A 433,014-nucleotide genomic window follows, 5' to 3' on the forward strand; every position below is an offset into this window, starting at 1 on the left:
GAATTAAGTAATTTAATAGATATATATTTACCAGATATTGTAATAGGAGTTGAATCATGGCTGAGAAATGATATAATGGATGCAGAAATTTTCTCACGGCACTGGAGTGTGTATCGTAGAGATAGGATAGGAAAGGTGGGAGGGGGAGTTTTCATTCTGGTGAAAGAAGAATTTGTAAGCTACGAAAAAGTTAAAGATGAGACACATGAAATTCTAGGTGTAAGGCTCATTTCTAAAGATAATAGGCAACTTGATATATTTGGAGTGTACAGATCGGGAAAGGGTAGCACTGATGCGGATTCGGAATTATTTGATAGGATAGTCAGCTATGTGGGAAACGACATGGAAAGAAATGTGATTGTAGCGGGAGATCTGAATTTGCCAGATGTCAATTGGGAAGGAAATGCGAACAACAGGAAGCATGACAAACAAATGGCAAGTAAGTTAATATGGGAAGGACAGCTGATTCAGAAAGTGATGGAACCAACCAGAGGGAAAAATATCCTGGATGTCGTGCTGATAAAACCAGATGAGCTCTATAGGGAAACTGAAGTAATAGATGGTATTAGTGATCATGAAGCTGTTTTTGTGGTAGTTAAAAATAAATGCGATAGAAAGGAAGGTCTTAAAAGTGGGACTGTTAGGCAGTACCATATGGCTGATAAAGCAGGTATATGGCAGTTTCTAAAAAGTAACTATGATCGGTGGAAAACGGTAAATAAAAATGTAAACAGACTCTGGGATGCGTTTAATGAAATTGTTGAGGAATGCGAAAACAGGTTTGTACCTTTAAGGGTGGTAAGGAATGGTAAAGACCCACCTTATTATAATAGAGAAATAAAGAGACTAAGAAGGAGGTGCAGACTGGAAAGAAATAGAGTTAGAAATGGCTGTGGAAGTAAGGAGAAATTGAAGGAACTTACTAGAAAATTGAATCTAGCAAAGAAGGCAGCTAAGGATAACATGATGGCAAGCATAATTGGCAGTCATACAAATTTTAGTGAAAAATGGAAGGGTATGTATAGGTATTTTAAGGCAGAAACAGGTTCCAAGAAGGACATTCCAGGAATAATTAATGAACAAGGGGAGTGTGTATGTGAGGATCTTCAAAAGGCAGAAGTATTCAGTCAGCAGTATGTAAAGATTGTTGGTTAAAAGGATAATGTCGAGATAGAGGAAGAGACTAAGGCCAAAGAAGTAATAAAATTTACATATGATAACAATGACATTTACAATAAGATACAAAAGTTGAAAACTAGAAAAGCGGCTGGAATTGATCAGATTTCTGGGGATATACTAAAGACAATGGGTTGGAATATAGTACCATATCTGAAGTACTTATTTGATTATTGTTTGGTCGAAGGAACTATACCAGATGAATGGAGAGTTGCTATAGTAGCCCCTGTGTATAAAGGAAAGGGTGATAGACATAAAGCTGAAAATTACAGGCCAGTAAGTTTGACATGCATTGTATGTAAGCTTTGGGAAGGCATTCTTTCTAATTATATTAGACATGTTTGTGAAATTAATAACTGGTTCGATAGAAGGCAATTCGGTTTTAGGAAAGGTTATTCCACTGAAGCTCAACTTGTAGGATTCCAGCAAGATATAGCAGATATCTTGGATTCTGGAGGTCAAATGGACTGTATCGTGATTGACATGTCTAAAGCATTTGATAGGGTGGATCATGGGAGACTACTGGCAAAAATGAGTGCAATTGGACTAGACAAAAGAGTGACTGAATGGATTGCTATATTTCTAGAAAATAGATCTCAGAGAGTTAGAGTAGGTGAAGCTTTGTCTGACCCTGTAATAGTTGAGAGGGGAGTTCCTGAGGGCAGTGTTATCGGACCTTTATGTTTTCTTATATATATAAATGATATGAGTAAAGGAGTGGAATCGGAGGTAAGGCTTTTTGCGGATGATGTTATTCTCTATAGAGTGATAAATAAGTTACAAAATTGTGAGCAACTGCAACGTGACCTCGAAAATGTTGTGAGATGGACAGCAGGCAATGGTATGTTGATAAACGGGGCTAAAAGTCAGGTTGTGAGTTTCACAAATAGGAAAAGTCCTCTCAGTTTTAATTACTGCATTGATGGGGTGAAAGTTCCTTTTGGGGATCATTGTAAGTATCTAGGTGTTAATATAAGGAAAGATCTTCACTGGGGTAATCACATAAATGGGATTGTAAATAAAGGGTACTGATCTCTGCACATGGTTATGAGGGTGTTTAGGAGTTGTAGTAAGGATGTAAAGGAGAGTGCATATAAGTCTCTGGTAAGACCCCAACTAGAGTATGGTTCCAGTGTATGGGACCCTCACCAGGATTACCTGATTCAAGAACTGTAAAAAATCCAAAGAAAAGCAGCTCGATTTGTTCTGGGTGACTTCCGACAAAAGAGTAGCGTTACAAAAATGTTGCAATGTTTGGGTTGGGAAGAATTGAGAGAAAGAAGAAGAGCTGCTCGACTAAGTGGTATATAAATACAAAGTATGTTACAAGTGTTTATTTATATATCCACCTATTCAATACAAAGAGATCTTTTTAGAAATTAAATATTATTTTAAAATGTTAAGGGACATGTTTCGCCCATATTAAGGGCATCATCAGCCTCAAATTCAAACCTGTATGGTGAAAAATCAGGATCCTGATTGCTCTTACAAGCCATAAAAAGAGGATATCATTATAGGTGTCAGTCTAAACATACAAAATATTAGAATGTCCTCGGCTAAAATTGCAGTATCAAGCTGCATGTCATAAGTTCACATGAATATACTTTCCGGAGCGTTGAAAAACTTGTTGGGGTAGGACAGTAAACAGCTCAGTCTTTATAATGAAACAGAAATGTGCCTCCTTGAAGATGATAAGAAAAAGCAAAGCTGATACACTGTTACAGATGTCAATATCGTATGTTGTGATAAGACAACAGATCTCTTAAATGGCTGTTCAGCTGCCTATAGTCTATTTAACTGGCTGAAGGAGTGAAAGTCGAATGTGTTATGATAAGATAACAGTCTTCCTTACATAATTGTGGGAGCAAGGAAAAAGCATTCGGTTGTCTATCGATGTATTTATCTTATTTGAAGGACGAAAGTCGAAGGTTTATCGACGTTGATAGAACTCTTTGGTGTGAAGTCTGTAACAAGAGGAGAGTGAATGCTTAGGAAGGTATTTTTGAAGAGAATGTGTGTTTAAAGAAAGGTAAAACATGGAAAATGTATAAAAACACTTACCCTTTCGTCTGTGAAGATGTAAATCAGTTATGGAAAGGTTAGTTGAAGAAAAATAACGTTATGTGTAGGTTCATTTATTTCTTTGACTGTTAATGCAGTTGCTATGGTAGCGTTGAATGACTGACATTTGTACTTCTGGTATTGTATCGATGTGAGATTGGCGGAGGAGGGTGTGGTTGAGGGGAGGGGGTAGGCGGAGCGTTAAATTTATGTGTTGTTGGTTGCGAGAGATTTACATGGTCGGACAGGGAGGGAGTCGTGTTGGGTTGCGGGAGAATTGTGGGGGCGGGCATGAAGGGAGTCAAGTTAGTTAAAGTAGTGGAGGTTCTAGAAGATGTTAACTTAAGATTTTTAAGAATGTAGTTATGTTTTGAATTTAGAGTTTGCAATAATTTGGGTAAACTTTCGTATAATGGATTCTTGACTTCAATTAAATCATTGAGGTTTAGATTTTTGTTGTAGTGTTGGTCCAAAAATATATAGATGGTTTCAAGTTCATTCATCAACTTTCCTTTGTCTACTCTTTTAATAATTGTGAGGTCTCTTTCTATTGTTGTGAAGTGATGTCCTGTTTCTTTCATATGGGAGCTCATAGCTGAAAATTTATTGTGCTTAATGGCATTATAGTGTTCTCCAGTTTTGCAACATAAAGCCATGCACTCTTTTCTGCAGGTTTTAGTCTGCAGGTTTAACCCATTAATAGAACATATTTTATGAATAGCGGCATAGAGCCAAGACTGAACTACTAGTCACAATTTTTCTCTCTTAACCTGTGTGTCTGCAAACAGAAGATTCTTTTATACTTGAACAACGATGAGATGTTTCAAATGGATTTCATGTCACAATTTTGTTGTAAATTTGATTTGCTGTGGACATGTTTATAACACCTTTGTTGTTATGCTAATTTTACTACTTAACTTTCTTTCTTTGCTAGGCTGAGTATGTCCCCAAGAGGGACGAAACATGTACCTATAACTTGGCGTTAAGAATAAAATCTTTTGTGAGTAAATTAAAGGTGGAACTTTTAATATGCATGTCTTTAAACTGAAAATTAATGGGTTGACTTTCCAGCTGGAGAAATGACACTTTGCTCAGCACCGCATAGAATATGTTGGCTATGTTTTGACAATGGAGAGTTTAGAAAGACAACTCGGGAAGAAACAGGCTATTGAAGAAGCAAAGCATCCTCGAACCAAGCAACAAGTATGCCAATTCCTTGGCTTGTGTGGTTGGTACAGTTCCTTACTTTGAGGAGAAGGTAGCTCCACTCACAGACGTACTGATAATGACATAATGACATAATGACTGACCATGGTGTGGGTGATAGGAAAATTCAGAGAGTACTTAGAGGGATACTATCCTCATTTTTCCGTATTGAAAGTCAGTTAAAGTAGAACAATAAAACTTTGATTTCCACCTATTCAATACTTTAAAAGCAATTATAAAATTAGGATCTCATCCTTATTTTATTGCTAAATCATTAAAAACATAGGACATGTTTCGTTCAATTATTGAACATCTTCAGCTATACACATTTTTAACAAGGTTAAAATCGGTAACATTATTCTAATAATTTGCAACTTATTGTTTAACTGCTAACAGACTTAATCATAATAACTATTAAAATTCTTTTGAATATAAAACATTATCTATTACGTCGTCTTATTAAAATAATATCACTATTTGTAGTGTTCGAAAGTTTAAAAACTTTGTTCTAAATTTGAAATACAATGTCACAAGTTAGTCAGATATAAATACATTTATAATCTGTTGAAGTTGTTGAATATCCTAAAATTATTTGTTGGATACACATTAAAATCTTTTTGCTACCATTGGCGTGAACTTTACCACACTTTGTACCTTATGAATGTAAAATCTTAGTGCACTCTCAAAACAGTTGAGTTTGGGTATGACTAACATTCTTTTCATCCTGTAAATTAACCAATTGAAGCACACTGTTGATTATTATTTATAAATTTGTTGTACTTTAAATCTTTAACGTCCAATTGTTCAAATTTACGACTTGCTTGTAGACTTTAGCAGTGTGGAGCAATTCTTCAAAACTTTAGCATGAACTCTGTCAAATGGTGACAGTTTAGTTATGATGATATGCAAGTGGTAACTTACTCGAAATTTACGGAAGTAAGTTTGTTGACATCTCTGTAACATTACAAGTAATAAATCTCATTGTAGACAGTATTGGACATCAGATATGAACATTAAAACAAGTATAATAGTTAACACCACCTTTCCAATACTTATCTTTCCTTATATTTAGGAAATAAACATTACAACAGGCGTTGTAAGATGGGACATGTTTCGCTTAACAGTCGTAAGCATCATCAGCCGAAAATAAATCTTAGCCTAAAGTTAGGTCAGGGCCCTGAACCTAGTGTCCTTAACATATGTGGCACCCTAAGAATCAACATTTATATTTAGAAAATGAAAATAGGCTTAAAACTGTCCGACTCGTTGGCTGAATGGTCAGCGTCCTGGCCTTCGGTTCAGAGGGTCCCGGGTTCGATTCCCGGCCGGGTCGGGGATTTTAATCGCTTCTGATTAATTCTTCTGGCTCGGGGACTGGGTGTATATGTCCGTCCCAACACTCTCCTCATCATCTTCAGACAACATACTACACTACCGACCACCACAGAAACACGCAATAGTGCTTACATCCCTCCATAGAGGGTTGGCGTCAGGAAGGGCATCCGGCCGTAAAACAGGGCCAAATCCACATGTGCGACACAGTTCGCACCCGCGACCCCACAGGTGTGGGAAAAGCGGCAGGAAAAGAAGAAAGAAGAAGAAGAAAATAGGCTTAAAACTAGTGTGAAAAAACATAGAATGTTACAACATGGCTAAGAGAAAAAACACAATCGAGTTGAGACAGAGGATAAGAACAGAAAGTACAATACAGAGCTGGTAGTGAAATAATTAAAATCATTAGGATATCATTGTTACCAGTCAGTCAATCAGAATGTTCAAACATAAAAACAAGAGTGAAAATATATAAGAGTGTTCATCATGGCTGAGTTAGAAAAAACACGTAATCGTGTTGCCAGAGGTTAAAAACATAAGGTACAACACAGAGCTGGCAGTGTAATAATCAAACTCATGGCTGCCAGTCAGTTAATAAGAATGTTCATATATAACAAAACATGATGGTTATATTCTTTTAAGTGAAGAAATAATTAAATCCCACTCTTGTATAGATACGTGAGAACGGGCGAGAGAAATCATATGTTGTAGCAGACATGGAGTAGTAACATTTCAAACAGGATTGATCACGCCTGAAGCCGCTTCATTTTTGCTGGGAGTTCAAGACCAAAACGGAAAAAAATAAGATGCCAAGTGTGTGAACTGAAATCTGAAAATGGAAAAAGGAAAAAGATGTACTGGGGCCTTGAAAATAGGGTGTTCAAAATGGGAGACTAAGATCGCTTACCTCTTATGTTGGATGAGCGTTGAGCGGAGACATTAGCCGTTCAAGGGGGTCTGTTAAATTTATGCCCGTTGCTGCGTGTGTTGTATCTGTGTGCTTGCCTAGGCAAAGAGTAAGTTGGGACGGGAGGGGTAGGCGCAACAATGAGAGTGCTGGAAGCTGGCGGCGGAGTTGTATTATGGGGAGGGGGTAAGGTGGAATCTGTTATGACGACTGGAGGGGTATTTAAAGGTTTATAATTGAAGATTTTTGTGAAATTGTTATGATTTATATTAAGATTAATGAGTAAATTGGGGACTTGTTCAATTAATGGGCTGTTGTTCTCAGGTACATCATTCAAATTATTATTATTATTATTATTATTATTAAAATGTTGATCCAAGAAAATGTATGTATTTTCCAGTTCAGTCATTAAGCTGCTTTTATTTACATATTTTATAATGTGGAGGTCCTGATCAATTGTAGAATAATTGTGGCCGGAATCCCTCATGTGGTTGCTCATGGCAGAGTACTTTTTATGCTTTAAGGCATTATAATGTTCCAAGTATCTAGTTCTAAAACTGCGGCCAGTTTGTCCGATATAAGAAAATTCACACTGGGGGCATTTGAGTCTGTAAATACCAGAGTTTGAAAATTTGTCTTGAGAAGTATTTACGAAGTTGGAATTAAAGAATATATTCCGATTAGTGTTGCGAGTTCGGTAGGCAATTCTGATGTTATGCTTCTTAAATGGGTTAGTAATGCTTAATGCTGTGTATGGCGGGGTTAGTGAAGGTGAAGGTGGCAGTGTTTATTCTTTTGGGCTTATCTGGAATTAAATTTGTAGTATTTTTGATTTTATTTTACCAATAATCTTATCGATCAGGTTAGTTTTATAGCCGTTAAGTTTTGCAAGTTCTTTTATATATTCAAACTCTTTTTTTCGGTTAGAAGGGGATAGTGGAATATTTAATGCTCAATGAACTAAACTGTAGAAATTTGCTTGTTTATGAGATTGAGGGTGTAACGACTCATTCTTTATTGTCAAAGGAGCAGCGGAAGGCTTTGTGTAAATTTGGAAAATAAAATTATCACTGGCTCTGGTCAAGATTAAGTCCAGGAAGTTTAAAGACCTGTTGACTTCATCTTCCTTAGAGAACCTGATATTGTGGTCAAGGTCATTAAGGGTCTTTAAAATGTTATCACTATTATTGCAATGTGTGTCAATGATGGCAAATGTTTTGGTCTTGAACTCCCAGCAAATATGAAGCGGCTTCAGGCGTGATCAATCCTGTTTGAAGTGTTACTACTCCATGTCTGCTACAACAAATGATTTCTCTCGCCCGTTCTCACGTATCTATACAAGAGTGGGATTTAATTATTTCTTCACTTAAAAGAATATAACCATCATGTTTTGTTATATATGAACATTCTTATTAACTGACTGGCAGCCATGAGTTTGATTATTACACTGCCAGCTCTGTGTTGTACCTTATGTTTTTAAACTCTGGCAACACGATTACGTGTTTTTTCTAACTCAGCCATGATGAACACTCTTATATATTTTCACTCTTGTTTTTATGTTTGAACATTCTGATTGACTGACTGGTAACAATGATATCCTAATGATTTTAATTATTTCACTACCAGCTCTGTATTGTACTTTCTGTTCTTATCCTCTGTCTCAACTCGATTGTGTTTTTTCTCTTAGCCATGTTGTAACATTCTATGTTTTTTTCACACTAGTTTTAAGCCTATTTTCATTTTCTAAATATAAATGTTGATTCTTAGGGTGTCATATATGATAAGAACACTAGGTTCAGGGCCCTGACCTAACTTTAGGCTAAGATTTATTTTCGGCTGATGATGCTTACGACTGTTAAGCGAAACATGTCCCATCTTACAACGTCTGTTGTAATGTTTATTTCCTAAATATAAGGAAAGATAAGTATTGGAAAGGTGGTGTTAACTATTATTCTTGTTGTAATGTTCATCTCTGTAACAGGAAAATAATTTTGTTAAAATATGTTAGATGGTATTAAAAGTTGAAGAAGCTAATGTTGAAGGATCAGCACTTACCCTTTTTACTTCTGCCTGTATTTACATTTGTGCACTCAACTGTTTGACGACTACTTGTGCTCCTCGTGTTGTATGTGTGTCTCCGTATCTGCGGGGCATTGGGAGGGGAGGCAAACGAGGGCGGCGCTCTAGCAAATGACGTGGTTCTTGGAGGGGAATGTTCAGAATTTGTGTGGAGGGTTGTTTGTATATTCGTATATTGGCTATTGTTGTTATTCAGGATAAAATTGTTTGTCAATTTTGTACTATTGAGTTTGCATGTTTGTATTAACTTTGGAATTTGTTCTATTAATGGGTTTTTGATTTCTATTTCGTCGTTCAGGTTTTTATCTTTATTGAAGTATTTGTCTAGGTAAATATGTATGTTTTCTAGCTCATTCATTAATTTCCCTTTATCGACCCTTCTGATTATTTTTAAATCCCTTTCTATTGTGGTAAAATGGTGTCCTTTTTCTTGCATATGATTACTCATTGCGGAGAATTTGTTATGTTTAGCTGTGTTTACATGTTCCAAATATCTAGTTATAAAACTTCTGCCAGTTTGGCCAACATAAGAAAAACCACAATCTGAGCAAATTAGCTAATAGATTCCTGAACTTTGGTATTTGTTGTTGCGTGAATTTACACTATTGTGGTTGAAAAATATATTTCTATTTGTATTTTGTGTTCTAAATGCAATATTAATTTGCCGTTTTTTGATCGGATTCGTGATTTGGTATACTGCTGGGTTGGTGAAAGTAAATGTTTTTCAGTTTTGATGGGAATAAGGTTAGTGGCTAATTTCGATTTCACTCTATTAATGATTTTGTTGACGACATCTATTTTATTACCGTTGACTGAAGCTAAGTCTTTTATAAATTGAATTTCTTTCTTTAAACTATTATCAGAAAGTGGCATTTTTAAGGCTCTATATATCAGACTAAAAAAAGCGGCTTGTTTCTGTGATTATGGGTGTAGGGAATCTTTTTTAATAGCTATTAGGACGTAAGATGGCTTTCTATAAATCTGAAAGTTAAATTAATTTTCTGTTCGTGTTACTGTAATATCTAAAAAGTTTAACAAATGATTATTTTCTTCCTCCTTAGTGAATTTTACTCTTTGGTCTAGATTATTTAAAAAGTTTAATATATTATCACTGTCAATAAGTTTGCTATCTATTATAACAAAGGTATCATCTACGTATCTCAACCATAAACATATTCCTTTTATGTTTGATTTTATTTTGCTGTGCTCTAGATGATCCATGTAAATATTTGCTAAAATTCCTGATGTGGGGTCACCCATCCCCAAACACATTTGTTTGTAAATTTTATCATTGAATGTGAAATAATTGTTGTTTAAAACAAAATTTAATAGATTTATAAACTCTTCTATTTCGTACGTACTTAACTTGCCCTGTTTAGTTAGATTAGATTCACTGATCTCTATACCTGGATGGCTGGTAACTTGGGTAGCAGTAAGCCGAATAGAAGATGACTGGCGTCGTAAGATGGCAGCGAGCGCATGGTGCAATAGACCACGAGGAGCGCGCTTGCTTTGTTTATGCTTAGTTCAGTGACGCCAGGCCTCTTGATTGTAGTTTCACGAGTGTTCTGTGCTGTGTTATTGCAAAGTAAATAGTAGTGTATTTTACGAATTTAGGTTCGTTGCCCTGTAGTATGCTTGTGAATTACAAGATTAAATTTAAATATGTATGTGTTTATCTGAAATGTGAATGAAGAAACATTCTACGGGGTATTAACATACCGCAGTATTCAGCTTATGGATGTACAAACAGAACCGATCAGCAGAAGGAGAAATCATTTCATCGGGGAGTTTTAATAATAATGTTATTTGCTTTACGTCCCACTAACTACTTTTTTAAGGTCTTCGGAGACGCCGAGGTGCCGGAATTTAGTCCCGCGGGAGTTCTTTTTACGTGCCAGTAAATCTACCGACACGGGGCTGTCGTATTTGAGCACCTTCAAATACCACCGGACTGAGCCAGGATCGAACCTGCCAAGTTGGGGTTAGAAGGCCAGCGCCTTAACCGTCTGAGCCACTCAGCCCGGCTCGGGGAGTTTTATACTGTACATAAGAATCTTTCTAGGGTAGTGTTTTGAGTTTTAGGTTTATTGTATCTTATTTCGCATATTCCGGGAGTAAAATGGCAATTAATTTTTGTAGGTTTCCTTTCTCGAGACCCGAACATCTAAGATCATCGATTAGGAGTATCAGGCGGGAGAATTGGGAGCCTTCTAAAACAGCTGTTCTCTGCTCGGATCACTTAGAGGAAGACTGTTTTGATAGAAATTGACAAACTGTACACCTTAGAAGTGATGTACAGCCAACTGTTTTCAATTTTGCTGAACATTAACTGCAAGTAAAGATTTACTTATATTTTTTAAAATTTCTCATAATTAAACTGACGGTTTCGATGAAATAATTGACGTGACCTTATAACAATATTAGAAAATGAAGTCTGGAGGAATTCTAGACCTTATTTACATCAGGAATAATTATGGGTTTCAGACACTGGAGTGGTGGGAGAAGGGAAAGTGTGGTGGGTGTTTGGGGCTATTCCATTACACTATTCGTGGTATTTGGGACTCTTTTAACTGGTGTTACATATTTCTGATGATGACTATCAATATCGCTTTGCTAGCTGAATTTAATTAAAGAGGTCTGTAATAGTACATTAAGCTGGAGGTAATGTGATATATTGACTAGTTTTGAATATTTGCTGGTTTTATAAATGTGTACATTTGCTTCAATGATATTTTAATTTGATAATATGCGCGTTATTTCTTGGAAACAGGAAACAGAAATTCATTATCAAGCCCCGATTACGATATGTCGAATCTAGGCCTGTATAGTGAGCTACGTTTATAGGTACATCATTTTAAGAATGCATAATTTCGTGGCATACATGTATACAATTTACAGCAATGTTTCCAGAAACTGGTTTTCACTCGTATTGTGTTACCGATCGCTAATTGCATGTATTCAGCACCTAAGTTAATATTTGCCGGCCGTTATTTATACACTCATTTTTATTGTTATTCGGAGATTTACTGACCTCGGAATGACGTGTCAGTGATCCCAATGTCCTTATTCTTTGAGCGAACATGTCTCTATATTTTTAATTATTCCAATGCGCCATTAATTGCGACTTAAAATTGACTATATTATCATTGCTTCCCCGTAAGGAGAGCTCGAGGTTGGGTACGCCAACATGGCGACCGCGCGTTCAACTTGGCGTACTTTCTCCTGCAGCGGAGACCTGCCATCAGCGATCCATGTATAGAGATCAGTGATTAGATTTGATGATTTCAACGGTTTCTTTAATAGGTATGCTTGGATACATATTGGTTATATCATAGGAACATATCCTGTGATGCGGGTGTAAGCTAAAACTATTTAATTTTTCGCAAAATTCAATTGAATTGTTTATCATTGAATCGCTGTTAAATTTGTAATGTTTCTTAAAAAATTGGTGTAAAAAAATTGAGATTTTATAAGTAGGACTCCCTCTACTATTGATTATATATCTAACAGGCATATTTGCTTTGTGGATTTTAGGTAAAGCTTTAGCTGTTGGTTATTTGGGATTCATATTAATCATTTTTGATACTCTTGTTCGTGTATTAAAAAAGTAGAATTATTAAGTACGTTCTTTAGCTTCTTCTGTATTTTATTTATAGGGTCTTTGTTAGTTATTACATAATTATTTTCCGAAAAAAACTCTTCTGTTTTGCTAATGTAATCGTGTCACCATTTGGCAGAATTCATGCTAAAGTTTTAAAGAATTGCTCCACATTGCTAAAGTCTACAAGCAAGTCATAAATTTGAACAATTGGACGTTAAAGATTTAAAGTACAAAAAATTTATAAATAATAATCAACAGTGTGCTTCAATTGGTTAATTTACAGGATGAAAAGAATGTTAGTCACACCCAAACTCAACTGTTTTGAGAGTGCACTAAGATTTTATATTCATAAGGTACAAAGTGTGGTAAAGTTCACGCCAATGGTAGCAAAAAGATTTTAATGTGTATCCAACAAATAATTTTAGGATAATCAACAACTTCAACAGATTATAAATGTATTTATATCTGACTAACTTGTGACATTGTATTTCAAATTTAGAACAAAGTTTTTAAACTTTCGAACACTACAAATAGTGATATTATTTTAATAAGACGACGTAATAGATAATGTTTTATATTCAAAAGAATTTTAATAGTTATTATGATTAAGTCTGTTAGCAGTTAAACAATAAGTTGCAAATTATTAGAATAATGTTACCGATTTTAACCTTGTTAAAAATGTGTATAGCTGAAGATGTTCAATAATTGAACGAAACATGTCCTATGTTTTTAATAATTTAGCAATAAAAAAGGATGAGATCCTAATTTTATAATTGCTTTTCAAGTATTGAATAGGTGGAAATCAAAGTTTTATTGTTCTACTTTTACTTAGAGGGAAGAAAGTCAATTATACACTGAATATGCAGCACTGAAGCGGTTAAACTCTGCTTCCAGCTCCAAGTCTAAACTGATGCAATGGGCCTTGTTGATTGCAGAATTTGATTTTGATGTATGTCATGTTCCTGGATGAAAAATTGTAAATTCCATGGAGGGAATTAGATATTTTTCACCAATAGAACATGTCCAAATGTCAAAAACATATCAGATGTAGGGCTTTTCAGGCATTTGCTCTATTAACCAGCGTTTTGTCTTACGTCTGACACTAGACTCATCAGAGTGGGATGTGTCAGACCCTACCCACTGACGCTGGGGTGTATGCAGGTGAACTTATCAGAAACCCTTATAAGAGGCACAGTCTGATAACTGCATACGGGAGATAAATCTCCACAATGGAATTATTGCCCGCCTAGCAATTCCGAATGAAAAATTCTAAATTCGCATGGAGGGAATTAGATATTTTTCACCAATAGAGCATGTCCAAATGTCAAAAACATATCAGATGTAAGGCTTTTCAGGCTGGTGGCTTCAAGTAACCTATGCAGTGGCCTCCACGGTAAGCACTAGCCTTGCGTCTTGGGAGGTGTGCTAAGTCCCAACTGACGAGCCCAACTTAGCACACGAGGGCGAAACGCAGGCAACCAAGAATGAGTTAGCTGGAAAATTTATAATGTCCAATAACGGACCATTATATTGGTATTTTAGGGTTAGGCAAACAGTCATTGATTATACCTCTATTACAAGAGTTCAAAAATGTATTAATAATTCTATTACCATATATAATTTTAAGAAATATGTCTACTTGTACATGATGTTGTAGAATTTGGCAACAACCTAGGTTCTAGACTTAATAGTCCAGCAATCAGGTACAGTACTAAAAGAAGGGAGGTACTTGGAAAGTATTCTGAAGTTGATGATATTTTGGTATGTTGTTAGTGGGTACCCTGTGTAGTAGAATCTGAGTTTTTGACCTCGAGGACCCTGTGCTAATTGAAGGGGAGCCGAAAAACCTCAAAATGTTTGGAGTTTTTTCATGTTTCCACTTATAACTTCTACACCATGCGCTTTAAGTGTAAGACACCTATGGTAGGCCACTTTGGTTTAAATATTTCCGTCTTAGAGTAAATGCTCAATTATCTCCACTGTGTTTATCGTAATATACGCTCAACCACCTCAGCCAAGCAAGCCAACACTCTTCTTCTGATTTCGTGGCCTGTTCATATGCCACTGTATGGCGATTCCCCTTATATCCATAGTGTTAGTAAAAAATATATTATTATTATTATTATTATTATTATTATTATTATTATTATTATTATTATTATTATTATTATTATTATTTACTAACGTGAGGCAGCTGCTGAGCAGACCTTCCACCCCCACTCCCCAAACCACGTTAAGTCGGATGAGAGTGTAGAATTTAAATTTTTTTGGAATGGGATGAGGGGGTGTGAGTATGGTATCTTGAGGGGAAAGGGTGTTGCGTATGTGAGACGTGCAGGCTCCTTGATGTTTTTGTGTAAAGGGTACTTAACACAATTTACATAGAAATGTTGAAAAATGAAATTTATAAGGTGAAAACTTGCATTTTTCTGCTATTTTTGATAATTTGAGAAATTTGTTGAATATTTGAACCACAGTATCCCTAACTATTGGGTCAAAAGATAATTTTGATCAGCGAAATGTGAAGGGAATTTAATGCTTTTCAATTTTGTAAATAGGTGTTTTCTGCTGAAAATGTTTGGTTTAGAAGTTATAAGCAAGAACATGAAAAAAGTCCGAAAATTCTGAGGTTTTTTGGCTCCCATTAAGTTAGCACAGGTTTCTTGAGGTCAAAAACTCAGATTCTGCTACACAGAGCATCTAATAACAACATATCAAAATATCATTAACTTCAGAATACTTTCCAGGTAGAAAGGACCTGATAAAGATAGTGAATTACAACTTACTTTTTGTTTTCGATGTACTTGCGTAGCTGCTCCGTAGTCCTCTTTTATTCCTTTTGGTGAACTGCAATATTTTTTTAGTCCATGTTAAACCCATCACAATAAAAAACACTACACAGCCTCAACCACACTGATTAAAAATCCACTAATCATAGTACCATGGTATAATAACACACGACAAAAAATATGGTTCTAAGACATTTCGAACCACCGGACATTTTGTACCACTAGACGGGCTGATTACCTGCGAAGTGGCAATTAATGACTTTAAAATATTTAGGAGAGGATATTCCGTACCACATGAAAGAGAAAGGGATTTTGCGAAGTAAAAACTATTTCCTAATGAATGCATTCATTTGTATATCCATTGTCCACTACTGGCGCAGAAGCCTCCGCAAGGTATGACCACTGCTGACGTTAACCTTCCGTCGGACGCAATTGACCTGATTGGTATTACATACTACCCACTTCATTCATTTGTTAACTTGACTTGATTGGCGCGCGTGTTAATTCTAATCTCGTATTCGTCATTTGCTGGGAACCTAGCTACTTCCACCTTCCAGTAGTTTCCTGTTTCCGTGTGACCTTCAAGCACATATCGGCCAGTTCATCAGAATCTTCTATTTTACTTGATAGTGAAATAATGCAATAGTTTATAAATATTCGCAATAATAGTAAAATTATCCATCTTTGTGCTCATCAGGCACATTGCGCCCGAACACAATGTATATTTGCATTGTGTGGTTTTGTTTCAGGCTTTATAAGTAGAAGTCCGATATAGCGAGTACGATATATAACGAGAACTCCGTTATAGCGACGACTTTTCTGTCCCTTCAAAATTCCTATATTAAACTGTGTATCGTCCTTCGGTTACAGCGAGCACCCTGTCACTGTTGTATCAGTTATTACGAGCGATTAAGCGCGCGCGATTTTTTCCGTTACCGATATTTATGCACCCCAGCGATGATACTGCATGCGATCGATTACCTTCGGCATCGTTTCCTCGCTATGTGCACCAGCGATTTCTCTCGTCGACATTCGAAGGCGATGTCGGAGTCGATTAGTAATATCCGTCGACAGCTGTTCCGTAAAGAAAATTCGAAATGAAAGAACGTATTTTCGTAATAAATCCGTAAATAACATGTCCGATAACGGTTATTAACTCGTTAAAAATTAAGGCTGACTAAATGACCGCTTAATTTTGAGGCGACATACGCAAATTAAGTAAGAATGGGATACACGTCGAGATATGGCAGAGTGCTTAATTGATTTCAGAGGTTAGTTTATATTTTGTCGCGCCTGGTTAAATTACGGAAAGGCTATTATGAACATTTATAGCGAGAAAGGTATAATTTCTCTACTGGCGCTTGAAGTATGTTTTCATCATACGTATGGTACGGTTAAGTTAGGATACGTAACGCTGTTTGAATAAGAAAACTGAAACGTTTGCAACAGAATGCGATCGATCATCTACGGTACGGTATAGTTTTCTCACTTTGAGCATTTGCGAGCTCTCTCGTTGACATTCAGAGACGATGTTGGAGTTGATTAGTAATATCCAACGACTGCTGTTCTCTAAAGAAAATTCGAAATGAAAGAGGATAACACGTTTTCGTAATAAAAGCGCAAATAACGTGGCCGATAGCAGTTGTTAACTCGTTAAAATTAAAGACTGAAGTAAACGATATCTTGATTTTAATGATATATGCGGAAATTAAGTAAGAATGTGATACACCTCAAGATATGGCAGAGTACATCATTGATTTCAGAGGATATTTAATATCTTCTCGCGTCTAGTTACGGCTGTTTACATGCGTTTCAATTATGCTTTCATGATAGGCTTCATATACGGGTAGGTTAAGTGACGCTGTTTGAAGAAGAAAGCTGAGGTGTTTGCCACAGAAATCTCTGGAGTGATGCCGTATTTTTCCGAATCCAAAACTTTTTTTTTCTCAGAATCTCATGCGAAAACTCAAGGGTTGTTGCATTCGCGGCCTAACATGGATCCCACTGGCAACTACCGCGGTAACCACGCTGCTTCTTTTCACACGTGCACAGAACTCGTTGACAATAAACAACCGCCTCGTTACCACACATCGCTAGCCGCGACAACCGTTGTACAGTGCCCGTGTGCTTCTCAAATCTGCAGAATGGTATCAAGACATGCTACCCTTCGAATTCTTAGAAAAGCCATGGCTACTCAGTGGCAGAGTCATAATGCGTCTATTGTACTTTACGCTTAATAAAATCAAATACAGTAGAGACAATACACGACACTGAGCGAGATATCGAGGGACAGCTATTGGAACTCACTCTAGCGGATAGACCTGAACAGTACTGATTCTCTCATAAGAGCACGTGTATTTTTGTGTGAAGTTTTTGGTGTTATTTATGCGTTTTCAGTGAGTTGACATAATTAAATAGTAGCGTGTGTCATTGCTTGATATCTCCTCTCAACATGAGGGGAAAGGTATGAGCTGTGTTTGGCTGCAGTAATTACGAAGTAGAGAAAAATGCGCGGTCGTTCTTCAGGTTCCCTCGTGACAAGAACATGTAATATTGTGTTTGCATATATATTCTTCCAGTGACAGAGATTTTTATAGTACTTCATAATCTTCTGACCTGCTCGACCCAAATTTTTTTTTTGCTAGCTGCTTTACGTCGCACCGACACAGATAGGTCTTTTGGCGACGATGGGACAAGGAAAGGCTAGGAGTGGGAAGGAAGCGGCCGTGGCCTTAATTAAGGTACAGCCCCAGCATTTGCCTGGTGTGAAAATCGGAAACCACGGTAAACCATTTTCAGGACTGCCGACAGTGGGGTTCGAACCTACTATCTCCCGAATACTGGATACCGGCCGCACTTAAGCGACTGCAGCTATCGAGCTCGGTCGACCCAAATTTTAACTGGCATAAAATGTAATACGCATATTTTATTGTATAGTGCAGCAGTTAACCTTCAATTCCGATGTGTTGTTGTAGGTGTGATCTGTGGGTTTTTAAATGTCACAGAAGTGATTTGGATAAGGTGTACAAGAAAGAAGGGACGTTACGCTTATATAAGAATTATAAGATCTGTTCAGATCATTTCCAGGCCAGCGACTTCAAAAATCCTCGACTATACAGCCAAGGGTATATTACATTTTTACTCTAATTGTACGTAAATATTCCTCAAAGCATCACTATCGACAACATTTTCATACTTTTCTTTCTTTAATCACTCTTTTCAGATTAAAGAAGGAATTTTATAGATTTTCTTTCTGTTAGTAGGCTTCATGTTAAGAGGAAAATTGTCCAGCTTTTAAATGTTAATTCATTGCATCATGTGTGCAAGGAATGTGCCGATATTTTTATTGACAAGTGTCTTAATGTGATCATACAATGTTTTTTAAAAGAAAAAAAGACAAATCCAACCATAAAAGTTCAGGCAGGAATGCTAAAGCTAAAAAAGTAATGCATAAATGAAAGATCAAGCCATTTCACAGCAGCCCATTTCATATCTTGTTTATGTGTCTAATTTCAGTCTTTGAATAACTACTTAACCTTTTAAATAATTATTCATTCATTTATCCAGAATTGCTTTAGCAACTTCGAAGTTAATATCTCAATACCACTTTCTTTCTAGACGTAATTTATTTATCCATTTCCGTATATACATTTCCATTGATATTTGAATTTAGCGCGATTTGTTCAGGTCAAGTCACTAGGAGCGCCACCGTCGAATTGTCTCCCATTTAACAAGGCTAAATCCGTAAGTGTCGGGTATTGTCTCTACTGTATTTGGTAAAATTAAGGTTTATAGACAGCAGGAATATTTTCGTGATGGATAGTCGTATTGTAAAGATACGTGGAAAAGGTATTGCCGGCAAATTTTCAACGGGTTCTAGTCGATATTATGATGCTAATTTTAAGTTAATGTTTATTAAACACTCGAAAATGTAGAATAATTGTGCAGCCGCAAGAAAATACGACATAGGCCTAACTAAAGCCAATATTTGGCGTTAGCGAGAAGACAAAGAGCTAAAACAATGTATACTATAAAAAAAAAAAAAAACAATCCATTCAGTGGTCCGCAACAAGGACGCTTTTAAAGAAGTCGAAGATGAAATTGTGAGGTATGTGCACGAAAAACGCAAGGGCGGAATGCCCATAACGTGGCGCAATAAACTCGTTCGTTGACTTTCAACGTTCGCGATTAGGCCTATACATCGCTAGCCGCTGAATTTGGCCGAACCCGACAAGCGAAACGTGCGTGTAGCGGTAGCCGGTTATATCTGACGCTGCGTAAAAGTAACAGTTTTATAGACAGCAAGAATAATTTCCTGATGGATCGTTGTATTATAGAGGCGCATGGAATAGATATTGCCGGAAAATTTTCAACGAGTTCTCTTCGGTATTATGATGCCAATGTTAAGTTAATGGTCCTTAAACCCGCGGAAATAAAGAATAATTGTGCAGCCGCAAAAAAGAAATACGGCATGACGAAAGTCAATGTTCGGCGTCTAAAAATAGTCGAAAATGCGTTAGGCCTATTGTACAACAAGGCATTCATATGATTTTACAAACTTCGTTTTGAGCCTGATTTAAATTTTTAGAAGGAAAAAGTGGGGTTCATCTTGGAGTCTGAGAAATACGGTATTATATTTTTTTCAGATGAAATTAAACATACACTTTCACGTATTATCGGATTACGAAAAATAACAAACAAGTAAGCCGTAGTGTGGATATCATCTGCGGAAACAAATTTTGAACAAACTGATTGCCGTTTCATACCGATTTCAAAGTGCATGAAAGGTTTTCCGACTTTTATACAAAAATCGGATATAACGACAATCCGCTATACCGAGTAAATTTTTCGCGGTTATGATTTCTCGCTATAACGGACTTCTACTGTACTTATAAAAATAGACTTTCTTATGATATCTATGTAAACATAAGTGGTAATATAGTTTAAAGGGCAATTATTAAAATAATATATAAGTTTTCTTCAAAAATATACATTTTTTTGTTTCCGATTTCTAGAGTGTGCCTGTCAGGCAAGGAAATGAAATCCCAATTTGGTATCAAGTGGTGTGATTACGTAATATTTTGGAGATTACGGGAAAACCGTTCGCAGGTAGATAACGACCTAGGTGGTACGAAATGTCCTCAAAAATCAATGGTACGGAATGTCCGGACACCAAAAATAAATAACATGCTATTGAAAGGTCATACCACAATCAGCGAGTAACAATAGTGTCAGCGTGTCCCCTGCCACTTGTTATGAAGCAAGGGTGAGGAAGCGACTGACAGCAGCTGAAGATCTCACCACACCCCAGCATGGGTAAGAGCTCATCTGTCATCATCCCTCTTCAAGGACAAGACTTTGCGTCGCTGCGGCATCTGACGGAAACTGGCTGAACTTCTAGCACTAGAATTCGGCCGACACTCGTAAGTCAATAAGCAGAGCTTTATTAAAATCACAATTAAATATATAAAGAATCCCTAATTTTAAAATATGCTGAAACAGCCAATTAAAGAAAAATATAAACTTTCTTACCTTATAGATTGTTTCTAATTTGAACACCATCTTGACTTAAAAGTAGTTTAGGAAAACTGCAATTCAGAGCTCAATTTTATATGGAGTTTCGTTATTTTTAACTACTATTTTTAAAACTATACTTGCATTTCTTTTTGAAATGCTTTTACACTAATCAAAAGTGTTTCACAGACTACAGTACGCTATAAAAACAAAATAATTTTACCTTGTTCCATTTTCTTATAAAAACCCTTACAAACTCTTACGAGGTGGTAGTGTTTCACGTTGGTACTAAAAACGTAAGGCAAGCAGGTATAAGTACCAACATAGCTGGGGATGTGTGGGATCTGTTAAATGCAGCACGGATGAAGTTTAAGGAAGCAGAGATTGTTATCAGTGGAATACTGTGTAGGAGGGATACTGACTGAAAGGTGATTGGGGATTTAAATGAGACTATGGAGTGGATATGTGGGAAACTGGGAGTGAAATTTCTAGATCCTAATGGGTGGGTAGGAGACAGGGATCTGCGCTCAGATGGCCTTCACTTAAACCGCAGTGGTACGTATAAGTTAGGAAACTTGTTTAGAAGGGTTATAGGCAGGTACATTCAGGGAAATGGGGTGGCCTAGGGAGTGGTGTTAAGCAAACACGGGAACTGGAAATCAAGTAGGGATGACATAAAAATGTTAGTGCTCAACTGTAGAAACATTGTAAACAAAGGAATCGAATTAAATTAATAGATATATACTTACCAGATATTGTAACAGGAGTTGAATCATGGCTGAGAAATGATATAAAAGATGCAGAAATATTCTCACGGAACTGTAGTGTGTATCGTAGAGATAGGATAGGAATGGTAGGAGGGGGAGTATTCATTCTGTTGAAAGAAGAATTTGTAAGCTACGAAAAAGTTAAGGATGAAAAACATGAAATTCTGGGTGCAAGGCTCATCTCTAAAGATAATAGGCAACTTGAGGTCTTTGGAGTGTACAGACCGGGAGGGGGTAGTGCTGACGCTGATGCAGAATTATTTGATAAGATAATCAGCTATGTTGGAAATGATATGGAAAGGAATGTGATAGTAGCAGGTGATCTCAATTTACCAGATGTGAATTGGGAAGGTAATGCGAACAATAGGAAGCATGAACAACAAATGGCAAATAAGTTAATATGGGAGGGGCAGCTGATTCAGAAAGTGATGGAACCAACTAGACGGAAGAATGTTTTGGATGTGGTTCTGATGAAACCAGATGAGCTCTATAGAGAAACCGAAGTAATAGATGGTATTAGTGATCACAAAGCCATTTTTTTCATAGTTAAAAATAAATGTGATAGAATGGAAGGTATTAAAATTAGGACTATTAGGCGGTACCATATGGCTGATAAAACACGCATGAGGGAGTTTTTAAAAAGTAACTATGATCGCTGGAAAATGGTAAATAAAAAGGTAAATGGACTCTGGGATGGGTTTAACTCTTTCGCTGCACTATTTTTTAACAGAACAAATATGGAGAAAAGTAATTTTTTTCATATTTTCCAAATGAATTGAGACTATTTATTTTAAAGGATAGTGACATTCAACACCATAGCACCATTTTTAACTCAATTTCCGCAAACTAGCAGTGACATTTGACCTTGGAACACACATTGCTGTGATACATCTCCGACCATGGAACGGGACACATTGCAGGCTGTCGTGGGCAATTCTTACAAAAAAAATATAGTTTGTTTTTCTTGCACAGTCCATTTCATTTCTTTGAACATTTTGCTGGTAATATAGACCAAACAACACAATTAGGTTTGTGACTCTTGTCCTGCTGGTCCCCAAGAAACTGTCTCTCGGTCAGGCGCGCTTGAGATATGTAATCAGAAGATCTTCCTCGTTTCGCCGGTGGACTGTGCTGATACTCTTGTAAAAGTCCCATTATGACAGAATTTCTGAAGTCAGGAGCAATAATTGCCCTTTTTTGAAGCTAATTGTTCATTATTCTTCCATTAATTAGTGCAGTTTCTATGTCATTACTAATATCCCACTAGTCCGATACAGAATGAAGATCTTCCTCGTTGGCCCTTTCTTCTGAACAATCACTATGCACATCATCACTTGTTTCATTATCCAAATTTACTGGACAGTCATCATCATCATCATCATCATCATCATCATCATCGGTTTGCCCTTCCAGCGAGCCGGTTAGGGTGTTTGAAAATGAGCATCTTCCAAAGTTGCCTATTCAAAAATGTTTCGTTGTCCAAGACAGATTCCCAATTCCATCCTCTTCTCTCCATGTCTTCCCTCAGTTGGTCCTTCTTCTTCTTCTTCTTCTTCTTCTTCTTCTTCTTCTTCTTCTTCTTCTTCTTCTTCTTCTTCCTCCTCCACCGGTTATCCCTTTTCCAAATAAGCACATGGTAACTTTGTGCTATTCATTCGTTTAACATGCCCAAACCATTCAAGTCTAGATGACCTAAGTCTTTCCTTACTGAAGAGCCTGAATCAGAAATGGCCACTAAAAGTTTGAAGATTTCTTCACTGTCGTTAGTAATGTTGTTCCGTGCACACATAGCTGCTCGGTGAAGCCTGCTATTGGCCAGACAGCTGACAGGAATGTTGGCGTGCGGGCGGATAAAAGATAACTAATGAACATAGGTCCAGTATTGGCGACAACGTTTTCAAACCATGCTTACTACATAGTCAATACATGACTATAGATGTATTATCAAATGCGCATTTATTAAAGAATAATGCGGAGACTATAGCAGGAAAGTACCAAGTTGACAAAAGTCGATTACCGCAGCGAAAGAGTTAAAGCAATTGTTGAGGAATTTGAAAATAGTTTTGTACCTTTAAAGGTGGTAAGGAATGGTAAAGATCCACTATATTATAACAGAGAAGTAAAGAGACTAAGAAGGAAGTGCAGGTTGGAACAAAATAGAAATGGTTATGGAAGTAAGGAGAAACTGAAGGAACTTACTAAGAAATTGAATATAGCAAAGAAGTCAGATAAGGATAACATGATGGCAAGCATAATTGGTGGTCATACAAATTTTTGTGTAAAATGGAAGGGTATGTATAGGTACTTCAAGGCAGAAACAGGTTCAAAGAAGGACATTCCAGGAATCGTTAATGAACAAGGGGAGTGTGTATGCGATGATCTTCAAAAGTCAGAAGTATTCAGTCAGCAGTATGTAAAGATTGTTGGTTACAAGTATAATGTCCAGATAGGGGAAATGAGTAATACTAAAGAAGTATTAAAATTTACCTATGATGACAATGACATTTACAATAAGATACAAAAGTTGAAAACTAGAAAAGCAGCTGGAATTGATAAGATTTCTGGGGATATACTAAAGGCAATGGGTTGGGATATAGTTCCATATCTAAAATACTTCTTTGGTTATTGTTTGGTTGAAGGAGCTATACCAAATGAATGGAGAGTTGCTATAGTAGCCACTGTGTATAAAGGAAAGGGTGATAGACAAAGCTGAAAATTACAAGCCAGTCAGTTTGACATGCATTGCATGTAAGCTTTGGGAAAGCATTCTTTCTGATTATATTAGACATGTTTGTAAAATTAATAACTGGTTTGAGAGAAGGCAGTTTGGGTTTAGGAAAGGTTATTCCACTGAAGCTCAGCTTGTACGATTTCAGCAAGATATAGCAGATATCCTGGATTCAGGAGGCCAAATGGACTGTATTGCGATTGACCTTTCTAAGATATTTGATAAGGTAGATCATGGAAGACTACTGGCAGAAATGAGTGCTATTGGACAAGAAAAAAAGAGCGACTGAATAGGTGGCTATATTTCTAGAAAATAGAACTCTGAGAATTAGAGTAGGCGAAGCTTTATCTGACCCTGTAATAATTAAGAGGGGAATTCCTCAAGGCAGTATTATTGGACCTTTACATTTTCTGATATATATCAATGATATGTGTAAAGAAGTGGAATCAGAGATAAGGCTGTTTGCAGATGATTTTATTCTGTACAGAGTAATAAATAAGTTACAAGATTGTAAGCGGCTGCAGGGTGACCTCGATAGTGTTGTGAGATGGACGGTGGGCAATGGTATGATGATAAACGGGGTTAAAAGTCTGGTTGTGAGTTTCACAAATAGGAAAAGTCCTCTCAGTTTTAATTACTGTGTTAATAGGGTGAAAGTTCCTTTTGGGGATCATTGTAAGTACTTAGGTGTTAAAATAAGAAAAGACCTTCATTGGGGTAATCACATAAATATGATTGTTAATAAAGGGTACAGATCTCTGCACATGTTTATGAGGGTATTTAGGGGTTGTAGTAAGGATGTAAAGGAGAGGGCATATAAGTCTCTGGTAAGACCCCAATTAGAGTATGGTTCCAGTGTATGGGACCCTCACCAGGATTGTTTGATTCAAGAACTGGAAAAAAATCCAAAGAAAAGCAGCTCGATTTGCTCTGGGTGATTTCCAACAAAAGAGTAGCGTTACAAAAATGTCGCAAAGTTTGGGTTAGAAAGACTTGGGAGAAAGGAGACTAGCTGCTCGATTAAGTGGTATGTTCAGAGCTGTCAGTAGAGAGATGGCGTGGGAGGGCATCGGTAGACGAATACGTTTGAGTGGTGTCTTTAAAAGTAGGAAATATCACAATATGAAGATAAAGTTGGAATTCAAGAGAACAAACTGGGGTAAATATTCATTTATAGGAAGGGGAGTTAGGGATTGGAATAACTTACGAAGGGAAATGTTCAATAATTTTCCAATTTCTTTGCGATCATTTAAGAAAAGGCTAGGAATACAACAGATAGGGAATCTGCCATGCGGGCGATTGCTCTAAATGCAGATCAGTAGCGATTGATTGAACTACTGAGCTGGTGGCCGGCCGTTCCAGCTCCGGCCGCCTCTTAATTTCTTTGCTCAGTATATGTTCAAAACTTTTTTGATGCTGTGCCCCAAAAGTGAAGTTCTTTGTTATGCTATACTTTAACCTCCCCTACTCTTGAGTAATGTCCAAGTAAGTTTTTGACAGAGGCATTCTAGGTCACATGTAGCTGCTGAAGGTGTGTGTGAACAGCTTTTGTTCCTTTGATGACTCCATTCCTTGTCTTCCCAATAACCAGATATATCAAAAATGTTAAATCCAGGAGAAGTGGTGAATTTATTTTTCTTGAGAGTAAATTACCTGCATACTTGGTGAATCCTGGTTGGATTGAAGCAGCATCTAAGGGTGAAAAGTTTTAAGGTCTTTGTTGAATGAAAGGGAAGTAATTATTGGTATGTTAAGTAATATACAATGAGTGCTGCAAATTATTTAAACATTTATTGCCATATTTTTACATTTGAACTGCCTAGTGGACAGAAATTTGCAATTCACGTCACTGAAAGCCAGTAAGACTGTCCATGTCACTCTAGAACTAACAAAAGCTGCTTGGAATTTTAACAAGCACAGTCATGATTTACTAAAATAGAGGAGTACAGTCCTCTTGTCCACACATAGAAAAAGGTTTCAGTGAAGTCAGTGCTTACAAATTACATTCTTGTAAACCATTGTCACATAGAAAACATTCACAATAACATTAATTCGTAACTTATTGCTGGTAACATACTTAGCTTACAAATAAGTGGCCTTTTTAACCACATGTCTAGAAGTTTCTGTTTTAATATTCTTGCATCGTAATTTTATGATCTGTTTGAAAAAGTCAAGTACTAAATAAGCAAGCAAATGGTAAACAAAAAAATACAGTGATCTAAGGCATATTTTTATTTTCATTATAAATAAATATCAAAAAAGGAATATTATTGTAAGTTTTTTTAGTGCTCAATAATTAATCTTCCACACTTAAATGTAATTTTACACATTCTCAGATTCCATTGACATTACCAGCTTGTATCAATTTCAATTGAAAATATTTTGATATTGAATTAACAACAAAAATGTGATCATATTTTTATTGTAATGTGCAACAATTTGAGTTAACTTTTATATGGGCAGTATAAGATTTTCTTTTTCTGGATTATTCTGATCCCATACTTCTTGCCAGGGGCCTGAATACAGAAAATTACTAGAGGTAGCCAAGAGGATCATTTTGCTGCCCATTTCCTGGTAGTGCCAACATGACTTCCAGCTATTAAGTTATAACAACAGTTCAGTTGACTCCGCACTGTAGTCGCGAGCAGTGTTAAGTGGCCATAGCTACATTCAAGGGGAAATATGCCCTTGCAGTTACCGTACATTCAACTAATTTCATGGTAAGAAGTAAGTTAAAAGTTTTTCAGTCTGACACACACACACACACACACACACACACACACACACACACACACACATAAATATTGCACTGTAACATACCTGTAAAAATATATTTTTATTCCTTGTTTGGTAGTGATTTTTACAGGTATAATATAGTTTAATAATGAAGGGAGTGAAGAATGAATCTAACGAGGACTTCAATGCATTAATCTTCACAAACGATGTAGTGATTTGGGGAGGAACAGGAGTAGTTCAACAGAAATCGAACACTTTGAATCAGCATTTTAAGCAGTTTGGCCTAAAAATCAGCAACACAAAAACAGTAGTGATGCCAGTCAGCGGGCAAGCCCTACAGGTTAACATTCAATTGGATGGTGAGAAACTGGAAAATGTTAACCATTTTCAATATCTTGGTACTATTGTAACTAGTGACACAAAGTCCTGTGCTGAAATTGCTAACAGAGTCCAAAAAGGAGCACAATTTTATCAAGTTAGGTCTCTTCAATGGGATAACCAAATACCTGCAAGTATAAAGAGAACCCTTTATCAAGTATATTTCATGCCAATTACTACCAGTGGCGGTTCGTGCTTGAAGGGCTATTGGGTGCCGCTCCGCCGCCTTTTCAAGAAACATTTAACGTTATTTCACTCTAACTGATTACATAAAGAGAGTCTAACTTACTGTATGTGGTGTGCTATTCAGTTACACAATGTTATCATTCTTGTTTCGGCTGTGCACATTTTGCTTTTCTACTTTCAAAAAATGGCAAAGGCTTTCAGACCATGGCTGCTGTCCAGCAAGCAGGATGTTTTCTCTACAATCTTGTGGCACTCGGGCTGTGGCAGGAGAGCACTCATTAGGTCCCTAGGCTTTGCAAGTGTGCGGGGTGTAGGAGGAGCCTGGAAGGATAATACGGGCTTGTCAGGGGAAGGAAGAGTGTGGGCGGTTTAAGCGCTGAACGGCGGAGCCCTCAGCAACATCGCCAACCACTTTACAACATACCTATGTAAGCTCCCCCAGCACCATGTCTTGCATGATTTGTTGTCAGAGATTAATTCCAAAACATTTTAAAAACAATGAATTCCATTATACTGACTATTTAAACAATTCAGTTCTATAAAGAAGCTAAAATAAAGATTCAGAATGTAACCATAATATGACTGTACTATTAGTAGAGTGGTCAAGTGGTTAAATACGGTTTTGTGCTTTGAAATTTGAGCTAAGACAAATTTGGGAGTGCACTGTTTATTTGTTTTCATGAATGTCATTATGACCACATGTGATCGCGATCAGTGAAACAGTGCAGTGCTATAGTAGTCTGGATTGTGTGTGCATAAATGCCATCGAACTGCAGTTCATTCATTCGTATATAATGTTGTAGTGCAAGTAGATTTCTATTCAGCCAGTGTCATTGGATTATTATTATTATTATTATTATTATTATTATTATTATTATTATTATTATTATTAATCTATAAGTATCATGGTGCTGGTCAGTGAAAACTGGACTGTTGTGTGTGTGTGTGTGTGGGGGGGGGGTGAGGGGAAATGGCGGTGCAGCCCTGCCATAGTAAAATGTCACAAACTGCCACCGATTACTACATGTGCCCTTGAAACATGCTGTTTCTACAATCAACAGCAGATATAGTAGCAGACTTCAAGCTGCAAAAGCAAAAATGTAAGAACATCAAGACTCAAATGGTTTGACCATGTAAAAAGAATGGATCAAATGAGAGCAGCAAGAAAATGGCTAAAAAAGGAACTGGAAGGCAAAAGACTTGGAGGCAGACCAAGGAAATGGTGGATCAATCAAGTAAAGCAGGACATGGAATGGCATTAAGTTGAGGAGGAAGAAATGGAGAGCACTCTTGTACCACACCCGGGCAACTGTTAAAGGGTGATGTTATAGTGTAATATCTATACTGAACTTGTGTGTTCACCATAATGTGACTGTACTATCTGTAGAGTCGTCAAATGTTAAAAACGTTTTCGTGCTTTGAAATTTGAGCAAGGAAAGAGAAATTTGGGGGTGCACTGTTTGTTTTCAGGAATGTCGTTCTCACCATGTGTGATTGTGATCAGTGAAACAGTGCTGTGCAGACTGAAAAGCTTGCAAGTTACATTTAAATGAGTCTATACTGGAAAATATGGCTTCCTTCTAAACACACTAGTCAGTTGGTGAACCAAACCAACCTGCAGAATGATGATCAATTAGGAAGTAGGAAACAATTAGGATTAGAGTGCAAACTGATATTAAGCTACATGAAGCTGTAAGTAAAGCTGCAGTCCGGGTCTGAACTATCACCTACTGTAACTAAAATTGAATTGAATAATAATGCTTAGGATTCACAATTTGCATCCCTTAATAGATTTTTCCTTTTAATAATATAGTTTGAATTATAAATCTGCAATTCAGAGAACTAGAGAACTTTTTGTGGTAGAATTTACTTTGCTCTAAATTTTCCCGATCAACATGTTTGACTGTATGTCGTGAATTTTGTAACTAAGAAATGTTAGTAAATTATGCATTACTAAACCTCTGTAAATTATCAAGTAAAATATTGCTAACGTCTAGTCTGGTGGCTAGGTTCGGAGAGTAAAACTGACCACCAAATTAAACAGTGTCCAAAGACTTGCGTGTCTAGGAATAACAGGGGCACTGGATACTACACCATTATGTGCAATGGAGGCCATCCTAGGTCTTCCCCCCTTACATTTATATGTTAAGGAAATAGCAGAAATGAGTGCTTACCACCTCTGGTCACTCGGAAGGTGATCCTTCAAGAATCCGAATAGAGGTCGTGCTTCTATTCTTACAAGGCTTCACCAGACCTGCCCTACGACAATGATGATCGGGGACCTGATGAAACCTAGTTTTAATCTGAATTATAAGTTCACAGTGGTGATATCCAAAAGGGAGGAGTGGGCCGCGGATGCTGGGGCCTGTCTTAGGTCTGGGGGCTGTACATGGTACACAGATGGCTCGCGGACGGAGACGGGCACAGGCGCTGGGGTCTGGGGGCCTAAGACAAGGCTCTCCCTTCCCATGGGTAAATATGCTACCGTCTTCCAGGCCGAAGTATATGCAATACTGGCCTGTGCTGTATATATATGGAACATGCCTCGACATAGAAGATGCATCACCATTTGCAGTGATAGCCAGGGAGCGTTAAAAGCACTATGTGCAGTTAGAACATCAAAAATGGTATGGGAGTGCCAAAGGATGTTAGATCAACTGTGTGAACTTAGCTCAGTTATCCTATTAGGGGTCCCTGGACTCACAGGAATCCGTGGAAATGAAGAAGCTGACAAACTGGCGAAACAAGGCTCAAAAGGTCCTTTCATAGGACCAGAGCCCTTCCTAGGAGTGTCACTCCGAAGTGTGAAATTGGTAATATCCAAGTGGACGAACCAGTCTCGCGTAGATATTTGGAAGAGGTTAACCATAGCAAGGCAGGCACGTGAACTTATCAAAGGGCTTAGCCAAAGTTATAAAAAGGTCCTGATAAATTTGAATGAGACCAGAACGCGAATGGTAGTTGGACTGTTGACAGGCCACAATACCTTACAGAGACACCTACACATCATTAATATCAGTCAGGATCCGATGTGTAAAAGATGCGGTAGGGAGGAAGAGACCTCTGCACATGTGTTGTGTCAGTGCGAGGCTCTTGCAAGCGCTAGACATCGATATCTTGGCTCACATTTTGTCAGCCTGGAAGACATCACGAATGCCAACATCCGGACACTGGTATCCTTTATAGGAGCACTAGGGGTGGACTAGGCAAACCTGTTTAAGGGACACAAAGGGTCTTCACATACCTACGTGTGGAGTCCTGCGAAGGCAGGGCTCACCCACTCCTTATCTATCTACGTATTGCTAATGTCTTGAAACTACTCCAGGAAAAATAACACTGATCAGAATAAGTAGGAAATTTATCAAATACATGGGGGTGGGGGGAGGGGATATTTTTTAAATTAGTTACAATCTGAGGTGTGTTATGACTAGAATAACTAGACCAAAATTAATAAACTAAGTTTTTTGATATTACTTGAACCTAGGTACAAGTTATCCTATTCTTGAAGTACATTTAAATAGCTGACAAAACTGCACTCACATTATTATGAACACAGTCTATAATACATAAATGCAAAATATCCAGTGATGTGCACTGACAGGAATAGTACAAAGAAAAAGTAACTGGTCTGAATTACAGTTGCCCAAAGAATACTTTTCTCAATTTAAATTTCTCAGTAAATAATAAAATTACAATTAAAATTACTTCACAGACTGCCAATCTTAACAAAATCCCAGACTTTTTCTCACATATGCCTGCAAATTTTCAAGGAAAAGATATTACTTCATTTTGTGAGGAATTTATGTTTAGTATAGAATCATCAAGAAGTTACCACTAAGCAGAACTAAACATGATACTTTAGAAATTCCAAACTGATTCTTTCCCATAAGTTTTATTTTAGTTGATGACTTTCTGCATTTGAAATAATAATTCGTTTTTAAAATCTCATCACTAAAGCCTTTATCTCTTGAGGGAAAGTACATTCTTGCATTGTTGAAAAGGCATTACAGGGGCACTTGAAAGAATATCTGTAATTTTAAGAATATCACCAGCTGTGATGGATAATGTAAGGCAAGTTTGATGTCTTTGGAAATACGGAATTATCAAGCTCTGGTGAAATATGCTGTAGTAGAACTGAAAGTACCAGGTGAGTTGGCCATGTGGTTAGGAGCGCGTGGCTGTGAGCTTCCATCCGGGAGATAGTGGGTTTGAATCTCACTGTCGGCAGCCCTGAAGATGGTTTTTCGTGGTTTCCCATTTTCACACCAGGCAAATGCTGGGGCTGTACCTTAATTAAGGCCATGGCTGCTTCCTTCCAACTCCTAGGCCTTTCCTATCCCATCATCGCCATAAGACCTATCTGTGTCCATGCGACGTAAAACAACTAGCAAAAAAAAAAAAAAAAGTATTTTCTTCATTATCACTTAATTTCTTCTTGTTTCTACTCCCATGTTATCTATATCGATAACCAGAATGTAACAATTGCAGTTTTATTTAAAGAAATACATTTTGATTAAAATTTATATTTTGTAAAAATTACTGAAAGAATATTTGTTTCAAGTTATTTGATTACTTCTTAATTACTTCTCAACTCTGGAAATATCATGTTGGTCCAAAATTTTTGGTTTAATATTTTTCAATTGAAAAAGAGAAATTAACAACTGAATAACTGAGATGGTCTCTATAAGTTACTCGACGGAACAAAAATACGGAATAAGAAGGTCAGGATAATTATAGAAGTACCCTTCCATTGCCAAAAATATCTCGGAAAGAACACCAGTAGCATAGACACGCAAGGAAGCACAGCCCACTTTGGCAGCAATAGCATTTAACTTTGAGATAAACAAGGAAAGACCCAGAGGAAAGCCGAAACATAGATGAATGGACAAAATCAACATGAATATGAAAGCAAAAACTACTAACCCCGACTGATGTTCATAGGAGAAAAAATTGGTGACAGCATTCTGGAAGAAGAAATCTGTGTTAGGATGCAGATATGAAAGGGAAACAAATAAGAGTGAATGAATAATACAGCCATATGCAACCTTGTAAGGTAGATCCTTCAATGAGGGTTGACGGCTCCTGCTGTATGTGGGAAATTGTTATTGTATATGTTCCGTGCAGTCAGTGGAGAGAGAGAGAGCGTGGAATGACATTAGTAGACAAAAACGTTTGAGTGGCATCTTTAAAAGTAGGTACCCAGGTCCGGTCTGACAGACCTACATATGCTTTTGGATAACATGAAAAGCCTTATCTCTGATTCTAATTCTTTACTCCTGTCATTTATATGTATAAGGTCCTGTGAGTTCCTTCTTCCCTGTTTGAAGTCGATACTCATTTTCTTCAAGAGTTTCTATACTAAGAATTTTCAAGGCAAAATTTAGAAAATCTAGAAAATTTAATTTAAATTTAATTCTTCTCAACACTGACCAAATAGTTATAAAGCATAGGAGAGGCACCAGCTTCCTGTGCTCAAGGTTGTAGGACTGACTTTGGGTACAGTGTTCATCATCATGATCATCATCATCATCATCATCATCATCATCATCATCATCATCGGCAGTGGTCAAAGATATTCCTCTTTCCTCCAGTCATGATAGAGTAGATGGCAGTTCTTCAGAATATTTTTTGATGAATACTAATTGAATGGATGAAATCCATTACAGTATAAGTAGCATTTTGGTCATTCAGAGAAAAAGGCATTTAAACATCTTCAACACTCATATAAAGCATGCAATTTGTAGTTATACCACCCATCACTAGAGTGCAGAATATTACTGGTATCACTTGTATCTCTTTGTTGGTGAAAGGATACATCCTCCCGGAGTTGCATCCTGCACTTACTCATTTTTTTTAAAATGTCACTTATACCGTTATGGTCTTCATCCATTCAATTGACTGTAATTTAGCTGCACTGCATGCCTGGATAGCTGTTGGAATGCTTTTGGCTTTCTGTTCATCTAAGGCTCCTAACGCCTGCAGGAAAATATAATTTGGTTTCATAAGTGCGAATTACTATTCCAACATTTCAATTATTCATTCATTCATTCATTTCTATAGTTTTACCTCTCCCTTATAGATACATTTACATGACCCATGCAGCTCAGTGCTAAAAATATAAATCTTTACATTCTTATCATCTAAATGATCACAGTAGTAGAGAGTTGTGTTTATCCATGACCCCCATTTAGTTAGTATTGTTTCCAGAGGCAAAGAAACACCTGGCAGCAGATCCTAAAAGTTTGATCCTAGATGATGCCTTTCTGAAGACCTTCTTTACATAACTGCATTTACTTCCGGGAATTGATATCGTACTACTTCTGCTATCCTAAGAATTCCATGTGCCAGACATGTAATATGTTTTTACTTAGTTGTTTAGACTTGTCACCATCAGTTAACACACTTTTCTGATGAGTCACTTGTTATTTGGAAACTCTTTCCACAAGGCATCTGAATATTGCATCATGGTTTCAAATAAAAAAATATGATTTAAACATTCCTTAAATTAATGCAGTACATTGTGGCATCATACACAACCATTAACACGGCTCAAGGTATATAGGGTCATCTTCCCCATCCTTCACTTGAGTAATTATTGTCTGGCGCATCCACTTCAAAATTAGTTTCAATTTGCAAAGAGTAGAACACAATAATAGACAGGTAATAAACAACTTCCTGAGACTGTTGTGATGCCAGAAGAAAAATAGAATAAACTCAGAATTCGTCAGTAGACCATTATTTTCCTATTTCTATAATGCCTTTACTAAATCCAGAAATTTGTTTTCAGTTCCTGAATATAATTGCTTAAGCTCGTATGGCTGGCATTCAATTCTATGTATTAGTTTTCTGGGCTTGTAGATCATGGTCCAAAAGGAATGTCAGCAGTGGTATTGCTGACCTTCAGAGATATCAGAGAGAGAGAATCGGTCGAGTTGGCCTTGCGGTTAGGAGCGCGCAACTGTGAGCTTGCATCTGGGAGATAGTGGGTTCGAGCCCCACTGTTGGCAGTCCTTAAGATGGTTTTCCATGGTTTCTCATTGTCACACTAGGCAAATGCTGGGGCTGCACCTAATTAAGGCCACGGCCGATTTCTTCCCACTCCTAGTCCTTTCCCATCCCATCGTCGCCGTAAGACCTGTGTTGGTGCGACGTAAAGCAATTGTAAAAAAAACAAAAGAAAGAAAGAGACCAGACCCTTGAGAATGCTAAATGCAGTCTTCAGTGAAATTTCAGGAGACCACTTCCTGAACTTTTGCATCTTGAAAGTATCATATTTTATTCTCCCCTCTCCCCTTTATAACCATGTAGTTTACCCCATCTAGTCCCTTCTGTAAGTATCTTCACCATCACCTTTCAAGTCATCAAAACCAATATAATGGCTAGATATAACACATATTCTTATACCAAGAAATTGACTGCCGAACTACAAAATAGACTGTCGAGCATACACAATAAAGTGACTTAAAGGTATATAAGAAAGATTTACTTTTCAAGTAATGCAAAAATGGATCGAGTAGGTTTACATATCGCAATAACCCTGCACATTCCCGCAGTGGCACAAAACCATACTCTTCAGTGTTGTGCAGTCAGTTATTCAATACTTTTATTGAATGTACAATTTCAAAAACGACATTAAAAATTAACTTATAGAATGTCATTTCACACAGCTTCATTGAAGCAAACAAGTATAAGATGTGGATAAGAAATATTTCTGTTTATGCCTTCATAGAAAGACTAAAAGATTTGCCTGTGACCAGCACAAGGCATTACATATTTTCATGACTTAAGCAAAAATGTCTGATAAACATTTTTTTAAACAAATTTAATGTAATTCCTGCATCAACAAGCAACTTATTTCTCTCTTGTGCCAAATGAAAGAATTTCTTCATTTGCATAAACAACAGCATTTTTCATCAGGCCTCAGTTTCAACTATTTTAAAAATGTTAACAGTTTTATCTTCAGTTTATAATGATTGTTAGGCCAAATGTTTTAAAATATAATGAAAATTAAATAAGTGCTACCTTTTCTACTTAGTATGTCAGATGTTGAAGCATTCAAAGTAGTCTTCGTATGGAATGTATTCTAAACTGACAACAGCTTAATTAAATTATCAGTTAGTTATGCCAGAACTTTGTTAAAATTGCAAGAATATGTAGGCTAAACAATTCAATGGATTGTCTATAAAGATACAAAACAATATACTGTATTCTGTGCACAAGTTTCTCTGTATTTTTTTTTTTTTTCCTTCAAAAAATATTCCAACCTATTTTAAATATGGATGAAGTATTTCCCATTTTGTCTTTCAATACTGCAGAATTTTAAGGATTTGTTATCATAAATTGTTTTACATTTTGAAATCAAGGGAATTATTGTAGTTTGTTGTAGCTTGTTTATAGATTTGACTCTTAAAGTAGAATATTGAAGTATAAGGGTATACATAAATTTAAAACATAAAAACTCAATTCAAAAAAGCTCTGTATTACTGTAATTTTGAATTCAAATACTTGGCTATGTACCCTCTAATTAACAACTCTTAAAAAAGGAGTACCCAAGGTTTCCAGTTTTTTAAACTGAATGAAAACTGATCCCCACTTTTTTTTTGGAAAGAATTTTCTATTCAAAAATAAATAAATAAATTAAAAAGTTGGATGGTTCTAAGTGTGAATGAATGATTCATAGTAAGTCATGTGGAAACGTTTATTTTCTTATACTGGTCAATATGTACAAGATCTGCAAATTTGAAACTTGTCAGGTGTAATATCTTTGTTAATATGGGAGTAAAAGTTAAAAGTATAAGCATGAAAATTTAATGAGGAACATGGATTATAATTTATAACTTTAGGAAATTTTCTTAGAAAGGAAGAAATGCAAGAGCAGAAATTTAGATTCAAGGCAGCTAGCATAGCTAATTGCCAATTACTGAAGTTCATAATCTATTTTCAAGTTTGCTTTTATGGAAAGATTTGAGGAATAAGACAGTGCACCGCAAAATACAGGTAATTGTTGTTACGCTTATGCATCAAGAATAATATTGTTAATGGAGTAGTCTATTCCAGCTAGGCAAGGATTTGAAGTATAGGCAAGTATCGGCATTTGTTTTGTCAAAAATACTGGATTTTTGAGAATTCTTCATCAGCTAGGACCACTTTTGGATGAAGTAAAATGTAACTTTCTGCTAATGATTGGCCTTTCTTTTGAAGTTTAATAATTTAGCAAAAGTATTTAAATCCTCCAGTTTGCTAGCCTATGGTTGCACTCAGGAAGAGCACTTATATTTCACCTATAAACAGTAGATCTTTCTGTAACTATGTAGCACTTAAACTGGATTGGCTTTTGTAAAAGTGAATGAATGCTTGTTTACTGTTCAGTTCATCTCATGAGAAACAAGCACGTCTCTTCTTATGTAGGATAAATCTAGGTAGACAGTCGAATTGCTTTGAAAAAGCTGAACTGGCTGTAGGTGGAACAAAACTCTCCTTGAAGATGTGGCCAAGGTTCAACAGCCAGGAAGACAATTTTCCATTATATTTTATCCATGTATGGCTATACCAGCACAGGAAGAAAATGCTTATGAACCATAATCTGATGAGTACAACTGGAAAAGGGGCTCCCTTTAAAAGTTTAACTAACAGGAGGAAGCCATATCTATGAAGTCATCAATATCATTCAAACTTGGAGTTTTTTGCCCATGTCAAAACTCTTGATGCATACCCATATATTTTCAAACTTCCTAAATGATTGGCAACCCTGTAACCATGCTTTATACTAGAAAGAGCAAGTGGGAGCAAGTGATAAATATCTGTAAGAATATTTCAATTGTTAATTTCAAATTTGTGTATCAGTAAAACCACTCAGTATTTCTGAAGATGCAGAGCGACAGAATTTGAAGCAACTGGTGTGCAGACAGTTTTGATCGAGACTGTACAAGGATGACATTACACTTCTTTAAAATTCAAAGACTTTCAGATATTTAGTGGTTTTGTGAAGGCAGGAACAACAGGCTACAATTTATAATTTTTGATAATGGATAGATTTACATGTATTAATTAGAATCAATAGAAAACAGCTCAAATTTTCTATGGGGTCACAAAGGCCAACCAACTTCAACAAGCAGAGTTTTTACATCCTCAACAGTAATCTAGGACCAAGACTGAACAAGAAAACTCGATTTTAGGTACCGTATTTGCTGTAGATATTTCTTGAACATGCTATAAGTCAGATCTGCTGTCTATGTATTGCTGTCGTAGCCCCTTACATGTTTTGACAAGTATGGTGATAATTTCAAATACTTCATCGAAATAATAGTTCTATTATTCCATAGATACTTGTCAAACATAACATTTTGAAAGCTAAACAATGTCAGAAGTGATGTATTTTCACAGAAGCAGTATCTTTGATGCACTTTTCTTCACTTATCAATAAATTTCCATTTTCCTGATTGATATTCTTTACTTTCCTTAGAAATGTAATCTCTCAAAATATATATTGTATATGTCATTTTCCTGCAAAATCTGCTATCACCAGTTGGTAGATGAATTTAAGTATCAGCAATGTAATAATTTGTAGACAAAGGCAGAGTGTTAAGAAAGATCATTCCTTCCTAGTAATTTTAACTTTACCGTCTGACAAACTGGACTTCTGATCTTTTATAACTATTCACTATGGATTCTAAGGCATCAGTACATGTAAATAATTAGTACATATAAATACACACTATCTTTGGTAGTTCAATTACGATGCAAGAATAAAATTACCAAACATCTAAAATTAGTCTACTATGTTTAGTTCAACTTATTTTCATAGGATTATTTTGCTTAAAATGTTATACATCATTAAATAGTCTGACATTTTCATAATAATTCTCATAAAAGTCATATACAAGCACCATCGATATGCACAAATTAAGGCACTATAGTACACAAATTAATTGAGCAATCGATAAACAACAAAAAACATTAATACAAAAAATCAAGGAATATTCTTTTAAAATTTCACAGCCTTTGCATTCAAGAAACGTTCTGTCTTGAACGATAGTATATTTCTGGCTAGTCTTTAATGCTTTGCATTGTACCTTGGCAATATATACAGTAGAAAGCATCCTACACACTATGTTTTATGGAAGGTCATTTTGAAGAAAAGGATTGCAATGTTGTTATTCTAATATTTGTACTAATGATATGTCTCATTGCCAAGTAGTACAATATTGCTAGTACCATTGAAAAATTTCTTTATGACCAATATAAATATACAAATTTTTTATGTCACAGTTTTTTCCTTACAATAATTCTTGACTAGCTTGAGGTACATCAGTATTGTTCGTCCATGACGAACATTCTCCAACAGAGTTTAGAATACTGATTGATAGCATTTTGAAAGTTTGGCCATAAAGTAATTTGAAGAAGATATTGAATTTGCAGTATCATCTTTCTATTTCACATGTAACCAGATTACAATTTTTAAAAGCATGATTTTTGCATTGGTCCCACAAATTGCATACTGTAGGTATTTTCCAAGTAACACCAGTATAAATTCTCATTAGCTATCCATAGCCTGTGCAGTTTTTCTGAAATATTTATATTAAAAATAAACTATTGCAGTTACACTATCAATTGTTTTCAATATTGTATATGTTCTGTTAGAGAAGTTTTGCTTATTCATATGAACTGGCTGCGTAAGATTTAATTATTTTCTTTTACATAACAAATTTACTTTTCCTTCTCGAAATCAAAAATAATTTGAGTATTGTTCCAAGCACAATATTTACTTAATTTCAATTTTTCAACAGATATTTTAAATTTAAAGGTCATTTCTTTTCCAACAAGCATACTGAGCAAAATTATCACACTTAGAACACAGTGCCATATTTGAATATAAATGGACATTTGCTCTGTTAAGACACTAATAGTTTATTTGGTTCCCCAGATCCTAATAATGAGTAAAATGGTTTGAAACATTCAATAAAAACTTTGTTAACAACCTCATCAATAAAATAATTACACATTACTATTAGCATGCACAAATATGAAAATAGAAAAAAAATATAGCAAACATGTATAGATATAAATCAATGTAAATAATATCTAATGGATATAAAGGTCAACATTTTTTATGTAATCCAGAGATCAATTGCATGCCTGTTCCCAAAATTAGAAATTTCATTAAATGTCCAAGTATTCCTTCTATATTTGTTGTATTTTCGTTTTGCACAAGTAAAGAGTGGAATTATTAAAACTACCAATTTCAAGTATTTAAGTTCAGTAAAATTGAGATGGACAATTGAAAAACAACTCACCATGATGGTAAGTTATATGCATTTGGGGTTACTTGGAATTTGAAATCAATACACCGTTTATATCCTGAAGGAAATTTGAACACTGCCTTATTTATGAATTATTTAACAGGAGATAATCCAGACATTAAACATTCTGATAAGAATTTCCTTCTAATTTAAATAAGGATTATCAGAATTAATTGTCAGGATTACTCCTATGTTCCACTGAATAACAAAATCTCAATGGAACAAACCTTTTGTAATAATTTTTGAATACATTTATATTAACCATATCTTTCTTTTCCTAATTTTAAATATTGCAACAGCAGTAATGTTACCCGTACTCTAAATGAAGGTAATATCCGTCTGCACTGGCCTCCTTTCAAAACTGAAGGCGTCTTTTTCGCAAGTCTGAAATAGAGAAAATGTCTGTTTTAGAAGAGCATATGTGCAATATCAAAAACGTGATCATTTCAAGTCTGCGAGGGTTATTTTACAATTCAGAGTTTTTACTAAACCTACTGTGGAATGAAACCAGAATTTTCAAATAATTGTCAGTCACAAGCACAAAGGAAGAATTTATTCCTCGCACGTTGCTTTACGTCTCGCTGACACAGATGGGTCTTATGGCAGTGATGGGGTAGGAAAGGGCCAGCAGTTGGAAGGAAGCAGCATTGGCCTTAAGGTACAGCCCCAGAATTTACCTGGTGTGAAAATGGGCTGCAAATTTTAATGAAAATCACGATAGAATTGATTTGGCAATATTATGCTATCAAAGTAGATAAGTTTCATGTTCCGTATTGATGATAGACAACTGTGGTATGGGGTTAGGTCCACCTAATCAATACCAATTTGTTTACTAAATGTACTATACCAATTTGATTTTTTGGTTAACTTATAAGGCTGATGACCCCAACTCAGGTCAAAACTAACTAACTAACCCCCCCCCCCCCCCGATCTCTCTCTCTCTCTCTCTCTCTCTCTCTCTCTCTCTCTCTCTCTCTCTCTCTCTCTCTCTCTCGTGTGTGTGTGTTTGTTGAGACTGTTCAGACTAGTTGTCCTCTAGTGTTTTCTTTCTTTCTATTTCTCCCTCTATTCACTCTGACCGTTCTATGCGTTTTTCCCGTTACATTTTCCTTTTGATCTGCTCATGCTGGGCATTTCGTCCCATGGGCGCATGCTACTGTAAGCGAGCGGGCGATGAGCATATACTGTTTGGCTGCAGTGACGCTGTTACATCACAAGCCGTGAAGGTTGCATGAATTTCTGCCAGTCGCTCTCTATCACTGCGGCGATACCCCGAGTTTAAAATGGAGGCAGAAAATAATGAAAGAAAGAAAGAGAGCTGAAATCAAAGTCATTTTCAATTTATGTTTTAAGAAGTGTTATTTATGTTCATTGTAGTTTACGTATTTTGACTGGATACAAGCTCAAATATTTTCGTACTACAGGTAATGAAATGCAGTTTTCATCATTATATTTAAAGAGGTGCTTTAGAAACATATCTACTATAATATGGAGTTAACATGGATAAGCTGTGGTTTATGATTGCTTGGGTATAAATTATCTGACAAACTTAAAAATCCAATAATACTTACCGGGAATAACATCAGTGAGGATATTTATTTTAAGGCATACTGTGTATTTGGTAGATGCACTTACATTGTCCTCATACTTTAATCTTGGATAGTAAATATCCATGTCTTCACTCATGATTAAACTCCCTTGCCATTCAGTTGCCTGATAAGTTTTAAATACTATTTTCAGAAATTCAGTTAACGGGGGAAGTCACATAAATAAATCAATCAATACTGATCTGCATTTAGGGCAGACGCCCAGGTGGCAGATTCCCTATCTGTTGTTTTCTTAGCCTTTTCCTAAACGATTTCAAAAAAATTGGAAATTTATTGAACGTCGCCCTTGGTAAGTTATTCCAATCCCTAACTCCCCTTCCTATAAATGAATATTTGCCCCAGTTTGTCCTCTTGAATTCCAACTTTATCTTCATATTGTGATCTTTCCTACTTTAATAAACGCCACTCAAACTTATTCGTCTACTAATGTCATTCCACACCATCTCTCCGCTGACAGCTCGGAACACACCACTTACTACATGTAACCAATCTCATTAGACCCGTATTGAACTATGCTATGATATACTAACAATTTGTCGGTTGTTTTGATCCACCTTTTCAATACAAATTACAGTTTGTGTTGCTAAGTTGTAATGTTACAACACTAATTTACCGGGACATGTTTCGCTTTTATTCACAAGCATCATCAGCCTATACAATTGCCTCAAGGTTTGTCATATTTGGATTGTTGTTACAAATTTCATTACATTGAATGTAAATCTAATTTCAGTGATAACAATATTTAAAACATAAGAATAATATACACATTAAAAATTATGACAATATGATTTGCAATGTTAAAATGGAGTAAATCTTAATTCTAAAACACATTGACGTCCAAAACACAGTTTTTACAATTTGAAAATTTGGCAAAAAATTGTTTGCAATGTTAAAATAAAATTGATTCAACTATAATTTGGCATTAAAATTTGAGTCATAAATATAAATATTGGATGTTAATGTATAGGATCCATAGTTTCTGAAGTGTGTTGGTTTCTAGAATACAGTAACATTTCAGTATTGAGAATTTTAGTTAAGAATTGTTCTCTCTAAATAATGTTATTAAAAAAGATTGTAATTTTGCATCATGCGTGATTAGAGTCATGATGATAATCTAGAATTGAAGTCTTGGGTTCGTTGGAAAATGGCTTCTAGATTTGATGAGGCTTGCTGCTGCAGTTTGGCAATTTGATCAGAGGAAGTATTGATATATTTAATTCTTGTTTGTAGCGACCAGACTCTCCATTGGAAGTTGATTGTTTTGATGTAAGTTATGGTTAAAAGGGGCTTTAATCCAAATTTTGAGTATCTGATTATGTTTCTTTCAATTTATAGAATGGAAGAAGCATCTGGAACAAATGAAGATGAACTTAAGTAATATTGTGTGTGTGTTGTGCTTGTAATGCGAGTGTTTATGTTGCATTATTACTTACCCCTTTGTCTGCTGCTACAGAATCTTGTGGACCTTATTGCGTTACTGTGACTTGTCTGTTGTGGTTCTACTCCTTGTGTTGTACGTATGAAAGAGCTGTTGTGAAGGATGGTTAGGGGGTTGAGGGGAAGAGATGTTGGGCAGGGCGTTTGCTATTGACGTGCTATGTGGTAGGGAATTTTTATCTGTTGTCGATGTGGGGGTAGAGGACGATCCTGCAGGCGGGGCGTTAAGCTTTGGTGTGTTATGTGGAGGGGGACTTTTTTGCATTGCCGAAATGGTTTCAGTTGTGAGTGTATTTAGATGGAATATTTTAAAGAATTTGCTTTTATGTAATTTGAGATTTCGTAATAATGTTGGCAACTGCTCTATTAACAGACTTTATTTCTACCACGTCATTCAAGTTCTTTCCTTTATTAAAATATTGATCCAAATAAATATATATGTTTTCGAACTCTGTCATTAGCTTCCCCTTTTCGATTCTTTTTATTATTGTAAGGTCTTTGTCTATTGAGGTGTAATGATGGCCGGTTTCTTTCATATGATTACTCATTGCGGAGTATTTATTGTGTTTTAAGGCGTTAAAGTGTTCCATGTATATGGTTAGGAAACTGCATCCAGTTTGGCCAACATATGAAGATTTACACCAGTGGCGTATTCTGGAATCTCCATTGAGGCATGCAACTAGTAACCATGCAGTTAACACAATGTATTAAGTAAATTTCAATTCTACTCACCCTAATTACATGTAGGTGAACTCGAGCCAAACAGTTTTACTGTAAGTTTCTGGATTGAACGTGCGTACACAATTCTTGTTTTCTCTTTTTAAATTTACGAGGGTCCGCCTCTGTGGTGTAGTAGTTAATGTAATTAGCTGCCACCCCCGGAGGCCCGGGTTCGCTTCCCGGCTCTGCCACGAAATTTGAAAAGTGGTACGAGGGCTGGAACGGGGTCCACTCAGCCTCGGGAGGTCAAGTGAGTAGAGATGGGTTCGATTCCCACCTCAGCCATCCTCGAAGTGGTTTTCCGTGGTTTCCCACTTCTCCTCCAGGCAAATGCCGGGATGGTACCTAACTTCAGGCCACGACCGCTTCCTTCCCTCTTCCTTGTCTATCCCTTCCTATCTTCCCATCCCCCGCAAGGCCCCTGTTCAGCATAGCAGGTGAGGCAGCCTGGGCGAGGTACTGATCATCCTCCCCAGTTGTATCCCCCGACCCAGAGTCTGAAGCTCCAGGACACTGCCCTTGAGGCGGTAGAGGAAGGATCCCTCGCTGAGTCCGAGGGAAAAGCCAACCCTGGAGGGTAAGCAGATTAATAATAATAATAATAATAATAATAATAATAATAATAATAATAATAATAATAATAATAATAATAATAATAAGAAGAAGAAGAAGAAGAAGAAGAAGAAATTTACGAGGGAACGTAGAGGTCTCGCGGCTTTAACTATTTGCATCTTTTCATTAAACGAACGGCCAGTAAATGGCTTTTCAAACTGATTTACAATTAAATCCGTTTTAGACTCATCCATCGTTAATACCACATTGCGCAAAATATAATAAAACTCCGAAAACGACGAATAGCACAGAGGAACAGCACACACAGAATGAACTCACTAATCAGCAAACCACACAATGAATTAACTCACTAGTTAAGCCACAACTCAAGCACTGGAGATAAGTCACCCCAGCGGCATTGGTCAGTTTCTTCACGTTGGGTTCTCGCTAGGGGGTAATCTGTGTGTCCCGTTCGCTGTAAACATGTCGACTTTCTCCAAGTTGCTAACAGATGGCAGAGGGTAGCACGGGTATGGGGTGACAAATTCTGACCAAGTTTCAATTGCAGCGACATCGTTCGGAGGGTTTCAGAACTACGTCTGCCACTGAATGCAATTTTAAGATTGAATGCCATACGTCGTTAACTCCTACATTTGCTGTCTCTTTCTTCCGAGAGTGGAGTAGACGGCGAGACTACACCAGCACCACACGTAGTCAAGCAACGGAACTAATACAGTTGCGGACCTTTTGAACTTCTGAGAGATGAAATCATTAATATTTGACCTGAAACAACCTAAAATCGTAAATCAGACAGTTTTTTGTGTTATCATAACGCATGCAATGAATGCCTTGCATTCAAGGAGAATACGCCCCTGATTTACACTGTGCGCATGTTAGTCTGTATATTCTGGAGCCTTGAAATTTGTTATTGTAGGCATTTACTGTCTTATGGTTAAAAAATAAGTTTTTGTTAGTGTTATATGTTTTAAAGGCTATTTGCATATCCTGTTTTCTGAGTGGGTTTGCTATTTGGTGAATCTTTGAACTGGTGTAAGTGAAGGTTGCGTATTTGGATTTTTTAGTCTTTTCCGGTGCGAGGTTTGTGGCTATTTTGAGCTTTACTGTGTTGATGATTCGATTTACTCTGTCTGCTTTATATCCATTGGCTAGTGCTAGTTCTTTTATAAAATTGATTTCTTTTGTAAAATTCGCGGGTGATAAGGGTATTTTGTAGGTTCTGTAGACCATACTGAAAAAGGTTGCTTGTTTGTGGGATTTGGGGTGGAGTGAGTCATTTCTTATTGTTATTGGCATGTGTGTTGGTTTTCTGTATATCTGATAATCAAATTTGGATTTTAAGCGTGTTACAGTAACATCTAGATAATTCAATGAGTTGTTATTTTTGACTTCTTTGGTAAATTTTACGTATCTATCGAATCAATTGAATTTTTAAACAACGAATTTTTAAACGACATCGATAGATACATAAAATTTACCAAAGAAGACAAAAATAACTCTTTAAATTATCTAGATGTTACTGTAACACGCTTAAAATCCAAATTTGATTATCAGATATACAGAAAACCAACACACATGCCAATAACAATAAGAAATGACTCACTCCACCCCAAATCCCACAAACAAGCAACCTTTTTCAGTATGGTCTACAGAACCTACAAAATACCCTTATCACCCGCAAATTTTACAAAAGAAATCAATTTTATAAAAGAAGTAGCACTAGCCAATGGATATAAAGCAGACAGAGTAAATCGAATCATCAACACAGTAAAGCTCAAAATAGCCACAAACCTCGCACCGGAAAAGACTAAAAAATCCAAATATGCAACCTTCACTTACACCAGTTCAAAGATTCACCAAATAGCAAACCCACTCAAAAAACGGGATATGCAAATAGCCTTTAAAACATATAACACTAACAAAAACTTATTTTTTAACCATAAGACAGTAAATGCCTACAATAACAAATTTCAAGGCTCCGGAATATACAGACTAACATGCGCACAGTGTAAATTATCATATGTTGGCCAAACTGGACGCAGTTTCCTAACCAGATACATGGAACACTAACGGCTTAAAACACAATAAATACTCCATAATGAGTAATCATATGAAAGAAACCGGCCATCATTACACCTCAATAGACAAAGACCTTACAATAATAAAAAGAATCGAAAAGGGGAAGCTAATGACAGAGTTCGAAAACATATATATTTATTTGGATCAATACTTTAATAAAGGAAAGAACTTGAATGACGCGGTAGAAATAAGAAGTCCGTTAATAGAGCAGTTGCCAACATTATTACGAAATCTCAAATTACATAAAAGCAAATTCTTTAAAATATTCCATCTAAATACACTCACAACTGAAACCATTTCGGCAATGCAAAAAAGTCCCCCTCCACATAACACACCAAAGCTTAACGCCCCGCCTGCAGGATCGTCCTCTACCCCCACATCGACAAAACAGATAAAAATTCCCTACCACATAGCACGTCAATAGCAAATGCCCTGCCCAACATCTCTTCCCCTCAACCCCCTAACCATCCTTCACAACAGCTCTTTCATACGTACAACACAAGGAGTAGAACAACAACAGACAATATTCACAGTAACGCAATAAGGTCCACAAGATTCTGTAGCAGCAGACAAAGGGGTAAGTGATAATGCAACATCAACACTCACATTACAAGGACAACACACACACAATATTACGTAAGTTCATTTTCATTTGTTCCAGATGCTTCTTCCATTCTATAAATCGAAAGAAACAATCAGATACTCAAAATTTGGATTAAAGCCCCTTTTAACCATAACTTACATCAAAACAATCAACTTCCAACGGAGAGTCTGGTCGCTACAAACAAGAATTAAATATATCAATACTTCCTCTGATCAAATTGCCAAACTGCAGCAGCAAGCCTCATCAAATCTAGAAGCCATTTTCCAACGAACCCAAGACTTCAATTCTAGATTATCATCATGACTCTAATCACGCATGATGCAAAATTACAATCTTTTTTAATAACATTATTTAGAGAGCACAATTCTTAACTAAAATTCTCAATACTGAAATGTTACTGTATTCTAGAAACCAACACACTTCAGAAACTATGGATCCTATACATTAACATCCAATATTTATATTTATGACTCAAATTTTAATGCCAAATTATAGTTGAATCAATTTTATTTTAACATTGCAAACAATTTTTTGCCAAATTTTCAAATTGTAAAAACTGTGTTTTGGACGTCAATGTGTTTTAGAATTAAGATTTACTCCATTTTAACACTGCAAATCATATTGTCATAATTTTTAATGTGTATATTATTCTTATGTTTTAAATATTGTTATCACTGAAATTAGATTTACATTCAATGTAATGAAATTTGTAACAACAATCCAAATATGACAAACCTTGAGGCAATTGTATACGCTGATGATGCTTGTGAATAAAAGCGAAACATGTCCCGGTAAATTAGTGTTGTAACATTACAACTTAGCAACACAAACTGTAATTTGTATTGAAAAGGTGGATCAAAACAACCAACAAATTGTTAGTATAACATACCACTTAGTCGAGCAGCTCTTCTTCTTTCTCTCAATTCTTCCCAACCCAAACTTTTCAACATTTTTGTAACTTTACTCTTGTCGGAAATCACCCAGAACAAATCGAGCTGCTTTTCTTTGGATTTTTTCCAATTCTTGAATCAGGTAATCCTGGTGAGGGTCCCTTACACTGGAACCATACTCTAGTTGGGGTCTTACCAGAGACTTATATGCCCTCTCCTTTACATCCTTACTACAACCCCTATACACCCTCATAACCATGTGCAGAGATCTGTACCCTTTATTTACAATACCATTTCTGTGATTACCACAATGAAAGTCTTTCCTTATATTAACATCTAGATACTTACAATGATCCCCAACAAGAACATTCACCCCATCAATGCAGTAATTAAAACTGAGAGGACTCTTTGTATTTGTGTAACTCACAACCTGACTTAACCCCGTTTATCAACATACCATTGCCTGCTGTCCATCTCACAACATTATCGAGGTCATGTTGTAGTTGCTCAGAATCTTGTAAATTATTTATTACTCTATAGAGAATAACATCATCCGCAAAAAGCCTTACCTCCGATTCCACTCCTTTACTCATATCATTTATATATATAAGAAAACATAAAGGTCCAATAATACTGCCTTGAGGAATTCCCCTCTTAATTATTACAGGGTCAGATAAAGCTTCACCTACTCTAATTCTCTGAGATCTATTTTCTAGAAATATAGCAACCCATTCAGTTACTCTTTTGTCTAGTCCAATTGCACTCATTTTTGCCAGTAGTCTCCCATGATCCACCCTTTCAAATGCTTTAGACAGGTCAATCGCGATACAGTCCATTTGACCTCCAGAATCCAAGATATCTGCTATATCTTGCTGAAATCCTAGAAGTTGAGCTTCAGTGGAATAACCTTTCCTAAAACCGAACTGCCTTCTATCGAACCAATTTTTAATTTCACAAACATGTCTAATATAATCAGAAAGAATGCCTTCCCAAAGCTTACATACAACGCATGTCAAACTTACTGGCCTGTAAAACTCAACATTGTGCAAAATCTATCAGTGAACTTGTTCAATTATGTCCATATATTAAGTTTTGCTGAATGAATAACAGAAATTTTACTTTTCTAACTGGAAATACTGTCATTCCCATTCAATGAATTTTAAATCATAGTTTGAACACTTAAACCTTGGATGTTTATACATTGTAACAAATACTATAACATGTCCATTTTCTTCAAATGTATAAATATAATGTATACTATTCAATAGTATTAAATAGGTGGAAACTTCAGCTTTTGTTTTACATTAGGTATATTGCTCTTCAATACGGAATAATGTGAAATTTATTACCTATGTATAAATATAAGAAAGTCCAACTCATTGGCCGAATGATCAGCGTACTGGCCTTCAGTTCAGAGGGTCCCGGGTTAAATTCCTGGCCAGTTCGAGGATTTTAACCTTCATTGGTTAATTCCAATGGCCCGGGAACTGGGTGTTTGTGCTGTCCCTAATGTCCCTGCAACTCGCACACCACACACAACACTATCCTCCACCACAGTACACGCCGTTACCTACACATGGCAGATGCCGCCCACCCTGATCGGAGGGTCTGCCTTACAAGGGCTGCACTCGGCTAGAAATAGCCACATGAAATTATTAATATAAGAAAATAAAACAGACTTTATATCGAGTGGAGTATAAATCAAACTGGAATATCTTTAAAAGGTCAGTTTTCTTGAGATAACAGAGTCTTAAAAAATTACTATCTCAACGTGCGCCCAGCTGAGCACCTCTGTCCTACAAGACAGACTTGCTCTTCCTTCATTAATACCAGTTCTTTACATCCATTTATTCTCAGCCCCAATAAGCACAGCTTCATCAAGGGAGTGCACTTACAGCACTCGTTTAGGGGCATCTTGACAGACTTTCAGTCTTTATGTGGGAACGTAAGATAGGAAGTCAAACAACAAAAGGGAAGACAGAAGAATATGAAGATGAATACAGGTGGTAAAAGATTACATTTTTTTGCTGGTGGCTTTACGTTGCACTGACACAGATAGGTCTTATGGCGACGATTGGATAGGAAAGGCCTAGGAGTTTGAAGGAAGCATCTGTGGCCTTAAGGTACAGCCCCAGCATTTGTCTGGTGTGAAAATGGGAAACCACAGAATACCATCTTCAGGGCTGCCAACAGTGGGATTTGAACCCACTATCTCCCGGACGCAAGCTCACAGCTGCGCACCCCCAACTGCACGACCAACTTGCCCGGTAAAAGATTACAAACACAGGACAAATATACAGGGTTGTCTGAAACAATGTGAACTGGTTATACAAGCATTACAGGATTGGCCATACGGATTGATAATATGAAAGAAAAAAAATCCGATATCTCACGCTGTTGTCATTTTATCAGCTGCCGAAGTTGACCAAACAGCCTTCACTGTCAAATTTAAATGGGCTTTGCGAGGCCATGTTGCTAAATCCGCAGGTGGCCTAAGATTAGCTTGAGAGCACCAATCTAAGAAGGGATCTGAACAGGAACCTCCGAGCTGACACTATTGCGCCATGCCAAGTGCACTTCCGTGACTCCGGCTGAAAATCATGGTGCTTTCATTTGTTCAATGCAGATTTCTCAGTATTGGTAGGCGTTAGGCGGTCGGTCATTCACAGAAATGACCATTAAGCACCCATGTGGCATGCATACAGTGGACCGACTCATTACAATGCAAGCCTTTTTTGTACTGTTTTGTTCCTTTCCATCCTTTCCACTGGGTAACAAAATATGATATTCATTTATTCATCCTGTTAGACCCCTGTGAGCTAAACTCATTATGGGGCAATACAAAAATAAATATAAGTTGCACTGGCACTTTAATAATAAGAAATTTTTGTATTAGATTATTATTGTAAATTTTCCAGTATGTTCATATGATTAACAAGATTAGAGATTTTGAATTTATTTAAAAATGGTTGGCAGACTTATATTATCTAAGTTCAGCTCAAAGGCTGTTAAAGTTCTTTAACAGGAATTTTTTCAAACTAGACGTACTTTAAGTAACAGTGGTGGTAGGCGATTGGTGTAGACGATTTCTGTATTTAGTGTTTGTTATATTGGTGAATATTATTGTTATAAAGAAGGTACAAATTATGGATTGGTTTATAAGTAACATTTTAAAAAATCCCGAAAGCCTGCAGACTATGAGGTGCCATGTGGTCAGCATGATGAATTTCCTTTGCCATTATTCTTGGCTTTCTAGACTCACCATCAGATAGCTCCTCAATTGTAAACACTTAGACTGAGTGGACCTTGAAGCAGTCCTCAGATCCTGGTAAAAATCCCTGACCTGGCCAGGCATTTAACCCAGAGCCTTTAGATAAGAGGCACATATTACCACTACGCTGCAGGGTCGGCATTACAAGCAACATTTTACATACACATGCACACGCATGCATGCTTGTATTTTAGTTAACACATCATTAGGCATAATATTTGAGTGCTTGTATAGAACAGAATTTGCTGTATATGAATTTAATGAACAGAATACATAGGCTATGGCCCTACTTTGATGAATTTGAAGTAGTTTGATATAGATCTTTTCCTGTGCCGAGATGAAAATATTGTAGCCTACATAAGATTAAAAAGATTTAGTAAGTTTATCTGGAGTGGTATATATTAATGCCTGGATTTATTCCAAGCTTTTGAATTTAGTATTAAGTCAATTCATTACCTGTAATAGCTGCCAACATCTTATGGCGAGCTCCTACAGCTGAAACACCCATCTCACGCAGGTCAGTTTCAGTGAGAGATTCAAAGACTTGCAAATCCACTTCGTGATCACGAAATAGTCCTGCGAAAAGATACAGTTTACATTAAAAATAATATTAAAAATGGTATTTAGCAAGATGAAAATGGTACCCCTCATTGGAGATAACTGACCATTGAACAATGGAAAAGGTACTCTGAAAATCTATATGCAGATGAGATTACCAGCAATAACTACATCCCTAATAGGTCTGACTCAGAACCATAGACTACATTACTGAGGAGAGAAGCTGAAGAAGTAAAGAGACACCTGAAAAATCATCAAATATCAGGAAGTGATGGCATCTCATGGAAAATAATTAAGAAAATGGGAGAAGAGGGAATACTTTTCTTGATCTGGGACAGTTGTGTATGGCTCGCTTCCATATGCATATCACCCCACAAGAAGGGATAAACAAAGAATTATGGGAATTACCAAATCATCTCACTTATATCACATGCAAGTATTGCATAAACAAATGTCTGAAGCCTTTCATTAAATATCAGCTCCCATCGGAACAGGCTGGCTGCCAAGGGAACAGATTCTAAATATTCGTCAGATTGAGTAGGCACAAAAATTAAACATTCCCTTATTTCTGTGCTTTGCTGATTATCGGTAGGCCTTTGATTGCATTTTGTGGATAAAATTGTGGTTTCTAGAGGAAATGGGAATTCCATCTCATGGCTTCCACAGTAACAATTTCGTCAAAATAATAGTGGACATGAATTATGAACTTTCCAAGTTAAAGGTGTAAGACAAGGATACATCTTATCTCAGCTGTTTAACATCCACAATGAATATATGGTGAGGTATGCCCTAGACCAGTGATATTCAAAGTGTGGTACGCATACCACTAGGGGTAGAGAATATTTAAGATGAATTTAAATATTATAAACAAGTGATCCGCCTATTCAATATAATTTATAATTTATTATATTTGTACATGTTTCGTCCCCTAAGGGGCATCTGCTATAATAAATTAATATTAATATATCAGAATACCAAAATAGACATCAATAAAATTGGCACTAGGGGTATGCGGGGTCGTCTCAAGGGGTACACAAATTTATTGTATCTTTTAACGATTTTCGGTGAGCCGATCAGAAGAGTTGAGCCTGCACATTTTCAATAAAATCTTGTTCGAATTTAGTGTTTTTGTCTTACCATTACGAAGAGTCCCCTTTCTGAACTTTTCATTCTAAAATGTTTGCGTTTATACCTGCCATTGACTAGGTAAATAAAATTGCTTACTTATGCTGCATTGCTGTTTTGCATTTTTTGTTTCAAAATCCTTTGCTTGAATTTTTCTTCAGTAGCAGTGTATATAGTACAAAGTAATTGTTACATTATTAATAATACTCCTATCGGTGCCAGGTAATGAAAACCATGAAAACCTCATAAATCCACTCACGAGCAAACCACATTTCTCCATCTGCCTTGTAAAGAATTTCTGCGTTGCCTGAAAAGGGAACAAAAGACTAATGGTCAAATAATTGGGCTGTCATTAAGCACTGAGAAGGGCAGGAACAGTTCTTCGGCCATTGATCATGCTCAGTTTTGGGCTTCTTCTGTAAAGTTTATTGTACCGGTCTTCAAAATTCGACATGAGCATTTCACCACAAAAGAGGAAAATAATGGCCTTTAAGGGGAAGAACCATATCCCCAGTAAAATCTGTTTAGATAATAAAATTTTGGAAAGAGTCAATGAATTCAATTATCTGGGATACAATTTATGTTACCAAGGGGAAATTGATATCTCTGCAAAAATAACCAAATTGTCCAAAAACACACTCTCTTACGTCTTTATAACACTTTAGCTGGACCAACCCTTTGTTACGGCAGTGAAGCATGGACAATAAGAACTCAAGACATTTCCAGAATTACAGCACATGAAATGACGTTCATGCACAGAACAGCAGGCTATACAAAATGGGATCGTATAAGAAATGAAGATGTATTTAAGGGACTGAATGTGAAACTAGTAATCAATTACATCTATAATTAGCAAGAAAACTGGAAACGTCATGTTCAAAGGATGGAATCTGGAAGAGTACCAAAGGAGATTCTACGCTATCAACCAAGAGGACAGATCTATAGGATGTCCAATGAAGCGATGGAAAGAAAATGCAAGACCGTAACCGGCCACACGGCCCAATACTTGGAAGGATGATGATGATGATGACGACATAACCTCTCCTATCCACCTCACCTTCCCAGGATGAACAAACCTGTTCCCGCAGACGAGGCTCTGTCGACCGAGTCACAGCGGTATAACCATTACATCAATTACGGAGGAAATGCTGTAATTTCAGCTAGTCCATTAGCTGAGCGGTGGCAGGCCCACCAATGGTACTTTCAGTTGGTCCATTAGCCGAGAGGTGGCAGCCCCACCAATCATCTTGCTTCCTTCAGGCTAGCAACCAGTCAGAAGGACATTTGATTGCTTTCAAGTCTTGCAAAAAGAAAAATGCAAGACCGTAACGGGACGCATGGCCCAATACTTGGAAGGAAGATGATGATTATTGTACTGGAGATACATCATCTCCATCCATTTGAACTGCGCGCCTTCTAGAAGGCCATCTGTGTTATGAATCTGAAACTGTATCTGAAGAAGTTTGGACCTTCAATCCGTAGATGTCTACTATTGGCCTATGTGCCCCATCTGGTGAGAGGACTGGCAATTTTCAAGGCAAATTTCTTTTCTAGATGTTTGTAAACCTGAAGTGTTTGTAGATTGTTTTCCTTATGTGTGAAATTTAGCAGCACTGACTCTGTGGTGTAGGGGTTGCATGCCTACCTCTTACCCGGAGGCCCCGGGTTCAATTCCCGGGCAGGTCAGGGATTTTTACCTAGACCTGAGGGCTGGTTTGAGGTCCACTCAGCTTACGTGATTACAATTGAGGAGCTATCTGACAGTGAGATGATGGCCCCGGTCAGGATTTATCGTGCTGACCACACGACACCTTGTAATCTGCTGGCCTTCGGGGCTTTGGGCCTAGCAGCAGTCGCTATGTAGGCCAAGATCCTTCAGGGCTGTTGCACCATGGGGTTTGATTTTTTTAAGTTTACCGGTACTTCTACAGCTTCCTTCTTCCTTAAGTTCTTAACCAATCAAATTTTTATGTATATTTTTCTAGCCAGTTAAAATTGGGGTTGTGTACAGGCATTCTGCCTAGGTCAAGAGAGTTTGGGAACCTTCCTCCTGAGTTGCTATATAAGATGTGCACCTTAGGGCAGTTTTGTCATCTTCATCACTCCGGCCTAAGTGTGTGCATCAGCGTAGTAGGGGGCAGGGTCAGCCTTGCCCATCGTTGGAAGGCCCAGCAGCTCAAGGTAATGGCAGACATCTTTTAAATATGTAATAGCTCCAGACAGGTAACTTGAGGGGAAGGTTTAAAATTTCTTTCTTAATGTAAAATTCTCAAGTTTAGTATCACCATTTAAATGTAAATTTTCAGGTATGTCTAAGGACTCTATTCAAATCCCTGCTGAGAAATATGTAACTTGTAGGGAATAAAGAGTGTTGAAATGAAATGGTGTATGACTTTTAGTGCTGGGAGTGTCCGAGGACATGTTTGGCTCGCCAGGTGCAGGTCTTTCGATTTGACTCCCGGAACAATGAAATTTTTATCTTTAATTGACTCCCGTAGGCGACCTGCATGTCGTGATGATGATGATGATGATGATGATGAAATGATGAAGACAACACATACACCCAGCCCCCGTGCCAGCAAACTTCACCAATGATGGTTAAAATTCCTGACCCTGCCGGGAATCAAACCCAGGACCCCTGTGACCAAACACCAGCACCCTAACCATTTAGCCATGGAGCCGGACATAAAGAGTGTTCACCCTCTATTAATTCCCATTCAACTTGGTATAGGGCTGATTTTCTAAAAACTAAATTCTTCAAAACCATTTTGGAACTTAATATTTCACATCAAATCACCCCTCTGTAGTACAGGATTAGCCTCTGTAACTTCAGGCCATGAGCCCATGTGGAATTTTAAGTGTATTTTAAAAGGTGTGTGTTTCGCCTCCTAGCAGTTTGTTTACGGCCAATCTCAAATCTTTTCTTGTATACACTAAGGCCATTTAGAAGTAACTGACCAGTGTGTAATAGACGGTCAAGCTGAAATGACAGTTAACACTGTTTTGCAGTTTATCTAATGTAAAATTTAACAGAAAACTTGTACCTCTGAGAGGCTGGACTCTAGTAAAATTTTTTGGAATAGTAAGTGAGTGGAGAAAAGGTGCTCTTTGAAGTAGTGTATCTTTAGAGCTACAAAGCTCATTTCTTGTAGCTTATTGTGTTAATTTTCTCTATTGTACCTGATTTTTGGACTTGTGGTCCACTCTGGTTATCCAAGCTGATGAGTTCTAACTTATTTGTTGTTGTTGATTCAGATCCAATATCAAAGTTTGAAGTGGGGGGGGGGGAAGGAAAGAAATGAAATTTCAGAATTTAGTGTTTTAAATTGTGCTTTGATCTTTTCTCTGTCTACCCATGCACCCTGGCACCTTCTTACACTTCTGTAGACCACGATATTCCCATAACAATAATTATTGGGGAACATGATAGTGTAGCGGCTTAGCTACTTGCCTGTCATCCCGGTTACCATGATTTGATTCCTGGTGTTGCTGGGGTGGTACTTTCAGTTGAAAATCCTGTGGTGTCAAGAAGGGCATCTCTGGTCACAACTTTTACATGCCTCAGTGCATGCAGAGACCCTAAGAAAGCGGGATAAGCTGTGGAAGATTATAATCCCTAACCATTCGTCTGCAGGATGACACGTGGAGAGATGAATGCACTCCTCCCACCCTTCTGATATTATTTTTGCTTTTCCTTTCCTAGTATGTGTCCTAACCTTAGAAAACCTAATTTCATTTAGTGTTACGGAGCTGCCATTGTCTGAGGAACAAATGATTAGTAGTAACATGACAGTATGGATTGTAGTAGATAACCCCAACACTGCCTTCAATGTAATTCTTTCTGCATAACATGTTCCTTGACAATGGTTACATAATATACTGCCACAATATTCTAAGGAAAGAAGGAAAATCAGTCTCGCGAAAGACCTATGCACAGCAGCTGAGTGATCCGATTACACCTCACATTCGGTACTGGCTTGCACAGCCAGCTTTGTTGCGGCCGTTGAGAACAATGTGTAGTAAATTACTCAAAGTAAATGAAGAAATACTCCAACCTGAACAAGAGCAGCCCCCCCAAAAAGGAAATCAGTCTTTTATCCTTCAAAGTTGCAGGTTCGCTCCTTTAGCACTGCTTGCACTCAGTCAGTATGTGGTGATCACCGATCTAATACCTGAATAGAGTGTTTAAGTGATATGTAGGTAGTTACTAGAAAATACAGTTCTAAAAGTGAATCATCATTCTCAATTGTTAATAATACACGCTCAAAGTAAGATACAAATGCACTTTTGATAAAGTTAACCATAATAGGTATTTGATTTGATTCTCTACCAACTTCTCTAAAGCTATTACAAACTATTTAAAACAGTATGTGTTTGGTCCACCTTGTCAATACACTTTTTTTTTTTTTTCAATTATAAAATGTAGCAGTGTATATAGTTGATAGTTTTAAGTACTTAGGTGTTAGTATTAGAAAAGTTTTAAACTGGTCATAGCAAGTGGAAAATGTAGTTAAGAAATCCTGGAGATGGTTACATTTTATTAAGCAGAATCTCAAAAAAGCTAATTCTGGTGCCAAAAGTAAAGCATATAAATGTTTAGCAAGACTGATTCTCAAATATGGATCAGAGTGTTGGTATCCGGACAGGGTAGGTTTAATAAATTCCCTAGAAAAATTTCAAAGAAGAGCAAAATGGGAATAGGAGGAATACCACCAATTAGGAAAAACTTGAATCTAGAAGAACTAGAGCTCGCCTGTGCGGTTTTTAAGAGCTACATAGGAAGGGCTGTCTGGATTAGCATTACGAATAGGTTGCTACCTCCCTTGTACTTGTCTAGAAATGATCACAAACATAAAATTAGGGCCAGAAACCAGCATGCAGATGTGGACAAGTTTTCCTGCATAAACAGGGACATAGGGGATTGGAATAAATTACCTGCAGCAGTCTTCGATAGATTCCCTTCTGGTATCAAAACATTTAAGTGTTAGTGTAAAGTTATAAATGACAGATACCAAATTTTTTATTTTCTGCTGGATTTAGAATGTTAAACTAGTTTTATTTCTTGTAATATTTTCTTTCCATGGAATTTCTTGTTCTCTTCTTGCAGTTTTAGTTCTTGTTGGGTGATTATGTTTTAACTTTATTATCAGACTACTCTGAGTGATATTTGCCCCTGGGATATTTCCCAATTGTAATATATTTATTATTATTATTATTATTATTATTATTATTATTATTATTATTATCATCATCGTTATTAATCATCTCTGGTAGGTATAATTTCATTATACTCTTATTTCAGGTGTACGAAGGTAAAACTATTTGATTTTGGGGGTACGCCAACCAAAAAATTTGAATACCACTGGCCTGGACAACTGGGAAGGATGATTCTCGATTGGTGGGAAGAGAATCGATAACCTACATTTTGCGGACAACACCACACTTTTAGCCAGCAGCGTACAGGAACTTGCCAAAATAATGGATATTGCATGTTTTGAGTCTCATTATGATAGCTGTATTGGAGTACAGAATGTAAAAGTTGTAAACAAATTTATTAAAAAACCACCGTTTCAATACTTTATAATCTTTAAGTTTAAGATACAAATATTACATATACTGTGTGTTAAAATGGGACACGTTTCGCTTAGGCTTTGTAAGCATCTTCAGCCATACTTAATCTAAAGCTAAGTCAGGGCCCTGAACTGGGTTCCTCATTAAAGTATAATACATGCTTTAATACAAGATAAAACAGTCGTAAAAATTTAGTCTGTGGAGAAAGCGATGCTTAAATGCAACTAAAATTCAATAATGAACTTGTAGTATTATATGTACATGGAATGAATACTAGTGTGTCTAAAAAAGTAGAAGTTGGTTATTTGTAAAACGAGACAGTCATAATGATCTGACATACATTTGGATTGTACAAATTATTTGATATTAATGAAACATGGATTAATTAAAATATCGAAAAATAAATCTTCTAACGTTGTTAAGAATCAGGTACATAGAATTACAGTAGAGTTGTTAACTCCAAGTGGTTGCGTGATAAGGTCAAAAGGCGCTTGCAGCATCAGTATTGAAGTGTTTTCTCTCCTTCTAGAATAAAAATCTTTGTAATAGATTGTAGTCGTCAGCTGTTTGGTGTAGATTCAACAAATAGGGTGTTCAATAAAGCCTTAGATGTGGATCATCTCAAACAACCAACTAGGCTAGTCACCTCTCTGTCAACACTAGGGTTTTCAACATGCGCCACATTGCGAATTCTCCCACATCTAAGGCTTTATTGAACACCCTATTTGTTGAATCTACGCTAGACAGCTCACGACTACAATCTATTACAAAGATTATTCTAGAAGGAGGCAGAACACTTCTATACTGATGCTTCAAGCGCCTTTTGACCTTATCACACAACCACTTGGAGTTAACAACTCTACTGTAATTCTACGTACCTGATTCTCAACAACCTTTGAAGATTTATTTTTCAATATTTTAATTAATCCACGCTTCATTAATATCAAATAATTTGTACAGTCCAAATGTATGTCAGATCATTATGACTATGTCTCATTCTACAAATAACCAACTTGTACTTTTTTAGACACACTAGTATTCATTCCATGTACATATAATACCATGACAAGTTCATTATTGAATTTTAGTTTCATTTAAGCATCGCTTTCTCCATAGACTAGATTTTTATGACTGTTTTATCTTGTATTAAAGCATGTATTATACTTTAATGAGGAACCCAGTTCAGGGCCCTGACTTAGCTTTAGATTAAGTATGGCTGAAGATGCTTACAAAGCCTAAGTGAAAGATGTCCCATTTTAACATGTATGTAATATTTCGTCGTTGCCAGGACAAAACCTCCTATGTGAAATATTTTAGCTTTTGGCCAGTAAGGTTCTGTCATCTAAGGTGCAATATTGTGTGCATATTGTCAAGGCATTCTCGCTCTTCATAATGTATGTGCTGCGAGTCAGTATAGCTCCAAAAATATTATCACAGGAGGTTTTTGTCCTGGCAATGACGATTTGTATCTTAAACCTAAAGATTGTAAAGTATTGGAATGGTGGTTTTCTAATAAATTTGTTTGAAACTTTTACATAATGGATATTGTCTAACATAAAAGTTGCAGTCTTTATATGGAGATTAATTCGACAAGATAAAATTAATGATCAGCAACGAAGGTGCAGCAATTCAGCTACCACAGCACCTAGGCAACTTTCAAATAGTTTGTCGGTTTACTTACCTGGGTTCAATAATATAAGATACAGGTAACTGTAAAAAGGAAATCAAGCATCACATCTTGCTGGGATGTATAGCTATGGCAAAATTAAAGAAGCTCTGCAAGATAGAACAATTAAAATGAATATGAAGTCAAGACGTAGTCCACTTTGTCTTCCTGATCTTCATGTATGGATGAGAGTCTTGGACTATACAAGCTAAAGGTAGAAACCAAATCAATCAATTTGAAATGTGGTGGTGGGGGAGGATGTTGCGAATACCATGGACACCTAGACAAACAAATTATTCTGTCATCCAGGAAGTTTGAGTTCAAGAGTGTCTATGCCAAGTTGTGCACGAAAGAACTCTGCAATTCTTTGGCCACATTATGGGGAGAAAGGATGACATCTTTTAAAAACTACTGGTAATTGCCCAAGGAAAAGTTTATGGCAAATGGTGATGAGGACAAGTCACAAAAATATGGGTTGATTATATCAAAGAGATAACCAACTTGCCATGGACAACTACTATCCACAAGATGCAAGATCACACAGAATGGCACCAACTTACAGGAAAAGCAAAGTTCTTGGGCCATGATACTGAGTCATGAGCAACGACTAGAGAGATTCAGCAATTTAATTTCATTCAGAACTTTTACAACTAGCATATCAAGAGACTATAAAGATAAGAATTTTTTTTACATTGTTTCGATCAGGGCCACCCAAATTATGGCCCAGGAGCCATGTCCGGACTATCTAGTTTTTTATGTAGCCCACCATAACTTAAGTTACTTTACATTAATAATATTATGTATTGGCTTTATGCCCCACTTACTACTTTTACTGTTTTTGGAATTCAGCCCGGAAGCAGACTTATCTGAACACCTTAAAATACCACCGGGCTGAGCCAGAATCGAACCTGCCAAGTTGGGCTCAGAAGGCCCGTGCCTCTCAGCCTGGCTTCTAGTGGTTCTGATAAACAATTTAAATTTCCACTGAAATAAGTTAACTGCACTGTACACATTATATGTTATCCTTGCCTTGTGATACTAAATTCAAATCATTCAAATGTTTTGTCATGTCACCTAAAAATACTAGTGAGGTGAACAGTTTAGGTCTGCTAACAGTTCACAGTGGCTTCCTCCTCTAGAAATTTGCAGATTTCCTCTTGCAGAGCAAAACAATCTAGCCGATGTCTGACCAAAATTTGGCCACCCTACTTCTGTATGGCAAATTGTATCACCATACATCAGCAACTTATTAAGTTCAAAACAAGAGTTCCACACTTCTCAGTAAGAGAAATTTTGCATATGCCATTACTCTCTAGCACCAAACTTTGCAAAACTTTTTGTAACACATTCATTTAAAATATCAGCTATAACGTCTTTTACAATTTCAATATTTCATCGAGAGGGGGGTAGCAGCCTTTCGGTAGTTGCAAGGGCGGCAGTCTAGACGATTGACTGATACGGCCTTGTAATAATACTCAACATGGCTTAGCTGTGTTGATACTGCTACACGGCTGAAAGCAACGGGAAACTACAGCCGTAACTACCTCCCAAGTACATGCAGCTCTCTCTGTATGAATGACGTATTGATGATTGCTTCCTCCCAGGTAAAATTCCAGAGGTAAACTAGTCTCCCATTCGGATTTCCGGGTGGGATACCGACATTCTGCGAGTCGGAGCGTGGTATGTTAGAAGTTTGAATTGTTGTGGTAGGTTAGAGAATCTGGAAAGAGAGATGGATAGATTAAAGTTAGATGTAGTTGTTATAAGTGAAGTACGTTGGCAGGAAGAACAGGATTTTTGGTCAGGCGACTACCGAATTATCAACACAAAATCAAAAACCAAACCAAACCAAACCCCATGGCACTACAGCCCTTGAAGGACCTTGGCCTACCAAGCGACCGCTGCTCAGCCCGAAGGCCTGCAGATTACGAGGTATCATGTCGTCAGCACGACTAATCCTCTTGGCCGTTATTCTTGGCTTTCTAGACCGGGGCCGCTATCTCACCGTCAGATAGCTCCTCATTCTAATCACGTAGGCTGAGTGGACCTCGAACCAGCCCTCAGGTCCAGGTAAAAATCCCTGACATGGCGAGGAATCAAACCCGGGTCCTCCGGGTAAGAGGCAGGCATGTTACCCCTACACCCCTACACCGGTTTCAACACAATATCAAACAGGGGAAATGCAGGAGTTGGTTTAATAATGAATAAGAAAATAGGGCAGCGGGTAAGCTACTACGAACAGCATAGTGAAAGAATTATTGTCGTCAAGATAGACACCAAACCAATGCCCACCACAGTAGTGCAGGTCTATATGTCTACTAGTTCAGCAGATGAGGAAATTGAAAGAATATATGAAGAGATAGATTTAATAAAATATGTAAAGGGTGACGAGAATCTAATTGTGATGGGAGACTGGAATGCAGTGGTAGGCCAAGGAAGAGAAAGTAATACAGTAGGAGAATTTGGATTGGGACAAACAAACGAAAGAGGAAGTCAGCTGGTTGAATTCTGCACTAATCATAATTTAGTCCTTGCCAATACTTGGTTCAAACACCACAAATGATGGCTGTGTATGTGGACGAGACCTGGAGAAACTGGAAGGTATCAAATAGACTTCAATATGATTAGGCAGAGATTCAGAAACCAGGTGTTGGATTGCAGAACTTTCCCAGGAACAGACATGGACTCTGACCACAACTTGTTGGTCATGAAATGCCATCTGAAGTTGAAGAAATTGAAGAAAGGAAAGAATGCAAAAAAAAAAAAAAAAAAGGGATCTAGACAAGTTGAAAGAAAAGAGTGTGAGGGGTTGTTTGAGGAACATGTTGCACAAGGGCTAAATGAAAAGGCTGAAGGAAACAATAGAGGAAGAGTGGATAGTCATGAAAAATGAAGTCAGTAGGGCTGCTGAAAAAATGTCAGGAAGGTCAACTAAGAAGATCAACTAAGAATCAGTGGATAACTCGGAAGATACTAGACTTGATTGATGAACGATGAAAATACAAGAATGCTAGAAATGAAGAGGGCAGAAAAGAATACAGGCGATTAAAGAATGGAGTGGACAGTAAATGCAAGGTAGCTAAGGAAGAATGGCTGAAGGAGAAGTGCAAAGATGTCTAAGGTTGCATTGTCCTGGGAAATGTAGATGCTCCATACAGGAAAATCAAGGAAACCTTTTGAGAAAGGAAATCTAGGTGTATGAATATTAAGAGCTCAGATGCAAAGCCACTTCTAGAAAAAGAAGACAAAGCAGAAAGATGGCAGGAGCATATCCAACAGTTGTATCAAGGTAAAGATGTAGATAATTTGGTTCTGGAACATGAAGAGGCTGTTGATGCTGATGAAACGGGACACCCAGGAACAAGGCACCTGGAATTGATGACATTCCCTCTGAATTACTGACTGCCTTGGGAGAAACCAGCATGGCAAGGTTATTCCATTTAGTGTGTAAGATGTACGAGACAGGAGAAGTCCCATCTGATTTTCAGCAGAATGTTGTTATACCTATTCCCAAAAAAGCCGGTGCTGACAGGTGTGAAAATTACCGCACCATTAGTTTAGTATCTCGTGCCTGCAAAGTTTTAACATGTATCATTTACGGAAGAATGGAAAAACAAGTTGAAGCTGAGTTGGGAGAAGTCAATTTGGCTTCAGAAGAAATGTAGGAACACGTGAAGCAATCCTGACTTTACGTCTGATCTTAGAGGATCGAATCAAGAAGGACAAGCCCACATACATGGCATTCGTAGATCTAGAAGAGGCATTTGATAATGTTGATTGGACCAAGCTATTTAAGATTCTGAAGATGATAGGGATCAGATACCAAGAACGAAGAATTATCTACAATCTGTATAAAAATCAGTCTGCAGTGATAAGAATCGAGGGCTTTGAAAAAGAAGCAGCAATCCAGAAAGAAGTTAGGCAAGGTTGCAGTTTGTCCCCCCCTCCTTTTCAATGTTTACATAGAACAGGCAGTAAAGGAAATCAAAGAGGAATTTGGAAAGTGAATCACAGTCCAAGGAGAGGAAATCAAAACCTTGAGATTTGCTGATGATATTTTATCTGAGACTGCAGAAGATCGAGAAGTTGCTGAATGGTATGGACGAAGTCTTGGGTAAGGAGTACAAGAAGAAAATAAATAAGTCCAAAACAAAAGTAATGGAGTGCAGTCGAACTAAGGCAGGTGATGTAGAAAATATTAGATTAGGATTTGAAGTCTTAAAGGAAGTAGATGAATATTGTTACTTGGGTAGTAAAATAACTAACGATGGCAGAAGTAAGGAGGACATAAAATGCAGACTAGCACAAGCAAGGAAGAGCTTTCTTAAGAAAAGAAATTTGCTCACTTCAAACATTGATATCGCAATTAGAAAGATGTTTTTGAAGACTTGTGGAGCATAGCATTGTGTGGAAGTGAAACATGGACGATAACTAGCTCAGAAAGAAAGAGAATAGAAGCTTTTGAAATGTGGTGTTACAGAAGAATGCTGAAGGTGAGATGGATAGATCAAATCATGAATGAAGAGATACTGAATCGAATTTGTGAGGGGAGATCGATTTTGCTAAATTTGACAAGAAGAAGAGATAGAATGATAGCACACATCTTAAGACACCCAGGACTTGTTCCATTGGTTTTTGAAGGAAGTGTAGATGGTAAGAACGGTAGGGGTAGACCAAGGTATGAATATGACAAGCAGATTAGAACAGATGTAGGATGCAATAGTTACGTAGAAATGAAAAGGTTAGCACAGGATAGGGTGGCATGGAGAGCTGCATCAAACCAGTCTATGGACTGATGACTCAAACAACAACAAATAATTTTGTTAAATTGTACATGTGGCCCACAATAAATCACTCAATTACTGGCCTTGCTTTTGTTCATTATCCTCAGCTGTAGTCTTACAAGAGAGTGATAAGCTTGTTGGGTGACAACTGAGTCTGAAATTATTGTTCCTATTTATTTTAACTACATCTCATATCATTCCTGTCCAACTGTCACTGGTTGACTATCAGTGACAAGTTTGCAAGACCATGCATTACATTTTCCCCACTTCCCCTTTCTTTGCTTGGTATTCTCATCATCTTAGTTCTCTGGAGTTTTTTCCTCCTCCTTGCTTGTTCATGATAATTTCCTATGCTATCTTGAAATCCTGTCAAAATCAGAAAAAATATTTCCACAGTATGTTCACTTTATCAGAGTTTTATTTATCAGAAATTGTCTGAAGAATTCATATCTTAGATTTTCTTGAAAAGTTGAAGTAAAAATTGAGTCAACATCATGCCCATCACATTTTCTGCTGCTACTGCCTGAAGGTTTTCCTCCTCTCTCAATCAGTCACCGCTCAGGTGGCAATTTCCCTCAACAGTTTCTGACCTACCAAAATTACTTTAGTCTTGGAAAGTCTTGTTATAATTAACATATTAATGATAATACTATATTTGCTGTAATAGTGTGCTATTTCCCACATACATTACGTTCTTTCTGTTCCTTGCAAGGCCCCCCCCCCCCAGATCTCAGGGAAAGGCAAAAATCTAATGTAGTCAGGTGTTTTTCTTTCAAGAAAATGATTTAAAAGTCGGTATTACGTAGAAGCGGTAGTCCCCCCCCCACCACCACCAACAGGCAGGGGATACCGTGGGTGTTATTCTACCTCCATTCATCTTCCAAAATTTTAAAAATACTATATACCCCCAGGTCTAGGCCCCCCCCCCCCCCTCTACAAACTGTCATATGGGCGCCCATGGTTCCTTGTGCTCTCTGTATATATTTTTCCAATTTGTGGAATCATTACATGTTGCCCATAGGGTTACAACCCTTTTGCAGAAAACAATGCTTGTTACAAAGACTACTATTGGCTGGAAATCTGATATGAGAGTTGGTACATGGAATATACGAACTAGCCTATGTATAAATCTGGATCTTTTAGAACGTTGTCAGCAGTTAGAAAAATACAAAATTGTAGTTGCAGCAATACAGGAAACAAGATTACTGGTAACAGATATACACGATATGGAAAAGTACACTTTTCTCAATAGTGGTAAAGAAAACAGATCACATGAGTTTCGGGCTGCCTTTTGTGTGTTGAATAACTTCCTCTCTTTAGTCATCTCCTTTGAACCTGTCAACAAAAGACTGTGCTATTTAAGATTAAGATCCAAATGGTTTAATTAGTTCTTAAACTGTCATGCACCAACAAATGAAAAAGATGGTATTAAGGATACCTTTTATAAAGATTTATCAGAATTATGGAACAGAGTACCACACCATGATGTTAAGAGAATATTGGGTGACTTCAATGCAAAAATAGGAAAAGAGAATTTCTTCTAACCCACTATCGGTGCAGAAAGCCTGCATAATTAAAGTAATGAAAATGCAGTGCAGCTGATAAATTTTGCTGCATCAGCTAACATGATCATCAATAGTACTATTTTTCCTCACAAACAGATACATAAAGAAACTTGGTATTGAAAAATTTAAAAATAACAGAGGAAAGGGTAAAACATAATATTGAAATTCAAAATAGATTTGAACTGTTAGGCCCCCATTAGCCGTGGGCGACTAGTGGCGCAACTAGTTGCTCCGGCGAGTCACGGACAATTGGATCAAATGGAGCCTATTAGCCGCGGGCGACTAGTGGTGCAACTGAGCAACTAGTTGCCGGCCGTCATCCGAGCCGGCAACTGCTCTGGTGACTTAGTTGCTCAACTGCATGATGGGGCATTGCAGTAAATGTAGCGTATTAGCCGTGGGTGACTAGTGGCGCAACTAGTCATCCGATGTACCTCCCTGCGCATACGGAAACATCACTCAAGTTCGTGTTCTCACACCAGCTTGACGTAATGCGGACGATGGAACGCAATTGAATCAGCGATCCATCTGACCATTAACTTTCTTCATTACCTTGTTTGGTCTCGTGCTGTGGTAGAGTGAATATTTTACTTATTGTGATAGTTTATTTATTGAACATGGAGCAAATGAAGGAGATGGCAAAATTATTTGAAAGTCAAATAAATACTGAAGACCATTTTTGAGGTAGAATGAAAACCGATCACTTGGAATTCCAGAACTGAAGCTTACACTGACAAAATACGAATAGAAACACTGAATTCTTGGAACAGCATTTTAAAGAACATTATTCCAGAATTCGAAAAAAAAACCGTAAGCGAGAAGAATACTAGAAGAATGCTAGTGGCTTTACGTCGCACCGACACAGATAGGTCTTATAGCGATGATGGGATAAGAAAGGGCCAGGAGTTGGAAGGGGGCGCCCGTGGCCTTAATTAAGGTACAGCCCAAGAATTTGCCTGGTATGAAAATGGTAAACCACGGAAAACCCTCTTCAGGGCTGCCGACAGTGGGATTCGAACCCACTATCTCCCGGATGCAGCTCACAGCTGCGCGCTCCTAACCGCACGGCCAACTCGTCCAGTATGTGAGTATTATAAAATGTTTACTACTCTTATATGGAAATATGTAATATCCATAAAAATTCTATAATTGTTTACATTTACAAGTACCATTGATCCATTATATGGCTATATTCGTGAATTGCAGCTCAGCTGGGAAACACTTGTTTAGTCTTGTGTCGTTTCCCGTTATTTCTTCTTTTATGCGGCCAAGCAATTCGTAAATTGACCACTGTGACATGAGCAGGTAATTAAAAAATTTACTGTCATCCTCACTTAGATTATCAAACAATGTATAATATAAGCCTCTAGTCATCTGAGAAACAAATATAGGAAGTTTTCACACTTTCCTAACCCTTCGGTTTTTCCTTTTTAATAGAAGAGCAAGAAGAAGAAGTTCTTCATAGGACGCCATTCTCTCAACTGACTATTCCCCGGTATGAACCGAGCAATTGTTCACAAGTTGCGCCACTGATCGCCCGGTACTTAAATCCCACGGCTAATAGCGGCCTTAGATAATAGTACACTTGCAGAGATTAATGGGGAGGTAGAGGTAAATTGCAATACAGCATGAAATAATATTAAACAATGTATTCTATCAGCAGCAGAGGGTAAAAAGAGAAACTAAAAAGAAATGGTTTGATACAACATGTCAGGAAGCAGTGAATGATTTAATGGTTTTACATAGAGAATGGTTGCAGTCTAATAGGGATCCTGTTATAGAGCAGGCCTACAAAGAGAAACAGAAAAATTGCAGTAAATTGATTAAGAAAAAAGAAACAATATCATAGGCAACAAGTTGAAGCAATACAAGATGATCATCAAAACAATAACATCCGTAAAATGTATGGTACAATTAATACTATAAAGAAAGGCTTCAAACCAAGAACCAAGTTCATGAAGGATCATAAGGGGAACTTGAAACTGAACAGAATAACCTGCTCTTTCATTGCAAGGAATATTTTGACAATTTACTGAACTGCCCTGATCCAGAATCACCAATTATGAAACCAAAGTGTCCTAAGTATGATTCGATTCCAGAGCCTACTTGTGAGGAGAGTAAACATCTAAAAAATGATAAAACTTTGGGTAATAACATCCCAGCTGAACTGATCAAATCTGGAGAATATATATTGCAACTTATTCTAAGGATTTGGTAGACAGAAGTTATGCCTGCAGGGTGGAAATAATCTCTCATAGTGCCACTACATATAAAAGGCGAGAAAGAAAATATTCAGAACTACCGTGGGATATCTCTTGTTAATACATCTTATAAAGTTTTACCTTTTATTATACTAAATCACCTGAAACCATATGCAGAGAACATCATTGGTGATTACCAAAATGGATTTCGCAGCAATAGATCCACGACTGATAACATATTTGCAATCAAAATAAGTGAGAAAGTGTGAGAATATAATCAAATTATTCACTATTTGTTCATCGATTTTCTGAAAGCATATGACTCAATTCATAGAGACAGTCTGTGGAATGTCATGATATAATTTGGCTTCCCTTTTTAAACTCATTAACCTGTGTAGACTGTATGGATGATAATACAAGTAGAATTCTCCTGAATGGGAAAAGATCTGACCCTTTCCAAAACAGAACTGGTTTAAGACAAGGTAATTCTTATCCCATTTTCAATATTGCTCTTGAAAAGGTTATTAGAACACTGAAATTAGTTCCGGCAGGAATAAATCTTGGATAGTATCATAAAGTGCTTGTGTACGCAGACGATATTGTACTCCTAGGGAGAAATGAGATTGAAATACGGAAAATGTTCATTGAACTTTGAGACAGTGTTAAAATTAGGCCTCTCAGTACATGATGATAAAGGGGAATATTGACGTGAATGAGAACCAGTCACCTCTGATTATTGGTAAACATACTTTTGAACAAGTTGAGCTTTTCAAGTTCGTAGGAGTTACGATTAACAGAATCAAAGAGAAGTGGAAATCAAAGTTAGAATACAGAATGCTAACAAGGTACTCTACAGTTTCCATAGGGTTCAAAACTTTTTAATGAGAAATACGAATCTGAAAAAATACAATTCTGCCATCAGATCAGTTCAAACTTATGGTTCAGAATCATGGAGTTTAACAAAAAAGATCATCAGTTGCAGGTTTTTGAAAATAATGTTTACAGGAAAAATTTTGGAGCGTACTTTGACTATATCTCAAACCTGGAATAAGAAATCAAATAAAGAAATACACTCGCTATCACAGAAAGTACCAATAATCAACATCAATTCCAGAAGACTTCAATGGGCTGCTCATCATCTAAGGATGGAAAATGATAGTTCTTCTTTAAAGATTCATAAGACCATCCTAACAGTAAAAAGACCAGTGGGAAGATCACATAGCTCCTGGAAAAACAAAACCGTCAAGCCAAGTAGACGTCTGAATGTAAACAACTGGCAAGAACTCTCCCAAAACAGAGTTCAGTAGAGGCAATTTGTGAGATCGGCACGGGATGTTCATGTCGCATAGAAGCCTGCTGAGTAAGTGAGCGAGCATTACATGTTTTACTATTAATTAATTAATTAATTTATTTGTATGGTGATTATAACTACAGATTTATAAGTCCAGGTCCAAGTGTTTCAGCCACTCTACAGCACTTTCTGAAAGATTAAACAGGTGGCTGGGGCTTCCGGAGTAGGCATGAAGAGGGCAGCGCAGGATGACATGGTCCATGGTCTGCTCTTCATCATTGCATTCACACATTGGAGAATCCATCCATGACCATTGCTCATGTCCACAGGATTGTACCTATTGATTGCCCTGCACGTATCCCCCGGGTGGTGCTAAGTGAGCAACAGCGACCTAAGGTGATTGAATTGAACAAAATAATGTTTTACTATGAAGACTACCTACTGTATCTATCATTGACAGGTTGATTTTTATACAGTTGCAGCATTACTGTGATCTAGCAGAGATGAGTGGCAGCAGTGGAGATGAAGGATATTTCATATGAGAAGTAAATCAGTCAGAGTTATTGATGGAATGCATGCATAAACACAAACTTATCTTCTCCTGGAGAATCATTCGAGTTGCTAAGAAAATGCATATGCTTTTTAGTTTGTTTGTAGAACCTGAATATTAAGGACACATCCTGAGCTTTATTTTGTTAAAAGACTAAACTTTTGCTAATGGCAAATAATGCTGATAGCAGATAAATCAAGAGTTCAACTAAGTACCTAGATATTCATGACCACCATTTTGAAAAGGTTAAATATTGATAAATCAGAATAGGCTTGTATTTTGACTGAACATCTGATATATCAAAACCAAATTTCAGCTCAACTGGTCTTTTAGTTAAGGTGTGATTGAGCAAGAAACAGACTCCATATATAAACAGGTGCAAATACACATATGATATTATTTACTTACCTACGTATCTTTCAAGACCAAGTGAAGTAAGCAAGTCTACTATGTCTGTTGGTCTTTGACAGGTACTCGACTGAGGAGATGTAGTTGATGTAGGAGCCAAATAACTGCCTGAATTGATAGGGGAGCTGCTCAACTGATTTCTCTTACTGCTGGAGGGAGATGAATATTCATAGCTAATCCGAGCTGGTGAACTTCGCCATAAATTTAATTCTTGAGTATCCTGCAAGGAATTTTTAACATACTCTTACTTCAGTGTGATTTTTGCAAAACCATTCCACTAATTGCTATGCTGATAATTTTCAGTCTATTGTTGAGAGAATTTTAGAGGCTGAAACTTCTAACATATTTAGACTACTATTACTTCAACTACTACTACCGACCAGCAATAACGTCTGCATTGAAAATACTCCATTTGCTGCATACACTACACCGGTATATGTCAGTGTGTTTACAGTAAGGGAGAATTTACAATATGATCAACAGAGCTGACATTACTAGGATGATGTTGGGGGTATTTGCTCCTGTTAATCAAAAGCATTTTGCTTGGCAATGTACTAAAGTGATCATATTGCTCATCGTTGTTGCCATAGCACATTTCCTATGATAATGGCTAGTAAGGCAATCTGTCAATGTGAATTATAATACTTTGTGCACATTTCACAAGTGAGATTAGTGTTCTACTAAACTGTTTGTGCAATATGCATATTCTGGTGAGAAAGAAGTTATTTTCATTTACAGTTTACATAAGTGCATTATTGTTGTTCAAAATGTCTTGTTAACAGAACAAGAAGAAAAGCCACATACTCAGTGGAGGTATTGCTCTTCAAGGCCAAGCTCATGAATTGGTGTCCACTGTTACAAGTTACTTGAAAAGGAAGAGGTGATGTTTGGCAGAATAGGCAGCTAACATACTCAAGAACATTGTCTTAAGCATTTGTGAAAAGTATATGAATGACTTTTTTTTAGCAATATTAATTACATCAGGAAAAGTAGAGGACTTGTAAGAAGTGAGCAACAAATGTTTATACATTTCAGAAAGAACCATTTTGTCATGATGTATATGGCTATTACAAAGTGAGGGAATATCCAGCAATAAAGAAGCTCATGGTTCCTGTTAAGACTGTGGAACTCTTCTGTGGTTCCTCTTTATTGCTGAGACATACTGAAAAATTTGTTTTGATTCAAAAGACCAAACCAAAGAGAAACTTCCTGATGCTCCCAGATGCAGTTTTTAAGAGACGTCAGACACACTGATCTTGACAAAGTTAGCTGACTAAAATAAACATTCATCAATGTAGGAGAAATATCTGAGTTCTGAGGCACTGACACAAAAGTAAATTAGGAAAAGGAGGGAGGTTTATTTGTGTGCCATAACAGCAGTTATTAAAGGTTTGATCCAAAATGCGTATTGTTTTTGAAATTTGCTCATTCAGGACAAATATTTCAGATTCCCTATGGGAATCAACATCTATATCATCTGATGGCCAAGCAGGCATCAATGTTTCGTGATGAGACAAAGTCTCTTAGTGCATTGGCACTGCCGGTGGCTCCAGTTAGCCTACGCAGTGGCCTCCACGGTATGCACTAGCCAGCGTATTGGTAGGTGTGCTAGGTACCAACTGATGAGCCCACCCTAGCACACGAGGGCGAAACGCTGGCAACCAGGAATGAGCTAGCTGGAAAATTTATAATGTCCAATAACGGACCATTTATATTGGTATTACAAACAGGCAACTATCGTGAAGCAATGCTCCACATTCATTTCTGGGAGTGGTTTGATGATTCACTAATTCCTAATTTAAAGGAGGCTTCCCTCATAATTATGGACAATGTCCCATGTAACATCTCATTATGCACGATAAACCTCTGACAATGGCTTCATGAAGATTTGGAATGGTTGACTGGCTTCAAAATCGTGATGTTTAGGTCCCATCACATTACAGGATGACAACTAAAATTGTGATAAGCAGAAATTCTGGAACTCTAATATTCACAAACCCCCTTTCTCTGTTTATGTAATTGATTAAATTACATTTGCCTACCTACAGATTTACACCCAATAGAGTTGATATGGGCACGTGTGAAAATATTATGTTGGCAGTCATAACAAGGTGTACATTTACTGAAGTTCAGGGTCTGATTACTGAAGGGATAAGGAAAAATTGGTAGAGAAATCTGGCAAAAAGTAGTGTCACACTCTAGTTTTAAAAGATGACTGATGGAAAGTAGGACTTTTACAAAAAGCCATTTATGAGTATGATTGTATTTTACTCCATAGTGACAGCTCAAGTTCTTCTGAATCTTGTGATATGGAGACTGAAGTTGCTGTGATACATAAGATAGTGAGTGTTGAGCCACTGAACACTGGCTCAGAGTGAGAAAGCACAGTAACAGCAAAACTCAGCCGATTTGTGTGAACAGAAATGTCAAGCACAAGGAAATTTCTCCCTCACTGCGTAATAAACAATGTACGGCGGATGATCTCTTAACTGGCCTGCTTGGGACAGACTAGGTCCTATAAGGAAATGACCAGTTATGATGATGATAATAATAATAATAATAATAATAATAATAATAATAATAATAATAATAATAATAATAATAATAATAATAATAGGGACCCTCTTCGGAGGCAGCCCTACCCAGGGAGTGGCGCCCCTGCCTATGTGAGTCCCAGAGCACATTGACCCGGTGTGTAACATCTGGTATGGGTCCCAGCTCAGGGTTACGAGTGAGGACCTCAACGGCATCTACGGCGGAGAAGGTGGACTTCGGTACGGCGGAGATGGCGGAAGGGGCATACCCGTAGCGTCTGTACTCCAGAGGAGTGGCTACGAAAGGCGTCTGTCTCCATGTTAGGGGTGGCCTAATTTTGAACCTGGCAGTAGGTATAAAATGCCTTTGGGTGTGGCGAGCCCATCGTAACAATAGCCTACATGGACAAAGCAGATATGGTGCCTCGGAAAAGGTTAGGGCGTCCCCTGCTAAAAGCGACGCGCAGCTCTTCAGGTGCTGGGGGAACTGTGAAAAATGGGCAACCAGCACCAAACTACATCAAAATTGCAACAGTTAATGTACTGACACTGACGGGAAAGACAGAAGAACTGATTGACTTCATGATAGAAAAAGATATAGCCATACTTGGACTGTGCGAGACCAAGAAGAGGGGTACAGGGGAGATCCCTCTGAGAGAAGGATACAGGCTGTATTACAGCGGAGGATCTGAAGCAAAAAATGGAGTGGCCATCATACTTAGAAGAGAAATCCAAGAATATCTGGAATATACAAAGTATGTCAGCGATAGGATGATGATGATGAGACTCCAGTTTGAAAATGGCGTGAAAGATCTATTTCAGTTGTATGCACCACAAACTGGTTGCATAGATGAACATCTAGAGGACTTCTTAGAGGAAGTGGAGAGACAGATAGAAGATAAGGAAGTACTATTGATGGGAGATCTAAATGCACAAGTTGGAATGGAAAGACAAGGAAAGGAAGATGTTGTAGGGCCCTTTGGATATGGAAATGTAAATCCAGAAGGCGAGTTGTTGGTGGATTTTTGCATGAGGAATCAAATGATTGTTGGAAACACCTGGTTTAGGAAGAAGAACAGTCAGAAAATTACAAGGTATGGCTGGGGAGACAGATGAACAAAGACCATGATTGATTATATAATCATAGAGAAAGAACACCGGAAGAACCTTGTAGATATAACAGCCATGCCTGAAGAAGCCTTTGGTGGAGATCATAGAGTTGTGATAGGAAAATTGAAAGTTGGAAAGATTGAAAAACCCCAATTAAGAAGAGAAAAGAAAGTATGGAAGTTGAAGGAGAAAAGCATACAAGAAGAATTTCAAAGGGAAATAATACCCTTGGTACCCAGGACAGAGGTGGGGAATGTTGAAGAGGAATGGAAAATATTTAAGGAAGCACTGGTTGGATGTGCAGAAAAGGTGTGTGGTAGAACATCAGGAAATGTGAAAGACAAAGAAACACACTGGTGGAATGATAGGGTAAAGATTAAAGTGAAGGAAAAGAAAATGGCATGGAAAGCATGGAAAATATCTAAGACTGAAGAAAGTAGAAGAAAATATGTGGAGGCAAAGAATTTGGCCAAGAAAGTAGCGGAGGAAGAAAAGAGGAAAAGCTGGGCCTTATTCACACAGAAATTGAGATGATACGCAGGGCAGCAAGAAATTACTGTATGGTATCTTAAGAAACAAAAAGAGAAATGAAGTAAACACCAGATTTGTGAAGGATGAAGGTGGCATAATTTTAACAAAGTCAGAAGAAATAAGAAATAGATGGAGAGAGTATTTTCAGAAGCTGCTGAACATAAGAACGGATGACAGTCATTCAATGGACGACCAAGAAAGGCAATTAGTTGATGAAGAAATGGATAAAGATATTACAATGAATGAAATTGAAATGGCAGTAAGAAAGATGAAGAATGGAAAAACTGCTGGAATAGATGAAATTTCAGTGGAGATGATAAAGGCAGCTGGAGCTGTAGGCCTGCAGTGGACAAATCAGGTTCTCAGGAATGTCTGGGAGAATAAGGAGGTCCCTGAGGATTGGCAAAAAGGAATAATCATCCCAATTTTCAAGAAAGGTGATAAGAAAGTTTTGAAGAACTACAGGGGAATTACTCTAATATCCCATGTTGCTAAGATAATGGAAAGGATACTGGAAAGTAGAATAAGGTTGAGGGTTGAGAAGCAGATACAGGAAAATCAGTTTGGTTTCAGAAGTGGAAGGTCAACAATAGAGCCCATTTTCATTATGAGACAACTAATGGAAAAGCATTGGGAGTACGGGAATGATATGGTGAGGACATTCATTGATATTGAAAAGGCATATGACAGTGTCCCTAGGACGAAAGTTTGGGACAGTCTGGTGCAAAAAGGAATTGGACAGGGATTAATAAAAATGATCATGGCATTGTATAAGGAATGTTGTAGTTGCGTGCAAACACAAGTTGGCAGGACAAGTTGGTTCAAAATAACTAGTGGGCTGAGACAGGGAAGTGTTCTATCACCAATCCTGTTTACAATAGTAATGGATGACATCATGAGAACAGCAAAAGCAGCATATGGAGGAAGAGAAATGAACATGTTATTTGCGGATGATATTGTGATTTGGGGAGAAGATGAAAGGAAGGTTCAAGAACAATTGAATGTGGTGAATGGGAAGACTGAAGAATGTGGATTGAAAATAAGTGTAGGAAAGATTAAAACTCTTGTTATGACTAGAGGGGAGAAAGAAGGGAAAGGTCGGATTAGACTTGCAGACAAGCCCCTGGAAGTAGTGGAAACGTTTAAATACCTGGGGAGTGAATTAATGGAGAATGCTCGACTGGATGCTGAGATTAGTAAAAGGATTCAAGCTGGAAGTTGTTTCTATCATAGTGTAAGAAATATGTTATGGGACAAAGATATGCCAATGGAAGCAAAGGATACTATGTACAAGATGTATTACTTACCCATAACATCTTACGGAGCAGAAACTTGGACAATGACAAAGAAGGATGAGAGTCGAATACGGGCAGCCGAAATGAAATTCTTGAGGAGTATGATACAGAAGAGTAGACGAGACAAAATAAGGAATGAGAAAATCCGGGAAGAAATTGGAGTGGAAAAAATGAATGATAGAATAGAGAAGAGCCGACTAAGATGGTTTGGGCACATAAAGCGAATGTGCGATGAAAGAATGCCAAAAAAGGTGATGGAAATGCAAATCCAAGGAAGGAGAGGCCGTGGACGACCACAATTGAGATGGAAGGACACCATCCAACGCAGCATTATAGAAAGAAACCTGGACTGGGACACAGTGTTGGAGGAGGAGTGGTGGAAAGACCGAAGAAAGTGGAGAGGAACCATATTTGCCCCTACCCAGCTACAGCTGGATAAAGGGAAATGATGATGAATAATAATAATAATAATAATAATACTAATCATAATAATCATAATAATCATAATATGGCCTCAGCTACCATGTGCATACATTTCAATCTGATGCCATCTGGCTGTCTGCTCGTCAATTTTGACATTCCGTTTTGCTCTAGGCCCACCAGATGGCAGACCGAGTAAACTGAAACTCTTAGGTGTCTATGGCTCACATTTAATGAATTTTGTTGGGTAAACACCAAATGTGTCAGAGATCTTTTACATGCCAACATCGTACGACATGGAGTGCCGCATGGACTTTTTTCCGCCCTTCAAAAATCCGACTACCTCTGCCGTGTTTGAACCTGCAATCTTAGGATCTGGAAGCAGATACTTTACCACTGGTCCAAAGAGGCAGTTAAACTGGCAGCATTAAAATGAAGAGTCTGTCAATGAATTTATAGTACAGTAAAGCCTTGGAATGCGTTGTGTGTTAGGTACATGCTTGCAATTAAAAGCACTCATATCAAAGCAAATTTTCCCATAAGAAATAATTGAACTTCAGATTAATTCAAGAAACTAAAAAATATGTATAGATATGAAGTGATTAATAGACTCCTTGGCTGAATGGTCAGTATTGAGGCTTTCGGTTCAGAGGGTCCCGGGTTCGATTTCCGGCCAGGTTGGGGATTTTAATTCTCATTAATTCTTCTGGCTTGGGACTGATTATTTGTGCTTGTCCCAACACTCTCCTCTTCATATTCAGACAACACTCCACACTACCCATCACCACAGAAACACGCAATAGTGAGTACATTCCTCCATAAAGGTTTGGCATCGGAAAGGGCATCCGGCTGTAAAACAAGGCCAAATCCATACACGCAAAATAGTTCACACCTATGACCCCACAGTGTGAAGAAGATAACGTGATTAATACAAAATATAAAGTAAAAAGGCATATAGCAAAACAAACTAACCTGCACTTCAGTATTTATAATAATGATAATGTTATTGGCTTTACATCCCACTGACTTTCTGTTATGGTTTTTGAAGATGCCAAAGTGCCAGACTTTAGTCCCACAGTGCCAGAATTTAGTCCCACAGGAGTTCATTACATGCCAGTAAATCTACAGAAACGAGGCCTACTTATTCGAGCACCTTCAAATACCACAAGACTGAGCCAGGAACAAACCTGCATAGTTGGGGGTCTTTCTTACATTTTATAATCTCATTTGAAGTGGGAGACTTATGAGATTTTCTCCATAACCTCCCCTAGTGTTCCTCGCAATGTACATCCATCAGTTCATCAGTGGTCAGCATATTCTTCCACCAGCTCTTGAATGCTGCCTTGCTCTCCTACAGTACCATGATCTTCCCCAGAACACCAGTTAATGGCAACCTGTGGCTCTTGTTTATCAGCATGCCCATCAAAACAGTGTCCAAGAATGCCATCAGACTGCAGTTGTCTCCAAGCAGAAGAGAACGTTCCTTTGAGAAGCTTTTTCTATGATCTTCAAGTAGTTCACTACATGGAAATTATCTTTCCAAAGCTCTCAGAGAGTAAGGTTTGTTTCTTCAGTCACTTCAAAGCATTGCTGAAAGAGTTCTTTGGTGTAAATATTCTTAAAGTTTGAAAAGACCTGCTGCTCACCAGGCTGGAATAAGACAGTGATGTTGGGAGAAACTTATTTGTATGAACCCAAATTCCTCTAAATTATTTTCAAGGCCTGGAGAATCAGCAGGAGTCTTATCCATAATCAGCAAGGTTGAATGGAAGATTCTGTTCTAAAATGTATTTCTTCACTGCAGGACTGAAGACCTCATTGATCTACTCAATGAACAACGTACGAGCGACCCAATCCTTCTCTTTGGACCTCCACATAGCTATTAACTCACTCATGTGCATCTAGATTTTCTTGAAGGCTCATAGAATTTCAGAAAGTTACACGAGCAAGGGTTTGACTTAAATTCCCCACATGCATTAGCACACAACACTAGAGGGAGATCATCTTTCATGGGCTTGTGGCCTTTCATTGCATTTTCTGTGCCTCACAATGCTACGGATGCCGCTTCTTTTAAAGTCATCAAACCATTCCCTGCTTGTCTTGAAGTCTTGTTTTCTGTTGACATACAGGGTAGCTAACTTATGAGGTCAGCAGACAAGATCTTTACCTTTTCTCAGATTTTCTCAGTTATAGTATAGTATTAGCTGCTAGTTGCTCCTCATTTATTCATGTGAGAAACAACTTTTCTACATCTTATAGAAAATGTGACTTGTTTTGATACCCTTTGTGCATCTATCAAAGAATCAGTCACCATTGATCTGCATTTAAGGCAGTCACCTAGGTGGCAGATTCCCTACCCGTTGTTTTCCTAGCCTTTTCTTGAATGATTTCAAAGAAATTGGAATTTTATTGAACATCTCCTTTTGTAAGTTATTCCAATCCCCAACTCCCCTTTCTATAAAATGACCCTTTAGTTTTCTTTCTTTTTTGATATTGTGCAACGAGTTGTTGGACTTTTTACACGTCTTCATGGTCTTCTTGGACTTTGAGAAGGCATTTGATGAAGTTCCTAATGAATAGATTTGGCATGCACTCCAATCACATGAGTTCCCAAGGTGTACATCTGTTGGATGCAACTCCTGTATTGCAAATGTAGCAGCACGGTGCAATATCCAGCAAGGATCTCTCCTCTTTTCTTCCATTCAGGTCAGCATTGCCCTTGCTCTTCATACTGTGTATGGATATGATAATAGTCAATATCCAAAATCCCCACATCTGAGTGGACACTCCTACATGCTGCTGATGTCCTGTTAACCACAGAAGAATGTCACACGTCTTGAACAAGTGCAGAAGTGGGGCACCAAGTTAGCAAAAAATGAACTACAGCTAAACATCATGAAAACCAAATACGTGAAGTATAGATTACAGACAGCTGGAACCAAACCACGTGGTAAGCAGGATCTCAAGAAAAATGAGCAGTATAGATACCTTGGCTTGCTGCCAACAAGTGGCAACTGATATGTAAACTGGTGGGCTCTGTGATAAAGCAGGATAGGCATGAAGGTGATTATTTGGTGTATAATTCGTGTAACACCTCTATGTTCAGATGGTGACAAGCACTACAAATCACAAAGACTTGTATATTTTGCTGGGTACTCTGATGTGACTGTATTAAAAACAGTAATGTCCAAGCAATTAGAGTTGAGCTTATAACCAAAAATAACACAGGAGGCTCGTTTGTGTTCATGTCATGCATAGTGATAAGCAATCCGTTGCCAACACCGCCCTGCGACTCAACCCAGATGGACATCGGCACCGAGGGTGAGCTAAGAAGCAGTGGATTGATGGAAGACTTGCAACACACCAGTGTCTCTCCGATGACCTTGATCAACAGACGTGGCAGCTGGTATGCAAAATGACTGATCCTGCAGCAAAGTGGGCCAAGAAGTAGAAATTTATTTAGATTGTATAAAATCCTATATCGGCCAAACAAATACCTTGTTCATAGTTAGACTTTCTTCCTAATATCCTCTGTCATGATCTCCTCCTCCTCTTTACAGCCTTCCTTCTCAACTTATTTTCTTCAGAGTGCCCCTTGCTGCAGTTACATTACTAAATAACAGTCACTACTAGCCACAAAAAAAATAATGCTTTATGCACGCACATGGTTACTAAGTTTTAGTATACAGCAGAGTACATACACTGACTGAGCAAATGTCATGGGATAGCCGAGCACTGATGCGCAGGTGTGTTGTCTGCGCACCACATGCCCCCTGTGCCAGCGGCAGTTGTATAGGAGACCTTGTGAGCAGTGGCTGTGCATGTGACAGGTGTAACGTGGAACGTCATCGTGAGGTGACACCGTTCGAACAGGGTATGGTGGTTGGTGCCCGACGGATGGGAAGTGCGATTTCGGAAGTGGTACGGGAATTCGGCTTCACACGATCAGCTGTGTCCAGGGTGTATCCTGAATGGTTGAACGCCGGTGTCACCGTCCACAACAGACGAACGACCGGCCGGCCGTCCAGCCACCCTCGATGACCGTGAGCGGCGACATCTGAAACTGATTGTCAATAGTGACAGACGGGCAACCGTGCAACAAATCATGGCTCAGTTCAACACAGGCTGTGCTAGACACGTTTTCCTGTGGACAATCCGTAGGAACATAGGTTCTATGGGGTATGGGAGCCGGCGCCGCACACGGGTGCCACTGTTAACCCAACGTCATCGGGCACAATGACGCGCATTTGTCGCTGGTCACCAGGGATGGAAACCGGAACAATGGCGTAATGTGATATGGTCGGACCAATCACGATTTCAACTGCACCATGCCGATGGGAGGCACCGTGTATGGTGCAGACCACATGAAGCGATGGATCCCGCCTGCCTCGAAGGTGTGGTCCAGGGCACTGGTGTCTCTGTTATGGTCTGGGGTGCATTTTACTGGTATGGAATGGGCCCCCTAGTTGTTCTGGAAGAGACTTTGAATGGTACGCGGTATTTTGAGCTGCTCGGAGACCACCTCCACGCATTTTTGACCTTCCAGCGCCTAGACGGTTCTGCGGTGTTTCAAGATGATAATGCACCGCTACATCACTCCGACATCGCCCGGGAATGGTTCCAGGAACATGCAGCGGAGGTCCAACGACTGCCATGGCCACCCAGAAGCCCCGATATGAACCCTATCGAGCATATCTGGGATGTCGTGGAACGCAGGCTCCATGCCATGGATCCTGCACCTACGAACAGACCAGCATTGGCGGCCGCTCTGCAAACGATTTGGTGTCGGCTGCGTCCAGAGGACTACCAGGGACTTGTCGACTTGCTTCCACGGCGTTCGCAGGGCCAGGAGGAGGCCCCACACGCTATTAGGTGACTATCCCATGACATTTGCTAAGTCAGTGTATATGCTTATATGGATGTTGACTATACAATACAGTATAACAAATATGATGTCTCCAATCACATGCAGAAAAAAAATTGAGCGTTTCATAAATTGTGTAAAACCTATTAATAAAATATAAATTTGACTGCAGTAGATATTTAAATGCAATCTATATCACAATAGACTTACTGAAAGATTACATCAAGATTAAGGTTAAATATTTTTCAGCTGTTTGAAATACAATGTAAATATATGTTTCTATCTCTTGTTTTTACATTAAAAAAAACTCTACTGTATTCACATTTGATTTTAAAGAAAATGGACTATGCAGCATACTTTCTGGGATGCAAAGGCATTGATTATTTCAGGGTCATCCATGGAGGATACATTTGATGCTGAGGAGGCTCAGTTCACAGAGGGTGTTTGGTCATAAAATTTCGTAAGTAGTTCTTTATAAGTTTCAGTTTGAAAAATGATTGTTATGCAGAAAAATGGCAACAGGTATCAAATTTGACATTTTGCTACCAATTTTCACCATTTCTTTAATTACAACTTGGCACACACACACACACACACACACACACACACACACACACACACACACACACACACACACACACACACACACACAGAGAGAGAGAGAGAGAGAGAGAGAGAGAGAGAGAGAGAGAGAGAGAGAGAGAGTGTGTGTGTGTGTGTGTGCCGCTCATTTTGTGATAGACAGCTGTCTTTGATACAACAAAATACCAATTTGCAGTCAGATGCTACAATCTGAAAATTACTCTACATACACACTATAAAAACAAACCATTTTGGCTCATTCTACAAAGACATCACTCACCTTTCCCATGCAGTGGCATTCAGATAATGTTATTTATCATTTTATTTACTTTTTTCTTGGGAAGTCTGCAGCCCCTTAAGCCCTGGACCCACTTGCATTCCAGGCCTTGCAGGGCCTAACGTTGTGCCACTGACTGAGGCAACCTAACTGACCTCCAGCAAGGGATAAGATTACCCACAGCCCCACAGAGGTAGAAGGGAAGGGGAAATGATTGACTTGGCCATGGTTACTTTGCACTCAGTAGACAAATCCATACTACTATTAGTGCAAAACCTTGCTCATTTATCAAGTTAGAATTCATTAAAAATTTTGTTAGTCTTGCAAAACACTCGCTGACCAAGTTGCCCGCAATACAAGCTTTTACTGCAGGTACTGTAATACACTATACTATAAATTAACCTATTAATCATACTTTGAACAATATTTCTAAACATATTAAGCTTATTAAACAAATTTTATTACAGTGCTCTACAGTATTACATATTAAAGTATTAAAGTGATCCAATGTGGTCTCAAAAGAAGGAGAAGAAGAATGCAATCTTTCTCTTCATTGTCTATTACATGTCCAAAACATCCAGTCCATGGTCCAACAACTGTATTTTTCACTTAACAGCATATCACTTATTCACAAAAGTAAACTTTTAAAAAAGAGAAAATATTCTATCATTAAACTATTAAAAACTAGAATAAGTTACCAATAAAATGAACTTAGCGCATGAACATTTATTTTAGTAAACTTATGTTTCTTTGATTTCTGTTGTCCAATGATCTTTTTGGATGTCAAATCATGCCATTTCTTCATGAACAATGCCTATACCAGACTTTTCTCTTTGCTGTTAGACATATTTCATGCTCTCAACCATGGAAAACCAAAAGCTATATTCACCAGAGTTTCTGATTAATCTTAGGGCATTCACTGTTTTTCTTGCTACTAAGCCCCCATTTCATAAAACAAAATAGTTAATATTTTAAGTAATGATGGGAATATTTCAAAAAGTTCCAAGAGGGGAAAGATTAAGAATAGAAACATACTATATATCATGACTCAAGATCTAATGTCCACAAATATTTAGTTCTTTCACAGACAAAATGTTGTAAGAAACATGGAATATACCTGAAACATATTGTCCTTCACCTCGGGAACAGGACTCGATTGGCTGAATCCATAACCAGACCACGCCGTCGTCGGAACTCTAATCTCTGAGGGATTGGGCTGCTTCTGCATTGCTGTGAACATAATGCAAATTTATTGAAATAATTGATAATCTTTGAAAATGGAGTTTCATATTGAATGCTATAATGAAGTTTATAACTAAAAATGGAAGAAAAGATAACATGACAATTTAGTATGACTTATAAACCTGTGGAATGGTAGCAGGACAAAGAGTAGAAAGCACTAATTCCGTGCCCCTCTTTATTCCAATGCTAATCAGATTTAACAAGATTATGCACACAATTTTTACATGGTGCAAGCAGCAATATAAATAACTGGAATTAAAGTTTTAGAAGCAAGTTTTACAAATTCCTCTGAAAGATATTCTAAGTAAAATATACCCTTGACTTTAGAGTTTTTGAAAACTTGTTATAAGAAACAGATAGGACATTAACAAGGAACAGCATACTCCATTTAGTGGATATCGTGGTATTATTACATTTTTTTTGTTGTGGCACTACACTGCACAGTGACCCTTGGATTCCTGAGTAAGCTTCTGCTGTATCTATTGCACTCCACTATTGTCTTCCACTTACAACAACCCATCTTTTATAGTTACCTGGTTTTGGGTCACCTTCTTCCTTGTTGCTCTTCAGGGTTTCCAAATACTTTCTGTGCATTTTTGAGTACCAGAGAAACGTTTTTTTACAAGTTTCTTTACGTCGCACTGACATGGATAGGTCTTATGGTGACAATAGGACAGGAAAGGGCTAGAAGTGGGAAGGAAGTGATCTTTATCTTGATTGATGTACAACGCCAGCATTTGCCTCTTGTGAAAATGAGAAAACAGTCTTCAAAGCTGTCAACAGTGGGGCTCGAACCTACTATCTCCAAATGCAAGCTCACAGCTGTGCGCCCCTAACCCAAGAAACTATTTGGAAACCCTAAGGTTTCTCAACCATGCAAGGAGACCACGTCCTGGATCTCTTCTCCTGAAGTAGTTCTCTTTCATTATTAGTAGAAGGATGCATGCTTCAAAAATACTACAACTGGATGCAGATGGATAAAAGAAATTAGGGAGGATTTGAAATAAATTGGCCTTACACCTGATGACACTATGGATAAGAAAAAAGTAAACAATGCTAAAAAATATGACTTTCCACTTTACACTCACAAATAAGAAAATCACAACTAGAATATTCTCTACACAAGAAAGGGCAAGAATATCAACATGTATGAAGTACTGGGAGGACCGCAAAGCTCGGACAGTTCCTACTAAGAAATCGACAAACCAAGGGGTTGATTGAAGTGATCCCATGTGGTCTCAAAAGAAGAAAAAGAAGGATGCAATATTTCTCTTTGTTGTCTATTACATGTCCAAAACATTCCAATTTCTGCATAATATGAAAGACTGAAGTCTGAGACAGCATGGGGGGAGTTGAATAAGGTTCATTGCATCTCTATTGATTAATCAGAGGACTGACATGATAGCCATCAACCAAAAGGACAGGAACATTTTAGATTCCACGTTTCGCTTTGAAAGAAACTCTAAGTCCTGGATGTGGATCTAGAAAAACAAGCAATTTGTGTACAATTCTTGCCTTACCCATCAGCAAAGTACAAAATACGTATGAATCGATGTATTGTCTGAGGTCTGACATTCAAAGCCAGAGGCACCCTCCCTAATCAGACAACCTTACTACAACATTTGAAAGTTCTATTCTGTGAAACAGAAACAAATGGTAATACAGATTATAAAGGACTCTCTACAGATCATTCATTTTCATCCATACCTGAGAACATGATTAACACTCCTCCCCAAAAAGAGAAGACAATAACATCATTAACAATTATAAGTTTTCACTTTTTGATGTTTGTAAATTCTATTGAAATTGTAATCTGGTTGTGTTGTGGATCGAAATGGTCACCCTCATTGGAGGACAGATGATTTTTTTGTTTGTTTGTAGATTAGTTGCAAGAAAATGTCAGCAGTAGTTCAAAATTTGTCTTTGGACTGAATCTATGCAGCCAGACATTTCTGCTTACTTTATGAAAGGAACCCATATAAAGTTTATTATCAATATCATTTCCTCATTCTGAATTAGATATTCTGGCTAGCTTTTGCTACGAATTATGAACGCAGACAGATGTCCGACTCCTTTGCTTATCTATTTATATAATAGAATACGTCCTGACCGATTCGTCATCGCCGAGCCAAAACTATTGGACATAAAGAAACAAAATTTTGGGGTACATTTATATTACACTGTAGGTGCTCACTAAGAAATAATTCTTGGATATTCTGTCACTAAGGGGTTGTTAAGCAAATGGGGGTGGGGGGCTGAATTGTTTGAGTATATCTATATCTAAAAAACTCAACCGTTATCACCTAAATAACGACATGGGGTCGCATTCAATAATTATATAACTTCAGTGCATTACCAACCATCGCAAAATTTGTTCTCCTAAGATAACTGGCTGTTATTGACAACCCATTGAATCAATTTACATGAAAACAGCTTGAGATTGGATAAAATGAACCAGTTAAGAGAAAAATCTCCATCCTACCTGGGTTAAATTATTAAGATAGATTTCTGGGGACAGAATCATTAGTACGAAGTTATGCCCCACTGAATGAATACTGAATTTTCACAACCGCATTGTAATCTAAATAAACTTTCAACCTATTAGGTCGTGTTATGAGCACGGATCACACAGGTGTCCGGTTGGCCATTTTTGTTCTGTACTTAACACCTCTTGAACATGTACTAAATGTACCACGTAACATGACCTAATAGGTTGAAAGTAGATTTCAATTATGCCCCACTTGTTCACCTATGTTAGGTTAAGGAAATTTTAATGAGAAACCTGCATATTAAGAAAATATCAGGGCAGAAATTGGAAAAAATTATGAAAAAGCTGAACTGTTACAAATGAATGCAAATGTCGTGAACAATGTCAGGTATATGCAAAATGCAGACAGACAGCAATCTGAACAGCTCCTATAATGCAGGTTGTTATGTATTAAGAAATAGAAGTACAATAGAACCTCATTAATCCAGTCTCCATCAGTCCAGACAGCCATACAACAACATCAAAAATACATAAATGCAATTACAGTATAAAGCTGAGTTCAGGAGGAGGAGATCGTTGAAAATGTGATTGCTGCAGAAAGCTCTGAAATGGATGAGTATGACAGAGATAGCAGGTGATATTAACTCGAAGCTAAAACTTAGTGAAATTAAAGACCATCTAAACATTGTCATTAAATACGTGAAGATAACTATGAAAACATATCTGCATATTACGAATATTTCAGGTATCTGCACAAGTTAATTATTAAAGAAATTAATGTCAAAAGAAGACAACAAAAGATTAGCAGTTTCCTCAAACCAGTAAGCATGTCAAGTGTGGTCATTGAAGGTGTGACTTGGTTGCCATGTTCTAGCTCTGTACTGTAAGTTATTCTGTATTTTGTTGGGCCTAATACAGTATTATACCTTCTATACTAAATAACCTTTGTATTTGTTGAATTTAAAATATTCTACTGTACACATTCCTTTTACTAGATGAACTGTTTAAACGTGTACCTGCGCTCATTTCATGAGTTACAGTAGAAGTCCGCTATAGCGAGTAGGGCATATAGCGAGAATTGTGTTGTAACAACAGATTTTTTTATGTCCCTTGATAATTCCTATATTAAACTGTGCATTATCCTTTGGTTTCAGTGAAAACCCTATCACTGTTGCATCCGTTATTACGAGCAATTAAGCGTGCGTTATTTCCATTATCGATATTTATGGACTCCAGCAATTACAATGAATGCAAACGATCATCTTCGGTGTAGTTTTCGCACTATGTACACTAGCAAGCTCTTTTGCTGACATTTGAAATCGAAGGGAATCTCAGAGTCGATTAGTAATACTGTCCCTGACTGTTCAGTAAACACAATTAAAAAATGAAAGAGAACATGTTCCCGTAATAAATGCATAAATGACCTGGCCGACAGTAGTTAGAAATAAAGGCTGAAGTAAACAATCAATTAATTTAATATTGTGTACTGAAATTAAGTAAGAATGTGATATCTCAAAATACGGCGGGCTTGGCTGAGTGGCTCAGACGGTTGAGGCGCTGGCCTTCTGACCTCAACCTGGCAGGTTCGATCCTGGCTTGGTCCGGTGATACTTGAAGGGGCTCAAAAATGTCAGCCTCGTATCTGTAAATTTACAGGCACATAAAAGAACTCCTGTGGGAATAAATTCTGGCACATCAATGTCTCTGAAAACCGCAAAATCAGTTATTGGGTCGTAAAGTCGATAACATTATTTTTTAAAATATGGCGCAGGAAGGATGACCAATTTCAGAGGTTAGTTTATTCAGTAAAACCTCATTTTGATGTTCAGCAGAGGACAAGGAAAGAGAATGAGTTGAACAAGAAAACATACTATTTAATACATGAATCAGAACTATCCAACAGAGAAAAGCTTTATTTTCTTCTGACGCGAGTATATTTCACGTTGTGTATGTACGAGTCCAGTGAAAGAGATGGGCTGTCTCGTTTCTAAAGATGAGTATTAAGAGGCATAAAAAAGATAAGAGAACAAATTCAAAAAGCGTTTTCATGGGGACATATTGAATATCAACAGTGTATAAGGTGTGTAAAACACCAGACAAACAATTGCACTGGGATCCATGAGAGTATGAGTGCATTATTTGCAGATCACACACTTTCTAAAATAAAAGTCAGCTGAAGTCTTATATTTTGGACCATTAGGTTCTTAAACATTGTTTTCTGGTCATACTCTTTAACCATGAATTATTTGGAGGTTAAACTTCGCCGTGTGCGAGAGGATTACTTGGAGAGTCATCTCGAATGCGACAACACTTCGATCGATTTTAGTCGAAACTCGAAGGTACGAGCATCAACGTAAGCGCCACTGTTGAAAGATGTGGATGCTTGTCCTCTTCCTGGATTTTAATTTTGTCTTCATTAGTAAGCAAATATCACAACATTTTCAGTATCTGTAACTAGGCTACACAATAATACCGCCACGCTAGTTAACACGATTGTATTTCTCATCCGTACGTAGGCTCTCACGTGTCAAATATTCGCTACCTTTCAGTCTATGACTCAACACTGTATAAATTTCTAAACTTCTGAGAGGAATGCAAAATACAAGCACAAACAGGCTTTCTAGGTTATTCAGCAATATCAATGAAAATCTGAGATCAAAACTGAACTTTCCTGAGGCTAACAGTTTCCTTCCCGAAGGTGGAATTTACCCTGTAAAGTTCAGGAATTCAAGGCCATTTCTCATTTTTGCGCAATTTTCTCAGAGCAGCCTCCTGTGGCGAGTGATCTAATCTGTGTTGGAAATCTCTTCCTTACACAAGGGATGACGAAAATTTTCAGGGCCAAGAAAAAATGTGATCGTACTACACTGTAATCATAAAAATCTGCGACACGATAAGCAAGGTATTTTTATATAGATTTGATACGCCATGAATCGGGACTTCAAATTTACGGCGTACTAAGCAAGAAATTGTTATAATGAAGAAATCCCTAATGAAGCTTCACTGTATTTTCTCACGTCTGGTTTAATTTAGGAAAGGCTATTTCCTTGTAAATTTATAGCGAGAAGGTTATCACTACTGGCTCATGAAACATATTTTTATGATGCATATAGATTTAATTAAGTTAAATGATGCTGTGAATAAGAAATGAAACTTTTTCCACAGAAGCCACTGGAGTTATACTACTTCAGTTTTTTAGAATTAAATTGAACATAGGCATTCATGTTGTCTCGGAATTAGAAAAATAACTGACAAGTAAGCCATAGTGAAGTCTGCGAAAACGCAAGTTTTGAAAAAACTGATTGCTGTTTCATACCGATTTTAATGCAAGTGGGGGTCCGCCCGACTTTTTCAAAAATTGGATATAATGACAATCTGTTATAAGCAAGCAAATTTTTCACTGTTGTAAATTCTCACTATAACCAACTTCTACTGTATTTTGTTTAATCCGGACTTATAATAATTTGGAGAACCTAGAGTCCCAATTGGACTGTGTTATGCATCACTTGACCAAGCGCCAATTCTCAATTTTCCAGATATCTACACCACCTGGTAGCCGAGGCTTCAAACTACATGAAAAAAAATATTCGTACACTCGAACATCGTTTATATCGAAAATAAATCGATTAGGACCATGCGCCAATCTAAATATCGCCTGAAGATATTTCTGCATCAACTGACCAAAGGCACTCTCATGCAGTTAAATTTTGCATTACCTGACTAAACGACATTTGGCGGTCGCTTGGTCATGTTATGCGTATTGCTCTTTCTCGCCTTTTTATTCCTGTGACAACAGTGAAGTTTCTCCGTGATTGTCTACCGTCTTCATATCAACAAAATTATTTAGTGAGTGCCTATTAACACTATTCACTTCTGTTTTGGCATGGATCACTTTAGGTCTTCCTCAAGAGCTCAACGAATCGTCGAGTTAGCAAGGAAGGAAATCTACTTGCAAACATTATTGCAGGTTAGTTGTTCAACCTGTATCACAGTACCACTAGCATACATGACAAATGCATTTTACTTATGGATTGTTTTTCAAATAGTTTCACCATTCTATATTCTCTTCTCATTACGCAGGAATGATGAGTTGGATTTAAATCCACAGACACCAGCTATTGCGACACCCATTCACGAATCCACAAAAGATGTAATTTTTTCCAGCAGTCTAACAGAGCTGAGTCCAATAAAATGCTGTCATGCTACCCAAAGTACTGTTCTGAGGTGTAATACAGCCACGCCTAGCAATCTTCAGAATGATTATTCAGATTTAGAACTGAGTTGCTCTAGTGATTCAAACTTTGTTGAGGGCAGAATGGATGCAACAACATTGTTGAACGTAAGTACGATTTAGTTAATGGAAAAGAAACACCATCATATCCTATAGCATTGCCAGACATATACTGTAGATCAGAGTCGGGGAAGGTTTTTCTAGGAAGAAATACATTCTTACTCCACAATATAATATTTCTGTTTTACAGGAAAATTCACAGTCTGACGATCAGCAGCAGTCCGTTCCTGTATTACTGGACGAACATCACTTCTCTCATTCCCACACGGACGTTTGTTCCGATGATAGCAATGCTACTAATGAACATGTTGTTTTAGGCTCCAGCATCTCTAATTATGCAGCTAGCCAGACCCATTGTTCAACTCCTCAGCCGATGAATGAAGCATCTCAATTATTGGAAGCTCAAAACAATGATTCTCTGGGAGAAGGGAGACCAAGAAAAGGTCGGAAAAGAAAATATCCGTTTCAGAATCGAAGAATTAGGAAGATGAAATGTGTTCAAAATGAAACCTATATCACACAGCTGGGAAATCTTAAAGAACCCAACGGATTTAGAGAATACATTTGTTCATGTAAATGTCTGAACAAGATAGGAATTGATGCATTGAAAGAAGAGTTTAAAACTTCTATTGTACTACATCACACGATGCACAAACAGCTCTTATTTGTGCCACGGTAACAACAAAAGATGTCAAACGGAAGAGAGTGAAGGACTCCAACAAAAGAATAGCCACAAGAACTTACACCATCCGCGGTGTCAAAGTATGCAAAAGTTTCTTCTTGCAAACATTTAGGATCTCCAGTGGAAAGGTTCATCTGGCAATTAAGAAGATACAGTCACCAAGGGGCATTGTGGATCGCCGTGGATTGGCTGGTGGAAGGAATAAACTCCCTGAAAATAAACTGAAAGAAGTCATAGACCACATAAAGAAGTTTCCATGTTACAAATCTCACTATAGGATAAGCAAGACACAAGCAGAATTTCATGCCCCTGAAATAACAGTCAATGTAATGTATGATATGTACAAGGACGAGGTTTCAAATCCTGTATCAAAAGCAAGAAGATATTCCTCACACAGTTCAACATCAAAAGGAAACCACTGAAAAAGGACACATGTAATGTTTGTGACACATCGGAAGTTCAGATCTAAAACACAGCTGGATGCGAAGCCGAGAATTTAAAAACAAAAATAGAAACTCATCTTGAACAAGCCAAAATTGCGCAGGATATGAGATCATCGGACATGTCGAAGGCAAAACAAGATGGCACCTTGGAAGTTCTTTGCTTTAACGTAGAGAAAACCTTGCCATTGCCTAGAATTCCTACAAATACAGTCTGTGGAGGACAGAACCGAAACATAAAAATGGTTTTGATGTTAAAAGCTATCTTAGAACAGCATCCCACAGTGAAAAAAATCACTCAACGTTTGCTTGTTCCAGGACACAGCTTTCTCCCCAATGACAGTGATTTCGGGGACATAGAGTGTGCACTGAAACATCAGCAAAGATTGTATACAGCAGAGGACTACATTAATGTGATGAAATTGTGTAGGAAGAGGAACCCCTTAGTTGTTCACAGAATGAAGTCTGAGGATTTTAAAAGTACAGATTTACTTGAGAAATAAATCGTGAATCGGAAGACAAATAATTTGAGAGAGAAGATAAACTGGCTGAAATTAAAAGAGATAGAGCTACATAAAGACAAACTATTTAGCATCTTCTTCAAGCAGGAATATAAAGGACAGCCAGTTGAAATAAACATTCAGAAGAAGAAAGCTGTTGGTCGTCCTTCACAAAATGGCGTGACCCACTATTTTAGCAATGTTTTAACACCTCTGTGGCCGAATAGAAAACCCATTTCAGAAGTGAAGCTCAGTGACATACGCTCTTTGATGTCACTTATTCCAAAAGTTGCCACTGATTTTTATCGTAAACTCTGCAGTCATCCGGGTATTGAAGACGATATTGATGGATTCGATCGCCAGCAACTTTATTTCGTTGTTGAAGATGAAATTTAGATGAAGCTGATGATACTTCCCATTCCTGTATCAGATTGAACATTCTGAAGTTTATTTCAATTTCTGTTATTAGTGATATCAAGTAGATAGGCCGGCATAAGTGAAACCCATCTGTAAAATATCAGTATGTAATTGTATGGATAATATGTTTCTTTGTATGTATGGTAATGGTACTGTAGAATAATAAACAGAAATTTTGTTCAACATTACTCAAAACAGTTTATACGTCTGTTTACCTAGATTATTACCCTTTCGTAGGAACAATCCCCAATGTAAAATATAAGTAAAAGCATAACATTAATATGCATCACATGACCAACCGACAAAATTGTCACTTGGTCAGTTGATGCAAAATAGAAAGAATGAATTACTTCAGAAAGTTAAAATTGACTAAGCGACATTTTATGGATAATCAGACACTTAATGACTTGCTACGCAGTTGGTAATTAGTCTGTAAATAGAACTGACCTTAGTCCTTCTTATGGTGAAAGAAATCTGCCAATTCATTGAAAACTCGAATTTATATGCTAACAAATGCGTTCACGTCAATATCTCGAAATGACAATTTGGCGCTTGGTCAAGTCATGCATAACACCGTCCAATTAGTCCAGATTAATGAGGTTCTACTGTACTGAGAATATACTAATACTGATAAAAATAATTAACTCTTCCACTTACAGGTACTGTTGAAATGTCCAACCGACACATTAGTTACAGTCTGAAACGAAACTAATATAAAGAGCACATGTAGGCTTTAAATGCCATATCTACTTGAATTAGAAGTCCCTTCTAGAACATTCTGTGTCAGTGGATCTTGTTTGGTTAACCTTATCATCAACGACAGACAAAGACATATGGATTGCTTGTAAAATTTATTACTTAGAATGTGAGTAAAGAAAAATCTCTTACTGAAACATTGTTAGAGACCTTGAGATATTTACTTACCCCTGTAAGCCTGTAATATTTTTTGTTCACGATCTTCTTGGGAGAAGGCACGCTGTGCTGCAATTTCCAATGTTTTCTTCTCGCAGCCTGGTGCTCGACGATCAGGGAAGTCTGGAAATCCAAGATCTGTAATGGAAAATAAAATAGTAATAATTCATTACTTTAAGTGGAAGAGTTAAAATACCCTTCAGTGATGTATTTTGCCATTACTTTTCTTTTGGGAATGTAGACATACTTGCCACTTATGATATTTTGGTTTGTTTTTATTTATCACTAAAAATAATGTCTTGCACGATAATCTTTAAATTAATTTCCACACTTTCATTCCATCAACAATCATCATCATGCATTTACTGGCTAATAAACATCAAGAAAAATACAATATAACCAAGTAGCACTTCCCCTTTCCTCTCCAATGAACTGGGTTATTGTCCACTGCCCTCCCTTCACCCCCTATATAGCAAACTATGCTTGGAACAAGGGAACTGGCCTCAGTTCAAACAAAGTTGCTGGAGGTAATGGACCGTTAGCAGCTTCCATTCATGGCCAGTGGATGATATAATTCCCATTTTGTCAGCGATTGTGCTATTGAGCAACTGTTCCCACATTTGATTTGCGCTGTTACCTGGTGTGGACTCGGAGAAAATCAAGAAAAAATTCTTCTCTGTACATTTTGAGTTTCTACATTGCTGGGCTTGTTTACTTACCTATGTGTAGGTCTACTGTATTGGAAGCGAGGAGTCCATGTTTTTGGGATGCAAAGTGAATTTTTGCTCCAGAAAAATCTACCGTATATAAGCAATTCGAAATTATTTAAGTTATTATAAATAATTTTGTAGTGCTTCTGTTATAGACAGAGCACATTATAAGATGCACTATGTGTAAATAAATATGGTTTATGAAGTGGTAAAACACAGGAATTCACGTTCTTAACTTTAACCATAATTATTAATCTCCGGAATTTCTTATTATGTTACAGTCGTATTACTAGCGGTGTTCTCAATATTAGACAAGCTAGAACATATAATTTGAGTTACACACATATAGGCCATCTTACAGTTTGTTTATGAACTTTGTTTTCTCTTGTAGCCTGTATCGGTGGAACATCCTTCAATCAAAGAAATATTGGAGGTTTTGTACACCCCTTATTCTACCTGAAATTATGGTTTGAGCTGTATTCAGAGTAAATTAGTTTTATTCTATGCAGTATACAATGAATTCATACATTCACATTCTATGTCCTGATTTGTGTGCAAGTGTTTAGTTATTGGGAAGTATAATTCCCAAGCTTGTTTTGCTTAGACATTAGACAACTAAATATTTGTCTGGAAGGTATGAGTGATTTTACAGCCTTTACGTTCATTACAGCTTTCATTCAGCTGGATGTACAAATTTAGCACTTTTTCTTAACTGCAATATTCTCAAAAATGTTAATAACCACCCAGTGTGGCACAAATTCTTTATTCAGTTAACCTCAAATATCAGGTTACTTGGAATTTCTCACTCTTTCTTGTAACATTGGCCTACTCGCTCATACTTTCTTTGCTTAAACACATATGAACTACTCATATACTGCAATCCTATTTTCCTCCCACTTACTTAAAATGTCACTTTTATTCTCTTTTTCCTGCAGTTTAATTCTTCAGGGGGATTTCTCACTAACAGTCCTTTCACACTACATTTTTTCTATTCTTGCTCGTCCCTCCTACTCATGCTTACTGAACAATTGAAATGATATAGTATTTCTGACTCAATCAGCACATGAATGTGTCTTCCTTGTAAAGTTTAACTGAATTACCTGACCTCGACTGAATCAGCGACAGTCTGAAGTACGAGTAGAATGATGCAAGACATGGTGGCAAATCCCTTGGTAACTTGTGAGTAAGCAGTCACTGGTAGCATTCCCAAGCTACTCAATTTCTCAGAATGTGCACTAATTAGAACACAAGATGACCATAATGAAAGGTTTGGAAAGAACCCTGTACAGAACCATTAACTTCACAGCTACTTCAGCATTTTTATGCATGTTTCATATCATTTCCTTGGACTCAAAATAGTACAAATATTCAAAAGGGATTCCCTTATGTCTGCGGAATTATATTAAGGGAAAGAATGGTGGCCTTGACAGTGCCCTGGATGTGTAAAGTGTCTGCTTAAGACAAGTGGACGAGACTAATGGAGATGTCCGCTGTCCAGAATTCAAAGTGTCCGCTTAAATAAGGCTTATTTAACACGTGTCTTATGTAAAATAAAATCTGTTTCAAGACTTCTATTAAATGGCGACCAGCATGCCACAGTAATTTGCGCATATGCCCCCACATTAGACTGATGACATCAAAGAAACATTCTATTCAGATCTGGACGACATCCTATCAAACATCAATCGCCTAGACAAAAATCATATTCCTTGGCAATTTTAATGCCAGAGTGAGAAAGGACCACAAAGTATGGAATGGTGTCATTGGCAAGGAGGGAGTTGGCAGTGAAAACTCAAGTGGTATTAGGCTCTTCTCAAAATTTGCTGAACATGGATTGATAATCACCATCTTTCGCCAAAGGGATCGCTTCAAAACAACATGGCAGCATCCTAGATTGAAACACTGGCACCTCATTGACTATGTAATAGTCTGCAAGCAAGATCTATGCGATGTTCTCATCACCAAAGCAATAACAAGAGCTGATGCTTTTGTCACTGTCCAACCAGAGGAGGAAACAACAGAAGAGCTGCAGACATACTTTGGACACCGAGAAGTTTGGCAATACAGAAATTACTTCAAAATACAGAGAGCTCCTTCATCAGACTTTGCCGAAGGAATATCAACCCGATGTAATGCAATACTGGGAGAGTCTGAAGACCATTATTCAAGATGCTTGCAAAGAAAAAGTAGGATATAAGACCAGAAAACATCAGGACTGGTTTGATAAAAATGATGAAGGAATTGAAGCATTGATCTCAGAGAAGAGAAAAGCCTTGCAAGCATGGCGAAGGGACATGAACTCCCACTCTCAGACACAAGCCGTAAGTATTGCCAAAGCAAATGTCCAAAGAAAAACCTGTGAGCTCAAGAATGCATGGTGGACAGCAAAGGCAAAAGAGTTGCAATATCCAGCAGATAAAGATCCACGACAGTTCTTCCAAACGGCAAAAGCAGTTTATGGTCCCACCACCTTTGGGAAGAATCCCCTTTGATCCAGCGATAGTACTCTTTTAAAAGATCAATACTCCATCACGAATAGGTGGAAAGAGCATTTTGAAGACCTCTTGCACCAGGAATTTATTATTGATGAACAGGTGTATGATATATTAAAACAAGCTCCCATCAATGAAGAACTTTGCTCCCCGCCAACACTACATGAATTGATGAACTGATTGTGATGGTTCAGTCAGCTTCTGCTTTGAACGCTAGCATTCTGCCACATCCTGGGGGCCATCTGGTGGTGAATGAACATACCATTTCCAGTTCTATTATAACATTCAAAATTCAAAGTGTCATTGTTTAAGAAGCCTTTCTCGTGGACAGTAGAGATTTCTTCTGAGGACGCAGAGCACAGTTCTCTGCAAAATGTTAAGAATTTCACCTTATTTTCTTGACACGGAGTAAGCACAAAAGCCTATACACTATCATGTCTAACACTAGATGAAGTTAAGCATACTGTCAATCAAGCAAAGCGTCACAAAGCCTCTGGTCCTGATGGTATACCAGTGGAAGTTCTGAAAGAAGGGTGGAACTCCTAAGACACATACATGAACTGACTGTCAAAATTTGGAGCACTGAAGAAATGCCTCCTGATTTCAGAGACAGTCTGGTAGTTCCCATATTCAAGAAAGGATATCGAACAAACTGCTATAACTATTGGGGAATATCCTTACTGTTGTGCCTGGGAGAGCTTATTGCTCGAAACTTGGCAAATTGTATTGTACCCTTGGTGGAGAAAATAGTTCCAGAGAATCAGTGTGGCTTCAGGCCTTCTGTAGGAACCATAGATATGATATTCACAGCTCGTCAACTTCAGGAAAAATGTAGAGAAAAAAATAGACATCTTTATATTGCCTTTATTAATCTTACTAAGGTATTTGACTCTGAACAGAGAAGCTTTGTGGAAAATTTTAGCTCTATATGGTTTTCCACAGAAATTTATTTCCATCTTGAAATTGCTCTACACTGATATGATGGCAGCTGTCATTGGCAACAGCTCTATTGGAGTGTGTTGGAATGTTGTGTTTTCTCATAAAAATAAAAATAAGATGCAATGTATATATATCTTGTAGTAGTTTTAAGAAAACCAACATTAAGGTTATGTGTTGGCAACTCTGATAAATTGTGTCAAGTAGTTTATCTTGGTTTGCTATGTTCTTTGAATGTTTGAAGTGCTTGGTGTGTGTGAATGTCAGTTGTAATCAACAGCTCGTAATAAAAGGATGTGCGTGAGGAAGCTGGTGTTTCTGTGGTATAATTTACTTACCTAAACCGGTGTAATAAGCAGAAATTGAAGATATTTTCAATAGAGAGCCATTCCATATCAATACTGGTTTTAGGCAAGACTGTGTGATAGCCCCCACTTTATTTTCCTTGTATGTTGCCATTGTCATGGAACTTGTCAGATGATCTCCCTCCAGGAATACATATAACTTACAGGATGGATGGTAACTTTTTAATTTGAGCCATTTAAAGGCAGGAACTCTGACATTCTCTGCAGCATTAGTTGAGTTACAGTATGCTGATGATAATGCTGTCATAGCTCAGACACTAGAAAAGCTTGTGATAATCCCGATTGCTTTTCCTGACGTGTACAACAAGATCAGAAACTGAATACCAGCAAAGCACAGATCCTATACTAACCAGCCCCTAGGGAAGGTCAAAGAGATATCAATATCACAATTGATGGAGTGAACCTTCAAGTTTTAAACACCTTCCTATACCTTGGCAGCACCTCTGATCAAGTGCAAATATAGATTCAGAAATCCAACACAGAATTAACTGTGCAGGAGCATTCTTTGCTAAGTTAAGATAGTTTTTGACAATCGTGATGTGAATATCACAACGAAGATTCTTGTGTAAAATTCTGTTGTAGTTCCAACCTTACTCTACGGATCTGAATCCTGGACATGCTACAGTCGACACCTTAAGAAGCTGGAACAATATCAAGCGTTGCTTGAGGAGAATAATGCAAATAACTTTGCAAGACAGGCGCACAAATATCAGCGTTCTTAAAGAGGCACACACCACCAGTATAGAATTGATGGTTTTAAGGTGCCAGCTGCGATGGACAGGGCACGTACTTCACATGCCCAATAATCACATTCCCAAACAAGTGTTTTACTCTGAGCTATCAGTAGGTAAATGCTGTGTAGGCGGTCAGAGGAAGCAATTTAAAGATGTAATGAAGGCTAACGTGAAGAGATGTAACGATGTTGATAACTGGGAGAACTTAGCCATTGACCGTTCATCCTGGAGATCACTAGTACATCATGGCACACTATCTTTCGAAGAAAACCGCTGATGTACAGCGATTGACAAGAGGCAACGTAGGAAAGAAACAAGTGCCGAGGAGAAATAGAAACAACATGACTGCTCCACGTGGGACTACCTCTCATCACTGTGGCAAATTGCGTAACTCCCGGATTGGACTGTATAGTCACCTCCGAACGCATAGATGAAGAGGCATCCTGTCTGGAAGACAAACCTACTCAATTACAAGTGATTGCCATCATCATCATCATCATCATCATCATTTGTAAAATTACGAAAAAATAGTTTCTCATTCCTTGACCTCCCATTGTATGTTCAGTCTTCAGCCCGGGTTGGATCCTCAACAGCTCTGCCATCAGCTGTCATAGATGGCCTAGGCATCACTGAAGAGGCGTACTAGGGAAATGAGGAGTGAGGTAGTTTCCCGTTGCTTTCCTCACCAAGCCAGAAGTTGCTATTACATATCAGTCTGCCAAGCCCACTGAAATGCATGCACCAACCGACCCTATGAGCAACATTTTCACACCATTCATAGCAGGGACTGGCTGCACAAGGAATGGCATTACTAGCAGCGCTCATACCTCAGTCACTTTCATATTGTCTAAGCCAAGGATAAGACAGTGACTGATCAATGAAAGTAACAAAATTGCTCTAGCCCATACCAGAAGACATAGTGCACTGTAAACACTAGGTCCTGCCAGCAAAGGCATGACCTCCCATTACCACAAAAAAAGCATGGTTTCAAAAAATGTGTTTCTTAAATAATTTGGCTAGGAAAGGGTTAAGATAAGCATACAAAACTTTCTCAAATTTACAAAGATAACTGTGTCTTGCTTGCTCACAATGTCACAAATTCACAATCACTGACAAGTTTATGCAATGTAAACAATATTAGATGATTTAATAGAATCTGAAGATGTTACTGTAGAACAAAATATGTCATCCTTTGTTTGTTAGTGTCTCCCTCCAGGTATGCTATACTGTTGTGTGTGTTATAATTAGTATTTCAACAGATTAAAAACTTTAAAGTTGCCTTACCACTGTACCCAGCATACAAGCAAGTATTATTAACGTTCTGTCATTGAGAAAGTACATCATTATAGACTTATGCCTTTCAGTGTTCAGTCTGCAAGCCTCGGTGAATTTAAAAAATGCCTCTACTCTCCTCCATTTGCAACTATACTGTTGATACAAAAAATTTGATAAATCAAAATTACATTTGAAGTGCAATATATTGACATATTCTTTTAAACACACTTTATTATAACCTTCAGCAACTATAAAACATTTGAAGAACAAAAATCAAGTAAAAAATTGAATAAACTGAAGACTTGCACATTGATTAATGGGCACTGTATTTCATCTTACAAATGGCCCTCTTACAAGCCATTAGGGACTTAACCTTGGCATCTAAAAATCTGAAAACTGTGGAATCAGCAGAAGTACATGGTTAAATGTAATAGAGAATAGTTATAATAGATGAATAGTCTAATTTTTAGCTTCCTTGAAATTCCACATTTCAGTTATACTTGGTCATCACCGAACTTACAACCTCCTCCAACTGATAGAATATGAAGAAACAGTAAATATACTATTAAAATCTTAAGGAGGTTGATGTCTTTGCACAAGTTTTCTTTAAAGTACATACTATGAATGTTAATGTACTTACGCAGACTTTTTTCCACTACTGGAGTTCCAGTCTGCACAGGAGAGCCATGTAGAGATTCAACTGGGCTTGTAGAGAGTGAGCTAACTGTACTACTCACTGCAGAATAATCTGAAAGTTATAGCAAAATATTTATTTTTTCTGATATAATAACAGTAACAATTATTTACTTTCACCTTGCATAAAAAGATGTCGCATATTATTTTACTAGTTGTTTTATATCATGCCATTACAGATAGGTCTTATGGCGATGATGGGATAGGAAAGGGATAGGAGTGGGAACGAGGCAGCCACGGTCTAAATGTACAGTCCCAGCATTTGCTGTGTGCGAGAATGGGAAACCACAGAAAACCATCTTCAGGGCTGCCGACAGTGGGGTTCGAAACCATTATCTTCCAAATATAAGCTCACAGCTGTGTACCCCTCAAAATGTATGTTCCTTTTCATATATTTAAAGGTATGCGATAATGATTTTGTGAAAATGAAGGTCACACGTGTGCGTCGAGAGAAGACGATGTGTGCAGATCAGCAGCATGCGCCGGTGAATTGTTGAGACCTACTATAAGGAAGCTCCTTAGAAGAAGCTGGAAGCTGATTAACAATCTAGCAGATTACAAGTAACAAGTAACTAATCTCATTTTGTTCCGTATTGAAGATACAATAAGTAAACTCAAGATTAAAATTATCGTGTCCACCTTTTCAATACAAATATATATATATATCCTACTTACACGCTTCAACCTTAAAACATAACCATGCTTCTTTCTAAAGGAATATTCAAACTGTTTCAGAACCTAACATGAACGACTTTAACCAAGGTTCCGGTATTGTTAAAATTTCTTACGACTCAGGCAACCATATCTGCTGATGAAACCCCAACTCACGCAGTGATAAATTCTAGTCAATACATTTTGAGAAACCCCTATTCACGCTTGACCAATCCAATCCACAATTGGAATTCTAGTCATTATAAAATAAGTTAATTCAAATTTCATTTTTCATAATATGAATAGAATTCAGAATAAGGTCAACGAGATTTGGATAAGAAATGTAATTAAAGCAATATACAAATGAAAGCCCTCTTAAATTTACAATTATATAAATTTCATTTATTTTTGGCCCAAATGTTGTCTTTGTTTGAATGGATTTCATTTCCAACTACGTGTGGACTATAAATTGAATATTAACGATTTTATCCAAGTTTCTGGTGTTGTAAGAATTCTTATGACTCAGGCGACTATAACAGCTGAAGAAACCCCAACTAATGCAGTGATAAATTCTAGTCAATACTATTGAGAAGCCCCAATTTAAGTTGTGATCAATCCAATCTTCAATTGGAGGTCTGGTCATTGTAAAAAATGTAATTCATTGTTCATACATTCTGGCAAAGTTAATGCACTTATTGTACATACTGTACATATTGTAAAATGTGTAAATAGCATAAGACAATTGTATTTAGTATTAAGTTAGTTTACTATAAGTTCCAATGTTTATATTTTTAATTCTTGATCTTAGGATTAATATAGGCTGAAGATGCCCATAACTAGGGCGAAACATGTCCCTAACTGGTGTGTTTCATTCATGTAGAATTTAACCACTAAAAATATATATTTGTATTGAAAAGGTGGACACAGTTTTAATCTTGAAAGAGTTTACTTTATCTAGCAGATGCCAAGAATTATCTGGGAGACAAAACCATGAGAATCTTCTGTGGTCCTACATGAATAATGCAGTTGGCAAACATTTGTCAAGGTTAAGCGAGTCTAATGAGTGAATGCAAGCAACTACGAGACTATCACAAGTCAGACAGCTATATGGAGTTCAACAGGACTTACGAGTCGTGACGTGAACCATTCTGGACTGACACTGCACTTTGGAGGCTGTATTGGAAAGCAGGAGTTCAATATGCCATGTGGCTGCTAGTTTGATTATGATCATTGAGTAGAAACCGTGTTTAGTGGAAAACTCTACTGCAATTTAACTTTCAAACAACTGCAAATTGTAATTCAGTAAATTTAGTGATAGTAAAATGAGCATCTCCTAGTAGCAATTTTTAGTTTTAAGATCCCTGATAATCTGCCACTGTATATTTTGTAATTCACACCTTCTCAGACAGGTTTTGTTGTTAAAGTGCATATTTTATTCTTAAATGTTGCACTTGTCCCCTTTCAGTCATCAGAAATTACTGGTAATTTATAAAATATAATATCTCCAATCAATTAAGTATAAAAGAAACTAGCATGTGTCTAATGGGGGAATACTTATGTCTGTTGCGAAATAATATTACGCAGTTAAAATTAGGAGCTAAACTATAACATTGCTATGAAGTGTTGTACAGTCAAAGTTTATATTTTTGCAAGTGATTTCATTCATTTGTATTCAATTAATATATTTGCTGAAAACTTTTAAAAAGTTTGTGCAACATTATATACTGTAAATTTGAAGGTGTAATCCTAGGGGAGCAAAATAGTTTGGTGCATGTTAAACTACAACTGCCAGCTTACACAATCCATAACATATGTAGTTATTTCTGTGCAGAGTATGGAAATTGTTATAGAAACACACACAGAAAAGGAGGATGTAAAATGCTAGAGGAAAGGTAGGATTATTCATTTTAAGGAACTATTTAAATTACAGTGCAGAATTCACATGCCAGTGTGTTTTTTGCAGGCTGCAAATCAGGATACGGTGGAATAGCTAATAACAGCTGCTTTTTCAGGACATATGACAAGAATCCTGAAAAGTGGGCTTAGACTACCCATTCCACAGAACTTCCAGATTAAATCGAAGTTTGTGATACTTCAGTGAAGAGCTGATTATGAAAACAGATTATTTTATTTTACAGTGGAAGCTGGAAAGATGGAAATAGTCCAGGTGTGTTGGAAACTGAATTGGTAGCAGTTTCTCATAATGCCTAACTCGACATAATATTTGTAGGTTCTGACGAAGTTTCACCAATAACCAATGGTAAGACAAAAATTTCCAACAGCAAAAAAGGCTGAAGGTAAAATCAAGACAAAAGATTTAGTAAAATGTAAAAGGTGAAGAAAATTACAGTATGTACATGCTGAACCCTGTTCTTTTCACAAAGAGAATTCAACTGATTTAGATACCATGAAACAACATTCTTTTAAAAAATTGAACTAATTTCCAGTTGAGATTTTTTAAACCGATTAATCTTTATCATATCTTTAATTTTATTAGTGCTTCTTATGGGATTTTCAATATTAGACTTTTCATTGTAGGATAAGACTTTGTGGCTGGCATAACATAGCATTGTACTTCACCGTATCCGTTTCCTTCAATAAGAAGGGTTCTGCATGCCAAGCAAAATATAGGCACTTCTTATTGGCTTTTGCATAACTTTGAATTCATCAATTGATACTTTTTGAATAACACATTCAATACAGTTAAAGAAGTGGAATGTTATACTCAATGAACTGCACTCTTTTTTCACAATGTGATAAGATTTTAATATTTTTCTTCAAGAGAGAACATAGGATAGGTTTTAGACAGTAACATGGAAGAGAATTATTGTAGATTTTAATGTGCGTTTCTTTTATATTAGATATTTTATAAGGTCTTATTATGATGATGATGATGCTGCTTGTTGTTTAAATGACCAAACATCTAGGTCATCGGCACCCAATAGTACGAAATGAGATAAAATATAATGAGAATTTAAAAGTCCAAAGTTATATACTGACCAGAATTCAAAATGTGATGAAGAATGAATGGATGAATATGAATGTAAGACAATCGGTGGATCCGACCTGCAAAGCCCCACATTCCCAGAAACTAGCATAAAAAAATAGTATTAGTGACCAAAGGAGTGCTTCTAAAGCACAATCCTGAATCGATGATGCTTGTTTATTTATTTATTTATTTATTATGGCTTCTTTCATGTGGCGAAGTTAGGGCACACGACCCTCTCTGACACTTAACCATAATACAACAAATAATATTAAGGTTGCCTATTACTAATTATACTACTTATACTATTTCCTAAATTAAGCTTAAGTTACACACCCACACAATATGCAGCTTATTAGCTCGTTACTTCAGTCCTCTTTTCTATCTCACACAGACACTTGCACACACACTTACAATGAACACACTTGTCAACTACCCTTACGTTTACATTATATAAAACTAACAGAAACAATTTTTAATTTTACAATTACCAATCACACGCACACAATACACACTTCAATCGGTAACTCTCAACAGGAAGTCTCGGCAAGATATTTTAAATTTGGGGAAAGAGTCAATGCCCCTGACACCTACTGGCAGGGAATTCCAAAGCCTGGAACCGGTTACAATAAAAGATTTATTATACACAGAAGTGTGGTGGTGTTGTCTAAAGGGGTCCAAAATCCTGGTCATCAGCCCCTCAATGGTACTTATTGCTAGTGAAGTAGAACCATGGTATTTGTCATGTTGCAGTACTAATCAAAAGTAGCATAGACTTGCAGTATTCCACACATTGTGGTACTACTCCTAGGCAATGTAATACATATAACGCAGACCTATGGTGTTGCTCACATTGCGGCGCCACTTACAGGCAATGCAAACCTTATGACGTTCCTCACGTAAGTGTACTAATCACAGAGACTCTTACTATCCCATGGTGTTCCCCACATGGCTGGTACTAATCATAGGCAACGCAGACCTGCGGTGTCACTCATAGTGGTACTAATCACAGGCAACACCCAGACCCATGGTGTTTCTCACATAATGGTACTAATTACAGGTAACATAAGCCCGTGGTGTTCCACATGTAGTGGTACTAATCACCTGTACTATAAAACCCATCCTGATTCACATTCTCTTGCTACTAATCACAAACCAATTTTATACTTAACATAGTGGTATTACTCTTAAGTAAAGGCGACCCATGGTGTTTCCCAAGCGATGGTACTAATTACAAGTAGTCTCATGGTTCTAATTCAATCATCCCTTGGTCGCCCCTTTTAGTTGCCTCTTATGACAGATAGGGGATACCATGGGTGCATTCTTCGTCTGCATCCCCCACCCACAGAGGGTAGGGTGTTTGGTCCGCAAGAGCTATTTTATATCGCTCAAGTCTGCCGGCAAGTACCTCCCTATCTGCCACCTGGGACGTGCCACGTGGGAGTATCACCTCTCCCCCTGCTACGCCAGCATAGTACGTTCATGGGATAAGGTCTTATGTATTGTAATTTTAAGCATCTTCTTGGAGATTTTGACCGTCTTTTTTGTTTTTTGTTTTTGTAAATTATCTCTGAAGAAGATAAATAATTTTCTCTACAGATGTACAATGACTGAATGAATTAATTTAGTTATCACCTTATACTAACTGTGTAAATCAATTGTATTGACTGGTAGACCCTTATAAGCCCTTTTTTACTGGTTGTTAAACATTAGTAAATATGGATGTAACAGGAACCAAAAATGGTCAAGTTCATTAATACTAATTAATCCCAAGATTACTATTCTGGAAAAGAAACTTAATTTGACTCACTGCCAATGCACAAGTAATAAGTCTAAGTAAAAAGGAAAAATGGTTATAGAAGCTATGATTAAAGGTTAAAGTTTCCCATTGGAAGTGATCAAGTGATTATTTCATTTTTGACAGGTTGCTACTCAAAATAAAATCTTCTGAAGGAGTCAGACAATATTTGAAGCATGACTGGTTAGCTTTTCCCTCTGAAAGTCATTTGAGGAACATTTCTGAAGAGCTTAAAATGTTCATATGGGTTAGAATCCACATGCATTAACCATTAGGCAGTACCATATGGCTGATAAAACAGGCATGAGGGAGTTTTAAAAAAGTAAGTATGATCGCTGGAAAATGGTAAATAAAAATGTAAACAGACTCTGGGATGGATTTAAAGCAATTGTTGAGGAATATGAAAATAGGTTTGTACATTTAAAGGTGGTAAGGAATGGTAAAGATCCACTATATTATAACAGTGAAGTAAAGAGACTAAGGAGGCGCAGGTTGGAACGAAATAGAGTTAGAAATGGTTATGGAAGTAAGGAGAAATTGAAGGAACTTAGTAGGAAATTGAATCTAGTAAAGAAGTCAGCTAAGGATAACATGATGGCGAGCATAATTGCTGGTCATACAGATTTTAGTGAAAAAAATGGAAGGGTATGTATAGGTACTTTAAGGCAGAAACAGGTTCAAAGAAGGACATTCCAGGAATCATTAATGAACAAGGGAGTGTGTATGCGACGATCTTCAAAAGGCAGAAGTATTCAGTCAGCAGTATGTAAAGATTGTTGGTTACAAGGATAATGTAGAGATATGGGATGTGAGTAATATTAAAGAAGTATTAAAATTTACCTATGATAACAATGACATTTACAGTAAGATACAAAAGTTGATAACTAGAAAAGCAGCTGGAATTGATAAGATTTCTGGGGATATACTAAAGACAATCGGTTGGGATATAGTACCATATCTGAAATACTTATTTGATTGTTTACATCAATATCAGGAGCTATACCATACGAATGGAGAGTTGCTATAGTAGCCCCTGTGTATAAAGGAGAGGGTGATAGACATAAAGCTGAAAATTACAGGCCAGTCAGTTTGACATGCATTGTATGTAAGCTTTGGGAAAGCATTCTTTTGATTATATAAGACATGTATGCAAAATTAATAACTGGTTTTACAAAAGGCAGTTTGGGTTTAGGAAAGGTTATTCGACTGAAGCTCAGCTTGTAGGATTTCAGCAAGATAGCAGATATCCTGGATTCAGGAAGCCAAATGGACTGTATTGCGATTGACCTATCTACGGCATTTGATAGGGTAGATCATGGGAGACTACTGGCAAAAATGAGTGCTGTTGGATTAGAAAAACGAGTGACTGAATGGGTGGCTATATTTCTAGAAAACAGAACTCAGAGAATTAGAGTAGGAGAAGCTGTATCTGACACTGTAATAATTAAGAGGGGAATTCCTCAAGGCAGTATTATTGGACCTTTATATTTTCTTATACATATCAATGATGTGTGTAAAGAAGTGGAATCGGAGATAAGGCTTTTAGCAGATGATGTTATTTTGTACAGAGTAATAAGTTACAAGATTGTGAGGAGCTGCAGGGTGACCTCGATAGTGTTGCGAGATGGACGGTGGGCAATGGTATGATGATAAACGGGGTTAAAAGCCAGGTTGTGAGTTTCACAAATAGAGAAAGTCCTCTCAGTTTTAATTACTGTGTTGATGGGGTGAAAGTTACTTTTGGGGATCATTGTAAGTACCTAGGTGTTAATATAAGAAAAGAACTTCATTGGGGTAATCACAAATATGATTGTCAATAAAGGGTACAGATCTCTGCACATGGTTATGAGGGTATTTAGAGGTGGTTGTAAGGATGTAAAGGAGAGGGCATATAAATCTCTGGTAAGACCCGAACTAGAGTATGGTTCCAGTGTATGGGACCCTCACCAGGATTACTTGATTCAAGAACTGGAAAAAATCCAAAGAAAAGCAGCTCGATTTGTTCTGAGTGATTTCCGACAAAAGATTAGCATTACAAAAATGTTGCAAAGTTTGGGCTGGGAAGACTTAGGAGAAAGGAGACGAGCTGCTCGATTAAGTGGTATGTTCCGAGCTGTCAGTGGAGAGATGGCGTGGGAGGACATCAGTAGATGAATAAGTTTGAGTGGTGTCTTTAAAAGTAGGAAAGATCACAATATTAAGATAAAGTTGGAATTCAAGAGGACAAACTGGGGCAAATATTCATTTATAGGAAATGGAGTTAGCGATTGGAATAACTTACCAAGGGGAATGTTCAATAATTTTCCAATTATTTTCCAATTTCTTTGCGAGCATGTAAGAAATGGCTAGGAAACTGCCCTAAATGTAGATCAGTAGTGATTGAAGTTGAAGTTCTTTCAAAGTATTACAGATATTTATGAGATTAAAAAATATGCCATTATGTTTTTTGATGAAGTTTTTTGACCTAAGTGCTCCAACTCTACCCTTTTAAGCAAATAATTCAGCAAACCGTGAAGGTCCTTAGGAATAAGCTAAGAACATACAGTACAGTTGAAACCGTTTATTGCGACATTGCTTTTAAAGATGTATTGGACATAACGGTGAAATCTAATGGCCCCATCTGAATCCTATATAAACACAGTACAGTGAAACCTCGGAATGCGAGCAACTTTGTCTACGAGTGTTTTGCAAGACGAGTAAACATTTTAAATAAATTGTAACTTAATAAGTGAGTGAGGATCCGCAATATGAGCGTCACGTGTGCCTACGATTTCCCCTCCCCCGTTCGCTTGTTGAATAGATGAACAAGATCTTTGGTTCTGTATTGAAGAAATACATTTCAGAAAATAATCTGCCGCTCAAAGTCTTGCTGGTTATGGACAATGCTCCTGCTCATCCTCCAGGCCTTCAGGATGACACTGGAGGAATTCAAGTTTGTTAAGGTTAAGTTCCTTCCTTCCAATACTACTCCACTACTCCAGCCTATGGATCAGCAAGTCATTTCAAACTTCAAGAAGCTATACAGCAAAGCACTATTTCAGCGATGCTTCGAAGTGACCGAAGGAACAAACCTTACCCTCCGAGAGTTTGGAAGAAATAATTTCCCCATTGTGAATTGCCTGAAGATCATTAATAAAGCCTGGGATGGAGTCATGAAGAGAACTCACTTCCACTTGGGGAAAGTGGTGGCCTGACTGTGTTCTTGGACGTGACTGAGAGTATTGTTGGCGACAATAAGCCTCCAGTTGTCGATGAAATTGTGTCCTTATGGAAGACTATGGGGCTGGAGGTGAATGACGTGCACATTCAAGAGCTTGTGGAAGAACATAGCCAAGAACTGACCACCAACAAACAAATGGACCTGCATCGCGAAAAATAGGAGGAGGTTATGGAGATCTTGTCTGGAGAAGAGGAGGAGGAAAAGTCAATGGAATCTCTCTTTTTAACTGAGATTCGGGAGAAGTGCAAAATGTGGGAAACAGTGCAAAATTTTGTAGAAAAACACCATCCGAATAAGGCTGTAGCAGTGCGAGCAATGAATCAGTTCAATGACAATGCAATGTCACATTTTTGTGAAATCTTCAAAAGAGACGAAAGCAACAGTCATTGGACAGGTTCCTAGTTAAAGTTGCACGAAAAGGAAACTATTCCAGTGAGCCAGCACATAGCAGTGATACCGTTATTGAAATTCGTGCTACAGAGTAACTCTTCTCATATCATCTCTAGTCTCCCTCACACCAACAATGATTCTATTGTAAGGAAAAGTGCACTTTAATTTGTTTTACGTTATATTTTGTTTTAGAAATGGTATGCAAATATTTTTGAGTTGTGGACGAATCATCCGTGTTTCAATTGTTTCTTATGAGAAAACTTGCTTTGATATACGAGCGCTTTGGATTACAAGCATGTAGCTGGAACGAATTATGCTCGCAATCCAAGGTTCCACTGTATTTAAAAAATAATTTAGTACGACATTACATATTAAGACATCATAAAAAAGTATGTATTCTGATCACATTTTCAGAGAAATGTATTGACTATAACGTCCAATGTTTATTTTTGTATACTTTAAATCAGTCTGTCCATTAAATAGTCAAGAAACATCGCTGTGAAGGTGATGCAAAAGAAAATGTTTAATATTGAAGGAAAGTCACACAACATAGTGTTTAAAAATTAGGGAAACAAATGTCAGCATCGCGAACGTATTGTATCACACTGAATGATTTCTACAATCTGTACGGCCAAAGAGAATATGCAGCCTCTTTTTGAAGAAAATTATTTAAAATGAAACGTGTCAGAATATCTGAGCACAAAGATATTGAAGAGTATTTACTTAGATAGTTTAAGCAGCAGAGGACAAATAATAAATCAATCACTATTTATCTGCAGCATGCTGGTATTATTCACTTCATATCTTGGGTATATTTAGAAGGAATTTTTCTGTTATTTGGTTTGTTGTGGTAGCACTGCAGTCAGCTGGTGCTTCATCTTGTGGATTACAAAATTCAGCCTCTTTAGCATGAAGTACACCAGTGTCGAAAAGTTAAGCATAATCACTAAACGAGGTCATACCGCCCGATAGGAATGTCAGATGGATTGCTGAACGAATGGAAGCTGACACACCGTATGTCACAACTTGTCCAAGAAAACAGTGTCGGAAATGTTCCGATAGCTTTGACAACAATCAACAAAACTTGGCTATGTCTTCCACAACAAAATATGCTGTTAATAGGGTGTATGGTTACCCCTAACAGCCACACATGCTTCGCAGCGATGTGGCATGCTCTCTATCACATGGTCCAAGAGCACTTATGGCAGTCTATCCCATTCCTCTGAAAGGGTATTACGCAGGTCTTTGAGGGTCCTTGGTGGAGTCTGACAGGATGCAATTTGCCTCCCCAGTGCATCCCAGGCATGTTCTGTAGGCTTCAGATCCACAGACCCCGCTGGCCAGTCCAGGTAATGAATGCCTTCCCCAGCCAGAAATTCATCCACCAGAGCAGTGTGGTGCGGTCGCGCATTATCGTCCATTAAGAGGAAGTCTGGACCAACTGCACCTCAAGAGAGTCGAACATGTGGTCTCAGTACCTCATCCCTGTATCACCGAGCATTAACAGTGTTCCTCGGACCACCCATGAAGATTTGCAGGCCCGTATGGCCATTCAACATTATGTTGCCCCACACCATGACGCCACCACCACCACCACCACACTAGTCTCATTCCACGATGTTCCTGTGGTTGTATCAGCTACCCGGTTCTCTCCAGATTAATATGCAATGGGAATTGTTCTGCAAACTGAAGCGGGATTTATCTAAAGAGCACATGCCTCCATTCATTCATAGTCCAATTTCGATGTTGACGGCTCCATAGTCTGTGCTGGAGTGAGCGGGACACGCACCGCTGGACGTCTGGCAAACAGCCCTGCTGTTCTGAGCCTCCGGTACACAGTTTGCTGGGAAATGGCAACCCCTGAGACTGCTGCAAGCTCCGCCGACAGTTGTCTTGCAGGTGCATTCCGATTTCATCGGGCAGTTAAGGCCAGATATTGGCCCTGCTGTGGGGTGATAATCCTTGGTCGACCTGGTACTGGCCTATAACTAACATCTCCTGTGTCTCGAAATCTTCTCAAAAGCCTGGAAATGACACTTTGTGGCACATTCAAGGATGCGGCGACTTCGGTCTGTGTCTGGCCTGCTTTCAGGCGGCTAAGTATTCTACCCTGAAAAACAGGGTCCAAATGGCATTGTGTCATGCTGTCACGTTCACCATAAGGTTGCACTCTGCACACTATAACAGGGCAAACGCGACTGAGGGAATGTGGGGCGGAGGCACTGGCTGTGTTTACCTTGTGGTTAAGCCACTTGTCAAAGCAGGGAACACTCCTTTCCTATACAGAGCGAACACATAAGGTTGGTAGGTGCATATGTCGTGCGATTTGCGGTCTATTTCCTGTTGCCCTGCTTACTCTTTACTTATGCTTAACTTTTGGATACTAGTGCATTTTATTTTAAATATGAAAAGAATTACTGTGTTTTTGGAAGTTAGTTGCTTCTGCTATTTACAAAATTATTTTCTTCTGTGTTTTATATACAGACATTGTATTTTCAGATTTTAGTGTGAAGTTGTGTCATGAATCAAAAGTGAGGTTATGGGTAAGGCAAGAGATTTATCTCTTTGGAAAATAGCAGGGGCAATTTCTCCGAGCAAGCGCAATATTTTTCTAAAGCAGGCGAGTTAAAAAAATTACAATATGTACCGTATCTGTAATAGATCTGCATTATACAAATCGCATGTTGGCGAGTCCAGTGAGGCTTGCTCGTGTTTTAGGAGCTTCAGCGGAGCTGTCGACACAGCGAGAAATGTATGCACGCGCAGGTTTCTTCTCTCCAAGGCCGATTGCAAGCTGTCACGTTTGTAATGTGTAGTTGGAAGCTCTGGTCTTGAGAGCTACAGATCTAGTGTGTTGTGTCAGTGAGTAGTGTACTGCAAGTTCCTGATAATCTATTCTGAATGATTTGACGTGCTGCAATGGGTTCCGAACCGTGCATTATTGACAGCTTGTTATCAAATCCATTTTCTCGGAGGACTATCCAAGAGAAAACAGACATTATTAAGAATGGCAGGCCCTGTCCGGCGCTGTCAGATTTAAAGACACAGCAAAGGGAGAAAGATAGAGAATATGTACGTTCGTTCTCTGTATTTCAAAATATGCACTGGTTGACAGGGTCCAAGAAACTAAATAGACTGTTTTGCTGGCCGTGTTGACTATTTTCTGCTGATACTGGTGTATGGTGTAAAAGTGGCTTTGACAATTTGAACACCTTGACACTGTCCATTACAAGACATGAGAAATCTGCAAACCATATTAAGTGTTTCTTGCAGTTAAATAGCTTTGGGCATACAACGATCGACCACCAGCTGGATGAACAGAAACGCATCAGCAGCCAACTTCATAATGAAAAGGTAACGAAAAATCGTGACATACTTAAACGACTGATCGATGCAGTGTGTTTTTTAGCAGAACAGGAACTACCATTTCGTGGACATGATGAGTCTACAACTTCCATAAACAGAGGGAATTACATCGAACTTCTACAATTTACAAGTGGCAGCTCATCTGAAAGACTCCACCATTTTTAGAGGGACGTCGTCTGCAATCCAAAATATTTTAATAGCAGAAATAAGTTCAGTAATTTTGAGAATAATAAAGGAGGAGCTTAAACGAGCAACTTTTGTGGCAATGTTGGACGAAACGTCCGATATTAGTAAGTCACAACTCTCTACTTTACTCCGTTTTGTAGATGAAAGTGGTGAAATTCAAGAGAGGTTTCTTGGTTTTGCTGACGTTAGTAAAGATCGCACTGCTGGAGCCTTCTTAAATCATGTTCGTGCTATTTTAAAAGAGTTCAGTTGTGAGGAAAAGATTGTAGCTCAAACATATGACTGTGCTGCTGTCTTAGCCGCTCATGTGAATGGGCTTAATAAACTACTTCAAGACCAGTATCCATATGCGACATTTGTGCATTGTTATAGCCACCTATTGAATTTAACACTACAGCAGTCTGCTTCAAAAATCAAAGAATGTACAATTTTCTTCCAAACAATGTCAGGACTTGCTGCTTTTTGTTTCAAAGTCTACAAAGAGAACAGCTGCTCTTCGAGAGTTTGTTCAGAAGAAGTTGCCAAGAGTAGCACCAAAGAGATGGAATTTTGCTTCACGTCTTATTATTACTGTGAAGGAATATTATGATACGCTGGTGAAATTCTTTCAACATGTCCAAGATACTTCAGACGACTGGGATGAAGACACTACATTGAAAGCACAAGGATTTTTGTTCTTCTTACTTAAGTTCAATACTAGATTTCTGCTGGCAGTGTTCTCCAAGATTTTTTTCATTCTCCGATGCAGTGTTCAATATTTTACAAACAAAAAGTCTGGATATTCAGTACTGTGGCAAGAAGGTTGAGGAACTCTTTAAATATCCAGTCTATGAGAGATGAAGATTTTGATAGTTTGTATGGACATGCTGATACTGAAATTGATGTTTATGGAGGACAGCCGTGCCCTAAAAATTGAAGAATTAGTGATGAGCCAGAAACATCAAAATACAAACGTCTATTCAATGACATTATTGACAATGTACTTGTCCAAATAGGAGAGCGTATTAAATGCATAAAAAAAATCTGTTCTTCTCGCTGTTGGATTGTGATTTGTTCGGGAAGCACAGAAATAGGTTTCCAGACAGTGATGTTACTGCCCTAGAAAAGACCTATGGTTCATTTTTCGACATTGTTCGCTTAAAAACCGAATTATGTGTGATGTATTCATCTTCTGATTTTAAAGAGAAAAGTGTTTCAGGCTTAATGCAGTTTATGCATACTAATAAATTGTACATGGGTATGCCAGAAATTTTCAAGCTCATCAAACTTGTAGCAACAATTCCTGCCACTACATCCTCTGCAGAACATCCTTTTTCAACACTGAGACGCATTAATACATATTGCAGATCGACTCAAGGTCGGGAGAGACTCATCATTAGCTATGTTGTCGATTGAAAAAGGATTGCTTGCAAAAATTAGATTACAGTCCTCTTTCTATGATGAAGTTATTGATGGTTTTGTAAAGAGAAGCCGCAGAGTAGCGTTTGTTTTCAAGTACGATGATCTAATAAATAGTTGCAATTTTTCTGTGTACATAGTTTGACGTTTACTTGTTTAAATTATATAATCACTGGCTTGTCATGATTTGTTAGTAATTATAAAATGTGTCTGATTGTTATTCTTTTGGCCATTCTTGAAGGTGTGACGTAACCAGTTTGAATGCATGTTCATGTAACCAATGATTAAAATGTTCATGTGATTTAGCGATTATTGGGTTTATAAATTTTATTCATTCAGAACTATGTACAGAAAGACATTAATAAATAAATAAATAAATAAATGTCCCACCCTACCAACTTTCACGAATGGAAGAGCAAGCCTGACTTTCATGACCAGCATTCGCCCCTGGAAAATAGCAGTTCCACTTGTTCTTTTACAAGGAAAGACTTACTCACAGAGGGCCATAGCAAAAAACTGAGTACATCCCAAAAATCTGTTAGCAGAATAAAAAAAGTGTGGTAAAGAACAAGAATACCAACGGAATCGTAATGGGAAATGTGGACATAAACAAAAACTTAGTGACAGAGGGAAGGATTCTGAACTTGTCAGCCTCCTAAAAAAAAAAACCAAGATCATTCTTTCAATGGCTGTGAAGTGCCTTAAGTGGGCTAGAGGCCTCAAACACTGGACCCCATTAGATTGGTAAAAGGTAAATCCTTTTATTTACTTATTTCTACAATAAATAAACATGAAAAGTTCATTTAGAAGGATTAATTACTTGAGGAGGCCCACTAGAGCAAAATGTCATTGAGAATTTTTGGAAGTTCATTTTATTGTTGTGTATGGAACTGTTTCCCCCTCTCTCTGAGTGTCAGTTATAAGCTGAGTGTTATAAAGGGGTCTGTTTTCCTTCCAGGTGATCTTTACAGATGAATCCATCTTCTCTATTTGCGATGAATACTCTCAATACCTCAGGAGGATACTGAACAAGGAATTCAACATTGTGTTCAACAAAGTGTTAAACACCCAGCCAGTGTGATGATTTGGGGAATGATGTCAGTGTGGGGCCCTGGATATACTTATATTGTAGAGGGAACTATGACAGTATCAGTACCTAAGGGTACTGAAAGAAGAACTGCCACAGGCGAATTGCTTGTTTCCAAATGGGGAATTTGTCATGATGCAGGATAGAGCTTCCTGTCACACGGCGAAGTCTGTGTTGAATTATTTGGCTGAGGAGGAGGTCAGTGTTCTTCCCTGGCTAGGGAACTTACCAGATCTTAACCCTATTTAAAATCTCTGGGTTATAATTAAGATGAAGCCGAAGAAGAGTAACATCACTACGAAGCAAGCCTTAATGGAACGACTAACCGAGATATGGCATCGTGACCCAGAAATAAGAACAATGTAAATTTGGTAAATAGTATGCCTCGAAGACTCCAGTCTGTTATCAAGTACTGATCATTGTGTAGGATTAATTAATTATGTAATTTTATGTAAATAAGGACTAGTGAGTAGCAAAATTAACATTGAGTCTAATAATGTGGCCACCATCTGTAAATCTGTTAAGTGTGCAGCCTAAAACATCCAGATTTTTAATAACAAAACAGAAAATCCAGTTTGAACGTCTATTGGCTATAACGGCCATTGATTGGTGTCCCTTCAGAGCCCTTATAACCAATTTTGAATGTCTTTTCATTAAATCCAGCAGATAACAAAAGTAAAACATGGGCAATTTTGGGATTTTGTGCATGTTTTGAAGTGCATAAGAAATTACTTCTATGATAAGATTGAACATCAATGTGGAGGTGAAAATGTCAATTTCAGATGCTCGAGCTTCTACCCACACTAGACACTTCAGGTCCAGGATTATACGGGAAGCTGTGGAAATATTTAGAAATCCTAACATCTTGGAACATGACATGATCTGATGATAGAGTGTGCTCAGCTATTGCTGATTTGTCTGGCTGGTCGAGACAAATATTACGTTCATGTTCCTTGATTCGCGTACCAATGGACTGGCATGTTTGGCCAATGTATACCTTACTGCAAGTAAAGGTAATTTCGTATACCCCAGGACGTAAAAGTGGGGACAATTTGTCCTTGGTTTTACCCAGACTGCGAGCAATTTTAGTGGCGGTGCCAAACACGGTTTTTATATTGTGTTTGTGGAGGACCTTGGAAATTCAATCTGTGGTGTTGTGAATGCAAGGTAAGCAGGCAGTTCCCTTCACTTCCTTCTGTGAGCTTCGCTTGGTCGTTTCTCTGGGATGCAGGGCTCTATGAATCTGCAAATCGCTGTAACCATTACCCTTGAATGTGACTTTGAGCATGTCCATCTCCATCTGGATATTTGATGGCTCACAGATTCGTCTCGCCCTCTAGGCTGACCGTTACGTTATGAGGCGGACGTTTAGGTATGAAGTATGTCTGCTTTCCTGGGGTATATATCCTTGCTCCAGAGCAAGCTTCTAATACTTTGATGATATATATGTGCCGGCCTTTCCTGTTCGTACATCATCTTGTTCTTTCTACTGTCTTCGTTATACTTACTATGCATTTGAAATTTCAGTTTCTTCAGCACTGGTTCCCCCAAGCAGTAAATTGAACTGTTGGTCAATCCATCATCCTTGTTGTCACCAGAAACTCTTATTTGCATTGAGCTTCATCCCATACTGCTCCATTGCTTCTCCCCATGCATTTGGTTGCTCCTGTACTACTTCCTGTTTACTTCACCATCATCACTAATCTTTGAAAACTAATTCATAATATTTGGCAAGAAATTCAGAGGGTAACACAGAAGTGTAATTTTAGGGCAAGGATATGGAAGTATTCAAATGAAAGACTAAATTTAATTAATATCCGTAAATATTTAACTTCATTCAATTTTTCTTTTTTTCTTTCCATGTTCATATCTCTTACATCTAGTGTTTGTTGTGTGACTAATTATACATGAACAAAACTTGGGGCACACAGCATAAAAAGCTAGAAACAGGTGATCAAGAGTAGTGCATTGACATGGAAGGGACACGCATCCGATACTTACTATTGCCCTCAGCTGCGCTAGGCCACGTCGAGTTCAGTGAAGAAAGGCTGCCGTATCCACTACTACCATTAACTGAAGGTGCCATTGGTGGTAGTAGATGATGTAACAGCTTCTGTTGCTGTTGGTGGTGTGCTTGAGAGTTGAGTAATGGCATGAAGCCATACTGAAGCCAGGGTCCACCATTTAAAGTAGGAGTTAACAAGGGTGGAGATGGGGTTGGCGGTTGTCTTGAGGGAGGTGGAATGAGCAGTGTTGGAAACGGAGGATGACTGACTCCAGCTTGGCAACCTACAAAGAGACATTCTGCTTACATAGTTGCTCTATGAAGAAACATTTTAAGCCAATAAACTTCACACACACACACACACACACACACACACACACACACACACACACACACACACACACACACACACACACACACACACACACACACACACACACACACACACACACACACACACACACACACACACACACACACACACACATATATTGAGTTGTGACAAAAATACCATAACATTTACAAATCATGTAAGAATAGCCAAGTTATGGTTAAAGAAATGATGACAGCTCTATATTGAACAATTTTATGAACTTAAGAGATTTACATAAATCATTCTGTTGGTTTAATTGTTGCTGGTGTAATTCACTAATTGTTTTGCTCAGGGCTGAGCATTGTGACCTCATACATGTGCCAATTTGTTCTGGACTTAACCTGCTACTTCCATCAGTGGGGGAGATTTGGGAGGGGGTGCATTGGGGAGGCAGTCACTTCACTTTGTGGGGTGAGGGGGTGGGGAACTATTTTTGTTCCATTTTAGCAGACTAATACCAGGAATTTTACGTAGGTCGAGTTATAAGTCATGGCAATTAATTTCTCGCGAATAGGGGACAACATGGAAAATCTAAGATATGCATTTGGAAACGTACGGTATGTACTTGCGTATGATGCTACTAGATGGTGTATGTAAACAGCAGTGTGGGTCTAAGCATGCCCCCAAGTTCAGTGTGTGAGTGAGAGCATCACAAAATGGAAGTCAACAATGGTGGGGATGGGAGGTTCTTCCACACCCGCCTTATTTGCCTGACTTACAAGTGATGAAAATCATTTTTCGTCCGTATTGAAAGTTTCATAAACTGTATATAGGATAATATCTTTTTTATTTCCACCTATTCAATACATTACAAGAAGTTGACATTTATTTTAAAACGTTATTCAGATGAGACATGTTTCGCCTCTCACTTTGAGGCATCTTGAGGCATTTTGATAATGACTGAAGATGCCTCAAAGTGAGAGGCGAAACATGTCTCATCTGAATAATGTTTTAAAATAAATGTCAACTTCTTGTAATGTATTGAATAGGTGGAAATAAACAAAAGATATTATCCTATATACAGTTTATTTGCCTGATCCGAGCCCATGTGACTATGATCTAATCCCCAAAGTCAAGAAGCCATTATGTGGACAATGGTTTGCTAACAAAGAGGACATCGTAACAGCATTTCGGAGAGAGATGGCACACGTTAACTATACAAATGCAGCGAATGGTATTCAGCGCCTGCCCCACCACTGGCAACGCACAGTGGAAGCCTTGTGTGATTATTTCGAAGGTCTGTAACCAGTGGAGATTGTCTTTTGTACGTAGTCTTGTGTATTTGCTGTCTATACCATAATAAAACAATGTTTACCAATGGCCTGTGTTTTGTCACTTTCCTACGATCATTTCGTGAAGTCAGAATTTGTCTTCAGGCACTATGCATAAGTACATGCCCTATATTTCCAAATGCATATCTTAGTTTGCAAGAAAAAAAATAGTTGCCATGACTTATGACTTGACCCTCGTAAAAAATATACAAACCCTGTTTTATCACCCAATTATTTCCTTTAATTCATTCAATAATTATTTAAAAATTACCTAGCGGAAGCATGCATAAAATGCCGCAGCAAACAAAATCGTACAGCACTACAGCAAGTAGTGAAGACTCTTGCAGCAGGGTGTGAAGGATTGCAGGGGTATATTTTTGCCGCTTACATTTGTCAGTCTGGCAGTTTCACCCAGTTAATGTGTATTCAAATACAAAATGACTATTGTATAATCACATTGTCCTTCCTCTTTAATTTTAATACATGTGGAATTTTTCCTTTAGTAAAAATTTTATTGTATAGTATTGAATCAAAATCTTAAAAAGCTTAATACCACAGTTAAGTTTGTAAACTGTCAACCTTTTCTTGTTTGTTGAAAATTGCTCAGAGAGCATAAAAAACTTACCATTTTGTAGATTGCTTTTTTTCCTTTCTATTTTGCTGTCTAACCTCCACTCCTATATCCCTCAGACCCCTGCTACATTTTGTTTATAAATTTTTGTGCCCCCCACCCACTTCTAGTTCCCAATTGCCACTACCAACTTCCATTGTTCTATATTTTCTGCCTCAAATACAGACTTCCTTAAAGGCATCTGGGTAACCACCTCCATCTGATCAACTCATCTGCTTGGTGCTCTTCCTCTTGGCCTTTTACCGTCAACTATTCCCTGTACTGAAGCCTTCATTATTTGTCCTGTCATCTTGCGATGTGGCCGAAAAAACTGAAATATCTTCTTGTGGCATAGTAAGGAAAGAGGTTTTCTCATGCCTAGCTCATTTCTGATTGACACTAATTCTTCTCTGTGTCCATGATATTCTTAGTATTCTTCCCCAGCACCATATTTCAGAGGAGTCAATACCGGTATGCTTATGTTCTCTAGCTTTGACAGTCCACACGAAGTGAATTTTCATGTTTCTAGATATTCCTCTGTCAAGCTTCAACTTCTCCATTGCACAACATCCAAGAGCTATTCTGTAATTTCCTGTTCATAGCCACCCCTTATCACTCAGAACTGTAATTGATAAAATAAATAATAGAATGAAAATTTGATAAGACATTATGTAAAAAGAGGAACACTTGTTAACTTCAGAACGTATTCCAGAAGTTTATAATTTAATATTGTATACAGAAAATAGAATTCAGGTTTTCAGAGATTAGAGTAAATTCTTTTTTAGAGAATAAAGATGGTTATTTAGAAGTTACTGAATTCTTGGGAAAGGAGCACTAGATGAAAATAAATAAGTCCAAAACAAAAGTAATAGAATGTGGTCTAACAAATTCAGATGTTGCAGGAAATATTAGATTAGGAAGTGAAGTCTTGAAGTAAGTAGATAAACATTGTTACTTGGGTAGGAAAATAACAATGGCAGAAGCAAGGGCAGGAAATGCTGACTAGCGCAAGCAAAGAAGGTCTCTCTTAAGAAATGTGCTCACTTTGAACATAGATTTATAGAAATTAGATGTTTAAGACTTTCTTCTGCAGCGTGGCATTGTATGGAAGTTAAACATGGATGATAACTAGCTCAGAAAGAGAAAATCTTCTGAAGTGTGTTACAGAAGAATGCTGAAGGTGAAATGGATAGATCATATCACGAATGAAGAGATACTGAATCAAACTGGTGAGGAGATCGAGATCGATTTGGCTAAATTTGGCGAGAAGAGATAGAATGATAGGGTACATTTTAAGACACCCTGGACTTCAGTTGGTTGAGCGAAGTTTAGGTGGTTAGAATGGTAGAGGTAGACTATCAGACCAAGGTATGAATAAGACAAGAACTGAGTAGCTCTAGGATGCAGTTAGATGGAAATGAAAAGATTAGCACAGGATAGGGCGGCATGGATAGCTGCATCAAACTAGTCTATGGACTGATGACTCAAACTCACAAATTGTGCAGTTACATACTGTCCTGATAAAGACTTATTTGTTTGAAATTTTTGACATGCCAGCAAACACAAATACGAAGAAAAAAGACTACACACGTAAGATACAGCAGATTAAATTGTTCTTGTGTGACGAACGTTGATGATCATGTTGGGCAATCATCTGCAACCAAAGAAGTTTGTGGTTTCCTTTCTTCCCAACTAAGACAAGATGCACTGGACTGTACCTCATTACATAGGCAGGGTACTGGGGCTTCTAAACTTCAAAACTTTATGCTTTTCCCAACATCTGGAACATTACTTCATTCTGAATTTTCTTGGTCCAGCTGACCCAGAGCATTGATATATTAGATAATTACCAAAACATAATACACACATTTGGTAATATGAAAAAGACAGACGTAAGAGCCCTTTACAAGGTGATTCTGCAGACTGATGAGGGCTCTGGTGGAGGTGGACGAAGTTCTAAAGCTGGATGGAGAGGCATAATAGGGTGCCCAAGATGAAGTTACTGGTATATTTACCTAGGTGAAGGCCTGCCCTAGAATTTAAGGAGTGTGCCAGTATGAAATCAACGCTGAAGAAGGGCAGAGGGAAGCAGTTTATTTACATTATTGAACTGTTGAAGAAGTGTTGCAGGAACAGCATAATTGCAAGGGAATGAGGGTGCAGTCATTTTTACATGTACTTGCATGGTAGTTTTTAGGTGAAGACAAGAATATAATAGTCAATTCTGTATGAAATGAATAATTTTTGTGCAAAAGTAGTCAGATTCTGTTAAAGCATTTTGTTCTTCATCTGATGAGTAGGCTTACAGGTTTAGCTTTTGCACTGCTCGCAATGAAGAGAACCATGGGCAGGCATTTAATACAACTTTTAAGGACATGGTTGAATGTACTTTTTTTTTTCATGAAATTCCTAGAATGAATCAATGTTGAACATATTTAATCTCTAATTTGGACTGAGACCTAGGGCCATGGTGACCCCAATGTGCAGTGGACAACCGCTGCAGTCAGCCTCCTGAGAATTTATGGGCAAACCATGAACCTTGGCTGACCAAAATGCAGTAGACTGAGTGGGTTGGTTTTATGATATGGGCTGTGTGGCTCTAAGTCTGTATTTGGGAAATGCTGGGTCCAAATTCTATCATTGGAGACAGGCAGTGTTTCATATTGGGCCAGGGTCTGAGGCCTGTGCTGTACTGAATTTCTCGTGGCCTGATATCTATAGTTATAACTAGCTGATGAACCCGTGCTTCGCTACGGAATTCTACATTGTATACAGAATTCTAGGTTAGGTGGTGTACATGTTGTGAGCAAGGTTGTATTAAATCGTATAGCTCTTAACGTTACCCTAGAAACGCGACGGGGAACTCGCCAAACATCTTTTCTCATATGAAGACTGAGTTTGGAAATTTTCACTGTAATGGTAGACCTGCTTGCATACCATCAGTCACAATCTGGTTGGGGAGCTTTATTATAATGGTAGACAATCACTCTCCACCTGCCTTTTTACATTCTGAAAAAGACTGTCTTAGTGGTTTTCCCAACTGAAATAAACATAGGTCATTACAATGACGTCAGTAGGAATGGCGCGATTTAAAGCAATACTTTCATATGTAATACTCGATTAAATGAAAAACTACACATTTTCTCACTTTTAACGAACAGGACTAAGTTGTCGATCTAACAGTGCAAAGTTCCAGAGCTGGAATGACCAAGCCGCAGACTGCCGTGAGCCATGAACTCTCTTCGTCCCTTTTCGGTGGGGAGGGGTCGAATAGTGGAGACTCTCAGGGGCAAAAACTATGCCCTTTTACTACTCTGTTTCGTAGGAGTACCCGATGAGTCGGAAAGTATCAATTCACTATACTGGCGGCGGAAAAATCTATCTGACTTCGAGGAAAATTTTCCTTCAAGCCAGAGGAGAAACCCCCTCTTCGCTGCTAATTTGTAATTAAATGAATGTAGAATTTAATAAAAATGAAGAGGAAGAAACTTTTAAGAAACGGCCCTTTTCAGGATTGAATTTTGAGTTATTTTGTTATTCTAGGCCAGGGCTACTACAACTCTACTAAATGTGCCTCTGCCTTAAGTATGCCCACTGCTCATTCAAAACAGCGCGTCAGAGTAGGGATCAGATAGCTGGAATACTATGATGAACCAGTGTGTTACGTACCAGCTGTATCAGAAAATGTACGAACCAGAGGAATGGCATGCTAAAGAAGAAAGTTTTCTAACTCCCGGCTTTTTCCCGCCAATATTCAGGCAGGCTATTGTACTCTGTACGCAGCAGTAATCCCATCTATCGGAGTTGAGAGGCAGTATGAGAGACAAAGGATATCAACAAACAATGTTATTGTTGATCAATGTTATGCGCTTTTGATATTGTAGGCCTTCACATTTAGTTTCCTTCCGACTCTGAAATACCACTCTTATCATAATCGGTATGTTAAAACTGAATAAAACATAAATTGCCAGAAAAAGTTATCTATAAATTTTGTTATGTAGTACTTTTCGAGAGGACCAATAACAATATTTAAAAATTACATTTTAGGCCCCTTCCTTTAAACTACAATTTTATCCAGGGTGAATAAAATTCTTTATAGATTAGACTGTAGTTTCTTATTCTCCGACTCTGTACACCGATTTTCATTAAATTCTGTTAATCCATTTTCCCGTGGCTTGGCGTTGATATGGACTTGGCAACAAAAATACAAATTCATGAATATCTGTGTTATCGTAGCCGGTACGGTAAAAATGTATGAGACATAAATGGTCGGAAATTGAATTCTATATAAATTTTGTTATGTAGTATTCATCGACAAATGAAAAACTGCACACTTTCTCACTTTCAACGAACAGTTCTACGGTGCCAATCTAACAGTCCAAAGTTCCAGAGCTGGAACAACCAGGTCGCAGAACACTCCTCCGTCATTATTCCATTAAATATGCACACTACTCATTCCAATCAGTGCCTCAGAGTAGGGATTGAATAGCTCGAATGCTATGATGCTAGGATGCTATTTTTTTTTTGCTATTTGCTTTACGTCGCACCAACACATATGCCTTATGGGAACGATGGGTTAGGAAAGGCCTAGGAAGTGGAAGGAAGCGGCCGTGGCCTTAATTAGGGTACAGCCCCGGCATTTGCCTGGTGTGAAAATGGGAAACCACGGAAAACCATTTTCAGGGCTGCTGACAGTGGGGCTCGAACCCACTATCTCCTGATTACTGGATACTGGTGAATGCTATGATGAACCAGTGTGCTATGTACCTGCAGTATCAGAAAATGTATGAACCAAAGGAATGGCATGCTAAAGAAGAAAGTTTCCCAACTCCCCGGCTATTTCCTGCCAATATTCAGTCAGGCTGTTATACTCGCTACGCAGTAGTAATCCCATCTATCGGAGTTGAGCGGCACCATAAGAAACGAAGAACATCACAACAAACAATGGTCAATGTAAAGTAATTGTTGATCAGTGTTTAGCGCTTTGGATATTGTAGGCCTTCTGAAATACCACTCTTATCATAGTCGGTACAGTAAAACTGAATGAAACATAAATGATCGGGAATTGTATTGTCCGTAACTTTTGTAATGTAGTACTTTTCGATAACACCAACAACATAGGTACCGGTATTTAAAATTAAATTTTAGGAGCCTTACCCTGAACTACCATTTCATCTCGGGGAAAATAAAATTATTTACAGCCTAGACTGTAGTTTCTTATCCCAAACTCTATATAGCGGTTTTCATTAAATTCTGTTAACCCATTTTCTCGTGGCTCGTCGTTGATATGGACTTAGCAACAAAAATACAAATTCATTAATATCTGTGTTATCAGAGCCAGTACGGTAAAAATGTATGAGACATAAATGACTGGAAATAGAATTCTATATAACTTTAGTTATGTAGTATTTATCAATAGGACCGCTAATAATATAAATATTGGATAATTAAATTTAAGGCCTTCCCCTAAACTACCATTTCACTCAGCGTGAATAAAATAATTTATAGCCTAGATTGTAGCGGCTCATCCCCCGACTTTACATACCGATTTTCATTAAATTCTCTTCAGCCGTTTTCTCGTGATGCGTGTACATACAAACAGACAGACAGAAATTACGGAAAAGTAAAAAGTACATTTTCTTGTTACCGATACAGAAATACCATTCTTTTCAAATTCTGAGCAATGTACAGACAAAACTCTTATTTTATATATCTATATATATATATAAAATAGCTTGTCCTGACTGACTGACTGATTCATCATCGCCGAGCCAAAACTACTGGACATAATGAAATGAAACTTTGGGGATACATTCATATTAAGATGTAGGTGCTCGCTAAGAGAGGATTTTTGGATATTCCGTTGCTAAGGGGGTGAAAAGGGGGGGTGAAGTTTTAAAATGAGTGCACCTATATCTCAAAACTTTAAAAGTTTACAAATGTAAAAATTGGTATTTAGAATCTTCTTTGAAAATAAGGAAACACGTATTTTTTTGTTTTCAGAAAATCCCAATAGGAGGGGTGAAAAAGGGTGAAAATGGGGGAAAATGTGTTGAATGCCTTTAATCAGGATACCGGTACTTATATCTCAGAAACTGAAGATATTACAGACCTGAAAATTGGTACTTTTGATCTCTTTTAAAAATAAAGAAACACGTATTTTTTTGTTTTTGGAAAATCTAATTAATGGGAGGGTGAAAAGGGGGTGAATTTTTAAAATTAGTGAATCTATATCTCCAAACTTTTAAAGTTTGCAGATGTAAAAATTGGTATTTAGAATCTTCATTAAAAATAAAGAAACACGTATTTTTTTGTTTTCGGAAAATCGCAATAGGAGGTGTGAAAAGGGGTGAAAAAGGGGTTGAATGCCTTTAATGAGGCTACTTATATCTCAGAAACTGAAGATATTATAGACCTGAAAATTGGTGTTCGGGATCTCCTTTAAAAATAAAGAAACACGTATTTTTTGTTTCTGGAAAACCCAATTAAGGGGGGTAAAAATGGGGTAATATTTTAAAATTAGTGTATCTATATCTCAAAACTTTTAAAGGTTATAGGTGTAAAAATAGGTATTTAGAATCTCCATTAAAGATAAAGAAACACGTATATTTTCTTTTCGGAAAATCCTAATAGGAAGGGTGGAAAAGGTTGAAAAAGGGGTCGAATGCATTTCATGAGTCTACTTATATTTCAGAACCTGAAGATATTACAGACCTGAAAATTGGTGTATGGGATCTCCTTTAAAAATAAATAAACACGTATTTTTTGTTTGTGGGAAATACAATTAATGGGGGGGGGGTGAAAAGGGGGTGATTTTTTAAAATGAGTGTATCTATATCTCAAAACTTTTTAAGTTTATAGATGTAAAAATTGGTATTTAGAATCTCCTTTAAAAATAAAGAAACACGTATTCTTTTGTTTTCGGAAAATCCCAATAGGAAGGGTGTAAAAGGGTGAATAATGGGTTGAATGCCTTTCATGAGGATACTTATATTTCAGAACCTGAAGATATTACAGACCTGAAAATTGGTATTTTGGATCTACTTTAAAAGTAAAGAAACAGGTATTTTTTCGTTTTTGGAAAATCCAAATATTGGGGGGTGAAAACGGGGGTGAATTTTTTAAAATGAGTGTGTCTACATCTTAAAACTTTAAAATTTAAGATGTAAAAATTGGTGGTTAGAATCTCCTCTAAAAATAAAGGAACACGTATTTTTTTGTTTCCAGTAAGTCCTAATAGGAGGGGTGTAAAAGGGTGAAAAATGGGTTGAATGCCTTTAATGAGGATACATATATCTCAGAAACGAAAGATATTACAGAACTGAAAATTTGTATATGGGATCTCCTTTAAAAATAAAGAAACACGTATTTTTTAGTTTTTGGAAATTCCAATTAATGGCGGTTAAACAGGAGTGACAAATTGGGGTGAATTTTTTGAAAGACTATATCTACAGAATATCTTGGAATCGTAAAATGTTACAGACGTAAAAAGTGGGTGCTTGGAATCTCCTGTAAATGTAAAGAAACATAGGTGATTTGTTTTTGGAAACTCCACTTAAGGGGAACTCAAAAGGGGTGAAAATTTGAAATGAGAATTTTTACAGTATATATAAAAAACTTTACATGTTACAGAAGTGAAAAATGGTATTTTTTTCTCTCTATTAAACATAAAGAAACGTGTATGTTTAGTTTTCGGAAATATCACCTGGGTGGAAGGGGGGGGGTAAAAGTGACTGAAAATGGTGTTGAATTCTTTTAATTAGGCTACTGATATATCAAAAATGAAGATTTTACAGACGTGAAACTTGATATTTTCAATCTGCTTTAAAAGTAAAAATACACGTATTCTCTAAAAATCCAATGAAGCGTGGGGGGGGGGGGGGGGTGAAAGAATTGAAAAATTAATTGGCTTAATTGTATGAGAATACATACATCTAATAAAAACTAAAGTTATTACAGATGTGAAAATTCGTATTTGGATCTCCTTTAAAAACAAAGTAAAACGCGTTTTGGGCGGGAAACGATCTTGGAGGGCGGGAGTGTAAAGGAGTTGAATTCCTTTCATGAGGACACATAAATCAAAAACTGAAGAAGTTAGAGTCGTGATAATTGGTATTTAGAAGATCCTTTACTATTAAAGAAACAAGTATTTTTTTTCGGGAAAGTTCACTTGGGGGGGGGGGGAGTAGTGTGAAATGAAGTGAAAAAAGTAAATTACTTTTATGGGGATACTTATATCTCAAAACTGAAGGTAATAGACGTGAACATTGGTGTTTGGAATCTCCCTTAAACATAAAGAAACAAGACTTCTTTTAATTTTTATTTGGGGGGGGGGGGGGGTGGCGGTAAATAAACTTAACGGCGGTGGGGTGTAGAAGGAGGTGAGACCAATTGATTTTACTGTTATTAATGTACTTATAAGGCTCCTCCGTTGCTCAGGCGGCACCGCTCCGGCCTCTCAAAGCTGGGTTCCGTGGTTCAAATCCCGGTCACTCCATGTGACATTCGTGCTGGACAAAACGGAGGCGGGATAGGTTTTTCTCCGGATACTCCGGTTTTCCCTGTCATCAGCCATTCCAGGAACACACAATAATAATAATAATAATAATAATAATAATAATAATAACAATGTTCCGGACCGTCGTCAAATGTGCGGACCGCGCTGGCAACGGCTCCTGGACGGGTAATCACTAAGAATGCAGTCCGGCCGCGGGTTCACTGTCGCCAAATCACCCAATATGACACCACGCCGGATCTCCTGAAGGAATTTATACATATTAAAATGATTATAGGAAAAGATGGCAAAGATTTACGGACCCAACTGACCGGGAGGAATACCTGAGACTAGACCGGGAAGTACGAAATCGATTGCTGGAAAGGAAGATTGAAAAATGGGAGGAAACGTGCCGTAATCTAATAGAAAACGAGTCAGATCGGGAATTTTGGTGGATTCTCGCAGAAAACGAGTCAGATCGCGAATTTCGGCGGATTATATATCTAAAACAATAAGCATTCAATTATAAATTTCAGTATAATACCGTAGCGAAGCACGGGTATCTTGCTAGTATATATATATAGATTGACCACTTCTTCATGCTACTATTGTGGCATAGTGGTAACTATTTTGATTGGTATTCATGAGGACTAGGAAGGAAGTTACCATGACCTTAAGTACAGCCTTAGTATTTACTTGGTGTGAAAATGGGAAACTATGGAAAATAGCCTTTAGGTTTGCTGACAGTATGATTCAAACCCACTCTCTCCTAAATGCAAACTCTCAGCTACACAAATCAAGCAGCACAGCCAGCTCACTTGCATTAGACAGGACTAATATTCCCAGAGATATTTTGAAGGTAGTTGTGGTACTGAAGGTACTGAAATATGCCAGCCTCATGTTGGTACAGTAGATTTACCTGCTTCCACTTTCAAGCTAATTGCATTGTAGGTGTATAGCAACATTATTATTAACATTGTTGGGCATTATTGGATTACACAGTAATTAGTTGAATGTCTCTGGGTAAGGTCAGGTAAGGTCACATACGCTTTTAGTATTTTATCGTGTTATTGTAATCATTTCCCGTTTCCAGCTTCCTGGGTCAGGTTGTGAATCAAGGACCTCCATTGCTGCCTGTCTCTCCACCACTCTTCTCCTCTAAGTACATCTTCTGGTTTTCCTCCCCTCTTTTCTATGCACTCGCACACTGAATCTGTCCATCTCTTTCGGGGTCTTCTTCATGGTCTCCCTCCCGTCAACTTCTCTGAAACTTTTTTTGGCACTCTCTTCTCCCACTCTCATCGTGTGCCCATACCACTTCAGCTTTTTTATTTCTATCCTGTCTTGATGTTTCAAGTTTCCTGTCCTTTTCCTTACCTCTTCATTTCTAATTCTATTCTTTCTGGTCTTGCTCTCGATACCTCTTAGGAATTTCATCTCCACTGCCTGTAATCTACTCTCCTCTCATGTTTGGTTAGTCCATGATCCAGCTGCGCATGTTAGTATGGGTTCATAGTAGGTTGAATATAATACTTTCGTATATTTCTTTGGACATCTTGGTTCCACAAAATACCCCCTTACACTCTAGTAGAAGTTGTTTGCTTGTTGTATTCTTTTCCCAATTTCCTCAGTTATCTTTCCATCTTCTGTGACCACACTTCCCAAGTATTTGAAAGTTTTAACCACTTCCAGAAGTTTGCCATTCAGTTTCATCTTTCCTCTTCCTTCCTTCCTTCCTTTCCCTTGTCATCACTATTGTTTTACTTTTCTCTGTGCTTACTTCCATCCCAAATTTTTCTATCTCTTGATTCCATACATCTACTTATTTTTGCACTTCGATTTCATCCTCACCGCATACCACTATATCATCTGCAAACATGGCTTTTGTTGCCTGTCTTCCCAATCTGTGTTTAATGGTCTTATGAATTGCATGCATGACTATCATGAATTGTATGGGGATAATACACTTCCCTGTTCGAGACCAGTTTCAAGTTTAAACTATTTTGTTTTTCCTATACTAGTCTTCACACTACTTAACACCATATTTGTACACAGCATTTATCATTTGCACTTCCACTCTGTTAACTTGTTTTTTTCTTAATGTGCCCCAACTGTCTGGGCACACTGTCAAGCTTTCTCAATATTAATAAATGTCATCACTATATCTTTTCCAAACTCCCATCTTTTCTCCATCATACGTCTTAATGTAAAGATCAGGTCAAATGTTGATCTGTCTTTCCTGAAACCATACCGTTCTTCCATTTCTCCTTTTAGCTTCCTCCTCAGTCTTCCTTCCAATACTCTCTCAAATATCTTAGTTACAAGGACAATAAGGGTGATTCCTCTATAGTTATTACATTCCTTTCTTTCACCTTTTTAAAATATCAGGTGAAACTGTGACTTGCCCCTTTTAGAGAATAATTGAACGAGAAATGCAACTATGCAAGCTAAGGGCACCAGTCTTTAAGTTGATGACTTAAAAACAAAAATTTATAATAAAGCTTGGACGGACTCTCATCACAGGGATGGGGTGATAGTGTACTAATCATTAAGCAGGAGAATATGAATCAAAAGGCTAATTAAGGCAGACTGATTAAAGTGAACTAGGAAAATACTATTTATTATATTGAATATACAGTAAATGACTATGGTTTGACGAGAACTGAATTTAAAATAGGAAATGAATTTAACAAAAATTTGAATGACTCTACTTCGCGAAAACTTGCAATATTTTTAACTCGCTTGCTCACCATGTAGTCTTGTTCTGCTTGTCCTGAGAACACCTCCGTCCTTGTAGCTGGAAAACTGCCGGTCGTCTTTGAGGTCTTTCCATCTGCCGCCAAGTACCATTCCTGCCTTGCCAAGTGCATCGATCACTAATTGGAAGATGGCTTCGACACTAACACTCCCTATTATGCTCTATCCCATATATTGGAGATGAGCCCTAAATCATAGTATCATAGTTAGAAAAACCTCCTTGTGTTGTGTGGAGAGGATACTCAATTAACAATCCTTCCAACTTTACTGAAAATGTGCACCGAAGTTTCATTTCTATCTAGTTTAATGCTACCTATTGTCTTAGACTGGTACCAACCGGTCTAGTAGTCAAGCTGTACATACTTCCTGATGAGAGTGGCTATACACCCATCATTCAGAAATCCCTAAGTACCACATCGTGGTGACGAAGTAATGAATGTAGAAGTGAAACTATCACACTAGTCCACTATGGTACATCAACCATAAAACAAGTTATCAGACCTAAAGTGAAATACAAGATAGAAGAATGATGCCAAGAGCTCCAACACACCCTTAAGTAAGCTTTACTGGCCCTAATTAATGGTCAAAACATGTGGTCCAATCAGGTGACACGTCTCTCCCTACTCCAGATATTAAAGTTGATGGGTCCCAACGATGATATCAACTGTTCTTCTATTAGCCCTTTCATTCAGTATCCATGGCAACATGATGCTCCTTTGAAAATATAGGCAGTAACCAGTTTGAATTACTCAGCTCCGAACACAGTAGCTGCGGTTACATCACCTGGACACGTGCCAGCTTTTCCAAGAATTGAGTTCTAAACTTGTTGATTCTTCTTCCTCGATGATGTGGCAAGATAGAGGAAAATCTACTGCAAGTTAAATTTAAACGAATGTCGCAAGAATCTAAATTAATATTAGGATATTCAGCCCTCATTTACAAGTCGTAGTTACAAAGTAATGAAATGATAGTGAGCAAATGATCAAACATGAATTATAATAAAATTACATACGAAGATAAATATCATGACGTAAAAATATATCATACTTGAATTAATTAAACATAATAAAATTACCACAATTACACTGACGTCTGAAACGTTACAAAACTACAAATTGATAATGAATGCCACTTGGCAGAAAGATAAATTGTGACATTAGCTGACCATTCCTCTATGATACAAAGGGAAATGTCTTCACAACAAGGTGTTCGTAGAGCTACAGTAATATAAAGTTTTGAAACAATACTGAGATAAAGAGTCCTCGTTCGTAACTGAAGGAAGGAATGAAAGAAAGAAACTGATCGAAAATGCAAGACTACACCAGAAGAAGACTTTTCGCATTAAGATAAGTAAAAAACTTCAGGTTCTCAGCTGTTGACCTAAACCAAGATTTAAGTCAGAGTGGATGTAACAACAGTTTGTCACACACTGTTGGAGGGAGGAAGAAAAGCATGCAGACCAGCAAAGTAGCAGCTTCTGACTGACATTATGCGCAAAACATGATTGATATGAGCTGAATTACATCAAGATTGGACTGTGGAAGATAGGCAGAAAGGTGTATTTTCAGATGAAAGCCATTCAGAAATTTTTGTGATCAGTGTATCAATAAGCTCTTATACCATGCCACACATCTAAAAAAGTCAACAAATACTTTGAAGACAAAAGCATTGAAATGCTCCCTTGGCCTGGCAACCCACCTGACAAACCCATCGGAAATTTATGGGCCAATTGTAGGAAGAGAACGGTAAAACAGGATAGATCAAAGAAAGTGAGCATGAAATGTACATTTATCAAGGAGTGGTTTCATAATGAAGAGATCAAAAATATTGGTGGAATCCGTGCCAATATGTACATTATTTAATAATTTTATTCACTTGACATCTCTGCAAATAACCTTACTCCTTGTGGGTGGGGTTAACTTCTAATAGGTAACCAGAGGAACCTGACCCCTACAGAGCACGTCCCCAGGTGGCAGATAGGGGGCCCCTACAGTATGTAGGGCTGGTTGAAATAACCAATACAACCCGCGGACCAACAGGTAGCCCAATTCCTGGGGTTTTTAAAATACTGGGACACCCTCTCTCCAGGGGTCATAAATATGGAGGGCCCTTGCCCTGGGTTAAGGGTGAAGATCTCAACGGCATCTACGGCGGAGAAGATGGACTTCGGTACGGTGGAGATGATGGAAGAGACAACCCATCCTTCTGGGGTGTACAGATGGAACCTACTGCCTTGTAGGACGAGGAAGGCATCCTCAAAGGCTAAGAGAGTAAACCCTGAAAGAAAATCCTCTTATGCATTAGGCCTAGCAAGTCAGCAGGAGAGTATTGAGTACAGTTGCTTTCAATAAGAAAAAGAGCCTCGGAAAGAATATTATAGACCGGACTGACACGTCCTCTCAGACAATTGTAAAGTATGATGACCGTAAGGCTGATGATATACAATGTTCTGAAAGGAAACCCCAAATAAAAAAGAGACCCAAATACTGAATTGGAACTATGAACATTCTATCATTAACTGGAAAGTTAGAAGAACTCCTAGATATGACGGATAGAAGAAAAATATCAATATTGGGATTAAGTGAGACCAAATGGAAAGGAATTGGAAGTAAGACACTTCGTGGAGGTTATAAATTATACTGGAGTGGACAGGAGAAGGTAGCGAAAAATGGTGTTGGATTCTTAATTAATGAAAGGACTGATGCTACAGCTGAAGTTATCTGCAAAAGTGATAGAATCATTAAAATGTTCATGAAACTGGAGAACACTAAGTACACCATCATACAAGTGTATGCCCCACAGACAGGCTGCAGTGAGGAAGACAAAGAGAAATTTCGGCAAGACCTGGAAGATACAGTTAATGAGGAAAATGTTATTGTTATTATTGGAGATCTAAATGCGCAAGTTGGGGTAGACAGACTTGGGTACGAGAACATCATTGGTCCACATGGATTTGGATAACGGAACCCAGAAGGAGAACAAGTATTAGATCTGTGCAGAAGAAATGATCTTTTAATAAAAAAAAGAGAGAGAGAGAGACAGTCACAGAATAACAAGGTACAGTTGGGATGGCCAGTAAAGAACATTGATTGACAACGTAATCACAAATAAAAATGGTGGCAGGTACATCACAGATGTAAAGGTCATCCCTAGTGAAAGCATGGACAGTGACCACAGATTGTTTGTAGTAGACTTCAAACATAAGGCACAAGAAACGCAGAAACTTATTACGAAAAAACCAAGGGTTAGAACTTGGAAGTTGCAAGAAGTCCAAATAAAGGAAGAATACAAACTAAGGATTCAACAGAGTTTGCCGAAGTGTGAAGTAACCAGCATTAATGAAGAATGGAAGACCTTCAAAGACACCTTTGTGGGAGAAGCCAAAAACCTATGTGGAGTTACAAGTTCTATCAAAAGAAAAAAAAGGCGACACCATGGTGGAATGATAGAGTGAAAACAGCGGTGAAAGAAAGAAACCAAATAAAGAAGGCACTGGACAAGGAAAAACAAAAACAGGGACAAGAACGAAAAGAACAAGAAATACAAAGACTTCAAGGAGTATACAGGAACAAGAAACTTGCTGTAAAGAACATTGTAAGGGAAGAAAAAGAGAAGAAATGGAATGAGTTTGCAGACAAACTGGAAGAGGACAGTAGAGGAAATATGAAATTGCTATACAGAGTAGTGAAAAACAAGCGAAGGGATCAAGAGACCATAAAAGCAATAGAACGTGATGATGGAACTCTGGCAGAAGAGGGAGAAATTAAACAAGAACTCAAGATCTATTTCGAAAAGCTACTGAATGGAGATACAGAAAACATAACGTATAGAGGAGAGCCAAGTCGAGGAACCACAACTGAACCACCAATTACATGGCTTGAGGTTGAAAATGCGCTCAAGAGCATGAAGAAAGGAAAGGCAGTGGGCATAGATGAACTAAGTGCAGATATGCTGAAAGCAGCAGGAATTCCAGGAATCCAATGGCTCTACAGACTGTTCAACAAGATATGGGAGGAAAATACTATTCCTGAGGACTGGAAGATGGGCATCATTGTACCTCTGTTCAAGAAAGGAAGCCGACGAAAATGTACTAATTACCGTGGTATCACACTACTGTCTCGTGTCCTGAAAATATTGGAAAAAATAGAGACCAGAATCAGAGATATTGTTGAACCAATTTTGGAAGAAGAGCAGTATGGTTTCAGACCAGGAAGGTCAACTACAGACCTTATATTTGCAATTAGGATGCTAATGGAAAAATACTGGGAGAAGAACAAGCCTTTATTTCTAATATGTTTGGACATTGAGAAAGCATACGATAGTGTACCAAGGGAAAGAATTTGGTAATGCATGAAAGAACTTCAAGTGCGAGACAGCCTCATAGACAAAGTGAAAATTTTGTATAGTGGGAACAGAAGCTGTGTTCAAGTAGGATGTGGTTTGTCGGACTGGTTTGAAACAAAGAGGAGTGCAGCAGGGCAGCTCATTGTCACCACTTCTATTTATTATTGTAATGGATGTAGTAATGAAATCAATTAAAAGGAAAGAACATGGAGATATCAAAGCCTTCACATTTGCCGATGATGTTGCAATCTGGAGTGACTCAAAAGAGGAATTGGGAGAGAGAATACAAAGCTGGAATGAGGTGTTTAAGAAATATGGTTTAAACATCAGCAAGACCAAGACAGTGGTGATTAAAGTGTATGGGGAAGGAGCAGAACCAATAGTCATGTTAAATGAAGCTCAACTGGACAGCGTGCTTGTTTTCAAATACTTGGGTAGCGTTATATCAAATGACAACCTAGCAAAACATGAGGTGAACTATCGAATCAATAAGGCAACAATTTTACCACCAGGTAAGACACCTGCTGTGGGATGAGCAAATACCCATGAAAACAAAAATGACATTGGACAAGTCCTATTATACACCAATTCTTACGTACAGTCTCGAAACCACAACACTGACCAGTAGAGATAATTCCAAACTTCAGGCAGCTGAAATGAAATTCCTATGCACTATGATCCAGAAAACCAGAAAAGGCAAGATTAGGAATGAGAAAATTAGAGAAGTAGGAATAGACGATTCTTTCCTCAATAAGATTCAGATATCAAGACTGAAGTGGTTTGGTCACATGAAGAGGATGCCAATAAACAGAACTGCAAGGAAGGAATTTGACAGAAAGGTAGAAGGAAGACGACCCGTGGGAAGGCGAGGAAGGAAATGGATAGATTTAGTTAAGAGCGATGTACTGCTGAGAGGTCATGATTGGGACAAGTTGGTGGAGGAAGAATGGTACAAGGACAGGATGAGATGGAGGAGGCTCATATACCACACCCGGGAAACTGGAGATGGTTTAGGATGATGATGATGATGATGATTCACTTTACATCCCATTTTCTACTTTTTACTGTTTTCAGAAACACTGAGGAGTTTGAATTTTGGAGAATGAGCTGACTTTTAAACTGAGCAAACCAAAACACTGGATTTCCTGCCCAAAAGAGTGATAGTTTAATGGAAATGTGTTTTATGGCCAGTTGCTCTTTGGACAGCATGAGATTATGGGTACTAACTCTTGAAATACAATGGTAGTGAAGACTGAATGATCTAACTAAATATGTGAAAGAAATAAGTTTCTTATACTCTCTATTCTACTTGGGATTCAAACCACGTTGGGGATACCAAACATAGCCTCAATCACATAAGAAATAAAATAAGTAGCTAGTCCTTATAACACATGATTTTTAGTAATGTTATTGGCTTTACAGCCCAGTAACTATTTTCAGTTTTCCGAGATGCCAAGGTGCCGGAATTTAGTCCAGCAGGAGTACAAGTAAATCTACCAGCACGAGGCTGATGTACTTTAGCACCTTCATATACCACCGGACTGAGCTAGAATTGAACCTGCCAGATTGGGGTCAAAAGGCCAGCGCCGTAACAGTCTGAGCCACTCAGCCCGGCAACGGACACCAAAAATAGAATATAAAGACACTGAAGAGCATAGCTCTGGAAAAGTGATCTTTGTGAGGTATTGCTAGACAGCACTAATGAATTCTTGAGGCATGCACCTCAATGCTTATAAAACACGTTCTGTAAAGAGAAAAATGAATATATGTCCAATGTCCATATATTTCATTTTTAAAATTGATTTAAAATCAATATGAAATACAAATTATTCTGAGAAGCTTAGTTTCTAGATTACCTCCGCTCTTCTCAAAGCATATGACTTAATTATGTTCCTTATTGTAAATGCAGAATTGCGAACAAAGATAGGAATTCTCAAGAAGACTGATGGCTTTGAAGTTATGCCCCTTAAAATATCTCTTACTATCTCATATGTTGATAAGATAACATGCTTGTTCACTTGTTTAAGTTGTGAGCCGCACCCCCTCCCTTACCGACAACCTACCTCACCATTAAACACACATCAGAAGATTCGAGGCGTGGACCGTGACTAGGAAAGGCCAAACACAGCCCTGAATTGGAAACGGTCCTCATTTCAAAAAAAGGAGAACAGGAATGAGACTAAAGCTACTAGCAATAAAATCCCAACTAAATTTAAATGAGGGTTTATTGATATAATCAAATCAAAAAGAAACAAGAAATGAAGCCAGCAATTAGAAGTCATAACACTAACGCATGAGCACAGCTTTTTCAAACACAAAGCTTAAATTACTCATAAGACGGGCTGACCGTCTCAATTGCAATCTCGCTATATAATGTGGTAATGTGAATACAATCTACGCGGATCAACTCTGTCATTCTTTCCGCAAGATTAATAGAATTCATTATATATGCGTCTATTTAACTTCCACATCGTCACAACAATTACCACACAGATCATAGCTCTCACGTGGCATGGAGAAGAAAAAGGGGTCCAGAGAAGGCAAAAATAAGATGCGAGAGATCACAACATAGCGCAGAGAGACTCAAAGAGAACCACAGGCATGCGCATAGCCTGAATAAGAAAAGAACATCGTGGCCTCGTGGGCAAGCAAAAGGCCGCGATAGAAACCAAGGCAAAACAAATATCACCGTGCTGGCAACAAACATGAGGCTCAGAAAAAAAGATTAAAATATAAAATGAGCTGACCAATACGTCATCCTTTCTCTCCTTTCACTCACCAGCACACACCCAAACATTCAGACATTGCTGGTATCGGCAAACAATCTGAGCAGTTGCTCCAGTTAATAAGTTGAACACAATCTCATATAGTATGACTCTCATGGTCACACACAAAAGGTCTCACGTGTCAGATAGCGTGCATGGCACAGGCAATTAGCAGTAGGATAATAGAGACCCAGTGGTCACACATAAACCCATCTGCTCGCGCACTCCGTATGACACAAATGGATCTCTGCATCGACTCGCAGGGAACACATTCATTGATGGCGAAAAACTTCACAATGTACTGCACGTATATAAAGTCAGAGACCCAACTAACATCATAACTCAATCACAATAAAGACAACTAGCACACAGCTTATTCATGCAGCAGAGCAGAAGGATGCATATCAATCAGTTATGGACGATAGTGAAGAATCTCATAACAGCACCGCAGAAATAATATTAATACAAGGATTACCATACCTGTAATATCAATAATCAAAGTAACAAAAAGGATGGTAGCACGGGTCAAGTTTAAATCTATTGAAAACCCATTTATGGCATAAAAACGCCACTCCAATCTGCGTGGGGTCCATGCTTATATTCCACACACCTAACAATCCAAAGAAACGCTCCAAAAGGAAAACTACTCTCTCGCCGAAAGAATGATCTTCCGTGCTCATGACCGAGGGAGCTGCCCCCTGGTACAATCATGGAAACACTTAAATCAATTGAGGTGAGGCCGATACAAGCTCTTTGCAATATGGGAAACATCATTTTTATGAACATGCCATATTAGCATGGCTCAGTTGCAAAATTTGCAATGTTCTAGTTCTTATATAACATTATGTTGTTGAATTGTAAAATGTTTGTCCTCTACAATAGGACATATTTTTGAACCCTTTTTAATGCCATTTTTTTTTAGTTTTGTCTCCGGAAGAGTAACTAGTTTTCTTGCATCACCTTCCATACAGCAGTCAAAAATCTAATTAATCTGTAACCGAGGTTCTTCAGTCTGTGAAACTAATTCAGGATAAAATATTAAAATATTAAGTCTAAACTGAAGAAAAATGGCTTCCACTACCAAAAAGTATCTAATTTACATAGAAAATGTTAGATAACACTACTTACCATTTGTCAATCCACTGAACACAGGAGGTGAATTAGGTATATTGTAGCTTTCTGGAACTGCAGCAGTCACTTGAGGTTCACTCAGTCCCAGAAGTAATCTCCTGGCTTCGTAAATGTTGCCTATAATGAACATCACAAACAATTTTTGAAGCAATACAAATAAAATATGTAGCTCTTGGTATGTCTTTGATATTTTTTAAAAACTCAGTGTCTCAATAAAAACATGCAGATAATATGGTGCAAGTTCCCCGCTGGTACACTTTTCTCAGAAACAATTGAACCTAAAGAAATAATGTTTGTTGTGGTTATCCCAACAGTTTGTAACTATATGGGAGGTGAATTACCATATATTTTTATAATTCAAATTAATTCTGTTAAATATTAAATGCAAGAACATGCAATACCATGCCCCCCACCCCACCCCCTACTGTACAAATAAACAAAAGAATATTGTTGTAACCAAGGTTGAGATTTACAAAACACAACTTCATTATTCGCTTCAAATGCAAAATACACTATTTACACAAATAAAACTGAAATTTAACTTGAAGCAAAATGAATTAGGAATCTTGAGAAAGAGTCTATCTTTTGTACACTATATACAAGTTTGCAGTATTTACATCCACTACTATCTCGAAAGATAGTCCTTGTGATATGAAAGTCGATAGTCGAAAACTATCAGAAGTACTGACATAAATGTTTTGGAAAGTCCTTCCTTGCTGAGTTCATAAAAGCAAGTTCAATGTTGGAAGAATTCTTACTTGGCGAAACCAAGGGAGCTTGCATTAATTAGGGAAATATAACGGTATGTAATAGTACGACTGGATATGGGCAGCGGAATGGGAAAGAGGAGCGGTGACCAGAGGTGAGACCTCGTACTGCCAGAAATTCAGTCCACCTGGCCGAAGCACATTTTCAAGAGGAGTAGCCTCCGTGCTCGACGTAGGGTGTATTCTGGAGCTGGACACCGGGGCAAGTGGGCATCAGGACAGGCTGGGAGTTCCTCTTTATAGTACACACACGACGGTCCAGGCACGCGCACTGAGGGCTGCGCGTCGAGGCTAGAAGAATGACACCTGGCGCGCGTGTAGCTGGCTGGCGGAGCGAGAAGGGAGCGCCGGACATACAACAAATATCATATGCTCCTAGTCTTACCATCAATATTGATATCTTCACCGACCTGTGTTTCTTCCTGTGCGTTCCTTTCAATATTGATTCAACTTAACTCCTATACAATTATACAGTGCAATATATCTTTCCAACTTGCAGCATTTACAATTTACATGTAAGTAATATACAGAGCTACAGTGAGTTTCTCTTGTCGGTTGGCCGGCAGGTGCACCCAGCCTATCTTCCTCCCGTTGACTCGTCACTTCCTGTTACACAGCGCACCAACAGCACGGGAATGCCCGCACTTCGCAGTTCAGGTCTGTGTTTAGAACGTGTATTAAGTGTGATCTGTCGCTCCAACAGTTCCCGAGTTGTGAAGTGTTACTTTGGGGTATTATCCTCATAATGCCTTTCCATGTATACATGATAGAGGAAAGAGTATTTCTGTACAATAATTATGTGAAAACAGCCTTGCAAGGAAGTCGTTAGGTGATTTGTAACAATTTCCAGGTGTATACTGTCCACATAGAGAGACTGTGCAGAAACTTAAATTGAGAGGGACCGATTCTTTACTAGATAAGAAGTGAAGTGTTAAAGAAATATTTATTTAATGAGGAAAAAGTAATTCAAGTTGTAGAAAAATTACAATATACACCTACAAAATCCCTAAGACAACTTTGACAAGAAGAGCTCAGCATGGCGGACTACGAAAATGTTAAAATTGAAACCATCTGGAGAGAAATAGCCTCAGTTATGGAAGACTAACTTTTGTGTGTGAATCAGAATTCCCTAAGATGATGCCAGAAATGTGTGGATGCAGGAGAACATTTCCAACATCTCCTGTCATAAGGTAAGAGCATATTTTCTTAATTCTGATATTCTTAATTTTAATTGTTATCTCATGTCATGCTCGGGTAAAGTGAGCGAAGTGCTGCGGAGCGGGAGTGATGACTCAACAGGAGGCAGATAAGCTGAGCACCCCTGCTGGCCAACCGATGATAGAAACTTACTGTACCAGTAGATGAATTATATAGATAATACCACTCACTTGCATTTCGTTCCACACCTTTGATGATGACCGACAGTGACTTCTGCTTTGGTTTGTGACGAATGCTTATTGACACATCCATTGTCTGCATGATTTGCTCCATCTTCTCCAAGTCAAACTTTGTATCCTCTGACAGTTCAAAGAGGATCACCAGTGGCAATGAACCCTAAATAATAACATTGACAGTGCAGCTGTAAGTGTTAAAGCATAATTCATTATACAGTACCAATTATTTCAACACATTCACTAAGAAGTTAACATTAACCAGCAAGTAAGAAATGAGTTGTTGACAGACATTCAGACACTGAAACAAATAATCCTGTTTAATTAACATTTTTATTATTTATAGGCTGTCTAAAGGGTCACTGAAATACCAGGTTTTTGCTCTATAAAGTGGTACTTAAATGTGCTGTATATGAACATGAACATGCTGAAATCTTAAGCATATTCATTTGGCAGGACATATCACAAATAATTATAAAATTAGACAGAATATATTACATTATTAACAACTTAAAAGTCAAATTGTAAATATCACAATTGGAACTGCTTCCATAAAGTTACTGAAATTGCCTTTGTATGACAATATGCCAGATAGTCTGCATGGGAGCACCGCAACTGCACTCTGATGAGGGAACTTTTCCTCACTTGTGTGGAGAAAATCACGTCTACCACAGTTTGTCCTAATCCTCTTTAAGGTTGATCAAGTTTTCCAGGGCAGATGGAAACCACTTGATTTTATTGTGTTTCTCTTGGCAATGTCTTGTACCTTTTGCAACAATTCTTTCTTCCAGGTTTGCAGGAGGTTGAAATTATTACTCACCCGATGTGAGACTGTCCTGCTGGGTGGGTTCTGCGAACATAACCTTCTGGCTTCAGCAGCAATGATGTTCTGGTGTATTGGTATGTGGTCATTGGCATTTAACTTCTTATACACCCCAACTAAGGCATGTTTACATTTGAGTTCTGCTAGCGTAATGTGACTCAGTGCCGAGAGCCACTGAGTTTCTAAATTCCTTCATTTAAAATAAAATAATTTATTCAAGTTCTTTTCCACTCATTTGTTCAGAGAGAATGATTACCTAGTTGTACTTCCTCTTAAAACAAAAATCACCAGCAGGTAGGCATTTATTTGACTATGCTAGCCACAATTCTCATTGCCTGATTCAATTGAGTATCAACAAGTTTCATATAGCTGCTGTTCAGCCACACTGGAGAGCAATTCTCAGCTGCTGAGAAGAGCAGACTGAGGGTGGTTATGTTAGAGCATAAGCCAAGGAGCCCATGTAGAGCCACACAGTTTCTGAAGAATGTTATTTCTAGATTTCAGTATTTCTGCAATTTTCTTCAGGTGTTTCTTGAAAGACAGAGTTCTGCCTAAAATGATCACCAAATATAGGTGGGTTCATTGTTGTGGTTCAAACCATTGTTACCCAAGTACACTTCTGATTCATACGTGTAGCTAGCTTATTGCATAGGTGGAAACATGCCACTGTAGTTTTATTTGGGTTTGGCTTCAGCCTCTAATTATGGAAATACCCATCAAGAGTGCCTAGGTCATTAGTTAACGTCTGTTCTGTATTTTACATCTGTGTTGAGTAGCAATTGCCCAGTCATACCAAAACTTTCTTGAGATGTGCAGGCATATCAGATATAGAGCCTTGAGGTGAACCACTATCACATTTTTTCTGGCAACTGATGGAATTTCCCAAAATGATGTGAAATGTTCAGTTCATTAACATGTTATCCATGAGTCTAACAATTCTTGTGTAGGGTATGATACGGAGCAGTTTGTAGATGATTCCATGCTCCCAGATAGTGTCGTATGCAGAAGTTAGATTAATGAATGCAATTGATGTCTTAAGACGCTTTCTGGAAGCCAGCTTGTGTGTGTGTGTGTGTGTGTGTGTGTGTGTGTGTGGTCAGTGATAGTACTTTATCTGTACAACTGCGATTTGGTCTAAATCTGGCTTATTCCAGGGGCATGTGCTCATGGATTTTAGAACTTGTTCTATTGTACAGAGTCTTTCCAGTGACTTATACATTGTACTCATTACTGCATTAGATCTGTAACTTTGAGGTCTATAACTTGATTTGCCTGATTTCAATATGGCAAGAACTTTTGTTCTTAAGCACAAATAATGAGGAATGCCTATCCAAATGTGTTAAACTGATCTCACTAAAATAAAGTACAAGTCACTACTATCCAATTTAACAAACAGAGTTGCATAAAAATGGATTTTGAAACTGTTAATAAAAACCCAAACCCATGGTGCAACAGCCCCAAAGGGCTATGGCCTACCAAGTGACTACTGCTCAGCCCAAAGGCCTGCACATGAGGTATCTTGTGGTCAGCATGACTGATCCTCTCTGCCATTGTTCTTGGCTTTGTAGACTGGCCACACTATCTCACTGTCAGATAGCTCCTCAAGTGTAATCACATGGACTGAGTGGACTTCGAACCAGCCCTCAGATCCAGGTAAAAATCACTGACCTGGCCGGGAATCAAACCCAGGTCCTCCAGGTAAGAGGCATGCATGCCACCCCTTCACTGCAGGGCCGGCATAATTGATGATGATAATGATAATAATAATAATAATGATAATAATAATTCACATTTGAAGATAAAACACAAGTCCACCCAGATTCAACCCCACCCACGAAAGAGGTAATCAGACAGATTATGCAATCTTTGAAGAACAATGAAGTGCCAGGTGAAGATTCAATTATAGCTGAATTGTGAAGGTTTGCTAGTGACAATGCAGTGGAGAAATTAATGGACCATATACATGAAATCTGGAATACCATACTGAAAGACTTCCCAAGTGACTGGACATCTGCCCTAATCCACCCACTTCATAAGAAAGGCGGCAAGTCTGGTGTTAATAACTATCACGCCATCTCCCTCCTATTCATAACCTACAAAATTCTCTTGAAAGCTCTTAAAATCAGGGCAGAAGAACAGCGAGATCCAGAGCTGGGTGATTACCAAGGAGGTTTCAAGAGAAGACTCGTGTGTGGAGCAGATTATGAATCTGAAATCTGTCCTTTCATATCTTAAACTAAGGAGCAAGCCTTTCATAGTAATGTTCATCGACTTTAAGAAGGCCTATGATTGAATTGACAGAACTGTAACACATTGGAGACTGCTACCCTCCAGAAATCACAGGATTTTTAATGGTTTTTGAAATTTTTTCAATGCTAGGGTAAGCCATGAATATAATAACTTTTGGAATATTTAGAAATATCATACTTTCTTGTACATAAAAATGAGTTTTAACTTTCATAATTGTGCAGAAATTTTTAAATATAAATTTATGAAGGTAATATGTTTTACAAACTAAAAAAGCATCTGATGCAGCTATGGATGCCAGTTCAGTTAATATTTCTAAATCTGTAATATTGTGGACACATTCTGAAATACACTAATACAGATTCTAACCTAATTGGTCAATTGGCATTGGTATCTTTGTTTACAACCAATAATTTGCTTTCCCACTGTTCGTTGTTTGATGACAGGGTTTCATCAAGTTGCTGCAGGTTGTCATCTGTACACGGGAAGCAACTACATTTTTAGGAAGCTGTATAAAACAATATTACAGAACCACTTCAGGAACTGGTATAAAACTATGTTACACTTCACACCAATTTGAAATTAGTTCATTATCTATTTACTTGCCTGAAGCGCCAGAATTATCATGTTTACTTAGTGTGTAATTGTTATCCTCATTTTCAGACCTCGTGCCTTCCATAAGAACATCCATTATGGATTCATTGTCGAAATTTCATACACTTGAATTAGATATGCTAAATATTCACAAGAATTACACAAACAAGCCTGCCTCTCGAACACGCACTCTTCCTGTCCGCATGTACCGTACGTACTTCACAGCCCATTTCACGGCTGAGAATCAATGATGACGCAGCCCCAGGTTATGTAGGAATGTGGCTGTTTTATCAATGCCTTGAAAGAAGAGCTCCCTGACTTATGTTCATAACTAGTACATTTTATGCTTATAGAAGCATTCAGCAGTATCGTAGTGAAGTCACCGCTCACTGAAATGACAGCTATTTTTTAGCTACAGTGAAAACTTGTCTGCAGATTCTCAGAGCTCCGCCAGCAGTAATGAAATAGCGTGCCCACAGTTTCTATGAGCGGTGCCTCCAATGTGTTAATTCAGCTCTTAAAGGAATTTGGCTTAGACGGTAAAACAAAGTGATCATCTAACAGACTCTCACCAACACCATCTCAAAAGTGAAGTTCAGAGGAGAGACTTCAGATGCTTTTGAAATACGGACAGGAGTTAGGCAGGGAGATGGTCTCTCACCTCTGTTGTTCAACTGTGTTCTTGAGAAAGTGATCTGTGAATGGTGCCGAGAAATGAGTTATGAAGGAGTCTAAAGTGAAGTCAGACTAGGCCACAAGAACGAGAACGTTTCAATCGACTGTCTAGCATTTGCAGACGGTCTTGCAGTTTTCGCTGATTTCTTGGATGTGGCTATGAAGCAGATCAACCGGCTTCAAACACAAGCTGCAAAGATAGCCTCCAGATCTAATGAGAAAACTAAATTCATTACAAACATCAAACTGGTGCCAAGTGATCTAGAAGGGACTCGCGGAAAAGTCAAGCGGGTTGAAAAATGCAAGTATCTTGGTGAATGGATAGAACCTAACATTTCTGAAAAAGAAGTCATTGCATCAAGCATGAATAAAATTGAAATGGCTCACCATCTGACTAAAAATGTCTATAACAAAAGATCTATATCTCTGAATGCAAAAATAAAACACTATCGCACTGTCATCCAGCCAGAGGCTCTATATGCAGCGGAATGTCTCGCCATGAACAAAAAAGGCATGATGGAGAAAGTGGAGGCTAAGGAAAGGAAGATTTTGAGAAAAATCTTAGGTCCAGTTAGAGACAATGGTGAGTTTATGAGACGTCACAACCAGGAGTTGTACTCACATGTGGAGAAAGTAACCAACGTGATGTGGAAAAGGAGGATTATTTTTCATGGATACATGACCCGAATGAAGCCAACACTTAACCAACCGCATTTTCACTTTCCTCCAAGAGAAAAAGGCAAAGGGCTCATGGTTCAGTGAGGTACAGAAAGATCCATTCATTCATTCATTCATTCTTCTTCCATAGACTGTACAATTACATATTTTTAAATATGCCAACAGTATAGGAGTTGCCGAGTGATTTCCTAATACTAATAATAATATATGCACAATAATGAACATTTTGAAAAAGAAGAAAAAGAAAAAACAGAATCACGAAATACCTTAATGCTAGGAGTACAAGGAGATTGGGTTCTCATTTGAAGATATCCAGGAGCATGACCCACTCAAGGAAAAACTACAAGAACAGTGTTTCCAACCAAAGCCAAAAACTGGAAAGGCATGGACGAAAGAGCAGAAGGAGCAACACTGTCTTCGAACAACAGTAATCCCGAGTGAGCAGAATGTGCAAATATGAATGAGCCAGCCTAGAAGAGAGAGAGAGAGCGAGCGAGAGAGAGAGAAAAGAGAGGTGTGTGTGTGTGTGTGTGTGTGTGTGTGTGTGTGTGTGTGTGTAGAATTTCTTGAATGCTGAACAGATTCTGTGAATATTATGCAAATCCAGTAATGCTATATAACATTCTGTAAACTATCGTAATTTTATAATATTGTCATTTTAAGTGGGGATGGAGGCACTTTTGTGAATGTGGGGCTATGCCCTTTCTCCATTCACCATCCCTGAATTGTATCTTCAATTTGTGGAAAAATATAACATCAATATATCAATATAGAAATAATCATCAATGATCTGCATTTAGGGCAGTTACTCAGGTGGCAGATTCCCTATCAACTGTTTACTTCACCTAGCTTTTTCTTAAATATTTTCAACAAAACTTTGAAATTTATTGAACATTTATTGAAAAGTTTCTGGAGATGCTGAGGTGGCTTAATTTTGTCCTGTACAGTTGTTTTACGTGCCAGTAAATCTACCGCCGTAAGGCTTTGTGCCTGACCACACTGAAATAACGCTTCTACTGTCTGAGGTAATCAGCTCGACACACAGCTAGAGGTGATAGAGATGTTGATTCTCATGGTATTACACAGCTAGAGGCCGTCAAGCTGGGTTCTCAGTCAAGTGCCCATCTCTACGGTACTTTCAAATTTTATATCTATTATTATTATTATTATTATTATTATTATTATAATGTCTTTTGTATCGTTCATGTCTTGCTCTTTCTCTTCTATTGTTATCCCTTAACACGTCCTTTTAATGTGATGCATTACGAATTTTAACATTTATTTACCGTTATTTTTTCATTTTCTCACCTTCTCTATCAGGTTGGTGTACTACATGGCGTCTTAAACCTCATCCCTCCAAGTGTTCCACCATTTCGTTCACACTTCGTAAATCCCCCGTTCTACAACAATATCACCTACTGAACCAACCGATTGCTCTTGTTGACAATCAAAAAGACTTAGGAGTGCATTTTGACAGTAAATTGTTGTTTGTCTCGCACATAAACAGGGTTACCTCACGTGCTATGTCACTCCTTGGTTTACTGTACAGGTTTTCTGACATCACAGATGTGAATGCCCTCCGAGCATTCTACGTTTCCTGTATCTTACCTATTGTTGAATACGCCTCTCCAGTCTGGTCCATTTCTGCTTCTTCAAACCTCTGCCACCTTGACCGTGTACAATCTTTTTTCTGTGCTATCGTCAGAGCCAGGGTCCCTGCATGTCGCAATCTAAGCACTATCCAAGTGCTTGGGAAACTGAACCTCAAGACTCTTTCTGCTCGGAGGAAAGTAGCCGACCTAAAGCTGCTATACAAAGCAGTTAATGGTCTGTTTAGGTCTCCAGATTTAGCTTCCTTATTTCCCCTCCACGTCCCATCCCGTAATACCAGAATGAAGACCCTATTCCATACTCCTTACTCCCGGCTTTCTCTCACCCAAAGGTCCCTTTCGGTACGTATTCCAGCAATGTTTAATACATTATCTATCAACAACAACCTAGATCTCTTCGTAACGTTTCCTTCCTTCTGTCATGATATTTATCATATAACTTAATTTTCCTTCTTGTTCTTTCCCGTTCTGCTCCTGTATTTACTGTAAATGTATTTTTCTTTGTTAATAACGTTGTTTATGTAAATATGTATTATATATGATTGTACAGTTTTTATTGTGTATATTCGTGTCCTTTGTAAGTATTTATATATCTTTCATTTTAGATTCATATCTGTTGTACATAGCTCAGATCGTTGTAATTCGGCGTTATGCTGTTGCTGATCCTGAATAAATAAATAAATAAATAAACTTCTCCAGATCCTGTCTGCAGCAGATTACTAGAAAGTAAGTGTTTGATTTGCCTTCAGATATCCTATATTTGTCATGTCATTGTGAAGAAATACTTTTATCTGCATAAAAAAATCATTTAAGAATATCTTATGTTAAAAATTTCAGATCACTGCATGCCATAGATTTGGCTGGGCATCGCACATACACACAGACAAACACTTCAGGATATTATGGATTGAATGTCGCTCCTCGAATCGGGGACCGAAAATGACTTCCTACGCCATGGACTTAAAATGGCTCTTTGACATGTGTTCTCTACCTATCTTAGCTGCCTCTGTGGATCAGTGGTAGAGTGTCGGCCTCCGGATCCCGAGATAGCAGGTTCAAACCCGGCAGAGGTAGTCAGATTTTTGAAGGGTGGAAAAAAGTCCATTCAACACTCCATGTCATACAATGTCGGCATGTAAAAGATCTCTGGTGACACATTTGGTGTTTACCCGACAAAATTCATTAAATCTCAGCCATAGACGCCCAAGAGAGTTTCGGTTTACTCGGTCTGCCATCTAGTGGGCCTAGAGTAAAACTGAACGTCGAAATTGATGAGCAGACAGCCAGATAGCGTCAAATTGAAATGTCTGCACACGGTAGCTGAGGCCATACCATTATTATTATTATTATTATTATTATTATTATTATTATTATTATTATTATTATTATTATTATTATTATTCTACCTATCTTGTGCACGTTGCCTAGCGACAGTGAATCTATGCATTTAATCCTGCTGACAGCACACTGGATTGTCCTATCTCAACACAAATTTCCCGACAGTTTTTCGCTCATAACTCACCAACGAAAGTGAAAATTAAAAATCTGGCTTTGTGGTGCATTCGGACCCCCTTCCATCTACCTATGTTCAAAATGTCAGATCTCTGCATGCTATAGATTTTGCTGGGCATCGCACACATGCAAAAGAGACACAGACAAACACTTCCTTTTATTATTGTAGATTTGTAGTAATCTAAAAAAATTATATCTCAGGGTTTGGGATACTTTTTCAATATCTTTAATGAACACGAATTTCAGTTGTGGTCATATAAATGTCTACTTGGTACTTCAGGGAGGTAAAAACTACCCTATACAAGGAAATTATGCACATACAATACAGAAAACTGTTTCAGCAAGACATCTGAGAAAGTGTATTAAAAAGAAAAAAAAGAACGTAATTAGATAGTAGACATGTACACGCTCCAAGATACCATGATGACCTCTCTCAATCTGACAAGGCAATACAATATCCTTTGTCAATTTGCTTTTGATTTCTGTTTGTAGAACTCTGGTTCTGTGCTGACTTTACAACCATCCAACACCCTGTCATTTTATTTCAAACCATATCCTTAACTAAATTGTGTGAACTCTTAGATTTCAGATAGAGAATTTTTTGTATTACGTTTGGAGGGCCTAGAACTGCTCGTAACACCTCAGTCTTCTTTCTGAGTAGTAAAATGGAACACCAACAGCTTTTGTTAAAGTTTAAAAATTAAAATGTTATTTCATTTAAAAACTACCTCAGTATCCTCACCAATGATCCTAATGGCTTCATTTTCATCACTATTTGTAGCTATCAAATTGTCCACGATATTTGTGTTTTAAAGGAGTCTTCTATACCTTTCAACAAGAAATCTTGTAAAAATCCTGTTCATTCCATTCATTCCTTCACGTAAGTAACGCCATACATTTCTTGTAATATTCTCTTGGTCTTGTGTGTTTTTATATTGCTGAATTATTTGGGAATTTCATTGCTCAAATCTGTATCTTGTAATGGGTGGAGGTATGGATTTTCTATACACAATGGCAATAAAATGTTTTATTCATAGTTCTTACAATAGGGAATAATAATTTTCATCTATAACAATGTGGTAAGTCCCTTTAAAACTTCACAGAAATTGATCTTTTATACATGTATTTCAGCGTACCATTTGCCACCAAGGTAGACACCTCATTTGCAAATAAAGAGATTTTGATTTTTGATTTGATGTTGATATTAATATGGTGAGTAACATGGTGGTCAATAAACAACATATTTGATATGGGAAACTGGAATTGGCAATTTCATGCATATTTTCAAATTATTGTAGATCTGACAGTGAACATGTACTTGTCAACTAATTTTCTTCAGCAATCTTTAAGGTTCTCAAAACGAAGACTTCTGCATGTTTGAAGATTTGAACATCTTATATCACCTGTATCAATTTTCTCATTTCTTCCTTCCATAAACTTAGCTCCAGCAGCAGCTTTGAAATACAGTGAACTTTTGGTTGTTCATGCATGGGTTACCTGGTTTGCAGGATTTTTGTCCAACCTAAAGAATTTTTTTTAAATTACAGCAGTCATTCTTTTGTTGCTTTCGAACTAGACTTTCTGTAAGTCAAGTTTTTTAACTCAGTTTTTATGACTGCAATAAATCCTGTGCTGCATGACTATCGTACTCATTGTTACTAGTCTAGAGTCTTTACGGAAAGAAACATTTCAGTTGTTAATGAGTCTTCACGTGAAATTTCATGGTTAAAAGCCTGTATTGATAGTACTAAATATATGAGAGAAATTTCATCTTTTTAGTACTTCAAAATAGTGAAACATATTTCATCCCTTCTTTTGAGATATCTTCAGCCACTTAATGGATGAATATCAGTCCAAACGCAAAAGACATACAGGTTAAAATCACATAACACAGTTCAATCTTCAGTCCAGTCACAAATATTTTGTAATGTTGGTAAGAGTATTTTCCATTAAAATCTTCAGAAGGCAATGTTGATAGTCCTTGTGGGCCAATGTTAATACAATTTTACAATTTACAATAGTTAACAAAAGTGTGTCCTAAAATAATTATAATGTTAAACAAGAGAATTTTTGTTAATGAGTCTGTATGATCTTCAGTTTAATTTCATCATGGCAGAAAAAAATTTGTTAAAAAGCAGTTCAACAATGAAACAAAAATCAGAAGTTCTAGGAAAATAAAAATTTAAGAAGAGTCACCTACTACATTTGTGGTAGATAATGATGTGTGCCTCCAGAGAGGCCTGGTGCAGGTCTTTTGATTTGACACCCGTAGGCAACCTGCGTGTTATGAGGATGAAATGATGATGACTACATATACACCCAGTCCCCATATCAGGGGAATGAACCAATTACAGTTGAAATTGCCCGACCATGTTGGAATCAAACCCAGGACCCCTGACACTAAAGGCCAGCACGCTAACCATTTAGCAATAGAGCCAGACATTGATGGTAGATTATAAGATGTGAGCATAAACAGTCCACAATTTTAAGAAAAGAAAAGAAAAGAAAAAAGAAAAGCTGGAGGATTCTGTGGAGAACAGAGATAGTGGTAGGCATTAAGAGCATAAAAGTTTTGAAGAAGAATATATATTGTGGCAGGTTATCAGGGTCCTTTAAACTAAAATTACTACAGAGCAAGCTAGTGTGTTTTAATCTGCACTATATTTATTGAGCTTCTATTTACAGTTTACATTTGAGTTTCATACTCTACAGTTTTCCACTTGACATACACGCACTCATCAAATTACTGTTCTTCACATGGCTTCTCACAGTGCAGTATCCTTCCAGAACAGTTTATACGGAATCTGCTGCCTGGTGACTGCTCTAAATGTACATCAGTAGTGAACGAGTGATTCACAACTGGCAAGTCTAACTACACACACCTGTCTGAAGAACTCTGTCCCAATGAAATGACTAGTTGTAGACTCACAATGGTCTTGTAATTGTGACTGACGTGCTCAAGACAGAGTCACTCCAGACCGACTGTCATGCGCCAGTAGGGATCTTTATATAGGCCTGCAGAAGATTCTTGTACATAATTCTAGGTGCCTGATCAAGTTTTAATCAGCTTCCAGTTTATTCTAGAAGATTCTTTATCATCAGGTCCAATGTTTTCCCCAGTATTATTGTTTTGTACATTGCTGGCTCTCTTTGCATTGTGGCTGCTGCAATGCAATTACAATGTCTCGCTGGTATTATTGCTGGCCAACTGCCTTCGTTGTCACAATACGAAGAGTTAGAAGTTCCACTTCTACAGTGGTTTAGCCAAAATGAGGGGCAAAAGAAGTTACCATCATTGATACAATGTAAACAGAGAAAATCAGGTTATTCCATGAATTTTCATTGAACTGGATTTCAATGAGACTAGGCCCTTAACTTTTGCTATGATGTGTTATACAGCCGAAGTAAACAAGAGAAGGTTACCCACAAATTCTGCATATTCAGCATTTATGTTACAGTTTAATCTCTCTCTTCTGCAGACAGCATCAGTTCCATGGAAAATGTCCATTATGAGAGGTGTCTGTTGAAACAAGGTTGTAAAAATTAATCCAGTGTTTCGACGGCAAAGAACATCCACCTTAAATATAACCATATATCTTTATTTTGATTATTCTAAATCATTTCTAACTAAATATTTACCCGTTAGATATTAGAAGTTATTTTACACCCTTATAACCATTACAGCTTCAGGAAATATTCATTCAGCTGTGTGTATAAATTTAGCACAGTTTTTCTTTACTGCAATATTCTCAGAAAGGGAATACATTCTATTACAAGACATTCTATTATATCGTTCCATTGTTGTATCCCCGTATTCGTGATCCAGCGCGAGAAATTCATTTGCTCAACAATCTCAGCTTTCAGATTATGTGCGATTTACGCGGTTTTTCGTGTAACATTGACCCACTCGCTCACAGTTTCTTTGCTATACCGCAATGTTTACTTCTGCAAAAAAATGACTCCCACTTTCTTTTCACTCCGATTCCTATTTCCCTCCCAATCACTTAACATTTAATTTTAATTCTCCAAATTGTGTTTGACTTTTCCCGACAGTTGAATTTTTCAGGGCGTACGGTATTTCTGCTCAACAGTGGCGTTCAAGTCTCTTCCTTTTCAAGTTTAACTGAACTACCTGACCTGAAACTTATCAGTGACAATCTCGGTTATGAACAGAATAATAGTAGATTTGGTAAACCAGGAAAGCGTCAAACTATTAATGTACGCTGATGATATGGTCTTAACATCAACGTCAGAGAAGGAACTCCACGAATCATTGGTATCTTATGAGTAAACAGTCACTGATAGCATTCCTGAGCAACTAGAATTATCAGAATGTACACTAATTAGAACATAAGACTACTATAATGAAAAGTTTGGAAAGACTCAAAATAGTACAAAGAAATTAAAATGATTTCACATATGTCTGCAAAATGATTTTAAAAGAAAGAATGACAAAGTTGGGTGTCACAATTGTCCCAACTGTCCACTTAAGACAAGTGGACTAATGTTGATGTCCGCTCTCCAGAATTTGAAGTGTCCGCTTAAAAGGGGTTACTTAACATGTGTCTAATGTAAAAGAAAATCAGTTCCGTGGAAAGTTGTCCGTATAGGGAGGTGTCTGCTGAATATGTGTCCATTAGTGCAGGTTTGAGTGTACTATAAAAAGTATTACTCATTCATCATTCATCATTGCGACAGCAGACATAGTAGATTTGGTAAACCAGGAAAGCATCAAACTATTAATGTACGCTGATGATATGGTCTTAACATCAACGTCAGAGAAGGAACTCCAGGAATCATTCAACCAAATAGTAGGCTGGATAAAGAAAAATGAGCTCAAACTGAATGTAGAAAAAACAGTGTCCATGACGTTTAGAAGAGGGGGACCTCATGGAATCTTCTATTATGAAGACCAAGAACTTAAGTCCGTAAAGCATTTTAAATACTTGGGTGTAATTTTTCAAACCCAAGGTAATGTTTTCACCCTCCATCTCAGACCGTCTAAATGCATCTATGAAAGCAATATCTGACATCAAGCACCTGAGAAACTTGTCTTTAGAACAGCCATAAAACTCTTTCATCTAAAAATCAGCCCTATAGCAACATATGGCTTGGAAAACATTTGGGAACATTTGAGTATGAAACAGTTAGATAAAATCGAGAAGTTGAAGGCAATCTACTTGAAACGGGCTCTGTGCCTCTCCAAATATTCTCCTTCCCGGCTCGTGTATGAGCTATCCAGAGAGGGATTTTATGTGGAAGAGCTAAGGTTACAGTTGTTACTTCCAGCAACAACACCCTATTTACATCTGCTTCGAGACCTACGATCGAAGAAGGCCGACATCTGGGAAGATTTCTACTCTACCGATGCCATGCTAAATCGCGAGTGGGTCCAAGGTGGATATGAACTGCGACACCTGCTGACAAGGTTCTCCGTTCATGGGTTCCATTATAAACTGTGTAATATAAAGCGTTATCATGAACCAGGTTTGAACTGTGTATGTTTAAGATGTGGAGCACACTGTACTAGGTACCATGTTTTAAATTGTAAACAGCGATCAGAATCACTGGTGAAATTTTGCAACGAAGACTAATGTTTTATACAGTAATTCTTTGCACATTGTGCGCGTTAAATAAATTATTAAAAAGTATTACTTTGGGTTGAAATTACAGCAGAACCTCTTAACCAGAGCAGGGTGAAGGGGTGAAGGTAGCTTTTGGTTAAAAATTTGCAATAATTAAAAATGCCATTTGTATACGTTAAAAAATGTTTGTTGACCTTTTATATGAAGATAACTGAAGACAATATGTATACAATGTTAATAAAGTATTTTAATAAACCCAAACTATTGTACATATTTAGAAAAAAATAGCCGATAATCTGTAGCGCATATACTTTAACTATAGCTCATTCCATGTTAAGAAAACGGTATTGCTCTTATGACAACAAGGTTGCCACAGTGAATGGCTCTGCTGTACAGTATCACGGGAAAACCGTGGCATACATATATTTATTGGCAAAACTCTGTACTTAATTTCAAGATAAAAGGAGGAAGAAACTAAGCTGAATTTTTTTTTTAAATCTAGGGTACAGGGGTTGTAGGGTGGGGGTACGGCTTATTTAGGTTTTTACAGCAACATGGATAAACCCCTGCGCATACAAAACCTTAGTATTGAAGTTCAAGGCAAACTGGGAGGAAACAGACAACAGATAAATTTTATAGGCTCGGAGAGGGGGTGCAGTTAATTCCATTTAATAAGTTTGCCCAGGCAATGACGGGTACTACTGTGCCAACCATATTGCCCTATGAAAAGAATGGTAACAAATGCGCTTGTGGAAAAAGTGGTAAAAATTTGGCAAAAATAAAATGCGCTTAAGAAACAAAAGCTAAATCACAAAACCAAGCACAGATAAACATCATAGTCAATTTCTGCAGTACAAATCGTGCCGTGATGTATCGCTGCACACCACAGCATCAAAATCTTCAATAACAACTGCTGTACAGTACGATAATTTTAGAAAAAAAAAAACACACACACACACACACACACACACACAGGACTTCTCTACAACAGTGATAAGCTGCCGGCAATTCGCAGAGTAACGAATGATGCATTATATGTACCAGAGCAACTCTAAAGAAAAATTAAGGAAGGCAACAAAGCTATGGCTGTTCCCACCATTGTGCTTCCTCCCTGCGAATGTATTTGTGAAATATAGAATGTTTAGTTATTTTAATAACTCACGAGCAAAAGCATGCCTCATCCATTTTCTTTCTTTCATAATACAATATGAAGTACATTATAATATTCCTTAATCACGAGGAATAATGAGTGTCTAAGAGGGAGTGTGTTTAGTTCTTGTAGGTCTGTAAGAGCAATACTATTTTCTTAACATGGAATGAGCTATAGGTATGAAGTATGTGCTAATTCTTTTGAAAAGTCTGTTTTCTTTTGGCGGTTTTTATTTTCCCATTGTTTTCTAGCCGCTATGTCACGCCACGATTTCATTAGCAGAATATCAGAAGGCTTTGATTCGTCACAACACAAATCAAGTTGACAGTAGAAGAAGGCAGTCAAGGTCAGAGTCCATACATTCCGTTACTCATCCACTTTGTCATAATAAAGTATATTTCTTTAATTCGTTTTCACAGAAAATATCTTATCCCCTGGTCATTTCAGTTAAACTGTGTCAGTTAAGTGTTTCAGATAACAGAGGTTCTACTGTAGTATTAAAACGTCTTTGCCAAAATAACAGATAGCATACACCCAAACTTTTCCAGAAAAATAATTACAAGTAAAAATACTGTTGAAGTTGAAAAAGAACAAAATAGACCCAAGGGTGCTCACATGAGAAAAATAAGGAGACTGGCACAAGCAGGAGAAATAGCAGGTTTGGCTAAGGGTCCCATGGCTGTCACGCCATGCTCTCAAAACGAGTCCTTAGAGCAAGGGTGACTAAATCTGCGTTGAACCCCTAGCCTTATTTTTTATATATTTTTCTAACCAGCCATCATGGCTACACTAGTCAAGCATGGCACAGATAGCAAGAAGTGTAAGAGTTCCGAGTGGACATATCCGGTCAATTTACTTCTCAAAACTGAACGGTATCTTTTTTTTTTCTTTTTAATTCTGAAAGGAAATGATCTTGCCTTGCAGATAAGGTGACCATGGAGGTCCAGGATAACAGTTCAACAGTATTTTACAAGCTATTATGAAACTGATTATTTAGCATATGCACAGAATATTTTTGAATACCTCTGATAATATCATAGCACTATTAATCAGTTTTTCCCAGATGTTATAATTCAGCCTCTGTCCACTTGAATGAATTCCTATGAGCACTGAAGAGAATTGCCTTTGCTGGCAGGACCTAGTGTTCACAACCTTCTGGTATCGGCTAGAGCAATTTTGTTACTTTCATTGATCTGTCTTTGTCTTATCCTTGGCTTTGACAATATGAAAGTGACTGAGGTATGAGTGATGCTAGTAATGTCAATTCCTTATGCAGCCAGTCCCTGCTATGAATGGTGTGAAAATGTTGCTCATAGGGTCGGTTGATGCATTTCAGTGGGCTTGGCAGACTGATATGTAAGCAACTACCTCACTCCTCATTTTCCTAGTATGCCTCTTCAGTGATGACTAGGCCATCTATGACAGGTGATGGTACAGCTGTTGAGAATCCCACCAGCGGGAGTGCTGACGGACTGAACACACATACATACATACTGAATAGAAGACCATGTACCTCTCATTTGAGTGAGGAATATATGGATGAAGAGCCTGCTTCTTATCACACACTTCTTGTGCCTGTTGAACATTATTTTCAAAGCAAATTGTTGAGTTAAAAATAACTTTCTTTGCTGGCCTACTAAGCATTACAATATCTGCATGTCTGGTACTTCTATTTCTAAATTGTAGTAAGGAAGCAATTACAAAGTAACATTTGTGAAAAATGAATAAATATTTTTGGGCTAGTAATGCTTAACTGCAGAAAATTGGTAGGTAAAATGGGTCCACCTATTCAATTTTTATCGTATGATAACTAGAGACCTTAACTGATAACTACAATTTTATGTTTCACTACTTAAATACCACAATTAGAGTACAACTAAAAGTACTTGTTTAAATGCACTAGTTCTCCTCATATATCATTTGCAATATTATGATAATACCTTTCAATTCTGCATATTTACCATGGCAGACAAAATAGTGTTGCAGTTATGTCGCTTCGAAATATATTTTCCAAGAATATGCATATGCATGGCATAAACTCCTTATATTCATAACAGAAAAAAACATTTCTATTTTGATGTGTAACCTCCTCTTCTTAGAGGATGAAGGCTGACAGTACCATAGTAATGTAGTTCATAGTAGTACACTATTTGTTAATGTTGTACCTGTTTATTCATCTGATCCAAGCAGCAAAGACAGCTATGCTCATCAGAGCATGATGATTACAGGGATGTAATCACGAATATTGCTATGGATGCGCTTGCCTTAGAGGGTTAGTGACCAAGAATTTGTATGAGGTCATGTAGTTTTCTTTAAATCTACAGTGGTTCTAAACTTTGAAATTGTCAGAGATACCATGTTATGTTTAGGGGACTGCAAAGCAATATACTTACAAGTAACTGCTGTCTGGCTAAATACACGTTATGTATTGAACCAGTAATCGTAATATTGCCCTTGTGGAGTGAAGGAATATTTGGATCACTGTCGTCTGCTACCATGATTTGCGTTGATGTGTTTCTCATAATTGCCTTCAAGTTTCGACAGTTGTGCCCTAGAATTATGGAGCGATGTTGGGGAGACACCTCCAAACTCATTTGGATTCGTACTTGACTCTGGAATAGAAGGTTTTAGACTTGAGTTAAAATTTTCAGAGATTCAAAATATATTCAGTATTAGCAATGTTTGTATACAAACAATACACACAGGTAGAGTGTTCATGGAATGTTAATATATGGGTTTACAAAATATAAAAATTCAAACTAAGGTCCATTTCAGACATACATAAGCATCTCAAAAAATTAAGAACATTAGGACAATGCATAAGCAAGAAATTATAAAAAGTTCTAGAAGCAAGATGGCATGGTCCTCATCAAAAGTTAGATTCCATTTATTCTGAAAACAATCCTATGGCCAGTTTAATCTTCAGTACTCAGACCTTTATGTAATGTATTCAAAGCTCATAATGTTGCCCCTCCATTTTTTCCACTCTGAAACCTAAAGCCTCCTTTTCCTCTTGTGTTGCAAAATTTCATTTATTTTGTGGGCCAAAAAATTGCACAAGTGAAATTCCACCCTGAACAAAAGTGTATGTTAATAAGATTAGAAGTCTCCACTGAACTGAGAGTGAGCTAGGATTGTTCTGCTTGTAAGAGCAACCGAATAGTACACAACCAAAGATGAATATGGTGTCCGAGTGTTGCTCGGGCTCCCTGATTTGCTGCTATACACAGTGCCTGAGCAATGCTCAGGATTGGTTTTCTTAACTAATAATTCTCATAATCTAATAATGCTGGAAATATGAGGCGTGAACAAAAAGTTTCAGTTTGAGGGCATTGCTGCAGGAGATATGCAATGTAGCACAACTCCGATGTGGGTATAAAAGCACGGACATGTAGGCATAGGGATTAGTGTGGCAGCTGTGTTGTGTCAAGGTGCATGCATTAAATGTGGCCATGTGAACTATTTCGATGTTATCACCAAACGCGTCCAAACAGGACCAATGCTGTTATTCTGTTCTTGGCTGCCGAACGACAAAGACCGGTGGACATCCATCAGAGAATGAAGACTGTATGGGGCAGTATGTCTGTCAAAAACTACCGGTGCACTAAGTTCCGTGCGGGTCGCGTTTCGACACAAGACGCCAGTTGATCTGGAAGGCCAGCCTCATCCATTCTTAAACTTTTTAATCGCCCCTTATACATCTGTCTCATTTGTAGTAGACATGAATGACAGTGTTTCAGTTCCTTATACTGTTAGATTGGACCACCATTCCTGCCGAATAGAATACGAACATTTTGTAGAGTAGCGAACACGTGTTCCATGCACTCCCCCACCCTCGTCACACACACTCTTTTCTACAATAGAGTCACTGTGTCTTTATTCTCTGAGTGATAGTGCAACAGAAACCCCTTTAAAATGGAATTCATGATCCAAACTGGATGACAGGGATTATGATTATGCTCTCTACTTCTCCCTAATTCTCTATAATGCAAGTAAAGATACATAACCAATTATGATAATATTCCTCTATGTTTACTCAAATGTTTTGAACTTTTCACACAATGCCAAAATTTTCTTTATTGTACTGTAGAAAAAGGCTTAACTTCAGCAATCACATTTTTCTTTGTAATAATGTAAGTTTTAGATGTGAATATGAAAAAAAAAAAAAAAATCATGCATGATTTGAAATCAATGGAAAAAATAAGCTCAAAAAAGTGAAATATATTGTCTCCTCCCCTCCTTTCATATTTTAGTGCCTAAAATAAAAACCAAATAAGTTCAGTGCTGAGATATAATTCTAGTTTAGGATGCAGAAAGAATAATTAATTTAGCTCAAAAAGTGTTGAAGTGTTAAAGCCTCAAAATATAGCTAAAATGCTCAGTATACAGCAGTTAACATATTACAAATTTGGGGTATCCATAAAATTCCTCTAGGGTTTTGAAGATAAATATTTTAATGAAATAAAAAATTGAAGGATAATGTGTTACACGTGGTTTGAAAGGTCAAGTTTTTTAAAAAATTTAAAAATACAATTTAGTGCATGCCCCATTTTTGACATGGCATACATCCAAGATCGACCTCATGCCACGTCCTGGCTAGCATGTCTGGGGTGATGGTTGCCACAGAAGGGTTAACCATAGCTAGCTAGCAAGCAGCATTAGTCAACTCAAATTAGATCATAACAATAGCATCCATGCATCAACATTTTTATGCACGCCGTGAGTGCTGGGGAATGTAACCTTTAAGTGACCGAGCAGTGGCCTGTCCCTATCAGAGCAGTGCAATGGCGGTGCCACAACAGAAGGCTCACTGTGTTATATAGTTCATGGAAAATGGACCAGTTGTAACTGTACAGAGGAACATTTGATTAAAGTATTGTGGAGATGCACCTACGGACAAAAATATTTGTTTTGAAACAAAATTCACCAGGTAGGCTGCGTGCCCAAAGTCATTGTGGAAAGAATCTGCACTTCATGTCTATGAAACACTAAAGAATGATTGTCACGATTCAGTCTTCAGCTGGAGATACAGAAATAAGGTGATGCACATAAGGTTTTGTCTAACTGCATACAAGCCATGCTGGCCAGAACATGGCAAAAGGTCTTACCATTTGGATGTATGCCATACCACAAATAGGGCACATATTGAACAGCACTAAATTCAGACTCCTTGGCTGAATGGTCAGCGTTGAGGTCTTTGGTTCAGAGGGTCCCGGGTTCAATTCCTGGCTGGGTCAGGGATTTTAATCGCGTCTGATCAATTCTTCTGGCTCGGGCACTGCATGTTTGTGTTTGTCCGAATACTACTTCATATTCAGACAACACACTACGCTACGAACCACCACATAAACACGCAATAGTGATTACATCCCTTCATATAGGGTTGGCGTCAGGATGGGCATCCAGCCATAAAACAGGGCCAAATCCACTAGTGCGACAAAGTTTGCACGCACGATCCCACTGATGTGGGAAATGTGGTAGAAGATTGAACTGCACTAAATGGTAAAGAAAACTTTACAATATTACCTTTCCAACTTTTTTTTTTTTTTTTTCCATGGAATTGCTTGTTGTACTCTGTTTGTTGATGTTGTTGTATAATTATGTTAACTTTATTATTACACTACTGTAAGTGACCATTGCCACCGGGGTATTTCCCATTTGCGATGTATTTGATAATAATAATAATAATAATAATAATAATAATAATAATAATAATAATAATAATAATAATAATAATAATAATAACGTATAACACATTATCCCTTGTATAAAACATTATCCTTCAATTTTGATTTCATTAAAGTATTTATCTTCAAAATCCCAGAGTTCTTTTATGGATACTCTGTACAGGCCTATCAGTGTTCAATGTGTTGAGACATGCGAGTGAACAATAACTTAACTCTGGGGGAACCTGTCCTTAATGACCAACAGAGGAGAGCTATCTAGATGAGGCAGTTCTTGTATATATTTCTGAAGGAACAAGACATGGTTTCTGAATGAGTTTGCAAGCATAGAGCTTACATCTATATCTCAGAGTACTGAAGATCAAATGACAATGCCAATTTGCACTTTTACTGAATGAAATTTAATCACAATAATACCAACTCAAAGAAACAGATAAGGAAGGTCTTAATGCATTTGTTTTTGCTGATGTTGCCATTTAGGGAGGAACAGAGAGATGTTCAGAAGAGTATCTTTGGAACACTAAGTTTAAAGAATGTAAGTTAACTGTGAGCAAGGACAAAACAGTGGTAATGAAAGTTAACAGGATGAACACCTTGTAACCTCACCCTCGAGGGATAGAAAATTGAATATGTGAATACCTTTAAATGTCTGGGGAGTACAATATCAAACAACGGAAGTGCCAAGAATGAAGTGTTTAACAAAGTGCCAAAAGGATCCGACTTCTTCCATCAAGTACGGAACATAGTATGGGACAAGGGAGTTCTTCAGAGGGCTAAACAGACCCTGTTTAAGACTCATCTCCTGCCCATAATGACGTATAGTCTGGAGAGTTACGTCGTGCATAAAAGAGAACCAAGTCAACTGCAAGCTGTTGAAATGAAGTTTCTTAGATCAGCTGTACAGAAAACAAGGACAGAGTTAGGAATGATCAGATACGAAGAGACCTGCAGGTCAACCTGACCATGAAAGAAAGGTTGAGTGTTGCAAGGCAGAAGTTGCTAGGACACGTTAAGCGGATGCAGGTGACTAACACCAAGGAACTATTTTAAAAAGATCGTTCCAGAACGAAGATTAATTGGACACTAGAAAATGGAGTTAGATCAGATAAGACCTAGAGAAGCGAGGAGGAGCATGGGATGCCGTAGAGAGAACAGAAGCATACCAGGACCATAATAAATGGAGGCATATCGTTCTTAAACATCCTACCTGGCTCGCTGGAAGGAATTCTTGATGATGATGATGATGATGATTACCATGAACCTGATCTTATGGAAATGTATATAAAAGTACAAGTTCCATAACAAAATCAACTTTATACTAAATTTAAGTTGGAAATGCTAGAACAGATGGTTTTCATTATGAAATTGAATCGGACAGGTATTCTAAGTCGTTTGATGTCTAGTTGGTTATTCTTGTAATTAACACATCTTCTGCATGTAATATATGTAGTAAATACAGCCTATTAAGTTTAAAAGCCCATTTTAAGTTAATTGCTTACCGCCAGGACATCACACATATGGCTGATCAACAGCATTGTGGCTTCCTTGACTTTTGTAACATCTTTCTCACTACCCTTTATCACCACCTGGGTGCCATGGAGTTTTGCTTGTGTTCGGAACTTCACCTGTACATTATACCTCTCCTGAATCTCCTGCAGGTAGAGGGAATTAGAATCGGGAGGTTGTTGCATTGAGCCCACTATTGGGAGGTCGAAGCTGAATACTAGTGGAGTTAGAGCCTGAAAATGAGAAAAAAATTATATGGGGAACAATTGTGTCATTTATCACAAAGACGTATGTTGTTACAAATGAAAGGAAAGATTTAAACCAAGACATAGGTTACAATGAATGGACCAAATTAAGAACAGGCAAAAGGAGTGTGCTAGGCTGGAACATTGAGATGAATAAGGAGTAGAGAAAAGAGAGACATGCAGAGAAACATTTCTTCGTCTTATTGTGTCTAGATAAGGGAAACAAAAATCCTTCAATTCATTTAACACTAATTCTATGAGGATACTATTTCTACGTATAGGCTTGAGAAGCTGCAAACTATTAGCTCTAGAGATTTCTTATCTTTGTTGCACATCGCAACCCAAATTACCATCTTAAAAAAAAAAAAAAAGGAAAGAATGAAACTCCACTATGATTGTCAATGGTAAATAGTTACATTGATGTTTTAAAACAGCTGTACTTATGTAATTAACTCCTAGTACCTTTACCAGCCATTGTGATTAATTTCTTCTAAGATCATGCTGAATAACAGTGTATGCTGCCACCACAATAGTCTGCAAAGACATCCACCTCTGTCAAAACTGTCCAGAAAACCATCAATTTTGTTCAATAAAGTTTGTGGCTTGCAGTAAGTTTCCACAAGCAATGCACGCAGCACATGCATTGCATCGCATCTTTTCTAACCCAATGACAAGCTGCATGTTACAAATAGCAACTTTGTTTCCACTCGCTTACATGTTACCCATTGCTGCATGTAATAGAATTTGGCCTGAAGGGTTTTAGGGCAACTTTGGTGGTACTAACATCTCTGCTCAGGAAAACCTTGTTATTGGTACCCACACGAATGGTGGAATTTATATTTAGACTGATCAAACCACCACTTATTTTTTGAAATTTATATATTTGGCTTGTCCCTTTCAGTGTTATTCCTTTGGGATTCAGACCATTATCTTCAGATATCTTAACTACCTTCATGTGTCTTTCGGTTTCAGAGTTCTTGATTGCATACCAAAAAACAAACACATTACAGTTGTCACTTGTTTAAAAGCAGACACCCCAAACGCTGCATATTTACCCAAGGCTCTTCCATAAATTCTCCTCATTAAGATTTTGCTAGTATGAGATACAAGGCTGATTGTGCAGTAGCGTCTGCACTTTCTTGGATACTGTACTGGAATAATTAAGTTGTTCTTAAATTCAGCAATTACTTGGCCTGTATCATATGTTGCATAATACATCCACGGTATCGCCTACCTTTCGTAAGAGGTGATTACTGACCCGACAATATTAGGTTTACGAGGCCTGGAGTGTCTCATTTTCACACCCTTCTTTTATTGATGCCTTCATTTTTGGAAAGATTGGATCCCTCCCTTTTTCTTCTCTGATTAGTTTTATTAGAGGATGGTTGCCAGTTTTACTTCCTCTTAAAACAATAGTCACCACCACCTGTTTGTTCCATTTCCATTATTTATAATTGAGCACAATATTACTTTTGTTCTTCCAGGATACCAGCCTGTGTTAACATATTAAAAAATAAACTATTCTTTGATAGCCCTTGTCAAGATGAAGTGACAAACTGGTGGGCACCTGTAACTTTATTGTTGCGAGAAGTGGTTATGATGAGGGATGGCAAGCAGCTAATCCCCACAATGTGTGAGAAATTAGTCATACAGACCTCTTTCTGACTCAAACTACTACCCCAAACATAAATGGGCAATGAGTGAGCCAATAGGTTGTGCTGGTTAGGTCTGTACCAGAGCAAAGTGGAGTATCTGTTACCAGCTTAACGAGCTAACGGATAAAGCAAAACTGACTCAAATCTCCTCCAGAATCTGAGAAGAAACAGAATTATCCACTTGAGAAAAAAGCATTCCTTCTACACATCCTATCAATTATGGATGGGAATGAGAGATTTAAAGTGTCACAATATCAGGACTGATTTCAAAACAACAAAGAAAATATTCCAGCAGTTGTGGTCAGCTAAGGTCCCTCTCCAGCACAGATGAGTACCTTGTTAAGTTTGTATCATGACCACCAAATGCAGTATAAAATTTAGGCTGAAAAAGCATCATTGTCCTCTCATACAACTAGAAAACTTTGCAGGGTGGAGTATATTCTCTTATCAGTCATCAAATGAAATTAAAGAAAACCACAGCTTTGGTTACCAATCTTCAGCATTATGCTTGTATCTACCAAGAAGCTGTGGAGACAATGAAACATGACAACTAATCCAACAGGAAAAAGAGAGGATCTACTGATAAGCAGAGATTCGTAACCATTGCTTGCTACCAGATGACAGAAAAATGACCATACTGAGTCTCGCTATGAGAGTTGTGGAAACATCAATCAGAGAGGTAAATTAGATGCTGGTGCCACCACCTAGTCCTCTCATTACTATAAAAGTTCTAGTACCTACCAGTCCATGTCATTTTGTCTTGACAAGGGCTACCAGAGCATTGTTATAGACATATTTAAAGTGACAGCACAGCCTAATGACCTGGAAACACATCAAAGCTTGTCAATTGACACTGGCCGTGAAAGCATGCACTAGTATAATACTGACCAGTACCTACTCGCATATCTCTTTCACAGCTACGGTAGCGGTGGTTGGGAATTAGAAGTGTGTGTGTGGGGGGGGGGGGGGGGGGAGTGGGTGCAAAGGAAAAAAAAAATTAAAAAAATAAAAAAAATGTACAGGCAACAAAAAGTTCTCCGGGTTTATGAGGTATAGTGAGGGGGACAAGCAAAGCATGATCATACAATTAATCATCATTTAGTATTTAACCTACACACTAAGAAACTATCATAACCTGCACTAAAGAGACACTGCTAGACTAATGAATTTGCTCAGCAAGTTGGTGAATTTTACCTCAGTGTCCATGACCTTGGAAGAATAATGTACCCCTGCTACCCTTCCTTACAGCACATGCATAATCTTCACAACTTGCTGTGGTGCTATACAGATCGGTTAGCTGCGACAAATGACATTTCGTGCGTATTTCCACTAATAAGTTTGTTAATTATTCAAGAAGTCCACCTCTGTGGTGTAGTGGTTAGTGTGGTTAGCTGCCACCCCCTGTTGCCCGGGTTAGATTCCCGGCTCTGCCACAAAATTCAAAAAGTAGTACAAGCACTGGAATAGGGTTCACTCACCCATCCTCGAAGTGGTTTTCCACTTCTCCTCCAAGCAAACGCCGGGATGGTACCTACCTTAAGACCACGGCCGCTTCCTTCCCTTTTCCTTATCTATCCCTTCCCATCTTCCCATCCCTCTGCAAGGCCCCTGTTCAGCATAGCAGGTGAGGCCGAGTGGGAGAGGTACTGGTCCTCCTTCCCAGCTGTACCCTGACCCAAAGTCTCACGCTGCAGGACAATGCCATTGGGGCAGTAGAGCTGGAATCCCTCGCTGAGTCCGAGGGGAAAACCAACCCTGCAGGGTAAACGGCTTAACAAAGAAAGAATAATTAAAGAAAATAAAGGAAAGAATTAGCCTTTGGGAGTGGCAACCCCATTGTAATAATAGCCTACATATGGTATGGTACTAGGAAACCAAAGTACGAGGGCAAGAGAGCAAGAGGAAGACCTAGAACAAGGTGGATTGAAGTGGCATAAGAAGACTAAATTTATACTGGGACAAAGTCACGGAAGAGGAATGGTGAAAGGAAAAAGGAAGATGGAGAGGTGCCAAAAATACCTCGACCCGACAGGAGCTGCATAAGGGAAATGATAATAGGAAAGAATTACCTGATAAGACAACATGACTTGTCCAATTTGCATTAAAAAAAAAATAAAAAATCCTAGTTTCAGCCAGCTAAAATGGTATAAAAATGTAATGTTTTCTCCACAAAGTGTGTGGGGGGGGGGGGGGGACTGCCACTACTGGATAGCTATAGGGTAGTTTTTGAAAATGCAAACATATTCTACAATATTCTAGTCAACAGGCTTTGGAAGCATCTTTCTGAAAACTTGAAATGGAATTGTAACTATACATGTAAGCAAAAACTTTGATATCATCAAGAAAGGTAAACATGTAATTACAACATACAAAAGTGATCTGTATTTTTAACCAGTACATACCCTTATGCTCTCCCTTGCCTTCTCCAAGCCTGGCAATGAACCAGATATAGATACCTGGTTACTCTTCTCTGTAACGCTATTGCGGTTAGAGTCAGGGAAGTGGATGTGTGAGCCTGTGTCTTCCATTACTTTTCTTATCGAGACCCCTCCTTTGCCAATAATGTGGGAGTGATGAACATAACTCACGTCCATCTTCAGTGTCACACGGTTGCTCTGCAACAATTGTCACCAAAGATAAATTAAGAATTTTACACATTTGTTTCTTATTCACTTAAGATACAGCACTACAACAGAACATAAACAGATTCTTATCCTTAATTTCTGTACCTTTATACCTTTTGAGGTCCTAAGATTAAAAATCATGGCAACTTTGTTCAAAATTTTCATAAATTAATTTCCTTTCCAATTGATTACATTTATTCACATTGTAATGTATAATGAAGAAACTGATATTCAAAAGAGCAGATCTTTAGGTTCACCCCTGCAAGATTGGGACATTCGAGTTTCACGCCTTTACCATCTTGTCCGCGCCACAGTCATAATGTAATGAAGGTCTTCTTTTGGATTTATACACATCTCCACATAAGTGATTGGTCCAGATCTGATTTCATTTGGAGCAAATGTCTCAAAGGTTGAACAAAACAAAATACCTTCTCATAATTTACAACACTTCAGAACACACTGGCTGGATAAAGAATCTCCTTTCATGAATTTACCTGTCATTCAGGTTGAAGTTAATAGCCACTGTACAAAGCAGGTGTGTCCAGAGAAGTCCAACCTAGCTTTTTCTTAAATATTTTCAACGGACTTGGATATTTATCTAACATTTCCTTTCATAATTTATTCGTACTATAAATTAATATTTGACCAATCTGTTCTCTTGAATTCCAACTTCATCTTCATTTTATGATCTACTGTACAGTACACTACACTACAATAACTTAGACTACGTTCAGATGTATCCTAATTACAATACCGGTACCAAATGTCGCTACTAAGCACAAACAGAAATGAAATTTGCACGAACTACTGTACTCAAAGATTACGGTACCAAAAAAGCTAAATGCTTAGATAGATTATTATTCGTACTACGCTCTAATAGATACACACAAATATAGCAGGGATGATATGGCGCTATCTAAATATACTGTATCTACACTACAATTTTCAGCTGAAGTGTGGTTATATGAACTTTTACCGCTGGTGGATTAGTATTATTTTCCTTACTAAGCGGGATGGAGAATAAAAGTGTCCTTAAATGCTGAGAATAAGAGGTTGTCTACAATAATTTCTGTCAAAACCACGTCGGGGGCTTTAAGTGCAATATTATTGTGATATAGGAATTTGATTATTAACTTTTACTCGATGAATAAACGAAGGTGGAAAGTACAAAGTATACAGGGAACTAAGACTACAAATTGTCGGAATAATGGATCAGCTGATTTTGTATTTATTTACACAACTACCATGTGCATGTAGCAACAATCGTCAACAATCCAGAAAACTTAAGTACCGTAATTATCAAGTGAAATTACCATGTATTCTCTTTAACTTCTCTTTAAATCAATTATTATAGGCGTATAGTGTTATTTAATGTAATACATTATTACCTTCGTGGTAGTTTGAACGGATATCTATACGAAATATCAGAAAAGTTGCGGCGGAAACCCACATTCTTTCAAAAATAACTACTGTACTTCTATTGATGATAGAAACTCTGCACTATGTTGGTCTAAGTTTGGAATAATCCTCTGCAATACAAATACTGTGTTGTATGTTGTAGAGTTATCAATATCAATCACTCTTCATCTACTGACTAAGAAATGGTTACAGGCCCCTCACAAGCCATGCCCCCGTCTGGTTGGTCGTTATTGCCGCCACTGCAGATAGCTACGCGACACAAACTGCACAGCCACTTGCTCAGTAGAGAGTCATTAAATAGTTATTCATACCTAATCTTAAAAAATAAAGTACAGTATGTTGGCCTCTTACTACTAGTTCCTTCTTTCCAACCTGCACCCTTACATCTTTGGCTGGTGAGTGTTACAGAAACATGAAAGTTTTCAAATCAAAATACACAGTTAAAAAAATTAGGGTAATATGTTTTTTAACGTCTGGTATGTGAACGTTAATTTGGTAGATGGGGTTCCAATGGTTGTGCAGCATACCTTGAGGCCGTTGCTAATCAGGGTACCTTACGTCAAATCAAAGTTATACTCCATCTGTAGGCGTAGCCATGCATTAAACTGTCAGGTGACCCCTCAAAACAAAGTGAATAGCGGTGCGTCCGTGTGTCGTGAGGTACACAGACTACTGCGGTCATTTGAGCATGTACATCAACCAGCACATCCGATGAGACATCTTAACGAGGTTCAAGTTGCAAGGGCCATCCCTTTGATCCAGGAAGGATGGACTTTTCGTCGTGTTGCTGTGGATCTCATTGCCTCTCCGTCAGTTATTTAACGCTTGTGGAATCACTACAATGAGATAGGCCAGTTCACAAGGAGGGTTGGGACAAAGTCGTGGATGCATGACAGCCCCACAGGATGACCCATATTTGACCATCTCTGCGTTTCGGCTTTGTTCAGCAACTGCCAGAGAACTGCAACAAGACCACAGCTGGGTCACTGGAGTCATGGTGTCTGACCAAATATCAAGGAACAGATTAAGAGAAGCGTCCTTATGACTCAGACATCCTGTTCGAGTGCTCAGTTTAATGCAGCAACATCGCGCAGCTCACCTTCTGTTTGCCCGTACCCACGTCAACTGGCAACTTCGCTAATGAAGACCTGTGGTGTTCACAGATGAGTCCAGATTTCCCCTGACACAGAGTGATGGACGTCAACGTGTATGGAGACCCCGTGGTGAGCAGTACATGCCAAATGTTGTCCAGGAAGGTGACAGATTCGGACAAGGTTCTGTGATGTGGGGTGGCATCAGTATTGATGGCCGTACGGTTGTCGTCTGTGGTAATCTTACCGCTGCGGGGTACATCGAGCAGATAGTGCTACAGCATGCGTTGGTTGCTGCATACGGTGTTGGCTCTGAATTCGTACTCATTCACGACAATGCCAGGGCTCATGTACTGTGGATTACCAGAGCTATCTTGTGAGAACTGGACATTCAAGGGACGGAATGGCCAGCAGTGAGTCCCGACCTTAATCCCATCGAGCATGTGTGGGAAAGGCATGACAGAATTGTTTGTGGGCATCCTGTTCCACCACACACTCTCTAAGACCTTGAGCGGGCTCTCATTGAAGAATGGGATCTGATACCGCAATGTAACCTTGGTCGACTTACACGGAGCATGCCACGTAGGTGCCAAGCTGTGATAAATACTTATGAAGGACATACACCATACTGAACCTCTCCAATTGTGATAAAAATTCACCCTGGAGGACTTGTCACTGTTTTTGCCTCTGTTTCGACATTTCCATTTGTGTTCTGGAAATGAACGCAAATCCATCGATGTTCTTTTGTATACTTCAACGGTAAAGAATAAAGGTTTAGTTGGTAATATACCTGGGTGTGTGGTATTGTTTTGTGGAGCATGGCATACGTTCAAAAACATGTTCCCCTAATTTTTTTGAACTGTGTGGTTTCGAGCTGTCAGTGGAGAGTTGGCATCGAATGACATAAGTAGGAGAATAAGCTTGAGAGGAGCTTTTAAAAGTAGGGAAGATCATAACAAAGATAAAGTTGGAATTCAAGAGGACAAATTGGGGCAAATATTCATTTATAGGACAAGGAGCAAGGGATTGGAATAAATTATGAAGGGAAATGTTCGATAAATTTTCAAGTTCTCAAAGAACGTTTAAGAAAAAGCTGGGTAAACAACAGACAGGGAATCTGACACCTGGGGGACAACCCTAAATGCAGGTCAGTGATGATAACTGATTTATTGATATCCCATTATCTGCCGAATGCAAGCTCACAGCTGTGCGACCTTACACGCAAGGGGAACTCGGTTGGTGATTAATTCTTCTAGCTTTAGGACTGGTTGTTTGTGTTTGACTTACCACAGAATGAATCACCACAGAAACACACTATAGTAAATAGATCCTTCTACATAGAGTTTGCATCAGGAAAGGCATCCGGTCATAAAAATGGACTAAATATATATAAAATGCCGACCTCAAGTAGTAGGCAAAATAACAGGAAGAAGAATAATACGGTACTTAAAAGTTAAGTCTTATAAAATATTAAATATGAGGAACCAGGCATTCATTTTTCCCTTTTTTATTTAGTGACTATACCTTCTCTTTAAACAATCGCAAACGAACCAGTTACCTTGGGACTAGGACAATGTTTTACCTTGCAAGTCGCTCAGTTTGGAAATAATGAAGGCATTGACAAATGAGAGGGAAGGGAAGGGAAGGGAAGGGAAGGAAGATGTATGTTTCCCTACACCATGGATTCTGAAGAGAACAAGAAATGAACAAGAGAGATCGGATAGGAAAGAAGGAAGTGAGGAGACTTGGGTAAGTAGAGGAATGCCGGGCTGATCCCAGACCCCTAGTCACTATCTTTCGCTGGGCTGGGTAGCTCTGGTGGTAGAGCGCTGTCCTTCTGATCTCAGGTTGGCAGGTTCGATCCCCGGCTCACTCAGGTGGTATTTGAGAGTGATCAAAATACGCCAGCCTCGTGTCTGCAGATTTACTGGCACGTAAAAGAACTCCTGCAGGACAAAATTCCAGCACCTCGGCGTCTCCGGAAATCTTCAAAAGTAGCAAGTGAAATTTAAAAACATTCACCATCCTTCGAGCCCAAGTTGCGAGTCTCTGAAGTCATCCCTTTAACTCACGTCCCACAATATGCGGAGGATACTGTGGATATATATCCAAGATTCTTACACAAATAGAGAATTCATTAGACGTATTTCATCAAGATAACGCACGCCTGGTATAGCCTCCGTGACTCAGGTGGCAGCCTCTCATCGCTGGGTTCCGTGATTCAAATCTCAGTCACTCCATGTGTGATTTGTGCTGGACAAAGTGGAGGCGGGACAGGTACTCTAGTAGTCCTCCCACCCCCACTCATCTATTATTCCAACAATATTCTCCAGTATCATTTCATTTCATCTGTCAGCCATTTATCGTTGCCCCAGAGGAGTGCGACAGTCTTCGGCAGTCGGCACAGTTCCCATTCTCGCCGCTAGATGGAGGCTTCATTCAATATATTCCCGACCTGGTCGAATGACGTAACAGGCTGTGGATTTTCAAGGCATGCCTGGTGGCCATGATGCTTAAGGCGTCAAATCCATACCGTCTGACACCATGGTTAGCTGGTTTGAGTCCCTTTGGAGAAAAGGTGGTGGTATAGGCTACAGTTTATAATCACTAAGATTGCGTGCCAAAAGCCTGGGTTTTATAGCAAGCCTCTCCGGAGTGTTCATATGGGTATCCGTCCGTCAGACGACCCCTTGGGTGTTATTCGACAAAAGTGGGCTATGTGCAGACATCTGGTTTCTCCCTCTTCATCTCACAACCAGATGGGCAGGCCTCTCATGGGCGTCAACTATACAAAGACCTTCACCAGGCCTCTCCAAAGGCCAGACGACAACAGATGAGGTAAGGAAATCCCATATTGCGGGGGAGAGAGGAATGGTGGAATACATCCGCGGTATCCCTTGCCTGTCGTCCTCCTCAATCCTCGACAGGACATAGCGGCGTTCATGTTTTTACTGTCCCGAGTTTCTGGCGGTCTGTCGCTATAAACGTTGCCTAGTGAAGAAATTTCCCCCACCAGAGGCTGCAGCTCGTCCACCCATCTGATTGGATGTATTGCTTAATTCTTAACAAATGGATGTATTTCTGGCGACCTCTTTGCCATTAATCACCACAAGCTTTTCCAGAGTGCCTGTTCTGGCTGAGTGTCTGAAGTGCTGGGGTGGGGTGGGGGTAAGCCTGGCCGATCCGCTCGAGAAGCCTGTCGTAAGCGGTGACTAAAAGGGGTGTTAACCAGGGGCTCTCATCTTGAGAGCGCATGGGTAGCCGACCACGATGCCCCCTAGCTGAGGATAGCATAGTTTCTACTTAATTGTTCATCTTTCCTATCAGACTTCTCTTGATCAACTCTTTGTTCACTTTCGACCTGCACATTGTTAGGTTCGAGAGGTCTACGGAGTATCATTTTCACACCCTTCGAAGCCCTTTTCTTTTACCGATATCCTCATTTTTTGAAAGACCGGAACACCTTCGTAAGCGGTGATTCCTCTCTGAAATGGGCGTATGGCTTTTAGTGCCGGGAGTGTCCTATGACATGTTCGGCTCGCCAGGTGCAGGGCTTTTGATTCGACCCCCGAAGGCGACCTGCGCGTCGTGATGAAGATGAAATGAAGCCGACATATACACCCAGTCCCCGTGACAGCGAAATGGTTAAAATTCCCGACCCTGCCGGGAATCGAACCCGGGACCCCTGTGAGCAAAGGCCAGCACGCTAACCCTTTTGCTGTGGAGCCGGGCCCTCTGATTAGTGTTAAGAGAGGATAATTGCCCTGTTGTACTCCTCTTAAAACAATCACCACCACCATGATCAACATAAGGAAGTTCGTACATGCGCACTTGAAATGTTTAAATCACGTAATATTTGATCTGAGAATTATGCTACGACAGTAAACTGAGGATATTAGACCTGATGACAGTGATTTGGGGTGAGAGTGAACATGCAGTACAAATGGTTAATAAGAGAAGACTGAACCATAAAAGCAAGTAAAGACAAGAGTAGAACAATGGTGGTGACAAGGAAACAAAGGGGTGGAACAGGCATAACGAAGTTTCACAATGAACCTCTGGAAGTAATTGACACCTTCAAGTACTTGGGATGTGAAGCGTCACAATATATAACACAAGGGCTCACTAACAGGTTGCCAATTGCAGGAGGATTTTACCAGATCATAAGGGATATAGTATTATAGGAAAATGTTCAATACGATGCAAATAGGTGTTATACGAGACCTATTCTGCCCCTTTCTGACGTACAGACCAGAAACAAGGATTGCAATATCCGGAGAGGAAAGCAGGATCCAGAGAGTGGAAATAAGTTCCACTGAAGCACGCTCGGTAATGCTAAGAAAGATCGTGTGAGGAACACAGAAATACGGGAAAGACTGAGGATACAGAAGTTACAAAACAGAAATGGGACCAGTAGACTGATGTGGTTTGGCCACGTTGGCAAGATGGAAATAACGAGAATCCCTAGAGCGATGATTGGATAGAAGGTGGCCGAAGTAGAGAAAGCACTGGAGAACAGAGGTGTGAACTGACCCAGAGTGTTCAGAAAAGAATTGTGGAAGAACAAGCAGGGGTCTATTATCCCACCTACCTGCCAGAGAGTGTGAGACAGAGGATTCGGAAGAAGAGCAAAGAAGTTAGGATGCACATAATGCCAGTACTGATAATTATAGGTTTAACAATCTTTTACATGATCGAAGAAACGAGGTATCTAATTTTACGACATTAATACAGTGGAACATTAATTCCAATTACATAGGCTATATGGTTTGTGTTTTGAGACCACTGCCACCACAGAAGAAGACGATATTTAGCCCCAGCAAAAAGGTTTTGTTTTGTTTTTGCTATTGGTTTAACGTCGCACTAACACAAAGGTTTTCGGCGATGGAAGGATGCGATAGGGCTATGATTGGGAAGGTAGCGGCCGTGGCGTTAAGGTACAGCCCAACATTTGCCTGGTGTGAAAATGAGAAACAGAGGAAAACCGTCTTCAGGGCTGCCGACGTGACGGTGGGATTCGAACCCACCATCTCCCGAATACAAATTCACAACTAAGCGACCCTAATCGCATGGCCACCTCTATCGGTAAAAAAGAGAAGAAAAAACAACAGTTCAGCAAATTTGGATCTCTTGTGTTACTCGAGACATATGCAGTAGCGGCGATTGGGAATTACAAGTGGAGGGAGGTGGGGAGGGGTGCACAAAAATGTATAGACAACAAAAAGTACCCGGGTCTGAGGGATATAGCGCGCGGGGGTTAGACATCTAAACTGAAACAATTAGGTATAACATGGCAAGTTTTTTTATGCTTTCTGAGCGAATTTCGATAGAGACGTCAAGGTTGACAGTCTACCAATTTAAGTGCGGTAATAATAGTACTATACAATACAGCTCTCACCAAAGGAACAATAATTACGCATGTATTACAATTAAATGGTAGTACGGCGTGATAATACAATTAAAGTCATTTCGTATTTTACTACACAATAACAAAGTAGACACTAGAAACTAGATAGAACTGAACAGATACATTGGCTGAGTAAAAAAATGGAATGGCGTATGGCTTTTAGTGCCGGGAGTGTCTTAGGACATGTTCGGCTCGCCAGGGGCAGGTCTTTTGATTTGACACCCGTAGGCGACCTGCGCGTCGTGATTGCCCGAGTGAGGCTGCCAGACTAACGAATGCGCGCGGCATTGGCGAAATTATACCCTTGCTATCCTTAGTCGCATAACTACTACGACTACTAAAACGTTTTCATTTCTCCCCTGAAGGGGGAGGTGGCTTCTTAGACGGTAACTCCCCGTCTCTCAAGCCAGATTTGTTACGGTGAAGGAGATGCTCGCAGAAAGTGAGGGTTGGCGACCGTGGCCTATATTAGGAACACTCTCGGCATTCGCTTTAGTATTAAAGAAGTATTAAAATTTACCTATGATAACAATGACATTTACAGTAAGATACAAAAGTTGAAAACTAGAAAAGCAGCTGAAATTGATAAGAGTTCTGGGGATATACTAAAGGCAGTGGGTTGGGATATAGTATCATATCTGAAATACTTATTTGATTGATTGGTTGAAGGGGCTATACCAAATGAAAGGAGAGTTGCTATAGTAGCCCCTGTGTATAAAGGAAAGGGTGATAGGCATAAAGCTGAAAATTACAGGCCAGTCAATTTGACATGCATTGTATGTAAGCTTTGGGAAGGCATTCTTTCTGATTATATTAGACATGTTTGCGAAATTAGTAACTGGTTTGATAGAAGGCAGTTTGGGTTTAGGAAAGGTTATTCGACTGAAGCTCAGCTTGTAGGATTTCAGCAAGATATAGCAGATATCCTAGATTCAGGAGGCCAAATGGACAGTATTGCGATTAACCTATCTAAGGCATTTGATAGGGCAGATCATGGAAGACTACTGGCAAAAATGAGTGCAATTGGACTTGACAAAAGAGTGACTAAATGGGTGGCTATATTTCTAGAAAACGAACTCAAAGAATTAGAGTAGGCGAAGCTTTATCTGACCCTGTAATAATTAAGAGGGGAATTCCTCAAGGCAGTATTATTGGACCTTTATATTTTCATATATATGTATCAACTAGCAAGATACCCGTGCTTCGCTACGGGATTATACTGAAATTTATAATCGAATGCTTATTGTTTTAGATATATAATCCGCCAAAATTCGCGATCTGACTCGTTTTCTAATAGATTACGGCAAGTTTCGTCCCATTTTTCTATCTTTCTTTCCAGCAATCGATTTCGTACTTCCCGGGCTAGGTCCTGGTATTCCACCCGGTCAGTTGGGTCCCTAAATCTGTGCCATCTTTTCCTATAAGCAGTTTTAATATGGATCAAATCCTTCAGGAGACCCAGCGTGGTGTCGTCTTGGGTGCCTTAGCGGTACTAAACTCGCGGCCGGATTGCATTCTTAGTCATTACCTGTACAGGCGTTGCCTACGAGATAAGTAAAGGCCTCTGCATGCGCGGTCTTTTCAAGTACTAAATTGGCAGAGTAGCAGTAGTTCAAATAGAGCCGCCAGATGTCAGGCTAGCCCTCCATTCCTCACCACGGTTCGAATTGGCATTTTCGAGAATAACTTACACATAGAAGCACATTATAAAGAAAACACATTGCGTTTTGACTAGAAAAGTGATACGACGTTTAGTAACGAAAAATAAATGTATCACACAGTAATTCAAGAAGAGCTCATACGAGTCAGATCGTACAGTTGCGACTGGAAAGTAGGGCCATACTAGCAAGGTGACCTGAGAGGTGTCTGTTTTTTTTCTTCATGTCTGTATCTACCTTTCTATTCTCACCTTCTTAAATTTAATTCTTCTTACTGTCTAGCCTACCTCAGTGCCTCGGGTAGTTAACCCTGTGGGTGGGGCGGTAGAATATCGGCCATGGTAGCCCCTGCCTGTAATAAGAGGCGACTAAAAGTGGCCCCAGGGGCTCTAAACTTGAGAGCGTGGGTTGGCGACCACGAGGATTTTAGCTGAGTCCTGGCATTGCTTCCACTCACTTATGCCACCTCGTCACTTTCGTCCACCGGTATCCTACGCGTATTCGACCTCCCTTGATCAACTCTTGTTCTTTTTGTCCTCGACTGTATTAGAGTATTCGAGACCTAGGGCGTCTTTCATTTTCACGACCTTCGTGGCCCTTGTCTTTCTTAGACCGACACCTTTATTTTTCGAAGTGACGGATCCGTTCCATTTTTCACTCTGATTAGTGTTATATAGAGGATGGTTGCCCAGTTGTACTTCCTCTTAAAACAATCACCACCACCATCACCACTCTCTTCGCTCCACTTGTACGTCGTTTGAAACATTTGTATTTGCCTGCGAGAATGCATTTCCATAGCTTCTTTTCTTGGGCAGCTTACGCGTTTTATTATGAAATACGATGATACCCTGAAAGAAGTGTTGGAATTGAATTTGGAAGAAAGCGTGTGGTTTTAGCAGAAACGCTAAAGCACGTGCTTTCAAAATGGCCACTACATACTATACTTTTCGAGGAAGGTTGCCACATGCTATTTTTCTCGTCACACCGACGTGATATAATTTTGACCCATTTTTCTCGTCATTCTGTATTTGCTGGGAACTTGTGGAAAGAAATTCCGCTACCTTTGTGAAATTTACTTTTGCAGAATGGTTCATAGCAAAAAACAATTGTTGAGGACGCGCAATAGACATCCTGTGAATAGAATGTTCACAATAAATATTCTTTTCTTTCTTCTTTTTCTACCGCTTTTTCCCACAGTTGTGGGGACGCGGGTGCCAATTGTATCGCACATGCGGATCCGACCTTGTTTTACGGCCGGATTCCGTTCTTATCGCCAACCTTGTATGGAGGTATGTGATTACTATTACGTGTTTCTGTGATGGTTTTGAGTGTAGTATGTTGTATGAAGAGGAAAGTGTTGGGACAAACATAAACACCCAGACGCCGAACCAGAAGAATTTAACATGAAATGCGCGATTAAAATCCCCGACTCACACGGGAATCGAACTCGGGACCCTCTGAACCGAATGCCTCAACTCTGACAATTCAGCCAAGGAATCGGACGTTTACAATAAATACTCCCTCGGCGGTAAGTACAGAACCTCGTATATATTTATAACTATTACTTTATCTTAAACTTACATTTATATAGAAAGTATATACTCCCTACAAGCTGAATACACAAATCAACACCTTACATAATTATTTTTAAGGTCTACCTGATCTAAAAACTCACTAACTTAACATTTTGCTGCACAATTTCTATATACGTCAGTGTTAAACAGTGGAGGACTAACACGAAGTCTAGCGGCGACTCTGGAACTAGAATGTATTTCACGCTGTGTAAGCTGCCATGCGGAGGCCTTTTACTGATCACGTAGGCAACGGTACAGGGCCCGTTTCCAGCGCGGTCCGCACATTTGACAACGGTCCAGAATATTATTATTATTATTATTATTATTATTATTATTATTATTATTATTATTATTATTATTATTATTATATGTCTGGACCCCACAGCAAGATGCAAGACCACTACTTGGCGGTAAATTACATCTGCTGCCATTGTCATTGTTGACAATGTGACCCGCACCATTGTCGCGCGTAGGCAAGTGTGCGGGATTTCTGGCGATACCAATGATTTGTTAGATTTTGTATGTTAGGTGTTACATTTAAGTTAAAGTGGCAGTTAGTTACAGCCAAAGGGACCTCTGGTCCTACTTGTAATTAACTTTAAATAAATATATTTCTATTTCCTATTGGGATTTACAGAAAACAAAAAATACGTGTTCCTTTATTTTTAAAGGAGATTCTAAATACCAATTTTTACATCTGTAAACTTTAAAAGTTTTGAGATATACACTCATTTTAAAATTTCAGCCCCCTTTTCACCCCCTTAACGAAGGAATATCCAAAAATCCTCTCTTAGCGAGCACCTACATCTTAATATGAATATATCGCCAAAATTTCATTTCTTTATGTCCAGTAGTTTTGGCTCGGCGATGATGAATCAGTCAGTCAGTCAGTCAGGACAGGTTATTTTATATATATAGATGACTAGCAAGATACCCGTGCTTCGCTACGGTATTATACTGAAATTTATAATTGAATGCTCATTGTTTTAGATATATAATCCGCCGAAATTCGCGATCTGACTCGTTTTCTAATAGATTACGGCAAGTTTCTTCCCATTTTTCAATCTTTCTTTCCAGCAATCGATTTCATACTTCCCGGGCTAGGTCCAGATATTCTACCCGGTCATTTGGGTCCCTGAATCTTTGCCGTATTTTCCTATAAGCATTTTAATATGGATCAAATCCTTCAGGAGATCCGGCGTGGTGTCGTCTTGGGTGCCTTGGCGGTACTGAACCCGCGGCCGGACTACATTCTTAGTCATTACCCGTCCAGGACCGGTTTCCAGCGTGGTCCGCACATTTGACAACGGTCCAGAATATTATTATTATTATTATTATTATTATTATTATTATTATTATTATTATTATTATTATTATTATTATTATAGACTAGCTGATGTACCCGTGCTTCGCTACGGGATTCTCAGAAAGACTGACTTGGTGGTTTTCCTAACTGAATTCAACATAGGTCATTACAAAAACGTCAGTAGGAACGTAGCGATTGAAAGGAATGTTATCATATAAAATACTCGATCAAATGAAAAAAAAAATACCGCACACTTTCTCACTTTCAACGAACAGTACTACGGTGCCGACCTAAGAGTCCAAAGTTACAGAGCTGGAATAACCAGGTCGCAGACTGCCGTGAACATTCCTTTGTCATTATTCCGTTAAATATGCACACGACTCATTCCAATCAGTGGCTCAGAGTAGGGATTGTATAGCTCGAATACTATGATGAACCACTGTGTTACGTACCAGATATATCAGAAAATGTATGAACCAGAGGAATGGCAAGCTAAAGAAGAAAGTTATCTTACACCCCAGCTACTTCCCACCAATATACAGGCAGGCTGTTACAGTTGGTACGACCAGGCGAGTTGGCCGTGTGGTTACGGGCGCGCAGCTGTGAGCTTGCATCCGGGAGATAGTGGATTCGAACCCCACTGCCGGCAACCCTGAAGACGGTATTCGGGAGATAGTGGCTTCGAGCCCCACTGTCGGCAGCCCTGACGATGGTTTTCCGTGGTTTCCCATTTTCACACCGGGCAAATGCCGGGACTGTAACTTAATTAAAGCCACGGCCGCTTCCTTCCACTTCCTAGACCTTTCCTATCCCATCGTCGCCTTAAGACATATGTGTCGGTGCGACGTTAAGCAAAAAAAGAAAGAGATGGTATTCCGTGGTTTCCCATTTTCACACCAGTCGCACCAGGCTGTACCTTAAAGCCAAGGCCGCTTCCTTCACACCACTATTCTTTTCCTATCCCATCGTCGCCATAAGAACTACCTGTGTCGGTGCGACGTCAAGCAAATTTAAAAAAAAAACCTCGGTACGCTGCAGTAATCCTATCTATCGGGGATGAGAGGAAACAGAAGACAAAAAGCACATCACAACAAACAATGGTCAATGTAATGTTATTGTTGATAAAGTTTATGAGCTTTCTATATTGCAGGCTTTCACATTAGTTTTCTTTCGACTCTGTGATATTAGGGTGTCTTACAAAATTATTTATATCGTAGAGTGTAGTTCCTTATTCTCAGACTTTACATACCGATTTTTCACTAAATTCTGTTTACCCATTTTCTCGTGACTCGGCGCTGATTTGGACTTAGTAACAAAAATCCAAATTCATGAATATCTCCGATTATATGCGGTACGGTAACAATGTATAAGACATAAGTGATCGGAAATTTAATAACTTCTTACGTAACTACTACTAACTTACGACATAACTAAAGTTATGTTAGTTATGTAGTATCGATACGACCACTAATAACATAAATAACTTATTTGAGAATTACATTTCAGGCCTTCCCCTAAACTACCATTTCACTCAGCGTGATTAAAATAATTTATAGCCTAAATTGTAGCGGTTCATCACCCGACTTTACATTCCGATTTTCATTAAATTCTCTTCAGCCGCTTTCTCGTGATGCGTATACATACATACATACATACATACAGACAGACATTACGGAAAAGTAAAAAATGCATTTTCTTGTTACTGTGGACATGACCGATACAGAAATACCATTCATTTCAAATTCTGAGCAATGTATAGACAAAACTCATTTTATATATATAGATGTTCTGGACCCCACAGCAAGATGCAAGACCGCTACTTCGCGGTAAATCACATCCGCTGCCAGTGTCATTGTTACAATGGGACCAGCACCAATGTCGCGCGTAGGCAAGTGTGCGGGATTTATGGCGATACCAATGACATACTTCCGTGGATTATTGACCGTATTATAGAGGTGAACAATTTGACGGTCCATCTCATTCCTATCGCTTATTTCAAATGTGTTTAAATTTTTATTTATATGCCAGGAGAATCTACTGTAATCTAAGAACGTTCTCCGAAGGAAAAGATGGCTGTTGAAAACGAACCCAGGAAATATTAAAAATGATCGGCTTATGATCAGAATAAGTACATCGAAAATACATAGCCTGTTTCCAGTCATTCGACAGGGTCAGGAATGGAATGAATAAAGCCCCATCTAGCGGCGACAATAGGATTTGTGCCGGCTACCGAAGCACTCGTCTGGGATGATCGATGAATGACAAATGAAATGAAATATTGGACAGTGTTGCTGGAATGAATGATGACAGGGAAAACCGGAGTATCCGGAGAAAAACCTGTCCCGCCTCTGTTTTGTTCAGCACGAATATCACATGGAGTGACCGGGATTTGAACCACGGAACCCAGCTGTGAGAGGCCGGCGCGCTGCCGCCTGAGCAACGGAGGCTCCTTATAAGTACATTATGGAGAGTAAAATCAATTGGTCTCACCTCCTTTTACACCCCACCGCCGTTAAGTTTATTTACACCCCCCCCCCACCAAAAAAATTAAAAGAAGGCGTGTTTCTTTATGTTTAAAGGAGAATCCAAACACCAATGTTCATGTCTTACCTTCAGTTTTGAGATAAAAGTATCCATATAAAAAATAATTCACTTTTTTCACTTCCTTTCACAATTCTCTCCCCCCCACCCTTCCGTAAGTTAATTTTCCGGCAAAAAATACTCGTTTCTTTAATAGTAAAGGATCTTCTAAATAGCAGTTATCACGACACTAACTTCTTCAGTTTTTGATTTATGTGTCCTCATGAAAGGAATTCAACTCCTCTTTACTCCCGCCCCCCAAGATTGTTTCCCCCAAAAAACGCGATTTTCTTTGTTTTTTGAAGGAGATTCAAATACCAAATTTCACGTCCGTAACAACTTTAGTTTTTATTAGATGTATGTATTCTCATACAATTAAGTCAATTTTTAAATTTTTCAACCCTCCCTCCCCCCCTTCATTAGATTTTCCGAGAATACATGTTTCTTTACTTTTAGAGCAGATTCCAAAAGTCAAATTTTACGTCTGTAATATCTTCATTTTTGAGATATCAGTAGCCTAATTAAAAGAAGTCAACGCCATTTTCAGTCACTTTAACCCCCCCCCCCCTCCTTCCACCCAAGTGGTATTTCCGAAAACTAAAAATACACGTTTCTTTATTTTTAAGAGATAAAAAATACTATTTCACTTCTGTAACATGTTAAGTTTTTTGATATATACTGTAGAAATTCTCATTTTAAAATTTCGCCCCTTTTTAGATCCCCTTAAGTGGAGTTTCCAAAAACAAATCACCAATCTTTCTTTACATTTATAGGAGATTCCAAATACCCACTTTTTACGTCTGTAACATTTTACGTTTCTCAGATATTCTGTAGATATAGCCTTTCAAAAAATTCACCCCAATTTGTCACTCTTGTTTAACCGCCATTAATTGGATTTTCCAAAAACAAAAAGATATGCGTTTCTTTATTTTTAAAGGAGATCCCATATACACATTTTCAGTTCTGTAATATCTTCAGTTTCTGAGATATATTTATCCTCATGAAAGGCATTCAACCCATTATTCACCCTTTTACACCTCTCCTATTGGGATTTACAGAAAATAAAAAATACGTGTTCCTGTACTTTAAAGGAGATTCTAAATACCAACGTTTTACATCTGTAACTTTTAAAGTTTTAAGATGTAGACACACTCATTTTTTAAATTAACCCCCTTTTTACCCCCCCCCATTATTTGGATTTTCCAAAAACGAAAAAATACCTGTTTCTTTATTTTTAAAGTAGATCCCAAATACCAATTTTCAGGTCTGTAATATCTTCAGGTTCTGAAATATAAGTAGCCTCATTAAAGGCATTCAACCGCTTTTTCACCCTTTTCCACCCCTCCCATTGGGATTTTCCGAAAACAAAAAAATACGCGTTTCCTTATTTTTAAAGACGATTCTAAATACCAATCTTTACATTTGTAAACTTTAAAAGTTTTGAGATATAGATACACTCATTTTAAAATTTCACCCCCCTTTTCACCCCCTTAGCGACGGAATATCACAAAATCCTCTCTTAGCGAGCACCTACATCTTAATATGAATATATCCCCAAAATTTCATTTCTTTATGTCCAGTAGTTTTGGCTCGGCGATGATGAGTCAGTCAGTCAGTCAGTCAGTCAGGATATGTGTAAAGAAGTGGAATCAGAGATAAGGCTGTTTGCAGATGTTATTCTGTACAGAGTAATAAATAAGTTACAAGATTGTGAGCGGCTGCAGGGGGATCTCGATAGTGTTGTGAGATGGACGGTGGGCAATGGTATGATGATAAATGGGGTTAAAAGTCAGGTTGTGAGTTTCACAAATAGGAAAAGTCCTCTCAGTTTTAATTACTGCGTTGATGGGGTGAAAGTTCCTTTTGGGGATCATTGTAAGTACCTAGGTGTTAATATAAGAAAAGATCTTCATTGGGGTAATCACATAAAGATGATTGTAAATAAAGGGTACAGATCTCTGCACATGGTTATGAGGGTATTTAGGGGTTGTAGTAAGGATGTAAAGGAGAGGGCATAGAAGTCTGTGGTAAGACCCCAACTAGAGTATGGTTCCAGTGTATGGGAGCCTCACCAGGATTACTTGATTCAAGAACTGGAAAAATCCAAAGAAAAGCAGCTCGATTTGTTCTGGGCGATTTCCGACAAAAGAGTAGCGTTACAAAAATGTTGCAAAGTTTGGGCTGGAAAGATGTGGGAGAAAGGAGACGAGCTGCTCGACTAAGTGGGATGTTCCGAGCTGTCACTGGAGAGATGGCGTGGAAGGACATCAGTAGACGAATAAGTTTAGGTGGTCTTTAAAAGTAGGAAAGATCACAATATTAAGATAAAGTTGGAATTCAAGAGGACAAACTGGGGCAAATATTCATTTATAGGAAGGGGAGTTAGGGATTGGAATAACTTACCAAGGGAAATGTTCAATAATTTTCCAATTTCTTTGTGATCATTTAAGAAAAGGCTAGGAAAACAACAGATAGGGGATCTGCTACCTGGGCGACTGCCCTAAATGCAGATTAGTAGTGATTGATTGATTAGTGCAGGAGAAGGGAAATCTACGGAAAACCATTCTCAGGACAGCCGCGAGGTCCAGCCCTGTCCCGTCTCCCGAATGCAGAGGCGTAGAGCCGTGGCCACCCCTCCTCTGCTCGGTTGGCCGGTCGGAGTGCAGAGCTGTTGGACCATGGACTAACCGTGGTCACTTAATGGGCCGAGACCCACTCTGCATCTACCGACGTCGTCACAGTACATGCTACACATTGCTCCACGGGTATCCACAACTTTCTGTGGCGACGTACAGTTCGGTTAGTCGCGACGAACAACATTTTGTTGCATTTCCGTTAAATACTTTCCCTAATAATTAAAGAAATTAAAGGAAATAATTAACTGAAAAGCCAACAGGGATGTACAAATGGCTTTTTTTAATTTTTAAAAATCATTCCTATTAGTATGCGGCTAAAACGGAATAAAAATGTATTTTCTCCACAAGTGGAGCCACTGAATAGAAATACGGCGTGATTATACGATTAGAAATCATTTACCGTAGTATTTGACTACACACTAACAAAGTAATAGACTACCCAGTAGAATATACAGACACAGTGAGATTGCCAGACTGACGAATGCACGCGGCAAACAGGTGAATCATACCTCAGTATCTATGACCTTTGGAAAAAATATATCCCTGTTACCCTTCCTCACAGAAAATGCTACACGCTGTTGCGCGCGTCTCCACTACTTGCCGTGACGCTATACAAACCGGTTAGCCGCGACGAATGACAATTCTTTTAAATATTTGTCTTAATAATTAAAGGAATTTAAGGAAAGAATTGGGTGATAAGGCAAGAGGGTTTGTAAAAATTGCTATTTTTTGTCAATGAAAATCCACAGCCTGTTTCCAGTCATTTGACCGGGTCAGGAATGGAATGGAATGAATGAATGAATGAAGCCCCATCTAGCGGCGAGGATAGGAATCGTGCCGGCTGCCGAAGCCTGTCGCACTCTGGGGCAATGATTAATGAATGACAGATAAAGTGAATTGATATTGGGTAGTGTTGCTGGAATGAAATATGACAGAAAAACCGAAGTACCCGGAGAAAAAGCTGCCCCGCCTTCGCTTTGTCCAGCACAAGTCTCAAATCAAACCGGGATTTGAACCGCGGAACCCAGCGGTGAGAGGCCGGCGCGTGCTACCTGAGCCAGCTCTGCCTCTGCTTTTTTTTAAAGTCAGTGATCCCTATAATTCCTAGTTTCAGGCGACTAAAATGGAATAAAATGTAAGGTCCCCGCCCCTCACCCTCCTCCACCTTATCGACCTCGGACGCGCCGGTACGATCTAGGCCTATACTGTAACATACTCTGAAAAACTGTGAGAAGTCCTCGCTGTATTCTGAACCCATACATGTTTGTATTATTGGGTCTGAAATAATAATAATAATAATAATAATAATAATAATAATAATAATAATATAGAAAGTATAATTATGAACACGAAACTTAATATGATGGAATGTTCCCTTATTCGTTATGTACCAATTAAAAAAATCCAGCAAGTGTAGAGATGTTATACTGAAGAGACTTACCCATGTGTCGAGTACAGCCATTATTTTCTTCTTCGCCTGGCCTACGTCGTTATATCGTCCTATGATATGTACATGGGGATCTGTAAAAAGCACAATTATAAATTAGAGTAGAGTAGTTAACGTAATTTTATATAACTAAGTTCAGAAATAGGTCTACTTTTACAAATTGTAACAGTTATATTACAACTCACAAACAGAAGCACTTCCCATAGCATTCCTGGAAGAAAAGTATCCTACATCTTTATGTGTAACAAAAAAACAAAACAAAAAAAAAACAGTATTCTTTGTTACTGGAATATAAGTTACTCTAATCTGGCGAAGAAAAAAATCTACTAGTAAGTACATATTTGTGAATGTGCATGTGTGCCACTCTTCATCGTACCCAGTCGATATGATGTTGGCATTTCCGTATTTTGACTTTTCACACGTGGTTTACATCGCAATCCAAAACCTACTGGAATAGTGCAAAAATTAGGGAGGAAAATATGAAAGGTACCGATTATGGAAATAATTTCTGAAGGAGTATAATAATAATAATAATAATAATAATAATAATTTCCGTTACGTCCCATTGACTACTACGTTTTTTCAGAGACGCTGAGGTGCCGGAATTTAGTCCCGCAGTTCTTTTACGTGCCAGAACATATATCGACAAGAGGCTGACATTTTATCACCTTCAAATACCACGAGACTGAGTCAGGATCGAACCTGCCAAGTTGGGTTAAAAGGCCAGCAAGTAATCCGTCTGAGCCACTCAGCCCGGCGGAAGGCGTATCAATGAAGTTCAATATTTGTAATAGAAATTCCATTCGTTCGGCTCCTTGCCTGAATGCTCAGCGCAGCGGCGTTCTATTCAGAGGGAGCTGGGCTCGATGCTAGGCCAGGTAGGTTAATTGCTGTAGCTCGGGTGCTGCGTAATATGTTCGTCTTATTACAAGTCATTTATATATACAAATCATCGCACTACAAACCACCACAGAAACACGCAATAGTGAATAGATCCCTCCAGATAAGGTTGGTGCCAGGAAAGGCATCCAGCCGTAAAACTGGGCTAAATTCGAACCCAGGTAATTGGAAAAAGGGTATAATTATTTCTTGTACAGATGATCACTAGGCATTTAAAAGAAACTACGTCAATTCATAAATTATAGTGAATGCAATTTAAGCGTGCAATTTTTTTTAAAGAGTACAACGTGTAAATTTTTAGTTATAAGAAGTTGAGTTGCGCCAATTTAAGGAAACTAAAGGCGCACCGCCCCTCTTAAACACCATATGCTTTTAATATTTATTTTCTGCCAAATTCATTTAAACTCATAGAAAAATATATTTTTATATTCCACTAACAACTTTTGACGGTTTTCTGAGACATACAGGATCCGAGCTTTTGTCCCGCAGGAGGTTTTACATGCCAGTAAATCTACCGACAAAAGACTGAGTTACTTGAGCAGCTTCAAATGCTACTGGACTGAGCCAGGAGCGAACGTACCAAGTCAGGATCAGAAGGCCAGCGCCTCAACCGTCTGAGCCACTCAGCCCGGCAAACTCGTAGGGAAAATAGTAATTTTACAAATACACATGCTCATTTTTAGCTGCTTCGAAATTTCCGGAACAAAACACTCAAAAGTATTTAGCACGATTATTCTACACATTTCAGATCGAAACCACATGTACAACAGAACATAAATTGGAGATGTTAACAACTACGAACGTGTGGATGTCCTTGGGAACTCACCGTGATGTAAGGAGAAACACTGCATGGTATCCAATAAGCCGAACCCACTCTGTTCACGGTCTTCAGTAACTTCAAACTGCAGATTGCCGACAACAGCTAAGCCATTTTCCATCTTTATTTTATAAATTGTATTTTATTCTTTATTTTACAACTTTCTCCCCGGTACAGATTCAGTTTCAAGAGCACGGCTGACAGTGACTGGTATGTCGAATTCTTGAAGTGAAATTTAACACTATTATCTAGAGCACTTTCTCAAATTAAGATAACGCACTTAATAGTACTCTCTATCCACCCGTCACATTCAAAGTGACCGTTGGCAAGATGATAGATGAGATAAATCTGGTAAAATATTGTTGCTTCAAGTATTCTTGGTTATCTTCCTTCAGATCTGCTCCAGGAAAGTGGGCATCATTCTTGTGGAGCCACACTCATTGTCCTCTTTAGCGCTAGGAATGGAAAGGTACAGCCCCAGTATTTGAAGTGAATGAGAAGACCATCTTTAGTGCTGCCAACAGCGGAATTCGAACCCCCCCCCCCCCCAATCTCCCGACTGCAAGCTCACAGCTATGTGAATCAAACCGCGTAGCGAACTCACTCTGCAATCTTATTTACAGTAAGCAAGTATGCTACTGAACCGATCGCTTAAAATATCAGGTTAGAATTTAACGTTACGATGTCCAAGGAAATTCAGTAATTTCCAGTTCCTCGGTAGAAAGAGTACTGGAGAATACATGGGATCCGAGCAAGTTGGCTACACGGCAGGGATCGTATTGCTATAAGCTTGTATTCGGGAGACAAAGGTTCGAATCCCATCATCGGCACAACGGGGCTTTCAAGTTGGGAGCGTGGCTTCGTGATCACGGGGCCTCTATCCAAGTTTGGCAATTCTTCAACTTTACACCAGTCTCCTCGCTTTCATCTTATGAGACCTCCCTTGATTAACCTTTGTTTTCGTCGGTATTGATCCCGAAGGTGCCTTACCCTTCGTAGCCTCTTTCTTTATCACCTTCAAATACCACGAGACTGAGTCAGGATCGAACCTGCCAAGTTGGGGTTAAAAGGCCAGCACCTAATCCGTCTGAGCCACTCAGCCCGGCGGAAATCAGAAAAGAATCAAAGAATCAGACCTCTTCGTTATTTTTTCTGATTAGTCTTAAGAGACAAAGCCTCCGTGGCTCAGGCGGCAGCACACTAGCGTCTCACTGTTGGGTTCCGTGGTTCAAATCCCGGTCACTCCATGTGGGGTTTATGCTGTACAAAGCGGAGGAGGGACAGGTTTTTTCTGGGTACTCCAGTTTTCCCTGTCATCTTTCATTCCAGCAATGCACACCAATAATTCATTTATACTATCATTAATCATTACCCCCAGAGGAATGCGGTAGGCTTCGTCAGCCGGCACAATTCCTATCCCCGCCGCTAGATGGGAGCTTCATTCATTTCATTCCTGAATGATTGGAAATAGCTGAGGATGTTGAGACTATGGTTGACCAGCTGCGCTTTCTTTTAAAACAAGCACCAGCACCATCACCATCATCCCTAATAATATCCCCTTGTTGGTGAGGCATAGAGTTGATTGTGTCTTCTGGAATAGGCTAGAACAAATTTGTTACTTTCATTGATCTGACCGACTCATCCTCGGCTTTGACAGTATGAAAGTAACCGAGGTACGAGCTGTGCTGGTAATGCCATTCTTTATGCAGCCAGTCCCTGTTATGAATTGTTTCCAAATGTCACCCATAGGATTGGCTGGTGTGCGCATTTTAGTGGACTCTGCAGAATGATGCGCAATACAAACTTCTGGCTCAGCGAGGAAAGCAACTGAAAACTAACCGACTTCTCCTTTCCCTCAGTGATGCCTAGGCCATCTATTACAGCTGATGGCACAGCTGCTGAGGATACAATCAACCTCCAGGTCGAGCACCTACTCAACATACGTCCATACCCCTAATAAATAACATTTTTTATAAAATCATTTTGCTAGTAGACCGCTTGGAACCTGAGACATTTCTTCCACGAACTACGTCTTACGTTGGCTGATCGCCTGCCTCTGTTCCTCTGATAACTCTCCGAGGTTGACATCGAATTTGCAAAAACAAAACATCCGCAGAAGCTATCTGCCACCGGAAAAATTCCACCCTAGTTTTGCAATTTTGCTTTTCGTCACATCGACACAGATAGGCCTTATGACGACGATGGAATAGGAAAGACCTAGGAGTGGGAAGGTACAGCCCCATAATTTGCCTGGTACGAAAATGGGAAACCACGGAAAACCGTCTTCAGGGCTGTCAACAGTGGAGTTCGAACCCATCAGCTCCCGGATGCAAGCTCACAGCTGTGCGCCCATAACCGCACGGCCAACTCGCCTGGTCCCATCGTATCTCTTGCAGCCAACGGGTTGTGTGTTTTAATTTGAAGATGTAATCAAAAACCTTCTTTGCCTGTCGTCTGTCATTCTGTGAAGGTGACCATAACATTGAAGTCTTCGTCTTTTAATTCTATTTTCTCTACATTACGTTAGAGGTCTTCATTTTTCTCTTCGTCCAAATATGTATCCTTTTGGGGTCCCTAATAATAACACATCATTATGGACCGTTATGCCTTTCAGCGTTCAGTCTGCAAGCCTCTGAATTCATTAAACGTAGCCACAATCCTCTATTTGCAACTATTGCTTAGGCCTTTAGTTATGAATAAGACGTCCTGAGTCCACCCAGCATTTGCTCCCGTAAAGCAAAGTTGGTCTGAAAAACCGATGTAAGATAGTTTCGTCCGGGAGCTGACTCCCTTCTCACAGAACACAACTGATCTCAACAGCGAGCGCACTGCATTAGCTTTACTACACCTTGATTCATTCTCACTATATTAACATCCCGGGGGAACACACAACCTAAATACTTAAAATTATCTACCTCTTCCAGCTTTGTATCACCAATCTGACATTCAGGTCTGTTGAATTTCTTACCTACCGACCTCAATTTAGTCTTCGAGAGGCTAATTTTCAAACCATACCCATTGTGCCTATTTTCAAGTTCCAAGATATTAGACTGCAGGCTTTCGGCACAATCTGCCATTAAGACCAAGTCGGTCATCATAGGCCAGGCTGCTTGCTCCATTTCCACCTAAGTGAATCCCTACCTGCCACTTTATACCTTTCAGCAGATGATCCATGTGAACTACGAACTGCAAAGGTGAAAGATTACAGTCTTGTATAACCCTTGTAAGTACCCTGTGTAATGGTTCAAATCCCGTTACAAGCATTCATCTGTATTATTATTATTATTATTATTATTATTATTATTATTATTATTATTATTGTGAATATTATTGTTTGATTCAATTTCATAATCTGATTTCGGTATGTATTAATTATAGCTTGCTTCATTGTAGTTAATTTATTGTATATGTGTGTGTGTGTGTGTGTGTGTGTGTGTGTGTGTGTGTGTGTGTGTGTGTGTTAGCATTAAAACGATGTAGAGTGAGAGTTGCTGCCTAATATCAGACATGGATATGTTTTGTGAAACCTACATATGGTGTAATACTGTTAGGCTACAGTAACTGTCGAGTCGTCGCTCTGTCATTGTATGCATTTAGCGATGAGATATTTAGCCTGAGGCTACTTCAACACAATATGTAACATTTGTAGCTGGGTGGGAGTGACATAGCAATTTTGAGAGATAACGTGGATATGACAAGTTATGTCTATGTAAAGGGGCTGTATCCTATAGCGGCAGTCAGTTGGATAGTTCAGTTGGTTGGAAGGAGTTGAATGGAGAGACTTGCTATAAAGTCAATTGGAAGGAGACTGATGGCGAACAGTGATACGGATACGCAATCGTCAATGACCAAATGGATTATATGTTCGGAGTGTGTTTCTTGTATCTGTTCGGTCGAGTTCTTGTGTCAGTTCGGCGACAGCCGAATATTGCATCGTCGTAATGCAGACTAACAGTTATCAGTGAATTACTTGTAAAGTTGATTGTGAAGTGTGAATTGAAACTAAAAGGATACATCACCGAACTAGGTTTGAGATTCCTACAGCTTATACCAACTCAAAGGAATACGTCGTAATAGCACTCGAAGTGTTGAAGGTACTGTTACGTGAACCAGTGAGGGATAAATTTCTTGTACATTTTTTAAATGTCCGGTCAAGAGGATTTCGAATTTTATGACTAGAGTTTCCTTCAGATATGCCACAGTTTTACATTATCATTGATATTATCGCAGCAGATCTCACACCCGTAAAATTCAATATTTAAAGAATATATTTTGTTTAGTATCATATGCAATTAATGGTTTCATTTCAATAGTATATCAGATAACCTGAAATTTTAATGGGGAAACCGGACGCCAATCTCTTTTCCCCAGAACCTATATGTTATGCTGTCACAATAAGCTTATTACCTCACACCCTAGAGATATTCAAGACTCATTCTATTATCGTTACATTGATTTCTAGCTGGCGCCCATTAACAATTGTATGTGTAAGTAATCGGGTAAATACTAAATGTGATTACATATTCCGACGATTGAGTATTTTACTTCATGAATATGTTAATATTGTTTCATTTTAATTCAGTTTTGTATTTTAAAATCAGTGATAACCACACCCGAACCAAGAACTCTTTCTACCATCAATATTCAATGACGCCCGATTGTCAACATAAATGCCTTCGATTGATTTTAATAATGTACCCCAGTATGGCGAACAACTTTTCCCCTCGGTACCTTGTCATACGCTTTCTCTAGATCTACGAAACAAACGCAACTGTCTATTCCTTTCGTTGCATTTTTCAATTACCTGGCGCACACTGAATATCTGACCCAGACAGCCCCTCTGTGGTCTGAAACCACACTGGATTTCATCCAACTTCCTCTTAACCACTGATCGCACCCTCTCTTCCAAGCTGCCAGTGAATACTTTGCCTGGTATACCAATCAACGAGATACCTCGATAGTTATTTCAATCCTTCCTGCTCCCTTGCTTCTAGCTAGGTGCAATTACTGCTTTTGTCCAATCTGAAGGTACCTTACCAACACTCCATGCTAATCTTACTACTCTATGAAGCCATTTCATCCCTGCCTTCCCACTATACTTCACCAATTCAGGTCTAATTTCATCTATTCCTGCTGCTTTATGGTAATGGAGTTTAACTACCATCCTTTCCACTTCCTCAAGCATAATTTTACAGACATTTTCTTCCTCCCCATGAGCTTAATCGTTCACGACACCACCAGGAAGATTTTCTTTTATGTTGAGAAGATTTTCAAAATATTCCCTGCACCTGTCCAGTGATTCCATGAGATCTATGAGTTCACATGCATTACCCAAAACAATGCTCGTTTCCTTTTTCCCTCCCTTCCTAAGATTATTACTATCCAGAAAGGTTTCCCTGCTGCTCGACCTAGCCTTTTCAGGTTAATACCAAAATCTTCTCACGACTTCTTTTTGGATTCAAAAACTATTTGTTTCGCTCTGTTTCTTCCGTCTACGTACTTTTCCATGTCCGCATCGGTCCTTGTTTGCAGCAATTTCTGATAAGCCTTTTTACGTTTACGGGCTGCTCTCACTTCATTCCATAAAGATGTTCACTTTCCCCATCTTTACACACAGTTTTTCCTAGGCATCCCCCTTGCTGTTTCTAATACAACATCCCTGTATGCCACTCATTGTCTTTCTATATCCTAAACCTGCTTACTCTCTACTGTTCGAAACTTGTCACAAATCATATCCATGTACTTAGTCTAATTTCCTCGTCCTGGAGATTTTCTACCCTTATTCGTTTGCAGACAGATTTCACTTTCTCTACCCTAGGCCTAGAGATACTTAGTTCACTGCAGATGAGACAGTGGTCTGTATCATAGAAAAATCACCGAAAAAACTTAACATTCCTGACTTTCTGAATTCAAAGTCCGTTAAGATATAGTCTATTAAGGATCTCGTACCTCTAGCCTCCCATGTGTAGCGGTGAATAGTCGTATGCTTGAAGAATGCATTCGTAACTCCTAAACCCATACTAGCAAAGAAGTCCAGCAAACTCTTCCCATTCCTATCAGCTTCCATATCTTCTCCACATTTACCAATCACCCTTTCGTATCCTTTAGTTCTATTTCCAATTCTAACATTGATATCGCCTATTAGCACTGCCCTATCCTTGCTGTTGACCATGACTACGATACCATTTAATGCTTCATAAAACTTGTCAACTTCATCCTCATCTGCACCCTCACATGGTAAATACACTGAGCCAATTCTCGTCCTAATTCCACCAACTGCGAAGTCTACCCACATCATTCGCTTATTTACGTGCCTAACTAAAACTATGTTGCGTGCAATAGTATTTCTGATACACAGTCCTACCACATTCTCTGCCCTTCCCTTTTTAACACCCGTCAAGTACACTTTATAATCTCCTATCTCTTCCTCATTATCTCCCCTTACTCGAATATCACTTACTCCTAATACATCCAGATTCATCCTCTTTGCTGACTCAGCCAGTTCTACCTTCTTTCTCCCATAAGCCCCATTAATATTGATAGCTCCCCATCGAATTCCATTTCGTTCGCCAAGTTGTTTTCAAGGAGTCCCTCGCATGTCAAATGGGGGTGGGACTCCATTACTCCCATAGGTCCGAGGCTTGCTTAAAGTGTTCTGAACCGGGCGAGTTGGCCGTGCGCGTAGAGGCGCGCGGCTGTGAGCTTGCATCCGGGAGATAGTAGGTTCGAATTCCACTATCGGCAGGCCTGAAGATGGTTTTCCGTGGTTTCGCATTTTCACACCAGGCAAATGCTGGGGCTGTACCTTAATTCTAACGGGTGTTAGAAAGGGCAGAGTCTGGGGTAGGGCTCTTTATCAGGAATACCATTGCACGTAACAGTTTCTGTTAGGCACGTAAATGAGCGAATGATGTGGATAGATTTGTCAGTGGGAGGAATTAGGACAAGAATTGTGTCCGTGTATTCACCATGTGAGGGTGCAGATGAGGATGAAGTTGACAAGTTTTATGAAGCATTGAGTGACATCGTGTTCAGGGTCAACAGCAAGGATAGAATAGTGCTAATGGGCGATTTCAATGCGAGTGTTGGGAATAGAACTGAAAGATACGAAAGGGTGATTGGTAAATGTGGGGAAGATATGGAAGCTAATGGGAATGGGAAGCGTTTGCTGGACTTCTGTGCTAGTATGGGTGTAGCTGTTACGAATACATTCTTCAAGCATAAGGCTATTCACCGCTACACATGGAAGGCTAGGGGTACCAGATCCATAATAGACTATATCTTAACCGACTTTGAATTCAGGAAATCTGTTAGGAATGTACGAGTTTTTCGCGGATTTTTCGATGATACAGACCACTATCTGATCTGTAGTGAACTAAGTATCTCTAGGCCTAGGGTAGAGAAAGTGAAATCTGTCTGCAAACGAATAAGGGTAGAAAATCTCCAGGACGAGGAAATTAGAAGTACATGGATATGATTAGTGAGAAGTTTCGAACAGTAGACAGTAAGCAGGTTCAGGATATAGAAAGTGAATGGGTGGCATACAGGGATGCTGTAGTAGAAACAGCAAGGGAATGCCTAGGAACAACTGTGTGTAAAGATGGGAAAAGGCGAACATCTTGGTGGAATGATGAAGTGAGAGCAGCCTGTAAACGTAAAAAGAAGGCTTATCAGAAATGGCTCCAAACAAGGGCCGAGGCAGACAGGGATTTGTACGTAGATGAAAGAAACAGAGCGAAACAAATAGTTCTCGAATCCAAAAAGAAGTCATGGGAAGATTTTGGTAATAACCTGGAAAGGCAGGGAAACCTTTCTGGACAGTAATAAAGAATCTTAGGAAGGGAGGGAAAAAGGAAATGAACAGTGTTTTGAGTAATTCAGGTGAACTCATAATAAATCCCAGGGAATCACTGGAGAGGTGGAGGGAATATTTTGAACATCTTCTCAATGTAAAAGGAAATCATCATGGTAGTGTTGCAAACAGCCAAGCTCATGGGGAGGAGGAAAATGATGTTGGTGAAATTATGCTTGAGGAAGTGGAAAGGATAGTAAATAAACTCCATTGTCATAAGGCAGCAGGAATAGATGAAATTAGACCTGAAATGGTCAAGTGTAGTGGGAAGGCTGGGACGAAATGGCTTCATAGAGTAGTAAAATTAGCGTGGGGTGTTGGTAAGGTACCTTCAGATTGGGCAAAAGAAGTAATTGCACCTATCTATAAGCAAGGGAAGAGGAAGGATTGCACCAACTATCGAGATCTCATTGATTAGTATACCAGGCAAAGTATTCACTGGCATCTTGGAAGGGAGGGTGCGATCAGTCGTTGAGAGGAAGTTGGATGAAAACCAGTGTGGTTTCAAACCACAGAGAGGCTGTCAGGATCAGATTTTCAGTATGCGCCAGGTAAATGAAAAATGCTACGAGAGGAATAAGCAGTTGTGTTTATGTTTCGTAGATCTAGAGAAAGCATATGACAGGGTACCGAGGGAAAAGATGTTCGCCATACTGGGGGACTATGGAATTAAAGGTAGATTATTAAAATCAAAGGCATTTATGTTGACAATTGGGCTTCAGTGAGAATTGATGGTAGAATGAGTTCTTGGTTCAGTGTACTTACAGGAGTTAGACAAGGCTGTAATCTTTCACCTTTGCTGTTCGTAGTTTACATGGATCATCTGCTGAAAGGTATAAAATGGCAGGGAGAGATTCAGTTAGGTAGAAATGTAGTAAGCAGTTTGGCCTATGCTGACGACTTGGTCTTAATGGCAGACTGTGCCGAAAGCCTGCAGTCTAATATCTTGGAACTTGAAAAGAGGTGCAATGAGTATGGTATGAAAATTAGCCTCTCGAAGACTAAATTAATGTCAATAGGTAAGAAATTCAACAGAATTGAATGTCAGATTGGTGATACAAAGCTAGAACAGGTCGATAATTTCAAGTATTTAGGTTGTGTGTTCTCCCAGGATGGTAATATAGTAAGTGAGATTGAACCAAGGTGTAGTAAAGCTAATGCAGTGAAGTCGCTGTTGCGATCAGCAGTATTCTGTAAGAAGCAAGTCAGCTCCCAGACGAAACTATCTTTACATCGGTCTGTTTTCAGACCAACTTTGCTTTACGGGAGCGAAAGCTGGGTGTACTCAGGATATCTTATTCATAAGTTAGAAGTAACATACATGAAAGTAGCAAGAATGATTGTTGGTACAAACAGGTGGGAACAATAGCAGGAGTGTACTCGGAATGAGGAGATAAAGACGAATTTGGGAATGAACTCTATGGATGAAGCTGTACGCATAAACCGGCTTCGGTCGTGGGGTCATGTGAGGCGAATGGAGGAGGATAGGTTACCTAGGGGAATAATGGACTTTGTTATGGAGGGTAAGAGAAATAGAGGGAGACCAAGACGACGATGGTTAGACTCGGTTTCTAACGATTTAAAGATAAGAGGTATAGAACTAAATGAGGCCACAACACTAGTTGCAAATCGAGGATTGTGGCGACGTTTAGTAAATTCTCAGAGGCTTGCAGACTGAACGCTGAAAGGCATAACAGTCTATAATAATAACGTATGTATGTAATGTTGTGGAAATACGATTATCACGATAGACGATCACAGAAAAGGCCATTTGTTACTAAAAAATCGGCAAGCCAGAATAAAATTTTTCTGAGTATGAAAACAAGGATTGTACGTTCTATAACAAATTATTTGGTCAGATGAGACCAAAATATCTCTATACGGTTCGGATGGAACAGTTATGTATGGATTAAAGTACATACAGCCAATAAACCTGCAAATACGCTACCCACCGTAAAACATGCAGGTGGATCAATTATGTTTGGGGGGTGCATATCGCCTTGTGGAGTGGAAAATATCAAATCAAATCTCAAATCTCTTTACTTGCAAATGAGGTGTCTACCTCGGTGGCAAATGGTACACTAAAATACATTATTGTCAAGCACTAAATTTTAAATTAACAAGAGAACATTTTTCTCGAATACAATAATATACAATTTACGCTAACAATTTTTTCTATTAAACGAACAGATCCTTAATAAATTTATATTGTTTACAAAATTCTACTTTTAATATCTCCTATACTTACAAACATAGTCAACTCATATACAGTATGTGGAATTACTTCAAATAATACTATGCAACTAGTATAAGATTAAAATTTACATTGCATTTATTTACTTTCTTTTTACCCATTTTGGAAATCATCAATGGCATCACGGACAGACGGAGTTATTTAAACATTTTAAAGAACAATGTCAAAGAGAGTGCAGTAAAAATGGGGTTAGGGTCTCGCTACATCTTTCAGCAAGACAATGACCCCAAACACACAGCTGATATTTGCAAACAGTGGCTGATATGGAACGTACCAACGCAACTGAACTCCTGCCTACTTCCCTGAATGAAACCCCATAGAACATTTGAGGGTCGATCTAAAAAGGGTTCATGCAAAGAAATCTCAATGACTTGAGCGGTTAAGAAGTATAGTCAACGAAGAATGGGGTAAAATCGACCCAAAAGACGTGAAAAACTGATTCACTCCTTGCAGCGAAGGTGAAAAAGAAGTCCTCAAGGGCAGAGGATACTTATCGGGGTATTAAATGCAAGGTAACACGTGTTTCTGAGTGAATTTTTCATTTTCTTCTGTAAGTGTACAAACAAGATTGTTGCAAGAGTAAACGCCTGGTTTTGGTACATTGCTTGTATTTGTGTTAAACTATAAGATCACAGATCTGTTTTTTTTTAAATATCATTTACACTGTTTATCAGTGTATCTATTAGGATATGGGCAATAAAATACAACACAATGATCGCATACCAATGTTTTACCGTTATTTCGTTGCAGTAAGTTGGTGTGCAAACAAGATTGTTAGGCACTGTATGTCGTTTGTCCAACCCTTGTCCCATATCTGTACGGGGTCGAGTATGATGCGAGATGAATCTGTCGTGACGGGTTTTTATGACCGGATGCCCTTCCTAACGTCAACCTCTCAGAGGAGTTAGCGAGTTGAAATGAATGACGTGATCTAATATGATAATAGGGAGAGGGTGAAACCCAGTGCCGGCACCTAGCCTACTCCTGTTTAACATTACCAAGGGGTCTGCTCAAGTCTTAATGTCCTATCCGACGGACGAATCACCATCAACAGCCTCATATGCCCTCACTCCATATGAGCACTGCGGAGAGGTTTGAAGTTTAATCCAGGCTTTTGGCACTCAATTTAGTGATTAGAAATTGTATAATTCCCCCCCCCCCCACACACACACACGTACCATACCAGCCAACATTCTGATCGTGATATATATATTTTTTGTCCAACGGCACTCGAACCGGCGAACCAGGGTGTCAGACCATTTAGACTTAAACGCCTTAACGATCATGGCCACCAGGCAATGATAACTTCAAAAGCGTTACAGTACCAGGATTAAAACCAGAGAAATAGCGGATCCTGATGTATCAAACATGACGTATACTCAATTTAGAACTTCGTAGCAGCAGTCTAGTGTAGGTCCTAAAACAGTTCTAAATTTTTGGGGAGAGAGAGAGAACTCCACGTCAAAGACAGTCCTCACTGAAGTTTCTAAACACATTCCAATTGGTCCACTTTTTATGTGCAGCTTTCCCGAACTCTCAAACAGATGGTTCCCTCAATTCTTCTACGGTAGTTTACATACATGATCTGAAAAAAGAGAAAAACGTACTAGAAAAAAATGGATTAGCGTCATACACTTTCTGAACTTTTAAAGATCGATGTTTTGGTTCCTATCTTACGATCAAGAGCTGTTTATCGTTATTGTTAGCCTAAGTATTATTCTTACTAGAATACCTGACGGTAGAATATCCATAGTATAAGCTGCCTGTCTTATCCACCTCGCTAGGAGGGTGATTAAGGGAAACGGGGTGGGCTAGGGAGCGGTGGTGAGAGTATCGGGACCTGGAAGTAAAGTACGGACGACATAAAAATGTTAAAATGCAGGAGTATTGTAAAGAAAGTACTGGAATTTATTAATTTAATAGATATACACTGAGTGGCCAGATGTCACGGGAAGGGGTGTCCCGTTAGAAAGTGTGCCGTGTATGACCCCTGAGCTTTGCGGCTAGCTGCGGCTAGCTGAGCAGTCTTTTCACAGACACCAGTGTCGTGAGTTAATCGACTTTGAACGTGGGATGATCATCGGTGCAATGGTCACAGCATTGTGGTGATTACACGCGAATTCGGGTTTTCGAGGTCAACAATGTCGAGGGTGGGTCTTCAAAATCGCGGAGAGAATGTTATCACCCGCGTAAAACGCCGCACGGGAAGTCCACAGGTGTTTAAGGAACTGACATCACGTCACCTCCGCAGAACCATACTGGGCGCTGGACGGGCTACTGTGAGATCACCACCTAGTTGAATGTTGGGCGTCAGGAACCAATTTCTACCAGGACTGTAAGGAGGTTAACTGCACTGCATAGACTTCACCAGCTAACGACTATCTCATGTTCATTTGGCGACACCTCGACACAGAGCTCAACGACATGCATGGGCCCGCGAACATCGGCAATGGACCATGGGGCAGTGGTGGCGTGTGGTATGGCCCCAGTTCCAGTTGTATCGAGTTGATGGGAGCGTGAGAGTGGCGTATGCCACATGAAGCCATGAATCCTGCGTGTTAACAAGGTTGTATCCAGGTGGGAGGTGGCTCAGTTTCGGTCTGGGCGGCATTTTCATGGTCGCAATTAGGCCCCATTATTCGGCTGCAGGGAGTGCTGACTGGTGCACGTTATGTGGACATTCTTTCAGACCATATGCATCCTTTTCTGGTCCTGGAGTACCCTGATGGAGATACCAGGTTTCAACAGGACAATGCACCATGTCACCACTCTCTGGTGGCACGCAGTGGTTGGAGGAGCACTTCAGTGAAGTTACGACCATGGATAAGCCCTCCAGTTTCCCATATCTTAATCCAATATAGCATTTATGGGATGCTGTCGATGCTGGTGCACGCTCTATAACCCCCGCACCAACTACACAAGACCAATAATTGTGGGTAGCAGTGCAAGATGCGTAGGTGCAGATCCCTCCGGAACGATTCCAACACCTAGTAGAGTCGATGCCTCGCTGTATTACTGCCATTTCCAGGGCTCGCAGAGAAGCAACTCGTTAACGTCACATTCAGTGTCTTCCCATGATTTTTGGCAGGTCAGTGTTGTATATTTATAATTTAATAGATATAGGCTCTACATTTACCCGATCTCGTAACAGGAGTTAAATAGTGGATGAGGAATGATATGGATGCGGAAATAGTCTCAATAATAATAATAATAATAATAATAATAATAATAATAATAATAATAATCGTATCACTTACAAAAATCTAAGCGCCTCACCCTACGTGGCAACATTTGTTGACTTTCAGAAGGCTTACGATTCAGTACATAGAGAGTCACTCTTCCAGGCACTCGCTGAACGGACTAGATAAGAAAACCTTGAATCTAGTGAAAGCAAGTCTTACCAACACTACTGCCAGAATCAAATTCAGAGGGGAACTGTCCCAGAGATTTGAGATCGAAACAGGTGTTAGACAAGGGGATGGCCTATCTCCAATCCTCTTTAATTGCCTACTTGAAAAAGTCATTCGTGAGTGGACGAAAATGCTACAGGATGACTCTGGATTGAGAATTGGCTACAAGAAAGACAAGTTAACAGTCAACTGTTTAGCCTTCGCAGACGACCTTACACTCCTGGCATCCAGTGTGGAGGAAGCTATCCATCAACTATCCTCTCTCGACCACATAGCAGCTAAAGTACGGCTGAAGATCGCCATCAACAAAACACAGTTTATCACCAACATCAAAGATGCACACAAATCAATCCCACTGGAGGACAAAACAGTACAAAGGACTAACTCCTTCAAATACCTAGGAGAATGGATAACCCCAACATGAATGAAGATCAGGCCATGAACAGCAGATGCATCAAATTGGAAAATGCCTACCACCTATGTAAGAGTATGTACAAATCCAAATCCCTCTCCCTTAACCTCAAAATCAGGCATTACACTACTGTAGTGAGACCGTCAGTACTATACGCCTCAGAATGCCTAAACATGGTAAGAAAAGGGCAACTTAGAAAACTGGAGCTGAAGGAAAGGAAGATCCTGAGAAAAATCATGGGCCCCATTAAAGAAGAAGGCAAGTACAGAATCAGGCACAACGAACTGTACCAACAATTGGAGAGCGTTACAACATCTATGAGGAAGAGGAGATTGAACTTCCATGGTCATGTCATGAGAATGGACAATCAGAGGCTCACCTCCAGAATCTTCCACACCATCTCTAGATGGAAAGCGACCAATGCCAAGTGGGCAAGACTCGTCAGAAAAGACCTTCAAGAATTGGACATTGCTCCCAGTGAAATTTATGACAGGAATAGGTACAGAACGTTGATCAGAACATCAAACTCTCTCCAGTCACTAACAGAAAAAACAGTACGTCCGGGAGGAGGTGTGAAATGGACTCAGGAGCGAAAAGACATTCACAGTGCAAGAATGAAGGAGTACTGGTCAAAGAAGAAAGCTGCTAGAGATAAGAACCACGTGGCCCATAGCAGGCCCAAACGGAACTAAAAGAAAATAATAATCGTATGGCCTCAGCTACCGTGTGCAGTCATTTCAATTTGACGCCATCTGGCTGCCTGTTCGTCAATTTCGACGTTCCGTTTTACTCTAGGCCCCCACTAGGTGGCAGACCGAGTAAACCGAAACTCTTGGGCGTCTATGGCTGAGATTTAATGAATTTTGTTGGGTAAACACCAAATGTGTCACCAGAGATCTTTTACATGCCAACATCGTACGACATGGAGTGTCGATGGACTTTTTTTTCGCCCTTCAAAAATCCGACTACCTCTGCCGGGTTTGAACCCGCTATCTTGGGATCCGGAGGCCGACACTCTACCGCTGATCCACAGAGGCAGCTATTGTCTCACTGAACTAGTGTTTATCATCGAGACAGGATAGGAACGGAAGGAGGGCGAGTATTCATACTGGTGAAAGAAGAATTTGTGAGAAACGAAATAGTTAACGATTAGATACACGAAATTTTAGGTGTAAGGCTCATCTCTAAAGGTAATATGCAACTTTATGTTTTGGGGTGTACGGACCTGGAAAGGGCAGGCGCTGAAATTACTTGACAAGATAATCAGGTGTGTCGGACACGACACAGAAAGGAATGTGATTGTACGGGTGATCTGAATTTATCAAATGTCTGTTTGGAAGGTAATACGAGTAACAGGAAGCATGACCAACAAATGGTAAATAAGTTAATCTGGGAAGAACAGCTGAATCAGGAAGTGATGGAACCGATTAGAGGAATGAATATTATGGACGTGGTGCTGGACAACCTAAATGAGCTCTATGGAGAAACTGAAGTGATGGATAAAATAACTGCTCACGAAGCCGTTTTCGTCGTAGTTAAAAATAAATGCGACAGAAAGGAAGGTTGCTAAAGTAGGACTACTAGACAATGTACACCGTATGGTAAATAAGAGAGTTGGGAGTTTAAAAATGTCATTATGATCGGTGGAAAATGGTAAATACAAATGTGAAGTGTATGGCATGGTTGTAAGGCATTTGTTGAGGAATATGAAAACAGGTGTGTACCTTTAAAGGTGATAAGAATGGTAAAATCACGCTATATTATAACAGAAGTAGAGAGTCTAAGGAGGAAATGAGAAGGTTGGAAAGAAAGAGTTAGGAATGGTGGTGGAAGTAAGGAGAAAAGTGAAGGGACATTCTAAGAAAATTTAATCTAGCGAAGAATTCATCTAAGGAAAACATGATGGTAAGCATAAGTGGCACTCATAAGAATTTTAGTGAAAAATGGAAGGATATATATATACTCGCTTTTGCTCGTTGGGGGCTGCGCCCCCAAACCCCCCATTCCCCTACATTACAAGTGGTCACATGAAAAATGTCAGTGACGAACCGGTACTTCGTTACAAAAAACGGATTGCGCCACCAGACGGCCCATATATTCGCTTACATGTTTGGTCCTCTAATATTTTCTCGTACCGTACATTCACGATTTAGATATAGAAAAGATAGCGTTAAACGTTTCGACGTGGTGAAAATTACGTACGATTCTCACAAGATAAGATATTATTTTCCTAATGTAACGGGGAGCTATAGCCTTGAAAGTTGGTAGGTTTATCGTGGTTGAAACGCTCTATATTTCCGTTATTTGATGTTTTGTCGTATCTGCATCGTTTTCACCGTAGATTGGTTTAGAACCTTGGATTAGGAGTACAGTTTTTCCGTTTTACTTTGAACTTTTTGGAATTTTTCTTTGCGTTACAGCCCAATAACTATCAGATTGCCGAATTTCAAGTTCCTACCTCATCTGAAAGCTTCTAACCCGATATTTGAGTCCGATATTTTATTTCGGTGTGGGTGCTAAATATGAAAATTTGAAGTTTTTGGAATTTTTCCTTGTGTTACAGCCAAATAGCTATCAGATTGCCGAATTTCAAGTACCAAGCTCATCTGGAAGCTTCTAACCCGAAATTTGAGTCCGATAATTTGATTCGGAGGGTGGGAGTTAAATATGATAAAAGTGCGATTTTAGAATTTTTCGTGGGGTATTAGCCTAAAAGCTATCAGAGTGCCGAATCTCAAGTTCCTAGCCCATTGGGTGAGGGGGGCTAAATGTGGGAATTTTTCCTGGGGTTACAGCTATCAGATTGTCGAATTTCAAGTTCGTACCTCATCTGGAAGCTTTTAACCCGAAATTTGGGTCGCCATTTTGCTTTTTGGCACTAAATATGAAAAATTGAACTTTTTGGAATTTTTCCTTGCGTTTCAGCCTAATAGCTATCAGATTGCCGAATTTCAAGTTCCTAGCTCATTTGGAAGGGCCCAACCCGAAATTTGAGTCCGATACCTTGATTCGGTGTGAAGGGGTCTAAATATTAAAAAAAAATCGACTTTTGGAATTTTTCATGGATTTACAGCCTAATAGGTATCATATTATCGAATTTCAAGTTCCTAGCTCACCTGCAAGGGTCTAACCCGAAATTTTAGTCCGATAATTTTATTGGATGGAGGGGGGGCTAAATATGAAAAGTTTCAGCTTTCTGGATTTTTTCCTAAGATTGCAGCCTAATAGCTATCAGACTGCCGAATTTCAAGTTCCTAGCTCATTTGGAAGGGCCCAACCCGAAATTTGAGTCCGATAACTTGATTCGGTGTGAAGGGGACTAAATATTTAAAAACTTCGACTTTTGGAAATTTTCATGGGTTTACAGCCTAATAGCTATCATATTGTCGAATTTCAGGTTCCTAGCTCACCTGCACGGGTATAACGCGAAATTTTAGAACGATAATTTTATTGGGTGAGGGGGGGCTAAATATGAAAAGTTTCAGCATTCTGGATTTTTTCCTAGGATTGCAGCCTAATATATATCAGATTACCGAATTTCAAGTTCCTAGCTCATCTGGAGACTTCTAAGACGAAAATTCAGTGCGCCACTGTGAATGGGGGGCTAAATAAGAAAAATTTGAGCGCTTTGGAATTTGTCCTGGGGTTACAGCCTAATAGCTATAATATTGCCAAATTTTAACTTCGTAGCTTATATGGAATGTTCTAACCCGAAATTAAAGTCCGATATTTTGATTGGATCGTGGGGGGCAAATATGAAAAATTAGAAGGTTTTGGAATTTCTCCATGGCATACACCCCAATATCAATCAGACTGCCGAATTTTAACTTTCTAATTCATATGGAAGGGTGTAACACGAAATTTGTGGCCGATATTTTGATTGGGAGTTTGGGGGGGCTAAATATGAAAAATTTGAACATTTGGAATTTTTCCTTCGGTTGTAGCTCCATAGCTATCAGATTACTGAACTTCACGTTCCCAGTTCATCTGGAAGGGTCTAACACGAAATTTGAGTCCGATAATTTGATTGGGCGAAAGGGGGGCAAAAAATTAAAAAATTCAACTTTTTGGAATTTTTCCGTGGGTTGCAGCCTAATATCCATCAGACTGCCGAATTTCAAGTTCCTAGGTGACTTGGAAGTGGGCAAACATTAATGTCAGTCAGTCACTGAGTCAGTCAATTAGCCTTGTGGCTTTATATATATAAGATAGAGCCAGGCAATGTGCACGCTAAATAGTGCAGGCTTTCGTTTGGAAATTTATTGCGAGCAAACGGTGCGTCGTATCGAGGTACGGATTGCGGCGTTACACGACCCTTTTAGTGGTCTACATTAGTGTCTTAGGCGCTTTCTCCCATCCCGCATATTTATGCCATAGAAAGAGGTGAACGTTTCGATCCATGTCAAATTTCGCCCACTTTTCACAAATTGAAAAATAATTTTGCCAACTTGGCAGACAGCTACAGTCTTGAAACTTTGCAGGCAGATTGACGATGAAACGACCTATAATTTTGGTTATTTGAGGTTTTGCCGTATCTCAACGGGTTTCGCCATAAATTGCTTAAGAATCATAAATTAGGCCGAAATTTCAATAGTGTTTCCACATGTACCCTCCGTTTTCCCATACTTGCAAGGCAGCTAGAATAACGAAAGTCGGTCTACACATGGCCAATGACGTTGCCGAGGAGCGTCCTGAATTTCGTTCATCTATCCATCTTATGAGTGTGTGAATCAGTAACATCATTTATGGAAATTTAACAAAAATGACCAAAACCTGGAAAATGAAGCTCAATCTAAGGTAGAAGGAGTCGAGATACGACAAAAAGTCATAGGACCAAAGTTGTAGATCTCTTCATTTTATGGGACGAAAGTGCAGTCCGCTTATTGATAACAATTACCGTTTAGCCACAAGAGAGCTCGAAACGAAAGCCTGCACCGTCATTTAATTTGGCTTAATATTTCGAATTTTTTAGTGGATGAAATATTAAATATTTTAACTTTTTGCAATTTCTACGTCGGTTACAGGCTAGGAACTACAACTTTGCCAAATATTATTTTTCTAGGGCACTGCATCACGGTATCCGCCATTTTGTTTGGGGGGAGGGGGGCAAAAATTTAAAATTTAAATTTTTTGGAATTTTTCCGTAGGTTACACGCTAATAGCTATCACCTTGCCAAATTTCAAGTTTCTAGCTCATGTCGAAGTGGGTAAACATTTATGTCAGTGAGTGAGCCTTGCGGCTTTATATATATAAGATAGGTACATTAAGACAGGAACAGGTTCCAGGAAGGACATTCCAGGAATCATTAAGGACAAGGTGCGGTTAGGAGCGCGCAGCTGTGAGCTCGCATCCGGGAGATAGTGGGCACTGTCGGCAGCCCTGAAGATGGTTTTCCGTGGTTTCTCATTTTCACACCAGGCAAATGCTGGGGCTGTACCTCTATTAAGGCCACAGCCGCTTCCTTCTCATTCCTAGGCCTTTCCTGTCCCATCGTCACCATAAGACCTATCTGTGTCGGTGTGACGTAAAGCAACTAGCAAGAAAAAAAAGACAAGGGAAGTGTATGCGATGATTTGCAGAGAAAGATGTATTCGTCAACAGTATGTAAAGATTGTTGGTTACAAAAATAACGTCCAGATAGAGAAGGTGACCAGTACTAAGTTTTAACATTTACCTACGATAAGAGACATTTACTGTAGGATACATAAGTTGAAAACTAGAAAAGCAGCTGGAATTGATAAGATTTCTGGAGATACACTGAAGGTAATAGGTCGAGTTATAGTACCATATCTGAAGTACTTATTTGATTCGTTTGCATGAAAGAGCTATACCAAATGAGTGGAGAGTTCCTATAGCAGCCCCTGTGTACAAAGGAAATGGCGATAGGCGTAGCACAGTTAATTACAGGCAAGTCAGCTTTACATGTGTTGCTTGTAAGCTTTCTAAAAGCATTATTTCTGATTATATTAGACATGTTTGCGAAATTACCAACTGGTTTGATAGAAGGCAGTTCGAGTTTATGATAAGTTATTCCACTAAAGCTCAGTTTATAGGGTTACAGAAACACATACCAGACATTTTAGGTTCAGGTGGTCAAATTGATTGCGCCGCTATTGATCTAAGGCTTTTGACAGGGTAGATCATGGGAGTCTACTGATGAAATGAGGGGTAATTAGATTATACAGAAGTTTAATGAATGGTGGCTATATTTCTAGAAGATATAAGTCTGAGAATTAGAGTAGGTGATCCTGTGATCATTAAGAGGGGAATTCCTAAAGGCAGTATTAGTGGACTTCAATGTTTTCTTATGGTATAGAACTGGCCATTCGCGGATTACATACTGTATAAAGTAATAAGTCACAGGAATGTGGGCGACTACAAGAAGACCTGGCCAATGTTGTGAGATGGACAGCAGTGTTTTTATGATAAACTTCAGTACGGCTAACAGCTTTCCAACCAGATCATCAAAGAAGGTCAAATACCATCAGATTGGCGACGGAACATTACGGTATCGTACCAATCTTCAGGAAGAAGGGAAGTCCTGCCGATTGTTCTAATTATCGCCCGATCAGACTTCTGAGCAACGCGATGAAGGTCTTCGAGCGTATTCTCGATAAAAGGATTCGAGAGATAGCTGGACTTGCAACGAACCAAGCTGGATTCGTGAAAATTTGTGGCACAACAGATGCAATCCACGCTGCACGGCTGTTAGTTGAGTAACAACGTGAAAAGAGCAACCTGCTTCATCTCGCTTTCCTTTGATCGGGTGCCACATGACCTAATCTGGTTAGCGCTACGAGAACACAGCATTCCAGAGCACCCTGTTAAGTGGGTACAGTTAAGTAGAACAATGGAGTTATTTTTAAGCTGTCGCAGGAGCGTCCGAGGATTTCCGGATCACTGTAGGAGTCCATCAACGTTCTGCTGTATCACCACAGCTGTTCATTCTTGTGATGGGCACCGTTACATCAGACCTCCACAAGCCAATATCATGGATACTTCTCTATGCTGATGTCATGTTGGCTGCTGAAAGAAAGCTTTATTTCCAGCGCCAAACAAGAGTGGAACAGCCAACTAGCGCAATCCACGTTGACGGTGATCTACCACGAGTAGAGAAATTTAAATATCTTGGCTCCACAATCTGACGATCGCTGACTTACGAGGTCAGTACAAAGATACACGCAGCCTGGCTGAAGTGGCGAATGACAACGGGCGTCACCTGCGACCGTCGGATGAAGGACCATCTAAAATGGAAGATCTACCGGATTTATCCGTCCTGTCAATCTCTACGGCACCGAGTGTTGGCCTGCTACGAAGGAGGTAGAACGTCGACTAAGCGTCATGGAGACGAAGATGCTTATGTGGACAGCTGGCATCACTAGACTGGATCATATTTCAAACGATGATATTAGGAGACGTTTTGGTGTTGCACCGATCCACAAGAAAATGCAGGAAAACTGTCTGTGATGGTTTGAGCATGTGTTGCGTGCAGAACACAATACATTGGCAAAGTCAGCGTATACATTGGAAGTCGCTGGAAAGAGGCCCAAGGGACGACCAAGACCGCGATGGACCGATACGGTGCACAACGACCTGAAAACTAAGACTACATCCAGACATGGTCCGAGATCGAATTAAATGGAGACAACGAATCCACGCAGCGGACCCTGCCACCAGGTGGGACAAACGCTGAAGAAAAAGAGGTGAAAAGTAAGGCCGACAGTTTAACCAAGAGGAAAAGTACTCTTGTTTCAATCAGTGCGTTGATGGGGCGATCACCAAGTACCTAGATGTTAATACAATAGTATATCTTCATTGGGGTGTCCGGCTCCATGGATAAATGGTTAGAATGCTGGCCTTTGGTCACAGGCGCCCCGGGTTCGATTCCCTGGCACGGGGTCTGGGTGTATGTGTCGTCTTCATCATTTCATCCTCATCACGACGCGCAGGTCGCCTACGGGACTCAAATAAAAAAACCTGTACTTGGCGAGCCGAACATGTCTTCGGACACTCCCGGCACTAAAAGCCATACGCCATTTCATTTCATTGGGGTAATCACATACACGGGACTGTAAATGAAGGCTACAGACATCTTCATATGGTTATGATTGTACGTAGGGTAGGTAAAGGAGAACGCATATACGTCTCTAGCAAGACTTCAATTATTATTATTATTATTATTATTATTATTATTATTATTATTATTATTATTATTATTATTATTATTATTATTATTTTGGACCCTCACCAGGGACAAAATACAGGGACAAGCAACTATTTGTTCTGGGCGATTTTCAAAAAAATAGCAATGTTATGAAAATGTTGCTGTCAGTGAAGAGATTGCGTGGAATGACATTGGTAGACGAATAAGTTTGAATGGTGTTTTTAAAAGTAGTAAAGCTCACAATATGAAGATAAAGTTAGTATTCAAGAGGACAAATAGGGGCAAATATTGGTTTATATGAAGGGGAATTAGGGATTGGAATAACTTATCAAGGGAGATGTTCGATTAATTTCCAACTTCTTCTAAATGATTAAAGAAAAGTCTAAGCAACTGAGAGGGACTGCCGTAAGAGAAGATTAAGGCCGGGCTGAGTGGCTCAGACGTTTGAGGCGCTGGCCTTCTGACCCCAACTTGGCAGGTTCGATCCTGGCTCAGTTCTGTAGTATTGAAGGTGCTCAAATACGTCAGCCTCGTGTCGGTAGATTTATTGGCACGTAAAAGAACTCCTGAAGGACTAAATTCCGGCACCTCGACGTCTCCGAAAACCGTAAAAGAGTAGTTAGTGGGACGTAAAAGCAAATAGCATTATTATTAGAGCAGATCACAAGTGACCGAGTGATGATTGATATTGGTATTGCTTTCAGTAATTTGTTACCAGGCTTCTCTGTCACCTTTTCTATCAGATCTCTTTATCGACACTTTCTCTTCCGACCCCGACGGTATTATGTTTGCGAGGCCTAGGAGTGTGATTTTTACGCCTTTCATAGCCACTCTTTTCCTTCTCAGATTCCTTCATTCTGTTCTTTTTCACTTCTAATTGTAATAAAGGGATGGTTATTTAACTTGACTTCTTAAAAAAATTAAAAAGGTTAATAATAATTACTTTTGGAGAAAAAGGACTACTACAGCACGGATTAAGGAAATGAAGGAGGATATGGAAAGGTTAAGCATCTTGGAAGACCAGCTGTTAGAAAGGAATATGTTTAGGAACACACTCTAGAATTTGGAAGGTGTTCAAGCTGCAGGAAGAACTTAGAAGACCGGAAGAGCCTGGACAGATGAACAACGGAAGCAGGCCAGTGAACACATGAAGGAGTATTGGGCACAGAAAACTCCGCACGAAGAGAAAGAAATGAAGTTGTAGCGTGATCCTTGGTGGTCCATTCGCTTGTAAAAAAAAATATAATAGAACATGAAATGAATTATGGTGAATGAAATAGGTTAAGAAGGTGAAAGGAATCCGCTGTGGACTATGGTAGGAACTGTCCTGGCAATTGCCTGGAAGTGAAAATGGGGAAACCTCAGAAAACCTTTCTCAAGATCGCCGACGCGACGATGGAGTTTGAACTCTTTCTTCATCCGCATAGAGAGCTTTCATCTATAACCGCAGGGTATTATTCATTCATTCATATATATCGTTTTTGCCATTATGGACAGGGTTTGAACTAATTATCTCGTGATGACAATTTTCACTTCTTTCCCTTCTTTCTCCTCTTCTCTTTGCAAAATCTCATTTGGTTGTGCTCCAGTTTCCTTTGTTCTGTCCACAATGTTCCTGTCTTCTCATTTACTATAAATTTTGTATTCCTAATATTGTTTCTGAATTCTTTTCTGGCTCCTATCATTTCCCTACCTGCCTTAAATCTTCCTCTATTTCATGATACCAATTTGTTTTCTTGCTTGAAGTGTTTACTACATCAAAGATTCTTTGCAAGTCTGTTGTTGTCCATTCTCTGTATGTGCCCATAGAAAGTTAGTCTGAGCTTCCTGATCATGTCTGAGTCTCTAAGTGTGCTGGTACAGCTCTTCGGTAGGTCGTTTCATCCATATGCCATCTCTTTGTATTGGTCCAAATAGTTTTCTGAGAATTGTGAGTTCTATTTTTTCTGTCTCTATGATGATAATTATTATTATTATTATTATTATTATTATTATTATTATTATTATTATTATTATTATTATTATTATTGTACCGGGAGGTACACCTCAACCCCATGCATTTAAATGAAGCGCCTTCAAGAACGCTATCTATCACATAAAAATTGAAACTAGTGCAAGAAGTTGGGACCTTGATTAACAAATGTCACTACTAAAGTGTGTTATTTTAAGGTTTCCTAAACTGACTGGATTTCTTTTGTTTTTTGGGGTGTATTAAAGTTTGCAACAAATATTTCAAGAAGTGTGGACTTTTCTCCATAGATGTCTATTTAAGAACTGATGTCAGGCACTCTGGTCCCAAGTGGAACAATTAGAAATTTAAAGAAATTTTGTGTTTATATGTTTTCTGAACTGAATTGACTTTTCTTATATTTGACACCTCAACGTTTGCAATACTTCTTACTCATTCCGCCAGCTTTGGAATCTGGCCAATAAGAAATTTTGTGTATTTATTCTTCAGCCAATCATGGGCTTCTTGTAACTTTTCGACTGTCCAGTAAAAATGACAGGGTGTGTCTGGTTTCAGTCCAGAGCCTTCTCGAACCTTCCTCTCAGGTATGAAAGCTGACGCCTTTTCGAGCTAACTTGTCTTACTGATCGTCGTATTATTGAGTGTGTGTGCTAAGAGAAGAGGCGAGGGCCCCATTCTTTGGCAGGCAGAACATCAGCTAAGGTAATGGCCACCATTTTTCTATCCCTGTAGTTATCTCCGCAAGCTGATTCGAGGGGAAGGTTCCAATCTTAAACTATATAACAGTCCACTTCCTAAAATGTAAACTTCTCTTTCTTCTCATGTAAAAGTTCAAGTAATTCAAAGGTACTTGAACTGAAAACCGGGGATAGAGAGTGCGTTACCCTCTCGAGCTCCCCTTCAATTAATCTTGAGGTGACTACGATTTTGTAACGCTTGTACATTGTAACTTATCCATCTAGTCACCTCAGTAGTTTAGGATTAGCCTCTGCATCGTCGGTCCACAAGCCCAAGTAGGGTTTTAATCTTTTATTTCAAGGAGCGCAAGTGTCCGCCTCCATACATTTTGAATGTTGGGCCCTGTTTCCACAAAGGCCCGGTAGAATGGGTACTCCATACTGTGCCCTACATTACCCTGGTGACTCAAGCAAATGCTGAGAACCAACCAGGTGTATTATAGTGGATAACTTACTCACCAAACGATGAGTAACCTTGGCACATAGCTTACCTGAAACGTAAATCCTCTTTCTGCAGCACAGCATAACTCAGTCGGAAAAAGGGGAACGTGGGCAAAAATGAGTCAGCGAACCATAAAAAATGAAGATGAATTGTGCGATCAGGTTATAAACTAACCCAAGCTAAAATAATAAAATGTGAGTTGCAAATTTCGTATAACAAATATTTATTACAAAATTAGAGTAAGATGACTAAGGTATAAATGAATAACAAATTAAATTTATACAAGGAATTCTTCCATTTATAATGACAAATTTTGGATCTTCTTTCGTCGCCTGCGAAAATGACGTGAAAAGCTCGCATCCCCAAACTTAGATGCATCGGCAATCAGGTTACCATCCTAGGCGTTTGGCTCAGACAAAGGCTAACCTCCAACAAAATGAAACCAATAATGAATCAAGAGATAGCTAACTCGCTTATATAAATAATATAAAAAATCATCCCTACTGATATTATGCTACAGGACTTTGAGTAACCACACACGTACTTCCAACTAAACATGCAACACAAATGCGTAATGTAAAAGATTCGAACTCACGACTTCGCAGAACACGTTGCAACCACTCTAATCATTATACATTTGAAACACTATTATAATGCACAGACAGATAATGGATCTCAAAATACATGCACGAAAGGTACACGCAGCCGTGTATACATTTTACTTTTAAAAAGCCTGCGAGAGTCAGGTCAAAGATCCCTTCATTAGACAGGGACTTTATTGTACAAGGCAGACATGTAGAGTTTCCCTAAGCGAGTGACGTCAGTAACCTTCCCCTTTTTGCGACCCTATGAGCCTGCCCGACTCGAGTGCCATGCTGAATCGCGATGATTTACGAGCGGCTGAGAAGTAGTAAACTAACAGGCGAACTACCAGTCATTTCAACATCAGCTCCATTCAAGATCACCAATTACCAGGCCCTCTTATTAATATAACTCACGTGTAAGTACAGCACGTATTCTTATTCATACAGTGCAAAACACAGCACTCTAAATTTATTCATAATTCAACCTCACCGCGAGCATTTATTCCATTACATTGTCGTGCATTTTCCTGCACATATAACTATCATTTCACTTCATATGCCTGCATTCATTGCGCAACTTAAGGCTATTATCTATCATTTCTGGGCTTTTCAAACACACGTTTCTCGTTTCTTAGTTATTTATGCGTGTATTCATGGCGAATTCGAATTCGTGCGAGACCCCAGATGAATTAAGGAAATATAGAAGATCTAGTATTACGACTATCAACAAATCACTTATATTTAAATATGCCTCATGCATTCTAGCTAGGCCCTAAGACTTTTGGTCTGCCTATAAGAAAAACTTTAGACTGTGCAAGTCTCCTGTTTGATGAAATTACAACTACCCTTTTATCAGTGACTGAAGACATACAAGTTATGACACAAATGAAAGCAAATTATGAAATATAATGTGCAAATTAAACTATCTTAACCGAGTGCGTCTTGAGCATAAATCTATGTGCAAGTGCCCGAGGACAAATTTACTATTTACATGTTAACCTAAAAACGTTAATTTACATCTTTAAATAGTTGACGCTATCCTATCTCTGCTCCATGCTGAGAAATTAGACTTTGCCTGACCTGCATCTGCGATCACACCTGAGCAGTTCTCCTCGCGGACATGCGATTTAGTAAGCCATGCTAATGTTGTGGATGGAAGGCAGCAGTTCGGGGTTCGTGACTGGTGACACGAGCATCTGCGTGGTTCAGCTCGATGCTCGTACTGGTGAGTTAATCGCCGCCGCCTCGTTGTTTACGTTGCCTCGACTGGATGTGATGTAGGCTGTCAGCGGGTCCTTGTTCACTGCCTCGCTGCGGTGAAGGATGTCCCGTACGAAGTTATAAGGTTGCCTTAAGTAGGCTGTAAGGGTTTGGGAGCGCAGTCTCCTTGATAGAATTGGTAAAGCATACACATATAGGCCCTTTCTTGTAAAGTAAACTGGGTGCCTTTGGAAAGCCGGATCGTGTAATATTCTGGATAAAAAGTGCTCGTTTGATTATTAATATCCTGTAAAAGAAAGTTGAAGATCTTTCGCCTTGAATGTGTTAGAAATGAGCCTCAGTGCCCTTGTTAAATTGTCAATTTAAAGAGCGACAAGCTCAGGTCCCTTATGTTTTTGATTTACCTACTTTGTACCTGGTCTAACTAACTAGTTCTGTAACTGGAATCCTGTTTTCGCAAAGCTAATTGTTACATTTTTTATTCTGAAAAGAAATCAAAAGAAATATAATCTTTATTTTTCAAAATTTTAAATGAGTCTTCCGACTGTCAAAGATAGACCCATTCAAGCCCGCACCTTCTTTCACCTCTGCGTTCCACAGAACACATCGGATCAATTATTATTATTATTATTATTATTATTATTATTATTATTATTATTATTATTATTATTCACCGTAGATTAAAAGGCAGCCTATATGAATATATATATTGGAGGTAAACTGTAATTCAAGAAGATTGCGTCGTTCTGAATGGCAGTAAGCATTTATCCAGTACACTTTCCTTGGTCGCGCTAAACGTTTCACTTAAGGAGGAAATACACAAATTCATGAAGACACCGCTGGGTACCTCCGTGTTTAAAACAGGCAAGACAATTTTGCTCCTCTCGACTGCATTTTGTTCTCAGGGAAATTTTCAGTTGAGTTTTCTTTTCTTCATTTAACCATTATAAATGTTACATACTGGTCTCGAACGACAAAAACAACCAAAACAAGCAATGTTTGTTGCCGAGAAGAGAGAGTTCAAGTTCACGTCAGTGAGTCCTCTTCACGGTCTTTCGAAACAGCAACGCGTTCTTTTTCTTGCGACTGTCGAAGGGAGAATTATGCGTGGTAAATTAGGTTTCTTTCATGGAAAATAAGTTTTAATGTTGAGCTCGAAACTACATTATACGGGCTCGACACTACCTGAAATCAGCAAAGAAAACTGAGGAGGAATGCAATACGATGTGCGGATTGTGGTGCAACACGAGCCAAGCAGCCAGATGTATTCAAGTCTAGGAGTAGAAATGTTTGAAGAAAGGTACATCAATGGAAAGAGGAATTAATGATGCACTTCTAGGCATTCAATATATTTAAAACTTTGTACCATAGAACTTGATATCCTCAAGGTCATTGGAAAGCTCTCCGACGAAGCAGAGCTGGAGGTGTTCGAAATAGGGACTCGGAAGCAAGAGGGCAAGTACGAAAGCGTAATCAGTGGAAAATCTGTATTTCTCTCCAGGGTATAAGGTAGACTGCATTGATATTATGTGCTTAAGGATGAACACCAGTATTGACTCAAAACGAATACAAATTTTAAATCTATACAAATATGTAATTGTGTGCGTTTTCGTCTTTTTATATGAAAAACGCTTATTAATTTTATTGCATAACAGAGTCCAATCATTGGTAATATGTATTTACCGTTTAACTCTTTTCTTTTGTACAGTCGCTCAAACAACAATGAGCGCATGATATTGTAATTTTCTCGCAGGTACTCTTTTATAGATATGTTTGTTGTAGGTATCGACAGATTTGACGTGAATTATATTTGGATGATTATAGAGCAAGTGGCTGCGCGGTTTCAGTCACGCAGCTTGCTTTCGGGAGGTAATTGGTTCGAATACCACTGAAGATTGTTTTCCGCGGTTTCCGCACTCAAGGCAACTGCTGGGCTGTACCTTAACGACACGGTCGGTTCCTTCCCACTCCTAGTCCTTTCCTATCCCATAGTCGCCATTAAACCTATCTGTGCCCGTGCGATATAATAATAATAATAATAATTGTACCGGGCGGTACACCTCCACTCCGCTAATTTAAAATGTGCGCCTGTTGAAACTCCTCTGCTGGAGGAAGTCTGAACTTTATTGACGGTATTAATTTTCTATCTTCTCAGAAGATGTCACTACCTGTAAATTTTGGAGTTTTAGAACTGTGTCATTTTTTATGTGTTTTTGTTTCGCTTGAAGTAAGAAGTGTGAACTTTCTCTTCTAGAGGACACTACTGAAGATCTACAATAGTGCAACCTAGTGCGGAGTCAAAGAACTATTTTTTTGGAGAAAATTTAATTTCAAGAGTTTGTTCTTTGTTAAATTTCTTTCTGTCATTGTTTAAGTTGGCAATATTTTCCCCTTTCTTCCCCTTGTTATGAATGTATCCAATCCCGAAATTCTTCTATTAATTTCTGACCAATCTGGTGTATCTTCCCCCAACTTGTATCGGTTGCGGGGTCCTAGCCAATAAAATAATTGTGGGCGGGTGTTTTCTTTCCCCTAACGCCTAGAACCTTCCACGAGAGGATATAAACTGCTGATTTTTGGGTCTCCGGGCCACTTCTGTTCCATCTTTCAGTGTGTTAAGTACATAGCAGGGGGCGGGAAGCGCCTCTTTCTTCGGCAGCGGTCAACAACAAGGTAATGGCCGATTAATAACTTCTTTCTTTGCTAGCTCAGCAGTTTAACTTTCGGGGCGGGTTCTAAGCGTTCAACCATGTAACCTTTTCCTAAAATGTAAACAAACTGGTATCTATTCTATTTTCACATGACATATCGGGATAGAGAGTGCTTAACCCTCTCGAGCTCCCACTCACATCGTCTTGAGGTGAACTTATTTTTCTCAACCAATTCTTCCGTAATGTAATGTAAATTGCTATTAAGTCACCTCTGCAGTATGGGATTAGCCCTTGTATTAACGGCCTAGTGCCAAGTAGGTCTTAAGCAAAGTGTATTAGGAGTGCAAGTTCGCCTCCTCTCAAATTGTATTTTAGAAGTCATGTATTAACCTTCTTGTCATTTAACAGACCTCAGTAGGTTGGGTATTTTACCCCTGGGTATATGTCCTTTGAGGACAGCTTAAAGGTGGAGTTCGGAGTGGCCTATGATAGGCTTGTATTTTAGGGGGAAGTTGCCCTTTCTTGAAAATTGTGTTTCTGCCTCAAGGAGGCTTTTGGGTGTAATTGGAAGCAAATGTTTCTGGCATGTTTGGGGGTTTTCGGCCCCTTTGTTGTATGGTGTTCATTGTAAGGCTGGGCTCATTGCTCAAGAATTATGTTTCTGACTTTTGAAGCCCCAAATGGGGTACCTATGTAAATGTATTTTTCAATCGTGTTTCGGCTACTAAGTACCTGTTCTATTTGTTGTTACCTAATTTTGAAAAGAAAATATAACCTTGTTAAATTTTAAAATTAATTTCACTTTAGTAGCTTGAGACCTATTCACCACCCAGCACCTTCTTTCATGCATAACTACCACAAAACACGGTAACAATAATAATAATAATAATAATAATAATAATAATAATAATAATAATAATAATAATAATAATACTATTTTTAAGGTTTTCGGAGATGCCGGAATTTTGTCCCGTAGGATTCTTTTACGTGCCAGTAAATCTACGGACCAGAGCACTTTCAAAATAATACCACCTGACTGAGCCAGGATCGAACCTGCCAAATTGGGCTCAGAAGGCCAGCGTAAAGTAAATTGTAAAATAAAAATAAAATATTTAATGCGAGGAACGAACTTGCACTCACTTTTTATATAGCGAAGAGCTGACACCGCTAACTTTCTGATTTCATTACAATATCAATATTGTATTGACTTCTTATAATTCGGTCTTCAGGTAGGGGAGCGGTAGGCATAGTAGTAGTAGTAGTAGTAGTAGTAGTAGTAGTAGTAGTAGTAGTAGTAGTACGGGAGCAGATGAAAAAAGTTGTAACGAAATTCGATTGAAGTTTGAAGCCTTCGTACGATAGGCAGTTACCGATAGGTGGCAGCGCGTGTTTATCTGAGTACCTACAATTTTCTCCAGCACAGTCGAAGACGCGTTCTCAGATTTAGATGCAATAAACATTAGTTTGCTAAATAAACTTGTTTTCTCGGAATAATGAAAATCCAGGAATTCAACCGTGCCAGAGATGGAATAAATGAAGCCCCTATCTCGTGGCGACGATGGGAATTGTGACGGCTGCCGAAGCCTGTCCACTCCGGGGCAATCAATCAGTCAGTCAGTCAGTCAGTCAGTACTGATCTGCATTTAGGGCAGTCGCCCAGGTGGCAGATTCCATATCTGTTTTCTAGCCTTTTCTTAAATGACTGCAAATAAATTGCAAATTTATTGAACATCTTCCTTAGTAAGTTTTTCCAATCCCTAACTCCTCTTCCTATAAACGAGTATTTGCCCCATTTTTTCTTCTTGAATTCCAACTTTATCTTCATACTAGCTGTATTACCTGGCGTTGCCCGTTTTTTAAAAATGTTTACCTTAAAGATTTATATTACCAGTTATGTGTGAAGTGAATTTTTATAGAATTCCTTTTTGAAATATTGATATTTTATTATCTGTGATGTAGTTTGAGAGTTATTTAAATGTGTTTTATTTAAAGTTATAGTTTATTTAAGTTCTGAGTAAAACTTTATCCTTATGGAAGTTCGAATTGACTGGGAAGTATTTGACCGTCGCACTATACATACGATGTACACGATTTCAACTGCCACTGGGACTGCCACCAATGATCCTTGCGACCCCAAAAGCAGTGGATTCAACACTAATATCGGTTGTGTTAGACTTTACTTTTAAGTCCATCTCAGACCCCCGTCTCAATAGAGGCTGAACGTGGACTTTTTAACGGTATCCAGAGCGTAACATTAATTCATCTCAGCAACACAAACAATGGATTCGACATTAATGTAGGTTCTTCTACCACTTTTCCCCACATCTGTGGTTTTGAGGGAACGAACTGCGTCATACTTTTGGATTTGGCCCTGTTTTACGACCAGATGCCCTTCCTGATACCAATCCTATATGGAGTAATATAATCACTATTGCGTATTTCTGTCGTGGTTGGTAGTGTAGTATGTTGCCTGATTATGAAGAAGTGCTGGGACAAACACAAATTCCCAGTCCTTGAGCCACAATAATGAATCAAAAGCGATTAAAATCCCCTACCCGGCCGGGGATCAAACCCAGGACCCACTGAACCAAAGGCCGCTAGGCTAACCATTTAGCCAAGGAGTCGGACGACATTAATATAAGTTATTTTCCATTATTTATACAGGTAATCCCCTCCCATTCCCCAACCGTAGCGGGGCTGGGGATGTTCCATCTGCACAGGTTTTTCTTTTTTTCCTGATGGTCATATGTATACCAAGTTTCGTTGCGAGCTATTCTGGAGCATATTCACGTACATCTATGATCTCTGTCATTTTTACATTAATTTTCACCCCTTCTCAACCTCCATTCTGATTGCGGCTGAAGTATAACTTAACCAGCACCCGGAGTGTCACAGATCAGCTCAGCAACCTCGTAAACAATGGATTCAACTTTGACACCAGTCGTTTTTGTTTTTACTCTTTATCTCCTCCCCTAGGAGTGCTAGGGGTGTTTTCCTCCAACAGTATTTATTTCAGACAGTAAGTCATATGTGCACCAACACTGTATGAGGGCTATGCTGGAAGAATCATACATACATGCGTAATTTCCATAAGTTCGGATATTTTCCTTCTCTACCCCCCCCCCTTCTCATCCTTATACCAATGCTGGCCGAACATGGACTTCAAAGACATCCGGAGTGTCATAATAAATTCATTTCAGGGACCTCGAAAATTATGGACTCCACATTCATATTGAACCCATAATTCTACGGAGAGAAAAATACTTTTTTTCTCAATATTTATTTGTATCAAGAAACTACTTTTATGTTTGAGGGCAGCCATGTTGCGCTCCTAAGAGCCCCGGTGTCGCGTGGGAAGGATCTCATTCACGGCAAGCTCGTGAAATACCGGGACACCTCGGCGGAACTCGAGTGCCCGACAATTCTTTAAATTCATGGAATTCTATACAACGAGGGATTTTGGCAATACAGTAAATAAAGAAATAAATAAGTTAAATTATTCGTACACCCTACGTGAACACACAGCCCCCAGGGAAAAACAAATGCAGTTAAGCCTAAGTACATGTTAGCGTCAGATCAGTGAACCAGCTACACGTGCCAAGGTCAGGGGATGAAGAAAACGCGCGAAACGCACGGGCAGAAATAATTTATTTCCCCTGTTGTGAGTGTGGTAAAATTATAAGATTAACATCTAAAATAAGTGCAAGCCTGTCCGGAAGTCTGGGACAAGTCTCATCAAAATCGGTCTATTGGACGCAAAGTTGGCAGATTACACAATCAAGCTTAATAGTGGGGATAGCGTCCCTTCTGAGATTATAAAAGAAACCCCCCACCGTATATTTTTCAGAGTCGATCTGGAACTTGAAGCCGCGGGAGCTAGTGCCCGTCGTCATTGGAAATTCGCGCCAGATTAATCGACAAATAATTAAATACATGTCCGTGGCTAAGGTCCACATACTCGGTTAAGAAGAGAACGTGATTGGAAAAGTTCTGAAAGTTTACCGACGAACTAGGGAAGTGTAGGCGTTGGTTAAAATATACACAGCAGATTTTATTTATATCATCTCATGTACGTTTGAAAGTGAAGAGGGTTGGGGAAGCTATTCAGAGTAGTTCTGCTCCCTTTATCTGTTGAACACCTGTTTTATTGGAGTAACGGAGAGAGACAACTCTCGGAACGATCCAGACAGTCGTAGAGGACTGCAAAACGAGGGAAGTTCGTGGTGCCAATTACAGAGAAAAGTGCGCGATTTATGTGGTAATTTTAATATCGTGTGTGAGAAGGGTAGTGTTTGTAAGAGTGAGATGTTGGAAATGATAATGTTCTTTGTGAAAATGTACGACTAAGGAGCGAGGTCAGCTGGTGACGATGTAACCAGAATGCTGGGAATGTCACCATTGTGCAGGTCTGTCTATTTTTATATTATGTTTTAGTTAGTTCTACTGTTCTGTCCCAACAAATTTTTCAAGATGATTGTCGGGTTGATATCCGTAATTATCAGGCGAAAGGTGGTGTAATTTTTGGTCAGCGCGTGAAACTTTCAGTGTGTAAATTTCATGTCAAGAAACGGCAAAATGCGACGCTTAAAATTTGGTGTTAATGTTCGATGAGATATTGTCCAAAGCGTGGAATTTTGGGAAGTTATAAGTTATAAATTAGTCGTGGCGAATATCTAAATTTCAAATATTAGTTGAATTCAGAAATGTTTGTCGATAATAATAATAATAATAATAATAATAATAATAATAATAATAATAATAATAATAATAATGTCTACCGCGGGATAAAGAAATTTTTCTATGTTAAAAGTGCATTTAACCAGTATATTTTTACAAGGTTCGCAGGCATATTTAGATAATTTCAGTGAAATTTAATAGAGTTATTATTAATGGGAAGGAAAATTTCGAGACATCGTGTATATCAATGATACGAAAAGTCGCGGTGTGCTCTTGGATTCTCGGGGTCCGGAAGTCGTAATAACAGAAAGTAAGAGATGTGTTTTATAGTGGTTGTTGTTTTCACCAGGGGATTGAATTATGAAAAGGGGTCTTGGAAATATAAGAAAAAGGGATTGAGAGCGACGAATTTATATGTATGTGGAGATGAGAGAGATGGATGAAATGAAGCCTGGATTTTAAGTGATACCGCTGGAATAAAGCGAGGAGAATGAGTTTGAGACAGGCTATATTTTTGAAGAGGAAGTATTTAGGAAACAGGCTGTGTTGAGGCAGGCTGTATTGTTTTCCGCTACCAATCCGAATTTGAGACGACTACTGTGTGAAGCACCGTAGATCCCAAGTGAAAACGACTCTAGTAAAAGGTTAAAATCTTGGTAGTAAACGTCCAGCGATGTGTTACTTAAAGCACGTATGAATATTAAGATAATGCGATCTCAAGGATAAAAGAGCACTTTGGACCCATGGTTGGGGTGTATTGAATTTGTTCATTGGATATGTCATTGATATAAATAGTTGGAATTGACGATAGGCGATTTGAGAATTTCGAATGCGGTAGTGATGATTATTATTTTGAAGGCATCCACTATGGTAAACGTGCGTTGGGAATTGTCATTGCTTCCCTAAAACTTCAGTGCACAGGCTGAGATTGTGTTTGAGGTGGAGAATCGTTCGTCACGTATATTTATTTTCGAGTTCACGTATTGTAACGAGGTAGAGACTTACTGTATTTTTGACTTGCATTCGTTTGATAGTAAGAGACGTGGTTCCGTCGTGTGGTATTTGTCTGACCAGGTTTAGTATTGAAAGTCGGAGTTGTTTGAAATTGCTAGTTCACCTGATATGTTAAGGGAGGCGTAGTACGACCCACTTTGACGCCCGACGATAGGATTAGGACGTCACATGTTATCCTTGGAGTCACTGATGATGAGACGTCCTAGTTCACGCCCGACGATAGAATTTGGAAGGTATCATGTACATAGTGATTAGTGTTAGGATGTACAGATTTCAAGTGAGCCCGACGATAGGTCTGGGATGGCAGCTGTACACACTCAAGTCTCAGTTTAGACGTTTCTTTTTTTTTTTTTTTTTTGTTGAAGTGGCCTGGACGAAGGTAGCATCTACAGTATGATATGATTTATGAAGAGGGTCAATGCGTAGCTCTCCTTGAGATAACGAGACAGCTATCGGCGGCTGAGGGTTGCCCAAATGTTGGATATCAACCTGATCTAGATTAATTATATTTTACTGTAATTCTCCGCGCGTGTTGAGCTTTAATGACTTCGATATGTTGATTTATTTTACGGACTTAATTGTTTTATCGTTTTGACGTCCGTCTCGTTTGATAGTGTGCATATTGACACTCAGTGTATTAGTGTGAGACTTGAGTTGCGAATGCGGTTTCGATTCGTCAGCTAGTAACAATATTTTATTTTCAATCTTGTCGTACTTTCATTTTATTCATAGTTGAAAGTAATTAAGTAATCACTTTTTAAGTAGTGTGTTGGGACAGACAATAAATAGATCTGTACTAGTAGCATTGTTTTTCAAGGGAAAGAATTCCTTAAAGTTGTAGTAACTTTTAACGTGGACTGGTAATTTTATTTAGCATAACAAAACCATTTCTAACCTGAAAATCGGTTCGATAATACTTTTCAAGTGACTTTCCACTTTTTAATTAACGTCAGTGTTTGGCATTTCTTCTAAATGCATGATGAATAAGCGTTTTCTGCATTTCGCAGTTGTGTTCCTTTAGAACGACATAACGTAAGATCCTCACGGATCATGTTGTTGTTGGTTCCTTCCGAACAGCTGTTTTTGGTGATGCACATTTAGCATCGGGATTACCTTATCACTTAAGGGTGTCATGAATGACAAATACATGGTGGGATTTTATTTCAATTGTGAATGATGCTGTTAACTCGTAGTGAACACCATGCTTTCCCATAATATTTCGCAACCTATCCAAAGCAACTGATAGTCAGTTTGGTTCGATTAAGGGTCCATTCGGCGGGTGTTCCGTATCCGTAAAGGGTATTCGACTGGTGGATAACCTTAATTGAGAGAAAATCAGGCGTTCTACTTGTTGAAAGTCAGATTTTCCACGGATCGTGTGGATTAACTCTCAGTTCTCGTTTGGAATAATAGGTGCCCGGTTTTCAGGTCTTCCCTTTTCCAGTTTTTCAGTTTCGCTGTCCACTAATATAGTAACTTCTCCGAAGCAACTCTTCGATATTGTAAGAAGCCAATCAACACTATGTAATGCGACTGTGTTTGAAACATTCAAAAATCAATAATTTATAATTTTTTCTTCAAGAATGCATATTAAATTCATAATGTTATCGTGCTATTTCAATTTAATAAAAGTTAGTAAGCACATTTTGCTCCTCATTTCAAGTAGTTAGGCTCTCTTCTGAACCCCATCGTTTGGTTAAGATCGTGACCGAATTTATTCCCGCAACGAACCATTGATTTAAGAGTTCTAGATCGTTCTACTGTAGCAGCCGTGGCCGACCAACGATGGAATGGTAAGTTCAAGGGTTCAATATATCTCGTTTATTTTAATATTTCACCCTTCTTTCCGTATTTTTTATAATTCAACTCCGCCGCTAGCGGTGCTAGCTTAATCGTACCCCTCTAGTAATTTTTCCAGATAATTCATATATGTGCTATGTTTGGTTGAGAGGTATGCTAGAACATATACACATACGTCCGTAAACTGTCACTTTCGACATTTTCTTTTCTTAATTCGCCCCCCCCCCCTCTGCCGATTGGGACTGAACACTGTTTTAAAAGGCATCCAGAGTGTCACAATTCATCTCAGCGACCCCGAAAACTATGCATTTGACTCAGATATCGGTCGTTTTCGATTATTTTTACATTTCACCCCTACCCTAGCGGGCTAGGAGTCTCTTACCCGCACAGTATTATTTTTCCAGATAGTAAGTCATACTTTTGTCAATATTGATAGAGAGCTATGCTGGACGTACACACATACGTTCATTATCTCCAACATTTGGGTCATTTTATTTTTTTCACTCTCCCCGTATAGGGGCCTGAACTTTTATCTCTCACTCCCTCCTCACCCCCCACCGAAAAGTCCGGAGTGGTACTGTTATTTCCAGCGACCCCAAGAGCTATGGATTCCACACTATTTTCGACTATTTTTATTTTTAGAATTTGGAAATATTTTTTACCTTTACTCACCTACGATGCCAAAGGAGGTTGAAATTGGACTTTAAACCATCCGGAGTGTCACTATCATCTCAGCGAGCCAGAAAACTATGCATTCGACACTATTTGAGATTACTCTTTTTTCTTACCCCTCACTCCCAACCAATAAGAGTGCCAGCGGTGTCTTACCCCCACGTGGTTAGTCTTCTGATAGTAAGTCATGTGTGTGGCAAGATTGCTGTAAATCGGTCCAGTAGTCCTCAAAACTATGGATTCGACACTAATATCGGTCGTTTTTAGCTCTATTTATATTTCACAGCCTCCCTTGGAGATTCCCGGGGTGTCTTGCCCCAACATTTTTCACAGATAGCTAGAAATATTTGTACGAAATTTAGTTGACAGCTATGTTGGAAAATACATACATCCATAATCTCCAACATTTGGGTCATTTTATTTTTTCACTCTTTCTCTCCCCCTATGCCAAATATGCCTGAACTTCTATATCTCACTCCCCATTCACCACCGAAAGGCGGGCTGAACATTGACTTAAAAAAAATCGACCCCGAAAACTATGGATTCGACACTATTTTCGATTATTTTTATACCTAAACCTCCTGACCCCCAACCCCTATGGGGCCTTGAGATGGCTTATAATAAGAGCGAGAGAGAGCTACCAATAAGTGTTCAAAATTTGATTGAAATTACTCCAGTGGTTTAGGTAGAGATGCATCATTTACACACACACACACACACACACACACACACACACACACACACACACACACACACACACTTTTATATATGGTAAGATTGTGATCTTTCCTACTAAAGCCACCACTCAAACTTGATCATTAGAAATTCTTTACGTTTCGCAGAGAACTGTGTTCTGTGTCATCAGAAGAAAATCTTGACTGTCCACGAGAAAGGCTTCTTAAACAATGAGCTTTGAATTTAGACGTTATAATAGAAGTGGAAATGGTACGTTCCTTCGTTACCAGATGACTTCCCGGGAGTGGTGCAGCGCTAGTGTTCAAAGCGGAAGCTGACGGAATCATCAGAATCAGTCTAAGAGGGTCACATAACATGTGTACGTAACATTGACAGGTGTATGACTGACACAAACCTGGAATGAAACATCTGGCGATGCGGAACGTACGAATTTGAAAAAAAAAAGAGACGAAATAACAATAGTGAAGGGACAGAGAAGGCAACTACTTACGTAAATCCTTAATGGCTGGCAACAGGTATTACTTTATTCTTATTGATAGCCAGTGTCCCTGTTGAAATTGTTAGGATTTCTAAATATTTCCACAGCTTCCCGTATAATCCTGGACCTGAAGTGTCTAGTGTGGGTAGAAGCTCGAGCATCTTGGAATATGGCATCATGACCCGACAATAGAGCGTGCTCAGCTATTGTTGATTTGTCTGGCTGGTTGAGATGAATATTACGTTCATGTTCCTTGATACGGGTACCAATGGACCGGCATGTTTGGCCGATGTATACCTTACCGCAAGTACAGGGAATTTCATATACCCCAGGATGTAAAAGTGGGGACAATTTATCCTTGGTTTTATCCAGACTGTGAGCAATTTTTGTGGCGGTGCCAAACACGGTTTTTATATTGTGTTTGTGGAGGACTCTAGCAATTCGATTTGTAGTGTTGTGAATGTAAGGCAAGTAAGCATTTCCCTTCATTCTATTTTCTGTGAGCTTTGCTTGGTCGTTTCTCGTGGATGCAGGATGTATGAATCTGCAAATCGCTGTAACCATTACGCTTAAACGTTAATTTGAGAGTGTCCATCTCCATATGGATATTTGATGGCTCACAAATTCGTCTCGCCCTCTTGGCGAGTATCATGAGAATGCCTTGTTTTTGTGCTGGATGGTGGGTAGGCTTACGATGGACAGTATGTCCTAAGAAGCCCTCCAGTTTCTTTCTTACTAGAACAGTCAAGAAAGGAAGGCATCAGTCCGACTATCTCCATAGTGAATTTAATTGAAGGATGTTGCTTATGCAGGTGGTTTAGAAATAGATGAAGTTTCTCAGGACTCTGTCCAGACCACGAATGCGTCATCAACATATCTCCAACCATATCATAGGTTTGACGGGCGCCTTAGCAATAGCCGCCTCCTCAAAATGCTCCATAAAGAAAGTAGCCACTACGGGCACACTTCTCTGCGAAACGTAAAGAATTTCACCTTAATATCTTGACACTGTATATGCCCAAAAGCCTAGATCATGTTTATAAGTACAGGCCGTGAAAGCATCAATGGCAACATTAGCCCGTCTTTTTACTCCGCGTCTTGTGACATACTTATCTTTGGTCTGTGAATTTAGAGCAGTTACGCTCTCTTTACTGTGACTTGACTCAGTTCATCTTTCTCTAAACATATCGTTTTAGGTTCTGTTTGTCTCTGTAACTGTATTTTATACCTGCCACTTTTGCCTTTGTTTAATGTTTATTTCTCGTGGAGGTTTATTACGTTGGATGGTCGGCTCACTTGAAATTTGATTTAACACACGAAATTCATACAACCTTTGATCAAAAATTCTCATGCATTCATGGACGTCATGTTCTTCCGACGGATTTCTGGTGGCATATTTCTGTGGGCGTATAGCCTGTTGGAATAAGTCCAAAGCTCTAACCTCCAAGGCTTCAAACTTGAGAGTAGAACTTTGTTCAGTCGTATGCCAATAGATGAAAATATTAAGTGAAAACAAATTACCTCACCTCGTTGAATGAGAGGCATTTTATGGAGAAGGAACGAAGCATACGAAATTCCATTTCAGCCAAAACGTGCCTCTACCATAGAAACACCTACAACGAAGCATCCAACATCAACATTTGTTAAGATTGCATTCCTCAAACTAGCATGTCCAAACCATACAGAGTCTGGTATGAAGTGAGATGAATTTTCGTAGCGAGTTTTTACAACTGGATGCCCTCATGGCTTCAAACTCATCAGAGGAGTTAGTGAAATAAAACGGATAACGTGATATGTGAGAGTAGGAAGGGAGAAGGTGTACCCCTGCAGATACAAAGTCTAATTCTGTCTAATAGCACTAAAGGGTCTGCTCTGCTCAAGGCTTTACGTCCTTATCTAACGGACGAATCACCACCAACATCATGCTTTACTCCATATGAGTACTGCGGAAAGGTTTGGAATTTAATCCAGGCTTTTGGCAAGCATTATAGTGATTAAAAATTGGAGACTACCACCTCTCCTATCCTGCCAGCTAACATTCTAATGGTAAAAAAATCTGGACCAACAGGACTCGAACCGGCTAACTACAATGTTGGACCTTTTACACTTCACGATTTAACGATCACCAGACGCGCTGTGCGTGTTACAGGAAATAATGTGTTTTCATACCCGAAAAAAAGAAAGAAAAAAGCAATCATTTCACTGGAAGAGAGTATTTTTTACTAAACAGTTCAAGTATGATTGTGTTGATTTCATTGTTCTTGTAACCCATATTTTATACCAGTCTAAGTCTGTCAAATGTCCTCGTTTTTTCAGTTTCAGTACCGTATGTTTAGACCAAACTCGCGGCGTTTGGTAAAGCCAATATTACTAGTACTGTATGTCTGTGGAAGGCAACGGAAGCCTGAAGCAGTTCGACATCATGCAGATAGATATACAGTAGCCGTGCACCTACGTTATCAGGGCGACGAGACAATAAACTCGCTGATAGAAACTCATTTTTCTTTAAAAAATGAAAAGAAGTCGTGGTTGTGATAGGTTAAATTGGACAACAATCTATAACTGATACAAATTTTAGCTGTTGAAACCTTCCCGTTTTCTCAATACCGCTGTGAATGACAAACATAATTAGTGATTAATATATATAAATTAGAGTGACAAATTTTCCTTGATCCAAAGTTTCAACCTTCTCCCCCCCCCCCAAACCAAACGCCATGGCGCAACAGCTCCGAAAGGCCATGGCCTACCAAGCGACCGCTGCTCAGCCCGAAGGCCTGCAGATAACGACGGATCCTCTCGGCCGTTATTCTTGGCTTTCTAGACTGGGGCCACTATCTCACTGTCAGATAGCTCCTCAATTGTAATCACGTAGGCTGAGTAGACCTCGAACCAGCCCTCAGATGCAGGTAAAAATTCCTGACCTGGCAGGGAATCTAACCTGAGGCCTCTGAGTAAGAGGCAGGCACACTACCCCTACACCGCAGGGCCGGCAAAGATTCACAATGTCATTAAAATTGGATGTTGGCTGGTTTCATCTCTTCTACAACCAAGCAGATCAGTCTATTTTAGATCAAAGCTTTCATTTACACCTTAGTTGAACACCAGACTTTGTTGCTATTGGTAACATGTACATCTATTTAGGAAATCCCAGGACAACTCATGAAGAGCCTTGGCTTTCCAAGACAACTGCTGCCTAGCCAGATGGCTTGCACGTCACATCGTCAGTCGTATTATTTTTCATGACTAGATCCGCTGTCTCTACCACCCATTTTATCAGTCTTTTTCTCATGGGGCTAACCTCATTACAATCCTCAGTTCAGAATTAAAATCCTCGGACTTGCCGGTTATCTAAATCGAGGCCTCCGAGTAACAGACATGCACTCTACCTCTAAACCACGGAGCTGGATACAGGTAATTATACATTTAAAAAAAGGAACTATCGTAAGGGCACACATTTCTCTTTCTACCCTTGCCGTCTTTCTTGACTGTGTCGGATACGTAGGTTCTCGTATCTCCATATGTTTCAGTTTCTGCGATAGAGACTGTATCGTTTAATTTCGAAGCCGCTTCTGAAATTAAATTTTAAATTCAATTCCAGCACTTGCAAAATTACTATGTTTCAACTTCCTTCCCCGGTATTCATCATTCCTTGAGCTTATGTGAGGGATCACTCTTATGGAAGAGGACACAACATATAGAACGCTGCTACCTGCTTAAGGTCACTCTGAACACAATCAAAGGGCAATGCTAATGTTGCTGTCTTCCGCATTCCGAATCACGGATCTGATGACCAACTCCGACCTTGCCAACATTCTTTGCAAAAGACATCTTGTAAGTCTTACCATTAAGTAGAATTACTAGATGATTAACTAACTTACCCTTCTTGGATTTCGCTCCAATCTTAAGGCGGCGGGGCCAGTCGATATGCGTGTTCGTTTCTTCCATGATCTGCAAAAATAAGATAAATCTCAAGTCATCCTTAATATTAGGAACTGTGGTAACTATCAGTGGCGAAAAATAGTACTGAAGTTAATAAAAGAAACTACTATACAATTAGACTACTTCGGTTTGTTATTAGGGATTATTTTTAGAAGGGTAGCTTCTGACTAACTTTTGCTTTAATGACAAAATATTCCGCAGAGTTATTGCTACAGGTAAACTGGAAACACGTACCCAGATTAGTTGTATGAAATGAACATATTAAGTGGTATCGTTTATGGGAATGTAGATTATAAGGATCAATTGCTGGAGGGCATTCGCCGGAAACTCAAGCGTACGTCAATAGTTAAGCGAAAGAGCAAACACTCGGCACGGGACAGGAGAAATGAAGATTGATTGTGACTACGAAGCTCTCCTCGTATCATGCACAAAAAACATTGGCGTATAGTTCTCGCAAAATAACTTTTTTTTGCTATTTGCTTTACGTCGCACCGACACAGATAGGTCTTATGGCGACGATGGGACAGGAAAGGCCTAGGAATGGGAAGGAAGCGGCCGTGGTCTTAACCCTTTCAGACCGAGTACGCACAATTGTGCGGGTTCGTATTTTAGTTATCCCTGACCGTATTTGATGTTTTTTCGGCGCTACACCGGACTGCAGTGATTGTGCAGGACACGTGGCGTCTATTTCAATTGATTTTAGTATGCGCTTGACCGCCAGGGCGAAGGAAGAAGAGTTTAAAAAGCACAGTTGATCGGCGAGATGGCAGGAAGCAGTAGTGCCGAAAGTAAGTATTTATTTACTGCATTTATATTAATCTAGAAGCTTTACTGAATACCGGAATATATTCAATGAAGTGTGTAAATTGGTTAGTGAACGTAAATTTTGAAGCTACACCATCGTACGTGATACAACGAGGTTTTGAATTTTGATACGCACAATTGTGTGGGTCCTGTTTTTCGGATGTTAGTTTTTATTTTGTAAAATAAACTATTAATGTGTATTGAGGAGCATTTTAGTCAGTTCTTGACGTACAAACAACAATTCACACCTCCAGTTTTCTTTCAGGTCTGAAAGGGTTAAGGTACAACCCCAGCATTTGCCTGGTGTGCAAATGGGAAACCACGGAAAACCATCTTCAGGGCTGGCGACAGTGGGGTTCGAACCCACTATCTCTCGGATGAGAGCTCACAGCTGCACGCTCTTAACCCCACGGCTAACTCGCCCGGTCGCAAAAGAACAGACCTTTAAGAACTATTCGGTTTTGATGCATATTGCGCTCGATGTTACTATACATTTATTTTGCTATATTTACAAATTCAAAGAAATACGGAGTTGGAGCGTGCAAGCTAGAATTTCTTGGATGGAAATGGCAAAATTTCCGCTAAAAGTACATTTTCTGTTTCTACATACAACAACCGTTTAACGTTCTTTTTCGCACGGTGTTGGAATGTTATGTGAATTTTCCTGTTCATTGAGTTTCTAAAAGTAGTATTTAAAACTTATCAGTCGTCTATTGATAACATATAGCCTCTAAATAGCAAGCTAGATTCATCACTAGTGAAGAGATATTTACTATGTACAGTAAGAAAAACACTGTAAAGCCAATAACTAGTAGATTTACATATTAGGTCTTCAAATAAATAATCTAAGTAATGGATTTATCAGATCATTTTAACTCAATATCCCGCAGCTTATCCACATTGCTCATATTAGGAATTGTTTTAAAGGATACCTCGTCTTAAAATATAATAGTGAAAATCGTAATTCACTCCGTGGAATACAAAAATATTTGAGGTACTATTACCGGTCAGTTCTTCATAGTATCTGGTTAAAATAGCCTACGTAAACAGAACAGATTATTATTATTATTATTATTGTACCGGGCGGTACACCTCCACACCGCTAATTTAAAATGTGCGCCTGTTGAAACTCCTCTGCTGGAGGAAGTCTGAACTTTATATACGCTATTAATTCGCTACCTTCTCAGAAGATGTCACCACGTGGAAAATTGAGTTTTTGAACTGTGTCATTTTTGATGTGTTTTTGTTTCGCCTGAAGTAAGAAGTGTGAACTTTCTCTCCTAGAGGACACTACGGAAGATCAACAATAGTGCACCCTAGCGCGGAGTCAAAGAACTATTTTGTTGGAGAAATTTTTATTTCAAATGTTTGTCTTTGCTAAATTTTTTTCAGTTATTGTTTAAGTTGGCTGTATACCCCTCTTTTTCCCCTTGTTTTAGATTTATCCAATCCCGAATTTCTTTTAGTAATTTCCGACCAATCCGATGTATTTCCCCCCAACTTGGATATGTTTCTGTAACCTAGCCAATAAAAAGTTTGTGGGAGGTTGTTTTCATTCCCCTAACGCCTAGAACCTTCCGCGAGAGGATATAAACTGCTGATTTTAGGGTCTCCGGGCCACTTCTGTTCCATCTTTCAGTGTATTAAGTACATAGCAGGAGGCGGGAAGCGCCTCTTTCTCCGGCAGCGGTCAACAATAAGGTAATGGCCGATTAATAAATTCTTTCTTTGCTAGCTCAGCAGTTTAACTCTCGGGGCGGGTGCGAAGCGTTCCTCCATGTAACCTTTTCCTAAAATGTAACGATCTTTTCTTCTATTCTATTTTAAGCTGCATATTGGGATAGGGAGTGCTAACCCTCTCGAGCTCCCACTCACATTGTCTTGAGGTGAACTTATTTTCTTAACATATTCTTCGATAATGTAAATCAAATTGCTCTTTTCTAAAGTCACCTCGGTAGTATGGGATTAGCCCTTGTATTAACGGCCTAGCGCCAAGTATGTCTTAATCTTGTGTATTAGGAGTGCAAGTTCGCCTCCTCTCAAATTGTTATTTTAGAGGTCATTTAATTAACATTCTTTTCGTTTAATAGACCTCAGTAGATTGGGTATTTTACCCCTGTTTATGTCCGTTGAGGACAGCTTGAAGGTGAAGTTTGGTGTGGCCTGGGAGAGGCTTAAATTTGAGAGCGAGTGGCTCTTTTGAAAATTGTATGTTGTATGCCTCGAGGAGGCTTTTCAGTGTAATTTGGAGCAAGGGCTCCTAGGTATGAATGGGGTTTTCTGCCCCTCTGTTAAAACTTGTGTTTGGGGTAAAACTGAGCTGATTGCCCAAGCATTGTGAACTCGGGGCGCGAAGCCCAAATTCTGTAAATATTGTAACTACCTTATTTGACTTCCTATTGTGTACCTGCCATGCTTGTTACTTATTTATTTTGAAAAGAAAATATAACCGTATTAAATTTTAAATTTACCTTACAGGCACTATAATTTCGTAGCTTGAGATCCATTCACACCCGCACCTTCTTTTACCTCTACCTACCGCTAAAACTCGGTAACAATTATTATTATTATTATTATTATTATTATTATTATTATTATTATTATTATTTAAAGAGGCCTAACAGCTAATGGTAGAGGTGAACGAAATGAAAATTGAAACTTCAAAATGGATCCACTGACTAGAATCTAAAATGAATGATTAAAAATGGTCGTGAAACAAAAATCAGTGGACCCAATTCACAATTACTGGGACGATACCTTATTTTATTTATTTTTTAATTTTTTATATATTGTGCTTCAGACAGGTACAAACCTAATTATGTGAAACGCATATAATATTACATTAGATGAAAACAAATATTAAATTAAAATTATAATATCTCTTATGAAAGTCCTTGTAAAATAAAGTCATAAATGAAATAAAAATTACACTTCAGTAACATAATATTACAAATATTCAGTTACATATGCACATATTATAACAAGTTATTTAAAATATTACAATTAACATGATTTACTAACTGCTTTAAAGCTGCATTAGTACTGCAATTATACATGATGGTAGTGATGTCATCGAAGATAATGATGATGAGGTAGATGGTATAACTAGAAACTAGAAAGATAACTAAAGTTATAAGCTTAAGAATAGGAGTGAGCAAAGAGGGTTTTAACTTAGAACAGAAAACAATTAAGTTATTTGTTTACATTGTTTTACTATGGATATGTATGTAGTTTCAAATATGTCTAGTCTGTACTCATTGCTATATTCATTAAATATTTTCAATGAGTTTAACACTGGTGAATTACTATGTTGTTGGGTTCTTGATCTAGAGCAGTAGAAAGTAACATGTTTCGGGCGTGTAGATGGATTAGGGACAGACAAGTTGAACAGAGAGAGAGAGAGAGAGAGAGAGAGAGAGAGAGAGAGAGAGAGAGAGAGAGAGAGAGCTAGAGCTACCAATAAGATTGTTAAATAATTTGTAGACAAATAGAACTGAAATTACTCGTGTTTTTGCTAATAACTTATAGCCAAGTTGTTTCATTAAGTCATCATACGAATCAAATTTAGGGTAATTATTAGTTATTTTGTACGGAAAGTATCTAAGAAATTTGTTTTGCACCATTTCAACTTTGTTTTCATACAGTTTAAAGGTGGGATTCCAATCTAAAGGGTCCAAAATCCAGGTCACCGGGCCCCTCATAATGGTACTAATCACTGGTAAAGCTGAACCATGGTGTTTCTCCTATAGTGGAATTGATCACAGGTAACGTAGACTCGTGGTACGTGGTGTTATTAATGGGTGTACGTAACAAATGACGTAACATGTGTCCCTCTTCGACTGATTCTGATGGTTCGGTCAGCTTCCGCTTCGAACGCTAGTGCTGTGCCGCGTTCGGGAAGCCATCTGGTGACGAATGAACGTATCATTTCCACTTCTATTATAACTTCTAAATTTCAAAAGCTCATTGTTTAAGAAGCCTATCTCGTGGACAGTCGAGATTTTCTTCTGATGACGGAGTGCACAGTTCTCTGCGAAACGTTAAGAATTTCACCCTATTTTCTCGACACGACATAAGCTCAGAAGCTTATATCTTGTCTAAAACAACAATATCATCGGCAAATCTCAGGGTTTTGATTTCCCCTCCTTGGACGGTAATTCCCTTTCCAAATTCCTCTTTGATTTCTTTTACTGCCTGTTCTATGTAAATATTGAAAAGAAGCGGGGACAAACTGCAGCCTTGCCTCACTCCTTTCTTGATTGTTGATTTTTGTTCAGAGCCCTCGATTATTATCACTGCAGACTGATTTTTACACAGATTGTAGATAATTCTTCGTTCTCGGTATCTGATCCCAATCACCTTCAGAATCTCAAATAGCTTGGTCCAGTCACGACTATCGAATGCCTTTTCTAGATCTGAGGAACTAATAAAGATTAAATGCATGATGGTGAATGAAATTGGGCAGAGAGGTGGAATACATAGGAACTGTCCCGGCATTTGCCTGGAAGTAAAAATTGAAAACCACAGAAAACCATTCTCAGGACTGCCGACGGTGGGGTTCGAGCCCGCTTCTCTCCTGAATGCAGAGCTTGGGTCCAAAGCAGTAGTGCGTTAATACGCGCAACCACTTCACTCTGGTGCTTCTCTTTCTCCTGGAAACCTCCAAATTCCTTAATCTTCTTTCTGAAAAATGTTTTATCTAATATTGCGTTTCTTGTCACATCCAGCTCAGTCATATCCTGTTTTTATCATCATCATTATCATGTTGCATTCGGAAGATTATGTTCAAACATCCAGCAGTAAGAATGCGAATATTACAGGAAATTGCTTTCGGAGGAGGATTTCTTTCCGAATCTGAAGGCTGTGCGAGGTGTGATACTCGCTATATCATTTTCTCTTCTAGCAGACGTGAAGATTGTGGAAAGCTTTAATAAACAAAACACTGGTCATTAGGTAGCCTGTTAAGTCATTTCTTAACTTGCCTTGTAGAACAATCGTGCGGTACCACATTCTCTATGCGGTCCGTCCTTAATGTTATATTAGAGTTGGGCAGCAATAATAACCTAATTTGAATGGGGTATGCGAAGTAGCTCCGTAGGGAGAAGCTTTTACATGACTGGCCATCCGCATTGTCCCCCTGTGGTTGGGGGCGGTAGAATAACCACGGCATCCCCTGCCTGTCGTAAGAGGCGACTAAAAGGGGCCTCAGGGGCTCTGAACTTTGGAGCGTGGGTTGGCGACCACGGGGCCCTCAGTTGAGTCCTGGCATTGCTTCCACGTACTTATGCCAGGCTCCTCACTTTCATCTATCCTATCCGACCGCTCTTGGTCAACTCTTGTTCTTTTCCGACCCCGACGCTATTAGGTTTGCGAGGGCTAGGGAGTCTTTCATTTTCACGCCCTTCGTGGCCCTTGTCTTTCTTTGACCGATATCTTAATTTTTCGAAGTGTCGGATCCCTTCCATTTTCCCCTCTGATTAGAGGATGGTTACCTAGTTGTACTTCCTCTTAAAACAATCACCATCACCACCACCACCATCTGCATGGGCGTTTGCAAGACTACCTTTTATTCATTCATTCATTCATTCATTCATTCTGCGCGACCACCACGCACCAAATCATTTGACTACCTACTGGTGTCAACTTTTCCAGTTTCCCCCACCGAAAGCCTTGCAGGCGGCCATGGCCCGAGGATGACAATGCCACTTTAGTGGCATTGGTCTAGCGCCTGAAATGCCTTGATACAATCGCGAAAGGGTAATCAGTGCCGAAACGGGGTATGGTAGTGCCTGATATAAATTAGAGGAAGGTTTCCTGTAAATTCTCCTTTACGGAGGGGCTGGAAGTAGCTGGAAGAGGACTAGCCTTTCCACCTCAGGTACTCTTGTACTGGGCTATGTTCCTGCGTTAGTACTCGCTTGTCGGTCATTCGTCTAACAGGTAGGTCACCACGGGCTGTGAGGCAGGATTGGAGCCTCACAACACAACATAAAGCGAGAACATACGACCACACAAGGGGCTCAAATGAGCCAGCCTCATGTCGGTACACTTACCGGCCTTCTGTTTGAATTTAATTTAAAAATTGGAATTGGGAAAACATATGTACTTCTGACAAAATTTCTAAAAATATGTATTTACATAAAAATACGTTACCTAGAAATCAAGCATGCTTGTGACATCACGTACGTATTCAGCGTGCTTTTACGTGTAACTTATCTCTAACATTTTTTTAGATTTTTTAAAAATTTAGATTAGGGCCGTGCAACGAGACTTCGTCTCCACTTCTACCCAGCTCGTTTGGCCAGAGAATGAGCCTGCTTCTTGAACGGACATATACATACTCATAAACGAAAGAGTCTGGGCAGACTCCAACAAAACTCATTGCTGGTTAGTCAACCTAAACTGTAACAGGCTAGGAATACCAGACCACTCAGTAATTCAGTCATTCGATGGGTGATCGAACTAGTGATGGGATATTCGATTCATTTTACTGAATGGATTAATTTGATTCCGATCACGTTACTGAATCGATACAGTGATCCGATTCAAGGCACATTAGAACCACTGTTCCTATAGCATATGCGTAGTTTGTACTGATAAGACAGCAGCAACAACATTCAATGCTTGCTGCTGCCATTTGTTCATTCTATGAACTGCTTTCCTACGCGTCATCTAGCTTTCAGATCTAAGTTTCTCCTGCACCTACTTCTTCGCATCAAGTTTTGATGTTACAAAGCCTTTCCCCCACAGTGACAACTCCATTAAATAAGTAGGTATATAGAATTAGATGGAAAAAATATCTGTCGCACAATCAATGATTTGCTGTCATACAAGTGGGAGATTTCCTATCAGTTGTTTGCCTAGTAATTTCTTAAATGGTTTCAAATAGCGTTGAATTCATTGTATTCACGGTAAGTACATAATACAAAACAAATAAGTTACAAAATGAAATGCAGGAAAAAACAGGTTCTTATGCAGTAGGCAGGTTCTTATGCAGTAGGCCTACTAGACATGCTTATAATAATAATAATAATAATAATAATAATAATAATTATAATAATAATTATAATAATGTCGGTACACTTACCGGCCTTCTGTTTGAATTTAATTATTATTATTATTATTATTATTATTATTATTATTATTATTATTATTATTATTATTATGTTTGTCCAATCACTGCCGCGTATCTCTACGGGGTCGGGTATGAGGTTAGATGAATCTGTCCTGGCGGATTTCATGACCGGATGCCCTTCCTGATGTCAACGTCAGAGGAGTTAATGAGATGAAATGAATGACGTGATGTAGTAGGAAGGGAGAGGGTGAAACCCGGTGCCGGCTCATAGCCTACTCCTGTCGAATAGCACCAAGGGGTCTCCTCCAGGATTAAAGTCTCCATCCGACAGACGAATCATAAATAGCATCATATGCTCTCACTCCATATGAGCACTGCGGGGAGGTTTGGAATTTATCCAGGCCTTTGGCACGCAATCTAGCGATTAGAAATTGTATACCACCACCTCCTCTACCCTGCCGGCTAACGTACTGATGAGATTTTTCTGACCAATGGGACTCGAACCAGCTAACCACGTTGTCAGATCATAGACTATACAGTGCTGCAGTAAGTTGGCCATGTCTCCTTTCACATTCATACTAAACTAGAAAGTTTAGAAGACAATTTGCACCAGCCAGTTTAGAATCACTGTACAATTATGACTATCCTCTTTGAACAGTTTTGTGAAAAATGCATTTTATCAGTTAAGTGAATGGATCTTCACCAACTGACAACTGCTTTATCTCCATCTATAAGCACGAGAGAGAACTCTTGCCATCGAGGTTTGTGGAGTGATATCGACCAAATTTTGATCGTGGGGTGAAAATGGGAAACCCACGAAAACCATATTCAGAGCTGCTGACAGTGGGGGGGGGGGGGTCGAACCGTCTACCTCCCGAATGCAAGACGACACCTGCGCCCCCCTAACCGCACGGCCAACTCACTCGGTTTATATACTAGTCACATAACATTCACGTTATTTAAGCTTTCCTACACACTTAAATAATACATTGTGTATGACATGAATTTATGTCAAGTATTATCGCCGCTGACAGTCTTAATTGAATTCGGTCCATTCAGTCCGGTGATTAATTTTATATCCTGTATGTATGCTCCTTTTGTTTGTAAGACTAGTGCTTTATCCGTTACTTTGATTTACATCGGATAACTCGAGCGTCAAGCATTCTTCCTGGAAAACTTATTTCTAGGACGTTTAAGTACAGACATCGTTGCCGATGGTCGGACGATTGTGAACACACATCCGCCTGCCTGTAGCAGGCAGGGATGGGCTGCGAACGGAGGCGCGAAGAGTCGACTGTTTTCGGAACTGCTTGGAACTATAGTTCCACGTTCATCCGTGGATAACTTGTGATACAATGAATACAAGATGATTATTAGCCAGCAAACATTAAACATTGTCTTTGATTATTATCACCGTTATTCTTAATGTTGTAGGTCTATTTTGGCGAAAATGATGATGGTGAAGATAATAGTGGTAATAATCCGGCAGTATAATTTTAAATGAATGCCAATATTAACTTCAATGACGTAAAACAGAAAAAGGCGGTGCTTAGAGTACGATTGTACAACAAACATTTTACCTATTATTGTGCATCATATAAGCCGCCTCCGCAGTCTGTGGAGGCACCGGGATAGATTCCGGCCAGGCCAGGGATTTTTACCTGTATCATTTTTCGTGATGGTGAAATATGCGCGAATTATATACGGGCGTCATTGGTATAGTTCATTCGTAAAACGTATTTTGTGGGACGAATATTATTCAGTGTTCATTGCCGCACTGTATAGCCATGAACCTGTGGTGGGAGACAAGATTGGCGTTGTTTATTACGGCTTCGTTCACTGTGTTTATTTTTAATGGTTTCATCTATGTTCGAAATATGTTAGTGGCTTTAATCATATTAGATTTGTTTTCTTCTTTCATGTGTGATTCATAATGATTTACCATCGATATTTGTTTATCAGTTTCCTCATCACGACAAATAAAGGCGTGATATGAAATGCCCGTGGTCTACTTTCTGACTTGACACGTTTTATTATATTTCAACTTCACCATTACGCTCGTCTTCTATAACGATACCGTACTTCATTCTACAAAATTCTTAAAAATCTCAGTGGGAAAATGAGCAGAAACATGTACAATATTTCAGGTTATTTTCCGGCCCCGCAACGAGAGTTAAGTTAGCTTGGAGTCGCGAGTCTTCATGCGAACCGAGTCCGGTGTTCGGAGTCGATGGCGTCGACACTCCATTCCAGGCTTCAGTCGCGCCCATCCCTAGTAGCAGGGGACGGAGTTACTACTCTCCCTTGTTCAGTGGTGGTCAAGTTATTCCGTAACTAGCATGGCTCCAATGCTTTCGCAAGTCAGCAGGGGTCGAAGCCGTATGTAACATGTATTTATGCCATTTAGTTACAATGAAAATCTTTCAGCTTCCACAATTTTGGTAGGATCCCAAATACCTTAACAGAGCTGATAGGAAAACTCTGGGTATTTGAACTCAAGAGTTAACATTTGCAGGAAATAAAAGGACGAGCAACAAGAAACATACAAAGTCTTATTTGAATAGTAAGGTCTGCTTCGCATTTGTATAGCATTTTAGTAGCATTTTATCGCGTTTTTAAAACATGTTAAAAGTGGCTTAAACATGAAAAATGAAAGTACGACATTAGAAGCCTTCATAAGCATTTCTTAAAATATCACTATTGCTAAACATCACCGTATCTTTATGATATATGAAAGATTGCGAATCCGCAGCACTTTGAGAATTAAGATCGCAATATATAGACCGACAGAGATACTGATGGACTGTTTTCTCGAACCTAGGGCCAAGTATTTGAACCGTAATGTATACCTGGAAATACCACGTCCACACAAACCACGTTCATGGATGACCAAGGAAGGGAGCTGTCAAAGTTAATGTGGTAAAAAAATCACTACTTTCAAACTTCTGACGAATTTCAGAAGTCGCTAGTTTGTGGTAAAAATAGAACAGATTCATACATCTGCTACTTTCTATTAAAATGATGAGATTTCAACAGGAATTGCCCATATTTTGTCGAAGTGCTTGGAAATTCCGTGTTACGTTACGGTGTCAGTGTCAGTGTCCAGCAGTAAGAACGCCTGCCTTATGCAACCCACTAGACGAAGGCATTAAGCGGGTTGGACTACCTTCCCGGTGAAGTCTTCTCTTGCTGTTCTGCTCGCAGTAAGCAAAGCAAAGATAAATGCTTCGGTTTATATCTGATGCCTTGATTTTAAAATTAACGCCTATTTTGCTGGTATTATCATTCTATTTTTTCGAACAAACGTTTCGTAAAGCACGAAGCTTGTAGGTGGTGGTGGTGGTGGAGGTGATTATTGTTTAAAGAGGAAGTACAACTGGACAACCATCCTCTATATAACACTAATCGAAGAAAACATTGAAGGGTTTCGACACTTCAAAAATTGAAGGTATCGGCCAAAGGAAAACAAGGGCCACGAAGGGCGTGAAAAAGAAGGACCCCCCAGGCCTCCATACCTAATACCATCGGGGTCGGAAAAGATTAAGAGTTGACCAAGAGAGGTCGATCAGGATAGATGAAAGTGAGGAGCCAGACAAGTGGAAGCAATGCCAGGACTCAGCTAAGGCCCCCGTGATCGCCATCCCACGCTCTTAAGTTCAGAGCCCCTGGGGCCCCTTTTACTCACCTCTTACGACCGCCCCCACCCACAGGGGGACACCACGTTTGTAGCATATTAAGAAAATCGATCACTTTTGCAGATATTGTATTTATGATTAACATATTTCATTTATAATACACAGAAGAGGGGTGTAATCACTTACACCAAGAATATGTCAACTTGGAAATGTGTTTATGGACACGAAACCGACATTTTTGACGTAAGTATGGTTCCACCATGGACTGTATACAATACGTGGCCTGCCGTTTAAATGTCGAGGCTCCATAGAACAGTGAAAATGTCTACATAACGTATAAACAAATTTAACTGACAAAGTTAAGAAGATTTTGACAATGGACAAGGATCTCAGATGTTTTTCATCACTTATTTGTTGATAACATGACTGATCAACATTCTCAATTACATTGTTCACAGTAACTGTAAAACGACAAGCATATTCACGTTATTTATTAGCGACACAAACATTAAAATCGCATCACAATACAAGCTGCTATTTACTAATGAAAGCTAAGGTGTAATAAATGTTAAAATATTAAAACGGGACAATTCCACTTGGGATATTATTGAGCAATATGATTGCAAAGTTCATGCTGAAATATTGTATTTTAAATTTGCTTGTACCGGGCGAGTTGGCCGTGTGGTTAGGTGCGCGCAGCTGTGAGTCTGCATCCGGGAGTTAATGGGTTCGAACCCCACTGTCTGCAACACTGAAGATAGTTTTTCGTGGTTTCCCATTTTCATACCAGGCGAATGCTGGGACTGTTCCTTAATTAAGGCCACGGCCACTTCCTTCCCACCACGCGGATTTTACTACCCCATAAGACAATTAGACGTATCTGTGTCGGCGTGACGTAAAACGAATTGTGAAGAAAAATTGCTTGTATGAAGATTATGTTTAAAGGGGCCTAAAATCTACATCATCGGCCCCTAATGTTACGAAATGAGACAAATGTAATGACAATTTAAAAGTCCAAAAGCATCCATTTACCAGAATTCAAAACGTGATGACGGAGAAGGAATTGGTGAATATGAATTTGAAACAATCAGCGGATCCGACCCGCAATTCCCCACATAGCCAGAAATATTGTAAAATAATTGTATTAGTGACCAAAGGACAGCTTCTAAAGCACAATCCTGAATAGATTATGCTTGTTGTCTCAAGTGGTCCAATATCCAGGTCATCGGCCCCTCATAATGGTACTTAACGCTAGTAAAGTAGAACCATGGTATTTGTCACGTTGCGGTACTAATCAGAAGTAGCGTAGACTCCAGGTATTCCACACATTGTGGTATTACTCACACGTAATGAAATACGTGCATGTAATGCATAGGCCTACCTATGGTGTGTCACATTGCGGCGCCACTTACAAGCAACACAAACTTGTGGTGCTCCTCACATAGGTGTACTAATTACAGGCAATGTAAGCCCGTGGTGTTCCGCATATAGTGGTACTAATCGCGAGTACCTAATGTAGTGGTACTACTCGCAAGCAAAGGCGACTCATTGTGTTCCCCGCGTGATGGTACTAATTACAAGTAGTCTCATGGTTCTAATTCGATCATGTCCGCTCCGTAGCGTAACGGTTAGTGTTATTAGCTGCCGTCCTTGGGGGCCCGGGTTCGATTCCAGGTACTGCGAGAAATTTAAGAATGGCAGGAGGGCTGGTATGTGGTTGAAATGGTACATGCAGCTCACCTCCAATGGGGGTGTGCCTGAAAAGAGCTGCACCACCTCGGGATGAGGACACGAGTTTACTTATCCGACTCGTTGGCTGAATGGTCAGCGTACTGGCCTTCGGTTCAGAGGGTCTCGGGTTCGATTCCCGGCCAGGTCGAGTATTTTAACCTTCATTGGTTAATTGCAATGGCCCGGGGGGGAGGGGCTGGGTGTTTGTGCTGTCCCCAACATCCCTGCAATTAACACACCACGCATAACACTATCCTCCACTACATCGGAGGGTCTGCTTACAAGGGCTGCGCTCGGCTAGAAATAGCCACACGAAATTATTATTCGATCATCCCTTGGTCGCCCCTTTTAGTCGTCTCTTACCGTCAGGCAGGGGATTCCGTTGGTATATTCTTCGTCTGCATCCCACACCCACAGGGGGTTGTGTGTCTGGTCCGCGAGAACCGCTTTATTTCGCTCAAGTCCGCCCCTATCCGCCACCTGGGACGCGCCACGTGGGAGTATCACCTCTCCACCTGCTACGCCAGAGTAGTACGTTCTTGACTTGTTTAAGGAGGCCTAATATCTAGATCATCGGTCGATATTTTATATCTCACTGCGTTAAATTATACTGAGAAGTTGAGTTACACAAAGAAACAAAAATAGGATGTCACTGAAAATGACAGCGTATGGATGAATATTACTGTACTGTCTCACTGCGTAATTTACTGGCACGTTGTTATGAATTTCAGATTTAACCTTTAGAATATATATATTATATTTTATACTTTGTTTCTGTGGTGTACAGAAAGTGACCGTAACATTTTTTAATTTCATGCAAGAAATTGTAATATTTGAGATTTCGTCCATTACGTATGATTAATGTTTACGACGTGGACAGAATTCAATTAAAAGACTACGAGAAAGTAAAATTTTGTATTTGACACAATGTAGCAGAATAGGAGAAAGAGGAACTTACCAAAACACTCAAACAGCTGAGAATTGATTTAACAGTTACCCATAGAATTTCGAAGTGAAAAGGCATAATTAAAAAAAAAGTAAATTGTTAACGTATAACTCAGATTTTTTAGTATGACAGCAATAATTTCCTCTTTTATTGTCTGCAAATTATGTATCTCCCGTAAGTACCGGACTTACTAATTTTATGAAACATGGAATTTGGAAGTGGACAATAACATTATTGCTGCACGTAAAATTGTTGATGTTTACATCAGAATTATTCAGGATTACGTCTACAAAAATGTGTTTCAATATTTCGACTATGACTTCAGTTTTGCGCTGAAATTCAATTGCATTATCTTAACATTTTCTTAAGTGGCCTTCAAACAAGCTGGGTTGCTATACTTTTGCCGTTAAATTAAGTTCTTCATGCCAATAAGATTCTCGCATTTGATAATGTAATTTGCTTTACGTCCAACTAACTACTTTTACGGTTTTTGGAGATGCCGAGGTGCCGGAATTTAGTCCCGCAGGAGTTCTTTTTACGTGCCAGTAAATCTACTGACACGAGGCTGGCGTATTTGAGCACATTTAAATACCACCGGACTGAGCCAGGATCGAACCTGCCAAGTCTGAGCCACTCAGCCCGGTATTCTCGCATTTAAACACACTTAAGTACCAACCAAAATAGGATTTATCTTCCATAGTTTAGATATCAATTAATTAAATACATTTCACATACGATAGGAAATGTTAATAGTACAGTTTAGACATTGCCTGCCCGGTAGTTGATTTAACAGCGGTTTCATGGCAGTAGCTGTTTACGACTGGGGAGACCCTTGCCAGTATTACTCGATTCGAGAACTGGAAGGATCCAAAGGAACCAGCACAATTTGTTCTGGGTGATTTCCGACGAAAAAAGTAAAGCCACGAAAATGTTTCAAATTTCGGGCTGGGAAGACTTTGGAATATGGAGACGAGCAGCTCGACTATGCGGAATATTTCGAGCTGTCAGTGGAGGGATGGCTTGGAATGACAGACGAATAAGCTTGCGTAGAATTTTCAAAACCAAGAAATAATAAGATAAGTGTGGAATTCAAGAGGACAAATTAAAAAAAAACTTTTAGAGGAAAAGGAGAGAGGAATAAGAGATTGGAATAATTTACCAAGGGGGATGTCCGATAAATGTACAACTTCTTTGGAACCACTTCAGAAAAAATTAGGTAGACAACTTATCGGGGACACTTGGGCAACAGCCCTAAATCCAGATCAGTGATTGATTGTAGAAGTGTTACTGTTCTACACTGAGTTGGGGCTTAGAAATCTGGCGAACTACTAATTTTAACGTAGATTTACGTTCCTGGACCTCGGGTACATGGAAATAAAAATAATTTAAGATTCTTTAGTGTCTGGGTAGGACGCGTATATCACCGAGAGTATCTAAACTTACGATTATGTTTAACGTCTCAATTGACAAATAAAAGATGAGGCTACATGTTGCAAAAAGAAAATCTGAAAGTTTTCATGAAATAGCGCTTCAAAATGTGGGACGTCACATGAATCCTCTTGTAAGATGGCAGTGTGTTGACTTGGATGTTAGCTGTCGTTGTGAATACATCGCGGTCAAGTTTAATAATGGAAAACAAATATTTGATTTGGATTTGGCAAAAAGATGCAAAAGGAAGAGTTGAAAGGAGAAAAGTAAATTATTATGAAAGAAAAGAAATGGAACGCCAAGAGCGTAATAGGCGTTACTATGAGAGATTGAAACGGAAGATCTTATTTCTCATAACACAGACCCATTTCTTTTAAAATGCTGTTTATTCGTGGCATCGACCTCTAAAGATAGTTTGCCACTACTTGCACCATATGTTATGAACCTGCGTGTACTTGTAATTGCGGAAGTGTAAAGTGTTGAACGTGAGAAAAGGAACGTTAAGCACGACACGAACACCCAGTCCCCAGGCCAGGGACATTAATCATTTACAATTAAAACCCATTGACCCGGCCGGGAATCGAACCCGGGATCGGCGGGTGACAGGCCCCCTACACTACGGGACCGGACAATCAATAACCAATACTGCACCGAATTATTACCCCCATTCCGCGTGTACCATGTTATATTGAATAGCATTTGTTATCCACATAATTTGTCTTATTTCTGATAATATCTACGAAACCGTCAAAACTCTGGGGCCGTTTCAATAGTGCAGCCTACAGACACTAACAATGTGTAGAAATGCATTTATCATACAAAATGTATGTTCATTTCTGATGTATAATATTTACAACAGTCCAACTCTGTGGTGTAGTGGTTAGTGTGATTAGCTGCCACCCCCGGAGGCCCGGTTTCGATTTCCGGTTCTGCCACGAAATTTGAAAAAGTTGTACGAGGGCTGGAACGGGGCCCACTCAGCCTCGGGAGCTCAGTTGAGTAGAGGTGGGTTCGATTCCCACCTCAGCCATCCTGGAAGTAGTTTTCCGTGGTTTCCCACTTCTCCGCGCTAATGCCGGGATGGTACCTAACAAGGTCACGGCCGCTTCCTTCCGTCTTCCTTGTCTACCCTTTCCAATATCCCCATCCCCCCACAAGGCCCCTGTTCAGCATAGCAGGTGAGGCCGCCTGGGCGAGGTACTGGTCATCCTCCCCATTTGTATCCCCCGACCCAGAGTCTGAAGTTCCAGGACACTGCCCTTGAGGCGGTAGAGGTGGGATCCCTCGCCGAGTCCGAGGGAAGAACCAACCCTGGAGGGTAAGCAAATTAAGAAGAATATTTACAACAAATCAAAGAGTTTACTTAATAAAACTAAAAAGAATCTTGCAATTAAAGCAGATTAAGATTTAACTACCTCTATCCAACAAAGACTTCAGTGGCTTAGGCGGTTAGCTGTTGACTCCTACTCCAAATATAGCAGGTTCATTCGAGAGTCAGCTCAGTGGTATATGCGTATTGTGAATTTCGGCACGTTACAGAACTCGTGCAAGACAAAAATATCGAAACCGGAGAGGCAAGCGACTCTCCAGAAGTAGTCTTAAGTTTTTTCGACTTCCAGATAGGATATCTAACCGATGTCCTTTCAGGAGAACAGAGTACGGGTTTATCGCCTGCACAACGCAGCTTCATGATCATTTTATGTAAATATCATCAATTTTGGTTAATTGAATGTAAGTGAACCCTGTACTATAAATACACCTTTAAAGGTAACTTAGGTATGTAGTGTACTTACCGACTGGAAGAATGTTTCCGGGGACTCGAGTGATTCATCTTCTCCTGGAAAAGGAAAGAAAAGTTAGAACCACATCCAAATATCCCAACATGTACATATCAAATTTGGCAAATAATAATAAATGTTCATTATAGACTTATGACTCGGCGTTCAGTCTGCAAGCTACTGTGAATTTACCAACCGACGCCACAATACTATTTATAACGAGTTCTGTGGCCTTGTTTAGTTCAATATCTCATACCTTTAAATCGTTAGAAACCGAGTCTAACCATCGTCGTCTTTATCTCCTACTTCTCTTACCCTAAATTACAGAGTGCATTATTCTCGTAGGTAACCTATTATCAATTCACCCCACATGACGCACCAGCGAAGCCGGTTTATGCGAATAGCTTGAAGTTCATTGCTAATTTATCCCATATCTCCACGTTCCAAGTTCCCTCCTACCATTCTTCCTGCCTGTTCATACTGATAACCATTCTCGCCACTTCAGGTCTTACTTCTAACTTATGAATAAGATAACTTGAGTCCACCCAGCTTTCACTCCCGTAAAGCAGAGTTTGTCTTAAAACAGACCGATGTAAAGATAGTGTCGTCCGGGAGCTGACTTCATTCTTACACAATACTATTGATCGCAACTGCGAGCTCACAGCATTACCTTTTCTGCATCTTGATTCAATTTCACTATACTACCATCCTAAATTCTTGAAATTAACTACCTGTTCCAGCGTCGTATCTCCAATTCATTGATTTCTCTTGAATTTCTTACCTACCGACATTAGTTTAATCGTAGGAAGGCTAATTCTCATACCTCACTCATTGGACTCATTTTCAAGTTCCAAGATGATATACTGCAGGATTTTGGCACAATCTGCCATTAAAGCAGAGTCGTCAGCATAGATCAAACTGCCTACATTTTGACATAACTGAGTCCCACCCTGCCACTTAGTACCTTTCAGCAGATGATGCATGTAAACTATGAAGAACAAAGATAAAATATTTCAGCCTTGTCTAGGCTCTAAGTACCCTGAACCAAGAACTCATTCTACCGTCAATTCTGACTGCAGTACCATTGTCAATATAAATGCCTGTGATATTTTAATAATCTACCTTAATCCCATAGCCCCCAGTGTTACGAACACCTTTTCCCTCGGTACACTGTCACATGCGTTCTCTAGATCTGCGAAACAAACGTAACTCTATTTTTCAATTACCTGGCGCATAGTGAAAATCTGATTCTGACAGCCCCTCTGCGGTCTGAAACCCCACTGCTTTTTATCCAACTTCCTCTCAACCACTGATTTTGCACCCTCCCTTCCAAAATCCCATTGATATCCTGCCTCGTATATTGATCATTGAGATACCTCTATAGTTGTTGCAATCCCTCTTCCCTTGCTTATAGATAGGTACAATTACTTCTTTTTCCCAAGGAAGGTACCTGACACACTGCTAATCTTGTTACTCTGAAGCAATTTCATCCCTGCCTTCCCACTACATTTCACCATTTCAGGTCTAATTTAATTTAATCGTCCTGCTTTATGACAATCAAGTTTGTCTATTTTATCATTATCATTATCATTATTATCATTATTATTATTATTATTATTATTATCATTATTATTATTAGGATACCCGTGGAGCAGGAAGAGGTTAAAGAAGGTGCTGGGGTGAATGGGTCTATCTACAATATCAAAATTAATTTAAAACTTAAACTGAAGGTTATATTTCTTTTAGAACTTCAAACTTAATTTTTCATAACAATGAAACATCAGGTAAAATGACAATTTCATAAATTGGAAAATTCAAGTTTCAGACCTTGACAATTCTGGGCTACAAGCCCCTAGGTTACAAATTTACAATTGAAAGTGGTATTTAGTTAAGGGCAGAAATCCCCTAATTCAAGAGCATTTGCTCCCTAAATCACAATATCTAGTCTCCCAAACGCACATTTAACTGTCACAAAAATTTGAAAAAGGGCTAACAGGCTCAGTTTTCCCAGCCTACTCAAGGCAACATTACATGAAAATCTGACAATCTCTGGCCTCTAAAGGCACTATTTACAAATTGAAATATAATTTCACAGAGGTTATCTCGTACCCAACCTACAGGGCCTTTGCGAAAAAAGAACAGGATAAATAAACGGCCCGAACACGAACTGAATGGAGGCGAACCCTGCGCTCCGATGGGGTGAAAGTTCCTTTTGGGGATCATTGTAAGTATCTAGGTGTTAATATAAGGAAAGATCTTCACTGGGGTAATCACATAAATGGGATTGTAAATAAAGGGTACCGATCTCTACACATGGTTATGAGGGTGTTTAGGGGTTGTAGTAAGGATGTAAAGGAGAGTGCATATAAGTCTCTGGTAAGACCCCAACTAGAGTATGGTTCAAGTGTATGGGACCCTCACCAGGATTACCTGATTCAAGAACTGGAAAAAATCCAAAGAAAAGCAGCTCGATTTGTTCTGGGTGATTTCCGACAAAAGAGTAGCGTTACAAAAATGTTGCCATGTTTGGGTTGGGAAGAATTGAGAGAAAGAAGAAGAGCTGCTCGACTAAGTGGTATGTTCCGAGCTGTCAGCGGAGAGATGGCGTGGAATGACAGTGGACGAATAGGTTTGAATGGCGTTTATAAAAGTAGGAAAGATCACGATATGAAGATAAAGTTGGAATTCAAGAGGACAAACTTGGGCAAATATTCATTTATAGGAAGGGGAGTTAGGGATTGGAATAACTTACCAAGGGAGATTTTCAATAAATTTCCAATTTCTTTGAAATCATTTCGGAAAAGGCTAGGAAAGCAACAGATAGGGAATCTGCCACCTGGGCGACTGTCCTAAATGCAGATCAGTATTGATTGATTGATAAAATCCTACAGGGCTCTCGGCCGATAAAACGGGGGCTATTCCCAAACTACTGAGGTGGCTCGCGTGAAAATTACTTTAACACATTACAGGAGAACACACTTACGAAAACGTAGTCACCTCAAACCAAGATGAAGGGGAGCTCGACAGGATAACTATCTCCGATTTACAGTTAAAGAATATGAAGTTTAACATTAGCCGAAAGAAAATTTACATTTTATAAAAGTAGGTTACATAGTTAAGGATTCGGACCTTCCCCTCGAATAAAGCTGCGGAGGTAGCAAGAAAGATAGAATTTACGTGGCCATTACCTTATAGATGTTCTGCTGACCGAAGAAAGAGGCGGCCCCGCCTCCTGCCTTAACACACACACAGAAAGACGATCAATTGACGAGGAAACATGAAAAGCCGCAGTTTATATACCCTCAGGGAAGGTTCGAGAGCATTCAAGACTAATCGGGACACCCTCTTAACTTTTATTGGCAGATTCAAAGTGAACAAGAAATGCAGGATTGGTTGAAAATTACAAAAATTCGTGATTGGCTAGATTCAAAACTGGCGGAAAGAAAAGGAAGTATTGCCAACCAAAAAATAAATTAACATAGATTCAGTTATGGAAAACCTAGGAATACAAAACTTTAAGTTATAAGTTCTTCCACCTTGCACCGGAGTGCATGATCAGCGAATTCTTGGTAGCGTCATCTGTGGAAAAATGTCCGAACTTCTTGATATGTAGCAGAACAAAACAAGGAGAAATTCTATCAGTTTAGGAAACTACACAGTGACAAAATTACTTTATATTTCAGTAATGACATCTTCTGATTAAAGTTCTAAGTTCATGTTGTATCAGTTTCCACTTTTGACGGATTGCCTTACTGAAGCCAATTAACATTAGATATCCCTATGCAAAATATATCTTCATCCACCCAGAACTTATGACAACTTATGTATTCATCAGACGAGATACAGTTAGAAAATCTCTCCAACCGATTTACAATGGACCGTATCTTGTAATCAAACGTTCTGAAAGAACTTCACTCTAGAAACGCCCCATGGTCAACAGACAGTCGCAATCGACAAACTAGCCTTTCTGCTGCATTTCCCCCTGTGGGTGGGGGGAGTAGAATAACACCCACGGTATCCCATTCCTGTCGTAAGAGGCGACAAAAAAGGGCCCGAGGGGCTCTGAACTATGGAGCGTGGGTTGGCGACCACGGAGCCTTTAGCTGAGTGCTGGTATTGCTTCCACTTGTGCCAGGCTCCTCACTTTCATCTATCCTATCCGACCTCTCTTCGTCAACTCTTGTTCTTTTCCGACCCCGACGGTATTACGTATGGAGGCCTAGTGAGAGTTCCATTTTCACGCCCTTCGTGGCCCTTGTCTTCCTTTAGCAATACCTTCATTTTTCGAGGTGTCACATCCCTTTTTTCTTTCTGATTAGTGTTATATAGAGGATGGTTGCCTAGTTGTACTTCCTCTTAAAACAATAATCACCACCACTCTCACGCTTCCTTTATTATCAGTCTCATTTTTAGTCTTCGTTCACAGCTATTGCTGTGACGGAATACTAGTATTTTTATATTTTTTAGATACTCCAGCACCACTCAAAGAGACTTCTAAACTGGTTTAAGAAAACCTTAATGCATTGTCTAACCTTTGGAAAAAATGCTTTCAATCTGTTGTGGGTTCTAAGCCACAGAAACATTGAGGGAAATGAAAAGGTGACGAACTTGCTAGATAGGGATCAGCATCATACCTACAGGACCAAGACGAGTCCTTAGAATACGTGTTACAATAGGCAAGTCATCAGGAGCTGGTCCCGAAATAGACACGAACATTATTATTAAAGGATAGTGTAAGAAAACAACTTAAATGCAGTAGAACTCTTAAAAGATTCTTAGCAGTGCTCCTCACAATACATGTACCTATGAAGCATATAAATAAAATGGGAACTCAATGTAGGAAATAGTTAAAAACAAACACACACGTGCGTACCACTAACCCATATGAAGTTGCGTATGGCTTTTAGTGCCGGGAGTGTCCGAGAGCATGTTCGACACGCCAGATGCAGGTATTTTGATTTGACTGCCGTAGGCGACCTGCGCGTCGTGATGAGAATGAAATGATGAAGACTCATACACCCAGCCCCCGTGCCAGCGAAATTAACCAATGATGGTTACAATTCCCGACCCAGCCGGAAATCGAACCCGGGACCCTCGTGACCAAAGGCCAGCGCGCTAACCATTTAGGTATGGATCCGGACTCTAGACGAGAAATGTACACTAAATGTGTTCATGACTCAATCGAGGCTACCCTCAGCCTACCTGCTTGTCAACATAAAGACTTCCCACCCGCTGCGAGGCGAACATTTCCGCTCTGGAGTAAAGTGGACTGGCTAGTCGTCAACCAGGACTTGTCATCCCTCCCTTGGTGCTGGTTATCAGCTGAGCGTGACGTCAATAGTGCGGTTTCCCTGTTTGAGGATTTAATATTTACCACCATTAAACAGCATGTACCTTTCTCCAAACCCAGAACGCACAAATATCCCCCCTGGCTGAGTGCCAAAACTAAATTGCTACTAAAGAACAAAACCCGTGCGTGGTCACTCTGGAAGTCTATCCCCAATTCACACACGTATAATACTTTGAACACCTCAGGAAAATCTCAAAATCGCATCTTAAAAATGACTACAACCGGCACATCACTTCTATAGCTGGAAACCTTAAAAACAACCCTAAAAAGTTCTGGACCCTAATTTCGTCACGCAGAAAGTCACCCCGGATACCACTGAATCTTAAACTACATAGTGATGATGTCCCAACTGAATTAAGGTCTCAAAAATTCAATGAGTACTTTCACTCTACCTTTAGCCCTCCTGCACCTATCACAGAACTACCACAGATCAATAGTGTTTGCAGTTACTCACTGTCACAAATATCAACGACCCCTAAGGAAGTACAAAATATTCTCAATAGTCTCCCAACAAACCGCTCCACCGGGCCCAATGATATTAGCCCTATATTCCTCAAAAATACTTCTGCATCTCTCTGTGCACCGTTATCTACAATTTTAAACCTGTGTATGGCTACTGGTACATTCCCCGACAGCTGGAAACAAGCTGATATCACACCTATTTTCAAATCTGGCAACAAATATGATCTCATCATACCGCCCAATATCTATCGTTCCAATACTATCCTCTGTCCTCGAAAGAATAATCCACCGCCGACTCCTCTTTTTCACACAGCCGTACATATCTGAAGAACACTGATTCACTCCCGGAAAATCATGCCTCACTAACCTCACTGTTTTCAATCACGTCATTTCAGCAATGGAAAATAAATCTCAGTTAGATGCAATCTATATAGATCTGGCCAAGGCATTCGACTCAGTGGATCATGCACTTCTTCATAAGCTCGCTACCAGATTTAATATCCATGGCCCCGTCTTGTCATTGATAACAAGTTTCCTCTCCGGCAGAAAACAAAGAGTGGTACTCCCTGAATCTGCCTCATCATGGTTATCTGTGTTATCAGGAGTATCTCAGGGCAGTATTCTGGGACCCCTACTCTTTGTTCTCTATATCGATGACAACTTTTTGCACCCGAAATAGTCAGTGTTCCCTCCTCTTGTACGCCGACGACCTGAAAGTCCTAAGAGACGTGTCTACGCCTGATGACTGACGAATTACAGACTGTTCTCAATTCGTGTGGTGACTGGTTTAAGAAATGGAATCTTTCTCCCAATTTTAAGAAGTGCAATACAATCTCCTTTTCATTGCTAAAGCAAGGAATGAACACTGCATATACCATCCACGGAAATACATTGCAATCGGCTTCTCAGGTAAGAGACCTAGGTGTTATAATAGACTGTAAACTAACCTTCTCTGCTCACATTCACTCCATAAAATCCCGTGCTATGCGTACTCTGGGCATTCTTTACAGGTTTACTGAAATTAATGATATTAACGCCTTAAAATTATACTTTGTCTCGTATGTTCTCCCCATTATTGACTTTTGTTCCCCTATTTGGTCCTCATCTGCTATCACAAACATATCAACTAAATAGTATTTCTAACTTTTTCACTTTCATTGTTAAGACTCGTAATCCTGTTTTTAAGAACAAAACTAAATCTGACATTATGAACTACCGGGGTATACTTGACCTGAGAAGCCGTTTACAGTTCTCTGATCTATGTTACCTGCACAAAATAATCAATGGCTACACCAAATGTAATTCTCTTCCAGCGTACTTCCCTATACACGTTCCTCCCCGCCCTACACGCAACCGGCGCACTCATCATGTGTCCCATCCGCGCCTAACCTTACAACAACGCTCTATCTTCCACCGTCTCCCTACTCTTTGTAATTCACTACCCGATATCGACATATTCACACCTTTCGCATCCTTCAAACAAAAAATTAAAAGATTCCTTTGAAGTCCTCTCCAGGTTTTCACTTTCTTCCGCCCCTCCAACCCTTAACCTTTCTTCTTCCTAATTTCTGAAACCGACACGTGCCAGTTACCGTTGTCATTGTTACATTGTTACTGTTAAAATTGCGAATTATTGTTGCTACTTAATATTGTTGTTTATACCTTTGTTATCTTTTATACTTATTTAAACTTAATATTATTATTATTATTATTATTATTATTATTATTATTATTATTATTATTATTATTATCATCATGTGTAAAATGGCCCTCCATACGCTGTACCTAATAAATAAATAAATAAATAAATAAATAAATAAATAAATAAATAAATAAATAAATAAATAAATAAATAAATAAATAAATAAATAAATAAATAAATAAATAAATTAATTAATTAATTAAATAAGTCTCTAGGAATAGAGATATTCGATGTGTTTCACCTAGCGTTGCGACTTCTATATTTTGTTCCGTCTCGGAATTATTTGAACTGATTTCGCAGAATGTTTTCCACGTAGAGATGTCACAAATCGAGATGAACGTACTCTAGTAAACTACCCTTTTCTACACAAAGTTATATATTTTTTTTAATGGAACGTACACATTTCGTTGACGAATTACCAACGTGGAGCAACATTATGGATAGCCTAATTTGTTTTAGATTCCCATATCGAATGCTTCTAGAGATATTACCATTGTAAGTATCGGTAGACTGCGTCACTAGCGTGACGCACATGATCGTTTGACCTGAAGCCACGTACAGCCATCACAGAAATTTAAGTCTTTTGTATCACTGGCAGAAAATAAATGACTTAGAACTTTTATTTCACAATTACATTTAAATGCAATGCCTCACCGTATGAAACACTTAAATGCTACAAGAAACAAATATGATCTCGCAAATAATAATAATAATAATAATAATAATAATTCTACAGTGCTAGTAAGTTTAAGATAGGGGAGAGACCGATTTAAATCGATCTCAGTAGTACAACTAAGGTGTTTAGCCTTAGAGGTTGCTTAAATAAATTCAATAAATTATACATTTTCTGGTAGACATACTGTGTAGGTTTTTGGGCTTATGCCGTGTCAATAAGTTAATAAGTTAAAATCGTACGTTCCTCATCGCCAGATGCTTCATTCTAGGCTCGTGTGAATGTCATATGTTATGTAACTCTCTTAGGACTGACTGATGGTTCGGTCAGCTTCCGCTTCGAACGCTAGCGCTATGCCACGTCCGGGGAGCCATCTGGTGACGAATGAACGTACCATTTCCACTTCTACCATAGCGTCTACATTTCGAACAGTCGTTGACCGTCGTTAAAGAAGCCTTTCTCGTGGACAGTTGAGATTTTCTTCTGATGAAGCAGAGCACAGTTCTCTGCGAGACGTAAAGTATGTCACCTTATTTTCTTGACAAGGCATAAGCCCAAAAGCCAATACAGTATCATGTCTGCAAGTACGGGCCGTGAAACCATCAATGGCAATACATTTTCTGGCTTCTTTACACTCCTCTTTCATCCGGGCTCGGGATCGGCAGCAGCAACTGTTGAACTACTCACTCCACCCAACAGCTACTGCATGGACAGAAGAACGGAAGAAAAAGACACAGCGAGAGGATGAAGAGGTTATGGGAAGAGAATAAAGCCAATTCATCTAAGTAAGTTCAGTCGCGCTCCTTAGTTGGGCACAAGTTAAATAACTGCGTGTGGCCTCCAGAGGTCTGGTGCAGGTCTTTCGAACTGACGTAGCCTGTGAGGATGGAGACCTACTTAGGATGAATTATAGTGTTTAAGACAGCACAAATTCCCAGTCCCCAAACTACAGGAATTAAGTAATGGAAGTTAAAATCTACGACCTGCCCGGGAATTAACTAAGGGCCCCTTGAAACAAAGGCCAGCATGGTAACCATTTGGCCATGGAGTGAGGAGGTGGCGTAGATTTGCAGAAGACAGTTGACTAGAAATCTGTGGTTGAAAATAAAATGGCATATGGCTTTTAGTGCCGGGATTGTCCGAGGACAAGTTCGGCTCGCCAGATGCAGGTCTTTTGATATGACACCCGTAGGCGACCTGCGCGTCCTGATTAGGATAAGGAGGACAAGATCCTCCGAAGGCCGTTGCTCCATGAAGTGAATAAGTGACGGGACTTGAGGCATCCATCTACAGTGCTGAGATTTTAGCGATAAGAGAAGCCCTAAGGCTGTGTTGGAGCAGCAACGTCCGGTCTGCACTCTTAAGTTAACAGGTTCGAAAAGTGTTCTCCAAAGACACGTGCCTATTTGTATGATACATTATTTTACACTTGCAATTTACAGCTCAACAAGTAAAGTTTCTCTGGATCAAAGGACATTTTGGCACCTTCGACAACGAGAAATCTGACGAATTAGCAAAAAACTGGAGCTCGTGATTGACTTTGCAACATGGCTCCACTGCCGTATGCAGACTTTTTATCCCCTCGTTCGACAGCAAGCATATCAACACTTGAGATAGGACTGGGATATCAACAAGACGGACAGCACGCAATACTCCTCAACAACCATGGTTTACGGATTTCGTTACAGCCGAGTCTCAAGTGTCTATAATTCGTATGTGGTTCCTCATAGAAGTGGTCAGTGTCGATCCCCAAGAAATGCTGACTTGAATCACATTCTGTTCCTGTGTGCGCATTATTCCGGACTAAGGATTCAGTTCATGAATACATTGCTATGTTTGGGAGTTCCCTTTCCAACAAAATTTTCCTTGCTTTTGGATGTAAAAAAGTTCGAAGTTTTAGCAACAGTGATGACTTGAAATCGTGTGGTATTAGAATATGGAAGTGTGCATAAAATGTGATGTGTGCTACTTGCACCGAATATGGACACGAACTATTTAAAATTGGAATAAAATGTAAGTAAAACCTTGATTGTAAAGTTTAGGCCTACTGTATTGCTCTGTGTACATTGTTTTATATTGATGTCTGATGACCAAATGGAATGTATCCAAAGGTCAATACATTAAAAAGTAATAGGGGGCTTATTTTTTCGTCCTCGGACTCCCCATGAATTCAATCTTTTTTAAACGCTAGTCTGGCTTGACAACGCGCACTGTAAATATGACGGAACTTTGACCAATTTCCGACCCGGAACGCAGGATAACAGTCCTGCTTCGGTCGCCAAGTCTCAAGGATAGGAGTAATAAAATCTTGGTTAGATCACCTCATCTTCCTAGAAATACAACGATGAAAAGTGATCCGAGTAACTTCGTTGCTAGCTTTTCACTAAGGCTGCCGCGGTTCGAATCCCGGCCAATGTGCGTGTGTTTTTTGACATTAAATCCTGCCTTTGTGTATCGAATTCCACTTTGAACTGAAGACCCCGTAGCTGTGATCACTATATTATATGTCCCGTAAATCTACAGCCTTGCTTTTTTCAGCCATGAAACTAAGCCAGTCCCCGTCTTAACAGATAAGCACGTCTTTACAATTTAAATGTATCAAATGAAGAATTATCGGACAACGACCAGTGTTTACTACGACGTCATATGCGGAAGCGTATTAAGTACCTATGTGTGCACTGAGAAGCACCTTACTAACAATACAATTTCTGAAGAGTAGGATTACTGAATTGGTACTCCGTGACGCGGAATTACTGCCACACACTCTACTGAAGTTTATGAAGAACACTGCAATATTATCTGAAGTGCTTACGCCTAACTTATCTTGTATGGAAGATATAAAATAAGGTACACTATCTTTGTATCATCCTACTATACGAGTAAACAAGTGAACACCACACGCATGGACGAAGTTATGGAACTGAATTTATCCTCTGCATTTGCACCACTCCGTTCTTGAAGGGGACAGCTGGCCTCTTTAACAACAACCCCTTCTCTTAGGCCGAAGAGATTTGGTTCGGTGAAAAATATGTTCGGAGAAGGTGAGGGGACTACTACTACTACAACACTATATTCCTTCCCTGAAGACGGGAGGCGGACCTCCTATACAGTGACGCCGTCTCGGTCTCATGAGATTTGTATCTGAGGAGATGATATGCGGAAAAGTTGGGAGGTTTGGCGGCCGTGGCCTAAATTAGAAACTATCCCGACAACGTCTTAGTGCAGGAGAATGGAACTACGGAAAATCATTCTCAGAACAACCAACGGCGGGGACCAGCCCCCCCTCTATCTCCCGAATACATCCTACGGCGTGGCCACCCGTCCTCTGCTCGGTTAGCCAGTCGGAATGCAGAGCTGTTGGACCACGGTCCAGCCATAACGACTTATAGGCCGACGATTACTCTACTTCCGTCGAAGTCGTTTTCTCAATATTACTGCGAAAGGCAGAGAACTCAAATGAACGTAGTTCGAACACCTGCCAATAGATGGTGCTGTGCGCATCAACAATAACCAAGGTCTGTCTAGGGAGGTCTGGTCACGCTACCACAATCCTTTGCGGTGGCGGCCATATTGGGTCTTAAATATCGTTATGTGGGCTTGCCCGATGTAATGATGTGAGTTGTTACTTGTATTTTGAAGGAAAATGGGATACTGTGCCGCACCAAATTGTCAAAATAAGACGACTGACGGAATTAGAGTGTTTCGCTTCCCGAGGGATAAGCAAAGAAGAGCTCAGTGGGTACAAAACTGTAGGCGTGACAAATGGCTGCAGACAATTCCGTCTTGTGCGAGGTCAGTGAAGCTATACATTCGTATTATTCCTGAATAATATGTTTATATGAACGATGTTTTATATTTATCGGTCTTATTATATATTTTCTTCTAGCATCATTTTGAAGAATCGCAATTTGAACTAAAGAGGGCAGATGGACGGAAACTACTCAAGTGCAATTCCATCCCAACAATTTTCAACGTCCCTAATCCACCCAAGTCTTTGACATAATAGGAAACCTCCCAAACAAGCAAGAAAAGTAACAGAAAATGTTTAATAGTGGTATTGATGTTTATGAAAATTTCCTTTTCATGTGTCCGGCTCCATGGGTAAATGGTTAGCGTGCTGGCCTTTGGTCACAGGGGTCCCGGGTTCGATTCCCGGCAGGGTCAGGAATTTTAACCATAATTGGTTCATTTCGCTGGCACGGGGGCTGGGTGTATCATCATTATCCTCATCACGACACGTAGGTCGCCGACGGGCGTCAAATCAAAAGACCTGCACCTGGCGAGACATATTTCACAGACATTTGAAATTCTTGTTCCTACTCATTTACCAATTACAATCACAACAAACAATAGTGAACAATTTGTGTCCAGCTTGCTATCAATATACTGTCATTATTTACAGCTATATTTCATTCATCTTGACTGCTCTCTAGAGTACATTATATGGCTGGACAAACACTCGCTTCACTTGCACTAACAAACTACTGCCATTTAACGTACCGTAGCCTAACATAATATCCTAAGGTAATCCCTCAAATAGCCTAACCTAGGTTGAATGAACTTAATAGTGACTGAATTTCTATTTCTTATGGAATGGCTTTAATTTTCGTAACCATTATTATTATTATTATTATTATTATTATTATTATTATTATTATTATTATTATTATTATTATAGGCATGAAGTTAGGACTCAGCTAAGAGTCCCGTGGTCGCCAAACCACGCTCCATAGTTAGGAGCTCCTGGCGTCCCTTTCAGTCGCCTCTTATGACAGGCAGGGGATACCGTGGGTGTTATTCTGTTGCCCCTACCCACAAGAGGAAATCTATTTTGGATTGTGACTACGAGGCCCTTAGCTGAGTCTTGACATTGCCTTCACTTGTGTCAGGCTCTCACCTATTCTAGCCCATCCGACCTCCCCTTTATGTATTCATATCTTTTCTTTTCCGACCGCGACGGCATTAGCGCATTCGAGGCCTAGGAAGTTTTTCATTTCCATGCACTTTGTGGCCTTCATCTTTCTTTTGCCGATACCTTCATTTTTTGAAGTGTTGGACCCCTTCCATTTGTTTTCTTATGATTAGTGTTAATAGAGTATGGTTGCCCAGTTGTACTACCTCTTAAAACAATAATCACCACCACCACCACCACTTTGTACTATATAGCTGCATGGGTTATCAAACTAGTTAAGAGTAGCTAAGAACATTACTCTTGTTGGGTATGTGAACAGTATTTCTGCCTTAGAACCCAAAGAAATACCACATGAATGGATAACAAGAGTTACCATACATAATTTAATGCAATCAACTCAAGAGGCATTCAGTGTTTGTCAACATACTGGGGTGACCTTTTAGAAACGCAGTATCGGTACTTTCTTAATAAAGAAAACGCTGAAGGTAATTTATTACAACTGTCTTTGAGTACTTTAAGTACAGTACTTCAAGTTCAGTATTTCATGTACCGGTAATCATTAATATGACGCAGGTACTGTACAGATTTCTATGTTTCTGTCATTAATATTACGTATTTGACAGATATTAATAAGAAACACAGTAAGACCAAGTTGTAAGGAAGTAAGAGTAGGACATGAGCTTTTCTGTTGATTCTTTTTTCTAAAAAAAAAACCATGCTCTTATTTATCTTCCTAATAGCTGTGAATGTATTGATATCATTTAAGTGTTATACAGTTATATACGGTATACATGAACAGTGGATGCCCAATTAAATTATTTATGAAAAGTAGTTGGTATTTTGTTTTTATTTCAATGTACGATACTGAAATCCTCTGAATTTGAATACACTTGCCTTTAGTTACGCTCGCTTAAAGACCCAATATGGCGGCTCCATAAGTAGCATTCGTGACTTGACGTCCCTAGACAGACCTTGACAATAACATAGGTGATACAATCAAATACAGTAGAGATAATACGTGACACTTCCGGATTTAGCCTGGGAGACAATTCGCAAGTGGCGTTCCTAGTGGCGTGACCTAGAAATTCGCGCTAAATTGAAATATCAATGGAAATACTTATACGTAAACTAATAAATTACGTCTAGAAAGAAAGTGCTACTAAGATATTAACTTCAAAGTTGTTATAGCAATTCTGGATCAATGAATGAAGAATTATTTAACAGGTTATTCAAAGACTGAAATTAGATATATAATCAAGATGTGAAATGGACTGCTGTGAAAGGGCTTCATCTTTCATTTATTCATTACTTTTTTAGCTTTAGTTTTTCTGCCTGAACTTTCACGGCTATATTTGTCTTTTTCCTCATTTAAAAATCCTTGTATCATCACATTAAGACATTTGTCAAAAATATCGGCGCATTCCTTACACACATCAATCAATCACTACTGATCTGCATTTAGGGCAGTCGCCCAGGTGGCAGATTCCCTATCTGTTTTCCTAGCCTTTTCTTAAATGATCGCAAAGACCTGTTAAGCCTGTGGGCTGATTACTCATATATTACATCACTATCCTACAGAGCAAGTTGATGCGCGGTTTGAGTCACGTACTATCAGCTTTGATTCGGGAAAGAGTGGGTTGGAACCCCAATATCGGCAGCCCTGAAGATGATTTTCCGTGGTTTACCATTTTCACACTAGGCGGTACCTCATGGTTTTCCGTAGTTTACAATTTTCACACCAGGCTGTACCTTAAGGCCAGGGTCGCTTCCTTCCAGCTCTTAGCTTTTTCATCCCATGATCGCCGTAAGACCTGTCTGCCGGTGCGACGTAAAGCAAATTTTAAGAAATACCATCATGTTACACAATTAGTGTAGAAGGCACCAAAATTGTTTGTGTCAGGGCGCCAAACACCCTAAATCCGCGCCTGGCCCCAGTGGTTGCCTGGTGTGAAAGAGCCGTCTTAGTTTGTTGACAGCAGAGTTCGAACTCACCATCTTCTGAACGGAAGATAACAGCTAGATGGCCCAAACCAGTAGTCAACTCACTTAGGCGCCATTATCAATAAATCAGCGTGCAGGGAAATTGAGACGGTCTAAGCCAGAGTGCGACGTTTCCGGTGGTGACGAAAAATTTGGAACAAGTGACCAAGTTGTAAGATTTATAACATACTGGTTCTTCGCAAATGACAGCGGACTATGTTTTGGCATTAGAAATCTTGTTTCCGTTTCAGGCATTTAGAAATGCCTTAATCTTCTGTTAGTGGTACTTTTCGTGTGTTCAGTGGAACTCTTCGTATGGCACCGAGTGTTGGGCAGCAACGACGGGGGCCGAAAACCATGTCTATGCCATGGAGGTACGAATGCTCTGGTTATCTCGCTTCATGACCATGTAACCAATGAGCCCACTCAGTAGCAATTAAGTATAATTACAGAAGAAAGCCGGCTTCAGAATTACTTATCACCTGCAAATCGGACAGCGACTACATATGGCCTCAGCTATCGTGTGCAGGCATTTTAATTTGACGCCATCTGGCTGGTTGCTCGTCAGATTCGACGTTTCATTTTACTGTTGGCCCACTAGATGACAGTAAACCGATTCTCTCTCTCTCTGGCGTCTATGGCAGAGTTTCAATGTAGTTTGTCGGGTGAAAATCCCAAATGATTTTACATGCTGTTTACAAGATGTTCTCCATGCAGACGGAGTGTCGAATGGACTTTGGCTCGCCCTTCAAAAATGCGACTACCTCTGCAGCGTTTGAACTCTCAGTCTTTGGATCAGGAGGCAAGCCGACACACTAACACTGAGCCACATAGGGAGCTTATCGAGGAGTCTGCTCCGAAAATATTCAATTATTTGGTACTGAGCATGCCCCGTCCCATTCAAGAGTACCTCAGAGGATTCGAGAAGTTCCAACACATTGACTCATATGACTGCATTGAAAACTGGCTTTAATTTGCGATGTTCTAATTGAGAAGGTCGTTAAATTGTTCAGTTTACTGACATGCTAAGTATTTTTCATACTGGATCGAAAGTTTCCGAGAAGTTTACGCTTTTGTTTTATTTACTATCCTGAGTTTAACATGAAATAATATGGTATTTGTTCCACCTGAGTGAAAATTCAAGTTGTAAGTTTCACCACGAGGGAAAATTTCTTCTCAGTTTTAATTATGTGTTGGTGGGGTGATTGTAACTCTAGGAATCATTGAAAGTACCTCGATGTTAACATAAGGAACGATCATTGGGGTAATCATTAACGAGGTGGTTAAGGTTACAAATCTCTTCATATGATTACGAGTGTATTTAGGGGTTGTAGAATGAATGTAAACGAGAGGGCGTGTGAGTCTCTGGTAAGACCCCAAATAGAGTATGGTTCCAATGTATGGGACTCACCACGACTACTTGATACGTGAAGCAGCACGATTTGTTCTGGGTGATTTCCGAAAAAGGAGTAGTATTACGAAAATTTTGCAAAATTTGAGCTCAGAAGACTTGGGAGTAAGGAGATGAGAACCCCCTGTGAGTGGGGGCGGTAGAATAACACCCACGAAATCCCCTGCCTGTCGGTAAGAGGCGACTAAAAGGGCTCAACTTGAGAGCGTGGGTTGGCGACCACGGGGCCCTCAGCTGACTCCTGGCAATTGCTTCCACTTGTGCCAGGCTCCTCACTTTCATCTATTCTATCTGACCCCCTTGGTCAACTCTTGTTCTTTTCAGACCCCGACGGTATTACGTATGGAGGCCTAGGGAGTTTCATTTTCATGCCCTTCGTGGCCCTTGTCTTCCTTTGGCCGATACCTTCATTTTTCGAAGTGTCGGACCCCTTCGATTTTTCTCTGATTAGTTGTACTTCAGTGGAGAGTTACTGTGGAATGACATATGTAGAAGAACAAGCTTGAGTGGAACTTTTAAAAGTAGGAAGATCATAATATGACGATAAAGTTGGAATTCAAGAGGACTGATTGGGGCAAATCTATTTACAGAACGAGGTGTAACTGACTGGAATACATTATCAAGGGAGGTGTTCGACAGGTTTCCGAGTTCTTTAAAAATGTTTACGAAGAAGCTAGGGAATGCGCTACCCGGGCGACAGGCCTGAATGCTGATTGATTAATTGATTGATTGATTGCAAAGGACAGAATCTGGTATATGCTTAATTTTTTTTAAAAAAAGTATTTACCACATGTCAGTTAATGACGGCCGGACTGCATCCCACGTGCGAACGCAATACAATTCCAAGAGGTCACAACCCTTCTTTCTGTTAAAAGGAAGTTCACAAAGATTGGTTAAGTTATTGTGAGTGGTGGTTATATGACTATACTAGTATCGTAGCGTGCAAATATTGTAAACATATGCCATCCACAGTGGCGTATACTGCGGGCTACCAAGGCTATCAGTGAAGCCCAAGCCTCAAATGAGAACGATGGAAGTCTAAATCTTATTATACTGTAAGCATCTGACACATTCTTCCATTTACAAAATTTGGAAGTATTGAGAAAGAACGTCGCTCGTATTTCTGAGAGCAAGGCATCGGAGACTAACATCGCAGCCCAGGCCTTCGGCCCACTCCCCTCGACCCGCCGCGCGAGGCTTGCCGGCGAATGTCGGAACGTTGCGGGGAACGAGGGGATGCTAACCTTGAGCTGTGCTAGGCTTCGGTCCGTCAAATCGCCGCCGCTAACGAGAGACAGAGCCGTGGAAAGAGAAGGCCCAAAGACTCGAAGTTCTCCGGAAGTGTCCGAATTGATGGGATTCACCCATGTGCTACAGTATCACGCGTTTGTTTTTGCATGTGGAGGACATCTTATGGATTGCTTATAGTTGGAAATTATTGGTATATTTCAGTTGATCTCAGAACAATTTTAATTTATCTGAATATATAGTGTTTAACGTGACTATGACCTTGTGATGTTACTTTCGTGAAATGGCTGAACCGTGTGTAAGTTGTTGGATAAACCATTCTCGCAACTGAAATATTAAGATAAATCGCTGATAATTTAAAATGGTAAGACTACCCCACCTCTTACTCAGTTACATTGTGAACAGGAGGAGAAAGAAGAATCCATACAAAGGGTATTTCAACTTAAGTATGAAAAGTATTTGTGGTTATGTGGCTCATGCGAACTTCACAAACTTTATTGTTGGCCATGCTTATTGTTTGCATCCGAGATGATAATAATAATAATAATAATAATAATAATGCATGGCCTCTGGACAGGCTTGATGGTGACCTGATGAAATGAATGGTGAAGACGTCATAAGCACCCAGTCCCCGAGCTAGGGGAATTAAGAGTACGAGGAGGCTGATTCCTTAGCTACCATCTACACTGATCAGGTGTTGAGTATTGGCAGTAGCAGAGGCTAGGGCTTGTGAACCATCCGTAACACAGCAGGCTACTCCGATGGCTATTAGCTGCAGCTCAAAACTCTTAAGGCTTGACGTTCACTAAACTAACTATCGAAAATGGGTAATCTAAGTCTAGTGATAGCCCATGTCTTGATTGCAGCATACGCCACTGGCCATCCAGTAGCATCGACAACGAATGGGTCACAGGTTTCCTTTGCCGTTTAAAATAGAACGGCGCGAGTTGGCACACGGTAAGCTTGTATTCGAGAGATGCAGTAGTGTGTTGTAACCCCGTCAGCAGCCCTGGTTTCCCACTTTCACACCAGTCACTGTCTTACCACTCCTAACCCAGTCCTCATTGCCTCCGTAAGACATGTCTGAGTAAATGTAAAAAGATAGCAAAATGTTTGCGTAGCGTAATAAGTGCAAAATGAAAATCTACAGCCTTTTTCTAGTCATTGAACTTCAGGAATGGAATGATGAAGCCTTCATGTAGCGGCGAGGATAGGAATTATGCCGGCTGCCGAAGCCTGTCGCGCTCCTCTGGAGCAATGATTAATAACTGATAGATGGAATGAAATTATATTACCGAGCTCGATAGCCGCAGTCGCTTAAGTGCGGCCAGTATCCAGTATTCGGGAAATACTAGGTTCGAACCCCACTGTCGGCAGCCCTGAAAATAGTTTTCCGTGGTTTCCCATTTTCACACCAGGCAAATTCTGGGGCTGTACCGTCATTAAGGCCACGGCCACTTCCTTCCCGCTCCCAGGCCTTTCCTGTCCCATTGTCGCCATAAGACCTATCTGTCGGTGCGACGTAAAGCAATTTCCAAAAAATTATGAAATTATATTGAATAGTGTCGCTGGAATGGATGACAAAACCGAAGTACCTGGAGAAAACCTACCCGCCTCCGCTTTTGTCCAGCACAAATCTCATATGGAGTGACCGGGATTTGGACCACGGAACCGAGCGGTGAGAAGTCTGCGCGCCGCCGTCTGAGCCACGGAGGCTTATTAAGTGCAAAGTGCATTGTGAAAAAGTGGTCAATATAAAACAAAACGTATGTCCTTCAGAAACGCTTATTATAAAATTTGTTAAGGTGGACCAAGAAATATTTGTGAGGAGCAAACAGAGGTGACCGAAGCCTTTAACGTGGTTAGAGCTTTCTGACTGCAAATTTTATGTCGTAGCCTAAACAATTAGTCATGAGTATAGATTGTGCTTATTTAAATGGACCTAACATCTAGGTACGAAATGAGATGAAATGTAATGACAAATTAAAAGTCCAAAATCCTCCACTGACCAGAATTCAAAACGTGACGACGAAGAATGAATGGATAGACATGAATTGAAAACAATGAGTGGATCCGACCCGGAGTGTTCCACATTCACAGGAACTGACGTAAAACAGTATTACAGCCAAGGGACTGCTTCTAAAGCACAGTACTGAATCGATTATGCTTGTAGTCTAAAGGGGTCCAAAATCCAAGTCATCGGCCCCTCATAATGGTGCTTATCGCTAGGAAAGTAGAACCATGGTATTTGTCATGTTGCGGCACTAATCAAAAGTAGCGTAGACTCGCGGTATTTCACACATTATGGTACTACTCACAGGTAATGAAATTCGCACATGGAATACAGACCTATGGTGTTTCGCACATTGCGGCGCCATTTACAGGCAACGCAAACCTATGGTGTTCATTACGTAAGTGTACTAACTACAGGGACTCTTACTATCCCGTGGTGTTCCTCACTTAGTGGGTACTAATCATAGGCAAGCCAGAACCATAGTGTCGCTCATATAGTGGTACTAATCACAGGTACTGTAAAAGCCGACAGTGCACTCACTAAATGGAGGGCTGACCGCACGGTGCTCCTGCATGCTACTAATCACAAACCTATTTGGTACCTAACGGAGTGGTACTATGCGCAAGTAAAAGCGACCCATGGTGTTCCCCGCGTGGTGGTACTAATCACGAGTAGTTCTATTGTTCTAATACAATCAACCCTTGGTCGCCCCTTTTAGTCACCTCTGACGACAGGCCCCAGGGGCTCTGAACTTTGGAGCGTGGGTTGGCAACCACGGAGCCCTTAGCTGAGTCCTGGCATTGCTTCCACTTGTGCCAGGCTCCTAACTTTTATCTATCCTATCTGACCTCTCTTGGTCAACTCTTGTTCTTTTCCAACCCCGACAGTATTACGTATGGAGGCCTAGGGAGTCTCATTTTCACGCCCTTCGTGGCACTTGTCTTCCTTTGGCCGACACCTTCATTTTTCGAAGTGTCGGACCCCTTTCATTTTTTCTCTGATTTGTGTTATATAGATGGTTGCCTAGTTGTACTTCCTCTTAAAACAATCACCACCCACACCACCACCTCTTACGACAGGCAGGGGATGCCGTGGGTGTATACTTTTTTTGCTAGTTGTTTTACGTCGCACCGACACAGATAGGTCTTATGGCGACGATGGGATAGGGAAGGGCTAGGAGTGGAAAGGAAGCGGCCGTGACCTTAAGGTACAGCCCCAGCATTTGCCTGGTGTGAAAATGGGGAACCACGGAAAAACCATCTTTAGGGCTGCCGACAGTGGGGTTCGAACCCACTATCTCCCGGATGCAATCTCACAACCGCACGGCCAACTCGCCCGGTGGTGTATACTTCATCTGCGTCCCCCACCCACAGGTGGTAGTCAGGAGTATAGGGTTGATTCATACGTATAAGGTTCGTTCTCCAAACCAACTGCTGAAGCAAAATACTTTTAGCTGCTTTTTCTTTTGGCATTAATTCTAGTGGTTAATGCTCTTCATACAATGAAGAATTTGAAGTATAGATTATAGATCCAACATAGTGGCAGGTTTGGCACTAAACAGGCTTGCCATTGTCGACGCATTATACACAGATAATGAATAGCACGAAAGATGAGCGGTAAAGATAGGTTAGAGCTACAAAATGTAGGCCTGGACATGATTACGATGCTTGTGTAAAGTGGCCTAAAATCTAGGTCATTTGTCTGGACTGGTTAGGTCCTGCTAGTGCCAAGATCATAGGAACAAAGGAAGTGGTGGCTTTATGTAGATATTGTTCACGTCCCACTAACTATTTTTAGTTTTCGGAGACGCCAATATGCAAAAATTTAGTCCTGCGGGAGTTTTTACTTGCCAGTAAAACTACCGACACGAGGCTGACTTATTTTATGACCTTTAAATACCAACGGACTGGGCCAGGATCGAACCTGCCAAGTTGGGGTAAGAAGGGCTTCAACTGTCTGAGCCACTGTTTTAATTCTATATAAATAATATTTTTTGGGCCGGGTAGGGTGGTCCCTGCCACGTATCGAGGAAAGATCTCTCCTATCTGCTACTTCAGGTCTCGTAAAACATTTATAATTCTAAGATCCGAACCGAATGCCAAAACGTCACCGATATGACCGAACACATTGTCAGACTTAATAATATGGAGCCGATGGTCTAGATGTTAGGTCCCTTTAAACAACGAGCATCATCATCATCAATATCATCATCATCAATATCAATATCATCAATATCAATATCATCAATATCAATATCATCAATATCAATATCATCAATATCAATATCATCAATATCAATATCAATATCATCAATATTGTCGGCACTGAACAACAATGCATTGTAAAGGCTTCCGGCGATGAACGGAATTTTTGCATATTTATTTCTTTGCATTGTTGTACCGATTTGAATATCAATACACAATATTATACCTTTTATAAAAAATAATAAAAGCTGCAATTATAGATTTATATGCTCTAATGTTAAAAACACGCACGTATCCCGTAAATATAGGCCTACATTTATATTCACTATAAAACTTAGCCATTCGATTTCAAATGGCATTAATCACCTTGTCCGCTTCTGTGGTGTAGTGGTTAGTGTGATTAGCTGCCAACCCCGGAGGCCCGGGTTCGATTCCCGTTTCTGCCACGAAATTTGAGAAGTGGTACGAGGGCTGGAACGGGGACCACTCAGCCTCGGGAGGTCAACTGAGTAGAGGTGGGTTCGATTCCCACCTCAGCATCCAGGAAGTGGTTTTCCGTGGTTTCCCACTTCACGCAAATGCCGGGATGCTACCTAACTTAAGGTCACGGCCGCTTCCTTCCCTCTTCCTTGTCTTTCCCTTCCAATCTTCCTATCCCCGCAAGGCCCCTGTTCAGCATAGGTGAAGCCGCCTGGGCGACGTACTGGTCATCCTCCCCGGTTGTATCCCCCGACCCAGAGTCGGGAGCTCCAGGACACTGCCGTTGAGGCGGTAGAGGTGGGATCCCTCGCCGAGTCCGAGGGAAAAGCGACCCTGGAGTGTAAACAGAAAGAAGAATGAATCACCTTTATTTCTTATGGACATATTACATCTTGAAACAAACAAAAGATGCAAATATGCCAAAATCCGAGCCCTAGTCACGAGTCATAGCAGTGCAAGCCTACGATGCGATGATGCCGACTTTACGATTATGCACTCGTGTCACGGTGCAAGATATCTGGCGATTAAAAATCCATTAAGTTTTTACTCACTATTATGTAGTGAGAGCTTGTCAGGTGTTGGCGCCTATTCACAAGGTGTGGTGGAAGAGCCGCGGCGCCCTCGCAGTTGCGTGCTGGCTCCGAGCGGCGCTCTCGAGTCTGGCGTCGCACGCCGCTTGGCGGGGCAATCAAATGCGTCGATACATCGGGCGCCTTCAGGTGACTCTACGGCGGGACGAGGCCTTCGTGAGGTGAAATGAACCTCGTGCATAACGCATGCTTCCGGGTTGGTCTCTACGCCTCTGTCAAACAAGCGCTTTGTCCTCCGACCAAAAAAGACCTCGCTACAAACTTGTAGTTAATGAAATCTTTAGAGAGCCACCAGCTCGCTTTGTGGTTATGTGATCGGAAAATTACCATCCTCATGAGTGGTGTCCTGTTTCCAAAATAACGAGTTTGAATCAGATCTCGGCTAAGGTCAGTGGCGTTGTTAAGGCGTTAAAGCGGGAAACCTGTATGTCAGTTTCAGACCTCAGCTGGGTCCAAACTCGCTATCTTGGGAGTAGCAGCGCTAACAAGCACAGACCAGACCCTGCGTCGAACAGATTTCATGTACCTCTTGGGGGGCGGGGGGCACTCCTACAGTAACTCTTGTAGAAGGGTGTAGGTCAATACGCTTTCGTTTTCGAAATAAATGAGGTCAAATGTTATGACGGAGGATCCGCTTCGGATCAAGTGAAGGGTGAACAAATTTTACTTGAAAATGTCAGGTCCGCAACCCAGTAATTTAAAAAAAATATGAATCCTCGATTCCAGTGCAATGCATATATAATAATAATATTTGCTTTACGTCTCACTTACTTTTTAAGGTCTTCGGAGACGCCCAGGTGCCGGAATTTAGTCCCTCAGGAGTTCTTTTACGTGCCAGAAAATCTACCGACACGGGGCTGTCGTATTTGAGCACCTTCAAATACCACCGGACTGAGCCAGGATCGAACATGCCAAGTTGGGGTTAGAAGGCAAGCGCCTTAACCGTCTGAGCCACTCAGCCCGGCATCGCATATATACTCTCAGAGCTACACCGTAGTCGACCGGAACGGTGGCCGAGTGGTCACCGTATTTATCTGCAAACCTGAACAATGCAAGTTCGAATCTCGTCACAGCTGCACGTTTTGCACAAAATGTTTTTTTACGAGTTTTTTTACGTCCCACCGACACAGATAGGTCTTATGCTTTTGTGAGAATGTTTAGACCTATATTCATTTCAGGTAGAATATAAAGTGTATTGCAAATTGCGTAATATTTTTGTTGCATTTTCTATTCACATTCTCTCAATTTACTTTGCACAAAAATCACCTGCGACGAGACTCGAACTCACGTCCTGAAGGTTCGCAGACAAGGACAGAGACCATTCGGACAGATCCGGTTGACCGCGGTGTAACTCTCCAAGTATAAATGCGTTGCAGTGGAATCGGGGCAATTTTTCAGAAATTATTAGGTTGCAGACTTGACATTTTCAAGAAAAATTGGTTCGCCTTTTAGTGTTCTATCACCTCCACTAAGTCCGAAGTGGATCCTGTGTCATGGCATTTAACTTTTTTTTTTTTTTTCGAAAACAAAAGCGCATTGACCTAAACCCTTCTACACGAGTTACTGTCGAGTGTCCCCAACAGGTACACTGAAGCTTGTTGAAATCTGTTTGACGCAGGGTCTGTCCTCCCCTTGCAAGACGATCCGACTATCATTCTGGAGGGCGGCCGTAGACAACCAAGAAGTACTCGAACCTGACGATACAGTGGAGCATTTAAAAAAATCTCCACGTTTCCAGAGCTGTTTCTGGGGACGCTGGAAGCTCCCAGACTGATTTTCGTTTTGGCTGGGGCTTAAGCCTAATTGCTCTTCCTGACTCCACGTGATTTTTGAGATGTAGATCTCAACTAAGGATCAACCGGAATTCAAACCTCAATCTTCTGGGTGGGAAGCCAACGACTAAGCCACTGAGGTAATCACTCTTCGACGAACGGCGTATTTCTTACCAATAACAAAATAGAAGGTCTTATATTTGAGTAACTACTTTTACAATACAATACAATGTTACTCCATTTTATTTTAGAAAGGAACACGTTTCGTCTCTTCCTTGTGAGACATATTCAGCCTAAACATATATTAATAATAATAATAATAATAATAATAATAATAATAATAATAATAATTGTACCGGGCGGTACACCTCTACTCCGGTCATTTAAAAGTTGCGCCAGTTGAAATTCCTCTTCTGGTGGAAATCTGAACTTTATCTACTCTATTGATTTTCTCGTTTCTCAGAAGATGTCACCACTTGGAAATTTTTGAGTTTGTGAACTGTGTCATTTTTGATGTGTCTTTGTTTCGCTTGAAGTAAGAAGTGTGAACTTTCTCTTCTAGAGGACACTACTGAAGAATTACGATAGTGCAACCTAGTGCGAAATCAAAGAACTATTTTGTTGGAGAAATTTTTATTTCAAGAGTTTGTTCTTTGTTAAATTTCTTTCTGTCATGGTTTAAGTTGGCTGTATACCCCTCTTTTTCCCCTTATTTTGGATCTAGCCAATCCCGAATTTCTTTAATTAATTTTCCACCAATAATGTGTTTCTTCTTCCTCTATGTAGGGGTTTCTTTTCCCTAGCCAATAAAAACTTTGAGGGAGGGTGTTTTATTTCCCCTAACGCCTAGAATCTTCCGCGAGAGGATATAAACTGCTGATTTTAGGGTCTCCAGGCCACTTCTGTTCCATCTTTCAGTGTATTAAGTACATAGCAGGAGGCGGGAAGCGCCTCTTTCTTCTTCAGCCGTTCAACACCAGGTAATGGCCTATTAATAACTTCTTTTCTTGCTAGGTCGGCAGTTTAACACTCGCGGCGGGTTCGAAGCATTTCCATCATGTAACCTTTTCCTAAAATGTAATTACTCTTTTCATCTTTTTCTTGTAAAGCTACATATTGGGATAGAGAGTGCTAACCCTCTCGAGCTCCCACTCACATTTGTTTTGAGGTGAACGTATTTTCTCAAACTATTCTTCGTTTATGTAATGTAAAGTGTTCTTCTCTAAGTCACCTCTGTAGTATGGGATTAGCCCTTGCGTTAGCGGCCCAGAGCCAGATTAGGTTTTAAAAACAAAGTGTATTAGGAGTGCAAGATCGCCTCCTCTCAAATTGTTATTTTAGAGGTCATGTAATCAACCTTCTTTTCATGTAATAGACCTCAGTAGGTTGGGTATTTTACCCCTGTGAATACGTCCTTAGAGGACAGCTTGAAGGTAGAGTTTGGTGTGGCCTTGTGATAGGCTTACAATTTTGAGAGCGGATCGCTCTTTGAAATTTGTTTCTGTATGCCTCGTGCAGGCTTTATGTGTAATGTTTGGAGCCAGTGCTCCTGGGCATGAATGGGGTTTTCTGCCCCTTGGCTAAAATTTTTTGGAGTAAGGCGGGGCTGATTGCCCGAGAGTTATGAAGTAAGGGCACTGAGCCCGAATCCAGTAATATTGTACCTACATTTTTGCTACTCTGTACCTGTTATGATTGTTATCTCTTGTTTTTGAAAAGAAAATATAACCTAGTTAAATTTTAAATTAATTTTACATCGCACGTTAATTTCGTAGCTTGAAACCCATTCACACCCGCACCTTCTTTCACCTCTACCTACCACGGATATCTCCGTAACAACAATAATAATAATAATAATAATAATAATAATAATAATAATAATAATATACGCGAGTGAAACACTATCTCCACAGGAAAACAGTACTCGAAGACATCCTGAAAGAGGAACGTAAAATCATCAGAAAAATTCTCGGCCCAAAACTGACTGATGAAGGATATAGACTGCAATCTCGTACAAAAACCGAGGAGCTCTCAAACCTTGCGGCCGACATCAGAAAAAGACGCCTGAAATTTTACGGACACATCAAACGCCTTCCAGAAAACAAACTGACAAGAATCTTACTTGAGGCAACAGAAAACATCAAAACAAATAGGTGGACAACGGAAATCCGCCAAGACCTGGAAAAATCAGGAATCAAAGTGGCCGACATCGCTAACCGAACCTGCTACAGAACGAAAATCAACAAGTGGGAAGTAGAGTCAGAGAGAAACCACAAGAAGAAGACAGGAGCTAAGTGGACAGAACGAAGAACCACGATGAGAGAAAAACTGAAGGCTGCCTGGCAAAGAAGGAAATGCACAACTTCTAAGTGAGCTTTGCGTGATCAGTTTTTTGGTCTTTTTCGCATCTAATAATAATAATAATAATAATAATAATAATAATAATAATAATAATAATAATAATGAAAATGAAAACCTACAACCTGTTTTCCAGTCATTGACCGGGTCAGGGATGTAATGAATGAAGCAGATATAGGCTGTCATTACGATGGGGTCGCCACTCCCAAAGTGATGTATTAATGAATGATAGGTGCTATGAAATGAGAATGGAGAGTGTTGCTGGAATGAAAGATGACAGGGAAAACCGGAGTACCCGGAGGAAAACCTGTCCCGCCTCCGCGTTGTCCAGCACAACTCTCACATGGAGTGACCGGGATTTGAACCACGGTATCCAGCGGTGAGGGGCCGACGCGCTGCCGTCTGAGCCACGGAGGGTCCAATAATAATAATAATAATAATAATAACTATAATCACAACAATAATCACAAGATATTCTTAATAACACTAAAAACAATGACATCCTTGAAATATTTAAGAGGCAAGATGACAATCTGTCATAAGTACAGTTTAAAAAATCATGTAAAAATTTGTCATAAGACCAAACTACTAAGTGATTACAAATTAGTAAGACCCTTGAACTTTTGATGCTAAAAAAAATGACAACCTCATTCATGATTATTTCCAATTTTAGAACACTGAATTTTTATTTTGAGTATCGAAAACTCAAAGGGACTTTCTTCTTCTTCTTCTTCTTCTTCTTCTTCTTATTCTTATTCTTCTTCTTCTTCTTCTTATTCTTGATCTGTTTACCCTCCATGGTCGGTTTTTCTCTCGGACTTAGCGAGGAATCCCACCTCTACAACCTCAAGGGCAGTTTCCTGGAGCTTCAGACTCTGGGTCAGGATACAACTGGGGAGGATGGCCAGTACCTCCGCAGGCGGCCTCACCTATGCTAAACAGGGGCCTTGCGGGGGGATGGGAAAATTGGAAGGGATAGACAAGGAAGAGGGAAAGAAGCGGCCGTGGCCTTTAATTAGGTACCATCCCGGCATTTGCCTGGAGGAGAAGTGGGAAATGATGGAAAACCACTTCCAGGATGGCTGAGGTGGGAATCAAACCCACCTCTACTCAGTTTATCTCCCGAGGCTGAGTGGACCCCGTCCCAGCCCTCTTACCACTTAAAAAAAATCGTGGCAGAGCCGGGAATCGAACCCGGGCCTCCGGGGCTGGCAACTAATCACACTAACCACTACACCACAGAGGCGGACCCAAAGGGACTTTCATCACTTAGTATTTTGGTCTTATGATAGCTTTCTAATAACATGAACCGTTTTTCTAAAACTGGGTTTCATGCAAATTGCGTCGAGATTCGTGTCTGCAGCCTACAGCACTGGCGAGAACTTAAAATTATGTTTAAAATGCATTATTTCGTTAAACTACAGAAAAAATGAACTAGAGAGTAAGAAATTAGTAGGTCGATTTAATATAACTTGCAAGTATTTTTTCGTAGTCTGCGATCACTGAACAAAAAAAAAAAAAAAAAAAAAAAAAAAAAAAAATCGCCGTAAGGAATAGTTCAATTTGAACATAATTTAGTACACGCATTTTCTACCGGTTTGTGGGGAAATTGTCACAGTTTCAAAGATCGCGGATGTCAAGAATGATCAGTAGAGTGAATTAGCGGTGTCATCACGATAGCGCCACAGCCCCAGCATTTACCTGGTGTGAAATTGGGAAACCACGGAAACTCATCTTCAAGGCTGCCGACAGTGGGATTCGAACCCACTATCTCCGGGATGCAAGCTCACAGCAGCATGCCCCTAACCGCACGGCTAACTCGCCCGGTGTGTACCGTAAGGCCACGGCCGCTTCCTTCCAACTCCTAGGCCTTTCCTATCCGATCGCCGCCATAAGACCTATCTGTGTCGGTGCGATGTAAAGCGAATTGTGAATATACAGGCCTATACACACACTATGGAGTATTTTCATTTCAACCAGGACGTGAACTCTCCAGTCGCGACGATCTGACTCGTATGAACTCTTCTTAAATGTATCACACAGTAATACATCTTTATTAAACGCCATAGAAATACCACTCTTCTACATAAAACGTAAGTTTTAAACTTTCTAATGTGCTTTTACGGGGAGTCCGAGACCTTGGAACGAAACGGCTAGCATTCCGAGTCGCTGGAAAAGAATTAGCTTTTGTGTGTAAGTTATTCTCGTAATACCAACTAGAATCGTGCTGAAGAACGGAGGGATAACCTGACATCTAGCGGCACTATTTTAACTGCTGGTCCGATTATTTTCTTTCAGCTCTATATGGCAAAACACGAAACTATTGCTTCCTCAGGAGCTAGACTCTTGTCTCTACAACTACTGTGCCTCACAAGCAAATTATTACTATAGGTTTCACCAGCGAGTCAAAGATAGTCCGTGGGAAAGGGGTATACCACTACTTCTACCCTGCTGGCCAACATTTTGGTGGTGATTGTTTTTTTCACCCACAGAACTAGAACCACCTAAGCACACTGTCAGACGCCTTAACGATCATGGCTGTCAGGCGGGCTGGGGTTGAGCTGGCCGATTGTAATGAAACATTGTAGGACGATCTATTAATGGTAATTCTGATACTTGAAGTTAGGAATTTGTTTCTATAATTTTTAACGGCACGTGCTCTGTTGTACACATCGATTGCAATGCAAGGATAATCGCTTATGACATACACGATGCACGCCTGTCGTTCTTACGTAAGCTGTCAACAGCAGGACAAAATGAGTCCAGAATGAACAGGAATCGAGTGTTATCCTAGTCTGCGCTAACATAGCATATTAATAGCATGCACCACAAGTTTACAGGCTGTTCCGAATTATGTGGGAAGTAATTGGGGGTGCGGGGAGTGGGAAATACACCCCAAAAGAACAGAAGTCTACGAACATATGTCCTACAGTCGATAGTCTATGAGTAACAGACGTGCAAACTTTGTTCGGGAAGTACTGGTAACAGCCCGCGTTAGGAAGTAATAAGTAGTGTAATTAATTGTAACGATTACATTCTTATTTCTTTTTTTCCCCCCGTGCAATCTTTACTTTTTACCAAATGTATTGTTCACTTGTAAATAATAATTGTTACCGTGTTTTAGCGGTAGGTAGAGGTGAAAGAAGGTGCGGGCGTGAACGGGTCTCAAACTACGGAATCCGAGTTAATGTAAAATTTAACAAGGTTATATTTTCTTTTTAAAATGAAGAAATAACAAGCATTGCAGGTACAGAGTAGCAAGTCAACAAAATGTAGGTACAATATTTACTGGATTTGGGCTCAGCGCCCTTACTTCACAATTCGTGGGCAATCAGCCCAACCTCACTTCAAAATAAGTTTTACCAGAGGGGCAGAAAACCCCATTCATGTTCAGGAGCACTTGCTCCAAATTACACTGAAAAGCCTCCACGAGGCATACAACACTCAATTTTCGAAAAAGAGCCACTCGCTCTCAACTTTAAGCCTCTCAAAGGCCACGCCAAACTCCACCTTCAAGTTGTCCTCTCAGGACATAGACACAGGGGTAACATACCCAACCTACTGAGGTCAATTAAATGAAAAAGGGTAATTACAATGACCTCTAAAGAAACAATTTGAGAGGAGGCGATCTGCACTCCTAATGTATTTGTTTCAAAACCTAATTTGGCTCTAGGCCACTGATGCAAGGGCTAATCCCATACTACGGAGGTGACTTTAGAAAAGAAACAAATTTACATAATGTTAAGGAAAAATAGGTTGAGAAAATAAGTTCACCTCAAAACAATATGAGTGGGAGCTCGAGAGGGTTACGCACTCTCTATCCCAATACGTAGTTTAAAAGATAGAATAGATACAAGTTTCTTTACATTTTTAAGGAAGGTTACATAATGGAAAAACTTCGGACCCGCCCCGAGAGTTAAACTGCTGAGCTAGCAAAGAAAGAAGTTATTAATTGGCCATTACCTTGTTGTTGACCGCTGCCGAAGAAAGAGGCGCTTCCCGCCCCCTGCTATGTACTTTACACACTGAAAGATGGAACAGAAGTGGCCCAGAGACCCTAAAATCAGCAGTTTATATCCTCTCGCGGAAGGTTCGAGGCGTTAGGGGAATGAAAACACCCTCCCACAAACTCTTTATTGGGTAGGATACAGCAACATATTCAAGTTGGGGGAAGATACCTTTGATTGGTCAGAAATTAATAAAAGAAATTCGGGATTGGCTAAATACAAAACAAGGGGAAAGAGAGGGGTATACAGCCAACTTAAACAATAACAGAAAGAAATTTAACAAGAAACAAACTTTTGAAATAAAAATTTCTCCAAAAAAAAGTTCTTTCACTCCGCACTAGGGTGCACTATTGTTGATCTTCAGTAGTGTCCTCTAGAAGAGAAAGTTCACACTTCTTTCTACAAGCAAAACAAAAATATGTCGAAAATGACAGTTCAAAAACTCTAAAATTTCCAGGTAGTGACATCTTCTGAGAAACTTGAAAATTAATACCGTCAATAAAGTTCAGACTTCCTCCAGCAGAGGAGTTTCAACTGGCGCACATTTTAAATTAGCGGCGTGGAGGTGTACCGCCCGGTACAATAATAATTGCTTTACTGTCCGCCACTGTGGTGTAGTGGTTAGTGTTATTAGTTACCACCCCGAGAGGCCCGAGTTACATTCCCGGCTCTGACAGAAAATTGGAAAAGTTATACGGGGGGTGGAATGGGGTCCACTAAGACTCGGGAGGTCAAGTGAGTAGAGAGGGGTTAGATCTCAGCCATCCTCAAAATGATTTTCCATGGTTTCTCACATCTCCACGCAAATGCCGGTATTGTACCTAATTTAAGGCACGGCTGCATATTTCCCCCTTCCTTGTCTTTCCCTTCCAGTCTTTTCATCCTCCTACAAGGTGGATAGCATAGCAGGTGCGGCCGTCTGGAAAAGGTACTGGCACTCTACTCTAGTTGTATCCCCCTGACCCAAAGTCTCACGTTCCAGAACACTGTCCTTGAGGTGGTAGAGGTGGGATGTCTCGCCGAGTCAAATGGAAAAAAACAACTCTGGAGGTTAAACGGATTAAGAAAGAAAGGGAATAAATTTGCTTTCCATCCCACGACCTACTTTAAGGTTTCCGGAGACGCCGAGGTGCCGGAATTCGGTCCCGCAGAAAGTTTTACGTGCTAGATCAACCAACACGAGGCTGACGTATTCGAGCACCTTCAAATACCACTGGACTGAGCCAAGGTTGAACCTGCCAAGTTAAGCTCAGAATTCCAGCACCTCACCCGTCTAAGACACTCAGCCCGGCATTTTTACTTTTAATTTACTTCTTGAAACTAAATAATAATAGTCACATTCCTGCAATCGTTAGATTCTAGTGTCCCATTCTTTGGCTGAATGGTCAGCATTGAGGCCTTCAGTTCAGGGGAGCTCTGGTTCGATTCAATTGGCGAGAGATCGAGTGATCTTGCTGGCCAAGGCAATTGTACACAGTAAATGCACTAGAAGCAGCAGCGGGGTCACCGTCTGCGAGAGCATCACTGTAGCCAGCGGAGCTTGTTCAAATCTCAGCTGTTTGGCCAAAATCTCGCTCCGCTGTGCTTATCAATATAAATAGGGGACTTTTAAAACTGTGTGGATATAGATATGGTTTAAAATTCTTACATGTAAACATTCTCAGATACTACAGTATACTTGCGATGCTCCTCTCCAGTAAAAAAGAAATCCCAAAAAGCATAAATACAGGAGAAATGCGTGATAAAAGAACTGTCAGGAGAAATCTGGACTCGTCTGTGAAAAACACAGGTCTACATTAGAGAAGTTGTCAGTTGACGTGGATACGGGCAAACAGAAGGCGAGCTGCGCGATGTTGCTGCGTTAGACGGGGCACTCTAACAGGGCATCTGGTTCGGAAGGACACTTCTCTTAACCTGCCCCTTACTGTCTGGTCAGACACCGTGACTCCAGCGACCCTCATGAGGTCTTGTTGCAGTTCTCTGGCAGTTTCTGAACAAAGCCGCAACGCACATATGGTCAGATATCGGTCATCCTGTGGGGTTGTCATGCGTCCACGACCTTGTCCAACCCTCCTTCCGAACTGGTCTGTCTCATTTTAGAGATTCTACAAATGTTGAATAACTGACGGGGAGACATTGAGATCCACAGCAACATGACGAAAAGTAACCTTCCTGGATCAAAGTGCGGCCCTTGCGACTTGAACCTCGTTAAGATGTTCCATGGGCTGTGCTTTTTACATACAACGTGCTCAAATGACCGCAGTAGTCTGTGTACCTCACAACGATACACGGACGCACCGCTATTCACTTTGTTTTGAGGGGTCACCTGACAGTTTAATGCATGGCTACGTCTACAGATTGAGTATAACTTCGATTTGACATACCCTGAGTAGCTAAGGTCTTAAGGTATGCTGCACGACCATTGGAACCCCATCTACCTAATTAACGTTCACGTACCAGGTGTTACAAAACATGTTCCCTAATGTGTACTTCAATTTGTCGGGAAGCTCCAGTAGTGAGTGGGCCAAACAATCCAGATTTTGCCAAACAGCGCGCTCGCTCAACTTCGCACGCGACTGCAGCCCCAGTGCTACCTCTAGTGTATTATTAACTATGGTTGTACACCACGTAGAGCACGTCGCGTCGCAGCAGCTATATGCGGACGTCCATGTGCCTGCTGAACAAGTACATCACCTTCCTGTCGAAGAAATGGCAGGGGCACGGGGACAACCTGGGCAATATAGCGGGTACTGGTTACTTTACCCTGCAGAAAGACCAACTGTGACCGCGAGTTGTAACTGATGGTCTGCCATGCCATGAAGCCTGGGGTGGGACCCGAGTGTCGTGGACAAATGCACTCTGGAATAGGCCGCTCACCGGGTCTACGCCGTATACGTGTACGTCCATCACTTGGAAACAGACAGAGCCTACTCTTGTCACTGAAGACAATATAGCGCCATTCCCCCCCCCCCCGCCTCTCACTCTTTCACGACACCAGAGAAGACGTGCTTGGCGGTGTCGTGGTATCAGTGGCAGCCTGGCCAGAGTCACACGTGTTTTTAATCCTGCTGCAAGCAGACGGTTTGCAATGGCCCATGGTGACAAAGCAGTTGTAATATGTAACCGGATTTCGTGCCTGCATGATGTTCGGTCCGCCACCGCTGCTCGCACAATGCGTCGATCTTGACGTGCCTGTATACTACGCGGACGTCCGGAGCCTGGTCTACGGGTGTGGGAATGTTCCAGAGATTACTGCTGAAAGCAGCGACACACCACCGATACACTGTGCCCAACATGTGCAGCAATCGGTCGATACGTCCATCCAGCTTCCCGGAAGCCCACGATGCAATCCCGTTCAAATGGCTGCAGTTGTTCAACAGGAGCACGTTCTCGTCTGTGGAGCTGCTTGTACCCTAGAGTGAATGTTGTGAACACTGTTAACCTCTAACCTAAGCACAGTTACTGCATGCAGAGTGCGCACGGACAGGCCTCTTGAGCACCATCTGATCGCCGAAATCCGTGACAAGTGAATTACACAACACCCCTCAGCACGCACATCATATACCCTGATGCCACTGAACAGTCCTTGACCAATCAACGACCCTCAAATTGCCACTCAACATTCTGATATCATCGCTGACATCAAAATCAAACTATACGAGCGATGGAAAATGAACTGGCTTAAAACTTCCACTAGTAACCTGCAAAGCATTAAAATGGTATCTACGAGAATATATCCTACCCAAAATTTCACCAGAAATGAACAAGTCTTAATATCCTGACAGAATAGGACACACCAAGATCACTCACAACTATCTCCTAGAAAAGGAACAACCTCCCACCTGCAGTAAATGAAACTGTTCTCTTACTGCCAAGCATATCATCTCAGAATGTCAACTGTATGACCATTGGCCCAACACCACAACATACCTAAGGAAATTGAAATGACACTGGCTTCTTCAGCACTGAGTCATCAACTTCAAGGACACTGTCTTGTACTCCAAAATCTGATAAATTTACTTACATTAAACTGTATTTATATTTTTCCTTATAATTACAACTGTATTACTCTAATTATCTGCAAGAGGCACCATAAGACCTTTGAAAAGTGAGTATAAACAACCGTAATAAAAAAAATATTTAAAAAAATCCTTGAGGATGTTGGGTTTTTATCCCGGCGGTGTATATACAAACTCTCCTCCCATTATAGGTCATAACTATAAGAGCCTTAGCTCGTTAACGACTGACCGCATGGGATATGTTTATAGGGACTTGCCGTGTTTTGACGTGTGGTGTCCATCCCGTCTATCCCCCGATTACTTACCGTATGTTTTAAAACACCAGTATCTTTATAACGGGCATTTTATAATGGAATGCATACTATTTTTCAACAGTTAATGCTTCAGATCGAACGCACATTAAAATCGATCGCGGTGCGGACTGGTTAAAGCTCGTAAATGCAGTTCACCAACTGAGCGAATTATGTATCTTACTTCAACAAGCTAAAGAGCCCATTCTGTCCTCATCCATGTGGAGTTAGCCGGCATAAAAAGCGAACGGCAACAGTAAAGGGAAAATTGTTCTCCGCCACACTACTTATAAAACCGAAGTAACCGAGCTCGATAGCTGCAGACGCTTAAGTGCGGCCAGTATCCAGCATTCGGGAGATAGTGGGTTCGAACCCCACTGTCTGCAGCCCTGAAGATGGTTTTCCGTGGTTTCCCATTTTCACATCAGGCAAGTGCTGGGGATGTACCTTAGTTAAGGCCACGGCCGCTTGCTTTCCACTCCTAGCCCTTCCCTGTTCCATCGTCGCCATGTGACCTATCTATGTCTGTGCGTCGTAAAGCAAACTTTAAAAATATGCATGCATACTGAAATTGAGCCGGTTGTCTTTATGACATGTAAAGGTCTTTCAGTGAAGTAAAATTATCATAATGCACAAACCGAAAATTTCATTAATAGAGATATTATGTACATTTTGTACAGTAAACAATGGACGATATGGCGAATAGTGGAATGTAATACACGATATTGAGTACTAGTGTCAATGAACGGAGAGTCGTGTAAAGCAGTAATATTTGTTCCATTGCAAGCTCAGCGCTGGACGAAGATTAGTGACCTACAGTTCTGTAATAGTAGTACAAGCGCGTGTTCATATATAGGTAACTGAACATGCACGTTGTTAAGCTGCTAAACACGTCATTAACTGGGCATTGTGTAACGAACAAGTAAGCTAGTAGTTTCTAAGTTAACAACCGAGTAAGAGAAATTATCTTTTCGCATCCAGCTATTACAACAGATCAATTAAAAGAATGAAGGTACTGATCGTTCGAACGCTGGTTCTTTTCCTTCCTGTCCTGTCCTCTTCCCAATTATTTAGGGTACGCACTTTAAGTGGATTAATCCCAGTTTTTGTACTCTATGCCCTTCCTGACACCTACCTTATTCTCAGAGATTTATTCACTGTTTTGTGTTTCTATGGCCGTTTGCAATGCAGTGCAGGCATTTCTCGTGTTTAACATTCCATCCTTACCCTCCCCTTCCTCGGCGAACGTACGTCTGGGATGAGGAACGCACAATTAGTTTGGACCGAGGCCATAATTGTTTAATTTCTTCTCTAATTTAGATCTTACAACAGAACTTTGTGTGAATTTGTAGTGATCACTTTCATTTTATAACCGAGAATTACCTCTGTCGCCGTCTATCATACACCCCACTACATATCCCTGAAGCACAGCAGCGGGCAGCAATTTGCACTCTAGCAAAGCAAATACGACGAGTTCGTCAATTTGAATCGCGCGCCCGGAAGTAACAAATGAACCTCATGCAATTACCTGCATTTGCCTGGTGTGAAAATGGGAAACCACGGAAAACCATCTTCAGGGCTGCCGACAGTGGGATTCGAACCCAGTATATCCCGGATGCAAGCATACAGCTGCGCGCCCCCAACTGCACGGCCAACTCGCCCGGTGCCTTCATTACTAGGAGGATACTCATCTAAAGGGATCCAAAATCAAGCTCACCGGTCCCTCGTAATGGTACTTATCACTGGTAAAGCAGAAGCATGAAGTTCCTTTTATAGTGGTACTAATCACAGGTAATGTAGACTCATGGTGTTTCTCGCATGATGGTACTAATCACAGGCAATATAGACGCACGGTGTATCACATTATGGCAACGCCCACAGGCAACACAAACCCATGCTGTTCCTCACATAATGGTACTTCTCTCAGGCAACACAGATCCATGGTTTTACTTGTACAGAGTGGTACTGATCATGGGCGCCAGCCAAACCCGTGATTCTCACTTAGTGGCACTAATCACAGGCAACGTAGACCCATGGTAAATGACATGGCGTATGGCTTTTAGTGCCGGGAGTGTCCGAGGACATGTTCGGCTTGCCAGGTGCAGGTCTTGATTTCACTCCCGTAAGCGACCTGCGCGTCGTGATGAAGATAAAATGATGAAGACGACACATTCATCCAGCCCTCGTGCCAGCGAAATTAATCAATGACGGTTAAAATTCCCGACCCTACCGGGAATCGAACCCGGACCCCTGTGGCCAAAGGCCAGCACGCTAACCATTGAGCCATGACTGACAGACCCATGGTGTTCCTCAAAGTGGTACTACTCACAGGTAACGCAGACCCATTCCGAAGACACTGGAACCGACCGGTGCAAAACACACGATGACCATTATCACGAACAACGCCCAGACCCGCAGTGTTTCTCATATAATGCTCCTATGTAACTTAGACTCACGGTTTTCCTTGCAACGTAGTACTAGTTGCAATTAACGTCAGCCCATAGTGTTCCGCAAGTAATGGTACTAATCAAAAGGATTCTTAAGGTTCTAATTTCATCATCCCTTAGTCGCTCCTCTTAGCCGGTTCTTACGAAAGGCAGGGGATACCGTGGGAGTAATCGTCTGCGTCCCCCACCCACAGGGGGGTAAACAACTTACGTGTTTAATTTTATCCCAAATTTGCCTTGAACTTCAATACTAAAGTTTTGTATGTACAGTAGTACAAAACCCCTCTACCCTAGATTTCATAAAAATAATTTGCAGCTTACTTTTTCTTCCCCATTTTATTTTGAAATCAAATTATAAGTTCCACAAATATATGTGCCGCAGTTTCTGTCTTCTGATTTCACGGCCGTAGGCGACCTGCGTGTCGTGATGAGGTTGAAATGATGAAGACATACCCAGCCCTCGTGCCAGAGAAATTAACCAATGATACTGACTGGAGGGTGATTGGGGATTTCAATGGGACTATGGAGTGGGTATGTGGGAAACTGAGTGAAATTTCTAGATCCTAATGGGTGGGTAGGAGATAGGGATCTGCGCTCAGATGGACTTAAATAGCAGTGGTACGTGTAAGTAAGGAAATTTGTTTAGAAGGGTAATAGGGAGGTACATTCAGGGAAACTGTTTTTAGGGAGCGGTGATGAGGGTACAGAGATCTGGAAGTCAAGTAGGACGGCCTAAAAATGTTAGTGTTGAACTGTAGAAGTACTGTAAAGAAAGGAATAGAATTAAGTAAATTAATAGATATACATTTACCAGATATTGTAATAGAAGTTGAATCATGGCTGAGAAATGATATAATGGATGCAGAGTGGAGAGTGTATCGTTGAGATAGGATAGGAATGGTGGGAGGGAGAGTATTCGTTCTGGTGAAAGAAGAATTTTTAAGCTACGAAAAAGTTTAAGATGAGAAACATGAAATTCTAGGTGTAAGGCTCATTTCTAAAGATAATAGGCAACTTTATGTCTTTGGAGTATACAGACCGGGAAAGGGTAGCGCTGACACGGATTCAGAATTATTTGATACGATAATCAGCTATATGGGAAACGACATGGAAAGGAATGTGATAGTAGCAGGTGATCTCAGTTTAACAAATGTCAATTGGGAAGGTAATGCGAACGACAGAAAGCATGAACAACAAATGACAAATAATTTAATACGGGAAGCGCAGCTGATTCAGAAAGTGACTGAACCAACTAGAGAGAAAAATATACTGGACGTGGTGCTGTTAAAACCAGATGAGAGCTCTATAGAGAAACCGAAGTAATAGATGGTATTAGCGATCACGAAGCTGTTTTTGTCGTAGTCAAAAATAAATGTAATAGAAAGGAAGGTTTTAAAAGTAGGACTATTAGGCAGTACCATATGGCTGTTAAAGCAGGCATGAAGCAGTTTTTAAAAAGTAATTATGATCGGTGGAAAACGGTAAATAAGAATGCAAACAGACTCTGGGATGGGTTTAAAGCAATTGTTGAGGTGTGTAAAAACACGCTTGTACCTTTAAAGGTGGTAAGGAATGGTAAAGACCCACCTTATCATAATAGAGAAATAAAGAGACTGAGAAGGAGGTGCAGATTGGAAAGAAATAGAGTTAGAAGTGGCTGTGGAAGTAAGGAGAAATTGAAGCAACTTACTAGGAAATTGAATCTAGCAAAGAAGTTGGCTAAGGATAACATGATGGCAAGCATAATTGGCAGTCATAGAAATTGTAGTGAAAAATGGAAGTGTATGTATAGGTATTTTAAGGCAGAAACAGATTCCAAGAAGGACATTGCAGGAACAATTAATGAGCAGGGAGAGTGTGAATGTGAGGATATTCAAAAGGCACAAGTATTCAGTCAGCAGTATGTAAAGATTGTCGGTTACAAGAGAAAGGTCCAGATGGAGGAGGAGACTAATGCTAAAGAAGTATTAAAATTTACATAGGATAATGATATTTACAATAAGATACAAAAGTTGAAAACTAGAAAATCACCTGAATTGATAAGATTTCTGGGGATATACTAAAGATATAGTACCATATCTGAAGTACTTATTTGATTGTTTGGTTGAAGGAGCTATACCAGATGAATGGAGAGTTGCTATAGTAGCCCCTGTGTATAAAGGAAAGGGTGATAAACATAAAGCTGAAAATTACAGGCCAGTAAGTTTGACATGCATTGCATGTAAGCTTTGGGAAGGCATTCTCTCTGATTATATTAGACATGTTTGTGAAATTAGTAACTGGTTCGATAGAAGGCAGTTTGGGTTTAGGAAAGGTTATTACACTGAAGCTCAACTTGTAGGATTTCAGCAAGATATAGCAGATATCTTGGATTCTGGAGGTCAAATGGACTGTATCGCGATTGACCTGTAAAGCATTTGATAGGGTGGATCATGGGAGACTACTGGCAAAAATGAGTGCAATTGGACTAGACAAAAGAATGACAATGGTTTGCTATATTTCTAGAAAATAGATCTCAGAGCCTCCTCTGCGAACCATGTGACCTTGCCGCGGTGGGGAGGCTTGCGTGTCCCAATGATTCAGATAGCCGAGCCGCAGATGCAACCATATCGGTTGGGTATCTGTTGAGAGAACAGACTAACGAATGGTTCATCGAAAGGGGGGGTAGTAGCCTTTCGGTAGTTGCAAGGGCGGCAGTCTAGATGATTGACTGATACGGCCTTGTAATAATACTCAACATGGCTTAGCTGTGTTGATACTGCTATGCGGCTGAAAGCAACGGGAAACTACAGCCGTAACCACCTCCCGAGGACATGCAGCTCTCTCTGTATGAATGATGTACTGATGATGGCTTCCTCCCGGGTAAAATATTCCGGAGGTAAACTAGTTCCCCATTCGGATCTCCGGGTGGGGACTACACGAGAGGGGGCGATCAGCAGGAAGATGGATACCGACATTCTGCGAGTCGGAGCGTGGAATGCTAGAAGTTTGAATCGTTGTGGTAGATTAGAGAATCTGAAAATGGAGATGGACAGGCTAAAGTTAGATGTAGTTGGTATAAGTGAAGTACGTTGGCAGGAAGAACAAGATTTTTGGTCAAGCGACTACCGAATTATCAACAAAATCAAACAGGGGAAATGCAGGAGTTGGTTTAATAATGAATAAGAAAATAGGGCAGCGGGTCAGCTACTACGACCAGCATAGTGAAACAATTATTGTCGTCAAGATAGACACCAAACCAATGCCCACCACAATAGTGCAGGTCTATATGCCTACTAGTTCAACGGATGATGAAGGAATCGAAAGAATATATGAGGAGATAGAAGATTTAATACAATATGTAAAAGGTGACGAGAATCTAATTGTGATGGGAGACTGGAATGCAGTGGTAGGCCAAGGAGGAGAAGGTAGTACAGTAGGAGAATTCGGCTGGTTGAATTCTGTACTGATCATAATTTAGTCCTTGCCAATACTTGGTTCAAACACCACAAACTATGGCTGTATACGGGGACGAGACCTGGAGACACTGGAATTTATCAAATAGACTTCATTATGATTAGGCAGAGATTCAGAAACCAGGTGCCGGATTGTGAAACTTTCCCAGGAGCAAAAATGGACTCTGTCCACAACTTGTTGGTCATGAAATGCCATCTGAAGTTGAAGAAATTGAAGAAAGGGAAGAATGCAAAAAGATGGGATCTAGACAAGTTGAAAGAAAAGAGTGTGTGTGCACAAGGACTAAATGAAAAGGCTGAAGGAAACACTATAGAGGAAGAGTGGAGAGTCATGAAAAATGAAGTCGGTAGGGCTGCTGAAGAAATGTTAGGAAGGAAGAAAAGATCAACTAAGAATCAGTGGATAACTCAGGAGATACTAGGCCTGATGAACGACGAAAATACAAGAATGCTAGAAATGAAGAGGGCAGAAAAGAATACAGGCGATTAAAGAATCAAGTGGATAGAAAGTGCAAGGTAGCTAAGGAAGAATGGCTGAAGGAGAAGTGCAAGGATGTCGAAAGCTGTATGGTCCTGGGAAAGGTAGATAGATGCTGCATACAGTAAAATCAAGGAAATATTTGGAGAAAGGAAATCTAGGTGTATGAATAATAAGAGCTCAGATGGAAAGCCACTTCTAGGGAAAGAAGACAACGCAGAAAGATGGAAGGAGCTTATCCAACAGTTGTATCAAGGTAAAGATGTAGATAATTTGGTTCTGGAACATGAAGAGGCTGTTGATGCTGATGAAATGGGAGACCCAATTTTGAGGTCAGAGTTTGACAGAGCTGTGAGTGACCTAAATAGGAACAAGGCACCTGGAATTGTTGACATTCCCTCCGAATTACTGACTGCCTTAGGAGAAACCAGCATGGCAAGTTTATTTCATTTAGTGTGCAAGATGTATGAGACACGAGAAGTCCCATCCGATTTTCGGCAGAATGTTGTTATACCTATTCCCAAGAAAGCCGGTGCTGACAGATGTGAAAGCTACCACACCATTGGTTTAGTATCTCATGCCTGCAAAATTTTAACACGTATTATTTACAGAAGAATGGAAAAACAAGTTGACGCTGAGTTGGGAGAAGATCAATTTGGCTTCAGAAGAAATGTAGGAACACATGAAGCAATCCCAACTTTACGTCTGACCTTAGAGGATCGAATCAAGAAGGACAAGCCCACGTACATGGCATTCGTAGATCTAGAAAAGGCATTAGATAATGTTGATTGGACCAAGCTATTTAAGATCCTGAAGATGATAGGGATCAGACACCGAGAACGAAGAATTATCTACAATCTGTATAGAAATCAATCTACAGTGATAAGAATCGAGGGCTTTGAAAAAGAAGCAGCAGTCCAGAAAGGGGTGAGGCAAGGTTGCAGTTTGTCCCCCCTCCTTTTCAATGTTTACATAGAACAGGCAGTAAAGGAAATTTAAGAGGAATTGGGAAAGGGAATCACAGTCCAAGGAGAGGAAATCGAAATCAAAACCTTGAGATTTGCCGATGATATTTTATCTGAGACTGCGTAAGATCGAGATGTTGCTGAATGGTATGGACAAAGTCTTGGGTAAGAAGTACCAGATGAAAATAAATAAGTCCAAAACAAAAGTGATGGAGTGCAGTCGAACGAAGGCAGGTGATGCAGGAAGTATTAGATTAGGAAATGAAGTCTTAGAGGAAGTAGATGAATATTGTTACGTGGGTAGTAAAATAACTTAACGATGGCAGAAGTAAGGACATAAAATGCAGACTAGCACAAGCAAGGAAGAGCTTTAAGAAAATAATGTGCTCACTTCAAACATTGATATAGGAATTTTTGAAGACTTTCATGTGGAGCGTGGCATTGTATGGAAGTGAAGCATGTACGATAACTAGCTCAGAAAGAAAGAGAATAGAAGCTTTTGAAATGTGGTGTTACAGAAGAATGCTGAAGGTGAGATGGATAGATCGAAATACGAATGAAGTGATACTGAACCGAATTGGTGAGACGAGATCGATTTGGCTAAATTTGACGAGAAGAGATAGAATGATAGCACACATCTCAAGACACCCAAGACTTGTTCCGTTGGTTTTTGAAGGAAGTGTAGGTGGTAAGAACGGTAAGGGTAGACTAAGGTATGAATATGACAAGCAGATTAGAGCAGATGTAGGATGCAATAGTTACGTAGAAATGAAAAGGTTAGCACAGGATAGGGTGGCATGGAGGGCTGCATCAAACCAGTCTATGGACTGATGACTCAAACAACAGATCTCAGAGAATTAGAGTAGGCGGAGCTTTATCTGACCCTGTAATAATTAAGAGGGGAATTCCCCAAGGCAGTATTATTGGACCTTTGTTTTCATTATATATATATATATAATTTGAGTAAATGAGTGGAATCGGAGGTAAGCCTTTTTGCGGATAATGTTATTCTCTATAGAGTAATAAATAAGTTACAAGATTGTGAGCAACTGCTGAATGACCTCGATAATGTTGTGAGATGGACAGTAGGCAATGGTATGATAAACGGGGTTACAAGTCAGGTCGTGAGTTTCACAAATAGGAAAAGTCCTCTCAGTTTTAATTACTGCGTTAATGGGGTGAAAGTTCCTTATGGGGATCATTGTAAGTATCTAGTTGTAAATATAAGGAAAGATCTTCATTGGGGTAATCACATAAATGGGATTGTAAATAAAGGGTACAGATCTCTGCACATGGTTATGAGGGTGTTTAGGGGTTGTAGTAAGGATGTAAAGGAGAGGGCTTACAAGTCTCTGGTAAGACCCCAACTAGAGTATGGTTCCAGTGTATGGGACCCTCACCAGGATTACTTTATTCAAGAACTGGAAAACATCCAAAGAAAAGCAGCTCGATTTGTTCTGGGTGATTTCCGACAAAAGAGTAGCGTTACAAAAATGTTGCAAAGTTTAGGCTGGGAAGAACTGGGAGAAAGGAGACGAGCTGCTTGACTGAATGGTATGTACCGAGCTGTCAGCGGAGAAATGGCGTGGAATAACATTAGTAGACGAATAATTTTGAGTAGCGTCTTTAAAAGTAGGAAAGATCACAATATGAAAATAAAGTTGAATACAGGAGGACAAACTGGGGCAAATATTCATTTATAGGAAGGGGAGTTAGGGATTGGAATAACTTACCAAGGGAGACGTTCAATAAATTTGCAATGTCATTGAAATCATTTAAGAAAAGGCTAGGAATACAACAAATAGGGAATGTGCCACCTGGGCCACTGCCCTAAATAGAGATCGGTATTGATTGATTGTAAATTGCCGACTCTGCCGGGAATCGAACCCGGAACCCCTGTGACCAAAGGCCAACATGCTAACCATTTAACCATGATGCTGTTTAATATGGCTGTTCGATATGGCAATCTTGTCATAAGAGCAATACCATTTTCGTATGAAATTGCTGTATATGGTGGTCCAAAAGCATCCGTGTATTTACACGAGGGAACATTACAAAGATTTTCACATGAAAGGCAACGTCTGGTTGCTGTTTCTAAGTCACCCGGAGGCGGCGATTCTCAGCTCAACGGATTACGTGTACCACAGCAACTCAAAGAAAAGTAAGGAAGGCAACAGGGCGATGGCTGTTCCCTCCACTGTGCTTGCTTCCTGCCAATATATTTATGAAAGAGAATGTTAAGTAATTATTTTAATAACTCACAGGCAAAAATGCCTCGTTCTTTTTCTTCCATAATCTATTATATAAAAGCAAGTCTGTCTGGAGCGATCTATAAAGGTATTAAAAATGAAAATAGACGTGAAATAATAAGGCACTTCCAGAAATCTCAAATTTGAAACTTGATACCGGGGAAGCTGATGACCTCAGAATCCGTAGAAAAATCGAAAATTCTGAAAATTCCCTGAGAGGAGCACGCTCGGGTGGGGGGAGGGCGCTTCAAATTTTTGGCTCAGCATAAGAACGCAGTCGTATATATTTATCCAAAATGATAACGCAGGTGATGACGTATAGGTTTCGTGTACTTAAAAACTTTCAGGATATTCGTAAGTTTTACTCCCCTTCCCCTCCCCCAAAATCAAGATGACGGCACTATCTGCCAGACGAGCTATACAATTGAAAATTGGTGAAATCATAGTTTTTAGCCTTTAATACGGAAAAAATCGAAGATATTTAAACTTTTCACTTTTTACCCCCGAAAAATATCGAAATTTGGAGGCAATTTTAATGACTATGCAGACCTTCCTTTCGAGGTATTTGGTGGCTAAACTAAGTCGCATTACAAGACGGATGGCACACTGAGTTTATTTAGAAGTGATCTGCAACTTTGGTCCGATGACTTCTGGCGTCTGCACTTACAAACGTGCCCATGCTTATCTGTCATTATATATATATATATATATAAGATAGTTGGTTTGGAGCGATCTAGAAAGGCTGTGCCTGTCATCATTATTATTATTATTATTATTATTATTATTATTATTATTATTATTATTATTTACAAATCGATAGTGACTATCAGCAGGAGGGCGTCTCCTGTTGTAGATGTGGGGAGAATTGGTTACTTTGACTGGCAGTAGGAATAGGGTCCTTTTCCAACTCCTGTGTTATTGTTTTTACGTCCCATTTTTGGCGTGTTTTGGAGACGCCAAGGTGCCGAAATTTTATCCCGCAGTAAATCTACCAACATGAGGCTGACGTATTTGAGCACCTTCAAGTACCACCGGACTGAGCCAGGATCGAACCTGCCAAGTTGAGGTTAGAAGGCCAGCGCCTCAACCGTCACTCAGCCCGGCAGATTTCTTTTTCTTGTGCGTTAGTATTTTTTTCACAAATTCTTAAAGTAAATGTCGAAATATTGGTAGGGTTTTATTGGGTATACCACAGGGGAGGCGCGGAACCAATGTTTATCAGGAGAGTCATGGGCTCAAAAAAAGTTTAAAATCACTGATGCATGTTATCAAGTCATGCGACAAATTAACTAGCGACAAACGCTGCCCGACAATGAGCCGAGTCATTTTTAATCGCTCCCTACATAAAGAAACAGTAATTTACTGCTCCGTGTATACTCTCATTGAACTGTATGATATTAAAAGGTACGTATTTTTCAGCTTCATCTGTCGCAGTTTTCTAGCTCGTGTGGCCGTAACCTTTGTCTAGCATCCAGCTAAGGATAGCCGCTGACAGAGCAAGGATATGGAACCATGTCTGGACTTGTCTGTTCTGCTGTTAGAGCTACGCTCATGTGTTGAAGCAATCAGTTTCTCACTGTATTCCATCATCCGATAGCGCTCAGTGATGAGGTGCCCCGCCCTCCTCTGCCACATGGCCCATGGTTGTCAGTTGCAGAGAGCCAGAAAGGAACATCCGATCAATGACTTCGTTGATTACATTCTTCCAAAAATGGCCTGTTAGCATAAGAAAATTAAGGTATAGCTTCCATTCAACGAGGTAAACACAGCATGCTTAACTGGCAAGTTCAACAATACTATAAAGATCAGACTGAACTTTCGATCCCGGTAAATTCCGGTAGTTTCTGAAGATGCTTAAATTCACCAACATCGTATCAGTAGAATTTTTGTCACGTAGAACTTCTGCGAACCAAAATTCCGGCACCTCAAAGCCTCCGAAAACGGAAAAGGTTAGGATGTATTATTATTTACGCATACGGTAAAAATATAACACTGATAGAGAATCGTTACGTAAATCAAACAGTTCAGGTAAGAGTAGGACAGAATTTGTCGGAAGAAAGCAATATAGGTAAAAGTGTCAGACAAGGTTGTCTTTCAGCAACCTTTTAATATATACCTTGAGGAAATAATTCGCTGTTATCATGCATGGTAAGCTAGGCGTTAATGTAGGAGGAAAGAAAATTGAAACAGATTTGCTGACTGCATGGTGGTACTAGTAGAAACTGAGAAAATATCATGCTGGAAAAATTGAGCAGATTTTGTGAAAACTTTGGTATGAAAATTAACAGAAAGACGACTAAGGCAATGATCAAGTAGAAGGACTTAACAACAAAGATAGTTCTCTCAGGTGAAGAAATAGGACAAGTATCTGAATTTAGATATTTAGGAAGCACAATCAGAAGTGATCTACAGTGTCTTGAGGTGAAGAGGAGAATTGCAATGGTCAAGGGTACTGAAACAAAGGGTACTGAATATGGAGCTTAACAAGGGGTTAGTGAAGTGCTTTGTACAGAGCGTTGCTCTTTATGGGTCTGAGACTTGGACTTTGAGAAGGGGAAGAAAGAAATGTGGGTATGGAGAAAAATAGACATCAACTGGCAAAACAAATTAAGAAATGAAGTTGTATTAGAGAGAGTAGGTGAAGAAAGGACGACAATACTGGAAACCATTCAAAAGAGAAAGAATTAGTTAGGTCACTGTTTACAAAGGAAATGTTTATTAACACAGGGACTGGACGGAAGAGTTGCAAGAACAAGGTTGAGATGTAGAAAGAGGTATCAGATGAAGGAGAGTGAAAATGAATGCAAGATACTGGAAGACTAAAAGGATGGCAGAAGCCTGCCTTGGAAAATGCATGGAAAAACGTGCTTATAGGCAGATAACGGATAAATAATAATATACATTATCATAGACTGTTATGCCTTTCAGCGTTCAGTCTGCAAGCCTCTGAATTTACTAAACGTCGCCAAAATCCTCGACTTGCAACTAGTGTTGTGGCCTCATTTAGTTCTATACCTCTTATCTTTAAATCGATAGAAACCGAGTCTAACCACCGTCGTCTAGGTCTCCCTCTACTTCTCTTACCCTCCATAGCAGAGTCCATTATTCTCCTAGGTAACCTATCATCCTCCATTCGCCTCACATGACCCCACCACCGAAGCCGGTTTACGCGTACAGCTTCATTCATCGAGTTCATTCCTAAATTAGCCTTTATCTCCTCATTCCGAGTACCCTCCTGCCATTGTTCCCACCTGTTTGTATCAGCAATCTTTCTTGCTACTTTCATGTCTGTTACTTCTAACTTATGAATAAGATATCCTGAGTCCACCCAGCTTTCGCTCCCGTAAAGCAAAGTTGGTCTGAAAACAGACCGATGTAAAGATTGTTCCATCTGAGAGCTGACTTCCTTCTTACAGAATAATAATCATGATAATAATAATGATGATCATCACCATACACAGTTAAAAAAATTAGGGGAACATGTTTTGTAACGTCTGGTATGTGAACATTAATTTGGTAGATGGGGTTCCAATGGCCCTACAGCGTACCTTCAGGTACTCAGGGCATGTCAAACTGAAGTTATACTCCATCTGTAGGCGTAGCCATGCATTAAACTGTCAGGTGAGCCCTCAAAACAAAGTGAATAGCGGTGTGTCCGTGTGGTGTTGTGAGGTACACAGACTACTGCGGTCATTTGAGCACGTTGTACGTAAACCAGCACATCCTATGAGACATCTTAACGAGGTTCAAGTCGCAAGGGCCGTCACTTTGATCCAGGAAGGATGGATTTTTCGTCGTGTTGCTGTGGATCTCAATCTCTCCCCGTCAGTTATTCAACACGTGCGAAATCGCTACAATGAGACAGGCCAGTTCACAAGGAGGGTTGACAAGGTCGTGGACGTACGACAACCCCACAGGATGACCGATACCTGATCATCTGTGCGTTGCGGCGTCGTGCCCGTACCGACGTCAACTGGCAACTTCGTCAATGGAGACCTGTGTTGTTCACAGACGAGTCGAGATTTCCTCTGACACAGCGTGATGGACGGCAACGTGTATGGAGACATAGTGGTGAGCAGTGCCTGCCAAATGTCAGGAAGGCGACCGATTCGAACAAGGTTCTGTGACGTTGGGTGACATCAGTATTGATGGCCGTACGGATCTTGTCTTCCGTGGTAATCTTACCGCTGCGGGGTACATCTAGCAGATACTGCTACAGCATGTGTTTGTTGCTGCATGCGGTGTTGGCTCTGAATTCGTACTCGTACACGACAATGCCGAGGCTAATGTAGTGCGCATCACCAGAGCTGTCTTGCGAGAACTGGAATTGAATGGCCAGCAGTGAGTCCCGACCTTAATCCCATTGAGCATGTGTGAGATATAGGCTTGACAGAAGTGTTCATGGGCGTCCTGTTCCACCAGTCTCTCCAAGACCTCGAACAGGCTCTCATTGAAGAATGGGACGTGATACCGCAACGTGACCTCCGTCGACTTACACGGAGCATGCCACGTAGGTGCCAAGCTGTGATAAATGCTCGTGGAGAACATACACCATACTGAAGCTCTCCAACTGTGATAAAAATCCACCCTGGAGGACTTGTCACTTTGTTTTCGCCCCTATTTGGACATTTCCGTTTGTGTTCTTAAAATGAATGTGAATCCATCGATGTTCTTTTGTATACTTCAACGGTACAGAATAAAGGTTTAGTTGGTAATATACCTGGGTGTGAGGTATTGTTTTGTGGAGCATAGCGTAAGTTCAAAATATGTTCCCCTAACTTTTTTGAACGGTGTATATTTAACATCCCTCAATTATCACCGGTTGTCAAGTACCGCACCAATATTGCTCTAAAAGGGCGTTCTGTAACGTGTCGATAAATGTACTAACACCTGCAGTCTAAAACACAAGTTGATTGTGTCGAGATTCTATTTCGGAACCTTGAGCTTAGGAGCGCTTAACATATTACATTATTTATGTAGTTTGACATTTTGAAGTGTACTCCAATTTTTCTAACATACCTGTAAAAGTAACTTGATAGTTTTGACTCGTCGCAAGTTTGTTGTATATCTGTTGGCCTATTCTCACGCTAATCACCAACGTCCTTGCCCCAGTTAACATGGGCTTTCAGTTCTGCGTGCTGCGTATTTACATGCAAGTTGGAAACTCAGAATGAATATGTAGGGCCTACTATCGAAACAAGCATGAAGAAAACAGGTCTTTTATTGCCTACGTTGGCAGAGAGTGTGACAAATACAGTACAATTGTTTTGGAAACTTCCATCAAGGACATTTTTTTTACAACATTTCTTGAAGAAACTTCTCTGACTGGCTAAATGGTCAGCGCATTGGCCATCGTTTAGAGGCCCTGAGATTCCTGGTCGGGCCGGGAATTTTAACTGAGCTTCGTGAATTTATATCAGGGACTGGATGTTCGTGATCATCTAATACAAAACATATCACTACAAACTGCAACAGAAACACGCAATAACCAATACGTTTCTCTACATAGGTTTGGTGTCGGGAAGGGCATCCGTCCGATATTTGTTTAAAAGATCCTAGCAGCTAGGTCATCGGCTCCTAGTGGTACAAGCTGCAATGAATTTAAAATATAAAACTTGTACGTGTATCCACTGACTAAAATCTAAAACGAATGTGATGAATCCAAAACAATCAGTGGGACCTATTTTCAATGCCTCATATTCTGAGATGATGCTTGTACAAGGGGGTCCAAAATCCAAGTCACTGGCCTTCAATCACTGGGGAAGCAGAACCATTGTGTTTCTCCTATAGTGGTACTAATCATAGGCAGTGTAGACCCACGGTGTATCACACATTATGGTACCACCCACAGACAACAGACCTATGGTGTTTCTGACAAAGGCACTACTCACAGGCTATGCCGAGTCATGGTGGTCCATACATGCACAGAATGACGACATGAGTTCACACAGAGGCTAATTGACCTATTAGTCAGAATAAAATAGGCACGGTAGCAAACTGCGTACGTTGTTCGGTCTATCATGAATTGAATCGATTATTTCAGAAAGCAGTCAAGTGCCAAAAAACGAAAAAATGAGTTAATGGCAGTATAAGTTAGTAAGAGGGTATACGCACATTTTGGTGCTGAAACCAGTCAAGAAACGTCCTCCTATAATGGTCAGGCATTACGTTGAATTTCGTATTTAGTTCAGAAACCAGTTAAGTGACACCGCTTGGCTGGTTTCTGCAGTAAACTACTGGTACATACTGTGATGTGCCGCACCTCGCCGGTTGGCGCTGTTGCTCTGAATCCAGAACAGCCATCTGTTCAGTTGTTTTTATTGTCATTGTTGTGTTTCTGTAATCGCATGTTCGTAGTTTGTAAAAAAAAGTGCTTAGTGCAGTGTTTTTATAATCTTACTGATATGTCTGAAAGTTCATAAGACTAACCTGTATCTAAAAGGAAAAGATGAGTGGTAAACTTACACGCGCAATACTATTTGGAATGCAAGGGTAGAACTAGGTCATATTTCTTACTCAGGAAAGGAAGTGCCCGAGAAAACCAAGCCAGACTTTCCCACTTGTAAGTGCACAGCAAAATGTTATTTATCAGCTAACGAGGACGTAATAAATGAAATATGGAGCTATTTTCATTCGTTTGAAAATAAACTCCCAAGATACCTATGTTCAGACTTTGATTAAGGTCATGGAAGCGAAGCACAGACGTAAAAAACACAGTCCAGGGCAAGAATTAGGCGATGAAAGTGGTTTTTCTTGCTGGTTGCTTTACGTCGCACTGACACAGATTGGTATTATGGCGACGATGGGACGGGAAAGGGTTAGGAGTGGGAAGGAGTGGCCGTGGCCGTAAGGTACAGCCCTAGAATTAGCCTGGTGTTTAAATGGGAAACTACGGAATACCATTCAGGGCTGCCGACAGTGGGGTTTGAACCCACTATCTCCCGAATACTGGATACTGGCCGCACTTAAGCGACTGCAGCTGTCGAGCTCGGTTAATGAAAGTGGTAACGATGGCACTATTAAAAGAAACCATTCTTACAAGTATAACTTAAGGATTGGTGGTGTAATACGAGTTTGCAAGAACGTGTTTATGAAAATCCATGGTATTTCACATAACAGATTAGGGAAAATTTGTCAGTTATTACTTCAACATGCTACCCCTAAAGACAGGAGGGGCCAAGACAAAAGTGGTAATGCTATTTCTGGCAACATTTGCGTACGAATCCAGGACCTTATTGCAAAATTTGAAGTTAAAGAGACCAATTATAGCGGAAAACAAAAATTATTTGGATGCTCGTTTAAATGTCAAACAACTTCATGGCATGTTCATTAATGACAATCCTAACTTAAAATATTTAGTCAAGTATAATTTTTTCCTATTCCTATTTTAATGAAAACTTTGGGTACTCCTTCGATCGGCCACAGGTTGACGTATGTAGTCAATGTTTAAGCCTACAATCAACCTTAAATGACAATGCGAAACGTGTTGCAGCAGCAGAGCTCGATGTACACAAGAGGGCCAAGAAGTCTTATACTAGCATGCAAGGAGCATAAAATAATGACGAAGAGACTACCACCATATATTTTGATTATATACAAAATTTGCCCCTCCCAGGTATTCCTGTATAGGATTTTTTTTTTTTTTTTTTTTTTTTTTTTACACGAGGCAGTTATGGGTTAACGTTTATTCATAATTCGAAAGGCAATGTCAAAAATGTACGTTTATCACGAGGGTGAAGGTAATATGTCACCAGATGAGGTGTGCAGCTTTTTACTGGATTACATAGACATATCCAATACGGTAAAAAAAAATCTGATCCTTTTTCAGTGATGGTCCATCAGAGCAAAACTAGAATCACAGTTATTTTTATTTTTATTTATTTAGTCTGATCCAGGACACCCTAGATTTGCCATAAGACACAGAATAATACACAATAACAATTTTGAGGGAAGATAAAAAGATTAATGTTCAAAAAAACGATAGGTTACAATTAACCATGTTAAATGGCATGAATTCCATATGAATGGTGACGAAGAATCGAAACGGAGTACTTGATGAGTGAGACGACTATCTCATTTTGTAGGCTTCTCGCTAGTTTATATTTTTGTCGCCATGTGACGAAAGATTTGGGAATTGTTCCCCTCGCGCCAAAGAAAAGTCCAGTCACCGTAATTTTTTTAAGGTTATACGACTCAAGAAAGAAAGAAAGAAAGGGATGGTTGGATTATAGATATCCTTTTTCTCATTGTCTACGTCAGTCGGCTGAGAGGCTGAAGATTCATAGCGTACCGTAGGATCAATTTCTGCTTCGTTCCTCCGTCTGTCAATCGCTATAATATCAATCCTGCGAGTGCTGCCTCCTTCGGCGAGGCAGTGGACTTCTTCGTACACTTCTAGATTTTTGAGACGAAGAGCATTAGCAATCAGGTTTCTGATGATGTTATGGCGTTTGATCCTAAGCAGTTCTCCTTGAGGGCAACTCCCCAGCACATGTGGTAAGGTTTCATACTTTTTCATGATTTTTTATTAATCTCTGTGACAAAGGGCGATTTGACAGCATCACCCACAACGTCCCTGTTCGTTGTCACTTGTATTCACCGTGTGACAGACTTCGGGGCTATAAAGCGTGAGCTGAACAAAATCGATCGAATTTATACTCCAGAGGAATATATGAAGCTTATACTCGAAGCCAGCAAAACCAATCGTTTTATTGTACACAAAGTTACCTCCCAAGATATCAGATGTTTTAAAACATGGTGGCCTCATTCATACAAAAAAAATGACTGACGAAACCTCTGGCAGAGGTGTTCCTAAGGACCAAAAGGAGTTTCAAGATATCGACAAGCAAACAGTTTCGTTATAACAAGAACACTCGTGGAAAAGTGATTGAATGATTCCATCAATATAAGGCAATACTATCACCTTTCACTCTACTGAAAAGAGATCTTGCTCCTGACCGTTGCCTCCTGACTTACCTTTCAGGAAAAGTAAGTTTATAAATATAATTTATTAGGCGTATTTACCAAATTATTAGTTACGGTTACATGTAACAATATTCTTTGATTCAAAAGCGTATAAAAAGGTCTAAAATATTATATTGTAGCATGGATATTTTTGGACACTCGGTCTGAGCCCTACATTATTCTTTGTTTTAGGTGCCCATCAATATCAAGAAGTTACGTGACATAAATGCCCTAAAACCTTACCTGATGGGATATGAACACTTATGACAGCATTTTACAATGGCCTACTACAGAGACAGAATGTGCTGTGGAGTTTGTTTATGAGAATTGATTACCTCCTGTTATGATGGGCAGGCATTGCTGATTTTATCCTTGTAATTATTTGTATCAGCAATGTAGTCTACACCTAATTAAAATATTTTCTTTTTCCACAAAAATGGGTTTTATGACAAAATCCTTTCAAAATTCGAGAATTATATCATAAAAACATTTTGCAACACTCGTTTTATTTCAGGAACCAGTTAAGTGGAAATTTTGGATTTTTTACAGCAAAGTTAATAAGCATAAAATATTTTTCCTTAGATAAGGAGTGTTAAAGAATATGATACTTTCAAGCTAAAATATTAAAACTACCGAAACATTCTGTCTGATGCTAGAAAGTTTTTCATTTTCCAAAAATTGACAGACTTGGCGCTTGACTGGTTTCTGAAATAATCGATTGAATTGAAACGATAAATGATCCATACATACGCGAAAATTTGTACAGTAAAATTCTGATCATACATGAAGAGATGAGAAAAGGCCGAGCAGTGGTGGTATGCCTGGACAGAAGTCCACACAAACCGATGAAACATAAAACAGTAGTACGTATCAGTTCTAACATTGAGGAGTAACACAGTTACGAGCCTTATTCACATTACAAGTGGATACTGGTGATTCACGGAGGAATGGGGAAAATTAGGAAACTACGATTTGAGAAAGAAAAAATAGTAACTCTGCATGAAGAAGGCACATCATACGCCGAAATTGCACATATAACAGTCATCATGCTGACTGTTTAAAGGGGCCTAACAACTAGGTCATCGGCCCCTAATGGTACGAGGTGAACGAAACTAAAATTAAAACTTAATGTATCCACTGTCTACAGCATAAAACGAATGATTATTAAACAAAACAATCAGTGGATCCAATTCCCAATGCCTTAATTACTGGGATGATACTCCTTACCTCTGCCTGCTGTCATTTCTTGATGGATACAGTACTTTTGCATCCATCTGTTGGCACAGGCCAGAGTAAAGTGTAGCTTCCACCCACGTCCTAGTCAACATCCATGGCTGTGACAATATGGAAGCTGATGGGGTATGGGTAGTGCTGAGTAATGACATTCGGAGCATGACTAGTGCATCTGGGCGTTATGAAAGTTGCTGCTCATAGGGTCAGTCGTGCTGCAATAGTACTTGCAGACCCAGTGAGGAAAGCAATGGCAAACTACCTCACCCCTCATCTTGCCTAGTACGCCTCATTTTGGTGCTGCAATTGGTTTTTGGGGTTTCCTTATAACCGCATAACCTTTGGTGGTGCTATTTGAGGATCCAACCAGCCTCTGGGCTGATGACCTACCTAAATGGGTCCAAAAACCATGTCACTGGACCCTCATAGCGGTACTAATCACTGGTATAGCAGAACCTATAGTGGTACTAATAACAGGTACCGTAGACTCATGGTATGTCACACACCCAAGGTGTTCTTCACATAATGGTACTACTACTCCCACGCAACGCAGATCCATGGTTTTACTCACATTGTGGTACTAATCACAGGCCGCAGCCAAATCCATGGTGTTTGACTGAGTGGCACTAATCACAAGCAACGTAGACCCATTAAGTTTCTCCTAAAGTGGTACTACCAATGTGTAACGCAGACCCATTGTGAACACAGTGGAACCGACACTGTGACCATTACCACAAACAACGCCCAGACTCAGAGTGTTTCTCGCATAATGGCACTGCTGCTATGTAAAGGTGCGTCCACACCAAGATGTTTTCGTTAACTTTGTAATAAACATTGTTAATGAACAATGTTCATGAACATTTCTCTCTGTTAATAAACAAAATAGCGTGTTCATTAACTTTTCGAGCGTGTTGATAAACAAAATTTCTTTAACTTTTGTGAATGAAACTTTTCATTAACATTTCGTGTTTTCGTTAACATTTCGGTTCGCACATGAGCAAAGACGCAATTAGATCGCGCAAATTCATAGCGCGGAATACAATACTATTCTTTATTTTTCGAAATCGGCTGTCGAATCGCAAGTAACTCGTATACACCATACAAATACTTAAGTGAAGTGTAGGCGTATTTCTCTTACACTCTTACATGATCCTTGGCAGGAGTCGCCAGTCGCTAGGAATCTTCAAGTTATACTTAGCCTAACATTAATGCAGATGACATTCCGATAAATTTGTATCATTTCTTGCAATTTCAGACCCAATTACTGTCAACAAGAACTGAAAGTCTTGTGGGGACATTCTCAGAAAGTTTTCAAAGCCTGTTGCATCATGGATTGAAAGTTCCGACATAGGCCTAAGTGTCCACTGCAAATTTAATTCTAAACGCTTTTCCAGTATTTTTCTTTGCCACACTTTGCGTCTGCGTTTTTCTCTAATTGCACTCATTAAAATAATGAAAGCTGTAGCTGTATTTTCTTCTTCCTGACCCTATCCATTGTAACCTCACAAACGGATATTTTGGTGTGGACACAATGTTAAAGAAGTTTGTTAACAAAAGTTTATTAACATCTTGAGAAATGTTTTCGTTAACATTGTTTATTCACTTTGGTGTGGACTAACCATAACGTAGACTTGTTTTCCTCGCAATATGGTATTAGTCACAAGCAACGTCGACCTATGTGTTCCACACGTAATGGTACTGTTCACAAGTATGCTTATGGTTCTAATATCCCTTGGTCGCCCCTTTTAGTCGCCTCTTACGAAAAGCAGGGAATACCTCACAAAATACGACTCCGAGTCGAGTTTCGCCGTGTAGCTAATAAGGTTAACTCTGAGTAATGGTATTTCGTGAACGCTTAGAGTGAATACGGAGGAACAGAATATGGCTAATCAATTAAGGAAGGTTATTTGTTTTACCATGACCTCATTTGCGAGGAATTTAATGTCTAATTTCCAGGCGAGTTTCTTCATAGCAGCGTGCTATATAAGTTGTTACTACGTTTCTCACCAAGTTGTGCCTTAAAACAGTATCCGTTATCTGATTACATTGATGACGGATACCAATACATCGGCTCCGCACTGGTGCACGATAAGCCATTTAGGACAACTAGCTATGTAGATTATGTTGTTAACAACTACGACGAAACTGAATTTAAACAACATTTCCGATTGCCGGGATCAGCATTCGAACATCTACTCAAGAGTCACTGGCCCTAAACTTTCTAAATCCAAAATCGGGGAACGAGGAAGACCATTGCAAGACCCACGAAAGGAACTTCAGGTTGTATTTTGGCTCTTAGTACCTGATTCGTACAGATCCGTTTCGTGAGAGTTATAAATGTACTGTGTGATATTTCTGATCATATAATTAAATGGTCTCATTCAGAAGGTTATCTAAAATTAAAAAGTTACGTATTGTACATTTACCAAGGAAATCTTAGAAAGTTGAGGTTAATAAATCGGCTGATCATTCATAATATGGGTATTCTTATAAAAATTAAATCGTGTTATTTCCGCCGATTATTAAAATTGGTACCTATTTTTCCTGTTTTAAACGAAAATATTTCCTTCTTTATTCAATACATAACGCCCTTCTTTGTCAGTAACTAGAAAATCTGAATTCATTGCCATGTCAATATACTCGCATTTTAATATTTTTCACCGCCACCAATGGATGCATTACTGCGCATGTCGAGTTAAATCTACCCACCTACTTACGCGGAGTAAGAAGAGTATACTCTGAGTTAACTCGAATGCATTTTCTGAACACCTTGTAGAGTTAACTCTTTACTTTTGTGAAGAGATAGAGTGAACTCTTGAGTTTACTCGGTGAGCAGTATTTTGTGAACGCAACCCAGGGGTAAACGAAGCAGATACAGTGTGCAGTATTCATTAAGAAGTACAAAACTTCAAAAACATTGAGAGAGAAGTGGAAGTCCCCCTAAGCTCACCCAGAGAAGACTGATTAGGATAGTGCAAAAGACACCAAAACTATCTTTCCGAAACTGCCGCAGACTTCACCGTGGTACTTCTGAACAGGTACATCCTAAGCCCATTCGTAGAACTCCTGCTAGAGCTCGATATCATTCCCGAAGTCTCAGGAGGATGTCATTTATCAGCCCAGTAAACAAAAAGAATAGATTGGTATTTGCTCAGGAGTACATAATGAAGGATGAAGACTTCGGGAAAAAAGTTATTTTTTTCAGATGAAAGGAAATTTTAACTTTTTTTTTTCCATGATAGAAGAACGTCGCTGTGGAGAAAAATGAATACAGAGTTTGAAGCAGCCAATCTCCAGGCTACAGTTAAACACGGTGGTGGTGTTCCGGTGTGGGAATGCATGTCTGCTTCAGACGTTGGAGACCTAGTATCTATGTATGGAACAATGGACCAGTAGGTTCATTTGGATATTTTGAAAAACAATTTACGACATCGTGCCCAAAAACTGGGTTTAGAGGCTGATTACTACTTTTAGCACGACAACGACTCGAAGCATACTGCTAATAATGTTAATTATTGGATTCTTTATAATACACCTCATACCCTGAAAACCCTTCCCCAGTCCCCCGGTCCTAATCCCATTGAACATCTATGGGAGGAACTCGAACGACGAGTCATAAAGCACTACATATCCAGTAAAAACCAGCTGAAAGAATTGCTTCTACAAGAATAGAATACTATTGGTAAAGAAGTCGTAAGAAAATTAGTAGGTCCACTGTCCAACAGTCTACGAAGTGGTATTCGTAACAAGGGAATGCACATACGTTTCTAAAGCATACACAAATGGTGACAAACTTGTTTAATTTGTTGCAGGAACATTTATGTCCACCCATAAAAAGACGATTTTATTTCATATTTTAGCAAAGCAATTTTTTAAGTTTGTATATTCTGCAACTAAATATACAGTTATAAACGAAATATATTTATATTAATTTAAAAAGCAATTACTATTGCCAATATGTCTACTGTTGTGAGAAATAGGAAGGGGAGTTAGGGATTGGAATAACTTACCAAGGGAGATGTTCAATAAATTTCCAATTTCTTTGAAATCATTTAGGAAAAGGCTAGGAAAGCAACAGATAGGGAATCTGCCACCTGGGCGACTGCCCTAAATGCAGATCAGTGTCGATTGATTGATTGTCAATCCGTGCTCAGAGGTAAGCGACTCTCGACCACGTATGTCCTTCAAAGTACTTGTACTAATCACGAGTAATGCAGAAGCCCGTGGTGTTTCATACATAGTCGTACTAATCACAGGCAACGCAACCCATGGTGCTCCTCATATAGAGGTATTGTTCCTCAATGGTACTAATCTCAAATCTCATGGATCCAATTTCATCATTCCTCGGTGACCCCTTTTAGTCTCCTCTTACGACAGGCAGGAGATACCGTGGATGTATTCTTCGTCTGCTTACTCCATTTTCGGAATGTAAGCTTACAGCTACACCACCCGTAGCGCAAATCGAACTCTTGGGGAAAGGAAAATCTAAATAAAACTACATAAAAGAGCTCTACTGGATCGGAATGGCGTCACTCATTGTAACTTCTTAATCCTTCATGTCGCTTGCGTACGCTGTTGAGTTATGACTGCCCGTTTTGTTTTTCTTTGCAGAGGAGGTGAGTATAGGGCGAAGAATGACGACTTATGGCCTCAGATATAAAAGAGCTTTTAAACATTTCCTTTACGGGAATATCGGTTATCTAATTAACCACACCTTTACCTACTTAAAGCACGAGTGTTTTGAGCAATGTTCACCAGATAATGATTTATCAAAGCGGAGGGTGGGGCAAGGTCGGGTAGCTCTGATTACAGAAGCAGCTGTATTCCTTTACACTTATCGTCCACTACCACGTACCTAGTTAATCAGTCCCCAGGACGTGGGTAGTCAGCGATATAGTTATTGTCGTTGTATAACCTACGTAATTGTCCGGCTACTTGGCTGAATGGTCAGCAAAGAGGCCTTCGTTTCAGGAGTCCTGAGTTCGATTCCCGCGAAGATTAGGAATTTTAACCGCGCCTGGCCAGTCCATCACTACTGATCTGCATTTAAGGCAGTCGCCCAGGTGGCAGATTCCCTATCTGTTGTTTACCTAGCATTTTCTTAAATGATCTCAAAGAAATTGGAAAATTATTGAACATTTCCCTTGGTAAGTTATTCCAGTCCCTAACTCCCCTTCCTATAAACGAATATTTTCCCCAATTTGTCCTCTTGAATTCCAACTTAATCTTCATATTGTGATCTTTCCTACTTTTAAGGACACCACTCAAACCTATTCGTCTATCGATGTCCTCCCACGCTATCTCTCCACTGACAGCTCGGAACATACCACTTAATCGAGCAGCTGGTCTCCTTTCTCCCAAGTCTTCCCACCCCAAACTTTACGTTTTTGTAACGCTACTCTTTTGTCGGAAATCACCCAGAACAAACCGAGCTGCTTTTCTTTGGATTTTTCCAGTTCTTGAATCAAGTAATCCTGGTAAGGGTCCCATACACTGGAACCATACTGTAGGTGGGGGTCTTACCAGAGACTTATATGCCCTCTCCTTTACATCCATACTACAACCCCTAAATACCCTCATAACCATGTGCCACAATCATATTTATGTGATTACCCCAATGAAGGTCTTTTCTTATATTAACACCTAGGTACTTACAATGATCCCCAAAAGTAACTTTCACCCCATCAACACTAATTAAAACAGAGAGGACTTTTCCTATTTGTGAAACTCACAACCTGACTTAACCCCGTTTATCATCATACCATGGCCCACCGTCCATCTCAACACTATCGAAGTCACCCTGCAGCCGCTCACAATCTTGTAACTTGTTTATTACTCTGTACAAAATAACATCTGCAAACAGCCTTATCTCTGATTCCACTTCTTTACACATATTGATATATATAAGAAAACAATTCATCCGACTAGGGAACTGGGTTGTTATTCTTAAAAAAAAAAAACACACACACCATTCTAAACCACTAACAGCCGCAGAAATCCGTAATATTAAATACATCCTATTAAGAAAGTGTTGGCGTCGGGAAGGACATCCGTTCGTAAAACTTGGACATACCCACATGCAATAGAGACCCCGCACCCGTGACACCCACGTCCTTCGAAGGAGGGGGAAAAGGCGACAGAAGACAGAGATCCTGCCTCTTATTTCTCTGCAGCCCAGCTTCTTGCAACTGAAGTCACTGTGCCTACAATTAGATATATTGTAAACTCGCGATCGAAGAGCTTAAAATGTTTTTTCTTATGGCGGATATGGAATAGGGAAGGAATAGGAGTGGGAAAGAAGAGAAAATGACTAATATAAGTACAGCCTCAGCATTTGCCTGGCGTGAAAATGGCTTAACCATCTTCAGGGCTTCCGACAGTGAGGTTCGAACACACGATCTCTCGAACGCAAGCTGATAGCTCCGCGACCCAAACCGTGTAGCCAAACGCTCGGTCACCTTGGGAGAAATGACAATCTACGAACTTTGAAAAAAATTCTGTGAAATTTGTGTCGCCAGATTTCTCACAATCCAGGGTTTTCGGAACTTAAAGAATGAAATGTGCTGTCCTCTATTGACATCACATGGAACTCACCTTCCTCAATGTTCGAAGACGATGCTAGGTTAATTATTTTCAACGTTATCGTGTTCTAGAGATTATTCAGCATGTAGCAATTCTGTGCCAGGATCGCACATGCAAGAATATCTTCGGTGTTTAACGATCGCCCGCAATTTGCAGTTCTTAAAAATAAATGAAAAGAGGATTACATGCCAAAAAGCTCTCTAATTTGAAATATTGTCCGACTCGTTGGCTGAACGGTCAGCGTACTGACCTTCGGTTCAGAGGGTCCCGGGTTCGATTCCCGGCCGGGTCGGGGATTTTAACCTTAATTGGTTAATTCCAATGGCATGGGGGCTGGGTGTATGTGTTGTCTTCATCACCATTTCATCCTCATCACGGCGCGCAGGTCACCTACGGGTGTCAAATAGAAAGACCTGCACCTGGCGAGCCGAACCCGTCCTGGGATATCCCGGCACTAAAAGCCATACGGCATTTCATTTCATTTGAAATATTCAACGCACACTGTATTATTATAATAGAGTTACCACAATCCCGAGATATGTACATTACGTTTACTTCATACTGTATTTTGAATGCAGAAATTGTCCGGTTCCATGCCTAAATGGTCATCGTGCTGGCCTTTGGCCACAGGGGTCCCGGGTTAGATTCCCGGCAGGGGTGGGAATTTTAACTATAATTGGTTAAATTCGCTGGCACGGGGGCTGGGTGTATGTGTCGTCTTCATCATTTCATCCTCATCACGACGCACAGGTCGCCTACGGGTGTCAAATCAAAAGACTTGCATCTGGCGAGCTGAACTTGCCCTCGGACACTCCCGGCACTAAAAGCCATACGCCATTTCATTTCAATGTAGAAGTTGGAAGGTTTTCCATACTGGATATTGTTTGTATCCATTTGTAAAGTACTTGCAAGTTCTGATTTGATTACGGACTTTTAACACCGAAGAGTTCGATGAAACACCGGAATTGAAGTGCTCCAAGAAATTAGATGAGTCGTGTGCGCATGAAGAATAGAGGCTACATTATTAGATGCATCAGGTCGAGCTGCCTGGTTAAGATGGATGGCAATATAAGGGTGGGCTTAACGAGGGAAATAATTACTATTGTCCACTGCAAGTGAACGACAATATTACTTGTTACGTACAAACTGTTTTGTTGCTGATTATCTGTTAACTTGAATGTGTTGTTGAACTGTTATACTTGCGAAAACGTCCGCGGTCTGCTAGGAGAGTTCTGCAGAGACTACTCGTTTCCCAGGGTCAACAATCTATCTCACATAGTGTAAAAATAGTGTGACGGTAAGGTTCTGTATTGCAGATACTATCTGGAGCACGACACGTATGTGCCGATGGTATGATCTCTGTATGGTTACACCATTTCATCGAAGCGTGTCACTTTTGAACATGTTCGTTGTTCCTCGCTTACTACAAATGGTACTTAAATCGCCATCATCTTGAGTCGCCGTATTTCCCCGTGTACCTTTGTTTCAGATTTAGCTTTGTTATTTATGTTCACGTTTTAGAAGGAAGACTCCTTAGTCTTGTGTGTTGATATCGGGTTGAATCGTATGTTACGTATGCAGGGCGATTCCGTCCCTAAGATTTTCAGGGATGCTGGTGAAGGGTAACTGTAGCAATTTGAGATAGAGAACTCCAGTCCGGAAACGTATCACTCACCTGTGTATAAACCAAATTTGTTGTGGGATGTTTATGAACGTGGGATTTTAACAAAACTTGATCTTTGAGTGGAGATAAAATAAATTTATTTACCTGCTCTGCATGCACACGCTACGAAGACATACAACAGCTGCTCAAAATAGAGTTTTCCAGTTTCGAAAAGGTCTCAGTAAATTCTGGAGTTTCCTGTCGAACACACCAGGCGTCATTCTAGCGATGTCACTAGCAGTGAGGATTCCCGCTAGGAACTGTTTCAGTCCCTACAAGTGCAACGCAGACAGGCCGCTTCTCATAACTCCTAGCAGAAATCAAGTAGGATCAGATCAGGCGGACAAAGTGGCAATGCAACAAGATTTCCTCTTCCTAACCACTTTTCCAGGAACGTCTGATTGAAGTGTTCTCGAGTAGCATGTGAAAACCCACACGCGTCGACAAACCTGCAACCTAGGAATAACTGCTTTAGCGTATAAGGTGCGACAGGTGTTTCCGGACCGGTGTCCCCACGTGTGCCCTTTTCCAGCACCCCTGACAGTATCACCACGGGAACACCCTCTATATTGAAACTTATATGCTTTGGTAATGTTAGTCTATAATTTATATAGCTGGTTGAATTCAAGTCAGCTTGCAGTTACTTCAGGTGTATAACCCACCGTTTTGTCGCTTTTAGGGGGGAATAGATAAGGCCCGAATCAGATGCAAGTAACTGCAATGTTTTCAACAACTGTATAAACATTTGCTTTCATATAATGGTAGATGACCCATTACTCACCCTTGTTAAGAGAATCAAAATAAGAGTAGGTAATGACAAGTTAATTAAATTTACTTGACACGACCTGGAGCTTTTGCCCTTGATAGGATGGGAGTTTATATTTCGTGAAGACTTTGCATGGCTTTCATATAAGAAAACAGCGGAAAAAATAACGTGGTACGTTTAGGCCATCAAGGCCTTTGGCCTGCAAGGACGACTGTTGCCTAGCCAGTTGACGAGTTCGGAGGGTACGTCGTCAGCGTAACAACATTCTCAGAATATCTTTTGGCTTCTGCGGTCATATCCGCTGCCTCTAATACCAGACAGCTAAATTTATCTCGCGAGGTTGGATCAATTCAGCTGCACCCGTTAATTCAGAATTAATGTCCTTGGACTGGTGAGGAATAGAACCTGGGCCCTTAGAGCAAGAGGTAGGCGTCCTACCACTACGCGGTTGTAATAATTCCGAATGGTTTGAATGTGATTTCACCGCAAGATGAAAATACACCCTTAGAAAAGCAAAGTCATCTCCGCACAGGCCATAAAGGCCCTTGGAGGGCACTTGATGGGTAGAGTGGTTAGCCCTGCGCCCGGCCGCCTTTGCCCCCAGGAATTAACCTGTTACGCATTTTTGGTGTAGGCTGAGTGAACTTCAGGCCATGTGCACCTCCAGAAGTGGAAAACTCGTGTCTTAAATTTTACGACTTCCTGACGGAGATTCAAACCCACGTCCTTCCGGGCGAACCCAGCACGCCTTTACCGCCTCGGGCAGGCAGCCCTTGAAAAGACACCCTTAGAGAAGAATGAAAAGAAGAATGAATACAGCTGCATGGAAGCATGGGGAAATACCCCCTCGAACTGAATCAGCTTCATATCGAAAAGCCCGAGTCGCACGCTTGGCTGACCTACTCTGGCCTTTTCCCAGAAACAGAAGTATTTGTTTTAGCCATCCAAGATAAAGCGTGCTACCTGATGCTATGTACACCATGAATGATCCAACAATTGCCACAGACAACTGCTACTGCTGTTCCAGAAATACAAAGAGTATACAGCACGTCATCTCTGTCTACCCACACTTGGCCAAAACTGATGAGCACCGACATGATCAGGTTACCAAAATCATTCACCAAAAGCTTTCCGTAAAATTTGGATTTCTTCAGTCATCAACTACATATTGGAAATAGACACTTCTGCCCGTTCTCGAAAACTCTTCGCACAAGCTTCTAGCGCAGGGCCTCTCAAACGCCCAAAATCTCACGCGTGCAGACAGTGGCGCAGAGTTCCTGTGCACAGTGCATCGGTCCCGCTCGGCTCGGCTCGGAGTAACGCTTCGTCTGTGGGCTACTCGGCTCAACTCGGCTCGGATTTGGACAGCTAGGGATCAAGTGAGGAAGAGGGAGACAGGGGGAGCGAGTGAGACAGGCGTGGGGAAAGAGAGACAGCGCTATTGCTCCAAATCGAGGAGTCGTCTTTTGCACCGTGATATCGACCGATGTCACTTTCAGCAGGCCAGATATTGTAATCGATAAACCAAAGAAATACGCACCCCTTATAGAAAATGCTTGTCCAAACATCTCCAATCTGTAAACAATAGTCATAAAGGTATCAAAATACACAGAACTGGCAATAGAAATACAACGCCTGTGGAGACTAGAATCAGTCATCACAGTTCCAATAGTGACATCATGTACTGGTGTTATTGCGAAAAAGCTTACACAGCTCTCTAGCCGCATAAACCTGTATCATCAAAACTACGTTGAACTACAGAAAGCCACCCTACTGAGCACCTGCCACATTTGGAGAAAGTTTCTAGAAACAATTTTCCCTGCCTTAAAATGAACAGTATGAAGATCCAGGCCCCACTTCCAATAACACTGAAGGGCAGATTCCCAAAAACATGGGTAGATGAATAAAGTGTTTAGGGACGTAATTTGTGCACAAATGTTGTATATGTGCATGTTGTAATTATTCCAGTTGTAAATATATGTATAGTTTCATAATGAAAACGGGGGACTCATTGCTTAGGCAGAGGCACAAGCCGCGCCTTCCTAAATGGATGTTATAATAAGCCTAGCTGAGTGGCTCAGAAGGTTGAGGTGCTGGCCTTCTGCCCCCAACTTGGCAGGTTCGATCCTGGCTCAGACCGGTGATATCTGGAGGTGCTCAAATACGACGGCATCGTGTCGGCAGGTTTACCGGCACGTAAAATAACTCCTGTGGGACTAAATTCCGGCACCTCGGCGTCTCCGAAAACCGTAAAAAGGAAGGTAGTGGGACGTAAAGTCACCCCACTGTCGGCAGCACTGAAGATGGTTTTCCGTGGTTTCCTATTTTCACAGGTGGCAAATGCTGGTGCTGTATCTTAAAGCCACGACCACTTTCCTCCCACTCCTTGCCCTTTCCTATACCATCGTCGGCATATGACCTACCTGTCTGTGCGACACAAAGCAACTTTTAAATAATAACATTTATTTACATTTTACGTCCCTGTAACTATTACGATTTTCGGAGAGTGCGAGGTCCCGCAATTACATCCCGTACGGGTTCTCTTGGAATGAATGAAACCTCTATCTAGTGGAGAGGATAGAAAATATGTCGACTGCCGAAGCCTGTCTCACTTCTCTGGGACAATGATTAATGAATGACAGATGAAATGAAACGATATTGGAGAGTTACTAATGAAAGACAACGGGGAAAACCGGAGTACCCGGAGATAAACTTGTCCCGCCTCCGCTTTGTTCGGCACAAAAATCACATGGAGTAACCGATATTTGAACCGCGAAACCCAGCGGTGAGAGGCCTGAAGTACGCAGGCTACTCCATTCTCGACCGGGTCGAATGACTAGAAACAGGCTGTGGATTTTCATTTTCCACGTGTTCTTTCACGTGCCCTTAAATCTATCGACACGAAACTGGCGTATTTGATCACCATATAGCAGCGGTCTGAGCCGTGATCAAAAACACCAACAGGGCCTCAGAAGCAAATGACCAGTATCTGCTCTGTTAAATAATATTAATTCAAAGACCAGTCCTATAACAGTGTAATACCCTGCATTGAATGAAATCCATTTACTGGCATGCGTTCGCGTAATTATCTAATCACTGAAATATTTCAAAGTGTCAAGTACCTTGGAAGATAAAAACATGACGCAGCCAAACATGAGTTTTATCGTTTGCAGTTTTTGACGTAGAGCAAGTCTATAGTTTCGGAACCGTAATTGAGCTGGCGAGTCTTACAGAAACTTGAAAGTTTTAAAATTGGAGCAATTTCCATACAACATGTATGACGACAATGTTCAATAACTCGCTGTAAAGACAAAGGGAAGTTTTACCCAGCAACAAGATTCTGGCCTCGGTATACCGTAATCGGGCAATGCAATAGATATGTTTGTTGTTTAAAGGGTCCTAACAGCTAGGTCATCGGTCCCTGACGGTACGAGGTGCAACGAAATGAAACGATAATTAAAACTTCAAAATATATCAACTGACTAAAATATAAAACGAATGAAAAATGGCCATGAATCCAAAACACACGTGATTGTCAAGATGTTTAGGCGTTGTAGTAAGAATGTAAAGGATAGGGCGTGTAAGTCTCTGGTAAGACCCCAATTAGAGTACGGTTCCAGTGTATGGGTTGCTCACAATGATTGTAACCGTTTGTGAATAATAATAATAATAATAATAATAATAATAATAATAATAATAATAATAATAATAATAATAAATGATAACACAAATTACTCCAACTTAATAAAATAATTGAAATAAATTAAATTAATAAATATAATTAATCGAAATGTCCGTAGTATGGGCGCCAGAGTTCACCAGAATGGATCCCTCGAATTTACATAGAGCATAATTATTTCCCATGACGTGTACATAATGCTGCGTACTAATACATCTGCTACATGTCTTACCTAACCTTCTGAAAACTACTTAATAGGTAGGAACTGCACCTAGGTTCATCAATGACTCCACTGATTCTAAAGTTACTATTCTCAAAATCCGTGCATGAGCACCTCGTCAACACACCAAAATATGCATATAATACACACAAATTATTACTGGAAGACTCCATATTTACAACAAAAACAAAAATGAATACAGTGGGAAAACGAAAGAGAGAACCAAGCCACCATTTGCAGTTATTTCGTTGAACAATGCACATATATGTAGGTAAGTACCCTTCACTGTTTCTGTATCAACACGACTTGCAGATTCTCATAATTGGCGCTTATATCACACATATACCGTTCCTCATAATACTGTGTTCACTGATTAACACTTGTTTTAAAGATACATTCACTTGAGCGACACACGCTGGTTGTTCCTGAACATACACTGTGGAAAGTCTGAGATAGCCTTCACCAACATATAATACCCAGCCGTCACAAGTGATAAAATATCAAGTGCCTAAGCACTCCACAGTTTGTAGGTCAGTCATGTTCCAGAAACATAAAAAGACAACGTTCCACAAACGTTTAAAGTCCAGTTCAGTATAGTGCAGCAGTGTTACTCCAGTACCGTATCAGAAGTTTTAGGTATACCAGTGAAGCTCCTCGCCGTATCATCACATGCCTAAACAGACACCAGCTTTCCCCTTCCTCTTACATGATCCGTCTATATTGATCCTGGCCAGCCAATCATGAGTAGATCCTCTAGTCAAGAGCATGCCCTGAATCTCTTCCTGGCCCTAAGGCAATAACACCATCGATGGACTCTGGGGTGTTTCACGTGAGTCATCGGATCTTTTCGACTACAATAACAAGTCCACCTCTTCAGACTTCGGGATATACACATGAGTCATACGAATTACCCGAGTTGTAATAGCAATGATTTCCACATCAGAACAAAAAATATTCATACCACATACAAAGACCTCCCAGCTTGCAAATATTAATGAAAAATATGTAAAATAATAATAATAATAATAATAATAATAATAATAATAATAATAATAATAATAATAATAATGTAATACTGACAATATCTCTCACTTCTAAATACAGTGCGAGGTTGTGATATATGTACTATCACAGGCTTACTTGATTCGGGAACTGGAAATAATCCACATAGGAGCAGCTCGATTTGTTTTGGGTGATTTCCGACAAAAGAGTAGCGTTACGAAAATGATACAAACTTTCTACTGGGAAGACTTGGGAGAAAGGCGACGAGCTGCTCGACTAAGTGGTATATTCCGAGCTGTCAGTGGAGGGATTGCGTGGAATTATATTAGTAGACGAATGAGTCAGAGTGGTGTCTCTAAAAAGTAGGAAAGATCACATATGAAGGTAAAGTTGTAATTCAAGAGCACGAATTGGGGAAAATATTCCGTTTATAAGTAGGGGAGTTACGGATTGGAATACTTTACCAAGGGAGATGTTCAATAAATTTCCAATTTCTTTGCTATCATTTAAGCAAAGGCTAGAAAAACAACAGAATCTGCCACCTGGACGATCGCCCTAAATGCAGAACAATGTTTATTGGTGCTGTGCAATCAGTGGATCCAATTCGCAATGCCTTATCTTCTGTGATGCTTATTGTCCAAAAGGAGTCCCTCATAATGGTCCTAATCGCTGGTAAAGTAGAAACATTGTGTTCCTCATATAGTTTTACTAATCACAGGTAACTCAGACTCATGGTGCTCCTAATGTAGTGGTACTAATCAAAGGTAATCGGATGGTTCCAAGAACATCCCTTTGTCACTCATTTATTGGCCTCTTGCGACAAGCAGGGCATACCGTGGGTGTATTGTTCGTCCGTGTCCCCCACACACAGAGGGTTGATACAATGGAACTGCCGTCTTTAAGTACTAAAATCACCATGCCTCACAACATCAGTTAGTGTAGCTACCGAGCTCGATAGCTGCAGTCGCTTAAGTGCGGCCAGTATCCAGTACTCGGGAGATAGTGGGTTCGAACCCCACTGTCGGCAGCGCTGAAGATGGTTTTCCATGGTTTCCCATTTCCACACCAGGCAAATGCTGGGGCTGTACCTTAATTAAGGCCACGGCCACTTCCTTCCCAGTCCTGGCCCTTTTCTGTCCCATCGTCGCCATAAGACCCATCTGTGTCGGTGCGACGTAAAGCCAATAGCAAAAAAGTTAGTGTAACTCTGGATTCAAGCATGGTAACACGTCGTTTGAGGTTTGGTTTGATACTTCTCGGCAAGTTCTATAAGTTCACGGTGAAGAGAAATTTAAAAAAGTGAACATTTGAGAAAATTGTTGCGAAGATGCACGGAAAATGTCTTTCTTGCCCAAAATGTCGCGACAATAGCTTCAACGGTGGTGTCTGGTGGTAAGTGAAGCTGGGTGTTGACGAAAATTTTCGATATCACATTTTGACACGAGAAGCTTACAGAAATATCATTAAGTACTGAAATACATTAAAACACAGGAAATTACAGGCTAATTATACAGTTGCTGTTATCTCACTTCAATTGAAAATTTGCCCCCCCCTGTTTTCATTGATGCAAAACTTTGTTAATATTGCGTGTAGTCCAGTATGGCTTACCCTAGTGGCATGGGAATGAAATTACTATTGCGAGAGGAGAGAAAGCAGAAATGAAGTCATCTAACGGGGACACTGGAATTGTTTCTCGATAGGGGCTTGCTGGTCTCGCGCAACACCGAAGGACCGATACTGGCGAGCGTGCTACCTGATGCTATATACAGGGTCAGACTCGCCCCTGATGGAGCTACATTGCGCTACGCTATCCGCTTGGGAGGTGCCGAAGGAAATCAAACCCCCTGAGTTTGATTCGAAGCCAGCGGCGTTCATTGGTCCATTACGAATCATTAGTAGCCTACATCGAGCGACCAAAGATGGTAGATTTTAACCATTTAGAATATATGTTAGGTTCATTAAACTCAAAAGTAGAAGAAAAACCTACAAATTAAATGTAACATAATAGTTGTGCAACGGTGCAACGATACCAACCGCCACCCGTGAGTTTCAATATGATCGGAAACTCGAGAGCAAGGGTTTTCAAATATTTAAAGAAATGTGAGGAAAATTTACATACACAAAAAACATCTTCATAGCTGGTTCAAAAGTGTATTAATTTTTATATTTATACACCCAAGTCAGAACTAATCCACATTCTTGAATATTATTTCTTTTAAAGTATGCAGTTGATCAATCAATCAATCAATCAATCAATCAATCAATCAATACTGATCTGCATTTAGGGCAGTCGCCCAGGTGGCAGATTCCCTATCTGTTGCTTTCCTAGCCTTTTCCGAAATGATTTCAAAGAAATTGGAAATTTATTGAACATCTCCCTTGGTAAGTTATTCCAATCCCCAACTCCCCTTCCTATAAATGAATATTTGCCCCAGTTTGTCCTCTTGAATTCCAACTTTATCTTCATATCGTGATCTTTCCTACTTTTATAAACGACATTCAAACTTATTCGTCTACTAATGTCATTCCGCGCCATCTCTCCGCTGACAGCTCGGAACATACCACTTAGTCGAGCAGCTCCTCTTTCTCTCAATTCTTCCCAACCCAAACATTGCAACATTTTTGTAACGCTACTCTTTTGTCGGAAATCACCCAGAACAAATCGAGCTGCTTTTCTTTGGATTTTTTCCAGTTCTTGAATCAGGTAATCCTGGTGAGGGCCCCATACACTGGAACCATACTCTAGTTGGGGTCTTACCAGAGACTTATATGCACTCTCCTTTACATCCTTACTACAACCCCTAAACACCCTCGTAACCATGTGTAGAGATCGGTACCCTTTATTTACAATCCCATTTATGTGATTACCCCAGTGAAGATCTTTCCTTATATTAACACCTAGATACTTACAATGATCCCCAAAAGGAACTTTCACCCCATCAACGCAGTAATTAAAAATGAGAGGACTTTTCCTATTTGTGAAACTCACAACCTGACTTTTAACCCCGTTTATCAACATACCATTGCCTGCTGTCCATCTCACATTTTCGAGGTCACGTTGCAGTTGCTCACAATCTTATAACTTATTTATCACTCTATGGAGAATAACATCATCCGCAAAAAGCCTTACCTCCGATTCCACTCCTTTACTCATATCATTTATATATATAAGAAAACAAAGGTCCGATAACACTGCCCTGAGGAACTCCCCTCTCAACTATTACAGGGTCAGATAAAGCTTTACCTACTCAAACTCTCTGAGATCTATTTTCTAGAAATATAGCAACCCATTCAGTCACTCTTTTGTCTAGTCCAATTGCACTCATTTTTGACAGTAGTCTCCCATGATCCACCCTATCAAATGCTTTAGACATGTCAATCGCGATACAGTCCATTTGACCTCCAGAATCCAAGATATCTGCTATATCTTGCTGGAATCCTACAAGTTGAGCTTCAGTGGAATAACCTTTCCTAAAACCGAATTGCCTTCTATCGAACCAGTTATTAATTTCACAAACATGTCTAATATAATCAGAAAGAATGCCTTCCCAAAGCTTACATACAATGCATGTCAAATTTACTGGCCTGTAATTTTCAGCTTTATGTCTATCACCCTTTCCTTTATACACAGGGGCTACTATAGCAACTCTCCATTCATCTGGTATAGATCCTTCGACCAAACAATAATCAAATAAGTACTTCAGATATGGTACTACATTCCAACCCATTGTCTTCAGTATATCCCCAGAAATCTGATCAATTCCAGCCGCTTTTCTACTTTTCAACTTTTGTATCTTATTGTAAATGTCATTGTTATCATATGTAAATTTTATTACTTCTTTGGCCTTAGTCTCTTCCTCTATCTCGACATTATCCTTATTTCTTTGTTTGAAAATGTAAAATCCAAACTCTGGTGGGCAATGAGCCCTCACAAATGCCAGTGCTAAGTCTTAACCATTATGAAAATGACTATGGGATCCATGCCATCCGGACTGCGGACATTTTATGAAACGTAGCCTGCAATGAATACCAAGAAATGCTTTAATTGCCACTGGTGTAAGAAGCGGGTTCAATTTTTCTTTCTTCTCTCATTGGTAGTACACAGTGCTGAACACTTGAAGAAATGTTCAGGGAAGTACATTGCTGGGATTTTAGGTTCTTGTAACTATATCATTGTTCCCTTCACACTACTGCCACTACATTGTCCTCCTTTAAGTTTGTTTTTGACTAAATTATTCATTTCAGGTTTGTCTAAATATTTTCCCCCTTTGTCAAATATTAAGTCAAATGAACCGACATTGTTTGGTGCTTTCCTGCCAAATTCAATTGTCCTGGGTATACACTCCACACTGCTTTACTTCTAAATTGACTTGTTGGCCAATTTTGCCTCTGTCTGGTGGTTATACACTGAAACAGACATCCAACCAATCCCAAGCTGTCATTTATATCGACTTACATCGGCAGAGTGCAATCTCTAAACATAGTTGCCATCTGTAATATTTACATTCACCACGTGGTTAACGTATCTCGCTCAGCGTGCATGGTATGCCGTACGGTTCGTGATCGTTTGCATTTTTCTTCAGTAATTAGAGTTTTTTATATTAGTGTTTCTCTCTAGTATAGTACAGTATAGCGTAGTTTACAGTTTAGCATAGCATAAGTTAGTACAATACAGGTTTAGTACTTCAGTGTTTACTATAGTTTTATTTACGTCCGTGTATTGGTTAGTCCATTTAGTTCGTGCGCGTTTAGCATGTCTCGGTGTAGTTCGCGAAAGACAAGTTGCAAAAGAGGGACATATCAGTGGAGGCTATAACCTCCTTCCTGTGCCAGCCATTAGCGGTGAGTGATTTATTTCCTCATTCTGTTATTCTTGATTTTTTTTGTTTCGGATGTTAGTATGTGTAGTTTATGAATTTGTTTCCAATCCCGATTCATTAGCTTTTCTGAGTATGGTATTGCATTTTATGAGGGCTGTTTACCGCGGTCATATTTGAACAGCTGTTCTCGCGGCAGTAGCGCGCTGGCAACAGAGGTAAGGCGACGCTCATTTGTTTTACGAAACGTCAATTTAGAAGTAAAGCTGTGCGGAGTATACTAATGTTAGTTCCTAATTTAACTATATTATGCAATTGTAAAATAGTATTTTAAACAATTAAATTTATTAAACCTTCATTTCAATTGAACTATGCATGTTATTTCATACTGGTACTTGTGGAATTTTATAAAATGGACCCGTTATTAAAGCGCGGCCTGCGATTATGCCTGAAGTTTCCAATGTGGCCCGCGAGCGCTTACCAATTGGCAACCCCTGTTCTAGAGGATAGATCGTCTTGACAATTGCAAACTGAACATCGCCAATAAAGCGTCAAAAGGCTTATTGAGAGTCTCAAACTTACCCCTGCATTGGTGCGGTGTGGTGCAGGTGGAAATAACGGAAGTGAGTATTATCGCATACGTTATTCATAAGTAATAATTATAAAATGAACTCAAAAAACTCATCTCTAAGAAATGCACAACATACTTGCTCGTTTTAACGCAATATAAAAACATACCGTTTTCTTTAGTCTAAGTTTCTAAAGTAATCGAAATTTAAAATACTTCTCAGTTCAAAACAAACTGAAAAGGAGTGGCCAAATGAATTATGAATTTTACCAAAATCGAAACACTTTCCCATTCAGTGCTCCTTAAAAGCTGTTCGGTCTGTCAAACACACAAATTCAATGTAAATCTTGCTCTGTAACATGCCCGTAAAACACAATACAAAGAATAAAAACTCACTATTAAACTAACAATGACATGTTTCGTTCTATCAAGTCGCACTCAATATTTGGAAATATTTCTTTATTTCTGTCCAAACGCCTTGGAATTTGAAATTTGGAGCCTATCTTAATGATTGTCTCGTGATAGAATCTGATGTTTTAAAAACGAGACGTGCCGTTCTTAGTTTAACAGTACGTTTATTCTATTCCTTCCCACCGACCTCGAATAGCTGCAGTGGCTTAAGTGCAGCCAGTATCCAATATTCGGGAGATAGTGTGTTCGAACCCAACGGTCAGCAGCCCTGAAGATGGTTTTCCGTGGTTTCCCATTTTCACACCAGACAAATGCTGAGGCTGTACCTTAATTAAGGCCACGGCCGCTTTCTTCCCTCTCCTAGCCCTTTCCCCATCGTCGCCGTAAGACCAATCTGTCGGTGCGACGTAAAACACCTTGTAAAAGAAACTTTCATTCCTTGTTTAGCAGAAGGTATTTTGTTTTTACAGCTATGTTATAGTGTAGTATTTATGTTGAGCTTGTGTGTTTAACATACTGAAGAGCTTGTAAGTTACATTTAACGGAGTCGATACTAAACTATGGCTTCCTTCTAAACAAAGTTTCCCTTTCAACAATGCTCAGTGTGATCACAGTTTGTGCATAATCTCACAGTCCAGTTTCCAAATGTTAAATCACTCCTTTATCTTCCTGTTCATTTTTGACTGGAGTACAGCACCGTTATAGCCGGCCCCGTGGTGTAGGGGTAGCGTGCCTGCCTCTTACCCGGAGGCCCCGGGTTCGATTCCCGGCCAGGTCAGGGATTTTTACCTCGACCTGAGGGCTGGTTCGAGTTCCACTCAGCCTACGTGATTAGAATTTAGAAGCTATCTGACGGTGAGATGGCGGCCCCGGTGTAGAAAGCCAAGAATAATCGCCGAGAGGATTCGTCGTGCTGACCACACGACACCTCGTAATCTGCAGGCTATCCGGCTGAGCAGCGGTCGCTTGGTAGGTCAAGGCCCTTCAAGGGCTGTAGTGCCATGGGGTTTGGTTTGTATAGCACCGTTACATATTCCTTATCCTCCACCATCGTGCATATCCCTAACAATATTTCTGGTCAGTTATTCAGCTTCTAAAAGAACTTATGCCATCGCTCTCTAGTGGAACAGAAACACGACTAATGCATGACAGTAGAAATCAATTTCTTAGCGTCTTTGTATGCGGAAAAATTATCTTAAGATATCGCACGCCCTTCATCTTATCAGAACAACAAACCAAGTTCCAGTCGCAGTGGAAATCAAGAGAAAGAAATGGAAATGGATAGGTCATACTTTGAGAAAGCCAGCAGGATCTATAGAACGAACAGCATTGGAATGGAATCGGCAAGGGGCACGGAGGAGAGGTCGTCCTAGGAAGACCTGGAAGAGGACTGTAGAGGAGGAGGAGGCTCTTGAAGCAGGGAAGACTTGGAAGTTAAAGAATTGGCAAGTCGACGACCACAATTGAGACGTTTCACAGATGCCCTATGTTCCAGTGGGAACAAGAGGAATTAAGTCATCTTATCGCTCAAATATTGTATCGCTCTGGTGTGCCTGAGAGTCTAAGATGCAAATTGATTTTAACAATTTTCAGGTAAATTAATCTGAGTGAAAATAATTCAGTTACATGATTACTTAAAGTTCTGCAGTTCAGATATGAAGCAGCAGCGTGATCTTTAACTCTGATGGTCTGCTACACTGTCACTCTCCTTCAAATTTGAAAATTCCTCTTTTACGACAGAGGAAAATTAAAGGTTGTAAGAAATTCTCTGCAGATTATATAGTTGCATCTATACTTGAAAACGCAATCTCCTTACGATGAATTTTCCAGAAAATCATTTCGTTATTATAATTACTAACCTTAAGTTATTTATTTCGTACATTTGTCATCCTCACTGGAGAACGGATAATACATTTAATAAATATTACTATTTCAATTAATATTCTTGTTTCAGCCACACATAATTCTGTTCAAATTCATTCCTGTGCTGTTATGAATTTTGAATTCCTCTAATTTATTCCACATTATTCTCCAATACAGTGAAACTTCTCAATAACTGACAGGCCTGGGATGGGGGGAGGGGGTAGAATAAATAAATGCAGTTATTAAAAAGTGTCTGCTATTCAGAGAAAAGTGCTCCCTTCCCCCCTTCCCCACTCCGACAATATTTACGTCAACTGGACAAGATTTTTCGGATTTATTTTAAAAGAGAATCCTGAACTTGTCAAGCCAGCCCACGGATGCTTTTAAACTCTTGATACCCTAATTCTTTACAGCTTGAGTGCTTTTTCACAGATACGAGTTCCACTCTCAGGAATGTTGCTACGAGTAGGACATAACCATTCAAATGTTAACTTGACAACTTATCAGTCCGCTGTATTAGAAAATTAGCTTTTTACCAGGAAGATTTTCGTTTCCAGTCCACAATTTAAGAATGTCACTTTTGTTTCTTAATTATAATACCACTGATTTTTGCCCTTCCAAAAAAAAAAAAACGTACAGTAATGTGTAACGCTATTCTTTTTTACTTCATTTCGCACCAATACAGTAGTGTCTTATGGCGACGATGGGATAGGAAAGGGCTAGGAGTGGGAAGGAAGCGATTGTAGCGTTAAGATATAACCCCGGCATTTGCTTGATGTGAAAATGGGAAACCACGAAAAACCATCCTTAGCGCTGGCGACATTGGGTTTCGAACCTACTATCTCCTGAATACAAGCTGATATCTACATGAGCCAAGCCCCACAGCCACTTGCTCGGTACACTTTCTCTTTCACGTAGACGTTGATGGCCATCTTTTTTCTTCCTTGAAAGTCAGTTGTTTGCGTTTTTGCAACATCGTAGCACATGTGACCCACACGTCTCAAGATAACCACCAAGAATGATGTCTACTTTTAAGAAGAAATGCATTCGGCATTAACATGAAACAATGCCCGCTAATTAAAAATACTGTCCATTATTGTGCCGAACTGCAGGGATTGCGCCTGTTTTCTCTCAGGCTATCCGTTATTAAGAAGTTCTCATTACGCTGGAGTGGTAGTTTTCAGTGCCGGCGTATTTTATTGACAATGCCCACTATTCAGAAATAATACAGCCGTTAAAAGCCATGCGTTTCTACCGGGGAAATTTAAAATGTCCGTAATTTATGGGTGTTCGTTAGAAGGGGTTTATGAAAAATTATAATAACGGTATGGCGAGAGAGCGGAGGATATGCATCGGATTTGCTCAGCTTATGAAGGGCAGATTACCAGACGTACTACTCAGAGTAAATGTACGCTCCAGTGGCGTTCTCTTATGTACTCTTTTCTTATACTTCGTGTCATAACTAACCAACAAATTAAAGAAATAAACGCGAATTGTAAGATCGGTATATTGGCTAGTGACAACATTGCTGGCAAAGTCAGCGAAGATACCAGCATTTCATTCGCTACTGATAAGTCTCTGTAGAAATAACGCCAGAGAAAGTAGTTCAAGATTGATCAAATAGTATTCCTTAATTTGAAGTTTGAAAAAACTACTGACAGCAAAGGAAGATGTTTAAATTTCAGTGAAGCATTAGCTAAAGAAAAGTTATTAATTATTCTGAATTCCGTAAGATAAGTTGGAAGGACAAGAAGGACAAGCCCACGTTCTTGGCATTCGTAGATCTAGAAAAGGCATTCGATAATGTTGATTGGACCAAGCTATTTACGATTCTGAAGGTGATTGGGATCAGATACCGAGAACGAAGAATTATCTACAATCTGTATAAAAATCAGTCTGCAGTGATAATAATCGAGGGCTTTGTAAAAGAAGCAGCAATCCAGAAAGGAGTGAGGCAAGGCTGCAGTTTGTCGCCCCTCCTTTTCATTGTTTACATAGAACAGGCAGTAAAGGAAATCAAAGAGGAATTTGGAAAGGGAATCACAATCCAAGGAGAGGAAATCAAAACTGAGATTTGCCGATGATTTTGTTATTTTATCTGAGACTGCAGAAGATCTCGAGAAGCTGCTGAATGGTATGGACGAAGTCTTGAGTAAGGAGTACAAGATGAAAATAAATAAGTCCAAAACAAAAGTAATGGAGTGCAGTCGAACGAAGGTAGGTGATGCAGGAAATATTAGATTAGGAAATGAAGCCTTAAAGGAAGTAGATGAATATTGTTACTTGGGTAGTAAAATAACTAACGATGGCAGAATTAAGGAGGATATGAAATTCAGACTAGCACAAGCAAGGAAGAGCTTTCTTAAGAAAATAAATTTGCTCACTTCAAACATTGATATAGGAATTAGAAAGATGTTTTTGAAGACTTGTGTGGAGCGTGGCATTGTATGGAAGTGAAACATGGACGATAACTAGCTCAGAAAGAAAGAATAGTAGCTTTTGAAATGTGGTGTTACAGAAGAATGCTGAAGGTGAAATGGATAGATCGAATCACGAATGAAGAGATACTGAATCGAATTGGTTAGAAGAGATCGATTTGGCTAAATTTGACAAGAGATAGAATGATAGGACACATTTTAAGACACCCAGGACTTGTCCAGTTGGTTTTTGAAGGAAGTGTAGGTGGTAAGAACAGTAGGGGTAGACGAAGGTTTGAATATGGCAAGCAGATTAGAGCAGATGTAGGATGCAGTAGTTATGTAGAAATGAAAAGGTTAGCGCATGATAGGGTGGCATGGAGAGCTGTATCAAACCAGTCTATGGATTGATGACTCAAACAACAAAAACAACAAGTTGTTTATGTATTCCTACCCACAACACCAATGTGGAAAGACATTTTTATTTAACGAAAGCACAGTGGACAACAGAAGAAATAGGCTATCTGTGAATTCAGTGAAGACTTTGACTCCTATCAGTTTCAAATACCTGCAATTGTATCTAGTTATACGACTATTGTTCGAAGGAAAAAGAGCTATACCATACCTCTACAAGTTCTCAGAACTGAACTAAATGCAGGATTAATAACAGAAAATACACAGTTAAAAAAAAATCAGTGGGAACATGTTTTGTAACGTCGGGTATGTGAACGTTAATTTGGTAGATGGGGTTCCAATGGTCGTACAGCATACCTAGAGACCTTGGCTACTCAAGAGTACGTCACATCGAAGTTATACTCCGTCTGTAGGCGTAGCCATGCATTAAACTGTCAGGTGAGCCCTCAAAACAACGTGAAGTGAATAGCGGTGCGTCCGTGTGTCGTTGTCAGGTACTCAGACTACTGTCATTTGAACACGTACATCAACCAGCACATCCCATGAGACATCTTAACGAGGTTCAAGTCGGAAGGGCCGTCACTTTGATCCAGGAAGGATGGACTTTTCGTCGTGTTGCTATGGATCTCAATATCTCTCCGTCAGTTATTCACCGCTTGTGGAATCGCTACCGTGAGACAGGCCAGTTCACAAGGAGTGTTGGATAACGTCGTGGACGCATAACACTACACGATGACCGATATCTGACCATCTGTGCGCTGTGGCGTCGTTCAGCAACTGCCAGAACTGCAACAAGACCTCAGAAGAGTCACTGGAGTTACGGTGTCTGACTAGACAGTAAGGAACAGGTTAAGAGAAGTGTCCTTACGACCCAGACGTCCAGTTCGAGTGCCCCGTTTAACGCAGCAACATCGCGCAGCTCTCCTGTTTGCCTGTACTCACGCCAACTGGTAATTTCGCCAATGGAGACCTGTGTTGTTCACAGACGAATCCAGATTTCCTCTGACGCAGCGTGATGGACGTCAACGTATATGGAGACGCCGTGGTGAGCAGTATATGCGAAATGTTGTCCAGGAAGGCGGCATATTCGGACAAGGTTCTGTGATTGTGCGGGGTGGCATCAGTATTGATGGCCGTACGGTTATTATTGTCCGTGGTAATTTTACCGCTGCGGGGTACATCGAGCAGATACTGCTACAGCATATGTTGGTTGCTGCATACGATGTAAGTCCTGAATTCGTACTCATGCACTACAATGCAGAGCTCATGTAGCGCGCATCAGGAGAGCGGTCTTACGAGAACTGGGCATTCAAGAAATGGAATGGCCAGCAGTGAGTCCCGACCTTAATCCCATCGAGCATGTGTGGGATAGGCTTGACAGAAGTGTTCGTGGGCGTTCTGTTGCAACACCTTCAACAGGCTATCATTGAAGAATGGGACCTGATACCGCACCGTGACCTCCTTCGATTTATACGGAGCACGCCACGTAGGTGCCAAGCTGTGATAAATGCTCGTGGAGAACATACACCATATTGAAGCTCTCCAACTGCGATAAGAGTCCACCCTGGATGACTTATCACTGTTTTCGCCCCTATTTTTACATTTCCGTTTGTGTTCTGAAAATGAACGCGAATCCATCAATGTTCTTTTGTATACTTAAACGGTAAACAAAGGTTTAGTTGGTAATATATAATCCGCGCACCTTTTAGCGATATTTCTTTGTACGCGGGGTGGAGTAAGGAGGGAGGTCGCATGGTTCTGGTAATACTGCCAACTGAATGAAAATGAAATCTGAATTGGATCGATATGATCGATCGATGTGAATTTTCTAAACCTTTATTATCTTAAGCCAACAACTGTGTCATACACACTTTATATAACATTAAATAACATTTCTCGATGCGAATCTTGTCCCCAGCATGAATTCTATAGGTTGGCTTTGCTGTGTAAACAACAGTACTAATACGTAAAGTGTACGCCAGATGTCACACAGCGATGCATAGAGATTCATAGTTTGTGTTTCAAAGGTTGCCAATACGAATCCCGAAGATACCCGAGGTAGACCTATTCAGCACTAGGGTGTCCATGTATCGCTAAAAGATGCGCATACGGTACCTGGGTGTGAGGTATTGTTTTGTGGAGCATGGTATACGTTCAAAAACATGTTGAAATTTTTTGAGCTGTATATATTACATAGCTAATACAGTGAGGAGAGGCGTGGATATTTAGATTTTTCTTTTATTCTTAATCATGACATGTAAGGGCTAGGCTTACACTGACGCCATCTCCCCTGGCATCAGTATTATATATGGTCATGTTACAAGGTACTGAAAAATGTATTATTTACGTACTTCACAGACCTGGTAACCGTAACGAGGGGCGGAGAACCATTGGTGAAGAAAATTCCGGAACTACAAGTCCGGGTTAAGTCTAGATTGATGGTGTGGAACAATGTAGGCCTATAAGCAGCATAACCTATAATAAACCTTGGCTTCCTGGAATACAGGCGGTGGTGATTGTTTTAAGAGGAAGTACAATTAGGCAACCATCCTCTGTTAACACTAATCAGATAGAAAAATGGAAGGGATCCGACACTTCGAAATATGAAGATATCGGTAAAAAAAAAGGAGACAAGGGCCACGAAGGGCATCCCTAGTCCTCGAATGCTCTAATAGCGTCGGGGTCGGAAGAGGACAAGATTTGGCCAAGGGAGGTCGGAAAGGATAGGTTAAAGTGAAGATTGTGGCACAAGCAATGCTAGGACTCAGCTAAGGACCCCGTGATCCCCAACCACGCTCCCAAGTTGAGATCCCTTGGGGCAACTTTTAGTCGCCTCTCACGACAGGCAGGGGATACCGTAGGTGTTTTCCACAAGGGGATTATTCTTCGGAATTTGCGTAATTGGAAAGTCAGGCGGACATTTTTCCAGCGACACTAGAAAACTACATAAAGGGCAGGTACACAAAAGAACTGCTGTAAAGAGGAAGCGGAACTGGAAAGTTGAAGAGTTCTGATTGAGAAAGGAGGGTATCGGCCAAAGATTCGGAAGTAGGGGGTTCGAACCCCACTGTTGGCAGTCCTGAAAATTGTTTTGCTTTTTTTTTTCATTTTCACACTAATTAAATGCTGGGGTTGTACCTTAAGACCACGGCCGCTTCCTTCCCACTCCTAACCCTTGCCTACCCCATCGTCGCCTTAAGACCTATTCGTGTCTGTGCAACGTAGAAGAAAAATGTGAATATACGTAATGAGTTTCTTTTGTAAGTGACAGAGTTTGAGACGGAGGATTAGCAACTTCACAGTTCCTGAATAGCACGCTGCCGTCCGTCGTTTTCTACACTCAGCACACCACAGTTCGCTAGTTGTCTTTACCCACCCCATTTTTTCCCCACCTGTCGTGCAGAGCTATAATGGAATGTAGCATACCAGTAGGACTATTTAGTTATGTTACGACGTATACTTCTGAAAAACTTTACGCTGAGGTTGTGCTTTATCTTGAACGAGCCAAGTGATTCACAGATACTTTGGTATTGCGACTTAGATGCTCTTTTATGCTTCCAGCTTTCTAATCACCGGATGTGAGCATTTTATTATTATAAATTCTTCCTCCACCTGGAGACTGCCTGAAGACAAAGAATACACAATACAATCAATCACTGATCTGCATTTAGGGCAGTCGCCAGGTTGCAGATTCCCCATGCGTCGTCCTCTTAGTCTTTTCTTACGTGACCGCAGAGAATTCGGGAATTTATTGAACGTCTCCTTTGGTAAATTATTCCAATCCCTTGCTCCTCTTCCTATTGTAACCTTTCCAAGGCATCAGTACATAAACCAGTTACCATTGTTCATAAATATGACGTTAGAATGGAGCACCATCGGTGAGCTTCGAACTCAGCCCGGTTTGTCGAAGCCTCACCCTCCCCTACTGGAATAGTTCGCTAGCCGAGTCGGTATCGCATTTTCGGGTCTGTGGACTGTCCGATGGGGCGGTAAGTCCTTTAGTAATAGTCTCTATAGTAGGGGGGAAAGTTAATTATGAGAGGAATACCATTTCATTACTAATGAGAAGAGGGACAATATCTTGTATAATAAATTTTTACTTATACTAGTGAAACACATTATTTACATGGGTATGCCATACAAACACCTTACATATATTAACTTGGGTGATCTTAACGTTTAAATGTCCGGTAGTCTTTTCTACACTTCATTATACGTTTAAATATTCAAAATTAAGAAGGCGCTCCCTCTCGAACTATTACACTACCGGTACCTCAGACTTAGAGAGGCGTTTTCTCTCTAATTATTTCACTTCACGCTTACACTAATCACTTTACACACACATCTATTCAACATAGGCATACCCAGCTGTAATTCTGTTTGTTTGTCGAAAATTAATATATTCAACTTGCATCAAATTATGATATAAGTTTGCTAGTATCGTATGAACTGAAATAGGCAATTTACACTCCCAATCCCTTGAAAGTCGCGTTACAACAGTACTTTAAGTTATACGTTGCCAAATATGCAGTATGACAAACACGCCCATTTCATTAGGATTTTTATCAACACATATATCAGGACATTATTTACACAACGATGTTACCTATGGACAAGCATTTAGCGACTTCAATACCAGACATCATAAACAAAGTATTATAGCACTACCTGCAACAAATGGACAAGAATATATACACTTCACATACACATAATGGGCCGCAGGTGGTCTTATTTCACCTGCCGCTTGTGACAGGAGGCTTTACTGTCTCCTGCGATGAACTCAGGACCTTCTGAGACGGGGTATATCTGACCTGGAATTCCCTATACGCTGTGTATAATTAAAGAAATAAATTGGAGGGGTCCTTCATTTAATGCTCATTTGGAATCTCTGCGACGTTGGCTCTATTTAAATTAGCACACATAATCTTTGTATCGAAAGGAAAAGAAACTCGCCACTTGTGTCTGTTCTATTTCACTGAAGAAACGCCTTCACTCCCCCGTTTAAAGGGGCTCATAAAACTCCCGCTGGGAGCTACCCGTGCCACACTTTCAAAGAGCGGTCCACTAGCCTTCTCGGGCAATGACTTCACGGCAAATAATCTATTCACTTCTTTCAATACTGGCCATAAATGGCATCACACAAATCACGGCCCTATATCCGGCCTAATCAACATATTCACATCGCGATATGCACCTCGCGTGTCTTAATGACAGATTCCAAGGGAACTTCACATTTCATTTCGCAATATATATTATGGCTACAGCCTGTTCAGCCGTTTCATTTCCTCTCGGTACATCGACCACGATGCAGATCTAATGATGATCTCCTGCCATCAGGGTCCAAGTTAACTTGCACATTCGCGAACTAATTAGCGATGTAAGATATATACCCCAATCTCATGCTCCATTCGTTGTTCCAGCAGTTTTAATTTCTAGTAAGGAGGTTTTCCTAAGAGCTTGTGAAGTACAAAAAAAAAAAATTAGTTACTGAGATATCTTTGAGGAATCCTATTGGTTGTAGAAAGATGATAACTGGAGTCGTTTACGTAGAATATTTAAGCCCTTTTACTTGACAGTACTTCACACATAATTAATCTGAGGTCCTTAAATTTACGTCATGCATTATCAAACCCTTGTAAAAAAAATGGAAGTAAAATATGGTCGTTCCCAAACCATGAAGAAGTATTCCATAAAAGACCCAAATAAAAATGAAATTATAATTATTATCCCTCTGAAATGGCGTGCTTGCAGTCTACGTTATATCTAAGTGAAAAATTTACATATTTACAATGGGACACGACCTTCAAAGATATAAATACTTGGAAATGTACTCAGCCTTCTGGATACCACGTTCACAGCTTTACAGGGAGGCACTCCATGGATTTTAGACTGCTTGCATCACGTCATCGGTGATGTGAAGACCCATGATGACTTCCTGGCAGGTCACAAACATGACGGCTTGATCTGGTATGACGTTCTCGACGTTCTCTGCTACACCAGGCGAAGACAGCTAGGCGTCTGGCTCTCTCTAATATGCAGGCAAAATTCTGGCATTCAGATGGACGTCGGCGTTCACTCCGGCGTTCACGTAGACATGTAAATGAGGGGAAATTATCTCAAGTGAATACGTTAGTTTATCACACACCACAATTTGAATATATGGTTGGATCTGCTCAATAGCACGAGCATTCCAACCTAATGTCGGTAATGTCCCAGAAGCCCGACATTAATCCCTTCTCATTTATCTATTCTTCTTGTAGGCAGCGATTATAGGCCCAGAAATTTCACTAGTTTCCCTAGAAACGACAGTGGTTAGGCCACTAATGTATTAGCATTCTCGTATTCATGACACTAGTTCAGGCCTGTTCTAATGCACTTAGCCGTAAGTCGAGCTCTCAACTGTACTGCGGGTTATTTTAACGTGGCGCTGTCTTCAATTAGGTCTAACTGAGCTGTTCACTGACTTTCTTGGTAATTCATATTGATATCAAGCACGTACGCTCCACCCACTTCGCTAAGTACGTCACTATATATGTTAACTGAGCCGTATTAACTTAGACACATAGGAGGCTTGATGTACGACCTTTTCTACACACGGGTATCAGTTATTACGGTTTCGTACCGTTCCTATTTATTAATTTGCGGCACACTGTACACGCTAACATCTCACTCAGAGGGTGATTATTTCCACATACTCACAGAATTTAATGAATCACTGTATTACACTACTCAAATTACAAGATTATTTCTTCACAAACGACTCACTCACAAGCCACGACGAAATACTACCGTACGGGCGTTACAATAAGAATGGACTGGGTGGTGTCTCCTCAGCTCATGAATATATAGGCGCGCTACGCTAGAGACCCGAATGCTGAGGGTGGGGGGAAAAATGCAATCCTTTCTCACACATTGGTCCGTTAATACGCAACGTACAGTAACGAACAGGATATCAAAATGTAGCTCTTGTATTTCCATCTCCACTGAGTGACTGTTATTAAAATAACTTCGTAGGTTCTGAAGCAATCTTAAAAGCGTCCTTTAGTTTCTGGCGGTGAATGATGACGAGCACAGGGGATTCCTTGTGTTCCCTGGCACGGTTAGAGTCCAACATCTGTTAGTCATTAAGACGCGCCCTTGTTTACAGCGCAGTTATCTCTCCGTCAGTTAAGTAGAGCACTTCTCGGTCTCATAATTATGCGTAAAATTCCCTGATTCAAATGAATGTTTGCGCTTAATTATCCAGTGGGTATTTTGCGATTTATAAAAATTAACAGAAATAAAACAGTTGAACGCGATAAGTTGGTAGTGGTGGATGAGCGAGGAAAACATGGTATGTTAGTTTTCACGTTGGACCTACTCTCTGGGCTCAGTTAGTGACCTAGATTCTTTGTCACGTGATAACGCGTATGGTTTCATCTCGCTCGTGGTGGGAGTGAGAGAGTTTCGAGTACAAGCGCTCTTGCACCGCCTTGCTGCTAATTACCAGCAACTAGAGCTGGGTCGCGCGACTCTGGATTTTGCAACTCGAGTCCTGGAGCGGGCAGAAAAATTCTGACTTGGGCAGTTTTTATCGTAGAATGACGCGGAAAACGGCATATTTCATCTCCTGGATATCATGACATACCATAGGTGACGTTGTGAACGGTCACACTATATACGAAGATTTCTCCGAATTTGTCCTCTTGAATTCCGGCTTTATCTTCATATTGTGATTTTTCCTATTTTCAAAGACACCACTCAAACTTATGCGTCTACTAATGTCATTCCACGCCGTCTCTCCGCTGACGGCTCGGAACATACCACTTAGTCGAGCAGTTGGTCTTCTTTCATTCTTTGCAACATTTTTGTAACGCTACTCTACCGTGAATACTGATGTTGAAAATAGTTTAAAAAACAGAAAAATAAAAAATGATTGTGAAGATGGAACTACAAACACTGAAAAACAAGTTAATTAAAAGTAAACGAATTAAATGCTACAAAAGTATTTACAACATTTGGAACCGAGCTCGATAGCTGCAGTCGCTTAAGTGCGGCCAGTATCCAGTATTCGGGAGATAGTAGGTTCGAACCCCACTGCCGGCAGCCCTGAAAATGGTTTTCCGTGGTTTACCATTTTCACACCAGGCAAATGCTGGGGCTGTACTTTAATTAAGGCCACGGTCGCTTCCTTCTCACTCCTAGCCCTTCCCTGTCCCATCGTCGCCATAAGACCTATCTGTGTCGGTGCGACGTAAAGCAACTAGAAAAAGAAAAAAAAAATTGAAAAGTTTTGAAAACTTTCCAATTTCTACCAAACTTTAAAAATAAACCTGATTTGGCCTTGAGGTCCGTTAATCTTAATACGATGAGTACAGGTGATGTCGCAAAAAAATGAGCTGACAGCTTTTAGCCCGCAGTCCACGAGTTCATCAGTGATGATTCCGAAGACTCTTGATTTCCACCACCGTTTGGGGGGAGGGGATCGTCTCCTCGGCACCGATCGTAAGATTTTGTAACCTCTACCTGGTAGTTTTCTGTGTAACATGGCACTGTAGGCTAGTACGTTTCTGTGATAGTTTTCAAAGAACCTTTAAAAATACTTTCCTCCGCTTATTCCAGCCATTTTTGGGCTGCTGTAGCCATCCAAGCTCATTTTAGTTTGGACCGGAGTTTAAGAATGGATTGCTTTCCTGACGCCACGTGATTTTCGGATGAAAATCTCAATCCAGGATCGACCGAGATCGAAATGTCAACCTTCTAGGTGAGAAGCCAGCAGCGAAGCCACGGAGATAACCATGCCCACTTTTCGAAAGAACAATGTTTGTGTGATGAAACAGGAGTAGTAATAATAGTCAAATACATCTTGAAGCACAGAAAGTTTATTAAACTTACGTTGCGTGTCTTGCGATTTAGTTAGTACGTTTATTTGGGACGCAAATGATCAGTTGAGAAATACCCGCAGTAATAAAATACAAAAGCATGAGTTTTAATAATAATAATAATAATAATAATAATAATAATAATAATAATAATAATTATAATTATAATAATAATATTTCAGTTCGGCCCCTTGGATTAATGGTGAGCGTACTGGTCCTCGGGTTCAGAAGGCTCTGGGTTAGATTCCCGGCCGAGTCGAGGATTTTAATTCTGTGTAGTTAATTCCTCTGGCTCGGTGACTGGGTGTTTGTATTTACCGAATATCTACATACAACACACCACTAACCACCACAGAAACTTGCAATAGTGAATACTTTCCTCCACCACCACCATCATCGTATGGATTTTGATTGTCATTTAACTGGTACGTCATAGATATTGCTGACGTATGTACAAGTTATTGATCCAAGGTGTTTACCTCAAATAACTCTTGAACCATTAAATTTTAGATCTCTTTTCACTTCCAGTATAGAGAGGCTCAATCACAATCGAACACCCTGTACTTTCCCAGGGTAACAATATCTGCAGGTGATGGCGGTGGTGGTGATTGTTGTAAGAGGAAGTGCAACTGGGCAACCATCCTCTATATAACACGAATCAGAGAAAAAAATGAAAGGATCCGACAATTCGAAAAATGGAGGTATCTGCCAAAGAAAGACAAGGGCCACGAAGGGCGTGAAAATGAGACTCCGTAGGCCTCATACCATCGGGGTCGGAAAATTAGAGTTGACCAAGTGAGGTGGGATAGGATAGATCAGGGGTTTCCAAATGGCGGCCCGCGAGATCACTGGAAGAAATAATATGAAGAAAAGTCACAAAAATATTTATTAGCTCGTTCAAAAACGTATTAATTTTTATACGCCTTATAGACCCATGTAAAAACTAATTGTTCTTTAATACTAGTTCCTCTTTTCAAGTATTCACTTCTTCTCAACATATTAATTTTGATTTTAAAACATTTTAAAGCCAAATTTCAAGTAAGAATATTATTAATGCGTCCCACTGACTACTTTTGATGGTTTTCGGAGACGCCAAGGTGTCGAAATTTTGTCCCACAGACGTTCTTTTACGTGCCAGTAAGTCTACCGACACGAGGCTAACGTATTTGAGCACCTCCAAATACCACCGGACTGAGCCAGAATCGAACCTGCCAAGCTGGGGTCAGAAGGCCAGCGCCTCAACCGTCTCGGCCACTCGGCCCGGCTCCAAATTTCACTCTTTTATACAATTTTAAAATAATGTTTTAAGCAATTAAAATGATCTAACCCTAATTTCAATTGAACTATGCATATTATTTCATACTGGTGCTTCTGTACTATTTCCAGAATTTTACGAAAATTGGCCTATTCAAGTGCGGCACGCGAACATGACTAAGGTTTCCAAAATGGCTCTCGAGCCCTTACAAATTGGAAACCCCTGGGATAGATGAAAGTGAGGAGCCTGGCACTATTAAGTGGAAGGAATGCCAGGACTCGTCTCAGGGCCCCGTGATCAACCCACGCTCTCAAGTTGAAAGGCCCTGGGGTCCTTTTAAGTTTCCTCTTACGACAGGCAAGGTGTTATTCTACCGCCCCCACCCACAGGGAAAGAACATCTGCAGAGATAACTGCACTAACTTTGTTTATTAAAATGGAACTACAGTTTCCTACAACTAGCCTTAAACTTACGCCCATTATAAATTCAGTGCTGTGATTATTTGTTTAAATGGGATATGTACTTGCCGATAAAATCGAATGTATTCGAACGTGTCATGGGCCTTCGTGTTCGATAGAATCGAAAACCAGGCAACGCACTACGTATGAAACACACAGTTCCCCGGAGTCTTGACAGCTAGGTATTCCTTCCATTACGCCCATAAACACACTATGATAAATTCTATGATTAACATCTTTCATGCTGTCGTAGGCAACATGAATAGCAGGTATGAGACTGCTTCTGAGGGAAAACATTACCCTAACGTTATATTAAACCACATAGGGGCGGGCAAACTGGCTGTGCAGTACGCACTTTTAGCTTGCATTCCAGAGATCGTGGGTTCAAACACCACTATTGGCAGCCCTCTAGGTTCCATTTTCACAGCAAGCTGTACCATAATTAAGTTCAAAGCCGCTTCCTTCACAGTCCTACTTCTTTCGTATCCAATCATCGCCAAAAAATCTGAGTTGGTGTGACGTTAAAAACTAACAAAGGGTTGATATCAGGAAAGACGTCCGGCCATAAAATTTGGTCGGGTCCACATGTATGACAGATCGCATTCACGTCCCCATCAGGGTGAAGGAAAAGTGGCAAACAAAGATTAACATGAAATCATCATCATCATCTACCGCTTACCCACACGTAGTGTCGCAGATGCGAACTGGGAGTTGGCCCTGTTTTATGCCTGGGTGTCCTTCCTGACGCCAACCGTATTGACTAGTGCATACTTCTGCGGTGATTAGTAGTGTGATGTGTTGTGTGTAGGACGTATAAAGAGTGTATTGGGACAAACACAAACATCCGTCCCAGAATCAGATAAATTAACCAGGCACAATGAAAAACCTGACCTGGGCGAGAATCTAACCTGGAATCCTCTGGACCTAAGGCCTCGATGTCGACCATTGATAGAGCCAAGGAACCGCACAAGAAGAAAAAAATGTTTTTTTTAATCTGCAGTGGAGTATAGTTGTTAACATTACACTAAACGTGTGAAAGAAATTCTGCTTGTGGTGGTGGTGGCGATTACTGTTTTTAAGAGGAAAACAACTAAGGAACCATAATCCGTGACTGATAGAAAGAAAGAAAATAAATAAAAAGGGAAGAGGTTCGACCCTTCGAAGGATGAATCTAAAAATGTTTACAATTTTGCTTAACGTCGCGCCGACACATAGATCTTATGGCGACGATGGGATAGGAAAGAACTAGGAGGTGGAAGGAAGCGGCCGTGGCCTTAAGATACAGCCCCAACATTTACCTGGTATGAATATGGGAAACCACGGAAAACCATATTCAGGACCGACAGGAGTTAGAACCCACTATCTCCCGGATGCAAGCGCACAGCTGCGCGCCCAGTCAAAGGAAGGCCGGTGAAGAAGGGCATGAAAATAAGACACCCTAATCCTTGCAAACCATATAACGTCGGGGTCAGGAAAGAACAAGAATTGCCGAGCAAATGACTGTGCGGATTGGGTCACGTAGCTAGCAGCTTGCTTCGGGGGTAGAGGGTTCGAACCCACAGCCTGAAGATGATTTTCCTTAGTTTGTCATTTTCACACCAGGCAAATTAAGGTCCTAGCCTTTTCCTATCGTATCGTCGCTGTAAGACCTATCTGTGTCAGTGAGACATAAAGCAGGTTGTACAAAATAAACAAATTGAAGGACAAGGACTGACCAAGGGAAGTCAGAGAGGAATTGTCGCATATCTGCTTTACCTTTACCTGTTACCTATGACAATATTAAAGATGATCAATGATATAATTTATCACTGCATTTATGGGCACAGTTGAGCGGATATCTAGCTTTTAGAAGAAGGTGAAGGAATTCCGTATGTCAGCAGCTCATGTTTCATAAACGGAGCGTGTATGTTGACGGCCTGGTTTGTATTTCAAACAAACAGGGCGACACACGGCAAACAAATGAAGCACGTTCCATTTCCTCGATAAGTACTTGCCCGAATATCAGAATAATCACAGTGCTGAATTTATAAAGGTTCATTAAAGTATGAAGGCTTTCACGGCCGGTGTCAATATAATAAAATTCTTCCGGGCTGTTACGCCGTGGTCCACTCCTCAAACGTCTGGGAGAAGCGAGAGGAGTGGACCACGGCATAACAGCCCGGAAGAATTTTATTATATTATAAAGGTTCGTTAGTATAAGGCTAGGTATAGGAAACATCATAGTTCCATCAAGAAAAATATAGTGCCGCTCAGTGCTTAATTTCGGCCGGAACAGTGTTTCGGCTCCTTCCAGGAAATTATTTGCAGTGTTTTCAAAGAGATTGCTCAATAAAATATTTTTTTAATTTTTTTATTGCCAGTATACATGAAACTTGTGAATTCTCGTTCACTCACTATTATGAAAGTTACGACAAAATCGGACTGAGGAATATTACATACCAGGTTTTATTAAATCGTGTTTTATTGTCCCCACACTACGAAAACTTAAAAAAATTTAGCACGTTGCTCAATTGTACCGAAAGTTGAAGGGCTAAAGGCCCGGAAATGTTTCAAATTTTGAGTCTTGGATAGCTCCATCAAACTAAAAAAACAAATTTCGAAAATTGCTTCCGGCTTAAATGCAGTTCCGGAAAAATCAGCCTAAAATCGCTTGCTTCTTTACTCGCTTTTTTCTTTATTCAAATCCAAGCCAAATTAAGTTATTTACATAATTCTTTCTGCAATGTGGTCCTTTGTTTCATTTCCTCGGGCGTGTTTTGATTTTACGTGAAACTCTGCATTAGTGCACGTACAGGTAGAAAATGGCAAACTGCTAATCTAATCGACCGGATAAATATGATAAAGGAAAGGATTGCAATGTTTAGGAATAAAGAATATATTCTCATAATATATATTTTATTTACCTAAAATTCGTAGCTCACAAACCCTAGGACGTTTCCAACACTAAGTTGCTTGCCTGAAGAACTAGAACTGTGGATTTTTAGTTTTAGGTCATTTTTAAATTGACTTTCATTTCCAGCAATACGTTTTATTGATTTTTTAATTATCGACTCATTTGCTTTGTTCTTCATTATGGAGTCATTTTCGTGTATTTTCTTCAAGTATTGAACATATCTGTATATCATCGGAGCTTTGAATAAATGCAAGTACGCAAACATCAAGATTCAGTATTCACTCCGCAAGATTTTAAATGTACAGGAACATTACGTCAGATGATCGATCAGTAACTGCTGCTTGCCATCACAGAACAGAATGATGTTGAAACTAGATACTGTACATCGACCAGTGTTTCGTGAATATATATCATTGAAGTATGTCTTCAGTGCTGTAGAATTGTTAACACCTGCCATGAGCCCTCCCTGCTCCATTTGGACCGGCACCCACGTTTTCGAAAACCGCCAGGTCACCGTCATCTACTTCCACTGTTCACGGAATGAGCGTTTATTGAAATCGATACAAATGCACGTTGTCTTCCATACATTCTCGTACAGAAATACATTTTGATTAGCCGGGCTGAGTGGCTCAGACGGTCGAGGCGGTGGCCTTCTGACCCCAGTCCAGTCCGGTGGTATTTAAAGGTGTTCAAATACGTCAGCCTCGTGTCAGTAGATTTACTGGCACGTAAGAAACTCCCCCGGGGGGGTTCTGGAATGTAAAATAATAATAATAATACATTTTAATTAGCTAATAGTGATTTTTCTCTTCAGATTTGTCCACTTAAGGATACATAATATCTTAATATACCTAGTGGCGACATAAACATGCTTATTTTGCTTATACATTTGAATATAAAACGAGATACAGAAGATTGCGGGTTCGAACCCCTATGTCTGCAGTCCTGAAGATGGTTTTCCATGGTTTCCCATTTTCACACCAGGTAAGGCTTTCTTCCTACTCCTATCCCATCGTTGCCGTAAGACCTATGTGTCGGTGCGACGTAAAGTAGAAATGTAAAAGAGAAAGAATATAAAGAGATACTTTTTTAAGTTCCCAATCGGCAACCATAACTTAAAATCACCGATTGACAATCTATATTCTTTTCCTCGCCGATCAAGAATGCCATTTCGACTTGACGCAAATTCAACTACCTACGTGTCAACTTTAACATTCCGTCTTACTCCGCCAGGTGGCAGAGTAACGGATCTCTATTGGGCGATGCATGCCATTTAATTTTCGAGCAAGCACCTAATGCGTCATCACAGATCTTTTACTTGCAGACATGGCGCGACGTAGAGTGCTGAATGGACATTTCTCTGCCTTTAGGAACAGACGGCCTTTGTCGGGCTTAAATCAAAGATCTTCGGGTCTCGAAACCGACACGCCACCACTGATTAACAGATGGAGCCAACTTACTGTTGAATACCTCTCAATTTTTTTTTAATTTTCCTAAAATGTGTACAGGGTTGGTGGATATGCATTTATTTTTATGGCAGACTGTACCAGATAGCACTAACTACGGTGGAACACAAACCTAATGCAATCAGAAGGTATTTTATCTCCCGAATGTCGCTCTTTTTTCCCCCCTCTAATTTGCTCGTTATCATTTAAGTGAAGTTATCGCAAGCGTGAGTTATCTCTACCTTTAATGGCATTTGACTAAATATACTCCTTGAAAAATAGGTGCAGTTGAAGTCTTCCAGCAGAATTTAAATGTGCACTCCACGCTATTAAAACATCTCATCACCACAAGCAAAACTACGGGAATTAAGAAATTCAAGATTATAAAACCCAGTTCAAATAATCCACCACAGTAGGTTAGTGGTTGGGTACTTGTTTACAATATAGCAGGTTGAATCCCAGGTGAGATTGGCCATTTCTGAGGGCAATGTTTAAGTCATTGTTTCTAGCACAAAATAACTCCGGAGACGGGGGGAGGGGACGACTGGGGGGGGGGGAGGGGGCATAACACTGGTAATTCAGCATCTTTGAAAATTTATATTAATCGAAGGGAAGATGTTAAACAAGGAAGAATAAATAGTAACAATTCGATAAGCCGTCTTCCGGAATGCAAACCGAGTAAACTGCTGAACAGACTAATGAGTGATCTCTCATACGAAAGTCCTCGGAAAAATGGTTTTTGTAAGACTTATTTTACTTATTTTTTCATGTAGTTCCATTATCTACCGCTAGATAACGTTGTGGATTGCTAACTAGGAATCGTGTGGCAGCTGACGTGGTTCCAGGGCTCTCCGTTGCTACCACCATCGTGAAGTATTACGAGTTTGAAGCAGTAGCCTGGTAGCATACTGTTAAGACTGTAGCGCGAAGTTACGAACTATGACTAAGCTTTGTCATCAATATTATTTAGACTTTGCTGCTGTTGACGCCATTCGTACTGCCCCGTGTCAACATTTTCACGTTCTTTTTTCATACCAGTAAATTTCTGTCCTCTTTTTATTCCTAGAACTACCAACGGGGGGCAAAAATTGCCCGCGTAATCTCATTTTATGAAGAAAATCCGCAATTTGTAAGCCAGAAAAGCAATATTTTAAATAGTTGTAACATAAGATGTCTACTAAGACGTCACATAGTCATTATTCCAATGCGTGATTTTTTGAAGTTCCTATAATATAGGCTACTTTTGTTGAGGGGGCAATTCCCCCCCCCCCCCTCCTAGACGTGCATGTAACAGATTTCCTATCTGACGAAATATCTTAATATCAAATGGTCGGATTCACACATTTGCACTTTGAATGTTGGCACGTATGAGGACTATTGTTGACGTTTGCCTGCACCATATTCATAAAAAATAACCCTGACTGGAATAAGAAAAAACACACTCAGGAGGCTGTATATGTTAGAGTTGGGGCAACAGCTTTCAAGACCACTTGCAGCTTGTCTCTTTAAATTTACCCATTTCAAACTGCCGAGAAAAATACAATATTCAAGAGTTTTCTGAGATAACCTGACAAAATGATTAGAAGTGCTTTGAAAGAAATGAAGGTTAAATGGGTTTTCCAGAATGTGCATTGTACACAGGAAAGAAATATAAAGGCTTTGGACTATTGAAAACCGAATGTGAAATCAATCGGCCTCCAACACATTAGGACCGCTTATGAAAACATACAGTACTTAAAAACTCGGGACTCCGCGGCCGAGATTATGGATTGCTTGAATACACCCGGCATCCTATATTAAATCTTCCTGATTTAAGTAAAATACGCGGTGAACTCCGCGAAGGAGAATTGTTTAAGTGTAAATTCCCCCCTCCCCCGCCACAAAAAAAAGGAACGGAGTAGATCTGTATAAATTGATTGTTGTTTAAAGGGCTAACAGCTTGGTCATTGGCCCCGAATGATACGGGATGCAACGAAATGAAACGATAATTAAAACTTCAAAATGTATCCACTGTCTAGAAACTAAAAGTAATTATGGAAAATGATCGTGGATCCAAAACAGTCAGTGAATCCGATTCACAATGCCTTAATATTCTGGGATGATTATAGTCCGAAGGAATCCGATATCCAGGTCACCAGCCCCTCATAATGGTACTAATCACTGGTATAGCAGAACCACGATGTTTCTCCTATAGTAGTACTAATCACAGGTAACGAATAATCATGGTGTTCCTCGTATGATGGTACCAATCACAGGTAATGTATACCTGTAATATGTCGCATAACAGCACCACTCACAAGCAACGAAGACACATGAGGCCCCTCATGCAACGTAGACCCATCGTGTTCCTCACATCGAGGTACTAATCACGATCGCCGGCTAGATCCGTGGTGTTCCTCCTAGTAGTACTAATCAGAGGCCACGTATACTCATGGTGTTCACATACGCGACCTATTTCTTTCCTTGCAGCACCTTGTATATTATCATGGCATAACAAAATGTAGGTGCTCCCCAAAACATACGTGACTCTTTACAACAGATAATGATAGATACACAGTATGTTGCATTAGAAATTACAGTCTTCAGCAGTCCACCAGTGAGGATCGCTCAAACATAGCCGATATGGAAAATGCGTAAGTAAAAACGTTCGACAAACTCAACGTTTGTCACGAGGACAATGTTTAACTAGGTCAAAGAACGTAAAAAATATTTAACATATTATACTATACACAAGCCTTCGTGGCTCAGGCGGCAGCGCGTCGACCTCTCACCGATGGGTTCCGTGGTTCAAATCCCAGTTACTCCATGTGCGATTTGTGCTGGACGAAGCGTAGGCGGGACAGGTTTTTCTCCGGGTACTCGGATTTTCACCGATATTTCATTCCAGCAACATTCCAATATTTCATTCCATCTGTCAGTCAATCATTGCCCCAGAGGAGTGTGACAGGCTTCGGCAGCCGGCACAATTCCTATCCTCGCCGCTAGATGGGGCTTTATTCAATTCTTGACTTTGTCGAATGACTGGAAACAGGCTGTGGATTTTCAGGAACGGAATGAAGCCCCCATATAGCGGCGAGGGTAGGAATTGTGCCGGCTGCCGAAGCCTGTCGCACTCCTCTGGGGCAATGATTAATGATAGATGAAATTCAATATTGGAGAGAGTTGCTGAAATTAAATGAAAGGGAAAACTGGAATACCAGGAGAAAAACCTGTCCCGCCTTCGCTTTGTCCAGCACAAACCTCACGTGGAGTGAGGGATTTGAACAACGGAACCCAGTGGTGAGAGGCCGGCGTGCTGCCGCCTGAGCCACGGAGGCTCGGTAGAAGACAATCTGGCCAAATTCTCTTGAAAACCAAGAGTTTTATTTTCTAGTGGTTTAACGTCACTAACATATGGATTTCGCGATGGTAGGATGTCAAAAATGGCCGCTTCTTTTCCAATCCTAGCCCATTCTCGTCCTTATACCGCCAAAAACCTAGGTTAATGCGGCTTTAAACCACTAGGAAGGGAAAGGGCATTGCACGCAGTTCTGGGAACAGCTGACTGCACTACACTGTCCTAGGAAGTAGAAAGGAAGCTTAATTATTCCTATTTACCTATCGCGTAATATAAGCCTGTTCAACACATCTCAATCCGACACGAGTGAATGGAGCCCAGGGGCTCTTAAGTGGGGAGTGTGGGTTGGTGTCCACGGGGCCCCTAGCTGAGTCCTGGCATTGCTTCCACATGTGCCAGGCTCCTCACTTTCATCTACCCTATTCGACTTCCCTTTGCCAACTCGTTCTTTTCCAGCCTCAACGGTATTACAGCATTCGAGGCTTAGGGAGTTTCATTTTCACGCCCTTCGTGACACTGGTCTGTTTGGCCGATACCTTCATTTTTGAAGTGTCTGATCCCTTCTAGTTTTCCCTCTGATTAGTGTTAATAGAGGGTGGTTGCTCAGTTGTACTTCCTCTTTAAACAATAATTACCATCATCTCCACCACCACGAGATATACCATCCAACGTCTGCTAAGTTAACAGGATTTAGTTTAATTCTACACTTTTGTTGCTCCCCCTTTTGGATCTGTTTTACGACCGGATGCTCTTGCTGACGCCAAACTTATATGGAAGGCTATACTGTATTTAATATTGCATGTGTCAATGATGGTAGTGCGGTCTGGTGTGTATATGAAAATGTGTGTTAAGACGAACGGAAACACCCAGTCCCCAAGTAGGAGGAATTAGACGCAGCTGAAACCCCGGCACTGCCGAGAATCGAACACAGTACTTGTACCTAAAGCCGCGACGTTGAAATTTCAGCCAAGGAGCCGGATACCTCAAAATTGTACACCAAGAAATGAAATTAAATCTTTGAACATCAAAGAGGTCTTAATGTTTTCTAGATTCTCTGCTATGAACTATTTAAAAATTTGGTAATATCAATAAAGGTCCTGAAAAAAAAAAAAAAAAAACATCCTTACAACGAAGCAAGAAAGTTAACGTTCGTATGTTTTACACTACAGTAAAATTCATTCTCTGCCGTGAGTGGAACCTCCTTCCTGAAAGTACCCAAGGTTTAAGCGCTATTCGCACTTTCAGATAAGCATTTTGGATACATTTTATGCACCAATAATGACCATATGTAAACTTTATGCTGCTACTCGCCATTCTATTGTCATGGATGGCCTGGTAGAAGATTAGTTCAAATTTTACAATAGTTTTATTTTTCAAATATTAAATGTTATGCACCACCTTTTTTATATACAGGATATTAGTTTTAAGAATTTTTCCTTTTTTAAATTTCATCAAACTACAATGGAATATACGTATATTTCTGTGCCTGGTTGGATGGAATAGAAGGCCTGAAGGGCTTAATCTTGCCAGGTGAAGTAAAATATTACTGAAATACTAAACTAAGATTACGATTAAATCCCAATGACTATACGCAATTCATCTTCAATTAACCAGTATCCGAACACACATTATAGAGCACGCATAGTACAATCTCCTTTTTTTGATATCGTGGTGTTTAAGTTATCTGAACTGATAAGACTCTGGTATTTAATTGCACCAATATAACTAGTCTTGTCATCGTCTTACTGATCTGAATTAGCCAGTTCCACGTGCTGATAAGAAATGAAAACTAAAAATGAACCTATAACGCCATTGCATCACAAACCAATGAATACCTCGTCATGACACTCATTGTAACATTGTGAACAGTTATATTCAGGTTCGACGGACTGAAAAACTTGTAAGTTGCTTTAACCGAGTCGACACTGAAAGAGAATGGATTTATTCTTAAAATTTCACACTAAAAATGTTCGTAATTCCATGTAATGCTGAGTATTGTGTGGTTTATGTGCAGTAGCATTGTAGTTATATTACGGCTATTTATAGTTTAAACAGTGTTAAATGACGCTATTGGGATAGTATAGGGGAATTTGCCGATCTCTCTTCACCACATATAGGCAGACTCGTCAAGTTCCTTTCCAATTTAGTGAAGAGATTACCTAGCAGACACATCGTATTCAACTTTAATTTTATGGAGTGCTCAGTTTAAGGCAGAATAATCACTTATACAGACCTGAAATGCATTTATATCTAACCCCCCCCCCCCCCGTATTTGGCGGCTGCCAAAAGAACAAAGCTTGCATAAAAATTTTGACAACTACAAAGGTAATGTAAAAATATATTGTTTATAAAGGATCAGTATAAATGTTCCTATTACTCAGTAAAAAATATCTTCAGTCAATCCATCCAATATTTTGAACATCAGGAACTCGTAGGACAAAGATATAGCTAATAGAGACTACAAGCAGTATTTGGCTTTACATCCCACTAACTACTTGTACGGTTTTGGGAGACGCTGACGTGCCGGAATTTAGCCCGCAGGAGTTCATTCTTTTACGAGCTTAATAAATCTACCGATACGAGGTTGACGTATTGGAGCACCTTTAAATACCACCGGGCTGAGCCAGGATCGTACCTGCCAAGTTGGGATCAGAAGGCCGGCGCCTCAACCGTCTGAACCACTCAGCCCGACTTTCTGACTATTGTTAACAAGCCTTTCAGAGCCATATACACAATGTCCTTAATGAACCGATTATCCAAATTAAATTTCTTGCCTCTTGCTTCGATCGTTAATCCTAATACCTCAATTGAGTCTAGATGCAATTTCTCAGCGTAATACGGAATTTTAGGCTCATACGTGCCACATTTTTCCTTATGTGCATCATGTGGTTGATTAGATTATGCCTCGGTTCTAATTGTGCGGTCAATTATGTACCCATTAGTTGAGACCGGTAGTATAGTTGCCATGTCATTCCGGCGGCTTGACCCAACCTGAGACAATCCATGTACCTACTCGTAGACTATTGCTTTCCTCTTACGGCGTCAGCAACCACAGATCTTATACGATGATTTCGTGAATTCTATAGTCATTAAATGGACAGGAACCTAAGACGTGACGAAGTGTTACTGAAGATTTTTTTTTAATTTCTAGTATTGTATAGCTGGTTTTTCGTGGATTTGTATTTGACATCTTGTTTTTAAAACGCGATTACTTATAAATTGTTTTCCGAGTTTTATCCATAGTGCCAGATATATTATCACATGTGAGGAGGGAAGCTTCGGCATACGTACTAATCTATTAAAGTCGAGATGTATTGACATACAGATGAGAAGGGAGTAGAACCTTGTGGCACTCCCTTTTCCAGTACTGAAGGCTTGATTGAATCTGAGTATTCATCACCTCTTGAATAGAGACATTGTCAGTTGCCATTTGTTTAACTAATTTTTAACAGATCTAAGGGGCTGCACCTCCGATTTGATATCCGAAACCTTTCCAGAAAACTGTCCATGATTGATTGTATCAAATGCTTGTACTTATCTTATCAAAACCCCTATTATCAATAAAATCATGGACTAGATATAAGACGAGATGCAGTGTAAGTGACATTGGATTTTTAACACTAAAGATCGATCGAATATAAAATGAAATTGTGTGTGTGTGTATATATATATAAATAATGTATTTTTACAATTTGCTTTACGCCGCACCGACACAGACAGGTCTTATGGTGACAATGGGATAGGAAAAAAGGCTAGGGGTGGGTTGGAAGTGACCGCGGCTTCAAAGTAAAGGCCCCCGGATTTGCCTGGTGTAAAAGGGGAAACCACGGAAAACCATATTCAGGGCTGCCGCCAATAGGGGTTTGAACCCACTATCTACAAGACGCAAGCTCACAGCCACGCAACTCAAACCGTAAGGCCAACTCACTCGGGTTATAAATATCTATTTAAGGCACAAGAGCTATAAAACAAAACTCTTAAGATGTTTAAATATTAAGGTGGTTAAGGCAATGAAAATTGAGAAACTCAGTTATTTTTTAAAGGGATAGAATTGCGAAGGCAGCAGTTTTGGCCTTAAGGTGCAGCCCCGGTATTTGGCTGGTGTGAAAACGGGATAGCACGGAAAATCATCTTTCAAATAAACTTGATTTAGAGATATATTAATTTACATAGATTCCGAGATGTGTAGGTCCCTAATTGTTCAATAGGGAATTCTAAGCTGAAACATTTGCTAGATACTACGTTTCATCGAGACGTGAATTTGTATACTGATCAACAGTTTTAGACATTGAAAAATAATCGCTCGTATCTAAATGGAAGTCATTTAAGAAAACAAAATCTACCTTCTGGAATTAATTCTTATAAAGCGCATTTCCACTAGGAAATAAGCATAAGGAAGCTACACCAACTCAGAATGAGAACTGATGATGATGATGCTTGTTTAAAGGGGCCTAACATCGAGGTCATCGGCCCCTAATGGTACGAAATGAAATTTAAAAAATTCAAATTCATCCACTGACCAAAATAAAATAAAAAATGTCATGAAGAATGAATGGACATGAACTCTACAAAAAACAAAAAAACACAGTGGATCAGACTCAAAAAGAAGGTAGTTATACTGTAACTGACCAAGGGACCATTTATAAAGCACAATGATGCTTGATGTCTGAAGGGGTGCTAAATTCACGTCTAAGGCCCCACAGAATGGTACATGTCGCGAGTAAAGTAGAACCATGGTATTTGTCACTTTGGGGTACTGATCAAAAGTAGCGAAGACTCACGGTGGTCCACACAAGATGGTACTACTCACAAGTATTGCAATTCGTACAGGGAACGCAGACCTATGGTGTTTCTCACACAGTGGCGCCACTCATAGCCAACGCAAACCGGTAAGGTTCCTCACCTAGGTGTACTAGTCACGGGCGCTAGTATTCCCGTGGTGTTCCTCACTTAGTGGGTACCAATCACAGGCAACGCTGACCCACGGTGCCGCTCATATAGCGGTACAACTCACAGGCTACGCCCAGACCCGCGGTGTTGCCCACATGGGTACAACGCACGGATACTGGAATCCACCAGGCCAGGCTTTTTACTGCAACTAATCACAAACCTATTTCGTACCAATTTAGTGATACTACTCGCAAGTACATGCAACCCATGGTGTTCACCGCATGATGGTACGAATCAAGAGTAGTTTCATGGTTCTAATTCAATCATCCCTCGGTCGCCCCTTGTAGTCGCCTCTTACGACAGGCAGGGGATACCGCGGGTGTATTCTACATGTGCGTTCTCCACCCGCAGGGGGTAGAATGAGAATTATTCTGGCAGAAATTCCTCGATCTACTGGTATTGGGGAGGAATGAAAAGAAAGTGAGATACGTAGCTTATGAAAAGCTACGCAAGAGGGAGGAGTGATGCATAAAGTGGACATTTAAAGAAACAATAAAATCTTCAAAAGAAAGAGTAGTTATAAGGAATATAAACTAGAAAACAAGATAGCCATAGCGAAGTACATCAGGCATTATCAGAGAAGGTCTGATATTCGTAGAAGGAAGTATTCACATTATTCCAGAAACTAGTCTATAAATAAAAAATAGGACAGAGTAACAACTTAGCTTCTATTCTGAAGTTCATACAGACAACTGCATTATTTGAAAGAATCGACTACTTCCCAGACAAATGAGCTGCAACAAGGACGAAATTCCTCGAGCAACAAAATAACCTAAAAACTAAAACTTTCATTTAAACACACAACAGTAGCTTTAAAGCTACAAAATAGTTCTTAAAATATCAATGGATTAGTTTGAATGCTGTGGAATGCAAAGCAATGGACCTTCCAACTAACAAAAGATACAAGAAATGGCTATGGCACTAAGGAAAGAAGACAAAGAACTGATTTATTCAACGTACCCCAAAGAGAGTGAAACGAAAAAAGAAAAATCTACAAGAATTCACTTGACAAAAAAGTAATACAAATCCTAAGAAACATTTTTAAAAAGTACCCGGGCAGCGAATGGAGCAGTTTTGTGTTAAGACGCGTTACCTCACCTGCGGAGCGGCACGGGTCCTTTAGTTCATTTCCTTAACAGGAGGAACCACTGCTTTTTTGTGAAGTAAAGTAATTTTTTTAACTATGCGCAAAGGAATCACGTGTATTTAATTGAAATCCACTTTGACACTCTTTAAAATAATCAAATTAAATTAGTATGTTACTCCGCGATAACACATGGAGATCACAGCATCCTGAGCTTCTCATATCTTTCCATGTTCACGTAACGTTGTCTTGAAGTTCCTCCTGTAAGGTTTGTGGTGTGTGTTTGGATCTGGATGTTTGATAGCTTACGTCTTTTTATTGTGCTTACGTTTTTCGGGACATTAACCTTAGAAGTATACGTAAAAATACTTCTACTATAGCTCATTCCACTTAAGTAAACAGTATTGCTCTAATGGACCTACAAGGAGTGAACACACCCCCTCTGAGACGCCCGTAATTCGTCGTTATTAAGGGATATTATACTCTACTTTGTAATGTTATACTCTACTTTGTAATGCATTATGAAAGACAAAAAAAGGATAAAGTATTTTTGCCCGTGAGTTAATAAAATAACTATATAACATTTTGTTTTTTCATCAATATATTCGTAGGGAGGAAGCACGATGTCTGGAACAGCCATCGCTTCGTTGCCTTCCTTCATTTTCCTTCGTCTGTGTTGCTCACTCTGAACTGCCGGCAGCTCAGTTCTGTAGTGAAGTCATTTACAGTGTTTACATGTGTGCTTGTAGGCTTTAAATCAGTGCGTACTTGTCTCGTGCTGAGCGAGAGTTGGCTGTATACTGGATGGTACTTGTGTGTTCTATTATTTTCGTACTGTACAGAAATTGTTACTGAAGATTTTGGTGTTGTGGTGTGCAGGGATAACTTACGTCATGGCATAACTTGTATTCATAAAAAAAAATTGCCGTATGTTTCATTTGTGCTTGTTTTGTTATTCAGCTGTTATTTCGTAAGCGCATTTTAATTTTACCCCCTTTTACGACCACATTTAATTTTTACTAAGTTATTGTTATTGTGAGAGTAGTACCTCGCGTTGCCTGGGGAAATTTATTAAATGCAAGTAAATGCATCCCTCGCCCCTCGAGTCCATAAAATATTTTTTTAAATTCCCTCCCCACCCCCAATTTGACACACTTAAACGCTGAGGATTTTATGTGCCGTAGTTTCTCTCTTATTCTGTACAAACCAAAAATGGCCTCTGTAAATTCCCCGTCCCATTTAGTTTACAAAAATAATTTGCAACTTACTTTCTTCCGCTTTTTATCTTGAACTCAGATATTTAATTTCACAAATGTATGTGTCGCCGTTTTCCCGTGATGGTGTTGAGCAGATCCGTTCGATATGGCAACCCTGTTGCCGTAAGAGCAATTCTGTTTTCTTAACATGGAATGAACTATAGTTGCTTTACGTCGCACCGACACAGGTAAGTCTTATGGTTACGATGGGGCAGGAAATTGCCAGGACTGGGAATTAGTTGCCGTAGTCTTAAGTAAGGTCCATCCGCAGCATTTACGTGGTGAGGATCTGGTGAAACCACAGAAAACCATATTGAGGGCTGCCGTCAGTGGGGTTCGAACCCACTATCTCCCGAATGCAAGATCAGCTGCGCGACCCTAACTGCACGCCCAATTCGCTCGGTCAATTCCAGACATCGCCGTTTTGGGTCTAAATAAATCCCTCATGTGACAGTGAGCACATTTCAGTAGAAGATTGTTTTCGGTGGTTTACCATTTTTACACCCGACTGTACCTTATTTAAGGCCACGGCCGCTACCTTCGTAATCCTAGCTAGTTTCCACCTTTACGTCACTGAAAACCTTTGATGCGTTAGAGAGACAAACCGCTAGAAAAAACAATGAGCGACTATTTACTTGGACCGCATGTCCTTCCTCCTTGCCTGAACGGTGAGGAATACTATCGTTCCTTGGTAGAATCACTGCCTATATTACGAAATGATGTTCCTCTGGGTATTCGGGTATGTGGCTCTGTAATGACGACGTTCCATGTATTTCACTTCCCGTATCACGTGGTGGGCCGGTTAAATGGCCTCCACGGTCTGCCGATTTGACTCCCATAGATTTGTTGTGTTCCGTGAAGACTTGAGTATGTGAACCCCGTAGAAATAGAAGATTAACTTCTACCCAGATCCAGGCAGGTTTTCAGGTCGTTCGTGACAACAGCACATATCCTGAACAGAGCCCGAAGGTCACTACTACGCCGTTGTGAACTGTACATCGAAGTAGAAGGTGGAGAATTACTGAAAACTACTTGTTACTTTCTTTCAGTACAGTGAAACCTCAGTATCTGGAATCACCTCGGGAACTAAATTTTATTTCGAGTTATGGAGAGTATAGTTTTTTGAGCATGTATAGCACAATTAAATCATATGTATCTACGGGCTTATACTGAATACGTTATTTAAAATATACAAAATCATACAGCATCACTTTAAATTATAACCCTTATTATAGTAACATTGCCAGTTGGACATTAGCTGGAAAATTTATAATGTCCAATAAAGGACCATTTACATTGGTATTATAAACTTACTTATTCGGAACAATTATTTCTGATTCCCTATGGGAATCAGCATCTACATCATCTGATGGCCAAGCAGGCATCAATTTTTGATAATGAGACAATGTCTCTCATAATGCATTGGCACTGCCGGTGGCTACAATTAGCCTACGCATTGGCCTCCACGGTATGCACTATCCAGCGACTTGTTAGGTGTGCTAGGTACCAACTGATGAGCCCAGCCCAGCCCAGCACACGGGGGCGAAACGCTGGCAACCAGGAATGAGTTAGCTGGAAAATTTATAATGCCCAATAACGGACCATTTATATTGGTATTAAACATACCTCCGTTAACACATTTGGAAAGAAAAAACGTTAGTCTCTTTTTGTTACTGTTAATCTTTCCTCCCTTCACGTTGAAACTTCTCGCCAATACCACGCAGCCGAGATTCGTAAGTGGAGCTTGTCATTCGCGACTTCGGGAGTTGCTTTCGTACGTGACCGATAATTAATTCACACCTGGGAATTAGCGACGTTTCGCCGATTTTTTGATCATTAGAAGTTTTAAATTGTTGGTTCCCGTCATTAGTTTCCAGCATCACTGTAAACCTTTCTTTGCTTTGTAACTGTTCCTCACAAACCACGAATGCCGTATTGCACAGTTAATGTCGCACAAATTTTGAATTAGATTTTTTTTTTTTTTTTGTTTCAAGGGAGCAAATGTTTGCTTCGATAAATCTAGAAATTCATGTAACCCAGTTTCGAGTAGTAGAGAAATAAATACACGTGAAGAATAGGACAAATGGCCGGGAAATTTAAGTTACTTCGAGATACTGAAAATTCGAGTAATGGAGGTTCGAGATATCGAGGTTCGACTGTATTTCATTCCATTTACAGTGTGAGTAATGATCGTGGGGAGGCAGCGTTGCATCTCCGCGCATATTAAATAACAGACACCAACAGACGAGAGGAGCATTCCTTGACTCACAAATGTGTCCTAATTAGTGCGTGTTCTTGTACTGTGTGTGAATTACGGCTGTTTGATAAACGAACTGTGGATATTGCCTGCAAGAGACGAGGACAAGCCTGGGCGAGTCAAACGAGGAAACTTGTGCATTTGCGTGGAGCATTATCTCTGCCTCCGTCTATCATCCACCTCAACCTCCCGCCCCTTCCCTGAAGCACAGCGGCGAGCTCTGGCGCAGAAAATACGGTGAGTTCGTCAATTTGAATCGCGCGCCCGAAGTAACGAAGTAACATTTTCTACAAACGAAACATTTTCTCCACCAATCCCACTGCGCCATCGTTCTTTATATAACAGACTTTTTGTTTGTATGATTTACATACACCCTGTATAACTCCGTTGTATCGAATGAGCGCACTCCCATCGGTCCGCGTGCTCGTTGTTGGGTGATTTATTTACCAAGCGTTTCTAGAGGCAGTATCTTAAAAAAATATTAGTTCGAAATATTTCCAGTAGAAAAGTCCTTTTCATTACTAAATCAATCACTACTGATCTGCATTTAGGGCAGTCGCCCAAGTGGCAGATTCCCTATCTGTTGTTTTCCTAGCCTTTTCTTAACCCTCAAACACACGCGTATGGGGTGGAATCCACCCCAGGTCATTTTATTTCCTAGTGAAATGTACAAATAACTTTTCTGTGCTCTCCCCGCTCTTGTACCTTTCTGGCTGGATCCCCGCAGAAAGAGTCATTCTTACATAAACTTAAAATCTCCAATTTATACAGTAATTCATATTTTACAATACAATGATATGTGGGATGGAAAGCACCCCTACGCGTTTGTCTGCGTCCTAAGATCTGGCGCGTGTGCTTGAGGGTTAAATGATCGCAAAGAAATTGGAAAATTTCCCTTGGTAAGTTATTCCAATCCCTAACTCCCCTTCCTATAAACAAATATTTGCCCCAATTTGTCCTCTTTAATTCTTCATATTGTGATCTTTCCTACTTTTAAAGACACCACTCAAACTTATTCGTCTACTGATGTCCTCCCACGCCATCTCTCCTCTGACAGCTCGGAACATACCATTTAATCGAGCAGCTCGTCTCTGTTTTCCCAAATCTTCCCAGCCCAAACTTTGCAACATTTTTGTAACGCTACTCTAAAGGGTTCGTCATTTTCACAAAATCTCTTCTGTTTTCGTAATGAGCATGTGAATATTTTATTGTTCCGTAAACCATAACAACTTCCATCGTGAGCTCTGTTATAGGCATATGTTTCCATTTACTTCTTTATCGTAGACTTACGTTCTACTTGGAAAAAATTAGGACGCTTTTAGTGTTTGGGTAGAACGCGTGTATCGTCGACAGTATTTAACTTGTTTAATGTCTCAATTGACAGATAAAAGATGAGGCTACCTGTTCTAAGAACAAAATTGAAAATCTAAAACTTAGTTCCCATGAAATACATTTTGTGCTAAACATGTGACGTCACGCATACTCGTTACAAGATGGCGCTGTGTTGCCTCGCGCGCACAGTTGAGGTTAGCCGTCGTTGTGAAAACATCGCGGCCAGTTGTACAGAAAAACAAAGTTAGAAGGTAAGTCTAGGAAACCCTCAAAACCCAGAGGCCATTACAATAGTGACACCGTACCGCCAACTTTTTAAATACAATTAGTTGTGATCTAAAAGTCGCCTCATCGTTGTTGCTCTATCTGCAATCGTTTGGGTGGGCCAGACGCTCTACACTTTATTTACTGCATGTGCTTGGCGAAGTTACTTTATATGCATGGCATAGGGTAGCCTAGTATTTAAGTCAAAATGTGCCTAAACAGTAGCGGCGATAAGGGGGGTGAGGGGGCAGTCGTCCCCCACTTTGTGGAGAAAAAATTATATTTTTATTCCATTCCAGCCATTTAACACTAGGAGTTACCTTTAAAAAAATCAATTTATAAAACCGTGCTGTCTATCACCTAATTCTTTCCTTAAATTTCTTTAGATGTATTTAAAAAATACTTGGCGGAAATACGCAGAAAATGTCATCCGATCCAGCTAACCGATTTTTCAGCGCCACAGCAGGTGGAGACCAGCGCAGCAGAGTGCAGGAACTATCTGATGACAAAAATCCTTAGTTGCGCAGATGTGTAATGGTTCCTTTGGTGAAAATGTTATTGTATGGTGTTGAATCAAACCCCTCCCCACCAAAAAAATCCTGTTATTACCGCAGTTAAGTTCGTAAACCTTTTCTTCTCCGTCAAAATTTGCTCAGAGAGTATAAAACACCATTTTGTAGCTATTTTGTTTCAGTTTTGTTGTCTATCACCCACTATATTCCCCGTGCCTCTGGTACTTTGTTTTCCTTGTTTAATTAATGTACTGTGTAAAGTTGTAGAAAATGAGTTCTACAAATTGGGGCAAATATTCGTTTATAGGAAGGGAAGTTAGGGATTGGAATAAATTACCAACGGAGATGTTCAATAAATTTTCAATTTCTTTGCAATCATTTAAGAAAAGGCTAGGAAAACAGCGGATAGCGAATCTGCCACCTGGGTGACTGCCTTAAATGCAGATCAGTAGTGATGGATTGATTCTATAAATTTTTATGACCGCCTCCCATTTTTAACTCCAAATAGCCGCTACTTTGCCTACATGTACACCGAATGTAATTGAAATTTCTCCAGCAGTTTGAATTACGGCGGAACAAACTCTCAGACAAATACCGTTTCCATTTAGTTTTCTTTTATGTACGTTCTCGCCCGGCGAGGACTGGGTCGTGGTCCACTCAGCCAGCGTGATTACAATTGAGCTATCTGATAGATCGAAAAAGCCAAGAATAACAGCAGAGGGGATTCGTCGTGCTGACCATACGTCACCGCGTATTTTTCGGACCTTCGGCATGAGCAGTGGTCGCTCGGTAGGCCAAGGACCATAAATCAAATCAATGACCTGCATTTAGGGCTGTCGCCAGGAACGACCCATTGATCCGCCCTGTATTTTAATCCATTCAGCTGTGTGTGTATAGAGGGGACAAAAGAAATGTCTCTCTGACATACAACATCCTGGGAGCAAAGTATGCAACATTTTCGTAACACTTCGTCTGAAATCGCCCAGAACAAATCCTGCTGCTTTCCTTTCAATTTTTTCCAGTTCCCGTATCAAGTGGTCCTAGTGAGGGTCCCATACACTGGATCAGGGCTGTCGCACCACGTTTGTTTGTGTTTCATGGATGTATAGATATGAAATTTAATTGTACGTAAAGAGCAATTCTAAATTACAAGTTAATATTCAACTACCCTGTTCGGAATAGTATTTCAAGATAAACGTATCTTTTTTAAATAGGCTTTAGTAACGACTCATTGATCCACGCGCTGTATTTTAATCCATTCAGCTGTGTTTATATAAAGGGGACAAAAGAAATGTCGCTCTGACATGCAACATATCCTGGGAGCAAAATTCCCTCCCGTTTAAATCGACTACGGCAATACAGAAAACTATAATTTATACTATTAATGAGCAAATTTCACTAGATCTCAGCAGCTAGGGGCAGACCCTTCCGTATTATCTTGAGTCACGAGACTTTACATTCATTCATCAAAAATAGTTTCCAAGAATGCTTTTCTTAGAACAGTCCACAGAAATAATTCTACGTCAATCAGGCCAATGAACAATTAAATTATAATATTGTGAATGTTTTCGAAATCTCCAACAACCCTTTAAAAAAGAAAGAAACTAGTGTTTGGTTCAAGTGAGTTTTCATAACTAGCATGAATGTTTGATCTTTGAGGTTCTTTCTTATCTCCCCGCTATCTGAGAATGTATAGTAAATCAAACTGAAAAATAAATATTTACGAAAATATGTATGGGGACAATGACAGGGGGCACTTACAATACATACAGTACAATACGATCACTACTATACCACCATCACTACAGAGGAAAAGGTCAAGCTAATAACTCAATAGAGAAGCTTTGCATAAGAACTGGTTTCGGTGGTGGAGACACGCGATGCATGTGGAGGAGAGGTTACCTAGGAGAATAATGTACTCTGCCACGAAGGGCAAGAGAAAAAGAGGAACGTCAAGGCGACGATTATTTCTTAGTATGATACGAGGAATTAGACGTCGCTGTGCTAATTGCAGAGGACTCTCAAGGAGTTTAATTAATTCGCCGAGGCTCACAGACTAAACACTGAAAGCGTAACAGTCTATAGTGAATATGCATGGTGTAAACGAGCACAAGTTCGCTTGCCTGCTGCAGGGAGCAGGGTTACACTCTTCCTCGTTCAGTGATTGACAGGTTGTTCCATAAGGGTGGTGGTTGCGTAGTAGGCTTCGACCTACAAGTAGCCACGGCTTGTCCGAGGTCCGACAGTTCTGCACTCCAACAGACAAGTCGAGCAGAGGAGGGGTGACCACGGCTCTACTGTGGCTCTACGCCTCTGTATTCGGGAGAAGGACAGCGGCTGGTCCCCACCGACTGCTGTCCTGAGAATGGTTTTCCGTGGTTTTCCATTCTCCTGTACTAAGGCGAATGCCGGGACAGTTCCTAGTATTAGCCACGGCCGCTAACCCTCTTACAATCTCGGCACATTTGCTTCTCCGATACAATCTCCTGGCTTGAGCGACTGCACCACCGTCTAGGAGGCCCGCCTCCCCCTTCAGGAGAGGAATGAAAACATTTACTAGTAGTTATTCCGTAACAAGCATGGCTTCTTTGCTTTCACAAGTCAGCAAGAGTCGAATGGTTCGTCTGTGGAAGGTATATACACGGAATGGTGGGCGGATTATTTACAAGTTTTAGTTTTGCTGAACAGTGTCATTAAATGTATGACATGTTCAGTTTTAAACAATGTATGTTGTATGTTGGGTATTCAGCCCGAAGGCTGGTTTGATCCTCTGCAGCTCCGCCAACAGCTGTCATAAATAGCCTAGGCGTCACTGAAGAAGCGTACTAGGGAAATGAGGAGTGAAGTAGTTTCCCGTTGCTTTCCTCACCGAGCCAGCCGTTGCTATTACATATCAGTCTGCCAAGCCCACTGAAATGCATGCACCAACCGACCCTATGAGCGATATTTTCACACCATTCATAACAGGGACTGGCTGCATAAGGAATGGTATTTTTAGCATCACTCATACCTCAGTCACTTTCATATTGTCAAAGCCAAGGATGAGACTGAGACAGGTCAATGAAAGTAACAAATTTGATATAGCCCATACCAGAAGACATAGTGCAGTGTAAACACTACATCTCGCCAGCAAAGTCATTTTTGAACAATGCAGCATAACTTAGGAATATCTGTCCTTTATCATTCTGTTGTAGGTGACATTACTTTTGTAGTGCACAAGTTATATGAAAAACTTTTAAAGAACCTGAGCCATTCAAAAGAAGATTAACGTCATTACATTTTTACAATAAAGTTAAGATTCAGCTTAAAATATCAACTTCAATATTATTTTCAAGCATTTCATGGTTGTTAAACGGCATCAGTACGTTTTCAATACAGCTTGGCTGTCATTAACTTGAAGCCATGATAGGTACGGAATTACTTGTCCAATCACTGAACGAGGAAGATTAGTTTATTTCGTCCGACCATCGCTGACGATGTGCGCATGCAGTGGTGTCTCCTGGCAAGTGCACACCCGAATTGTTTAACATGCATGACATTTATTTTAAAGTAGGCCTACAGAGCATTCAATAATAATTATAATAATAACAATAATTGCTTTACGTCCGACTAACTACTTTTACGGTTTTCGGAGACGCCGAGGTGCCGGAATTCAGACAGTAGGAAATAGTTTACTTGCCAGTAAATCTACAAACACGAGATTGGCGTATTTTAGCACCTTCGAATACCACCAGACTGAGCCAGGATCAAACCTGACAAGTTGGGGTCAGAAGGGCAGCGCCTCAGCCGTTTGAAGTATTAAGAGGATGGTTGCCCAGTTGTACTTCCTCTGAAAACAATTACCACCGTCGTCACCACCTCCATTGAGGGTGCGCCTCAAAGAGCTGCACCAGCTCGAGTTGACACGAATTTACTTTACAGCAGAGATTATCCCGACAACCCCTTGTGAATGGGGGCGGTAGATTAAATCCACGGTATCCTCTGCCTGTCGTAAGAGGCGAATAAAAGGGGAACCAGGGCTCAACATTGCAGCGTGGGCTGGCTACCACGGTTACCCTAGCTGAGTCTAGCAGTACTTGTCAGGCTCCTCACTTTCAACTTCCCTGTCCGACCTCCCTTGGCTAACTCTTGATCGCTTCTGGCCCCGACGGCATTATGTTGGCGAGGCCTAGAGTGTTATTTTCACTGCCTTCGTTGCCTTTTTCTTTCGTTAGCAGATACCTTCATTTTCCGAGGTCGTGGACCTCTTCTATTTCCCCTCCGATGGCTGCCCGCCCAGTTTTACTTCCTCTTAGAACAATCATCGCCACCACTTGCCCGCTGCTGTTTATCATAAAGAGCAAACGGCAGCAGACTGTTTTATACCTCGACGGTGAAAGGGAACTCCAACAACGAAACACTTACTGACCACTTTCGTGTTTAGACATTTCCAAACACTTTAAACTGTTTTAATATAACAACATGCATCACCATGCAGGTGCATAATGTCCTTACATACACTGCAAACTGCTGCCGTCTAAACGGAAGTTACATGCTGCGCAACTGACATGCACAACATAAAAAAATAAAAAAAACCACGGCATACGAGTGCAAGGAGTAGACAGACGAGACAGCACAACGAAAGAATGAATCGGATGCGGCTCAAATCCTCGTCCCAGTACGGAATGGAACTCTGAACCCTTTGAACCGAAAGCCACGATGCTTGCCACTCAGCCAAGAAGCCCGGCATCGTATCACTATGCTCTGAATGATGGGAGTCCATTAGAATTAAGTCCCGTACTGCCTCGCCATCAAAGCCAGTTTATAAGGTTTATGCTATTCTACCATTCGTCTCTACCCTACCCTTTATCTCTTCGTTAGTAATACCCTGTTTCTATTGTTCTCAGTATGTTCCACTGGTAATAATTCTTACTACTTTCATGTCTTATCTCCAGCTGAAGCATATCTCTGTTTCGCTTGCAACTAAACTGGCTAGAAGAGATTTGAAGATAATTTGGTCGGTGACCTTGCTTCCTTTTCTTTTTCAAACTACCGTTGACCACTTACGCGAACTCGCTGGATTAGCTTTGCTAAGCCCCAGTTTATCTTGATATTCTACAGCAACCCTGGGCATTGCACTGGAAATGGGCAATGGTCGTCAATATTGTCAATACTATGAAAAACCGTTTATCAATACACTTTACCAGGATGAGTAGCTCAGACGGTGGAGCACTGGTCTTCTGAGCTCAAGCTGATGGGTTCAGTCCTGACACAGTCCGGTTCTTGAAAGTGCTTTAATAAGCCAGCCTCGTGTGGGAAGATTTGCGGACACAAAAGAACTCCTGTGGTAAAAAAGTTCTGGCACCGCGCCATCTCTGTACCATGTAAGAGATTAGTGGGCCGTAAAACCAATATTATTCAAAAATTAAGTTCCCAGAAGTAAACCATTTCATCGATTGTAAGTGTTAAATGTAGTCGGATTTTTTTAAGGGCGAAAAAGAAGTCCATTCCACATTCCATGTAGTACGATGTCCGGTTGTGACATTTTTCTTTTTGAATTTGCTTTACGTCGCACCGACACAGATAGGGTCTTATGGCGACGATGGGATAGGAAAGGCCGAGTAATGGGAAGGAAGCGGGTGTGGCCTTAAGGTACAGACTGGTGTGAAAATGAGACACCACGGAAAACCATCTTCAAGGCTGTCGACAGTGGGGTTCAAACTCACTGTCTTCTAAATACTGGATACTGGCTGCACTAGCGACTGTGGCTATCGAGCTCGGTCCGGTTGTGAAAGATCTCTGCTGGCACAGTTGGTGTTTACCCGATAAAACTTATTAAAACTCAGAACGGACGCTCAAGCGAGTTTCGGTTTACTATGTCTGCCTCTAGTGGACCTAGAGTAAATCGGAACGTCTAAATTGACGAGCAGACAACCAGATGGCATCAAATTAAAAATTTCTGCACACGGTAGCTGAGACCATACGATTATTTTATTATTATTATTAACCGTCCTCGGAGACTCCGAAAACTGATATCGACGCTAATATTGGTAGTTTTCTATTACTGTTACATGTCACCCTCTCCCCATTCCTGCCCCTAGGGGTGTCTTAACCCCACAGTATTTTTTTCCTATATATTAAGTCACATGTGCTAAGTTTGATCGAAATTTATCCACGCTGTGCAACTGACACACTTCATCCAAAAAGCACACGGCACACGAATGCAAGGAGTAGACAGAACAGATCACAACGAAATAATCAGATGCGGCTCAAATCTTCGTCTCGGTAGAGCTATATTGTATCACACAAATCCTTATACATATATATATATAAGAATATTACTATTCAATATACACAATATAACTCTGTGGCTCAGGCATACTGTGTGTGAACGTACATCCGGTACACACTTGATGCATCACTTAGTTATCTAAATATGCATTTCAAAGCTAGCACAGTATGGTGGTAAACCACTGACTAATTGTGTGGAAACAAAGTTGCATCATCTACGCAAACAAGATATATATATATATATATATATATATACACACAAAACACGCCAGTATTGAAATATGATGGTAAAAACTCATTTAATGGGGAGCACAAGATAAATAATCGTAAGAGGAGTAGTAGGATAGTAAAAGTTTACAGGAATCAAAGGAAACTATAGGTCAGTCCATGTGAGATTTGTGCTGGATAAAGCGGAGGCGGGACAGCTTTTTCTCCGGTTACTCCGGTTTTCCCCTGTCATCTTTCATTCCAGCAACACACTCCCATTTCATCTGCCAGTCAAGCATTACCCCCAGAGGAGTGCGACAGACTTCGGCAGCCGGCACAATTCCTATCTTCGCAGCTAGATGGGGGTTCATTCATCCCATTCCCGACCCGGTCGAACGACTGGAACAGGCTGTGGATTTTCATTTTCAAAGTAAACTATAGCTGGGCTCACGAGAATTGGAGTCTTGACATTTCAGCGGCGAAAGCAGTATCTACGAAGTATGCTGCGTTGTCACAGTTACCTCTATCTGCGGCATATCACCCTTTCATACAGACTGAATATTTAATTATGATGATGCTTCTTGTTTAAAGGGGCCTAACATCGAGGTCATCGGCCCCTAATGGTACGAAATGAGACGAAGTGGAATGACGAATTATAAGTCCAAAATTCTCCACTGTCCAGAATTCAAAACGTGAGGACGATGAATGAATGGATGGACATGAATTTAAAACAATCAGTGGATGCGACCTGCAACGCCTTACATTCACAGAAACTGACGTAAAACAATAGGATTACTGACCAAAGGACTGCTGCTATAGCATAACACAATCTATGAAGCTTGCAGTCTAAAGTGGGTCCAAAATCCAAGTTAAATGCCCCTCATAACGGTACTTATCGCTAGGAAAGTAGAACCATGGTATTTGTCATGTTGCGGTACTAATCAAAAGTAGCAGAGACTCGCGATATACCACACGTTATGGTACTGCTCACAGGTTATGAAATTAGACATAATACAGTCCTATGGTTTTTCTCACTTTGCGGCGCCATTTACAGGCAACGGAAACCTATGGTGTTCATCACATAAGAATACTAACCACAGGGACCTACACTATCCCGTGGTGTTCCTCATATAGTGGGTACTGATCATAGGCAAGGCAGAACCATGGTAGCTATCATCCCATGGTCCTGTTCATATGGTGGTACTAATCACAGGTACTGCAAAAGCCGACCGCACGGTGCTCCTGTGTGCTACTAATCACAAACCTATTTGGTACCTAATATAGTGGTACTACGCGCAAGTAAAAGCGACCCATGATGTTCTCCGCGTGGTGGTACTAATCACAAGTAGTTTCATGGTTTCAAGACAATCATCCCTTGGTCGCCCCTTTTAGTCGCCTCTTACGACAGGCAGGGGGTACCGTGGGTGTATTCTTCGTCTGCGTCCTCCACCCACAGGGGGTTGTGTGTTTGATCCGCGAGAGGTATTCTATGTCCCTCAAGCCCGCCGGCAAGCCGGTTAGGACCCCCCTATCCGCCACCTGGGATGCGCCACATGGGAGTATCACCTCTCCCCCTGCTACGCCAGCGTAGTAGGTTCGTGGGCTGAACATTTAATCAAATATGTAGACGTAATGCAATTCGAGAAACGGTCTCCCGTTCCTAAGCTCGAGCTAATAATTACAGCATTGAAGACAGAACACGTCATTGTTATATAGAGAACAGAACACTGAATTGTACAACTAGCAGCTGATTAACTTAAAAAAAACTAACGAAAATAATATTCAGGAACAAACAAGTAATTACATTAACCAGCAAGAACTAACACAGCTAACACAGTACAACTCCACGTGGTGATAGCTTTCTTAAATGTGGCATCTTATCGTTGCCATAGCAACAGACCATTTTCGAGCAGCGTTAGTCAATTTTTTTTCGCCGGTGGCGCTAAACGTCGGACTCCAATTGTCGTGGGCCCAACTATAGCGTAAGTACAGCATCTTAACGAAAATCAGGCGGACATTGTGGTAGTCACAACGTTCGATCTGGAGGAGCTAGACACGCAGCACACGCAGTCTATCTGCATATAGCGACTGGTTATGGAAGAATTTAATATAGTCGGAATAAAATTCATTATTAGAATCTGATCATGTAAATTCATCTGCATTTGTCGTACAATGACTATGTGAACTCTCCCTGATGAGTAAGAGAACCCTGATTTTATCCAGGCTTGGGACTGGCAGATTCGACAAGTTCTGGCAATGTTAAAAATGTTTCATCGTATGCACTTTTAATGTTACAGACCCGATTAAATATAAATTAAGTGATTTTAATAAAAATGTGACACGTTCTGCACCACTTTCAGTTTCAATGATAATACATCTCGTAATTTTGTTGGATCAGGGAGTGGAAGAGTATCCGAAACATTCTTTGAACATACTATATTACTGTCTAATACTATACGCACTGGCCGGACGTTTGGAATTGGCCCACATTTCCAGTTTTCTTCTTCCACAGCACAATTAACAATGGAAAGAATACGGAGCCTGTCAACTGACTTACCTCTCTGACTCGCTATAACCTCTGCCATGCTTGCTTACACACGAAAACAGTCGCTACTCCTCAGGAAGGCAGGTTGGTTGGTGAATACCCGACCTTTGAAATGAGATGTGTGCGCCGATTTTCGGACGAGTTTACATGTCCCTCGGTTATTTGTACAGCGACGTCAACATGTTTTTGTTTCACAATATTGGCCTTACTGATTGTCATGACAGACTTGGCACGCATTTCATTAACGAGACTGCGATAAATTCTTGTTGGCCTAAGGTTTCAGGGGGTTAGAAATAATTACTGGTTAGTTTTGAGCATATATGCCGAGCGAAGTAAGAATTTAATTACTTCGTGTGTGTGTGTGTGTGTGTGTGTGTGTGTGTGTGTGTGTGTGTGTGTGTGTGCATATATATTAAAATAAGTCAATAATAAATAAATAAATAAATAAAGCTAACTGGATTATAGCCACGTATATATTTAACAAAGCCGAACGTTCCGCCAATTTAAATTGGCCTTTACGGCATGTGAAGGTCTGCCTCCGACAGTGAGCAAAAATTCTTCAAAGAACGTGGAAGTCACGACCATACTATCCACGGTCCCCCACTAATACCTACACGTTCATAAGAGGTATTCCAAAAGTATTGGTCTGCTTTTCAGCATAAGGGAGTTAGAACTCGAGATTTTTTAGCCTGTCAGATGTAATCCGTGTGGTAAGATTGGCTATGTTCTTTAACAGCACATCCCTGATTTGTCACCAACCGGGGACGATCACGTCAAGAGCCAGAACCAGAGAGAGAGAGAGAGAGAGAAAAAAAAATGTACGCGTATCCAGTCATTTTGGATACTCCATAGTAATTTTTACAACAGCATTTATTTTATTTTTACTAGCAGTTTCCCTTTGGCTCCGCCCGCAATGTACGAAGTATGGTGTTGTTCGTTACTATCCTCACGGATGTATTTGCAAAGTTTCGAGTTAATAAAACAAAGCACATGGCCTGCTATGGTAATAGAATGTAATATATCAACACAACACTTGAAAATACATCACACAAAGAAATTGAATTAAACGTTCCTTGGAACAACACTAAGCGCCGAACTGTTAAAAAGTCCTTCGAAGATCTTCGTCATGGAGACAAATGTACTCATAACTTTTCTCAGAATCTAGCAATTTAAGTAGCTATTACCTCAAAAGAAAGCGCTTGATCCATTGAGTGTTTTTAGATCAAAACGGACCGCGTACCTCAATCAGAACGAAAGATATGATTGCTTAAATGAGAAAAAATGTCGAAGAAATGAGACGGTCAAATTGAATGTGCACTCATAACTTTCCTCAGAATCAACCAGTTTGAATAATTAAGAGCTGAAATGAAATAACTTGATCCACTGAGTGTTCTTAGGCCAAAACAAACTCCATACCTCAATTAGAACCAAAGATATGATTGCTTCAAAGAGACAAAAAATTGAAAAATCAAATAATTTGAGGAAGGCGGAAGTTAAGTGATTTATAGTACCCGATGATAAATCTGTGCATGAATACCTTTCAGTTAAAAAAAGAATGAAGGAAATCGATCGGATTCATTTTCATCAATTTTTTTAATATATAGATTACTTGACAATATGCTTTCCCCATTCAAGGATCGTCGTTAAGACAAAGTCTACTGAGCAGTATGATTATACAATGTAAGAGGATTTGAAAGATCTTAAAACTGCAATTTTAATTTAGGATCCGTTGATTGTTTAAAGGTGTCTAACATCTACGTCATCAGCCCCTAATGATACGAGATGCAACAATTAAACTGACGGATTTAAAAAATAATTACAAAGAAAATGGGGTCCGTTGAAGTAATTTCTACGTAAGATTAAGCCCTTTAGAGCGATAATTTCAGTTCTTAAAAGAAATGCATTATCCATATGGTAGTCCATGCAGGACTACGAAGAAACCTGGGGTCGTACCTCTCGCACCAATTATCAAACCGATGACCTGAATGTTGTAGAGTTGAAACCTTGACTTGTAGTAAGGGATGGCTGGATTACAGATGGAGCATTTCTCGGTGTGCACGTGAGATGGCTGTTACAGGTATGACTGTTCTTGCGATCGGGGCAATAATAGTACCGGTACCTATCCTCGACTCAGACCTGATGGCTATGATGTTGATACGCCTTCTGCTGCCTGTTTCCGAGATTCCATGGTCTTAATCGTGAACAAGTAAACCTATTCCTTTTAAAACGTCCGCAATGACAAATATTTTATGGCGCATTGAATTACGCAGCGATTTGCCATGCAAACAAAAACACAGAACATAAGTGTTATACCCACTGCGACATTACCGATAGTGGTTATCGTTCTGGGACCAGCCAGGTACGATTTAATCAATCAATACTGATGTGCATTCAGGACAGTCGCCCAGGTGGCATATTCCCTTTCTGTTTTCCTGGCCTTTTCTTAAATGATTGCAAAGAAATTGGAAATTTATTGAACATCATCTTTGGTAAGTTATTCCAACCCCTAACTCCCCTTCCTATTAATAAATATTTTCCCCAATTGGTCTTCTTAAATCCCAACTTTATCTTCATATTGTAATCTTTCCTTAGAGCCTCCACGACTCAGGCGGCAGCGCGCCGGCCTCTCACCGCTGGGTTCCGTGGTTCAAATCCCGGTCACTCCATGTGAGATTTGTGCTGGACAAAGCGGAGGCAGTACAGGTTTTTCTCCGGGTACTCCGGTTTTCCCTGTCATACGTCACTCCAGCAACACTATCCAATATTTCATTTCATCTGTCATTCATTAATTATTGCCCCAGCGGAGTGCGACAGACTTCGGCAGACGGCACAATTCCTATCCTCGCCGCTAGATGGGGGCTTCATTTCATTCCTTTCCTGACCCGGTCGAATGACCGGAAACAGGCTGTGGATTTTAATTTTCATTGTGATCTTTCCTACTTTTAAAGACACCACTCAGACGTGTTCGTCTACTAATATCACTCCACGCCATCTCTCCGCTGACAGCTCGGAATATACCACTCAGTCGAGCAACTCGTCTTCTTTCTCCCAAGTTTTCCCAGCCCGAACTCTGCAACATTGTTGTAACCCTACTCTTTTGTCGGAAATCATCCAGAACAAATCTAGCTTCTATCTTTGGATTTTTTCCAGTTCTTGAATCAAGTATTCCTGGTGAGGGTCCCATACACTGGAACCACACTCTACTTGGGGTCTTACCAGATACTTATATGCCCTCTCCTTTACATCCTTACTACAACCCCTAAACACCCTCATAACCATGTGCAGAGATCTTTACCCTTTATTTACAATCCCATTTATGTGATTACCCAAATGAAGATATTTCCTTATATTAACATACACTTACAATGATCCCCAAAAGGAACTTTCACCCCATCAACGCAGCAATTAAAACTGAGAGGACTTTTCTTATTTGTGAAACTCACAACCTGACTTTTAACCCCGTTTATCATCATACCATTGCCTACTGTCCATATCATAACATTATCGAGGTCTTTTTGCAGTTGCTCACAATCTTGTAACTTATTTATTACTCTATACAGAATAATATCTGCAAGAGGCCTTATCTATTATTCCACTTCTTTACTTATATCATTTATATATAAGAAATCAAAGGCCAATAATATTGCAATAATATTCGCCTACTCTAATTCTGAGTTCTGTTTTCTAGAAATATAGCAATCCGTTCAGTCACTCTTTCGCCTAGTCCGATTGCACTCATTTTTGCCAATAGTCTCCCATGATCTACCCTATCAAATGCTTTAGACAGGTTAATCGCGATACAGTCCATTTGACCACCTCCCAAGAGCATTGATGTTAGATGTCATATTGATGGCTTCTTTCCACTCCCCTCTACTCAGATCTTCGGCTTGCTCACCTATCTTAACAGGTGTACGTTCCTCCTATTGTGTAGGAGGGAACATCAGGATTGAAATTCTTCCTCGCAACTATTTTCTAGCATTACGAACAGTGATGTGCCTGCTATCAATGACCAGCCTTCCCATATCTACCTCCAAACCAAGTTTATGCATGCAGGTTGAGGCATAATAATACACTGAGAATTCTCGTCCTAATTCCTCCGACTACCATATACACCCACGTCATTCGCTCATTTGCGTGCCCAACAGAAACTATTTTGCGTGCGGTGGTATTCCTGATGAACAGCCCTACCACATACTCTGCCTTTCCCTTTTCAACACCCGTCAAGTACACTTTTATTATCTCATCTCTTCCTCGTTATCTCCCCTCACCCGAATATCACTAACTCCTAGCACATCCAGATGCATCCTCTTAACTGACTGAGACAGTTCTACTTTCTTCCATAAGCCCCATTAATATTGATAGCTCCCATCGAATTCCATTTCGTTGTTTCCAAGGAGTCTCTCGCCTGTCAAATTGGAGTGGGACTCCGTTACTCCCATACATCCGAGGCTTGCTTAAAATGTTCTGAGCTCGTTAAATTCGTGAAGCACCTAGTGCAAGCGAGGATATCTCCTCTAACGGGTTAGGGACCACCGGTGGATTGTATAGTCCTAGCCGCCTGAGCACTAGGAGGGCCATGACTCAAACGTCCGAGATGCTCACTCCCATCCGTGGCAACTGCTATCCCGACTCTCCGGACCACTTACTAGGCCACTCAACCGTTGCCCATGGTTCACGAAATAGGACGTGACTACAGTAACCCACACCATGTACAAGACTACAACAGGTGGACCTCTAGGATTGTTCACTGGAGACCATGGGAACACAAGAGAAGCATTGGAAGACCCCAGAAGAGATGGCTCGATGACAAAGCTGTTGGCTGGAACACGCTGGTTCCAAGTGGCTCAAGACCGAAGACGATGGGAGCATATGGAAGAGGCCTATAGCCAGCAGTGGATTGAAATAGGCTAGAAAATAATAATAATAATAATAATAATAATAATAATAATAATAATAATAATAATAATAATAATAATTAATTATAATAATAATAATAATAATTAATTATAATTATACAATTATTATTATTATTATTATTATTATTATTATTTTGGTTTATTTTTACAAGTTTATTTAGATAGCACGGACATAGATCTCATGGCGACGATGGGATATGAAACGCCTAGGAGTGGGAAGGAAGCGGCCGTGGCCTTAAAGGTACAGCCCCAGCGTTTGCCTGGTGTGAAAATGTAAAACCACGGATAGCCATCGGCAGGGCTCCCGACAGTGGGCTTCGAACCCACTATTTCCCGAAATCTGGGTACTGGCTGCACTTAAGCGACTGCAGCTATCGAGCTCTAATAGTTGTTTAGCATATTTTCAACTTCTATAGATTGTAAGACCCAGCCGAACGTTTCTCCGCATAATATCTTTAACAAACTGGTAGCCAACGACACAGAGGTATTTAATTTAAATCCCCTGAAATGTATCTACCTCAATCGCAATCGATTCCATTATCTTGGGGACAATCACAACGACTAACCCACTTCCACGGATTAATTCACCTCGTAAGACAGGACACTAGTAATATATCGTCTTCCACCGATGAAAGAACTGAAGTGTAAGTATCAATGTTTAAATGTACGACTGACGCCCGCATTATGAAAAAAATATCCGTGGGAAAGCACAGTACCTACTGACCTGGGTAGGGAATCCTATCTATTGTATGATAAAACAACTAAGGGTCAGTTGTACAGGATGCAACTGGCAATGCTGAAGCGAAGACCTTGACGTGGTTGACGGGCGGAAGACTCAATGCTTGCTATTGGCATGTATCTTAGAATTAGTCCGTCTGAAGCCTGACGTACTATTGAATAACGCAGGGATTAGAATATCAAGAATTGAGTATTTGTCTCTTATCGGCAACGAGCTTCAATATATAATTAGCACTCCTTTCTTGTACACTTGATAAGTAACATTTTGACAGTTTTCATGGAAACACCACGCGTATTATACGATGCTGTCATGAGTCCATAGACAGGTTATATGCAGCTCTCCATGTCATCCTAATATATTCGTTTCTACGTAACTACATCCTACGTCTGCTCTACCGGGCGAGTTAGCCGTGCGGTTAGGAGCGCGCAGCTGTGAGCTCGCATCTGGAGAGAGTGGGTTCGAACCCCACTGTCGGCAGCCCTGAAGATGGTTTTCCGTGGTTTCTCATTTTCACACTAGGCAAATTTTGGGGCTGTACCTTAACTAAGGCCACGGCCGTTTCCTTCCCATTCCTAGGCCTTTCCTGTCCCATCGTCGCCATAAGACCTAGCCGTGTCTGTGCGACGTAAAGCAACTAGCAAAAAAGGCTGTTCTAATCTGCTTGTCATTCATTCCCTGGTGTACCCCTACCGTTCTTACCACCTACACTTCCCTTAAAAACCAACTGAACAAGTCCCGAGTGTCTTAAGACGTGTCCTAACAATCTCTCTTCTTGTTACATTTAAACAAATCTATCTCTTCTAACAAATTAGATTTTTTTAACAAGTTGATTTACGTCACACCAACACAATGGGACAGGAAAGGGCTAGGAGTGAGGTCCACAAGTCGTGTCCGTAAGGCACAGTCCCAGCATTTGCTTGGTGTGAGAAATCACGGAAAACCACCTTCAGGGCTGCCGACAGTGGGGTTCGAACCCACCACCTCCCGAATACTTACTGGCCGCACTTACGCGAATGCAGTTACCGAGCTCTGTCAGATTCGATTCAGTAACTCTTCATTCGCGATTTCATCTACCCATCTTTTCAACATTCTGTAACACCACATTTCAAAAGCTTGTATCTTTCTTTCTGGGCTAGTTATCGCCCATGTTTCACTTCCATACAATGCCACGCTTGAGACGAAAGTCTTCAAAAACATCTTTCTAATTCCTATATCAATGTTCGAAGTGAACAAATTTACTTTCTTAGGAAAGACCTTCTTTGCTTGTGCCAGTCTGCATTTTATGTCCTTACTTCTGCCATCGTTAGGCATTTTACAATCCGAGTTACAATATTAATCTATTTCATTTCACCGAACTTTATAGTTCTAGTCGCTTCTTAAGTGCGGCCAGTATCCAGTATTCGGGAGAGAGTGGGTTCGAATCCCACTGTCGGCAGCCCTGAAGATGGTTTTCCGTGGTTTCCCCATTTTCACACCAGGCAAATGCTGGGGCTGTACCTTAAAGCCACGGCCGCTTCCTTCCCAGTCCTAGCCCTTTCCTGTCCCATCGTTGCCGGTCGGTGCGACGTAAAGCCAATAGCAAAAAAAGGACTTCATTTCCTAATCTAATGTTTCCTGCATTACCTGACTTCGTTCGACTGCACTCCATTACTTTTGTTTTTGGACTTCAATATCCTTTACTCCTTACCCAAGACTCCGTCCATCGTAAATGAAAATAATCCTTTATAATATTTTAACACCGACTTTAGGGCCCGCCTGATGGCCATGACAGTAAAGATGTCAAAAACATTTGACACAGGTTATCCGGTTCGAGTCCCTTTGGTCTAAAGAATGTTGATGTGGTGATATACAATTTCGAATCACTAGATTGCGTGCCAAAAGCTTGGATTCAATTCCAAACCCCTCCGCAGTATTTACATAGAGCGAGGCCATGAGACGCTGTTTATGACGATTCGTCCGTCGGATGGGGACGTACAGCAATGAGTAAACCCCTTATTGTTATTCGACAGGAGAAAGCTCTGTGCCGGCACCGGGTTTCACCTTCCCTCTACCTCATCATCCCACATCCAGACGCGCAGGTCGCCTGTAGGAGTCAAATATAAATACCTGCACAAGATGAACCGAACATGTAATTTCACTTATCTCAGGTATCCTCTACCAAATTTTTAAGCTCGGAAGTTGTCTTACTAATACTACGTTAACTATTCACAGTGTGTTTATAAATTATTGTCACGATAACTACTTTATATTAATTGACAATTATTTGCCATAGCAGTGTTAAAAATGAACAAATAAACGAAATATGTAATATATAAAAACATATCAAGAGGTTTATTTTTCACAATCTGAAGCGATGCTTAATGGTTTCTATGACCTTACCGCGCAGGTGGAGGTCTGTCGTAAGAGGCTACTAAAAGGGATCCCAGGGGCTCAACTTGGCAGCGTGGGTCGGTGGCCACGGGGCCCATAGCTGAATCCTGGCACTGTTTCCGCTTGTGCCAGGCTCCTCACAGTCATCTATCCTATCCGACCTCCCTTTTTCACTTGTTCTCCGATCCAGACGGTATTAGTGCATTCGATGCATTTTCACTCCCTTCATGGCTCTGTCTTCCTTTGTTCCTTTGGTCGATACCTTCATTTCTCGAAGTATGTGACCCATACTAAATTTTCTATTTGATTAGTGTTAATAGAGAAGTGTTGTCCATTTGTACTTCCTATTAAAATAATAACCACCACCTCCGCGTTTGTATCACCACATCAGAGCACACGCACGCTCAATACGGCTGTTCATAACGCAGTCCGCACGCTACGTCGCTTTTAACCAAGTATATACTCCGAAAACCTTCAAAATAAATAAATAAATAAATAAATAAATAAATAAATAAATAAATAAATAAATAAATAAATAAATAAATAAATAAATAAATAAATAAATAAATAAATAAATAAATAAATAAATAAATAAATAAATAAATAAATAAATAAATAAATAAAAGCCCCATGGTACAACGCACATCCCCGAAGGACCATGACCTACCACAAGCGACAGTTGCACAGCCCGAAGGCCTGCAGATAAAGAGGTGTCGTGTGGTCAGCATGACGAATCCTCTCGTTCGTTATTCTTAGCTTTCTAGACTCACCGTCAGATAGCTCAATTGTAAGTGGTGGTGGTGATTGTTTTAAGATGAAGTACAACTAGGCAACAATCCACTATATAAGACTAATAAGAGAAAAAATGGAAGGGATCCGAGACTTAGAAAAATTAAGGTATCGGCCAAAGAAAGGCAAGGGTCGCGAAGGGCGTGAAAATGAGACACTCTCGCCCTCGGAAACCTAATAGCTTTGAGGTAGGAAAAGAACAAAAGTTGACCAAGGAAGGTCGGGTAGGATAGATGAAAGTGAGGAGCCTGGCACAAGTGGAAGCAATGCCAGCACTAAGCTAAGGGCCTTGTGGTCGCCAACCCACACTCCAAAGTTCAGAGCCCATGGGGCCCCCTTTAGTCTCCTCTTACGGCAGGAAGGGGATACCGTGGGTGTCATTCTACCACCCCGACCCATAGGAGAACCTCAATTGTAAACATAGGCTGAGCGAACTTCGAACTAGCCCTCAGATATACATAAAAATCCTTGAACTGGCCAGAAATCGAACCCGGTGTCTCCGGAAAAGAAGCGTGCAATGAATTAAAATCTTCAGGCATGTATTTTAACTGGAATCTCACTTTCCTCTACTATACAATGGTCGGATCGACCTAATTAGCTGGCCAAACCACTGCTCTGTGAATTTCAACGGAATGGTTCAAAACTGGTGGAAAAATTCATAAGAAATTTGCAGATCATGTTCCGGTACTGTCGGCATTGAATGAATTTATATTTGTGAATGATATGACGTTCTGAACTTTGAACTTAAATTATTGCCATTTTAAACACCGATACTCATCACTCTTTTACTACTGCGTGTCTAACGAACCATGTATTCACTATTAATTATAGACTGTTTTATAATGCACGGGTATGCTCTTTGCAAAAACTTCGCTTTGATACGCCAATGTCCATATAAATGTTGAGGAACGAAACTAGTCCCATGGCATTCTGCTTTGAACTGGACTGTTGTATACATATCATGGGTTTACAAACAACGCATGCAGTCGATTTTTGATTTTTTTCCAGTTTTGTTCACTATTGATATCTATGATAATTAGAGGTCCATTTTTGTTACTGGTTCTAATTTGTATTTTCTCGTTAATTCTAAAGAGAAGAATTTCATGAGATAAAATGCAGTAATACATTTTCAATTACACAGCGCTATTCCAGATGCTAATAAATCCATTGCATAATTTTCAAACCCACAGCGTAATTTTAAAGATAACTAATATTCTAATTCTTTCCCCGAGAGCAAATATTGACAATTAAGAAGTTTAAAAAATTAAAACCTGCTGTATTGGCTTCCTGCGTTTTGCTTGTAATCCACGATATTTCGAAAACAATTCCAGTAACTCCAGCTGATCATGCGATAAAGCGTACCTGTACGGTCCTCTATAAGTCATCCCTCCCTTTATCACTTGAACTTTCATTGTAACCCCCTCCCCTCCCCTCCACCACGCAACACTCCCAACCATAAGGTTTGAAATAACACTAGAAATTATTTTAGCCTTCTAAAAAATCTTAGAGAACCAAGCGCTTCATCAACGTTCTGTTAAATGGTACGAATTCATAGGTTTGGTCGCCGAACAAACTACTGTGTGTCATCCGTTACGAAGCACTGTACCTCACTGAAGTGTCAGCGGGAGTTAACTATGTTTATATACCATGGGCGCATTTTACAACACGCTTCAAAAATACAAACAGATTAAAATATAAGCTGTTAATTATACTTCATAATAGCCACACGGACTGCGTTAGCCAGATGTCACTCAGAAATATTACACACACACACACACACACACACACACACACAGAGTTACCAGTGTCTCCAAATAAAACTTGTAAAACTGTAGCAAACTATGACCATTCAAATGGTATACATAAATGGTGTATTTTACCTCATATGTTGATAATCATGTGTTATAAATATGTAATAAAAATCCCTGTAAATAATGTGACATGTCTATACAACCAAAAATAAAACTGTTGTAGGTTGCACTAACAATCAGAGTCAATCACGTTTTTGGATTATCCTCATTTTAAAAATTAAATTAAATCATATTCTGACAAAAATATTGTTTGAGAAACATTTCCTTAATCTCACCGATTCAGATTCTTTTAAAGTACATAAAATATGTTCAGAAAATAATTTAATAGAGTAATTGGTTTCAGACGTCCATAGTACTTGAGAAAGTAATTTTTGAAAAATGTACAGAACAAATGGCATTGTCGTTGCACTGAGGTGATCAATGTCCAGACTTGAATACTCAGAACATGAAAATATTGATAATTTGGTTTGAAATTTCACATAGAGGTGCACTTGAAATGTTAAAAGCAAATTAGCTCAAATATTTTTTTCAAAATTTCCGAGTTTACATACCATGTGAGCATTTTATTATCACGTTCAAAATAATAACCGAATAAAATACAAGCTGGTAATTAAATTTCATAATGACCATCATTGAAGCTAAGGTTAAGATTCGGAGCATTTCCTACTTCTGATTTCGGTTCCACTTGCATGGCTTTGCTGCTTGCATGACAATCATGTGCATTGTCCTTCCCAGCTCCCTTGTAGACGAGGAATAACTTTACATGTCTCAACATTTCTTAATATTCATGAAATCGCCACAGCTTTCGATAAACAAAATGCTAAACACGTCATCGTCCTGTGAAGCATCATCTTAATATTTAAAGACGAGGTTTAAAAAATGTACCTGCAACTTGAAGGCAATTGCGAACTACTTACATAAATTTACTCCAGTATTAATTTTAAAGGCATAGACACAAGCTACTGAATAAATTAGGACATGACAAATAACGGTGTGAACTTTTATTAAAGGAACCATCTCAATCCTGAAAAGTCATCCGGATAGCAACTTCATAATTCATAATTCTCACTCCTGAATAATAAGTAAAGGAAAGAAAGCAAGCTTCCAGTTCTACGCGATTGTTAATATCGTGACCATAGCCACATAACTTCTAGTTTTATGTTGAATCCGAACTAGTAAAAGAAATTAAGATAAAGCGTAATACTTTATAAGAGATTAGTGTATTTCATTTGGTCTATCCGTGAGTGGTACAATCTAGGGGAATATATCGGCTGCTTCGTAATTAGGTATAGCTTCCTAAACGCTCGTATAAACTATATTTACACGTTTCAAGATGTAGTTTATGTTACAGAAACGAAGGGTCAAAACATACAGTACCGGTAGGTGTTTTACTCTCATGATCAACAATTTCCAAAGCCCGAGCAGCGCCAAACTGGATAGTTTACAAATATTACATGGAAGTGATTTCCTAGCATATAAATTGTATTTTTCAAGTGAAAATCTTTTGAACGTTCCTTCATAATTCATACAACGTGCGGCATATGACCAGTGATGAGTTCTAGCTCTGTAACATTTATAAAGCATAGGAAATAATGATATTACATAATTTTCCACAAATTAAATAGGCAGTGATACACTACATACATCCATATACACAGCACTTCAATTTTATTTTCTATTTCGATCTTCGGGCGATGGAAATAATATTTTTAAATTGAGGTCCTTGTGCTTAGGACACTATTTAAGAACTGTGTCTTACTGTCAACTTCCTGCAATCCACTGACTGTCCACTTTAGACGGACCTAAATTATTTTGTTTCCTGCAACTCACCTAATATCATCGCCTCCAGACGGCGGCGGTCCACTCGAACGCGATCTTGATGCAGCTCGGTTACGCTGTCCACCCCGAGTGACACCGCCAACAATTCCAATCGGTCGGAACTTGTTCCACTCTCGGACATAGTGTCCGATCCTATCACCGAGCTATCCATCGCGTTTGCTGTCCCTACAATTCGAGTGCTGCTGTCACACTAACGCCTGCCTGGCCGCATGTGAGTACGCACTCCACCTGTAGTCCGCCCGCAGCGCTGTCAATGCCTCCCTGCGCATTCGCCATATCAGTACCGCCAATACAAACTTTATCAGCAGGTTGACAAAAGATTAGCGGGTTTGGTGCAAGCAATTAAACAGCGATTTATTGAGCTTGTTTTTTGTTGCTGTTAAATTTAAAATTAAATAAACAAAGCTGCGATCTTTCACCCTTATTGTTCATAGTTTGCATCAAAGGTTCACAAACTAGGAGGGCGTGAGAGATATTCAGCGGGGACACAGATGATTTACTCAGAGAAATAGGAAACATGTGGCCTAATCAACAGATAATAATAATAATAATAATAATAATAATAATTACGCCCCACAAACTACTTTTTGGCGGTTTTCGGAGACACAGAGATACCGGAATTTTGTCCCGCAGGAGTTATTTTGTGTGCCAGTAAATCTACCGACACGAGGCTGACGTACTTGAGCACCGGAATGAACCAGTTGCTCTGTCCTGTATTATAACTACTGTCATTCCCATCTCTGCCATATCTCTCTTCATACTTTGTATCCACTGATTGATATTCTTCTTCTTATTCTTATTCTTCTTCTTTATCTGTTTACCTTCCAGGGTTGATTTTTCCCTCGGACTCAGCGAGGGATCCTACCTCTACCGCCTCAAGGGCAGTGTCCTGGAGCTTCAGACTCTGGGTCGGGGGATACAACAGGGGAGAATGACCAGTTCCTCGCCCAGGCGGCCTCACCTGCTATGCTGAACGGGAGCCTTGCGGGGGCTGGGAAGATGGGAATGGATAGATAAGGAAGAGGGAAGAAAGCGGCCGTGGTCTTAAGTTAGGTACAATCCCGGCATTTGCATGGAGGAGAAGTGGGAAACCGCGGAAAACACTTCCAGGATGGCCGAGGTGGGAATTGAACCCACCTCTACTCCGTTGACCTCCCGAGGCTGAGTGGACCCCGTTCCAGCCCTCGTACCACTTTTCAAATTTCGTGGCAGAGCCGGGAATCGAACCCGGGCCTCCGAGGCTGGCAGCTAATCACACTAACCACTACACCACAGAGGCAGACGATTGCTATTCTTACTCGTGTAAACATGATTACATTTGTGTGTGTGTGTGTGTCTGGTATTATCTACCCTCATTATGAAGACCAAAGGCCCTTGAGCCCTAACTTCGCCACCAATAAATGTATTATCTATCTATCTATCTATCTATCTATCTATCTATCTATCTATCTATCTATCTATCTACTCTTCCTAATCGTATCAGACATTCTTTCAGTTTCTTTATTTTTGTAGAGGTCTGCATTCTTCCTGTGTCTCCCAGTTACAGTCTTTAAAGGGTCCCAGATTCTTCTTAGTTTCATGGAGAACTCTATAGAGACATTCCTTTTTAATTACTCTGTTGTAGTGCCTGACTTTAGATTTGATAGAGAGACTCTTCATATTATACCTTGGTCAGATGGTAAGCTTGTTCCAATTTCCTTGTTCTTGATTTATTTGCTTCTCTGTCTAGACCATTAATTTGAATTACTTCCCCCAAGTACTTAAACTTTTCTACCCTTTCGATTTTTCTATATTATTTTTATTAGGTGAATTTCCAATGTTAGGCATAAATTTGGTCTTCTCAGAATATATCTGAAGTGCAATTTCTTTCAATAGGTTTACCTGGATAAGTGATGTTTGTATATTTTTTAGAAAGGACTACAATATCGTCAGCGAAGGCTAAACAATTTATACCTACCTCTTTTCTTCCCATACTCGCATTACCTTTTCCAAGACACAACTAAAAAGAATCGGGGACAATCCATCCCCCTGTCTCACATCAGTGAAATATCCACAGCCTGTTTTCAGTCATTTGACAGGATCAGGAATGGAATGAATGAAGTTCCCATCTAGAGGCGAGGATATGAATTGTGCCGGCTGCCGAACCCTGTCGCACTCCTCTGGGCCAATGATTAATGAATGACAGATGAAATGAAATTGGAGAGTGTTGCTGGAATGAATGATAATAGGGAAAACTGGAGTACCCGGAGAAAAACCTGTTCCGCCTCCGCTTTGTACAGCACACACCGCACAGGGAGTGACCGGGATTTGAACCACAGAAATCAGCGGTGAGACGCCGGTGCGCTGCCACCCGAGCCACGGAGGCTCCTTGTCTTACATCAGTATTAACTGGAAATTCCCCTGAGATCTCTCCCATAAATTTCACTTCAGACTTTGTGTCCGTGAGAGAGGTGGTGGTCATTATTGTTTCAAGAGGAAGTACAACCATGCTATATGGAAGGAGTCCGTCACTTCGAAAATTGAAGGTATCAGCCAAAGGAAGACACGGGCCTCGCAACCTCATACCGTCAGGGTTGGAAAAGAACAAGAGTTGACCGAGAGAGATCGGATAGGATAGATGAAAGTGAGGAGCCTGGCGCAAGTAAGTGGAAGCAATGCCAGGACTCAACTAAGGGGCCCATGGTCGCCAACCCACGCTCCAAAGTTAATGAACATTCTCAGCCTGTTTCCAGTAATTCGACCTGGTCAGGAATGTAATGAATGAAGCCTCCATCTAGTGGCGAGGATAGAAGTTGTGCCGGCTGCCGAAGCCTGTCGCACTCCTCTGGGGCAATGATTAATGACTGACAGATGAAATGAAATGATATTGGAGAGTGTTGCTGGAATGAGAGATGACAGGGAAAACCAGATCACCCGGAGAAAAACTGTTACTGCCTCCGCTTTGTCCAACACAAATCTCACAGGGAGTGACCAGAGCCCAGCGGTAAAAGACCGGTGCGCTGCTGCCTGAGCCACGGAGGCTTCAATCAATCAATCAATACTGATCTGCATTTAGGGCAGTCGCCCAGGTGGCAGATTCCCTATCTGTTGCTTTCCTAGCATTTTCCGAAATGATTTCAAAGAAATTGGAAATTTATTGAATTTATTGAACTTGTATAGTGAAATGTATTTATTATTTATTTTATAATCTTTGCTCTCATGATTTGGCTACAATTCCCTACGTTTTCACGTGGATTTAAAAATCCGTCCTTACGCCCCTTCACTACAGGGAAAATAGAAAATTCCCTAGGGACATGTCCCTACGGTTGGCAACACTGGATGAAACGTGACAGAGTAGTGGTGGTGGTGGTGGTGATTACTGTTTTGAGAAGAACTACAATTGTGTAACCATCCTCTATTAACACTAATCAGAAAGAAAAAATGGAAGACGTCTGGCGCTTTGAAAAGGTAACGGGGAGTAAAAACGCGACGGAGAGGTGAGCTATTACACTGACTGACAGAGCAAATGCAACACCAAGGAGGAGTGGTTCGAAAAGGATGAAAGTTGGGGGAAAAACAGAGTCGGCACGGAAGAATAATTGATGTTTATTTCAAACCGATATGCAGGTTACACAACGCGCACGGCATCGACTCAGTAGGATGTAGGACCACCGCGAGCGGCGATGCACGCAGAAACACGTCGAGGTACAGAGTCAATAAGAGTGCGGATGGTGTCCTGAGGGATGGTTCTCCATTCTCTGTCAACCATTTGCCACAGTTGGTCGTCCGTACGACGCTGGGGCAGAGTTTGCAAACGGCGTCCAATGAGATCCCACACGTGTTCGATTGGTGAGAGATCCGGAGAGTACGCTGGCCACGGAAGCATCTGTACACCTCGTAGAGCCTGTTGGGAGATGCGAGCAGTGTGTGGGCGGGCATTATCCTGCTGAAACAGAGCATTGGGCAGCCCCTGAAGGTACGGGAGTGCCATCGGCCGCAGCACATGCTGCACGTAGCGGTGGGCATTTAACGTGCCTTGAATACGCACTAGAGGTGACGTGGAATCATACGCAATAGCGCCCCAAACCATGATGCCGCGTTGTCTAGCGGTAGGGCGCTCCACAGTTACTGCCGGATTTGACCTTTCTCCACGCCGACGCCACACTTGTCTGCGGTGACTATCACTGACAGAACAGAAGCGTGACTCATCGGAGAACACGACGTTCCGCCATTCCCTCATCCAAGTCGCTCTAGCCCGGCACCATGCCAGGCGTGCACGTCTATGCTGTGGAGTCAATGGTAGTCTTCTGAGCGGACGCCGGGAGTGCAGGCCTCCTTCAACCAATCGACGGGAAATTGTTCTGGTCGATATTGGAACAGCCAGGGTGTCTTGCACATGCTGAAGAATGGCGGTTGACGTGGCGTGCGGGGCTGCCACCGCTTGGCGGCGGATGCGCCGATCCTCGCGTGCTGACGTCACTCGGGCTGCGCCTGGACCCCTCGCACGTGCCACATGTCCCTGCGCCAACCATCTTCGCCACAGGCGCTGCACCGTGGACACACCCCTATGGGTATCGGCTGCGATTTGACGAAGCGACCAACCTGCCCTTCTCAGCCCGATCACCATACCCCTCGTAAAGTCGTCTGTCTGCTGGAAATGCCTCCGTTGACGGCGGCCTGGCATTCTTAGCTATACACGTGTCGTGTGGCACACGACAACACGTTCTACAATGACTGTCGGCTGAGAAATCACGGTACGAAGTGGGCCATTCGCCAACGCCGTGTCCCATTTATCGTTCGCTACGTGCGCAGCACAGCGGCGCATTTCACATCATGAGCATACCTCAGTGACGTCAGTCTACCCTGCAATTGGCATAAAGTTCTGACCACTCCTTCTTGGTGTTGCATTTGCTCTGTCAGTCAGTGTATTATTAGACTGCTCTTTATTGTTACGTCCAAGGTTCTTAAAACACTACTAAAGGTTGGGCCCAACGCGAGCCGAGCTGCTATTGGTTAACGAAATGACGTCACAGTAGGAGCAAAGCAGCCGAGCCCAGAGCGCGCAAATCAGTAGGAATCTCATAATATCAGCAAACATTACAGTTTCTCAGAACTAATTGCAGACCAGACATAAAGATTACTGCTGTTATAAGATTGAAAAAGAGTACAGCATAGTAACTTTTCATTATTTCCATTACGAATAAGGCGTAAATGTAACGTGACGGCACACTGACCAACGCTTGAAATTTATTAACATTTCCAAATTCCTCTATTTAGTTTGAGGAAGGTTACGCGATTTCAAATCTGTAAACATAAATATTTAGAGATATGAAATCTTTGTCATATTAAATCTTTACAGCAGAAATTCCGTGATGGAACTACCGTATGTTAACATACGATACACTGACTCACTTCCGCAGGTATCGATTTAAAGCTTAACATATAAACAGCAGCAGAAGTAAGTTCATATTCGAAACCATGCATAGATAGTCCTGAAAAACCTACAACCTGTTTTCCAGTCTTTGACCGGGTCAGGGATGTAACGAATGAACCATATATAGGCTATTATTACAACGGGGTCGCCACTCCCAAAGTGATTTATTAATGACCGATAAATGCTATGAAATGATAATGGAGAGTGTTGCTGGAATGAAAGATGACAGGGAAAACCGGAGTACCTGGAGAAAAGCCTGTCCCGCCTCCGCTTTGACCAGCACAAATCTCACATGGAGTGACCGGGATTTGAACCACGGTATCCAGTGGTGAGAAGCCGACCGACACGCTGCCGTCTGAGCCATGGAGGCTCCGCTTAGATAGTCTACTTTTAAAAAATTAAACAATACGAAAGAACAGGAAAAACACGTCATTAGAACACAGTCCTACCTGTGAGATTAGATGTCATGAAGTGGTTGCTTTTGAAGATGAAATCCACTGTCGTGCCTTTCGCCGATGAGCTGCTATGGATTTTTCAGTTCTTCACATTGACCTGTCATATTTTCTTTCACGGTCGGCGATGTAGCCGGCGAGGTACCGAAATCCTTCTGCTGAACAATCAGGTGTCGCTGTAGATTGCGGTGATTTTTTTTTTCTATTTGCTTTACGTCGCACCGACACAGATAGGTCTTATGGCGACGATGGGACAGGAAAGGAATGGGAAGGAAGAGTCCGTGGCCTTAATTAAGGTACAGCCCCAGCATTTGCCTGGTGTGAAAATGGGAAACCACGGAAAACCATTTTCAGGGCTGCCGACAGTGGGGTTCGAACCCACTATCTCCCGAATAATGGATACTGGCCGCACTTAAGCGACTGCAGCTATCGAGCTCGGTCGGTGAATCATTAATGGCACAGTTTTCTATCGCAATGATACTGTACAATGAACACATAAATTTCACTCCAGCTACTATTACACTGTTCACGCAACTAACGAAAAGAAAATAAGTGCACCTCACTGCACGAAACACAGCAACTTAACAGAGATCTCACAGAAACGAACTGCGACACACACACTACGCAAAATACAGTAGGCCACTATATAAACCAACAGCAATATACGGAAAGAAATTACGTATAATTATTACGTGGAAATCCTTTCCTTATAAGACAGACATATATAAACAACGAGATGAGATACACGTGCGGTTGTATGCTACACAGTCACGGTGCTCCTGTGATGACGTCACGAGCAGGACGAGGGAAAACTAACATCTACTGCGCAACCAATCTGGGCCACCCGTGGTCAAGTGTTCACCAGTACTGACTTCATCGCGAGTGGAGCTGCAGGTATTCCTAGTACAGGGTGGCCCAAAAGAAGTTAACCGAAAACACTTTCTAACTGGTGTCATTTATTCAATGCAGTTTTGTTACACAGTTAAAAATGGACATTTAGCACATCACATTACGTTAATATTGCGTATGATGAATTCCATACGCTCGGTAAGCCTTGCAACCATAGCTTCACATCACTCCCCGCTGATATTCCGCAGAACTGCCTCGATGTTCTTCCGAAGATGTAGAGTAGAAGACTACGTGGAGTGGATTTGAAGCATTGTTCCTTCGGTAATCCCACAAAAATGCATCACACACTGATAGATCAGGACTTCGAGCAGAATATAGAAAATCGGTGCCTCTTGAAATCAACCGCATTAGGCATCCATTCCCTCGGGCAGTAAGAGCGGTGGCCCCATCTTGTCGAAACACTTGCTTGTCTATGTCAAGATTGTGTAGCTCCAACAACAGCAATCATTCGTTCATCTTTCTTTCTTTCTTTCTTAATCTGTTTACCCTCCAGGGTCGGTTTTTTCCTCGGACTCAGCGAGGGATCCCACCTCTACCGCCTCAAGGGCAGTGTCCTGGAGCTTCAGACAGTGAGTCGTGGGATACAACTGGGGAGGATGACCAGTACCTCGCCCAGGCAGCCTCGCCTGCTATGCTGAACAGGGGCCTTGCGGGGGGAGGGACGATTGGAAGGGATAGACAAGGAAGAGGGAAGGAAGCGGTCGTGGCCTTAAGTTAGGTACCATCCCAGCATTTGCCTGGAGAAGTGGGAAACCACGGAAAACCACTTCCAGGATGGCTGAGTTGGGAATCGAACCCACCTTTACTCAGTTGACCTCCCGAGGCTGAGTGGACCCCGTTCCAGCCCTCGTACCACTTTTCAAATTTCGTGGCAGAGCCGGGAATCGAAGCTGGGCCTCCGGGGGTGGCAGCTAATCACACTAACCACTACACCACTGAGGCGGACATTCGTTAATCACTAGAGCATTTTTTTTTAATTTTTAAGAATCTGCTTTACGTCGCACTGACATAGATAGGCCTTATGGCGACGATGGGATAGGGAAGACCTAAGGGTGGGAAGAAAGCGGTCGTGGCCTTAATTAAGGTACAGCCCCAGCTTTTGCCTAGTGTGAAAACAGGAAACCACGGAAAACCAGTTTCAGGGTTGCCGACAGCGGGGTTCGAACCCACTATCTCCCGGAATCAAGCTGACAGCTGTGCGCCCCTGACCGCACGGCCAACTCGCCCGGTACTAGAGCGAACTATACCAAACTCTCTTGATATGCGAAATTCACTTTTGTTCAGAGAACTAAGGACTTTTTCCATCTCCCGTCCTATATTGTCATTGGATTTTGTGGTGGTGGTGGTATTGTCATTATTGTTGTTTAAGAGGAAGTCCAACAAGGCAACCATCCTCTATATCCCTAATCAGAGAGAAAAAATGGAAGGGATCCGACACTTCGAAAATGAAGATATGAGCCAAAGAAAGACAAGGGCCACGAAAGGGCGTGAAAATGAAAGACTCTCTAGGCCTCGAACGCTCTAATAGCGTCGGGGTCGGAAAAGAAGAAGATTTGACTAAAGGAGATCGGAAAGGATAGATGAAAGTGAGAAGCCTGGCACAAGTAAAGGGGAAGCAATGTCAGGACCCAGTTAAGGGCCCCGTGGTCTCCAACCCAAGTTCCCAAGTTGAGAACCCCTGGGGCTCCTTTTAGTAGCATCTTATGATAGGCAGGGGATACCGAGGGTGTTATTTTACCGTCGCAATCCACAAGGGGATTAGACTTTGTGGTACTTGAGCTTCCAGACCTTTCTTCGTTATGATTACCAACGTTAAATGTACCGGGCTAGTTGGCCGTGCGGTCAGGGCCGCGCAGCTGCGAGTTTGCATCCGGAAAATAGTGGGCTCGAGCCCCACTGTCGACAGTCCTGAAGATGTTTTTCCGTGGTTTCCCATTTTCACACCAGGCAAATGCTGGGGCTGTACCTTAATTAAGACCGTGTCCGCTTCTTTTACACTCCTAGGCCTTTCCTCTCCCATCGTCGCCATAAGACGTAAAACAATTTGTAAAAAAAAAAACCGTTAAATGTACTCATAAACAGTTCCATCCTTGAAGAATTGGTAAGAAATCTACGAAACGTCTCCTCAAAACCAGGCAAAACAATTTGCAGAGACGATCCATTATTCCTTCCAGCACCGCAGCTGCGGAGCCCAGGCACGCTCGCTAAGGTGCGCTGTGGCATGATTAACTCCTCAGATCTGCAACAATGAAAAGAAAATGAAAATGCGCGGCCTATTTCCAGTCATTCGGCCGGGTCAGAAAGGGAATGAATGTGGCGTCCATCTAGCGGCGAGGATAGGAAGTGTGCCGGCTGCCGAAGCCTGTCCAGATCTGCAACAAAAACGCATTCAATTAATGGCATAATCAGAAAGGGGTTTCGGTTACCTATTTCTGCGGCCACCCTGTACTTTAATATGTGTATGAGTTATGCATTAAGTACAGTAATATATAATATAATTACGAGTGTTGTAAAATATATTTTCACAACTGCATATGCTATTCTTTTATAATATCTGGAGGTATTCTATGCATCTCTGGTCATTAATTGCAGTAAACATTTCATTCAATATCTAGAGGTACGCGAACAAGGACTGTAGATCGATCATGAAATATTACGTACATATGGAGTTCCTCATTAAGTTCATACAATTTCGTGAGGTTCATGACCGATATTCACGTGTCAGCTAAACCTACTTCGCGTGCTTCCGAATGACAAGCGTGTACACCACCCCTAAACGTCAATGTCCTATTAGGTGACTCAACTGAGTTTGAAATCCATATCAGACGAGAAACACGTTCCAATATTTGGGAATAATTTTATTAAAATATTTGTGGTGTCAGGAGTGGGAATGAAATAATAATAATAATAATAATAATAATAATAATAATAATAATAATAATAATAATAATAATAATAATAATAATAATAATAATTTCGTATGGCTATTTCTAGCCGAGTGCAGCCCTTGTAAGGCAGACCCTCCGATGAGGGTGGGCGGCATCTGCTATGTGTAGGTAACTGCGTGTTATTGTGGTGGAGGATAGTGTTATGTGTGGTGTGTGAGTTGCAGGGATGTTGAGGACATGACAAACACCCAGCCCCCGGGCCATTGGAATTAACCAATTAAGGTTAAAATCCCCGACCAGGCCGGGAATCGAACCCGGGACCCTCTGAACCGAAGGCCAGTACGCTGACCATTCAGCCAACGAGTCGGAAATAATAATAATAATAATAATAATAATAATAATAATAATAATAATAATAATAATAATAAAAATAATAAATACACAATAAATAAATATTTGCGGACGAGTAAGCAATCTTAACCAGAGACATTTCGACAGCCCAAAATCAGACTGAACTCCAGAAAGAAATTGTGGAAAAAATCGGTCTCCAGATACCTTTTGAAAAGACAGAATACGTGACCTGCAACAATCAAGCACCAAAATCCATGGAGACAAAATGTATCGCCATTTTTAGTGTCCTGGTAAAACAATTCAGGAAAATGGACTCGAAACAAAAACCAATGAAATTAGATGCCAAAAGATGGAAACTGCATATCTATAACAAAAAATTTACCTCCAAGCTCACAATACTAACACCTTACAATACAGTCATTAAACCAAAATGTCTTTCTGGATCAGAAATGCTAATTTTGAACAGGAAAGGAAACATTGAAAACATTGAGAAAAAGGAACGCAAAATCGTAAGAAAATTTCTAGTCCCAAAACTCACCGACGGACAATACCAACTTACAGGAAAACAGGAAATCAAACAATACACAAATATTGACAGTGACATTAGAAAACGCAGGCTACGATTCTATGGACATATTAAAAGAATGCATCCAGACAGACATGCCAAACAAATATCGAATTTTATGAAAACAGGAGTAAAGCGAAAACAGACACAATGAAGTGGATTGGCGAAATCAAACCCGATTCAAAATAGGCAGGAATTACATCACCAGATGTCTAAAACACGGTAATCTTCAGATCCAAAATTCACAAATGGCAAGTTATCCAAGAGGAAAGACCAAAGAAGAAGACTGTAACAACCTGGTCTGAAGACAGAAAGGAAACCCATAGTAAAAGAATGAAATTAATATGGGCACAAAGGAAGGCAAATGCACGCCTCAAAGTAATTGCGTACTCCTAATGGGCTTGTTCGCATATATAGACTCACTTTAAAATATATACAGACTACACTGTTGTTACAGAATTCCACTTTTGTGGACCAAAAGCTGGACACTTCAAGTTTGATGCTGCCTTGAAAAGGTCTTCCTGTGCTATTTGCTTTACGTCGCACCGACACAGATAGGTCTTATGGCGACGATGGGACAGGAAAGGCCTAGGAATGGGAAGGAAGCGGCCGTGGCCTTAATTAAGGCACATCCCCAGCATTTACCTGGTGTGAGAATGGGAAACCACGGAAAACCATCTTCAGGGCTGCCGAACCAAAAGGTCTTACGCCGTGCAACTAACTGGCTGGGCCTGTATAGCCCGCGCACCTTTTAGCGATATTTCTTTGTACGGGGTGAGGAGTAAGGAGGGAGATCTCCCGGTTCCGGTAATACCGCCAACTGAATGGAAATTAAAATCTGAATTGAATCGATAATATGATCGATCGATATGAATTTTCTAAACCTTTATTATCTTAAGCCAACAACTGTGTCATACACACATTATATAACATTTCTCGATGCGAATCTTGTTCCTAGCATGAATTCTATAGTTTGGCTTTGCTGTGTAAACAACAATAGTACTAATACGTAAAGTGTACGCCAGATGTCGCACAGCGATGCATAAGCGATTCATAGTTTTTGTTTGAAAGGTTGCCAATATGAATCTCGAAGATACCCGAGGTCGACCAATTCAGCACTAGGGTGTCCATGTATCGCTAAAAGTTGCGCGTACTATACCTCATGTGGTCTGCCTTCCTCCATATTCACACAAAGTGGAATTCGCACTGAAGCTCCATCGCATCCGAGCGACCGATGGGCAACGGACTAGGACTGTTTCTAGACAGCTAATGCTCTCACAACAGAAGCGGCAACATACTAGCTACTTGGCTGAATGGTCAGCGTTCAGGCCTTCGGTTCAGAGGATCCCGGGTTCGATTCCACGTCCGGTGGAGAATTTTATTCGCGTCTGATTAATTATTCTGGCTCGGGGACTGGGTGTTTGTGTTTGTCCCAACACTTTACTCTCCATATTCGGACAACATACCGCACTACCAAACACTAGAGAAACATGCAATAGTGATTACATCCGTCCATATAGGATTGGCATCAGGAAGGGCATTCGGTCGTAAAACAGGGCCAAATAACATGTTCGACACATGTGGGATAAGAAGAAGAAGAAGACTCTTACCGGGGATTAGACTCGTTTGAAATCAAAAGGCAAATCTGAGAGATTGTCGGTACTAAAACCGCTTCTCCTGTGCCACAGCAAGTTAAATTAATGGCTTCAATCGAACAATTTTTCAAAATGATCACTACCACTTGCATCCCACAGCGTACTTTGGCGGGTGTAGATTACGTGACAATAGAATAGGCAAAATCAACTTGCGTGGTGGCAAGCCGGAAGGATGTAAAGAATTTAGAAATTTTGTTGGGTAAATGAACAGCTTCTTCACTATCGATTGCTGTGTATACTGTAGAGATGGGGAGATTCTGAACAAGTGATTCATAATGAACGAATCATTGCACTGAACGATTGAATCACGATTCAGTGTACGAAATGAATCTACTCGTTTGTGAATCGAAAGCTGAATCGAGAAATGGCAGCCGCAACGCGTTCCTTGATTCCTCGTTCCTCGTTCGTTCTGATTCATATTGCAAATCGGGCATCCAACATTTTTGAATCAATGACAACTTTTGAAGAACGACTCAGTTATTTATTTAATCTGAACTAAAAGTCCTGTTCACAAGTAAAACACTCCTAACCTAACCTAACCTAACCTAACCTTACAGGTTTTTTTTAAAAAAATAAGAAATCATCACGTCGTTTCAAGCCACACAATTCACGGAACTGTAATAAACACTCACCTTCCAGCTCGTCGCGAAACATTAGGTTAAGTTTATTACCAGGTTCCCGTTCTCATTCTCGTGAAGTACTGTGAGGTGTGGAATATGGAAGCTTGCCCATTCTCGTCCTCAGCCCTGGCACAGATTTGTTTCCTATTATTGCATTGCCTACTACAGAGTGAGTGACCTGTTTAGATTTCCTATCTAGTGAGTAGCTTGTGAACTTAATGGAAATCGTAAGGAATGTTGTTAAGAACAATCGAAGTTCAAAAAACCGTAACATAGCAGGTACTTTATCACGGTTCAATCAATCAATCAATCAATCAATCAATCAATCAATCAATCAATCAATCAATCAATCAATCAATCAATCAATCAATCAATCAATCAATCACTACTGATCTGCATTTAGGGCAGTCACCTAGGTGGCAGATTCCCTATCTGTTGTTTTCCTAACATTTTCTTAAATGATTGCAAAGAAATTGGAAATTTATTGAACATCTCTCTTGGTAAGTCATTCCAATCACTAACTCACCTTCATATAAACGAATATTTGCCCCAATTTGTCCTCTTGAATTCCAACTTTATCTTCATATTGTGATCTTTCCTACTTTTAAAGACACCATCCAAACTTATTCATCTACTGATATCCTCCCACGCCATCTCTCCACTGACAGCTCGGAACATACCACTTAGTCGAGCAGCTCTTTTTTTTTTTTTTTTTTTTTTTGCTATTTGCTTTACGTCGCACCGACATAGATACGTCTTATGGCGACGATGGGATAGGAAAGGCCTAGGAAGTGGAAGGAAGCGGCCGTGGCCTTAATTAAGGTACAGTCCCGGCATTTACCTGGTGTGAAAATGGGAAACCACGGAAAACCATCATCAGGGCTGCCGACAGTGGGGCTCGAACCCACTATCTCCCGATTACTGGATACGGCCGCAATTAAGCGACTGCAATCGAGCAGCTCGTCTCCTTTCTCCCAAGTCTTCCCAGCCCAAACTTTGCAACATTTTTGTAACGCTACTCTTTTGTCGGAAATCGCCCAGAAAAAATCGAGTTGCTTTTCTTTGGAGTTTTTCCAGTTCCTGAATCAAGTAATCCTGGTAAGGGTCCCATACACTGGAACATTACTCTAGTTGGGGCCTTACCAGAGACTTATATGCCCTCTCCTTTACATCCTTACTACAGCCCATAAATACTCTCATAACCATGTGCAGAGATCTGTACCCTTTATTTACAATTCCATGTATGTGATTATCCTAATGAAGATCTTTCCTTACATTAATACCTAGGTATTTACAATGATCCCCAAAAGGAACTTTCACCCCGTCAACGCAGCCATATGGTACTGCCTAACCGTCCTAATTTTAATCTCTTCCTTTCTTTCACATTTATTTTTAATTACCACAAAAACAGCTTCGTGATCAATAATACCATCCATTACTTCGGTTTCTCTATAGAGCTCATCTGGTTTTACTAGCACCACATCCAGAATATTCTTCGCTCTAGTCGGTTCCATCACTTTCTGAATCAGGTGCCCTTCCCATATTAACGTATTTGCTATTTATTGATCATGTTTCCTGTCGTTCGCATTACCTTCCCAATTGACATTTGATAAATTGAGATCACCCGCTACAATCGCGTTCCTTTCCTTATCGTTTCCCACATAGCTGATTATCTTATCAAATAATTCTGAATCAAAATCTGCGCTACGCTTTCCTGGTCTATACAATCCAAAGACATCAAGTTGCCTATTATCTTTAGAGATGAGCCTTACCCCTAGAATTTCGTGTTTGTTAACTTTTTCGTAGCTTACAAATTTTTTTCACGAGAATGAATACTCCCCTTCCTACCATTCGTATCCTATCTCTATGATACACCCTCCAGTTCCGTGAGAAAATTTCTGCATCCATTATATCATTTATCAGCCATGATTCAACTCCTATTACAATATCTGGTAAGTATATATCTATTCCTTTCTTTACAATAGTTCTACAGTTGAGCATTAACAGTTTTATGTCATCCCTACTTGATTTACAGTTCCCTGTTCTCTTGACACCGCTCCCTAGGCCACCCTGTTTCCCTGAATGTACCTCCCTATAACCCTTCTAAACAAATTTCCTAACTTATATGTACCACTGCGGTTTAAGTGAAGGCCATCTGAGCGCAGATCCCTATCTCCTACCCACCCATTAGGATCTAGAAATTTCACTCCCAGTTTCCCACATACCCACTCCATAGTCTCATTAATTAAATCCCCAAACACCTTCCAGTCAGTATCCCTCCCACACAGTATTCCACTGATAACAATCTTCGCTTCCTTAAACTTCGTCCGTGCTGCATTTACCAGATCCCACACATCCCCAACTATCTTGGTACTTATACCTGCTTTTCTTACGTTGTTAGTACTAACGTGAAACACTACCACCTTCTCCTTTCCCTCCTCCTTCTCTTCTACATTCCTCAACATCTGCCTTAACCTAATTCCTGGATAACACTCTACCCTGGTACCCTTTCCTCCACACACTTACCCGACATGTCTAACGATAGAATCCCCCATGACCAGAGCCTCAACCCTACCCACCTCATTTGATCCCCTCCCCTCCTGGTCAGTTCTATCTTTCCTGACAGCTGCAGAAGCTACTTTCTCCTCCTTTTTCTCCATCCCATGACCGTGTTCCACCTGTCTTTTCCTATCTACTACTCCACATTTCCCTTTCCTACCTCTTCCCTTTCTCCTACTTCCACACTTCTCGGCAACAGTTCCCTGTTCCTCATCTTCCCTCGGTTGTTCTACCTGCAGTGACTCGTACCGATTTCTCACCGACACCTGTACTGAATTTTGATCCTGATTGGAGCCCTTAACCTGCAATCTCCTTCCCCTTAAAACATTAGACCACCTGTCTTCCACAGTCCCCCACCCCTTTCCTTCCCATTCCTCTATTACATCTACTGTATCCTGTACATTATTTGGAGGCCTACTTTCCTTCCTGTCGTCTGAGAGAAACCTAATTATCTCCCTCGAGCTCTCCAACTGCTCCCTCATACTCCTTAATGCCTGGCCACACCCACAGTTCCTACACTCGCACTGCATAGCCATCTTTTTTACTAAATAATGAAAAGAAAAGGAAAAATAAGATAACTTATTCTGTGCAAAATAAAAATGAAAAGAAAGAAATATTGTCTAGGTTAGTTCACAAAGATCACACGACAGTAAGTTAATTAATATAGGCTACTACTTCACTACAATACTACTTACAACAATACTACACAATACTACTTAATTGATTATTTCACAGTCAGGTGATCACGTTTACATTTGGTTTCAGATATTTTTAAAATATGTCTTCACTAAAAAAAGAATTAAAAGTAATAACCTGACGGTCAATATTGACTTTCGAATTGCCACAAAAATGTTCATATCTACAATAAATTTCAAATTTGATTGTCGCATGGTTTCGAATGGTAGCTTTGAAAAATGTACGTTCTTCTTCTTCTTAATCTGTTTACACTCCAGGTGCGGTTTTTCCCTCGGACTCAGCGTGGGATCCCACCTCTACCGCTTCAAGGGCAGTGTCTTGGAGAGTGAGACTTTGGGTCGGGTATAAAACTGGGGAAGAGAACCAGTACCTCGCCCAGGCGGCCTCACCTGCTATGCTCAACAGGGGCCTTATGGAGGGATGGGAAGAATGGAAGGGACAGGCAAGGAAGGGGGAAGGAAGCGGCTGTGGCCTTAAGTTAGGTACCATCACGGCATTCGCCTGGAGGAGAGGTGGGAAACCACGGAAAACTACTTCCAGGATGGCTGAGGTGGGAATTGAACCCACCTCTACTCAGTTGATCTCCCGAGGCTGAGAGGACTCCGTTCCAGCCCTCGTACCACTTTTCAAATTTCGTGGCAGAGCCGGGAATCGAACCCGCGCCTCCGGGGATGGCTGCTAATCACACTAACCACTACACCACGGAGGTGGACAGAATGTACGTTACATTCTTAAAATCACAATTAAGCATCGGCAGTTCCTAACCTGGGAGCTGTATCTTAATTAAGGATACGGCCGCTTCCTTCCAACTCCTAGGCCTTTCCTATCCCATCGTCGCCATAAGACCTATCTGTGTCGGTGCGACGTAAAGCCACTAGCAAAGAAAAACGCATTCTCTAAAAAGGATATTACTCTTGTTAAAATGCTAGCGATTACCTTCAACATTTCACTTCCTGAAACTTGAAAACTTGTATAGCAGTAGCAGTTATAAAGAACATAACGGAATGGTTCATCGTAGGTTTCGCTTCCGGCACTCAATCACATGGTAATGGAATGAACGAATCATTTTGGTGAATCGTTTCAAATGAATCGGTTCTTCTAAATGAATCAGATTCCCCATCTCTATTATACTGAGTAACAAACTTAAACCTGGACAGTGAATTTAGAGAAAGATGACTCCCTTTGTCTTTAAGAAGTCGTTCTTTATCTGTCCTGTAAAATTTGAGAATCTCTTTGCTGGCCATTTCCATTGTTAGCACATGATAAACGCACTTTTTCGAATGCGATGTTCGCTTTCCGTCTCAGCAGGATGGGTTATCATCGATATTATATGGATAATGAAAAATCACTGGAAAACTATTATTGTGTCCTAGCATGTTTAACGAATGCAGGGCGAAGTCGTTGATAGTTCGGTCGCTCTGAAGATCGTCGTTTACATTTACATATTCCATAATGCAGATTGCGCAAAGAAGTGAAAACTACGATATCTCCGAAAGTACAGATAAAAATAACAATTTGTAAATTACTTACAATTAGTTACTTGAAGGGGATAGAAAATGTATTTTGATCAGGATTAAGTAATACTACTATTGCTATTTGCTTTACGTCGCACCGACACAGGTAGGTCTTATGGCGACGATGGGATAGGAAAGGCCTAGGAATTGGAAGGAAGCGGCCGTGGCCGTAATTAATGTACATCCCCGGCATTTGCCTGGTGTGAAAATGGGAAACCACGGAAAACCACCTTCAGTTCTGCCGACAGTGGGGGTCGAACCCACTATCTCCCAATTACTGGATACTGGGCGCACTTAAGCGACTGCAGCTATCGAGCTTGGTGGATAAAGTAATAGATATTTTAAAAGTTGTATTTAAATTCGACGTTCTTTTTACTGCAAACTATAATATAAAAACCGTTATAGTGGGTTATGTGTTAAAGATAGATATATGTGTCGCAGACTCTTTTGTAGAACGGTTTTTGCTGAACAATTCTTGCCTTTATAGTACAGATGTACTGTATCTTTTACGGTTTAGCCAGCCAGCCAGACAGACAGACAGACAGACAGACAGACAGACAGGATCGAGGACTTTATTCTATACTACGTAGAGACTAGCGATCCAGGAGCATATTCCAATTTGTTTTATAAAATAACCAGCGACCCAGGAAACATTCCAATTTCGAACATTATTTTATTAAAGTACTAGTAAAGCTACCCACTCGTGCTTCGCTACGGTATTCTACCTTGTATACGCATTTCTACGTAAATTGCTGTACACGAAGTGAGTAAGATTATATTATATTAAATCGCTATCCGAGAAACAAAACGGGAGGACCCCATACGTTCTTTGCGTAAGGTGCGTGTTGGGTAAGTTTAGATGATAATGGCAGGCCACATTTCCTATTGCCATTCACATTCGAGTTCGGGAGTGTATACTATAACGGCAGGCTCGCTTGTCACCTGCCATTCACAATAGAGATGGAGAGTTTTCAAATAATGAGAGGCCCCTTTTCCTATTTTCTTGTTGCTATTTTGCTTTACGTCGCTTCGACACAGATAGGTCTTATGGCGACGATGGGACAGGAAGGGCCTGGGAGTGGGAAGGAAGCGGCCGTGGCCTTGATTAAGGTACAGCCCCAGCATTTGCCTGGTGTGAAAATGGGAAACCACGGAAAACCATCTTCAGGGCTGCCGACAGTGGGGCTCGAACCCACTATCTCCCGAATACTGGATACTGGCCACATTTAAGCGACTGCAGCTATCGAGCTCGGTCCTTTTCCTAATGCTAGTCACAATGGAGTTGGAGAGATTTGATTATAATCGAGAAATGCAGCGCTATCTCATTATTATTATTATTATTATTATTATTATTATTATTATTATTATTATTATTATTATTGTACCGGGCGGTACACCTCCACGCCGTTAATTTAAAAGTTGCGCCTGTTGAAACTCCTCTGCTGGAGGAAGTCTGAACTTTATTGACGGTATTAATTTTCAAGTTTCTCAGAAGATGTCACTACCTGCAAATTTTGGAGTTTTAGAACTGTGTCATTTTTGATGTGTTTTTGTTTTGCTTGAAATAAGAAGTGTGAACTTTCTCTTCTAGAGGACACTTCTGAAGAACTACAATAGTGCACCCTAGTGCGAAGAAAAAGAACTGTTCTTTGGAGAAAATTTTATTTCAAAAGTTTGTTCTTTGTTAAATTTCTTTCAGTCATTGGTTAAGTTGGCAATATTACCCCTCTCCTTCCCCTTGTTTTGTACTTAACCAATCCCGAATTTCTTTTGTTAATTTCTGACCAATCCGAGGTATCTTCCCCCAACTTGAATATGTTGCTGTATCCTACCCAATAAAGAGTTTGTGGGAGGGTGTTTTCATTCCCCTAACGCCTCGAACCTTCCGCGAGAGGATATAAACTGCTGATTTTAGGGTCTCCGGGCCACTTCTGTTCCATCTTTCAGTGTGTAAAGTACATAGCAGGGGGCGGGAAGCGCCTCTTTCTTCGGCGACAGTCAACAACCAGGTAATGGCCGATTAATTACTTCTTTTCTTGCTTGCTCAGCAGTTTAACTCTCGGGGCGGGTCCGAAGTTTTTCCATTATGTAACCTTCCTTAAAAATGTAAAGAGACTGGTATCTATTCTATCTTTTAAACTACGTATTGGGATAGAGAGTGCTTAACCCTCTCGAGCTCCCACTCATATTGTTTTGAGGTGAACTTATTTTCTCAACCTATTCTTCCTTAACATTATGTAAATTTGTTTCTTTTCTAAAGTCACCTCTGTAGTATGGGATTAGCTCTTGCATTAGTGGCCTAGAGCCAGATTAGGTTTTTAAAAACAAAGTGTATTAGGAGTGCAGATCGCCTCCTCTCAAATTGTTATTTTGGAGGTCATGTAATTACCCCTTTTCATTTAATAGACCTCAGTAGGTTGGGTATTTTACCCCTGTGTCTATGTCCAGTGAGGACAACTTGAAGGTGGAGTTTGGTGTGGCCTTTGAGAGGCTTAGAGTTGAGAGCGAGTGGCTCCTTTTTTTTTTTTTTTGAAAATTGAGTGTTGTATGCCTCGTGGAGGCTTTTCAGTGTAATTTGGAGCAAATGTTCCTGAACATGAATGGGGTTTTCTGCCCCTCTGGTAAAACTTATTTTGAAGTAAGGTTGGGCTGATTGCCCACGAATGGTGAAGCAAGGGCGCTGAGCCCAAATTCTGTAAATATTGTAACTACCCTTTGACTTGCTACTCTGTACCTGCCATGTTTGTTATTTCTTTATTTTAAAAAAGAAAATATAACCTTGTTAAGTTTTACATTAACTTTGATTCCGTAGTTTGGGACCCGTTCACGCCCGCACCTTCTTTCACCTCTACCTACCGCTAAAACTCGGTAACAATTATTATTATTTGCTTTACGTCCCACCGACACAGATAGGTCTTATGGCGACGATGAGACAGGAAAGGCCTAGGAATAGGAAGGAAGCGGCCACGGCCTTAATTCAGTTACAGCCCTAGCATTTGCCTGGCGTGAAAATGGGCTGCCGTCAGTGGGATTCGAACCCACTATCTCCTGGATGCGAGCTCACAGCTGCGCACCCTGACCGCATGGCCAACTCGCCAGGTGCAGCGCTATCTAACATATAAAGAATGGAAATACGACAATAAGTCATGGGACCTAAGTAGAAGTTCTCTACAAATTGAACAGCGATTGTGTAATCTGCTTTGTGAAATGGATTACCGTTTAGAAAGCAGTTACTCCGAAACGAAGGTCTGCGCCGTCATTAAAAGTACCTCCATTATTCGATATTTTTCGGGGATAATGAGTTATATATTAGAACAGCTTGCAATACTTCCTCAAAGGAAAGAGTGTCCCAACTCGCATACATACAGAAAATTGAAATGAATATAAAATAGGATTATAACTGAGAACAGCCGGATAGGACAAGTATGTAAATACCAAGTGGATGTATTGGAAAATGAAATGCCCCTCACTAAATTGTGATGATATGAGTTACGGATATAAGAAGACGATAACAGAGGAGAATTTTAGGCGTAGGGATCCATAGGCAAACACATAAGATGTCTTATGGTGATATTACTCAAAAATAAAGAGGCAAGGCAGAGGCAAGAAATTGAAGTGTAAAACAGAAATAGAAGAGAATTACAGTAAAAATCATAGTAAATGCCAGAAAATACCTTACGGTGTAAAATAATGGACTACACTCCGCGGTACTGTTCGAATATTAACAGCTCCTCTTCGTGCTATTCGAAGACGATTGTAACCTCCAACGGTATTCCGCAAATATCCAGCGGAATGGCAGCTTGACGGCTCTCTCGCCTTCTACGCAAGGAACAACCACGAGTTTACAGGAAAGTTGACGAAAGTGGCATTACGTTACTTCCTACCTGGCAAGCAGCTAGAGACGTTGCCATGGTAACCGGCAGGTTCGTTGTTGGTCTGTCGGTCACTCAAGGCAGAGCATGAAACCGTCAGAAAGTAGTAACTTTCTCCGTCATTTGAAGAGTGAGCGAAATTAAGCTCATAACAAAAATGGTTTAAAATGAAGGGACGTTTCACATATAGTCCACGGAATTTTAGAAAATCAAGAGCATAAGAGAAAATGGAAGGAAACTGTTGTGATTTTCCTATAAAACTCCAGTCTATTCACTGACTTTTAAATAATATGCATGTCTAAACCTTCCCCTGGATGAGTATACTCTAAATATGAAGTTTGGTCGAGATCTATCAAGCCGTTTCGCCGTGATGATGGAACAGACGGACAAACAGACACGAAAGCCACTGAAACGGTTTAAATTGGCCTAAATCGGATAAATATCTGAAAAACTGGCAAAACAAACGAAATTACAGACAACGGACCCCCTACAAGTTCATTTATATTGTCTAGCTACCCGCCCCGGCTTCTCATGGGAGTAATTTTGAAATTATGGTGATATGACTTAGATGAGATAAGTTACTTTCCTGCTGATTTGTGTAGGATACGTAGCTCAGTGTGATGTTTTCCCAAGGCCATTAGGTCCGCTTGTTAGCTCATTCCATTTTTCCAGTGCAATATTTAAACCATTCCTGTACTACGATAACTTCTAAACCACTCATGCAAATTACATACTCTAAAGGGCATTTTATTTTAATAATGTTATTGGTTTAGCGTCACACTAACTAATTTTACAGTTTTCGGGGACGCCGAGCTACCGGAATTTTGCCACGCAGGAGTTATTTTACGCGTCCGTTAAATCTACCGACACGGGGCTGATGTATTTGAGCACCCTCAAATACCACCTGACGGAGCCAAGATCGTGCGAGCTAACTTGGGCTCAGAAAGCCATTGCTTTAACCGTCTGAACAATTGGCTCGACTATTTGTATCTTAATACGATTATTGAGGTGAATAAATAAAATATATATTAGGGATTCTATGATTAATTTCAAATTATGGTTTCTAATTTTAAGCTTGATACTGCAAACTATAACATAAAAGCACTTACTAAGGGCTACATTTCACAGATACCGTAGGTATATACCGTTGCGGACTTCTTTTGTAGAGCTTTTCATGCTCAACAGATCTTCCTCATAGGCTAGTTGTCCCATTCATTAGGTTACATTCAACATGTCAAACGTGTTTTTGCTCACCGTCAAAAATTAACAGCAGTCAACCACTAACAGTACATATTGTAATGATATTATTAACACATCCTTAACACGGAGATGGAGAAACGCTGTTCTCACGTTTAGGAAAGAGCAGGAATTGTAATAGCTTTATTATTATTATTATTATTATTATTATTATTATTATTATTATTATTATTATTATTATTATTATTATTATTATGTCCGACTCGATGGCTGAATGGTCAGCGTACTGGCCTTCAGTTGAGAGGGTACCTGGTTCAATTTCCGGCCGGGTTGAGGATTTTAAACTTCATTGGTTAATTCCAAAGGCCCTGGGGCTGGGGGATTATGCTGTCCCCAACATCCCTGCAACTCACACACCACACATAACACTATCCTCCACCACAATAACACGCAGTTACCTACACATGGGAGATGCCGCCCACCCTCATCGGAGGGTCTGCCTTACAAGGGCTGCACTCGGCACAAACACCCGGCCCCCGAGTCATTGAAAATTACCAATGAAGGTTAAAATCCCCGACCCGGCCTGGATTCGAACCCGGGATCCTCTGAACCGAAGGCCAGTACGCTGACCATTCGGACAACGACTCGGACATTGTCTTGTGTAATAAGAATATGATTGCTCTTAAGTCCTAATAATTACTTTTACGGTTTTCGGAAGAGCCGAGGTGCCGGAATTTCGTCCCGAATGAATTTTTAACGTGCCAGTAAATCTACCGTCACGAGGCGGATGTATCTGAGCACCTTCAAATATCACCGGACTCAGTCGGGATCGAACCCGCCAACTTGAACTCAGAAGTCCAGCACTCTACCGTCTGAGCTACCCATCCCAGGATTGTCTCCATCACATTACACGATTGTCACTATAATTTTCTCATGTGTCCACGTGTTATCCACAGTTCAATATACTGAATGATGAAAACCTACAACCTGTTTTCCAGTCTTTGACCGGCTCCGGGATGTAATGAATGAACCATATATAAGCTATTAGTACGATGGGGTCGCCACTCCCAAAGTGATTTATTAATGACTGATAGATGTTATGAAATGATAATGGAGAGTGTTTCTGGAATAAGAGATGACAGGAAAACCGGAGTACCCGGAGAAAAATCTGTCCCGCCTCCGCTTTGTCCAGCACAAATCTCACATGGAGTGGCCGGGATTTGAACCACGGTATCCAGCGGTGAGAGGCCGACGCACTGCCGTATGAGCCACGGAGGCTACATATTTCAATATATTATTAAAAGATAATTTATTAATACAACACAAATAACAATAAAAATATAATTTACTCGCATGATGAATGCACTTGTCCGCCTCTGTGGTGTAGCGGTTAGTGTAGGCCCGGGTACGGTTCCCGGCTCTGCCACAAAATTTGGAAAGTGTTACGAGGGCTGGAATGGGGTCCATTCAGCCTCGTGAGGTCAACTGAGTAGGAGGGGGGGGGGGGTCGATTCTCACCTCAGCCATCCTAAAAGTGGTTTTCCGTGTTTTCCTACTTCTCCACCAGGCAAATGCCGGGATGGTACCTAACTTAAGGCCACGGCCGCTTTCTACTTGAGGCCCCTGTTCAACATAGCAGGTGAGGCCGACTGGACGAGGTACTGGTCCTCCTTCACAGTTGTCTCCCCCAAGTTTCATGCTTCAGGGCACTGCCTTTGAGGCGGTAGAGGTGGGGTCCCCCGCTGAGTCCGAGGGAACAACCAACCCTGGAGGGTAAACGGATTAAGAAGGAAGGAAAGAAATGAACGCACTTACACTTGCAATACTTGTAATAAACAAAACCCAAAAAAAAAAAAAAAAAAACATTGCACAACGGGCCCAAATGGGCATGGTTCAGCCCTGCATTTCTTTATCCTCTCCGGTTACAAACGACTTTCTTTGACCCTCTCCCCACCGGCCTTGGAATTAGCACACTACACGACATGAGGCAGATTACGAGGTGTCATGTGGTCGGCCCGACAAATTCTCTCTAGACCGGCATCTTTATCTCACCGTCAGGCTCAGTGGACCTCGAACCAGCCGTTAAATTCAAGTAGAAAATCCCTGCCCTGGCCGGGAATGGAACCCGAGTCGTCTGAGCACGACGCAGGTTTGCTAACCCTACACCGCGCAGCCGATGCAATACTTATTTATTATTTTTTTTCTTGTTGCTCGTGGTTTAACGTCGCACTAACACATGAAGATTTTCGGCGCAAGGATAGGAAAGCGCTAGGATTGAGAAGGAAGCGACTGTAGCCTTAATTAAGGTACAGCCCCAGAATTTGTCTGGTGTGAAAACGGGAAACAACGGAAAAATTATCTTCAGGGCTTCCGACGGTGGGATTCGAATCCATCATCACGTGAATGCAAACTCGCAGCTACGCGACCCTAACCGCACGGCCAACTCGCTTGGTCTCAATACTAATACGCCTCTGTGGTGTAGTGGTTAGTGTGATAAGCTGCCACCCCCGGAGGCCCGGGTTCGATTCCCGGCTCTGCCACGAAATTTAAAAAAAGTGGTACGCGGGCTGGAACAGGGCCCACTCAGCCTCGGGAGGTCAACTGAGTAGAGGACGGTTCGATTCACACCTCAGCCATCGTCGAAGTGGTTTTCCGTGGTTTCCCACTTCTCCTCCAGGCAAATGCCGGAATGGTACCGAACTTAAGGCCACGGCCGCCTCTATCCCTTCCCATCGTCCCATCCCTCGACAAGGCCCCGGTTCAGCATTGCAGGTGAGGCCGCCTGGGCGAGGTACTGGTCATAATCCCCAGTTGTATCCCCCGACCCAAAGTCTGAAGCTCCAGGACACTGCAATTGAAGCGGTAGAGGTGGGATACCTCGCTGAGTCCGAGGGAAAAGCCAAACCTGGAGGGTAAACAGATTAAGTAAGTATATAATTCGGGTTCCATATTTCATGCAGAAACGACACTAGAATACTGTATTGTTGGGAGATCAGAAGAATGTACACGTCCGGTGAGGCACGGGGCGAAAGGGTTTTCACCAGCAGAGCCAGTGACGCAATGGTTACCATAGCAACTCCGCTACTACCCAGGTGACTTTATATTATCTTCTACTGGCAGCTCTTCGCTCTTGTCAGTTGTACTCCAGCAAACTGCAAAGTGTGAGTCAATGTTTTCGTGTAGCAGATAAGACCAGATAAGAGCCGATCTGTCTGGGCAGAACAGAAAGTTCGTAATTGCAGGCCACATCCCTCATTCTTGCATTCTTCTCATCTCTACACAGTACAGATATCGCAACATCGAACTTACTATCTGGTGGTCCCAAACAAAAATCAGTCAATTAACATTACTGGCAGCGTGGCGGAGAGCAATGTCAAAAAACCGAAGTGTACGCCGGCGTTAACCTGAAGAGTGGGACGGTTATACGTGGAGTCTATCGTTGACGATTTAAGGCGCAATGCACACAGAAGTAGCGACGGGCGGAGGCACGGTTGAGGCAAGGCGAAACAGTGGCGAGTCTAAGCTACACAGAAAGGGCAGCCAAGAGCTGCAGGTCTGGCGGAGAAAAGGCTAGTTTTGTTGTTCAGAATGTATTCGAACGACGAAAGTGACGAGGACGGTCTAGATCGTGTTGTCTCAACAAACTAGAATAGCCAGGGAAAGTTTTGGTTCACCCGTTGCGGTAAAAGAAAAGCAAGAGGGCAAGTTTGACGTATTGAGAGAGCTAGAAATATATCCGGATAGGTTTCAAACCTACAATAGGATGTCCTATGAGTGCTTTTACTGGTTTCTAGCCTTGGTAAGGGTCAGCCCGCGAAAAACAAAAGTCTTGCACTACAGTGAATAAAGGAACTGAACGAGAGGAACGCTTCCTTAATATACTCGATAAGTGCGGGAAAAGTGTGGTGGTGGCGAGGGGCCGACCGCCTGCGCCGCGTCACCTCAGTGTGCATTGGCCGCACCGATACCGATAGGTTTTATGGTGACGATGGGGTAGGAAAGGGCTAGGAGTGGGAACGAATCGATCGTGGCCTTAATTAAGGTACAGTTCCAGAAGGCCTATTTGCCTGGTGTGAAAAAGGCAAACAACGGAAAACCATTTTCAGGGCTGCCGATAGTGGAATTCGAACCCACTATCTCCCACATGCAAGCTCACAGCTACGTGCCCTAAACCATGCGGCCACTCACTCGGTCCCTCATTTTCATCTTTCCTGTGTGACCTCCCTCGACAAACTCTTGTTCTTTTCCAGTCCCGGTGGTATTGGGTTTCCGAGACCTAGGGAACAGACGTGTTCAGTGACCAGTTGAATGCAACATAAAATGGTGCTCACGATAAAACAGCGCGATTTCATTGTCGAGTGTTATGTGAAGCACGATTTGTAGAAAACCTACACGGAATTTGCTCAAGAGTTGAAGACTGGAAGTGTTTTGGGAAAACCTCCAGTAAAGTCTGCAATGAGTGGCAAAATGGCGTGAAACGGGCTCTGTAGCGAATAAAAACCGTAACTATCTGAGAAGAGTTCGAACACCAGAAAACATTTGCTCAAGTGTAGGAAAGCCTGGAACGAAGTCCGACGAAATCTCAGCGATCTGTGCAAGTGGGAATTAAGAGACCGTCGTGTCGAAACGTTATTAAAAATGACCTGCATCTGTATCCTTACAAATTTAGTGTTGTGCTTCTTCAGATTTACCTTCGCGTGTTGAGTTCTGCCGGTAGTTTCTGAGTGGAGTGAAGTCAAGACTTTTGGATCCTCAGGTTTTCATTTCTTCAGATGAGGCAATTTCAAACATCTTCTGTGATGTTCATTAACAAGGGTCAGTCCCACGTCAGTCCTATTTGTGAATATTGTGCGGGCCAGTTTTATTTGCCCACCCGGTCTATACTGTGAGTCTGTCAAGTTCATTGAAATACACGTCTCTCCTATCGTTAAGGCGTTAAGTTTCTACAGTCTGACACTGTGCCCGTTGGTCGAAACAATTCGCCATCTGATTTTTCTTTTTTTTTCTTTTTTACAGTTTGCTTTATGTCGCACCGACTTACAGCGACGATGGGAGAGGAAAGGGCTAGGAGTCGGAAGGAAGCGGCCGGGGCCTTAATAACGGTACATCCCCTGCATTTGCCTGGTGTGAAAATGGGAAACCACGGAAAACCATCCTCGGGGCTGCTAAAGTGGGGTTCGAACCCACTATCTCCCGAATACTGGATACTGCATCTGAATATTGGCCGGTAAGGTAGGACAGGTGGTGGTATACAATAGATGGTGGTGGTGATTATTGTTTTAAGAGGAAGAACAACTAGGCAACCATCCTTTATATAACACTAATCAGAGAGGAAAATTGGAAGACCGGGCGAGTTGGCCGTCGTGCGGTTAGGGTCACGCAGCTGAAAGTTTGCATCCGGGAGAGAGTGGGTTCGAACCCCACTGTCGGCAGCCCTGAAGATGGTTTTCCGTGGTTTCCCATTTTCACACCAGGCAAATGCTGGGGCTGTACCTTAATTAAGGCCACGGCCACTTCCTTCCCACTCCTAGGCCTTTCCTATCCCATCCTCGTCATAAGACCTAACTTATCTGTGTCGCTGCAACGTAAACAAATTGAAAAAAGCGGAAAATGGAAGGGATCCGACACTTCAAAAATTAAGGTATCGGCCAAAAAAAGACAAGGACTACGAAGGGCGTGAAAATGAAAGAATTTTCTTTTCTTTATAAGTTGCTAGTTGCTTTACGTCGCACCGACACAGATAGGTCTTATGGCGACGTGTGGTGTGAAAATGGGAAACCACGGAAAACCATTTTCAGGGCTGCCGACAGTGGGGGTTCGAACCTACTATCTCCCGAATACTGGATACTGGGCGCACTTAAGCGACTGCAGCTATCGAGCTCGGTGAAAGAAAATTAAGGCCTCGAATGTTTTAATACTGTCGGGGTCGGAAAAGAACAAGAGTTGACTAACGGAGGTCGGATAGAATAGATGAAAGTGAGAAGCCTGGCACAAGTAAGTGGAAGCAATGCCAGGACTCAGCTAAGAGCACCAAGGTCGCCAACCCACGTTCCCAAGTTAAGAAGCCTTGGGGCAGTGTATAATAGAGTTCCAAACCTCTCTGCAGTGTTCGTGTAGTGTTGATGGTGATTTGTCCGTTGGATGGAGATGTTCAGCTTTTAAGCCTTGAGCAGACCCCTTGGTGTTATTCGACAGGAGTAGTATATGTGTCGACACCGGGTTTCACCCTCTCCCTACATCATCATCATCATCATGGTCCGCCCAGACGCGCAGGTCACCCATGAGATGGGAATCAAGTGGAAAGATCTGTAACAGGCCTCTCCGGTGGGGACGACATCAAAACTGAAATGCACGCTTCAACCGACGCTATAGCAACATTTTCGCTCCATTCAAAACAGGGACTGGCTTCATAAGGAATGGAATTACTAGCATCGCTCGTGCCTCAGTCACTTTCATACATGGTTACCATATATTGCGTGGCGTGAAAAGAGGACACTTTAAAACAAAATTGACATGCCATAAAAATTACATATTTTTATGAAAATGCATATAGGCTACACTTGCCGACGCAGGAAGTGCGCGTCCCCTGAAAAGTATGGTTGCCCGCAACACGTAGGCCTATAGTACGCGGCACGTAAGACTGTAGTGTACACTAAACAGCAAATATCACCGCCCAATTCTCATTTCTTAACGGCTCATCACTGTTGCCAACTTGAATAGTTACATGTTAAAATCACAAGACATAACCATCAACAAACTAATCTCAATATAAGTATCAATAATGGAGGTTCCCTTACCCAAGTAAATGATCAGTCAGGATGTTCATAATTAAGTCAGTTTTCAAGCTCAGTGAGGAATTAAGGAAATAAAACTCTCTCTCACCCTCACTCAATTTAAAGTTATATATTTCTGCCTTTATTTTGTTATACACATTACTATAATCGCATTCTTCGGCGTTTACTTGGTGTAGATAATAGACACATAATAATAATAATAATAATAATAATAATAATAATAATAATAATAATAATAATAATAATAATAATAATAATAATAATACGGTGACAATGGCTGAATAGAAATCTGCTTGTACTACAACATTAATTAACTACACTACAATGGCATTTATGCACACACATTAGCAGGCTAACAGAGAATGCAATCCCGACTACTATGACACTGCACTGTTGCAATGACCACAATTATAGTAGTCTCCGTGTAAGGACGTACCCTAAGGGTGCAACCTTACCCTTTCTCTCCTGTAATATTAAGGTATTGATTTATAGTTACTTTTCTTGCTGTTGGGTATTTTGCAGGTCTTTTTCAGTGTCGGCAACCATACAGTTTAGGGACCCTACTTGCCGATACGACGTCTTACAGTTACCGTTAATCTGGCACGTTGGCAACGTTCAGTCACTGTTCTAGCGTGAATTGCGTGTTGCCACCGCATTGCCTTTAAAGTCACTAGCGATACATTTGCGAGAATATTTAAAGCATATTTTCTTTTTCTGTGGGATTGTAAATCTATTTTGCTAATACCAGGTAAGTAGAATTGTGGCATGTTCGGATAATGCATTTAATAACATAGTTTGTGTGAAATGATGAGCACATCATTTTATTAATTACGTTCCTATTTCGTCCCGTACTTATACGAACAGAATTCGATTGGGATATCTAAGAAGGAAGAAAAATCTGCAAGAACTCCTCCGAAAAGGAAAGCAAGGTTACGTCCTTTACAAACATCAGGTCAAGAAATGCTTGTACACTGCTACGAGCAATTGAAACAGGAAGACGACGAAGAAGGTAGCAGTCGTAGTGATACGAAGCTAATGGCAAGAGTGTTTGTGTAAAGTGAAAAGTAAAAGTTGTAAATTACGGGCACTGAATTTGTGATTTTCTGCTTGGTTTCGATTGTGAAACTGGGAGGTTTTTTCTTGTGGTATTCTCTTTCCAGGGAATTGCTTGCTGTACTCAGGTTTTTGTAATTGTTGTTGTTCTTGATTAATTAACAATGTTTTTAACTTTATTTTATTATCACTTGTAACGTTAAGCTAGTAGTAAGCTCAATCTATAGTTTTGTAAGCCATAGTGTCAAGTATTGGAAATAATTAAATTGTGTATGAAACTGTACATGATGCTGGATTTAGAATGACTACAGTAGGGCCCACGAGAGTTGAAGTCTGACGTTTAGCGCCACCGGCGAGTAAAAGTTGACTAACGCTGCTCGAAAATAGTCTGTTGCTATGGCAACGATACCAGAGTTGCAACATTTTAGGACGCTATCACCACGTGGGTTGGCTTGCTCTCAGTCGCTTTTGTGATGTTATTCCGAATGGTACTGTTTTAGCTGTGCTAGTTGTTGCTGCTTAATGTATTTGTTTTCAGAATATTATGTTAGGTGTTAGTTTATTTCTTTAAGTTTATCAGTGGCTAGTTGTTCAGTTTTCCTAGTGTTGTTCGTCTGTAGATTTTAGCGGTCTTGTTGTGTGACTATAGTGTTAGTGTGAAGTACTCCATCATTCGTTAAGAATCCGTGTAGTTTTATTTAATCGGTTCTTTTGAGAGTTTGCCAACGGCTGTAGCCGTGTTGAAACACCGGATCCCGTGAGATCTCCGAAGTTAAGCAACATTGGGCGTGGTCAGGAGTTGAATGGCTTGCCACGCGCTGTTGGTGGGGGGTAAGGGAATGGAGGAGCGGAAAGGAACTGGCCACCCTACCGCACGTAAACTCCGGCTGAGGAACACCTCTGCGGCGGTTCGGACCTGCCTTCGGGCAGAATAACCCTTACCTTACCTTTGAGTGTTTAACAATGACTTCCAAGTCAAAAGAAACGCCAAAAAATACAACTGGCCGAGGTGTGTCTGTTCGAAGCCAGGGAAGATAAATGATTGTGTCAGTGCGGGATTTCTTTGAAAGGGAAGCAGACAGTATTAAGGAAACAGGATCTCCTCTAATACCTTTCAACACAGTTCAGGAACGCACTGCCAGAACCTTGAGAATTAGCAAAAGTACTGTTTGGAGGATCTCAAAGGAAAAATTCACTTCCCCAGACGAGAAATTAACAACTCCAGGTAAAAATAGGCCTAGGTGCGCGAATATTACGAGCATTGATTCATTCCAGGAGGATGCTATTCGTCGCCATGTGTATGATTATTATCTTAGGCGGGAGCATCCCACTGTTAAGAAATTACTGTCCTCTCTGAAACGGAGTAAGTTATTTCGTGGAGAAAGAACGTCTCTGCAGAGATTATTACACAAAATTGGTTTCGAGTACAGGCGAATTAATGGAAGGATTCTTTTACTCGAAAGAGGTGACAGTGACAACGAGCAGGATAGTACAGGAGAGGATATGGATGGGATAGAGCCCCTTCTAGATGACTGATTGCTGTCGGCAGAGCAGTGAGTACTTTTTAAAACAAATATTTCGGTTCAGTGCTTTGTGTACATTAAATGCCTGTACATTTTATTGCTATTTTCTGAGCAATTACGGGGGAGAGTCTAAATGTCTCCTTAATTACATTATTGTCAATCATATTCATCATCATATTCTGACTGATTTCTTTTCTAGATGAAGTATCGTCTTTCTATTGTGTTTATTATACCGCAGTTTATTCCTGAATTGTACAGGTACCGTTAACAATCGGCGTTAAATAATAAAAAACTATCAATGTGGGTAGTGTTGTTCTATACTGTAATAAACATGTGCATTTGTTGAGGTTATTGTCAGAAACTGATGTTTTTGTTAGTGATTATGAAATCATTTATATACGGTAAGGTATATGTCGAGAATGTCGTGCTCTGTCTTAAATGCTGGAATTATTAACACGAGCTTAGGAACCGGTCAAGCGTAAATGAATTGCATTAGGCCTAGGCCTAGGCCTACATGTTTTATTAAACACTCAGCCTGTCTGAAAGGGTGGTAGGCCGCAAATGGAGGTAACTATGACAACGCAGTGTACTTCGTAGTTACAGCTTACGCCGCTCACCTGTCAGACTTCAACTCTCGTGGGCACTATTTTAGTAGTAGTTCTTGTAATATTTTTTTCCATGGAATTCCTTTTTGTACTTGAGTTGTTGTAGTTGTTGGGTAGTATGTTTTAACTTTATTATCACTTGTAGTGTTAAGCTAGTAGTAAGTTCAATCTGTAGTATTGTAATTTGTAGTGTTAAGTACTGGAAATACTTAAGTTGTGTGCGAATATGTATATAATGACACTGGATTAAGAAAGTAAAATTAGTAGTATTTCTTGCTTGTTGTGATGTTGTTGTAGGGTATTTACGGTTTAACTTCACTTTATTATCACTTATAATGTTAAGCTAGTAGTAAGGTCAACCTATAATATTGTACGCCATATTGTTAAGCACTGTAAATACATAAGTTGTGTGTGAATTTGTATATGATGTTGCTCGATTTAGAATATTAAACTAGCAGTAATTCTTGTAATATTTTCATTCCATATATCTGCTTCTGTCCGCCTCTGTGGTGTAGTGGTTAGCGTAATTAGCTGCCACCCCCGGAGGTCCGGGTTCGATTCTCGGCTCTGCCACGAAATTTGAAAAGTGATATGAGAGCTGGAACGGGGTCCACTCAGCCTCGGGGGGTCAACTGAGTAGAGGTGGGTTCGATTCCCATCTCAGCCATCCTGGAAGTGGTTTTCCGTGGTTTCCCACTTCTTCTCCAGGCGAATGCCGGGATGGTACCTAACTTAAGGCCACGGCCGCTTCCTTCCCTCTTCCTTGCCTATCCCTTCCAATCTTCCCATCCTTCCACAAGGCCCCTGTTCAGCATAACAGGTGAGGTCGCCTGGGCGAGGTACTGGTCATACTCCCCAGTTGTATCCCCCGACCAAGAGTCTGAAGCTCCAGGACACTGCCCTTGAGGCGGTAGAGGTGGGATCCCTCGCTAAGTCCGAGGGAAAAAACGAACCTGGAGGGTAAACAGATGGTGATGATGATGATGATGATGATATCTGCTTCTTGTACTCTTGTTCTTTGCTTGTTTGTTTGTTTGTTTGTTTGTTTGTTTGTTTGTTGTAGTTGGGTAATTATGTTAACTTTACTTTATAATTACATTACTGTAAGTGACCGTTGCCACCGGGATATTTCTCATTTGCAATTTATTATTATTAATAATAATAATAATAATAATAATGAGTGACAGGGGTTTAACGTAATTTGGAAGGATTGTTTTGCGTATGATAAATGAGTACCAGGTTAACTACTGGGGGGCAAAGGCGGTCATGCGTAGAGCCAAAGACTTTAATATTACTTATCTAGACTCACAGAGCGCGCTGGTGCTATGCGGAAAATTGAATATCTTCGCGCATCGCCATGTTGCGGGAACTTCAGTTTTGAATGCAGGGTTAACACGTGGTGATGTTTACAGTTTGTGTGTTTTTCATGGTGATTTCTATCGGTTAGCGCATCTGTGGTTGTGTTATGTGATAAAGTGATAATTTATAGTATTGGCAACTATTTTAGTGATAAGTGCGAGCTTACATTGATCGGCGACATTAAAGGAGAGTAGGCCTAAGTTAAGCCGTAAGTGCGGAGTGGAGAACTAATCACGATGGTGACCTCTCGTGCAGCTTTCAATTGCACAGTCGGTATCAGAAAGGATCTGGTATTTCTTTTCACAAGTGGGTAAAAATTGAAATGTTATAAAATTACCATCATCGAGAATGGGATACAGATTGGTGGATTCAGGGATGTATGGACGTGGCATTCTTAATATTTAGGCTTCTCCTTCTTGGCGTTTTTCATTTCATTAGGTACAATTCTTAAGAACTAATCAGCTATTCTGAAAAAGCGCACATTTTGTTCGTACAGACTGTGTACCCGTATTAAAATTTCGATAAACACGGGCCTAGAATCCGAAAAATATGATTGATAAAGCTTGGTAAACCCATCTATTTTAGGTCAAATTATGACTTCAGATTATTAACAATTATTAGAAAAATGATTTATTGATACCATTATCCATGTTTTCAAATCTCCTTTATAATAAAAGAATTGTTAAATATACTGTTCCAGAGAAGTTTGACTAGACTGACTCCTACTTTGCAGTAGGAAACACTAATCAATCTACCTGTTTAACTGTTATATTCATATGTGCTTAATATTCAAGCTCCTTTATCTTCTTCCTTATCTGAATCATAATGTTCCTGTAATAGAAAAGTTAGAACACATTTTCAATTTTTATTTGTGCTCAGAAAATCTCCTTTCAGTTCGAGTTGATAAAATCAGTAGGCCTAATATTGGTATGCAAGTTGAAAATAGTATGAGAGGGAATTTTGCATCCTAAATGATATATTTTTCCTCTCTTAAATTTAACCAACTGGTAAAAATATATTTAATTCAGAGAAACTTAAACTAAGCTAGGTATTCTTTTCATTGTTAGAAATATTTAAAATTATGAGGTAGAGTAGCACCTGTGTAATGAGTTTTTTCAGGAAGAATATTTTTAAAATGTAAAATAATTTAGTGAAATGTAAATGATTGCTGGCTCCACCACTCTTTTCTGTAATGTATCATATGAGGTTCTATTTATGAAGCAGAAGAATATTTTGTGATAAATCAATGGGAGAATGTTCTGTCATTGTACCAGGAATGGTTGAGAAAAAGAGGAGGATATAGAAATATATACATTTCTTTGATTTCGAATACATGGCTAATATTTTTAGACATATTGCTTGCAGTTTACCATGGAATAAGCCTGAATTTCTATCTAAGTGGGTTGTTGCTGTTAAAAGAGACAAGTTTGTTCCAACTTATTCCCATAGACTATGTTCAATTCACTTCACAGAAGCAAGTTTTTGTCAATCTGAAGGCAATAAAATTCTGAAAGATGATGCAGTGCCAACACTGACTTTCCAAATCATTTAAAAAAGGAACTTGTAGGTCAAGTAATTTGGATTAGACATTATATTACTTTATTTTTTTTTTTTTTTTTATCAATTATAGGGCTTTGCTTATGGTAGACCCAATAGGCCTATATATTTTTATTTTTTCAGACTGACAAGGCTCCCCGTAGGATTTTAAAAAGTAAGTTCGATTTTGGAGGGACAAATCAACAGAATAACACCATAGATCCCAGTCCATGTAGCAATTCAGTCAGTGCTGTTACACAGTGCATTTCATCTGAGCACAATAATTTTAGTGCAGAAAGCCCCACAAAACATATAAAAATCTCAGTATATCTAAGTAGATTTTAGATAGCAATTTTCTAAACCATATAGAAATCATAATTGAAGGTATACTCGTCCTGATATACTATTTCATATCGTGGAATAATAAAAAAGAAAAATTTCATTCAGATGGGAATTAGTAAAGTAAAGTTACTTGTGGTGAACACTGGGCATAGCTTTATTATTTTTTTACAGATTTCTGCAGCCATGTACCTTTTCAACAATCTGTTAATAGTACTGAATAATACCTGCTGTGATTAATCATCAGAAAGAAAAGATCTGCCATGAAACTTTCATAGAAAACATTCTATTTCACAAGTTTTCTTTCTGCCAGTATTACAGATTCTTGCTTTTGATACAACTGTTTGTAAATACTGTAAATATTGAAAAAATTGATGGATTACTGGTGTTCTCCAGTCTCCTAAGTCACAGGTAAAAGATTGTTTTTCTCCTCATGATCTGTAAATCATACTGAAGTTGTAAACTGCTGTGATTTGAAAATGTCTTGTATTTTCATGATAGCTTAACTGCCGAATATAGGATTTAATTGCATGTGTCTATTCCGAATATGCAAACAAATCAGTTAAAAATATGGTCATTATAGTAGGCCTAATGTGAGCTACATATTATTTCTTGAAGATTATTAATTTAATGTACTGGTATACGATGTTTTTCTGTTTTTGGAGAGTGTTCTCTAAATTTAAGACATGTGTTTATCTACGTAGTAATATATTTACTATCATTACTAGTGTATTTTGAAGTCTTCTTATCCAGTTTACTATTGTTTTATTACGTCTGTTACTTATAGGTCAGCTATCCAAAGGATTTATGGAGATTTATTCAATAGCAATGAAAATGTGTTCAGTTTGTATGCATAAGTATCATTTCCGTGTTATTACCGCCTTGATTCTTGTATATTTCTTGCGTGTATTCACGTTAGTCGGTGTAGGCTGTGCCATATATTAATGAATTAGGACCTGGGAATAGCTAAGTTTCCGTGATGCTTGGAATGCAACATTTCCGTACGGATCTTTTGTTTTCTAAAGCAGCACCGTTTTAACATTTTATTTTGGATGTAGAACATCTTTTCTTACCGTGTTATCCTGTATCGCGGAATAAAAATAACCTGTCGGGGGGTGTTTTCATTCGTGCGTAACTGAAGTTAATGCATGAATTCCAGACTACGATCTCCTCGTCGAGCTGTGAGGTGCCCGCAACATGATGATACGCGCATGGACAGGTCTTCCGCAGTCACAAGCTACTGCGCAGCCAACGGTGTAGGGCCTTGCGTAGAGCTAACCACTCCACCCCACCAAGTGCCAACGTTATGGATAGTGGAAGCCTTCACCTTCCACCCTTCCAATGGCTTTCATGGTTTGTACGGGGATGACTTTGCTTTTTGCTTTTTAAATATTAGTATTCATGTTTATTATTGTAACGGAATTATCCGTGGTAGTTAGAGGTGAAAGAAGGTGCTGGGTGGAATAGGTCTCAACAACGAAATTAAAATTAATTTAAAATTTAACAAAGGTTATATTTTCTTTTCGAGATCAAGAAATAACAAGTATAACAGGAACTCAGTTGTATATCAACAAGTTAAGAATGTACAATTACAGTTTATTAATGGATTTTGGGCTTCGAGCCCCAGATTCACAATCCCTGAGCAATGAGCCCAACTTTACTTATACACAAGGTTCAACAAAGGGGCAGAAAACCCCAATCAAGCCAAGGAGCATTTGCTCCCAATTACCCAGTTAAGCCTGCTCAAGGCACACAGAAAATACAATTTAAGAAGGAGCAACCCGCTCTCAAAGTTCAAGCCTATTCAAAGGCCACACCAAACTCTACCTTCAAGCTGCCCTCCAGGCACACAAGAACAGGGGTAAAAATATCCAACCTACTGAGGCCTATTCACTAAAGAAACAGGACAATAACATGGCCCCAAAATACCAACTTGAGTGGAGGCGTAACTTGCACTCCTAATACACCTTTTTAAAACCTATTTGGCTCTTAGGCCGCTTATGCAAGGGCTAATCCCATACTACGGAGGTGACATAATAGGAAAATGTATTACATTATGAAGCGAAGAAAAACGGTTATGAAAACGTACTCACCTCAAAAACAATATGAGAGGGAGCTCGAGAGGGTTAGGCACTCTCTATCCCGATTTGTAGTTAAAGACACGGAATTTATACCAAGTGTCTTTTACATTTTAAAGGAAGGTTACATGATAAAAGTTTCGAACCTGCCCCGAGGGTTAAACTGCTGAGCTAGCAAGAAATTAAGTTATTAAAAGGCCATTACCTTATGGAAGAACTGCTGCCCGAAGGAGGAGGCGCTTCCCGCCCTCTGCTACATAATCACACTAGGAAATATGTTACTGAAGTGGCCCGGAGACCAGAAAATCAGCAGTTTAAATACCCTCGTGGAACATTCGAGACCTTTCAAGAATGAGAACCCACACCCCTTCAACTTCATTGGCTAGGATCAAGCAACATATCCATATCGGAGAAGACGTACGTTATTGGTCAAAAATTAATTAGAGAAATTTGGGGTTGGCTAAATTCAAAACAAACGGAAAGAGAAGGGTTATACTGCCAACCCAAAAAAATGACTGAAAGAAATTTAACAAAGAACAAACTTATGAACACAAAATTTCTCAGAAAAACAGTTCCTTCACTTCGCACTAGGGTACACAATTGTAGTTCTTCAGTAGTGCCATCTAAAAGAGAATGTTCACACTTCTCACTACAGAGAAAACAAATATAAATCGAAAAAGACACAGTTCATAACTCTTCAAAATTTACAATAGCGACATCTTCTGAGAAACTTTAGAATTAACATGGTGGTTAAAGTTCAGGCTTCCTCCAGTAGAGGAGTTTCAACTGGCGCAATGTTTGAATTAGCGGCGTGGAGGTGTACCGCCCGGTACATACCCCCGCCCCAAAAGTCCTTCCAAGGGGAGACAACGAAGAACACCAAATTTTGTTTTAAAACAAGGTCCAAGTTATGATGTTGATATAGAAATTAATTGCAGAAGGATTTACAAACAAGTTTTCTTAAATTGGTTGGATCCAGTTTCAAAATTCTTTGTAGTAGCTTTTGATGTAATGTCTTTATGCTTGTAGTAGTTGGATTCAGAAGGAAAAACTTTTAATTCTTGAAAGGAAAAAAAATTCTAAGTCCACCAAATGTTGCAGTTGAATCCAAAAATGTAGTAATTGTTGATATGAAATGTCCATGTAGCTGATTAAGTATATTAATTGATGGCGAGACCAGTCGCAGCCGCTTGTGTCCAGAGGAGGCCGCTCGGACCCCTCAAGTACCCTGAGATACCGCTCTCCCGCACTATGAGACGGGTAGTGGTGCTGAAGCACTCCGCACACGCGGCGAATGTTTACAGACCGCGGGCAAGTTGCAGGAGGTGCCCCGCACATCAGCCTTGGCCGGGAGGGGGGCTCCAGCTCGCCGTACACTGGTTGACCTCACTGAAGTAGATAGGGCCCGTGCTCTACTCCAGTAGCGGCACGGCGCCGCGCGGCTGCGGGGGCACTGAAACATTCAGATCTCGGCGGCAGAATTTGTTGGACAATAATGATTTTCGGGTACAGTACTTGTGGTGGAGCTGAGGTGCCAGCGGCCTGGAAATATTTATTTCATTTTAATTAGCCACTGTGTGTTTGAGCAGGAGACGGGAGCGTGGTAATGGCCATGGCAAGGACAGGATAGCAGTTTAACTGGTCGGGGGAGGTTGTACAATGAACATTAGGAAACAAAGAACATAATTCCAAGGGCAGAAGGCCTCAAAATGAAACCAAAAATATAACCTTCAGATTTCTTTCAAAATGTAACTGTACCAGGCGGTACACCTCCACGCAATTAATTTTAAAATGTGCGCCAATTGAAACTCCTCTGCTGGAGGAAGTCTGAACTTTATTGACGGTGTTAATTTTCTACCTTCTCAGAAGATGTCACCACGTGGAAAAGTTTGAGTTTTTGAACTGTGTCATTTTTGATGTGTTTTTGTTTCACTTGTAGTTAGAAGTGTGAACTTTCCCTTCTAGAGGACACTACTGAAGATCAACAACGGTGCACTCTAGTGCGAAGTGAAAGAACTGTTTTTTGGAGAAAATTTAATTTCAAGAGTTCGTTCTTTGTTAAATTTCTTTCAGTCATTGTTTAAGTTGGCAATATTCACCCCTTCTTTCCCCTTGTGTTGAACCTAACCAATCCCGAATTTCTTAAATTAATTTCTATCCAATCAGATGTATCTTCCCCCAACTTGAATATGTGGGAGTGTTTGTGGGAGGGTGTTTTCATTCCCCTAACGCCTAGAAACTTCCGCGAGAGTATTTAAACTGCTGATTTTTGGGTCTCTCGGCCACTTCTGTTCCATCTTTCAGTGTGTTAAGTACATAGCAGGGGGCGGGAAGCGCCTCTTTCTTCGGCAGCGGTCAACAACAAGGTAATGGCCGATTAATAAATTCTTTCTTTGCTAGCTCAGCAGTTTAACTTTCGGGGCGGGTTCTAAGCGTTCCACTATGTAACCTTTTCCTAAAATGTAACTTCTCTTTTCATCTATTCTCTTGTAAAGCTACATACTGGGATAGAGAGTGCTAACCCTCTCGAGCTCCCACTCACATTGTCTTGAGGTGAACTTATTTTCTCAACCAATTCTTCCGTAATGTAATGTAAATTGTTATTTTCTTAAGTCACCTCTGTAGTATGGGATTAGCCCTTGCACTAACGGCCTAAGGCCAAGTAGGTCTTAAACAAAGTGTATTAGGAGTGCAAGTTCGCCTCCCCTCAAATTGTATTTTAGAGGTCATGTATTAACCTTCTTGTCATTTAATAGACCTCAGTAGGTTGGGTATTTTACCCCTGTGTATATGTCCTTTGAGGACAGCTTAAAGGTGGAGTTTGGTGTGGCCTGGGAGAGGCTTAAATTTGAGAGCGAGTGGCTCTTTTGAAAATTGTATATTGTATGCCTCGAGGAGGCTTTTCAGTGTAATTTGGAGCAAGGGCTCCTAGGTATGAATGGGGTTTTCTGCCCCTCTGTTAAAATTGTGTTTGGGGTAAAACTGAGCTGATTGCCCAAGAATTATGTTTCTGACTTTTGAAGCCCCAAATGGGGTACCTATGTAAATGTATTTTTCAACCGTGTTTCGGCTACTAAGTACCTGTTCTATTTGTTGTTACCTAATTTTGCAAAGAAAATATAACCTTGTTAAATTTTAAAATTAATTTCACTTTAGTAGCTTGAGACCTATTCACCACCCAGCACCTTCTTTCATGCATAACTACCACCAAAACACGGTAACAGTAACAAAAATAAAAACCAGCTAAGTTAGTGCGGAAATTACACAGGTTTCACCTGGGACAGGTGAACCCTAAATATCCTCTCGGTGGCTGGATTACTTAATAACAACGTGACCGGCGTAAGAAAATCTACAATTATGCACGGCCCATGACATCTGGGGGCAAGCTTGCCCGCGGGAACAAAATTCTTGACCATCACCTGGTCACCTACCTTCAAATTGGTGGGTCTCCGTCCACGATCATATCTTTCCCTAACCTTTTCATGAGACACTTTAAGATTGGCTTTAGCCTTCTTCCAAAGATCTTTAATATTATCTGGATCTATTGTCTCAGGTAGAATATCACTAAGAGACCAAAGGTTAGAGAGCGGCGTGTTGGGTACAAACTTGAACATCAAGGAAGCTGGAGTAAACTTATGAGATTCATGAACCGCCGAATGCAAAGCAAAAGCTAACCAATGCAGGGATGTGTCCCACCTAGAATGATCGTCGTGATGATAGGCAATAAGGGCCGATCTTAGATTACGGTTGACCCTTTCCGCTAGAGATGGTTGAGGATAGTAAGCAGATGTTGTTACATGCGATATGGACAGGTCAAAACAGAATTTACGAAAGAGATTGGATGTGAAAGCTTTAGCATTATCAGACACAATATATTGTCACGGACCGAAAGAAGCAAAAATGGAATTTAAACAAGTAATGGTGCACTGAGCGGTAGCCAGCTTAGTTGGAAATAACCAAGAAAATCTTGTAAAACCATCTACACATACAAGGATGAACTTGTTGGCATTCTCCTTTGACTGGGGGAAGGGTCCTACGTAATCGATGTAGATACGTTCCATGGGGCGCGACGCTTGATGAGAGGACAAAAGCCCTTGCTTAGTTGACATGGTAGGTTTACTAAGCCAGCATGATTTACAAGATTTTACCAATTCACGGATTTCTCCGTCCATACCCTTCCAGATGAACATTTCACGAATCTTTTCACGGGTTTTGAAGATGCCTAAATGCCCTCCTAATGGGGTCTCATGATAGTACTTGAAGATCATTGGTACAAGAACAGCTGGAACTACAACGTTCATCATCTGATCATGCCTCGACGGGCAACATAAAACACCATTCCTCAATACATAAGGGACGACATGTTCCCCAGAAGAAAGGGTTTCCATAATGGGAGCCAGCACTGGATCTTCACGCTGATATTTTTCAATATCCCTAAACAACATGGGAGCATTAGTCAGAATGGCATTAACCTCAGATAGAATGGACTCGGGAGGTGAAGAACCATCATCCAGATCCGGGGTCTCTACATCATTAGAAAACATACGGCTTAGTCCGTCAGCAACCACGTTTTCAGTACCTCTGATATGCCTAACATCAAATTGGAAGGCCGAAATTCGGATGGCTCAGCGGGCTATACGACCAGTACGACGCGGCCTACCTAAGACCCAACTTAAGGCTTGGTTATCGGTCTCCAAGTCAAATTTGACATGTTCCAGATAGAGACGGAACTTTTCTAAAGCAAATAAGACTGCCAAACCTTCGAGCTCATAGATGGAATATTTGGCTTCTTGAGCCGATAGAGTCCTAGATGCATAGGCGATGGGTCGCCTCCCTAGTTCAGTCTCTTGAAGAGGGACTGCAGCTACCGCCGACGACGACGCGTCGGTTTGGACGATGGATTTCTTGGAGAAATCGGGCATGGCCAGAACAGGGGCGTTACACAGAGCTAATTTGAGATCTTCAAAAGCGGCTTGTTGAGAAGGTCCCCACTCAAATTTGACTCCTTTCCTACGAAGTAAGTTCAAGGGCGCCGCTCTATTGGTGAAATTGGGAATAAATTTCCTGAAGAAATTCACCATACCAATGAACCTAGCAATACCTTTGATGTCCTTGGGGGGGCTTGAAATCACGGATGGCCTGTGTTCTAGAGTGATCGACTGCAACACCATCAGGCGACACAATATGCCCTAGGAATGACATGGAGGGCTTAGCGAAGGCAACCTTGGACAACTTCACAGTTAACCCAGCCTTACGGAGGCGATTGAGGACTTCTCGCAGATGATCTAAGTGTTCTTCGAAGGTCTCCAAAAATACGACGACATCATCAAGATAGTGGTACAAGTACTCAAACTTGATGTCGGAGAAGACCCTGTCTAGCAGTCTAGTGAGTACAGCTGCTCCCGTGGGGAGCCAGAAAGGCACGCGGTTGTATTCATACAAATTCCAATCCGTGGCAAACGCTGTAAGATGTTTAGATTCTTCAGCCAAAGGAATTTGATTATAGGCCTGATTCAGATCCAAGATGGTAAAGAACTTAGCCTTCCGAAACCATGAAAAACAAGAGTGAAGGTCTGGAAGGGGCACAGATTGTAACACCATCTTCCGATTGAGAGCCCTATAATCAATCACAGGCCTGAAGCCAGCTTAGGGTTTCGGGACTAGAAAAATAGGCGAAGAATACGCCGACTTAGAGGGGCGAATAATACCATCCTTTAACATTTGATCGATGATTTCTTTCAATGCCTTCATTTTCTGTGGAGATAGCCTATAAGGTGGAAAACGGACAGGAATCGAATCCGTGACCTCAATTTTGTATTCAATAAGGTCAGTAACACCAAGAGTATCCGAGAACACTTCTGGAAACGACTGACACAGCTTACGAATACTATCAGCCTGCTCCTCAGGTAGATGTCTAAGATCTAACAACATCTCATCCTGGGTAGGCGAAACAGATGAACATGTTACAGAACTACATTTTAACAAAGGGATTTTGGAATTACTATCGAATTTGAAAGAGCACGACTTGCTCTGAAGGTCGAGCACTAGACCGGTGTGAGAAATGAAATCAGCTCCCAATATAATGGGGCAAGACAAGTGCTTGGCCACAAACAGTTTAAATTTCCAAGTAAATTTAGATATACGAATTTTGGCATACAGAAAACCTAAAGTTTCTAATGGAGAGGAATTTGCGGAAACATATTGAACCGAAGTCGAACAAAAATCAGGATGACTACAAACAGTTTTCAATTTGGAGTACCATTCAGCCGAAATAATAGAACAAACACTGCCAGAATCTAATAGAGCTGTTACAGGTTCATTATTTAATTCAATTTTGAGAAAAGGCACAGGTGCGGGGGTATCCGCCGCAATCCTAAGACATTCTTTGGGACTTTCAAAAGATAAATTTGAAGCCTGAGTTTTCCCTGAAATTTCGATATGTTTACTTGGGGCTGAGCCTCGGGAAGATGGGTTAGCCGACTCAGCCGAGGCCACTAGTCACTTATGATTGTTGGTGGAGGTTGCACCCGAAGTTGAGCAGGAGGGGGTGCTGTTAGCATTAGGGCAGTTCTTGGCAATATGGGAGAACGCGCCGCATTTAAAGCAGCCTTGGGATGAACCTGCTCCAGTATTAGTCCTACTAGATTTGATCAATGGACATTTATTGCGAAGATGGTCAGGCGACCCGCAAGCGTAACATTTACGGGGTGTGATGGATCGGCGAGGATGAGGCCGAAAACTACTAGAGGATGGAGGGGGTTCTTTCGCGACACGCAGTGTATCGGCGTATCTAACTCCTTCGGCTGAGACAGCCATAGCCTCTAACTCGTCAAAAGTTTGCGGACGCGACGCAAAACACAAGAATGAGCGGTATGATGGAGAAATACCTTCCACTATGGCCTGAACAATTTGATCTTCGGGAAAATGAAGGGCAAATACCCTAGTGTAAAACTTAATGTCTTGGATGAGGTCTGCTAAATTTTCATCCAACCGTTGTACTCGGTAGTAGTACTTTTGAATGAGCGAAGACCTAGCTCGGGCGGGGATAAAATTTGCCAACAGATGGGCATGGAAGTCTTCTATGGATGACTGTTCCGCAATTGCCCTAACTATTTTGTCTGAGAGGACACCAATGGAATAAGGGTAAATTATCTGAAGGGTTTGACACGGAGACAGAGAAAAAACAAGGGCATGATCTTGGAATTCAACTAAATCCCTTAAGAAAGCAATAACATCAGTAGTGGAGTTAACAGAAAACTTGGAAATACCTCTAACATAGCTAATGGATGGGGTAAACTGCTGAAACCAGGTGACATAGTAGAAGGGGGCCTAATTGGCGGAGAAGCAGATTCCGAAGGTGCCCTATTTAACACAAAGGGTGGAATGGACGTGCGACGATCGGACTCGGTTCCTAATGGGGCAGATGTTCGTTGTGTAGTCGCCTCAGTACTACTTCCTTCCTCTTTAGAGGAATCCTCCACATTTACAATATTTACTACCATAGGCTGGTCGACTTTAGGAATAGCAGATCCAGATAACAAATGGCTAACTTTGCTAGACATTTTAGACAAGTTTTCGGCAAGGGCACTAGCTTCCTTACCCTGAAGGTCATTTAACTTCAGAGACAATAGGTCACACACCCTATTATAAAAATGGTACAACCTAGCCTGTACTCTTTTGAGTTGATTAGGAGATGGATCACTTACTTCAAAAAAACTAACTACAGATGCTAGCTCAGTAGTATTATCATTGATCGTGGAGAGAGCGTCGTCAATGCCTTTTTCTCCCAAAGTCGGGATGGTAATAGGCAAATCAAGGGAATCTTTTAGCTTATTAGTGTCTATCGCAACCGTGCCTCCAGATTGAACATTTCTAATGGTTAATTCATAGATTAATTCCTCCTTGCGCAAGTAGCCAGGGTGGAGGACTTCGCGAGAGCCGGACATGATGACAAAAAAATTAAAAGTTTTGAAAAATTAGAAAGAAAAGTCCAGCGACAGAGAAAATTGTTAGAGTTCGAAAGCAAAGCAATGTTTAGCCGTCAAAAGAGGCTAAATTGAGACCCATTCAACCACGCTCTACTACCACTTTTTACCGAATTATCCGTGGTAGTTAGAGGTGAAAGAAGGTGCTGGGTGGAATAGGTCTCAACGACGAAATTTAATTTAAAATTTAACAAAGGTTATATTTTCTTTTCGAGATCAAGAAATAACAAGTATAACAGGAACTCAGTTGTATATCAACAAGTTAAGAATGTACAATTACAGTTTATTAATGGATTTTGGGCTTCGAGCCCCAGATTCACAATCCCTGAGCAATGAGCCCAACTTTACTTATACACAAGGTTCAACAAAGGGGCAGAAAACCCCAATCATGCCAAGGAGCATTTGCTCCCAATTACCCAGTTAAGCCTGCTCGAGGCACACAGAAAATACAATTTAAGAAGGAGCAACCCGCTCTCAAAGTTCAAGCCTATTCAAAGGCCACACCAAACTCTACCTTCAAGCTGCCCTCCAGGCACACAAGAACAGGGGTAAAAATATCCAACCTACTGAGGTCTGTTCACTAAAGAAACAGGACAATAACATGGCCCCAAAATACCAACTTGAGTGGAGGCGTAACTTGCACTCCTAATACACCTTTTTAAAACCTATTTGGCTCTTAGGCCGCTTATGCAAGGGCTAATCCCATACTACGGAGGTGACACGATAGGAAAATTTATTACATTATGAAGAGAAGAAAAACGGTTATGAAAACGTACTCACCTCAAAAACAATATGAGAGGGAGCTCGAGAGGGTTAGGCACTCTCTATCCCGATTTGTAGTTAAAGACACGGAATTTATACCAAGTGTCTTTTACATTTTAAAGGAAGGTTACATGATAAAAGTTTAGAACCTGCCGCGAGGGTTAAACTGCTGAGCTAGCAAGAAATTAAGTTATTAAAAGGCCATTACCTTATGGAAGAACTGCTGCCCGAAGGAAGAGGCGCTTCCCGCCCCCTGCTACATAATCACACTAGGAAAGATGTTACTGAAGTGGCCCGGAGACCAGAAAATCAGCAGTTTAAATACCCTCGTGGAACATTCGAGACCTTTCAAGAATGAGAACCCACACCCCCCTCAACTTCATTGGCTAGGATCAAGCAACATATCCATATCGGAGAAGACGTATGTTATTGGTCAAAAATTAATTAGAGAAATTCGGGATTGGCTAAATTCAAAACAAACGGAAAGAGAAGGGTTATACTGCCAACCCAAAAAAATGACTGAAAGAAATTTAACAAAGAACAAACCTATGAACACAAAATTTCTCAAAAAACAGTTCCTTCACTTCGCACTAGGGTACACAATTGTAGTTCTTCAGTAGTGTCATCTAAAAGAGAATGTTCACACTTCTCACTACAGAGAAAACAAATATAAATCGAAAAAGACACAGTTCATAACTCTTCAAAATTTACAATAGCGACATCTTCTGAGAAACTTTAGAATTAACATGGTGGTTAAAGTTCAGGCTTCCTCCAGTAGAGGAGTTTCAACTGGCGCAATGTTTGAATTAGCGGCGTGGAGATGTACCGCCCGGTACAATTATGTTTGTTTATTCATACCCCTGCTTTGTAATTCAGTGACCATGGAATGGCTCTAAATGTTGTAAATTATATTTACTTGTAATTATTTCCTTTTTCCTTATTGCACACGTTTGTTGTTATTATTACTACTACTACATATCGCTTAACATGTAAATAAACTAATATTTTATACAGTAAATAATGCTTATCTCTTTGGATTCATTTTTTTTCGTTGTCATATTCTCTTTGCTATGACAACATGACTTCTTTATGATATAAATATAAAATAAAAGTATTTCTTCCCAAACATATTTGTTAAGCGCGCACCAATCAGAGAACCAACTAGGGTAGTACCTCTTACTAAGGTGCATAATGTTTTTGCATACATGTATAATTGAAGAATTGAAGATCCATATACAGGTAAGTGGGTCGCCCGTGTGGTAGGCCTATTACGCGTCATAGGAAACTGAGTGAACTGGCTGTGCAGTTTGATCACATTGCTGTAAGCTTGGTTTCAGGAGATGGTGATGGATTCGAACCCCACAGTCGGCAGGTCTGAAGTTTTTTTTTCGCAGTCATTTTCATTTCAGGCCAGTGCTGTGTCTGTACGCTTATTTACATTTTAAACATTTTAAATCCTAGCCCTCTTTCCTATCCCATTCTTGCCTCACAACCTGTCTTTATGTGATTTAAGCCAATATATATGTAAAAATCTGGTAATGTTGTTTGACTCATAGTGCTCCTGTACATTGGTTTCCGTAATGTTGTAAGCTTGAGATACACCAACTTGTGAGCTGAAAATATGTTTAAAATGCCAAATGCCGAAAACCGTAAAAGTACTTAGTGGGATGTAAAGCTGTTAGCATTATTATTAAAAGGAAAGACATATGTCTTATGTGGTAAGTCCTTGAAATTGCAGAAATCGCAATGAATTATACAATCTGTATTCCCTCCCCCCTTCCTTTAAGAATGCAGTTATAGTAATGCATACATCAGAATAAAGGCAGGAAATGCTTAAAATTAATTTAAGCGAGTGAAAGAGAGAATGTATGACTAGCTCAGGTTGGTGGATTCGAGTTCGGCGGTATTTGAAAGTGCTCAAATACGCCAGCCTCATGTCTAGATCTACTGGTACATAAAGAACTCTTGCGGGCGAAATACTGGCACCTCGGCGTATGTGAAAACGATAGAAGTAGATAGTAGAACTAATATTCAATTCTGCAGTGAGCTTGAAAGCTGACCTAATTTCCGTTCACGTAGCTTGGCACATTAGTGTTCCTATATGGTGGGTTCGAGTCCGGCGGTATTTGAAAGTGCTCAAATACGCCAGTCTCATGTCTAGATCTACCGGTGCATGAAATAACTCTTGCGGGACGAAAGTTTGGCAGTAGAACTTATTACATTATTATTTTCAAATCCGCAGTGAACTTGAAAGCTGACCTAATTTCCGTTCGCGGAGCTTGGCACATTAGTATTCCTATATGTTTCCTGATAACCTTGAAGATATAACCAGCCTGCAGGCTGAAAATATGCCCAATAATCTCTCTCCTTACTGGTTACCAGTATTGAAGAGAGAAGGAAATGTTCGCGCAAAAGGAAGGGAAGTCATTGGATGTCTGGATCTTTCGAAAATCACACTGCAAAGACTCATTAAATAAATTGCATCGTTTAACACGCCCCTCTTTTCAAGATTATGGTTATAGTACTTCTACTGTATATCAAAATAAAGACAGATATATGTAACATTAATTTGAGTGAGAAAGGGTGTTTATTTCCTTAATTCCTCATTGAGCGTGGAAACCGATTTAATTATGAATATCTTGATTTATTTCATCTTAACTTTTATCATTTACTAGGGTAGGGAAACATTCATTATCGGTGTTTACATTGAGGTTAGTTTGTTATGGTTATATCTGGTGATTTTAATATGTAACCAGGCAGGTTTGGCAGCAGTGATCAGCCATTACAAAAAAAAGAGAAAAGAAGACCATCGGGCGGCGATATTTACTTTCTGGGATATTTCCTTACGCGGCGATTACTTATAGTAAAGGGCATAGGGGTGCAGTCCCAAACACTTCTCACACAAACTGATGGTGCACTGATGAGAAAGCACATTCTAGTGATCACAAACATGTACTGCAGTCCAGCTAGAGAGACAAGACCTCTACTACAGGAAAACTCAAATGAAACGGAGCATATGCTCCAAGAAATCAGAGCAGGAAAGATCGACGAAGCGACACTTCTCATAGAGGACTACATAAAAGAAGCGACCGAATCAATCAATCAATCAATCAATACTGATCTGCATTTAGGGCAGTCGCCCAGGTGGCAGATTCCCTATCTGTTGCTTTCCTAGCCTTTTCCGAAATGATTTCAAAGAAATTGGAAATTTATTGAACATCTCCCTTGGTAAGTTATTCCAATCCCTAACTCCCCTTCCTATAAATGAATATTTGCCCCAGTTTGTCCTCTTGAATTCCAACTTTATCTTCATATCGTGATCTTTCCTACTTTTATAAACGCCATTCAAACCTATTCGTCTACTAATGTCATTCCACGCCATCTCTCCGCTGACAGCTCGGAACATACCACTTAGTCGAGCAGCTCTTCTTCTTTCTCTCAATTCTTCCCAACCCAAACATTGCAACATTTTTGTAACGCTACTCTTTTGTCGGAAATCACCCAAAACAAATCGAGCTGCTTTTCTTTGGATTTTTTCCAGTTCTTGAATCAGGTAATCCTGGTGAGGGTCCCATACACTGGAACCATACTCTAGTTGGGGTCTTACCAGAGACTTATATGCACTCTCCTTTACATCCTTACTACAACCCCTAAACACCCTCATAACCATGTGTAGAGATCGGTACCCTTTATTTACAATCCCATTTATGTGATTACCCCAGTGAAGATCTTTCCTTATATTAACACCTAGATATTTACAATGATCCCCAAAAGGAACTTTCACCCCATCAACGCAGTAATTAAAACTGAGAGGACTTTTCCTATTTGTGAAACTCACAACCTGACTTATAGCCCCGTTTATCAACATACCATTGCCTGCTGTCCATCTCACAACATTTTCGAGGTCACATTGCAGTTGCTCACAATCTTGTAACTTATTTATCACTCTATAGAGAATAACATCATCCGCAAAAAGCCTTACCTCCGATTCCACTCCTTTACTCATATCATTTATATATATAAGAAAACATAAAGGTCCGATAACACTGCCCTGAGGAACTCCCCTCTCAACTATTACAGGGTCAGACAAAGCTTCACCTACTCTAACTCTCTGAGATCTATTTTCTAGAAATATAGCAACCCATTCAGTCACTCTTTTGTCTAGTCCAATTGCACTCATTTTTGCCAGTAGTCTCCCATGATCCACCCTATCAAATGCTTTAGACATGTCAATCGCGATACAGTCCATTTGACCTCCAGAATCCAAGATATCTGCTATATCTTGCTGGAATCCTACAAGTTGAGCTTCAGTGGAATAACCTTTCCTAAAACCGAATTGCCTTCTATCAAACCAGTTATTAATTTCACAAACATGTCTAATATAATCAGAAAGAATGCCTTCCCAAAGCTTACATACAATGCATGTCAAATTTACTGGCCTGTAATTTTCAGCTTTATGTCTATCACCCTTTCCTTTATACACAGGGGCTACTATAGCAACTCTCCATTCATCTGGTATAGCTCCTTCGACCAAACAATAATCAAATAAGTACTTCAGATATGGTACTACATTCCAACCCATTGTCTTTAGTATATCCCCAGAAATCTTATCAATTCCAGCCGCTTTTCTAGTTTTCAACTTTTGTATCTTATTGTAAATGTCATTGTTATCATATGTAAATTTTATTACTTCTTTGGCCTTAGTCTCTTCCTCTATCTCGACATTATCCTTTTAACCAACAATCTTTACATACTGCTGACTGAATACTTCTGCCTTTTGAAGATCCTCACATACACACTCCCCTTGTTCATTAATTATTCCTGGAATGTCCTTCTTGGAACCTGTTTCTGCCTTAAAATACCTATACATACCCTTCCATTTTTCACTAAAATTTGTATGACTGCCAATTATGCTTGCCATCATGTTATCCTTAGCTGTCTTCTTTGCTAGATTCAATTTTCTAGTAAGTTCCTTCAATTTCTCCTTACTTCCACAGCCATTTCTATTTCTTTCCAGTCTGCACCTCCTTCTTAGTCTCTTTATTTCTCTATTATAATAAGGTGGGTCTTTACCATTCCTTACCACCCTTAAAGGTACAAACCTGTTTTCGCATTCCTCAACAATTTCTTTAAACCCATCCCAGAGTCTGTTTACATTTTTATTTACCGTTTTCCACCGATCATAGTTACTTTTTAGAAACTGCCTCATGCCTGCTTTATCAGCCATATGGTACTGCCTAACAGTCCTACTTTTAAGACCTTCCTTTCTATCGCATTTATTTTTAACTACCACAAAAACAGCTTCATGATCACTAATACCATCTATTACTTCAGTTTCCCTATAGAGCTCATCTGGTTTTATCAGCACTACATCCAGGATATTTTTCCCTCTGGTTGGTTCCATCACTTTCTGAATTAGCTGTCCTTCCCATATTAACTTATTTGCCATTTGTTGGTCATGCTTCCTGTCGTTCGCATTTCCTTCCCAATTTACATCTGGCAAATTCAGATCTCCCGCTACAATCACATTTCTTTCCATGTCGTTTCCCACATAGCTGACTATCCTATCAAATAATTCCGAATCCACATCAGTGCTACCCTTTCCCGATCTGTACACTCCAAATATATCAAGTTGCCTATTATCTTTAGAAATGAGCCTTACACCTAGAATTTCATGTGTCTCATCTTTAACTTTTTCGTAGCTTACAAATTCTTCTTTCACCAGAATGAAAACTCCCCCTCCCACCTTTCCTATCCTATCTCTACGATACACACTCCAGTGTCGTGAGAAAATTTCTGCATCCATTATATCATTTCTCAGCCATGATTCAACTCCTATTACAATATCTGGTAAATATATATCTATTAAATTAATTCTATTCCTTTCTTTACAATACTTCTACAGTTCAGCACTAACAATTTTATGTCATCCCTGCTTGATTTCCAGTTCCCTGTACCCTTATCACCGCTCCCTAGGTCATCCCGTTTCCCTGAATGTACCTCCC

General features: G+C 40.0%; 1 protein-coding gene across 1 annotated transcript; it reads right to left on the reverse strand.

The window, feature by feature from the left end:
* Window positions 1–34,542: 34,542 nt before the first annotated feature.
* BicC (protein bicaudal C) lies at window positions 34,543–380,464 on the reverse strand. Its single transcript, XM_067138510.2, has 16 exons — window positions 380,276–380,464; window positions 249,248–249,291; window positions 231,775–231,844; window positions 187,140–187,219; window positions 167,806–168,018; window positions 163,497–163,736; window positions 158,707–158,925; window positions 141,437–141,602; window positions 139,279–139,398; window positions 117,533–117,820; window positions 100,397–100,504; window positions 93,257–93,382; window positions 83,390–83,502; window positions 70,660–70,879; window positions 51,397–51,516; window positions 34,543–40,146 (listed from the first exon to the last, which is right to left on the reverse strand). Exons 1-16 carry the CDS (start codon window positions 380,433–380,435, stop codon window positions 40,118–40,120), a joined length of 2,316 nt encoding a protein of 771 aa, XP_066994611.1. The 5' UTR covers window positions 380,436–380,464; the 3' UTR covers window positions 34,543–40,117.
* Between the last annotated feature and the right edge of the window lie 52,550 nt (window positions 380,465–433,014).

This window comes from Anabrus simplex, chromosome 1 (genome assembly GCF_040414725.1).
Source record: "Anabrus simplex isolate iqAnaSimp1 chromosome 1, ASM4041472v1, whole genome shotgun sequence".
NCBI lineage: Eukaryota > Metazoa > Arthropoda > Insecta > Orthoptera > Tettigoniidae > Anabrus > Anabrus simplex.

Coding starts and splice junctions, on each gene's coding strand:
- BicC (XM_067138510.2), bottom strand. CDS start 380,435: ATGGATAGCTCGGTGATAGGATCGGACACTATGTCCGAGAGTGGAACA. Junction 117,821..139,278: donor GTTCAGTGGATTGACAAATG/GTAAGTAGTGTT, acceptor GTCTCTTTGTAG/GTTGCCAAGCTGGAGTCAGT. Junction 93,383..100,396: donor AGTAGTGGAAAAAAGTCTGC/GTAAGTACATTA, acceptor TTTCCATTACAG/ATCTTGGATTTCCAGACTTC.